The 576,716-nt window shown below is 35.8% G+C and overlaps 3 protein-coding genes across 6 annotated transcripts; 1 reads left to right on the top strand and 2 right to left on the bottom strand.

The window, feature by feature from the left end:
• The first annotated feature begins 25,744 nt into the window (after positions 1–25,744).
• On the top strand, positions 25,745–133,069 carry LOC145663131 (uncharacterized). 3 transcript variants are annotated; one of them, XM_081729424.1, is made up of 4 exons: positions 25,745–25,849; positions 29,340–29,993; positions 47,250–47,342; positions 112,651–133,069. In XM_081729424.1, exons 2-4 carry the CDS (start codon positions 29,355–29,357, stop codon positions 114,013–114,015), a joined length of 2,097 nt encoding a protein of 698 aa, XP_081585550.1. In that variant the 5' UTR covers positions 25,745–25,849; positions 29,340–29,354; the 3' UTR covers positions 114,016–133,069. The 3 variants fall into 3 exon arrangements, with proteins under 3 accessions (XP_081585550.1, XP_081585551.1, XP_081585552.1); XM_081729425.1 differs by lacking the exon at positions 25,745–25,849 and adding an exon at positions 25,886–26,225; XM_081729426.1 differs by lacking the exon at positions 25,745–25,849 and adding an exon at positions 26,338–26,499.
• Positions 133,070–153,055: 19,986 nt separating this feature from the next.
• Cad88C (cadherin 88C) lies at positions 153,056–484,161 on the bottom strand. Of its 2 annotated transcripts, XM_081729422.1 has the most exons (34): positions 483,834–484,161; positions 395,296–395,348; positions 343,532–343,579; positions 262,109–262,461; positions 250,286–250,437; positions 248,134–248,352; positions 243,226–243,387; positions 240,528–240,657; positions 229,402–229,574; positions 224,543–224,740; positions 220,622–220,760; positions 219,245–219,372; positions 215,520–215,647; positions 212,032–212,157; positions 208,481–208,629; positions 205,136–205,446; positions 203,728–204,316; positions 201,467–201,631; positions 196,386–196,628; positions 193,740–193,828; positions 191,724–191,881; positions 190,635–190,816; positions 184,546–184,769; positions 180,446–180,634; positions 178,795–178,927; positions 172,363–172,523; positions 169,726–169,965; positions 167,928–168,113; positions 166,458–166,594; positions 162,069–162,267; positions 160,624–160,816; positions 159,662–159,794; positions 156,266–156,388; positions 153,056–153,455 (listed from the first exon to the last, which is right to left on the bottom strand). In XM_081729422.1, exons 4-34 carry the CDS (start codon positions 262,320–262,322, stop codon positions 153,311–153,313), a joined length of 5,718 nt encoding a protein of 1,905 aa, XP_081585548.1. In that variant the 5' UTR covers positions 262,323–262,461; positions 343,532–343,579; positions 395,296–395,348; positions 483,834–484,161; the 3' UTR covers positions 153,056–153,310. The 2 variants fall into 2 exon arrangements, with proteins under 2 accessions (XP_081585548.1, XP_081585549.1); XM_081729423.1 differs by lacking the exons at positions 343,532–343,579; positions 395,296–395,348; positions 483,834–484,161 and adding an exon at positions 277,230–277,330.
• On the bottom strand, positions 300,528–303,941 carry LOC145661878 (uncharacterized). Its single transcript, XM_081727220.1, has one exon. It carries the CDS (start codon positions 303,939–303,941, stop codon positions 300,528–300,530), a length of 3,414 nt encoding a protein of 1,137 aa, XP_081583346.1.
• Positions 484,162–576,716: the final 92,555 nt, after the last annotated feature.

The following is a 576,716-nucleotide window of genomic DNA, read 5'->3' as shown; positions in this document are numbered from 1 at the left end:
GTACTCAACCCTTTTCCGCGACATGGCACCCAGACATAAGAACCATTAACGCGTGGACAATTTAGTTTTACTTCCAAAAATCCTTCGTGTCAGGTTTATATTAAACAATTTTACATTTGTACACTATCGGAACGTATGTCCGAGGCACATATTTATATAACCATTAAGAAGACTCGTAAGTTTAACACATAGTGTATGGTTCCTTTCTTTCCTTTGCAGTAAACGGAACAGATAATAAAGTTATTTTATCCGCTAGGAAATACGGCGTTCTCTGTCTTACATTGAAACACAGAAGAATCGTGTAAACAAGGTGAACATTCTTTTTTTTAAGGTACTATGTGAGAGTTAAAAATTTCTATAATAAATTTTGCTTTGGCTATTTGTTTATCGTCAGTAAACAAGATAACATCAAGGAATTAACACTGGTATCTGATAATCCTTTAAGATTCCTCTTCGTCAATTCAAAGGCGTGTTTCCCAGATGCTTCTCAATTAGAATCCTTCGATTTGACCCCAAATTACTAACGATACTAGTATAGTTCGAGGTGAGTGCTATATGAGGTAAATAGATAGATCCATGAACCTGATAGATCAGAGGCTAAGGAAGATACCAATTTACTTAGGAAATCAGCTAGTTCATTAGCTGGAATACCGCAGTGTGCATAGAAATACAATAATTATAATCTTAACCTCTTAACGGATATGGCATCAAATGATGCCACATATTTATCTGGAAAATAATATATATATATTCACGAAGAAGAGTGCGAACTGAAGGTGCTTCAGAATACCATGAAGAGGTTAAATTCCATCTGAATAACAACTAAAATCATTTCGTGCATCATTAACCATTAAGAGATCCGGGGTTTTGGGGCTATTTTTTAGACTTTCAGTCAAGCAGCTACTGCATCGTCACTATTTATCCTAGGATCATGGTTCATATCTCATTCTCTTCAGAATGGAGCTAGCTTTCAAATGATACCCCTTGCATACTCATACCATATACCAGGAGCGGGGAAACTGATGTCAAAGGGAAAATTTTGGAGGGAAATTTTTTCTCGCACTTTGGGCCCCCCTGGAGCGACCCTGTGTGAACGTAGCCATCTAAAAAAATCTGATAAATAGTACTTGGTATACTGAATGTGTGTGCCAAATTTCAAGTTTCTATCTTGAATACCAAGGGCGGGAGAAATTTTATCAGGAATTCCCACCATGCCCCAAATTACCGTAAAACACCATGATCTCAGGTAAAAAATTTCCTGAGACATCCCTAATTACCCTAGGGTCACGTTTCGCCCATCATTCTCTTCAGAATAGAACTGCCTTTCAGGCGGTATGACTCACGTGTCTCCATCATGTATCTAAGGCGGGAAAATGAGGAAAAACGGGATTTTTTGGGTCTAAATATCCTTTCTTCAACTTTTAGCCTCCCTGGACCCCCCCCTGTTTTAACGCAGAGATCTGAAAAAAAATCTGGTAAATACTACTCGGTGGGCTGAATGTTTATGCACAATTCCAATTTTCCAGGAGCAAAAGTAAGCCCGCCAAAAAAAATATACCGACAATGTCCCATATTCCCGTATACAGAGGGAAATTTTTAAACATTCCGTGAGACATCCCTAATTACACTAGGGTCATGTTTTGCTCATCATTCTCTTCAGAATAGAACTGCCTTTCAGGCGGTACCATTCACTTGTCCCCATTGTGTATCTAAGGCGGGAAAATGTTGTGAAAGGGATTTTTTGGTAAAAATTTCCCTTTTTCAACGTTTAGCCCCTCTGTACCCCCCTGTTTTAACGCAGAAATCTGAAAAAAATCTGGTAAATATACTCGGTGGACTGAATGTTTGTGCACAATTTCAATCTTCTAGGTGCAAAAATAAGCCAGCACAAAAATAGTACCGAAAATGTCCAAAATTCCCCTATACAGAAGTATACTTTTATAAAAATTCCCTGACACTTCCCTAATTACCCTAGGGCCATGTGTCGCACATCATTCTCTTCAGAATAGAACTGCCTTTCAGGCGGTACCATTCACTTGTCTCCATCATGTATCTAAGGTAGGAAAATGAGGAAAAACGGGATTTTTGGGTAAAAATATCCCTTTTTTTCAACTTTTTGACCCTCTGGATCCCCCCCTGTCTTAACGCAGAAATCTGAAGAAAACATTTGGTAAATACTACTCGGTTGACTGCATGTTTGTGCAAAATTTCAATCTTCTACGTGCAAAAATAAGCTAGCCAAAAATACTTTACATACCCCCCCAAAAGTATTACACGAAAATATAAATTTTAGACTTATGACGTCATCACCTCCTATGTCTCGACACTGGAAGGTGTGAAACCATCCGTAATGTCTTCTGCAATGCCTCTGGACTTGAAAAAAAAAAAAAAAAAAAAAACCGGACGAAAAAGCTCAAATAGGAGAGTTATAACGCAATGTACCATGAAACACCCCGTATGGTACAAATTGTATAATGAGATCCCCAAAGGGTTAAAATGTCCAAAGAGTGGATTTACCCCCAACTTTTGTTTCCCCTTTAATATTTATGGAAATCTATCCTCTATAAATTACCCTTTTTCATGATCCATGGTGTATGCTTTATTTGAGGCTTACAATTGGGACCTATTACTTGGAATTGAGGCAAGCGCCAGCTAGAAATTTTTGTTGGGTGCAGTCCAAGGTTTTGGAAGGGGAACCAATACTACGAACCACAACGTTCATGTAGTAGTGAACCGGTGTTCTTCTACACCTGAAAAGAAACTGAGTTCCACGTCTCATTAGGCTCGGTACTGAAAAAAGGATCGCTAATCTTTTACACCTGAAAAGACGATCAGTAATTGTTATCACCTACACTCTAAGAAAAAATAATAGAACTAGATCGTTTTTATAAGAAAAACAAGGGTAGAGATGAATTGTGAGATCAAACATTTATGCTACACCACTCATTTTTCTGCTAAACAAGTATACCTGTAGTTTTATTAAGAGGCCTCATCCCGGCGAAATTAAAATACCGCTAATTTTACAGTAATTATATGATATCTTCAAATAGATAAATGATAATCGAAATGTGGAACAAAGCGCCCTAGACAATATCATTTTACATGAGATACCGTTATCACGACTCATTTATCTGCTTTTGATTTCGAGCATTTTTGAAAATCGGCATTTATTTTCGCGTTTCTAAACGGCTGATAACGGAAAGCCACTAGGTAACTTGTGATAACGGTACTTCACGCAAAATAATATTGTCTAGGGCGCTCTTGTTCCACATTCCGATTATATTTTATCTATTTAAAGATATCACATAATTACTGTAAAATTAGCGGTATTTTAATTTTGCCGGGATGAGGCCTCTTAAGAAAATGTACAAATGTCTGTCGAACTACAAAGTTTTCTGGGGAAGGAAGTCAGAACCCAGTGGATTCCCTCGTGGGAGCACTCCTGAATTAAGGTAAATAGATAAACCCATGAAGTTGTGATAGATCAACAATAATAAAGAAATTAATCATTTTGAACTTGAAGGAAATCATTGAACGTCAATTTTCTCTAATCTCGTTCAAAAAGAGTACTTCCACCCCGGGAAAACCAGGACCTACGCGGAGAAAAGTATGTTCATTAGAAACTTGGTCACGAAGAAGCACTTCTTAGAGTTAAAATTTGTCAAATGTAAGGGTTGATTCAGCCTTCCCTGCATTAAAACAGGAGATGTCCTTCCCTTAATTCTAAAGTGTGTGTCCCACTCATTTGATTTAAAACTGAACGCTCGTTTTATATATGAAAGGTTGCTACTTCTGAATGTTTTTCTTACTACGTGATACCGAGACATAGAAACCATTAACCAGTGGCTTCCGAAAATCATCGTTGTGAGGTATACATAACACAAGTTTACATTTGTAGCCTATCGAAATATATGTCTGAGGCACCGATTTATGGAACCATTAGTGGTTTTGGAGAAAAAGACTTGTAGGTTTGGCACGTAATGGAAGTTAGTAACCTATATCGTAGGACTCATACATAAGTTTATAATGGATAACACTGTATCCGTGAGTTCTTCCGTTTCTTCTCACATTATGAGTAACAATTTCTCTCGGACTACACCTAGACAACGAAAGCTTCCGAGTATTCGTCGCTCTTCGTCTAGGAGCAAATATGCGAGCTACACCATTGCCCAAGTTGCAGCGTTCTCGTGGATAAAAGAGGTTTACACGGTCTTTCATGCAAAAGTAGTGCCAGCAGCCATTCACGCCATTGGAATATGAATGACATAATTTTGAGAGCCTTAATCCGCAGGGGTGCCAGCTGTGAGAAAACCAATTGGTTGCAGCCGTTCAGACAGAGAAAGGCCGGATGGTATGACATTAGTGCCATGGAAGCAAGGAAAGGCGTTGATTTGGGATTTCACTTGCTCAGACACTTATATGACCCCTCGAATCTTCAATTTTCATCAACAAAAGCAGGACTTGTCGCTGCACGAAGAGCAAAAGAAAAAAGAAATAAATATATTAATTTCCTAGACAAGTGTTGGTTTGTTGCAATAGCAATTGAGTCTAGTGGTTCCTTGAATCAAGAAGGCGCTAAATTTATTAACGAAATCGGCAAACGTATATCTATTAAATCAGGAGACACTCGAGCCAAATCTTTTCTAATTCAACGCATTAGCATGTCCATTCAACGAGGGGACGTAGCCGCTATTACGGGCACGTTCCCCACTGGTAAAGAACTAGCAGAAATTTTTCTTTTATAATTTCTGTCGGCATCTAGTACAGTAACAGCACTAAATTTTGGAAAGAAAGTTAAAAGATCTAGAATACATTTGCGCCCCAAATCCCCTGGGAGCTAAAGCGTTAAACAATTCAATTGAACTTGAAGAAAACCAATTCTGTTTTTAAATTCTCTGCAGAGAGCACAGCAGGTCAAATGCAATGTCCTAGAGGAAAGTAGCATGGTTTTGAAGATCTTGAAGGCAAAGGACATTCCGAGGAAAGTGGAGTTGTTACCAAGAGTTTAACTGATTTTGAAAGTAGTTTAATAGTGTTATTGTCATTGTTCTCTTTTTGAATATCATGTAGCTCTTATAAATACCACGGAATGTTCATGTAATAAATCTAGTACAAATAGTAACAATTTTACGTTTGTCATTAGTATATTATTACAGGGTCTACTATTGTTTAAAATGTACTATCATCATCTCAGGTCAGCATCACAGTAATTTTTTCTCTAAGTATATAATAGTGTCCAAAGATGATATACAGGATAAACCTACCTTCCTTCGTCATATGCCTTATTTCGTGATATCTTATTCTTCACAGAGCAAGGTATGCATTATAGATAGAGTTACAGCGGTGTTCAAGAGAGGGCAGGAATATCGACATGTGGTGAAAAGGTTTTCCAGTGGCAACTGTTACGGGGCGGACGTCATTCGCGATGTTGGTGCACAGGGTAGAAAGCGGTTCTGAGTCAAGTGACCTTCGAAGACCAAATATTTTGTGTGTGTATGGTGTCATTGTGTAGCTGTTGTTACAGATATTTGCTCTAAAAATACTCTGGTTATCATTTTGTGTATAACCTTGAAACAGTAGTGCAACTGTAAAGCAATAGATGCTTATCAAATTGCATCATATTCTTATAAAATTTTGTGCCAGAATGGCTCATGGTCATTATTAACTCTCCCTTCACTCACTCTCTCTTCAACCCTCCTTCATTAAAGCACTTTCCGTAAATAATATCATATCTGGTTTGATTAAAACGGGAATATTTCCTATGAATCCTCACGCAGTAGCCAGTGAAGCACTTACAACAGACCCAAAACGTCTCGATTCCTCCCTGGACGCAACTAGGTCTGTTGTACTGGGAATGAATCACTCGCTTCGACCAGTAGTTCTACATCAGCGATGGATAATCTTCTCCATGTACCGAATTTAACCCTGCCTGACGAAAACAATACTGTTTCTAGCAGAAAAGCTTGACGAGACACGAAGACAATAGTTCATCTTCTTGATCAGGCCAAAACGTCGACGAGAAATGTCACTACAGTTGAACGTTATTCTCCAATTAAAAAGAACAAGTGTCAGCGTAAGCAAAGCGCTAGTTGTAACGAGAGATACAGTTCGGGAAAGAATTGTAACTCCTGGATACAGTGCTGCTCCTGTTTACGGTGATTTCATGAAATATGTCAAAATCTTAATTCAGCTGACATAACAATTTTCATGTGCAGCATATGTGCAATGATAAATGACCGTGTGACAATTTATGTAACGTGAGTACACTACCGTATCACGAAATTAGATATACACCCTCACGGAATAAGGCAGGCTATCACGAAATTAGTTGGTTCACACATATTGTGTATTCTGTTTCTTTATATTGTTTCTTTTGTATTGTTTGCGCTTCTTTTACTACAGTAGTTGTGTTTATGCTCGACCTTTCTAATATAGAAATTACATCTATCCTGCATGCTTGTAAATGTGTATCTTTTTCAGTCATCCTCCTTCATATCACGAAATTAGGTAAGCTTACCCAATACCGGTAAATACCAGGTGTGTTAGTTGAAATTTGCCGTTTTTTTCGAGAAAGAAAACACTTAATATTCAGGAAATCTTACAATTTCTTTATTCAAAATAATGACCATTGTATTGTACACACTTTGCCCAACTTTTAGGCAAATCATGGATACCAACCCAAAAAAACTTTTTCTCTTTCGAGCCAAACTATTCGACGAGCTAATTTTCGACGTCTTCAAAATTAGCGAAGCGCTGCTTTGCAAGTGAGTGTCCCATAGAGGCGAAAAGGTGATAGTCCGATGGGGAGAGGTCTGGAGAGTACGGCGGGTACGGTTATATTTCCCAATTAAGTGTTTTTAATGTGTCCTGCACCAGTTCAGCGGTATGAGACGGCGCGTTGTCATGTTGCATGATAACCTTGCCATGTCTTCGGGCCCATTCCGGCCGTTTTTCGATCAACGCATGATTCAAATTAATAATTTGTTGTCTGTAGCGATCCGTATTCACTGTTTCACCAGGTCTTAATAACTCGTAGTACACCACACCACACTAGTCCCACCAAACACAGAGCATTGTCTTACGGCCAAAGCGATTTGGCCTTGCCTTCGATGAGCCGGCTTCACCAGGTGCAAGCCATGATTTTTTTCGCTTCGGGTTCTCAAAATAAATCCATTTTTCGTCCCCCGTGACAATTCGATGCAAAAATGATTTTCTTTCGAACCGTTGAAGCAGGATTTCACACACGGTTTTTCGCTTTTCCATTTGTCTATCCGTCAGTTGGTGTGGCACCCATTTTCCATACTTCTGGATCTTTTCCATGGCTTTTAAACGTTGGGAAATTGCTCCTCGAGTCACATTTAGTGTTTGTGCTAATGTTGCTTGCGATTGGGTTGGGTCTTCATCTAATAACGCCTGCAATTCCTCGTCTTTGAACTTTTTCGCTGCTCCGGAATGTTCCTTGTCTGTCAAATCGAAATATCCACTTTTAAATTGACGAAACCATGTCTCGCATGTTCTAATCACTGGAGCATGTTCACCGTAGGTTTCTACCAGCAACCGATGAGCTTCAGCTGCTTTTTTCTTTTGATGAAATAAGAACAGCAATGCATGCCGCAAATGCGATTTACTTGGAACGAAACTCGCCATATTCACTGAGGTAAACAACTCTGACGCTATTCTGTTGGCCGAATGTGATTTGAGTATTTTTGAAGGTTAATGTTTACAGAAACAAATGACGTACATGCTGCATCATAGAAATGTATACATATTGCTAGAGACATCTAACGGTAAAACCGGCAAACTTCAACTAACACACCTGGTAGTTCACATTGAGATGAAGAAAATTAAATGTTTAAAGGTATATTCTCATGCGTAGCTCTCAGAAAACTGAATTTTTTTTATGGCGCTATAAATATGTAGTTTATTGACAATAATAATTAATAGGTTTAATTTTTATTATGTTAAAACAATGAAATGAGATTAAATTTTTCAGTTTAACGTCCCACGATTATGCCCTTTAGGTTAAGGGAGATGATGATTAAGGTAAGTGAATGAAGATGGAAATATTGGTGGAATGAAAATGTGGGAAGAAACGGGAATATCCCGGAAAAGCTCACGGACACGATAGTGTTCACCACTAACTTACTTGGTTGGTCGGCGATTAGTGCTCTCAAACGGGTCGGGTCAGGTCAATTCGGGTCGGGTTGTCGGGTCGGGTCAGTCGGGTCAGCTCGGGTCGGGTCAATCGGGTCAGCTCGGATGGGGTTGTCGCGTTGGATTATTCGGGCAGGGTCAACCGGGTCAGCTCGGGTCGGGTTGTCGGGTAGGTCAATCAGGTCGGATCACGGTTCGGGTCAGTCGGGTCGGGTCATCGGCTCGGGTCAGTCAATTCGGGTCACGGGTCGGCCTTCAACCCGACCCAACCCGTTGAGAGCACTACCGGCGATCGACCCGGAACTCCATGCACCAGAGGAAAAACTCTCTAATTCTGTTAAAACTGATTGTTCGCTTACGTACTTGTATATGTAAACAAAATACACAATTACGACCAGATTACAGTGATACACGGGGTATCGCAAAGTTTTAATTATCATAGTAAAAAAAAATTAAGGGTGCAGGAATTATCATAATTTGTTGTTGTTAACCAATCTCTATGTAGTCAGCACCCAGATTTACACATTTCTTCCAGTTTTTCTTTATTTTACGAATACCGTCCTTGTAGAGGTCTGCTCATTGTGCTTTAAACCACTCTTCCACCTCATGTATGACGCCATCTGTGTTGTCAAATTGGCCATCACACAACAGATTCTTCATTTGGGAAAACAAGAGAAAGTCACTGGGTGCGATGTCGGGAGAATAAGGCAGATGCTTCAATACCTGGAAGCCACTCGCCGTTGCTTTGTCGGCAGCAACTTGAGATGAATGAGCTGGTACTTCTGAAAAGGTGTCAGGAAACGATGAACCCAGTACGCAGATAACTTAGACATATGAAATTCGTCATGGATAATTTTTCACACACTACCATTCATAACCGTTTGGTTAGTTACATATCTGTCTTCAAGGATTAAACACTCACTCCACTTTCTTCACAGTGGCCGCATCGTCCGTCAGGGAGGATCTTTCAGGTCGTCTGTGAGGGACATATGACCAGTGTGGAATTTCCTTTTCCACTTTACAATGGTGTCATAACATGGACAATCGTCGTCATACATAGCCTTCACCTCGTCAAGAATTTATCTGGCATTATTACCCATTAAATGCAGGAACTTTATCACACTGAAGGTCTCAGTCTTAACCATCCTGCATTTTGTTCACTTTTGTCGTAGAAAAAAAAAATACTGTGTAAAAAAAATAACAAGCATTAGGAGCTAATTTCCTTAACATCATGCACATAAGAACCAAATATAACTCTGATAAAATTTCATCATCACATCTTAATAACTTTCTGGGAATAGTTAAAACTTTAGATACCCTCCCCCTACACAAATTCCTCATAGCGAGCTTATACTACCTATAAATATCATATACAGTAAATTCGAACGAGGACCAATTCATCAATGTGAAACTTCGTACACAATGTTTTGATATCTTACGATAAATTTAGGCTGCGTTAGGGAAGAAAAAAAGTTTCATGGATATGCATTTCAGGTCAACTTCAATACTAATTGGCTGTAATTAATATGCAGGTAATGACTATGCAAGGGAGGTTTCAGGGGTGTAACACCTCTTTAGTAAGATTTGCGAAAATAAACATTTACCACATTATGTACACAGCAGGGTTGGCAAAAACAATGGTTTTTATTGAAAAAGAAAAAAGTTTTTTGGTTAAAACGTTTTTTTGTTTAAACCATTTTTTTTGTTTCAATAATTAGCCCTATGTATTTATATCACATATGGAGAGAAAAAAGTTTGTTTCGCATTGGTGTTATTATGCAACAACCGGGTTATGCTGGAAAGGGTCACATAAGCTTAAAGCAGAATCCAAACCGCTTCTCGGCTTACATCCGAGAGAAATTGTCCTCCATTTGAACTCGAAACCGGGACTCGGGACTAATAGGGCACAAATTCAATACGTCAGCCGACTCACTCACGAAGGACTCCTAATAAAAAATACGTTGTACTGATCTTTACAATACGTTGTACTTGTTAATATAATTGTTAAGAGTCATTTCAGAAGGACAAAAAGATAAACAGTTGCACAAGTGAAGCCATTATACAGAATTACATATGGACAATTTCAAAATACTGTAGAGTATAGAAGAACTAATTTAGTCCAAGTTAGTTCACTATGCCTTTTATTAGTCAAGTTAAAGAAATATAACGACTTAATTTGCATGAAGTGAAAAGTGAATAAAGATACGAATTATTTGAGTCCACTTTGGCGCTGACCCATTTGTCATAAATAGATACCAAAGATACTTCTGATTTCAATAAATGCCTCTCGTGGGGTTTGTATGACCCCCGCAAAAGTACGGCATTTCGATGTATTTTATCAATACTAAACATTATTAAAACGAAAAGAATATTTAGATTTTTTCTTTGATTGTAATTGCATACCAATAATAAGAAATTATTTAAAAATCACAAAAGAAACATTCATAAACTTATTAAAAAAACAAAACAAAAGTTGCTTTTGTAGTATAATGTCTCTGAGTAATGAATGGGGAATTTAGGTCTGAATATAATACGAACAATATACGAAAGTGAAACATGATAACCCACAAATTTATGTTCATCAAGATTTTACGAACAAACTTTTACGAACATTTTTCGTTTTTTGGTTTAAACCAGGGGTGCCCACAAGGGGGGGGGGGCTATGACGCAAACTGCGTCATTGAAATATTTGGGGGGGTTAAAAATCTATATAAATATGTTTGAGGGGGTGTAAAAATTAATCGAAAAGATTTTTTTTTTCATGGAAGAACACCTACGGATAGACAATTGAGGGTGGGTGGGTGGGCACCACTGGTTTAAACCAGCCAACCTTGATACACAGACATCTGAAATTATATGAACTTCGGAGAGGGACAAAGTGGCTCAGTGCTAGAGAGCTTGCCTCTGGTGCGTGGGGTTCCTAGTTCGGTCCCTGACCAAGTAAGTTTGTGGTAGACAACATCGTGTCTGTGAGTTTTCTCGGGAAACGCCCGTTTCCGCCCACAATCTCATCTCACCAATTTCATCATCATTCATTTGCCTTAATCATCCGTCTCCCTTAGCCTAAAGGGCATAAACGTGGGACGTTAAACTGAAAGATTTCATCCAAGGGTGCCGATCCTGGGGGGCCGCTTCCCCCCAAAGCTCACGTGGGTCCCCCTATTGTATTTTCATCATCATTCATTTGCCTTAATCATCCGTCTCCCTTAGCCTAAAGGGCATAAACGTGGGACGTTAAACTGAAAGATTTCATCCAAGGGTGCCGATCCTGGGGGGCCGCTTCCCCCCAAAGCTCACGTGGGTCCCCCTATTGTATTTTCATCATCATTCATTTGCCTTAATCATCCGTCTCCCTTAGCCTAAAGGGCATAAACGTGGGACGTTAAACTGAAAGATTTCATCCAAGGGTGCCGATCCTGGGGGGCCGCTTCCCCCCAAAGCTCACGTGGGTCCCCCTATTGTATTTATGAATATACAATATTTGGCATAATTTGAATGCAATTTGCCTTAAAATAATCATATATATATACCATATGCATCTGAATGGGCACCCTAAATTTACAGAGAAATCGGCGCCTTTGATTTCATCTCATGAACTTGGGAGCTGAAATCCTTGCCCCCTTCTTTTGATGTACTTTTCGTACGCTACTGTATGCAGGTATGCATATTTTTCAAATTCTCATATACTTTAGTTTTTTTTCTTTCTTTTTATAGTCAAGACACGTTTCACGAAAATATGGCGGTAACAATTTTTTCCTTACTATATGCATATAATTATATACACATACATTCCCTGTTTCACACCGCCATTTGCATTAATTTTCCATGTTGTGTTTGTGTTAGATGACAAAAACATTCATAATTTTAAGCTGAACGTAATTGCACCGTTTCCAAGCGAACTGCTAGAAATTAATGAAATATAATCGAGTGCAGTGTGTAGTTATTAACTCTCTACTAGCATGTCAAACGAACTGCTCGTTGTGAGAGCAGGAAAACTGGACGCTTGGAACAGGAAAAGCCAAGTGGGAGGGGAGGAAAAATGCTTCCATCCAACCGCTACTCTATTATCTGGAGCAGTGGTTCAAACCTTGCTTCGGGCAGGTCCACTCGGTTTTCAGTCAGACGCAATCAATAGCGCCCGCACCGAGAATAACCATCCTCTCTCTTCCACTACAACTAGTAGCCATATAACAGCGTCTGGTTCTCGCATGCACGTCTAGGCACAAACCAGCACAGCAAAACCAAAACTCTCCTGTCTCTTTCTCTAACAGTCTGCAGCTGTATCTATGTGTATATGTATGTGTGTGTGTATGTTCTAGTCTTAAGCCGACGATGTCTAACGTCAGCTTTCATAATTATGAAGAGAAAGAGAGAAAAAATAGAATATAATTAATCAAGGCGGAAGTAGTCGATCCCATAAATAGAATACATTAAGGTCGCCATATTTTCAGACTTTCATTATTACTAATTTTATTTTTAGTATCTTTTTAAGTTCTCCTTGATTTATTGTGGGTTCAGAAAATTAAAACTTAATTAGTTTTCTCTCTTCTACACGCCTGTATTTACACTCTTATTATATTTGCTTATAATGGATATAATGACTTCATTACAGTGGCGTAGCGTCGAGACTAGCAAACAGATTTAAAGCTCCTTTCCTCTCAATCATGAAGAAGATGTTTTATTAAATTAGAATGAATGGTTTAATTTCCATTTGTAACATTATAATGTCACTTTCTGACTAAATAGTCTATGCTTATTAAGATCCCGATAAATGGGGCGTTTCAGATAGTAAAACTAGTCCGTCCGTCTGCCCGTTACTCCACATAAGAACTCTTGAACGAAAGCGAATTTTTGACTTCGCTTTTTGCAATACAGCTAGAGGGATTATCTCAGCTAAGTTTGTTAATGGAGTCAATGCTTTAGGACAGCGTCATTTGAGATTTTGCTGGTGGCTCATTAGTAGAGCGTTACCTCTGGTGCTTGGGGCCCCTGGTTCGATCCCAGCTTGCGCCAAGTGAACTTTGAACTTTGTAGTGAGCAATCACAGTCTGCGTGGGTTTTCTCGGGGTTCTCCCGTTTCCTCCGACTTTATTCGTTCCAACATTCCATTCATTTCTTATCATCACTGTCTCCTTTAGCCTACTGGCATAAGCCCGGAGGGGAAGATCCAATTCTACAAGCCACTACATCTATATAGCATTGAACAAGTATTTTCTGCAGGCAAAAATACGATAAGTATACGGAAATACGATACTTCGACCTATATTTTCAGAAAAAAATACAGTACTATACTCTTTATATATATAAACAGATGAAGCGTAAGATCAAATTTTCATGCTACATCAATTATTTCCATGTTAACACGTTGGCCGCCATGTGCATACTTCTGAAGCACAAATAGTGGGGTACCTAATACTCCGAAAAATGGCTTGGCGGCTAACGTGTAAACAAATGATAGTGTATAGTTTTATTGAGAAAGTGTATAAATGTATGTTAGAACGTTTGGGGGAGGGTATTCTGGACTCGGTGGACCTCACGTGGCTGTGCCACTGTTCTCCACCGACATAACAGTTTCACGTTTTTTTTATTAGTATATTAATATGCAATTAATTAAAAATATATATATTACTCAACTCAAGGGGGCAATTGCCCCTTGTCCCACCCAAGTGACGCCCATGTCCTTCATGGATAACGATGGCTTTAATACGGCTATCTATGGAAATATTTCGCGAGGTCCTCTTTACCGTCCTTACGAGAGTTTATTTTGATTCACGGAACAAAATTCCTGGAGCCCTGCTGTTTCGTTTAGTAGCTAGCGCAAGTAACTGATGCCGCATGAGCATGATATACCACGTTCTATTCACGGTGAGGAGAGCATCGTACACTGTACATTGTTTCAGATTTCCCCTTAAAATGTAAGTCTCGTCCTACTGAATGCCGGCCAGCCTAAAGGAGACGGTGATGATGAGAAATAAATGAAATGGTGGAATTAAGAAAGTGGGGGAAAACGGGAGAACCCCGAGGAAACCCACGCACACGGTGTTTGTCCACCACAAAGTTCACTTGGCGGAGCAGGGATTGAAACCGGGACCCCAAGCACCAGAGTTGAACGCTCTACCACTGAGCCACCGTGGTTCCTCTACAAGGTGTAGTTTACTCTTGGGATGAGGTTTCGTTTTGACAGTTCTGTGGAATACGACTTCCGCGATTTTATTTTATACAAGGTGCATAGCATCATTTATATTGTCTGTGATAACGGAGAAACTAAAAGACGGAGAAAAGCGAAACTTTGCACGAAGCAATTATAAGGAGGGTGACATCTTCACACATATTAAACAGGAACAACCCATGAACAGTGTTGCCAGCCCAATATAAAGTTACATTTTTTTTAAATCGCACTTTGTCAGATTATTACATATTTCGAATCAACATGTCAAACGAAAACTTAAAATACTACATTTATTATTCAGTGTTGCAAACTAAGAATGTTATAGTATCAAAAACATCAAAAGTTTGAAAGTCTCTGTCACGCGCACAGCACAACGAAGACAGGATAATGTACACTCATGTCCAAAATTATTGTTGCATGTCTATAAATATGTTGCTGTAGGAATATAATTTGATAACAAATTCGCTCGGTATTTCTTATAATGTTAGTATCTAATAGGCAAAGACATGTATGTGGCAAATTTCATGTCAAAAGAGCAGTAAATAAGAACAATAAAACAAAAATAAAACTTTCTTGTCCATTCAGCAACATTTTGTTTTACTCATTCTAATTTTCGCATTTATAATTCTTTTCCTATGAAATTTACCACAAATATACATTTCCCGATTCTACATGTAGTATCATTATTAAAAGTACCCTTCAAGATCATTATCAAATTATATTCTTACAGGAAGACAATTATAGATATGCAACAATCATTTTGGACATGAGTGTACATCGAAAGTATCTTAGCGTTGGATACCATGGTAATGGCATGACTTGTTTAAAATGAATAGGAACGAAGTTACAAGGGCTTGAAAATTTGAATTTTTTGAAGGGCTTATTTCGAAAAAATGATCAGATAAGTACAATATCTAGTTACTTGTATGCAGTGGCGTCGGTTGGACGTTAAAAGTGGGGGGCAAGACATGATCTGAACAATTGTATATCAATGTTAGATTTCCTGTTTGTTTCTAACACTTTAATGAAAGGTTGTATAACTAATAGGATACTATCTTTTTTCACTTAAAATGCCGTATATCGTATTTCTATTTTAAGTAAATTCATAAGAGCAATACAGGTAGGTACTAGCCCTTTATACTCTTAAACATCGAAAGTGTAAGAAGAGATTTGAGATCTTGTTCATGAACAGAACATCTTAAAATTCTGTCTGGAAAACTGTTCGATCAGATTATTCAATAATAAATTCGCAAAACAAATAAATAGAAAGGATAATATTAATCATAGTAATGAATAATGAGGCTTGTTTTGCAGAAGTTATATTGAAACTGGTAATTAATGAACAACTTATACTTTTAATTCCACACGTGCCATTAAAGGAATGTTTTTTTTTCTTTCTTAGAAAATAAAATACAGTAAGTACTGCAAGCATATGCTATGACATTTAAAGAAATATGCAATTACAATATTAATTGCTTTGAATTGCAATTAAAACGCAATTCCTGTAGCTTTCTTAACTCCATGGGAAGACAAATAACCAATACGTACTCACGCAACGGCAAATATCATATGGCACCACTTTTTTTTTCTATGAAACAGTAATACATACAAAACATTTACCAGGGTGTCCACATTCTGGAAAATAAGTGAAAGTCAGAGAAAGGTCAGGGAAAGTCAGAAAAAAATCGATTTAGGTCCATTGTTTAATTATTGAATTTATGAAATAGGGTTGATTTCTTTACTGTTACTGGATGTAAAATGTAGTGTTCTCAATAATTATATTGAGGGGGTCAGTGTTCTCTGATATAGTTGTTGAAACTAATTTTCTGCGAGAAACACATCTAACTGCATCCTGGCATATTTGCTCAAAAAGGTAGACGCTGTTCTAGAAGAATTGAATGGTGCCAAGAGGATATCTGGACAAGTGGCTGAGAATGCAAAGAAATAATATCTCTAGCTCACAGTGAAAGCTCAGACTGAAGAATTTAAGGAACACTGGAATGAATTCATAGCCAATGACAGAGATGGTATTGGACTTGATGAGTTTTTTACTTAGGAAATGGGAAGAACTTCGTTGACTTATGGTCAGTTATGAAATTGTGTTTTATCTTCTTTCATGGAAACGCATTTTTCGAAAGTGGTTTCGCAATAAATAAAATTCTCATTGTTGGCAACTTACAAGAAGAATCTCTGGTGGCTCAACAGATCATATATGATTCTGTGATGAGAATAGGTGGATCATCAGGATTAATAATTACAAGAGGTATGATAAATTCAGTGAGAAGTTCAATTAGACAATATCAGGTGTATTTGGAAAAGAAAAGAAAAATAAATGCTGGAGACGAGAAGAGGAGAGAGAAACGGAAGATACAGCAACAACTAAAGGAGCTGGAGGAAGAAGAGAAGAAAATTAAACTGCGGAGACGACAAGAAGGATATTCAGATCAATGAGAAGAAAACTATGCGAAAAAGTATGAAAACAAATTTCTAAATAGGTTGCATTTAACAACTGCACCAACAAAAGTACGGTATGTGTTACATAATGTGTGTGTGCGTTTTTTTTTTAAATAATCAGTAAAATCATGTATGAACTGTTTATTACTATAGGCAATATTATAATGCTGTGTGATTGGTATTATAATGTGTAATTTTTTTCATATCGTAAGTACTCTGTATGCTGCACAATTTCGTTTCTAACTTTACATTTTGTGTAATATGTAGGAATAATCAATATGTGCCTAATGCACATGTTTGTAAATTTACATTCCTTTGGAAAGAAAATTGAAAAAAGAAAGAAAGAGAAGCGGAAGAGAACAAGGCCAACTATGGGGAGTGTGGAGGCTGGGTTCCTTTTTTTTCTTCTATATTTTAAGTTATTCAGGGGTCAGGGAAATCTGGAACTTTCGTCATGGAAAGTCAAGGAAAAGTCAGAGATCTTTTCTCCAAATTGTGTGGACACCCTTTTACATTTCCAAATGAAACTATATAAATTAGGTCTCCACTTCAAAAAAGTGGAGGGGCAACTGCCCCCTCTTGCCCCACCTAATCGCCGCCCATGCTTGTATGATTTACAATTAGTAAACATATAATTTTACCGTTTACAGCACTTCGATATCTCAAACCGTTCGGAGATATGAAAAGCATTGATGAAGTTTGCAGCACTGCTTAAAGCATATAATTGCGATAACTTGTAATTACAGCTACTAAAACCTATTGCTATAAGGAGCCGTACACATATTACTTAACGCTATTTTTGACCAATTTTTACCCTCTCCGTCCCCCTTGTCACACTTCGTAATCCAAGGCCGAACCCTACCCCCTTTATTATGTAACACTTTTCGATTTATGTTTTTACACCAATTTTACTTAGTTTGAGGGTTATTACAATAAAAAAAAAGTATTTTAAATGGTAGCTTTTTATTACAAAATGCTTGTATTCTGAATATATTTATAGTTTTTTTTTCAACAAATCAAGGCATTAAAAGATGGTAATACCATAATAATATTTTAATGCGAATAAACTCGATTCTCCAGAAATAGTCAAATCCAAAAATGAAAAAAAAAAAAAATCAGTACGAGACGAATATCCGACGATTTAGGTTTTTAACATCTTATTTTGCTCTGCAAATCATGGATCGTTCCGTAACGTAACGGAGAGGAAGATAACGTTACGTTATGGAAACTGTTACGAAATAATTTATTTTTAATAAAGAAATGCATAATCTGGTCAGAAAATAATAATTATTTAAATAATAATTCCAGAGTGAACATGGAGGAAGTTACATGATTTTTATGTATTTATGAACCCCCTCCCTAGCTCCTATCATTATTCCGCTGGCAAATGTGAAGTTCCTTTTCCCCCACATCCGGAGCTGTGTAGCTCCGTCCCTGTCCATTTCCGAATTATATGTCGTATAAACATTTTCCCTTGTTTTGGTGTCAGGAATCTGTGGTTTCATTTTGTACTATTACTTTTGGGACAACCTGTATATTATTAATAAAAAATTCCATCTGTTCAGCCCTTTTCCCGTCATTCAATTACAAACAAAATATGTTTCATTTTCATATTAGCAGATTGCGTTCTTCGCACGGGGAAAATACGTTTCATTTTGGTCATAAAGGGCAATGGGAGCTGAATTTTGATTTAAACGGCATCGGAAGTGTCACTGTTCGTCTCAGGAACCTCGAAAGCTATGAATTTTACAGTAATATCGTCCATTTTCGATGATTTGATATTTATATATCTCCCCCTATTCCAAGTTGCAGGGCTGAATTTGGTTTTAAACGGCATCGGAAGTGTCACTGTTTATCTCAGTGACTCCGAAAACTATTGATTCGACACTAATATCGGCCATTTTCGATCATTTTTAAATATCTCCCATCCTCTCCAGGCCCGAACCTCACCTATGTGGCAAATTTCATCGGTCTCGTGGTTCAAGAGTTATTAAATTTATATAAATATATATATTGTTCGTATCATACTTGCAGAGAACGATCCATTGAAATTTTACTATATTTTCTATGAGTACAGTGCTCTGTCCTGATCATACCACACTGAGTTGAGTTGAGTCGATTTTGCATTTAACGTCTCTTTCAGCAGCGAGGCTACATGAGACTGGACCTACTGATTAAAGTGGAATCCGAACCACATGAGCTCCCGCCGGGAATCGAACCCGGGTCTCCCACACTAACTGCTTATCCACGGAGGAGCTAATCATACCACTGTCTGGATTCCGCATTCTTTAGTGCACCTAGGAAGTCACTTCTGAATAAAATCCAGACTACAGTAAGACGGAGGATTATTCTCGTTAGAACCTCTGTCCGACGTTTTGGTAATACTTAAGTGAAAGACATTCTACAAAAGGAGAAGTAGTGGACCCGGTATGGACAGGAAAAGAGTGATGTACACAAAGTCTCTCTGAGTATGATACAAACAATATATATATCGAGGATGGTTCAATAATTATTGTCCCTGACCTATAAGCAGTATTATTTTTTCAAAAAGTCTCCTTTCTTAGTAATACACTTCTTCCACCTATGTTGTAAAACCACTATGCCAGCTTCAAAGAAAGTCTCTGGCTGAGCCGTGAACCGCGAAGCAACAGCTGCATTTGAGTGAAACTTCTTCCCTTTGAGGTGCTCCTTCAACTTTGGGAACAAATGAAAGTCACTAGGGGTGAGGTCGGGTGAGTAGGGAGGATGTTCCAACACATTAAAACCAGCAGCAAGGATTGTGGCACCAGTAAGATAGTTTTTGTGGGCCGGAGCATTATCTTGGTGGAACAACACTGTTCGCTGCAACATCCCGCGCCGTTTTTCCTTGATTGCTTCGCGTAACTTAGGGAATAGGGCTACATAATAGGCCCCGGTGTCCAACCACCAGGTAGTAAATAAGGAGCACACCCTTTGCATCCCAAAAAATTGTGGCCATAACCTTGCGTGCTGATGCTTGCACCTTGAACTTGCGGGGGGGGGGGGGGCGAACTGCTGTGCCGCCACTCCATGCTCTGCCGTTTGGACACGGGATCATAGTGATAGAGCCACGTCTCATCCACTGTCACAAATTTACCACAGAACTGTTTAAGGTCTGCCCCCATAACCTCCAAACCAGCCCTTGAACATCGAACTCTGTCTTTCTGATTTTCACGAGATAACGTTTTGGGTACCCATCACTGACACCTTTCTGAGTTCCAAGTGTTCATGCACAATGGTTTCCACTGAGCCTATAGAGATGTGCATGATGTCTGCGAACTGTTGCACCGTGATCCGTCTGTCTGCTATAATCGTATCATGCACAAAATGAATGTTTTCTGGGGTGCATGCTGTTGTTGGAGGACCAGCACCAGGGGCCTGTTGACAGCTTTCCCTGCCGCAACGGAAGCCGCTGCACCAGTTCTTTATCACCTGGTAGGAAGGAGCCCCATCACCCAACACACTGATCATGTCCTCATGAATCTCCTTTGGGCTTAACCCGTTTTTCTGGAGGTACTTGATGACAGCTCGTTATTCGGTTTTCTCCATTTTTCAAGCTAGGTGCCACTTCTCACACCTGAAACGACAAAAAAGAATATTAATATAGCAGCTATGGTTCTGAAATCTAGCATATAGGCATCTAAGACATTAGGCTACAATATCCCCCACCAGCCATCCCAGCTTAATTATTTTAAATATGTCGGGGACAATAATTATTGAACCTTCCTCGTATATATATATATATATATATATATATATATATATATATATATATATATATATATATATATATATATATATATATATATATATATAGATGCAAGTGCTCGGAAAAAAATCGGCTTTTTTGGAAAAAAACTCGGTTTTTTCTGCTTTGCTTTTTTGCTTGGGAAATTTAGGGCTTTTTTGAAAATTCTGCTTTAAATTGATAAAACAGACTTTGTATCGCTTCTCTATAACACAAAAAATCATTTAATTAGTGGTTGATGTTGATAATAATATAAAACATCGAAAATAAACTATGAATTTCGAAAAAATATTTCAAACAATTTTTCTTCAACATATTTACATTATGAATCCCACAGGATTAACCAATGTATATAATAAGAATTTTTTAACCTCCTATATACAAAAGTAAGCAGAGTTGGCAAGAACCATGGTTGTTTTTGAAAATGCCAAAAACCCGTTTTTTGGGGGATGTTTAAACCAGGCTTTTTTGGTTTAAACCAGGCTTTTTTGACTTAGATTTTTTGCTTTATGTATTTATATTACATATTCACAGAAATAAGTTTATTTCGCCTTGATGTTATTATGCAACAGCGGGGTTATGCCGGAAGAACTCCCATAAGCTTAAAGAAGTGCGGTCAGTAAATTTCTTAAGTTGAGAATCTCCCGCCCTAGCCATTGGGAAAATCCCGTCATTACTTGAAATGTAAGACAATAACGGGAAAATCCTGTTATTGCTTTGCATGTAAAATTTAAAGGTCAACGTACCATAATCAGTACGCTAAAACTGAGGTATTAAATTACAAATTTAGTACCGGTACGTAGATATCATTGGAAGTCCAATCCAAGCTAATGTTGGAAGCTACGTAGGCAATCGATATATTTTGCCAATTTCTATCAATATATTTAAGCAATATTGGCTTCTTTATAAAACAACACGCATTTAGGCATGCAGAAATATACAATTTGGTTTGTTTCGTATATTTAGGCTTAACATCCTTACGAAATACCGAGGTTATCAAGGAGAAGACTTTCGCTTAAACTGACATCCGAACCGCTACTTGGTTACGCATGAAAGAAGGTTTGTGGTTCGACCGAGAATTGAACATGGGACACCTTGATTAAAAGGTGAAAGGGAAATAAAACTATTGCAGGTGGTTTGATATCTGGAAACGTTACCATGAAGTTCACACTATTCGCATTTTTCAGTCTTTTTATTTTTGTGGTTTACCCAATCCTCAAGTTTTCTGAATTTTTAACAAGAGGGATTCAACATATCATTACGGAACTCCCCCCCCCCCAAAAAAAAAAAGACTACGGAATATATTTAAGTTAAGCTAAATACAACTGCACAACAAACATGACTGAGTGATTAGCTTTTGCGCTTCTATCGGGAAGTCCGGGATTCAACCAGCATTCGACCATTCTGACAAAGCTTTTCTTCATTCCATCTGTGAATGTAGAAATAGTGCGTGTACTGTGAGCTGGGCGACTTCCTTTTTTATTGTTTTTAAATCGTTATTATTACTAATTACCAGCAGTGACGGTTTTGCGAAGGTTAGGGGGGCGGTCTTTCGGACTGAAGCCCGTTCCCCAAAGTTACGGAATGTCTGCAACAAACGAAATATCTATTATTTATGCCTTTAGTCATAAACTTTAAGCTCCCGTCAAATAAAAATTACGAATGTTTAAAAAAACTAAACATTAGTAAGAAACCCTTCCCAAAATACTTTTCTAAATCCGCCACTGATTCTCAGTATAAAATGATTTTTAAAGTTGTATCCGGAAGATTATTGCTAAACATATAAACGAAACGAAATATTAGTTATGCCTGTACTCATAAACTTCAAGCACTTCCCAAATAAAATTAGGACTTTTTAGGAAACGAAACAATCAGAAAAAACCCTCCTAAAGTACTTTTCTAAATCCGCTACTGATTATTTGTATAAATTGGTATTCAAGGTTGTGTCCGGAAAATTATTGCTAAATCACTTCACAGCTACAGTATAACAGAAATGTGGAAGTACGGTTTGACGGATATATTGAAAAACGTACGCTTTGACGGATAAATAGAAAAACGGGCAAGTTTAACTTTTGCGCTAGAAGCTAGAGTACTAAAAGCTCTTAGAAATGAAACACGGATGACAAACTAGAGAAGAAAAAAGATGTCGATAACTCAAAAGTTAAAATAAAGTTAAAAAGCCTCTAAAATTACCCTCAAATACTACATTCTTCATGTTAGCTTTAATTCGTAAAACATGTGCTCCATCCATCTTGATGGTGAATTTCAGAGCGAAATATCACATTCAGGTCATGTAATTCTTATCTAACTATAGAATATACTATAAGAAAGCTATTTAGACAGAAAAATCATGAAGTTGAAAAAAGCCAAAATTTCCAAAATTCTCGTTTTTTTTCCCAAAAAAGCCGGCTTTTTTGCATATATATATATATATATATATATATATATATATATATATATATATATATATATATATATATATGTGTGTGTGTGTGTGTGTGTGTGTATGTATACTTTAGTAGCAAAATCGGTTGGCCCAACGTTGGGAAAATGGTGGCGATTCGACATACCAACGATAGCCCAACGTCAGGTTTTACCACTTTGACATACATTTCTCAACGAAAAGAGCGGTTCCCCGACACTTAGCCAAACCTAAAGTAAGGTATTTCTTGGTTGGAAAAACAGTCAATTCTGGTATCATTGCGTGAAGGTCGGCAGAAAGTTAGTTGGCTAACCCAGCGTTTCCCAACCGGTGTGCCGCGGCACACTGGTGTGCCGCGACTGGGCCGCTGGTGTGCCGCGAAAAAATCGAAACAAATTATTAATTCTATACGAACCAAATTGCAAGACAGGGGAAAATGTATATTTATATTTCACATTACTATGAACCTCTACTATAAATTTACAATTTTAAATTTCATACTGTGTTACTTTTCTGTACATTTTTAATGTTGAAAAACGTATTTATCATTGTCATGACCATTATTACTTCTTTGTTGTTGCAGACTATTTCGTAACTTGAAATTTTAACATATCATTCAATAAATTCAACAAAGCAAGCATGCATACAAATTACCTACATTTGTGTTTTAAAAGTATAGGAGATTTGTTTATTTGTTCGTTATTTAGTGATCTTCCCTTTTAGTTAGAGGTTAGATACAGTTTTCGAAAGAGAAAGTGGATTTTTAAAAACCCGAGTCCTATATTTCATTGCTATTGTTTTCTATTTTAAAATTAGAATTAAAAATAAGTATAATTATTTAGCACGGGGGAAAATCAGTGATCGAGCTTTCTTCTCTGTAAGAAGGAAATTAGTAATCACATTAAAATACCACGGTAATTATATATATATATATATATATATATATATATATATATATATATATATATATATATATATATATATATATATATATATATATATATATATATATATATATATATGGGTGTGCCGCGAGAATTCAAGTTACACCTGTAGTGTGCCGCAAGTTGAAAAAGGTTGGGAAACGCTGGGCTAACCATACGTTTGACCAATGTTGGGTCAACGTAAGTTTTTTCGCTATAGGCTCGCACCGACTATCAACTACCGTTTTGACCAAAGCCCACTCAATCCCTAACGGTGGGCCAACCAACCTTGCTACTAGGTTATATATATATATATATATATATATATATATATATATATATATATATATATATATATATATATATATATATATATAGATATATAGATATAGATATATATATATATATATATATATATATATATATATATATATATATATATATATATATATGCACCATCAAAGTGAAATGATAAAAACATTTCCAGGCCCGAATCTCATTTATGTGGAATATTTGATCGAGATTGGTCGTTTGCTTCAAGAGTTGAGTTTTATTTTTTATATCTCTCCTCCTCCCGGCCCCTAAGTTCTACTGTCAAAGTGATAGATAAAAACCCTCCCAGGCCCGAACCTCATATATGTTGAAAATTTGATCGAGATCGGTAGGGTGGTTCAAGAGTTATGAAATCACAAATATTGTCACTTTCAATTTTATATATTAGAATTAATACCACCAAATATCACAGGTACACGTACTATAGGTTGAAAACCCATGCTTTAAAATATTTCTGTTATCTTTTCCTGCTGCTCGAATATCAAAAGGTTAAGATATAGCCACTTTATATCATGTTCACAGAGTTCAATCCACACTGACAACCATAGGATATTATCCAGGATTTTCACATCTGTCAAATACCAAGTTAATTTTCTATAATATATTTTGATAGTGATACATCAATTTTTAATACTAAGAGGATATACATGAGTTTAGGAGTTATCCATGTTAAAGTACTCTAAGCTTTGGATGTTGTTTATTTACATTTTCCCTCCCAAAGCGCATTTTTAAAAAGATAGCTGACAAAAATAAATAAATAAAAATAATATAAATGCTTATGCACGTGCTCCAAACATTTGAAACTTCTATGAAAACATTTCTATTTGAAAACTAGTTGTTTTTATGTGGATTAAAATTTCGTTATTTATACTACGTTTCAGTTTGCAAACTGTCATTTTGCTAGCGCACGAACTATTTCTCGGATCTCTATCTGTGAAAAATTAGAAAAGAAAAATGAACTCAAAATTTTTCGTAGTACCAATATTGCTTATGCATATATAAGTGCGTTAGAATTTAAGAAGTGAATAATTAAATTTATACGAATAAATGCATCATTTCTTTTTTATGTTTGTTTGTCTAAAAGATTCGTTTATCTGTTTTGTTTTGTTATATTTGAACGTACGATTTCAGTTTGCGCAATTCATTCCATTGACTGAATGTATAGAATTGTACATCTCCATAGAGAATTAAATATGGAGTTTTGTATTTTGCAAATCGAAATAAATCATTTTATAGTTTCTCGATTTCTTTCTACATTCACGCATCCAATTCTTATCGAGCGGCGTGGTGTCAATACCCCGTGCGAAATACGTGCGTGAGCGGTTCACACTCCACCAACTAATGATCAACTGAAGTACTATATTAGTGCTGAAAATTATTGCATGTGCTATTTTTGAGAAAGTAAGTTAACATTAACAAAAAATACACTTACACTACCAATATTTAATTCTATGTTTAACCATGCGCAACTACTTTGGTATAAATGATGACTTAGTTATTGCGAACTTTAAATAGTCATTATGTTGATTCTCCTTTCTCGCGGTTGACAGTAGGCCGCCGACGTCATAGTAGGCCGGGTAAGCCGCCGTTGCTGAAGTGTTAGGCTTTGTTCTAGTTCATGTAGCAAGGTAAGAAATTATATTGTATACTGCAGCCTGAAAGACAATGTGTATTTTAGAACGAAAATATTGTCCTTGTACTTGAGTCATATGCTGTTATATACTCAAAAATATCAATTGGTCTTCGAAATTTCATATCGGCAATTGCATGGGTCAATCTGCCAAATTGCTGTAGTGAATCTTTGCAGAAATTTTCCGCCATTTTGAAGAGATTGATAACATAGGCCTATGATTGTTAAATACTTGTTTGAAAAGTTTATAAACATATTTTTGACTTACTTTTTTAAGAGTGACAACTTGAATCAATAGTACTTTTGATAACCGAAACTAATTATTTTGATCATGCTGTTTATTAAGTAGGACGCATCTTCATTAGGCCTATCTCGTAATTGATATTGATGTTTCTTTCAAGATACAATATGAGTATATTATTTTAGTGGCATTTATTTTTACTGTCGTCATATCAAGAGTTGTGTTTCTATAAAGTGATTAATCGTAAACTTTATTGCGTCTTATTCCGAATAGCCGTAGGGTATCGAAATCCAGACCTTAAAAAAAGTTCGGACAACCGTAGTGCTTTGCAAACTTCTAAATACGCGGCAAGATTTCATCGTAAAAAATAAATAAAATAGCAAAATGTGTTTATTTACTCTTATAAGGTGATGTGTTGTTTTGGTTTTATAGAGAAAGCATTGAATGTTATGTGTACTTTCTCGCGTTTCGAGTGCAAATGGTTCGGTAGGCTAGTTTAATTTTATCAATATTGTGGAAAAGTTTTAAAAAAGCGAACTTTCATCGTTATTAAATGTTAACGCGATAATGTCCATAATTTGGGACTACCAATTTATTTATTTGTTTTTGCGTATAATTCATCAGAAGTATTTGTATATATGAAACAATTTTGATGCCTTATTATTTCGGCTTGGAACATACCGTACTATTGATGACGTTCGAGTAAATAGATTGAATTTCCAGAAGATATCGTAATGAATTATTTAATTTGTTTCTGTTCACCCATACATAATATTTATGACGAAAATAGCGATGAGGAATTATCATTTGTAAGTAAATATTGAGGCTGTATGCGGATGTGAAGGATCAATATATTTAATAATTATCATATTGCGTCCACCAAGTAGTAAAGCACTTGAAATAAGAAGTTGATTTGGTTTTCTGCCTTGTAACATGTACCGTACTTGTCCATTACCCAGATTACCTTGAACTGTTAATTCATGTAACGTCGTATTATGAGAATATCTTGGAAACTTAGACATAGGTTACCGGTAGCGCTTTAAGTTCTTGCATTGTTGCAGGGTACCGTACATATATTTGGATCTAAATACTAGATGTATATATTTAAAAGTGAAGTTGCAAAGAGTTATGTTTAGTAGCTTGTCAGTTCACGTTCATGGATTTGAATGCTTGTAGGTTATGGAACCTAAATTTCTGTTCCATAAGAATGGTGGGACGTTGTATCTATTGAACGGTTTTTATTTTCTTCCTTTTCGTAGCAGTTTGAGAGAAAAGACAATTTAAAAAATGATCAAATGGAATTGCGATTTTAAATTTTTTTTAAAGCTCATCGTTCCTTTCTAGCACCGGGACTGTATGGAAATGGACTTCGAGCTCGTACCTATATAAAATATAATGCAAGATCGCTTGGCTGTAGCAGAGACAGTCTTGATAATTTTGTCCAAATCTTTATATCATGTGTTTAGAAAAGGTGAGAGTTATTGTATTCATTCAGTAGTGCTGAAATTCTGCTGTGTACGGTTCGGGTCTGCAAGTGACAACAAGAACACCATAATAGACACTTTAGTTTGATGTGCATATGCGAAGCCTAGTTACATCAGCATCTCAAGAGTTTGGAATATAAAGTAGGTTAAATGTCGGAGAGTAGGTAGAGAAATATGATACTACCTAACCGAATTCAGTGACATAGGAACATGACGTAAACATGAAAATGAGATAAAATATGGTGATTGGTGAACGTGAATTTGTCCCTCGCAGCAACGTTTAGTTATAAAGATTTTGTGAATTGAATATTCCTTTTTTAAGTAACTTTCTACTGAAGCTAGAGACAGTGTAATGTTTCGGAATGTTATAAAATGTAATGGTTTCCAGTTGTTTGTGCCATAATTGTTTCAGTGAATTCTGTCAACTAGGTTTACACCATGAAAATTTTCTAAAACTTCCAGGATAATATTGTCTATCCTCTTCCCAGAAACGTGTATTTTTGATTACATCGTCTCTTGTACATTGGAAAGTAAATTCGTTTTATGTATTATTTGGACAGTCTTTTCCCTCCTGCCCCTTCGGATAGATTTCGAATGTAGTAGCACAGAAACTTACATAATACTTTGTTGTACCAAGCGAGAGAATTATTAGTAACTGAAGTATAAAAGATCTTATCGTGTCTTGTGGGAAATTGAAAATTCTTTCAAGCGGTTTTAATGCTTGCCGACATCTTCGTCCATTCCTCGCCAGACTAATAACATATGGGTAGGTTCCTGCTTTATAAAAAGTAGTAGATGCTGATTAAAAGAAAATTTTTAAAAAAAGTACAAGGTGAGTTCTTTTATAGGCTCCAGCCTTCCTTTGGATCCCTTCCGAGAGAGAATATGTAAATGACATCCACACTTTTCATGGTAAAGTCATTCGTAATCTGATGTTGCTTCTGATTGTATATACATATACGATGCAGCTAGGAAGTATGGGTGCCACTTTTCGGAAAATTTGCAGGTAAAATGTGTTAATTCACAGAGAGAGATTGGTATTTAAATAACTTACCTATGTAGGCAACAAAACTGTAACAGCACTCCAAAGTTAACTCTCTTACCGTGATACTGTACTGTGTAAACAATGCACATGACGTACGTATTTAGTAATATTAGAAAGAGATGTACATTATTGTTTGTACGGTGCATTTACAAGTACCTTACTGGGGTTGGAAGTGTAGAAAGTGATCATAGAAGTGTTGTAAAGCTGTGCTACGCGCAGACTATTCGGTTTTTATGCCATATGAAGTGTTTTTCCACTATTCCCGTTTATACGTATACCCTCCGCCTGCTCCCTATTGAGCTCGCTACCGTGCGCGACACATGCTGTGAACTGCCCTGATTTGGGTAAAAATAAGTTGGCTATATAAGATAATCTTATAAAGTGGCACCCTATTTCTTATCTGCACGATATATTTACATGTATGTGTGGTAGAGGATCTGTAAAAGGAATATGTCTTTACTTTTCTAGTTTTCTGATACGTAGTTGTGATTTTCTCGCATACAATTTCCCGAAGAAATAAAATGCCTTTGTACACTTATCATTGAGAGTTCAATTTCTCACGACTTCAGTGATCATCTTTGGTTCTCATTTGCGCATATTGTGGTATCTACTTTATGTGCACTAGTACCTTATTATGAAATTATAAATGTGTTTGTAATAATTAATTATAAGTGTATATTGAGAATTACTTTATATCTGTTTTGCTTTTCTTCCACAGGGTCACATTTTAGTCATGGGGAGTGAACATTACTGTCTAAGGTGGAACAATCATCAGAGTAACTTATTAGGTGTATTCAGCCAATTACTTCAGGATGAGACCCTTGTTGACGTGACACTAGCATGTGAAGGCCATTCAATCAGAGCTCACAAAGTCGTGCTGTCAGCTTGCTCGTCGTACTTTCAAAACCTTTTCGTTGACCATCCAGATAGGCACCCCATAGTCATCCTGAAGGACATGAAATTCATAGAGCTAAAAACACTATTAGAATTCATGTATAAAGGCGAAGTGAACATTGAATACAGTCAGCTTTCCACATTGCTCAAGACTGCTGAAAGTTTAAAAGTTAAAGGTTTAGCCGAAATGACCAGTTTAAGTAAAGAAGGACAATGTTTGCCACCAGGTACTCCAACGTTAGACAAACGAGAAAGAGTTCAAGAAGGTTCACAAGAAACGCCAACTTCCAATCTGTCTCCACAAAGTAAACGATCTCGAGACCGGCATGAGTCTGGCGGTAGCAGTGATAGGGGAGAGACTCCAGATTTAGAAGAAAGTGCTTCAGTGCCAGGTGATCCTCCAGGGGGACTTCCATCACCAAGGACTGAACCGATACCTGGACCTTCTGGAATGCCTCCTGTCCAGCAAGTTCCATTGGTAACTATATGACCTATTTTCATTTAACGTACTAGCGTAATTTTTAAAAATAATGTCATTTAGCTTGGAAAATTGGTAATATGTTATGGTATGCATTTTAAAGCATTATTTTCTATTAAGATCAAAATTTATCTGTGTAGTGCATCGTGATGTGTGGAAAAGTTGTAGCATTTTTTTGATTTGGTTCCTGTCAGCTGTGACGAACATGTTACTACTACGGAATTATTTTTTGAACTGCTGCTTATTTTATTTCGTATTTTTTTTTTCTGGTTTGCGGAAAAAATATCTTTAGCACTTAAAGGCTAAAATGAAGAGATTTGTTAGCCTGTTATATCAATGGACATACATATTTAGCAGTCACTTTGAAGTGGACAGGGTTATTTATTTTGACTCTAAGTGCTGAGAATATCTTTCCCCGCATAACAGTAGAAAATCAAACATGGTATAAGGAGCAGTTGAAGATATAATCCCGAAAAGTTACAACTGGCTCGTTATAGTTGACATTAACCAAGTCCACGAAATATAGCAGCCCTTTTTTCTAAAGTTACGATGCTCTGCTCAGGTAACAAATTACTCTACAGGTGATTTTTAATAGAAAGTTCGTTATTGAAAAAATTTTGGGTAATCTTTAGCGTATGTAATTATCTTTTGGAATTTTTACTGGCTGATAAAAAATCTCTGTAGTTAGGAATATAAAATAGTGTTGCGAGTAAGCGAGCTGATAAGATTCTTCTATATTATTTATTAGTTAATACTCAAGAACGCTATTGAGGTCTGAGTGGTTTTAAATTTTTTAACCCTTTTAAATTCTGGCTTTTTAAAGGTAAATTATAAACTTTCAGTCAAGTGGCTACAGCATCATCCCTATTTATCATATTATCATGGTTCATATCTCGTTTTTCTCACAATAGGGTAGTCTTTCAAATGGTACCATTCGCATTTCGCTATCATGTCCCTGAGGCGAGGAATTTTCAGAGAAGTCTTGAATTTTTTTTTAAATTCTCCCCCCCCCCCCCTCAGAAGTCGGAAAAAAAGTCTGATAAGTATTACTCGGTGGACTGAATGTTTGTGCAAGATTTAGGTGCGAAAGTATGCCCGTCAAAAAAATAATATACCCGCAATATCCCAAATTCCCGTATAAAATAGGATCTTGGATAGAAATTTCCTGAGGCATTCCTATTTTTTGAAAGTTATGACGTCATCACCTCTCATGTCTCGACGCAGAAAGACGTGAAACCACATGTAACGTGTTCTACAATGCCTCTAGAGTTTGAAAAAAAAAAAAAAAAAAAAAACCGAAGTAAGAAACTTTATTGGTTCTCTTTTAATCGAATAATGAAGGCACTACTTTAGTACCTACAAATAAGTACTAGAACTCCAAAGGGTCAATGTTTCGCAACACGTGAGGAATCCTGATGTAGACAGTAACATGAGAAAATTACTACTACTACTGACTCGTTATAGTTACTACTTTTCTTCTATAATGAGTACTACTTTTCTTTCGAATTTGTCAAGGATAGTGTATCTGATAAACATAATTATTTTAGAGTTCGTTTAAATTAAAACATAATTTTTCCAGCTAATGACATGAAATGTGTTAGATGATAGCTTAAAGAAAATAATTTGAAAGTCATTGTTCGTATGCATTCCAGAAAATTCTGATTTTTTTTTTTCTGTGGAAGTACTGGAAATATGATAGAATGTGTTTTTTCCTAATATTTCGTGGAATTTTCTAGACATCTTCAAAATTTTACTAGTTTTGTTATTTTTATATACTAAAGTTCTTGCTGCTAGCTAAAATTATTTGTAATATGACTACTAGCTGTAATTCTGTTCTACCACTATTACCGTGTTCATTTTATTGCTTGACTCATGTGGAGCCCATTATCCCAGAGCAAGTTCAGCTTTGAATACAATGGTCAGTTTGAATAAACAAGTTTTCTGTTCATGCCAGGGTTTGAAAAACCCGGGCTTTTTTTAAAAAGCACAACCCACCTGGGCCCATATGGGTTTTTCGGGTTTAATTGGGTTTTTTCGGCTTTAATCGGGTTTTTTCGAAATATTTCAATGTCTTTGGGATAAAAGTGTTAAAATGTGATTTATATTTCAAGATTGTCATTGTCACAACTTGCAAAAAATTTTCTACTTACTGCTGTTTTGAAAAAAATGGCCGCCATTTTGAAATTTTACATTCGATCGCCGAGAAAATCTATACAGCAAACTTAGCATATCTCGTGCTTCCACCGTCAAAATTTCAACTTAAAAGACTGAAAATTGCACTTCGTAGCGTGGATACTCGCTGTTTTGAAAAAATGGCCGCCAAAATCTATACAGGAAATTTAGAGTGTCTCGTGCTTTTATTCTGAAAATTTTAACTTAAAAGGCCAAAAGTTGTACCCTGTAGTGTGTGTGGTAGAGGCAGACAAACGAGTTGAGTTGATTTTGTGTTTAACACCCCTTTCAGCAGCGAGGCTATATGAGACGGGACCTACTGATTAACGTGGAATCCGAACCACCTGAGCTCCCTCCGGGAAGCAAACCCGGGTCCCACGCCGAAGACGCGTACACTAACCGCATAGCCATGAAGGAGCTCTGCAGACAAACGAACAAATGTAGATCAAGTCATCCAGAAGCCTGACTGACGTTCGCCAAATATGAATACCAAAAGGGGTCTATTAATTTAAAACAAAGGTACAATTCCTGTTGTATGAAATAAATAAATGTTTTAAAATGTCTTATATGAACTTAACATCTTCCAGCGTAAATAAACCTGCCATATTTTCTCCATGAGAATACGGGACACTTCAGATCTCCCCCCCCTCCTCAACTTTCCAACACAATGCAATGAACTCTAGTCTGGTTATGAACAAAAGTATAATAGGCCGCGGTGGCTTAGTGGTACAGCGTTCACCTCTAGTGCATGGGGCTCTTAGTTCGATCCCAGCTCGCGCCAAGTGAGCCTTGTGGTGGACAAACACCTTGTGCGTGGGCTTTCTCGAGATTCTCACGTTTCCTCCCACTTTCTTCATTCCGTCATTTAATTCATTTCTCATCATAACCGTCACCTTGAACATAGCAGGCATAACAGTGAGACTAAAACTAAAAGATTTCATTTTATTAATTTTTTTTTTTCAATAATATAATAGGCGAAAGTTCACTAAGCAGCAGCTGTTTTTCTCTGTTCGTACCCCGCAATTAATTGTACAGACTGAAGATGTCTAAAAACTTTAAGATGTGCTATAAAAATGCTTTACAGGAAAACAATATGCAAATTATTTAAATCAGTGGTACAATCTACTTTCAATATTTTTCGCGCGTTTAGCAATATTTATTTACATGGCTGCATCTGCCAAAATTACGTTCGTCAGTTTAATCTGATGAAAAGCTGATTTTTCTCCTTGTGTCGTGTGTAATTATCAGGACCAGATTTACATTTTTCTAAGACCTGGACCAAAGCACAAATCTGTGTCCCCAGCCTCTGAAAAAGATTATAATTCTTGTTAACTTATCTAACGTGTTGCTGAAGAAAAGGTTAGTCATCTTCCCTGTGTTTGTAAATGTAGAATATATATATATATATATATATATATATATATATATATATATATATATATATTTAATGTTCCGGAGATTATCCGAGTTTCCATCAAGTGCAATGGAAAAGTAGCATTGCAAATTTCGCTCGCTATCAAGTCGAACAGGGTGGTGTTATAAGTTACATGCAACAGCGTACTGTTCATTCACTAATTACAGGATTCCCAGCTAATGTCAGAATTTTTTGTTTTTCACTTTTCGAATAATCTGATATTGATAGCAGAAATGGAATGGAGTTAAAATACGGGACATTTCCCTGTCCCGACTAAATTTACGGGGACGCGGGACATCATTCATTTCCGATCCTTCTGCGTTTAATTTGGGAATTTCCCGAGCACTTCTTTCACGGCGTGTACATCAAAACTTCCACTAGTACGGAAATTTAAATTCAGCACTTGAAATAGTAAGCGTTACGTAGTCTTCGAAACCCCGAGCATTATGCTTCTTAAATTTGACAAGAATTTTTACGCTATTGCTGTGTTGATTTTACAGAATGCTTATTTGAAGAGTAGCAACAAATGACTGAATTAAATTGTTATTGTTGGAAAACCAAATTTTAGTTGAAGAAGTGTTTTACATCAAAGGTAAGAAATAATACTAATAGTTTTACCGATGTATTTACATATGTACTATTAGTACCGGCACCTATGACTTTAAACCCGTCAAACGTATGAGTGATAATGTCCCTCGGTGTCGCCAAGTCGACGAGCATACTATTCACGGAAAATATTTTCTAAAGTACAAAATTGCTTATTTTACTTCAAATAGGCTATAAGCATAATCCATACATTAATTTGTTCTATAACTATCTCAAGCTAAGGTGTTTTATTTATTTATTTATTTATTTATTTATTTTAATTCATTTAGTGCATTCAGAACTTCACAAAGGTCTTATGTTGAATGTTGTTGTATACCTTAACGTGAAACTCGGCCAAGAAAAGTGTAAAATCTGATAAAAATAACTTACAATGTGATCACCTTAGTTGTATCAATAATATACTAACAAATAGGTCAAAAACCCGGGTGGGTTTTAAAGTGGGCTTTTTCAGGTGGGTCCAACCCGAAAAAACTCGGGTTTTTTTCGGGCTGGGCCCACTTGGGCAAACCCTGGTTCATGCGTTTTTAAACAATTAATTACTTGCGGAGAATGGAACATACGTGTTGTATCGTTTATTTATTTAGTGTAGTACAGCCCTTGCGGAAATAAGAGAGACTTGCCAAAGGCATATTTAAGATAATTGTATGCCGGCTTATGAATCTGTCTCGATTTCTGGGAAGAGATGTAGAAATGGGTAGATGAGGGAGTTGGCCTGAATTTTAAATAAAAGAACTATTACTGGGGACGTGAAATTTTCGATTTAACGATAACTTCGAAAGCTTAAAAAGGGCAAAGTGAAGTATATAGATATACCTAAATATATGATAGGCAGTTTTCTAGTGTTATTTAATCGCGAAATAACACGAATTTGGTACTTTTCAAAATAACACCGAAATGCACTGCATAAAGCGATAGATTCGCGAAATCACCAGGTGGCCCGGTAATACTGATAACACAAGTTTCCTTTGCGAGAAAGTGTTATTCACAGAAGACCATCAGTCCTGTTATTTTTAGACAGGTTGGTTAGTGAAAGTTTGTCCCTGAGGTAAATTCCGCACTTTGTTCGCCCCTGAGGTAAATTCCACACTTTGTTCGATCCACTGCTCCCCCAGGATCGAATATGTGCCATAAGAGCACTGACCTAGAACTAAAATAGAATCCGTCGCACTGAGAGGTAATCTCTATTACTATTTAGTTTCCCTGAGTTACACGAAGGAGGAGCACAAACATGCCTAAACCATCTGTAAATGCGTTTGATCGCCCGCGGGAATTTGCTTCCAAGCTTACCGAAAGCGAAAAGCATAATAATAATAAAACTTCTCCGATTTAACGACTTCTGCATTGTCGAATTTGCCACGAGCTCATGGTATGTAGCCCTTCTAAGGACGCGTTTCAGTTGCTACACCAAGTGTTCAAGTATTCTTGAAAAATGTGACACCTGAATTTTTAAAGCAACTGAAACGTGTAAAGGGTTGGATAAACGAACCTCCAGATCTCGCTAAAACTTACTTATCCCTGAAAGACAGCGTGATACAATCGGTAGATAACGGGAAAGAAGTGAATCTCCAGGAAACCCTCCTTGTCCTGCAAAGTAAACACAAAGATTTTATCTGTGCTCGTGAAGCAATATCTTTACCAGCTTCCAACGTTGATTATGAAGGATATTTTTTTAGAATACGACTCCATAGTTACGGTAAGAAGGCAAAACCTTAAAGAAGAAAATGTGGAAGTATTGACAATTTTTGTCCTTTGAAAAATAACAAACATTGTGAATTGATTTTTTTTTTTTTTTAATGAAGAAAATGTTAAACATTGGAGTGTGATTTTTAATCGATATATGTATTCAAATTATATATTAAATAAATCCAAGTTTAGGAGGGATATCGAGCCATTTTTTCTCAGATGGAAAGCCCAAAAATATAATTTATTCCTTTAAATTTAAGATGTCAAGGTTTAAAACTATTTGTTTAATTTTAAAATTATATTTTATTTTAATTAGCTTTCACAGGCCACTTTCTCTATGTTTACAATATACTTGCTTTTCAAAACCATTACAGAATTAAGCAAATAACCCCTATTTGCTTGTATTAAATCGCGAAAATAACACCAATTTCAGGGATAAAATAAAACTAAAACTTCACGTCCCTAACGATTACTTATGTATACTGTGCGTATGTAATACTTTGTTCCGGAAAATTTATAGTTTTCAAAGTCCTGAAAATATAGAAAAAAAAAAATTAAAAAATGCACGCACTGAAGGTAAATGTTGCGTTTTAGTTTGTTACACATAAGTATCAAGAATAATTTGTATGTCAAGATTGCTGTTGAATTGTTTCTTCTATTTTTGCAGTGCAAGGGTAAAGAAAGTTGAACATAAAATATACCAAACTGGTTCCTCTATTATATTTCTGTGTGATTGCTACAGTAAGTTTTCCGTGTTGCAGCACTTTTAACACGCCAACTTCTTTGCACTGGCTTCTAGAATCAGTTTTAGATCTTGGAAGTTGGTAAAAAGACGTAATTCGTTAGCATAAGTTCTAAGTGTGCACAGTGATTCACTAAGAACGTCTTACTGCAAAGGTAAGGTTGGAATACAAAAGTTTGTAAATTTTTAAATTTAATTTTGTCTACCCTTGCACTACAAAAATGTACGGTGTAATCTTTTGAAAAATGAGTGTAAAGCTTCGATTACTGCAGATAGATGGCACATTTTCTCTCTCTTTTCCAATGTATTTTGTATGGAGCGACAATATTTAAGCGCGGGAGATCCGGGTTTGATTTCCGGTGAGAGCTTAAGGTTTTCATTACGATGTACGAGTTTTACATTAAGATGTAGGTTCACGTCTCACATAGCCTGGTACTGAAAAGGACCTAACCTGGAATGAAAACAATCAACCATTAAAATATTTAAATCAAGTTCAACAGATCAATATTCAAACTTTTCAACAGTTCAGTATTCAAATTTTGCTCTAAAGTAAATTGGAGCGTTAATCAGAGAAGAACTCGTGTAATCTGTAACTATTTTGTTTTATTCATTGTAGAATTCACTTAATTTTCCTCTTCAGAAACGCTCTCCCGATAATGATACTTTCTCAGCAAAGAAAACAAAATACCAAGAAACTGCACAAGCTATTCTTCTGAGTAATGATTGTGTTTGTTTTGGGTAAAGTTTGATAATTATCGTGAATGTGATTGAATTATTTTGAGTATTGCCATTCCCTGCAAAATACACTGGAAAGACAGGGGAAACGTGCTGCCATCTATTGGTGATAGCCCCGAGTCTTGACACATATCGTAAGAAGTGTTTCGATGTGCTCTTGATAAAAGATAATAGTATAAATTTATAAGAATAGCTCAGGTGCTCTTCTTTGTAGTTAGGGTAAGATCTCAATTTTTACCATTTTCCAGTTTTAAGTTGTTCTTAGCTAAAACGAGAAAATCGATTTAATTACTGTAACAATGATTGGAATGAAATGTGAACAGAAAATAACCTTTAATAAATTTGGGCCTCGAGTTGTAGAGGTTTTTACAACATTGTGTTAACTTAAAGAAGGTCTTACGATATTCGACATTAATTTCTGTGATATAATGTAATTATATCTTCTCGTCATATAAAACAACATCTTTTATGTTTTTCAGTTCTTATTTTCATTAAGTATTATCTTGTATTTGTAGTTGTCTAATGCTTCCCATATTTATATTAGGTTACATGTTACAATATTTACTATATACTTTCGATGCTGTACATTGTTGAAGCCAGTGATCCTCCCTCCCTAATTTCAACCCTAAACTATAGGAGTAAATGCGGGGCGTGGTGGCTCAGTGGTAGAGCGTTCACCTCCGGTGCTTGGGGTCCCTGGTTCGATTCCAGCTCGCGCCGTGTGGACAAACTCCGTGGTGGTGGGTCTTCTCGGGGTTCTCCCGTTTCCTCCCACTTTCTTCATTCCACAGTTTCATTCATTTCTCATCAATCACCGTCTCCTTTAGCCTAACTGGCATAACCGTCGGACGTAAAACTTAAGAATTTCATTTCATTTTTATAGGAGTAAATATAATGTCCGAGAAAGCACACGCTGGGTTCTTTAAAAGTCTGTGTGTTACATAATGTGTTACATAAAATTGGGGAGGACACGCTTAGCAATTGAAACGAATAGAAGTTCTCAGAAAAAATGTACCATATTCAACAAAATAGTGTTTCTTAATGGGGTTAAGAGAATTCTGACACTTAATTGACTTCAGCTGCAAGAGTGAGAATTATGTGAGAACCTCAATAGACATCATAGTGTGTTAAAACCGAATATCTACCAAGGTTATCGTAGAACTTTTAAAAGAAAAAAAAAAAAAAACCTGGGGAGGGGGAAAGTTCCCTCTTTTGATTTCAATTGATTTTATATCCAAGCAGTGGAAATGATTGAAGTCTCAAGAAATATACGCCATATTCCTTGAAAATCTACTCATTTTACTAAAAATTTCTTGAATCATTTTTTTTGTAATTTTGAGGGGGAGTAATCCGTCCCAAATTAAGGGGGAGGGGGAAATTCAACACAAAAGGAGATTACGATTACGACAGGCGATTATGGAAAAGAGTAATATATATATATATATATATATATATATATATATATATAATTATCAAAACAATGAATTTCATATAGGTTTTTATGGAACTTTTGAAAAAAAGAAACGGGTTAGGGATAACTTATTTTTTGCTGCTTTCAGCTTCATGCAAAGCTTTAAAGAAAACGTACTACATATTACATAAAAATCGAACAGTTGTAACGGAAATTATGGAAGATTTTTAAAATTGAGTTGGAAGATTACCTCCACCCTTCATTCTTGATCATTGTAATTCCAATCACTGGAAGTACAGAAGAGTCAAAGAAAGTATACATTTTATTGTATTAAAAACCGGATGAATTTTAGGAAATTTATCTTTGCAATCACGGAGGAAGGGGCTTAAAAGAGCGTAAATGCATCACTTTATTCTTTACTGATTTTAATTCCGTGCAGATGAGATGATTGGGAAACCTCAAAAGCAATGTACGTCATATTATGTCAAAGTCGAACATTTTGAACGGAAATTAACGTGTAGGGATAAGTCAAATTTTTATTCTTCGCACATTTTAGCACTAAGCTGTGAAGATATTCCCAATATCACAACATGAAGCTTTGTTATAATCAAAGTTTTTTTTACGTGGTTTATGTTGAAGAAGTTCTTGCATGTACACTTATGTCCAAAATTTGTGTTGCATGTCTATAAATATGTTGTAGGAATGTAATTTGATAACGAATTCATCCGGTATTTCTTAAAATGTTAGTATGTGTATAATCGGAAAAGACATGTTTGTGCCAAATTTCATGTCAAAAGAGCAATAAATAAGAACAATAAAACGAAAATAAAACTTTCTTGTCCATTTAGCAACATTTTGTTTTACTCATTCTAATATTCGTATTTATAATTCTTTTCCTATGAAATTCACCACAAATATACATTTCCCGATTATACACATAGTATTAAAAGTACTTGTAAATTCATTATCAAATTAAATTCTTACAAGAAGACAGTTATAGATATGCGACAATCATTTTGGACATGAGTGTATATTTGTTAACGTGCTACATGGGTTGAATTTTACCTCCGCCCCCTTATACTTGATGAACTGAAACCCCAAACAATAGGGTTATTGTGGAAGGAAGGCACATACAGTAGGGCTCCAAAAAGTCGGCGTAATGTGAACCAAAGGGTGGCCGAGTTTGTGAAAAGGCCGCGTTATCGGGAGTTGGGTGAAAAAAACAAAGGATAAGTACGAGTGGTACCTCAGAAAATACAGTACTGTAACTAGTATGTTAGTGGTTTGATAATATAACCGAATAAACTGCCCAATTTCTATTATACAAAGGAAAAGTTCGTACTTTATGCAGGCATAGAGCCTTTACTATTCATGATAATGAAAATTAATGAATACACATTATAGTAATTTACCTGATAAGACAGATATATAAAAAAAAATACTTTATAATGGGTTTGCGAACTGGGTTTTTTCGCCCTACCAAGGTGTGGCCGAGTTAACCGTACTGCCGGGTGTTAGGGACTGCACGGTACCAAGTTTGATAAAAATCGGATAAGTTTTACTAAAATTATCGTGTAACAGACAGACACGCAAATTCCAGTTGACTTGAATTGTGGAAGTTTCGCTGACACTTGCTTCAGCAGAGAGTAATTTGAAAGTGCGTTGGTTTTTCTAGTAATGTAGGTATCCGTGTTAAAATTGCATATCCTCATTACTTTCCTTTCAATTAGCAGAAATGCTCTGTCGTAAACTCATCGTTCTATTTAAAATTAAGTATTAACTTTGCATCCCGAAACCATAATAAATGATTTAAGTTCCAACCTCTGCTTGATAAATAATATAATTTGTAGCAGTGGGCGAAGAGTTACTGATGAAGGCTTCTAAGAGAGAGAAATCATTTTTATAATACAACATTATTTTAGGGTATAAGGTTTATTATCCTATAGCAAACATTAGTTAAATATCAGTCTGTCATTTTGCGCAGTAATAATGGGATTAATTTTGAGCTTGAAAATAAGTACTGTAGTTGCAAAATTTTTTGAGTGATCAATGTTATATTGCCATTGGTAGTAATGATCAATCACCGAGAACTTCGTTTTTTATCTTCTTTCTCCCCTTTGAGTGTAAAACATAATTTTTCCTTCAGGAAAATTAAACATCTCGTATATTTCTATGCCTTTCAGATGAGTATTTTGTGTGATTCATGTGAATTGTAACATATTGTCGCATTGATATTAGTGAGTGCGTTCAGTTTACAGTAGAAAGGTTATAATTTCATTTCAATATTTTTAGTTTATTTTTTGTTTAATAGACTGCAATGGGTTACTACCTTCATTTTTAAATTTTTAGAGTATTTTGAAAATGCGTTTTTTTTTCTAGTAATATAGGTATCCGTGTTAAAATTGACGAGTATTTCTTTCTAAAATTTTGTTCCATTTGAGAAATTGATCTTAATATGATTTCTCTGTCTCATAAGTGCAGAGTCTCAGATTAATTGTGCATTTTTTGAACAGTAATTCAGTCTTACATGTGATTTGTGACAAGAAGCCTTACATCAGGACATTATTTTTAAATACCGCCAGGAGATACGGGTATAAATTGCGGTGTGAGGGGTTAACCTTAAAGAAGCAGATGGGCTCGACCCGATGCTTTTGAGGCTGGGCACACGTTGTTGGACTTTGTTCTTATCCTGATTGAGAAAATTGTTCCATCTGCTTTGATATGTGCGTGACAGGTCTAGAGAATATTTTATCTGAAAATTTATATACCGGATTGATCATTAACATATTCGTAGTTTTATTTTTGATATTTTAAAATTCATTCATTATTAAAGTTCTTGATAGCTCTTAAATTTATTATTATAAACGTTTGTAAGTCTGTCGGCTTTTCTAATTTTTGAAGACAACAGATTACATGCCAAATTAGAACTAGTGCGCCCTTTTTTGGTTCTATTTTTTGGCAAATGTCCTCGTAGTTTTGAAGTAAATAGTTGAATTGCGAATGGGAGCTGCATCGTAGCTTAGCAGTTAGCATACGCCTTTGGCGTGGAAGACCGGGTTCGATTCTCGTCAGGGGCTTATGCAATTCGGATTCCGCTGTAAGCTCTAGGTCCCCGTTTCATATATCCTCGCTACTGAAGGGGACGCTAAACTCAAATCAAATTGAATTGCGAATTAGATACTTGTAAAAAAAATTTTGACACCCTTCAAATAGTTTATTTGAGCGCCATATCAAAGTGTTAGCTTAAGGGGGCAGACTACTAAAAGTGATACAAAAGCTAACCATTTTTCTTTTGCCCTTTTTCGTAATTGAAAAGAGATAATGAAATGTAACTAACCACAATAATAGATAACGTTATTCTTCACCCGAAAATGCGAATCAAAAGAATTTTCATCCATAGAAATTACAGTGTGACCACAATATGAATTACCCAAAAATCGAGGTTAAGGCAGCAACTAGAGGAATGAACTCAATGGGAATTGATGACTTATCATGTTGTCTTGGTTCCTTGTTAACTACTTTTTAAATAATATGTATAGTTATTTTGTACTGTTTATTACAATTCTTCGATTACTAATATACTTCTTCAGAGAGACCAGGAATTGAGAAATGTGAAAATGATGGAATGTTAAGCCATCTTTTAGGGCTTTCGTGTGCTGTAACCAGCATACAAATTGTCTTCCTATTCCTGTTCTTCGTTTTTTAATGTTTTGAGCAGGGTTGGCTGGTTTAAACGAAGATGGTTAAAAAAAAAAAAAAAAAAAAAAACTAAATCGTGGGAGCTTCATGGTGACGTTTCCACATATCAAACCATCCCCATTACGTTTATCTACTTTTCACCTTTTAATCAAGGGGTCCCGTGTTCAATTCTCGATCGAACCACAACCCATCTTTCAAGTGTAAACCAAGTAGCGATTCGAGGTGTCCCTTTAAGCGAAAGTCTTCTCCGTGGTAACCTTGGTATTTCATAAGGATGTTAAGCCTAAACATACGAAATGAAACCAAATCATATATTTCTATTGAATCAATGCCTGTTGTTTTATAAAGAAGCAAGGTTGTTTAAATATATTGATAGAAATTGGCAAAATTTATAAATTGCCTACGTAGCTTCCAACATAAACTTGAATTTGACTTTAATTTTATTGAATGATATCTACATGCCAAATTTGTAATTTAATACCGCAGTTTTAGCGTAGTGATTATGATACGTTGACCTTAAAATTTTACATACAAATACATTTAAAGTAATAACAGGATTTTCCCAATGGCTAAGGCGGGAGTTTCCCGATTTATATATAATTCTGGTACAATGTTTTTACTTACGTAACTGTTTATCTTTTTGTCCCTCTGAAATGACTCTTGGCAATTATATTACCAAGTAGGCCTATGCAAAGATCAGTACAACGTATTTTTATCAGGAGTCATTCGTGAGTGAGTCGGCAATCGCATTTGTGACCAATTAGTCCCGGTTTCGTGTCCAAATGGACAATTTCTCTTGGATGTAAGTCGACAAGCGGTTTGGATTCCGCTTTAACCTTATGTGACCCTTCCAGCATAACCTTGTTGTTGCATAATAACATCAAGGCGAAACAAAGTCATTTCTTTTCATATCTAATATAAATAAATAGAGTAAATTATTTAAACAAAAAAAAAAAAAAAAAAAAAACTGGTTTATTGGTTTTTTCAATAAAAACCATGGTTTTTGCCAACCCTGGTTCTGAGACTGACTTTTTGAGTCGTGTGTAACGGTTATTACTATAGTTACAACTGTATCAAGGAACTCCTTAAGAAGGAAGCTCGTAAATTAGGGCTTACCTCACTTGGTACTTATCCATAACACAAAAAAAGCATTAACATTTATTGCGGTGATGTAGTTGGAACGCGTTCTGCTTATCAAGTTCAATTTATACAAACTAACCCAATTCAGAACGCTCCAGACGTCAGTAGGTGCTAGTTTTTGTCGCTCACCCACCACTTTACTGTTTCAGTTCATTATTTTTGTCTTCGAAGAAATATTTAGTTTATCTTTGAGAGGTAGGGATGAGTTTCTGTTATTACTTTGACAGCTGTTTTCACTGTCTGTGTGTTGAGGGTTTTTATTTATTTATTTATTTATTTATTTATTTATTTATTTATTTATTGGATTCCGAAAACAGCTAGCTAGAGATTCGATGACAATAGAGTGGTACTAGTAATAGTAACCCAGTCATTTCCACCAATGATTAGAAAAAAGATATGTGAAAGTGAGGTTGAGGGAAAAGTAAATCAGATGTGCGTGGAATTCCACAAAATCTTCATTATTAGTATTAAAAATACCACTACTTTATTATTATTAGTAGTAGTAGTATTAGTATTTTCTAACTTCTCACATAGTGCAGTCAAATTAGCAAAAAGAACGGAACAAATTAATAAGAAGCTGAAAACACTAGTTAACAAAGGTTTTGTTACATAAAAGGAAATACCTGTTCTTAAAGGAACTTTTTGCGCTGAATTCGAATATGCACTCGGTTTTTCTCCATCACGTACGATTTTCCCGTAACAGAGGGATTTTCGGGAAAATCCCTCAAAAATTACCCTTTTCGTTTATTTTACACCCCAAGATCTTGTCCCCTTGCATATACTAACATAGAAATTATACCTAAGTATACTTTGATTCATATTTAACAAACCCTCCAAGTTTCGTAATAATCGCTTTATTCTTTCTAGAGAAATAAATATGTTTGTATGTATACTGTGTGTACTGTTTATTGCACCTTATAGTAATGGTTTCAGATCTCTTAAGTTGAGGTAAAAGTTTTGCTTTATTACCACAAACACATATATAAAATATAATACAATATAATTTACAAGTGTGACAATTTACAATAAACAATAATACAAATGTACCAAGAGGTCATGAAAAGACAATCAAAACTATCACAATATATGAAACTTCCATTGGGTTACAAAAACGTACACTACTTCCTTCTTTTGTAAGAAATGTTGCATTCTCTAACAAGACCCCAACAATAGTCCCCCATCATTGAAGGATCCCATCGTCCCTGGTACCTTTTCTCCATTGCCATTATATCTTGGTGGAATCTTTCCCCCTATTCGTCGCTGAAAGCACCTAGGTTAGCAGGAAAGAAGCTGAGGTGGGAGTGCAAAAAGTGGATTTTTAAAGACATCCTACAACCCAACTCTTTGTATTTCTGTATCATGTCCTGTACGATTTCTGTGTAACTCTCAGCTTTGTTATTGCCCAGAAAGTTACGCACAACACACTTAAATGCTGTCCAGGTAGCTAGCTCAGCACTGTTTAACTTAATAGCTATCATCAAGCATTAATTTCCTAATTTGGGGACCAATAAACACTCCCGCTGAAATCTTAGCATCACTCAGGTTAGGGAACTTATCTCGCAAATACTTGAAACCTTCACCAGATGTGTCCATGGCTTTAACAAAGTTTTTCATAAGTCCTAACTTGATATGAAGTGGCGGTAGTAATATCTTATTAGGATCTACCAAAGGAGCGTATTTGACGTTGCATTCTCCAGGTACGTAATTCACTCTAGGTTCCCATTCCTTCACTTCATAATGTTTGTCATCAGCTCGGCTATCCCATAAACATAAAAAACATTGGTACTTAGTGTAACCGCACTGCAGTCCTAATAAAATACCAACTACCTTGGAGAATTGTATATATATGTATTAAGATATACATATACTGTACGTTTAAAAAAAAATATACGTTGGAAGTACATTCTATTTTTATACACGTTTCTAATTTACAGAGAGCAATACAAGTGTGTTGTTGACTAGTGTAAATATTCATTTTTATGTCTGTGTTTGTAGTAATAAAGCAAATTGTTTTTACCCCAACTCAGGAGATCTGAAAGCATTACTATCAGGTGCAATAAACAGTGCACACAGTATACATACAAATATATTTATTTCTCTAGAAAGAACAAAGCGATTTTTACGAAACTTTTAGGGTTTATTAAATATAAATCAAGGTATACTTAGGTATAATTTCCATGTTACTATATGTAAGGGGACAGGAGCTAGGGGAATAAAATATCTGAAAAAGGGAAATTTTTGAGGGAATTTCCCGAAAATTTCTCTGTTACGGGAAAACTGTACGTGATGGAGAGAAACCGAGTGCATATTCGAATTCAGCGCAAAAAGTTCCTTTAAGATCAGGTGATTTTTCTCATGTAACAAACAAAAAGTTTAAATTTGTTAACTAGTGAAATTGGTGCAAATGTTGGGAATGATGTTCTAAACAACATAATAAAAGTGCCCTGAAATCCCAGGTGACCTTCGCCGCCATATTGGAAAATGGCCGCTGGAAGTGTCAAATGAATAATACCCAGATAAAAATAGCAATATCTTCGCTATGGTTCAAGATAGAGATAAACTTAGTGTCGTTTTATAGAACATAGATAACATAATATTTTTTAAAGAGAGAATTTTTCATAAAACGCATACTTTTAGAAATATTTAGCTCTAAATTCTAAAATTCCGAAAACTACTGTCAAACTGATTTAAAATTTTATTGAACTTAGGAAGTAATTATTAACAAGTTAAAATTTGAAATAGATGTTGATAAAAATTATTTAAATGACATACTAAAATCCCACAACTACTTCGTTCGCCATATTGGAAAATGTCCAAATGTCCGAAGTAACTGAAAGATAATATTTTAAGTGAGATACAAAATCTGGACCGGGCTAAATATTTGAAAAACTGTAAATGCAGTCGATCCGGAGTAAATTGGGATCAATGCTGGTGCGAGGAGGGAGACATTATGAAGTGTTTAAGGTTGTCCTCCGCCATCTTGGAATCAACTTGTTTATTTTCTATTAAGCTTATTAGTGAATGTACTAAGGTTATACAGAATACAGATGCTAATGAACTTTTGTTCACAATAGTACATTTCGTTCCCATGGATAGGTCCGAACAGAGATACTTCTCACTTAGGCTATATCGTAGGCAATTTTGAGGAAGTGCCGGTAATTATATTTTCCTGAGTTTGCCACCCAACCTCTTACCGCGTATAGTGAAAATAATAGACCCGTTAGATTTTAAGCATCTTTCATAGCAATCGAAGCATACTTGACCGGCTGTCTAGTTCAAACAAATAATTGTTAGTAATAGTCCAGCATTCTCTTCTTTTAGAAATACACTCGTAGTGAGGGAGTATCTGAAATTAATTGGTAACTTTAATATTTGTAACTTGGATACAGTGTGTATCAGGTCCTCTTAGGTGCAGCTACAGTCATGCGTTGATGTAATTTTTACCAGTGTTATTTCGTTTTGCTCTGTCCAAGATGGGCACAAGTAATACCCAATACGTACACAGTATAGTATAAAATATAATAAAGGGCTGGTAAGTTTGTTCACTTATTTCTTTGGTAACTTGTCAATAGAAGTTAACATTTTACATTTAGTGTGCTTTCATGAGCTTAATTGTTTTATTGTGTTAAGTATTAAGTTTAAAATATCTTCCAGGCACTGAAAAAAGAAGTAGACTGGGATAGGGGAATGGATGACAGAAGTACAACTGGAGAAAGTTCTTCAGACTATAGGCATTCCCATGACCCTGTAAGTACCGGAATTTTACTTACTTTTTTCTTTTATGTGTGTGTATGTGTGCGTATGTGCGATGGAATATACTATACTACGAAATACGTCGTGACTAGGTGGAGAAAGGACTGAGTGAGTTGAAAATTGTAGAACAAAGCTTGAAGTGCAACTTTAGATAATATTTCGAAAGTTTTAAGCGGATTGTGTACGTAGGATACTTCAAGAAAGGTAGCTTGATACAAGATATCTCAAAATTTATATATAATTAAAAAGAAAGAGTCAAAGTACATTTAAAATTTGGTGAATTTTATTTTAGGAATCTGTAGCAAAATACCTTACAACAAATAAGGATATTAGAAATCGTAATTTTTTATATGTTGATGTAGGTGCCGGTTTCCTAAGTAATTACTTTGTTTTCTATTATAAACTGTCTTTTTGAGAAGCATGATTCAAGATTCTAAAAACTAATTTCGTTAGTTACAGACCGGAAGGTTGAAGGATTTTGCACTTACATATGTTGAGAGAGATGATTTTAATGTTTCGCAACTCAGTACTTGCACTTTCCTTGTATAAAAACAGTAAACGCTTCATTATCACAAATTTTTATTCCAGTCACGTGTTCTCTAAATAATGCCATGCAGGCTGATGGAAATCGCTCCCATTGAAATTGAATCCTATATAACATACACTAAAAGGAAGCATCATAATTGAATTTTATCTGTAAATTAAGAAATCCGTTGTCGTCGTATGATAGGCCTCACCAATTCATCATTGCGTTACACACACACTTTTTTTTTTTTTTTTTTTAAGTATATATGTCCTTTTCACGTCGCCTTTTCAAAATGAATCAGTTTAATAAAATATGTAAATAAAGGGCAACATACTTTTATGTTGTCAAGAAGCTGATAATTTCGATACCTATGAAATCCAGTATCTTTGTCGAGGCAAACCTTACTTTGGATGATTTCCAAGTTAATTTTTTGATATCATTATCTAAATATTGAATTAAATAAATTCACAAGACTACTTTGTACATCAAAAGATCTTCTTCTGATTTTTACTTCAGTAGGGTTAAAGAGCGGAAATTTTATCTCGATCAAGGTTCAGTGGTTAAAAGGTAAAATGATGTTATTAAACTATTTTACATTGCGAAAAATTACTATCTTTAGTTTTTATGTTTACTCAATTTTTTTTCGTGTGGCCCTGCGTAGCGTAGTCGCTGACGCTCTCGCCTTCGGTGCGAGCGGTCCTGGGTTCGATTCTCGATGGGGCACGGTCGAAAAAGTGTAAAAAGCTTTTTCAGCCCAGCCATCCTAAATGAGGTTTTTCTGAGTTTTTCTCATTCACACCAGGCAAAGTCCGGGGTGGTACCTAACTTATAGGTCCCAGGCTGCTTCCTTCCGTCCGTTTCCCCGGATAGTGTGTTCGCCGAGGAACATCATTCCTCAAACGTGACAGGCTAAATGGCCATAGGTGCCGAAAGCCCAGAAATCTAAATCCTAAATCAAGTTTTTTGTAGTGAAGATTCAGCAATTTTTCATACTTACAAGAAATGTACAAATATAGTGATTGGCAACTCCATGTAATAATAGTGACGTTATTTTGAGTGAGCTAACACTATTCTTTCTTAATTAGTTCTTTACTAGTGTATTTTCCAGTGATAATTGAGTTCCCGGAAATTTTGCATTGTATTTGAAAGTTTAGTTTAGCATTTGGATGAAAATAAAGGACTATAACTTATCAACTCGATCTGGTATTCTAAGGTGACGTTTCCCTGCCAAAGAAACCAGAATATTGCATAGGTATCGAAATCATCGGCTTCCAAATAATACCAAAATACGTTGACTTAATGTACTTTTAATTATACATAATTATGCATTTAACTTATTATGAATCAGTTTACTTACTGTTGAAATAAGTCTCCATGGGCAAATGTCAAGGAGTTTTGACAAGGCCTCGTGCCTTTTTCAGTGGCGTAGAAATTCATGCTGTACATTCACTTTTCATCTCTAGAAGTTTGATAACCCTTATGCACTATCAACGCTAATGCACCGACGAAAAATAGTTTCACCTCAGAATTTACATTTTCTGTTCCATTTAAAATTACCCTAGCTTCTTGAAAATAAAGTACGAAATACTCTTCTTTTCACTTTGATAATCGTAGAATGTAACGTCACCCAAGATAATAATAAAAAGAGGTAGAATGTTACTTGAGTATAAATAATTTAATACTTTGGATTCCGTTAACTACTTAAAAACCTTAGAATGGTAGTTATCTTGTACGATCATAAGAGTGGAAACAAGTGATATCCCGTTTTCTATTTTGAAGAAGCTAAGGTAATTTTTAATTACTCAAAAATAAAAATGCAATTCTAAGTGTGTAATCATATTATTCATTTACGCATTGCCGCTGATAGAGCAGAATGGTATCAAACATCATGTGTGAAGAAAATTTACAGTAGGGATTTCTATACCACTGAGGAAGACAAAGAGGCCATGTGGAAACTTTGACATTTAATTATGTCATAGCTAAATACTAGATATTAGTGTCAGTCAACTATTATTCTTAGATACCTTTGGTGTATTGTGAAATCTACATAGTATTAATTTTTCCCTTTATCCATGTATTCGTCGGTATTGAAAGCTCGCAACTGATATTCAACTTTTATATCCACACAATTCAATTGCCGGAATTAACATTTTTTTTTTTTTCAATTACTACTATTTGGTCCAATGATAGGCTAGTAAAGTGTTGTTAGGAATAGTAATATGCATTTTCCGCCAGTAAACTATTATTTCCTCGCTTACTAGGTTCGTACCTGTTAGTACCATTATGCGTAACTTTAAAATTACGTACTTTCTCTACATTGAGCAGAGGAGGTGGAGAGAGATCATGAATATAATTGAAAGACAAGTTTCTAAGCAGTGAGAAACATGAACTTCGAAAGCATTTTGCTTCATGAAAACTTTGGGTTATACAATCGTACAAGTTGTGTTTTTCTTTGTTAAACTTTATTTTTAAAATAATACAGAAGGCTGTTCGCCTTATATCCGACCATATTTGACGAGTACTCACCTTAAGAGATACCATGCCACGACCACCGATCATGTTCTGTTGAACCCGGTATTGTGATCTATTATATGGCATCGCAGTTTCCATTCCAGCAAGCTCCTGAGCAGAACAGGCAACGGAAATTGTCCCACTCTTCCCTGCACGCTTTCTATAGACCATCCAGGATGCGCGGACGGCGATGTTAAAGACATCGTTTCATCAACTCAAATGCTCAAAAATCCATTGGACTGGCATCTGATCTTTACACAGGAATGTCTTCAAACGGAATAACACGACTTTCTCTAATTCGTCTGCCTTTTCCCGATAAAAATGTAATGATGTTCTGGCGGTATGACTTGAAACCTTGTCCATATGGATCATCTCGTTCGCGTCCATTCCATCCAATTGTGGGATGACGGTAGATAGGTATCAGAATGATTCTTGGAAGTATGTTGCATTCGCTGTCATCTTTTCATCCACCTTGTGTATCAGCATTTACCCCCATATCCGTATCCCGTAACAACCTTAAAGCCACGAGTAAAACTCCCTGCACTGATAAAGTTGCTGCTCCTCTTGCCGTCAATGTCACGGTATATGATCACCCGAATGTGACCACTAGCAGTGAGATGGACATATGATTCATCCATTGCGACAATTTTCTTCCATGTGGAACCCGCAAGGTACTTTTTATACAGTTTGTGTTATGTTCGTCAATGTAACGCGGTAGCAGGTTGTGTTCACGGATCTTTCTCACACACCAACCTGAGGGGCTTGCGAATTGTTTTGCTCACAGTTAACGGTGCGAGGTGGAATCTGTGGCCCATATCGCGTTGCGTCGGGGGACTTTCTGGGCGCGCCAATTAACGGATCCCCCTTAGCACAAAGGGTGTCCCTTTGTTTGCATTCCTTCTGGTGGTTTTCGTGGGGGAATGTTTGCATGGGGAGCCTGTTGTGTGTAACGGACCACAGTAGCTTCCGCGTTAGTCACAGAGTGTTAGCCCATTGTTCCGGCACTGTTTTCAAATGCATACGTATGAAAACGTAGCATGAGAAAGGGCCATTACGTATTCCTGCCAATAGTGGTTGATTTTCGGCGCCATGTGATAACACTTACACACCTACAAGATCAGACACAACATTGCTCCCGCCAGCAGACCCATAGTGGCAGCACCGAATCGAAAATGGTCGGATATACAGCAAACAACCACCTTCTGTAATATACTAGAATTTGTGTTTTTCTCTATAATGCACTGAGGATTTGCTAAGTCATTATTAATATCAATGAGACATTGAGAATGAGATAGAAGTCAAGGAGGCAATGAGGAAAAAAAAACAAACAAAAAACAATGTAACCATTACGTTTTTTAGTCTTAAATCAGTATCAGCAACTGTATGAGGTACTTAATATGAGAAGTGTTATCTCATTATTGAATACCATGGAAACTTAGTTCGCTTACTGCTTTTTGATCTACTATTTTATAGAATGCTAATTATTCACTTATTTACTGTTGGATGCTGTAGGCTTTATGTTTGTCAGGTTGTCCAAAAAGTATTGAGCCTTTAGGGGTCGAAATTGAGAATACATTTATTGTTATTTGAAACTAACATTATGGAACCTATGCACCAAAGTAACATGCACCAGTTCCGGCGCTGTAGGACTTCATTGATTTCTGATCCAAAAATGATAAACCTCTTCTCAAACTCAAAAAAAGGATAAACCCCTTCTCAAACTAACTTAATTCCATTCAGGCAGTTCTATAGGGACGGAAATAAATGAAAGTCTGACGATGCCAAGTTCGGGCTGTGCAGTGGATGCATTAAAAGCTCCCAGTCAAATTCTTTCAATTTCTGACAGGTCGTTAAAGCTCATTGACGCAACTACTGCGCCGGGGCTTTAAACCTTAATAGCTCAGCCCCTAATTACGCCAGAAAGATGATTTGGTACCAATGTATTCCTGAGGGATGAAGCTTTCCACAAGTATGCGTTTCATGAATGTGGGGGGTACCACGGCCGACGAGAGAGAGTGAAATTCGTTTATTTTTTAATCAGCATTGGGGGCCATTCCTTCCCCTTTGTGGTATTGCAGCAATGTCTACCCTTTTCTTATATTATTGTCACAAATGTCTGGCCTGCACATTAGCATCATTTTGTCAGCGTGGGGTGACTGCAAGGGCTGCCAGGGTCCCTCAAAGTCAATTTTTTAAAAATGTTTTTTGTGTGTCTTCTTTACGAATATGACGGGAATTGCACGAGTGTTACCTCGTTGGAATCTGTGGTCTATAAGCTTTCCAACGGTGTATGAATCATGACTGATAATTGGGGGGGGGGTCACCATAGCCCCCAACGTGATAGTTTAGAATTTTGTTAATCCCTGACAGGCGTCTAAAGGTTAAAAACGTATGCGGTCTAGCGTTGTTAACCTGATATATGATACTTTCTGTTTACCAGTTGCGACCGTTCCACAAAAGAATTTCATCTACTTTTTGCTGTGTTTGGTCGCCTACTCCGAGGAGCATCTTGGACATCGAAATTTCCAAAACAAAAGTGAATGAACCTTTTTTTTAGCTATTACTTTTGGTAGTGTATCTTCTCCATAAGCAGTACACACAGGCCTGCGCAGCGTTTACGCCTTTCTCGAAATAATATTGTAAATTGCAGGCTTAGTTTTGTGGAAAGTTCGCTCTTCTCCACTGCGCATTACTCCGTCAGATTACAGAGGTTGCTCAGCCTACGTTTGGCCGATTTCGTTCCTTCCCTCTCTTGGGCAGAATGGACTCACCCGACCTGGCTCGTGGCGTCCTCCAGTGTTGTGCAGTGGCTTCCTGGGAACGGAGTTGTTTTTCCGCGCGGACGACAATAACGCACAAAACAGGACCATTGTTGTGAGTGTTGTGTTAAATTTGTTTCCAAGAGTGTGGGTTTCCGCTCTGTGAGCAAAATGCCACCCAAACTAAGCCGGTTTTGGGAAGGCTATGTTGCGGCTCTTTATAACGCCCACTTTATAGTGTTTCTGTCATTAGAAAACAGTGCAAGAAGAATGGTTGCAACATCAGTTTAAGTGGAATAAAAAATGTTATTAAAAAGTACAAGGGCAACGAAGCTCCATCATTTGGATCACCAACGAAGTTGCCTAGGAAGCGGGAATGCACCAAGGCCACCTCCACCATGCAGAGGAAATTTCGCAAAATAGCAATGCAAGAAAATCCGCCAACACAAAGGTGTATGGCTAATCGTCTTAACGTGTCTTTGGGGACTGTGAGCCGGACGTTACACCATCAACTCAAGCTGGGAAAAGTCATGAAACCTCGCGACCATCTTCTTACGGATGCCCACCAAAAGGAATGAAAGTGTAATGCCTGGAAGCTGTACGAATGGCATCTGGCAAAACAAAGGTGGACGTACGTCGTAACACTTGATGAAGCATGGATTTACCTTTCTGATTGCGGCAAACCGAGAGCCATCACGTACCGAGAGAAAGGCGCCAAGAACTTCAGAAGGTGGGTCCGTGTCTGTAAAGAATCCTTCCCAAAAGGCTACTGTTACCGAGGTAAACTGAAGATTCGTAGGGTGGTGAAGAACTGCAAAATTAATTCGCAGTATTTTCAGGAGCAGATCATGCGGTCGATCTACGAGCATGAGATTCCAACAATGTACGGAAATGACGCCAATCTGGTGCGCATTCACATTGTTAAGGCCTCATCACATACCTCACGATCGTCCCTCGCATTCTACAGGGAGATGGAGGAGGCAAGTGATATACAGGTGGTAACTTTCAATGAGGTACCTGTTAAACCTCCAGATGCAAGTCCTATGAACTATAGTGGATTTGGATTGCCGAAGCGGGCTTTGGGAAAACGGCGTGTGACAACTGTGGAAGGACTTTGGAAAGCTGTGCAAAGGGAATGGGACAAGATTCCCCTCTCAGTTCTTACAGTGGAAATTACGCTGTCGGGCTATTAGGAACCAAGGAAAACACATCGAGCACTTACGGATCTGGCGCCATGGATTCTTCTAAATTTTGACGTAAGTCGAAATTGGCCAAATGTAGACTGAACAACCTCTGTATAAGAGTTTCAACACTTTTTGCACATTTACTAGCTTTAACTATCAGTTGTCAAATGTTAGCCCTGGTCCGCTATGATTCATATACCCTGGTATTTGGGACACTAACGGCATCTCGTGCGCAAAAGTGTCAATACTTTCTGGACGACCTGATATTAAAAAGACAGACATCCCAGTCGCATTTTTTAAATTTTATTTTATTTTTTTTTAAACACAGGCTGTTTCAAGACCTCTCTCGACCTTCTTCGTTGCGCTACGCGTCCCGAACTCTCACAAATTGTTCAGAATGTAATAAATCTTTTAAAAACATTGAAAAATTTAAAAAGCATCAGAATACCCACCTAGATGTTACATATCGCAAGATGCATACTATTATTAAGTGCAATGTATGTAACAAAGAGTTTTGAAAATCGATTGAAGTTGATGGAGCATAGAAGACAAGAACATAATGTTAAGCCAACTTGCAATATATGTTTTGAATATTTTGATTCGCGAATCGCATTAAGGGAACATTTTGCAACGCATACGAAATGTAGCATTTAATCACACACATGAATGTGAAACCATATCAGTATAATTTATGTAACAAGAGTTTTGTGAGTCATACCGCACTCAAAAGACATGCTGCTACCCATAGTGTCAAGTTATACCTAGTACAAGTGCACTCAGTGTGAGGACTCCTTTGCTACGAGCCCCACGCTTAAGATACACCAGGGTTGTCTGTCGGTCACAAAAGTTACGAAAAAGCCACGAAACCAGAAAACGGTCATGAAAGTCAAGAAATTGAGCTTTTGGGTCATGATTTTTTAATTTGTATAAATATAAGCAGAGACTAGAAAATTTTATTCTATAAAACGTCAAAATTCACCACCAAAAATATCTGTTGTCGGCTTTAGACGCTACCAAATTGCAGGCAAAGCACGCTTCTATCGCATGCATGAAAATTCGGCCTAATTCGCACCCAAATTTGCTCTTGAGATTGTCCTTCAGCTGGCATCATTGAGCAGTGGCGATGGAAATCACATCGTATTTCGAAACCACCTACGCTTTTAACCAGTTCATTCAACTGTGAGAAGACGCCAAGTTTTTATCGCTCCAGGAAACAGCCTTCGAAAGCAGAGATAAGGTAAAAAAAAAAAAAGTGCTAAAGAATGTAGGTGCTGTTGTTAGTTTTTCATTTTTATGAAATTTTATGATTTGCTAAAGAAAAAGTTACGGAATTTTATTTTGGAATTTTAGTAGACACCCTGTACACCAGTGGATTATGTATGAAGGCAGATTTTTGCGTGAGTTTCGTGAACATCACGCACAGGAAAATAGTGCAGGTGCATCGGAAACAGCTGAGAATCCAAGCGGGTAGTCAGTGATATAGTTCAGCTACCTGTATCAAGGTGCCTACATTTTTGTAAAAGGGAAATGTGAGTCTCATTTTGGTGTATAACATTCATGTTACTTGAAAAGTTTCACTATCATTTTTGTACAGAGCTATTTATAATGCTCATTTGGTAGTAAACCTCTCGTTTTGCCCATTTTCTTTTACGTTTGTTTTTATAACATTTAATATGTTTGTTTTGTAACATGTGGTTAAACTTACGGCATGATGAAGGAATTTTTCATTCTCGAAAATTTCATTATTCGAATAAAATACCTTTAAAATGAAAACCAGTGTCATTTCATCCTATCAGGGCTCATAGCGAGTCACTTTTTTTTTTAAACTAAAAGTTACTTTTTTTTTCAAGTTGGTCACTAAAAGTTACTTTTTTGGGAGGTAAAGTGACTTTTTCGTGTGATTTACAAGTATGTTTTGCATTGGCAGTTTTCTTTTTTAAAAAATCTAAAAATAAATGGGAAAAGGCAGAAACTTGTTGCTCATTACTCTTCTGAAAGCTTCAGTACTTGCTGCCGCTGCCACATGTGAAACAGTCAGCTTTATTCTCACTTCAGCTTTTATTCTTTCTAAAGCACAGTGGATGTTGGTGATGCTTAAGCTCAAGATGGGGTTGAGAACCCTTTTGTGTCTTATTCTTTCTTCTATCATAAGAGTCTTTTATTTTTTTCTCGTAATAGATAACGCTCCGCTCAACGTTGTGTGTTTGTGTGGTTCATCATGTTCATCTTGTGTTATGTTTCTTGTATGCTCTTTTTAAGAGTAGGTGATGAATTTGAATATTTCATAGTTTTGAGAATGCTAAGTTAAATGTAATGTCTGTGATGAAGAAATTCGGAAATAGGCCAGAACTGATTCCACTTACTCAGAAGCTTCTTACATCTGCTAAGTTTGCTTACCGTAACTATAAAGCATACTTAGAAAACCTAAGAAAGGAGGAAGCTAAAAAAGGGAGAGTAAAGAAGAAAAGATGAAACAAAACAGCAAACAAAGAGAGAGGTGATGGAGAAATTGACAAAGGAAAAAAGGGGCATGATGAGATTTTGGTAACTTTTTGGTGTGTTTTTGGTCACTTTTCAATTATTTGCAAGAGACCAGAACACTATGAGCCCTGTCCTATACTTCTTTTTTATAGAACAATTGCTGATATTTTCATCTTGAAAATTGTTACAAGGCAGAAAAGTTTTTCACAAATATTTATGGACTGGAAGTATGGTCCAAATTATATCGATAATTATTAAATTGCCTAAATTGTATATGAATTGAATATATGTATGGTATTGTACATGGATCGTCACTGTTCAATCTCAGAAGAAGAAATGAATATGAATTGAAATATTTGAGTTTTACGTCCCATGGTTATGCCGGCTAGGCGGAAGGGGATGGTGATTATGAGAAATGAATTGGTGGAATGAAGAAAATGAGAGGAAACGGGAGGACCCGAGGAAACCCACGCACACGGTGTTTGTCCACCACAAAGTTTACTTGGCGCGAGCTGGGATCGAACCAGGGACCCCATGCACCAGAGGTGAACGCTCTACCACTGAGCTACCCTCACTCGCGGCGAGTTCCTCATGGCTACATGGGTAGTGTAAAGACTGAGAAAACCCGGTTTCTTTTTGCAGTGGGAGCTCCTGTGGCTCAGATCCACTTCAGCTGTAGATCCACGTCTTGCTGCTGGAAAGGACGCCAAACTCCATTCTGACTAGTTGAACTTGATGACATACTATCTACCTACGATGCTGCGGTATTGGACAGTAGTTGTACACGAGTAAAGCGTACAGGCTATACTTCCATTGATCTGTTCGCGACAACTTGTCTAAAATATGAACTTGAAGCATAAAATACTTTTCTTTAGATATTAATACATGATGATAAAGTCCAAAATCAATTTTGAATCGTTACTCCATGTTTTTGCATTTATGATACTGTGAATAATATTCCCATAATCAGTGATTGAATGCAGAACTCGAGAATAGTGAAAAGCACATTTCACGAAGCAATCATCCAAATTGTATCTTCCTTTGAATATACTGTTAATGGCTCACAAAATAGAACAGTTTAAAAAAAAAAAAAATGTGTACCAATATGAAGCGTTCAATCAAGACCTGTTATTTCTCTGATGATGTGAATAAAATAGTAGTTTCGAAGGAAGAAGAGAAAAAGAAAAATGAAATATCTTTAGTTTAATGTCCTAACAGTTGTTCCCTTTCAAAATAAAGGAGACGGTTGCTTAATGAAAGTGAATAATTATGAAAGAATTTGAAAGGAGAGAAGACGACCTCGATAAAACCTTTGTCCACACCCAAATGCCGTGGAATCGAACCAGAGACTCCTTGCAGCAGAGGTGAATGCTGTACCATTGAACCAACGTGTCCGCAATTTCATTTTGAGTAATGCACTCAAGTTATGCTTGTAGCTCAATATCGCATTTCAAATGCTGTTGCTCAGCATTATATGATATTTGTTTAATAGTGTACATTTTCTAGAGAACAGGTACTGTTGAAGATCCTGTATATCAGTGGTTTTCAGCCTCACGACATAGCCCTTGCTGAGTGTGCACGCAGCACATTAACGTATGAGTTGACATCACAGCCTCAAATTTTTCATCAATTACTAGTGTCAGTTCTTGAACATATGTGGGGAATATATATATAATATATATTAGCCTTTAGAATGTTTTCCTTATTCTTTTTAAATGTATATTGAATCGTATTCTTTTTATTTTTCACCTTCACTGTCCATTCTCAAATACGTCAAATCTCGCAGCACACTACACAGTGGGACGAAAACGCAAAAAGCTGGCCAAAATATGATAACTATATTCAAATTGAATGAAATTTAGTATTAAGGGGTTATTGAGGTTGCTGATTACGATTCTGCAACTAAAGTTGAAAAAAAATGGCGGAATAAAATTTGCAAAAGTCGAAAAAGTCGTAGAAATGTTCTCAAAAGTGGCGATAAAGGGATTATTGAGGTTGCTGATTACGATTCTGCAACTAAAGTTGAAAAAAACAAAATGGCGGAATAAAAAGAATGTCAACATACTTCGTAATTTTCACAATGTATCTTTAACAACATTCACTTTTTTCACATATTTTGATGAACAATTACTTGTTACTTACGTTCGTATTTATTAGAAATGTATTATTACTTAAATGACACAAATTATTGGTATTTGATTCGGTTATGATAACTGCAACGGCTTGTCACTGTAACATTAAATGAACAATAATTAACATCAACACGCTTCGTAATTGGCACGTTTTGGCAGCTACGTTTCTGTCGACAGCATTAATTAATATTCAGACTACCATTCTACAAAATATGAACGTGGTGCACGAGGGTGCACATAATGTTTTCAACGCTTTAAGTTAATAAAATATATAAACAATGTGAAAATTTTGCCTGACTTGCGATTCAGATTATAAATTATTAGATCATTATTATTAATTTTTCACTTCATACACTTATTCTACTTACCAGTACGATATAGGAAAACTTTACAGATTTAAAAACTATGAACGCGTCGAAAGTTACAACCGTTTCAACGGACGCGTCACTATTCTTCTATTGTTCTCTACGCATTTGACCTGCTGAAGGGTCTACTTAAGAGTGGTTCAGGAGTTCGGAATAAAGTAAAAACCCTATTTTATTTATGGATTTGGGCCACTCTAGCCACTACATAAAAAAATTCCTATATTACTAACTAGTTTTTTTTTTTTTTTTTTACTTTTGGCCAGCTTTTTGCGTTTTCGCCCCACTGTGCACTGATTGGGAACCACTGTAGACTTCTCTTATGTTATGTTAGATAACTTATGGCATGTAATGTTGAGTGGTCCTACCAGATGGCAAACTTCATGTCGGAGCACGCCCTAAAATTCAGTAGGTGATGAACCTATAAGAATTACTATTAAATGAAACTAATATCCCCCCATGATATAGGACACATTTTTTCACCCTTCAAATAAAATTGTATCCTATACAAGTATATTTATTCTCTCTACACATATGCTGTAAAAAAATAGCATTTATTGTATACGTTAAGCCTATTAATATACCTCTAGTTAATATCATAGGTTATTTATTAGGACTTCATTAATTTTCAAGTTTTAGTTATTATGATATATTGTTCCTAACCTCAATCAACTCAAAGGAATTCCGATTATCAAAATCTTGCTTGTATTGTTACAGATAATTATTAAATAAAATGCCTGATTAAAGGTGTCATCGTGATAGGATAAATCAGGTATTTTAATATACTCTTATTACAACTAAAATAATTAAAACTTTCGCTTTGACATCAAAAGTCAATGTCTTTGAAGCAAGTAGTGCGGTGGGAAAGAGATAATCTTGCATGATCTATGCACCGGTTTGAAATCCCGGCGTGATTCGGAACTTAAGTAAATAACAAATCCGTCATCAGTGTTGCGTAACAGCGTAAAGCAAAATCAGTCCGTCTCGAATTTCTGTTCTAAGATTGCACATGCTTTGTGTCGTAAACGCCAGTTTTCTTTCTTGTTTTTTTTTTTTTTTTTTTTTTTTTTTTCCTACTGTTACTAGAGAAAAGCTCATATTTAAGTAACCAAACCTCACCTTAATTATCATAACTTACCTTAAAACACTATTGTTACAATACTTTTCTCCACTTTGTGTATATACTCTCATATACCAACACAAGTAATTGAGTTACCCCGTTACTTGTTTCTTGATAGAAACTAAATTAGTTATTTTAAGAAACGTGCTAAGGTGTTCACTACTTATTACATAATACCATATAGGAGGAGACCCACTTCCCGACTAACATATTTTAAATAAATTTTTTTATAATGCTGACGTTGGTGTAACTAAGTTACTCGTCTTCATAAAAGAAGGGTTAATTTTGAAATAATAGCTAGAAATATTTTCAAGCTAGATCTTTCTGTGTGAATAACTGTAACACAAATAAATAAATCGTTTATTCTCGTTTAATGAGTTGTCGATATAGTAATATACGGTAAAAAACTTGGATAAGTTTTAATAAATAACAAGATGAATATTTTGTACTGTAGTAAAAGTAGGTCTGCTTTCGTTAAATTTCAAAAGCAAATAATCATCGAAGCGACTACCTATTAAATCTAACCTTTTCGAAAGTGGCATTTGTTTAATTGACTGAGGAAATCAAATAGTTTAAATTGAAGTGAACTCGTGACGGGTAAAGTGGGTTTCTTTTGTTACGGGATCCTATAGAGGACAGAGATTAGAAAACTCATTTAGAATGCTATATTATGTTCTGTTTTGTGTTGGTATCAATATGGTCCTTATATTTTAAACACTTCAGTGAGAATGAAAGTAGTTTACCTGAGAATTTATTTATTTATTGAACAAATTTCCAGATACAGCATAACTTTGCCATTTTACACAGGGAAATGTTAACAAAAGAAAGAAAAAAAAAAAGGAAACAAGACGACAACATAGAACAGTGTCAAAAAAGAGTAAAAGTAATATTATTCCGTCAAAACTCGTTTAATTGCTCTATTAAACATCGGGTGGCTCGAAAAAAATGTCCACATCAGTTGTTACTTGATTATAACAGTTTGGTATACTGTAAAAAGAGACCTCTGTATGATTGCCAACCTAGGACGGGCAAGATGGAATAGGTGGGTATTTCGGGTGATGCGGGAAGGGACACGTAAGGATAGTTCCTGAAGTAATATTTTCGATCTTAAGTCTCCATTCACTATTTTATGAAGATATTTCAGGTCAGAGATAATTCTACGTACTTCCGGAGTTAGGATATTCAGATGTCGCAAGTGTTCCTTCTTAGATAATCGAAGTGCAGGAACACGAAAACGGACTATAGCGATAAAGAAATTAAGAATTGAATCAAGTCTGGAGAGATGTGTAGGTGCTGCCATGGCCCATATGGGAGAGCAGTATTCGATTTTGGGCGCTATTAAAGTTTTATAAAAAGTTGCTAATGACGAAACAGTGCGTAGTTCAGTGAATCGATAAAGAAGTCCCAACATGCGCTTTGAATTTTTACGTATTGAGGAGATGTGGTCAGAGAATGAGAGTTTTGAATCAAAGATGACACCAAGATCATTATGATTAGCAGAATGTGTGATAGGGGAATCATTGACATAGTATGTGGAGGGAACAGGAGACTTTTTGAAAGTAATAGTAATACTGTCACATTTCTTATTGTTGAGTTTCAAGTGCTTCATTTCACACCAGCCTACGTAATCTATAAACCTTACTACTAATGGTCTAGACCGTATGCAAAATCTGGTCAATGCCCTTTAATTGATTCAGGAAAAAAAAAAAAAAAAAAGGGGAATATATTACATTTCTCGGGAAGAATGGAGCTTTGCTGTCTTCGTTCAGTTATAGTTGCACATGGTACGTTTATTAACTTCATAAAATATTTTAATCTGAAACATTTAATAAATACTTACTCCGAAATACGTTGTTCATTATTAGTTCCAATACAGTTTCAATGAATACTGTCACCTTCTTCAGTTGGTAAAAGTTTTTGCTAAATGCTTCTCACGTCCGTAATTAATACAGGTATTGGTCAAAATAATGGAAATGTGTAAAAGTCAAAACATCTTGTATTAACACGGAGCTGATCCAACTTTATCGCGCTATATAGTTTGACAGAGTAGATCGATATAAGCCCTGAAAAATGGTGGGTGGAATTTGAAGCTATTCTTCTTGCAGCAGAGCTGTCAGTTCAGGTAGAGACGAAGGAAGTGGAAATAGATACCGAACTATGTTTTTCAAAAGAGCCCAGTTTCGATGATATTCAGATCTCGGAAGTGGTGGCCCTGGGGAGGTGTTGAATGTGATTAGCATGCTCTTGAAATCACTCTTAATCAGGGTCAGCAGTGTGAATAGGACATTATATTCTTGCAATATGACATTCTCATATGGAAATAAAATTTGCACCATTAAGTGGACCTGATTACCCAAGAGTTCTGTATACACTTTATTCTGTGACCCCGACCGTGCAGTGTGGCAAGGGGAGTGCCGAATATCTTGATATAGCGTCCCGACACTATAATAGAGCCGTTTTCAGGTTTCAGGCCGGAAAAATATTGCCCCAACTTGCTGGAAGATGGAAAATTTGCTGGCGATAAAGACGTGCGCTCTGGTTGATGGTTGAGCAGGTTTGTCACTCCTCGCCTTCACATTCTCGATCGGACATATGTGCTTCTGCAGTTCCATAATCACACACATCTTCCTCACCGCCAGCATCATACTCCTCTATTCCCTTTGCTTTCTCACCAACCCTTTCGCTATCTGAATCATAAATAAGTTATTTTCTTACTCCTTCCTCATCTGTGTCAAATCCTTCCTGAGTCTCCGAAATGGATTGGGACAAAAACGCCATATTTTTTTTCAAAGAGATGCTGTTGTACTATCTGACCAAGGAATTGCACGCGATTCCTTCAAAAATAACCGCGCCAAACCTTCTTATAAATAACGACGCCAAGCACTCAAACGAAAATAATTTCAATAACTTTCCCTTTTCCAGCTTCCAAATTTTACGCAAAACTCCTCTTACTGGAGGAAAAAATAGCTTCTTCCAAAAACAGAGGGTCACAAAATCTGTCAGAAAACAACCCACACATGTTACAAAAACTACTTACCTCTAGTTCGATCCCAGCCCAAGTAAATGTGGTGGACATCGTGTCTGGGTTTTCTTGTTCCGTTCCCCCCTCTTTTTCATTCTACCAATTTTTCCATCATTCACTTACCTAATCATCACCTCTCTTAGCCTAAGAAGCTTAATTATGGGACGTTAAACTGAAAGATTTAATTTTCTCACAAAAACTAACTCCGAACACACTTTCAACGCAACTGCACTCAGAAAAAAAAAATCCTGAGCTATTGAAGTAAATAGGAGATTGAAGAGGGGCAGGGGAGCTGATAAGGAATATTTTGTCATCTATGGTCTGCAATGTGAACCTTGTACCTGTAAAACTGTTTGTTTGTAGACACAGAAACAATCGAGTATTTGCAGCGACTTGCAAAACTCGTTCAGTTCTGATCAACATATATTTATAAGTGACATCATAACTATGTACGTGCTTGCCAGTCAAATATAGCGACTTGAATTCCTTCCTTGAAGAGTGTATCATTGAATCATTAAGCCTTTTAAAAGTAAAAGGAGAAAATAAATCAATTCCAATGAAGAACGAACCTCTTAGAGAGGGGGAGGTAATAAGAGCGTATAACTTCAAAACATTGTTGTTCCTGAGTCACTGTGTCTTTCAAATTGTTGCGGAAAACAAAATAATAACGATGTATCTAAATGTATTGTTGTGCTCACAGAATAGTCACTCATTTTTGCGGAGGTGTTTTCAACACGAAAACAAAATCTGGCTTTTAGATTCTCCAGAAAAGATTGTCATCGTCCTTAGAGACCTCTATTAGAATTCTTTAATCCTTGTATCGTGCATTTTCCGAGGCAGCGATATGCTTCGCACTAATTTTTCCGTTCTTCATATTATATTTTTTTCTGGCATACATAGTACTTACTGTGGAATGTCATGTTCGGTCGTCGTTTCTTAAAATTTGTTATTTGTGAAATAGTATTCATAGTTAGTTTAAATTTGTGCTTTGATTTTGATTGAAAATTTACTTATCGCTAGCGTGTGGAAAATCTCGACGATGCTGCAGTTGACCTTCCGAATACGCGAATGTACGAAGTGATTTTTCAGCCGAGCTGTCTATGATTTTCATTAGACCTAATTTTATATGTAGAAGAAGTGGCAAGCAGTACTTTATGTGTATTTACTAAACGAACGTAATACACGAAGAGTGAGAAAGAAATTGACTGGAGGTTTTCACTCTTTGTATCATTGAATCCGCACCCATAGAGGAATTGATATGTCAAAAAATCGGTCGTTTCCTCCCTTCGTTAATAAACGAACATACTTAACATTGTGATATGGTGTATGTTCTACTCAGAGACCAGTCTCACCTCTTTTGTCTCAGAAGCAAACCAAACAACAGTATTTTGTAAATTCTCCTTGTAATTCTTCCAATATAGCAATGAGCTTCGAATTTCTACTTTTTTTTTTAATTAAAAAAAGCAGCATTTAAAATAACTTAGGATATGTTTCGTTCATGTCTACGGAATATGCCTGTGATATTGATGGTGTAGTAATCCCGTTGTATCAGTGTTGGGAGATGAGTTGAACACAAAGTGTTTATAAGAGTGATACTTGCTGTTACCAAAAGGTGTAGTAGAGCACGTCGAAACAAAGTTTGCCCTACCAAAAATAAAAGATGTCATCGTTGCTTATTTTTGGGTCATCTGCCTCGAGCGTGTCTAGTTAAAAGACTTAATCCAGCTTTTAAATACCAAAACTATGTCAAGGATCGTGAAGTCTGTGGTTTTCTGTTTGAAACGCACGCTACCCAGAGACTAACTTAAGTAATAGCACAGCTCATTCCAAGCCAAGAAGATATTAGGCTTAGTAGAAAAAAGTAAAAATCTTGCACAGTCTAATAGAATGGATGAACATAGTAAATGGTCGCCAACATCGTTGTAAGAAGGCTGAAGAACGGGGGAAGAGGCGGCTGGAAATTACAGATAGGCAAAACTGGGACTACTGTCTACGTCAGTTCTCAACAAAGGAAAGTTAGCAAATTCCATGGGCACAATCGATACTGATAAAGTTACCTCGCTCAAGCGAACTAAACAAATATTTTCCAAGTGATTTGCTAACCGAAGTAAAAGATGTGAACTAAAGAATGCTTAAAGCGTAGTTTGGAAGAGTCTGCGAACACCTCCATTCTTCGGGAGTGTCCTGGAAAACTAGTGCCTAGATCAAATCATATAGATTTGCACAAGTACAGAATGATTTTTTTCATAACACAGTAAGCCGAAAGTTATTCATGTATGTTCCTTAAAAAAATAAATTCTGATGCTGGACCTAGTAAATTCTTTTCCTCTGGTCTGTACCCAAGCACCTCAGTTTTCTCATCTCGATGCTTAATGAGATTTAAGTCTGTAAGTTGCTCAGTCCAGAGAAATTGATCAGGAAGATCCTTCTTAGGTTCTGGGCCATCGTTTGGGTCAAAGGAAATCGATGTTACCTGTTCTACTATTGATAATTTTTCTAGCTCTGAAGATGGACTAAGGACTGAAATTCATGTCCATGCGTTATAGGTGTATAGCGGATAGAACATCAGGATATTCAGCATTAGATTTTGTTCCTTTCGAATTCCCCCTTCCTATTTCTGTTAGGCAGAAATATCAGTCTTCATTGCGGAGGAAACAAAGCTTGACACTCAGGAACTTCAAACCATTTGTTAGAGAGAAAGCCAAAACCTACAATACGAAATGTTTACAGTAAACACCTTCTTAGAGGCTCATCGAGCAATAAAGCGATATCAGTCACTAATTTAGCATACCCCTTATCATATTTATGTAGACATGTTTGTAAGTTTTAATGTAGAAAAAAAAAAATAATGCTTTCGTCGAAATAAATTCTTGATACAACTGATGCATTTATGGTCGCCGTCTATATAGTATGGAGATAAGTTACTGACAAAAGAACAGGGTGACAGTTGCATTTGGTGCAGACCTTTATGTCTGAAATACGTACCATTTCACCTTCGTATTCTAATATGGACCAGAAAGCATTGTTTGCACCTGGGATATATTTGAGAGCGGAAAGTTTTTTCTCTCACTTTTTTGTTTGAATATATCTGTTCTTCTGACTATTCACTTCACAAAATTTTCCAGAGTTGTTGCCAGAGTATTTTAGTAGGCAGTCTAAAATCCGTGGGTACATCTCTTTCTTAGCAGTGGGGGACCAAAATATTGAAAAAAGTAATTTTTGAAAAATTCTGTGAATTTCTCCCAATTTCAACTGAACTAACTACGTTATTTAGAATTTACTTGACAGGATTTTAAAGTCAATTGAAACTAATAGAACAAGATATAATTCATTAAAATACTATAATTCTGGTAGCAGAGACAGGTAATTGTGTGAAAATATCTGATTTTCATAAAAAGTTTCCCACTATGAAATGGGTATCGTAGCATTCGAGTAATTTACTATAAAATGTAGGGTGATGGAAAATCTTCATATTCGTCAGTAGGGTGTACTTCTTCCTGTTTTCAGCCATGTTGCAAATATCTTGATGACAAGTGTAATCAGGCCCGTATTTAGGTAAGTGCTATTCTGTGCTCAAGCATAGGGCGGCAGAATTTAGGGGGCGACACAATATTGGATTAAAAAAAAAAATCACAATAAAGTAATATTTCAATCTAGCAACCCGCAGAGTCAGGGGAAAACGCGAGAAAATATGTTAATATGTTTAATTCGCTCTCATTATAGTAGTTACTAATTAGCTAGCTTATCTGATTATTTTTTAAAATTCATCCTCCCCCACCCCAAGGGTGAGGATGAACATGATGAAAACATACTGTTGAACTCAGTGACCTTGAAAACTATGAATTCAACACTAACATCTGTCGTTTTCGATTACTTTTAAAATATGCCCCCCCTCCCTGGGGAGTGGTGTATGACCTTGAAGTTGAATTAGATTAAAACTGTTCATCTCAGTCATCCCCAAAACTATGAATTCAACTCTAATATTGCTCGTTTTCTATTATTTTTAAAATGCCCTCATGTTATTCTTGTGGGAACTTTGCACCCCCCAATATCTCAACCTAGGGACCTAGAACAGGTCATTTGATCATTTATCTGAGAGCTTTAAAACATATTAAAGTTTCATGTTTCCATCCATTATGGTTCTTCAGTTGAAAAGCGCTGCAGACAGACAGACAGCTTAAGAATTAATAGGATGCATTTTCTCCAGACAGTAAATTAAAACCTACATGATTAAATTACATGCCAGTATTGAGAGAAGGTATCCCCAATGGATAAGTGGCTAAGCTCGTTGCCTTGTAATCAAGGAATCCCGGGTTCGATTACCGTTGGGGACACACGTGGTTCGGATCCCAAGTTAAGCTTTAGGTCCTGTGCTTTAGTATATCATCATTCCATGGAAGGCAGTGGCAGACTAACATAGGTTCGCTTTGCCTAGAGACCTTCGGGTCAAACACCTACCTTCGGACAGAACACTACATCATAGTTATCATTGAGAGAATTAAGCCATTTAAAATTAGGTTGTTTTTAACTTCTCATACCTAAACTGCTACTCAACAACAGCTGGTATGTTTGCAAAATCACAGCTTGTTTCTTTGTTTGAAATATAGGTTTGTGCAGGAAGGGGGGGGGGGGCAAATTATTTAGAGCACAGGAGCGTACAATATATAAATACGGGCCTGAGTATAATTAAAGACTATTTCAAGGTTTTTAGATATTTGACGTAGAATGGTAGAAATCTAGATGGAGTACTCGCCTAAGATGTCCATACGAGACTTTCAGACGAATTCTATGTAAAAGATTTAGAGGGTAATATAAAACTACATGACTTCACTTGAGCATGGCTCAGATTGAAAATCTGAAGTATTTGTTGACCATAACCGCGAACAAAATTGCACAGATAATCCGGTGATTTACTGATAGTAACATAGTTACGTAGCAACTAGTTAACCATACCCTTCATACACTATAAAGAACTTCGATAATCAAATCTGTTATAAAGAGCATGAAAGACAAGTATGTAATAACCTAAGTATTCTGAAAACTCATAGTAAACGTAACAGTTTTGTGAAAAGCTTATTTCACTCATCGGTACAGTGTTGTCACTCCTTTACTTTTTGAAGAATTTTTCAAAGTCAATTTAAAAAATCGTGAAGTGCTCGAAACAAGATGGTGAGCGCCAGTTATAACTTCTCGTAAAGTATGACAACATTTGTATTTACGTAGAGATTACAATAATAAAGTTTAAGATATTTGTCAATATCATGAAAGGCTAATTAAAGAACTCCATTATCATAGTGATGAGAATCCAAAACTATTTTTAGTATTTTCTATTTAATATTAATGGTAAATTAGAACAGAAGTGAGGCAACAACTTAAAAAGTTACCGCTACCAGTTCATATGTTTATGACAAACAATTCCGGAGAAACACAGCTTTTTTACACATCAATGGGGAATTTCGAGCAGGTGTATTCAGTGAAGTTCAAAAATTAATTAGTATTGCGTCGACTTACTCACACGTACACTCATGTCCAAAATTATTGTCGCATGTCTATAAATGTGTTGTTGTACGAATATAATTTGATAACAAATTCACCCGGTATTTCTTAGAACGTTAGTATGTGTATAATCAGCAAAAACATGTATGTAAAAAATTTCATGTCAAAAGAGCAGCGAATAAGAACAATAAAACGAAAATAAAACTTCCTTGTCCATTTAGCGACATTTTGTTCTACTCACTTCTAATTTTCGTATTTATAATTCTTTTCCTATGAAATTTAGAACAAATATACATTTCCCTATTATACACATAATATCAGTATTAAAAGTACGCTGCAAAACCATTATCAAATTATAATGTTTCAAGAAGACAGTTATAGATATGCGACAATCATTTTGGACATGAGTGTACCTTCCGTATACAACCCAATACAAGCTATAGCAATATTCTCCCTGATTATTTAATATTTTTGCTTCTCACTAAATTAAAATAATAACTACATGTATGAATTCCATATATTGATGTATTATTACCTTCTTTATCGACTTCCATTAAAAACCTTATGAAGTACACAGATATTACAAATCAATTAACAGGAAAATCTACGTTCATAAATAAATGATGATACTGTATTGTCAAAAATTATTAAATTAACTGTATTATCTTCTTTTTCCCCGACTAGTACATAATAAAAGCATCTCTTGCCAACCAATGATTGTTCGCTTTGTAAAACCGTTAAATTTTATGCAATGTTATTTATGAAATTTATGTCACAGATTTATTAGACCATCATATAGAAATAGTTAGAATTTCAGAATTTTTTAGAAAATTGTAGTCATAAATTCAAATGGCATGAAGTTTCGAAGTGCTACAATCGCGCTTGAGCCTCTACACGACCTGGGATCGAATGAAATAAGGGTTAGATGTGTTTTAAAGGAACCACGCTCATTCACTAAAAACGATACTGTCAGCTTGGAGGCTGTGACGAGCAAGATGTCAGGCAATCGTATCCCACACATCTTCGATGTGTAACATGTCAAGCGACCATACGGGTCAGGGAAGCAGCAATACTGGTCTTGCCTCCGCCACCGTACTTTTATTGATGTATCGTTACTGGCTAGGTTATCGTCAGTGCCGCCTTTAAATCACAATAATAATAATAATTCTTGTTGGTAGATTACGTACGCCAGAATACGCAAGATCTGACCCACACTTGACCATCATTGTAGGAAAGATTGAAGTGGATCTCATCGGAAAACACGAGTTCATCGCACCACTGACAGTGTTCACATTCTCAGTGTAGTGTGAGGTGATTGTGGTTCTGAATCAATAATAATAATAACAGTAATAATAAAAACGACTCAAAGATATGCATGCTGGTTGTGCATCATTTTGCAGCTGTCATCAAACCGTTGACGTAGACAAATATCTACACTTGATACTGTGCTCCTGCGTCCAACTAACTGTGGATGACGCTGTATGATCCGCCAAGGCATGAGAACACGACATCTCTCATTTTGTTGAGTGGTCAAAGCTACATGATCCCCTCCCCGATCGTTGATACGTACGGTTCTCTCCGTTCATTTTCTCCGTACTCTCGAGGTGGCACGTTTTTACTACCATTGTCGCAGTACGAAAAGCCTCCTTCCTGTAGGCCAACCACGCGGCCTCGTTCGAACGCAGCCTGCTTATTAGCTCTTTGACGTCGATATTATATAGTTTCCTGTTCACTTTTCCACACTCTGCTACATGTGGGTTGCGTAAAATCCCCTGTTGTAATACTGATACGATAACCGAACCAAGGGATTACTGGATTCACGCATGCGCCATCCCAGTAAAATTGTATTTGTGCATACGTCGTACCCTGCCATACAAATTATGTAAATTTGAACACATCTCTGCCATATTTTTTTTTTGATTTTATAATTTTCAGCAACAGCAGTGTATTTTTAAATTCCTGATGAGCAATAGCGGGAAACACCAATTAATTCTTCAGTTCTCAATTAATAGATAAAAGACAAGTTTTTGGATCAAAAGATCCAATATATTTCAGTCAAAAATTTTCTTGTGTGCCTTATATCTGGAGAACTACATATAGTGTAGCCAAATCCAAACCATCACTTAGCTCAGTATGATGTGCTTATTCTGTAGAAAATACGAAAATTCGATTTAGAGGTTGTTAAAAAAAATTTGTGGCCCCTGATCAAAAAACTGATTATTGGCCAAGATCACAATCTTTTGATGCATTTTTTTTTATCATTCCTAAAATTCTTGTTACGTCTCATTCTTTGATTGTAGGAAGTTGAAGAAATTTTCCTGTTATAACATTTTTTTAAAAATCAAAACTGGATCCAATTATTTTAAATTTTCATTATCGCCGAAAGGTCTTAAAATTTCGGAATGTTGTTCATTATTTTGAAAAGACAAAACGACGAATTTTGAATTTAATTATTTTACTATTATAAACACAAGTTGCAGTTTTACAAAGTACCCATAATAATAATAATGTAACAAAATTTGATCAACTTTGAGCTGTTACAACTTCTAGAAAGACTACGAAAAATTGCCAAATACCCAAATGAGCCATTCGTGCATTGTACCTTTGAAATAAAATAAGTTTTGCGTATTGGCTGGGAAGAAAGAGAGTGACAAGTTGTATCATAGGGATTTTTAGGGTGATTCCTCCCCCCCCCCTCAGATATGTTTGATGCCAATCAAAAGGCCTTATTGAGGGACATTCGTAAATTTGAAGTAAACCGATTCACTAAGATGCGTGGTCAAACGAGTTGCCTGTTTTATTGCTTAAATCTAAGCAGTAGCAAATTGATTTAACACATTTAGTATGAACATTATGGTGTCTGACTAAATCTTGTGACTTGTGATTGCTTGAACTGGTCGGACGTTCAAGAAACGTAACAGAAAAAGATGGTTTCTGTTTAGTTATCCCGATTCGTACTATGTGAAATCTAAATTCGTAAGTTTTGATATTAAGATTTAAGAAAAAAAATGTCGGAAGTTTGTGCAGAATTGTTAGGTATTATAATTGTTTTATATAGGTATTCTCCGGCAGCAGCGACTGATCGCAAATGCTAATAGGTTCGATTATATTGCAGTCTCTGTATATTTGTGCGTTCTTTTAACGTTGAGGTATTTGTGTCAATGTGATACATAGCCGTTTAAATTTGTGGTCGAGTTTCTTCATTTGATGATTTGTGTCTTAATTGTCTTCCAATCAAAAAGTCTATAAAACAAATAATTGTGTGAGATAGTGGGTGCGTCTAGAATATTATTCATGTAATTCACTCTTCTGTCAAAAGATTGAGTCATTCAAGACGCGAAGGTCAGAAAATAATTTTATGAAATTAAATGTAAAAAAACGTGGATGAGTAAAGTTGAAATTTTAGTTTGGTTTCTGTTATTTTGAGAACAAGAAACTAGTTGGGTAACGTGCTTTTATTAGATTCCTTTCTTTATATTAAACTTTCTTTTTGACATGTGAAAAATACACAGACACTTTGTTATAATAGCATAATCCACGTGGCACTCAGTACACAGCTAAAAGTGTTGGAGCTAATGATCGGCTGATTGAAGAGCAAGTATGAAAGCTGGTACGTTTTGCACAATATTTTTGGTTTTATTATTTTTTTATTCATTCATATATTGCAGTGGAAGGTCCGAGATACATATGTGCAAGCTTAATAATTATTTCATAAGCTTAAAATTTCTGCCCTCAGGTTTTTCTCTTATAGTCTGTTTTGCATGTCCTTTCTCTCTGCATGTTTCTACTGTTGTTTGTCATTTGTAATTTTCTTTTGTTTTCATTAACTAAGAATAAATGTTCTGAAAGTTGATTGGCGTATTAATCTTTAGTAATTTTCTACTTTTCTATCGGAGGCTTGTTCCATGTAGATTATTATAATTGTTTTTTATATGCAATGAATTTAAATTATTTTTTTTAAAAAAAAAGACGAAATTAGTTAAAATATCACTTCGTGTAGTTAAAAAACAGTTAATTCAAAAGGAAACGAGCCGGATCTTTTTACTGCGAATTTCGTTTAGCACGAAAATTTTTCATAGTGGTGAATCTTGCGTGTGATCTTGGAAATTCATACAGAAATTTCCAGCTCGGGGGTCACTAATGACTCGGCGTAATGTAGACCTGTGTTGTGATACCTCGGTACCATTTCTACAATGCTACAGACCAGAACCAATAAGAACGTCATGGCAAGGAAACGGCATGGCCAAATCACTTTTTATGTGAATTAGCCTTAAATCATCCGTTATTATTTGGCGAATAGTCTTCGTATTCATCACAGGAGGTCTGATACTAGCCTGAAACTTCTTTTCGCCAATTTAGTATTATATTTCGAACTTGTCAAAACATATCAGTTGTTCTAACGGACCTGCTTGTACCTGGGCGCTCATCATCTTCCACAGACTCCCTGTCAACGTCGAACCACTTACGCCATTCAGACGGCAATGAAAAAGGCAATTGCATAAACTCTTCTCAGCATCTTTAAGTTTCCGATGGAGCTCTTCCCAAGCGCTGTGCACGCTTGCTAATCATTAGGTGTTTCATTGTTGAAACAGTGGCGAGGTATCACATCATGAGTTAATACTTAGCCGCGTTACACATCACATTGGCGACATTTTATATATATATATATATATATATATATATAACTTCGTGCCAAAACTAATTAACAGTAGTTTCCATTCCTAATTGCTGTACTGCATATATTTCGTGGAAATCACGCATCCTATTTTCTACACTTCACACGAGTTCAAGAACAACTACAGAAACGCGTTTAGTTATTAGGAGTACAATTGCTTATTGTAATATTGGGTTTCGAGATTAAATTAAATAATCTTATTTTGTAACAGTCCAACAGATGCAGAAAATACAGTAATATCGTTGTATATAGCAAGTCTAATTAGAAAACACTATTCTCTCGAAGTTACCATTTTTGCTATGTATTTTGCCAACATGGACGTTCGTTTGAATCCTGATATGTAGGTACAGAGGTTGTTCAGCCTACGTTTGGCCGATTTCGTTCCTTTCCCCTCCCGGGCAGAATGGACTCACCCGACCTGGCTCGTGGCTTTTTGCAGTGTTGTGCACTGGCTTCCCAGGAACGGAGTTGTTTTTCCGCGCTGACGACAATAACGCACAAAACAGGACCATTGTTGTGAGTGTTAAGTGGAATAAAAAATGTTATTAAAAAGTACAAGGGCAACGAAGCTCCACCATTTGGATCACCAACGAAGTTGTCTAGGAAACGGAAAAGCACCAAGGCCACTTCCACCATGCAGAGGAAATTTCGCAAAATAGCAATGTAAGAAAATCCGCCAACACAAAGGTGTATGGCTAATCGTCTTGACGTGTCTTTGGGGACTGTGAGCCGGACGTTACACCATCAACTCAAGCTGGAAAAAGTCATGAAAGCTCGCGACCATCTTCTCACGGATGCCCACCAAAGGAACGAAAGTGTAACGCTCGGAAGCTGTACGAACAGCATCTGGCAAAACAAAGGTGGATGTACGTCGTAACGCTCGATGAAGCATGGTTTTACCTTTCCGACTGCGGTAAACCGAGAGCCATCATGTACCGATAGAAAGGCGCCAAGAACTTCAGAAGGTGGGTCCGTGCCTGTAAAGAATCCTTCCCAAAAGGGTTCATGGTCATTAGTGGCTACTGTTACCGAGGTAAACTGAAGATTCTTAGGGTGGCGAAGAACTGCAAAATTAATTCGCAGTATTTTCAGGAGCAGATCATGCGGCCGATTTACGAGCATGAGATTCCAACAATGTACGGAAATGACGCCAAACTGGTGCGCATTCACATGGACAAGGCCTCATCACTACCTCACGATCGTCCCTCGCATTCTACAGGGAGATGGAGGAGGCAAGTAGTATACAGGTGATAACTTTCAATGAGGTACCTGTTAAAATCTCCAGATGCTAGTCCTATGGACTATTGTGGATTTGGATTGCTGAAGCGGGCTTTGGGAAAACGGCGTGTGACAACTGTGGAAGGACTTTGAAAAGCTGTGCAAAGGGAATGGGACAAGATTCCCCTCTCAGTTCTTCAAAGAAGCCTATTACAGTGGAAATTACGCTGTCGGGCTATTGTTAGGAACCAAGGGAAACACATCGAACACTTATGGACCTGGCGCCGTGGATTCTTCTAAATTTTTACGTAAGTCGAAATTGGCCAAATGTATACTGAATCACCTGTGTAATACCACTCTCCCGCCAGTGACTGTTTGGTCCAGGCAATTCCCTTGACTCATATTGGATCAGCAGATCATCTCAAATTTGCAAATAGTTGCTGTTCGAAACCTATGGAACCATTGAAACATTTCTTTCAATACATATATGATATCAACTTTCCAGTATAGTCTGCCAGTGCAATTTTTTTAGAGGATGGTTCGTAATTCTAATTTTGAGCAGATGAGTTTTTCTTCCGTGGATTAATAGCTACAGCTCTTCATATCATTGATACTGGTACTACTACCGTAACATTCCATTTCACACCTTATTTACATTTACAACTAGGTCTTTGTAGTTATCCGACAGACATCTGTAAATTTCAGTGGAGTAGATTCACTTTAGAGACACTCACACCTATGCTTAATATCGACATCCATCTTACGCTGAAAGTTAACAGTTTTTAAGTTGAAGTGTTACTTTTAAAATCTGATTGAAATTAAAGTGAAAGTTTAATTAAAAACAGTTCTTGAATTCAGTCAGGTTCATCTCAGCACAAAATGTGAGATCTGACCGTGATTTTAAGTGCGAAATACATGCCATGTTTCGGTAAAAGTACGTCCACACACATTTCTGAAGGCGACCTAACATAGGAAGTTTATCGTAGACAGTACAAGTTTACACACAATCTCCCCCCCCCCCAAAAAAAAAGACAAATAAAGTTTGAGTTTTTTTTAATAATTTTTTTAACCTTTTTATCCAACTCCTTTTGATGCCATACATCGGATTAGGTCCGCCTTACTTAAAACTTCATGTAGATATCAATACTATGAAGGCTATTAAAATATAAATAAACCTGTATTGAGTTGGTTTCATTGTATTTTCTGAAGGAAGAGTTCAGATCTCAGTTGAGAGAAAATAATATACTGAATACTACTGTGTAGTATGCCTGATATCTTACGTACGCATATTTTGTGCCCTAGAGATAAAGAATGACAGAAGAGTGATAACCTTACCTATTGGTAGTGGATCTACTACATTGTTGCTTGACTCTGAAAAGAAATTAGTGAACATTTCTGTTACGTTAATTTGGATACCTCTAACGAAACAAGCGATCCAGGAGCTTGTAATTAGTGTTGGATAATACTGAAGCAGTGAGCTTTCTCATTCTGTCAATTCTTTAAAAATAATCATCCGTCTCTTTTAGCTACAGGTCATAATTTTGAAACGTAAAATAAATTGTTTTTCGTTTTGTCAGTGTGGTGGAGCACAAATAAGGAGCTTCAATCGATCTCGTTTTATGTTCATTTTGTCTGAAGAGAGACATCTCTGTTAATTTGTGTGCTTTTAAGGAAATATATGCTTTAAGCGCCTACCGTTCTGTGATTTCATGTTACGATATTGGGTCTCGTTACTCTGGAAAGTGGTTTTCAAAGTTCCAACCTGATCCTTGAAATGAGACCACTGTAACAGTGGTAGAGCTCTCACTTGTGCTGCGAGGGACCCCTGTTTCTTCACTAGACCATGTAGTTTTGGTTTCCTCTCACATTCTTATCCCATTAATTCTTTGGAAATCTTTAACTTACAGTAATAATCAGTTTGCTTTAGGCTACAGGACATAAACTTGATACCTTAAAGCGATTTATATAAAAAATTAAGTACAGTGGACCCTCAGATCACACCGGAACCGACATTTTTCTATTGAAATTATATACTATAAATGTAATTAATTCGTTCTAGGCACAGAAACATATTACTATATGCATTTTTTTATTTATTTACATTTTTAAGTTGTTTTACTGCGAGATGAACACAATGAAAATACCATCTTTCCTAAGAGGAAAAAAAGTAACACTAAATTAAAAACAGTATGAGGGCTAGAAACCACAAAAAACGGAAAAATAAAATTGTATCTGATCATAGCATTCAGTGTTTACAGCAAACGCGCAAAAGCATACTGGGCACATGGGATTGTGGATATAGGTATGTGTGTGTGTGTTTTCGTAGCTCGAAACATTGTTCGTAAGCCGAGGGGAAAAATTGTTCACATAACTTGTTCGTGAAGTGGGGGTCCACTGTATTTTAATATATTTGAAGTACCGAAGTGATAATTTTTGTTGTAAAAGCGACCGGAATTGGAAAGTATTTGATGCCTCAGTCTAGTTCCATATAAATGGATTGCAAACGGAGTATCTTTTTAATTCTGTTTTACGAGTTCCATTCGTCGTCGGTAAATGTTCATTATTATTATTATTTTACATATTAAACCTATCTTCGTTACATATATACTCGACTTTTTTTTTTTTTTTTTTAAATAAAGAATTGTAAATCTTTAAATTACATAGACGGGGCTGGGGGTAATATAAATTTGTTTCATCAGTATCAGCTTATTTTAGGAGACTGTTCCTTATACCAATGGAAGTGATTTTTTTTTTTAATCCTTAATACATTTTGTTCGGTTAATACATTATATATGTAGATGGGGTAGAACTTTCAAACTATGACTATGCTTTCTAGTTGGTACAGTTTTCTTGTAGTTTCTCTCCTTTAGAGATTTTGTTTTGATTAAAAAAAAATAGTATATTTTTATACGATTTGTGGAAAAACTGTTTCTTGTGAATATATAAATTACGTCACAATAATTTCTATGCATCGTAACAGTTTTACTTCGAATATATTTTGGTTGTCAAACAACAACAATAAAAATAAATTGCGTTTGATTCAAATCCTCAAATTATGTTACAGTTCCTTTTATAGTTCTGTATCAGTGTGCCTAAATGATTCACAAGTTCTTAACCGATTTTGTTCCTTGTCACAATAACGGAGCAAAATGAAATAATTAAAAATCTTTCGCTATACTATTTATCACGTGTCAGCATTTCTTCAAGGAAGGATTATGTATTTATTTCGTCATTGAAGTGATATTATTTTTGCTATATATCGCGCACTTTTTATACATTATATTTCGTTGTCTTACACTTCACATTAAATTTAACATAATGTGTTATCATAACAAACAATGTACATACAGCCTTTCGGTGGAAGTCAATGCGATTGAGACAAAACAGCAGGAAGACTTCTGTTCCAAATACATTCAAGTAAAGCAATACCGTATATACTTGAAGACGCACCCCATTTTTAAACTTCAAAAGTTGTGCCAATTTTTTCTGAGACGCATCCTGGATATTCAATGAAGCAACTCAGAATTTGACAGTACAAATTAAATCATACGGGTTTATTTGTTCAAACTAAATATTTAAATGTCAAGATTAAAAAGAGAACAAATGTACTATCTTACAAATGTGACTCACAGGCATGCCGTGTGCGTTCCGGGAAATGAGCGTCGGCGCATACTTTGGTCAACCCTATTCCCGTAGCGGCTTTGTATGTGATTCCAAGACGGACCGCTCATTTTATGCCTGAAATCTTAGTAGAAAAAGTGCGTCTTAGCTTAGACTATATAAGGTAATTTTGTTTGAGAACAAACATACTTGATTTTGTGAGGAGGTTGCTACTTGTGGTATTTTATTCAAAAATTCTTAGTTCCTGATCAAACGTTAAGTCTTTTTCTGCTACTTATAAATGATCCCTTAAATATGTCTTCTTGTATAAACTAAAATTTTCAGTTAATGAGAACTTCTTCACATTCCTATAACCAGAAAGTTAAGGAGGCTAAACTTAATTAATTTATAGTATAATTTTTGTTCTGTTTAAATGCAAGATTCATAATTTTGCGTTCCCTTTGATGGTTACTAAACATTTAAATATTTCCTCTTCCCCTGTTTTTCGTAAGAAGTCCTTACGTAAGAAAATATATATTCAGAAATACGTTGCGTAGTACTCGGAAAATTTAATAATTGGATTCTTCATTTTTCGAGCATATTTTTTTGTATATACGTTTGTTTGCTTGTCCTTAGTAAGTGAATCTGTTTATTTCTGTTCATATACATAACTTGTACCGATGCTAATAGATGAGGTTAGTGTATCAACTTATACCAGCTTTTTGAAAAGAAGCGATATAACTTGATGAATTCGTAGATAACAATGCTATGGCCTCAAATTTACCTATGACGTAGTTACATCGTCAAACGTTGGGTGGGCCGTAGCGTCTTAAGAAGTCCCCGGAGGGTATACCATTACACATAGCATTTTCACTTTACTTTGAGCAGTAGAATAGCTTTTTTATGGTTCGTGGGCACCATTTTTAGAACATCCGATATAAATAGTATGTAGGAGTAGCACCGAATCTGAACACTTACCGTAAAACCTTTCGTACAGTTGGAAAATATAAGAGTACTTTGTCCGAGTGTGGGTTGAAATAATATTCCTTAGTCTTGGCCTTAACGATTTGTGTCAGAGTTGTCAAAAACTATGCTTTTTTTTAAAAAAAAGAAGAAAACAAAAGTTTATTTTATTTATTTTTTATAAGAAATTTGCTTTATTTGTTCAAATACATGATTGAAATAAGCTTGTTTGGCTTTAATGTCCTCATGCAACATCAGGGTTATGAAGGAAACCTACCAACAGCTCGAAGAAATGGAGTCCGAATCACTACTTGGTCTACGCCCGAGATAAATTGTCTTTCACTTGGAGTCGAATCCGGGTCTTTAAGATCTGTCTTTACTATTTGCACCCATCGAATGGACTAGAAACGAGAACACCAGATAGAAATACGTTGTACTAATATTTTACGTATCACTTCCTAAGTGGAAAAAAAAAAAACTACACAAGTGAAAGCACTGTACAGAATGTTACATAATATTGAAATAAATGAACAATTTTAAAAGATTAGCAGAGTACGAAAGATCAAATTTAGTCCAACTTAGTGAACTCAGTCAGAAATGCAGCTACTGATAAAAGAAAATAAAGATACGAATCATTCGAGGTGACTCTGGCTCCGAACTACTTATACGTGCACATATGAAGAGAAAATACTTTTTTATTTCAATAAATCACTTACATTCATGTTTGCTGGGTTTATAATATATGAGAAAAATCCAGATGGTTTGAGATATTTGAAAACGTCATTTCATATGATTTGTTGCGTTTTTTTTTCGTTTAAACCATTAAAAAAAAAAAAAAAAACACCCAATTCAAACCAACGTGGCTTAAACCTGCCAACCCTGATTTATGTGAAAATTATCTACTATGTATTTAAGCAAAAAAATATTAGATTAATTCAGTTACTTGTTCAGATTAATTCAGTTAACTTAATAATTTTCTAACGAGCGACAAAGAGAATGTTTACAGTTTAATACGTTATTATTATTATTATTATTGTTATTATTATTATTATTGTTATGAGAGTAACATTTTCGTATGTTTTTAAATGTATTTATAATAAATACTACGCTAGTGATGATGTAATCTGTTAAATCGTACTGCGTGTTTTTATTTATTTATTTATTTATTATATATAACAGTTATTAGTAATCGTTTTTGTAGAGTTAACGTTTGTTTTCAATGTGTTTTCTTACTTGGTTATGTTTTCTATATATCATCTTATATACTGCAGATAAAAAATATATATAATATACTTTGCACTTGATGTCGTATATGGTTGTGTAATGTTATATAAGAATATACATATATATGTGTGTACACATTTTTTGAAATTCTTTTCTTATTGTATTTTTTGCATGCCTGTCTTTTTTCAAGTTTTAATAGAAAAATGCAAATTATTTACATAAAATTGAGTGAAATTGGCCATGCTTTAATATTTTAAACTTAACAATATGCATTGCAAATGCCAGTTATATTTTCCTTATCAATTGCATGCTCTTTAACCAGATATTGTCGTTTTGCATCAAGAAGTTGACCTTCATTTGCCATAATTGTATAGTTTGGGGGATGAATGAGAGAGTCTGTTCGTTTGCAATGGATTGAGGTTTGAGGGGAATCTGATATCTTTTTTAACTCTCCTCCACTGGACAAATGAGCGTCAACTTCTTGTACTGTTCGGAGGACAGGAGGTCTTTCAAGAAGTTGATGTTCTTTTGTTTCATTCCAGGAGACAGTGGGGGAGCAAGAAGGAGGTCAGAGTTCCCCCAAGCTGTATTCCTGTATGTATTGTGGTGCTACGTTCCCCCATCAAAGTAAGTTAACAAGACACATTCTATCACATAGTCTTGAGACGTTGAAGTACCGAGAACAAACAGCCCAGCCGCCTTTAGTGCCAGTGATGGAGCCACTGAACTTGGATAGTCACTTTCGATCCCCCGTGATTGAATCTCTGGATGCGCCGGAGAACGCGGCAATGGAGGTAGATTTTACGACCGCTGCTGGTGAAGGACAATCGAATATAGTGCTTTGTAAGTTTTGTGGGAAATCTTTTCCCGATGTGAGCTCTCTGATTACGCATTTGCCTGTACACACGGGCGATCGACCGTTTAAATGCGAGTTTTGTGGCAAAGCCTTCAAGTTACGTCATCACATGAAAGACCATTGTCGCGTCCACACGGGGGAACGGCCCTTCAAATGCAGTCTCTGTGGAAAAACCTTTTCCCGTAGTACGATCCTCAAGGCTCATGAGAAGACCCATTACCCGAAGTACATGAGAAAGTTTCTGTCACCTAGTCCTGTGGACACAGAAGCTCCGCAGCAATAAACATGATTACACCTATATGTTAAGGAAAAGAAATTGTTGATCAGATTATATTGTATATAATATATCTATATTGAAATTATATTTATTGGCAGTGTTGAACACTGACTATTATAATTCATAGTGCTTTAAAAGAAAACTAAAAGTTTCCTGTGTATTATTGGTGCTTACAGAAAAGAAAATATTGTTAAAGAAAACAAAAAAGAAAATTAATTGCCATGAATGAAAAACTACCAGTAATATTGGAGTTTAGAACAGATTTCTAGTCTTATTGGATGTGAGTTTAGTTTTGATTTTTTTTTTTTTTTTTAAACACTGCAAGTCTGATGTGAGTATCCAGCTTAACAAATAAAACTTAGTAAAATAAGTCAGCAAAATTGATAGTATTATTTTTTAAAAAAATAATGGCTAATAATGTTTGTTATCTGAATTAGATTCGGAATTGTTTTATACGCATACATTTTTGGCTTTAACTGTATTGTTAATATGAATCAGAAAAGCTACTAATGATTGTAACCTTAAAATATTAACGATACACTGAGTGAAGAATTTAGATCTAGGTTTGAGTAGATGTAGGCCAGTAAAATAGTGATTGCAAATACAATAATTGCACAATTCATATGTCATCCAGTATATATATTTATACTTTTTAAAATTGATTTTGTTTTTAATGTGGCTGGATTCTCTCATCAGTGAAAAAAAAAAAATAAATAAGAGGAAAAACAGTCAAAAGTAGTTAATACGAAAAGTTAACGTAATTGCCATGGATTGCAAAAGAGAGTAAACTATTCTGTTGCTCATTGGCATAGGTAGTAAATGAAATTTCATGTTCGTTCCATAATTCTTGCAAGCAGTATTTTTTGTTTATATAGGTATCCATAACTCAAAACACTAGAAGTTTGTATTTAGTAGTGCTTCTATTTTCATGTAGATAGCTTAATGCTTAGTAACTCCGTGAGTACATATTATTCACAAATACGCAGCAGACATTTCGTGTGCTTGTTACGTAGAGACTGTAAGAAAAAAAAAGTAAAAGCTTTCAGATGTGTTAACATTTCACAGACACCATATATATATATACACACATATATACACATATACAGATTAGCACAATAATGAGATTTCAGTTTACAAGAGAGTAATAAATAATTACAGAAATAAAAGAAAGAATAATAAATATATAGGGCTACCGTATTTGCTCATTTTCAAGAAAGGAACAAAGCATTGATTAGCAGCAGATTTCTGACAAGATTGCAAGCAACTAAGCAGTTTTCATTTTTTTTTTTTTTTTTCTAAACCCAGTTACGATGTACAAGTATATGGTCCTAGAATAAGCACAATGGTAAGCGTATTCCTTTGAGTTTGGCTTTCCAGGGCAACTGTTAAAGCTGTGATAGGATTCTGGTAGTAGAAATTCGTAGTATGTCCTGGGTGCTGCTTTGTAATGTATAGTTAACGTTTTTGTTAGTACAGTTACTTTTCGTATATCTAGATAAATATATATATATATTTCTTCGGAGGAAAGATGGTTATAGATATATATAAATTGCCTTTTATGTGAACAATGCGATTAGTTACAGAAAGCTTTCACAGTGGAGGTTTTATGGATATGTTTATAAACATGTATTACTGGCATGACATTCGTTAGAAAAGCACTATGTGATTTATGATAAAGTGGATCTCAAATTATGTATTTTTTTTGTATGAATTCAATTATTTTTCTGTAACGTTTTTTAAGTGCGCTGTGAAGTGAAAAACTGTAAGATATATTGTAGTTCCTTGAAATTACCCTTGTGGTTATATAAGAATTTATTAGTAGGGAGGAAAAGAATATTATCTTGCAAGTGAGTAAATACGGTGCATAGGTTGTAATTATGTTAGTTGGTTATATATATTTATATAGAATATCTATATATATAATAATAGAGTGAAGTAATGATCTTCCATGGAGACGTAATTCCACTTTTTTTTTCTCGATGGGGGAAATGGCTGATCATTCCTCTTACGCTGAAGACACTTAAAAAAAAGAAAAAGAACAAATGTTATAAATGGGGGAAAATTATTATTTTTTTCATTGTGATAGTTGTCTGTCATCGTGTTGATTTTGTTGTAGAGATTATTTTACAGTATTATTAACTCTGCAAAAGCGATTTGGGAGTGAGAATTAAAAAAAATGACTGCTGTAGGTGTTCTGAACACATTGTAAAAGCAGCAGTGTGATGTGATACTATTATATTGTAATATTATTATTATTAATTATTATTATTATTGTAATAAGATTTTCCCCCCTGTTTGTAAAACAGGGGGGGGATGTTACTAAGATGGTAGGTTTGCCATCTGTGTTGTCACATACGTTCAGTGTGTGTGGCTAGTCAACTTAAAAAGTTCCTGAGATTTATAATAGATGATGATGATGTGGTGCTTGTTAGTTTGCACTTTTGTTAGAATGTATGATTTAAAAAAAAAGAAATCAGTGAGTGAAAGTGTGTTGTGATGTGTTTCAAAATCCATAGAAATGTTAGACTTAAGATTTAATTAAAAAAATAATAATAAATAAATGAAATGTGTATAGTAGTTGACTAATCTCCCAGTGAAGTATATATAAAAAAAACGAAAAAAATCTGAGGTGTTATGTACCTTCTACAGCCTTTGTTCACTATATATAGTTAGTTTAGCAATAGGCAGCCCACTCGTACAGACAGTAGAATGCTTAATAGACTTCAGCGTACTGGTTTCATTACATCTGGTATCCTAGAATAAGCGATAAAGGCATTGATAATAATTCTTTAGTTTTTATTCGCAGCCATAACGTACATATTTGTAGATAACAGTTTAGTGTATAAAATACTCTTTCTAGTGATCATAGTAAGTATTACTATTTTTTAATTTTTATTAATGTTTCAAGAGGGAAAATCCCTAAAAGTATTTGAAGATCTGTGAAAAGTTTTTAATTAGTGGTGAGAACATCATGACGTCATCCTTTGACAGTTGAAAGTTATATTTGACCAATAACATGGAGAAGTTGGAACTCTTGGTAATCATATCATACATATATTCATACAGAATTTTACATACATGTTGTTAACGAAGTTGTTAATTATAAAAGAACAGGAGACAGACAGTGTATCAAGGTATCATTTAACCTGACCGGCAGTAAAAAACTGTCCCGTTTGTATCCATTGTTATTTATAACCATGTAGTTTGATAACGAAGCTTTACGATCAGGCTCTTACATTTTACGAGCCAGATATTTAAAAAGTTTTAAAAATAGATATATATATATATAATATCAACTTTGTAAATACGTTTAATTACTTTTGTACGTAAATGTGGAATACTTGCAAGAGACTGACAGAAACTGTGTATATATATACATATATATATCTTCTATGAAACCACTAAAACAAACAAACTTAATAGTTAATATTGAGATTAAATATTTTTGTGTTACCAAGAGTAAAAATTTCTTTGGTTTTTGGTCACATAATAATGTTTCTAAACTCTTGTGAAGATTCCTTGAAATTTATTTAGGTAGTGCGTACTTCATTTGTGTGTGTATATACGGATAAGGAAGAGAACATGCTTGCCACCACAAGTACATCACGAAATACTTTTAAACGAGGAGGCAATAATAAATGTTTCCTTTTTTTTTTAACTTCGTGCGAAAACATAGTGTTTAACCTCCCCTTTCCCGAGACTTTTCATAAACAAAAATATCACAGGAAATAACTGCAAATATTTTACTGTTAAAGTATGTGAGAAAGTACTCCCATTTTAAAGAAAATAGTTATTTTTAAGCATCATCATTAATGCATGCAAACGAGAGTGCCTGAAGTAGAAGTGACTTATATCCATGTTTTGAAGGATTAGTTTTGTGAATATATATAATATGATTTGGTTAAATCGTTTATCCCGGTAATTTGATAATAGTGATTTACATAATGTACATTTTAAGAATTTTTACCTACTAGCACATGATATTTGATTTTATTGCTTTGAAGGTATGAGTATTCACAGACATACATACACTGTATTATAGTAAAATTCCATTATGAATTCTCTTCATTTGAAGAAAGAAAAGCCAAATATAATTACAGAAGATTTTTCACATATAACAAAAGATCGAATTAAAGACGTAGGTCGCTTCATTGTGAACACCGTGCCTTAAAGTTTTTATATTGATGGCTCACTGGATGGTTCAATGTATTTTATTAGATGTGTTGTGATGAGCTGAATGTTTGTTATAAAGTTTTATGACGCAAAGGAAAGTGGTCAGATTTCGTGTTTTAGCGGTCATGATACGAATTAAAATACCCAAAGTTATTTGTTGGTGTGAATCGAAGAAAGAGTTTTTAAAAAGAAAAAAAAAAAATATTAAGTATAAAATGATTGGCCGTATGATTTTCGGATAAAATCCGTCCGTTCGACCTCTTTCGGAGGCACAATGGTGCCTTGTGTAAATAAACTGAATTAATAAGTAAGCTTGTATTTAACTGAGTATTGTTGTAATTTGAGACTAAGAATGCTGCAAACGAAAGTGTTGTGATCTTGAATACTTTGTTTTTATTAAGCGTTGAGCCAGTCAATTGATTGTCCGAAGAAATAATTGTATACAGGCTTCGAAAAGAAAAACTTGAATAGTAATTTTCGTGATTACTCAGTTTTTTGTATGGACTGTTATTACATTTACTTGGTAGCAAAATATGTAGTAAGTCATCCGAGTGAGATCTTCCCGAGTTTGATTAATATTATTAGTTTTTTAGAAATAAAAACTGTTTCGTCGCGCTGCATACTTACTAATATCACTTCAAATTATGTATTTATCACATAATTTAGTTATATTTTTACTGTTCAGGTGTAGAACTACGAATCTTCCCAGTACAGATTGTATGGTCTCTTCCCCGAAACCATTTGTGCTTTAGAAATCACAAGTGCCCGTCCTGTTTTTAGAATGTAGTGTCTTAAATTTATGAATCGTCCTTAAGTCAGGATTAAATGCGAACAATCACAAAGCAATAAATAAGAAGAAAAATGTTACTAGTCTTACAGATGCATTTCTTACATTTCGCTTTGAATTGTCCATTAAATAATTTCTATACAAGGTTTTCATGCACTTTATTTTAACCCCATGCGTTCCAGATATCATTTCCTTATGTGCATGCTGTAATACCAGGCTTTCATTTACTGTTAAAACACTGTCTAGACCCTTATATAGGGCTTAGTTATTGTGGACGCGTGAGAAGAGCATTCACTTTACTGATAAGAACAATTATTTGCATTGTGGAACATTTGGACTGGGAAATTTTCATGTTCTGAAGGGATTTTATGCTGCTTCGGGTTGACAAAGACAGTTCCAACGATTCGGGTCGAGAGATCAAAGACAATTGTTTTTTTCTCTTTTTCCGTTTTCAAAGTTGCTAATTCATTTCGTCAAAACAAACACGTGTGTGTTGTAATTGAATGCTCCCTTAGGCTTGCCATCTACTGAGACAAAATATTTTTTTTTAATTTTCTGACAGTTAGGTGCTGCCACCTAAGGAGAAATAGAGAACTAGCTCTTGCTTGCATCCACTAAAAAAATTCATCATCTCCAGTACTAATAAGACCCTTAATAAAGGATACATTTTCATGACATCGCCATGGATGTCACTGGTACGCAAGGGGATAGTATAATTTTTCAACTGTTTGTAGAAAAACTTTGGTCTGAACGTTTCCAATTAAACACTTCATTTAATTAGTCAGAATGAGTATTTTAATAATGCACTGTTTCGTGTGTTGCAGAATCAAACTACTTCTGTTTTTCCTTGAGTCACACAAGACTAATGTGGTATGTCGTTCCCTGTTCTTGGCCCTTTTCTTTTCCCTGAGACGCTAATGTATATGGACTACTTTAGTCAGAAAACTCACTAACACATATTTTAAAAATTGCTGAATAGAGAATAGTGATATATCAACAATGTAGATAGATTCACGCATGGGAAAGGATGAAGTAAAAATAGCTTAGAAAGGATCACACGGTATAAATAAGTAGCAGAATTTCCACAGATTTATGTAGTCTTGTGGCCTTTTTTAATATTTTTTCAGCTCCTTAGACGTGTAGAAAAAACAATACCTTATTCATGTAGGATGTAAATGACGGACTTGTGTTAGAACCGTAAAAACAGATCTCATTTCTTAATTAAAAAAAAAAAAAAAAAAAAAAAAAAAAAAATACTAGACAACTATTAAACCCGCTTCTTCACGTGCTTTGAAGGAATTAAACGACTTAATATACGAAAAATGTTTTTCTTCATTCGGACTTCGAATAAATACCAAATTTTTCAGTTTTTGTTTTACGCGTATAATTTATTCTGTTGCTGTAAGTAAACGACACTTGCTATAATTACTAGTAATTCGAGGATCGTGTATAGTAAGTGCATATTGCAACAATAGCCAATCGTCAGATAGAGATTTGTGTTAAAGAAAACAGGACTTCTGCAATCAGAGCTACTAAAGAAAATAACTGAGTTTTTTGAAGTAGCATTACTGTCTTCATAACCATTTGCTGTAAGGTAAAAACATTGGAAGTCAAAACTAAGCATGAAAAATGAAACTAAGTAGGATCTTTATGAAAATGTCATTAATATCTATAAGTATGTGTTTCTTCGTCTTATTATATTTTTACGAAAGGAAATAGTTCGTCATAAATATATCAAAGGGAAAAATTTACTGAATTACACGGATGTACTTTTCAATGAGGATTGTAAAGCGTAAATGCATTCAGAGCTTACTTTCATTACAAAAACAGTGAAGTGTAGTGAATGAAAAAGGAATAGATCTTTAGGTTTTTAAGGCTCAAGAATCGTATCATTACTGGAAACTTCAGTTTGGGTAATACATAGTGATAAATATAGTGATATAACAGCATTGTTCATTTAAGATATTACAAGGTACGCAATAATATTCGGCTAGAATTTCCTTTACTTCAATTCACAAAATACGAGAGTAAAATCGATCTTAAATTTGGTATATAGATAATGATATTTTCTTAGACATATACTCATACCTTCAAAAGCCGTAGGGAGAACCATGTTCTGTTTATTATTGGCTATGTACAGGGAAGTTCGATTTTTTTTTTTTTTTTTTTTTTTTTTTATTTCCTTTACTATTGTTCTTGCCATGCTTTTCTTCTAACTGATGCTGGTGTTATGGGGTTTAATTATTTACTGCCAGGAAAAATGCCAATTTTGTATGTAGCATCAGCAGTCACTGCCACAAGAATTGTTATTACAGATAGAAATGACATATTTACTGTTACATGAAAACACATTTGTCCTGATACATTGTTATTTTCTAGAGGTGTACCGATTCTTTGCTTATTAAGAAATTACCGATGAAAGGAGCATAAGACTTTAAAATAAGATCGAAAATGTGGTGATGCTGCTACGATTTACATGTTAATATTCACATAAAATAACGTAACCAAGAAATACTTTCCTTTTGATAAATTATTGGAACGAATCAAAGGAGAAAAAAACACATTTCCCATTCTCTCTAAAAGTTAAAAATAAGCACACTTTTGTTTGTTTGGCCAAGTATATGCGTTCAGTTAACTTAATCAGATCAGAGTAGTTGTCATGTGTAAATATTAGGATTTTTTCTGGAATATATATGTGTGTATCTGTGATTGTTAGACCTTGTAAATTTCGCGTCATTGCGTACTTGATCAAAATTTTCACTTAACTTTCGAGGAGCATATCACATAATTCGTATGTATGGTAATTGGTTTTTTGAAGTCCTTTTCATAAATATAAAAAATAATTCTATAAATAATGAAAGGTTGGATTATGTTGATTCAAGTTTAGAGTAATTTCTGTGAAATAAGTTTTCTTACTTCATGACTAAGACTTAAAAAAAAAAAAAAAATACACAAAGTAAACAAACAAAGTCGCAAAGTCAACACATATATTTCGAATAATAACAGATAACAGTGCTATGCCGTGGAAAATCAAGAGCCCGGGCGAGAGTATACGACGACTCCCCTGTACATATGAGGGAGATCGACAGACCAGCCGCGAAGCGTCACCATGATTGGTGCGAACCGTAAGAAAATTTTCAGAAATAAACCATGCTTTCCTTGATTTTGAGCACTTTTTATTTTTATTTTGAGACCTTCATATGGCAGATCATTGTCAGGGAATGCCTGTGCTATAATAGAAGTGATTAAATTGCGGGCATCAAAATCATCTTCAAGAATAGCAATGAGTTATGTTTCTCCTCCCCAGTGATTCGTGTGTAAATAGACGGGTGGGGCGCTTGTAGCAAGTGTCTAGGGACGCAAAAAGTATAAATCTGACTCTGGTCAAATTAAATATTAGATTGAAAAATATTGCTGTTGATCTAAAATACTCCAAGTGATTTTTCCTCTCTTTTTTTCCTTTTTTCCTCCCGAATTTTGCGCCCCCTTACTTCGGCACCCGGGGCCGTCGCTCCGCCTCCCCCCTTCCTTACGGCACGGCACTGCTACAAACAAAGAATTTAAGCAGAATGCTAGGCTTCTGATCATCGGTATCTCAGAAGCTAGTAAAGTTAAGAAAGTGAACAGCTATTAAATCCATTTTCTTCCTTCTTCTCGGGATTTATGTGAAGATTTCAAACAACCTTGATAGAGCTTAATGAGTTAAAGTTTCTAGATATTGGGTATAACTTATTATTTACAAGCAAAAATTGAAGAAATTACCACAAATTTAGTTTTAAATTGTGCGTCACGCCGATTTTGCCGTTGAGAAACCGAATCTGCGAACAGAATTGACCTCATACTAAGCTAATCCTTTCAAAATATTAATTAAATTTTCTAATTTATCAGATATAACGGCATTACGTTTAATGTTACTTCATAGTCACGTACAACTCAAATGATAAACCAACACTGATTTTTTTTTTTTTTTAAAAATGTAGTAGAAATATATTAAATTTAATACATAAAACAGTGAACCCAATAAGATATAATTAATAAACTACTCGGGATAAAATAGGTTATATTGGGGAGAATTAAGTAGAAGACAGTTTATTTCAATTTTCTTTACTTTTCATAGAAATGACATTGCTAATAGATGGCAAATATTGGTTATAGTATTAAATTAAAATTGTTTTTAATGTTAAACACTTCAAGTTGGATTTTTTTTTTTTTTTTTTTAATATGATCGAGAGTGAGAAGCTGGTAAATAATTGGTATAATCACATATCGGTAGTTAATTGCCCTTGTTTTTCAATTATATAAACTCCAAATGTTCTTCCTTCCTATGTTCACGTTATATGTACATTTCCATTTTGTTTTTCTAACATCTAAAATACTAGCATATGCTTCTCCATGATACCTGCATAATTTGATATTTCGGCAAGTCCTTTCATGTTTTGAGGTGTAGTTCCAGTAACAGAACGTTGTCTGAGAATTGAAATAGTGTTTCTTGCATGCCAACGAAGGAAAGCTTTTCGGAACCCCGTCCAATCGATAGACGTGGAAGAAAACTTGTTCAGCTTGAAATGGGACTACCCTGGTGAACTAGCCAGAAGCTCATTGCTACTACAGACTCCGTAATTCCCTCTTCTTCAGCTGGAAACAATCATTTAACATTCTCAAGTGCGTGTATTGAATAACATAATTTTAAAAAAATCCGTTGTACCCACCTTATCGGTAAGTGTTTATATAGTACATTTCTCGAAAGAAGTTTCTCTGATCGATGTTAATTGTTTTTATTCCGAACAGTGACACATTTATCCGAGAATTGCACTAATTATGATGTGAGATGTAATTTTCGGGAATTATTATTATACAGTTACTATAAACATTCACGGTAACTTAGCTGGCGTTAACATAATCATGGCTGTTCTTCGGGGTGAGGGGAGACAAGACCTGAAAAAAAAAAAAAAAAGGATAAGTGGCATTTTAATGCTTTTGAAAAAGTCTCTCTAGTACGTATTTTTGTTTTTCTTTTAGACCAAAGTTCCTCCGAAACTTCTTTTGGTGTAGCTTTGAACATATTATTAGCTGTAAATTCAATATAAAAATTAAACTAAGCGATTAGGTATCTAGTAAGACAAATTATTTGCTATTGGCAACCCTTTGAGAACCCATTTCCATTTTATCATCAATGTAAATTGAATTTGTGTATAGCAAGTACAGAGGCTGTGGTACTTTACTGGCAGTATACGGCTTATTATTCTGTGATATTTTTCGTCTTACTACTTAAGTAAACTGCTTCCATTCTAAGTAAAGAATGTAAATGTTTTAGATAAGTCAGTATGAAACATTAATTTGTTTGCTTTTGTCTATCTCTTGGAAGCATAACTATCAGTTTTGTCATTAAAGCAGCAGTAGGGTCGTTAGTTACATATTTCAAAACCTAAGCAATCTGTGTTAGAATTGATCTTTAAGTATATTGTAAACGAGGGAAGAATGTATATTTAATATATATATATAAATTAGTTTCGGCTTCAAAACTACTAACCGAGTATCACAGTGTTAATGTTTTAACGTTAAAAACACTGGAAGAGAATTGCAAATAAGCTAAATATGTTAACATAGAATCTGTACACCCCTAATACTATTAATCCAGTTATCGATCCCTTGAAGCATAATATGTGAGGTAGAGGTTTAATTGCCGAGATATTTGCAGTTAATTTTGAGTGATTACTATATTGCGTCTGTTGAAAACAACATGACTGTTGTACAGTGTCCTGCAGCAAGTTAGAGTGCTAATTTTTTATTTTTGCTGTAAAATACAACCAGATTTTTGTAAGAGCTGCATGTGTATATAGTGCAGTTACGAAAGACTTGTGTATTTTTTTTATGCGTTTACATGAATTGTGGAATGTGTGTGATGGCCTTTGCATTGCGTTTACCGGAAATACAAAGTCTTCTCATGTTGGGTAGTGCAAAGGGCTAAAAATATTGGCTGTGGTTGCCTTGTTACGTATGTGAATAGTATTTTTCTAAGAAAAGATATCTGGACCGTTAACTGTTTTAAAAAATATCCATTGCATGAAAGTATAGAGAGAGAAAGAAGGTGGTTTTTGGTACGAACGGAGCATTGTATCCTTGAATGACAAAAACTACAATTGCAGGTAAAACTGTGATAGTTTGTGATTTTTTTCGTCTTTCCCTGCAGCTTAGTTTGATGGATCGTAATATCAGTGTGTGTTGTGTTTCTTTTCTTCTTTCCAAAAGAACTGCGAAGTTATTTATTTAGCAAATTATTTTTAAGATATATGTAAAAGAAATTTTCAAGAATTCATTATTATTTGCAGTAAATCTTGAAAGTTGACTATAATTATTTCATTCTAGTAGCAATTTGAATTTTACTTACATATGTGCTAGTGGTAACTTGGAGAACATATTACTGTACAATGGAAAGTGTCGGTAACTCTTTAATTGACATAGTTGTGTGTGAATTTGAAAATTAACATTAATATAAATTTTCTGGAACAAATTCGTTTAGAAAATCATTGTTTCTGTAAATTTATGGAATATGACACGTGCACACAAGATAACTTTGTCGTTATCATAATAAGTATGTTCGAAAAAGTTCGAAGCTGTGTGATATCTTGCTCCGTATAATTTGTATCAAATAATTATTAAGAGATAAGGAATGTAAATTATATATATATATAACTTAAATCATCTGCAAGATCTGTCTCCAATGTGCCTCTGGTTCGTATTATAAAAACTTTGATTTAAAAAGAAATCTGTTATACTTGAATACAAGAAAAGCAAACGGATTCAATATTGTGCAAAAAGATAGTGACTTGATGTAACATTTCTGAAGATTCTTTAATGGCGTTTTTCTTTTCCACTGTTTTTCTTTAACTGAAGTACCGGTTGTCTTCACCATTAAAAGAAACTAAATTACAAAACTTGCTTTATGGGCATACATGCATATAGGGAATGGATCTTAATATTTTTTTCTTAAATGATGGGCGTGCAAGATGTTTAAGTTCTTTTAATCTATCGTATGTGTTTTTAATATGAAAATGTATTTTGTTTAATTTGGTTTAACGCATAGTTACAGAACACTGCAGTTTATTAAAACTGAAGCGGAAATGTTAAACTACATCTATGGGAATTCTTTATTCAGTTACAAATTTTTTTTTGCTTAAAATCAGTAAAATTAAGAATTTTGTGTATACGAATTGCTTCAAAATAAGAAAAGATTGGAAGGTTTATTTTAAATTTTGAAAGAATGGACTTGTGATTTTTTTGTTGGTTTAATCTTTCATTCATTAATCCCTTTTCATATCTAATGGTACTGTTTCCAAACAGTAGGAGTAGCTCAGGGTTTCTTGACTGAAACTTCCAATGTTTGTATCTGACAAGTGGTTTATTGGTTAACGCTTTTTATGAAGAAATAACTCTTCTAGGATTTTCCACTGCATCAACAAGGAAAAGAATAATAAATAATCCACTGCATTCTGTTTCTAGACTCGCATTCTTTTGAGCAGATAGAGTATTATGTACTTTTGTTTTTCCAGAAAGTAAATCGTTATGAACAGGAGCATAACACTGTTCTGAGTTAATGGAAAATAGATAGTAGAAAGACCGTGTTGTATGTTGAAGTATCTCAAAGTTCGTTACTTTCAGCTGATTTGTCAAACTACACTTTATTTACTTCCATTTCCTCCCCTTTTAAAAAAGAAGTGACACATCTTTAATTTACTGCACCGTAAGATGATACTACACATATTAAGTACTTAGCTTTAATATTCTTAAGGTAATTATTGTTTTGGAATAAAAATAATATTGCTGACATTAATCTGTGTTAACGATATTTACTGAATTTCGAAAGTCGTTCATAAAGATACGTCAAGAATCTACGTATAGCTTAAGTGAAAATTGAAAATCATTTTAAGAGCACTATGATAGATTGATTTTCGTAATCTGTTATGATATGCTTATTAACTGCTAATAGAAAGTCTAAAAACGTATGTAAGGCAAGTCTTCTGCTTGAATTATTACGGATTCCGTTTCACTTGTGAATTCAGTAATTGAGCACTGCATGAAGTAAGTATGAGAAGTGATGGATACATGATAGTTTGCTCAACGGACATGTCCACATTTTGAGAGTAAACTTTCCATCCACTCAAATTTTCCGAAATTGCCTGATTTGTCCACATTTCCTAAGCTCAAGTGTATTGTCAATTCATTTCAGACATTTCACATGCAAACATATGTTCGGATATTTGAATTCAAAGAAGGAATTCTCAGATCTAGTGTAAAATAGAAATACAGGCAAAGTCAACATAGTGCTGTGTAAATACTGTAGCTAAAAATTTCAATTATTTCAGTATTGTTTTGCAAGCTATCTTGAAAGTAAAAGATAAAAATTACCATTCTTATTTCGAAGGTTAGTGTTTATATAAGGAATTTGTTACTTGAAAATGCGTCCGCTAAAAATTTCATTTCTTTAATTATTTCAATATAGTTTCAATAATGTTCTAAAAGCAAATTTAAAAGATAAAAAATTTCATTTTTGTTTCGATGGTTAATGTTTATATAAGGAATTAGTCAGTTGAAACTGCGTCCGCATTTTATCGTTTCAGAATATGCTAACCTTAGCTGCACTGAAGAACAGATACTTGGTGCCTAATTGTTATCACAACAAATGGTTATTGGTGTTACATATGAAGTGTTTTAAGTTGTTATAACTGCCGTGTGTTCGTAATAACATTTTTTTCATAATCAGACTTTCTATTGGTTGAGCGCGTTTGATGTCGTTGCATGTGTTTTTAGGTTTAAACTTCATATTAGTACAAGGCCCAGACACAGATCTAAGTAATTTGTCTGGTCCCATTTTAATAATGGCTACCAATGTTGTGCAAAGAAATTAAGCGAAAATTACAATTGCATTCAGAATTAACATTTATTTTAAGCGTACAAAATACTGTCAGTTCTGTAATAGGAAAACATGTCGCCTTGTTAATAAACGCGGTGGAAACAAATATTTCCACGCGTTTGGGATGTCATACAAAATTTAGATGGTTGTTTAGTGCACATATTTATGTAAAGATATTCAGAATGCTTTATTTCGTATGAAAAATTTTCATTGTTATCCACATGAAGCAAATTTAGTTCAGACCCCTATTCATATTAATTTATTTACCAGTGACAGATAATCGTGAAAACTATACAGCGTCAATTAGCTATTTTAAGAAGTTTGCTTCAGGGATGCAATACTTAATCAATGTATTTCGAGAAATTCATAGTTTCATCCTAAATGTGTTTTAAATTGAGGTTAGATATTTCGTTAAGAGGAAAGTTTAACATCCCATAATAGTGCACTTAGGCTAAAGGAGATTGTAATGATGGGATTTATTTCCTTTTCCTTATATATATATATATATATAATCTTCCTTCTTGTAAGCATCATCGGAGGGACGAAATTCCATGGAATGACGTTTGAGTTTCTACTCCTTTCGTGTGCTAGTGTTCTTTGTAATTCTATAGATAAATACATGTTTTCTTTAAATTGAACCCAAAATTATGTATAAAGTAAATTTATTGTTACAACTCTGACAAAATATTACTAAACTGCCACTACGTTCATTTTACATAGTGCGTCTAGCCTGATATATTTGGAAAAATAAACGGATATTATAATAAAGCACATTGTCGAAAATGTTCGCAGCAGCGGTTTAGTAATTTTTAGTGTTTTAACAAGTCTTTGAAAGAAATGTTTGAGTTGAACGCCCTACAATTATGCCTGTTAAGCCAAAGGAGATGGTGATTAAAAGCAAGTGAATGATGATGGAAGAACTGATGGAATGAGCAAATGGGAGTATCCCGAGAAAACCCAGGAACACGATTTAGGTCCAATGTAAATATAGGATGTGCTTACATGTATAAGATTTAAAAAGAATAAAACAAATTATGACGTATTAGGAACAGAAACTCAAACTCTACACCAAGGAATTTTGTGTCTTCGATGATTCCTAACAAGAAAGGTATTGAGATATAAAGAAAAAGAATTAAATCGACGCAAAAAAAAAAAAAAAAAAAAAAAAATGGTAAAATAATAATAATATGTAGACAATATCTTGACTGTCTTGAATAAAGTAATATTGTCGATAATTAGAAGTTACGTTGTAAATAGTCTTATGAACGACTTTCGTATCAGTATTTGTATATTCAAATTGGAACTGTTGTTGACAAGTGGAAAATAGAGATGTTTTATCCAAAATCGACGTCGAAAGTTCTGATTGGTACCTAAAGAATTTTTTCCCCATGCAATCATATGTAATGAGTCATGCATTCTATTAGGGGAATATATTACATTCATAGACAAGCATTGTATCTAAAAGGATATGATATTCGTTGAAAGAACAGATTTTTTCGTTTGTTATTTAGTACAAAACTTTTCCTAAAAAGTGCAGATCTCTTTATACAGCTCTTTCTTTGATACATCTTCACACAACTAACTATTGTCCTCAAAATTAGTCTGCTCATCCCAGGTATCTAGTTCAGCACAAGAAGTGTATGAGAAGATATGCTTTTTAATTTGTTCATTGGGATTGTAAACAAAAAAGTAATGATTAGTGATTTTATCTCAAAATGTTAACTTTTTTCTGTAACTTTGAGTTACTCCTAATTTACTAAAATGCTTGTATGTATGTTGATATTTGTTTTAAAAAAAAAAATAATGTTTGAAAAGAAAACAATTTGAAATATTTCGCCACATACGTTATTACTTCTAGCTTTCAAAACCTTACCCAATATTATAGTGATCCATAATATTGTTTATGAAAATTGGCATGTGTTTATTATGTTGACTTAAAGTGTATTAATCGCACACACCGACAGTTTTTTGCGTGTCCTGCTGTTGTGTTACTATCTGTTTTTGTTTTGTTTTTAGTGGCAGAATTAATATTCGTGAAATGTTGGGAACAATGCGGACCGTTTTGTGCAGTTGATAGGGATAAAAATTGTGTCTGATATGATTTGAATCTAAGGATTGTAATTGTATAGTTTACCCTATCTGCCAAGAGATTTGGGGTTCCTATGAATTATGTATAATTTGAAAGTATTTTACATTGCTTCGTACTTCTTTGTAGGTGTGCCATTCCATTTATAAAGGGGAAAAATGATATTTTGTAGTTTTTCAACAGCATTTCTTCATAATGAGATGTTTTTTATATGGAGAGACGCATAAATAATTGAAATGCAAGAAAATTGTTGATAAGTCTTCATGGTTTTGAATGGTCTCAAAGAAAAACTGAAAGCTAACTATCGTTTTTCTTCAAGTATATGTGTAAATTGAAATGAATGAACTAGCTTGAGCATGAGTCTTATAACTTAATATAGCATGATTTTCTTCAAGGTAAATTACATAAATGTAAGTTTTTTTTTAATGTACTAGCAAGAAAGAACAAATATACTTCTTGCTCTATCTCAGACTTCAACATCGAGACTTATGGAACATGAACCTTTATTTTGACATGGGATTAAAATCACGTGCATTTCCACAAAGATTCGAGTTCGACGCTCAGTTGCAGTACATGTTCGGATCATAAATTAAAGAACAGGTTCCATATTTCATACAATATTGGTACTGGAAAGGAACATTAAACAGATTAATTAATCATTAACATTAATTAATCAAAACAGATTCGAGAATTAAATATCCTGTGATGATAGTGTGGCAACAGACGGTGGCCATTGAAGTGATAATTGTCATGCATTCCTTTAGTTTTAGCAAAGACTTATTATTAATTCAGAAACAATGATTAATTATTTTTGTAGAATTTTCGTTTTTAAAATACACCTGAACTGGTATTAAATTTCTTCCATAGAAGAGATAGAAAGAGAAACACGGCCCAAAATATTTGTATACGAAATATAGTAGCTAGTGTTCCGAGTTTCAGTACAAGCTATCACTGATTCTTTCCTGTTTTTAAATATTGGAAATTTACGGACTTTCTCTTCTCTTAGGAAGGAAAATTTAATTTGTTTTAATTTCACAGATTTCTTAAATATGAAAGCTCGGAAAATAAAAAGACTAGTCTCATTGCTATGGAATGGTAGCTGTTAGGTTGTGAGTCCGCTGTAACTTCATGTTATGTATTGTGATATTAGGTTATTATTTCTGATAAAATTGAAATTAATTATTTTGTGACGTTCAATATCAGAACATAGGAGTGTGCCAATAAATCATTTAATGTACGTGCAATGGAAATCTTGAGAATTTTGTTAGTAGGTACAGAATTAGGGAAAGAAAATACTAGTGTATCTCATTGGTGGTTAATTATAAATAGCTAGATTGCGTACTGTAAGATTTTAATATCAATCAAAGATGTTATTTCCGGATGTTGGAAATTATATATCTATATCTATATCTAGGGATTCAATCCTGCTTTACACTGGATAAAGCGGTAAACTATAGTTTAGCCCCTCCCTTTATCATATCCTGGATCCGCCACTGTATATATATATATATTATAATATGTAATATGAACTTGGCTCTTTCTCGTCGTACTTCTTGTAATTCCGCAAATCGTTTTGTTAGTTGAAAGTAGCCCTTCACTTTCTCTCTGTTTAATTAGGAAATTCTCTACTTAATTGACTGAATAATAATTTGGTCCATATATATATATATAATCGGCAGTGCAACTACAGGGTGAAATAATGACCACTAATACTTAATTTTTCGCTGTGCATTTGCTAGGCTCAATGCTAGATCTAAGCTGTTAATAAAATAGGCATATCGTTTAGTAGCAATTGCTTCTTTTTATTAGATACATTTGATTTAAAAATGTATATTCGTGGGGTAAAATTGTATTTGCTCAATTATACTACCAATTTGTAGTTACTTTTTAAGTAGGTAAATCGATTTGTTATATTCTTTTAATACTCATAGTAGTGAAAAAAAATGAAATATCTCCGTTTCAGTGATATTAAGAAGGTAAAAAAGGTTCAGTTCTTGCAACTGAGGCATCATTCATTGTCACAGTGAATAGTTACAGTGTCGACAAAAAATTGAAAATCAGCGTCTTACAGGTATATTTAGGAAATATACACAAAAATAAATAACGTTTATATAATTGCCTTCGATGAGTGTAAATCCCTTTGCGGATTTTAGGCGTTGATCCAGGAATAAAAAAGTTACGGGAAATTTTGGAAATAATGAACGTGTGAATGCTTTTGTTGTATCACAATTGAAAAACAAAAGCTGGTTATGTATTGGCTACTTTCAACTGAGGCTCATTATGAAAACATATAATAACAAAAATTCTTGTAACTTAAAGAAACTTCGATGAAAAGTAAAGGCTTGTTTCTCTCAGACCAGTTTTTGCTCATGTAGGGACATTATTATAACAAATTTCTTGGTACGTGCACTGTTAATGCACTGTTCATTAATTTGTTCTGCATACAAATATGGTAATGTTTAGTCAATCCGTCGATGAAATGTGGTTATTCTAATGCTTTTATAGAAAAATATTAATTATCGAAATATACTTCTAGTAACACAAAGCTGTCGTAAAATCCCGAGAAATATTTTGGGTACACCATGACATGCGCTTTCAAAACAAGGGAGAATCTGTAAAATATGGGATGTACGAACACTACCCTATATGCGATTATTATTATTATTTTATAAGTATTAAGGATTTAGGAAGTAAAAAAGAAATAATCTAACGTGAAGTATTAAACAATTTCCATATATAAGGGTGTAGTACACGCAAAAGTTCCGAGCGTTCTTGATTCCATTCAAAGCAGACAACAATTTATCAACTTCTTTTTCTTGCATTTTCCTACATTAAAATTCTTCCACACACTGTTTCAAGCAACAATATTCAAAAAGAAATGCTGATGAGATCTACATAAGGAGTAGTAAACCAGCAGCTAAGATTATTTTTTCCTATTTCGTTGGGTTAGTGAATTTGGACTTGTGTGATTTCATAAAATGCCAGTGATAATTATTGTATTGGTTGCTATGCAATACGAAGGTGTTATCTTGTTGCCATAGTGTTAAGCTGGAATTTCTCCTCGTATGGTTGGTTGTTATAAGTAGGTAAATTTTGTTACCGCCATTTTAGAGAAATGGTATTTTATTCGTCATAGTTGTGACAGAAAAAGTTCCTGTGACTTCGTTTCTTTTTCATTGGTAAATAACATTCTGGCTAAAGAGTTTATGCCCACTTAATTTTTAGTTGTGCTAGGGATATTCGGTAGTATTTGAAAAAATAAGAAAAAAGTACTACACGTTCCTAATTGTAGAGAAATTAAATGTGCTATCCGAATGCACTAGTACAGATCTGCTTATTTATTCTAAGTCATTGCATATTCCTGTGCTTGTATCTATTTTTTATGTGATATTTGCTTTTTCAGACACTATGTTGTAGAAGTTATATGTTTGCCATTCTGCAATGCTTTATTTTTATGCTCTTTCAAACAAAATGCATATCATAGCTGTATAAAATTTGAGAAATAAATGCTCTAGGAAGATTTTGTGGTTTGACTCTGTACAGTAAAGTCACCTCATATTTTAATAATTAGGTTATCCAGTATGTTAATTCAGATTGATTTAAAGCAATTACGCAATAAATCACAGTCGTAAGTTCACATTACTGAACTGTTATGGAAAACTGAGACCAGACGTTTCTTATTACAGAGCTATACAGTGTGTAACGGAAAGTCTGGGAACACTAGAAAATTATTGTAGCCAAACAAGTCAGCATTACAAATTAATAAAGTACATCAGTTTAACGAGTGAACTTGTAATTATTTTTTCAACAGCACACGTTACAAACATTCTACGTGAGAACCATGCGTGACCCAACAAATGTCAACACGATAATCGAACTCTTGCCACACACGGTCCAAAATGTCTTCCAAGAGTGTGGCTGGGAGTTGTTCAATTCTCTCTTTGAGTTCCATAACACTATTTAAAAAATTCATAAGGGGTGATATTCGGGGACCTAGGAGGTCATTTTAAAACACATTAGACAATTGCTCCTCCACGATCAATCAAACGTGCCTCTGTGTCATTTCAAGGAAATACTGTCCGGTTACAGGTCGTTTTTCAAAGAAGAAAGGCCCATAAAATTTTATTGTAAGATATGACAAAAAACATTGAGCTTTGAAGAATCTCGCTCGTATTCAACGATGTTATGGGGGTGTACTGTTCCCCAAATTTTACAATTGTGTCTTGTTTATTTTCCCCATTTGTATGAAATGTTGCCTCGCCCGAAAAGTACCAAATTCATAAAAGCATTGATGTTTGACCTGTAATGCACAGCAAAATTGGAATCGCTAGTCTTTGCCTTTAGGATATGACCTTTGCACTAACTGTAGTCTGTACGGTTTCATATTTATTTATTTATTTTTTACACAAACATGCCACAAAATCATTGCTGACATAGTGATTCTCTCTGTATAGATTGTATTGCGATTCCTTGTGAAAGCTTCTCTTATTCATTCAATACCATTTGCACTCACGCGTGACCGACCACTTCTCTTCTTGACATAAGTACCCAGTTTCAACAAACTTTACACACCAATTATAGATTGTCTCCCTGATTGGTGCTGCCTTTCCATACTTCATAGTAAATTTTCGTTGGATATCTGTTTCATTCTTTGTTTTGTCTAATTGTAGCGCGCTGAAAGCCTCGGCTTCAGAAAGCGTCATCTTGATTACGACACTTTTCCTACTTTTTGTAAAATTAAAAATAATAATAATAATAATAATAATAATAATAATAAATAAATAAATAAAAATAAAAAATGGGCCATTTAGTACTACGAAGTTACCTCTTTGTCGCTCTGACTAGCTTTCTTGTAATGGAAAATTTTAAATTATAACACCATAATTGCGCATTCAAATATCTCACATGAGACTAAGACCTGGAAGCAATTCTCAGCCCATTTAACCCTTTAGGGATGGTATTCTTACGACACGATAGGGGTTTGTGTGTTTATATTTCCTTTGCGTGTCTCGAAAGGCTGAAGAACACTTTGTACACATTATCTACCTCACTTTTTAATTATATACAGGGTTGGGCAGTCAACCCCTCTTTTTTAAAATTATTATAAAACATGGATTTTTTTCTTCATTTAATACAACAAATGGTCAAAGCACAAATGAAAATTACTGTACGAGCCAAGAACTTCTTCAATTGGCTTTTTGCATATGACTCCACGCAGGTGGCGATTATCATTTTCAACACATTCTCTTAAGTAAATTCTCATTGACACATATAGTACCACTAGTGCTATTGCACTAGTTGCTTCTTGAATTTACACTTTCAAGTCTTGTGTTGTTGCTGGTCAAGTCTTATACATCTTGGACGTGAGATAACCCCATAAAAAGTAGAGGAACTGAGATCTAGGATCTTGCAGGTCACTGGACATCACCGTTCTTACTTACGAAGCAATTCGGAGAAAGCTCTTTCGGAAGATTCATTGATTGCTGTATAACTAGTTGCTCTTATCTTGTTGAATAGGAAAAGACTTGCAATATTTTACCATATCCCGCTGCTGTCACTGTAACTGCATTCTCACCATCAGTCTCGGAAAACCATAGGCCAATGAAGAGGCACTCCAGTGTATTGTTTTGAGTAGAGATTCCGTTCATAAAGTTAAGGCTTTTCAGGGGCCAAACAGCGGAAATTTTGTTTATTGACATACTAACTAAGGTTGAAGTGAGCTGTAACCAGCACAATTCACATACCGAGGTTCAGTCCTTGCAAAATTTGTTTTTGTTACCTGTATAGGTGCAAGTCGTCATGGAAAATTCTCACAGCTCGATTCAAGATAGCAAGAGTAATACTGTGACCCCGACCAAGTTTGTTAGGGCTACTTGTCATCGCAAGTCGTACAGTTCTACATTGCCGGATCCTAACACTTCTTGTACTACCACTCAACCAGCAATGACTTCCCTTGCTGGGACAGGTGCATGAAACGGCAGACAAAAATGATAGTGGAATGCATGTTGTGAACGTACGTAGCTTTCACCATTTATGTAAAATGCAGGGCTCATAGCGAGTCTTACTTTCAAATAAAAGTTACTTTTTTTTTTTTTTTTTTTCAAATTTGTCACTAAAAGTTACTTTTTTGGGAGGCAAAGTGACTTTTACGGGTGATTTTATCTGTAGCATTGGCAGTTTTTTAAGAAAAATATAAAAATAAATGGAAAAAGGCAGGAACTTGTTACTCATTACTCTTCTGAAAGCTTCAATACTTGCTGCCACATGTGAAACAGTCAGCTTTATTCTCACTTCAGCCTTTTTTCTTTCTAGAGCACAGTGGATGGTTGGTGAATGCTTAAGCTCTCAATGTGGAATTGAGAACACTTCTGTGTCTATTCTTTCTTCTATCATAATAGTCTTTTAATTTTCTCTCGTAAAAGTTAACGCTCCGCTCAACGTTGTGTGTGTGGGGGGGAAGGGGGGGGGTCATCGTGTTCGTCTTGTGTTATGCTTCTTATATGTTCTTAAAAGTTGGTGATGAATTTGAATATTTCATGGCTTTGAGAACACTCAATGCTAAGTTAAATATAATGTCTGGGATGAAGAAATTCGGAAATAGGCCAGAACTGGTTCCACCACTCAGAAGCTTCTTACATCTGCTAAGTCTGCTTACCGTAATTACAAAGCATAAAGAAGAAAAGACGGGAAAGAACAACAGAGAGAGGTAATGGAGAAATTGACAAAGGAAAAAAGGGACATGATGAGATTTTGGTAACTTTTTCGTGTGCTTTTGGTCACTTTTCAACTATTTACAAGAGATCAGACCGCTATGAGCCCTGAAAATGCTTTAACATTCAAACCGCCGTTGTATACGGATCCAAATGTGCGTTGTTACTAAACTTCTCGTTGTGTAGAATGTCAGGGTTACAACCTACTCATCCCACCACATATAACAGCGCAGGCGTGTCTTAGGGGGGTTGACTACATCACCTTGCATACTATTCTTCGTTTCCAAGTTAACTAAAATTTAAAAATCATGGGGGAGCGTAGTAAAGAAAAATGAAACATCTAATTCAACGTCCTACGATTATGCTCTGTAGGCTGAGATGGATGGTTAAGTAAAGTGAATGATTATGAAATCTTTGTTGGAAAGGGAATGTACGTGGAAACCAGAACCTCCAGAAAACACAAGGGAACTATATGGTTTTCCATGAACTCATGTTCTTGGATCGACTCTTAATTTAGAGAACTGGAAATCGGGATCTAAGCAAGTGTGTTGGCATTATATAATACTCAACTAATTGAGTCTTCTGGCCAGCCAGAGCGTTTTGTGAGAGACAGCTGCAGCGCGAGAAGATTTTAATAAAATTTAAAGTAAGTTTATAAGAAAATTACGTGTTTGAATATTATGTATATTTTTAAAGATATTTATGAATGAAAGTGGTTGATTTAATTTTAGGATTTTTCAAAATAAATCCAGTTAAATAAAAAGTAAAGATTCAGTGAAGATTTTATGCGGGGCAAAGACTTGTTCTGTCTGAAATGAAGTCTGTAAACAGAGTAGAATTGCCCACCTTGATTTATTGATGTACCTGTTCTTCACTGACTCAATCGACTCAAACAGCTATTGTTGAATTGCATTGTATTTCCTTTAATGGAAATTATTCGTCAAGAATTCAGGACGACATTTAATGGTTCACCGGGTAATATCGGATCCAAAGTTGTAATTACATAAGAAAATTTTTTGTTTCTAAAATTATGCATGACTTAACAACTTTATTATACTCGTAGATCCAGGGTATAAGGACACTTACTGCGATCTATTATCTGCTTCGTTACGTAGAACATATGGAAACTTAGCAGAAAACCAGCGCTCACTCATCTTATGTATGGATGCATAACCAGCTAGAGCAGGCATGTGCAAGTTGGAACAGGAGGTGGGCCAATAAGAGGACGTACTGGCGTCAAGGGCCGTACTAGACAATGTATAACATTTCCAGAAGAGTAGCATAGCCATATTCAATTTAGAAAATCGTTCATCATACACTAATATCACAAGAACACAAAGATTAAGACAGTAACCAAAATATTTATTAGTAAAGAAAAGCAGAAAAAATCCATTTATTTACCATCTTAGAGGAACACTTGACCAGTCTGCCTATATTCGGTGGTACACTCTACACAAGATGCTCCAATGCGTAGGATATTTTCAAAGCGGACATCAGTTATCCAATAAAAACTTCCAGCGCAGTTTAAGAGATAATGTGAGAAATTCATTTTCAATTTTAACGTAAGAAATTAGTTTTCAATAACGGGTCGGGGGCCGGCTGTTCCACATGGCTGAGCTAAAGTAACCCAATGTAATGCTCAAAATATGAGCGGGAAGGTATTTGTCTCAAATTTCCGTCAATAAATTTTCCATTGGGAACAGCACGGAGTATTCAAGACTGAATTCTCTACAACAGCGTTTCTCGAACTGTGAGCTTCGAGGCTTACCTTTATGATCCTTTTACATTGAACATCAGTCAAATGAATAAATAAATAAATAAATAAATAAGATTTAAAGAGAGTTGCATATGAAACACTAGTTGAAAATCTTTAAAAAAAATATAGATTATTATACAATTAGTAATATAATGATTATTCAAATTATAATGGCTTATCTTGATGTACTATTAGAACGTATCCTGGTAGCCGTCAGTTACTTAAAGAAAAAAAATGTTCTATAATACCAATATAAAATTAAGGAAATTTTAGTTCATGCTATTTTAAAAAATATATGTATATTGGCATTAACATATGCTCAAAACATTAAAATAATAAATAAATAAATAAAAAGTGCTTTCGAAGAGACAAGAATAGGTTGATCCGCAAAATATTCTAATAAAAGTGGTCCCCAATTGAAGTAGTTCGAGAAACGCTGCTCTAGAGAATGGATTTTCTGTGTTTTTGCGGAATATTCACTACATTTGTGTGGTTATTGGATTTTTTGACATTGCATATATTAGTTTTTTCCCCCTCACGAACACTTACACACACACATTAAAAAAAAATCTCACAGTATCTGATACATATCGTAGTTTGATGCTATTTAGTGTTTTCCGGATACATGAGAATAAATAATTAATGAAAACCATATAAGATTAAATTAAATTTGTCATCTTTAAAAGTAAACAAAATATTTAAATAATACATCTTTAATAAATCACTTATGCCTTGTTACGTACCTGTTCCTGTTACCAAGTGGAGAAAAGGTTTTTTTTTTTTTTTTTTTTTAAGTTAATGGATTAAACTATTGAAGATTCAGAGAAAGATTAATAATTGTACAGCATCTGGGATGCGACATGTGTTTCGATTTGGTAAATTAGATGCATCTTTATTTAATATAGCCACGCATCTGACAAGGAACCCCTTGAGAGCGAGGTCGCAAGTGCAATCTCTAGTAAGGCTCATTCGAAAGTGTAGTGTGAACAGTGATGACAGGAAAAATATTAGCCGCTAATGACTCACTATGTGCGTCAAGAGGGCGACAGAAAATACGTGTCCGGGAAGTGCAGAGATCAACCTTCTATGGCAGCGTTTCCCAACCTTTTTCAACTTGCGGCACACTACAGATGTAACTTGAATTCTCGCGGCACACTATATAGATATTATTATTATTATTATTATTATTTGTAAACATAAAACACCTTGGTAATTTTTTCTGTGATTACTGATATCTTTTTCCCAGACAATAAAGTTCGATCCCTGGTTTCAATCCGTGGTAAATCATTATGCTTATTTTTCATTCTAATTTAAAAATAGAAAACAACTACATTGAAATATAGGACTCAGGTTTATAAAAATACACTTTCTCTTTCGAAAATTGTATCCAACCTTTCACTAAGAAGGAAGATCACTAAATAACGAACGAACAAACAAATCTCTTGTACTTTTAAAACACATATGAGGGTAATTTGTATGCAGGTTTGCTTTCTCGAAATGATTGAATAATATTTTAAAATTTCAAGTTACGAAATAGTCTGCAACATAAAGAAGCAATAATGGTGATAACAATTATAACAAATACCTTTTAAGCATTAAAAATGTAGAGAATAGTAACACAGTATGGAACTTAAAATTGTAAATTCATAGTAGACGCTCAAAGTAATGTGAAGCACAAATATACATTTTTCCTCACAAATATAATGTGAGACACAATGTCTTGCAATTTAATTGCAATAGAATTAATAATTATGTTTCGATTTCCTCGCGGCACACCAGCGGCCTATTGGCGGCACACCGGTTGGGAAACGCTGTTCTATGGGATATATGTATTATACTTCACAAAATGGACATCGTCGACATTCAGAAATATTCAAAACAAACCATTACCTTGCACCATGAACACCGAATGAAAAATGAGAATCGCACAGAGATCACAAATGTTCGCACCATCAAAATTGAAGGCGAACTTCTTGGGAGTTACGAACCGTTCAGGGCGTTCAGTTAGGCTAGAATGCATATAGAATCATATTGATGTAACGAGTGCCTCTTCCCGTTGTATCAATATGATTCTATATGCATTCTAGCCTAGCTGAACGCCCTAAACGGTTTGTAACTCCCAAGAAGTTCGCCTTCAATCTTGATTGTGCGAACATTTGTGATCTCTGTGTCGCGTCATTTTTTATTCGGCGTTCATGGTGCAAGGTAATGGTTTGTTTTGAACATTTTTGAATGTCGACGATGTCCATTTTGTGAAGTATAATACATATATCCCATAGAAGATTGATCTCTGTATCTTCCGGACACGTATTTTCTGCCCCTCCTGACGCAAATGGCGAGTCATTAGCAGCTAATATTTTTCCTGTCATCATTGTTCACACTACACTTTCAAGTGAGCCTTACTAGAGATTGCACTTGCGACCTCGCACTCAAGGGGTTTCTTGTGAGTCATTACGGAAAATATACCTTATTTATCAAACTTTTATGTAATTAGACGTAAACTATACTTCCATTTGAAACGTGAAAGTAATTAACTGGTGCAGGTACAACTGCATTCGGTGTCGATACCAGTCAGCTTTTATCTAATATATAAAAATGAAAGTGACTATGTGACTTTAATAATCCTTGAACTACCCGACTGATCTCCATCAAATTTTCAACGTATATGAGGATCGGACCTGGGGTGGGTTTTATCATTTCACTTTGACGGTGCAACGTAGGAAGGAAGAGTCGGAGATATTTTTAAAAAATTGAGAATGACCTATATTATGTCGAATCCATAGTTTCATGGGTCTCTGAGATGAACAGTGACACTTCCGGCGCTGCTTAAATCCAAATTCAGCCCCGTAACTTGGGGAAGCGGGAAGGGAAGACATATAAAAATGATTGAAAGTAACCTATATTAGTGCCGAATCAGCAGTTTTCTGGGTCGTTGAGATGAATAGTGACACTTACGATGCTATTTAAATCCAAATTCAGCCACCATTAGCCGTTATGTCCAAAATGAAACGTATACTTCCCGTGCGAAGAACGAGCAATTTACTAGTATTTTATAAAGCCATATAACAAAAGAAAAGTATAGAGGAACTTAGCTTTCAATCCTTGCACGGGCCGAGGACGAAGTTTGGAAAGAAGATAAAAGAATATTAAAAAGAAAGATCTGACCATGGAACAATCATTTTGGATATTATGATAGGAAAACATGTAGTTAAGTCAATGTGGGAGTAGAGTTTCAAGGTAGGAGAGAACACTAGGAAGAGGGGATAACCCGCAGAAAGTTTCTACAGAAAAATCTTTGTAATAATAACATGTGATTCATTCAAATTACGTCATGTAGTTCATCCTCTGCGGGCGCTTCAAACGCACTCGATAGAGTTTCACCCTCACTACTTGAAAATGTTTGAACACCAGAATCTGTGTTTTGGTATAGAGGATGTGTGATCCCCAATGAACACATTTGAGTAATTTATTTGCGTTTCACCATCTCACATGATTCATCTCTGATGGCATAATTGAGGTTGAAAATAAACAGCCCTCGTGTATAGCATATCAGAGAAATCCAATTGAATTGAGAGCCAACTCGTATGAGAACAGGCCCTATAAGAGGGTAGCGAGCCCCAGTCAGAGCTAGTGTGAGTCCTGTTGAGGATAGCTAATTCGAGCTCACCGAGGTTAGTGAAGTAAGCACGAGATTGATAAGAGTTCAAAGATAACTAGGCCTTATTGAAGAAAACTAAACCCTTTCTGTTTCAAGTGTGCCCTCGGAAAAAAAAAATGTGAAACATACTTCGGTCTCACCCCGGCCACCCTCTTACGGAGGAAACCCTGTCTTTACTTTGGGGAAAGAAGTGAGTGACCTCGGCTATGTTGCCAATTTGTCATTCAGTTGTTTGGTCTTGACGATTGAAGATCGTAGGCTACTTAGAATGGCTAACAAGATAGAGGACAGCGAAGTCCGTGAAATAATTCATTTTGGCAACGCTTCCGCATCTAACAATTGAAGGATTTCGGCCGCAACAACTTCTCCCTCCTCTTTTGAGGGAGGTACGGGAAAGTACACATCGACAGCAGCGCTAACAGGGTCACAGTTGAAATAGGCTCTAGCTTGAGCTTGGGTGAGTGGGAGCCTTTAGTTTTAAAAAGAGAGAGAGTCTTGGTTACCCCCTTTTCTCGTTGGAAAGCCATTATCCATAAATACGAGTAATTCAAACAAATAGAAACCTTCTTTGGCGTGCACAATCTTGAAGCCGAAATATTAAGTTCCTCCTACGTTAGTTGTAAAAATACGCCTTTTATATAGGAGTGGGTGGACAGTTTTTTAAACATTGCAATACCTGCTGATTTTAGCCAAGACATCAAGTGAAGATTACACAGAGAAATCATTAGATGTTACAAGATCAATTGTAAGCATCATTACATCTACTCTTGTTTGGCACAACTGCACCAGTTTATTAAACTATGATATTATTGGTTTTTCAACTTCCCATCATAATTGACAGAAAGGTATTGACATAAGCTCTACAGGATGATATTTCAGAATACAAAATCTTACTTGCACCTCGTACTTAGATCTTACTTATGATTCCATTTCCACGATATCTCAGTCCACCTTATGACTATGATCACGTGCAATATGCGACGTAAGGAGAAACTACCAATTCCGTTCCATTATATAGATTGTTCCTTGTCTTAAAAATTGAAAAACCAGTCCCTATGTATTGCGAAAACCAAATTCAACACTATGTAGGGACGAAACCCAATGACTTCTTTGAACTATAGTGAGAGTTTATCAAAAAATGTTTCAATATCATTTAACTGAAAACTCACTCTGAAAAATATTGTTATTCTAGTAGCTGTTATTAACTCCTGTATAATAACCTTTCTGCAACACTTGTGTCCACTTATGCACTTTCTGCTACCATTATATATATATAAAAAAAAATTTTTAAAAATTAAAAAAAAAACCGAAATCTTTCAGTTTAACATCCCATGAATATGCTCTTTAGGCAGAGGGAGACTATGATTAAGGCAAGTGAATGATGACGGAAGAATTGGTGGAATGAGGTGGGAGGAAACGAGTACCCCTGAAAAAAAAAACCACGGGCACGATGTTGTTCACAAACTTACTAGACCGGGGATCGAACCAGGGACCCTACACACCAGAGGTAGGCGCTCCATCACTGAGCCATCGTGTCCTATAAAGAGTTATTTTATTATATACTATACATTATATATTAAGGAATTATTATATATTATATACTACTATAAAGAATTATTATAATCATTACTAACACTGTATAGTAGTGGAGTGTTGTAATAGTGTTATTATACAGAAAGCAATAACCACCATTAGAACAATGGTGTTTTTCAGGGTGAATTTTTAGAATAAGTGATATTGAAACATTTTTTGATTCTCTCTCATTGAAAGCAGTTTAAAGTTATAGGAAGTCATCGGATTTTGTACCTACATAGGGTTGAATTTATTGGCAACAAGTGTGATTACCGCAATACATAAGGGGTTGATTATTCTAATTTTCAGGATAAGGGACAGTCTATATAATGGAATAGAAGTGATAGTTTTACTTTACATCTCACATTGTACGTGATCATGGTCATAGAGTAGACCGAAATATCTTAAAAATGAAATTCTAAATAGGATCTGAATACCGGATGCAAGGTAAGATTTTGTATTTCAGGTAGCAAGGTACATAGATCTGCCACCAGTTGTCTTCTTCGCAAGCCTTTCAGTTTTATTCAAGTGATATTTTAAGTTGTAAATAGTAGGAAACAGAAGCACTAGAACAACAGTGCCATCCGTCAGTGCTGTTATCTGTATAACGTACAATCATAAAATCGTTGATTTTTATCAGTTGTCGTACCAAATATAAAGTATCTTCCCTTTTCCCAAACCTGTCATTTCAGTCTTAAAAACTTGCATTTCAATATTTACTTCTGTGCAATAAGTAATACCATCTGTTGAAAAAAGAATATTTTCTCAGATCGTAATAAAAGTGTAGAGTGAATATAAAATCCGTGCTAAGTACCAGAAATAGAAAAGTTCGGTTTAATGTAAAAATATATCCTATGTGCCTGCGTAACACTACTCAGTGTAAAACTGTCTATCTAGTATTCACTGTGGAAGTTGTTCAAATAATCCCCAAAAGAATGCGCGTGCCTATATGTCACATCAGTTCTGAAGTAAAATGTGGGCTGTTTACTCAAAATTTTCGTTTTGGCACTTAGCACGGATTTTATATTCAGTCTACAAATGTCCCTTGTACTTACGTAATACTAGTAACTAAGTTTATTGTTTTCATTGTGGTTGGCAGAACACTGTTGAGAGCTAAACTCGCCAATAACTAAAAAGTAATGAGTTAACTTGATCAAGGTCACATTCTTTTGCTGCTTTATAAAATATGATTGGAAAGATATGAGAAAGATATTGATTGGTTTTGTTTCCCTTTGTTTTGCAGGACATCACTGCCCCAGAAGTAATGATAATCGAAGGAAGCTACGATTCTCCTGTTTCAACGATGAATGGCGTCCCAAGCCAGGGATTGACTTCCATAAATTTGCCAGGTTTTAATAATTCAAAGTCTCTTCCTTTTTCCTTTCCATTTGGAACCCTTGGATCAATTCCAACCTTTCCATTAAGTAGTGATAGTGGATCCAAGGACAACCCCTTATCAAGCCTACTCCATGAGCCATTACATCAGTTTCTGGCGTCGGCGGCAGCACAAGCTAACGGGCTTCCCCTGTTGACGGAACATGATCCTGCCAATTGCTCTCAATTACAAAGCAGCTCAAGCGGTGATATGTACAAATGTCAAATATGTCTTGCTCTGTTCCCAGCATTAAGTATTCTCGAACAACACATGTCGTTACACTCACGGGAAAAACCTTACAAATGTGAACAATGTGGCCAGTGCTATAAATACCAGTCAGCCTATATGAAACATCGAGAACAAAATCATACAGCCAAACTACCTGGCGAGAAACCTTTTCGTTGTGAAATCTGCGGCATGCAGTTCAAGTATTTAAAGTCTTTCAAAAAACATCGTCTAAATCACACGGTGGAGAAGTTACACTCGAAATCTTCCGATGGCGGAGATAAAAATGGTGACGGTAAGTACAATGAAGAAATGGATGCTGACGATACTCCGGAATCCTCAACTAATAAAAATGATAATGAAGATGAAGACGAAGGAAAAGAGAATGAGGAAAATGCTGAAAACGAAGACCCATCGCAAGAAAACAGTGATCAAGTCACAAGCTCAAATGAAGCTCTTGTGAGCAATTCTACGAATTCTGGAGGGGGTAAACGTGGTGCGTACGGTGAAGGTGAATCAACAAATTCTGTGATGACATGTGATAAATCTAAATCCACTGTTCCAGATAGTAATGTGGAAGGTAGCAAAGGAGGCGGATTGAAGCCTGAGCATAATTCATCAGTTTCTGAGGAGCAAGACGAAACCGTTGACTCTCTAGGTAGCTCTCTGTCTTTAGTAGGAGGCGCAGCACTACGATCTCACGCAGCAGAGTTGTCGCTGTTTAGTTTATTTAAATTAGACGATTTCCAGAAACAGTTTACGTGTCCCTTCTGCCAGAAATCGTTCCGTTCAAAAGAGAATCTGAAGCTGCACATTCGTAAGCATACGGGCGAGAAGCCGTTTGAATGTGAGTTCTGTGGCCGTGCGTTCGGAGGCAAAAGTGATATGAATCGCCATCTACGTATTCACACTGGAGAAAGGCCTTACCATTGTGAGATTTGTGGGAAATGCTTCGCCAGAGCAGATTATTTATCCAAGCATCTCACTACTCACTTGAATACCAGTTAAACATCTCTTTTTCTTATTTGTCTTTGGTTTCCGGAACATTTTTTTCTTCTTTTTGTAGATACACATGTAGACGTGTGAATCTCTGCTAGTAGGAAGTTAAAATAAGCAGTCATGGAGTAGTGAAAGGCTTAATGCTATCTCACCTCTTGTGAAGTTTGATCTCACCTCTTGGTACATAAATTTAATTTTTTAATTAAAATATTCCGTAATTTTTTACGTATTACGTATTATTTCCTGTAAACTCTTCAGGACGTTTTAAAGTGGCCTAAATAGCGTGCTGATAGTACCCCTTAGCAGTGCTTAACTTAAGCATAATGTCAAGCACATTACTTCAGGCTTGATTCTTACTGGCATGGTAACACTTTAATATGGGTATTCATAGCCTGATACTATCAACAAACTTCGGAGGGAGTTTCTTACGTCTAGTGTTAGAAAAAGAAGTTAAACGAGTCTTCGTCAAAAGAAGTGCGTCCTTACAAAGCCATAAGGTGCCGAAAGAATAATAGCAAAAATCATTTCACCTGACTAAAGCAGTCCGAGAAATTTTGTAAATAAAGTTGAGTAAGCTCTATAAATATTTCAAAATAGAGGCTGTCCCGCAACAAATTTTTAAAGCTCCCTGTTATTTTATTTTTGTTAAACAATGGGAAGGAGTTTTTTTATTTTATTTTATTTTATTTTTTTTAAACCTTGGGATTAACAAATAGGAATATTTAGATAAGAGTGCTATTAGCTTGTTTATTTTTTTGAGTGTCTCCTAGTTTTCTGAAACTGAGTTTTATTTATTTATTTTTAACTTTCGACAAGCTCTGAAAGAATGAGATATTTACAATCTGTGCTCATTGTAAAAATTTTTCGTTCATTTTATTAGGAATTACGTCTCGAAATTGCAGGCTTTGCACAAATGCAGGGTATTTAAAATATTGTTACCAAACTTAAATTTGGGAAGCCATAATTTCAAAATTTAATACTTGGATTCAGTCGGAAAGTTTTGCGAACTAAGTTAACTTTTATTGATTTTTATGAATGCAGCCCTATTCAAAACACCTACGTCAGTTCTTCCAGTTGCTAAGTTTGCATTCCCTCCTCCTAACGTGGAAAATGCTTCTTCACTTTAGGTGGGAATGGGTTCTAGAAATGTAATTTTTCTCTTTTGAGCTTAACAGTTAAGGTATCTACTTTAATAGTGCCTAAACGAAGTAGTTTGTGACTATCAAAATCTTTTTTTGTCTTGCGTGATTCAAAGAATCTTATCGTGTTAGTTTACAACGTTTTATGTTATGAATTGATGAAGATTCGACTTCTCGCTTTAAAGGCCGCTGTCTTTACAAGAGGTGAGAAAAAGGAAGCTCTTTACGTGTTATGGTAGGTACGTCATGAACAACAGTATTTCCTGAGTATTTTTGAGCGTTTTTCCAAGCCCGTTACAATATTGAATAACTTCTTCTATTCGCTCAGTGATTAAATTAATAGATTGAGAGCTTTTAAATAATTCAATACTGTTAACCGGCTACTAGGATAAACAGATATCATAAGTAATGTTATAGGAAATAAAATAAGATTGTCCATGACTGTACACATAAGCAATATAATCGGTGTATAAATTCTTATGTTCATTTTTGTTTGCCAAAGATTCCATACTTGCCAGTGATAAATATAGATATTTTTTATTTATTGTATAAGTATTGTTATATATATTGTAAGTCTAACAAGCTCAATTAGTATTAGAGGGCATTAATAAGTTGCATTTCTTATCGATTTGTGTGTTGTTGTTGTTGTGATATTTGTACTTTGTGCTATTAAGTAGAAGAATCCAAACAGTATTTGGCTTCTTTCTAGAAATAATAATAATAAAAAAATGAACGGATGGAGTTAACCAGCGCAGTTACGAAAAGTCTTTTTTTTTTTAAGTAAATAAAATAAGAGAAATGTGGATAAGAAGAAATCTATGCAATAGTGTTAAGGACAGTGTTTTAAAAGGAAGAAAATGAAATTGGGTCTCATCTAATTTTTACATGAGATATATTTATATATATTTTTAGTCAATTGTGATGAATTTGAGTGAGAATACCTGATCGGTGGTGATCCTACAAACTATTTTGTATGTACTGTGTAGATTTGTATTGTGTGAAGTTGTCAGCGTACGAGCAGGTATTCATTCAGTCTATTATTGCCAGTAACTGTGTAGTGTCCGATCCATACAAAAACATTAGACAGTAAGAATGAATTTGAAAGATTGAGTCTCGTAAGGGGTTAGGTAATCCAGTGGATCCATGCCTTAGGTGGCATATGTAAAACACGAATATATTCGTTTTCTTTTTCTTTTTTTTTTTCCTCTATTAGATTGAACAAAAATAATTCAGAAAGTTGTTGTTTATAATAATAGATTAGGAACTATTTAACATATCCAGTCGTTATTCAAGGTTCAACGTATTTACCATATGATCTATATACTTAAGTGTAACTTGGAAGATGTGTTATAATTCTGTAATTTTCAACTAGGCATTGTATGACGTAGGAACACGTTTTTTTTTTCATCACGAAAGGGGTAGCGATAACAGATGGAGCAAATGGAGGGAAATGGAATGAAGCGAATGTTGGCAGTGTACGAGTTGTTATTGGGCTACGAGAGGTGTATCTGCAAACCCATCAATGTTCTTGATTGCCTAGCAGCATTTCTGTCTGCTCCTTTTTCTCTGTGTGCTTTCGTGAGAATAGGAATAGCAAACAGTGACCTTAAAGAACATTGTTGGGAAGTACTGCTATAATTGGTCTTAAATCACTGTTCATGAGGTATTGTGAACCAGTTAAAATAGTAAGTAATCAGCTAATTTTCCATACCCATACTATATAACACGTGTTTACTGGCTGCTACTTTTTAAAAATCGCATACTTTTTTCCATCGAATTAGTTGTAACTCAAGTAGATTATAGGGGATTTGTCCATACCAGCTACAGTTAATTGAGCATGGATCTTTTTAATGGATAGTGAAAATAAATAAATTCACGATACTTTGCGCAAATGTTACATGATTTTTATCCTTTCACAGATATTTCACTTGCTTTAGGCTCTGCAAGCTTAATCAGAATTTCTCACCTTATGAAAATTAAATCGAAAAGTTTAATATTGGTGAAGAAAAGACCAAATAACTGTCATGTGAATCACTTCTCAATAAGGTGAGACTTTCCGATGAAGCTTGCAGAACTTAAAACAAGTGAAACATTAGGAAAGGAATAACATCAAGCATTTGCGCAAGGACGTGAAATTATTTTCCTGTCATAATTTGCGTAAACCATGTGAAAACTTTAACTTTTTAAATGTAGTTATCACGCAGTTCACCTCTACCAGTAGTGACGCTTTTTATCTAAATAATATCTTTGCAATTCAGTTCCACTCGTTCCATATAGAATGCGTGTATTTTCCTGAGAGTTCAGCATGTCCATAATATATTTTTCCTCATCACCATTAGTTTATAAAATATTATCATGAAACTTTATACCCGAAAGAGGAGTGCCATATCTATCAAACCAATTTGTGGCAGGTTGTTGAAACATTGAATTAAATCTCTCACAAATACCTATCATAATAAAAGAAACAGTCATCTTGTCATAAATAATTTATTTGGGTTATTCAGCTGTGGTTACCGTAACAAAACCCTTGTTTTCTTCGTAACTGACCTAACCCCTTATCTGACTACATCTTGAGAATTACTTTGTTTGCAATATGATGACGTTTTTAGGTAGAAAAGTACACTGTTTATAATTTTTCTTGTCTTCTAATGTTTAATGCAATAGTGTGGTTCAGTAAATATGTGATATTGGAGAATCTCTTCGTAGTTAAAATTCTTAGGATTGTTTATTTTCTTGTTCTTCCGACAACATAGGTGAAGATTTATATATATATATATACATATAATGGTGTCATATATTATTGTTTGATATTATTTACCTTTTTTTTTAAAAAAAAGTATATATATATTTTTAATTTTTTTGTGTAGATAGTTTCTCTTCTTTTAGGAAAGAAGAGTATTGCAATAGCATTCTATGTTTACACTTTTCAGTGTTTATATTAACAGTCCAGTGTTGCGTGGCAACCGTTTAAATTTTTTTTAGTACCAAACTAGTCATTTACATAACGTCAAATGTATAATTAGTGGTAGAGTCTTTCTATTTCAGGTATTCCCCTTCTGGCGCTGCTGTCGATGTGTGTTTTCCCGTACCTCCTTCGAAAGAGGAGGGACAAATTGCTGCGGCCGAGATTTTTCAATTGTTGGATGCGTTGCCACAATTAATTATTTCACAGACTTCGCTGTGCTCTGTCGTGTTACCCATTTTAAGTAACCTACGATCTTCACTCGTCAAGACCAAACAACTGAATGACAAATTGGCAACACAGCTGAGGTCATTCAGTTTTTTTCCTTAAGCAAAGGGAGGGTGGCGGGAGTGGGGCCGAAGTATGTTTCGCATATTTTCCGATGGCACACCTGAAATAGACAGGCTCAAATATCTGTAATCTCTTCAACAATTTACAATTGTGATATTTTTATTGTGTAATTAAATAGCTACATACATTTATGAAATAATTAATTTTTGATTATTGCTTCACTTGTATAAATATGAGTGTCACACATGCCAGTGTTCATCGTTTACGAACGATCATAATAACTAGCTACTAACCATACTCTTTGAAGATAATTTTCATTTATTAATGATGATTATTATTACTACTTGACTTAAGTCTGCAACCAAAATGATACCTAGAATTTGTGTTTCTTATCTATTTTGGGATGCAGAATCCGACGAAAAAATTCCATTGTGTCACATTGCCCCAAAAGTTGATCGTTATTGTTATTACGTAGGAGTCTTTAATATTCTTTCCAATATTCAACAAAATCAAAGTCCAGAAGAGGTAACAATTTACTGGGTCTGTAGGATAGTTGCGTTAAACTAGGCGAGAACTTGATTTCAATATCCAGGCCGGCTCTCTCTATCGAATTATTTCCGAATTTAGTTGAGCCCTACCTGTCTAATGCATGTTCAAGTTTAAGACAACGTATTCACCAAATTTCTCGCTGCCCACTTGTTGTAAACCACCAAAACGATCCGGGACATCACATGAAGAATTTTCATTTGTAGACCTGTCATGCTATTTTAATTAAACACACCTTCATTTTCTTGTGAAATGCGGCAGCTTCCTTCCTATTCCTTCTTGTTCTTGTATCGAGGTATGTTCCAATGTACAGAATAATTCAAGGGAAAAGTTTTCACAGACCTATATTTCAGAACAAAATATCATTTATATTAAGAACATATCAATTTAGTCCTTGACTCACAAATGTTTCTGACATATGAAAAGTTTCCGATTTATATCTTTTTAATTGTGGCAGTCTAGTCTTCATTACTTACAAGACAATATATGTTAATTAAATATAATTTTTCAACCTGAAAAAATAACCATTAGTAACTTACTGTAGGTCGTATTTCATTTTGAGTTCTTTTAAGCACGCTGTTGTGTCTAACATTAAGTTTGCAGGCGAATTAGGTCATTCAAAAAAGCGAGGAACTGTCTAGTAAACCATGATTTAGATTTAGAGAATATAATATTTACGATTTTGCCACTGATTTTCCATTTACTCCCATTGTCACAGTAATACGAAATTTAAATTTTATGCATCCATGAGACATAGAACACACAACTTCAGAACTTATCGCTTCGGACAAACACCATATACATATATTTTTTTGGATGCTTCCGCTCATATTACTATTGATTTCGTGCCAGTTGTGACAAATATTCAGAATTTCATGCTGTGGCATTATTCCCATAAGTGTTTCTGTATGTACAAAATGAATACACAGAAATTAATTTACCTCGTGTGGAAAGTTACGACGTGCCAAAAATTAAAAGTAGTTATAATGTATTTATTTTTCACCTTTGTCGAGCATTTGATATGGTCTAGTTCGGATTTGGGTTGATCTAACAATTCCTCAGTAATTACTTCGTCGTTTTTTCCTGTTAAGTTTGGTTTTATATATATTCACAATAGGAATCTTTCCGGATACGTTCTCAATAATTAGACGTAATAGTTGCTTTCCGTTCTTAGTAGTAACACCGTTGTTTTCTACAAATATTATAGACTTCGAATGTCGAACACTCAGTTTGTTTTGTGTGCATATATGAAGGAAGTAGGACAGTGGATCTGTTAACTTAAGCGAGAATATCTAATATATTGTGTGGTCGAAGAGGTGATCACAATGGATATCTTTCTTTCGTGTTACACAGTGTGTCTACAGATTCTCCAGTCAATAGAAACAGCTGAGGATTATCATCTAAATGCAAAACTTGTTCACATATCTGCTACTGTTCGGAACACACTTCTTCTAACACTTTACCATGTTTCTTTGATTTCTTTCCAATTGCTGTAGTGGTTTTTCTTTCTCGTGGAGATATCGACGGCTCTTTTGGCGATTTGCGTCCCTAGAACATCATGTGCAGAACTAACTCTTGACATTATTAAGGGAACAAAGTAGCTTCTTAACTTACGAGAACGCGCACACTGGAAGTGAGTAGAGCCAAATCATTAACATCTTACTCTCTTGGAGATAATGTACGGAAAACACATCAGCTTCCAAAATTCTTTTTTTGGCGAAGTTCGTGGGATTAAGGTTAGGTGATTTATCGTGCCTATTCCATAAAACCCCTTCTAAACCATTGTGTGAATTTCTGATGATATATTTAGTCTCAGACTTCGCAAACACTTTAGTGAGTTGAAAGAATAACCAGTTTCCTGTATTTTAATACATGTTATGTTTTTGTCATTTGTTAACTAAGTCATTTAAATATTTGCTTTAAATATTAGAAAATACCATTTGTAAGAGATGGGCATTAATAAAAATTACGTAACATGTTAGGCTGTGCAGTAGAAACATTTGAATTGTACTGTGCGAATCATATTTTATTTTTAAAAAGCCTCTTGGAGTCTGGGAAATGAATAATAAAATCTGAAATATTAGTGAATGTTCTGGGGACTAAATAGCATAAATTAATATCATGGAGTTTTACCAGATCTTATTAGAAAATAGCACCAAGTGCCGCTAGTATATACAAGGTTAGAAAAGTACTTACAATGCTCATTGTGTGAAATTCATTGAGAGTTACAACATACGTTAAATATAGTTAGTTCATTGTTCATGTTTTATGTTAATTGCCATGATAGAGCAACAGTTAGTCCAAGTTTTGTCCCGTAGATAAATTTAAACATTTGTTGCTAATATTACGAAAGAAGTGCGCACTGAAACTGAAACTACTGCTATACAACAGCGTACACTTGTCCGTTAGATGATCCTTTAAAAACTCGCGTAGGCGCAGCAACCTAACTTAAGAGTTACTCTTGAAGGGTCCACTTTTGAATTGAAATTATCAGATCTGTAGAATTGATATTAGAATGTTGAGTGGTACATATTTTTTCTCCACTTGTAATGACCAGCACTTCGTCACTGCATAGTTCTGATTAATTTGGACCATTTTGTTGGCAGAATAAGAGTTCCATACATTAATAATGAGTAGAGACACGATTTTGTGGTAAGTAAGAATTCGTAATTTCGTTATAAGAATATGCGTAAAGCGGGATAAAATCGGTTAATAAAAATTCAATGTAGGAACACTATTTTCCTTGGCAATTACAATTAATTATCTTTTATTTCACCTTGATTTCCACTCATCAATCATCATGACGTGAGCTCGTGCATGACTATATTAAACAATATTTGAGTTTTTAAAAAGTAACACTAAGCATCCTCATTGAATAAAGTTGTAAGTTTTAAAGTTAATAACTGGCTCACCATATGAAGTGTAAGAAATAAAATTTTAAAATACTATTTGCACTATGAAAAAAATCTGTTGTGATAATTTCGTGAGATGCAGAAAGCTAATATAAGGTGAGCTGGGCAATGATGAAAATAAAACCGCAATCGAAACGTTTAAATGGAAATACATTTTGATTGATTCTTTGATTAGATTTTAACGTCCTTTGTCAGCAACGTGGCTATATAGGACGGGACCTACTGTTTAAAGTGGCTTCAAACTACTACTCGGGTTTATAACCGAGGCTTAAGCTCCCAGCAGGGTTTGAACCTGCGATCATGCGCGCCGAAACGAACTCTATGAATGCAAATATATGTCATGTAATTTTTACACATTTTCACGCTAAACAAAATTAGCGCGTACAAGGAAAACACGTGTAAGTTTTCACCACTAAGCGTTTACTCACGGTCAAGTATGCAGAAGGGAAAAATAATGGTAATGAATAAATCGTAAAAGCGTCGAAAAATTATCACTTTTGCGTAAATTTCGTGGAATATCGAAACTTGTTTCAAATTTCGCTACTTCGACAAAATTTCGCGTTTAATCCGGCTTATGGCTTAACAAATAGTGAAAAAATATATATTTTTAGGTACACAACATTTTCATATAAAACTGATACATTTCCCGTTTTAGCGTGTCACCAAAAAATTGTCTCTCTAATAATGAGCATAAACCCCATCTTCTCTCTTTCACGTAGAATTTTCAGAATTCAAAGAATAACATTAAAGTTTCTTTTAAGATTTTGGGAAATCAAAAAGTCACATTGAAATTTCTTTAAGATTTTTTGATAATTTAAGTACCAATGAGTATATTTTTCTGTAAATTTAAAAGTTTTTTCCCGCAAGGTACGATAATCTTTGATCCGATTGAACTATTCATTCAAAAGATAATAATGATGATAAATGTGTCGTGGTAATGTGTGCTTTTCATGCGGGTTTTCCTCGTTGGTAACATATCTCATTCGCTTCACTGTTATTTGGTTCAAGACTAAGAAGAAATTGGTAACAAACAATAGATGAACAAGTTGATGGTGTTGATTCCAGTTGTCACTTATTATAACCATTCCAGTGGGTGATATATATTTGTTTTTGCGTACTCTTTTCAATAGTCTTGTTTGTTATATGTTTTTAACATTTTAATTAGATAATTTTGTTAATGATCATGAAGGACAGCGGAAGCTTTAAGATTTTTCTTTAAAAACCAAAACTAATGAATTAATGAAATATGATTGATGAAATTAATGAAATAATGAGTGATAGCTTCAAAAGCATATGGCAAATAATTATGTTTTCAGTGTTGACTACTAAAAGATAGTCCTTTATTGTATGTGCAATATTCTTCTCTATGAGAAAGAAAGAGAGAGTTCGTTTGTTATTTTATTATAGATACTACTAGATCGATTAAAACTCATATTTTCAGTCGTACTTGTTGATTTCTCTGAGATTGTATACTTTTTTTTTTTTTTTTTGGTTACTGTTTGATCAAAGGAACAGAAGAGACTGAATAATTTTTGTTCATTGATAAGCGCTTGGCGTCTTTCGTTACTACGTATTTTATTTTATTAAGCCCTAATAGCTACAATATTACTTAATAATTTGGTAGGATGCATATGAAATATTAACTAAAACTTTACTCAGCAAAAACACTCAGAAAGTAAATCTCGCGTTGAATGTTTCAACAGGAAGTTGTCGCCTTGTTCAGTACGGATCCTTTTTGAAATTTATGTCCTAGAAGAGCTACATCTGTGTTGTTGATTCTTTAAATCGATGTGTTATTAAGATATATATAAAAATGTTTTTGGCTTATTTACACGAAGAATATTTAAGTAGAATCATAACTTCTGAAATTGTGTACGTTATTTTTACAGTAAAGGTTAAATAACAGGACTGCAGTTCTAATAACATTAATTTCTAAAAGGATCCGTGCTGAAAAAGGCAAAAACTTTTCGCCGAAACATTCACGGTAAGATGTATCCTTTGGGTGCTTTTGGTAAGTACAGCTTTAGTCAGCGAGATTTGATAAGCATAAAACTAGTTCCCATACTGTGGGGCATCAGAAGCCAGTCGAGGAAGAGAGAAGATTATCGTATACGTTAATGATGAAAAATTGCTGTTTATCCATATGCGAAATCTACCCCATAATCTTACGTACCAAGCACACATATGGTACTAGAGGGCATAGAAAATATAAAAAGATTGAGAAACCTTGCATTAGATGACAGTTATAGGTGCCATTGTTCTCAACTCATTGTTAATTCTGTTTTATATAGTAAACAGCTTTGAGTAATGATAAAGCTGAGAAGTAAATTTATTTTTTAATATAAATTTGTAGACAGGGCCAGATATTTTGTTTTTATTTCGTTTAGTTTCTATACTTTGAACCCGTAACTTGAAAAATAATGTGGATTTTTTTTTCAGATCAAGGGCATTAAATAGTTTATTTTATATATTAGTTCAGTATGATTAGAAGCAGCTATTAGTACAATTAATATATTATATATTTCTGCTAATTTGTACATAGTAGTTGCCAGATTTTGTCATTATGAGATTTTGTTATTTACTTTTCTAATTGCTTGAAGTTGTAAACAATCAAGTTAATCCATTTTCGTGTTGACGAAATCATAAGTATTTTCCTAATGCAAAAATTTTCAGCTCATTAAAATAACTCATTTTGAACATATACAGATATATTTCTTTGTTCTTTTTAATTAACTTTAAATGCATACCGTAGCCATGCAGAGATTTGCTGCCGTTATTAGCTGAGAGGAGCTTGAAAATGAAAGAGAATATATAGGGATACAAATAATTGAATGGCTTAGTAACTGATGGTGTACTATACATTTTGTAAAAATTGCCCTTCTGCAATTAGTACAGGTATTTTTGAGTCTGTTATGAAGGATGTTGTTTCATATTATCTCGAAACATGGGTATACGCAAACAAATTGCACCAACTTTACTTAGAATTCAGTTTACGTAGTTTTGTCGTTCATCAAATGCTTCAGTTGTAATAGCAGCAATGAAAATTAGTAGTTTAATTACAGAAATTTGTGAATGTCTAATGTATAAGAAACTTTAGTGATCATGGAGTTTTGTCAACAAATTATGTACGTTCATGCGTTACGCCAAAAACTTTATTTCTCAATTATATTTAAAAAAAAAAAGTAATTTACAGCAAGATCACGACTAATATAAGATTGTTACATAGTAACATTTTATGAAGTTTAATGTTTTATGAAGTTTGTAATTGCTAATTTACAACTTTTGTTTTTCAAATCATGATTTAAATTGATTGAACCTGTCGTATGCGCTCATTTTGTACAGCTAAACGTATGCTTAATTGAGCCATTGTTTGAAAATACATTGTCTTTCATGGAAAAAGTTTTACTGTAGTGTGAATTTGTAAATATTGTAATTTCACTGTAAGGAACGTGAACAAAATTGGTACTTGAAAATGGTAATTCTGGCTGTATTTATTTTTATTAAAAAAAAATCTTCTTTTCTAGTTTGGTTTGTTTCAGGATTATTCATTTGAAAACTTGTTTAGCAACTTTGTATACAGGGTTATCAAAAGGGAATATACAACTTTGAAAACTTATATTGATTTATTCATTTACCTTACAGACAGTTTCCATGTGATTTTGTAGCAACATACATGAAATTTTGACTCACGTAGTACACTAGTTCAGAAACAAGCCACCACAAGCACTTAGCGGCAGTTGCAGCAAAGATGGCTGTCTTTACTGGTCCCGAGCATACTAGCTGTGTGTTTTGGTTTGAAGAATCCAAGTTTGCGACAACTGTGCAATGTAATTTTCGTACAAAGTATGGTAAATATCCTTCCAGTAGACCAACTATTTATCAGTAAAATGAAGTGTTTTATTGAAACTGAATGTTCGGTAAGACACAACAAATCTTCAGGTCGTCCCCGTACGTCTGAAGACGTTGTAAAGCAAGTGAGACTTTACATAGAAGCCACATTGAACCTCTTTAGGTATAAGGTGGAAAACGATCATGACACGAAAACCATGTCTGTAAGCTACATAAATAAATCAATCTTAGTTTTCAAAGTTTTGAAGTCTTTTTTGATACAGCCTATATATTTCTTATTTTTAGAATTCGAATACGGTCTGTCAAGGATCGAATGCATATTCTATAAAATTAGAGAAGAAATCTTTTGACCGTTAATACTTGCTGTTGTATTTCTTACTAATAATTCTTTGTACTGTAACTGAAATGCAAAGGAACAACTTCATGTACATTGAAAATGTAATTTAGTATCGTACGATTCAGTTAAGAGTAGGTTTCACAATATTTATATTAAAATCGGCAAAGTAATTATCTGATTATTGTTGACATACTACAGAATGAGTTAAAATTCAGTGTGTAACATTCAGTTAATAATTGCATTCTACAGGTATATCGTGTCATAGTAGAAGATATAAGAATATATGTGTATATTTATTTTATTTTTACATATTTTTAAGAAACAAATATTAATACTAAAAGAAACATTAGTAACAAAAGCAGAATTTAAAAACCAGGGCGAGAAGTATTTCAGGAAAGTAAAAGTCCCATGTTTAACTTGAGTACATTAATTTTCTCCAGAAAAAAAAAAATGTTTTGTATGTTCTTAAGAAAGACGAATAGAATTTGAGAAAAGAAGTAGACTGTTTTGTAAGTACAAACTTTTTTTAATTTTGTTTTAATTTGTAAAAAAAGAAAAAGCAGTACACAAATCATATTGATGAATATTTTTAAGATATAATTAATGACAAAGCTCATGTTTTTTTCGTGATATTATATGTATATATATATTATGTATGTTTTTATGATAGTTGATTCAAAATCGAAAACATGTGCCAACGTTTTACATATTATATATCTTTCGATATATATATACAGTTCTTACATGTATGTACTCATGATTTTATGTGCTCAGTTTTTATTATTATTATTGTTAATATTTGGAATACTAGAGTCAAAATTGATGCAGTAACTACAGCTTTTGAAATAAAATATTATTTCAAACAATACATTATGGTGTAAAGGGCATAATAATTAATATATATATGATTTAATATTAGTTTGCATCCTCAATGAAGACAGGAAATCAATACCGGCTAGCTGCTGAATCGCCGCACATGTAGCTTAGCACGTGGTAGTACTCATTGCACTATGGTATACATGGTCATAGTTTTCCATCAAATGTATCAAACTTATCTTTGATAATAATTTGGTCAAATAAGGTGGCTAAAACTTTTACACGCACTATAAACGATCAAATACAAAAGTTAATTTTGTTGCTAATTTGTTTATATTTCTTCATTCAATTGTTACATTCGTTGGTAGGCATAGAGGGAAATGAGGTACTCGCTTGAGACAGTTATTTAAAAGTAAGCCGTTTAAATCGTAAATCTTAAAATAAACGAACAATTGGAAATATGAACCGTGCATTTGAAATGTGAACGCTTACCAGCTTGTAGTCTCTGGCCTTGTCAGCGTGACTTCAGCAACAATTTTTTCCAAGGCCTCTTTGCATTTGTAATGTTCTTTAAGTTTATAGTTATACAAAACAGGATACTGCTTGTAAGTATCAATAAGTATTTCAGTTGCTTCTCGTCTACACATTTAGCGACACCGTATAGTGATTTTCGTTTGTTTTCTTTGATGCCATGTCGGATAGGAATAGAACACGTTTTATTTTAGAACAGTTGTATCAAATGTTGTAACCAACCCAAAAGTTGTATACAACTTGGTATCGTACACGTTCAAATTCCACTTTGCTGAAACATTTGATACAATATTTGATGGAATATTTGATGATGTATAACCGGCTTTAGTGGTTTTGAGGGGTTCACTAGCCCTGTAGTCTCACCTCCCACTTTTGCATATTTTTGAAACTATCACAGAAATGAAACAAGTTTTATTACAATGTCTCTGTATTATTTTTATTTTTGTAGTTATGAAAGTAGTTTTTAGTAAAATAGTGTGGTAGAGATACGTATGTAAATCAACTATGTTTTGGCTTACGCGACGAAATGATTAACAACGACCAGGTTCATAACATTGACTTCTTGCTTTATTCAACAGTAATTTGAAAAGTAATCAAGAATTACCAAAGAAGATGCAAGATTATTATTAATTTTTGCAGACATGAAAAACTTGAAAAGAAAATGGGCCGAGAATGATGAATTCTGAAAAAATTCTAACGAACCGTTGTATGACTCGAGTAAACAAATATATAAAGTCTGGGAGGGAAGAGGTCGAGGCGAAGAAAAACTGTTTAGAGAGGTGTTGTTGGTAAGAGTGATCATGGACCCACGAGTGATGAACACGAGTGATGTCCAAAATTGTTGTCGCATGTCTATAAATATGTTGTTGTAGGAATATAATTTGATAACGAATTCGCCCTTTATTTCTTATAATGTTAGTATGTGTATAATTGGCAAAGACATGTATGTGGCAAATTTCATGTCAAAAGAGCAGTAAATAAGAACAATAAATTAAAAATAAAACTTTCTTGTCTGTTTAGCAACATTTTGTTTTACTCATTCTAATTTTCGTATTTGTAATTCTTTTCCTATAAAATTGACCACAAATATACATTTCCCGATTATACACATAGTATCAATATTAAAAGTACCCTGCAAAATCATTATCATATTATATTCTTACAAGAAGACAGTTAGAGATATGCGACAATAATTTTGGACATGAGTGTACGTGCGAAACCATCGAGGTCCTAGTTTGCCTATCACAACAGCCTGTGGTAGTGATGGGTCATTCATGAACGAACGGAACATTTATTTCAACTAAGGACAAATTGGCTTGTTCATTTTGAGCTGCTTGTGCAGAGTAACTGCCGCGACTCGAGCTCCAATGATAGCTCCAGCTCCTCGTACTATACTCACAGCACCATACATGACTGCAGTACTGAAATAGCCAATAAGCATGCAATGAGTTGTCGTAAATGAAATGAAATGAAATTTTTCAGTTGAACGTCCTTTGATTATGCTCTGCAGACTAAGGGACACGGATGATAAAAACAGTGAGTGATGATGGAAGAATCGGTGGAATGAGAATGTGGGAAGAAATAGGAGTACCTCGAGAAGACCCACGGACACGATGTTGTCCACCACAAACTTACTTGTCCGGGAATCGAACCAGGGACCCCACGTACCAGAGTTAAACGCTTTACCACTGAGCCTCTCGTGGCTTGAAATTTATCGCTATCAGGATGACTTAGTGGAGATTTGGTGAGTGTATCATGCTGTTTTAATCGCACTGCCGCTCTTCCAGTACTTCTTGATAATTCACTTTGTGTTCTCTATAGTGAAATTGTCTGGCAGCGTTCATTACCTGGAAAAGAGCCAATATCAATTTACATTTATCTCGTGCTGTATAAGTACTTCCTCTTTCTCTTTGAGCTCCCTCGTGGCTAAGCGGTTAGCATACGCGCCTTTCACGTGGAAGATTGTGGTTTCCGGCGTGAGTTAATGTGGTTCGGATCCCACGTTTAAGCCGTAGGTCCATTCTCATATAAGACACTCTGCTGAAAGAAACGCGAACCCAAAATCAGATCAAAATCCTGTTTTCTTTTTCAATCGACATAGATACGTGAAGTAGTTTTTGCGATATGCTTTCTAAAAACTCTGGTAAAAACAAAAAAGCAAGTTTGAATATCGTTATGTATAACCCAAGCTGGAAAGTATCCATATTAATTTGGATTTTTTCTTCCTTATCTTTTGAGTGTACTATCACGTATTACATTCCATGTGTATTCTTCAGTCTGTATACTTAATACTCGAATGCCTGAAATGTTGAATTTTAACGTTCCGCGATTATACTCTTTAGGCTAAAACCAGACAGATGAAGTGGAAATGAATGATTATAACATAATTCGTTGAAAAGAATGAGGAGGAATCGAGAAAATTCACGGACAAGATTTTGTCCACCACAAACGTGCATAGCAGATGGAACAAGGCTCCCTTATACTAGAGGTAAGCGATGCACAACTGAGCTATCACACTTTCCCTGTTTGAAGATAAGTATATGTGCGAATGGGGATATTGATGGTATCTTAGACTAGGGCATCATAAACTATGGCATACATAAATGAACCCATTGGTTTGGTAAGATTTTCAATATTTATTGTTCCATTTAAACTTTTTAATTCATGCCAACACTAAGTCATAATAGCGGGACTATGACCTTTTTTACTTTTCCGTTTTCTGCCTGTTAGTGTGAAAAATAAGCAAAGAAAATTCAGTTATAAACGATAGGTGGAAGGAACTTTAGACCATGACTGTCGTATTGGTATACGTAGAAAACAGTGTATGATTATATGCAAAATGTGCGTATTATACATACACATAAATAAGGTCAAATTTTAACTAGTACTAAATATATACATATACATACAGGATGAGTCAAAACATTAGTGGAAATATCAGATGATGACACTGTTAAACTGTTGCCCACGCTTTTAAGCGAAGCGTTTTCCTATCGATACTAACTAGAGCTTCTTTTGTTGTACAGTGACAAAATTGATTAGTAGATATAATCGAAATTACAGATTTCATACGAAGAGGTTGAAGACCACGACGTATTCAACAAGTAATAGAATAGAAAATATTGAACCTTTTTGAAACGAGATCATGCCGGCAAGAGATTATGCCCCTTGAAAAAATTATGAAGCAACTTTTTTTTTTTCTCTCTAAGTGACCAAGAGTTTATTATTTATAATAGAAAAACGTAAAGAAATTCTGCTAGTTGTAGTCAAAAGTTATGGTATCAATAACACAATTCTTACATATCGAAATAATAGCTTTGTGCCAAATAACAAAAAGCGTATAATTTCTTTCATTAAATTAATGTCTCTACAACTGAAAACAAAAGACTAATTTTGAGAATAATGTGGAACAAAAATAATTCTTTCGTTCCATTTGAAGAGTCATTCATGATACTAGTAAAGATTTGCTTCAGCTTTCTATTAAATTTTATGAGCTCTATTTGCACCTAGCAGTAGTTTCGATTTTTACTGAGTAAACAGCCTCCAGAACAGAATATTAGGACATTGGAAACTTAGTAAGTTTACTTAATATTGAGAAACTTTACTAGCATATTTTAGTTAACATAAATCTTTCAAATCAGAAATAATTTAACGAAGCATGAATATATAAAATAGTATATTTTAACGCCATTTAAAGGAAGGCTGAAAATCTGTCATCGCACTTTTCACCATTTTGATCCAAGTTTTTTAAGAGTCGCTTCCTTTCTATAAGATTATCCTTTTTGATGTAAAATTTCCGTCTGTACAGTAGACTCCCGAGTATCCGGAATAATAGGGCGGAAGGGCAGGCCGAATAATAAATGCCGGATAGTCCGGAGTTCACTGAAGTACACTTAAAAACGTAAGCATACCTCAAAACAGTACTGTACGTACTGTACAGTTATAATCAGGAACAACGGCAAGCGTACAGTATTGAGGTCCGTTACACACTGACAAAACAATGAACTAGAAGCAGAACGATGCTCTTTTCCTGTCCCAACTTGTATTTTACACACGACAGATAGGAAGGTCATAGCAGATGCTCCGCTTCCATTGCCTTGACAATGTTGCCCTTGCTTTTCTCATTTACTTACGATGAAAGAAAACTAGACCGGATACTGGGAGTCTGCTGTAATAGGAACAATGAAGTTTAACGTAAAATGATTAATATTCCATCTTTTTAATTTAGGCTGTAAGAGAAGTGAATTATCGTAATAGTTCGATAGTGAATGCTAATTTTGGTGTCAAACGAATTAAATAACTCAAAACGTGTTGATATTAGTTGATTAACTCGGATTTAAGATTATTCAACAACAAGCCAATGTAAGACCTACAGTTTAACGTTAGACGTGATACATTTCATCGAGAATTCAATCGGTCTTTTGATAATAGAAACTACCGCATCATTGTACCTAGGGAAGGGGGGAACTTGCATTACCTTTTAATTATTCATTCTTTGATGTGTCAATTGGTGCCTGTCTTATTTTGTTTGTTTTGAGCTGATCTGTTAGGTTTAGGTTTCTATTTAAAGACATATGGTAAAGTGATAAAGTATAGACTGAATGCTAATTACATTAATGTAAATTAAAATGTGTCATTATCATTGAATCCCCTTGTATAATAATGACAAATATTTTTTAAAATAATAATAATATTAATAATATACGAAAAATTATTACTAATAATTTGTGGCTTCGAGATATACTTTTGATATGTGTAGCTTAACTTTCGTAAAGAAAAAAAATGCAAATTGGATCTTCGTATAATGAATAATTTGAGGTTTGAGACTGCTAAAAAGGTTATTGATGTGTGTGATTCTAAGTGATAATGGTGTACGTGAATGAATTTGGATTCTCATTTCATTTATCTCAATATGCAGCAAGCCAACCTTTTTTTTTCTTTCTTTCTTTTCTTGGAGCGTAGTATCTGAAGTTTGTCAGAATGCTTTAGATGCAGATAATTGGAAGAAAAAATATTAATATGTAATACAAACGGTTGACTAGCTGTTATTAGACATAAATGACTTTTTTGATAAATGAGATAAAAGAGTAAGTAATTTGTGCCGAAGGTTATTTTTTTCGTATATTTTTAACAAAAGAGAAATTACAAAAAATTCTTGCTTCCATATTTTGCGTAGAAATGATCACTATAGGCTGTGTGGCAGAATGTAAGTTGTGGCAGATTTTGATAAATTTTTCAAGAATTTGTATACAAAAAAGATTATTATATATAAATATATATATATCTGTGTATGTAAATAAGTAAATATATTAGTCAACATTATAGCGAGAGAATGTTGTGTATTGTGTTCGCGATTGTAATTTTTTTCTGTCCATAAATATTGCTGAGTAGAAAAAATAAAACTTGTGTCACAAAGTGGCAATTCAAATGGTACCCACGACAGTTTTAATGACTATCTAAGTAACGTAATGAGTGATGACTACCAGTTTTTCTTTCCTCTGTCCAGTGGAACGCCTGATGGTTATTTTTTTATTACTATTACTCTTTGGTGTTCGTCCATTGTCCTGTTGTGTTGTTCTCCCTTGAAATAATTTGAAAGAAAAAGCGTTGTAGAGAAGGTGATCATGTTACAATTACATGTTTACTGTACAAGTTTAATAAAGGAAATATTTCGAAGTGATGCTGCTGTTTTTTATTTACGTTTGAATTCGCATGGACGGATTGAAGTGCCATTCCTGAAATGTAATCTCTTATATTAGGTGTATACGGTTTGCAGATGATACAGTGCTTGTTGCATAAACTGAAGAGAAAATAAGATGTTAGATAACTTGAGGAAGGGGTGTGAAGAATATAGAATGAAAATAAATGTTAGATAGACAAAAGCCAAGGTGATTGGTACGAAGGGGTTTGTGTCAAATGTAGAAGTAGGAAAGGTGAAAATAGAACAGGTGACTAGTTTTCGATACCTAGGTAGTATTATTAGTAATGACATGAAGTGTGAACATGAAATAAAAGCAAGGATAGGAATTGCGAAAGAAGCCTTTAGGAGGAAGAAAAGACTATTTTGTGGGACCTTGAATAAATAGCTGAGAAAAAAGATTTATAAAATGCTTTGTGCTGTATGGGTCGGAGACATGGACATTATGCAAAACTGATAACAAATGACTGGAAGCTTTCTAAATGTGAATGTAGAGAAGAATTGAAAGAATAAGCTGGGTCGAGCGGAAAACGATCGAGTGTTAGTAATGCGGGGGGGGGGGGACAACTTTAGATATTACTAAGAAGAGAAACTGATTGGGACATTGAGTAATAAGGAACTGCATCATGAGGGACGTGCTAAATGGTATGGTGCCAGGATAGAGAGGGAAACGGCGAATGAGACAACAGTTAATGGACGATATCGAAACAGAGAAAGCGTACGTGAAAACGAAGATGTTAGCGTAAGACAGTGGAGTATGGAGGTTTCTCGATTGTAGCAAGTGAGCTGCCAATAATGACAGAATGTCTATGATGATACACCGTATTTGTCAGCGTATAAGACGCACTTCTTTGAAAATAAGCCCAGAAATGGTATGCATCTTATACGCTAATACAGAGACTTTGATTATTTCAATTTCAATAAGTGTTCCCAATTCTATCTTGTTTGACGTTTTCCTTGTTTTATACGATGTACGAGGGCTGTCTAAAAAGTATCCGACCTTTGGCCAGAAAAATAGTTGCGAATACCTGACAGATTTGGGACCCTAATCCCCTTTAAAGTAGGCCCCTTGTGCTTCCACACACTTAGCCCACCGATCCTTCCACTGCTGGAAACACCGCTGGAAGTCTTCTTTTGGAATGTTGTTCAGCTCCGTCGTCGTGTTCCGCATTATGTCTTCTCTACTCTCAAAACGGGATCCCTTCAGAGGCGTCTTCAATTTTGGAAACAACCAGAAGTCACAAGGAGCCAGGTCTGGAGAGTAGGGAGGTTGGCGAACGGTTGTAATTCCATGTTTGGCTAAGAACGTTTGGATCAATTGGGATGAATGTGCTGGGGCGTTGTCATGATGGACGTGCCAGTTCTTCGCTGTCCACATGTCTGGTCTTTTGCGCCGGACTGCGTCACGGAGTCGCCTGAGAACATCTTGATAGTACTCCTTTGTCACTGTTTGTCCTTCCGGTGCGTACTCGTGATGCACAATTCCACGGGCATCGAAGAAAACAGTCAGCAACACCTTGATTTTGCTTCGCACCTGCCGCGCTTTCTTCGGCCTTGGAGAATCGGGATGCTTCCATTGAGACGATTGTTGTTTTGTTTCTGGGTCGTACCCGTACACCCATGACTCATCTCCAGTTATCACGGAATTTAGATACCCAGGATCAGTGTTGGTGGTGTCCAGAAGGTCCTGTGCAACGTCAAAACGGGTGTCTTTTTGTTCCTGAGACAACAACTTGGGTACAAATTTAGCAGCCACTCGTTTCATGTTCAAATCGTCACGCAAAATTGCATGTGCAGAATCTTTACTCACTCCAACATCTTCTGCAATCTCCCGCACTGTCAAACGGCGATCTGCCATCACCAAATTTCGCACCCGCTCAACAACAGCTGCATTCCGAGCAGTTTGGGGCCTGCCGCTACGCTGCTCACTCTCGACTGATGTGCGGCCATCTTTGAATCGGTTGAACCATTGTTTAATTTGTGTTACACCCATCGCATCTTCTCCAAACACGTGCTGAATCTTACGAATTGTTTGGCTTTGAGAATCACCCAGCCTTTGACAGAATTTGATGCAGTATCTTTGCTCAATTCGTTCAGTCATCTTGCGAGAAACACTAAATCCGACGAACACTACCAACAGCACCTCACTTCGCGACCACCAGCTCACGACTGGCACACGCGAACGCGGTGAAAAAATTTCAAGCATGCGCATTAAGGTTCCTCCTTCCACCGTGCACGGTGGCGCCGCCTGAGAATCACTACTTTGCGTGGAAAAAATTAAGGTCGGATACTTTTTAGATAGGCCTCGTATAACAGCATTCAAGCTACATACAGTTCAGTGGCTCACTAAATTTAGTTTGAATACAACCGCTTTATATACCGTTTCATAGTCATTTTTCTCTAAACGCATATGCGCGCTATTGATATTTCCAGACACACTGTGATTCTGCATTAAGTGTAGCATTGATAACTCCATATATGTTTCTTGCTAAGTAAGATACACCAACCTCTATAATATGCAGTAAAATTACTTCGAAATTGAATACAGAAAATGGGTTGCGCCTTATATGCCGACAAATACGTATATGGAAATATTTAAAAAATCAAGTACAGTTTAAATACTGCTTTTTTTTCTTTTCTTTCTTTTACAAAGGATAAGAAAAATGGAAATGATTGATGCGGGGATACACAATAAATAAATAAATAAAGTAAAATTAGTAATGAGAAAAGAATCCTTTAATTTTAACTAAAGAAATACTTCCGTATATAAAAGAAGAGACTTATTTTTCATAAGCAAGACCAATTATGTTCGGCATAATGAATATGAGCAGAATTGGAAAAATCAGTTTCCCAAATTAAGTTTTGTTTTCTTTATATTACTTGTAAAGACGTACAGTCGCGGCCACCGATAAACGACCCTTACCCATACCCTTGGTAAGAAACAGCCCCTTCCGCAAGCATGACCACAAGTGACCACAAAAGTGTTTTCTGCACGTGCTGAGGGACAAGGTTGTCACATTTTTTTCTTGAAAATGTCTGGACACCATATGTTCTTTCTTCTAGAGAAAGCCATTGAGAAAACCGTAGTAGAAACGTATTGACTTGTGAATTGTGTAATAAAAAGTGATCTAAGAAAAATGTTAAGTGATCGAGTACCAACAACATAATTCAAATAGAGCGAAAATACCAAAACTGAACACGAATTATTCATGAGTTTTTAAAAAGATATATACACTACTATATTATCTACACTATTATATATAAAAAGGATTAAAGTGGCTTACTCATCAATAACTAAGACAAACTATTATAGATAGAAACATGAATTTGTAAGAATGCTCCTTTGTCACAAAATCAAAAGCTAAGAAAAGATTTCTTTGAAATGAGTCTTATAGGGAAGTAAAAGAGGATTCAAATAGTTCTTTGCTAAGAATAAAGTATCTCACGAATCCTTGAAGGTTTTTTTTTTTTTTTTTTTTTTTTTTTAATTCTGTTGCTGAGAAGGGGAAATAGGGTCATTTTCTATAATATTATACGTATAATTTTAGTTTTATTAAAGAAAAAGTGTCAGGTAATTAAAAACAAATGTTAGTGCAAAATATCAGAAAGTTGCAGATTTGATTAGCAGTTGGTTGATAAAGCTGTCAGTAAACCGAACTTAAAATTTAAAACAGGCTATTGTGAAAATAATGTATGTAAATACTCTACTATTGTATTGAAGTTAATAAAATTCAATCGCTATCAAATGTCTTACATGAAAACGTAGCCTAAGGTTAGTGGCTTTGATTAAATTTATGGTTCTCATCACTGAAGCCAATAAATGGGCGATATTAAAGAAATATTGTTTAGACTTATTGTATGTATATTATTCTGATATGTGGCCTCTTTTCACTTAAGGCTACTGGTTTGGGAGGTGCGAAAACGAGCTAACTCTGTGTTGCTCACGAGAAGAGACGTCTTGTTAAGTTTGAAGAAGTATCGTCTCGATTCTCAAAGAATTCTTTGTCACCTCGTCTCGAAAAAAATTCATCTTGTTCAGTAATTTTATATTCATTTAAAAGTAATTTTGGTGAAATTTTGGATTTAGCGATAAAAAATTTAAATGCTTTACTGGGATAGGTGTTGAATAATTAGCATTAATTAAAAAAGATACATATCGCCCAGGTGTTTTAACCCATGTTCATATCGAAACCAGGTCTGTAGCTAGGATGGTCAAGGAGATTTCCTCCTCTTCGACTACCTTCAACCCTCCTGAAACTTTCACGTATTTGTTGGTGTGTATATCAAATAACTTCGGCCTTCGAGTAATGAATCATAAAAGATAAAAGAAATATATTGAACTACCAGTGGTAATAAAATAAAACTGCCAGTATTACTCTAACTCAGGGTTTCTCAACCTCGGGGGTCGCGACCCCCCAGGGTTTCATGAGTCACTAAGATAAGCGGAAGAGATAAATATGATTAAAATCTAATATCTAAAAATATTTTTAAATATTATTTTGAATTTTGTTCTGATAGGCATATTTTTATTTTTATCCTTACTGTTAACAACACTAACACATATGTCTACTAAATATTTTCAACAGTTGCCGAGTTGTTTAAAAATCAATTTAAATGAAAGAGGTATGATATGAAACTAATGAGAACTGCATATTGAAACACCAGAAAAATCAAGCCATTTAAAATACTTAATAACTTGTTTTAACAACTGTTGAAGCTTTTTCCACGAAAATTAGAAATTACTTTTTTAAAATCATACATCCAAAATTAAGGGAGTTATAAAGTTTTAAAATTTTCAAAAGATCTCCATTTTGAAACAATATAACGGATCGGATTCGATATTTGTAATATGAATGAACTGACCAAATTCGGTTTTAATCTATTCGCTTTTAGGGAAGTTATTGTATCCACTATATACAAGAAATGGATTCTACTATTATAGAAATAGATGGATGTCGTGAGATCTTCGAAATAGGTATATTAAAAATCCCATACAAGCTTAGTACAAACCAGAAATTATCAAGGGGTCGTTGGTGAGTGAATGTGATAAAATGGGGGTCGTAATAGAAATCAGGTTGAGAACCACTGTTCTAACTGTATATGAATTATTCTACAAGAGAGAGTGTTATCAAAGATATTACAAAATAAAAACTTGCAATAAAATACATCATTTGGTACCGCAGAACTATTTATCCACGGCCGAAAGAAATTGGACATTTTCATTCAGCGAGAAAATACAACAAGTAAGACACCAGCACACTACAATCACTACTTTGAACAAAGTGTCGAGGGAAACTAGAGAACTCGAATTTACCAACTGACAACTATTGACAACATTGGTGGCCATAAACAATAAATTGAAGCGTTCTATAAGAAACTAAGTTTGTACAGAAAGCATTCTAAGCTAAGATTTTCCCTTCCTTTTTTTCGTTTCTTTAAGTTCCAAAACAGCAGAAAAAAAACTGTTTTAACGTTTTTTATATGCTACTGCTCATTCATGGATGAAGAAAACCTAAGTCAAAACTGTCTCTTTTTTTTTTCTTTTTTTTTCCCTTTATAAACTTCAAAAAATTCATGTTTAAATTTACAAGGATGCGATTCATTTTATTATGATTTGCAAAATCCGGAAAACTATAAAACTCAAGAGGGAAAAAAAATGAAAATAACCCTACTGCCTGCCTTAAGTTGTAAATTATAGCACCAAAAGTAAAGTTTCTTGAAGGAATTGAGAATAAATATTTACCCTTTCAAAGGCATTTACACAATTCGCTTTTCTTTTTTAATGTCATTCTGAAGGAAAGAGGATCCTTTAAAAAAAGTAAGACCTTTGTTAGTTCATTTTTCCGTAATAGATCTTTTATGGGCAATACATAAATATGTCACTTCACCGAAAACTTTCGAACACCAACATTATGCAAGTTGGTGTGTAGGGTAAACTGAAAAATCAGTTCGTACTTTTGCTGTCCTCACATGACAATCTGGATTGAAAACCTTAAAACAGAGAGAAACCAGTTCATTCATTTTAGAAATCTGGCAGCATTGAGTCCTTCGCGACCTCCAGTGCAGTTTGCGGTTGCTAAGCCACGGGGGGTAGAGGAAAGTCTTTCCTCTTCCAGGAAAAATAGTCGCTTATCCATGGCCCCGACTTTATCAATTTTTTGTTTCCTTCCTAGCATCTACATGGTGTATTCGAATAATAAGAAAACCAGAAAACAACAAAATATTAAAATATATAATGCATGTGGTAACTTGAAAAAAAAAAAATGGCATTAGGATTTATGGTAGAGTTGATTTACTTATTTATTTTAAAATGTCTAGAATACGATAACATGTTTCCACATACTAGATCTCCTAAAACGTTACATGAGAAATTGCTTTCTTCTTAAGAAATTACATATTATTCCTTACTTTATATTTTATCTAAGTTTACTACGTTGGATATTTTTAAAGCTATTTTGACAACACATACACAAATATTCCTTAAATTGTAAATCAATATATTGGTCGAATGAATAACCACTTGGCTTTTCGTTTTAATTGTTCAACAAAGATGACAAGTTATTATAGTTCATTATAAATTGATTCTGCACAATTTGAAGGTATTTAGTAGTCATTACAAATAGGTTTGCTATACTGAGTAGCTAGTGTTAAGAAAAATCGGATGTTGATATATAAGCAACATTTTCATTTTTTTACCTCTCTCTTTTCCACATATGCCTAGTAGCCTACAAACTGTAAATAACTTTTGTTCGTTGGTGGTTGGACCCTTTCCAGTACCGGGACTAGATGAGACGAGGACCTACAGTTTAACATGGTTCAAACCACATGAAGAACCACCGGGAATTGAGCCCTATTTCTCTGCACGTACATAAGAGTTCCTATTTGGTATTTTTTTAAGTCTCTTATATAGTACAAAATGAATAAATTAATTCTTGACCTATTAAGAAAGTTCTTATCTTGAAAGTTATATACTTGATTGAAATTTGTATAACATAATGTCCTCGTATGTTAATCAAGGAGTAGGCTAAACACAAACAGCGATGGAACAATCCGTCATGAACAATACTGAACTTCGTACGTGGTGAATCTGTCACTTTTATCAGTATAGGGCCTATATAAGAGGAAGCATTCCTATACTGCGTTGAAGGAATTTTTGTAGTATACTTGTCAATGCTTCTATTTTTAAAGCTGCCAAAATCGTGTTCTGATTACACTGGCTTACAGTGGTTTTGGTGCCGGGTGTTTCTTAGCTGATTTGAAGTAGAATTGGGACGCTGAATCCAAATATGGCGTTAGTTTTCCCCTAACAGCTTTAGTTTTTGAGATATAGGAATTGCAAGACTGACCTGCTACAACGTTGAAAATTGCATAGGTGCTGTTTTACTGTAAGTGAAAAGAAAACTATGACATTTAAATCTGTTATTTGGAACACTTTGAAAATAATGAAAACCATATAAACACAAACATCAAGTACATAATAACTCTGTAACTACATTTTGTAATAGTTTTTATGAATAAAAAAATCAAATAATTTGTTCAAAACGATCTATTCAACACTTCGGAAGCTTCGTTTTCGTGACATCCTTGAATGTTTCTTTGCACAGTCTCTTTTTAGGTTCCAGCAGTAATCTGCCATCATATGGGCATCCCATCTTCCTTGGTAGCGGTCCTCCATTGTTTTAATATCTTGGTGAAATCTTTCACCTTGTTCTTCACTCAGACTGCCTACGTTGTCTGGGAAACGGTCCAAATGGCTGTGCAGGTAATGAATTTTGATACTCATATTACATCCAAGTTTTTGGAATGCATTAAGCATCTGGTTCACTAGCTCAACATAGTTATCAGCTTTATTATTGCCAAGGAAATTCTTGATAACTTCTACAAATGAGGTCCAAGCTCTACGTTCAGTCTCATTCATGGACTCCACGAAAGCCGGATCTTTCATGAGTTGTCTTATTTGGGGACCATCAAATATTCCAGCTTTTAATTTTTCTGTGCTGATCTGAGGTAGCTTGTTTCCCATGTAAGCAAAGCACGGCCCGTCCTTATTTAGCGCCTTTACAAACTGCTTCATCAAACCGAGCTTGAGATGTAGAGGTGGCAAAATGATTTTGTCACACTCAACAATAGGCATGTTAATAATATTTTTCTTACCAACAACCATGTCGTCTCTCTGCGGCCACTCTTTTTTTGACCAATGGTTTGCTTTGTCTCTGCTATCCCACAGACATAGAAAACAAGGATATTTTGTGTAGCCACTTTGCTGTCCAAGAAGAAAGTTCACCATCTTTAAATCCACACAAATCACCCACTGATGGTCCTGATATTTATTTTTTTCCATAACCAAAGCAATTGCTTCATATTCTTTCAGTCGTGTTGAATGAGCGATTGGAATTGAGCCATATTTATTGCCATTGTGTAGAAGGACGCATTTTAAACTTCGCTTGGAGCTATCAATAAACAGGCGCCAATCATCTGGATTGTATTCTGGAAGACCCATGTGTTCTAGGAGACCTCTAACATCGTGACAGAATACGAGATTTGTGTCTTCAGTGAAAAATGGTAAAAACTCCTTTTCCCTTGTTCGGTAGAATGTGATTTTAGTTCCTTGTTCTAGTACGTTTTTCTCCTTCAATCTGGAAGCAAGTAATTCAGACGATTCTTTTGAAAGATTAAGGTCCCTAACTAGATCATTTAGCTCATCTTGATTAAACTGTTGAGGAATTGTTGACATTCCCTCATAATCACTGTCACTTCCATCATCCATGTCACAAGAATGTTCACTACGTTCGTTTTCAGTCTCACAAAGCTCTGGCAAGTGGTGAAACGTTGGGATTGGTATTTCATCGGAATGAACAACTGGACGTCTTGCTGAAGGCAGATCAGGATATGTCCACTTGTTCCGGTTATTTCTATTCATACCCGTAACATTTACCAGGCAGAAATAACAGTCATCAACATGGTTTGTGGGTTCCCTCCAAACCATTGGAACACCAAACTTAAGACTTTTTCTTTTTCCAGTTGTCCACTGTCGCAAGTGTTCAGTACACATTTTACACACAATATGTGGAGCCCACGTTTTATCTTGGTCCCCTAGGCGTACACCAAAATATGCATGATATGCTTTTTTTACAAAGTCACTGATATGTTTTCTATTGTCTTTAAATGTGTACTCACCACATATGTAGCAAAACACATCAAGATGGTTAACACAACTTCTTCGACTTGAACTCATTTTATGTTCAGGCCACTAACACGGATGTTAAATATAAAGCCTTAGTATACGCGATACAAGTTATGATTTCAGAACAAAACTCACATGTTCCAACATGTCATTCCACCTGCAAGACAACAACTACGATCCACTAGCCAAGTAGAATACCAATGCAATCTAGTGGACGTTCCTGGAACTACTATATGACTAGTTTCCGTTTGGTACCGACAGATAGCAGCACTAATGAGAAAAGAGCGCCGTTCTTCCAAATAGAAATCTCTATAGAGCACAGTAGGATTTATTTGAGTTGCAGAGTTTATAAGATCATATTCAAACTTGTTATTACGAGAATATTTGTATTTCTTTTGCTTATTTTGTATACTATTGCAAGAAGCATGCAGAAATAGTGGTTACATCATTTATAATTTACATATTTATTTTGGATTGTAATATTTCTTCCACATACATTGTAACGTAAATAACACTACTGGTACAGTAGCCTGTATCTACCAAAGTAGAGCTGATAGAAAAAAACTGCTTACATTATTGGATTCAGCGCCCCACACATAGTTAAAATCAGCTCTAAAATTTTAGGCACCAAGAAAATTTTTTTTTTCTGTAGGCCTGTGTTATTTTAGCTTCTTATTCGGTTTCAGGTACAAAGTGAAAATAGCCTCGAACACCTCAAGAAAAGTTTAGTGAAAAAGAGTTTAGGACCATATGATCCTGTTTCTCCGGAAGAAAGGCGCGAAGCGGATACATGAAGAGATGGTACAAATTTCGAGTGACAGTGACTGCTCATATGCAACAGTTAAACGGCGGATTGCCAAATTTAAGACATGACTATTTCAGTGAAAGGCCTATTTCTGTCTGCGTATGAAAATGTGAAAGCCATTCATGACTTGATCACCAAGAACCGCCTAATATCAATCAAAAGTATTACTACACATTTCGTATTATCTTGAGAGAGTTGACGCCTTATCCGCAACGACTTGGACATGCAGCAAAATGGATCTCTCAAGTTCTTACAATTGAACAAAGGAAGAAACGCATGCAGATTTCGGTGGCTGTTATGGAACATTTTGCAAACAGTGAGTCAAGATTTTCTTGACAAAATGGTAACTGGTGATAAGATATGGATGTAATCTTACGATCGTGCGACCAAGGAATAGCGACACAGGATTCCTCAGGCTAAAGAAGGTGGGCATATAAAGGTCCGCGCAGAAACAAATGTCAGGGATAGCTACTCTTGGCTTTACCTATGCAAATGACAACAATTTTGTGGAATATGAAGACTGTGGACCGCGTCCAACACGGTTCAACTGTTTATGCAGCATATCATTACTGTACTCTATTGGCGAAGTTCAAAAAAGAAAGCTTTCCGCAGGTGTTACCGTGTTACATGATAATGCCACGTCAAACACTGCAGATGTAACAACTGCGAAATTGAGCTCCCTATGTACTCCATCCACCGTATTTTCTTGACGTGGCACCCTCCGATTACCGTTTATTCTCCAATCTCAAAAAAATACCTGAAGGACGAAAGAACGGTTAAGGAATGTTCAGGAAGAAACATAGTGCAAGTGAAAGCCACGCCAGCAGTCGAAGGAATTTTATTTGAAGGGACGTCAAAAACTGCAAGGGGAATATATAGAATAATGTGATAGTTTCAGCTTCCTGTTCAATTTCTTCAAGGTAAGCCTCCATCTTTATCAGCGGCCCCCTCGTAGTAACCAAAAGAAGCAGGGATGTTGAAAAACGCAAATAAATACTGAAGCCTCTGTATCGATGACATAGTGCATTTTTACACGATTTTTGTTCAACATGCCCTCACTGTTTGATTGTCTATCTATTTTGATAAGATTTAGCAATCAGTTTGTGACTACTTCTACAGGCCGATTTTTTTTTATTTTCGATGATGATATAACTTTTCGTCATTTTCTTTAAATTTACGGGTGACTACAATTTCAAGCAAATGAATGTTTTAATTCAATATTGTTAAATTAAAAGAAAATCCTCATACGTTGTCGATACCCAGTTTTTCATATCATAATCCTTTAGAAAGAGATACCAAAGATTGTAGCTGTTATTACTGAAAAATGTCAAGAATTCTTTATATCTGAGGCATAACGTATATTTTTGCTGGAAAGTTTTTTTCTAATATAGACAACAATCAAGTGTTTTTTTTTTAATAACAAGTGAGGCTATGAAGTTGAAAACAATGAATAATAGAAAAATAGTATTATTGGTACATCTCATTAACATGAATACTTTTTCTATAATTAAATATAACAACTCTTCAAACTTCGATTCTATTAAATCAGCACTTTTATTGATAATGTAGAAGGGCCTCGTGGACATCAATGATTAAAAAAGCATCTAGAGACCAGTCATTTCCAACCACTTGTTTTGTGACGTCACAGTCAGTGTTCATAGGTTTCCTCAAGAAAATTTCCCTCGACTGACAAAAATTTCCCTTATCAAATTTTCTCTTGTTTGTTAAGTGTCCAATTTCTATGACAGAAGTTATGTGATATGTTTAGCTATATTAAAGGAAGTGCCAATCACATTTGTTTTATTCATTTGCTTTTTGCTTCTTTTTTAAAAACTTTTCTTCACTTTCTTTTTTTCTTTAGAAGAGATACAAAGTCACCCGCCAAACAATGGGTGTATATTATGCTACTTTGAACACACACACATACATACATAAACTACTGCTATTGTCTTGGTTTATTTCTGAAGAAAAAGGAAAAATTTAAGTCGGAATTTCTCTGGATTTTCACGTTTTATAGAAAAATTCCCTTTTTCCTTTTTCGCTCAATTTACCTACGAAATTTCCCTCCCTCAAACTACGTACACTGGTCACAGTTCGTTGCTCGTATTCTCAGTAAACCACACACAGATCATAGAGCAAGATCACAATAAGTCTACCGTTGATGAAAGACAGTGATGACAGATAAACATTGAGTAGTCAATGGTTTTCCACAGGTTACCCGTTAAAAAAAATTAACGATTAAATTAATCAATTAAAAATTGTGTTAACTTCTGCATTTAATAATTAAAATTTCCCGTGGTTAATTTTTAGTTGAAATCATTAAAAAAATTCCTAACAATGTATTTTTTAAATCTATATTTTTTCTCACAAAACATATAAAATATATATTACGCAAGGACTTTTTTTTGCGACTTAATTGAAAAACTTCAAGAGCGGTTCTGTAACTGTAATTGCAGAAGTGGTATATGCATTTATAATGTTCCTTGTAGAAATATATAAGTACGAGGGCTGTCCAAGAACTAACAGACGTTTTGCAATAAAAAGTAACAGAATAAACAGGCCGCATTATATTATATACATTTGAAAGTTACACTCTTGTTATTTTTCCACATAATGGCCATGCAAATTAAGGCACCTGTCATACCGTGGCACAAGTTTTTCAATACCGTCGCGGTAGAAATCTGCCGCTTGCGATTTCAACCACTGGCTTACACCGGTATGCAGTTCGACGTCAGTATCAAAGCGTTGTGTAGCGAGCCATGTCTTCATCGCTGGGAAGAGGTGGTAGTCGCTCAGCGCCAAATCCGGGCTATACGGTAGATGATTGAACACCTGCCGTTCAAGAGCTCTCGGGTACGCTTGGCCGTGTGTGTTCTGAACAACGGATTATTCCAGGTCCGTACACTTCACACAGTTGGCGATGGATTTCAATTGACTTGTGGTTATTTGCCAACAAAAACCTAATCATAGAACGCACCTCACAAGAGGCGGTATTTTATATTGCAGCGCACATTGTAATACGTCACAGAAAGCACAGTAAGAGCGTCAGTCCTCACGTTACCATAGCTGGAAGCGTACTGTGTGGGGCAACCAGGGTGTATCGGTCACGAATGTTACGAAATCAGAAAACGGTCATGAAAGTCACGAAATTTAGTGTTTGGGTCACGATTTTTTTAAACTGCAAATGTAAGTACAGATTGGAAAATTTTGTTCTATAAAACGTCAAAAGTCACCACCAAAAATGTCTATGGTCGGCTTTAGACCCTACCAAATCGCAAGCAAAGTACGTTTCTATCGCATGGATGAAAATTCGGCCTAATTTGCACCCGAATTCGCTATTGAAAATGTTAGGAAATTTTATGATTTGGTAAAGAAAAGGTCACGAAAAAGCTACGAAATTTCATTTTGGAATTTTAGTAGACACCCTGACAACATTCTGACACCAAGGTGGCTACCCTAGCCCCGCCTACTGCCGCGATAAACCAACACATCTAATACTTTCTGGATAGCCCTCGTAACTGATACACAAAAGTTAAACTAAAAGAAACACAACTTTCATTGATATTTTTTTCTCAGTTTTATTATATTTGAATTTTAGTTGTTAACTAAATATTAGTTTTGTTTGATATTCAGTGACTTTTTATAATAGACTTGCTGAACCTGTGCTCTCTACACAGCGCATCATTCGCATATGAGCATAAATCTTTTTCTCATTCCTCGCAACATCTGTATAATGTCCCTTTACAGACACAAGTGAAAGACGTCTTGATTATTTATTTATAGGGGGCCGCGGTGGCTCAGTGGTAGAGCGTTCACCTCTGGTGCTTGGGGTCCCGGGTTCGATCCCAGCCCCCGCCAAGTGAACTTTGTGGTGGACAAACACCGTGTGCGTGGGTTTTCTCGGGGTTCTCCCGTTTCCTCCCACTTTCTTCATTCCACCATTTCATTCATTACTCATCATCACCGTCTCCTTTAGCCTAACCGGCATAAGCGTGGGACGTAAAACTCAAAGATTTCATTTCATTTCATTTATTTATATATATATATATATATATATATATATATATATATATATATATATATATATATATATAAAAGCAAAGGGGAGATTTTTTCCATTATTTTTTCTCAATATCTCGCACCGTTTGCAAGATTTGAGCCTACTTCCGGTAGGAGTTTCTAATTCATGTATGACCAGTGTTTTCTTTCTTCTTGCATGCAGTATGTAATAAGCAAATACATTACATATACAATTAATTATAATGTCAATTATATATTGTGTTCATTCGGCAAAACACTCAAAAAATAAAGATTCATCTTAGACTGGAGAAATGGTCATCATTCCTTTTTCATTATTATTTAGCCATGAAACATACGCCTGAGACATATACAACTATGTGGTGTTGGAATGTATAATGCGTAGGATATGATGCTTTAGTTTTTTTTTTTTTTAATTTCAACACTTCCAGTGTACCCATAAAAATGTAATAAAGAAATAATGGCCATCTTTCTTAAATATTCAATTAGAACTGGACAATCTACGCAAAATTTGCAATCGATCAGTGAAAACGTCATCTTTCTAGAGCCTGTAGTTTCCGAGATCTCATTGTCGAAAAGATTGTCCACAAACATATAAACGTCAACAAACATATAGTTTAAAAGAACTCCAAAGTTGGCAGCACGATTTACTTGCATTTTGAAGAAGGCTTATTAAAATACAAAGGCTTTGAACAATAATTTTAAAACATAAAGTTTATGAAAAAAGATCTATTTAAATAATTTATTTAAAGTACATACACTTAAAATGTTTGTCTTCGTTAAACGTGGAATCACATTAACCGTAAATGAAAGATTTGAAAGACAAAGTTATAGGTTGGAGCTCAGGCGTTTTTAAATTGGTATTGTAGCATTTTAATAGATAAATGACTTTTTATAATATATTAATTTTCTCATGCCCTTAGCTTTATCCGTTAAAATACTATCTTAAATTTCACACCTCAAGAAATTGTTGTTGCATTGTTATGAAAGTTGTCAGTTTTAATTTTAAAATTAATTTTAACCGTTATTATTTTTTTACGTTAATTTTAGGTTCATTTTTTTTCTCATAGCCTTAGTTTTAAATTTTAATCTGCTAAAATTTCCACTAATTTACCCAACTATAGTTTTGCAGATACAAATCGGATTACATGACTAATTGTACAGTCAGCGACAAAAGTTCTTCTCGTTTGATGAAATTCGTTTCGTAAATAACTTCAGAATGGAAGAACAATTTGAGTACAGTTTTCAGTAAATTAAAAAGACTGTAATTTTCTGTAATTTCCAGCCATACCACTGTTATTCCGAAAATAAATTTCACCAAATGGAAAAAAAAAAAAACTTTTGTCGTTGACTGTATACTGTCAATCCTTGATTCATTCTATTTCACCTTATTTGCCTAACATATTCTCTCTCACTCTCACATACACACTCTCTTCCTCTTGTGTTGTCTTTAACCATAAGATCCCCCCCCTCCTCCTACGTCATTCGTCGGTCAGTTGGAAACTTATGCCTTAGAGTTCTAAAACATTTTGTGCTTCTCGTCCAATCACTATTGGCTGTGCGCTGAACACATTAAGATATGGAATGAAAGCGATTATGTATAGAAGGCACAAACAGACAATCCAATGTGTCTTCTATAATCGATTGACTATTTATCTGACAACACAATTTCAAATGACAACTGCCTTTTTCAGCTCCCTCATCTTATAGACTGGGCAAGATTTAAACAGAAAAGAATGCATTTTTAATATGGGGTTCAATTATTTATAAAAAAAATCTCGTATAAGAATACAAGAATGGCCCATTTTGTAAAATGTTGCATGAGGGACACACCCAACATATTTATCGAGGACGAGGTATTTAATTAATCCATTATTTTGTTAAAAGTTTGTAAGAATTCATCTTAATTCTATAAGCATATACTCCTTGATGTCTTTGTTGTAACATTTGCTAGATTATATAATAACAATACTAATATGACGTCCACGATAGAATTCTATTAAAAAACATTCTTTTGTGTTGCGAGTTTCTCAAGTTTATGGTATGTCTCTACTTCTGGAGTTGATTCAATGAGAGAATACTGTATTTTGCAGTGTACAGGGTATAATGCTTGTCAAAATTCTGAGGTAAAATTTTACGAGACAAAAAGAAAAAAGAATCTTGCCTTCTCTGCATATAAAGAAATATTTCTTCTATTCCCTTCACAATCTGTGGAAACTCTCAGTGGGAGAAACTCTAAAGTGTTTCTCGGCAATTCTATTACCATATTCTTTAGCCCGAATACGAAAAGCGTTTCGATCAGAAATTATACACATTGTTCGCGCAATGTTATTAAATCAAGTCAGCGTCACCTGTTATAATCAGAGTGCGTAGCTTGCGATTTGCAGTATATCGTTATTCGTGTCTTACCGACAACAACTATTTTTGCCGCAACAATACCCTTTACAAATTCGATTGTAATATTGTATGGTATTATCGATAACTTGAATAAGGATGTCGTTATCTTTTCTGGAATAATACTTTTAATACATACATAGGCAGATCCGCCCCTCCGCCCGATCCCCTCTAGCACCACAGGCACCAGTGCTACAGAAGCCCGTTAAGAGAAAAAAACTGACAATATTTCACCGCTCAAACTCTTACTGACTCCCCTCCCAAAAGTCTGTCCTGGATCCGCCCCTGAACGCATAAGTAAATAATATGAAAAATAGAAGCATTTATATAGATACGGAATTAGTACTACCTGTGTATAATGCTCATCCTTATTTTCCCCTAAAAAAATGTTGGCAGAAAGGTGTGCATTATACACGCCAAAATACAGTAATCACTTCATTATTTTACTAACATCAAGAACGCTTAAACTCGTCTCTGTCTCTTTACTTTCTTATTCGCCTGTTCTACGTGCCTCTTGTTTCGCTTTGCTGACCTCAGAAAGCTTCCTAACATACATGACTCCTCGAATTGCTACCCGTTCAGCATGATCGGTGATATTTTCCAAGAAACCACAGCTAGCATACACACCTTTGTTCCCATACTGTTTGGCAGGTAATACTAAATCTGCTTTCAATGGCTGCAACAGGTCATGTTATGTCACTGTTTATCAGAAATATTGCCTAGTTAACAGTAAAATCAATCAGCAATCAATATTTAAAAAAATCGTTACAAAACGTCACTTAGCTTAAGGAATTACTGGTCTAAAGTTTTAATTAGGAGAGGGGTAGAGCAATAGATAAGGTATGTCTTACCACCGAAATTTCGATAGAAATAATGAGCTTCAATTCTATAAACCACACTACATTTTGAACGTTTTTATCCCACAATTCTCCTGTATATATTATAAATTTAATAACAAAACTTAAAAACTATATATACTTTGTAAAATTTATTCCAAATTTACAAAAATTTCATAAGTAATGTCACAGATATTGTTACAAAGATATCTTCTACTATTATCATCAATAAATTATGTTTCTGAAATTAAAGGAAGAATTAGAATACTACGTACTTCTAAATCGTATTATTGTAAATAAATTGTTAGTTTTTAAAACATTAACAAAGAAGCATTTTATTACAATTACTGACAAATATTTCTTCAAATTAATTCTTTCTTAATAATTTTAATGAGCACAAATAGAGAATGTTATAACTTTCACAATATTTATGTTATGAAGCAATTGAGAAAGTTGTTTATAAATATTTAAAAGTTATTATTTAAATGACGAGTCGAGTTTTTCATAGGCTTTCGCAATATAAATACGGTGAATTATTCTGAATTTATGCATTCATCTCTCTGCTTGAAACAGTGTTTAAATAAAATAAGTGTATATGCGATACCCACCTGTCTTCATCAGTCATATTGTTGAAAATATTTTTAAAGAAAAGTTTCTATTGTATATGTTCTTTAAGTGTTTTCCCCTTCAAGATTGAAAAAAAAAAATCCTGTTTCAATCTTTAATTCTCTTCCTAATGGTAATTAATGGTAATTAATAATATTATTTAATTCTGTTATTATTAATAGTCACTAATAATAATAACAACTGAGTTCCATTAATATCTGTTTATGTCCGGCAAGAATATCTACGCTTCGCATATTTTAAATCCTTTTTAACCAATTTTACCCATCCACATTTCTCCTCATGCTTTAAATTCTATTCGAATTGTGACTAGGCTGAAGATGGAGATAATATTCTTTGAAAGTACTTCTTAGAGAAGTAGTTTGTTTTCTGTAATGAATATTAGCCTTTTGCTTACATTTTTCTAATAGTGTTGTTGTTCAGGTAGTGTAATGGTGTCATTCCAGAGAATGTAATAGATAAGTTTGGTAGATATCCATGAATTATATATGTATATTTTGAGTTATTTTGTACTCAAGCGCTGAATATTTCGAAATTTGAACTTGTTAAGATGGAAGCAAATGAACTTAAAAACTGAATGTGGAAAGTCAAATAAAACTATTGGACGAATTGAATAATAAATAAAAAGTTGTTTTGAATTTAAAAATTTAATATCCTAGCCCAGAAGATATTTTTTTCTGTAATTAATGTTGTTGTTAGTATGTATTTTTATCGAGCTGTCGAATTCTAATTATGAGAACAGATATAAAGGTATGGTTTCTACAAAATGGTTTTATTTAATCTATTATAAAAGTTGGCATAGTTCGCTTTACTAATATAAGAAATATATTCGCATAATTTGAGCAATATTACTCGTATTTCAAACTTTCTACATTGTTAATCAAAATTCTTCTTATATGTTTTCGTCTCATTCGAGATTTTATAATTGTGAGGATGAATTTAAACATCCTCGCCCAGTGACGTTAGGAATACCAGCTATTGCAAAACAACTTACGTTTCACAAGACAAATAATCCGGGTGTAGAATGAGTGGAAGACAGACAGGCCAACCTGGAGGTAATTATTAGAAGCAACGCTCCCTTTAAGAGAAATACAGGGTGGGGCAAATAAATGTAGCGCGGACGAGTGGATACGATTGGACGTCAATGTATGTATGGAACCAACCACGAGACGCACACTACCGGTTTAGATCTCAGTACGGGCTGTGTCAGTGTGAGTTGAGCAGTGCGTAAGTGAAGATGGTATTTATAGTGCAGCAGAGGGTGTTCGTTGTGGGAAGTTACGTTAAAACAAATTCGTGGAAAGAGTATGGTCAGTTGTTTGCTCATGAATTTCATGGTGTCAAAGTGCCAGCAAAGAGTGCAATGCAACAAATAGTCAGAAAATGGCGTCAGACAGGATCTGTTTTGAACAAGGCAAAAAACATTCCCAAACGTGTCCAAACACCTGAAATTGTGGTCTTTTCTGTTCATGTAGTCAAGCAGGTTAGCAAACTATTTCCTTTCTTTTGATGTGTTTGTTTGTACCCTGGAACTCTGTTCTCCGGGCCACTTTTATTTGCCCCACCCCGTATAAAAAGCTGATAGAACAAGAGAACACAGAATTTATATATTTTGTGAATATACCTAATTGAACATATTTTACAGTAGAATACTAGATACTTCATTGAATGAGAGCATTGTTTTAGAAGTACGAATATTCATAATCTTCCTGTACTTGAAGAACACAACTATCTACAAATATTTGTATTTCAAAAAAAAGCTCACACCTGCTTATAACCGTTTGATTGAGCATTTTAATGTAAAACACTCACCACAAACTACTGGATAAGATTATATATATATAAAAAAAGTTTTACACAGACACATAAGTACATTATTATCATTATTTTATGTACACACAAAAAATTCGATGTATAAGGTTTCATGTTATTTTTTAAAGGTATTCAATCAATCTTCTCATGCAGCAGTTCAATCAAACAATCAATCATCACTTATATTCTGTCAGTCTTACGGGGAAACAAGCTGTTCATGATTGCACACGTTCCCTGAACACTTAAACAGTTAATTTATATATTTTTTAATGAACAAAAAAAAAAATCTTCTAATATTTTAATTCAAAGTTTTATATCATATGTTGTCAAAGGAAGAACACTCACAACACACAATCACTCGTAATAATAATAATACTATCAAAACTGGTACGATTTGGCCCCTACAACGCTACCACTTATTGTACACACGATTGATGATTATCACTTTCTAATTAAGCAATACAATAAACACTGAAGTGTCTTTGTTTACATATAGAATGCACTAGAGTTCACATATTGACTGTTGTTAGTCAAAGTTCTGTAGTCTCTAGTTTTTTCGCTATCAAAGGGTTGCTCAGTTTGTCTAAATGTTGGTACAAGTTGTGATGGTACGCTCCTGTCCTATTCAAATCATTTTGCTCCTTCACTGCTTCTTCGTTGGGTGGCATGTTCGATCTAAAAAGACAGAAATACAGAAATAAGTCAATGTTTTTGGCAACTCGAAATGTATTATGCAAGGAAATATTTCAGAAGTTAAAACTTTTTTTTTTTTTTTTTTTTTTACATTTCCATCTAAAACTCTATTTAAAACTGGTTAACTTCACAGTAAATTATTTTTCATTAATATAATATACGATGTAGATTTATGAAAAATACTTTGTCTTATGAAGTTAATCGGAGGACTCTAGGGATGGCCAAAATCCGGATTCTGGAAAATTAATTTTCCTGAGTCGGATCCGGATTTCGGAATTTTTCCGACATCGGAATTGGCCATCCTTAGGGGAGTCATATAGTAGGTGGTTCATAACAAAATAAGTCTTATCACAAGTTCTCTGTGGAATCGCCATGTTTAAAAGCATTTTTAAATAAGAGAAAACCATAGAATATCCAAAATTTTGAACGGAATTCAGAATAGATGAATTTCTTTCATATATTTGGTACAGAAAATAAATACTTCATGTTAAAAGAAATCTTCAAAATTCTCGTTTTACTTGTCTCTCATTCTTATGATATTCATAATATATAATATTCAGAACACATCTTTGAGAAACATTTATTTAACACCTGGGGCGGCTTTAGGATTTTAATTTTGGGTAGGCCCGCTCCCTCGCTTATGGTTACATATACACATTTGATTGATTAATGATAGTAGGAAATTAGTTTTACAGTAATGGTTGATGCTATTTGTTAAATGATTATTTTCCATTGATATAACTAGAATATAACTAGTGGAAAATATATTTACTCTTTATTGTATCTTTTAGCGTTTATATATTTTTCAAAATTTTTGTGTAGGTCTATGCATACCCGGCCTACCCGCCAAAACCGCCACTGTTTAACAATTACACTGGTGTTATTAGTTAGTGTCAATCATCGTATACTCCCAAATCGCATGATTTCAAGCATCACGAGTGCATGTTTTACATCTTTCATAATAATTTTGGGCCTTCTGTACATATTATTTGTCTCTGTATAGAAAGAGCGAGTTAAGATTGTGGCTTAGACTCGCATTTCTCCATACATGTTTTCAGTAACTTAATTACTTTGTAGAACGTTTCGAATTCTCATTAGGATTCTTTCCGTTATAGCTGAACCCTAATGAGATTTCGAAACATTCTACAAAATAAAAGTTATTGGACACGTAGTTGGTTGTTATTTTTTATTAGTGTACTCTCACACCAACTGAATATTAATTAACATATAGAACGCCGAGAAATATATGAGAAAAGCAAGTATTGCGTAATGATTGAAACTGACTTATAAGGAAATGTGAGATCTTACCTTGATTGAAATTGACTAATGCAAAAGTCTGGAATTTTACCACCATAATTCGAATTGACTGATGCGAAAGTCTTACCATGATGATTGAAATTGACTAATGCATAAGTCTGGAATTTTACAGCCATAGTTCGGATTGATTGATGCAAAAGTCTGAAATTTTACCACTATAGTTCGAATTGACTGATGCGAAAATCTGGGATGTTACCGGGATTGAAACTAACTTATGGCATATTTGCTAACGCACGCTATAGGATACATATCTATAATTAAAGAACAGTTATTTACCTTGCATCCAAAAAATGATTAATTCCTCTGTATATAATTTTGGCTCTCTCAGAAGCCTTCATAACTAACATTGCTTCTCGTTCTTTCTTTTACATTTTCCTGAAATAGTTGAAGAACATAGAATCATCCGAAAACCTTATTAAATTTTATTTATTACTTGTAGCCATGATATTCAAGAATAGAAGTGAGGTAATGTGGGGATCTACAAGTTACACAACAAAAATATAAGGGATTTCGGATCATTCTGGGTTCTTCAAATATTTTACGAAAATCCTCTTCGAAGATGAATATGTAAGGAATAACTAGTAATAACGTTTGTTAGAAACGCCCCAGAGAAGGCCGATAATTACATAAAGATGAATTAATCATTTGTTTGGATACAAGGTGAATACCTATTATTTATTAATACCTTGACATACTAAGAATAATACAAAATTTACATTTTTTTGCTTGTTTTTCATGAGTGAAAGAAGATAATGAAATGCAACTTACCACAATTATTGATAATGTTATTCTACAACAGAAAATATGAACCTGAAGTATTTTCAGTGTTGCCAGAATAACACTTCCCCCAAAATCTAAGTTACGGCAGCGACTAGTGGAACGAACCCAACTGCATTTGATTGCGTATCAAATTCTTTTGGTGTCCTGTGAACTACTTTTCAAATAACATTATTATTTAATTTTAATAATTATATGTTAAAACTATTTTGTTTATTACAAACTAAATAGAACTATTATATAAAAAGTAGTTCACAGGATTCTAAGACAGCATGATACGTAATCAAATGTAGTTGAGTTCGTTCCTCTAGTCGTTGCCTTAACTTAGATTTTGGGGAAATTGTTATTCTGGCAACATTGTAATTTCTATTGATGGCAACACTGAAAATTCTTCATGTTCATATTGTCTGTCGTAGAATAACATTATCTACGATTGTGGTAAGTTGCATTTCATTATCTCCGTTCACTTACGAAAAAAATAAGCAAAAGAAAAATGGTAAATTTTGTTCTTGGTTGGAATAATGGTTATTTTTAGGATGTTCTTAACTGACGAAATGTTCTAAAGTAATGCTGGTAAAATCTCGAATAGTTCTATGTTTGAATATTAGCAGAAAATAATTGGAACAATTATAAATAATGAATAATTATTCGGATAATTTCAGCATTACAAGTTTAAAATAATAATATTTTTGTATTACCTGTTGCAGGGTTCGCTGTATACACATTGTGGATCATAATACGTCTTCCCATTGTCTGTCGGTGGAAGAGATTCTTCTGTAGCAATAGCGTTCTCATCAAGAGAATCCCTTTCAGAAGCTTGGCTGTAAGAAAACAAACACATTAACTAGAATTAGACTACACGTTTCATTACACTAACTAGCTGTACGTAGTCAAATAAATATTAATACTCCAGTTTATAAGTCGGTGTGAAGTTATGATAAATAAAACTCAATGTTAGGTTGTAAGTATTACAAGCTTACTTACAATTTATAAAGAAGAATATAATAATATATTTTACGCTATGTTATCCTGGATATGCTTTGTGAATAATGTGATTATTGAACTATTAAATTGTTAAAATTCTACCAATTGTTATGTTCTTCAATATTCTTTCAATCACATTTTGTCTACATTCAAAGAGAAAAATAAATACATTAGTATTTTGTGATATCTCCATCTTTTTTTTTTCAACTTCTGTTAATGACGATCAAAATAGGTTGCTTGCTGTGAAAAAGTACTGGGAAGTTTTATTCTACTCACATTGATTTTCTTGTTAAACATTATTTAATCAAGATTGGTATATCAACTTTTCATCACATATCAGGGGCGGATCCAGGACGGACTTCTGGGGGTTCGGTGGGTTGTAATACTGCTACTTGGAGCTACTTTTAAGAGCTCCAAACTCTGAGATGGGTTTTATTTATATATAAAATAAGAAAGATTCCTGTTCGGGGGGGGGGGGGGGCTGGATCCGCCACTGCCATATATATTTATTGTTGTTTATCTTGTTTATTGTTAATGAGAACTTTTACGCCTAAGTACCAACAGGGTGTGCTTCTTAATGTCGATTAATTCTTTTTGAGAAATGTAAAATTTAATAAACTCAAAAATGACGGAAAAATTGCAAAAAGGAAAGTTGTATTGTTTGTTTATTCACTTTTACGTTATGATCTGGTATTGCCAATTTTTATACCTGTATATCTTTTATTGTCTCGCATCTGTTGTACAACACTATCAACAGAAATACATTTTTATAAAATAAAAGTTGAACACTAAGAAACTAATCTCTTCCACACAAGAGATTTTTTTTAACAGCTACTGTCAAGGAAACAATGAAAACAGTTGATAGTCTCCTGTAATAACGTGGAGAACATTATTGGCTGTTGTTCTGTAAAAGCACGATTATCTTCCCCGCTTTTTGTTTCATTCATTTTCAAATGTAATTGCAATAAAACACAACCAGTTTCCCCTCAAACTTAAATAACTCTTTAATATCTTAATGTCAATTCAAATTCTATACAAATTTAATAATTGTACCGAAAAATGTTGGGAATTTTCCAAGTACTATAAATTTCTTGAAAACAACTCTAAAGTTTATTCTCTATTTTATGCTAAGGATTGTATATGTGTTTGTAATGCTAGAACTCAAATACATAACCACAATACAAGATTAAAAGGAAACTTGGATGTACAGTCATGTCCAAAATGATTGTCGCATATCTATAACTGTCTTGTTGTGAAAATATAATTTGATAATGATTTTGCAGAGTACTTTTAATACTGTTACTATGTGTATAATCGAGAAATGTATACTTGTGGTAAATTTCATAGGAAAAGAATTATAAATACGAAAATTGGAGTGAGTAAAACAAAATGTTGCTAAATGGACAAGAAAGTTTTATTTTCGTTTTATTGTTCTTATTTACTGCTCTTTTGACATGAAATTTATCACATACATGTCTTTGTCGACTATACACATACTAACATTATAAGAAATACCGAGCGAAATCGTTATCAAATTATATTTCTACAACAATATATTTATAGACATACAACAATCATTTTGGACATGACTGTACCTCTAGTTTGACTAATTAAAACGCAACGCAGTTATGAATACACTGGGTTAAGATTATTTAATACATTATACAAAAATATGTAAAAATTATGCCATTGAAAGAATTTAAGTGTTTTTTAAATTATTTTTTATTTTATTTTTTAACGATGAACTGCATATAATGTACATGGCTTTCAAAATAATTTAGAATTGCATACAATATACGTGGGTTTGTTGATAATATAGTTCTGTAATAAAGAAACTAGTGTTCTTCCACGAACTATTTCTCATAATCAACATTTATCATTTTACCTCGTTATGTAATCATCAACTCGTCTATATATTGGTTCGAGCATAGTTTATTTCTTTAATATTGTAAGATGTGACTGTTTGTGTTCTGTACCTTCTGACGAAATTAAACATTTCCTTTGACCTCTGCGACAATTAAATCCATTTTCACGGTTATTCCATGCTCTCATCATTGCGTTCTCGACTGCGCGTATTTATATTGTGCGGATGACTACATTGTTTGCGAATGGCTACATTCGTGCTTGCTGCCAAGCAAGAGTGAATGAACAGTAGTAGTGCTTACGCAAGTCGGAAATGTAATTTCCTCAAAAGTTGGCCAATTAATTATCATTAAAAGAAGTTTGGTTAATGTTGCCTTTCCCATTACAAGAATTCAAGAAATCGAACGTTGTGAAAATTACACTACAAAAATTACGATATCTGACAAAGTTGCTCTGTTGTAACCATGAGTTTGTTATAAAACTTCCATTTTACTAAACAAATCAATTTAATCGCACACTCGTATTTCTATGATTTTGTTACCTTCTCCGGAAACTGGGCCATTATTTTTAATAACAACTAGCAGATTACCACGGGAAGAATACGTTTCATTTTGGACATAAAGGGCAGTGGGGGCTGAATTTTGTTTTAAACGGCATCGGAAGTATCACTGTTCGTCTCAGCGAACCCGGAAACTATGGATTCTACACTACACCGATCACTTTCGATCATTTATATAATATCAAGTTGCACCGTTAAAGTGAGATGATAAAAACAATCTCAGGCCGGAACTTCATCTATGTTGATAATTTGATCGAGATCGGTTGGGTGGTTCAATAGCTATTAAGTCACAAACATAGTCACTTTAATTTTATATATATATATATATATATATATATATATTGATTTTTTATATATCCTCTCCTCCCACTCCTACGTTATACCATCAAACCCAACCTCGTCTATGTTGAAATTTGATTGAGATCGATTATTATTATTATTATTATTATTATTATTATTATTATTATTATTATTATTATTATTATTATTATTATTATTATTATTATTATTATTATTATTCAAGCAACATTCATGTTGTTTTGCTTTTAAGGAATGAAAGATGTTTAATATCAGAATATCGTAGTTATTTTGAAACCATACTTGAATTATGTATAGGAAACGAAAAATGGAGGGAAAATTACCCAGCCCCTTGGATCTTAATAAGCTAGAGCTTGTGTGAGTAACTAACCTGACTGAATCCTCCTCCTTGTACCACTCATTCTCATATGCTTGCATCCAAATAGGGTTGGAACCTTCTACACTGTGCATGTTAGTGTTGGGAACTCTTCCTCCCACTCGGTTCAAATCGGATTCATTAGAACCTGAAAAATAATATTAAAAAAAAAATAATTGTAGTTAAAGAACCAATGTAATACTCAATCATAGTTTTCATTACGCTTCTTCTGATATATTGAACGTAATTAAATAAACGGGAATATTTATATATATTAATGAATGGAGGAAACAACCGATTTAAACTTATTTTTACACAAAGTAATACAGTTTTTACAAGATAATAACACATTTGCCTGCTTTCAATCGACATTTAATTTCTTCGTGAATATGGTTTTAGTCTCTTAACATTGATTGTAGATATTTGAAAGTATCCACTTTGTCGAAAGTATTATTTGATATTTTAACATATTCACAATTTGTAATATTATGATTACGGTGAATTACCATGTATTTAGCTTTCTCTGCATTTATTTCTTAACCTTTGCTTCTGCAGGCATTTAATAAAACTTCTGCATTTCTTTCTATTGTCCTTATATTATCTCCTATCAGATTGACACCATCAGCATAAGCCATAACCTCGAGCGTGACATTCAACTTTATGCCTCGGTTGCTATCTTTAATTTTCCTTTTAGTGTATTCCACAATAAAACTGAATAATAATGGCGACAACGCATCTTCTTGTTTCAGGCTACTCTCGACGCAAAAGCTCGTGTACAAATATTTCCAACTTGGTTTTTTATTTTCTTTTTCATTATTGTTTATTTTCTATCTTAATATCTCAGAGCAAGAAGTATGCCAAAGTTTATATCTAGATTACAAAAACTTCTGAACAAGTAGTATATTAAAGTAATTTTATGTCTCACCAACTACTATGAATAAATACATAGGTTCTATGTAAACTATACTGTCACTTACCAAATGCTGTCGCTGTGGCTGCTTTCAGCTGACGCTGGTACCTGGCTCTTTGAGATAAGCAAATGGAGATGACCACAATGAGAAGCAGTCCAAGGAAGATCGTTGATCCCACCAACCACATCATCAGTAACCCTTCTGTGTCTTCGGTTATTGGCTGTGCTTCTGCCGGTTGAGTATCCAAAACATTGAAGTCCTTCACAGATGAAAAGCAACAAATTCAACAGAAATTCTACTCACAGGAACTTGATAAGTTATATATTAGATATATCTAGAATTATCAGGAACCACTTAATTACAATATTAAATTATTGTCACAGCTGGTTTAAAAATGGCAGTATTTTTGCATTACAATTTCTTGGGTCACTCCATACCTCAGTTTGAATCACATTCAACCGTACCTTCCATCTGATCACTTAATCGTGATCCATCCCAGCTCGCGCCAAGTGAACTTTGTGGTGGATGAACACCATACATGTGGGTTTTCTCGGGGTTCTCCCGTTTCCTCCCACTTTCTTCATTCCACCATTTCATTCATTTCTCATCGTCACCGTCTCAATTATCTTAGCCGGCATAACTGTGGGACGTGAAACTGGAAGATTTCATTTCATTTCATTGATCACTTGATCTTGATAAACATACAACTTCGTGATATGTAGTGTGTTTATGCATTTTAACACTTTTTTTTCTATTTCAATTTCTACGTGATTTTTTTAAGTTTACATCTTTATTCATTAAATAAGTTTCTCCTGTCATTATTATGTAATTTACCTTGTTAATTCTCCTCAATTTCTTTTTAACATTTTTCAGGCTTTCGTGCTATTTATGTTTCTACAACTTCGAAGAAAATTTTGAAAATTTATAGCAGAACCTGATGTAATCTAAACATACATTTTATTGAAGTTTGTAAAATGTTCCAAAGCTACAAATATCCAGTATACCTTTCACTATCATAAATATAAACAATGCCTGTTTAAGTAACCATGTTATGCTTATTTTGAATTATAAAAAAGTACTGATTACAAAATTACAAGAGAAAATAACACAGAACAGACACAGAAGTATGCGAAACTATTTAGCGTTGCATTATCTCATGTGAGTGGAGCAAAATCTCACATGGGATGAATGGTGGCACAGTGGTAGAGCGCTTGTCTCTGGTAAATGGGGTTCTTGGTTCGATCCCTGGCCTATAAGTTTGTGATGGACAACATCGTTTCCGTGGGTTTTCTCATAGTAATCCGGTTTTCCGTGGGTTTTCTCATGGTAATCCCGTTTTCCCTCACATTCTTATTGCACAGAATTCTTCCATCATCATTCACTTGCTGTAATTATTGTCTCCCTTAGCCTAAAGGGCATAATCGTGGGACGGAAAGATTTCATTTCATTTCTTAAAATTACGCACATACTACTTTTAACTAATAAATACGGCTTAATATTTTGCCACTCACCTTAAAAAGCCCGTCAAGTTTTTCAATATTTTGGTCAACCAACTTGAGAACTTCTCCCACCTCCATAATAGAATTGTCCTTATGATTTACAAAGTGCAAATAGAGATCTGTTTTAGTTTTATCCACTGACCCATCTTGATTCTCATGAATTTTGTACTCATCCACGTTTACAATGGCACCTGTTACATTCCCCAGAACCCTGGAGAAAAAGCAAAAAAATCTGTTAAATATATACATTAAAAATGATACATTACTTAGAATGACAACTTACAATAGAATGATCATACGCATATTTAAGAATTCACTACAAAAAATGTTTACTGATTGATTTTTCATTTATACATTGCAAGGAGTAGTTTTTTCGATAAACTTTGCTTTGCTTATATAATGTTACATTTTATGCATTTTTGGGATATTTTGGGATGCAGCATTTTCCTTATTAAATGGAACTGTTTTTGATATGAAACCCGGAAGTCATGCAAGAACATGTTTAAGCCTCGAACATCTACCAGTACCATGTTAGTACATTTGAAAGAGATATTTACGAAGAAAAGTATTCTTTTATTTACTTAAAACAAATATTCATACGTATAATACAAGTCAAAATCCAATCTCAAACTTGCTTCTCAAGAAAAAAAAAAATCTTTACATGTGAATGGTGTCTACATTGTGATATGAATAACTATAACAAAACTTTATTTTTATCATTTTTATGATAAGCTGAAATTTAGGATTTATCTTTTAATCTCCTCTTGAAAAGTAGTGTTTTTTTTTCGTTCTTCGCACGGGAAGAATACGTTTCATTTTGGGACATAAAGAGCTGAATTTGGATATAAACTGCATCGGAAGTGTCAGTGTTCGTCTCAGCGACCCCGAAAACCATGGATTTGATACTACTATCGGCCATTTTCGATCATATTTATATATCTCCCCCTTCCCTAGTCGCGGGGTTGAATGTGGATTTAAACGGCATCGGAAGTGTCACTGTGCATCTCAGTGACTCCGAAAAGTATGTATTCGACACTAATATAGGTCATTTTCGATCATTTTAAAATATATCCACCTCCTTTAAGTTGCACCGTCAAAGTGAAATGATAAAAACCATCCCAGGCCCGAACCTCATCTATGTGGTAAATTTGATCGAGATCGGTCAGGTGGTTCAAGAATTATTAAGTTTTATATATATATATATCTATATATATAAAAGAGAACGCACAAATCCTTTGTGAACTCATCACGCTAATACGGCTGAACCAATTTCTTTCATTTTTGGGGGGTTATTAGGATTTGGACCCTAGATGGTTTTTATCATATCACTTTAATTTTTAATTACCAGTGTCTTGAGATAATTGACCATTCAAGTGTCCATACGTACAAATCCTTTGTTATTAGTTCATCATAGGTAAAAATAAACGTATTTATATGCAACCCGCATGACCATGTGACTCGGCGGGTTAACATAAATGACAGGCGATATAATGTTAACATTTACTGGAATCTACTATGGTTTTTATCATATCACTTGAAAGCGAAAAAGTAAAAATTATCTAATTAACAAGGTTTATTGCGTTCCGGGGTGACCGCAGCGAAGCGGGGTGAACGCTGCTAGTATATATATATATATCCCTCCCTTACGTTGTACCGTCAAAGTAAAATGACGAAAACCATCTTAGGCCCGATCCTCATGTATGTTGAAAATTTGATCGAGATTGGCCAGGTGGTTAAGAGTTATTAAGTCACAAATATAGTGACATTTACTTTTATATATATAGGGTGCAGCAGCGTTCATAGCATAATTTGACTTGCGTAGTACAATGACGTACTGCATGAATGCGCGCCAGCTCGTGCCGCATTCGTGTACTAATGAACTGCCATTTCGAGTGTGACAGTGATATGGAATGGTGAAGTGCACAGCATCGTGCCTTTGCTGTTGAAAGTTATTTCAAGAATAACAACTCTGTTATTGCTACCCAGCGTCTATTTCGGCAACATTTCAACTTGGGGCATCATGGGAAAGTTCCAGATGGACGGACCATTGTGAGGGGGTACGTGCATTTCGAACAACAGGTTCTGTTTGCAATGGAAAACCGGGAAGAAGTGAGAGAACTGTGCGGACACCAGAAGCCGTGGAAAATGTTCGTGCTGCAATATTGCGTAGCCCAAAAAGATCTGCTCGTCGTCATTCGCAAACTGTGCATATGTCCGATCGCTCATTCAGAATATTGCACGAAGATCTCCATTTTCACCCATATAAGCTGCAGATTGTTCAGGAAATTAGGCCTCGCGATTGGGTTTCACGAGAAACATTCTGGTTAACCATGCGTGATCTCCTTCGCCAAAATCCACAAATGTTACACACCATCCTGATGTCAGATGAAGCTCATTCCGAGTTATGTGGTTCGGTGAATAAACAGAATATGCGTTATTGTAGTGATGTAAACCCGCATGAACTCCACATCAAGCCCATGCACAGTTCTCGTGTCACAGTGTGGTGTGGAGTTGCTTCCTTTGGGATTATTGGACCTTCTTTGAGGATGACAGCGGTTTGGCTGTAACTGTCACCAGTGAACGCTACCTAAAGATGCTGCAAGAGTTCATTCTTCCCCAATTAGGTATGGTCGATGTGGACGTGGAGCAATTATGGTTTCAAAAAGACGGAGCGACCTCGAATACAGCCAGAATTTGCATGGATTTCTTGCGACAGACATTTCCAGGCAGAGTAATTTCCCGTTTTGGTGACATTTCCTGGCCGCCTCGCTCACCTGATCTTTTATGTGCAGACTTTTTCTTTTGGGGCTACCTGAAGATTTCCGAATACGTTGTGCCACCATTCCTGAGCTGAAGGATCGCATCAGAACTGCCGTCGGCAATGTCCCAGGGAATACGTTACACCGAGTTGTGGAAAGCTTCCAACGCCGCCTAGATGAATGTGTTGTGCAGAGGGGGCATCATTTGACAGGAGTCATATTCAAAAAGTAATCCACGCAACAGACAATGACTTACACATTAGTAAATGGCATACCTTTAACTATTAATTGACATAAGAGGTAATAAATAAATTACAGTTACTGCCTGATGGTGTGTTTTTAATATCCTACTATGAACGCTGCCGCACCCTGTATATAGATAAATGAATATTTAATATTTCATTCCTAGAAATATCAACGTTGAAACACTGGTTGTTTATCAAAATAAATATTGGAAATATATTTGATAAAGATATATCGTAATACTACTATGAACATATTTGGAACATGATGTATATATACAGTATATATGGAACAACATGGCGTATATGTATATATCTTAACAGAAACAAAGGCATATGAGTGATGGTAACGCAAAATTGAATATGAATTGGGGATTTTAATATATAAAGTGTAAATTGAAGTAATCTAGAAAAACTTCTGAAATGGGTGTCCTATAATTATGTCCTCGGTATAATGCCTACCCGTTTAACGACACAAGTCTCAAGAACAAATAGAAATATCCAATACTCCGTTTTTTTGTATAGAATTTTAAATTGTAGCATTGATTTTCTTTGTTTGCGTGAAGGTTTCTGTTAACGCTCTTAGATGTCTAGGTAGCTGTACACAAAAATTCTTTCCGTTTGATGAAATTGGTTTCGTAAACAGCTTCAGAATGGAACTTCAACTACTACAGTTTTCATTAAACCAAAAAGAATATAATTTTCTGTACATTCCAGCCATACCACCATTATACATTCCAGCCATACCACCAATATAGATTCCAGCCATACCACCAATATAGATTCCAGCCATACCACCAATATACATTCCAGCCGTACTACCATTATACATTCCAACCATACCACCAATATACATTCCAGCCATACCACCATTATACATTTCAGCCATACCACAATTATACGTTCCAGCCATACCACCGTTATTCCCAAAATAAATTTTACCAAACGGAAAGAACTTTTGTCGCGAACTGTATATCTTTATTGGAGAGGAATCCAAGATAAAGAGTCGAATTCAAAGATGTTGCAATAACTTGGGTACAAAGGTGGAAATAGATAATTTGTGCAAAACTTTATAACAAATATATCTAACAAACATTTCGTGATAAAAAAATATATTTGCATATGTAATTTATCTTTTATGTATATTATTTATTAGCATAATATATGTCTAATATGTGTAATTTGCCTACATGACCCATGCACCTTATTTACACATGTAATTTATGTTTTATTGTATCCATTTAATAGAAACTTCGGTTCTATAATAGGTTAAGAAATATAAATCTAACTGTGTATAGAAAATAAAATACGTGTTGTTGGATTTGCTTGTCCAAATGTACATATTGTTTAAAGAAAATATGTTGCACTTTAATGAAAAACATTTGTTAACTGATACTTACTCTCTGAAAATTTCTATCCTGTCCCTGACTTCGGGCGGATGTTGTCGTAGAACGAATTTCACTCTTTGGTCTTCCCTCAAAAGGTATATGAACACCCGAGCCATATCGTGAAGACCATCGGTATCATTTACCAATACCTACACAAAGATAACAAAAGTTATTTCTCAACCTAATCTAAATATTCAATCTATACTAAAGTTGTGATATATAAGGCCTAGGAATAAATAAATAAATGTATACACACTTTAACGTGACGTAATTAAGTTCTCAAACTTGAAATACCACTATAAATACTCTTACGCTCTTTAATACAAACCGTGCGCTGGTCACTTGATTTATTCTCTTACTTAACATGTTCATTTTACAGTCTCATAAAGTACTGAACTAATATCGAACTAAGCAGTTCTTAAAATTATTATATAGGAGCATGAGAGGATGATTCAAATTAACAAAAAATTGGTTACTTACCAATAAATCCTCCCGTGGGGAAACTAACTCTCCACGTGTACGGGTATAAATTACGTAACTTACAAAAGTGGTTTGATCAAATACGCGGATCGGTGCAAGCTTCTAAAACAGTTAATCCCAAAGAGGCAAAAACGTGGATAGGAATTCCTTACTTTCCACAATTATCCACAAAAATTCAAAGGATTTTTGCAAAGCATAACATATGTGCTTCCAGTTTCCCCCGAAAAGTTTAGAAAAATATCTTACCGGATTTAAAAGTTATTTTGTTGATCCACTAAATAAGTCAGGCATTTATCGCGTTCAATGCGAATGTGACTCCTCATATATAGGCCGAACGAAACGCAATATTAACACTCATATTAAAGAACATATTAGACAATCAAAAAAGTCACAAGAAGAGGGCCTGTCGGGATTGACGCTTCATTTAAAGTAACATACACATAATATAAAACAGATTAATGTAATAGGTTCAGCAAAAACAAACAAACAATGGGAGATTAAAGAATCACTCTTTATTCATTAAATATAAACCTGCTTTAAATCTGGATACTGGCAACATTGATAGAATTTGGTTACCTACCTTTGATGCATATTTTGAGTCTAGCAATAGTGACGTAACATAGACATCGCGCTTCCTTCAACTCAGCTCATTTTATCGCATTGTGCCTGATCGTGGTATTTCAGCATTCTTTACGTTATATTTATTCTGTAGTATGTATTCCTTTTTCTACACTTTTCTTCTCTCATCCGTTTTTATCCTTGTTACTTTGACGGAACTAGCTTGTTGTTCCGATACGTGTGAAGAGTGTTTAGTTCCTCCACGGAAAGATTTATTGGTAAGTGACCAATTTTTTGTTAAGCAGTTTTTAACCAATTCTTCGTTAATAAAAATATTAGATATATATCTTTTACCTGCTTTCTTCTTACATAAACTCTTCTTTTTAAAAAGAAAGAAAGAAAGAAAGAAAAGGAACATTACTTGTTCTACACATGTGAACTTACCATGAAATCAAAGTATCCTTTCATTCCTTTCTGGGGATCGAAGTTCAAGACAACGCCTCCTGTCTTCTGATCAACGATAAAAGGCGGCCTCTGAATATTCTCTAAGCCTTCAGTTAGAGTCTTTTGGATTCTTCCAATTAAGTAATAATTCATTTCTGCATTTTGGCCACTATCCAAATCTACAGCCTGGAATCAATAAAGAAAAGGTCATACAAAACTGAATATAAACATCATTCGCTCAAGTAAAGTATTAGCTACTGTTCAAAAGGCAAAAAATTATTTAAGTAATTCAAAAATATCTACTTATAGGACTGAACTATTTTATTTCATTATGTTATTTTGCTAGGGTGACCAGATTCTGACAAGCGAAAAGTAGGATACAAATATAATAGTATATGATAGTTTATTGCGTAGGCAATACACATGTTCTTATTTCATTTAACGTTAACCGTAAGATAATAATTTATTTTTGTTATATAAAAAAGAAAGGTACTCAACAGAAGTATGAGAAGGAATTCAACATAACTCCAAATACTTTCATGAATGACAAATACAACATTGATAAAACAACTTAAAACAATTTGATGGAGTAACATAAAGGAGTCACTTTAATTAAAAAGAAAACTTAAGTATGTTGAAGCATAAGATTTTAATGAAGTATAAAAATGCGGTTCATTTTAACAGTTATTTATCCATTACTTGCAATTTTTTTTTTTAAAGAAAGTTAGCAAATTATTTTCATTAATATGTGATATCTGTTTATCAACTAAACATCAGTACATTGCTTGATGACATAGTTTTCGTTTGAATGTGGAGCGTGCAGTAACTTGCTGTTTTGCAAAAATCATATCATGGAATTCACTATTGGTAAAATTATAGTTACATTTGGTTGTTATTAGGTGTTTAAGAGTTTCTGTTTTCAACTAAGATTTCTCATCAGTCCACAAATTATTCATTAAAAAAAAATACCCTCTCAGTTGGAGCATTTGTGGTAGGAAAGTACATCTATACTCCACAACATCACATACTTGGGAATAGGGAATGAATTTTCTTCAAATGCTTTAATAATTCACTCCATCTTAAATCTATCCTCATTTGAGCAGTGTTCCATTCTTTAATTTTTTCAGAAGTTGCATTTTTTTTTTTTTTTACATTTCTTTACATTTGTAATTTCATCATACAGGTAGGGCTCGTTTCCTTCTTTTCCTGACAATTTATGAATGTATTTCAAGCTGCTCTGGACATTCCTATTCAATTACTGAGTTAAACCTCGTCGAGTTCAAAAATTGTTAACGTCTGCAAAAGTTGTAGATCACTGCTCAATATACTCGTTACAAAGTTGAATAAAACATAAACACTGAGGACATTTCGCAGGACATTAAAAAAAAAAAAAAAAAAAAAAAAAAAAGGACATTTCTCGATTTTCTAGGTGTCTTCGCAACACGTAGGACAGCTCTTTGAGAAGCATTACTGTACTGCGAAAATCAGTACGTCTGGTCACCCTATATTTTGCTAACAGTGGGTTCGTGTTATACAAGATTTGTTGATATAACTAACGAAAGTTCTTACCGAATTATGATGGAGATACTATACCGAATAATGGAAATATACATAATATATGTATAAAGCAAAGCAAATTTAAAATATTGTCGCTACGTTTTAAGATACTTAATGAACCTAAAACTTTAATACAAAATAAGAAAACAAGGCATGTGTTAAATACAAATTGTGTTAAAAGTAGAAGTAGAACCTCACGTAGTTATATTAGAGATTTATGAGAGTATGTTTGTTTACTTACTTTGACTTGCATAAATTCGGTCCCAAAATCTGCTTCTGTAGTAACACCACCAGTGAAGACTCTTTTGACAAACCTTGGAGCGTTGTCATTGATATCATTGACGTAGACTATCACCTTCAGAAGTGTATCATCTTTTGGGTCAAAGAAGCTCACATTTGGCGGATGATTCAAACAATCCTCGGTGGCCTTTACTAACAATAGATGGTTCTCCTTCTCCTCGCGATCCAGTTCTTTGATCACCTATCATTACAATAAATCAGTTAACTATCTTTCTATGATTCTTATCTGTTCAAAATAAAAGTATTTCCCGAATATAAATACTGTACGCAGTGAACAAATTGTGCTTTCAGTAACAAAGCTGATAATTTACTTTGAAGTTTTCTGTAACTGATGTGTTAATTTCAAATCAATATATCGAATGCTTATTCTGCTACTTTTCAAGGGAGTTTGTTATGAATAGATATTCTCAAACTCCTTTTAAGTCCTATATCTTCAGAACAATAAACTTACACTTTCTTGCAAAGTCAATAAATGTTTGAACAAACATACAGAAAACAAATTAAACTTAAAAAACTGCACTGAAAATCGTTACGCGTTAGTTCTATATATCTTTGTCAACAAAAACTCTGTCTATGAGAAGCACTTCAATTTATAATTAGTTACACATTATGAATATTATAGACAAATTTAGTGATTTTATTTTAACTTGTGTATTTTTTTCGGAATGTTCAACAATCTGTAGATACTTATAAGTTGAAGCGCTTCTAATAGAGTTGCATATACCAATCCATGTCGACATGGCTATACAGAGTAAATCAAAATGATTGATCCGATTTCACGCATTTATTCTGAGAAATCTAATAGATATATGTTATTGTAAGACAAGCGCTTCAAAGGGTTAACTTTCAAAGTGTTTTCACTTTGTACTGCTAAGAACCAGTAGCGAGCATGAAATGAATTCCTGATATTGACGCAACATGCTACAAAAGGTTTGGCAAGGGATAGAGTATCGGCTTGATGTGTCCCGAGTTATGCGAGGTCCTCACATTGAACATTATTAGGGGCACGAGTTTTTCGCACTAAGAATTTGAAAATTTCGTGTTTCCTTTTTCATATTTCGCGTTTTATCGCATTTTCCAAGTAAAGTTTCGCATTTTGTAGCTCTTGTGAAAAAGATATTCCCTGACATTTTTACAACTTTTTCCTTTTATTCATAGATCACTACAGAAATAAACCATTAATTACCTACAAACAAAATACACAGAATATTTCACTTGACATTGTAAATTTCTTATAGAAAATTATATTCTTTTAAACCAAACTGAACGAAAACCAGTAACTAAACTTAGTATGAGTAGGAAAGTTTGTGATGATGATAGCTAGCTAACGCGCGACATGTTCTCTATAGTCGTATTTGAATCACCCAAAATGCACCGTACATGCCACGTTCTACCGTTCCGTCAGCGGAAAATTGACATTTTTAAATTAACGAAAACGTATTTTTAAAATTTTGCGTTATTTCGCGTATTGTTAGAAATTTCGCGCAAACTTGCCAATTTCGCGTTTTATCGCGCAACGAAAACCAATGAAAATACACGTAAAATATCACAAAACGTCAAGAAACTGAAAATTACTTAATTCTGACGGATTTCGTTTTATCGCGCATTGCGAAAAACTCGTGCCTCTACACATTATGTTTGAAGAAAACTTTGACAATTGTTTATTAGATTTCACAAAATCTGAAATCGGGTCCACCCTTTTGACTTACCTTGTATAGAAAACTAATACTTTCAGTCTAAATGTGTTTTTTACGTTTAATCTAGCTTTTCTGTGTTTTTTGATCAAACATTTATCTGCGTTCCAAGACGAACGGAGTTTTTACTATTTTGATGATGTAGGACTTAAAAATGGAGTTCACACCCACTCACAATAAATTTCATTGAACAATAGTAAAAAAGAAGCACTCAAATTATCAGTTTGAAATGAACATACCAGTTGCAGAATACTTTCAGATTAACATTTCACTGATATTTCTAGAATAGTAGTCGTATTAATCAATATTTTTTTTCTTTATTTAAACACTTTCTTATCAGAAAATTCATTAGATAATTATAAAACATGTTTATATATTGTAGAAAATATTTACCTCAGGATTCAAAATAGAGAAATGTTTTCGCAGTTGCGGACTAGTTACAGTCTTTGTCTCACTTCCACATTATTTCTAATAACAATATCATCAATTTGTAAAAGCTATTGCTTTGACAATTGCAATAAATACTATTATTTAAAACTTTAAGATATGTTTTTCTCATTTACAGAAAGGAATTATAATATTTTAAAATTTTTGCACAATTTACTTGTGATCCTGTATTCTGTTTATACTAATATATCCGCCTAAATATTAGTGTTACTTTTTTTTTTGTATGAATTAATGTATTAAAGAGACAATCCGCATCGAAATGCTCTTTGAGTGCTATAAGTGGTAACTGTAATAACCAATATTTCAGTAGTAAAATATAAATCATAATGGCTTTTAACCAGTATTAAAGTTAAATTCTTTAAAATGATAATAGCTGTTTAAGTAGAAAACAATTGAAAATAAATAAATAAATGAACATACAATAAAAAAGTAAATACCATTAATTCATGTCGGAAGGAGTCTATGGTGAAGTATCCGCCTTCATTTCCTCCAACAATAAAGAAACAGACAGGACTCGGAGGGCCATCCAATTCATCCACATCGTCTTGATCAACTGCATCGATGATTCGCTTTCTCTCTTTCCCAGGAGATTTATGCTCTAGAAAGGAAAATAAGATAGTGAAAAAACGTGCTTTCACAACGCATATTCAGTTTCTAAACCTCTTCGTGGGTTTTCAACTGTGTAACACAACAAGTAAGGTAGTTAAAAGCTAAAAGAAGGTGGACCAGGATGTATAGTGCAATATTCTCTCATATTTAGAAACAACATCACGTGCTTCTCCCCAAGGATCTCCCGACGGATGCTGTCTCCGAACAAATACGAGGAGGTCACGGCGAGTCACGAAGAGGACTCCTACAACCCCTCCACAGGCTCCGCGTCCAAAACTACCTATACAAGAGCACGTCAAGAGGCAGAAGACTTCAGTTCCAGCTGATCACTTCCTACCTTCCTCTTCAAACTGCTCTGGGCGGGAGAGACTCCCTCACCTTACTTCTGAACTGCTCAGGGCAAGAGGTTCCTTTCCACTTCCGCGCTGCACTGGGCAGGAGACACCAACCCGCCTCTGCGCTGCTACGGGCAAGCTGTTTCTATACAATCTCCGAGCTGCACTGGGCTGGAAGTGCTACCTACCTTTGCGATGCTACAGGCAAGAGGCTCCTTTCCGTTTCCGCCCTGCACTGGACAGGAGATACTACTCACCTCTGCGCTGCTACGGGCAAGAGGTTCCTTATTAATCTCCTCGCTGCTTTGGGTAGGAAATTCCTAATCAATAATCCTCAAGACTTCCGCGCTGCTCTGGTCCGACTCATAGAGAAAGGGCTATCATTAGAGACATTATTCATTTGTAACTCAGTGTACGTAAGTTTGTATAAAAACTTTAATAATGAAAAGGTGAAGGACAGACCTGTGTATCGCTTCTCTGCCATACATTACAATAGAAACTTAAAACACTACATCCAAAATGATGGTCTTCGTTGTATAACTGCATTATATTATGCAACGGCAACTAGTAAAACAACTAAAAGTTGTTTTTTTTCTTTAACGTCCTTATACAACACCGAGAAACTTACAAAGGACAGGACCTACTGTTAACCTGAGCTCCGAGCCACGACTGGGACTTGAACCCGATACAGGTGACTGGTGTACAATACCATCATTCAAGATCGATCCTCAGAATATAGGCCGTTCCCCACTGCACCATCTCGCTTCCAACAAAAATTGGTGCAATGGGAAACCACGTCACCTGTCCTGGCTTAAATAAAAACACTTTGGAGTGCTGGTAATTTTTTCTGTTTTAGGTGAACATGTTCTTTCTTTTCAGTAAAGTTCTGTACCATGCGCACCCATAATTTTTTGTTAAAAGGGTCCAAAGTTTGGGAAGAGGAACGTGTAATACTGCAAGAACAACATCTATGTAGTATTGTTCTACACCTGAAAAGACCATAAGTAATTGTTCGATACTGCCACTTATATTCTTAGAAAAAAAAAATATTAGAACTAGTTACTTTCTATAAGAAAAGAAAGAATACAGATGAAGTGTAAAATCAAATCTTTATGTTAAATCAATTTTATTCCTGCTAAACAAGTATTGTGTTATTAAGAAAGTATACAAATTTATGTTGAGTTACTGAATTTTGCGGAGGTCCGGAACCAGTGAACCCTCCGCGTGGATGCGTTCCTGTTCTGCACCAAGATTTATTCAAATTACTTTCGTTCGTGTTTACTATTGGAATAATTCTAATGTAATGTGTTTCATGTGTGTTTCTCTCAATTTTCAACTTAAGTTTTGTTTGTTTTTCTTAAACATCAATATAGGGTGGCCCAAAAGTAGATGTACTGTCCCGTACTGATCAGCTCACTGTATTTTATATCATTTCTTATTGTTATCAAACAGGTAGACCCAATTTATTACTTGTTCTTAATGTATTTTTACTTATAACTTAAGCCCGGAACAGTCGAAGCAAGTAAATCCATAAACTAGAATGTTATAATTGATCAATGCAGGGGTGTATACCTACTTTTGGGCCACCCTATATTATGTTTCTAAAGAACTAACTCTGTGGCCTATTGAACTCGGAGGTTCAATGTTGCGTTCACAAAAGCTCTCCACTGATTTCTATCCTTAGCCAACTGGACCCAGTGTTTACTTTCAATTCCTCTTTCTGCGAGATTCATCTTGATATTGTCCTCCCCCTCTAAAGACCTATATCTTCCTAATGGTCGTTTTCCGATTGGACTTTCAGTTAAGACTTTGAAAGCGTTTCTACTTTCTTCCGTTCTGGCTACATGATCTGCTCGCCTTAGCCTCCTAGATTGGATGACCCTAACAATGCTTGGTAAACGGTATAAATTATGCAGTTCCTTGTTATGAAGTTTCCGCCATTCCCCATTCCCGTTCCTCTTGGGTCCGAATATTCGTTTCAGGAGCTTGTTCTCAAATACTTTCAGTCTGCGTTCTTATATTATGTTTCTTATAAAGTAAACATTTTAGGACCTGATGCTTATAAGTCTGCATTATATCTACAATGCCTTACCCTTATCTTGTGCTGTCACACTAACGTATTTGTTTTTACATTTATGTAAGTATGTTAGTCCATGTTTTTATTTATTTATTTATTTTCTTTTGAGTGCCAAGATGGTCTTGAGTTGTTTCCAAAAGTAAACAATATCTGACAGCAAGAATCAACTGACATGTCTTGCACAACTGCGAATAGTGAATAGAAAATGAAATGAAAATGAAATTTTTGAGTTTTACGTCCCACGATTATGCCGGTTAGGCTAAAGGAGACGGTGATTATGAAAAATGAATGGAATGGTGGAATGAAGAAAGTGGGAGGAAACGGAAGAACCCCAAGGAAACCCCCACACACGGTGTTTGTCCACAAGAAAGTTCACTTGGGGGGAGGAGGGTTTGAACCCGGGGCCCTATGCACCAGAGGTGAACGCTCTACCACTGAGCCACCGCAGCCCGAATAGGAATAGAGACCTATATTTAAGCAGACAGTGGTCATATTGTACACATGATTTAAATATCATCCTGCAGTATTTCTGTGTTTTAACTCTTCAAATATGTAACGTGTTATTTATATGAGTAATAAGGTATGCACTAAAAATAGTACAAAACAAATACAAGAAAAAAATTACATATATGTAAACAATGTAAAATTTAAGTTGGATGAATACATATTACCTAAGTTAATTGTGGTTAGTAACTTCTCAGTTGAGACTAATTTTGACGAATTTTTGAATATAGTTACAGAGCTTGAACACGTAATTTCATTACGCCTGCCAACGAATAATTTTAATGAAATTATGAACATAGTTACAGAGTTTGAACATTTAATTTCATTACGCCTACCAACAAAAGAACAAATGTACTCAACCACGGGAAAGATCTTACGTTGAGGAGTGCGTGAAACTCACTCACGTTGCAATGAACTGGAATATCAAGTTACACTAATACCACAGGAATAGTGGAGATTGCTAAAATATTCAATATACTTTGTTGACCGAGAATTCTGTAGCAGAATCAGAAGTATATGAGGTTTGTTCTTTCTTAACTAGATGAATAGCAATCTCATTGCATAGACGTCAAACAAAACTTACATCAAATAAAAATCTGAATAGGTATAGAGTAAAAACACCGTATCTCAAATTCTAATTAATACTTCGTATTGAAAAAAAGGTTGTCAGATCTTCGGATGCACCCCAGGTTTGAAATACATTCTACGTCTACATCTGTGCGCTTAAATATTAAACCAAATGAGAATGCTCCAAGAGCATTGCCAGAACGAACTTGAAAAGAATGGAGAGATGGAGCGGGAAGAATAACTGTCATGTTCCTAGATTAAAAGTAAATCTTTTTATCCGCACCTTCTTCTCTTTCTCGCAAAAATTAGTAAAATATCATCTCTATATGACTTACAGTTCTCGAGATATGGCTGCTTAAATATCTAGAAATTCGAACTTTTTGGGACAATATCTGGGGAACGGCGGCCAGTTGGCCAGTAGACAGTTAATCAGTGGTCACCGGTTACTATTTGGTATTACAATGTTCACCATTTTCTTAGGTATTGATCAATACCAATATGATCTCTGTGTGACTTAAGGTTCCCGAGATTTGGCTCCTTAAATCTCCCGTAGTCGGAACTATATTTTGGCCAATATTACGGGACCGGTAAGTCATAGAGAGATGATATTGGTGTTAATCATGCCTAATAGAACGTTAAACATTTTCGTACTCATGGCCACTGGCCAAACAGTTGTCAGTTGGACAGTGGGCCACCGGTTACTATTTCGTACCAAAATATTTACCATAGTCTTATGTATTGATCAACATCAATATCATCTCTCTACAACTTATGGTTCCTGAGCCATGGCTCGTTAAATATCTAGAAATTGGCAATATTTTTGGCCAATATCACGGGAACGGTAAGTCATAGAGAGATGATATTGGTGTTAATCAATCCCTAAGAGGATGGTAAACATTTTGGTGCCGATATTAATTGGTGGCCACTGGCCACTGGCCAAACCAGAGGCCAGTTGGGCAGTGGCCACCGGTTACTATTTGGTACAAAAATATTTACCATCCTTTCAGATATTGATCAACACCAATATGATCTCTGTATGACTTACGGTTCCCGAGATATGGTTCCTTAAATCTCTGGAAATCGGCCATTTTTTGGCCAATATCTTGGGAACAGTAAGAGTGACGCGAAAAATGTAATCACTTTCTCTGATAATTTTTGATGCCCTATCGAATGCAGGGTTCAAAATTGAAAAAAAATCGCAAATAACAGACAGACAGACAGATAGACAGACACACAGACATAGAGAATTCAATAACAAACTTTTTAAGTACGTTGAATATGCACTATTAATTATCTATGGCATTTGTGCCTTATAACATATACTGTGCTCCATTCTTGTTAGTTATGCATTGTTTTTTTTAATTATTATTAGAACAAAAGGCTAAGTTTGCATTGTTTTCATTATTGTGCCTTATTATCGCGCAGCAACAACTCTGTTTTCATTTTACAGACTTGATAAAAGTGATGCGAAACTAAAATTAGTTTCGATGGAAATAAACTGTACAATATGTTTTGAAGCCTATAATGTTAACACAAAGAGAGGATAATGATAGTTGTTGTGAATCATAAAATGTGTTTTTCAAGAAAGCAAGTGCACCAAACCTGTTCAAAATAATTCAGTACGGTATATTCCCGGTATACAAGTCAGTAACATAACGATTGTTTAGTGCAACAAAAACTTTATGATTAGACGATAGGAACAGAATGTCAACATCTGGAAAAATAGAATTCTTCAGCGGCGAACAACTTCGAAAAAATATGAACAAGGTTGGTGAATATAATCTGAAATTTATTTTAATTTAGTTCTGTTCAGTGTACGTTTGGTTAGTAGTGTTAGTGATTATAAGAAGTAACCAGTGGCGGATCTAGAAAGTAAAAACACGGGGGAGGGGGCAGACAGAAGCCAGACTATGATAAGAATATGATGAGCTTACTCTATACTTCCATATATATATATATATATATATATATATATATATATATATATATATATAGGGTGTGTCAAAAGTTCCCCTTTACAACAAAATATAAGAGGATATAAGAGGAAAAAACATCTCCAAATATGATGTTTTCAATCTAAAGTGAAGGAATTTTTTAAAATCTGACGAGCCGTTTGGGCTGTACAGTCTTTATGCGTCCAATGTTAAATGAAAATGCGACGTTGCCATTTATCTGGACCCACAACATAAGTAAGTGAAGTTACTGTTTGAAATGGGGGCTTTCCATCGACATGTTAGTGTAAAAGACAGTAACTTCATTACTGTTTGAAATGGGGGCTTGCCATCGACATGTTAGTGTAAAAGACAGTAACTTCATTCACCTATGTTGTGGGTCCAGGTGAAGCTCATCCGATTAAAAAAAAAAAAAAATCCTTCACTTTAGATTGAAAACATCATATTTGGAGACAGTTTCTCCTGTTACATTTTGTTGTAATAATAGTGTTACCCTATGTGAAGGGACTTCTGAGACACCCTGTATAACAGCTTCATTATATTTATCACTCAAAAAACTGGGGGCGTAGGCCGCTACTGGAAGTAACGGTAGTAATAACATGCAGAAGAAATCTTCGATTTCAAATTTCTATCCTTAATCATATACATGCTATTGGTCTCCAGGCTTCCCATCAGTTCAATATGTGAGCCCTACATTGAAATGCAAAACATTTACGTGTTTTGAATTATTGTAGCGCAGAACTTTAAATAGAATTACAAGTGTATGAGGGAACTAGCAGCACCTTCTCCTTAATTGTGCAATTATATAAAAGAAGACCAACTTACCAGTAAAATTGACAATGAATTCATCCACCATAAATTGCGGTTCGTAATCATTAACGTTTCTAACATAAACAGTTAAGTCTAAATCCGAAGACAATGGGGTTGGGACTCCCAAATCATGGGCTTCTACACGAATCTAGAGAAAAGTAAACAGAAAGAAAAAGTTAAGACATTAACTAGTATCAAACAGTCACAACACAATTCTTACCAAATAACTTTTGCTTGAATGCTTAAATGGTCCCAGGAAAATGATATGAAATTAAATACAATTAAAATATGGTACGAGGGTAAATCAAAATCCGCAATGTAACTATAACTTTTCTTACATTGTTATACTGACTTCTGTTCTCATTTATTTTATGCTGATGCGGTCATGCTGTGAAAGTTTGATCCTAGCACCTCCATTTGTCTTCCTTTTGTTGCAGATAGATCTTAGCTGTTTCACTAGAAGTTTGTACCAAAGAGGAACAATGAGTGGTGATTTTTTTTGGGGGGGGGGGTCGGAAGATGTATCAGGGGCGCAAGCTATCAAAGACTTTCGGCACAATACGGGAACAACGTCTTGCCGAAACAGAGTGTCTACGAATGGATTGAAAAGTTCAAAAATGGTCGCACAAGTGCTATACAGCTATAACTTTTACTTGCTATACTGCTATTACTTTTACTATTAAAATAACTACTTCATCTGTGAAGAATGTGGAAGGGTGTAATAGTGAATAATCTGTGAAGAATGTGGAAGAGTGTAATAGTGAATAATCTGTGAAAATGTGGAAGCGTTAAATAGTGAGTAATCTGTGGAGAATGTGGTATAGCAAATAGTCTGTGAAGAGTGTGAGACTACTGTCAATAGTCTGTGATGGGCATGAGGATGGCCGGCTTTGGCATGAGTCAGGAGTTAGTTCGTGTGAGCAAGAATGAAGTTGGAGTATGCCAGTGGGCTTGTTAGAAGTAATGTGAAGAATATTATTTAGTAGCATGGGGATACAAATTAGTAAAGTACTTTTGAAGTTTGTGTGCATGTACCCTTGTCCGTAAATAAAGAGTGCCTTAGTTTGGAAGTAATTATTTTAATAGTAAAAGTAATAGCGGTATAGCAAGTAAAAGTTATAGCTGTATAGCAACAAGTACTATGCACGAGGAAAGAGCTGGATAACCATCTACGGTCACAAATGATAACAATATTGAGCATGCACGTGACATGGTTCTGTTAGACAGTCGAGTGACTATTAATGAAGTGGTACATCGTCTAGAGATTAGACATGGTTCCTGATACGCCTTCCAACCACAACGATCACTGCTCGTTGTTCCTCTTTGGTGCAGATTTCTAATGGAGCGGCCATTATCTATCTGCAACAAAAGGAAGACAAATGGAGGAATTAGGATCAAACTTTCATAGCGTGACCACAACAGCATAACAATAAAATAAACGAGAACAGAGGTCAGTATAATCAATGTAAAAAAAAAAAAAGTTATAGCTACAATGCGGATAATTTTTCACTTACCCTCATACAAAGTTTGAATTTGTTTTATTTTTTACCTCTAAGCACAGGGATCATTATTACATCTCAATAAGAAAATTATTTTCCTCTATATAATATATAACATCACACATCCGAAATATATAAATAATAATAATTTCTGCATATTATTTTACCTCGTACAGTTTTTGTCTTTCTCTGTCCAAATGCTGCTTCAATTGAATAACTCCGGTTATTTCGTCAATTGTGAAAGTCCGCCAATGACCCATGGGATCCTGCTTGAGACGATAGCGTACGGCGCCATTTGAGCCAATGTCGTCATCAATTGCTTCTACTTCGATAACTGTTGTGCCAATTGTAGCATTCTGAAAAACAAATAAGAACAGCAAAAGAAGTTTTAATTGTTCGTAAATAATGAAAACACACCTGCAGTCTCATTGAACATGGGTTTCGTCAATTTGTGATTCAGTTTCCGATAATCAGCATGATTTAATATTTATGGAAAGAATTACCTACATCGGTGAAAATAGATTTCTGATTGATTTTTGTTATTGCAGAATGAAATTTCAGTAATTTGAAAAGCCGTGCATCTTAGCATTTCGAGACCGACAATCGAAATAAAGAAATAAAATTGCGTCTAAAAAAAAATTATCAAAAACAAAATGTACATAGAAAGAACTTTGATAAAACTGAAACTTGTACTTAAATAAATGCATAAGACACAAGGATGTTCAATTTTTCTCTTGAAAACAAGGCACTGTCAACCACAAACTAATATAAACAGACATTACACTGGATATTAAAAAGTTTATATTCAAAGTAAATTGAAGTTAAGCTTCATGCATTACCTACTATTATTATCCATTAAATTATTTTCAAAACAAATGCTATTAGATATCGGTACGTTACTTTCAATCTGAATCCAATTTACAATAATTTTGATTTACCTACTTTGAGAAAACTGTTAATCTGCTAGAAAATTTAAACCGTATATGAACTCAAATTGATTAAAGAAAAATATTAGGAATCAGATATAAATGTTTATAAATGTTTCATAATGTTTATAAATGTTTCATATTCTTTATAAATGTTCATAATGTTTATAAATTAAAGTATAAATATACACTAATGAAAGGAGGAAACTTTTTTTTTTTTTTCACCAGATCCTCTGTCGGTGCGAATTCTGTAACACACAAAGAGTGAAAAAGTGACTGGCTGGACCGGAATTAGAATCTAGGAACTACGTCACCCAGTTAGCGCATCGGCACGGTGTGCTGAAGGTCCTGGGTTCGAGTTCCGGTCCAGTCAGTCACTTTTATTACTCTTTGTGTGTCATAAATTATACACGCTTTAAAGACACTTGCATAAGAAATGCAATACTAATTAATGTGAGTGATCTACTTAAATATCATGTTTCGCACAATTACGTGTAATGGTCACTTATGTCTCCAGAGCCATCTGACTATTCTTTTGTTGAACTAGGTTACTCAATCATATTTCTTCTTTGTTGCTCTAAAATATCTACAGGTTAGTGTAAAATATTTAATAGTAAGTGAATATTGCAAACATCTGAACATGTTTGATTATACGTATTTCGAGAAGTATTATGTACTCATATATTCTGTCAGATAGGTAGATATAAATACAAATTCCACTAACTCACAGAACATTAACCGGATTTCATATATATATATATATACACTGCTCCACAAAACTTAAGCAACTCGAAGAAAGTGGCAGGAAATAAGATGACACGATCACTTCACCAAGTATAGTGAACAAACGGACAGTCCAGATTCACAATGCAGCACAAGCGAAGACGAACAATACAGTTAGGATGTACAGAGTGACCAAAAAGTTTAGCACAACGATACCTCAACAGGTGAAGCTGGATTGTGCGAGGGCATAGGTAGTCAATATGGCGTGTGACCACCACGAACAGCTATACAGACACGACATCTGGCCTCCATGCTGCAAATCAGAGTGTTGATCAAGTCTTGCGGCAGATGGCGCCACTCCTCGAGAAGAGCTGTTTGCAGGTCAGGGAGAGTGCGTGCTGGTGGACTGCGCTGCGCTATTCGCCGCCCAAGAGCATCCCACACATGCTCGATGGGATTCAACTCCGGCGAATATGCAGGCCATGCAATACGCGTAATGTCTTCGCTCTCCAGATACTCGGATACAAGATGTGCACGGTGTGGGCGGGCATTGTTATCCATGAACAGGAAGTCTGGGGCAAATGCACCGCGGAAATTGCGCACACGTGTATTGAGAATTTCATCCCAGTACCGTTCTGTTGTTAAAGTGCCATGTTGCACAATATGGAGGTCCGTTTTCCCATCCAGCATAATTCCGCCCCACACCATAATGGAACCATCGCCATAGGACGGCCGTTCAGCAATGAAGTTTGGATGATAGCGTGTTCCTGGCTCTCTCCACACTAAAGTCCGACCAGAATCTGACGACAGGCAGAATCCCACTCATCGGCGAACATGACATGCGCCCACTGGTGTTCCCCCATGCAACATGTTCCTGACACCATGTGTAACGCGCACGTTTGTGCTCCAGTTTCAATGGCACACACAGCACATGCCTTCTTGCACACAGTCCTGCTCTATTGAGCCGCCGACGAACAGTTTCACGACTCACGCGTTGTTCTGTAGCCTGAAACAACTCATTGGCCAGTTGAGAGTATGAAGCTTGACGGTTACGTTTGGCAGAAATTGTGATAAATCGGTCCTCGACGGCCGACGTTTTCTTCGGACGGCTTCTTCAATGACGTCTACAAACTTCACCTACATTTTGGAAGCGACTCCACAGCCTCGAAACAACACTTTTGTTCACATTAAATTCCTGCGCCACTTCAACTTGCTATCGGCCTAATTCCAACCGCCCAATTATTCGCCCGCCGTCAAAGTCACTCAAATGTCGTCTACCTGCCATTGCAAGGTGTGTACTCCACACAAGAACTACTAACTCAATGCTTGGAGCCTCGGACTCTACTGGGCTGTGGTGTACGCCTCATGGCATAAGTTGTTCACCGCGCTTGCAACGGTGCTACTTATGCGATAGAGTGGGTGCTCGCCTTGCCTGAGTGTCTCTGTGTATGTGCATGCCACTAAGCAGTGTTGAATGGGCTCCACACGTCACTTATACCACGTTCTCTCGGGTTGCTTAAGTTTTGTGGAGCAGTGTATATATATATATATATATATATATATATATATATATTGATTGATTGATTGATTGATTGATTAAAATTGAATCATGGTATGCTGTAAAAGTTATTACCGAAATATTTACGTACGAAATATGAACATAAACTTAGTCCTCTCGTCTTTGAAAAATATATCCGAACAAACTTTCACCCTACCAAACAACTGTCGTTTCGAAATTTCTCAGACAGAAATCGATTACGCAAAATTGTAGGGTTGTTAATGAAATATACACGTGTTCAGAAAATATTGAGGAATTATTAGAGCCGTTTTCGAAAAACTCATCCGAGGAAAATATAACCTTATCAATAAAGAATACTTTCTGCATTTTTTTCCGGGAGAAACGAATCAATATATCATTAATAAATACCTTAATCATCATACTAAATGATTATTATATACGTATTTATTTACGATACAATATATGAATACAATTCTTAGATCCGTTTTCGAGAAAATAGCTTTTAAGCTTTGATCACTAAAAGTAAAAGAAATTAAAAAGGCACTTGTTTTAGGCGTAAAAAGAAATAAAAATTTTAGAAATGATCCAGAAAAATGAATCAAAGGATTGCGATCTTGGGCAATAATTAGTTTTTGGATCAGGGGCCACAAAATTTTTGAACGGCCCCTAAATCGAGTTTTCGTATTTTCTATGTAATAAGCACATCATACTGAGTTCGAGTTCGGCTACACTGTATGTAGTTCTCCAGATATAAAGCCTACAAGAAATTTTTTGTGTGAAATATATTGGATCTTTTGGTACGAAAAGTATTTTCCTTCTACAAAAAGGAATTTTACAAAAACAAAACCTTATTTGATCTCAATAACAGTATTGTTTCTAGATGCTGAACACACAGATAAGCTTGTGGACATATAAGCTGACGAAACATGAAAATTCGTTAAAGTCTCGAATTTGATACTTCAAAATTTCTTTCATTCCTATGGTTTGTCGAAAGTTGAAAAAGGAAAAAAAAAGCAAGTAAGAAAGAAAGAAAGAAAGAAAAAGTATTCTGAGGATTTGCAGACATCATAACTAAAAAGAAAACATGATTGGACTTTACCTCTGGTATCCTGATAGTGAAATTCTGCGGTGGGCTAATGAATCTTGGAGGATTATCATTAAAATCTGTTACACAAATAGAAACATCCATGGTTGCTGAATTCGGCGGAGATCCCAAATCCTGTGCTTGAATTTTCAGAGTATAATTTCCATACAGTCCTTTCAACGGTCTTACAGTAATTATTCTTGCGCTGGTATAATCCATGTTGTCCAATTTGAAAAGACCTGTGAAACAAGAAGTAAATACACAAAATATATCATCTTTGTAAACTATGCGTGGCTATTGAGACAATTGTGTGTAGATGTCTTGTCTTGTGTATTATTATTATTATTATTATTATTATTATTATTATTATTATTATTATTATTATTATTATTATTATTATTAGTATTAGTATTAGTAGTAGTAGTAGTACTAGTAGTAGTAGTAGTAGTAATAGTAGTACAAATGTTGGGATTCAGACATTGAACGTGATTCAGTGAAAATAATAATTTCTATTTATTTGAAATTATAAATTCTATATTATCATTGAGGTCCCTCGTAAGCTTCGCGTGGGAGACCCGGGTTCAATTCCCGGCGGGAGCTCATGTGGTTCGGATTCCACGTTAATCAGTAGGTCCACGTATCATATAGTCTCGCTGCTGAAAGGGACGTTAAACTCAAAATTAACTCAACTCTAAATTCTCTCTCAACTCAACTCTTATATTGAAGTCACATTTTAATTTTCATTTCTTTCAGTTTACTAATAGTTCAATTACATTTCAAACATGAAATCATTTCTATTTTATGTTGACTTCTTCTACATGTGTATTTCTTAATTAATAAAATAACATATTTCCTTTATCCGCATTCCTTTCATCACCTTATTTGTGGTCAATCTACGTAGTTTGCACTTTCGTTATACACGTTGAACATCATTGAAATGGAAGTGAATAACCTATGGGACGCCGAACAAAACCAACTGGAGAGGTGAGTGAAGAGGGAGTCGAAACTTGATATTGGAACGACGAAGATGTAGTCACGCCGAAATACAAACTCGACATTAGAAGTCTGAATCTTTCTCTAGCCTATAGAGAGCACTAGCATCAATTACGCGCTTCGCTCGGTTAAATTAAGAAAAAATAGTAATATGTTGCATTAGTCAGTCACTTTTTACTATTACTAAAGCGCTCTTTGATATCGGTCATTTTCGATGATTTTTATATATCCCCCTCCCCTCCCCATTTTACGGGACACGACATCGGAAGTATCATTGTTCATCTCAGCGACCTCGACAACTATGAATTCGACACTGATACTGGTCATTTCGATTGTTTTTATATACATATATATATCCCCTCTCGTCTCCCCTTCCTCCAAGTTGCGGGGCAGAATTTGGATTTAAACGGCATCAGAAGTGTCACTGTTCATCTCATAGACCCCGAAAATTATGGATTCGAAACTAATACCGGTCATTTTCGATAATTTTAAATGTCTTTCCCCTGGCCCACCTTTACATTACACCGTCAAAGTGATATGGGAAAATCCATCTCAGGTTCAAATTCCATCTAGGTTGTAAATTTGATCAAAATCGGTCCGATGGTTCAAGAGCTATTAAGTTTTATTTATTTTTATATATATCCCGCTATCCTCCTCCCCTAAGTTCTACCGTCAAACTGAAATGATAAAAAAAAAAAAAAATCTCAGGTCTGAACCTCATCTATGTTAATAATTTGATCGAGATTGACCGTTTGGTTCAAGAGTTATTAAGTTTTATTGATTTTAACTTCCCATCCCCCTCCCCTACGTTCTATCGTCAAAATGAACAGATAAATAACATTCCAGGCCCGAACCTCATCTATGTTGAAAAGTTGATCGAGATCGGTCGGGTGGTTCAAAAGAGATGAAGTCACAAATACAGCATTTTATTTTTTATTTTTTACACACACACACACACACACACACACACACACACACATATATATATATATATATATATATATATATATATATATATATATATATATATGCTTCTCCCTACGTTACACTATCAAAGTTAAAAGACAAAAAAATATCCCAGACCCGAACGTTATCTATGTTGAAAATTTGATCGAGATCGGTTGGGTGGTTCAAGAGTTAAGTTTTATTTATTTTTATATATAAATATTCCCTTCCCCTCCCCTTTCCTAGCTTTTAGCGCCAAAGTAAAAATATTTTTAAAAAATTCCAGGCCCGAACCTCATCTATGTTGAAAATTTGATCGAGATCGGTCGGGTGGTTCAAGAGTTATTAAGTTTTATTTATTTTTGTAGGTCTCTCCCTTCCCTCCCCCTTCCCTAAGTTCTACCGTAAAGTGATATGATTAAAACCACCCCAGGTCCTAACCTCATCTATGTTGAAAATTTGGTTAAGATCAGCCGGGTGAATCCCAGGTCCAAACCTCATCTATTTTGAAAATTTGGTTAAGATTGGCCGGGTGATTTAAGCGTGATGAAGTCACAAAGACAGTCACTTTTATTTTTATTTTATTTTATTTATTTGTTTATTTATTTTACATATATATCTCCCCCTTCCCTATGTTGTACCGTAAAAGTGAAATGACGAAAACATCCCAGGCCCGAACCTTATCTATGTTGAAAGTTTGATCGAGATCGCTCTGGTGGTTCAAGAGTAATTAAGTTTTATTCATTTTTGTATATTCCCCCTCCCCCCCTAAGATACCTTCAAAATGAAATGATAAAAAAAACTTCCCAGGTTCGAGCCTCATCTATGTTGAAAATTTGATTGAGACCGGTCGGGTGGTTCAAGAAAAATCTTTGAGTTTTACGTCCCACGGTTATGCCGGTTAGGCTAAAGGAGACGGTGATGATGAGTGATGAATGAAATGGTGGAATGAAGAAAGTGGGAGGAAACGGGAGAACCCCGAGAAAACCCACGCATACGGTGTTTGTCCACCACAAAGTTCACTTGGCGGGGGCTGGGATCGAACCCGGGACTCCAAGCACCAGAGGTGAACGCTCTACCACTGAGCCACCGCGGCCCCTGGGTGGTTCAAGAGTTATTAACTCACGAACATAGTCACTTTTATTTTTATATATATTAATTTTAGTATATTTCCCCCACCTCCCCCTCCCCTATGTTGCTCCGTCAAAATAAAATGATAAAAAAACACCCTAGGCACGAACTTCATCTATGTTGAAAATTTGATTGACATTGGTAGTTTGGTTCAAGAATTATTAAGATTTATGTATCTTTTTATAACTTTCCCTCCTCATCTCCCCTAAGTTATACCGTCAAAGTGAATAGCTAATAACACTCCCAGGCCAAAGCCGCATCTACGTCGAAAATTAAGATCGAAATCGGTTGGGCGGTTCAAGAGATTAAGAGTCACAAACATAGTCACTTTCAATTTTATAATATAGATTATTTATTTTTACGTTGTTATACATTTCACGAGAATGTTTCGTCAGTCTCAAAAGTATTCTTATCTAGGCTGAGTTTATCGCCGCTGAAATATCTGTGTTCTCGTATATACCGCGCTGGACTCAAGTTCACATCATTTCCATCACCTATCGATTGGAAGAGAGGAGACATGCAAATGGAGGGACCACAATCGCCCAAAGGGGCCATTACTGAAGGACCAACAGAGATTACAGGCAAGTGCAAATAGATTTGACCCTTCCCGCATACTTCTTTTCCTTTTTATCATTTTCTTCCCCTTTAACACCACAATCTGTTTCAAATGTATATAAATATGTTCTATTTTATTCAAAAAGAAACTAAGGTCCCATCCCATTATCTTTTACTCAACCAATTTTAGTTTTCAAAATCCTGGGACGGTTTGTCAGTTCAGAATTTCCCGACTCTTAAATTCACTCTTATTTTCTGAGCTTCCGAAACTAATATGTCTGCTGCACAATCGTATCGGATTTAACTGAATTTTTAACATTTGCATATATAGTGCGAAAAAAAATAAATAACTACAGCAAATTTTAGAAATTAAATTACTGCCGAAGATAAGAAAAATGTGGTCTGACATCACTTGTTTAGAAATTCCGCGGAAAAATGAAATATAAATTTTATTAGTATTTCTCTAACCTGATGAAAAATCAGGTAAATGCTGAAAACGAAATTTTTGTTCCAGAGCAAGTTTTTCAGCACTCTCCAGAAACCAAAAGTTTAGTTCAATTAATTGTAATTACTGGTAACATTTTTATCACAAATCTGCTGTAAAAATCAAAATATCTTAGTTTTCATATGGGCATCCTGCTTGTAGTGAACGCCAATATATTCATGGATATTTTCGGGGTTTTTTCGTATCTTTCATTCATCCAATTCTTTCAACATCTTTCACTATACGAGGGAGGATCAGAAACTAACATTACAAGGCCGGTATTTTTGGAGTTTCTTTTGTTATGGAGGAAGGAGGAGTGTGCGGTAATTTTACTACATGGAGTTGGCAACTGTGCGGAGTTTCAGCCACCCGCCACCTACGGCGCTAGTTGTAGGTAAACACAAATGGCGATTCGTTTGGAAAACTGGTCTGGCGAAGAAGTCCGCTCAGTTATCCGATTTCTGTGGGCGAAGCATGTAACCGCAGCTGAAATTCACCGACAGCTGTTACAGGTTTACGGAGAGACTGTAAAGTCTTGTTAGTACATCGTAGAATGGTGTCGAAAGTTTGCGGCTGGTAGAGAAAACTAGGGATGGCCAGAACCGGTTCCTGGTGGAACCGGTTTTCGGGTCTGAACGTATCCGGTTCTAGAAGATCCGGTTCCGGAACCGGTTTTTCGGATCCAGGTCTGGAATCGGTTCTTCGGATCCAGGTCTGGAATCGGTTCTTCGGATCCAGATCTAGAACCGGTTCTTCGGATCCAGGTCTAGAACCGGTTCTTCGGATCCAGGTCTGGAACCGGTTCTGGAACCGGTTCTGAAAGCCGGATCTCCAAGAACCGGTTCCGCTGGAACCGAAACTTTGTGACCATCCCTACGGTAAACCCGAGCTGCTGGCGGGCTGGGAACAGTGTGCTAGATGAAATAGTGGAGGCGACAGGCAGGCGCCCAGGCGGCGGCCGCTTGTCTCATTTGGCTAAATAAACTGGGTAACTGGCAAACTCATTAGCTAAACAGGCAAACTGGCCAACTCATTTGGCTTAATACCCATTGGTGGACCAAATTTTTTTCTGATGGCACAAGCGGGTCTGGGCGGGGAAGGCACAAGCGCATGGTCCTCTTTGCATTTTTTTTAAAGGTGAACTTTGTGCCTCCTTTACGGGTCTTTGGGGGGCTTTCGAATCCAGATCTGGAACCGGTTCCTAAGATCCGGTTCTGGAACCGGGTTTTCAGATCCAGATCTGGAACCGGTTCATGAGATCCGGTTCTGGAACCGGGTTTTCGAATCCAGGTCTGGAACCGGTTCCTAAGATCCGGTTCTGGAACCGGGTTTCGGATCCAGGTCTGGAACCGGTTCTGAAAATTGGATCTCTGAGAACCGGTTCCTCGCGGAACCGGAACTTTGTGGCCATCCCTAGAGAAAACGTCACCGACGAGGAGTGCAGTGACCGACGACCCAGCACGGTATCAACAGATTTGAAGCAATTTGGCTGAGACATCATCACCCACCGTCCCTACAGTACGGGCCTCCCTCCAAGCGACTTTCACCTGTTCCCACACTTTAAGGAGCACCTACGAGGCCGTCGCTTCGCTTCAGACGAGGAAGTGAAACATTTCATGACAACGTGGCGGAAAACGTAAGGAGAGGATTTTTACAAGGAGGTAATCTTCAAACTCATCCCACGATACGACAAGTGCCTAAACCAATATGAAGACTATGCAAAAAAAAAAAAAAAAGTATACGATACTATCTGTTGGCTGTATTGGTTGTATGAAATAATATATACATGTTTAACTGCAGGCTTTGCAACCTTACTTTCCGATCACCCCTCGTAGGTATAATATGTCTCCATTATCCTAGAGTATACCACAGAACATTTTATGCCATTAACAGTAAGAATACTTTCACAATGAAAAGCGTTGTCTATAGCCTTTTAAAATATTCTCAGAAGACCATGGATTCTCAGCATTTTAGAGTTAAATATTTTTCTACTTACGTAATTCATTTCCTGCTGTAATCGAGAAAACAATCCGTCCATTTGGAGTAAAAGGATCGTCGCCATCTTTTGCCTTAATGAATGTGACTACATCTCGAATTTCATGGAATTCTGTAATCGTTACACAGCCTTCAATGGGCTCAAAAATAGGAGTCTCATCATTCACATCCACTACGTTTACTCTGCAATGAAATACAATAAAAAGTTAATTTAGGCTTCGTTTTTAAAATTAATAACTGAGTTGTGCTATGCAGTTCCAAAACTGGCTAATACCAATAAATAAATAAATAAATAAATAAAATAAATATACACGGAAGCCACAACACTGATGTTCGAGCATAACTTAAGCGATTTTGAATCTCCATTGAAGATTTCTGTGTCTTATTTGTAAATAAGTCTCCACTTTTGGTTGAGAGTTTTCAACCTGATAATGCTAAGGAACATGAGTGTTTTATTAAGTACGATATATAGTTGCTTTGGAACTAAATGACTCAACTATATTTTAAAAACATATTTCTCTTGCAATAATCACAAAAATATGATAGAATACAATAAAATATCGATATTGAATAATCCATGGTTTGTAAGTCTACCGTAATTTTAAACTGTGGAATGAAATTAATTTTCTTCACCTAAAATATCATTATTTTGTATCCATATATTGTCTCAAGTCTTTTCAATAAAAAAAGAGAGAAAGAAAAAAACAAAATTATATTTAATTATGAAGTAATCGCAAAAGGAACTGAATTAATACGTTCATATTGTTTTAGAAAACTTAGAAAGTGTGAATTAGTAAAATAGAAATTGAATTGGAAGAAAAGCAGATGAATAAATCAAGCACTAAAAATGTTCTTGAATAATAATAATAATAATAATAATAATAATAATAATAATAAGTATTATTATTATTATTATTATTAGCGCGTTTCATGACTTCCGTTTCTTTTACATAAACAAATTTACTGTTTTTTCCATATATTTTCTTCTTAATACAATTTGTAGTTTGATATGAAAGTACTATTCTATATAATGGATTGAACAAACATATATTTAATGCATGCGGAAAAAATAAATTAAAAAATAAAGTACCCAATCTGTTTAAAAGCATTTCTGCTTTCTCCATTAGCGTAACCAAAGTGATAATTGTCCCATGCTTCTATGATCAGCATATACGAGCTCCTCTCTTCACGGTTCAGCGTATCTGTTACAGTCAATATTCCTGTCTCAGGATCTATTTGAAATTTACCCTACAATAAAAGGAAAACAAAAAGTAAATTAATATAATCTATTTTCTTTTTTAAAAACAGTATTCTATCCATAAATTTAAGATTTACGGTTTTGAATTTAATAATCTTATAATAACACTATCCATGGCTTTGCATTGGTTATTGTAACATAAGAAACACTGATCAAAGCTTCATCACGCACTGTATTTTAAACTAGAACGTTTTACAGCTTCGGATATCTACCATATCCTTTATCAGACACTATATAGACACTTTAGAACATCATATCGTGTATAATGTATTTTCTTAATAAAACAAAGTCTGGAGGGATAGCTAAGATGGTCTGGATAATAAAGAAGAAATCATTCAAGTGTAATTACTTTGGAAACATTACTTTCTAAATATGTTCGTAATGTAATGTTTTGTTCCCCTATATTACATCTACAGTCCGCAGCAAAAAACCCTGCAACATGAGCATTTAAGTTTATTGTGAAACTATGCCTAACAGCGAAGGGAATCAACATAACGTCTAAGTGTCACGAATCACGCCAGGAGAAACCTCGGCTTCCTTAGAACAAAAGACTTAGTCGTTTCACAATAAACTTACATGCTCATGTTGCAGGTTTTCTGCTGCGGACTGTACAATAAGCAGGTTCTTTAAGATACAATGTTGAAATGATAATTCAAAATGAGGCATTACCACGGCATTGTGATAATATCGTACCTTGCAAGAATATACATACATAATTTTCCATATTAGAGAAGAGATGATGACAGAGCGAAGCAAAAGTGAATTTAGGACAGGAATTCTCATATTTTTCCTTTGTGATCATGATAAATATATGAATGAAAATATTAGAAAATTGTTTCTCATTGGTTTCTGTCAAGGTACGAGTAGAGTTGGTATGTTTATCCTCAATTTTTGCTGGGAAAAGCCTAACAATATTTATAAAAGATCTGTCAATGACATAATATCTTATATATGGCACACTTGCAGTAACTAAACATGGGGCTAATTATTATCACGCAAAATTTGTAGTAAAATTTTGTCTAAACTAAAATAAATTAAGAAGACATTAAAGTTTATCAAAAGCTTAAAGATTTAAACTAAATTTATGTTTATAATGAATTTTGCGTATTTGTTTTGACTTTCACAATTACCATCGCCACAATTAAAGGTAAATAAGTAAATGGATTCGAAGGAAACAAGTAAATGATTTCATTACCATAACGACTACAAGAAATTAGAGCAAGAAAAGAGTTTTATATTTCAAAGTGTACATTTAAATAAAAGTGTTCAAATCATTTAGGTTTATATACTAACTCACCTTCATCAGACAGATTATTTGATAATGTACCTGATGAAGGTAAATTACCTTGCCGAAACTGTTACACAAGTGTTATCAATATATATTTAGTCTTTAGTCAGTTTTGTTTTATTAACAAGTGGTATTTTCAACGCACTAGAAAGCGGCAAAGACAAAACGAATATTATATTCTGATATCAGAATATGCAGAAAAACATTGAAGAATGTGATACTAGCGTAATTTAAAAAAGTTTATTTTTACTTGGTTAAATAATATTAAAAATATGTGGTGTGATAATTTTATCGTTGAGGGGCGCGGTGGCTCAGTGGTAGAGCGTTCACCTCTGGTGCTTGGGGTCCAGGGTTCGATCCCAGCCCCCGCCAAGTGAACTTTGTTGTGGACAAACACCGTGCTCGTGGGTTTTCTCGGGGTTCTCCCGTTTCCTTCCACTTTCTTCATTCTACCATTTCACTCATCTCTCATCATCACCGTATTCTTTAGCCTAACCGGCATAACCGTGGGACGTAAAACTTAAAGATTTCATTTCATTTTTCATTTTATCGTTACCAACCTGTGAAGACTGTCTGTCTAAAAGATACGTGACTGTTCCATAATCCCCGGCGTCTGCATCTTGGGCTTCAATCAGTGCTATTTCACTTCCTACATTAAAAGTACAAGAAAAAAAATCAAAAATGAATTTATTAATGATAATCACAACAATGTTAACACTAGCTACAACATGCTCATATTCAGATATCGTACAGTATCAGCGTAAGGGGTAATAGATAACGAATAATATTCAAATGACATATGGTATCCGCGTGAGAGATATTAGATAGATAATATTCGAATTAATAGTATCAGCATAACAGGTGTTACATAACGAATAATAGCATCTGGATCTACGGGACTAATTCGTTCCAGAAAGTAAATGGCGTTATGAAAAACGTGTGTCCACAATAGATTTTTTCCATACAAAATAATGGAGTTCTTACAATTAACTTGAATTCTGAAATGCGTTTAAGTATTTTCGCCGAAATTGTCAATTGATTCCCTCCTCCCTTTCTTCATCATTTTTTTTTTTTAATTTATTACATACCAGTAAAATTTTAATACTCTAATTAAAGCCATAATAAGTGGTTGGAACAGGAACATTAATACATTTCAAGCTATTATATTTGTAATAATAGATACTCAATCTCATAAATGTATTGCAATGTCTGTGTGTGTTGCTTCCCCCCCCCAAAAATATATATATATATATATATATTGAACCTCTATGTTAGATCATACCTATATGTATGATACATATTTCTTTGTATTTTAACAATTACTTATAAGGATTTATAAACTTACATAAAAGAACTTCAAAAGCAGCTTTGCTTACAAAAGTAGATGAGCAAAGCATCTTTTCAGATTTTGAGTTTGAGCGTTAACTTAGCTTGCATTTTTACTTTAAGTGTGGGTTTGCTTGAGCTCGTTTAAAAATTAGATAAATCAACCCTGAATTACACATGTTTGACAAACTCTTCCAGCTCAATTGTGAATCTCAAAGGCGATATTTCGTATAATGTTTGATTGAAATGAAGCAATGTAATAGCAAGTAGTGATAAACCTATCTTATATGAGTATATAATTTAGAATTATTTTATTATAACAAAGAATCATTACGTGTATGAATATCGTGAATCTAACTCACAACTTTGTCTAAAGCAAGTGTAAGTAAGTTTACATTACTAAGACCTGAACCAGGACTACAGCTTCATAAAGATACTAGATATCACACCTTTTAGCCATACTACGGTATATGTCAGTATATTACTAATTAAAGTCATGCAAATACTTCTTTAAAAAAGTACTTATAATAAAGGGTGTTCCATAAAGAACGGAACTTTTGAAATGCCCGCCATTTCTGTTCTAGTAAGTTGGCAGCACTGAATGTTACACGATTTTCGTCTGTTATCTTTGTGGTCAATAGTCACGGAGCGCCGAATAGCGCATGATCATGTTTTCTGTACGGGTAGGAATGAAGCGCTTCACGTTGGAACAGGGTGTTGTCATAGTGAAAACTTATTGCAAATGTGGTGAATGTTATGAATTCCTACTTGTACAGAAAACAGATGACGATCATGCACGGGTAGGAATGAAGCGCTTCACGTTGGAACAGGGTGCTGTCATAGTGAAAACTTATTGCAAATGTGGTGAATGTTATGAATTCCTACTTGTACAGAAAACAGATGACGATCATGCACGGGTAGGAATGAAGCGCTTCACGTTGGAACAGGGTGTTGTCATAGTGAAAACTTATTGCAAATGTGGTGAATGTTATGAATTCCTACTTGTACAGAAAACAGATGACGATCATGCACGGGTAGGAATGAAGCGTTTCACGTTGGAACAGGGTGTTGTCATAGTGAAAACTTATTGCAAATGTGGTGAATGTTATGAATTCCTACTTGTACAGAAAACAGATGACGATCATGCACGGGTAGGAATGAAGCGTTTCACGTTGGAACAGGGTGTTGTCATAGTGAAAACTTATTGCAAATGTGGTGAATGTTATGAATTCCTACTTGTACAGAAAACAGATGACGATCATGCACGGGTAGGAATGAAGCGTTTCACGTTGGAACAGGGTGTTGTCATAGTGAAAACTTATTGCAAATGTGGTGAATGTTATGAATTCCTACTTGTACAGAAAACAGATGACGATCATGCACGGGTAGGAATGAAGCGCTTCACGTTGGAACAGGGTGTTGTCATAGTGAAAACTTATTGCAAATGTGGTGAATGTTATGAATTCCTACTTGTACAGAAAACAGATGACAATCATGCACGGGTAGGAATGAAGCGCTTCACGTTGGAACAGGGTGTTGTCATAGTGAAAACTTATTGCAAATGTGGTGAATGTTATGAATTCCTACTTGTACAGAAAACAGATGACGATCATGCTCTATTCGACGCTCCATGACTATTGACCACAAAGATAACGGACGAAAATCGTGTAACATTCAGTGCTGCCAACTTACTAAAACAGAAATGGCAGGCATTTCAAAAGTTCCGTTTTTTTATGGAACACCCTTTCACAGCATTTTATTATTTTCAGTCGATAGTACTGATTACAATAAGCAATCTTATTCAGATTCCATGTTAGTAAATATTCACAAATTTTGGCGCTAATTCAGCTTTTTTTTTTTTTTTTTTTTAAGTTACTTACCAATTCGGGCATCTTCCCTTACAGTAATATTGACCACATCACCAACAAAATAAGGGTTGTTGTCATTTTCATCCTGAATTTGGATATAGACTTCGGCCAGTGCTGATCGTGTTGGTATTCCTGAATCTGTGGCACGTACAGTGAAATTGAGCCAAGGGAAAAGCTCTCGGTCGATTTTGTTGGCAACAACGATTTCTCCTGTTTCTGGATCCAAGTGAATTAGCTCAATGATTTCTCTTGTGCCTAAAAATCACAACAATACATTAGAAAAAGAGAGCATTTATGAATCATATCCGAACAAAACAAATTAAACATATTATCGGTACAATCTAAATCAATAATAATAATAATAATAATAATAATAATAATAATAATAATAATAATAATAATAATAATAAGAATAAGAAGAAGAAGAAGAAGAAGAAGAAGAAGAAGAAGAAAAATAACAATAAGAATAATACAATCACTAGCAATTGAACACATCACAGGTTCATGCCGATAATGGCTCCCACAGACTATCTAAAAGACAACAATGTTGCAAAAAGCATTCACCAGTTTTTGGCACATAACATGGAATTAATCACCGATACCAAGCCATTCTACAAATACCAGCCAAGTCCAGTACTTGAAAACGATAAATACACACTTTTCTGGGATCGAGAAACCAAAATAGATGTAACAGTATCTGCAAACAGACTTTATATCACTATTATCAAGCAAATAAACCAAGAAGTAACTCTAATAGATGTAGCAGTAGCATTGACTCATAATATACGTACAACATTTAGAACGAAAATAAACAAACATAAAGACATGGCAGGCGAAATCAAGACGTTATGGAAATGTCAGAAAGTTTCAGTAAGACCAATTATTATCTCAGCTACAGCAGTTGTCCTTAAAAGTACTGTGCTGCAACTAGAACAGATAAACGCAAAACATCTTCTAATAAATCTACAAAAAATCAATAATATTAGACATCTGCCATATGGTCAGAAAGTTCTTTGAAGAAGAAGAACTCTTCAAAAAATCTGAACATGCCAGAGACGGCCGTCAGTTTATTAAGATGAATCCGGTTTAAACTGAGATACAGCAATATTATTATTATTAATGACAATAATAATAATAATAATAATAACTTTACGCAAGAGCAGCAACTTTTATATGAGAATTCCACAAAAAATACTAATATTGGAACAATATTCTTTTATAAATATTTGTCACTTCTATAACGACTGACATGTAGCAATATAGAACTGTTTAATTTTTTTTTAAATAATTTGAATTTTATATCATTTCCACATTAAATACTTTGAAAAGTTAGATTGATCCCCCTTGATTTTAACTTCTCCACCTTGCGTACGGCTCTGGTCAGGATTACAAATGCACAGTTACTAACAAGATAATATACTAATCTTTCTTTGTTCTATAATGAATAGGACGTGCTTTAACTTATCGAAAATCGTACATAAATTATGCTAAAAACAACTTATCTAATTGGTAATATGCATAAGAACGTCTTTACAGTATGGTAACTTTTTGTATTCTGGGCTAGCTTTGAAGCCCACGTTATTTGAATTAAAATAATTACAGAGTGGTAGACAAAAGAGTGCAACTTTGCTAATATTCATTATTATTATTAAGTATCCTGCCTTTTGACAGGGCCTGGGACTTTTTTTTTTTTTTAATTTGGACCTGGAAATGTTTCTTTCACGTTTCTCGATCTTCGACTTCTTCTTTTTAACTCTCAATATTTTCTTCTATTTTTTTCAAATTATCGATCAATTGGTGTTCTTCGTCCTATTCCTCGCTTTCTTTCCACCTTTCGTTCTATTGCAGTATGAAGAAGACAAATTTCTTCGCAAAATATGTTCAATTCAATTGGCTCTTCTACCATGAATAGTGGCTAGGAGCTTCCTCTTCTCCCCTATTTGTTTTTAAACATCTTCATTTGTTGCTCTCTCTGTCCATTTTATCTTCTCCAATTTCCTTCAATACCACATTTCGAAGCGTTCTAAATATTTCTTCTCTAACTTCCGTAATGTCCAAGTCTCTGAACCATACAGTCCAATGCTCCAGATATAGCACTTGACCAACTTCTTCTTAAGTCCAATATTGCTAATACTCATATCTATCCTAATTGGTTATATGCAGAGAAGCCGAGCAGTGCACTTTCATGTGGCCAGTGTAATCGCAAATAAAAGAGAAAACCGGAGAATTTTACAAATTCGTACCTATTCCATTTCCTATCTTTCTTCTTATGCACTGGTTTTCTTTACCATATAGTACCAAGATCACACAGATGACAAAGAATGCGCTTAAGAGTGGACTGGAGCTTTGCGAAGGTGCCGTGAAAAATGGGGCAAATTTAACATGAGATTTTTTCAATTTTGCGTTATATCACGTCCTACACTGCTCATTTGGAGAAAATAGTTAAGTAGGTTTGTTCATTTAACCATATTACTCAAATTCATGAAGTATTCATAAAGTATGTGTGTGTAATTTGTACAAAATTAGTAATATCATTTTTTTAATTTCCCATAAGAAAATCAAGATTTACCACTAAACTCCATTCCGCTTTTTAAAGAAAGTAATGAGAATTAGCAATTGAGGTGCATACCTTCATAATCTTTGATTCATCTTTAATCAACCTATATTTTTTTATTTCTTATTAATTATTATCTACAGAGAAAATGCTAATTAAATTAAAGAGTGCACATTCTCGTAGTAATTAATGTTTAAAAAGTTCAGCATTTTCCCGTTAGATGGCTCTGTTCAATTTAATGCAGCCGGAGAAAGCAGGCTTGCGTTAGTGTTCCGTGACCGGATAACCTTAGGGTTTCATCTACTCCTGGTTCTTCAGCCCCGCCCCCGCTATCAGCAAAGAACAAGTTTTTGTCATTCATATCGTTCAATCTGTTTCCGAATTTGATCGGTGTGAAGGTTGTGGTTGGAGAGCTTAGTGAAGAGAGCTGATCTTGTTTTGTTTCGGGATAGAATGACATCGAAAAGAGACAGACAACACAGCCATAGGAAACACAAATTATCGAATAATTTGAGATTGTCAACAAAAAGGAAGAAAAGAAGACTACCGACAGGATTGAAAAAATATCAGAAACGGAAAAGGGAAGACTATATTATTATTATTATTATTATTATTATTATTATTATTATTATTATTATTATTATTATTATTATTTTCTAACATGAAATTGGCAAAACGAAACAAATACGTACTCTCCTCTGTGTTCAAATCGAAGACAGGAAAAATTACATGCCGTCGTTTCAAAGCGAGCTCAAGTAAGTTTTATTTTTTTTATTTCACATCATCGCAATGTAAGAAGCCTCCTGCTCACCACGTGAACAAAGATTAGAAGATATTCTAAGGGCACCCCTGATGCGTTCAAGACTGACAAAAGTTTGGGCGGGGAGAGGCAGCCAAGCGACTTTTCATATACCTGGAGCTTCTGCTTTTCACCACAGAACGCTGAGACAGCTCCAAAAGAACAAGAAAGCCAAAACGTAGAAGTTGAGTCATGCTCCAGTCCACTCTTAAAGATGAGAAAGCAAAGATGAAGCTTATGTTCCTCTTTGCTTTTGTCTTTTATATACTAGGTACTGATGGCCTCTTAAACACATGTCTAGGTTGAAGATTCCACTTAGTTTTCCCATTGCTGATTCTCCGATTTCCTGGATCTTCAAACATGACTAATCTTCCGCAAGGAGAGCGCCAGGACTAATCTTAAATTTAACTATATGTCAGATATATTCACATTTTAAAGTATTTTTTATTTTCTAAACTGTAACTGGTATTTTTTAAAAATTTGTTTGGTTTTTAACAGTACAGTGTGGCTGCTGCCAATTAAACAGAAATTTTAGTTTTTACATTTTAGGATTAGGAATTAGACATCTGGGCTGTCGGCATCTAAAGCAATTTAGCCCGTCACGTATATGAGGGGTGATGTCCCTCAGCAAGCACACTATCCGATGAAAGGATATATAGTTAAAGACAGGACTTCCTGAGCAAGAGTAACTCTCCAAAATATTTCTAGAACGTGTTACTTTTGTAGCTATGATCTTACGTTAACGCCAAAATATACCAATTTTCTGATAAAGTTTCACAGCTCTATTGTAAAAAGGACCAAACTGTTTCATTAGTTACAAAAAGATGCTTAAAAATAGTAAAACTGTAGGCTTAAGAATATTTGCTTTGCATATAACAGTAAAGCATGAGCAGAAACTCATAAACAGTAAACCTATGTGTTATTGTCTTGAACAAATTATTAAGAAGCACAAATTCTCCTTTATTAATATTGCACTCCCTTGTCTTCAATTTTGAGGGAACAAATACTTTCACTGTGTAAGGTTTCCGAGAAGAAACACACAAGAAACTGCTACTATTTTGTACTAGTTTATAGTCTGTGTATTGCGGGAGAGAATTTGCGCGAAGAATGTAGAAATATGACAGGATTAGTTAATATTTTGAGCGTATTTGCTATGGCTCCTTTGTAACCATTAATAAAAGTAGCTTGTTGTTTGAGCAGAATGCAAGTTTATTATTTGGACGTCGGGCATTTCAGTGAAATAAGTTTATAGCTGATTTTTGTGCTGTATAGTTTTTTGATAGCTCTCTTTACATAGTGGCGCCCGAACAGGGACGCCTGCATACTATAAACTTTCTTTTCTTTACTTTCTTTTTTCATTAGAAGTGATATTTTAGCAAGAAACGTATGTAAACTTTACAACGATTAACTAACTCTAGAATTGCTCACGCGTCTGAGAATCTCTATAGCGCAAGTGAGTCCAGACAAAATGTAGTGAAATTGTAATGACAATACTATGAAACTGTAAATGAAGTAATAGTATCTAAACCACATTTACTTAATATTGAACTGTACACCGCTGGAATGTTGTTGTACAGTGCTAAGAAAACAAGGAAGACATCAATCAATATTCAAAATCTTTATATTGGCATATAAGACGCATTCTATATACGGTAGACTTACAGTACCATATTCTCAAAGGAAAAAAAATACGTCTTATATGGCGCCAGATACGTAAACAATTACAAAGGAATGACTCACCTTCTAATGAGTAAGTAATAGTTCTATTTTTGTCGATGTCATCTGCGACTACGTTGATAATTTTAATTCCATTTTTACTATTTTCTGTTATAGACCCTCTGTAGAACGGACGTCGGAATTTGGGATTATTGTCATTTTCATCTTCAATTATTATAGTGAGAACAGCTACAAAAAATAAAACAGTTGTATTTAACTATCAAGCTTTCAGATAATCTATTATAGAAAACATTATATTTCGGTACCGGTACATTAGTCAGGTGTCATGAGACATATTCTCTTCGGTAGGTTTATTTTTAAAGAAAGCGTCTTAAATTACACAAATGAGTAAAGCACATGTAAATACATATGAGCACTATACGTACATAGAAATTCAAGAATTAAAAACATATGTACCAAATACCATTTGTTTTGTTGTGTGATATGTTTCATAAAGACCATATCATTAGTTTACATTACCTTATTGACATTACCTTCTATCCTCATATTTCGTTACTTCAATAAGAAGCTTCATATAATACAGTAGAATTTACAATTGGGGCATATTGGAGAAGACGAGTTTCAAAATTCTGGAATATTTTGAAATTTAGAAATTATTTCTGTAATTCATCTAAATCAAATGCAATTACGTATGAGAGAGTTTTACATTAAAAAGCAGCACACACATATAACTTCGTAACACAACTAAGTTATGCTGATTCAAAAAAATTGGGTTATACTGCGAATGTGTGCAGTGTTTCAAAACTTCCCGATCACTTACCGTTCTCTAATAAATTCTGTTCTCTTGCCCATACAAGGAAATAAACCAAACAAATATAAATTAGCTTTTGTTTCTAGAAGTTATTTCAAGCTCACTATACTACCTTTCGTACGGTAACGAGAACATTGCCTTGAAAAGATAGATGGGGACCAGAATTATTTAGCAATATTGTACCTAGTCCAGTTATGTAAAAGGCCATGGAAATTTTGCGAATTCAGAACATCATTGGTATTCTACTATTATTGGCAGGTCACTTTCCGCAACTGAGAAGCTCTCATGCTTGAACCTTTTATATATATATATAACAACGGATTTCCATATTCACCACCAAAAATCATAGTAATATAGCATTTATAAGTAAATTATTATTATTATATATTAGGTAATATACAATTGATTATAATTGTATTGTTACAAATTATTACGAACTGGCTTCGTTCATTTCACTTCGCTGGAATCAGCTAAAAGAAATAAAATTCTACCTAAGAAGAAATTTTTCTTGCAACGATGTACTGTATATGCGCCGTAACTAGCTGCAACAACGAAAAACTAGTTCTATTGGAATTCAATAAACACTTATGAGCAATTATATCAACTTGTGTATAATTGATTGATACTGAAATGATAAGAACTTAGCTCATTCAAGTACTGTGTTTAGAAATTAATTTCAAAGGCTTCAGTCTCGTAAAATAAGACACAAAAGACATTTTCATTTTTATATATATATGTAACGTATAATAATAAAGCAAAGTAAAATACTTATCTTAGTATTGCTTCTTTTATTTTTACCCATATTTTCGGTAACTATTAACGGTTACCTTTGACGGAGAACAAAAATTCCAACTTCGTTACATTCCTGTTGTTTTCTTCAAGTTATTTCCCGAAATTCATAGTTCTATTATTTAGATTTTTCCTTTGGACCACCGAAATGTTTTTCAATGTTTAATTCCCATAATATTTGACACAAATAATGAAAACAAGCAAATCTAAATATAAAACAAACTACTGTTTTTCCGTTTCCATTTTTTTTTTCAGTAGGTTGTTTCAGTAGTCAGAAAAAAAATAGTGGATTGTTTTATGTTGAAGGTCATCATAGTTTTAGCTTGTTTTCGTTATTTGTGTCAAATATTATAGAAAACAAAAATTAAGAAAGATTTCAGTGGTGTGCCAAAAGAAAAATCTGAACAATAGAATATGTGAACTAGGAATTTTTGGGAAATAACTTAAAGAAAACACCAAGAATGTAACAAGGTGAAATCTTGTTTTCGTCGAATTCTCGTTCCTTGTTAAAGATAATAGCTAATAGTTACCGAAAATTAGGGTAAAAATAAAAAAAGACGTACTACGGTAAATATATTATTTTCCTTTATTATTGTACATTAATATACAAGTACGTAAACAGAAATTAATACATTAAGGTTTTACATGTAAGGTATATTTAAATTTTATAATACATCAAGCATGCTTTGCCATCCTGAGAGGCTTAAATCGAAAATATGCTTACCTGTTGCAGATTGTTTTCCTTTCATAGCTCCAGCATCCTCGACTCTGAGTGTTAACCTAATTGTTTCTACCCTTTCACGATCCAGAAGTTTCACCACTCGTAAGAGTCCATCCACAGAATTCAAATCGAAGGCAGCTGTGTAGTTGTAGTCAGAACTCCTAATAATGGTCCCTTCTTCACTTCTCGCCTCCGAGTTCTGATGATCAATGTAATAGCGTAATACTGGCTTGGCATCTAAATCTACAGCTCTAACCCTATACACGTACTGACCGACTTGGATATTTTCTTTCACTTTAATTGTACCCGGTTCTATAAACACTGGAGGTTTATTGTTAACATCAACTATGGAAATATTTACATAAACAGTTGCTTGTAACTGTTCCACTCCTATCCCACCATCTAATGCTACCACTTTCAAAGAATACAAAGTCGTTTTAGGATCTGTCCGATCAGGATCTAAATTCGCACCATGTGCCACTGTTATTAAACCTGTGTCAGCATCTATGACAAACTTATCTTCAGCACCTCTTTGGATACGATACACGACTGCATTATTCGGTGCAGATCCATCTCTGTCAAATGCTTTAACCTGTAAGATATTACACAAAATATTAGAGGTTATTTGTATTCGTGAGAGGAAAATCTATATCCGAAACTAACTTAAGAAAACAGGAAGTTACCACACTGCGATCTTTGAAAGTTGGCCCTGTTCTTGGAAATTCTCAGCTCTCAAGAATTCACAAATACTGATCATTTTACTTCATAACCAACTGTCTGAGGCTATTAATAGTAAAAAGCCAGAAATTAATACATTACTTTTAAGCAAACGCCATATTACCTTCCAATATACGCTCTCCGTGTATAAACTACATCGTCTTATTCATGTCTGAGGGTAAAAAAAAAAAAATCATATCTTGGAGCATTATAGTATTATTATATATTATTTTTACATGAACTGATATTATTTTTATATATGAAATCACAACCGTCAAAAGGTGTTCTCAATATATATGGACACTGGATTGTCCAAGCAAAGCAGCTGGATTGTGGTACAAGTCATGTGATCTGAATGGGGAGCACCGACTACAGGAGTGAGAGGGTGGGTGTTTGGCTATTCTAGGAAGCAAACTGGGTGACGTAGTTGTTAACGCATCGGCACGGTATGCCGGAAATCCCGCGTTCGAGTCCCGATCCAGTCAAATTACTTTTTCACTCTTTCTAAGTTTGGGAACTAATAAGATTTGAATTGTATTATTAAGGATATTGTATTCTATTATATTTTTAGAATATACATACAATCAACTTAGAGAATAAAATAAGACATTCAAACCAAATTTAACCACTTTATTATATAATGTGAATTTAGTAATGTTAAGACTGACACTAGAAAACACTTCAATATTCTTACCTGTACAACAGAACTACCGCCTGCCATATCTTCATTTATAGATCTTTTGTAGTGAGTTTTCTCAAACTCCGGCGCATGATCGTTGACGTCTTGAATATACATGACCACAGGAACTTCCGAGTAAAGCATGGGAGATCCAAGGTCTTGAGCTCTTACTACCAAGTTAATTGTGCGAACACTGCCTCGTCCCGTAAGAAGTTCAAAGTCTACATGGCTGGTTGGTTGAATAATGCCTCGCTCAGGATCAATAGAAAAATTGCCATACGGATCACCATCAACAATGCTGTATCTGATTTGACTGTTTCTTGTTCCTGTAATAAAGTTTAATTCAAGACTGAGTTAAATATGAAATTTTAGAATTTTATGGAATATTATTCTATCAAAATTGTTGATTCCTTGCATAATAACTTCCTTATGCAGAGACAGAGATACACAGGAGATATTTACTCGACAAATATTTGACTGATACAGATGTTCCGTGTACCTTAATTACCAGTAAACTCTTGTTTTTGTCATTTCTGAGGTTCTGGTGATGAGAGATCCTGCCTAGAAGTTCAACTCTATATGCAAGGAGATATTGGACAGATAGGTGTAAATAATATTTATATAATTCCACAATCCTAAGTTATATTTTAAATAAACAATATCCCTCTCAATTCATCAATCTAACAAACTATCTTCAACAAAAAAAAAAAAAAAAAAAAAAAAAAAAAAAAAAAAAATCCACTTATTAGGAATTGACTTTTACATATGTTGATACCGTACGGCCACAATATTCCATTGTATGAGAAGACTTCTGTAGGATCAAGAATTTAGACGCGGTTTTAAGTTCTTTCTGTAGGATCGTAAAATGAATTCTGTAGGATCTAAATCTAATTTTAAGATCTTTAAAAACTAGGTTTATTTTTTAAGTTTTTTAGAGCTTAGACTGTTAGGAAAGTTGTTTAAAATCTAGAGTTCAGACAATATCTTAGAATTTAAATTTAATTTTGTATTGTTTGATTTAGTTCTTCAGAATTTAGTGAGCTTAAGAAATTCTTTAAAATATAAAAACTAAATATAGTTCTGTATAAGATCTGATTTTTAAGTTTTAAAATTTAGATTTGGTCTTAAGTTTCTTTACAGTTTAAATAGTTAGGGAAGTTATTTATAACCTAGAGAGTTCAGAAAACTTTTCAGAATTTATTTCTAAATTTATGTTCTTTAGAATTTTTGAAGCTGAGAGCAAATGTTTTATAGTGATAGTGTGGAAAGTTTTGTTTTTAAAATGTAAAGATTAAAAATAATTATGTAGAATCTAGATTCGATCCTAAAGAACTTAAAATTATATCTCGATTATACAGAAGTATCTACACTTTTTATATTTCAAAGAACTTTCCATAAGGATTTAAGGAACTTCTTTGGGATATAAATTTGGTTTTAATTTCTTTAGAATCTAGGGAGTTAGGTAAGTTCTTTATAATCTACAGAGTTCAGGATAATTAGGTTTAATTTAGTCTGGCTTTAAATTCTTCAGAACCTAGAGGATTTGGAAAGTTCTTTATTTCTACAGAGTTCCAAAAACCTTTCGGGATTTAGAGCTAGTTTTATGTACCTTAGCATCTTAGGAGTTAATGATTTTTTAAAAATCTAGATTTAACTTTAAATTTTTCATAATGTAAAGGGTTTAGTTTATTTAAAAATCCATATTTAATTTTATCTTCTTTTGAATCTTGGGAGTTAAGGAAGTTCATTATTGTATACGTCAAACTTTCAATTCTTAGAACCTAGAAAGTTTGGAAAGTTCTTTAAAATATCAAATGTAAGTTCTTTACAATTATATCTGATTTTAAAACTATCGCAAAACTTACTGCTTTTAAAGAAAGGAAATATTTTATAAATCCGGTGGTAATTTTGAGCTCTCTTAATTTATAGTAACATTTGTAAATCCTCCTTACAGTTTCATTTGACACGTATCCATTCTTGTTTGTTATTTATTTAAATTTTGCGTCCTTTTCATAGATATTTCTGATCAAACTACTCTGTTCATTCATTCTTGTGCTTAACCATACCAGCTATTATTGTTCCAAATGTATAAAGGTATCCAGAAATTTTGAACATTCATGACTACAACTAAATTTTGCTAAGAACAATCAAAAGCAGTTTTAGTAATTACTTTTGCAGTATGATAGATCTATACTCTGATAGTTTTCCTGTATTATTTCTTTACTTATTTATAAATGATTAAAATATTAATTATGCTTTGGTCCAAATAACTGGTATTGCAGCTTAAACTGATGATGGAGAAACTAAATAAATAAATATGCCTATATCGTTTTTACTATTCTAAATGTAAGTGACTGGTACATACTAGATATTTCCTAAAACATGATCTTCAGTCTAGTATTTTCTTTGTCCTTGTAACACTTGACAAGTACTCTTAGAAGACATTCTTTTGGAAAGTACTCATAAATAGTTACAATAATATTTGCCGAACTTGAAAAAACAAGTTGGACAAACAGTATTAATAAGTGTCACAGGAATACGAAATAACTTTGTGATATATCTTATGCCGTATACTAACATATTACAAATATCGTGACTTTATCATACATTTTATATGCTTCACGATACAGGCACAATGATGTAACGATATTAGGCGTTAAGCACAATTTGTTGTCACGATAATGCTTAATTTTATACTGATGTCCACAAGACAAATACAAAATATCCTCAGTAGATCATGTCGGGCTTTTTTCTCAATTTAACGTCCCACGTTTATGTTCCTAGGCTGAGAAAGACAGTCACAGCATGTTGGATTAACGTGGAGTAATTATAGGAAGCTGGTAAATTGTTGGATTGGAAAGTGAAACATGTATCTACGTAGGTCCTACGTAAACTTCTCAATATTAAGAACAAGATAAGAAACCAGTGATGGATAATTGTATTTTGATACAATTTACATTTTGCGTATTATCATTGGCAAATTATTGGTAAATCATCATTGGTGCAACATTGATTATTTAACCAGTTTTGCTATTGAAGATTCACCCTATACATCCTATTTGGTTCCAGAGGATCACTTCTTATTTGTACAACTAAAATCATAGTTGAAGAGAGCAAAGGTTTCTAGCATTTCTATGACCTTGCTGTATAGACTACCTAAGGAGGTTTTTCCAAAGCTTTCAGCATTTGTATAAACGATTCTAAAAATTCATTGCTGTATGTACAGAAACACTTTCAACCACAATGAATTTATTTTTGCCACAGACTCATCACTGATTACACCCTTATTTTTATTTATTTATTTATTTTAACAATTCACTGATCATTGATCATGTTTAGAAAAGTTCTTCCATAGCTTACCGTTGAGATCCATATCATGTGCCTCCACAATCAGAGGGGATTCGAAGTCTACATGGTTTTCTATTAACCTCGTTTCATACTTGTTCTGAAGGAAGATGGGAGGATTATCATTCACATCTTCTACGTTGATTGTCAGTTGGACTGAATTCCTGTGGAAAAGGAAAAAAAAAAAAAAAAAAAAGATTATATTTGTCAATCATATGCTAGATGGAATAATCTTTATCCAAGGAAACAAACGTTCTGTGGAAAATTGTTAAACTATTCTGTATACAGGGTGTTACAAAAATTGTGCCACAATATTTTGGGAGCAGACTCCTCATATCAAAATAAGAAAAAAAGTTCATATGAACCTGTGTTCAAAAGTGGATAGTTTCGGAGTTACAGGGTGGTGAAAACGTGAAATAAGTAAACTTTAAAAATTCATAGCTCCACTTCTATGGGACCTATCGTAGTCGACTCGAGACATCACTGACGAACTGGTATATGAACTGTCCAAATATCCATGTTTAAGAATGCTCCAGTACTTGCACACCAATTTTTAGAGAGGTAGGTGGAGAGTGATCAAGTACTCCCAAGAAGGCTCTCTAAAAATGATTGTGCAAGTACCGGAGGTTCTGGAAGATGGATATTTGGATAGTTCACATATTAGTTCGTCAGTGAAATATTGATCCGACTACGAGTGGTCCTATAGTAGTGGAACTATGGACCTTTAAAGTTCATTTTTACGTTTCCGGCACCCTATAACTAGGAAACTATGCACTTTCGACCACAGGTCCATATGAACTTTTTTTCTTATTTTAATGTGAGGAATCTTCCCAAAATATTGTGACAAATTTCTGTAACATTTGTATATAACTGTTTAGCCCTAAAACAAGAACACAAAATGATACACAATACGACAGATAAGGCAGTATCACTGACAAGATTAACTCCACCAACGAAGAGGTCGGTAGAATTTCAAGACAGAGCTTTACTATATCTACAATTATTACTCTCAGTTGCTGTCTGCATTTTATTTCATTTTACTCTTTACGTATTGTTGAGGAATGTAAATGAGTTCCGCAAGACCGTCCTCTTGATTGGATGATTCGAGGCCTTGCTTCGACTTCCGCAAGTAACCTTTATTTGCAGATACTAGCATTTTCTTAAATTCTACGTGCTGTTGGAATCCTAAATCAACACCCAGAGAACACTTTTCCATGAAAGTTAAATCAACCACAGAATATTGCTTCTTCTTGCTTCAAGCAACACATAAGTTGTAATAATAAAAATACTTCCTACAAATGTCATTGTAGTGTTTTATACATAAATACCGAGCAACCAGCTAACTCCTTTTCAACTGTTTTCTTACTCAAATATCCTAATCTTACTGACATAGGCCTAACACATTTAGTACAACAATATTTTACCAAAAGTTTGGCATTGAGCTAACGAACAGAAACAGCTAGATGAGCAAGACGGTGCTCACCTGTCGTCAAAGGGACATTCGCTGTATTCGGAAATAAGAATTATTAAAAAGTTTTGCCAAATAAATAAATAATAAGTAAAAAGATAAGACAGTTTGCTACGTAGATGGTGTGAAAATTCTTAAGAGAGGAAGCTTCGATCACCCTTATGGTATAGCCTGTACATAAATCTTTTGTCGATTTGTAGGGGAAAGGGAGTATCTGTCTCCTATAATCCTGCCCTCCCCCCGTCTCTGATTTCAGAAACAAATTGGCACGAAACTTCTATTCTTCTCCTCTATTTGTAACAAACAGTACATTTATTTCACGTCGAAGTACCTTCACACAATAGATTTCTTTTACTGACGACAACAACAGGGCATGCTTACTATCTAATTTGTTTACAGGATCTATTCATTGTTCGACTATTTCTTTGGTAATTTTATATTGTCTGGGCTGTAAGAAGGTTTACAGGATCAGAAAAGGTTGTGGTACGTTTTTTGCCACTCAGCTCTCGCAATCTATTACAATTCCACCAAGTAACAGGATACTTACTGTCCTTCATTTACGAGACCAGGATTTTCCGTGATTATATCCTTAAACAGAAACACAAGAATACAGACAAAAACCACAAGTCATTACATTAACTTACTGAACACCTAAGTTTGTTAGATTTCTTAATTATTTTAGATTTTCAATTGATTTCTCCTACTAATTTCAAGTCTTTCGCATACCCATACTTTCTTTGATTTATTTTACTAAACTAAAGAGTATTCTACCTGTGTTTATTTGTTACAAACCACAGGTCCGCTATCAGAAAAAGTAGAGAAAACCCTTACTTTCCTCATAATTTGCTTCTACAGAGAAATACAGATTGATTTTTTTTTTAATTCATGGATCTAGAATTTCTACCTAAAGTTCGATTTTCATGCGGTTTGAGGCAAACGATCAAGGAAAAATGGGAGATTTATGGGACTATGTTTACTAGTTTAAATACATCCTGGGTAATGCCGGCCACGTATCGAGAAAAAAAAATATTCGCCAATGTACCTTACAATTGGAATGAGATTTTGGATTTTTAAAGCGGAATTGCAGAATACAAATTAAGTGTTAGTGGTAACACCCATAAACACCAATAAATCACATATTGAATAACTGTAACCGGTTTCTTGCGACAAATGACGGACAGATTTCTTGGGTGACCTAAGTAGTCGATAACTGACATCTTTCTCAACACCTGCCTGCAGAGTCCGATGCTTCTCTGTCTCACTTAGAAGCGATCTTATTTCTTCCAATTTATTCACTAGTGACAATATTGTGTTCCTCTATTTTCAGAACGTGAGGCAGAACATGAGGAAAATTTGTTTCTAAATGCTCTTTACGTAGCAACAACAGATTCCGTTCTCCAAAAACTCCAAACAATAAACACGCGTTGCTCCAAAGAGTACACCGTTCTCACTCTTGTGTCCTGATCACAATCACACAATAGCGTACAATTGATTTCCTGTTGACCTTGGCGAGGTTGCCATCTAACGGAGAAAACTCAAACCTCCGCACCGCTCCTCATTCCAATTGTAAGGTACACTGGCGAATATTTGCTGTTTCTCTTGAGGCGTGTCCGATATTACCTAGGATGAATTTAAACTAGTAAACATGGTCCCATAAATCTCCCATCCTTTCTTGATCATTTGCCACAAACCGCACGAAAATTGAACTTCAGTTAGAAATTCCAGACCCAAATGAAAACCATGAGTTTCACCCCCCCCCCCCCCCCACACACACACAAAAAGTGAGGAATTTAATTAAGAAAACAGACAGTCAGTTCTCTCTATTCTTACAAAATACTTAACTGAAAATCGAGCACTACCCTTTATGGCAAGTTACACTATATAAAGAGACTGAATTAATTACCTATTTATACATTGCTTATTAAGATACTGTTAAATCATTTTCCCTGATTTTGTAGAGTCTAAAATATTTTTCCATAAAGAAACTCATAAATCTATTATTTTTATATATTGTTTATATTATACAAGCGTCTATAAATACATGTATAAGTGATTTAAAGCACAGATAAACTTACAATCAAGTACAAGTCATACATACCTGTTACCCTGCCCCAAGTTATCTCTTGCTTCCACCGTCAAATAGTGCCTTGAAATGACTTCTCTATCAAAAGTATAACCATCTGTTTTTATCGTTATGACGCCTGTTTCTGGATGTAGAAATAACCTTGGAAAAATAGAATAAATAAATTAATAAATAAATAATACAAGAATTATTTAATATAACTTCAATTCTTTGTTTACGTAACTGTCAGGGCCGGATTAAGGTAGGGGCTTAGGGGCCCCGGGCCTCTACTCTGATCAAAATCGCAACTGGCTATCTAAAAAGAATCATAAAGATACAATCATCATCATAAAAATAAAATATGACCAAAAATATGAAACATATTTCCATAACTTTCCTGCTGTACTTTCACAAGAAAAATATTAGGCGAAGTCAGCAGGGCGCAATTTTTTTTTTCTAGCCCCGGGCCTCCAGATCGGTTAATCCGGTCCTGGTAACTGTAAACTATAGTTCCTTGAATTCTCACAGTATTTATCTTTTCACTTTATATTTTCCATATACAATACATTCAACACTACAGGAGATAGACATAACTATAGACATAGTCATTAGACTACAAAATTACGTCAAAATTTTCTTCCTTTTACTTCAGATGTACAACACTGTTTGTATACGCGTAAATAATTAATATTACCTAAAAATTGGTGACTCATAGATATCAGAGTGTCTCGATATCGGATAACCCTATTTTATTTATAGCCAAATAAATATATATAGGGTGTTTCAAAACAACACCGACAACGTTTGGGAGGTGATTCCTGACACCAAGATAAGACAAAAAGTATAGACCAATCTGGGTGCACAATTGCTTCCTTTCGGAGTTATAGGGTGCCAAAAACATGAAGAAATGAACTTTAAAGCTATGGGACCTATCGTTGTCAGGTCAAGACTTCACTTAGGAACTAATATGTGTGCTGTCCAAAAATACATGTTTCAGAATCCTAAAGTACTCACGCAACAATTTTTATAGGAAGAGTTTGGCTACATGCATAATAATTTGAAGTACTCACCAAATACCTCTATAAAAATTGCTGCGGAAATACCGCATGATTCTGAAACTTGGATATTTGGATAGGAAATATACTAGTTTCTAAGTGAAGTTTTGGTCCGAATACGGTAGGTCCCATAGTTTTGAAACTATGGACCTTTAAAGTTTTTTTTTTTTTTTAATGTTATGTTTTCGGCAGCCTGTAACTCCGAAAGAAAGCATTTGTGCACTCAAGTTGGTCTATACTTTTTGTCTTATCTTAGTGTCAGGAATCACCTCCTAAACGTTGTCAGTGATGTTTTGAAACACCCTGTGTTTTTTCTCTAAATAGCAAATAAATTAAAATAAGCCGATTTTTGATCTTTAAAACTGAATGTTTTTTGTTTTACAGTTTTCTATTGTAAATAAGAAATAATTTAATAATAATTTAATATTTATTTTCAAATTAAAAATCAGCATATTTTGTTTTTCCAATAAATTAATTCTTTTACTTGACTAAAGAACTTACTTGTTTTTAAATTATTATTATTAATTTTGGACATTTTCATTTCTTAATGCTAATTGTTTACTACAATATTTTCTTCTATACTAGTGTAGAAGGCACATTTTAAAAATTTTGAAATTATTATTCATGAAAATTTAACACTTCATTAAGTTGAAAGTAATTTGAAAATTTAATAAACTTCAAGAAATAATTGTTGAAAAAAAAAATGCCAAATATTCACACTCTATCAAGATCAAGTTTCCTTTGTTGCCAAACTTTAATCTTACTGTGAAGTCTTTCTACAGAAGACTGTTACAGCTACTACACATAAATATTTAATTGATATATGGGAAGATGTAAGCAGAATATTTATCTAAAATAAAATATAGTAATTACTGTAGCATTGAAAAATGAAATAAAATTTTTCAGTTTTACTCACGCGCACTCCCTTCTCAACAAGAGTATAAATTAGAATAAGACATGCCACGGTTATGCCGGCTAGACTAAAGGAAAAGGTGATGATGAGAAATTAATGAAATGCTGGAATGAAGGAAGTGGGAGGAAACGGGAGTACACCGAGAAAACCCACGGCTACGATGTTGTCCACCAGAAACTTATTTGGCCGGGAATCGAACCAGGGACCCTAAGTACCAGAGGTAAGCTCTCTACCACTGCACCACCGTCTCTTGGCTTCGTAATCAAGTCGAAATGATTTTAAAAAAAACACTCCTTCCTTCACTGGACATGTAAAAACCACATTTTATTACATTGCAGTACATTAGGAATGTTCAAATACTTCCTTGTTAATTGCTTGGGTACAGTAATTTTCAACACATTAAGTAATTTTATATTTCTTGAATATAAATAAATACGTTAATAATCTTCACTATGGGTATTTTATCGTTCTGATGTCTGATATTTTCGTCTGTTCAGCAACAATCATCATCACTGGTATAATATTTAAGAAGAAATCGTATTTTTTAAAAAAAGCCAAAGTTGAACATGTCAACAACAAAAAACTAACTCAAAAGAAAAAAAATTGCATAAGTAAAACATAAACAATTATTGAAGTTTACAATTTACTATTTAATAATATTATTAATCCCTCAAGTCGACATTTAAATCCTTATTTCCCTACTCTACTGGCAGTTTTTAAATGCTCTGCTAGTAAGACTTCTAATGCTTCTACTAAAAGCAACTCCACAACTGACAGAACAATGCCGATTTTTTAAGATTCTGAATCTAGTAAGTTGGTACTCGAGATACCACCCATATGGTAGTCATTTACATGACGAGTTCGTACTCGGGCTCCGCTTAGAGAGATTATTATTATGATGATAATAATAATAATATATTATTATTATTATTATTATTATTATTATTATTATTATTATTATTATTATTATTATTATTATTATTATTATTATTATTATTATTATTATTATTTGCTTGACATAATTCTATGAAGAGAGATATTTTTTACTTCTTAAACTTCTTTTAGGCTGAATATTTTGTGTTCCCATTGATGACCTCAATCCAGTTCTTAAACAAATTATTTAAACCTGTCTTTAATGCTGCCTTTGTAATATTGGTAAAGAATGCTTTAAATATCTGTTGAATATTTTTTAATTTAATTTAGTAGATTATCATAGATATATATACCAAAATCTTTGGCTGCAAGAAATTTAATGACTAAAAAATTCCTTAAATCGAAATCCGAGCTAAATCGAATGGATAAACAGGATGGTCTAATTTGGTAGACTTCCCAAAAGATCTGTGGTTAAAGCACTTTTGGGTACAATTATATTGTTCTATCGATTTCAGGTTTTGTGACTACAATATATAAAATATCTATAAACTTAATTACTCACTTGATTCCAACCAGATTCTCATAGAGCGAAATTACGCAGGCATTCTAGTAGTGATTAAATCGCCATATCTTGTACACTAGCTATTTTCCTCATATATATAACATTTAAAACCTCTACTTACAACTCTGCAACGCTTCCCCCAACGTTCGTGTATCTTATTCCCTTGGTCCCGTAGATTCCTGAATCTTCATCCAGAGCCTGTATCCATGCCACAGTAGTTCCAATACCAGAATTTTCAGGCACTGATACCTACATAAAAATAAGTTAGGTTTAGAAAATTAGATAGTGTTGAGTTTATCCAAAATTGCTTTTTAATTTAAAGAAGATAATAAATATGTCAAAGAAACTGATAAAAATAGAAAAAAAAAATCTTATTAACTTAAACAAAGTGATTCAGCTCAAAAAATTAATTTTAGATGGCGATCTATTAAAAGTAGTACTGTTTAGTATCTTGTGAAAGAACAAATTATTGTATTTATTTTTAATTTCCACGTAATTTATGGAGGATAAACGTTTGATTAGACAACCACACACATTTACACGCAAATGAAAGTTCTGTGCAAAGAAATCCAAATTTCAAAACCCTAGGAAAATCGATCGTGTTACTTTTTTGTTATGAGCGAAAAACTTGAGTGATTTTGTATAGGATAGATACGTGTAACACAGCCATTAAAAAAAAAAAAAAAAAAAAAAAGTTTAGCGGACCCCAGAGTATGAATACAACGTATTTTGTTACACAGAATCCAACTTTCGGAATAGCAGGACGATTGACCGTATCAATTTTTTTACGGGCGAAAAATTTGAGCGATTTTGGATAGGGAGAACACAGGTTTTCCGCCCATAAAACAAAATTGACGTCTTGAAGTTTCAAAATTTGTGTGTAACAAAATACATCGAATCCCTGGGGTCCACTGCACTGAACTTTTTGTTTTGTATGGATGTGTTACATGTATCCTTCCTATCCACAATCGCTCGTTTTTCGTCCATAACAAAAAATTGTCACGATCGATCTTTCTGGGGTTTCGAAATTTGAATCCTGTGTAACAAAGTACGTCGAATCCATACCTGGGATCCGGTGCAAGGAACTTTTATTTTATTTTATTTTATTTTATTTATTTATTTTTGTGTATGTGTGTGTGTAGCTGTGTTATAGTACAAATAAAGGTACTTTTAAAGGAGTGTAAAGTCACCAGGTGTTTAGTTGTTTGAATGTGAAAAGAGAATTTTTTGTAATTATCAGACCCAATTAATTATACTACAAGCTATTTGTAAGGCAGATAAATTACATAATAAATATGCATCATCATCTTCAGTTCGCACATAACTGGAACTATTTATTTCCAAATTTTACGCGTACTGGTCTAAAGTTTTAATATGAGCTATGAGCTTGATGCCGTAGTGTATTGATTGGAGTAAAATTTAATTGTTGGAAACAGAGATGATTACGTCCATTTATGGTCAGTGTTTGCTAACTTTTGTATTAAATATAGTTGTAAAAATAAACGATTTCAGTTAATGAATACAGGGTGCGTTCACAAAGTTTCAAGACTATTCTCACAATAACAAATGTATTACACATTTTTGTACAGCAAACTGAAAGTCTTCGAAATAGGATCCTTGGGCATCAACACACCGCTGCCAGCGTGTTTTCCATTGTTCATAGGCTCCCTGAAAGTTATCGCGCGCAAGACTGTGAAGAGACCTCGTCGAAGTGACTTTGTTTTGTTCCCCCGAATCAAGAAAGACCTGAAAGGCTAGCGATTCCACACGATTCCAGCTGTCTTCGACGAGGTCTCTTCACAGCCTTGCGCGCGATAACTTTCAGGGAGCCTATGAACAATGGAAAACACGCTGGTAGCGGTGTGTTGATGCCCAAGGGTCATATTTCGAAGACTTTTAGTTCGCTGTACAAAAATGTGTAATACATTTGTTATTCTGAGACTAGTTTTGAACCTTTGTGAACGCACCCTGTATTATAAACGGAGTAGCAAAGATAAACGAACATGGTAAAATTGGTTATATGTAACAATAATGAAAGTGTATTTCCTTTCATGAACATACTATAAGTATAATTCACAGAGTGAATATAATATATACAGTACTTATTTCTCCTCCTTTTACTTGTTATCCACCTACTACCTTAGTTTACATAATTAGAAAAAGGAAAAGGTATGGTCTTTTGAATTATGATTTATTCAGTATTAAAACAATGTAAAATAACAATACATAGTCAACAATAACAAACACTCGTTGCCTAGATTTTGCGTGATTAATAGACTTGATCAATATTTCAACCACCTTTGTTTAGTATAGAATTTTTCAGGATAGAATCTTCTATCTACAGGTCAGTCCGAGTCTTCTACATTTTTATAATTTCTTCTTCTTTTCTTTTGTAGCTAATTTGTATTTTTATTTGTGGAAGAAATACTGAATCTAAATTATTTTGAAGGTATCGTGTCCTACACAATGAATATGTCTAATAATAATAATAATAATAATAAATTTTGGACTTCTGTTGTATTGGATTGAAATTCTGCGAAAACGACAAACATTATTTACTTGAAATTATGGACAGTGAATTATTATTATTATCAGAGCAATGTTAAAATTTATATTTTTATTTCTATTCCCTTTTAGCGCAACTAACAGTTCAGTTACATTTCAGATATAAAATAATTTCTATTTTGTGTTGACTCGTCTCTTAATATGTATTTCTTAATCAATAAATATGTAGATTGTTCCTTTGTCCACATTCAACAATCACCTTGCCTGACGTCAATCAGCCATGTGGCGTTTCATTGAACTGGCGATTCAATGACCGAGGCTTCCCAACAGAACCACGCAGAGGAAAGGACACAAACGAGTTAATTGACAACGAAGATGTAAGACGCACAATCTGCGACTCTTAGTTTTAATATCCGAACCATTACCCGTGTTTATTAAGGGTAATATTTGTCTTTTGCGCCTTCTGCCATTATCGACAAGGCTGACATTGTTGTAAAAAAGAACGTCTGTATTCAGACTTGTTTAAAGCCGTGACTTGAGTCGATTTACATTGCATCCGCGTCGAGCTTCTATTTAAGCTGTCTGGCTGCCCTTCGGTCAGAGATCATGTACCTGACGGAGGACAATTATACACCAAGCGAGTCATCGATAGAGAATCACCGACTGTTCCAAGCAAGTGCTGTGTAGATTTTTACCTATCTCAAATATATCCTTATTTTCTTCTATCCTCTTTTCACCCCCTTCACATCAGAATCTGTTTCCGAATAGAAAGTGTTCTCTTTCATTTGTCATGAAACCCAGGTCACCTCTATTCTACAAATTTTAGTTTACAAAATCCAGGGGTGACTTTGTTACTTCTAAATTCCCAACATCTTAATTTTACTATTGTTATTTCGAACTACAAGAACTGGAATGACCACGCTACACATTATAACTAGTTTCATTAAACATGCAAGTCCACATTAGTACATTGTTGCCAGGTACAGTACCATTTCCGTCGGCACTTTCCTAATACAGTTTGAAATTAAAATATCTTATCTGTACCAAGGTCAAAGTGTGCATTTCCGACGAAGATTATAATTCAGATTGTGTGCTTTTCTACAAATGAGAATATAAATTAGCTGCAAAATTATCTGTACGAAGAGAAAATTATAAAAATGTAGAAAACTCTAACTAATCTGCAAACAGATGATTCTATCCTGAAGAAGGCAACTGTAAAGGACGTGGTTGAAATATTGATCAAAGTAAATTAATTATGCAAAATCCAGGTAAGAAGTTTCAGTATTCACATAGTTCAATTTGCGTAAAACGAAATATATTAAAAATATACAGTCAACTTACCTCGTAGAAAGGTTCCATAAATTCTGGGAAATTATCGTTCATATCTCTAATATGTAAAGTCACAGGCACGGTACTGTATTTGGGATTTTTTGGCACAGTTTCTTTGGCAACTAATGTAAAATTCATAACTGGAAAAGATAATTTATAGAAAATGAGAACATCCAAAATGAGAATAACACAGTAAAATTTTCCTTACTAAGCAAGACAAGTTATCCAGTTATCAATCCTTTAATATAAATTTACAAAACTAATGGTGTACGAGGATTGGCTAACTTTATGAATCAATATAGTTTCAACGGAAAATGTAATACATTGGCTATTTTATAAAATATTTAACTTACATTCTGTAATAGAACTTTCGGTCTGCATCTAATTTATATCTGGTGAGAAGTTAGTAGATCGAAAATGTAATTTAAAAAATAATAATAATAATAATAACACCTTCAAATTAGTGGAAAACGGAGTTTCTTCATACAATCTAATAATATCTCATTTTTGTTTCTTACACATATATCAATAATTTGATTTCGACTTAATTTCATTTCATAAGTACAGGGTGTCTTAAAATGAATATCGTGGTTTTCAGGCTTTGTAGTATTTATTACAATTAACTTACAATTATAAATAATGCATCGAATGAAAGAGCAAATCAAATAATTTTGTACGAATGCATCCGCATGCACTGTTTCCTCTGTTTACCGTTAGAAAGTAGCAAAGATAGTGACTAATGAGCAGAAAAGTTTTTGTGTTTTACATATTGCACAGACTAAATCTGTAGTTACAGTGTAACCATCTGTGTGGAGACTTTTAAAAAAAGACGCTTACAAATACGTCCTTATCGTTTGCAGTTGCTACAACCTCTAAAACCTACAGAATACAGTTTACGTGCCAAAATTGCAAATGAAATGTTATGACGATCAAGATATTCTAGATCGTTTCGTTTTCAGTGATAAATAAACATTTCATCTAAGTAACAATGTGAACATTCATAATGTTAGCATCTGGGAGGGTCAGCAAATACCCACGAGATAGTGCAGTTGCAACGAGACTCTCCTAAATTGAATGTGTGTTGTGCCATATCCTGGCGGAAAGTTTATGAGCCTTTCTCGCCTATCGACTCGATGTGTGCCATGTGACGAATGGTGTTCACATGGAACACTTGTAGCAAAAACTGTTTGAGTTGTTCTTTCATTTGATATATTATTTATAATTGTACGTTAAATGTAATAAATAGTACAAATCCTTAAAACCTCGACATTCATTTTGAAACACCCTGTATTATTCTCTATAATTTCACTTGCTATATTCATATTTTTGCAAAACTGCAAACATAATGTATAATAATGACCAGAATTTAGTAGTAGAACTATCACTTACCCGTAATTCTTTCAAAATCTAACTTGGAAGGATCTTTGACTCTGATAAGGAATGAGGCTTCGTTTATACCTTGTCGTGGAGTCACTTCAAAAACTCCACCATCCCCTTCAATGAACATTTGAAAAGTTCCATTGTTTCCCTGATGAAAAGAAATATATATATTGTTATCATAATGAAAAATATCTGCTTTTAGCCCTAGATTTACCAAGCTCGTAGCTGATACGTCTAGTTCCTAGAGGGATCAAATTTACCCGCGCTTTTCGCAAGTAATTCCCATTGAATTTAAGTGAAGATTTTACATTAAACTTATAACAGAAACCTTTCAAGTAGTTCTACTGTGCACTTATCGTAAATGGTTACATATATGACCTTGTTTATATTTTTAAAGCACGAACATGTGTTATGTTAGAATCTGAACGTCAGTTAAGCCTTCGTGGTGTATTTACGTCCACTTTTAGAGCAAAATTTATCACATTTCAGTGTTTAAGTAAGAGACAGAAGTAACACTTTCTAAAAACGAAAAATAAAAAAAAGTAAGTTTTGTAATAAAAAATAAATTTGATCGAAAAAAAGGGGTTACATCTAGTACCAATGCGGAGTCAAATCTAAATTATGTTTTTGTAAAAATAAAACAGCTGATAGTATAATATAAAACTAACAAAACTGAAAGTTAAAATTCAAACGAACAATGGAAAAACTAAGAGCTCACAACATTTTATCCTGCAACAAGTTGAAAACTTCAACGCACGGGTAAAATTACCCACATGGTGTAATTGTTCCTATCAATTCAGATTATTTTACAACACATTGTTCGTCATCAGTACCATTATTAGTTTCTCTACAAAACTTGTTTTTCTGTCTTTGAGTGATCTATTCCGTGTGATTTCAGCTATCTGGCTATTCAAAAGTTGACAGTTTCCCTAGGGCTGTGCCGTGATGGGGGGGAGCGAGCGGGGCGACGTCCCCGGGCGCCGAAGTAAGGGGGGCGAAAAATTCGGGAGAAAAAAGGAAAAAAATAGGAAAAATTGCTTGGAATATATGTATGGGGGCGCTGTCGTATACTCTTGCCCCGGGCGCTGATTTTCCACGGTACGGCCCTGAGTTCCCCATCTCTTTTTCTTAGTCTCCCACTTCTAAGTTCCGTTTATTATCTTTTTGTTAGTTTATCTACGAGGATTATCCAAAAAGTAAGTTCCTGTGAGCTATCAAGAAAGAAAGAAAGAAAGAAAAAAAGAAAGAAAGAAAATATATATTGTAAACAATTTATGAAATCTTTCAGTTTAATGCCCCATGATTATGCCCTTTAGGCTAAGGGAGACGGATAATTAAGGTAAGTAAACGGCGATGGAAAATTGGTAGAATGACAATGTGGGAGGATATGAGAGTATCCCGAGAAAACCCACTGACATTATATTGCCCAGCACAGACTTACTTGATAGCCTGTGCTTAACTCGAAGTTATTATTAACACCATTCATCAGGCTACCAACCAGTCTCATCTACATATTGAAATGCTGGGTTTATATGTTTGCGGTTAAGAAAATTTTGTATGTTTGTGGATAATCCTTTCGACAATGAGATCTCGAAAACCACAAGTTCTAGAAACGCTGGTTAATTCCAAATTTTGTGTAGATTTGCCAATTCTCATTCAAATTTTCAAAATACTTGTCTTTATTTTTCTATTTCATATTTTAGGCGTCGTTTTGTCCCTATTAGTTTAATATTGCCACTAGGACGTTAAAGTTGAAACCGTTGTAAGATGCAACCAGTGAATGAGCTATGTATAGCGGGTTGATGGACATTTCAGGCGCTTTGCTTTAATCTGAAAGACAAAACCTATTGCAAGCTGGCAACTTCGAAGGATTGTGGATCCATAATGAAGCGTACTCGGATATGGAATTATAAGAAAGAAAAAAAAAGTTTGCATTAATTTTGCCACAAACTCCATCCAACATTCTATATGTTAAAATACCACATTTGTATGTTTGTCTATAGCAATTCACTCCCTTTGAGAGTCTTCCTGTTCTTTGCTTGTGTCCGTAAAGGGACTTGCACAGATATAGTGAGAATTGGGAAGGAGGTTCACGCTCATATTAGAACTGTGCGCTGTGTAAATAGCACAGTTTCAGCTAGTTAAAATTTAAACTTTCTTCTCACGGAATCCTCTCTTACTTTCCCTTCTTCTTCTTGTACATCTATTTATCTATCTATCCTTTCTTCCTCCACCAACTCTCTCTCTCTTAGATAATCTCTCTGTTTCTTTCCCTCTTTTTCTGATGTTCTTCTTCTCCCCATCTTTGCATTTTTCTTTTCCTTCATTATTACAAAGCTAGGTTGCCATGCTGCAAGAATCTTGTAGCTGTTATTAAAAAAAAAAAAAAAACTTGCAACCCTACAATATTTCCCCATGTAAACATAGTCTTGAAAAGGGACACGCAACAATTTTTTTCATCTTGCAAGGAGTCAAACCATTTGCAACTTTTCTGGGTCACCTTGTTCGGTTGTTCGATACCTGCTATCGCCCTCCCACTGACATAAAGAAAGAAAAAAAAGTTTCGCCGCTTCCGAAATGACGGATTCTTTTGGACGGGGAGGGGAAGCGCGCCAAAAAATACACGTTTTTAACCAGGAGGTTCACTATTTGGCCACTAGAGTGCAGTGCTGCATGGGTAGAAATACGTATCTTTCTTGCTTTCAGAAAGTTGTAATGTATAAGCAGTAAATAGAAAGATTGGGTTGCAAGATTTTTTTAACGACAGCTACAAGATTCTTGCGGGGGAACACCATACTCTAGTGGTTAGAGCGTTGGATTCCCGGGTTCGATTCCCGGCTGGTGCCTCCCCAATTTTCGGCGTCCACCCAGCGTCGTGAGGCAAACTGGGGGTCACGTGAATAGAAGTCGTGGTCTAGAAAGCTCCCGATACGCTGCTTAGCGATAGGGCCATGCGTTCCTCGCTAGGTTGGACGTAGTTCCACCAGTCGCTAACAGATGGCGTGGAGTGGCTCAGGCCAGAAATTGGGTTATTATGCCAAGTTATTTTTTTACAAGATTCTTGCATCATGGCAACCTAGCTTTAGTGTAGAATTGGTCTCTTTTCCTTATTTCTTGTCTTTCTTTTCTTCTAAAAGAGGAGAGGAGCGACAAGCGGTCCCGTAAACGTCCTGCTACATTCCTGTCCGGGATTAGAAACGAAAGAAGAAAAAGAGGAAACCTCTTGTTCTTCCCCGAAGAGAGTTTTCCTTATCTCTCCGTTTCCTAATCGAGATGAAACAAAAGAGGTTTAAAGAAGAAGAAGAAGGAAAGTAGGAAGAGGAAAAGAAACTAAAATAAATATTAATAATGTTAAAGATTCTTCTGATTTTCTTAATATCTTGTAGAAATTATTTGATATTAAAATATGAAATGCACACACTTTCTTCCTTCTTCTCCTTTTCTTGCTGTCTCTCCAAGTTGCTCCTCCCTAGAGCCATGCCGTAGGGGGGCGAGTGGGGCGACGACCGCGGGCGCCGAAGTAAGGGGGCGCAAAATTCGGGAGGAAAAAGAAAAAAATATATAAAATGGAAGGAAAAAATAATAAAGAGTGCTCACAATCAAGGAAAGGCAGGGTTTATTTTTGAAAATTCTCTTACGCTTTGCGCCAACTATGATGGCGCTTCGCGGCTGGTCTGTCGACCTCACTCATATTTACGGGGACGCTCATTTCCACGTCATACTCACTCCCCCTAGGAGGGCTAAGGAAGGGTACTCCTCTCTGACGCAAAAAAGCTACATTACAAAGAGAGAAAAGGGAAGAGAGGATACTTTAATATTACCTTTTACAATTATCAGTATGATTACAACAACTTATTTAATTAAAAACGTTGGTATTATTATGACTATTACTTAATAATAATAATATAATAACACTGTCACATAAGTTACCCTGTCGTGGTCGAACACCTCTGGAATCGCATTTCCCAGGAACGTGACTGGAGTATTGGCTTGTGCGTTTTCGTTTACTTCTGTAAAATAAGCTTTACTTCGAAACGTTGGAATTTCATCATTCACATCCTCAATTATAATAGTAACTTCGGTTTTAACGGTTGGAGGTGGAAAAACAGCTTGAGATTCTTCTTTAGCCTGAAATACAAATGAAACAATATCTCATTAATTTTCTTCCAGCAACAAATGTTTTCTTAATTTGAATCATTCTCTCGTGTGCTTAAATAATTTTAAACTTATTTTCAGTTTAAGGTGAAAGAAATAAAAGCGTAATAATAATATATATATAACTTACTGCATCCTAGAATTACAAAAATGGAGACTAAATTTTTGAATAATTCATTTGTTTTACAGTCATGGTTTTACGTCCGTCAAGCTGGCCCGCACAAATTTCATATTCAAACTAAAACAGTACCAAAAATTTGTATCCAATATGTACCGGTACCAATTTGTACCACTAAAATTAGAATTTGTAACCCCACCAATTTCGAAAAAAATGAATTTCTGATGGCGGGTCAGCTTGACGTCAAGCTGGCCCGCACAATTTATTTTTCTTTCCAATTCGAACAAAAAAGGTACCAAAAATTTGTACCCAATATGTACCAATTTGTACCACTAAAATTAGAATTTGTACCCCCACCAATTTTGACAAATTTGTATTTTGACAAATTTGATTTTTTCTCTTCAGTGTTTATACATTTAGTTTAAAAACAAAGCATTATTTATTGTTTTTTGTCAATTACTTGTTTAATTTTCCCATCCTGGATTTAATTCCCCATCCGTCTTGAGGAATTATTTTACGGAACTGAGGTTCATTGTGAGATTTCACAATCTGAATATAATTCGTCTATAGTGTAATCTTTAGTCTAGTCTTCCATTGTTAGTTCAGAGATAAGGTTAAAGCTTTTGATTGCTTCTATACATCACATGACTTAGCAAGTGCGTACTTCATCCTCCTCCCTCTTGTCTTTTTTTTTTCCAAATCTTGTATCCAGTTCTTATTTCTGTTTAGAGGAATTGAAATAGATCAACCAAGAATTCATCATGCAACTAAAACGAGGCAAACCACCTCTATTGAGAACCGTGATATCGAAGAAGAAATCATACGTATTCTCTTAATTCATAAAAACACCAACTTACTTACGAAAAGAGTTGTGTTTTGAAAACTCGCATCGTGAATTGTTTCTGTCAACTTAAAAGCCATTAAAATAAAAATGCGAAAGGCCTCTGAATTAGCATAAGCAAGTCGAAAGAGGGAGCGAACCAGTTATATGGATCGTGCTGGCGTCGCAGGTCGGATAACCAACGTCGAGGGCAGTTTCCAGTGCAATGGGAAGGAGTTGGAGTGAAGAGAAGATAACGTTGGCCTCTGAGCTATACTCTTTGTTAGCTTTTCAATTCTGGGGGAGATGCATGGAGTTCACTAAATTTCATATTACTGCGTTCGTTATCTTTTTTGGTATTTTACCTAAAAATTTGGGGGGGGGGACGCGTTTCCCATCACCCGCTCTAACAACTCCCATTATCTAAGTCTTATCATCATGGTCAAGTTGCAGGAGGGAAGTTGACTGACGTAGTTTAACACTATAGAATTGAGAGTTGGAAAAATTTCAATTTAGTATAATATATCACAAAAAAATTATAACCGATCAACAGGCCTGACGAAATGGTTTTGAGGGCCGGATTTTGTCAGGGGCCCGACCGCTTTTAACCGTAATTAAAACCTAAAGTGTATCTACAATAGTTGTAATAATTTTAACTAGATACTTAGTGTCCCCCGGAACTCTGATATGTTTTTAGGGGCTAACATGTTTTCCAGACATGTTTTTAGGGGCTAGTGCCCCCCGGAGCTCTGTGAGTGCCTCCGGAGGAGACCAGAATAATACGTCTATAATATAATAATAAATAGAACAGTACCATGTGAAAATAATAAGTGCTCCACCGAATACCGTTGAGCCTCCCCCCGGAACATTATTTTCTGAAATAAACACTGCTCAGTGTCTGTTAGTATATCCGAATGTTCTTACATAGACTGGTGTCTCTAATACTAATAATTATGTATTCTGTGCATAACTTCGCATGTTCTATTGAACGTATCATTTAACTTGGGAAAATAACTAAGTTAAAAATAATAATATCGCTCTAATATAAAGCCGATCAGAAAAAGGAAAGAAAATACATCTACCACGTCTAAACTACTAAACAGATTGATTAAAGAATGGAAACAATGCAAATCTCTGGGTGTAGACGAAATTCCTTCCGCGTTAATTTTAGCTGGGGAAGGGGGGGGATTGTGAAACGAAATACAGAAACTCAGTTTCCTCACCTGGAAAAAGGGAGGAATTGCCACAAGATTAGAAGGGATCAATCATCAATAATTGAAATGAACTCTTTAGCTTAAAGTTCCACGTTTATGCAAGCTAAGTGCTAAAGGAGACGGATGAAATTGTAAGTGAATGATGGAAGAAATGGTGGAATGAGAAACAGGGAAAAAACGAGAGAATCCCGAGAAAACCCACGGATGCGATTTCGTCCACCACGAATCAATCATTGTTCCGATTCACAAGAAAGGCGACAAGATCGACTGTAATGATTATCAAGGCCAGTGGCGTATTTATGATTTTGTTTCGGGGGGCTTTTCGAACTGTACTCTTCACTCTACTTTCGAACTGTACTTTCGGTACTGTTCACTACCTCCTGGTTTGCCCAAGATAAGGTATAGTTTTAAAAATTACATAAATTCAAATTTCTCGAAATGGGTGGAGGAACAAATTCTACTTTTCGTGGTACAAATTGGTACATGTTGGATACAAATTTTTGGTACAGTTTTCATTCGAATTGGAAAGAAAAATGTGTTGAGCAGGGCAGATTGACGTCAAGCTGGCCCGCCATCAAAAATTCATATTTTCGAAATCAGTAGGGATATAAATTCTAATTTTGGTGGTACAAATTGTTACATATTGGGTACACATTTTTCGCACCATTTTTGTTCGAATTGGAAAGAAAAATAAATTGTGCGGTCCAGCTTGACGTCAAGATGATCCGCCATCAAAAATTCAATTTTTTTGAAATTGGTGGGGGTACAAATTCTAATTTTAGTGGTACAAATTGGTACATATTGGGTACAAATTTTTGGTACTGTTTTAGTTTGAATATGAAATTTGTGCGGGCCAGCTTGACGGACGTATGGTTTTGCTGTCCATACAAAATACATCAAGTTTTGACTCACGTAGTATACTAGTTCAGAAACAACCCACCCCAAGCGCTAGCGGCAATTGAAGCAAAGATGGCTGCCTTTACTGGTCCCGAGCGTGCTAGCTGTGTGTTTTGGTTTGAAGAATCCAAGTCTGCAACAACTGTGCAACGTAATTTTCGTACAAAGTATGGTAAAGGTTCTCCAAGTTTGCCTACTATTTATCAGTGGCATACAGAGTTTTATTGAAACTGAATGTTCGGTAAGACACAATAATATCTTCAATTCGTCCACGTACGTCTGAAGACGTTGTAGAGCATATGAGACAAAGCTTTCTGAACAGTCTACAAAATCAACGCGGCGTGCTACTCGACAGCTGGGCGTCCCACACATGACAGCTTGGCGCGTGTTGAAAAAATGGTTGCATCTCAAACCTATAAATTACAAATGGTGCAAGAATTAAAAGACACTGATAGAATTGCTCGTAAAGAATTTTGTGTGGAAATGCTACATCGGTTGGATGAAGATGAAGCTTTCATTGGAAAGATTATTTTTAGAGATGAGACGACTTTTCACTTGAGTGGTACAGTTAATAAACATAATTGTAAAATTTCGGGCAGCGAAAATCCACGAAAATCCTTGGAATATGCACGTGACAGCCCAAAATGGAATGTGTTTTGTACAATTAGCAAGAACAAAGTTTACGGCCTTTTCTTGTTTCAAGAGAAGACTATCATCGGTTTAAGTTACTTAGATATGCTGGAAAACTTTTTAATCCCACAGACTGACGCTGATGACCAAGAATACAACGTACACTTTTTGCCAGATGGCGTACCGCCGCACTACCTGTCCGACGTCCTGGATTTCCAAAATGTCCGCTTTCCAGGTAAATGGATCGGCTGAGGTGGGCGAATTATATGGCCCCCACGTTCACCGGACCTGACACCTCTTGATTTCTTCCTTTGGGGGGGTCATAAATGATACCGTGTTTGTTCCAACCTTACCGGCTTCTCTACCAGAGCTCAGAGGTAGGATCTACCGCACAATTGAAGAAGTCACACCTCACATGCTGCAGCATGTTTGACAAGAAATCGACTTCAGATAGGATGTGTACTGCACCACCAATGGAAGCCACATAGAACCTTTTTACGTATAAGGTTAAAGGTTTTTAAAAAACTATGCATTTTGGTACAAAATGACACCGAAACCATGTGTGTAAGCTAACTAATTAAATAAATAAATAAATAAATAAGAGTTTTCAAAGTTGTAAAGTCCTTTTTGATACACCCTTATATAAAATGTTATAGTGAACAAATTCAAGAAGAAATTTATAAGTAAAAGTTAAGAATCGGAAGTATTTTATAATTTTATCTCAGCTCAATCATAATCATTGTTAACTATGTAAAATACGTCGTAAGTATAGTATAGATTAATTATTAGATAACCGTATTCATCTTTCACACATATACCAATTTAAATCTTAACATTGTTTATTATAACATCTTATTGTTTAACGACAATAAATCATTATTACTTCATGACACGTTATTAAGACGCATACGCTACTGATAACGATCTTGAGAATTAGTTGTAAATAATACATTACCATAATTTCCAATATGTAGGCTCCATTGCTACTTGATGGGCTCTCTCGATCTAATTGTTGAAGTGTAAATACAACACCTGAAGTGGCGTCAATATCAAAAATTCCCTGAGATCCTTTGGTGATTGAGTAAGTGATCATATTATTAATGCCTCGATCTCCATCCACAGCTTTCACTGAAACAGAACGCAATTTATTTTATTAGAAATTTACAATTTAATAAAGGCGCTCTTCAAATTTGTTTTCTCATTATCATCAATCTTATTGAAAGTATGGAGTGAAATACATGGTCACTCCGGAAAGTAATGTTACAGTATGTTACTAGTATATACACATTGTACTGTATAACATACTGTATATACAGTATGTTACTGTATATATTTTATTGTGCAACGACTACGTTCCAGCGCGCCCTATCCACCGGGATCGATAGTGGTGTAAGTCAACTCCCAACCAAGTCATAAAGTAATAATATAGTATAAAAGGTTTCAGCTGCTCTTCCAGCTGACACTGTGGAGACTGGCGCCGCCACTCAAGGAAGTTGGGTACTAACGAACTACTAAAAGCAAGAACGAATCAAATCATGCAGAGCGAGTGAGTCTGATAGAATTAGCCAATGATACACTTAGTTACTGCCATGAGCAGACGACGCAGTTAGTTACAACTCTAGCCGGTAGTGTCGCCGAGTCACTTTTGTTACATTGTGGGAACGATTTGAATTTTCATGAGGAATATAGGGAGTGCTTTATCAGGGTAATCAGTGAAGCAAGTGCTTGCTCAGTTGTTTCTAAGCTTTCAGAGGAGAAGGTTGGGCGATTTCGTAAACCTCTGTTTCTTCGCTTATACAAGTCACGATGTAGCGCTCACTGGAAGAAAGATACGCGATCCAGTCTGGTGTGAAACTCGGCAAGTCTGCAGCGCAAACTTTTCCAATGGTTCAACAAGCCTTCAAGGATGAGTGTTTCCCCGTTTGAAATCCCACCCCCTGAAGGATATCGTTACAGAACAATTGACGACGTGAAAGCACCTTGCAAAATGGCTTTAAACGCACTTCTTGAGCAGGCTTTCCAGGATGCCTTTGCAGATTGTAAATCCTTCTGGCAAAGATGTATCAACACAAGAAGACAATATTTTGAAGAATTTAATGTACAGGTATTATTATTCTTATTATTACGTATGCAAATAAATGTTTTTTTTTTTTTCATACTTGTAGACCTAGTGGCATCACTTACTGGACAGACCTTGTGAGTTTCCCTTATGAGTTCACTAGTTGCACTGCCGTGTAACGTAATAGTCCCAATAAATGTTTTTTGTATACATTTTGTATAAGAACATTTGTAAGAGCGCAAAGATAAAATGACATAGAGGGAGAGATAGTCTAGCATTGATAGGCCTATGTCTGAAGTGAGCTACCATCTGGTGGGCAATTTCGGTACCAGGTCGAGAACTAAGCCGGGCCGTTACGAATTTGACTCACTTTGGATCTAGCAGGTAAGACGTAGAGATGTAGTTTAGCTCGCGTCTATAATAGGTTATAATTTATATAATGTAAGAAATCATATTCTTTTAGAATCGATGTAAATGGGAAAGGAAGTCTTATGGTATCATCCCGGCATAAAAAGGCTTCATATAAATATATTTTTGGAGATTTAAAACTTCTAAATTGTGAACCTGCCACGAGGCCTTATGCAAACTAATCATTTGTGCTCACAATTAAAATTATTAAACTTGTTATTCGTCTTGAGACTTTACGAAATTAATGGTTTAGAGTATATAAAAGATACCGTATTTAAATTACGATTTCGATATTGAATATTTATATTACTTGTTGTTCTTCGTTACATTTTCACTACTTGTTTAACGTGTATAAAAAGCATATACTTTCCATGTTAATAAAATTGTTGCTTTAAAATTAGTATTATATTTCCCACGATATCTATTAATAATCCTTGTGCTGGCCTCCGTTGAATTTATAGAATTCACTAGAAGCCAAGCATGTTACATAATTTTTAAGGCTGCGAAATCCAAAGTGATTCAAGTGGGCAAGCATAAAAATTACAGCTGTCTTCTTGATGAGATATCGTGTGGAAAAAAAAAAGAATCATTGAAAGTTGTGAGCACTTTAGAGAATATATTAAGTGTAAAACATGAGTGAACATAACCTAATTTCTTTCTCAGATAATGAAGAGGTAACTGAGAGTAATGAAAGTGATAAAGGTGAATTTAATCAAACTATTGAAACTGAAAGTGAAGTTGGTGTGGGTTACCCAAACGCTGAGGTTTTTAGAGAGCCACTAAATGTTGAGTTGAATGCACGAGGTTCACGGGAGCCATTTCGTGCTGAACAAACTGCACACACAGCCAGTGGGTTATATGGTGCAGAATTCAATGCACACTCATTTAGAGAACAATACTGTTCTGAACAAAATGTACAAGCTCCGTGTGAGCCCTTTAATAGTGAACATTTTTCACAGACAATTAGGTACCCATGTCCACGTTGTGGCAATATTAGTGGTGCAGGTAAACCTTATGTAGGCCAATCAAAGGTATCTTGGACTAAGGTTCCGATGCGACGCGGTGTGAATGTACAGTCTGTAGGCCAAAATAATCTTGGACAAGGCACAGATATACATCAGCGTAACATTTATTTTTCAAAACACAATAATAAAGGTACTCCCAATGTACAGGGTAGACAGGATCAGTTCATGAAAAATGAACGAACTGTGTCCTATAGGAATGAAAATGAAACGCAGTGTAAACAGTATAATGAAAGTAGAATGCCGTCTTCATTGGCACAGATGAATTTAATGCAGCCAAATATGGCACGTCCTGCTATTCAATGTAACTTTGATAAATTACTAGGGCAAAGTGTTTTCCGTTCATTGGAACAGCAAATTAAGTCATTACCTATAGTAGATGGCACAGATAGCCATTCTTGTTTCATCTTTCTGGTTAGGTTAGATGAGCTTATAAGGAGGTATGACTTGGAATTAGAAGCTATTTTGGTAGCAAGTTTAACCCAAACTAGGGGTGAATTTAACAGAACCTTTCATTCTTTCCTTACACGTTGTAATGATTGGGAGGAAATTTGTACTAATTTGCTATGTAAATATATATCCACAGTAGGTCGCACACAATATGTACGAAAATTCTTCTACCGATTAATGAATGATGGGGAAGAACTTGGAACATTTTTCCAAGAGAAAATCAGTGTTGCCAATGTTCTGGGTATGACATACACTGAACAAATATTTTGTAATATTGTAACCAGTCTGGTTTTACCAGAAATATACCAAAATTGTTTTGGGGAAGCCATACCATCTTCAGTTTCTGAATTGTTGACCATAGCGCAAACTTACGATCATTTTGTTAAATATCAAAGAGATTATATGTCACTTAAAACAATGCCACCTGCTATAAATATACCGAACATTTTTGAAGAAACACAAAATCATTCTAAAATTCAAAAACAAGTTTCTGGCTTGCAAAATGAAAAACGTAATCTTATTAGATGCTATAAATGTGCTGGTTATGGACATACTCAGCGGTTCTGTGTTAGTGGAAAAACTATGCGTACATCAGTGCCACCTTCAAAAACACTAATTAATATGCAGCGTGATAAACAAATATTATACATCATAGTACTAATTGCGGGCATCACAAACTCTTGTTTATTGGACACAGCTTCTAGTATCAATTTGATAAGCAGAAAATATTTACATCAAATTATGTGTCGTGTTCCTATAAACCCTACTTCAGCAGAATTAGTGACTACCACTGTTGATGGTCATTTGGTTGAACTTCATGAAAACACAGAAATTAAATTTTCAATTCAAGGTTGTGAATTCAGTGAAACATTTTACATCATAAACTCTCCACATTTTGATTTGCTGTTAGGAAATAACTTTCTTTTAAAATGGAAAGCTGATATCAAATTGAGTGCCAAACAATTTATAATTGAACAGAAGAATCTTACTGTTCCTCTATTTTGGAGGGATTATTTGTCTCCCATGGAAACTACTCGTCCTATATCTCATTCCAGCGTCTCCGATGCGGTCCGGAGTCACTCTAGAGAGAGGCCTAATGGACAAAGGATCGTACGGGAAGGACACTGGAAACCAAAAACAAATAAACAAAGTGCCCGGCAGAAACAGCACTGTACCTTTCTGGCAGCAGATTCCGGTGGACCGGAGGACCAGGCCACAACAAAGAAACCAGGTAGTGAATACCTTGTTTATTATCATAATAAAACGAATAGCATTAATGACATATATGATGAATGTGATTCTGACAATTGTAATTTTGATAATACTTCCTCTCTTTCAGTTAAACTTGTAGAACAATACCCAGATTTACCATGTTATGTTGAAAATCTTTGTGAGAAATATAGTGATGTTATCACTGAACAACTAGGGACAATAAAAGGGTTCACTTATGAAATAGAAATGGAGGATGAAACTCCAGTACGTCTCCCCCCATATCAAATTACAGGCCCTAAACTTAAAGCTCTTGATGATTATATAAATCAGCTTATTGACAAGGGAGTGGTTCGTGAGGTCGATTTCTCTCCTTATTCGTCTCCGTGCTTTTTAGTTCACAATAAGGACGGTACTCCTAGACTTGTTATAGCATACTCTGAAATTAACAAGAAAGTAAGGGTTAATAGTTATCCATCCCCGCATGTAGAAGCTACTATAGCGAATTTAGGAAAGGATACCATCTTCGGAAGATTAGATATAAAGCAAAGTTTCTATCAGTTCTCTATCTCTGAGAGTAGTAGAAAATATACTACATTTTGTACACCTAACCGTTTATTAGAACATTTAGTTCTCCCAATGGGATTTCGTTTGAGCCCATATGTTCTTACTAGTTTCATGTACAAAATCTTTGGGGATTTAGTAGGTAAAAATCTTGAAATTTTTCAAGATGATTTCCTTATTCATGCCTCCGATATTGAAACCTATAAAAAAGTATTAGAGGAAATTCTTGAACGTTTTCGAAAATGGGGAATTACAGTTTCAAAAAGGAAAACACAACTCTTCCAAACTAAAATCAAATTCCTAGGTTATGAATTTGAAGCGGGAGAAACTAGAATTGATCCGGATAGGATTGACACAATTCTTAAATTACCTAAGCCCAAAAATAAGAAAGGTGTAAATCGTATCTGTGGGTTTTTTAATTATTTCCGAAAATACGTGAAAGATTATGCGGAAATCATGGAACCTCTTCACCGCTTAAGATCCAATAAAATTAAATTTCACTGGGGTGAGAGGGAAGATGAAGCCTATAATAATATTAAGCAAGCATTTGTTGAACATGCTGTATTACAATTACCAGACATGAATAAATCTTTTGTCATTCATGTGGATAGTACTTACAAGAAACATTCCGCTATACTTTCTCAATATGATGATGATGGCCTTCTTAGACCCGTATCATTTTTTTCTAAGAATATTTCATCAGTAGATTGGTCAAAAAGCATATATGAACTTGAACTACGTTCTCTTCTTTTAGCTATAGAAAAATTTGAAATGTATCTTATAAAACCCTTTACTGTTTTTTGTGATAATTCATCAGTCACGTGGTTGTTACGGAATCATAAGCGTCAACGTAAGTATGGTACACTAATTGAAAAACTATCTAAGTATTCCTTCAAGGTTGTTTATCTCCGCAGTAAGCAGAACTTTTTATCTGATTTTATTTCGCGCACGAACAATGGTGTGGAATTCTATACTAATGATCCTTCAGTTAATGAAATTGAAGAATTCGAAGGGAAACCAGTCAATCTTAGTTTCGCCAATTTTTGGAGTTCACCCTTGTTTAGTAAACCGTTAAAAGAACATCAAATGGAAGATCCTGAAGTACGGAATATTATCCAAGAAGTGCGGCGAGGTGAAAGGGCGGATGAATACTGTCTTAAGGACGGAATCTTAATGAAGAAGACCCGAGGCAGAAGAGACCATGGTTGGAGGATAGTCATTCCTAAGGGAATGGTATATCCTATCATGAAATATTTTCACTGTGATGAGATGGGCGGATTTCACGCTGGATATTCCAAGACGATAGCGAAAATAGCCTCAAGATGTACCTGGAAGACCTTATACCGTGACGTCAGAGAATACGTGAAAGGATGTCAGCGATGTCAACTCTGCAAGGACACCAACAGAAAAAAACAAGGAATTTACTACAGTAGGAAAGTTACTACGCCAAACAACAGTTGGTATTTAGACACTGTTGGCCAGCTTCCAAATTCTGGACCTTATCGTCATATCCTCGTCATTACTGACGCAGCATCACGATTCGTCATGCTTCAACCTTTGCGTTCCCTGAATTCCAAGGTTATATGCAAACATTTAATGAAGTTGTTCATGTTAGTTGGACAGCCTCAGAAAATCATACATGATCGTGCTCAAGTGTTCTGTAGTCATCATATGAAGCAATTTCTCTTTAGTTTAGGTATCCAGGATGTGAGTACAGCTCCGTACAATCCTAGCAGTAACCTTTGTGAAAGAGTGAATAGAGTGCTTAAGAACATGCTCCGTGTTTATTGTAATGAACACCAAAATAATTGGGCTGAACTGTTGGACAGAATCCAATTCACCTTAAACAGCAGTAAGAGTGAGAGTACGGGATACGAGCCATCTGAATTGTTTCTTGGCAGAAAACTATATACACCTTTGGACGTGTTGTGGGAAATAGACTTCGACGAGTTAACTAAGGCGCCGGATAAAGAAGAAAGGTTGAGGAGAGTCATCATCAACATTGATAAAGCCTGGCGTAGAAAGGAGAAATGTTATAATAAAAATAGAGAACCTAGTAATTATTCGGAAGGTCAGAAGGTATTGGTTAGGAAGTTTCAAAAGGCTTCATTACTTAAACATTATACTCCTAAATTATTCCCCTTATTTTATGGGCCATTTGAGGTCATTAATAAACCTACGTTAAACACTCTATGGTTAAGAAAATGTGATCAACCTAGTGTTGTCATTAAGAGACACGTAAATCACATTAAACCTTATGTTGATAACAATAATGAATCTTAATAAGTATTTGTACCTTGTAATCATTGTTAGATATTTTTGTGGGTTTATTATTTTTTCTTTGCAGAGAGAAGTATTCCATATCCTCCTAATACTTTGTAAAGCAGGCATGGCAATAAGATGTAATATGTAAGAGAGTAGTTTATTGTAAGATTCTGGAAAACTGTAAGTAGAAAATTTTTGGTCAACAATTCATATTCCATTTATTGTGGACTATTCCTTTTGTAATAAGGTTAGTATCATATATAGAGAGAGGGGTAGGATATATTATGTAACGTAATAGTCCCAATAAATGTTTTTTGTATACATTTTGTATAAGAACATTTGTAAGAGCGCAAAGATAAAATGACATAGAGGGAGAGATAGTCTAGCATTGATAGGCCTATGTCTGAAGTGAGCTACCATCTGGTGGGCAATTTCGGTACCAGGTCGAGAACTAAGCCGGGCCGTTACGAATTTGACTCACTTTGGATCTAGCAGGTAAGACGTAGAGATGTAGTTTAGCTCGCGTCTATAATAGGTTATAATTTATATAATGTAAGAAATCATATTCTTTTAGAATCGATGTAAATGGGAAAGGAAGTCTTATGGTATCATCCCGGCATAAAAAGGCTTCATATAAATATATTTTTGGAGATTTAAAACTTCTAAATTGTGAACCTGCCACGAGGCCTTATGCAAACTAATCATTTGTGCTCACAATTAAAATTATTAAACTTGTTATTCGTCTTGAGACTTTACGAAATTAATGGTTTAGAGTATATAAAAGATACCGTATTTAAATTACGATTTCGATATTGAATATTTATATTACTTGTTGTTCTTCGTTACATTTTCACTACTTGTTTAACGTGTATAAAAAGCATATACTTTCCATGTTAATAAAATTGTTGCTTTAAAATTAGTATTATATTTCCCACGATATCTATTAATAATCCTTGTGCTGGCCTCCGTTGAATTTATAGAATTCACTAGAAGCCAAGCATGTTACAGCCGGCTGATAAAAGGTTGATTTTACTTTACGTCCTTATCCAACACCAAGGTCATGAATGATAGGACCTACTATTTATGTGGGCTTCGAACCACATCGGAACTTGAACCAGAGTAATTGGTGGGTGCACAGACCACTCGCACAGATTAGGCCCTTTTTCACCACACTATCTCGCTTCTAAGAACTGGATTACAGAGCGACACCACAAGACCGGGCTTATTTAACAGACAATAAAATATCAAAATGGAATGGTAAGTACAAAATGAATCAGGTTCCAGCTAGGAAGGGTCCCATCTAAATCTCCATCGTTGTCAATTATTCCTAACAATCATTCAAAAGAAATGGCATGTGCCCTCTAAAACTTCATATTACACTTTCTTTCCTATTATTATCTGCTGACTGTGAGCTTGAAATGCATTACTTAGTCTTAAAACGAAAATCTTACGCAAACAATCCCGTAAAAACTATACTTTGGGAATCAGTTATATCCGATGGGTTACTAGCAAATACACGGCATACGAAAGTTCCAAAAGTTCATGTGTTTTGCATCGCCTAATAGGAAAAGAGATAGATAGGACTGTAATTTTTGTTTACATTTCTAAAACAAGAAACCTTAAGAACAAGATTAACTAAGTAAGGCAACATATCTGCAGGCAAAGAAATGCGAAATGTTTAGAAGCCTACATTTTATTTATGTAGCAATCTAATTTTTTTTAGAACCAGAGAAGATATAGGTAACTATAGACTAGTTTCACAGCTTTCAGTTTTGTCGAAAATCATAGAATTAGCAATTTATAATCAACTTACACAATAGGGCTATGATCAAAAATATAATATGATATCTGATTCCCAAAATGATTTCCCGAAAGAAAGAACGACAAACACAGCTACTTTTCTTTAGTTATGTAGAATACACGCAAAATATTAGGTGAAAAGGCTATTCCTGGGGAGTATTTATTGATTTAACAAAGGTTTTTGATTTAGTTTCACAGAAATAAAATGGAAAATTATGGTATGAGAGGTTACGTCATCTTGATCTTAAACATTCTTAATAAGAGCGTATTTTCTTAAAATTTCGCGGACTAAATTATATCTTAAAAATCGCTTACAAGAGTTGAAATATGACACATAGGTTCAAATGGGACAACAACAACATACGCATTGAAAAGCTATATCATCTAGAGTATCACAAAGATTTATTAGGACCGGTACTTTTCTTAATATTTACTAATTATTACAATAAATAAAAACAACTCTTTTAGCTGATACTACAGGGTTATTATAAATGATTGGAGCGATTTCATAAATTCACTGTAGCTCTAATAATTGAGATATTGTAGAAAAAACTCAACAGTGACGTAGAAAAACTTAAAGAGTTTTGTTTGTTGCAGGTGTATTTCAGATTTCTCCCACGAGAGCGCATCAGTGAGCAGTGAGGCAAGATGGCGATATTCGCCGAGAAAGCATTTCATGTCATGGCCTCCACGCTCTCCTGACCTAACTTCATGCATAGACCTTTGCTTTTTTGTGTGGGGTTATGTGAAAGATTCAGTGTTCACACCTCCTCTACCAGCAAACCTGCCAGAACTGCGAGCCCGCATCCACAATGCTTTTGAACTCATTGATAGGGAGATGCTGCGCCGAGTGTGGGAAAAACTTGATTTTCGGCTTGATGACTGTCGAATCACTAAGGGGGTACATATCGAACATTTGTAATTGTTAATAAAAACTTTTTGAGTTTTTCTATGTGTGTGAAAAAAATTATTGCAATATACACAGTAATACAGTTATTGTAGAGCTGTGAAATTGCTGCAATCATTTATAATAACCCGGTAAAGCTTACCTATTACAAACAATAACAAAAAAGAAATAAACTTTAAAATTATGGATTCAATAAAAATGATTAATAGTTTCAACAGAACAAAGTCCAATAAATACAAGATGAAGAAATGTTTACTTTCTTTTTAGAAAAAGAGACTTTTTACAATGGAAACGTAAGAAGAAAGATAACCAGAGCCTGTATTTAAAGACACCGTATCTACAACCACCCAGTACAACTGAAGAAAACCAAAAACTTCCTAGTTAAGAATACTGGCGCAGTTCTTAGTCTTTGGACCTTTCAATTACGAAGTAAGTGCTTTATCCTTCATCTACGTTCACTCGATAACCCACTTGAACATCTTGTATATTACACATCTACCAACATTTCCAATATAATTTCTGGATATACGCTTTCGTATTTTTTACTTTAAAATTATTTTGTATTTTAGTAACCGAATTTTATTATTATAAATTAATTCATGGTGTTTCGATATTTTATTGCTTTTGATTGCCAAAATACGGAGTTAGCGTAAATGATTCATTCATTTTGAAAAGGCTATATTTTCAAAAGTATTACATGTACACACATGAAAGATATATGGAAAGAACCACTAACTCACCAAGTTTATATACCCTCTACAAATGTTCAATATATGTTCTTTTGGTAACACGATACACGTCCAGACGATACTTACGCTTATTCCATACATTTTGTAGCATAACCCTGTCAACTGTCTGCACTGCAACATGGATGCGTTTTTTAAGCTCGACTAAGGATTGCGGTAGTGGGGGTACGTAAATAAGGTCCTTAACGTAGTCCCACAAGAAGTTACAAGGCGTTAAATCAGATCTGTGGGGCCAGGGGAACAAAGCTAGGTCATTCTCATCACTACCCCCAATCCAGTGATGCGGAAGTTCATACCACTGCAACATGCTTTGTTTAGATGGCGGTTCTTCATACTCTCTTCTGGAAGCGCGTTGCACAGCTATAACACACGAACATCTGGCATATTCAAGCCACAAAAACTTTTTTTCTTGCTTTCTCTCTATTTTCGACCTCGTATTGCCACACTGCCACACCCGATCGGAAAGATAATGAACTCGTGCTACCACCTGATGAGTTTGTGGTTCTTTTCCTATATCTTTCATATGTGTACATGTAATACTTTTGAAAATATAGCCTTTTCAAAACAAATGAATCATTTATGCTAACCCTGTATGTTTAGCAATTGGTCACTAAAGAAGAAAGATACTAACAAGAAATAATTCTACTTTACCTTGAAGAACAGGTGACCCTACACGAACATCCTCAGTCACTCGGGTGACTGGGGAAACAATGAGGAATTCTGGGGGCTGATCTTCAACGTCTTGTACTTTAACTAATATGGCAGCAGTTCCTGTGTTCACCTGTGGATTTAAAATAACATTATTAATAATTAAAGCAAATTGTTGATGTGCTTAAAGAAATGCAAAATGAATCGGTTTAATACATTTACTAATAAGTGATCATACTAAAAATGTGAGTATTCAGGTATATCTAAAATCTTTGACGATGACATCACTAATTATATGGTCAAGCAATCTGAAGATTTATATCACTGAAATAATTTCAGCAAGTTAATCCTATCCTATTTGAAATCAATTCGATCAGAAATGTTATTATTATCCAATTTTCTAACATCCTTTATAGCGTCTTTCTACGTCTTACTTAACCAGAGATTTGGCAACCTATTCTATATCCTCCGCAAACAGGTATATACCACTTGTATAGAACTTACTTCGAAAGAAGCGTCTCAGGGAGGTATTGATGACTTTTTAAATCAAAGATAAGAAATAATTGGGATGCAGATTATTGAGATATGATCTCCGAATTCATATTTGTCTTCAAAGCATTAAGTAATTTACAAATACTCCTTTAATTTACAAATACACCTTTTGTTCTCTTGTCCTATAGTCTCGATTTTTATTTTTATCGTCGTTCAATTTAACTACATTATCTTATATGTTTCTTGAAGCCAATCAAACAGGATTAAAAACTCATTCCAGGGCTACAACTCGTTCGATAGTTGGTGATCCTATTTGTGTCACTCGAATTTGCAAATAAATATATGAATTTTGTATAAATTTACGCGTGAGGGTAAATGACGAGAACCATTTACCATCTGCGACCGATATGTTCTGTCCATCTCAAACTCTGACTCAATAGTTTTTAAATGATATTCTCAAAGTTAAGCATAGTAAGAAGTTCAGCATTATGTAACTTGTTGCATTTACCCATTGTTTGTAGTTCTTTCCTAATTATACTCCGGACATCTTTTCAATATGATGTTTCTCAAAAATTTTTGACCGTAGTATATCCCTGTCAACTTTCATATCCACAATATATGATTAATCTTTTTGTGATGATTGGTATTGGTTGAGAAGAAAAGTGCTATTGTATTGACTGAAAAAAGTTATAAATATGAATACGTCCACATTAGGTAATGTTCAAAAGAAGAAATTTGTATTGATATGTGCCTTGTTGTGATATATAGGGCCACAGTTAAAGAATGTAGGATTGTATACAAATCTACATGTATATGTGTATTTATTTATATAGAAGTGTCTACTGTATATTATACGATAAATTACAAAATATACTAATATCTAATTATGGGTAATGATTTATAGAAGTAAATACATGGTTATTATACAGAGTCCGTCAAAAAATGTATAAACTCTTTGTCATCCAGTATTAGAATACTGGCATTTATAATTGTCCTGAAATTTAAGTATATTGTAGTATGTTTTCTCGCCCAACAGATGTCGGCACTGTCAATTGTTTTCAGTTAAAATTACGTTGTAGTACGGTTTTTTGCTCAACAGATGTCGGGACTGTTAGCACGGTTAGTGATATAAGAAAATGGAAGGAGTACGCTTTATGTTCGAGTAACGTAAGTACGTTTTGAAGTGTTTTATCAGGTTTGGGAATGTCATCGAAGTGCAGCGTCAGTGGAGAGGGGAGTTTGGTACTGAACTACAAACCAGCCTAACAATCAAATGCATTGTTGACAAGTTTGAGGCACATGGAACGATCTTCGATATTACAGAGGCATGTGCATCGGTCTCCATTTATACATTGACTGCTATAGCTGCAGAGACCGCTCGTCGTTCTGTTAAGTGTTTGGCTGCCAACATTTTGAACATCTAATATAAACATACGCTTACTTGAAGCACATGTTAAATGTAATTAAGAAATATGATATATAGTTTTTTTTAAAAAAAAACAGTGTATACATTTTTCTGGCGGAGATAATACTACACATCATAGTCGATAGTCGATAAGTCTAATATATTAACACATGTTCAAATATACATGTGTGTATGTGTGTGTATGTGTCTATGTATTTATGTATGCATGTATATATATATATATATATATATATATATATATATGTGTGTGTGTGTGTGTGTGTGTGTGTGTAATTTCTAAGTACATTATGAATAATCTCAAAAATTTTATACAATTATAATACTTTAACGGAATCAATAATGATGAAAAGTTTTACACATATATATCTAAAAGAAAATGAGTACTCCCCCCATTTTATCTATAGGTTCAAAGAAATTATAAATCCAGCAATTATAGGCACTTCTTAGAAACAAATATTTTCCTTCTCGTCTACTCTTGAACACAGTAGGCACTCAGCTATTCTAAAAGTTGATTACGAATTCAACTTATTTCTTGTAATAGTTAAGAACGAATATTAATAATAAAAAATGTTGAAAAAACACTTATTGATCTATTTGTTTCCTAAGTTCATTGTGACCTATTATATTATTATGAGCACAGTTAAAGCGCACAGATTGAGTATGTAATAATTTCTTCTAAATGACTTTATGATGGACTTCGAACTTAATGTAAAACGTTAAAAAGAAAATCAGTAAATTTATATGTGAAAAGTGCAAGAGTAACAATAATAAAAAAATCTTTACCTTTCCAGTATTGGCTCTATCAACTGCTAATACTCGAAGCTGATACAGGAACTTTTTCTCATAGTCCAACTGACCAACTAATCTAATAACACCTTTTCCATTAGTCGTTGTAATGGAAAACATATCATCATCACCATCCAATTCTTGTAAATAATACACAACCTGAAATTGAAATAAAACAGGATAAAGAGATTTTTAAGTCTTAACAACGCTCGAATTGTTTGGCCTTGTTAATATACATGCATCACAATACAAATGTTCCCAATATATATATATATATATATATATATATATGTTTAATTTATTGGTTGTAAAGGGATAGTCTAACTCACAAACCTTCCAGACCAGGGGCACTTGTCTTGCACCAATCTTATGAGATTTTTCAGAGCTTCAGAAGTATTCTGCAAGTTTTCAGCAGCTGAGAGCTGAAAGTCGATCAAACTCTAGCCAACTAACTAACTAACTCTATGGCCTATGGAACCCGGAGGTTCAATGCCGCGTTCACAAAAGCTCTCCACTGACTTCTATCCTTAGCCAATTGGAGCCAGTTTCTACTTTGTATTCCTATCTCTGCCAAATCTATCTTAATATTGTCCTCCCATCTGCGCCTAGATCTACCTAATGGTCCGATTGGTTTTCCAGTAAAGACTTTGTTCAGAGGTTTTCCAGTCAAGACAACTCTAGCCACACTGTAAAAAATTTCGCTTTAAATTTACTGACCGATTACCGTCAACTCTCGCTGCCATCCGATTACCCTAAATTTTACGGACCACCGTTTTTTCATAAAAACGGCAGACCGTATATTTAGAAGCAAAATAATATTGACCGTGTTTAGAAACAAATTTGGTACCGTATATTTTACGGTCATTTACCATAATCTTTTGGGGTCGTTTTTTTTTTAAAGCACAGGTGTGTTATTACCGTACAAGATTTACGGTAATTATCACACCGATTCCCTATCTAGAGGTCCTTGTCGGTCCAGCATGCCCTCTTGCTAGATCCAGTAAGAATTCTTGCTGGGCAATATATATTGACCCAATTTTCATCGAATTGCTGGAAACTGTATCAGTACACACATTGACTAGCAATAATTTTTCCTGGATGGATGCAAATAGAGTGCACGCTGATCCACTGGTGTTAAAGACTACTTAACTAAAGAAAACACAAAAGTGAACGATAGAAGCGTTGCACCTGCGAGGTGCATAATATCCATAAGAATAAAAGTTGAAATTAATTCTTAGTTTGTAATATCGAACCCTTGTTCTGATATCTTGAACATACATTGCTTTTTCTTTTCAAAATTACCAATTTTGTCATGTATTGAACAAACCACCAGGAGAGGATTCGATATTACATACAAAAAAAAAAAAAAAAAAAAAAAACTTCTTGAATTTTATAGCTGAGTTTTCGCACCCTTTGAAGATGTAGTTGGAACAAACATCCATGTCCTTTTAAGATATTCATAAATCGATCTGTTGCAGTGTTAAGACTAGCTTTGTTGCATGTATTTTCGCTATGAGTACCAGTAGACTAATAGACCTCAAATATTCTAATCAGCGATTCATTCGATTAGTCGTATTATTACGGTTTCAGATAACTAAGCAGGCACCCGACAACATAGCTTAGAATGACCAGAAGTACGACTAAACAAGTGTAAAACCATATGACTTCTCACAACACTGCCTACAGTATCCAGTATCCGCTATCCCAAATTAATAAATACGTGTTTGCATAATTATCTAACAGTGGCATCAATGCTAAAAAAAAAAAAAAAGTCACCAAACTTCCAGAGTATCAAACTCTTGCATATTTATTAAACGCTCAAATGTATTAACAAGACACCAGAACAGATTATAGGTACTCAGAACAAAATTAAAGATAAAAACATTTACAGAAATATTTTTCAAAACTAACAATTCATTTATCCAGAAAAAATAATGACAGCATGGGTGCCCGATGAAAATTTACTATATACCCTATTACATTTGATATTTTTTATTTGTATTAAGTAATTTAATACGTTAACATTAGCAAGGGGAGCGACCCCCTGCCCCTCATTCGGGCACGCACGAGAGACAGTGTACTTTTATTTCTGTAACATAAAAAAATTCCAGTTGATGCAACACAATTTATGTAATGTTGTACTAAGTACGGCAATTTACGAAGCACTTTTCCTCTTTTTTTTTTTTTTTTTTTTTTTTTTTTTTTTAGTATTTTAACATTGTGATTCTAATTCTAGCTTCACCACCACTCGTAGTTGGCTACATTATCATAAGACTTTAGTTTATACATCCAGCAGCTTCTTGGTTTCGAATCGTTGCACTTTGAAGCGATCTGCTTGCCACGATACCCAACTAAAGTTTTGTTTGTCACCGAACAAAGTTCAAATATTAACATGGTGCTTTCCCATACATTACCTTGCTTAATGTTGAATTTCCAGGATATCTTCAACACTATTACTGTATATATCATACCAGAAAACCACACACTAAACAAACAAACAAAAGAAAGAAACAAAACAAAACAAAGCACAAGACATCTGAACCTACGCGCCATCAATCCTCACTTCGAACATGTGCTTTTTCTCTCCAATGCGCATGCTCGACACAAGCATCTGACAGGAAAACGGTTTCCTACCATTATTTTAGAAAAACGGTAAACCGTATATTTTTCATAGTAGGAGGCACTTATTTTCACGGTTATTGGTTACAGTGCAACTTGTACTGAAAGTAATGACTCTTTTTCAACCACTGGAATTAGATTTGATTCTACTGCTACTACTGACTTGATGTTATTCTGAATAGTCTAATTGTTCTTGGTGATATTCGAAATAGTTTTGATAATATTCTTAATAGTGATGTTATTCTCAATAATCTAACAGAGAGCGAAATATTTCAATTTTTTACATTTTGCATAATTCCCGAGTTTTCCGTTAAGTGAGTTCGTCAGAGTATTTGAATCGACGTTTATATTGCTTTCGTATGCGTTTCGGTCTCTCGAAACAACCTTCCTACTAACATGTAAGTGTTCCGTTATGTTTTCAATAACTTTACCTTCTTCCCATTCATGTTCCATGTCTCGCTCAAATCAGTTTACTCCGTTTAAAGTATCAACATTGTAAAGTATTGCTATTTGAAACGGACAGTATTATACCAGAAGAAAGTATTCAAAGATTCACTTTAAAACTCGTATAACTTTGTATGGAAAGTGGTACAAACGAAAATTTTTGCGGTACATTCCGGCACAAACGTAGCACAAACGATTCGCATAGGTTTTGTTTCGAAACTCCAAGGTGGGGGGGGGGATGACGAAATGCACCTTTCATTTAGAGGTAGTGCAATTTTTAAGTTCTGCTCCTAAGAGTATGATCTACCAATATTGGCAAAATACTTAACAAGTAGATTTGAAATATGGTATATATCTGTTATTACTTGGTCATTGCTGATTAATTTTACAGTTCCATTTCCTGTTTTCTAGATTTTTATTATTTACTATTTGCCATCGGGTTTTGTTTGTTATCCGATGTAATTTTTTTTATGTATGCATTTTCTTTGCTTCTTTTCTTACTACTCTGAGAATATTTTTACATTTATTATAATATTTTTTTAAAGGTTAATGTTGTTTTTCTTTTTCACAGTTGTGTGTAGATTTTTTTTCCTTATGCAAGAATTAATTATGGCTCGCGCTATCCAGGTACCTGTTTGATTTAAACTTGTTTTGTTAAAACGAAATTTAACCTTTTTTTAAAAGTAGGAAAGCTATTTCAAAATAGTGTCTAACGGTATCAATGATATTTCTATATTTGATATTTATATCATTCTCTAATAATGTATCGTTTCAGTCTTCTTTACTTAATGGATATTGAAAGTACTTTACATTTGTTTCATGAAAATTTCTTTTTCATTTATATATTTGTATGGGATGTAGATTTGATCCAAGAGTTATACAGGGTGGACATAAAGTCTCTTTCTGATAACAAATATTAATAACAAGAAACAAAGAATGTCAGAAGCATACGGTCTGAAAGCATCGCTTGTATGATACTTAAGATTTTGCAACAGCCTTTGCTGCCATCTACTGCAGCTGACAGCAGCACGACAGTCATTTGTTTAAATATGGCGTCAGTACAGCAGAAAGCGAAGTGTGTGTTGCGGTATCTTGAAACAAAATCTCCTGTCACAGTTCAACGAACATTCAGGAGAGAGTATGGACAGCAGCCACCAGATGTTAACAGCATAAAGGGGTGGTGTAGCAAGTTTATTGCAACAGGAAGTGTTTTAGATTGTGATAGAAGCGGTAGACCGAGTGGTAGTGAGGAACGTGTGGAAGTTGTTCGTTCGTGTTGCTTTAACCCGAAGCCCACAAAAATACTTGCGTTGCGCATCACGTGAACTGGACATACCGAATACAACTGGGTTAAAAATTTGCCTGCCCGTGATATTGCAACACTGTGGAAATTCTCTAAATCAGGTAAAAAAAAAAAACCCTTTTTAAGTTTCCCTAATAGTTTACCGCAAACCGCATGTTTCTATCATTCTTAGTTTTTGTTATTAATGTTTGTTATCAGGGAGAGACTTTATGTCCATCCTGTATTCATTTGACTGTGTTATATGAGTCTGAGAGTGATGTGTTAAAACTATTTGTTGAATAGAAAGTAGTTCCACCGTCTATTATATAATTTGATCTGTACAAGCGCTGTATAAAATGGATTGCAAAAGATTTGGTAAGTGAAAAAATGCTCTCAAATTCCTTGAAATATTTTTACAAAAGAAAAAGATCTATACTATCTACCCTATCTATACCTTTCTTCTTTCTACTTATGAAGAGTATATTAAAAAGAAAAAGTTGAAATCATCTTATTCCGCTATCAGGTCTTTGATATCTCAAATGTGCATTGCCTTCTCTTACCTGTCCATATGGCCCTTCATCCCTGTCCGTAGCTTCGACGGTGGTGAGAACATCTGGATGAGCGTCCTCACGGATTGTGAGCGTCGACTGATAAGGCTTAAAGATTGGTTCGTTGTCATTAACGTCCTCCACCAGCAGCAGAAGACTTTGTGTTATAAAATTCCCTTCTCCCAGTTTCCCATCTGTCAGAGTCAGTACCAGCGGGTACTCATCTTTTACCTGTACAGCAAAGCATAAAAAAAGTTAGTTAGATACACAGAATTAATATATATTTATAAGAAAATGATGAATTACGATACCTTATTTATTAACATTTCATAATGAATAAGAATCATATCTTCGCTAAAACTTGGGGTAACTAGTTTTGTCTGTGGTAAGAGATAAAGTAACTCAAGCCTACAAATAATCCACACCTTAAGTGACTTTTATAGCACCTTCAGCAGGCCTACCAAAACAACCACTCATTATATTTCGGTAAAGTAAATGTGCGTTTCTCAAACTACTTTTCGCATGGCACCAGTATATTGGGAGTAGTTCGGTCCGTTTGTTTGTGATCAAAAATGCATTTATTTCAGAACAAAATGAACGAACAGATTAATCAAAGTATTATCCATCGCTGGCTACTACTCTCAGGCAATTTTCGAATTTCATCTCGAAACAATGTCTCGTCTGTTGAGGCGATTTTCAAGTTAGAAGCCAAATTTCGGTTTCTGCGAAAGACGTGAACCGGTGACCTGCCAAATCGTGCTGCATCCGTCGGAACAACCAGTAATCAGAAGGAACAATGTCCGGCGAACACGGAGGGTGTGGTAAAATATCCCACTGGAGCGTTTCCAAATAATTTTTACGACTTTTGCGACATGAGGCCGTTTTTTTTCGTAACGCAGAGCTCAAACGAATCAATTGTAGTCTATACTGATCGCCTGTAATGGAATCGCCAGGTTGTAGGAGCTCATAGTATACACAGCATGGTCCCACCTGATACACAGCATAACCTTCAAACCATTAATAAATATTCAGCTTTGGTGTTGATGAGGTCGATGGCAGCGATTGATTGGGCATAGCGTAGTATTTTTTCTTCTTGTGGTTGTAGAGTATCCATTTTTCATCCCGTCTCAATCCGATGTTTAAAAAAAAAAAAAAAAAAAAAACCTTTCTTTGTTGCCTTTGAATCAGTTGCTCGCAAGTGAAAAATCACCTTTCAACATCTCTCTGTTTCAGTTCCTAAGGTACCCAATTGCCTTGCTTGTGAATCATTCCCATGGATTTCAATTGTACGGAAACCGCTTGTTGCGTAACTCCCAATGATTCTGCAAGCTCCTCTTGCGTTTGACTCGGATCTTCATCGAGTAATGTCTCCAATTCTTTGTCTTCGAATTTTTTTGGTTGACAAGAGCGAGGCTTGTCTTCAACGCTGAAATCACCATTCTTGAAAGAAATCATTCCCTACATCAGTGGTGACCCCCCTTATGTCCATGACGCACCCCCCACCCGCAATTGTCTATCCATAGGTGTTCTTCCATGAAAAAAATCTTTTCGATTAATTTTACACCCCCTCAAACATATTTATATAGATTTTACCCCCCCTCAATATTTTGATGACGCAGTTTGCGTCATAGCCCCCTCTTGTGGGCACCCCTGCCTACATGATTTATCAGTTGGAGCGTTGTCACTATGAACTCCTACAAGCATTCGAAGTGCTTCAGCTGAACTTTTGTCCCAATTAAAGCAGAAAACTAATACCTTCCGTAAGTGCTGCTTATTTAAACAAAATTTGACATATTCAGCACAGTAAATTTTTTTTTTTTTTAATGCAACTCAAGCGATATGAACTGAATGTTATTGACAAATGTCGACCCTCTGTGAAACCACCGAAATCAGCTGTCACTACAAAACATTCATAATAGCTAGAGCCATCTTCTGAAAACGGACCGAACTAATTTGTACTCCCAATAATAATGCATAAATGGTATTTAAATTGTAAATTATATGATAATATATAATTATAATTAAATGAACGTAATTAGAACAACATGGAACAATTTAAAACTATGTGATAAAATACTCATTTGTACCTACAGTGATTATTTTAAATCTCAATATTATTTAAGATTTCTTGAACTACAAATGAAAATAGCAAAGTAATAATTACCTCTCTGTCAAGCTCTTTCTTCAAATAAACGTCGGCTTCATTGGTGCCACGGTTTTCTATTCTCAATAACTCATTCCCAATTTGTTCCCGTACACCAAAAGTTAAAGGGTCACCGTCGGGATCTGTTCCTCGTAGCTTATAGATCAGGCTCCCTGCAATGAAGAAGTAGATCAACTTTTTATGAACGGTTTGCGCTAGAAGCAATAAACACTACACGACACATTTAAGTCTAAGGAATTAAAAATACAAACAGGAGATAAGAAACTTCAAAATAAATCAAAAAAAGATCTTAATAAAATGTATCATACCCTCGTTTGATTGCCGATGAAAGTACTTGTGATTCGAATTCCTGGGATTTGTAAACTGACTTATGAACATTACTAAGTAAAAAGACTTTAAAATTTCGACGCTGACATGAAATGGTGATAATCCATGTCGTTATTTGCTCCTGTGCTAATAACGTTTCCATAAATAATTTAAATAGTAAATAAAATAATGAATAATAAAAATAATGTACAGTTTAAACGTCAGTTTTTGAAGAAAAAAATATCTTAACACATAATTTTGTGGCCACTGTCTTACTAAATGATCATCTTTCATCAAAATGGGCGAAACATGCTATTTCTGATATGCTTGTCTATAAATACAACTCCTTGGCAAGATATTCATACGTGCCCTATCGTGGCCAACAGTTGTAGACCCAGAAGGGGCGCAAAGGCACGCTTCTTCTTCTGAAGCAAAAATTGTGTCGTTTCAACGAAATCAGTCAACGTGAGTTTTATTATTATTATTATTATTATTATTATTATTATTATTATTATTATTATTATTATTATTATTATTATTATTATTATTATTATTAATATATTACAGACCAGTAGTGGATTAAAGGAGGAGACGAGGGGGGTGATTGCCCCCCCCACACACAAGAGCCCTCTAAAATATTAAAATTACACACACTGCCGCTCGTAGCTTACCGCCACACGAACGAAAGTTTGGGATCATTCTTGCATTATTTCAAAAGAGAGTTAATTCTTTAAATTCTATTTAAAAATAGTCTCCGTCTAACGATAATTCGAGTCATAATATCAGATAAATCTCAGGAAGAAGGACGATGTTACTTGAGGCCAGAACATCTGGAAAACTATCCATGGCTGGTTCTTTCCCATAAGGAGAGGGATCTTTTTTGTAAAAATTGCTCACTTTTTGCAACGGTTTTTTGGGGGGAGGGGGGGGGCTATCGAAGAAACATGCCTCTCCAAACTCTTGAGATTAAAACTTTGAATAAATTCACTACTTTCTACGGTATTTTAGAAACTCACAACAAGGCACAATATCACATTAACGCTCTTGAGGTTGGAAAAGAGTTTCTGAAAAACTACTGGGAACCAGTGAAATCAGTCGAGAATCAAATCAACTCGTCAAGAAGACAAGTCATCCAAAATCGCGACAAACAGAAATTAATGTTGGGAAATGTGATATTCCTTGGAAGGCAAGGCATTGCTTTTCAAGGCCACACGGACAAGGGCGCCGATTTCTCCGTAAATTTGGGGGGGGGGGTATTCAGATGCAGAATGTATATATATGGGGATTTTAAGACACATTACATTCAAATTATGTCAAATATTGTATATTCATAAATACAATAAGGAGGCCCACATGAGATTTGGGGGGCCCGGCCCCCCAGGATCGGCGCCCTTGCACAGGGACGGTGCGTGTGCGGATAATTGGATTTCAGATGGTGACAGTGCAGAAACTAAATTCAACGAGGGCAATTTTCGAGAATTGATCAAATTTAGAATGGCTTGTAGTGACGATCTCTTAAAGAATCACTGGAAGAAAGCATCGAAAAGGACCATTTTTGCCAATAAAACCACACAAAATGCCCTCATTGAAGGTTGGGGATGAGAAATCACGTCTGCAAAATTGTCAATCGAGTGCGAGAGGATCAGTTTTATTCTATTATGTTTGATGAGACTACGATCGTTTGGCACACATCTCAGCTGTCTTTGATTCTAAGGTACGAACACATGGGTGAAATAAGAGAAGACTGCTTCGGTTTCATTGATCCTCGATCAGCAGAGCTGAAAGGTGAGATCATTGATTCGAGCTCGGAATCGAAAGACGCAGAACCGCCCGAACTCTCACTGACTGGGGGAAAAATTGGAGAAATTGTTCTATCTTTGCTACGAGACTTCTCACTCGACCCGAAAAACTGCGTTGGTATTGGTACAAATGGTTGCGCCGTCACGACCTCTCAAAGTCGCCGGGCAGTGCAGGAGATCCAGAAGGAGGCTTCAAACGCGCTGCACTGTTCATATTGCAGTCCCAGCCTCAACTTGTCCATCTCCAGGTCGTCGTCAGTACAGTGCATGAGGAACTGTCTGGGAACAACGAAAGAGATCATTGCGTTTTTCACCGCATCGTCAAAACCTAATACTGTCCTTAAGCTTATGGTTAGTGGCCAGTTGGAGACATTGTGTGAAACGAGATGGGTTGAACGGAACGACGCGGTGTTACAATTTTACGTGAAATTTCAATAAATAAGTGAGGTTCTACAGTGTGTTCCAAATTATCCGAGTTAGATACAGCAGCCAAAGCATGGGCACTTTCTTCTGCCATGCACGACAGCGAGTTTATCGTAACTATTATGTGTCTTCAGGATGTTCTCACGATAATTCTCCCCTCAATCGACTTTTGTAGAAGACAAATTTAGACATGAACGCAACGTCAGATGCCAACACGCGCAACTGACTAAACTCTGAACAACAACTTCCGCGTTCTAGCAGAAAGATTTTACAAAACTATCGGAACTCAAGAAAAAATGCTGTTTTCCCTCTTCAGTTCTGAATTTGCAATCTGCACTTCTAAATGGAAGAGAATTAAAGAAAAAGGTGGAACTCTATGACGGACTGTGTTGGAGGCCTTAACGACGAAGATCTTCACGTGACTATTCGAAAACTGCTGCGCATACTTGTAACCCTGTGGTACGGATTCCACGTTAATGAGTAGGTCTCATATAGCCTCGCTGCTGAAAAGGATGTTTAACTCAACATCAACTAAATTTGTAACCCTGAATTCGAGCGTGGCCAGTGCAGAACGATCTTAATCCACATTGCACCGACTGAAAACGTGGTTGCGATCTCGCTCTGGCGAAAAGCGGCTGAATGGACTAGCACTTTTAAATGTCATAGGGACATTGTCGTAGATCGCGACAATATTATATCGACAAATACGCTTTGTGTGGTATTCGCCGAAAAGCGTGTTTTGCGTTGTAACTTGTAAGTTCTTTTGTCCTTTTGTTTAATTCATTTTACTAAAATACAGAACATTATGAGCGTTCTAAAATATGTTTAACCTGATATTTTTTCTAGCGAAATATTTAGTAAAGCATAACCACAACCAGGCCTGTAGACAAAATATCTTTTCGAGGAGGGGGCATTGTGGTGAAAATTCCGTAGCAATTATATCTATCACCCTCTTTTCCTGAATCCGTTTTACCTTTCTTTTTTTTGGGGGGGGGGTGAATTTCGGGGAACATATCCCACTCTACAATAAAGACCCCCCCTAAAACGTTTGGTTTAATCCGCCAATGTTACAGACTAATAATTATCTGCACTCTATCGTTACTATAGGTCGACAACACAGAACTACTTTCATCTGCAGTAGGTGTAACGGCACGGTTCCCCTCTAATCTTTTCCTTCAACTTGCCCCACATAACATAGGGTGTTGTGCTCAAATTTCCCTAATTTCAATTAATTACTGTAAACGAAGTACAATAATTATGGAATAACTGGAACGAAGTACGACGAATTGTGAAATAACTGGAACGAAGTACGACGAATTGTAAAATAACTGGAACGAAGTGCGATAAATTGTGAAATAACTGGAACGAAGTACGATAAATTGTGAAATAACTGGCATGAAGTACGACGAAATTGTGAAATAATTGAAATGAAGTACGATAAATTGTGAATTAACTGTAACACCAAATGAAAGGCCAGATCTTGCAATGTTAAGTTGTCTGCTCACTATGCAGTGCCACGCTCGCATAAATAATAAAAGGTATACGGGTCAGCGAATTAAACTTTCTTGCTCCAGTTTCTTAAATTCAATCATATTATGCTGCAGTTATTACTGGAACATTTATTTGTGAAACACGAACAAAATTATAAAACGTTTCTTTAGAAAAAAAAAAAATCTTCCGAAGAAAACTTACCCTCAAAAGTAAACTAACGCTTATAAATATTTTCAGATATAATTTACGCAAATAAGTTACCTTATGGAATATGAAGAAAATCGTTTAAGACGTATTTAAGAAAATCATCCGAAAAGAAACCCACTCCTAAGAGTAAACTCCTCCTTGTGTACTGTTTCATGAGAAACCAATCATTCCGTATTGTGGGATTATTAATGAAACCTTTATTTATAATATATGAACATAATCAACTGAGACGTCATTTTGAGAAAATTATCAGAAAAAATCTCACTTCAAGAGTAAACGACAAGATATCTTGTAATTTTTTCAGGACAGACGAGAAGCAGAAACAGAGGACAAGCTCGTGAAATTGTATATAGAGGACATCGTCTTCATAGCCAGAACATTGTAAAACTGGAAAAAGGGGGCCGTTGCCAAAGCAACCACTGTTGCCATAACAACGAATCCTGTCACCGCTCGTCAATCTAAAACTGATTGAGGAAAAAGGAAGCTGCAACAAATGTGATGCACAGAATAAGTCGTGAGTGGGAACCCTTCACCCCTGGTGGGGATGTTCATGAAGCTATCAGCTTATGCCTAATTATATTGGAATATAATTTCCATTTCTTAATTTTTTAATTTCGAACATACTAGGTTCGATCGAAAAGAGAAAACCTTTTATCGGACTTCTAAAGAAAATAAAATCAAATAAATACATGACCGTGTTTATTACATATAGAATTCCCAGTCACGACCCCCCTTTCAGTTTTATTAAAAAAGAAATTAGAAGAAGGAGAAGAAGATGAAGAAAAGAAAAAGAAGATAGAAGAGGAAAGATGTAAAGTAAGAAGGTGATAAAGGGGAAGCTGTTACTAGATATTTTGAGGAATATGGTAAAGGAAAGTGAATAATTATCTAATTGTGATCATTTCCAATAGCTATTGGGTGAATGTCTGGTATTAGGGTGATCAAAGGTAGACACATGTTAACCCATACATCCCCGATCTAGATCCATTTGACCCCAACTACCGAATTATCCCAATCTAGCTCGGAGATAGATGAGAAAGTTTAATTTTACCGTTTATTCAATATTTCCAGAAGTTTTAGACTAATATTCAATATTTGAAAAATGAACGACGAAGTTGATGGCATGTTAGAAACGACCACAGAAAAAAAAATCAGAGTATCACATATGTGTCGAAGATTTTGACTTTCACAGTTTTCTCATGATGATCATTCGTTCAGGCTACTTCAGTCCTTTTTACTTCCTTCATAGAGCCAACTTAAATTAATATTAACATTCAATGAGTTCAATTGATAACTACCAATAATTATAATAAATTACACATGTATGACAAGATAATTGGTGCACTTAATACTAAACCTACATTTCACTCACACACACATTCATACAGGACAATGTATACTTCGGGTTGTATTTGGTTGAATTAAACTAACCTAACTACAATGCTATAGACATTTATTACATTTCAATAGAAGAAGATTTAGTTTGACATAACAGAAAAAAATTTAATACATGAAAAGAATGTTTCATAAACATACACAGAAATTCGCTACTTGCAACAAGATCAAATAACACATTTCCCTTTTATATATATATTAAAAGTTGAATTACATGAAAAAGAATTAAACCAAAGACGAAACAAGAAAAAAGAAGAAGAAAAAAAACTTCAAGGGTCAAGATATATTTAAAATTCAGTGCAATGAATACATATCGTTGCAGGCAAAAGAGAAAAAATAATTGGTTAATCATTCAAAAAAAAAAACACTTTAGTAATATTTTATTGAGTCTTTGTCTCAATAGGAGACATATCGACAGTTTTATGAGTCTTTGTTTTTACGTCGATAATAGCTTCTTTTTCCAACTCTCTTTTTACGCACTGTGGTTTGTGTCCATGAGAGTATTCAATTGTTTTTGTTTTAACTATAGACAACTAATTGCTTCATATCACATATATGTATATCTATATTTCTCATTTCGTCACTCGACGCACTTGATCTAAAATTTCAAAGTTTGTTAATATTAAAGAAAAATTATCAAATCCAGTCACAGATATTGGGAACATATTTCCATATTCCGGTATTCACATTAACTTATTAAACAGATTTCAGTTCGTTGAATTTAAGATCACTAATTTTTTTCTAATATAGATCTTGTAGTCAAAAAATTCTAAATATTGAATAGTTTGGTTTGCGATCGTAGGGGAAGGATTTGTTTCATGGTTTACTGAGAGGAAAGATTCGTTGGAGGGGCGCACTGTTTCGTAGGTTGCCAATTTCACTCGCAAAGTAAATTTGGGTAAGGATTAGGGTTATTCTTATTTATCTTACGACCCGCTACTTGTTTTATTCACATGCAGTAGTTAACATTATATTCCACTTTAATAGTTACAAAAATTAATAACAACTCAACAAAAAGTAATTTATGACAATTTACGCGGGAATACTATATATCACAAATAGTTAGTTAATACCGGGTGTCAAAAATCTATGGCAACCTAACAAGACCAGGGTAAATATCGAGCCCATTACATACATACTCGCATATATATATATGTATTCATATTAATCAATACAATAAATTTCACTTTAATATCTATCTTAATATTTCGTCGACGTTTACATTCTACATAACCGTTCATATTCGACAAGTATTCATATTTTATAAATATTTATATTTATTTGGCTCAAAGACAAAACAAAAACCCTGACTATCAAAATTCACTTTTTTCCTTCATAAGGTTGCAACATTGTATTTCATATGAATAAACCCGATAATCAATAATCATTTTCAATTTACTAAAGATCCGCGTATATATACAAAAAAAATAGCTGGTGTTATTTAATGAGTTGACATAAGAGGTGGAAAATGCAACAAATAGAGCAGGCACGTAACTTTTAACACTATGTAAGTACATATATAGATGTATATACAGGAAAAAAAAGTCAATGTTATTCGAAACTAGTGGGCCCAAACTACTAATACATACACACTATATGACCAATCAATAGAAAGAAAAACCAGAAATCAGTAATCAATTGATATAAGTTGTATGATCGATGAATAACAAAGGTTTCTAGGAATCTGAAAGCATAGTGTACCTTCTCGTCAATTTCTCCCGTGGTGGATTGAATATCGCGAAAATGGTCCTGAGTTGTGCTGCAATACCTCCACGAATTGCATCCCTCGATGTCTCAGTTAGTACATACGATCGAAATAAGTGAAATGAATATGGTATGTTTTATGAGTTTCAGAAACCGGGGGGGGGGCAAGGTTGAAAAATTTAAAAAAAATCTCTAAGTAATGAAGACAGAGAGAGAGATAGAAAAGAAAGAAGACGAAGAATAGGGGCGCCAAAGACTTAAGTGAGAAATAACTAACGCTACAAAGACAGAAGTCGAATTTCACTCTCAACAAATCCTTAGCCAAAATATTATTAAAATGCCAAAAGGGTGGTCTACTCAAATACGTAGACTCAAGGAGCGCCCTGCTGCCAAGGAGCAAGTCTGTGTCTTGTAAATAATAACTTCACAAGTTATTGCTTGTAAAATTATTATCTAGTAACCGTATCCGGCCCAAACCAACAGGGTCCCGGAAATCGTCCGGAAGGTTGGAGTAGAGTCTTAATTTAGAATTTCAAAAGAAAAAAAAATCATCCGACCACTTGGAAACTAGAAGATTCCAGAATAGTAATGAAATTAGAGTAATAGCTAAGATATCCCTAACGAGAATTTGCCAAAATAAAAAAAAATTAAATAAACTGAATTTTGGATCGGTGATTTCAATAACCAAAACATCACCGATAGCTACCCTGCGCAGACACGCCACAGTCTGGGATGTCGTTAATTTCCCTCATCTAATTAAACTAAGAAAAGAAATGAAAATACTTAAAGGGACTAGGGGTCGACATCCGGGTACGCGACAACATAAATATTAATTTAGTAGCAGTTAATTTAATCGGATAGTCCGAACTGAGTTATATGAACACTGCACAATAAATAAATAAGGTAAGCAACAAAAAAAAAATCTCGGAGAGGCTATGAATGCTAAAGGTACAAATGACCGAAACCTGTACTTTTCGATGATCACAGGATATAGCAGTTGGTTTTCTTAATTATCATTTCTGTCATCCTTTAGAAGTAATTCCCACATGGTACTACTCTATCTATTGAAAGGCTTAAGATCTGGGGCTGTTGTTAGGAGGTACATAAATGCAAAGTAACACACAATTCCCAACTATAATTTACTATCCAAGTAGCAAACTCGGTTGGATGAATGCACTGGTGTAGAAGTCAAAACGCGAGAGATTTTTTTTTCTTTCTTTCTTTCTTCGTAAACATATTCATATTTTCACTATATAAAATTCACTAGGCCTATCCATTTAAATATAGGGGTCGTCATCTCGTTCATATTATATATCATATTATTAACATATCATTACATTCATTCATTATCTACTAATTTTCGCACGAAGTAATATTTTATAAACACCCTATTTCGTACATTTTACACGCAGGCCATACACATATTTACATTACGCAGTAATAAATATATATATATAACTATCACAATCTATCACGCTCAAACCACCACACGATCACATTCATCGAACCACGTACTCTTTATTTCGAAGCACCCAAATTGTATTTACCTTGCAGGTTTAAAAAAAAATCATACATGTATTTACGGAAAGTTAAATTGTCAACGATTAATCTATTTCTGATTTGTTGATAAAACTGAAGCAACAATGGAATTTTCTACAGCCACGGGAAAAGAGAATTTAATACTACATTTTCAAACAAACAGTAACAGCATATGGGCTTTACTTCTATTAAGAAAATAGGTGTTCTTTATTTCAGCGGATTATTCATTAACTACTGGACCTAGCAAGCTGAAATTTTCAGTACAGTAAAATCTCATGCTATTTTATACGAAGGTATACTCATCCGAGCCGAAAACCATGTCCACGGGAAGTAATTTGAGAATAACTGTCCAAAATCAAACAATCTAAATCACTAAGTCATGCGATGTCGTACTGTCAACAAACAATTGGCTACCGAAAACCGACGCTATGGCGCTGTAGTGGAGGCATAATTTACCGTGTACTGAAATGTATACTTGTACTCATTAATCAGAAATTTAATATTTACTCTGGTTTATTTATGTTAGAAAAATGGTACTAAATTAAAGCATATTTATACACTGTCCAAATCGAAAATTCACACACTCACACAAAACTACTAACTACATACACCACTGTTAGTACTATACATAAAGACAACTAACTAAACTAAACATGCACCATTTAGCTACATGCATGTTGACGAAAATAACCTAACACATTAGATTTAAAATACATTACTCCCTCGTCGATATATACAGTCGGCTCTATTTAATTTAAAGGGGGTCAAAAATGAGAAAGGTAACACTAGGTCTAATTGACCTGACCAATTGTTTACATAATGATTGCCAAAAATTGATGCCCTGGGGGCACCTTAACGAGGTTTGTGGAGGGACCCTTCCCCTGAAAGGGGAAAAGGCCCTAAAACGAACAATAACTAACCCATTCCCCCGCTAGAACTGGTTCAATTTGGAAAAGGGGATAGGAGCCCTTTTAAGCTAACTTAAGCTGCCATTATGATTATTCACTTTACAACCATCAAACCTACGTACATGCGATTACTGAATAAATAATAAAAAGTCACTTCTACTTAATACACGAACAACATGCACTAACAGGTCGTAATTTCCCTAATCCCTACTTGAGTTTGAAATAAAAAAAAATAAAGTCACTCTTTCACTGTTGTCTATTCTCGATAGGCAGCAAACATGGCTTCCTAGTAAACAGAACTGGAATTTGTTATTTCACTGAATTGCAGCTTCTTTACCAAAATTTGTGGATTTTCCGGGCTCCTATTCCGTTGTAAATCTTTAACTATTGAATTACATTATATGTTACCTTAGTTGTCCTTGGAAATTGGAATTCTTCCCGAAAAATATGTAGCACAAAATTCACAAGCTGCTCCTTGTAAGGTGTCTTCGATTGTTCTGATAACATTGCGCCGAAAAAGCCAGAGGTAGGAGAATTCCTCCAATCAGAACGAAAACTTTAGCCGCGGAAATTACAAAGCAAATAGAAATTTGGCAAATCCAGATATAACCGGATCTGAAAGTGACTATGGACTAGTGAGAGGGGGTGAGGGAAAGATTAGGTACCTGGCCAAAATCTACATTGGTCTGAAATTAAGGAAATTTATATCCAATAACGGAACTATGTTTCGGTATGACGTCAGAATGGTAAACCTTGTAACTATTCAAATTATATATCCGGAAATGGGATTTACACTTAATCAAAATATAAATAAATATATTATACAGTGGGAATATGGTTACTAACGAAACCTTTGGGTTCATTATATTTAATTCGAAGTAGAGAGAGTAAATAAATTGTGTAACTAAACCGAAATTGAATTTAAAAAAAAATTTACTAGGTACAGGGTGCGTAAAAAAAAAGAAAATTGCCATTACTTTCAACTGTAATGGTATATTACAATTGAAACAGGGAAAGTTGAGATCATTGAGAGGGGGGGAAGGAGCTGACCTGAGTTCACTTTATATTCATACATAAGAACACGAAAACAAACACTTGAAAGTTTCAGGTGCTAAATGTTGTCGAGGGGGAATCTTAGCCTCTGGCCACTTGTGATGGTTGCGGGACTGAAATGCACGAGCACTTTTTAAAAGATGGAATATTTAAAATTCCAGCTTCAATCTTGCATCGTGCTTTATGTGTTTTGTAGTTTACAGCAGTGCCCACGCAAAACCACTTTGAACAAAATAAAGAAGAATGTAAGAAAATGAGGGAGATTCGGTTATAATTGAAATGATTAAACAGGTAATAATTGTATGATTGGTCTTGCTCTACCATATATATGACCAAGGATGACCAGGGAACATTGAAACTACAACTTTTCGTTTATAAATATCAGTGGAGTATTTAGGGGGTAGGTATCGGGCTCAAGTCCTCCGAAATAAATTTTATATATGCAAAACCATTAAAATTTGTCCCAAATCAAAAGGAAAAATATAAGTGCTTATGACGTGTTGTGCATAGTCCCCCCACAACAAAATCCTAAATACGCCACTGATACATATAAAATGTTGTGTACACCAATAATACTACCTTTCGCAGGTGACAATATTGGAAGTAATATCCACTGCTTCTCTAGGTCTTCAACACACTAACAGCTGGAGACATGGGCGCCTGAAGAAAATTTTCTAAGAGGGGGGGAGCTCATCTGACTGGCTGCTATATATTACGTTTGCTATATTTTAACTGTATTAACAAAATCTTAAGAAATTTAATACATTTTCGTGAGCCAGAGGGGGCCCGGTCCCCACCCTGCCCCCCCCTGGGCGCCCATGGCTGGAGAATAAGCCTCTCCTTGACGATTCGTGCGCAAAGGTAGATTTTTAACTTGTCAACCTATAACAAGTTTTTTCTGTCTTTTTTAAAGTTATTTTTTTCTTGAATGTTAATACAGTTTCCTTATTATTAATTAACATACTGAGAGTTTAATTCAAAATGTTTATTTTTCTCACCGACAGGTGTCTCCCTGCCTTCCTTGAGCCGGAGCACGATTTCCGTTTGTCCATCAATGAGAAATCGGGGTGGCCTGTTGGCGTCAACACTACCGAGAAGAAAACTTCCGGTACAGACTGCCAGAAAGAACTGGAGCTTCCACGTCCAGCCGCAAGAGCGCTTCGGTCGCGTTCTCCTTGTGCTGCCCTCTGTCCGAGAGTCTGTGCTCCACATGGCGCTCCGAGAAATTGCCTCTACAATTCATTCAGGTATCGCTGGCTTGATGACGTGCGTTCCCGAAAACACTTCGGTAACGCATCTTTTCCCATCATCTTTGAAGATTTATGTTCTTTCTTTTTCATGTTGCCATTTCCTGTAATGAAAAAAAATTTTTTTGATTAATATTCCAGTTCAATTAAAATTATATATCAATTTACATGAAAAATTCATACAATTATAATTTATTTTCGGAAATAAAAATTTGCGTAACCTTTTGTTATGTTATCTACAACTTATTCCTCATTGTGTTTTGTACATGCATAAATATTCATGGTCACGATGATTTATGTTTGGAAATCTTTGCAGTTACTTATAACATACAGCATTTTATACCAGTACACAAAGAAAATTAATATTTATGTTTGAAGTGGTGACATATAAAGACAAGTAACAGCAGTAAACGTCCGTTTGTTTTTGTGTGAAGAAGCTACACACGTAAATTAATGTTTTATCACCTCGATTTCTTCATGCAGTTATATATATATATATATATATATATATATATATATGGAAGTATCATTTGACATGGAAAATCTTCAGTCTAATTTATCTCATTACTCGTAGTCGCTAACGCTCTCGCCTTTGGTGCGAGCGGTCCCGGGTTCAATTTCCAGTGGGGCCACTCGCTCGAAAAAGTGTTAAACGCTTTTTCAGGCCAGTCACCCTGAATGAATTTCCCTGTGTTTTCCTCATTCACACTAGGCAAATGCCGGGGTGGTACCTAACTATAGGTCCCAGGCCGCTTCCTACCTTCCCTTTCCCCGGATAGTGTGCTCGCCGAGGGACGTCATCCCTCAAACGTGACGGGCTAAATGGCTATAGATGCTGAAAGCCCAGACCTAACCTAACCTTATCTCGTTACTTCATTTCTTGAAAAAACACACAGACCTATGCATATCCCTAGCAGCACAGACAGTAGTCACAACAGTGGGAAACTGTAGGCTATTCAACTGCCAACATTGGCTCTAAGTGAAATTGGCCGCTTTGCCGAGCATTTGCCAACGTTGGCTCTACATGATAATTGGCCGCTTTGCCGAGCATTTGCCAACCAACTCAATCGACAACTTTGGGTTTACATTGTAATTGGCTGCTTTATCGAGCATTTGCCAATCATCTCAATTGCCAATCTCATGCTATAAACGTCACCAACACCTAGTGGCCCACTTGCCGCTAAATGCCGATAGTCGATGTAGCGACGAGTCGAAGGATTGCTGCTAGTGTGCCACTAGTGTGCAGAGTTTCGTTGAGTCGAAACAGATATCTAGAGTCGGGGTGTTGAAGTTACCACCGCGTAGCAGCGAGGAGGACTTCATTTTGGTCCGCGCTCCTTCGATTCGTCGCGGAGAATTGCGAAGGAATCAACACAAACTATCGCCAGTCATGTGCATGCACTTATTATTATATATTATTTTTTCCTGACGAATTATTCCAAAAGTGAGCTCCAGGGTTCAAGAGTAACCTCTACATCATAAAGTGAAAAGTCTTGGGATGAGTGTTTACAATTGTATGAATTTAGAGGGCAACTATCGCCGATTATTAGAAAGTGAGTATGGGAAAACTATGAAATAAAGTAAATAGATGCGCGTCATTTTGTTATAAAATTACATGGCGAATGCATTTTATCTTATCCCAAACGGTTATCGCCGAATATACACGGTTAAAGAAGCACTCTGATTAGCCAAATTAAAACGACTTCAACGATTTATCCCTCTACAAGGGATGATTTATTCATTGCCTCCGTGGTGAAGTCGGAAGAACACACGGTTAGTACTCAGAAGGTTGGAAGTTCGCGCCCATCCGGGGTACTTTTTTTTTACTTTTTTAAAAGTGTTTTATAGATCCAATGTAAAGAAATCACGCATATAGGCGATTTAAAGTATTTTGGGGAAGTAATTTTGTGGTTCATGAGCGTTCCGCCGCGTCTCTGCCGCTGGTGGTATAATTTTCAAAACGGAAGTGGGGCCACCGCGCATCATTGCTGCGGGATAGCCAATTTTTGACAAGATGTTGCTAGTTGTCCATTGGTAGTCCACCGACGTTACGGCATGGGGAACGTTGGCTCTACATGATAACTGGCCGCTTTGCCGAGCATTTGCCAACCAACGCAATTGTCAACGTTGACTCTACGTGATAATTGACCGCTTTGCCGAGTCTTTGTCAACATACTCAATTGCCAACGTTAGCCCTACGTGATAATTGGCCGCTTTGCCGAGCATTTGGAAACAACTCGATTGCCAACGTTGGCCCTACATTTTAATTGTCCGCTTAGCCGAGCATTTGCCAACCAACTCAATTATCATCATAGCCTCTACGAAAGAAATAAAACTGTGATTGAGATCCAAGGTCGAAACTGTTGGATAAATGATGGTAAATTGTTGCTTGACAAACATATACTTAAGATACGTTGGGCCAACGGATTTTTCAACCTTATAGCATTTTTGCAATTACAAATTCACAAGCATATTAACTGTTAGCTTACCTTGGGTCAACGGATTTCTCTCTCTTTTTTTTTTTTTTTGCAATTACCAATTTGGAACCATATTAACCATTAGCCCATGTTGGGCCAACGGATTTCTGAATTTTTTTCAATTACCAATATCGCATCCATTAAGCATTCGCCTTAATAGACCTTATCAAGTAAGCTGATAGGGTTTTATATAAACAGGTTCACTACATTACATAAACAAAACAGCACACAAAAGGTAAATAAAACAAAAATGAGTCATGGGCCCATTTCATTAAAAAAAAAGTCTATTATTAGGAGCCCTACAAATAATATTTATTCGTATGGCTTTGACATTTATCAATATTGTCCCCTTAATTTGTCATGTATGGAACTGGCCCAGGAGCGTAAGTAACGGCCCTGCAGACTTTGCCGTGCGAGAGGGTTCACAGGCTCCGGGGGAAGGGGCACAAAGAGTAAGAAGGGGCCCAAGAATTAGAAAAACAACTTTTTCTAGGGGACCCAAATACGCTATTAATGCTTCTCCCCAGAAAAAATCTAAGTTACGGCTCTGCTTGAATATGTACCTAGTGTTTTACCATATGCGTAATAATAATGCCTAATTTGATATGTGATGATGATTCAGGGGGTGTACCTGTGAGGGAGTCCACCGGGTCCGGAGTTCCACCCCGAAAAACCTTCGTAACTTGACATATATTATACACTTTCTTAATAAAGCTATACTTCTTAGCAGGGAATACTTTATATAGACTGATCCTACCTTACTCACCATCTGTACTATTTCTTTTCTGACACAATGTAATGTTATCATTTTCGTGCGAATATTGATGTCAGTACTTAATTTTTTATTTATTTATTTATTTATTTATTTTTTGCTATAGAATAACACTCGTTCTATACTACATAAACATAGCGTCTTGTATTATTAGACTAGGCCCATATCCACGGGGTCTAGGGGGGCCGTCCCCTAAACATTTGCTGCCTCCCTAAAATTTTCACGGTAGGCTTGCAAATAAACTATAATATGATGACGAACTGTAATCAGGTTGGATCAGGCCCTCCCTAAATTCAGCCGGGCCTTTCCCTACATTTTGGGCTGGCTACCGGCCTGTATTGGACTCTCTCTAGACCTTAGACCCCTCCAAAAATTTTGTTTGGGTGCACGCCTTTGATGATTGCAGATGTGTTGAATATAAAAATACCAGTCGCTGCGTTAGTTTTACTCAAGTCCAGCTCCTATCTCAGAAACAGTGTTGTTTGATGCCCATGATACAAGTAGATTGCAACATTTACGTAATGAAAAGGTGGTTTCTTTGGCTTTCCCTCCTCCGCCTCTCTGTTAATGTCTATTGTTATGACACGGTTTTAGTACAACAAGGAAATCAGTCCCGTGTATCGTCAGCGGTTTAATGCGCTCTCAAAGGACGATGAACTAACAACGTTAATGTCAGCCACCGTCCTGTTCTTTGGACCGAACTTCCGCATCCGTTCTGCAGCGAATACTTCTGATTCACTCAATATATTTACGTTCATTACACAGAAATGTAGATGTGCAACATAATTTTTATATATATTTACAGCCTTCTTTATATAATCATTACATCCTATTCATGTGTGTAATATTGGTAAACAACCGTTTATCATACTAAAAAAAAGTAACGAGACAAAGGAATAACGTTAAGTAAATTATTTGTGAAAGGTTTATTATTATTATTATTATTATTATTATTATTATTATTATTATTATTATTATTATTATGTTCTCCGGGCCTCTTTCACATATCAATAGTAATAATAAGTAATTAACTAGACTAACTCTATGCAAGGGCGCCGATTTCTCTGTAAATTTGAAGGTAGGGGGGGGCAATCAGATGCAGAAGGCATATATGAGGATTTTAAGACAAATTGCTTTCAAATTATTACAAATATTGTATATTCTTAAATACAATAAGGGGACCCCACATAAACTTTAGGGAGGCCGGGCTCCTCGCCCCCCAGGATCAGAACCCATGACTCTATGGCCTATGGAAGTCGAAGTTTCAATGCCGCTTTCACAAAAGCTTTCCACTGACTTCTATCCTTAGCCAACTGGATCCAGTTTCTACTTTGTATTCCTATTTCTGCGAGATTCATTTTAATATTGTTCTCCCATCTGCGCCTAGGTCTTCCTAATGGTCATTTTATGATTGGATTTCCAGTTAAAACTTTGAAAGCGTTTATACTTTCTTCCATTATGGCTACATGACATGCCCACCTGAGCCTCCTAGACTTGATGGCCCTAACAATGTTTGTTAAACGGTATAAATTATGCAGTTCCTCGTTATGAAGTTTCCGCCGCCATTTGCCATTCCCGTTCCTCTTGGGTCCGAATGTTCGTCTCAGGATCATGTTCTCAAATGCTTTCAGTTTAGGTTCTTCCTTCTGAGTAAGCGAGCATGTTTTGCAACCATACAGCACAACATGTATGATTATCTTTTGTAATAATTAAAATGAAATGAAATGAAATCTTGGAGTTTTACGTCCCACGGTTATGCCGGTTAGGATAGAGGAGACGGTGACGATGAGTAATGAAGGAAATGGTGGAATGAAGAAAGTGGGAGGAAACGGGAGAACCCCGAGAAAACCCACGCACACGGTGTTTGTCCACCACAAAGTCCACTTGGCGGGGGCTGGGATCGAACCCAGGACCCCAAGCACCAGAGGTGAACGCTCTACCACTGAGCCACCGCGGCCCCCTATAATAATTAAAATATTCACAAATTTTGAAGCAGGGGCATCATTGTAACTGTAATTGTTTTCCTCTAAGTTCCATATACATATGCATTTTAAACAATAACATAGTATATGAATAAAAAATGTGAAACTATTTATATCGGAGAGTCTTCTTAAGCGAGTTCGAAAATGACTGTCGATAAAACTAAATTAATGTTTTCAATATAATTTTTAAGTTCATTCCTCACAGTATTCTCTTTTAAATAAATGACATCAAGTAATATCAGGGCTATGTAATATTTAAACTGATCCATGTGAAACACTGAAATTATGTTTAGTTTACTTATTAAATCAAAAATAATAAGAGAAGGGACACCGTAACCAGCAGGGACCCTCGGGGGCTTCCGGGTTCACTGTTACCTTAGAAACGTTATTATTACGTATTGTTTCAAATTCCGCAATCTAGTTGGTCATAATATCCTGGGGTACCTCGCAAAAATTAATTAAGCTAAATTCATTTAATTGAGATAAAAACTGAAATAGGGATTTTCTCATCAACATAATGCTATTATGGAACATGTCTGCAAGGCATATAATGATTGATCAGGATACAACTGGACTAAGTTAATAATTCTGTCAATTTAAGTTCTGCCTTTGTCTTCTTCCAAATTTCCTCCATCGTTTTCACCATAATAAACGGTCCCGCTTGCTTGATGTTGTCTAAAGTATCTTCGTACTTTATCCTTTGTCTCCGCCCGTGATGCGCCCGAACCTTCTAACATAGTGTTTCTCAAAGTGTGGGTAGCGATCCATTGGTGGGTCGCGGGCTGTTTTTATTACGTGTGTCGCAAGAAGTTTTTCCTTTTAATTATGAAAACTTTATTTTGATGCAGAAACATATGTTGTGAAGTACTATTTAAAAAACGAAAATTAGAAGCGTTTGTTAATGAGGTGAAAACTAAGTAGTCATTCAGAGCCCTGCCCTGTTGTACAGTTAGGAGAGATGCTGGCTTATGATGAAAGGAGAGTGGGTGAGTCAAAATCTGTCATGGGGTAGGGCATTACGCTGAAAGCTTACGGTGATAGCTCTGTGTTACCTTTCTATGGTAGTCCTTTAGTTCTTTTTGTGCATGTGTACAATTTCATATGATACAGTCACTAAAGAAGAAACTTACATTGCACTTGCTCGATCGTCACTGACTGAAATTCTCGAACCGAAAGGGCCACTATATTCATAAATTTATATTAGAATACAATTTAGTTTGAAAGTGATATATTTACGATAGATATAAGATAAACCAACTAAATTTTGATTTATTAAAATTTAAGCATCGAGCTCTACTTTGTAACAGTCGTGGTCGCTCGGGAGTCCAAACTCAATATGACGGTATTTTATATTAAAATTCCTAAAATTGCCCCTAAAATTAGGTTAAATTTACATAAAAGCCAAAATTTCGGGGGGTCCGGAACCCCAGGACCCACCCCCTGGGTACGTCCCTGCTCGGGGTATTCATAACATTCTAAATTAAATTACATGTTAATCACTCATACGATCTATTATTGAACGAACTGGAATTAGAGATATGATTTACAAAATTTAATTGCTTTGAAATATACTATTACGTAGAATGTGAATGTGTGTTTGAATAAAAGTAGGTGGGCCACAAAATACTTTCTATTATTATTTAATATGGGTCGCAGTAACAACAAGTTTGAGAACCACTGTTCTAACATGTTCCTATCTATATATTAAAAATGCTAGATTTATGTTTGTGGTCAACAAAAGTTAATATGTTTCTCTCCAATTCTTTCGACAATGAGATCTCGAAAACCATAAGTGCTAGAAACGTGCCGTTTACGTTGGTCGATTCCAATTTTTGTGTAGATTCTCCAGTTCAAGTTGAATTTTTTAAAAAAATATGGCAGCTATTTCTTCATTACATTTTTCAGGGTACACTGGAAGTGTTGAAATTTTAAAACAGTAAAGCATCATATCCTATGATTTATACATTCCACCACCGTATATTTGTATATAGGGGTTGTATATCTCTCAGGCGTTTGTTTCATGGCCAAATTAGAATGAAAAACGAAGGATAACCATTTCTCCAGTCTAACAAGGTAGGGTACCCTGGTGTAACACGCCGATTGTGATAAGATTGCACAGACATGAAGAACATCGAAGAAGAAGAACACATGCTTTCTTTTACATCGGCCAACAAGTGCATTGAAAGGGTCAAATAGGGACATAAAAATGGGGACAAAATGAGATTCTATGGAATATAGCGAGTACGAAAAGAGGTATCGGAAAAGGTCAAATGTACGAAATACTACTCATAGTCAGCGCAAGGCAAAGAGGTAGAACACATTCATTCGAAGAAAGCAGAACATCCGGAAATGGACCAATTACGTGTACAATATTGTCGCACTGTGTTACGGAAATGAGCGAAAAGGGTGGTAAGGAGCAAGAAGAAAGAAGAAACGAAGACAGAAAATACGTGTTTTTGCTTTGGGTGCATATGTCGTCCGTATGCGAAAGAAATGTAGATTAATCTCAATGCACGAAGACGGGATAATATGGAGGAAGGATGCAAACGCTGTTCGTATAGACAGCCAGCGAGACAGTACTGCGCACTGGGTTGCATAAATCGCGTAATGCAAAAAACAAAAATGCATTGCACAGTAGAATGTAATAGCAGGTGGTCCACATACGTAAGATAAACAGCAACATTAATATCAGTACCACACATAAGTATCAACATTATATCACTACGAAAGACGCGTATCACGTAACAGCAATAATAACATTTTTGTCCTTGTGTTACTACTGCCTAAACACATTTTCGTTTAAAACATCTGTCTCATCGTTGTTCCCATATGTATATGTATTCCTCAAACTGTTGGGGAGGGGCAATTGCCCCCTGTCCACCTAAATGACACTCCTTTTGTGATGTCAAATCACAAAGAAAATTCGGTTCTACAGACTACGCATCGCACTTCTAGTTTTCCGTAGTTGCCACATTAATTCTTCTTATCCGATGTATTGGGGTTATATTACTTAATCATACCCAAATCAACTTATTAGCTGAATTCCAAGCAGACTGTAAATACCAAAAAGTATACCCTTCTTAGTACAGAACTAATACGACACTAACTAATTGCGTGACTAACGTTTGATTAACGAATTCTCTCTGAATACCGCCCTGTATCTCCGTCTCATATAGCCTCAATGCTGAAGATAATTGTTAATAATCTTATACACACAATCGATCAACCAACCGCAGAAAAGAACAAATTTGGCCGTTCTTTTTGCTGGCTAGTCTTTCTTTAGGATATCTCCCTTTTATGGAATACAGAATCTATGCCACTGTTTACAAGGTGACATTTAAACATCACGCAATTAGCATCATCACTAGGAATTACTTGAACAACAAAGCGAAGGTCATATTTTTCGTCATTCTGTGAACAACTGATTTACAAATAATCTCCTTACGAAAAACCAGTAAACTAGTGTGAGAGAATGTGCATACTTTGCTACTTTGCACAATAAGACTCATGCTTTTGTTACGCAATCATATGCAACAACGAAGATTGAAACTATTTCCTACTCGTGTTATATGTTACATTTGTTTGCAGTGAAGTTTGGGTGGGGTAAACTATAAACTGTTCTGCTAGTTTCTTCCCTAGTACATCGGTTTTGTAGTTATTTGGCATTTAGCAATGGAAGTAATAATATAGGGTTTTTTAAGCCTAAAAAACCTTTTAATTGGCGGATATACTATATATATTAAGTACAGGGATGATTTTTAAGTATATTAAGCTGTGTACTGAGCAGAAATGTGGACTTAATTGTCAGACGATTTTCCTAAATCTCTATTTTAAAACGCTAATTCGTTTTATTGCATGTAACATCTACAATTTAAGAACAAAAATTATAAGTTGCAAAAAAATCAAAGTAGTATATGCATTACTACTAGAAGATAACAATAAATGCAATTAATAATGCATTGTTTCACATGCAAGGTACAAATAAATAATCTGTTCTATCAGAAAAAAAGAAACCGACAAGCCCCGGTTTATTCTGTCATGCCTCGCCAGCTTTTCAACATGACTAATTATTGATGAGTAGGTAAAATTAGGTTAGGTTAGTTTAAGTTAGATTAGATTATGTTATTGTAGGATAGTTTAGGTTAGATTATAGATTAGGTTAGGTTACGTTTGTTTAGATTAGATTAACTTAGGTTTAGATGAGGTTAGGGTTCGCTTCGTTTGGTTCACTTACTTAGTACATAGATTTGGCCCGGCGGGACTTTTCAGAACTTAATTCCCTTAAAAAAAAAAGTTATATATATTATTGCTAGCGAACGATACACATTTTAGCTCCATAAAAATTCTTTTTTTTTCTCTCGAAAACTACACATGAAAATTTTTACGCATTCCATTTTGTGCAGCTAGGTACGATCTATCAGTTGAATTCTGTCTCATCTTTAGAGAATATTTTATAAGTAAAGAACAATTGAAGTTTAAAAGTTAACCATAATTTTAGTCTATATCTCATGAACAATACTGTACAGCGTCGTGTTGCTTGTGTCTGAATGAAAAGCATGATAATGCCGTATTTCTGTGTCAGTTTCACCTTTATAAGAGGTATAGTTTTCGTATAGCTTCAATTTTTATATTTTGAAAAAGTTGGATTTTTGTCCATTTTCTCGAAAACTACTCATGAGAATTTATACTCGTCATACAAATTTGTTAAGCTCAATGAGATCTAGAGACGCAAGAGTTGAAAAAACTTATTTTTCACGTTTTTTTTTATTTTTGTCTGTGAAGTTGTAAACTTTTTTGAACATTTCACCTTTAATAAAGAAAAATGAAATGAAATGAAATATTTCAGTTTAACGTCCCACGTATATGCCCTCTAGGCTAAGGGAGACAAGTGAATGATGATGGAATAATTGGTAAAAGTGGGAGGAAACGGAAGTACCCCGAGAAAACCTATGGAGAGGATGTTATCCACAACAAACTTACTTGGCCGGAAATCGAACCTAGGATCCCACAAACCAGGGTGAGCGCTCTACCACTGAGCCATCATATCACCTAACACCAACACAAATAGCACAAGAGAAACACAAGAGAATGGCGAGCACTGAAGAAAAATTACAAAAACCTCAAGAACCATTTGAAGTGATACGAAATACTTTTCTAGCAACCTTAACTATCTGCTTTTATTTAAAGAACTTCGTTTATTATAATTCGATATTTCATTTTTTTCCCTGAAATATGTCATTTGTAACATTTGGTTGACATTCAATAAATGTCCTTACATTTTAAACCATTTTTTTTTTTCAGAAACTTGACATGAGCTTGACATGCACTATTCTTTACATCATCGCCTATCTCGTCTTCATCTTCTTTACCATCATTAAATGGATTATGCTTTTGTGTTACTCTTTCCTATGGTTACCTTTAGATAATTAAAAAAAAAAAAAAAACAGTTAAAACTGCATCCTTCTGCTTACAATCTATCCAATACTAAAAATCATTGTACTGTATTACTTCGAATCAACGTTTCTTCCAGACAGGCCCGTATCCACGGGGGCTAGGGGGCCGGGCCCCTTAAACTTTGGCTGGCCCCCTAAAAGTTTCACGGTAGGCTTGCAAATGAAATATAATATGGTGATGAAGTATAATGTGATTGGGTCGGGCAACCATAACTTTTATCGCCCCCCCTAAATTTTTGGGCTGGTTACGGGCCTGCTTCCAGGCATGTTGTTTTGAGGGGCACCGCCCCGCTCGGAACTCTGAGAGTGTCCCTTCCTGATGAAGACCAAAATAATACATCTATAATATAATAATAAATAGAATAGTTGCATGTGAAAATAATATATGTCCCTCCGAATATTAAGTGTGCCCACTCGGAATATTTTTTTTTTTTTTTTAATGAAAGAAACACTGCTTCGCCATTATACAAACACGAGATTCAAGAGTTCGATTTTACCATGGTTTTTAATGCAACTTTCAATGGGGAATAAACTTTTGTTCGAATTACCCAATATTTCGAAGTATTCAAATTCGAAATAACGAGATTCCGCTGCATATAGTTAGACTTACTGGAACAAACTTATCATTTAAACTAAAACTTCATCCTTTAAAAAAAAAAGAAAAAAAAAGAAAGAAAGAAAGCTAAAGACAGCCTTTATGAGAATGAAAACATGAAATCTTTCAGTTTAAGCCTCCAATATTATGCTCTTTAAGCTAAAGGAGACGGATAATTTATGATGATGGAAGAATTGGTGGGATGGGAAAGTGGAAGGAAACGGGAGTACCCCGAGAAAACTCATGGATACGACATTGTCCACCACAAACTTACTTGGCCGGAGATCGAACCAAGTATCCCACGTACCAGAGATAAGCGTTCTAATACTGAGCCACCGTTCCCCCTCCCCCGATACCCTTCATGTAGGAGGTTATGTGGAACTAGTCTATCTATCTATAAACATTTATCGAGGCCACTGAAATTTGAGCAGGAGAATGTTAAAAACATTACCCTCAAGTTTCCTGTTTCAGGTATATTGACGCGACCTAAAGAAAGAAAGAATTAACTGTAAAAATAATGAACTTTTATTACAGTTTAATTAACTTCATACATAAAATGGCTGTTTATGGCTTTAATTTATATTAGGAGAATATTTGAAACTAACAATAAAATGTTTCCCGACCGGAGTAACGAAATGCAAGCGAAATTCTATACGGAAACAAATATAAGTTTGTACTTGTTTCTTGATTTATAATGCTTTTTTTTTTCTTGTCTGCCCGTTTGAATTGAGGCAACCCGTATGTCAAATGTATATCTTCCAGGAACTCGATTGCGGTGTTTAGGCAACCAACACAGTTCATGTGATATGTTGGTTGCATATCTTACATTTGCTGGCACCCACTGTAATTCCAATTCGAAATCCAACAAAGATAGCCATCTTTGGACTGAACAGAGGACTCATAAGTACTGAAAATTGTAAACGCATTATTATTATTATTATTATTATTATTATTATTACTATTATTATTATTATTATTATTATTATTATTATTATTAATATTATTATTATTATTATTATTATTATTATTATTCGTAGAATCCACTACCGGAAAACAGGAATGAGATCCAAGATAGACCCTGTTCCTTGAATACTAAATTCATATCAAAAAACTATTACCGTTTTCGCTCCATGCAAATCAATATTGAAACCGGAAGTACTAGTAAATTTTAACTACTTTCGGTGTCCGTAGAGTGTTGTGAGTGTTGCTTATACGTTGTATTGAGATCAAAAAGTCGCTTGTCGCTATCTGTTACCGCGGTTGCTGTTCTGTAGTGATCAAAGCTAAAACCGGAAATTATTGATTTCTATATAACTTCCGGTTTCAATACAGGATTAACGGAGTAGACTAAACATATCAGGAGAACGTTGAGTCAACTGCAAAACAGAAAAAAAAAAACTTTTCGATATCTTTTTACCGTTTATGCTCTTTGGAAATCAATATTGAAACCGGAAGCAAGGGCGCCGATTTCTCTATAAATTTGGAGGGGGGAGGGCTTCAGAAGCAGACGGCATCTGTATATGAGAATTTTAAGACAAATTGCATTCAAATTATGTCAAATATTGTAAATTCACAAATACAATGTTGGGGCCACATAAGCTTTTGGGGGTACAGGGGCCCCCTAGGATCGGCGCCCTTGACCGGAAGTACTAGTAAATTTCAACCACTTCTGTTTTTGGTAGTGTGTTGCGGGTTGTGACGGTATGCTCCCTTAAGGCGCTGAATCAATTTTAGAAATTCACTTGTCGCTATCTATTACAGTTTTAATTCTATGCGATGAACATTGAAATCGAAAATGGCTAATTTGAACCGCTTCCAGTTTTAATAGATGGTTAACATTGGAGATGGAACGCTGAGTCGATTCGGCTGGTTTCTGAAAGTATTAGTGGATAAGAACACCTATCAGTATTCATTAGAAGGTGGATCTGTACGATTTTTGGATTTCTTACAGAATTTGGAAAGTGTGGGAAAGGGGGATAGCGCTGGAAATGTAATTTAGATTGGGTGTTAGCAGTGGCGTATCAGAATTCAAATTCTCCATACATAAGACATGATAATGAACAATTAGTATTTCTTAAACTAGATTTTGGTAGCTGTAATAGAACTTTTCTTTCCTTCTTTCATCATTGTTTTTCCAAACTAGCATAGGTCCTGCCTATGCTACTGAGTATTGTAATCCTTTCATTTGAGAAAAATATAAGAATTCTCCCATACTATAATTCTTCAAAGTACTGTACCTTCACGGGACTACATCTCTATTTCGTTATTATTTCCATTCTACTCAAACCTCTAATGCCTCATTCGAGGCTAATGAAGAAAGTGATCATGATAACGAACGTAATGGTGGAATAGAGATAATGGGAGAAAACGGGAGAATCTGAGGAAACCCACTCACATGATGTCTGTCCATCATAAAAGTCCAATTGGCGTGAGCTGGGATCAAACCAAAAACCTTTAAAACTTACTGTTGGAAAACTCTTTCCTGAGCAGGATTAGCAGATGGCCATCTTCCGAGCTATGTTCGACTATGGCATACTTCCTTTGTGGTCATAGATTTAAATACTTGAACAGTCTACTTGAGATGGAATGAGAGCTCCCGCGTGGCTAAGTGGTTAGTGTATGCGCCATTGGCGTAGGAGATTTGGGTTCTATTCCCGGCGGGAATTTATATGGTTCGGATTCCACGTGAAGTTGTAAGTCAACGTCTTATATAGCGTCGCTGCTAAGAGGAACGCTAAACTAAAAATCAAATCAAGTCAAATTGAGATGGAATCATTATTTCAACTTTCTGTTTCCTTGAATTAACAGAAGACCCGAAAATTTTCATTGTGGGAGAGTCAGCCCAGACGCTTGTTTTATTCTTAAGAAAGAGGACATGTCCAGGTTAAAGAGAATGTTTAGTAACCCTGTATCATACAGCAGTCTTAAAATCATTTAGTTCCATAGGTTCTAAATGCAGAAATCATGAACTGCAGAAGTTCTAAAGTTTAGGAAATAAAATCTTTAAAATTCGTCCCATGGTTATGCCTTGTGGGCTAAAGAAAACGGTGATGATGAGAAATGAATGAAATGGTTGAATGAAGAAAGCAGGAGAACTCCGAGAAAACCCATACACATGGTGTTTGTCCACATAAAACCCATTTGGAGCGAGCTGGGATCGAACCAGAAACCCGACGCATCAGAGGTGAACACTCTACCATTGAGCTACCGCGGCCGCCCTGAAATTTAGGATTTGTGTCCATATTCTTAGAACTTCCGCATTTTAGGACTGATGAAAGTTATTCTCATGGTTTACCATAATACTCAGCAATTCTTGCTGGAATTGATATATATATATATATATATATATATATATATATATATATATATATATATATATATATATATATATATATATATATATATATATATATATATATATATGCATAGAATATTGATCGATTTTTTTAAAAATACGTAATTATTTAATCCTTTTATGAAATCTTAAGATTTTAGAGTAGGTATACGTAAATTAGCTGACACAAGTTGATACAGAAGCGGAACTACTGACTGCGGTAGTGACACAAACATACATAAGTGTAATCGTTACTTACATTTTCCATTCTCAGGTGCTGACTCATAACCACGATCACAGCAATAACCAGAGCACTGCAACACAAGTGAGAGAGACTGAATATACTGTACCCTGTATGTGACAACCGACCACTGCGGCAAAGACAAAACATTCAGCTAACGAAACAACACACTTTCACAATGTCGCCACAAAACCACAATGGCATTTTCTTGCTGCTTCGACAAATTACTGTCTGAGTTAACCTAGTGGTTTGTACTAATATAAGAAGAAGAAGAAAAAATACATTACGGTACACTACAAGTAAACACATTCTAACATATTCCTTTCCACTTTTTTTTTCTGAGAAACGAAGAACCATATTTCTGCAATGAACCTTCAAAGTAAAAAAGATTGAAGCTTAAAAAAAACTGAATGATTTTTTTGAATGCCTCATTTTTGTGTCATTTTTTTAGTATCAAACACTCTTTAACACTACCTGGGGCTGCGGTGGCTCAGTGAAAGAGCGTTCACTTGTGGTGCATGGGGTCCCTAGTTTGATCCCAGCTCGCGCCAAGTACTCTTTGTGGTGGACAAATACCGTGTGCATGGGTTTTCTCGGGTTCTCCTCTTTCCTTCCACTTTATTCATTCCACCTTTGTATTCATTTGTCATCATCACTGTCTCCTTTAGCCTAGCCGGCATAATCGTCGGACGTAAACCTGAAGAATTCCATTTTTCTTAACATTTCCAGGAGTTTATGTAAAGGATTGAGAGCCAGGATGAGTCATCTTAACTTTCATTTTAAAACATGAAGAAAAGAAAGACTAAATATCACATCCATTTAGTGATTAAATTTAGGCTATCTATCTATATATTAAAATACTAGGTTTATATGTTTGTACGCAATCCTTTCGACAATGAGATCTCAAAACTACAAGTGCTAGAAACGTGCCGTTTTCACTGGTCGATTCCAAATTTTGTGTAGATTGTTCAGTTCTCATTCAAAGTTTTAAAAACCATGTCGTTGCTGTTCTATTCAACGTTTTAGGGTCCGTTTCGAGCCAATAAGATTAACATTGTTGCAGGCCGAAACTACTACTAGGCAACCAGTGGAGAAGCTATGTATGGCGGGTTGACGGACATTGCAGGCGTGTTGCTAAAATTGCATGCTGGCAATTTGAAAGACCTCAAGAGAGACAGTGAGGCGTACTCGGACGGATATGGATTTATTAGTAAAAATATTTCCACTCGATATTGTGTTACTTCTACAAATTTGCTACAAAATCATTCCTACATCTACTCATAGGAATTCACTTCCTTTGTGAGTCTCCTATCATTTACTTGTGTGAGTAACGAGACATGCACAGTGGGAAGGAGGTTCATGGTCATAATAGAACGATGCGCTGAGTAGACACGGCAGGTTCAGCTAGTACGTATATTAAAATGCTAGTTTGATATGTTTGCCTCCTAGGAAAAGTTTATATGTTTGTCTTCAATCTGTTCGACAATAAGATCTCGAAAACCACAAGTGCTAGGATCGTGCCGTTTCCGCTGATCAATTCCAAATTTTGTGTAGATTGTCTAGTTTCAATTGAATATTTTGGAAAAGTAACCGTTATTTCTATATTACATTTTTATGGATGCACTGGAAGTGTTGACATTTTAAAAATGTATATCATATCCTACGAGTTATATATTCCAACACAACATTGTTGCATACAGGGGTTGTATATCTCTCAGGAGTTTGCTTAATGGTCAAATGATAATGAAAAACTAAGTATAACCATTTCTCCAGGCTAAGATGTATCGTTATTGTTTTTTTTTTTTTTTGGCCAATATCATTGACATTATAATTAATTGTGTATGTAATGTATTTACTTATTACGGTACTGCATGCAAGAAGAAAGAAAACACTGATCATACATGAATTAGAAACTCCAACCAGAATGACGAGACTTTTACAAAATTTATAAGACGAGACCAGACTTTTACAAATTTTACGAGACGAGACCAGACTTTTACAACATTTACAAGACGAGACAAGACCGTTACAACATTTACGAGACGAGTTACAAGACGAGACAAGACTTTCACAACATTTACAAGACGAGACGAGACTTTTCCAATATTTACGATACGAGACGAAACTACAAAATTTACAAGACGAGACAAGACTTTTACAAAATTTACAAGACGAGACAATACTTTTCTAATATTTACAATGCGATACGAAACTACAAAATTTACGAGACGAGACTTTTTCAAAATTTACAAGACGAGACAAGACTTTTACAGAATCTACAAGACCATACGAGACTTACAACATTTACGAGCTAAGACTAGAAAATCTCAGTTCTCTCTCGTGTCGATTTGTGAGCAGCACTAATAATAATAATATGGCTGGTTCGTGTACCTTTGGAGAACGTGGTTCCGGCTACGATTCATGGTGGAAGATTTATAATAATAATAATAATAATAATAATAATAATAATAATAATAATAATAATAATAATAATAATAATAATAATAATAATAATAATAATAATAATAATAACACAATCGTCCACTTTCATTAATCACTCGTCTCCTTTACCCTAGAGGGTATAAGTATGGGACGTTAAACTAAAAAAAAAAACATTAACTAACCCTAATAAAAGGGTTAATGGAGGTGTACTTTAATATCATTTTCACGTTTATAATGGTCGTGGTTCTCGGCTACTATTAATTTTAATGCTACAAAAAAGAATCGATTTTGTCACAACACGTGGAGAAACAATAAAAGTAAATTTGGTCCCAGAAAATAAGGCCAATTAACACAACTGTTTAGTTGTATAAAGGTACATGCATTTTTTTATTTTTTTTTTACATTTTTCACTGTATTTAACTATTACCTTTGGATGAACAGCCAAACCAAACTAAGTGAAAAAAAGAAAAGGAAACCAAATGCTTGTCAAAAAGTTATAGCATCATTGTCTTTGAGGTTAACGCCCCTTCTAAAGAATATGAAGACTAATTAGATGACGACTTTTTATTGCCTTCATTACTTCAAAAACAGCTTCATTCAGCGAAAAAAAAGCTTCATTGATATAATTAAGCAATTTCTATTTGAACCTTTCCGAATTCTTAGCTTTATAATCCTTCGCAATAACTATACACATTATATATTTATTTATTTATTTATTTATTTATTTGCCTGTTTTGCATACAAATGAGAGTATTCTCGAGCACGCATACAGTTGTCAAAATTACAAAATAATTACATATATGGTATAGAAAAAAAACTTAGATAAAATAATACATACATAACTATGACTTTTATAAGCTTATACAATCATAATATAATTAACAAAGAAAAAAAAACATTTATACATTATCTTCAAAAAACTCATTTACCGAGTAGTAACATTTATCTACTAAGAACTCATGAAGATCCGATTTAAACATAGAATATGATTTGTTTTGTTTTAGAAAGTCAGGTAACTTATTGAAAATTTTTGTACAGTTAATATATACGCTTTTTTGAAAAAACGAGAAATTTTGGGGGATAACATGCAAATTATTAACGAATCGAGTATTGTATTTATGGACGTTACTGTTTTCTATAAATAAGTGTTTGTTACTTACGGTAAACAAGATAACTTTATATAGATACGCACAAGGTAATGGTAATATTTTTTGTCCTCGAAAGATGGGCTTGCAAGAAGATTTTGGTGACAATCCAAACACAACCCTTAGTGCTTTCTTTTGTAAGCGAAACGTGCTAATACATTCAGTAGAATGACCCCAAAAAATAATACCGTAAGTTATTAAAGAATGGAATTTTGCATAGTACACCGAAACTAAGGCCTCTGTTGTGACATTACCTCTTAGTCTACGGAGGCCGAAACAAATACTACTTAATTTTTTGTTGAGTTGAGAAATATGCTCATTCCAAGTTAGTTTCGAACTTATGGTGACACCAAGAAATTTAGTTGAAATAGAAAAGTCGACTTTTTTGTTATTTACCATTACGTAAGGAATAAATTTATTTTGAAGAGGATAATAAAAATTTAGCAAGGAAGTTTTATCATTGTTTAGAACTAACTTATTGTTACTTAACCAGTTACTTAATCGTGAAAACGCAGTGTTTAGATTATATTCAATATCATGTCGTGAGTTACCTGTAATAATAACATTGGTGTCATCAGCAAATAAAACACATTTATTAGGCAACATTTCATGTGTCAAATCATTGATGTAAATAAGAAAGAGCAATGGACCAAGCACTGATCCTTGAGGTACACCAGTTAGTATTGTACCTTTATAACTACTAAACTTATGCATTTCGCCATTATTTTCGTTCGTAATTTGAACTATCTGATACCTATCCTTCAAGTAAGACTCGATCCATTTATTGGCAGTTCCTCTTATACCATAAAAGCTTAATTTTTTGAGTAAGAGATCATGATTTACAGTGTCAAATGCTTTAGTAAGATCAACAAAGAGTCCAATTGCCCATTTTTTATTATTTATTGCATGCATAACAGTACTAAGAAAATCGAAAATTGCAGAATCAGTAGATTTGCCACTTAAAAACCCATGTTGAGATAATGATATTAGATTATTGGAACGTAAGTAATTCCTTATCCTATTTGACATTACCGTCTCAAAAATTTTTGAAAATACAGATAAAACTGAGATAGGGCGATAATTCTTAATATCGTAACGACTGCCTTTTTTGAACAAGGGAATCACTTTAGCCACTTTTAACCGTTGTGGGAAAATGCCTGATTGAAGGGAAAAATTTATTACATGAGTCAGGTGAGGAGCAATTATCGAAGCAGATTGTTTTATAATAGTGGACGGTACTTCATCAAGACCTGCAGAACTGCTATTTCTCATCTTTCCTATAATTGCTAATATTTCATCAATAGTTACCGGGGTAACAAAAATACATTTTGGATAAGAAGGCATATTTGAAGAACCACTTGTACCAGCTTGGTGGGATAGAGCACCAAGAGCTACCTGAGGAGAAGTTATAAAATAATTATTAAATTTATTTGCAATTTCAGCAGGGTTTGTAATTCTTTTATTGTCAAAAATGACGTGATTCAAATTTGCAATATTACCCTTCTTTGTATGTAGTCCTACCGACTGGTGAATAATATTCCACATAGTTTTAATTTTATTTCTAGAGTTTTTAATCATTTTCGAATTATGCATTTGCTTTGCTGTCTTAATAACTTTCTTATATGTTATCTTATATTTTTTAACGTAATTTCTGAATACATCAGAAACATTTGTATCATTAAGCAGTTTAGCATACTTAATTAAATTTCGTTTGGAATTACGAATACCAGTTGTAATCCAACTCTTCTTAATTTTATTACATTTACTAATTGGCATGAGAGGAAAAGCTACATTAAAACAGTGCAAGTATACATCTAAGAAGGAGTTAAATTTTTCGTCCATAGTGGAAGCTGAATAGATTCCATCCCATGGCTCAAGAGCCAACAAATAACAAAAGTAACTAATGTTACTCGGTGAAAATAACCTTTTTTCAATTCTGGTAGTATTTTGCAACACTGGTAAGTTAGTTGATGGAAGCGATAAGCTAACTAATTGCGCATCATGATCTGAATAACCTGGGTTGAATATTTCAAGTTTGTGATTATGACACTCTCTGCTTACTATTACTTGATCAAGTGCTGATTTTCCAAATCTGGTAGGCGTTTTAACAATAGCTTTGAGATTAAATGAAGTTAATAGGTTTTGTAAATCAGTTTTAACTTTAGTGTTAACCATCCAATTTATATTTATGTCACCACACAAAATGATAATATTGTATCTTTTGCACAGATGGTCAAGAAGAAGTTCAAGATTTCTAAAAAATACCCGTAAGTTACCCGAATTAGATCTATAAATACTACATATACACACTTGATGAGCGAGACTTATTGCAACTACTTCAAAGTGAAGTTCCAGATTGAACATCGATACATCAACTTCATCAGCATTTAATTTATTATGAACGAATATACAAACTCCTCCATGAATCAAGTTAACTCTTGAATAATGACTTGCCAAATCAAAACCTTTTAATTTTACAGATTTAATATCAGTACAGCTTAACCAATGCTCCGTGATGCAAATAACATGTGCAGTTGACAACACTGTCTCAACTAACACATCCATAAAGTCCAACTTATTGCCAAGACCCTGCACATTGTGATGGAATACTTTAAGCTGATTCACTTTACAGTGTTTCACTGTACTGATATCTGTACCGGGTTTTATGTTTCCTACATCACGTAAATCATCTAGCATCGCTATTTCTAACATAAGCCTTTTTTGAGTGTTCCACCCCTGCACATTTTGGTGATATACCTTTATTGGAATTATGTTTGGTTCGTTTTGTTTGTGCTTATCATCACTAAAAAATCATCTGATAAGTTTTTTGGAAGCTTTTTGTTTCTCATTGGTTTCTGTTGTTTTTCTCCCTTCCCATAGTTTGCATTTGGGTCGGTTACAACCTTTGCACTTGAATCTTTACTTTTTACATTTGCACTTGAATCGTTACTTATTGCTGATACCTGGATATTTGTATCGGTCATTACTGGCATATTGGTCTGACCATCAGAGATGATTGGGGAATTAATTTCATGCCATGGCAGAGGAATTGGTTGCAATTTGGTTTTATTTTGTATCATGTCTGCTAGTGTTTTTGCCATTTTTTCTTTACCTATTTTATTTAGGTGAAGCCCATGTCTTGTGAAGCAAGATCTCTCTACATCAACGTCAACAAATGTACAGTTTGTGTATAGCTTCACCCACTTCCTGAGTTTGTTATTTACTCTACATATTTCATCATTTACACAAGAGAAATTGGCTAGATCATGTCTATAAGGTATACCTACTACAATAACATTCACCCCTTTCACAGATTCTAAAAATTTACACATTTCTTTAAATATCTCACCCGATTCATTTTTTGCTACATCATTAGCTCCAGCCCACACCACAAGATAAGAGTTCTTATCCAATTACAAGTTTTGTCTTAAGGATGAGGCTAATTACCTGTACAATGTTAGCTTGTCTTTTCAATATGAAAAGCGTAATTGAAGTACTCGTAGCGAGCATCTATAATTCGACTCAACCGGTATTTGTATGTCTGTCCGTAAAATCAGAGCCGGCCCTAGGCAATTCGCCGTTCCTCTTTCTCTAGAAAGAATAAATCTTAAAAGCCACGATTTTAAGTATCCTACTCCATCATGAACAACGAAGGGGAGGAAAAGTGTACTCGCACTCAGAAAGGCCTAAACACTACAAATACAGTACAATCTTGTTGTATCTGTTTTTCTTCTTTAAATAATAATTTATTATTTTAGTTAAAGATAAAGCAAACACGTCTCCAGAAGAAAGATTGTATTCTTTTTATAGAAATCAATATTGAGGTTCAATCTCAACACATCAGTTAGCAATTCCAGTGCAACTAGTTCTTTTATCTTTATTTCATAATTTTTCTACATATGTTAAAAAAAATTAAAAATTAAACTTGTTTCCACCTTCAATGATAAAAAAAACTTGTTTGTGACAAAGATAAGAATAGTTAAAACTGTGATAACTAACTAAATTGAACAGGTGTTCGCTATTGTTTAAGACTTGAGTTCTTGTATCTGACAATAATTAAGCACTTCATGCTGAGATTTGTTTGACTTTTTGAATTAGCACTGTCCATCTGACCTTAAACTCATGCGGCCTAAACATGATTTATGAACATAGTATTCAAATAGGTCAGGTTAGTAAATTTAACTACCATCGTCATGAAGTTTGTTTCTAACAAGAAATATTTATTTTAAATAATATAGTTATGATACATTTTGCCGCCTCGTGCAAATGCCTTTTGCGCATATGGTTAAGCCCGGCCTGCGTAAAATTTATCTTATTTGAATGAAACTTGGCATATTCCTTTTTCATCCTTAAAAATAAATAAATAAATAAATAAATAAATAAAAAGACTGTATTGTTCAGGGTTGAAACGTGAAACTCTTCGAAAATAAGGTAGGTAAAAACGTGGCAAAATCCACCCCTTGCAAGTTTCTTTCAAAACAAACGTTCGCTGACTTCTATAATGCGCAGCATCACTAGTTAACACGTAATAATTCTAACTTTTATGAAGCAAAGCGTGTGTTTTCATAGGACGCAAATAATTACTTTTATCGGTTGGGAATGATAAGGTGAAGTTATACCAAATGAAAAAAAAATAAATAAATAAATAAAATAATCTCCCTTGTGACTGTGTGTAGCGTTTTTTGGCATGGGACAATCGGGGTTCGATTCCGAGGGAGAGCTAATGTTGTTCGGATTCCTTATTAAACAATAGGTGTATGCCTCATTTGACCTCACTCCTGAAAAATGCTAAATTGTAATCCGATCTAATCTAACATTTGTAGTTAGAAGTTAACTCTCGTAAATTATAAATACTCGAAAATTTCAAATCTTTGAGTTTAACGTCCCACGTTTATGCCCTATTGGCTAAAGGAGACGCTTATTAAACCAAGTAAATGATAATGGAAGAATTGAGAAATGAAAAATGGGAGTACCCCGAGTAAACCCACGAACACGTTGTTGTCCACCACAAACTTACTTTGTCGGGGATCGAACAGAGACCCCATGCACCAGAGGTAAACGTTCTACCAGTGAGTCACCTTACCCCGCACGAAAATTTCGGATATCTCGAAATTCGTAAATTATAAACTAATACATCTTGATATTTCCACACGAAAACCCAATTAGAGCAAAGACTGTTTCAAACTTCACATTTTGTCGATATATATATATATATATATAAGAAACGAATTATTGTTCCTGAACGAGTTATGAATGAAAATTATTCTGTTTGTACGAATTGCATACCAGTGTGATGTATGAATTGAATCCTTTTGTGTCAAACACACGAGAATTAACAAACTTTGTTAAAGAAAGAAAACAAAGGGGGCAAAGGAATTTGCACAAGGAAGTCTGCAATAACTGCTGAACAAAAGTAAATACTAATGTTAATGTTTGAAGTACTGTCATCACCACATGACTGGAAGTATAAACTAACACTGAAATCGCACACAAATTGCATAAACAAAGTATTGCTTATTAGTCTTTGGCTATCTGGAGATTTCGTTCCTAGACCCACGCATTTGGTCAACCTACGACCTCGCATCTCATATTCCAGCCTTTGCTTCTGTTCTTCACATGGCAAGAATATAATTATTTTAAATTAAAAGCCTAAATACCAATTTTCATGCCTGTAACCTTAAAAGGAATTTCGAAATATGACTACCTTATTGCAATAATTGTTCCTTCCATCCTTTATTACAGGGGGGGGGCACAGTGGCTCAATGCTAGAGCGATTACCTCTGGTACGTGGTTCGATTCCCGGCCAAGGGATTTTATGATGGACAACAAGGTGTACATGGGTTTTCTCGGAGTGCTCCCACTTTTAGCATGGATATCTTTCATTAATATACTTTGAATATGCATTACCTCATCCCTCTCACGTTTGTTATTACTGTTAGTAGGGGAGCATATGTCATCCCATAGCAGCTTTCGTGAAGATAAGATGAGAGGGTGATTTTTTGATTTAGAGGAGCCTTCTGATGAATAATTTCGATGGTGTCACTCACTAGTACGTGGCATGTAGACATGATGACGTCATCAAAATGGCGGACAACACGCTTCCAGAAACAGGCATTATCTCCGTTGTTTATGAACCGATTTTCTTTTCTGATAGCTCATTTTAAAGGAAATTAAATTTCCCATAAAAACTGATATGTAAGTATTTCTTCTAAAACTAAAGGTTCAGGAGTTATTTAATAATTTAATGAATTATTGAACAATTGTTTATGAAATAAACAATAACTCCGAAACCTTTAGTTTTAGAAGAAATACTTACCCAACAGTTTTTATGGGAAATTCAATTTCCTTTAAAATGAGCTATGAGAAAAGAAAATCGGTCCATAAACAACGGAGATAATGCTTGTTCCTTGAAGCGAGTTGTCCGCCATTTTGATGACATCATCATGTCTACACGCCACGCACCAGTGAGTGACACCATCGAAATTATTCATCAGAAGGCTCCTCTAAATAAAATTTTAAAAAACACCTCATCTTATCTTCACGAAAGCTGCTACAGAGCATGCTTTTCTTACATATGCTCCCCTACTATGTTTTATAATCCTTCAAAATCTGTTTTATTTTTCCGATGTTTGTAAATATTAGAAGAGTCAAACATAAAATATTAAAATTCTTTTGTAGTTATTTTCTGGCACTAGCCACCAAAGCAATTAACACACACAAAATTATAAAATTTTAAAAAATAAAAAAAATAAATATAATTTAAATGTGCTAGACACCTTCTTGTACCTTTATTATGAAAAATTAAATGATGGTAAATTGATTTAGAACCAAGCGTACAAGCACAGAAAGGCCCTTGTCGCATTGTCCTTGGTTTTTTCTTAAAAAAAAAAAGAAAATGTCCAGCTGACAGTTTAAGGTAGTTACATGTCCTTCAAACACTTTAGTTTTATGGTTATTATTATTATTATTCTGAGATAATTTGAAAATCCACACACAATAGTTATACTCTGGCAAGAGGAGAAGAGGGACTAAAAGACCATTTAATAACAGAAATTGCGCATTATTTTCAAATCCAAATGCCATAAAGTCGACCACAAGAAAGAAATAACCTCAAAGGATATAAAAATATGGATTTCCTGTTTTCGTTCGTTGGTGCCAAGAACGAGTCGCAAAAGAAATCAGCTTAGCACGGCACGGAAAGGACAAGTGCAGAGAATACCATAAACAAAATGACAGAAAGGTGTTGTTGAAGGAGGGAAAATTATATATATTACGAATGATGGGACAATGAAACCAGAGAACAAATGATTACTATTTCTTCTTAGGAAAAACAGATAATATAACTTCACCTAAACGAACAAGAAATGTTCCAACAAAAACTTAGCAGTTTACTTGATTAAAAAAAAAAAAAAAAAAAAACGCAATAAGTAGAAATATGAAGGAAATTAGTAATTGACTCATTTTTTAAATATAGTTGCATTGACCTCAAACAAGGTGCATGAACGCATGCAATAAACCCTAAAACGACTTATACAAAATGATAATAACATTAACAGTGCAGTAATGAATTTTGAGTGACAATGGTATCTTATCCACATGAATGTCGTTGACATGGTATACAATTTGGATTTGATGTTTTTACTATATTTTTTTTAAAAAATGAATATAAGAGGCAAAATTAATTTTATTACTTTTGGTCCTTACATGTCACTTTCTCGTTAAGCATTCTCCGTAATTATCGTCGTTATAGTAATTTAATAAGGTCGCCACATACTAATGGAATAACCTGAATTCAGTAAATAAGAAATAAAGGACAAATCCTGGATCTTAGAATCGCTTCCAGTTATCTGGAATGCAAAAAGGAAAGGAATTCACAACACTCTATGATATGAGCATAGACGGTCGCACAAATACAATGCGTGTAGTTGCATTCATATTAACTCCGGTCTTCATTTTTCCTACAGTAATTACTTTAGTTTTGAATATCTATTCTTCTCTTCTTTCCTTCTTTTATTTTTCTTTTTCATGTTGCTTTTTGTTGAAAAGTCTGATCGCAAGTTCTGAAAATGTCATTGAAGAATTTAAGGCCATGGTTCCATTCAACGGAAGTACGTTGTTATAAAACTCATTTGTACTTATTGTTTTTAAATAGTTTTGAAACATGTAGTCCAGGGGGCGCATTTCATGGTGGGTCCACCAGTGGCGGATCTAGAAAGTAAAAACTGGGGGAGCAGCCAGAACCCAGACTATGATAAGTTTATCATGAGTTTACTATAAACTTCCAAGAATATAAAAATAATATCTCAAATTATTTTTGTCTCTCAAAAACTGGAGGGTCTAGGCTCCCAGGCTAGATCCGCCTCTACGGTACACTAAGTCCAGACCCCTTCAAAATTTTATAATTGAACAAACATTTGTAGACTTTCTTAAGAACTAACTTGTTTAAGAGAGAAATCATTCATGTAGATTAAAGATTTGATTTTTCAGCCTCATCTGTACTCTTTCTTTTCTTATAAAAATAATCTAGTTCTGTCATTTTTAATATATATAAAGTGGCAGTAATAAATAATTACTTATCGTCTTTTCGGGTGCAGAATAAGACAGGTTCAACATTACATAAATGTATTGCCCCCAACCTCCCAAATTACTTTGGACCCCTCCCAGCAAATATTTCTGGGTGAGAGTCTGGTGTAGTCTTACACGTTTAGATATTCTCAGATATTTCCTTCAATACGTCCGTAGTTTACACATATGCGGTTTCTTTATGTATGCAGTTTCTTTTTTAACATATGCATATACATATTTATTACGTACATATTAGTATTTTTCTTTCACTCTTTCTGATCCGTCCATGACCTGCTCCCACATTACCAAAACTCTGCGTCCGAACACATACAACGTACACCAGGAAAGGCCAAAATCAAACTCCGCGTAATCTTCAGCATACTCTATTCTCGTCTCTTCTCACAAGACCCGGTGCAACTCTACATTGTGCATACCCTGTCTGAAGCCACGCCTCCAAGACAAGCAAGTTTGCCCTACAACGAATATATTCAAAAAGCAGCAGCATGTCAAATCTCAGGACGTTTCAGGAGCACACGCATCGCACAGCTTCATAAAATCTTGACCTCCCGTATCTATAAGAAGTCATGCATCAGCAAGACCTAAAATTCTGGAGTTGCCTCCAAAGTGCATCTCAACCAGGACTCTGAGCAATTGGAACATCGCAACCTCCACACAAACTGCAAATAATTATTAAAAAAAGAAAAGAAAAAACGGTTTTCCTGCTAGCTCAAGATAACGAAGACTGCGGCAGTTGCATCTGGATACACTCAAATCTTCGAATACACTCTGGATACATTCATTTCAACAATACCTCCAGAACATGTAAGAGACAAGGGTTATTGGTCCTCAATCATTGATTGATGCACCCACATAACTAGGAACTCACAAACAGGGGCGGACCAAAGGTCGGGCAACCCGGGCAACTGCCCGGGGCACCACAGTCCAAACGAAATTTTATAACGTGCTTTCTACTGACTTTTCTGTTTATATTCTTGTAAAGTAGCGTCAGTTGCATTCATTTTCCATTCCACCATGGAAGACAGTTTCATAATACTAGGAGGGCTGTAGCGACAAATGGAGACATGGCATATAGAAAAAAGAGGGGAGGAGGAGTTGGTATTATTTATAGCGAGCCATGTTCTTTGAGAACTTTACCCAGGGAATGAATGTTATTGGGTTTTATATATGTTACTCTTTTAAAATGGTAGTGGAGGGGGAATAGTATAGTACAGCGTTTCCCAACCTTTTTCAACTTGCGGCACACTACGGGTGTTACTTGGATTCTCGCGGCACACTTATAGATAATATTATTTGTAAATATAAAACACAGTGGTATTTTTGTGTGTGTGTGTGTGTGTGTGTGTGTGATTATTGATCTTCTCACAGAGAAGAAAGCTCTATCACTGGGTTTTCTCCGTGGTAAATCATTATGCTTATTTTTCATTCTAATTTAAAAATAATAATAAAAAACAATTGCAATGAAATATTGGACAGGTTTTTAAAACTACGCTTTCTTTTTTAAAAAGATACGCTTTCTTTTTAAATAACGAACGAACAAACAAATCTCTTTTACTTTTAAATCACAAATGTAGGTAATTTGTCGAAAGGATTGAATGATATTTTAAATTTTCAAGTTAAGAATTAGTCTCCAACAATAAAGAAGCAATAAAGGTCATAACAATGACAACAAATACTTTTTTCAACATTAGAAATGTACAGAACAGTAACCCGATATGAAACTTAAAATTGTAGATTCGTAGTAGAGCTTCATGGTAATCTATATATATAAAAGAGAACGCACAAATCCTTTGTTCCCTCATCACGCTAATACGGCTGAACCAATTTCTTTCATTTTTGGGGGGTTATTAGGATTTGGACCCTAGATGGTTTTTATCATATCACTTTAATTTTTAATTACCAGTGTCTTGAGATAATTGACCATTCAAGTGTCCATAACGTACAAATCCTTTGTTAGTTCATCATAGGTAAAAATAAACGTATTTATATGCAACCCGCATGACCGTGTCACTCGGCGGGTTAACATAAATGACAGGCGATATAATGTTAACATTTACTGCAATCTACTATGGTTTTTATCATATCACTTGAAAGCGAAAAAGTAAAAATTATCTAAGTAACAAAGTTTATTGCGTTCCGGGGTGACCGCAGCGAAGCGGGGCGGGTTAACATAAATGACAGGCGATATAATGTTAACATTTACTGCAATCTTCTATGGTTTTTATCATATCACTTGAAAGCGAAAAAGTAAAAATTATCTAAGTAACAACGTTTATTGCGTTCCGGGGTGACCGCAGCGAAGCGGGGTGAACGCTGCTAGTGTGAAATACAAATATACACATTTCCCTACGTTTTGCAATTTGATTGCTATAAAATTAATAATATTGTTTCGATTCCTCGCGGCACACCGGCGGCCCATTCACGGCACACCGGTTGGGAAACGCTGGTATAGTATATACAGCACTTACTTTTGATTTCTTAGAAACGACACCGCCGCGCCAAAGTATCGGGCTTTGTTGAAAGTACTGTTTAGGAGATGTTATTGTTTCGCTATGTGCAGTTCTTGCCAAATCATTCATTTCGACAATGTTTGTGAAATCGAATATACCACTCTGTAACAACATAGGAGGAGGGGGGTTAGAACCGCCACTACGAAAAAAAAATAATATAGTAATAAACTGTAAAATATAGGTTAGGACTGGGGGTGGGGGGCGCGCCAAAAAGTCACTTTGCCTGAGTAAAAATTTTGCCTTGATCCGCCCATGCTCACAAACTGAAAATGCCAGGACAACCTTGACCTTGTGTAGAATTACAGTTCCTGCGGTATACCCGGTTGAATTTTGAGTCATATTTTCGAGAGCAAAAAACCCATACGCTAAACCCATTTGATTGAGATTAGTCTTTCCGTCATGTATTTCAAAACAAGAACTAAACATCGAAATCAAACTTCAAATGGTAGTATACCTTGATGTGTTTATTAGCGTGTGTAATATTACGTTCTGCAGACTTTGGGTTTCCAGAGTTACGCATAATCAAATTTCTAAATCGCAAACAAAATAAATATAGTTTAAATAACAATTAAAGGCCAATCTTGGACAGAAAAACTAAAAATCTAATGGAACATGATTTTTTTTAACGACTAGTGCGCATTTCAGTTGTTCTTCACTTACGTACATTAGCGTGTTACCAGAGTCTAAAGAAGAATAAAAATCTACTTATGTTGAAAATTTCATGATATTATTCATAATGCCACACGTCATGTTCCGATTATTGTTATGTTCTACGCATTTCGTGTCCAATGCGCATATAAAAATAATGACAACATTGGAATCTTTTATGTAAAGCAATTATGAACACAATTATTTTTGCTTTATTCATATTTAACTGAAGCTTTCTCTCACTACGAAATTAACCATTGTAACCACCACAATATAAACAAATGTATAGCAGATTGTTATTTCTCACTATATAAATTAAATTATAACGCAAAAATGTATTATTTAAAAAAGTATTTAGGTGCTATATTCAATATTTAGTTCATAGTTCTTCAAAATTCCACACAAACTTGTTAAGTTGTATTCAATCCCAAATTCGAGTCGTAAATGATGGTTATCTGTCTGGGTGGACAATTTATCTTAACACATTCTTGTATCTTTTACACTAATAGACAAACCAAATAGGCAGAGGAGATACTTAAACTAATAGAAAGACCAAATATCGGCAGAGGAGATATTTAAACTAATAGACAATATCGGCAGAGGAGACGTTTAAACTAATACGCAAACTAAATATCGGCAGGGGATACGTTTAAACTGATAGACAAACTAAATATCGGCAGGGGAGACATTTAAACTAATAGAAAAAAAAAAAACAAATATTGGCAGGGAAGACATTTAAAATAATAGACAAACTAAATATCGGAGGGAGCAGAGTTTGGCATACTCTGTAATAGGGGAGACCGGGACACGTTTTCTATAGGGACACGTTTTCCAACTGGCTTTAGTTCTGAAATAATCCGGTAGATCTCTCCTGCGGGTGTACTGGCTGAAGCAGCAATGCTTGGCACGCCATCTACGCAAGTCTCAGTTGAGTAGCTGTGTTGACGTAGGCAGGAGATCTTGTGAAATCATTTTTTCGAAAATGAGTAAACTAGCAGGTCTGCATTAAAACTTAAAATAAATGTACTAGTGTTAAACGTACTGCTTTGACATTGCATATACTAAAGATGGTGTTCTTCCTTTACATAATGATGTGTTTGTTTGCAAATAATATACACCATTACTCGCCAAGGTTATGTTGAAGTTGAAAAATGGCGATGGGGCAGGTTTACCAACAGCATACGAGGCACCTATTTCAGTATTTTTCACTCTCAGTCAGTTTCTCTGATTTTAGTTTGACTATAATAAATGCATGTACGGTCTACTGTGTAAAGAAATCTCCGTAATAAGAATGTATGGTACAAAGTACGTAGCCCGTAACCAGGCACGCAGCCAGGGAGAACATAAAAAAAGTTGTTATTCTATGCTGACATTTTTTTGTTGCAAAAATGACGTCCGAACAACCCCCTCAAATTATCGAAGCGGCTGTGGCCCTATCCCTCCCCCAAAAACAATACTGAATACATGCTTGCTATTGACCATATAGTCTATTGTGTAAAAAACTTTAATTCGAGTGATGAAGATGATGAAGATTGTTTATGCATTTATTGCTTTGAACCTTTTCCTAGTTCTCAGGCAAACGAGAAGTGGATGAGATACACAAAGTGCAACAACTGGGCACACGAAAACTGTACAAAGGGAGATGTATTTTTTGTTCGCGTTCATTGTGATTCAGACAATGATGACTTTTGTTAACTTGTTGATTAGCCTACCATAATCTCACTTCTCTATACTGTCCAAGCAATAAACAAAAGGTACATTTTCGGTAAAAGCAACGATTTATTACTTGTGTTTTAGCATGTGAAGTAGTTGGAACACTTGCACCTGTATAGTTTTAGTAGGTTGGCCAACTTGCCCCGCATACGGGGCACATTTTCCAACGTCACATTTTTCAAATGGCACTATATCAGGTTATTACGCTTTCAAATCTACATGTCAAACGAAATATTTATGATGTTAGTTTTATCATTCAGTGTTACAAACTAAGGATGTTACACTATGACGAACATTCAAAGTTTGGTGGCCTCTACGACAGTGATAACGCAAGTGAGATAGGCGGGCCAATGACAAATTTCGAATGAATATGAACAAAGTTACAAAGGATTGAAAGTTTGACTTTTTTCAAGGGCATTTGCTTCAATAAAATGCTTAGTTAAGTAGCTCATCCAATTATACAGATGGCTTTCAGAAAATGTGAACATCATAATGCCGTTCACAGGAATTTGATATCTCAAACCATTCTGGAGATACAGTAAAAATTGTTGAAGTTTGCAACACTGTTTAAAATTAATGTGATTCCGAGAACTTATTGTAATTACACCTACCAAAAAGTATTTTTGTTGTGTTATAGAAGTAAAGTAAATGTAAAAACTGTTTAACTGTTCCCACAAATACTTCATTCTGATCAATATATAAAATTGCTGCAAACGTCATCATGATCTTTGTTTATTGGAAATCACTACCTACCTAATTAGGTGCCATAATTACCTATACACTTTTTCGAAATAAAGTGCTTTGAAAAAAGTCAAATTTTCAATTCCTTGTAACTTTGTCTCTACTTGTTCGAGATATGCCATACGGTAATCGTAGAATTCAACAATAAGGTATTTTGTATAAGGTAAAGCATCTTAATGAACTGTACTTTACAAGTGAGCTTTGTGGAGAACAAACTTCGCGTGTGTGGGTTTTCTCAAAGGGTTTTACCATTTCCTTTCATTTTCTTCATTCCACCATTTTATTCATTCTCATCATCATCGTCTCTTTGATCTAGCCGCCATAAAGATGAAACTTAAAACTGAAAGATTTACTTTCATTTTTCTTTTTTCTTTCTTTCTTTTTGGAATGAATCGAGGGCCGCAGAAATATTAATGAGGGGCCGCATGCGACCTGCCAGTTTGATATGCCTATCTTAAACTCTGGGACGCACTCCACTAAATCTGAGATAACATCTACTTTATCATTTTTTAAAAAAAGAAAAAGATGAAAGAGTATATTAAAATTGAAATATCTCATGTTATTGTATAACTACCAATATTATTGGCATTAACATCTTACTATTAACCATCTATAACATAATATAATTGTGTCACAGAAATAGATACTGAATATTAAAACTATTTATCCGCCAGTCTTACAAAATGTAAAAATCTCTAAAAGGAGAAAAGAATACACTAAACAGCAGAAGCTACGCTTTCCTCTTGAGTCGCTTACAAATATTGTAAAATAACTCACTTGTAACCATATTTATCTATATATTAGAATGCTAGAAAAGTTAGTATGTTTGTGGACGTTTATATGTTTGTAGCCAATCTTTTCGAGAGTGAGTTCTCGGGAACCGTAGGCTCTAGAAAGATGCCGTTTTCACTGATCGATTGAAAATTGTATGTAAATTGTTCAGTTCTGATTGAATGTTTAAAAAACGTCAATTATTTCTTTATTACATTTTTAGGAGTACACTGGAAGTGTTAAGTAAAGCATCATATCCTATGAGTTATACATTTCAACACAATAAATTTGTATACAAGGGTTGTATATCACTCAGGGGTTCATTTCATGGTCAAAGGATAATGAGAAACGAAGGATAACCATTTCTTCAGTCTAAGATGAATCTTTATTGTTTGGAGTGTTTCGCCCAATAAACACTGACATTATAATTAATTGTGTGCATAATATATTTGGTTATTACATACTGCATGCAAGACGAAAAAAAAAATACTGATCATACATGAATTAGAAACTACAATCGGAAGTAGGCTCAAATCTTGCAAAGTGTGCAAGATATTGAAAAAATAATCGAAAAAATCTCTCCTTTATGGTACCCCCTTGCCAATTTTTATCAAGCTGTCTTTCACTTGTGTCTGTAAAGAGACACGTAATCATACAGGTGTTGTGAGGAATGACAAGGAGATTCATGATCATATGTGAATGATGCGCTGTGTAGAGAGCGCAGGTTCAGCTAGTATATACAGAAATGAAAGTGACTATGTTTGTGACTGAATAACTCTTGATCTATCCGACCGAACTCCATGAAATTTTCAGCATAGATGAGGTTCGGGCCTGGTAAGACCTTTATCATTTTACTTTGATAGTACAACGTAGCGGAGAAGAAGATACATAAAAATAAATAAAACTTAATAACTCTTCAACCACGAGACAGATCTCGATCAAATTTTCAACATAGATGAGGTTTGGTCCTGGGGTGTTTTTATTCATTTCACTTTGATGGCACAACTTAGGAGATGAGGAGAAGGGAAGATATTTAAAAATGATCGATAACAGTGTCAAATCCATAGTTTTCGGGATCGCTGAGAGGAATAGTGACACTTCCTATGCCGTTTAACTCCAAATGCACCCCTTTATATTCGAAATGAAACGTATTCTCCTCGTGCGAAGAGTGGGTATTCTGCTAGTACATTCATAAATTTCAGTTCAGTTCAGTGTTATGGATATGTAAATGTATGAGTTACTTTATTAAAAAAAAAAATTGAACTTATAATGTAAATTATGATAAACTACCAGACTTTTCCAATCTCACTGAATTAAAAAAAGAAAAACACTAAGAAACTACGAATTCCAATCAAGAAAATCACGAGAATGGTAATAAGTGTCATCATATATCACGGGAGACGACGTGAGAGGAAAGATAAGTGGTAAACGCTCTTCCGATGGCTACATCCAGTGACATAACTAAGAGAAGGGGCAAACAGGGCTTGTGTCCCGGGCGCCGGATTTGGGGGCGCAAAATTGGGCAAATATTTATTTTCACTGTAAGGCAAGGAAATGAGTTTTAGCAAATTAAAGATCATAAAAAAAATACATCAGAAACTTACGGTATACCTCAGAAAACAACGACTCACCAACTTTAGGATCATATCTATAGAGCATAAGTTAGCTTGAAAGCTATCTTTTGAAGACATTGTAAAAACCTTGGCAGCCAAAAGAATCCGGAAAGTTAAGTTTTAGTTTCACTTTTTGTTTTCTTTTAATACTTTATTGCACGAATTAATTTTGGTTGTGTTGGAATTATTTTTCTTCTTTCTTTCTTTATGCATTACTTAGATAAATGAATATAATATCCAATAAAATGATTTTTTATGTTTTTACTTTTGGGGTATCAAATTACAGGATAGATGTTATTGTTGTATTACACTAGTGGAAACAGAGTTTAGTGTCAATATCAGCATAAACCATGTGATATGGAAGATTGTGAAACAATGATTTTTTTTTTAGTGTTAAGAGAACAAATAAAAAAGTTTTGTGAAAAAATTTACAAGTAACAAATGTGCATGTTTTGTGCTTTCTATATGCTCTTTGACGCTTTCTGACACTCTCTGTCCGACGTATGCCACTAGACGAAAACTGTGGTAGAAAGCGTAACTCCATTGGTGCCACATGGCATCGGTGTGTGTTATTCGCCAATGTACAAATTTTAAGAGTATCATTATTATTGATATTGTTATTGATTCACTACAGTGGCGGATCCAGGGGGCGATCCCCCCCAGAAGAAGAAACTTTCTTATTTATAAATAAAACCCATCCCAGAGTTTGGAGCTCTTAAAAATAGCTCTAAGTAGCAGTATTACAACCAACGGCCCCTCAGAAGTCCGTCCTGGATCCACCCCTGATTCACTATGATGCCAATTGGCATCAAAATGCATTTTAGGATTAACTTACATCGATTAAAGAAATTTGCAAAGTATGAGAGTATAATACTCGAGACAACAGCTTGACTGTTTGTCATAATTAAATGTTCTATTCTAAAGCAAAAGACTGTTGATTCATTCTACACATATGCACATACCGATATAATTCCAAAAAAACATTGTGATTTGCAGTTAGTATGATAAAACTATAAGAATATGTCAAGCATGCTACTCTCAGGTTATTTGGCAATAAAATACTAATTAGTTTGATGTTTTATCTTGTGCTAAAAATTAAATTATGTATTGCAATTTTGAAATCAATCTTTACCAGTTGAAGAAAAAACGAAATAGGAGAATTGATGCCAATATCAGGTATAGTCGAGGAGCGTTTTGGTTTGGTTGGTCAGGGGGAGGGGCACTAAGGCGAGTTCTTAGCCCGGGTGACAACTAGCCTAGTTGCGTCGCTGGCTACGTCTTCCCCCTTTCAGGCATATATTGTAATATAGGCCAAGTAATATAAAACTAAGCTTTTACCAAATTCCTCTGCCCTACATTTCCACCCTCTCCCCCAAGAAATTAAAACTGGCGTCATTACTGCATATCACCCAACTAACTGAAGCCATTTGATCTGCCATGCTCCTTTGTGTCCTATAATAACGCTAAGAATTTTTTTTACATATTATTTGTTATACGTATTAAATCTTGTGTATTTTTTAGAAACATTTCTTTCTTTCTTTCTTTCTTTCAGGTATACCATTGAGATGGTCATTGTACTTGAAATCATCTTGTGAATCTCTGTACAGCAGTTGAGTCAACCACGGACCGTGAAGTTCATTATTTGTCTTACAAGGAAAAAAGAAACAAAATATACAACAGTGTTGTTTGGAAGCAATCCTACCATGAATTATACCCAACACTTCCTTCATTGATATATCAGCCACTGAAAAAAAATATAGTTTGTGTCAATTCTCCTCGTATTTATTTCTTTTATCAGAATTTACATAAAGTAGAGACCAGTGATTCTCAACCGATTTGTCGCAACACACTGGTGTGTCACGCAGTCCCCTAAGGTATATCCCACAGATGCAGAATGTATATATATATATATATATATATATATATATATATATATATATATATATATATATATATATATATATATATATATATGAGGATTTTAAGACAAATTGCATTCAAATTACGCCAAATATTGTATATTCATAAATACAATAGGGGAGTCATATGAGCTTTGGGGGGCGCCCCTCAGGATCGGCGCCCTTGCCAGCCAACGCCTCCAGGGGCAGCAATAAGCAGTAAAGTGTTTCGTTATTTCTCTTGATGTGACCTTGATAGCTCAAAGTTGTAGCTCTAAGATTTTACGTAATTGTCATTGTTGCTAATCAGGGGCGTCATTTAGGGGGGGCAGGGAGGGCCAATTGCCCCCCTGAGTTTGAGATTTCTATAGATTTTATCAATAAAATAGTAGTAAATCAGTGAAATACGCGAAATTTTACTTATATCAAGGAGTTTTGCCCTTCTCCCCCCGAAGCAAAATCTGAAATGACGCTCCTGTTGCTAATGTGTACTGTAACTGTGTTTTACTTATATCTAGTATTTTATTTTTACTAGTTATCTTATTTAATTTACAGATCTTTAACAACTTCGAGTTATAGAGAAAGGTTGAACGAATAAAACTTCGAGTTATAGAGTGATGGACTGTATCACACAAACGCTGGTTCGTTCTTTAATAATTCGGTTTAATAATATTGTTAATATTTCTTACAATTCCCGAGTTAAACTAAAATGCACATTGAACACAACGATGAGGCAGCTATAGGCTACGAGCTCACTCACACACTGCTGCTATGCACAGTTTCAATAAGCACCTACCCTTTCTTCTTCTTCTTCTTCTACAGCTAACAAGTTACATTAAACAAACATCTTTAAACAAATCTAAACAATTTAAATCAACAAGTTAGGACTAAACATAGCCCCCACCCTTGAACGATCTAGTTCAAGATACACACAAAAGATGAATTAGTAATATATTGGAAGAACTGCAAAAATTGAAACAATATATAAATGGAAAAGTTCTGTTACTATAAGTGGACCTGTGTTCGCTCAAGTTTTACCAACGATGAACAATTGTCAATAATGGAGGTATCAATATGAACATGCATAGAAACTATATGTTTTCTTTTCTCTTGATTGACTAACTTTGAATCCACTGTATATTCATTGTACTCTGGTAGAATGGGTTTTTTGAGCCACTCTGGACCTAAGAACTATAAGTGATGTGCAAGTAAAACAGAAGGTAATAAACCTCGAGAACCACAGTCTGCTGGATTATTCTTTGAATCCACTTTGAGCCACTTCACTGATGGCAAAAGTTTGAATCTTTGCTACACGATTCGCAACAAACACTTTCCATCTGCTTGAATCCGAATTCAGCCACGATAACACAACAGTAGAGTCAGAATAGGCAATTACATCATGCACTTCCAAACGTAATGAATTTAATATGAGATTCATCATTTTAGCTAATAGCAAGGCACCACAGAGCTCTAATCGGGGCAAGGACACTTGTTTGATTGGAGCAACCTTCGTTTTTCCCATAACAATGTTCACACTCACTTGGCCGTTTTGAGATACAGACCTCATATACACCACTCCACAATAGGCCTTTTCGGAAGAATCACAGAATCCTATTAACTCTCTTCTCGTAGCTTGAGTGATACTGATACACCTGTTGATTTTGATGTTTTTCAATAAAGAAAGCTCTGAGTAGTAATTCCTCCATTTTCTCAAAATCCATTCAGGAACTGGACTGTCCCATTCTAAATTTAGTTTCCAAATTTCTTGCAATAATATTTTCGCAATAATAGTAGTTGGAGAAATCAAACCTAATGGATCGAACACCTTTGCACTTTCTGATAAAATGTTACGCTTAGTTACAACTGACTTAACTGACACAAGATTGACATTATACGAAAATACATCATTTGATGGATACCACAGAATTCCTAACGTTTTCACTGAATTACTACTATCAAAGTTTAAACTACTCGTCGCTTGTTTCAAATGAGAGGGTACGGAGTCCAAAACGTTGGGACTGTTGGATGCCCATTTTCTCAGTTCTAAACCTCCTTTCTGCAATAATGCACTGAGTTGTTCTTGTAACTGAATTGCTTCACTAACTGAGTTGGCACCACTGATTAAGTCATCAACAAAAAAGTCTTGCATCACTACAGCCGATGCAATAGGAAATGATTCTTCTTCATATTTCGCTAATTGCTGCAAACTTTTCACCGCTAAATACGGTGCTGAAGCTGTACCATAAGTTACCGTCACAAGCCTGTAATCTTTGATCGGAAGATTAGGTTTCTCACGCCACACAATTCGCTGGAAGTCTCTATGTTCTGGTTGGATTCTCACCTGTCTATACATTTTCTCAATATCAGCCGTCAATGCCACATTATGTTGTCTAAAACGCACAAGTAATGGAATTAAGTCACACTGTAACCTAGGTCCGACAAGTAACTTATCATTCAATGACACATTAGATGAAGTTTTACAACTACCATCAAAAACTACTCTAAGTTTTGTTGTAGAACTGGAATCTTTCAACACTGCGTGATGAGGTAAGTAACACACTTCATTGGTTGGTTTCAGTATTTCACTCTCTGGAATAATCTCCATATGCCCAAGTACCTCATATTCATGCATAAAATTTACATATAATTGACGCATTTTAGGCCTCTTCTTCAAACGACTTTCTACTTGCTTAAGGCGTTTAATTGCCACTTCACGTGACTCACCAAGTCTTGCACTGTTGTCGCGAAACGGTAACTGCACATGAAACCTACCTGTCTCATCTCTTTGATGGGTCTTCTCGAAATAAATTTCACACTGCCTTTCTTCTGACGACATTATTTTTTGTGTAGGAATATCTTCCAATTCCCAAAACTGTTGCAAAATTCTTTCACTGTTGCACTGGATATGATATGTTGACGCTGTGAATTCTTTACGTCGCACTTCATCGTCGCCAATAGAACCAAATAACACCCATCCTAATTTGGTATTCACTGCTACGGGAGAACCATTAATACCATTACACACACCCGCCAATAGCAATTGAGGGTAAATATCTGCACCCAATAACAGATCGATTCTGTCAGGAACATTAAAATTCGGATCTGCTAATGTTAACTTGTTAACATGCGACCACTGCTTGCTTTTATGAATATACCGTTTTGGTAGCATACCTGTTACCTTTGGCAACACTAACGCTTCTATAGAAAATTCTGATTTAACATCATAACTTGATGTAAACACAATATTAACAACACCTTTTGCCCGAGCAACATTACTGGAACTCAATCCCGAAATATGTACATACACCGGCTGTTTTTGTAAACCGAGTCGTTGTATGCAGTTTTCTGACACAAAGCTTTTTTCACTGGCTGAATCCAACAAGGCTCTAACAGGTTGTAAATTACCATATGAATCCTTCACCATCACTACTGCAGTTTGTAATAACACTGCAGGTTGCACATTAGTTTCACTTGAAAAATGAGTCCCCACTGAAACACCTGAGTTCTGTTTATTTGGAAAATGAAGTAAAGTATGATGACGTTTGCCACACTCACGACACGATGCTGATTTGCAACTGGACAGTTTATGATTAGATTGTAAGCAATTAAAGCATAATGCTTTGTTTTTCACTAAAGAATGACGTTCGTCAACTGACAGCGAAAGAAAGTCATCACATTTATGCAAAGGATGATTTTTGCTTTTGCACTGGCAACACGAAAATTGAGCTGAAGCATGATGCGCTATTGTTGATTTTTTATTACTCTTGTTTGGCTCACTAGGTGGGGTTGATTTTGCATTGGAAGTGCTACTTGCTAATGCACGACACCTATGATCTATGAATTTCACCAATTGGTCAAATGTTGGTAGTTCACTGTCTGACAATGAAAGTTCCCACTGTCTTTTTGTTTCACTGTCTAGCTTCTCTGTTATATGAAATATAAGCAAAGGATCCCATTCGTTCACTTTTATGTCCAACACTGATAACGATCGCACACACTCAACACTTGTATCCAACAACCGACGTAACGCGCCAGCTGATTCTTGCTGCACTTGACCTTGACTCACAAAGCGCCGCAAGATGGACGTGACTAATTCTCGTTTATTTTGATACCTTAAATTTAACAGGTCCCAAGCTTCTTTATAGTTATCGTCAGTTATTTGTATAGATTGAATAAGTGTTGCTGCTTCACCTTGCAGACTAGTTTTTAAGTACTGGAGTTTTTGTGCACCCGTCAATTTCTCATTATTATGCACTGCTGCGATAAACAAATCACGAAACGAAAGCCAATCATTTAAGTTCCCGCTAAAGCATGGCAATTGCAATTTTGGAAGTCGAATTTCTGTTGTGTTTTTTTGATTATTCACATCACTAGAAGAAGCGTGAGATATTTTACCCTGCACTTCCATTAATTTCACGTTAAGCTTTGTAAGTCTATCTTCAATAGCAGCAAGCTCTTCTTCTTGAACCAAATAAATTTCTTCTTCGGCACACAAGTTACTGGCTAGAAACAAAAGCTCATTTGTTTCACGTGACAGTTCACTCACTTTGTTTTTGTAGACTTGAACTACACTAATATCTTCCTGTTCTGTGATATTGTTTATGCAGTTTTCAGCACGAGTGACCTTGCCTTTTAAAACACGCTTTCGGGAATTGTAAGCTTCCATTGTCGCCCACACAGTTTTGTCTTTCTTGTTAACACACAAGCCTTAGCACGTAGGTCACATAAAACACATAAACACGTATTAACATCCGGCCCGGAGGACCAAATCTTTATGATGGACTGTATCACACAAACGCTGGTTCGTTCTTTAATAATTCGGTTTAATAATATTGTTAATATTTCTTACAATTCCCGAGTTAAACTAAAATGCACATTGAACACAACGATGAGGCAGCTATAGGCTACGAGCTCACTCACACACTGCTGCTATGCACAGTTTCAATAAGCACCTACCCTTTCTTCTTCTTCTTCTTCTACAGCTAACAAGTTACATTAAACAAACATCTTTAAACAAATCTAAACAATTTAAATCAACAAGTTAGGACTAAACATAGAGGTTGAACGAATAAAACTTCGAGTAATAGAGGTTGAACGAATACAGCTTTTAGTTATAGAGGTTGAACGAATAAAACTTCGAGTTATAGAGGTTGAACGAATACAACTTTTAGTTATAGAGGTTGAACGAATAAAACTTCGAGTTACAGAGATTGAACGAATACAACTCCGAGTTATAGAGGTTGAACGAATACAAATTCGAGTTATAGGGGTTGTATGGTCACTTTTCACAAAGAACACGTATCTCGAATTTTTGTTGTGGCCTTCTTGATAACTCGAACCTTGATTACTCGAAAACTCAAAATTTTATCTATTTTCCTAAGTTTCCAGTTATCAAAGTCCCACTGTACTATCAAATGCCCGTACTTGTTACCGTGAGCAGTATTTAGCATTGTTCCTTCTGTACCTTTTTGAAAGAAAACCTCGTATGACCATCTTAGTGATTCATCCACGCACCTTTTTCTTCCATCTAGGTCAAAGCGCCGAAACGCGTATTTAATATTTTAAATAGAAAGTTTAAATACCAAAATTTAATGTCTCTAACCTTAAAGAATTCCGAGATATGAACATTTTATCATTTTTTCTTGGACATTGAATCGATTGCAGAAAGCAGCTTTTCGATACTTCTTACTATTTCTTCTCTGATACTTGTTTACATACAGACAGATGGACGGACGGACGACGGACATACTCGTTCTACAATACTTCCGGCACTTATCCATATTGTAGCTGGGAATTTTAATAATTCTAACACCCATTTCACTCCCTCAACATCGAATTTCGAATCCCTTTTCCCCTCAAGGTTAATTATTTTAATTGAAAAGTTCAAATACCAAATTTCATAATTTTAATTTAATTTAGGAATGGTATTCTCGATATACAGTATCGCTTTGAAGTGAACTGAAATTTAAAAAATCTCAGTTTAACGTCCCACGATTATGCCTTTAAGACGAAGGAAGATGGATGTTTAAGGCAAATGAATGTTGGAAGAATTGGTGGATGAGAATTTGGAAGGAAACGGGAGTACCTCGAGAAAACTCACGGACACGATGTTCTGCACTACAAACGTATTTGGGCAGGGATCGAACCAAGGACATCTCGCACCAGAGGTAAGCAATCTACCACTGAGCTACCATCTCCTAGGGGCCGCGGTGGCTCAGTTGTAGAGCGTTCACCTCTGGTGCTTGGGGTCCCGGGTTCGATCCAGCTCCCGCCAAGTGAACTTTGTGCTGGACAAATACCGTGTGCGTAGGTTTTCTCGGGGTTCCCTCCACTTTTTTCATTCCACCACTATCATCCATCTCATCATCATCGTCTCCTTTAGTCTCCTTTAGTTTAAACGTTGGACATTAAACTAAAAAAAATCTAAAAGAGCCTTTGTTAGTAGTATCTTGTGTCATGAATCCTTATGTAGGCCCTATTATCCAAATTTCAATTAGGAATTAGATTTCTGGGCTTTCGGCACTTATGGTCATGTTGGTCCGTCACGTATGAGGGATTACATCTCTCAGTGATCATACTATCCGAGGAAAGGGAAGGAAGAAAGGATTGGGGAAGGAAGGAATCGGCTTGGGACTTGTATGTTAGGCCATCCCGGCATTTGCCTAGTGTGAATGAGGAAAACCGAGAGTAACCTCACTCAGGTTGGCCTGCCTGAAAAACTTTTACACTTTTTCGACCCAGTGTCCCCATCCAAATTACAAGTTTGTAGCTTAAGCAATTTGGCCTCGACCTTGGCCAATCAATCAGTATATCAGAACAAGTTTTATACAAGCTGAAACCATGGCCGGCGAGAGGGGAGGGCAGGAGGGGCCAGAGCCCTGGGGCCCAGGGCTCCAAAGGGGGCCCGGCGGCCGAGGATAAAGAATTACTAAATGTATATTTTTACTCAGTTCGCTTCCAATCAGTGCGCTCTTTGTGTAACAATTTTTGTGTACTGTGGTCTTGCAAAGAAATGACAGGTGACCAGATCCAAGAACAAGCAGCTGCACTAGTCCAGCGATACCCAAAAAGATTTAGGAGGTGATTTTTCTGATGAACTGCATAGCCTGAAATTGATATATTCGGCCAATTTTGGGGACAAAACGCTTTCACCATGGGATCTCCTAAATAACATCAAAATTTTGAACTAGAAACTTTATTTCCAAATCTGACAGTGGCCCTTCGTATATTCGCCACAATCCCTGCTACCGTTGCTAGTGCAGAGCGCTCTTTCTCTCTGTTAAATAGAGTAAAAAATGTTTTACACTCTACAATGTGTCAAGACATTTTATCAAGCTTAGGCTTGTTAGCAGTGGAGACAAAACTTATCAAGTGTACCAAACTGGATGCTATCATTGATGAATTCGCCCCGAAAAAAAAAGCCAGAAAGGGAATTTTATTGTAACTATACGTAGAAAAGGATACATTGTAACTGTAACAATTGTCTAGTAGTAATACATATAATAAATTTCTCCTACAGACAATTACTATTAATATCACATTATTAATCACACTATAGTTAATTTGAGCAATATGTCATTGAATTAACTAAATTAGGCCTAATGCCTCATGTCTCTAGTTAAGGAAGGCTAACTGCATAGCTTACTTCTATATAATTATTTATAGCAACACTTTGTGCAAAGATATGCATAGTACAGGGTAGGTTGGATGGTTGAGAACATTTACTTTCTCAACTTTTATTAACTATTTAATACTTTCTTTTTGTATTTCCTTCACAAATTAGTTTGTTTTGAGCATTTGATTGAGTATTAGGGGAGAACTTTTGCTATTACAAATAGATAAGTTGTTTTTTTTCTATATTTTGATACCATTGTATTTAAATATATATATATATTTTTTATTCATTTTAGTTTTGAAGCCTTCAAAAATCTTAGAACCAACAAGTATAGGGTCTAAACAAAATCATAAATAGTGAATTAATGAAGTTTTTTTTTTTTTTTTTTTTCAGCGAACAGTGAACATAGGTTAGGTTCAGAGTTCTTATTATTCACTTATTTGGAGATATAGCAATACCGTTTAACATGTAAATTGAACGCATTATTGGTCTAATAGAGTTCGAAATAAGTCTTAATGTTCATTTTAGTTTATTCCCGTCCAAAGTGGTAAGTACGTAAAAAGTCATAAGGAAACATGTAAGGGGCCCGGGATTGTTCAGCCCCGGGGCCCGCGACCGCTCTCGCCGGCCCTGGCTGAAACATAACTTTATCTTATAGTACAATATTTATAATATGTAACGTTTCATTGCGCAGTGGTTAAGGGAATGAGCTAAAATATGTACTGACTTCCGGGTAGCGATCCACCTTAAATAGTACAAAAAAATACATTAAAACTGTTGAGAAAAAAAATTCAAGTAGGCCTATATTGGAAACTGGACAATGAGTCCGTACCATATGATATGGAAGTTGGAAAACGTTGCTATGCACTTTTAGTCTGTGATGCGATTACGTCATATTACTGTGTATTAGTTGCGGAATGGATTACTTAAGTAATATCGTTCGTTGTGGAGTTTTATCTTTGCTACTGTTAGATATTTAAACAAAGTCACACACACGTATATACGATAATCACAGACCAAATAACACCGAGCTATCTTTACTTTAAAAGAAAATTCTACAATGATATTATTCAAGATAAGTAATCCATTCCGTAATTAATAAACAATATCGTACATCCAGTGGAAGAATGTTACAACTCAAAAAAGGAAATTTTGCGTCATAATCGCTCGAATGAAAATAGAGAGAGAGAAACGAACTCAATCTGGTGGAATTTTTGCATAAACGTAACTAAGCAAATTAACTTCTAGGTGGTAGAAATACAAGTATTTCAGGGAGAGATTTTGACAGAATACGAAGTTTAAAAGTCATGTTCTCACAAATGTGTAATTTTGACTTGTAACAGTCTTCCACCGGGTGTGCGATGACATAATCGCATCAGAGACTAAAAATGCATAGCAATGTTTTCCAACTTCCTTATCATATGGTACGGTACGGACTCACTGTCTAGTTACCCATATACTTGAAGTTTACTTTCCAACAAAGACAACCAAAATATTGTAAATTTTTACAATATTTTGGACACAATCATAATGGAGCACCATTGTTTCAACTGAACAAGATCAGGCAACAGCTTATTTCTTGAAAACCAAAAATCTGGAGTAAGAAATAAGAATGAAAGGGCTTCTTTATCCTCCTTTTGACAAAAACAAAAGAAAAACGAATTTCGTGTGACATTTGACTACTGGGCATGTTAAAGTACAGCTTAGCTTCGAGCGGTTCCAATGAATGAACGCCACAGTAAGATTTAGTGAAAGAAAGTGCAAAAAAGCAAAATATAGTCTGTCATTGTGCACAAATCAGGATGCAAAACGGTGTTGTTTTTCTAAGTTTTTAAAATGTTTTTCATGCTTTCTTGTACAGTTAAATTACTGACGCTTTTTTTTTTTTTTAAAGTCATCGCGGATTCTGTACCGAATGCAGTTATTCTTGTTTACTTTAACAGTTTTTAAGTTGCCATGCATAAGGGAGGGAGAGCACTCAAACTGCTTAAGATCGATAGACAATTGCATTTGCTAAATATTCTGCCGGGATTTCATTAAAACCAAATTAGTTTATGTCCAAAAGATGGTCATTACTGAAGATATAGGCCTACTTGCAATATTTTTTTTTGATTTTTAAAATGTTTATTTTTTATTTTTTTAAAAAAAAGACCAAAATGGAACATAAAAATGATTGATTTCAGAATATGTGGGCAAAGTAATCGTACTAGATTGGCGTCAAAATAGAAACAAAATACAAGTTCTGTACAGGGGTGTATCCATCGGGTTCGACCCCTACCAAAACTTCCTAACTCAACATACATTTGTACACTTCCTCAATAAAGTCTACTTGTTTACCAGGGAAATGATTGATGTAGCATGAAAATTTGATCTTACACTTTATTTGTACTCTTTCTCTTGTAAAAACAATCTAGTTCTATTATTTTTTTTATCCTGAAAAAATATAAATGGAAGTATTTCATAATTACTTATCGTCTTTTCGGATACAGAATAACACCCGTTCAATCCTACATAGACATTTCGCTTGTAGTATTCAACCTGCCCTCAAAGCTTACATTCTTCAGAACAACCATTTCTGGGTGGACGCTTGGTTCTGCTGTTGCAAGAATAGATAAAATACAATTTGCTCCTTAACAGTGTTTTTTTTTTTTTTTTTTTTTTTGCATATACATTTCATAAATAAATAAACAATTCGGTTCAGTAGAATAAAAATAAACTATCAATTATATGATATTTGCAAGGAACGACCTACTTAGTTTTTCTTAATTTTCTCGAAAACTACGCATCAGAATTTAGTTTCAAGCACTTCATTCCATAGGCGGCGCCACAGTGAGTGCGGCTGCACCCACATTAACTTTGATTTTCAGATTTCCTACAATAATCCTTTCTATTTTGATATTTCTTGTTTCCTGTTTGGATATATTTGAGTAACTTCTTAAGTTTCTCCTAAGTTATTTGCTATCATACCATTTTTTTTTTAAAAGTAAAACCTAAGGATTATTTTTGTGATCTCAAAGCTGAATAGTGCAGAGAGTTCTGGCAACAATTTTAGGATGTGTTGTTCCATCCTAAACTGCATCCACATTACCAAAATCCTGGCGCCGCCCATGCTTCATTCTGTTCCGTAAACTAGTCGGATGGGAAACCAAAAATCATGTTTCTTGAACGTGGATGACATAAAACCTTTTTAAAATTAATTGAAGTCTGGAATCATTTTTCCTATCTTTCTTTCTTTTTCTTTCTTTTTTTGGATCTAAAGATCCAATATATTTCAACAAAAAAATCCTTGTAGGTCTCTGGATAACTACATATAGTGTAGCCACCAAACTATCACTTAACTCAGTATTATGTGCTTATTCTGTGAAAAATACAAAACCTCGATTTACGGACCTTCAAAAATTTTGTGGTCCCTGACCCAAAAACTAATTATTGGGCAAGATCGCAATCCTTTGATGCGTATTTTTTTAAACATTCCTAAAATTCTTGGAAAAGATATCAACTTTTGATCTATTTTTCAAATCATTCCTAAAATTTTTGTTTACACTCACGACACTTTTTTTCATTCCTATTGTGGTTCAAAACTAAAAAAGAAAGAAAAGTTCACAAGAAACAGGTAGAGATAAATAACGTTCTCACCGGCAATCGATTTCAGGTCCTCCACATCGAAACGCTAACGTAAAATATAGTTTTCAACTTATTATACTAGTATATTATTTTTCTATATTACGTGTTAAATTAAATAATGAATTACGAAGAGAAACAGACAGAGCGAGGGAAGAGTTTTACAAAAGAAAATGCGAGTACATAGAAGAATTAGAAAGAGTTGGGAAATATGAGGAAATGTACAAGGAGGTGAAATCTATGGAATTTCGGAGGAAACAAGGGGGTATTATGATGGCAGGAGAAAATAAGAATGGGAAGGTAGTCAGCGAGAGACATGAGGTCATAGGAAGGTGGAAAGAATACATTGAAGACTTATATGAGAGTAGGGATAGACCGTGTAGCCTAAATGTTGAAGTAGAAAATGAAGTAGGCGAGGATGATAAAGGATTTAGTATTCTTAGGGATGAGTTTGAAAAGGCTATATTCGAGATTAGGAATGGAAAGGCAACCGGAATAGATAACATACCAATCGAATTCATTAAAAATATAGGAGACAAGGGAAAGAAAGAATTGTTCCGACTATGCAATGAAATATATGAAACAGGAGAATGGCCAAAAGACTTTCTAAAAACGATCATGATACCGATGGCTAAGAAATCGAACCCAAAGAGATGTGAGGATAATAGAACTATTAGTCTCATATCTCATGCAGCTAAAATTCTGCTCCGAATACTGAACAGAAGGTTATATGAAAGAACAAATAAAGAAGTTGAGGAGGAGCAGTTCGGGTTCAGAAGAGGCAAGGGCACAAGAGATGCAATTGGATTATTAAGGGCGATCGGTGAAAGATTTATAGAAAAAGGGAAAGAGGTGTATGTTATATTTATTGATCTTGAAATGGCTTTTGACGCGTGAATTGGGAATTGTTGTTGGGAGTTCTAACGAAGATAGGGTTGGAATGGAAAGATAGAAGACTTATAAGAAACTTATACATGAACCAACAAGTAAGTGTTAGGATAGGGAAAGAACTGACGGAAGAGAGTGCAATTGGAAGGGGAGTTCGACAAGGATGCTGCCTCTCGCCAACACTATTTAATGTCTATCTAGAAGAGATAGAGAAAAAGAGTTTACATGATGATGATGGTATTTCGGTAGGGGGTAGAATGATTAGATGCATAAGATTTGCAGATGATACGGCGCTTGTTGCAGAATCTGAAAAGAAAATCAATAAAATGTTAGAAAAAATTAGAAAGGGCTTTGAAGAATATGGGATGAAAATAAATGTTAGAAAGACAAAAGCTATGGTGATTGGAACGAAGGGGCGTGTGTCAAATATAAAAGTAGGAGGGGAGAAAATAGAACAAGTGAATAGTTTTCGATATCTGGGTAGTATTCTTAGTAATAACTTGAAGTGCGAACGTGAAATAAAAGCAAGGATAGGAATGGCGAAAGAAGCCTTTAGGAGGAAGAAAAGTCTGTTTTGTGGGACCTTGAAGAAAGAGTTGAGAAAAAGACTCATAAAATGCTCCGTGTGGAGTGTTGTACTGTATGGGGCGGAAACGTGGACATTACGTAAAGGTGATGAAAATCGACTGGAAGTCTTCGAAATGTGGGTGTGGAGAAGAATGGAAAGAATTAGTTGGGTCGAGCGCAAAACGAATGAGAGAGTGTTAGAAATGGTGGGTGAGAAAAGAGCACTTTTAGATATTATTAGGAAGAGGAAGAGAAACTGGTTGAGACATTGCCTAAGAAGAGATTGTATCATGAGGGACGTCCTAGAGGGTATGGTGTCGGGAAAGAGAGGGAGGGGGCGAAGGAGACTACAATTAATGGATGATATAAAAACAGAAAGATCATACGCGAAGACGAAAAGGTTAGCGGAGGACCGTGGAGCATGGAAGCTTCTCAGCTGCGACAAGTGACCTGCCAATAAAGGCAGAATACCTGTGATGATGATGATGATATCACGTGTATTTTTCCTTTTCTGTATTTTACATTCCATAACATTTAAAATATACTAGTATTATACATTGGACATCCAGTGTAGATAATTCTAAAATAAAATCTCTAAGCACTTTTCTTCTTCTAAATTAATAAATAACTTAATATATTTGGGACACGATATAAAATGCCACCGAATCTTCCTTGGAAACCTTCTCTAGACGAACGTTTATCACAAACTTCGATGGACTTTTGAATGTGGGGTCCTCTTTAGAAATCGGTGGCACAACTTTTACTTTTAGTCACGCTACGCCACTGATTAGGATATGACTACATTTGAAATAAAGCCTAAAGTAATTGGGTGCAGGAAAGTAAGTAGAATGTGTCCCTTGTTTGTCAACCAACCCTTTTCTTTTGACATACTAACTTTCATTAATTTTATGTTACGTGGAAAGAGTTATAGAGTTATCTATATAGAATGTGGGAATAAACCGTGAACTTATAATTAAAGCTACTAGTGACAACAGGTTGTTTTATCGTCCACACATAAGATAAAAACTGACCACCAGCAATGTTGCCAACAGCTATAAACAAGAACTTGCTACACAACATTTAAAAAAAATCTATAAAAATAACCTACATTATTTATTATAAGTGCATACGATAAGATTAGAAAAAGTCAGTGTAAATGACTGCAGTCATTACAATAATATTGAATGACAGGTATGTGAATATATTTTAAGCAAAGAACTTTGTGGGTATAATATTAAGTGGTAAAATATCTATAGGTATATGAGCGGAAAATACATAATCTCATTGTCGGTAATATAATACACACACACATACACCTATCTGTCCCTTCAATCGATTAACCATGTTTTTATTAATTCTTCAATGTCTTAAATACTTACATTGGGTAAACATTATATATATATAATCTACAAATATCATGAATCTTTCTAAGCCATCGGGGCTTAACTTCTAAGTGTTTGAAATAAAATGAACTTCCTAGTTTTATATCTCACGATTATGCCCTTTAGACGTAAGAAGATGCACGATTATGCCCTTTAGGCCAAAGAGGATGCACGATTATGCCCTTTAGGCCAAAAAAGATGCACGATTATGCTCTGTAAGCCAAAAAAAGATGCACGATTATGCCCTTTAGATCTAAGAAAATGCACGATTATGCTTTTTAAGCCTAAGAAGATGCACGATTATGCCCTTTAGGCCAAAGAAGATGCACGATTATGCCCTTTAGATCTAAGAAAATGCACGATTATGCCCTTTAAGCCTCAGAAGATGAACGATTATACCCTTTAGGCCTAAGAAGATGAACGATTATGCCATTGAAGCCTAAGAAGATGCACGATTATGCCCTTACGACCTAAGAAAATGCACGATTATGCCCTTTAAGGCTAAGAAGATGAACGATTATACCCTTTAGGCCTAAGAAGATGAAAGATTATGTCATTTAAGCCTAAGAAGATGAACGATTATGCCCTTTAGATCTAAGAAAATGCACGATTATGCCCTTTAAGCCTAAGAAGATGAACGATTATACCCTTTAGGTCTAAGAAGATGAACGATTATGCCATTTAAGCCTAAGAAGATGCACAATTAATTACAGTGAATTATAAAAACATTGGTGGAATAGAAATGTGGGAAGAAACGTAGAAAAAGCCGAGGTGGCTGAGTGATAGAGTGTTCGTCACTGGTGCGTTGAGTACCTGAACTCTGGTTTGTCCTCAGTTCCCGTGAAATAGGCTTTGTGGTGGACAAACACCGTGTGCGGTTATTCTCCCACTTTTCCCCACTTTCGTCATTCCATCATTTCATCTCATCATCACTGTCTCCTTTATGCATAATCGTAGAACGTTAAGCAAAAATAAAGGGAGAATCTTGATAAAATCCACGGCCACAATGTTGTCTGCCACAAATACGCGTGATCAGGGGCCCTCGGTGGGCACTCTACCACTGAGCCACTATGCCCGCAGTTAAAGAGTTTGTTTAAGTAAATTAGATATTTTTCATAGTGATCAAATATAATTATTGATCACAATCTTAATATTTTGTATAACTTTTATAAGTTTATTTTAGCGAATCCTATTTAACGATTCACTGGCCAATTTCACTCTACTTGTCACAGGGAAATACAATTTTCATTTGACAATCTTCGAACACGACGGAGATTTACTGATTTAAATTTTTTTAGTGTAACGCTTTGTTTTTCATTTTTAGGAGGGTCGCTTCAGAAGTTTTGCAATTTTTTAAGATAAATTTCTGTAAATGTTTAAAGCAATTGTTATCAACAATAAATGCACTTTACCTAGTTTCTATCTTCGCAATTCAAAAGCATGGTGCCACTTGTCCGGAAGCGCTGTTGAAAAATTGCGTTAATTGCTGTTTTACTCATGCCGAAGTTATCGACAAAAGAATATTTTCTTTGCTGGTTACTGTACAATGCATACATTTATTAGGTTTTACACACTACATAATAAGCAAGTATTTGTTATTGAAAGTGTTCATGTTGTATCTAGAGTCCTTGCCTTTGGTACAAAAGATTCCTGGTTCAATCTCCGGTGGGAGAGCTTCGAACCACTTTAATTGTAAGATTCGCTGCTGACAAAACATGTAAATATAAATAAATGAAACTAAAATGTCCCCCTGTAGAGACATACACCCTGCAAATACCATTTGTCACAGGTAGAACGCAGATTATCAAGAGAAATAATTGTAACTTATCGCTTCAGAGCATGTTTCGAGAAAGCAATGTTACGGTTTGATAACACCAGACTTGGTCTCCAATATATACCACAGATCATCATTCATAGAATCAATGAAGTGAATCTGCTTTTGAGAAACAGTGCTATTGATAGTAAATGTTCTGCTATTGATCGTAAATGATTATGTCTGAAAGTTCGCTACAGCTGGGAGTTTGTTATATAAATATATGTCTTGAAGTTTGCTATAGACTAGAAGTTTGCTTAATAAATAAATCGCTCGTGAGGATTGATATATATATAAGCTGAAGTTGCTAAATAAATAAATTGATCTTGAAGTTTGTTGAGTAAATAAATCGTTTTTGAAGTTCGCTACATCTTGAAATATACTAAATAAATAAACCAAGTTTTAAGTTTGCTAAATAAATAAAAACAAATGATAAACTTGAAGATTATTGACTTGGCTACACTGTTGTGGTGGAATTACTTTTTTTTTCTTTCTTTCACGAAGTAATGTGTGACAAATCCGTGGCGGAAACACAGGTATAAAGTGGTTCAGTTATGTACTTCAACACCTTTCTTTGTTTTCTTATATTATTCAATGAATTCGTCACGTATTAGTTACATGTCGACATTTTATTTATTCTTCCGTTCCTCTACATGATTCCACGAGTTAGTTTTTTTTTGCCATTATCTTCATTGGAATTGCAACGTTTTTAATTTATTGCCAACTAGTATTTTTGTTCCACGCCATCTCCTTTTTTTTGTGATACTCAATCTGCCATTGAAATTCTTCTTACTCGCCTGTTCGTTTTCTCTACCACTACTGAACTTGCTCACTGAGAAAAGGAAAACGCAATCACTGAAAAAAGGTGTGAATAAATAATTACATGGCTGCAGGGCTAATCGTCCACATCTCCTCTAACAGATAAGATCACCAGTGCAGAGGAAGTAATAATAAAAAGTATTTGCATTTCTTTTTATTATGTAGGTTGCAAGGATTGGTATCGCTAACTGTTGGAATGTAAGTCGCATAAGTTTTTGTTTTGTTATTTTGTGAATGATAAATGTTCACAGGATCTTGATTAATTAGTAGATATCGACTCTCGGAAACTGGTGATTGTTTTCTGTATGACAGTAAGAAGAAAAAAAAGTACTGTTATTATTATAAGTTCCACCTGGTTTTCTTTTTGGCTTATTTGCTTATTTCTGAGTAGATCGACTGGCAGAAGAGGAGGTAAGCTGGGAAATGAAATTAAATGCAATTAACGTTCCTCGATTATGACTCGTACTCAGTGGCGGATCTAGCTCAGAGCCGGGCAGGGGGGGCTAGGCCTCTCCAGTTTTTTGAGTGACAAAAATAATTGAAGTATTACTTATATTTTTTGAAAGTTTATAGTAAGCTAAACATGGACTTAAATTCTTTATCGGAAAATTTTTGAAACATTAGATATTCCTAGTTTCTGTTAACGATTCGTAAACGGATTTCAAATTAAAATGACTTGGGTAAATTCATGATATCTTGTCATAGTCTGGGTTCTGGCTGTCCCCCTTCCCAAGTTTCTAGCCTACCTTCTAGATCCGCCACTACAATGTATTTTAATCGTGGTTCTAATGTCGTTGTCGGTCTCAACAAAATCAAGAAAATGGCACATTGAAATATGTCAGTCACGCTCTCTTTACCATTTATTGCAAATAACTCAAATAATACAAACATTTTGAAAAGTAGGCCAATTAATACTTACAAAATATTATTAAGTGAATTAACATTAATTTTTTTAAGACCTTTTATGTACTGTAAGTCTTTTAGTGTCCAATACTTACCTTGTGATAAACTATATCCTCAGATTTCTGAACATAAGAAATTAAAAGAGAGAGAGAGAGAGAGAGAGAGGGAGAGAGAGAGAGAGAGAGACTGGAAACACTTGCAAGGTTATTTTATAAATTTTACAGGAATAATTTGCCTTTCATTTGATTTTTCTCTCAAAACGTCAATCAGATTAGTGTCCAATACTTATGTAATAAAGTGTGCCTTCAGATTTCTGAACATATGAAAGTAAGAAAGAAAAACATGGTAATACTTGCTAGTTTATTTTACAAATGTCTCAGGAGTTACTTGTCTTTCATTTCATTTTCCTTTTAAAACGTGAACTACAAGGACAGTATATGACAGTGATTCCCTCCAGGGCTGAATCCTACAGACCTATTTTTAGTCACATGCATTTATAGAAAAAATGAAATGGAATCTTTAAGTTTTACGTCCCACGATTATGCCGGTTAGGCTAAAGGAGACGGTGATAATGAGAAATGAATGAAATGGTGAAATTATGAAGAAAGTGGGAGGAAACGGGAGAATCCTGAGAAACCCCACGAGCACGGTGTTTGTCTACCACAAAGTTCATACGGCGCGAGCTGGGTTCGAACCAGGGACCCCAAGTACCGACCAGAAAAGTGATCTGAAATGTGGAATATAAGTAAACATAAATATCCCAGCTTTGAGATAGTTTTTTCTCGTGATCCTGTGGACGGATATTATTATTAAAAATAATTTCAGTGTATTCATTCTCCTCAAATTAGTATAAAAAGATGAATTAGAAATTTGTTCAAGCGTAGACACTCTTCACTATCGGCATGGGCATTAGTTTTCCATACCGTATGTGACTCATTTTATTTTTACGATGAAGCTTTATCTTCAGGCCCTTGATTTATATATATATATAATGCAATACCTAACCTAAGTATGTTGCGATGTCATGGGCGATGTGTCACCAGTGAAAAGAAGTTACGAATCACTGGTATACAATATTGTACTCGATATAAACAACTCAAATGGTTTTGACCAAATTTAGCATGGAGGATATACCTTGAGTTGCTTAACATGTATGTGAAATATTCTTCAGTGTAAACCTTCAGTTATTAGTCATCAAAGTTGAGTGTTATTGGCCTTAGTCCAATTCAATAATTGCTATTTATAACAAAAATTCAATAATTGCAATTTATAACAACAATAAGGGTAAATACAGAGAACAAGCTGATAACGTTAGGTAAACACAGTTTGTTCTTATATTGAAGATTTGCTAAAATCAATGAATTACTTTTTATTTTATTTTATTTTATTTTTTTTTACAACAGGGTAGTTCATTAAAAGTTCCAATGTTTAACTGAATATGGAATAAATATGTAATATATATATATATATATATATATATATATATATATATATATATATATATATATATATATATATATATATATATACAGGAAATAAATAATAAAGACGTATATACGTCTTTAATTGATTTTCGCAGAAACCTATTAGATTTTACAGGCGCTTGAGATCGTATTCGCAACCTCACATCCGCTTTACATACAGTAAATGGCAATATAGCTGCCAGTTTTAGTTTCACTTTAGGCTACATTTCCAATCATTAAATCGCCAAATCAAGCATAATGCTGAACCTATATAGATCTTCTAATGGTAATTCGTGGTCATTATCAATCAATGTCGATCCACGCCATAATAATTAAGGAAAGAGAATCTTATTACGTAACTCCTGTACATTGTGCATCCATTTTACGTACATTGGCCTTGCAACTGTGAATAGCGGTTCTAACAATAATAATCCATTTCCAGATAGCATAGCATTGGTTGTGGAATGGATTGACGAGTTTGATTAACTGTGCCAGCGGAAGCGACGTCACGCAGAAGTCAAGGGGAGAATTAAAAAAAAAAAAAAAACTCGTTTGACCTACGCTACTCATTGCGCTGTATGAGACTTTCAACTTCAAGTTTAATTGTTAACATCTTACGCAAACACCTTGTTGTGCCAAGTAGCACTAACAGAGTAAACAACACTTTACAAAGAGTACAATGTGTTATTAACACAAAAGAACGGTCTTCATTTTGTCATTAGCATTTTTCTACATCAATATGGAACATGGATTTTTTTTTTTTAATGTGATTTACCTAGTTCTGCTTAAACTTACTACGTACGCAGTATAAACCTACAACCTACTACGATATCTTGTAAATTAATGTTCCTACTAAATATTTAATATACCTATGCAAGAAGTGCCCTCATTGTTGTATTGTACCATTTAGAAAATCAATATTCATTAAATACCGTATCTATTGCGCAATGAAAATTTACATGCTCTATTTTATAGTTATCTTCAGATTTCTTGTCGGTGTGGTCCTAGACAACGTGACATAATTAACCATGTGGGTAAAAATCAAATATACACTACTACTATGTTGGCTGATGGATGAAGGCAACGCTATATTGTCGAAAATCAGGGATAAAAGTGAGGGGGAATGCTGGAGGATGTCGTTTCCTCACTTCCAGAAAATATCTGTGTCGTTCCTGTACTTCCTAAAAATTACAATTGACAAAGATAGGTACGGGGTACGGCGTGACGTCATCCGTCCACATACATTTTTAAGTCTATTTTTACCCCTGGTCGACACTACAACACATATTAGTAATAATTACGGGGCGGAAGTTGATGAAATGTCATATTTTTCCGGGTATTGTGAACGCATTGCCCATCAAATACAATATTACATTTCGTTCTGAAACAGAAAATGGTAATTTTAAAATGATTTTCTTTTTTTCTTTTCCTTTCTGTGTGTATTTTTTGTCTTTTGCCAATTTTCAGCTTTTAGGTCATTTTTTCCGATTTTAGGTATTTTTTTGTCATTTTCCCTACGTTTCGGTGATTTTTTTCGTCATTTTGGGTATGTTTCGCTAATCTTTTATCACTTTCTGTCATTCTTTTAATTTTGGCAATATGCTTGAGACTTTCCACCATGGTAAACACATTCACTCATAAGATGACAATTTACAAGCAGAAGAAAGACGATCTGAACTACAAACATTAGTCTTTGCTCCTATGTTATCAAGACAATGCTGGTATACTGGAACTATATGTAAGGTAAGTGGGAAAACTTGGTGTTTTCATTTTCAATAAATACTTCCAGAATTAAGTTTTGTATATGTCTAATATCATTTTAAACATATATATAATTTCTGACATTAAGGTGGATCACCACCCGGAAGTCAGTACATATTTCAGCTCATTCCCTTAACTACTGCGCAATGAAATGTTACATATTATAAATATTGTACTCAGCTACACTACAAGACACTGATTCATTTGGTTCTCTCTCCTGATATCGAAAAATGTAACAAATAAAAGAAAATATTTGATTCGTTTTACAATGAGCACACAAGATGGCACTTACTATTAGATCTTACTAGAAGTGGTCCGTTTTATGAAATGTTTATTTGAATGTGTAAAGTACTTTAAAAGTAACGACCTTATTGCGAAATAAATATATTGGCTGACCATTTTTCGTGTTGTTTCACATTTTATTTAAATATTAATTTACATTTAAGGAAATGGATTTTGAGAAGAAACTTGCGTAGAACGCCATAATGCGTTGTTGCCAAATTTATACGTTTAATTCCTGGTTTCTAGCGTTGCAGTTCGAGAAGCGGAATTGCGGTAAAAACCAAAAACTAATTTCTCCAGTAAGTATCCAAGCAGAATCCCATAATTACTTCCTTTATTATCTGGCACCAGTAAACACTCGATACTACCTGGCAACGCCGCACTATTCAAGCAGTGTTTAGCATAGTACCGAAAACACCTAGTGATCCACCTTAAATTTATTACCTTTTCGAGAGTCTTTATATCTTGACGCAAAGAGGCAGCATGTGCGCGCTGATTAATTTGTTGGATTTGTCTTAATCATTAAATGTATACTTAATCTGGTTATTTTCACTTGAAATCAAAGTTAGATATTTCAACTAAAGCAGCTACCTTATTTTTTTCTGGTATCGCTAGGATTGCGATTCGTCCCGGAAAATCCGGGATCGTCCCGGAATTGGAATCTGCGTCCCGGCGTCCCGAAAATATTTCTCGGGATGCTTAAATGTCCCGGATTTCAGCGAAGAAGAAAGGCAGGGAATATTATAGCTAGCTTTTTTCACAAGATTACGTATATAATTATTCTCTTCAACTTCTGAGTATGGCAATTCAAAAGTTGAAAAAAAAAATCTTGAATACATAAAACATGGATTTAATTAAGTTCACGATTTAACCATTTTGACATTGAACGAAGCATTCGTGCGAGTTATTGGGTTGTTAGTTTGTTAAAAATAACAGAAATAAAGTGTTTGTCCACCACAAAGTCCACTTGGTGTGAGCTGGGATCGAACCAGAGACCCCACGAACCAGAGGTGAACGCTCTGAGCAAAACGTGAATGATCACATAAAATCGTTCGAAGTCTCGGCTCACTTTCCAACTTGTGCTACGTAAGTGAAAACAAGTTCGAATAAAGTTGTTTTGTACAAAACGTCTGCCAGGAAGCTTTAGCGTTTGAAGGCTGAATTTGAAGAAAGGTTCCGCAATGTCAAATCTATCGAAAATGAGTTCTCGCTGTTTTCTGCTCTTTATTAATCGATATATTTATCCATCAACCTATATAAAGATGAAACTAATAGAAACTCAATAAGACTCAGATTTGAAGCAAAAAATCAGCGAAATGGGTATTCCTAAATTTTACAAATAAGATATTTGGCCGCTCCGTTCCCAGAAACCTTTAAATTTGGACCATACGTGATTTCCGTGTTATCTGAATAGTGGTAATACCTATCAGTGTGAACAACTTCTCTTTTTACGAAAAGGAACAGATTCTCAGTGAGATCTAGATTAACAGACATGGATCTGACTCCTACTCTGAAAATTGCTAGTGCGAGCACCTTGTCACCAGACATCCGAAAGCTGGTTGCAGGAAAGATGTCAGTGTTGGGAAAGAAACAATAGATATTCATATCTACTGCACGGATTTCCTTTGTTTCATTCATTTATTTTCTTTTAAAGAATTACAATATTAGGTAAGATTTTTTTTATTTGTTTGCGGCCTGCACAATTACACACTGATGATTATTTAGACCACTTAATACATTGAGTTTGACACCCCTGGAAACCATTACATCAATATCAACAATTCACAGATTATTTACGTAGCAACTCTCTCTCATATGATTGTCGTATATTATGCCTACCAAACACTTCTTTCCGACGACATACTACTCATTTCCCTAAGAACATAGCTTCTGCTTCATATACGATTTTCGCAATATTTGCGATCCGTTGTGTTATTTCGAACGACTGCTAGCCAAATTTGATAACACAAGCTGGTTCATAATACAGGGTGGTCCAAACGAGTGGAAACACCCAAATAAAAGACATTATTTTAAAAGAATTGAACAAGCAACACTGTAAGTTAGTAGTGCAGGTGGGAGAAAACTGTATATGAATGTTACGTTAACAACAATCGAGTATCGCCGAATGTTGGAAGAAGATATATTGTCATATCTCGTATCTGAAGATTGGAGATACCTTGCCTTCTACCAACACGATGATGTCCCTCCGCATTATGGAAAGTGTATTCGTAAATTTTTGGGTGAAAAATCGATAGACGTGGTGCTGTGGAGTGGCCACTACATTCGTCTTATCTTACTCCCCTAGATTTTTATATTTGAGAACATCTCAAGTTCGTTGTGTATTCAGTAAAAATTCGGGATGTTGACCAGCTAAAGGAACGGCATAACAAACGCATGTGTAAGCATACCTGAAAGCACATTGATCAAATTTTTGGATGATTGGGAGAAAATAATGACTCTGAGAATTCAACGGAATGAACAACTCATCGGAAGCACAACCTGTAATCGGGAGAAATGTATGATATGTGACTGACATTGTTCAAACCAAAAATAAAAATAAATAAATAAATAAATAAAAGTCATAACTTCGTTGTGGTAAGTAATAAAGCAAAAACAAACAGCATTGAATTCCTGAGAAAATTTTTGATGATAACAAGCATAGGTTTCCATTTAAGAAAATGAAAATGAATTCAAAATGGCGGATTCCAATATGATCACATGTCCTAAAAGTTTATTATGGATGTTTCCATACTTTTGGAGCCCCCAAAGTAATTTATAATTTACAAGATATAGTGAAAAGAAGCGAAAGTTGTTTATTTATTCCGAAGAGTTTTCAATTATAAGAGATATACAATAATTCTGAGCACTGTCTCTTTGTAGTTTTTAAATGTCTCGACCATTTATTTTGATCTTGATTATTTATTAATTACCGTACATACTTATTTTTTTTTTTAATAGCGAAATACTTGTGAGATATTCCCTCCTCCTAAGAATAAATATAGTTAATCTTTTAGAGATCAGTTAGAAGCCATTAATTTGGTTACTGTATTCCTGCATGAGGAAGAAGTGCAGAGTTGGGTTGTTTGTGGGGTAAACATACAAACTTTTCCTTTACTTCCGGTGATGTAAGCGCTCCAACGCCAGTAATCCGTGTGAATCCAACAGGAAGTTATTTCATGCCTCTGCCTACATAATTATTAGGTGCATCTCTTTCTCTCTTTTTTTTTTTAAATAACTTTTAATTTATTTTCTATCTTAAGTGTGTATTCGCTTATTTATCTCCACTTTATCACATTTCTAAGGATACTACAAAAGACTCATAGGTAACATTATAACTTTATAATACAGTTCTGTTGTACAATAACTGTATTATACACAGCCACACACACACACACACACACACACACACACACACAAAAAAAAAAAAAAAAACTACACAGCCACACACAAAAAGTAAAAGTTGTGTTCAGCGGACCCCAGGGAACGGATTCGATTAATTTTGTTACCCAGAATCCAATTTTCGGAACCCCAGGACGATTCATCGTGTCAATTTCTTCATGGGCCAAACATTTGAGCAATTTTGGACAGCGAGAGCGCCATTTTTCGCCCATGAAGAAAATTGACACAATCAATCGTCCTGGAGTTTCGAAAGTTGGATTCTGTGTAACAAAATTAATCGAATCCATTCCCTGGGGTCCGCTGAACACAACTTTTTTTTTTTTTTTGAGTCTGATATGCCTGGTTTACGTAAAAACTGAAGTTATGAGAGATTATGGGTATTCAGGTAGATAAATATTCAGAGATCATAAGATTGTCAGGAGACCCTGGGAAACTGTATTGAGTATTCCATTCCTAGATAATATGGAATTAAGCAGAAGCGTGTTATTAACAGTTATTTACTTATTATCGTACTACGTTACGTGTCTTCTCTTTAGAGTACCCCAGTCGTTCTATTTGTAAACCAACCTACAGAGGAATAAGCATATAAAGTGAAAATATTAAATATAACTACCTGGAGAAGATCTATACTTAACATATAGCTATATTTTATATATGAGATAGATGATTATTTGGTATATATCAAAACTCAACAAAATAATGCAGTACGTTGGATTTTTGTGATGTGGTTCAGTTCTACAATACCGAGTTGGTTGACAAAAGGTGTCCATGTTGATGTACCCTAACCAACATTCACAACATCATTTCGCCATCAACGCTCGCTCGACCTCACACTCCAACATCAATCAGACATTGTGCTCACATTATGGTGAACTGGCATTTACTTAGCCTTACATTCATTTTGTGAGGTCGAGGGCGGATGAACGTGACTTCGGGCATTTTGTGCTACATCTAAGTATACATTTTTTGCTTAGAAGCCATTCCCAACAGGCTGAAGGAAAAAAATGTAGCGTTTTGTAGAATTGCTAATATTTTACAAAGTGTAATGGATGTTTTAAAAGATGAGTTATCATAAATTGTTGATGAATGGCATAAAATGTGTAACAATGGATTAAATACTATTTGTGTAGCACTTCATACTCAACACATAGCCCTAAAAGGATCGCTATTGTTAAACTGAAATCCGCTTATCCATCATTTTCAAATTTTATGTTTAACAAATGTTTAGTACATAACAAAGATACTAACCAATCAAATGTTTCATTGGTTAGTTGACTGGCGTTTATTGGCGGATTGGATCACTATTCAGCATCTAGGCTAAGTGAGATGCAGATTTCTAGTTTAGGATGGAATGTGTTTGTATGTCAAGGCTCTCCCACCGAGAATCGAACCTGAGATCCAGTCACCAAAAGCCGCTCACGTTAGTCACTTAAGAGGGGGGCGCGGTGGCTCAGTGGTAGAGCGTTCACTTCCGGTGCTTGAGATCCCTGATTCGATCCCAGCTCGCGCCGTGTGGCCTTTGTGGTGGGCAAACACCGTGCTCGTGGGTTTCCTCGGGGTTCTCCCGTTTCCTTCCACTTTCTTCATTTCACCATTTCATTCCTCATTCCTCAGCGTCTCCTTTAGCCTTCATTTCATTTAGTCACTTAAAAAATGTCCCAACGGGAACATTGGTCTCCATGGTCTTCTAACGAGTCTCAATCACTTTTTTTTTTAACTAAGTCCAAAAAAATTAAATGAAATCTTTGTTTTAAGTCCCACGGTTATGCCAGTTAGGTTAAAGGTGACGGTGATAATGAGAGATGAGTGAAATGGTGGATTGAAGAAAGTGGGAGGAAACTGGAGAACCCCGAGAAAACCCACGAGCACGATGTTTGTTCATCACAAAGTCCACACGGCGCGAGCTGAGATCGAACCAGGGACCCCAAACACCGGAGGTGAACGCTGTACCACTGAGCCACCGCGCCCCCATTTAACTTAGTCCAATACGACAGTCACGAACATAGAAACTTTAAGGATAGTTGAAAAAAGCCCATGCTCTTCTAGTTTAAACGCTCAAACCCCAGTAGAGCTCCTTCGTGGCTAAGTGGTTAGCATACGCGCTTTTTGTGTGGAAGACCCGGATTCGATTCCCGGTGGGAGCTCTGTGGTTCGGATTCCACATTAATCAGTAGGTCCATGTCTCATTTAGCCTCGCTGCTGAAATGGACGTTAAATTCAAAGTCAACTCAACTCAAACCCCACTAGGTTTCACCTCATCAAGATTGTCAACCTAACGCCTCATTCCATTCAACTGCCCCACATAGGCAAGCCCTTAGAGCTTAGAACAGCATGAACTAAGGCACTGTTTAGGTCTACATCCCTAGTAATATTTGTTTCGCCGACTACAGTCGAATTTACTTAACTATTGTTAATTACTAATTTTCTTATTGGAACTGGTTTGAATTAGACTGGATGCAAAGTATCTCTCTGTTGATATATTATTATTATTAATACACTTCCGAAACAGCCTTTGGCTTCAGTCATTCTTTGGGTCACGAGTCACCAGTGAAATAAATGTGGTACACGTAGATGTTACGATTTTCCATCACAAACCGAAGTAATCTTTTAGATTTCTTCTCGTAGTTCTTAATTTCTTCTAATGTATAAAAGTAAAACAATATTATAGCCCTAGTATAATAACTATTAAGATTTAATAGTGATAATAATTAGTTTATGTTTTGATTATTATTGTCAAGAGGAAAACAAGCCAAGCAGGAACCACAGCCTGCTACTTTATTGTTTCCGGAGGCTTTCGGGGTAATGTCATCTAAATGTAAAATGGCATCTTTACTTAATCGTAATTAAAGAATGGGACGATCGAATAATTAAGGACAAAACTGTTAACCTCGTTTGGAAAACACCTAAAGAACTGTACTCTCATACAAATAGGGTTAAATACAAAATATTATATACACATTAAAAAGGTATTCCGTGTGACATGTGGTGTAATATTAAATTTCAATTTTTATGATGTCACACGGACACATTAATAACCAGAAAACCTGTTTTCGTTTAGTAATCATAGTCAACAACAAAAGCAAGTTTGAGCAAAGCAAACTTAAATCTTTTTATCTTTAGACTCTATATTGTCTTTAGGAAGCGAAACCAGTCCTGGAAACATCCCCCTACAAAAAAAAAAAAAAAAAAAAAAAAAATCCCGGTATTACAAAATTAAACAAAATATAATTTTTACCATTTTTCTTACATAATTTAAGGTACTAAAAGAATATTTACTGTTAACAAAAGAATTCTTGTTTCCAGGGTGAAGTTTCGGAGGCATGGTGGTTCAGTGGTATACCTGGGTGGCGTTAGTATTCACACAAATTTAAAGAAAAAAGCCTAGGTGATGATAGTATTCACATGAACTTAAAGGAGAAAGCCTAAGTGACGTTAGTATTCGTACAAACTTTAAGAAGAAAGCCTAGGTGGTGACAGTATTCACACAAACTTAATGAAGAAAGCCTGGCCTTAGTATTCACACGAACATAAAAAGAAGAAAGCCTAGGTGACGTTAGTATTCATACGAACTTAAAGAAGATGGCCTAGATGATGATAGTATTCACATGAACTTAAAGGAGAAAGCCTAAGTGACGTTAGTATTCGTATAAACTTTAAGGAGAAAGCCTAGGTGGCGACAATATTCAGACAAACTTAAAGAAGAAAGCCTAGGTAGCCTTAGTATTCACACAAACATAAAAAGAAGAAAGCCTGGGTGACGTTAGTATTTACACGAATTTATCGTTTTCGGTACACCAAACTAATTAACAAGCTGAATTTTACCAACCCTAGACTTAAATATACCATTTTACTACAAATTAAATGAAATGTGGTTTAAGGTGAGTTAATATTTGAAAATAGACTCGAATCTAGAAACACGTGACAGGGACGTGTTCCGTTGACTGAGATTTGACTGCATTTTCATGACGTAAGTACTTATCATTTCGCTAATAACGAGGTGCTCATTTAATTACACAGTTTGTGAGCATAATGAGAGGGAAGCGGGATACAATCTTGAAAAAAAACAGAAAAGAATTTGGGAATAATTACGGAACAAAACCAAAATTTATGATGTATATTATAAGATTTCCAAGAACTTAAATGAAAAGTTATTTTCCACTGAATAGTATCTGCATGATAAAAAGAAAGAACATTATTCAATGAGACTCAATCCCTTAAGCTGAGATAGGAGAAAATGTTTACAGATATTATTTTGTAAGTTATCGAAGTACGAACTTCAGAGATGTCTTCAACTATGGCTGCATTTTTGTAAACAGGCACGTTAAGAGATATTTTATCGTTGTCAGGATTGTAACTTTGTGATGATGAGTTACACTGGTTATTAAAAATGAGCTTAAACACAAACATGCATTGCCCTATTCTCCTTCGGAAACAATTCCTCAGGAAATTACGAAAATAAGTCATAATCTGTTTCCTTATAGAATAATCTTGACTTTTTCTTGTGGGGTAAGTTCTTTTAAAATCGTTCTCAGAAAAACGATTGAGACAATTTTGACCATATATTTCATAAATAAACATTTTTCTAACTTAACTACAATATAGCGTAATTAATTTCTCCGAAAAGAAAATCATAAGAGTAGTTTACGGTTCTTTTCTTTTTCTAACATTTTGTCCAGACTCAGGCGATTTTATTCGTATTTCATACATAAGTATTTTTATTAATAACACTACAATATGATGTAAACTGTTTTTTATTTTTAAAAAATCCAGAAGGGGAGTTTAATCTTGGAGTAAGTTTCTTTTTCGATTGAATTTCTGAAAAACAGGCGATTTTGTTCATATTCTGTAAGTAAATGCAGTATTTCGATAACAATAGGGAAAAAATCATTTTAAAAAACCCGCGAAGGGAAATTTTGTCTCGGAGTGAGTTTTCTTTGAAGTTTCTTATAAATTCCAATTATAATTTGCATCTTTAATTCAGCTACGCTTTAATATATATGTAAAGCAAAGTAGCGTTGCTAAAAGAACATTCTGTAGTAATATTTGAAAATCTTCACAATTTACAAAACATAGCACAGTCTTTCTCTAAATAAATTATAATAAAGCGCTACAGCTGCGTATCAAATCCAAGGCTCTGCTTCAGTTCCGGTGGGAGAACGAAGAAACTGTCTGGCCATATCGTGGAACAACAAACACAGGAAATGACGTCATGCACAATGCAGGGGTTGTTTTGAAATTTTGTTCAGGGGGAAAGACAGAAGGAGCTCTCTTACCTGTGTTTACGCGATTGAGTGAATGTGTGTGCAAAATGTGTTTCAGAGAACTAACTATTTCGCTATGTAACTTTAACTTCCTGCTCTTTTTGCACGCATTCTTCCCACCACAAACGAGAACAAATTTTACAGAAAATAGCGTTTTGTTAAGGATCTGTAAGCCATTGATTAAGATTTAAAAGCAGCTACTCAAGTCAAGTAATAATTGAACAGTCCAGGAAAATAAAAAGGTAACACCACGCATGATTAATTTTGAGATCATGAAGCCATTTGGAGCAGTGGCGACACCAGAGAGAGAAAGAAGGGGGACGATACCCTAGGGACGTAAAACTGAAGGATTTAAGTTTTTATTTTACCACCCATCTTTTACCTTCTCCAAAGGTGCCCACTTTGGACTAACCTCACTCAAAATCATGTTCACAACATCTTCTCAACCTCACGCTCACTCGACCTCACACTCACAACACCATTTCAACATCACGCTCACAACATCTTTCCGATCATTCGACCTCACACTCGCACGATCTCAAGCTCACAACATCTTTTCGACATCAAGTTCACTCAAACTCTCGCTCACATCATTTCGACATCACACTCACTCCTCACACTCACATCATCACTTCTACATCACGCTCACTCGACCTCACGCTCACAACACCATTTCGACATCATGTTCATTCAACCTCACGCTCACGACATCATGCTCACTCAACCTCACGCTCATAACATGATCTCTACATCACACTCACTCAAATTCACGCTCACATCACGACTTAAAACTCGCGCTCACTCAACCTCACGCTTACTTCGTGAGGGTAAGGTCGAGTGAACGTGAGTTCCGAACTCATGAGCGCTGGACACCTTTGCTTTCTACCATCTATTACGCACTCGGAATACAATTTCTTACTGAATTAATACCTTAATTAGTTTACTTTTCTCTTTTCATTTACCTCCGAATCTGAAATAATTCTTTTTATTCATTCTGACAGTTCTTTAATTTTCATTCGACCTATTTTACTTTCTTCAACGAGTTAAGAAAACATAAGACATCTTTACAAAAGTATGGAGGACCTAACCATTATATAATTTCCGAGCATGAATTTAAATTGCTTATTACGAACAAAGAAACCCAATCATGCTCACTATTTTCGTTTTTGGCTCAGTAGTAAAAGGATTTCACTGTTATATTATCAGGCTTTGGTTTCACTTCAGCGCATGAGAGCATCTTAATATGAAAGCCGATATTCTGACCATATATCACTCCTAATGGAATGAGTACCACAAGCCAGTTGGTAGGCCCTGATCCAGTAAAGACTGTTGCACCAGAAACAGTGGCGTATTTAGGGTGTTGTTCCGGGAGGGCTATGCACAACACAGAGAAGCAGGGGAACAATTGCACACCTGAATTTGAGAATGAAATATATTTTAATCGATTGTTTACTAATATACTAGGAAAAAAATGTGGAACTCGTACTTGGGTGAATGATCTTATCGCCCCCTCCCCCAGAAAAATCTGAAATGACGCTCCTGCAAATACACGTTGAATATTTGTAATCTCATTGCAATTTAACTAATTTCATTTCAGTAAAAAAAATGGAAAGTATTCAGTTTTATCTTTTATCTGTGTACGTTTTTAGCTGAAAGAAAATGTTGATACAAGTTGAAGTTAAAATATACTGATTACAGTTTTAATGGCAAGAATTGCAGCCTGGTGAATCTTATGTGATATGATACAAAACTTTACCAGTGAATCTAACCTTTTATTCTATTCATACAAGAAAAAGGAACCATCTTCTTTGTCTACCTAATTTCCCGGGCTACTTATTCCCCTCTCTTGATTTTCTTTAATTCAAACATTTACCTTTCTTTATAATTAAACGATGTAAATATTCATTTGCTATAATAACTAAAATGTCGTTATGTTGATATCCGTGCAAGTTGGTGTTGAACACCAGTTTCGCTTATCAGCTCATCTTAATTCTGGTGTTACTGACGACTTGAATCACAACTAACAACGGTCGAAAGTATGATAGGAGATACGAAAGAAAGTAACAACTAAGAAATAGAAACAGAAGAGTAAAATGGACGAAAAAAGACAAAAGTACGCAGTTCTTACGTGAAATGAAATTTGACAAATATAGTATTATTTCTGAACGAAGAGCATACGAAACTGGAAAGTCAATGAAATTCTTAGAAATGGTAAGAAAGATTATTGTTGTACGTGGAATTCGAAAAACTAACAAATTTATTTCGGGGAGGGGGAGGCTTTAGCTCGATAGCCCCCTAAATACGGCGCTTGTCAGGAGTTTACAAGAATTTTTAGAAGGTAGTAAAAAGATCCACAAGCTAACGTTTCCTTGGATCGAACCAATGACCATTTCCGATCAAAGGTTGGCGCTGCACCGCTGAATTCCTAACCCTTGCATGTATATACAAACAAAAAGTTTTAACTGCTTTAATTTCTATAAGAGCCGATTTGCTAGTGTAGAGAAGTTGTGACTGTTAAAAATTATTTTTCTAAAAACACTCACTAGTACTACCCATTCGTTGCCATAAGAAAACCTTAACTTTTATATAATTTGTATTTCGGACTTCCATTACAAGTAGCACCAGTCAAGCAGGTCCGGATATCATGCGTGGAAGCAGATTCACAGCATTTAACAAATATAACCATAGTTATCCAGATTCCAAATCTCAGTTCCAAAATTTTAATGTTTATTTCAATTACCAGGATACAAGAGCCATATTACAGCTGTCTGCTTTTAAACGATCCGGATTGTAGGATACACCAGTTATCTCACCACTTTACTTCCTACAGCCAATACATATATTCTTTCAAGACAACGACGTATTTCCACATGACTGCGAAGCTTTATAAACAATGGCTAAGAATACATATAAAACGTCCGTAACATCCATCTCGTGTTAGTACATAGGCTGTAATATTAGCTTTCTAAATTCCGTAAAATCCATATTATTTAATAAAATAATTATTTCATACAAAATATAACTTAATAATTTAGCATTGGGAATCATCTGGGATACGGAAGTAGGCGGGGTTAGGCTCTTAGCAATTCATATTATATTGATTGATATTTCTTGAACACATCTTACCATATATATTAATTTGCAGCACAAAAGAATATGATTGTCAATACAATATGGTATTAAACTTAGACAACACCTCAAATTGTTTAAAAAACGTCAAATTAATTCGTTTCTTACATTTATTAACTTTCACTGGTTTCGTAGACATTCAGTGTATATCTTTCAATCGATCAATAATTAGAAAAAGATAAAAATGCATATATACAGAATTTAAAGCACTTTCCGCCCAGTGATTCATTTAATATCCCAGAAAACTATAATTTATCGACTCATTTTAATAAAATTTGTTTTGTAAATTAATAGTAACGTATTAAAATTAATAACATTAAGCTTAAAATTAAATAAACAAGTATTTAGAATAAAATAAAAGAATCAATAATCACAATGTGAAACAAAACAAACAAGATTTGAAACGATCGATTTTCAGATCGTTACAAAGTTGTAAAATGGACGAAATGAACCATAAAATCAAGTAAACGGTTTCCTCTCTCTCTCTCTCTCTCTCTCTCTCTCTCTCTCTCTCTCTCTTTCCTGATCTCTTTCATCAATTGGCAATGCAATAATGTTCCGCACGTGAGAGGATGTGAATCCAACCATGGCTGCAATTGCCCTCAAATCTTCTTCCTTCATTAATAAAGGAACTCCTATTTCTCATTCATACACATAGTAGACTTCCGTACATGTAAAATATCTCTTCCTCACTTTTATCTATGCGAGAATGTCTGAAGTTCTATTCTTAGTCGAAAAACATAACGTTTGATGTTCATCCAGCACTCTAAATCAACTGGAGAGATGCTTGGATAAAGATAGATAGTGAATTCTGATTTAGAAAGCGACAAATAATGGTATTGAAATTCTTACAACTCATTGACCAACTGAATATCGCTGACCATAACAGTAGCAAAAAGGAATTTGATTCAGTTAACTGTCAACATCGAAGTTAGTAACGTTATTACAACATGATACATTTACCGTCACGACCAATCCATGATATCTGAGTCCGGCATTGTTTCTGTTTCAAAATCCTAGTCGTAGGTTTTAGAATCCACAGTGGGGACAAATGAAATGAAATCTTTGTTTTACGTCCCACAGTTATGCCGGTTAGGCTAAAGGAGACGGTGATAATGAGAAATGAATGAAATGGTGGAATGAAGAAATTGGGAGGAAACGGGAGATCCCCGAGAAAACCCTCGAGCACGGTGTTTGTACACCACAAAGTCCACACGGCGCTAGTTGGGGTCGAACCAGTGACCCCAAGCACCGGAGGTGAACGCTCTACCACTGAGCCACCACGCCCCCAATCCACAGTGAGGGTACTGAGCATGTTGAAAGCCATAATTTTTCAGTTTAATGTCCTACGATTATACCCTTTAGGCCAGTGGTTCTCAAACTTGTTACCGCGTCCCACATTAAATATTAAAAAGTACTTTGTGGTCCACCTACTTTTATGGTGGTATTTCAAACCAATTAAATTTTGTAAATTATATTTCTAATTTTTTCATATAAAGGTAACACAGAGCTAACACTATTTTCAACGCAATGCCCTACCCCGTGACAGATTTTGACTCAGCCATTTTAACCCAGCATCTCTACTGACTGTACAGCAGGGCAGGGTACTGAGTAACCACTTACTCTTAAGCCCCAAACGGAAAAATAATGGCAGAAAGTTTCGGAAAGTGTTGCTATTTTCACTCCTGGCTTCTCATTTTAGATAGTGTATATTTACAACGAAGGGGGGAGGGTGCACGCGCACCATTGTATCTCCCTTAATCCGGCCTTGAATATACCCTATTTGTACTCCATCAATAATTTCTCTGCTAAAAAATATAGTTATATTTTAAAAAAATTGTACAAATGTATATAGTTTTTTTTTTTTGAGGGGGGACGGAGGGAGTCCGGGCACGAAAGATCCCCTGCGTGGAAATGTGCGTAACTCAAATAACGAATTAAGAAAAAAAAAAACAATGAAGTGAGGGAATATCATTTACAGATGAAAATCAACAGAGCAATGTACTAGAAGATAAAAATTTAATTGCCTCACGGTTTTTCGGAACAGTGAGATTTCCTTGTACGGTACATTAATAGGTAGGTTACTATAAGTAAATCTACTTGTTTTATGTTAATATTAAACTCAGTTTACATCTATTTTTCTTTTTTGGCTTTTCTAAAAAAAAAAAAAAAAAGGATAGTATACAGAGATAAGTTAATACACAAACAAAATGGATATGATACTAGACATAAAATTAAGCAAAAAATATCTAATGAACAAGAGTCGAAAGCGGTACCGTTTTCACGTTCAAAAACCGGCGAAGGCGCTGATATAATTCAGAATATTTCATAAAAGCCGAAAAATTTCGTCGGGTCAAAAGGTTACATAGAAAATCGAACCCGTCAACTATTATGACATATAAATTGAAGTGGAGGGATCGCCGTGCAATGAGGATCCCTACAGACAGTTGGAAATTACACGTATGTATTTCACATCTGTAGGGACCACCGTTTTGCGGCGATTGCTCCGCTCCCATATGTACGCCAGACAATGCTTTGCATTTGTTCGCAATGACTTTGTGTGTAATCTTTTTTGACCCGGTAGTGATATTTTCTGCGTTTATTAGATATTCGGCATTACATTAATGTTTTCGCCGCTTTTAGAACGCCAGAACAGTGCTGCTTTAGACCTATGTTTATTGCTTTTTTTTCACTTAATTTCATGTATATTATAATCTGCACCAATTTGTCATTGTACAATGCATCGGCTTTTAGTGTTCGCTATGAGCAAAGCTTTACGCAGTATATTTGACATTTATACCAAGTAAAGATTAACGTACCATGTTTTCATCGGTCCGAACATACTTTTGAAATCCTATGAATTGTCTGACATTTACCTGAGTAGCAGTGCTGCTATCTGTTGTTCTTATGTGTTAGGAACCTAGTACAATAATACGTTGGCCGTTACTTTTTAGCGCAAAATTACGTTCTTCGTTATTTGGTGTTATTGCACTAAAAGTAATGAGCAACGTATTATTACACTAAGTTTCTAGCACATACGAACAACATATGACAGCATTGTTACTTATGTAAATATTATCAGACAATTCATAGGCTTACAAAACTATTTTCGGAACCGATTACAGAAAACATAGTACGTTATTCGTTACTTGGTATAAATGCCAAATATACTGCGTAAAGCTTTGCCCATAGCAAACAATAAGAAATGCTCGGAATGCGATGTCCTTGGTGTTGATTTAACACCCAAGTAACACGATAAAGTGGTAGTCATTTTGTGTTGTTTCAACACCTCATTTTTTGCTATGTATTATCTTACCATTCTGTATATTGTAAGCATTTGATGAAATTGATCCGATCTTCACCAAACTTGGCATAGAAGATAGATAGCCATAGATCTTAATGGGCTTAGTATTCATATGTAATATTGTACTATTCTTGTACGCAGGCCTTTGATTACCGCGTAATGGACCATCAACGTTGGACAGTGATATTCTTTTCGAAATTGGGAAAAGTTCTTAGTTCGTTTTTAATTCGGTACAAGAAGTTGAAATTTCCATAAATCATTTTACACATAAACATACAGTGCATATAAAAAATATTACGTGCGTTTATCTGCATTCAACGTCATTCATTCATAACTACAACACATTTGTGGTCTATAGTAGTAATAGTTTCTCGCGTACTGAAATGTCACTGATTTTGCTAGACTTTCTCAATGTTAGGAAGATATTCCGAGATAAGGAAAAGCATTTATAAAGTGTTGCTAAGTGCTTTTTTACATGACTAACAATTACTCGTCTTAGCGTAAAGAGGTAAACACAATTCATTCTAAACCCATAATTTTTTCTTTCTTTCTTCGAAACACAATTTCACATAAATGTTTGTTTTTATTCCTCATTTTACAGTTGTAAAAGAAGGTGCGAAACCACTTTCGCAATAGAATGGAACGAAATTATCCATTCAAAAAAAAGAAAAGAAAAGAAAATCTCTTATCTGCAGCTTAATGAATCATGTAATTAATGGCATGAAAATAGAGATTGAGCTTAGCATAAACTACGAACATATATATATTGACAAGCTATAAAAGTGCCGCATAACAGATACCATTTATGGTAATATTATGAACGTAATAAAAAAGAACCTCCAGTTGCAACTTGTGATTATCTATAGATATCCTAGCATTGGAATATGCATTGTATATTTTATGGTTGTTGATGGTTGTTACGATAACATATAATTTTCCCATCATTATAGGGTTTGAATGTTTTCTTCCCATCACAACCTTAAAAAAAAAAAATCAGAAGAAAATTCGGTGTTTATCAAAATACATTAATATGCATTATTATTGAAACTTGTTCCGCGCTTATTCTATAATGTGTAATGCTGATGTGAAAAAAGACCAAGTCCAAAATCTATTTTTTTTTTAATATATTGGAAATCAAACTCTTCTGAATTTATTAGATCAAAAGATACAGTATATCTCAATCAAAAATTTTCTTGGTCATTCCTAAAATTCTGGTTTTACATTATATTACATTAAAATTATATAGACAGCAACTACGACTATCACTTGGAATAATAATAATAATAATAATAATAATAATAATAATAATAATAATAATAATAATAATAATAATAATAATAATAATAATAATAATAATAATAATAGCCTATTTTTGATGTTTTGCTCATTTTGATTTGGATATGTGCTTTTCTACAGAATATACACTCATCGTTCAAAAATATATATAGGGCTATAAAAAATAAAGGTAAACTTATTTTCTATAGTTATTCTAACAAGTAACTCATAAAACTGTAGATGTAAGACGTCCGCATTTTTTGAAAACAGTTCTCTATTGCATCTTCGCGAGGTCGCGCTCCCTCGTGGCTAAGCGGTTAGCGTAAGTGCCTTTGGCGTGGGAAATCCAGGTTCGATTCCTGGCGGGAGCTCATAAGGTTCGGATCTCACATTAAGTTGTAGGCCCATGTCTTATATAGCCTGTAAGGGATGCTAAACTCTAAATATCAACTCAAATTCATATCTTTTCCTCCGTGGATATTCTGCCCTCTAACGTCCTCGACTGTAGGCAAATGCCTTCATTATTTAACAATTTCTATTTCTAAATTTCCGTTTCATGGTTTTGCTTTGTCTAGAAACAGGCGCGCACCCAGAAATTTTTGTTAGGAGGAGCCTAATACTACAAAGTCACTACGTTTATATAGTATTGAATGGGTATTATTCTGTGCCCAAAAAGACAACAAGTAATTGTAAAAATACTTCCATATATATATATGCAGAAAAGAATATAGAACTAGGTTGTTTTCATAAAAAGAAAGAGTACAGATGAAGTGTAAGATCAACTTTTCTTGTTACGTCAATAAATTTCCATGTTAAACAAGTATAGTTTTATTGAGAATGTGTACACAGGCCTGTAGCCAGCCCAAAAATGTAGGGGGGGGCTGGAGTTAGGGAGGCCCGATGCAACCATATTATAGTTCATTTGCCAGTCTATCGTGAAAATTTTAGAGGGGCCAGCCAAAATTTGGGGGGACCGGCCCCCCTAGACCCCCTGGATACGGGCTTGTGTGTACAAATGCATATTGAGTTAGGTAGTTTTTCCGGGGGGTCCGGAAACAGTGGACTCCCTTCCTGTGAGTGCGCCCCTGAGAGGATGACACTTGAAAATTTTAATTACTTATACAAGTGAAGTTCTATTCAGACGTTTTCCTCAACAACGACTTCAAGCAATTTTTCTTCATATTTTATAAATAGCCTATACAGTTCCTTAATAACGCATATGTCATAAAAAAAATCCACAAGGAGTAGTTCAACCTTGGGCATGTAACTTTTCGAATTATTTTTAGATAAAAAAAAGCTATTTAATTTATATTTCATAAATTAATATTTCATTCTGACCTATACTGTTGCGTAAATAACTTCTTTTGATATATCAGAGCGTGTAGTTTGTTTGTGAAACGGGGTTAAGTTTTCTTCGGTCGAAATTTTCCGAAAAAGCTTAATAACTTTGTTTGTATTTCACAAATAAATGTTTTTCAGTGATGATTGCGGCATAACTTAAATTTAGTCTAAGAAGTTGTAGCGACAAAGTTTAGTGCGGTGGTTTGGAACTTTTCTTTTAAAATAAATTCAATCCGTTCTTATAACAGTTAGCTAAAATCAACGAAGGGCAACTTTTTCTTCACAAGAAAACCTAACTAGTTATACAATGAGTTTAGTTTCTCACTAAATTCAATAAATTTTCTCCGGATCTCCTCACTCCTCCTTATCTAAAATTTTAATTACACCCTTTAAGAGCCTGACATAGAGGTCTGCACGGGCCAGAATTTTTAGCCCGGGCCCGGCCCGGCCCTTGAATTTACAATGTGAGGCCCGACCCGAGTCCGAAATATGTTTTAGCACTTAGGCCAGAGCACGTGCGATAATCAAATGAGCCCAAATTACAGAAACTTAATAACGAACGCAAAATTACATTTTTATTTACAGCAATTAGAGGTTTAATTTTGAAGTTGTGCTTTAAAAGTTCACCAGAAAGAACGATCTAATAAACATCGCTGCCCAGTATGTTTACAAAGTTAGGCCCGAAAAGGCCCGAAAAAAATTGGTCCTCAGCATCCTCAACTGGTTATATTATGAATCAAGTAACACTAAAACTGTGTTGGAGATCTAAGACCTGGGTGAGCTAGTATTGCCATGAAATAGTCGAGAAAGTTGTCTTCTCGATTTTGAAAATATATTCCTTTCTGATGGGCAATACTTGTCATGATTCTTTCTTAGGGCATTTGTGGTTGAGATCCATGTTTAAAATTGACCCTTTTCTGCTGCAATTCCTCCTAAGTATTATTGTTTCTTAAGATTCTAAGTTAATTTTGAAACGTACGTATTACAAAAACTGAAAGAGTTATTATTATCGTATGTGTGGAAATCATGATGTGAATAATGTGAATAACGAAATAATTTATTTATTTTTCTTAAGAATTAAGTACTATTAATTTCTTAAAAAGGTCAGGTCAGGTCAGGTAAAGGCTAAGTCAGGTAATAGAAATATAAATTAAAAACTTGCATAAGCGATGTCTTCACCAGTTACTTACTTTAGCGAACTAGAATTCACAGTTATTTTCTCCCTCTATTTTAAAAATCTTAAATAAAAATCTGTAAAGGTATACCACTTTCTCGGTTTGACGATCACACCTCTGGAACATTTGTCAACCGCAGAAATACTGTCGTGTATATCAGCAATTGCATAAAAAGTGTAACAATAACATATTACTCCAACCATGACGGGAAGTGGTTTGCTGAATCAATAATAAATGTAATATCATAAAGTAATAAAAAAAAAAACATTACAAAATCAAGAATTCCTGCTTATACGATACAGCTACAAGTTGATATGCTTATTGGTATTTCAAGAGACAAAAGTTTCCCAAAAAAAAGTGTAGTTTTTCTTCTTTCTTTAAAAAAAATCGTTGTTTTTTTGCTTGTTTTATTTTAACGGTTTAGTTTGTCTTCTTGGGTTGTTTGATAAAATTGTAACGTGAGAACGGTTGGCTGTATAGTGTGATTTCATCCAGTGCAAACAACGTTGGTTGTGCTGTACCGTTACTCCCATTTCAAGCATTCTCTCCTATCTTTCACTCCGAGCTTTTAATGGCTTTTTTTTTTTCACGTGAGCGCAACAACAAACATCGTGCTTCTCTTGTGTTTTTTAAAAAAAGATTTTTTTTCCTTCGTCAGTATCTTTCACTTCTTTCGAGAATTTTTACGGCATATTTACTTTGAAACTAATTGATTTGACATTGATGCTTCGACGTGATCTGAAAGGAGGATCTGTAGTTGAATCGTTTAAATGTAGCAAATTATTTCACTGGGAATTTGATTCATTAATTGATTTTTTTTTAAAGTTTAACGTCCCTTTCAGCAGCGAGGCTATATGAGACGGGACCTACTGATTAATGTGGAATCCGAAACACATGAGCTCCTGTCGGGAATTGAACCCGGGTTTCCCACATCAAAGGCACGTATGCAAACCGCTTAGTCACAAAGGAGCTCACTGGGAAATTGTACTCTTAAAATTAAACGAATTAATTTTCCTCAATATTAACTACGTGTATTATCTTATACTTTCAAATGGTCATCAAATTCACAAACACATTCACAGCGATACTTCACTACCTACTATCTTTGTTTTGATTATAAATTGATTTCGTGTATCAACTGTAATTTTCACTACTGCCTCTTTTTTTCTTCTTCTTCTACGTACGAGCTCCTTTGTGGCTAAATGGTTCTCGTACGCGCCTTTCGTGTGGGAGATCAGGTTTCGATTCCCGACAGGAGCTCATGTGGTTCAGATTCCACGTTAATTAGTAGCTTCATGTCTCATAGCTTCGCTGCTGAAAGGGACGGTAAACTGAAACTCAACTCAACTCCTTCCACATACCTTATGTCACATTCATCAGGATACAATTGCTTCTAAACATCTTGATCAGTTTCTTTTCTTTAAAAAAAAAAATCCTATTTAATATGTTTCTTTACTCTGCAGTCTTTTGAAAACATTCCACTTTAAGTTTTCTAATCTTGATTTTCTTCATTCTTCTCCTAGCCACACTTCGAAGGCCGTGGAGTCATAATAATCGACGGTACAAGCAGTGCGATCCACTGATGACGGTCATATTACTTAATACTGGATAATTAAATTATCCTAGGGGCCGCGGTGGCTTAGTAGTAGTTTACCTCTGGTGCTTGGGGTCCCGGGTTCGATCCCAGCCCCCGCCAAGTGAACTTTGTGGTGGACAAACACCGTGTTCGTGGGTTTTGTCGGGGTTCTCCCGTTTCCTCCCACTTTCTTCATTCCACCATTTCATTCATTACTCATCATCATCGTCTCCTTTAGCCAAACCGACATAACCGTGGGACGTAAAACTCAGAGATTTTTAAATTATCCTGTTGGGGACACAGTGGCCCAGTGATAGAGCTCTTACCTCTGGTGTGTGGAATCTCTGGTTCGATCTCCACAAAAGTAAGTGTAGTGGACAACATCGTGTCCATGGGTTTTCTCAGGGTACTCCCGTTTCTTCCCACATTCTCATTCTACCAATTCTTCCATCATCATTCACTTGCTTTAATCATCATCTCCTTTATCCTAACAGGCATAATCGCGGGACGTTAAACTCAAATATTTCATTTTACCAGTTTAGGTTGGGCTCTTGAGTGCAGAGTAGCAAAAGTATCACTGAAAGCAAAACCGATCATACGGTAATTATAAAATCTTTTTTATGTGCAATACGTTTGTTGAAATTAAAAGATGTAGCTTGATTTGTTTCATTTTAATAGTGTTAATCTGTTCATGACCCCAGAAGAAGAGGGCCAGTCATTGTAGCAGCAAGGGGGCCTACGGAGAGAAGACCCTGTAGGACCAAACAGATATATATATATATATATATATATATAAGAATCAATTCAAGGGGCCACGCTGGTACTGGAAAGGGATTAAGCTTCAATTGCTACACCTTCAAAATAATTCTCCGATTAGGGGAGGAGAGTCGAGGCACAAATACTGGGGTCAAGGTCGCTGATCCCGGGGGACCGGGCCCTCAGTACTCATATGGACCCCATGTATTATTATGAATATGAATATGTATTATATATATATATATATATATATATATATATATATATATATATATATATATATATATATATATATATATATATATATATATAATTGTTATATGTATTGTTATAATGTATTTTTTATGAATATACAATATTTGGCATAATTTCAATTCGTCTTAAAATCCTCATATATGCCTTCTTAGACCCTTGTCTGCAACCATACACACATCTGAATGGATCCGCCCAAAGTTACAGAGAAATCGGCGCCTTGACTGGGACCCCAACGAGTAGCTTTTAATAATCTGTCTATATTTCTGCCCATAGAGCACAATATTAAATATTTTACGTAATATTATGCAGTAACTCATTTAAATAAATCCAATGTGCACAAGTATTTACCAGGGTTGGCTGGTTTAAACCAAAAAACGAAAAATGTTCGTAAAAGTGTAAGTGTTTGTAAAATCTTCATGAACACACATTTGTGGTTTATCACGTTTCACTCCCGTATATTATTCATATTATATTCAGACCTAAATTCCCCATTCATTACTCAAAAAGATTATACTACAAAAGCAACTTTTTTTATATAAGTTTATAAATGTTTGTTTTGTGATTTTTTTTTTTTTTTTTTTGTAGTTGTTATTATTGTTATGTAATTGCAATCAAAGGAAAATTCTAAATATTGTTTCGTTTCAATGTTTACTATTGATAAAATACATCGAAATGCCGTACTTTTCTGTGTGTGTGTGTGGGGGGGGGTCATACAGACCCCACGAGAGGCATTTAGTGAAATGAGAAGTATCTTTGGTATCTATTTATGTATAAATGAGTCTGAGCTAAATTGGACTCAAATAATTCGTATCTTTATTCACTTTTCTTACTGATATGCAAATTAAATCCTCGTATTTCTTTAATTTGGACCAATAAAAGTGCTTGTTAACTAACTTGAACTAAATTAGTTCTTCTGTACTCTGTAGTACTTTGAAATTGTCCATATGTAATTCAGTATAATGGTTTCACTTGTGCAACTTATCTTTTTGTCCTTTCGAAATGACTCTTGACAGTTATAATAAGAAGCATGTAAAGATCAGTACAACGTATTTTTATCAGGATTCCTTCGTGAGTTAGTCGGCAGACGTATCGCATTTGTGGCCAATTAGTCCTGGTTCCGAGTTCAAATGGAGGATAATTTCTCTCGGATGTAATTCGAGAAGCAGTTTTTATTCCGCTTTAAGCTTATGTGACCCCTTCCAGCATAACCCGGCTGTTGCATAATAACATCAAGGTGAAACAAACTTATTTCTGTCCATATATGATATGAATATATAGAGCAAATTATTTAAACCAAATAAACCTGGTTTAAACAAAAAAAAAAATGGTTTTTTTTGTTTCAATAAAAACCATGGTTTTTGCCAACCCTGGTATTTACCATTATCCCTACAAATACCATGATCATTACTGTAATCTACAAATATTAAGTAACAACATACTTTTTCACTGTCATAGTATTTGTTTTCAATATAACAAATCTTTGTATTACAGCAGTATAATTTTCAAGATAAAAATACAGTATTTAGTTTAACATGGATAAAAGCAAGACAAGGGACGTTGCATAATATCTTGATTTTCTATAGAGGGATCATCTTCTTCGTAAACACATATTACATCCCATCACCGCTTAGCTACGAGTAAGTGAATAAGCATAAGATAAATATAACTTACCTTCCACTTCTTTCCTTTGTCCAAAACAGTGAAGCTGACAAGTTAGATCTAAAAATCAAAGAAAATTACAAAAGAAATTAATATACTATTCATTAAAAAAATAAATTCATACAATCTAAATTTTTACGACTGATAAAATTTGAATTATTGTAATTAAATAGTAATTACTGACACCGTATTATGATAGCGGTCAATCCTTGTTTATGTTAATAATAGCCATAATACTCTTAACGATACCACTGCGGTATACCAATGAGTTGTAAATTAACTGAAAATCTCACATAGTACTAATGAAATCATATTAATCAACAGATATTGATTATCCAGCATCAATCACAGACGATATAATGTAAATATTTCTATATTTAATACAGTATAAGATAAACTTCTGAAGTTATATAATGAACTACCATACTTACTCGTCTAAGGATAAGAGACCTATTTCAAAAAGACATCTGGACATTTTTTGTTTTTATTTTTGTACCAAAGACCCAATATATTTCAGCCAAAAATTTTGTAGTACGCATTATATCTGGAGAACTACATATAGTGTAGCCAAACCCAAACTATCACTTAAATCAGTATGCTGTGCTTATTCCGTAAAAAATATGAAAACTCGATTTATTGAAAAAATTGTGGTCCCTGATCTGAAAACTAATTATTGGCCAAGATCGCAATCTTTTGATGCATTTTTTGGGGGGAGGGGGGGCGAATTACTTCTAAAATTCTTATTAACAACTTCTGAATAATAAAAATTACAAATCATTTTGTTGATATAATATCTTAAAATACTCCAAAGAAAGTTAACATTACCTATTATTATCTTCTGCCTAAATAATGATGATAAAAGAACAAAGACCGATAAAATAAAGTACCATAAATAAAAAAAATAGTTAGCTTTTAATGCATGCACTTTTACTTTCGTCTTTTTAAAACTTTCTACCTTAGCTTTTTTTTTTTTTTTAACGTTTAGTATAAGCTATTGCACAACGTAAAAACATTGATCTCAACTATCAAATCTTAATATACGAATGTAAGACGATTCCATATCTTTCGACTGACGAATTTGGAAAAGAAAATCATTTTATAGGGGGACAAATACGGTCATTTCGTCCACGTAGGGCCTATATGTGATTTGGTTTCCATTTCCGTCTGTAGCGTTGCGGTATCTTTCACGCGCTGCCCAGAGTGAAATACATTCTACGGGTCTACAGGCCAACGAGCTAAATCTGCGGGATTAAATATTAATTTTCTGTACCATTTATGTCTAATACAAAAGCGTTGTATTTAATGTCAGGTTATTTATAAGAATTATGTTTTTATTGTAACAAAAAAACTAGGCTTAAATTATTTTCATTGTTGCGCCTATTATTGTACGACATCAACACTGTTTTCATTCTATGATTCCATAGAAGTGGGAATGAAACGTAAAATAGTTTTCATGGAAATGAATTGTACAATGAATTTTCTTTGTTAAAATTTATGATAACGATACTTGGAGGGAGGTTTATAATAACACTTGCAATTTATGGAGTGAGTTTTTAGAGAAAACAGATGCACTAAATTTATTCAAAACGTATTCTCGCTGTACTAGTCAGTAATAGACACAAGCATTTAGTGTAATGGGAACTTCATAGATTATTATAGAATGTCAAGAGAATTTATGATTGCCGAGCATTTAGTGTAATGGAAAAACTTCATAGATTATAGAATGTCAAGAGAATTTATGATTGCCGAGCATTTAGTATAATGGAAACTTTTATAGAATGTCAAGGGAATTTATGATTGCCGAACGTGTCAAGAGAATTTATGATTGTCGAGCATTTAGTGTAATGGAAACTTACCTGCCAATAATGAAAGAATACCTATGATGATGACCATATTTTCTTCTTTTCTCTCGTCGCTCGAGAGCTCCTTCGTGGCTAAGTAGTTAGCGTACGCGCTTTTGGCATGGGAGACTCGGGTTTCATTCCCGGCGGGAGCTCATGTGGTTCGGATTCCACGTTAAATCGGTAGGTCCACGTCTCATATAGCCTCGCTGCTGAACGGGACGTTAAATTCCAAATCAAATCAAATCTCTCGTCACTAGAATGTAAAAAGGAAAATGAACTGACTGAGTATTATCTAGGAAGAAATTATCTTATTAGAAATGTGATAGAACGTATAAAAGAAGGTAAGAGAGGGACAGAAAGAAGACGGAATTTCTTAAGAGATTAGTGGAGATGTGCTGCATAGAAGTTTCTAAGTTGTGGAAGCATTATGGTGATGATAAAGATTCTTCCGTGTTCCAATCGCAGAAAATTGACCAATCAATTAGTTAATCAGCTGACATGTTCGAGTGTTCTAGAGTGTTAGGATAGAGACAGAGGTGTAACCACGAGAGTAGGGGAATGGAGGCCTAGACCCCCAAAACAATTTCCTACCCCCAAACGAAGTTTGTCTAAAAGAACAACATTTTTGGTATCATTTTAGTATAGTGTGTTCACTCAATAGGAGTGCAGTTCGGGAAATGTCCTTGAAGTTCGCATGCTAAATTTTACAACAGCATCCCTCTATCCCTCTGTTGACAGCATTTGCAGGGTTGCAACGTCTTAAGATCCACCATGTTTCTTCTTTGTTTTCAATACTATGGCTAATATGAAACAGATGTCAGGCAATGTGAGAACAAAGAAGCTGGTCTTGGGAACAGAGAATCGAGCACTAACTTAAAGGACACCATTTTGGAACTGTGGCAACTACGACTCCATGTGGAGTTCACAAGCTACTGTCAGTTGTTCGAAATGAGGGTTCCGTTTGGCCATTCAAGTATCGGAGGTGTTTTCCACAAGTTTCTGCGGACGATGACTTATTTATGGCACGAGTTACCATACGCAGAAGGGGCATCCTTTATATATGAACTGCACTTCGGTTGAAGGAACAAACTATATGTTAAAAGTCCAACCCTTGAAAAAATTGTCACCCATACGAGAATCGAGTACACCGCTAAACAGCAGATCTGTCTATCACGGTTTCGAATCCCATTTAGGGCAAGGAAGTTCTCTATCGCTCTTTCATCCTTTATTTTTCTTGTCTCCTTTAGTCTAAAGGGGAAAAACATGATATGTAAAAACACTCAAAACTACAATTTAACAATAGCCAAAACAGATTCGTAGTATTATAGGTACACGCAGTGGCGTATTTACGATTTTGTTTCGGGAGGGGCTTTGCTAACTTTCGGGGGGGGGGGCTTTGCCTGAAAATCGTAAATTCTGCAAATTATTTTATATACTTTACTATAGTAAGTAAGATTTCGGGGGGGGCCTAAGCCCGGAAGCCCCCCCCCTAAATACGCCACTGGGTACACGCAATATTTTCACTGCGCTTTTACGAAACATTCTATATGAACCGGAAATAAGCTATTAGGAGAGTGTCAGCCACATCTGTGAAGCGTGCATCAGAAAATAAAGAGAGAAATATCTGTCCGTTCGCAGTAATTTATTGTTGACCCACATCCATTGCGTTCCGAAGACCTTGAACCAAATGCCTGCTCAGCAACAGGAAATTGGTTAATCTACCTATGAAAATACACACAAGAAAAAAATGCATAAAAATTCCATATGTCTTCCTTCCTTCTCTTCCAATCTCAATGCGAATTGTCTAACACTACACAGTACGTTCAGTATTGATACGTAGATATATTTTTCTCACCTGAGTTTGTTTGTTTAATTAAGTTTAGTGTCCTTTTTCAGCTTTGAAGCTATATGAGACATAGACCTACGGTTTAAGAAGGAATCCGAACCACTATAATGCATTCACATTTTTCAAGAGTTTAATCTTTGGGAATCGAGTCTTGGATCCCGTGAACAAAATATCTCCGCGCTACCCACTAGACCAGAGCAGCGGGCTCATCGCATGACTCCCTGTTGATAAAATATTCACACACAACGTACTCATGTAAACTATTATAACTCGCTTTAAGTTGACACTGGTAGCTGGGGCTGCGGTGGCTCAGTGCTAGAGCGTTTACCTCTGATGCATGGGGTTTTTGGTAGAGATGGCCAGAACCGGTTCCTGGTGGAACCGGTTTTCGGGTCTGAACGGATCCGGTTCTTGAAGATCCGGTTCCGGAACCGGTTTTTCGGATCCAGGCCTGGAACCGGTTCTTCGGATCCAGATCTAGAACCGGTTCTTCGGATCCAGGTCTAGAACCGGTTCTTCGGATCCAGGTCTGGAACCGGTTCTTCGGATCCAGGTCTGGAACCGGTTCTGAAAATAGAACCGGTTCCTCGCGGAACCGGTTCCGCTGGAACCGAAACTTTGTTACCATCCCTACCTAAACGCGAGCTGCTGGCAAGCTGTGAACAGAATGCTAGATGAAATGGTGGAAGCGACAGGAAGGCGCCAGGCGGCGGGAGCTTGTCTCATTTGGCTAAATAAAGTGGGTAACTGGCAAACTCATTGGCTAAACAGGCAAACTGGCCAACTCATTTCGCTAAACACCCACTGGTGGACCAAATTTTTTTTCTGGGGGCACAAGCGGGTCTGGGCGGGAAAGGCACAAGTGCATGGTCCTCTTTGCATTATTTTTGAAGGTGAACATTGTGCTTCCTTTACGGGTCTTTGGGGGCTTTCAGATCCAGGTCTGGAACCGGTTCCTAAGATCCGGTTCTGGAACCGGATTTTCAGATCCAGATCTGGAACCTGTTCCTAAGATCCGGTTCTGGAACCGGGTTTTCAGATCCAGATCTGGAACCGGTTCTTAAGATCCGGTTCTGGAACCGGGTTTTCGGATCCAGGTCTGGAACCGGTTCCTAAGATCCGGTTCTGGAACCGGGTTTTCGGATCCAGGTCCGAAACCGGTTCCAGAACCGGTTCTGAAAACCGGATCTCCGAGAACCGGTTCTTCGCGGAACCGGTTCCGCCGGAACCGGAACTTTGTGGCCATCCCTAGTTTTTGGTTCGATCCCAGTTCGCGCCAAATGGATTTGTGGCAGACAAACACCATGTGTGTGGGGTTTCTCGGGGTTTTCCCGTTACCTTCTACTTTCTTCATTCCACCATATCATTCATTTCTTATCATTACCGTCTCCTTTACCCTTGCCGGTATAATCGTGGGAGTAAAACTTGAAGATTTTATTTCAGGATACTGGTAGCTGTTGTATAGTCATCATTTGATTATTTAATTTAATGAACTCTACAATTTAAGAAACCCAAGATTCATTGTCGTAGAAACAATAGGTAGAAGCTCTCTCGTGCCAAACCTACTCCATTAGGATAATTATTGTTTCTGACTTTTAATATGCTTTACACCGTTGGTGCGTGGTCAAAAGGGAGTAAGTCACTTTTTGATCGTTTGCACCTCGTGATACAGTAGTGTCCCTAAAATTCGGCAATCCGGATAACTCGGCCATATCCTAGCAGGGCGAAAAAAAACTGCGCGCAGACCCGTTCAAGTATTTTTCTGAGGCCTGTACAATGTAAATTATCAGGTAAATTACTGCACATTGTGTATTCATTAATTTTCATTTTCATGTATAGTAAAGGCTCTATGCCTTCATAAAGCATATACTTTTCCTTTATTCATACAATCAATATATACAAGTACAGTTCTGTATTTTCTGAGGACACCCATACGTATTCTTTTTTAACCGCATTCCTGATAACCCAGCATTTTCACAAACTCGGGCACCCTTCGGTTCACATTAGGCCGAGTTTTCGAGACACTACTGCACATTATTGACCAAATAATAATAATAATAATAATAATAATAATAATAATAATAATAATAATAATAATAATAATAATAATAATAATAATAATAATAATAATAATCTTTCGTTTCGTATTAGGGGAGTATGTCCGGGTGCAATGACCAATGTGCCTTAAGGCATATTTCATAAGTTTCTGTCTGTTTTAAGGGCTTATGACTACATATTTTGAAGTTTTGTTTTGGTTCATATGAAAAAGTACGTGCACCAAAAGCTACAGTAAAGGCACGATTATCCGTGGAATTGGGTGGCAAGGGCCTGGCGGATAACCCGAAAAAAACAGAACTAAAAACGAGGTGCAAACACGAAAAAAAAAAAAAGAGCATAAAATTCCCGTCTTTCATACCCTAAAATAATCGGCTTCTGTTTTTCAGAGCAGAGATGCACTTTCAAACGTGAACTATTGTTAGAAGTATTGATTTTTAGAATGCAATTTTTCTTTGTTTTAGAACATACAGTACATATTTGCATGCGGAGTGTCAAGTTTTCCAACAAACACTCTGTATACACTGTTAAGGTTATAAATGATAGGACATGAATATGCTACTAAGAAGACGGAAAATGTGACAAAAATATGATAGTAAAACAAAACAAGCTGTAAACAAGAAAATTAAAGTTAGTAATTCAGATTTATTTTATTTTTTATTTTTATTTATTTATTTATTTTACTTGAATATAGTTTGAAGGAGTCAGGACAAACTTCACTCAAACATTTTAAATGTAGTAAGCGCTTCCTTTAAAATTAGACAGAAATAGCGTGAATCAAGAGTAGTTGGAAAATTTTTTTTTGGTGACGTGATGAAATAAATGAATATATGAGGAAGATTAGGAATAGGAATTAGTTTTTTGGGCTTTCTGCATCTATGGCAGTGTTAGCCCTTCACGTATGAACAGACGCGCACTCAGAAATTTTTATTTGGGGGGGTCGAAGCTTTGGGGATGTGGTCCAATACTACACGCCACCAGGGGCGGATCCAGGACCGACTTCTGGGGGGGGGCGGTGGGTTGTCACACTGCTACTTTTAAGGGGTTGTCACACTGCTACTCGCCCCAATCACCCACCCCCCTGGATCCGCCCCTGCAAGCCACTACGTCTATGTAGTATTGAACGTATATTGCTCTGCACCCAAAACGACAATGAGTAATTGTGAAATACTTCCACCTATATTTTCAGGGGGGGGGGAATGATAGAACTAGATTGTTTTTATAAGAAGAGAAAGAGTACAGATGAAGTATAAGATCAAATTTTCATGCAATTTTCATGCTCGTACATCAATTATTTCTCTGTTAAATAATTATAGCTTTATTGAGAAAGTGTAAAAATGTATGTTAACTTATGCTTATGAATTTTTTTGAGAGCCCCCCCCTGTGAGTGCGCCCCAACATATGAGGAATGACATCCCTTGGCGATGACACTGCCCGGTGAATTGAGAAGGAAGAAAGGAGGCAGCCTGGGACGATTACGTAAGGTACCATCACGGCAATTGCCTGGTATGAATGAGGAAAACCTCGCTCCGGGTGGTTGGTCTGAAAAAAAAAACTTTGATATTTTATCGACTCTGTGTCCCCACTGGTAATCGAGCCCGACACCGCTAACATCAAAGTCGAGAGCGTTAGCGACTACACCACGCAGCTATAAGAAGAGTTACTTTCATCGACGTAGCCTGCAATATATTGAGTACTAGCAGCGTTCACCCCGCTTCGCTGCGGTCACCCCGGAACGCAATAAACTTTGTTACTTAGATAATTTTTACTTTTTCGCTTTCAAGTGATATGATAAAAACCATAGAAGATTGCAGTAAATCTTAACATTATATCGCCTGTCATTTATGTTAACCCGCCCCGCTTCGCTGCGGTCATCCCGGTGCTGGCATATTGTAAAAGTGTCTGTAAAAATAAGCAAATCAATTAAAAAATTTTAAACAGAAGATTCAAGCTATTTTCCGCTGTAAATCGCCTGTCATTTATGTTAACCCGCCGAGTGACACGGTCATGCGGGTTGCATATAAATACGTTTATTTTTACCTATGATGAACTAATAACAAAGGATTTGTACGTTATGGACACTTGAATGGTCAATTATCTCAAGACACTGGTAATTAAAAATTAAAGTGATATGATAAAAACCATCTAGGGTCCAAATCCTAATAACCCCCCAAAAATGAAAGAAATTGGTTCAGCCGTATTAGCGTGATGAGCGGACAAAGGATTTTGTACGTTCTCTTTTATATATATAGATTACTATCTGTTGTATTACATCCTGCGTTTAGTACCTTTTCAGCTTCCTGTAATCTCTTTGGATTCTGATTTTTCTTTTTTTTCTTTTTTTTTTTTTTTAGTTTAGCGGTCTTTAAGGCTATATCAATCTGTTGGGTCTTAATCAGTGTAATTTGCATCAATTTGCACCTGAATACTGAAGACAAAACTGCACACACCATGGTTCTTTTGTTTGGTGGTCTGATTTACCAAAATCTGCTTATACAGGGTGTAACAAAAAGGTACGGCAAAATTTCAGGGGTGGATTCCTTATGGGTAAACAGGCAAAAAAGTTCCTATGACCATATGTCGCAAAATGCATCGTTACATATTTACGGCCATTGAGCCGCCTAACGATGTGAAATAGTCACATTCTGGTCGCTCCTCAATGTGACTCGATTTAAACCTCAATAACTGAGACCTTAATTAAGCTAGGAATATATGTATTCCTGAAGGACGACGCTTTCCGCCAATATGTATTTTATATATGTGGGTGGTACCACAACGGACAGGGGAGGGTAATTATGTTTTTTTCATCAGGATTTTGGGGGTGGCATTCCTTCCGCCTTAGGGGTATACTCATAAAATGCATATCGGCAGAAAGCTTCATCCTTCAAGAACACATTGCTGGTAAAAATTACCTTCCTAACTTAATTAGGGTATGAGTTATTGAGGTTTAAATTGAGTCACATTAAGGAGCGACCAGAATGTGACTATTTCACACCATTAGGCGGCTCAATGGCCGTAACTCTGTTACGATGCATTTCCCGACATATGGTCATAGGAACTTTTTTGCTTGTCTACCCATAAGGAATCCACCCCAGAAATTTTGCCGTACCTTTTTGTTACACCCTGATGTTACTCTGTCTGTTCGTCCGGGAAACATAAAATCTGAAGAACTACTCGATGAATCACCATCAATTTTGTCCAGGATGTACAGGATGAAAAGTTAAGGAATTGGCTTCGTTAATGAAGGTGATCCACTCAGTTGATTTCAAGATATGGACAACTGAATACTGGTTCCCCTTGTATTCCTATGGGAGTAATTATTGATATCATCCTTACGCGATAGACTATCCTCAGTGCTATTAGGATTAATGGGTTAAGAGTCTTCATCCTGGCGAAATTAAAATACCCTAATTTTACAGTAATTATATGATATTTTCAAATAGATAAAAGATAATTGAAATATGGAACAAGAGCGCCCTAGACAATATTATTTTGCGTGAGGTAAAGTTATCACAAGTCACCTAGTGGCTTTCCGTTTTCAGCTGTTTAGAAACGCGAAAATAAATGCCGATTTTCAAAATGGCTCGAAATTGAAAGCAGATAAGTGAGTCGTGATAACGGGTTCTCATGTAAAATAATATTGTCTAGGGCGCTCTTGTTCCACATTTCGATTATCTTTTATCTATTTGAATATATCGCATAAGTACTATAAAATTAGCGGTATTTTAATTTCGCTAGGATGAAGACTCTTAACATGGCCTTGTTTGTGAACCACTATTGGAGTTTTCAAGGGTGCGCCATCGTTCCACACCCTCCGTATTTGCCAGGCGTATTTAAAGGTCATAATGAAATTTCAAGGTTATAGTTCCACTACTATGGGATCGATTGTAGTCGGGTGAAGATATCACTAAGGAACTAGTATATGAACTATCCAAATATCCATCTTTCAGAACCCCCGGAACTTGCACAATCATTTTTAGAGAGGCTGTTTGGGAGTACTTGATCACTCTCCACCTACCTCTCTAATAATTGGTGTGTAAGTACTGCAGCATTCTTAAACATAGATATTTGGATAGTTTACATATCAGTTCCTCAGTGATATCTTGACCCGACTACGATAGGTCCTATAGTAGTGGAGCTATTAATTTTAGTTCACTGTTTCACGGCACCCTATAACTCGCAAATTATCCACTTTTAAGCACAGGTTCATATGGACACTTTTTCTTATTTTGATGTAAGTAATTTGTTCCCAAAAGATAGTGACACATTTTTGAACCACCCTGTATAGTCTGCTTGTAAATTTCCAGTGTCGCAATTATTGAGTATCATCTAGTAATTTACTACTCCTTGGTTTTCTTCTTCCTAAATCCACGCCTGCTTTAACGTCGAAGAAAGAAAAAAAAAAAAGACGAAATGAAAATTACACTACAGTATTTCGCTGCAATTTTGCGCTGTGATATGCACTCCGGAAGTGAGAGAGAAAGCGGAAATGGGAGTGGATATACTACCTCAACGCCATCATACGACTGCTCGAGCAAGCGAAACGAAACCAACAGTTAAAATATTTACACAAGATCATTGTTCTTTCAAATTGAATGCGCCACAAAACACCCATATACTACTATTCTATACTACGTAACGTACGCATTCGTTTTCAAATCAGCCAGCGTTGCCAGCCACTGGAAATTTAAAAAAGAAATCACGTTTTTGTCATATAAAGTCTACTGTTTTCTGTCGTGCGTAAACAAGGTTCTTGCACTTTCATTATGAGAAGTTGATTATAATTGGTTTGTTGATTGCATTAGAATTTAGCGTCAAGAATCGAACCCGGGTCTCCTGCTCCGAAGAAGCACCTACTAATCATATAACAACGAGATAGCTCTTAAGAAGTTTGGCTTTATACAAGGGATGGACAGCTGGACCAATACTTAAAGCAGTATTCGAATTTCGAACTACTTATACTTCCAATGGGACTAAAACACGGATCTCTCTCACAAAGGTTCTCAATAAGATTACGATTTAGATTTCTGGGCTTTCGGCATCTATGGACATGTTAGCTCGTCACGTATGAGCAGGGCCGTGCCGTGAGGAGAGGGCGAGCGGGGCAACGGCCCCGGGCGCCGAAGTAATGGGGGCGAAAAATTTGGGAGAAAAAAGGAAAAAAGATTGGGAAATTGCTTGGAATATATGTATGGGGGCGCCGTCGTATACTCTCGCCCCGGGCGCTGATTTTCCACGGCACGGACTGCGTATGAGGGATGATGTTCTTGGGCAATCACACTATCAGAGGAAATGAGAGGAAGGAAGCAGCCTGGGACCAGTATGTTAGGTACCATCCCGGCATTTGCCTGGTGTGAATGAGGAAAACCTCAATCAGGCTGGCTTGAAAAACTTTCCACACTTTTTAAACCGAGTGTACCCACGGGAATCGAACTCGGCACAGCTTACACCAAAGACGAGAGCATTAGCGAGTACACTACGTGCGACCACACAAGTTCTCTTTAAGAAAGGAGCTATATATAATTCAATTAAACCCTTATCTACAGGGTGGCCCATCCCGTACTGATCAGCTCTTCGTATTTATATCATTTCTTATTGTTATCAAACAGATAGACCTAGTTTTTTTATTATTTGTTCTTAACGTCTATTTACTTATAACTTAAGCGCAAAACAGTCGAAGGAAATAAATCTATAAACTAGAATGTTATACTTGATGAATGCAGGGGTGTATACCTACTTTTGGGCCACCCTGTATATAAATAAAAATGAAACTATGTTTGTGACTTAATAACTCTTGAACCATCCGACCGATCTCGATCAAATTTTCAACATAGATGAGGTTTGGGCCTGGGATGTTTTTACAAGCACCAGAAGTAAGCACTCTACCACAGGGGCACTGTAACCCCCTATAAAGAGTTCTAACGTAGACTTGAGGTACAGAAGAATACTATCAGATACGCTAGGTACCTTCAAAAATTGAGAACACTAGTGCTTAGATAATGTATAAATAAATACGTGCATATTCCGGTATTCAATTCTCTTCTGTTTACTATTTCTTATGGTAATTTTCAGTTATGTTGCACCCACTTGTCTCTCTGATACTTTTATATCATTTTTAAACTCATTAATTCTTCTTCGTCCAGTTCCAAACCGGCTCTTGTCCATTTACAGAAAATCTCGGAAAACTTAGAAAAACTGGGATATTCTCCATAGTAATTTTATATACTTTGTATATAATTACATACGCACTAATTGTTTGCTGAGCAAAACCATATATTTTCGTTAAAAATTAAATAATGAATTTAATTTTTAATGAACATATATGGTTTTGCTCAGCAAGCAATTAGTGTATATGAGAAAAACTGTAGGATGTTTTGAAGAACTGCAAATACTTGAGTGTGTTCGTGTGAATCACTTGAACACCCTGAAATATATCCAGTTCTACAAAACATATCGATCCTACAGTTTATATCATCTCAGTTTTCCGAGATTTTCTGTAAATGGACAAGAGCCGGTTTGGAACCGGACAACTCAATTAATTAATTCTGTCCTGCTCAAAAGAGATGCCAGCTCACTTACTCTAATGTTGCTAGGTGTACGTCCACTAAGTTATTAAATTAAGTATAGAAGGGCCAGCTTCGGTCTTCTTTGATTCAAAAAGTAATCTGGGAAATGCAATTAAAAGCTGGAGTAGAGGAATACGTCCACAATTAGGATCAGGGGTACTACATATACAAGGCGTGTAATTAGGCCTACACATGTAGTCAATTAACATTCCTCTGATTCTGACTTCGTATAGGACAAAGGAGCCAGAACTTCTGCAGAGGGATTTCCTTAACGGGATGATCTACCTTTTCTCGGCACAAAAATTTTTATATTGGACCTTATGGGGAGAACATGGCTACCGAATTTCCTCAGTTTCTAAGGAACTAGGTGTGTCTAATGGGAAAGAAAAATTTTGCAGCATTCTACAGAAGTGTATTAACGGGTTGAAATACTTAAATTGTATATTTGTCTACTAGTTTAGCAAAAATAAATTATTAAAAAATAAATAAATTAGTTTCTTTTTATACAAATTATATGATGTCTAACTTTGGAACCAATTATGGTAGAAACATCAACTTTTTTTTGTTTTATTCCTTGAGAAGAAACGACTCTAATAGTTTTAATCACAACCATATCTGATACGCCAATTAAAAAATAGTATTTTAATATAAGTATTAAAGTCCACCTGTCAAGAAGTTTGACGAGGGTAAGGCATCCGCGCCCACCCTTTTCTTCTGTTTTCGTCCCGAGAGATATGAAAGAACCGTTTTCACAGCAGGTGTCAATGCGAATGTAAACATCCTGTCCTCACGTTCAATAGCCCAAGTTTCTCTCTCTCTCTTCCGAGGAGGTGTTTCTACCCTGTAAGAAAATTATAGATATGTAGAGAAAATGGTAATCAATTATTTCTGAGAGCCAGATGATAGACAAGCATTCTAAAATGCCTTCGAATTCCAAAAATGTATCGACCATAACTTTACCATCTGGTTATTTTCAGGAGGCAAAAGTTATTATTATTATTTGGAGTTAGAGTGCAAAGCCACGAAGATACAAATGGCTCCATTGGCTAAACATACACATAGCTGCCCCCATTCAGAACATCCCTTTGTGCGTTAGAAAACATGCTATAACAATGCGCCCCTCGCAAAAATCTAATTCAACTCTTATTGACCTCCGTAGCGCTTACTAATAGCGTAAATGCTATAAATCAGGCATTTGCAAGTAGAAACAGGGATTGACCGAATCACAGAAATCTTACTGTCGTCACGGGCTATAAAAGGTAATATATGACATTTTCACAAGAAATAATTATCGGATAATTTAATAACGGACAATTTCGCGGGCTGTATAAAAGAACTCGGCGTGTCAGATCCGGCACGCGAACCGACGTTTGGATATGCCTGCGTAAACATTCAACAAAAATATTTCCCCCGTAGGACGCTTCTTTGTATTGAAGAGAAGGCTAGAGCGGTATCTTGGAGTCAGAGCGGTATCTCAAGAACAGCAACAGGATAATATTCCAAAAAGATGTCTCAAAAGTATCAAAGTTCTGAACAATTTTTACAGCTGTAGTGGAGAAATGAAGTTATTTAGGACATTATTATTTTGTTTATTTCTAACGACAACTTAAAAAGTTTATGTACATTGTGCAAAATTATTTTGACTTGCAAAAGAATCTTTTGTAATTAAATTTAACGAGTTAGTTCTTGTGTGATCTGATGAGACTTCAATTGAGACTCCCGCCACCTCGCTCCCCTGTATCACTTCGTTTGACATTTCAAAGAAAATATTTTTCATTACTGTTTGAAATATGTCCCTTTTTAATACGAAGATAATGCAAACGTAGGAGACTTTTTTTTACGGACACCTATATATGGGGGCCAGGACTTTACATTGTCGGAATCCTGTGGGGGCACCCCTCTGCCCCCTTCCCTTCGCCACTACTGTATGCTATAATATTTGTCCGGAAGGGAAAAATATTCCCAAAATAACAGCGTTTTCTGATATATACTGTTCTTCCCGCGCACTCTAGAATGCATCTTGATGAACTTCCAGAGGTAACGGGGAAAAGAGAATACTTCACACCACATCGTCCAGTCTCTTAGTATGGAACCATTGAGGGAGGCAAACTCTATAAAGCTAACAGTATTTGGCAGCTGACAGGTAATCTCAGAAACTGGTCGAGAACCTGTTTCATTCAGACATCCACCCCCTTCCCCCTCCATTTCACCAACCCCCGCCCTTTCCGCGTCCAAGCTTAGAATGGGGCGTGACTTACCCTCGTCAAACTTTGACAGGTGGACTTTAATACTTATATTAAAATACTATTTTTTAATTGGCGTATCAGATATGGTTGTGATTAAAACTATTAGAGTCGTTTCTTCTCAAGGAATAAAACAAAAAAAAGTTGATGTTTCTACCATAATTGGTTCCAAAGTTAGACATCATATAATTTGTATAAAAAGAAACTAATTTATTTATTTTTTAATAATTTATTTCTGCTAAACTAGCAGACAAATATACAATTTAAGTATTTCAACCCGTTAATACACTTCTGTAGAATGCTGCAAAATTTTTCTTTCCCATTAGACACACCTAGTTCCTTAGAAACTGAGGAAATTCGGTAGCCATGTTCTCCCCATAAGGTCCAATATAAAAAGTTTTGTGCCGAGAAAAGGTAGATCATCCCGTTAAGCGCAACATGCATCGCTCATATTGTGTAGAAATTTCTTTTTCAATTAGAAAAATACAAGTTAAAAGTGCATAGTAACGCTGACTTGCATTTGTAATTATTTCCTGGCGAATCCCCAAAAGTTGGCCATCTGCCTACATCCATCGCTCTGGTTTCCACAAACAACGTTGTTGGTATTGTTCCGCCTTTTGGCCTTGGCATTGTACTGCCGAGGTGAAGTGAGAAAGAAACAGCCCTTGAAGGGCTTACACAAGAAAGTAATACACACAAAACATCAGAATATGTGGCACACCATGAGCACCTTACAACACATTGTCTTCTTGCGTTCCGATGTTAAGGAAATGTTCTTCTGCCTCCGTCTCTTTCTTTCTTTCTTTTCACTTTAAATTTACGAACCGCACGTAAGTGTTGTATTTGTAATTCAATCTCGTTTACATATAATGGTGTCCACTTCTCATAATGATCAGAAATTTCGGAGGGTGAGTGTACATTAGCAATGATTATTTCAGACGATTTTGCACGGAAAAATGGTCAATATGCGGAGGCTGAAAAGTAGTGGTGCTAAAATACTAGTAACCCACACTGAAAATGAACGGCTAGATAGTTCTAGCCCAGGGCCACCCCCAGAACTCCGTTCGTGTTGCTGTTCTTGTTTCTCAATCACGAGACAGAGGCCGCGCTGGTTCAGTGGTAGAGCGTTCACCTCTGGCGCATGGGGTCCTTGGTTCGATCCTAGCTCCCACCAAATGAATTTTGTGGTGGACAAACACCGTGTGTGTGGATTTTCTCAGGATTCTCCCCTTTCCTCCCACTTTCTTCATTCCACCATTTCATTCATTTCTCATCACAGTCATCTTTAACGTAGCCGACATAACCATGGGACGTAAAACTTAAAGATTTCATTTCATTACATTTCAATTACGAGGCCCCGCTTTCGAATTCGCTGGTCGGCTATACCAAGGGATTTCTCTCAGTTCTATGATACCATCCAAATGAAGGCAAAGTACCTTAAATATTGATGGTGGTGGCCCCTTTGCTTGCACTTTCTTTGCTACAGTTGTCGTCAGTGGCGTATTTAGGGGAGCTTCCGGGCTTAAGCCCCCCGAAATCTTACTATAGTAAAGTATATGAAATATCTTGCAGAATTTTCACATTTTCAGGCAAAGCCCTCCCCGAAAGTTAGCAAAGCCCCCCCGAAACAAAATCGTAAATACGCCACTGGTTCTCGTTATTGTTAAGTATTGACTTAAAAAGTCTGATGAAAAATGAGAATGAACGATTGCGATAGAATTGGTGAACGACTATGTAGGAGGAAACGGGAGAACTCAGAGGCCACCAAAAACTCACACAACTGAAATCGAAGCGGCGACTCCTACACCAGAGGCGGAGTGGTCTAGCACTGATGCACCGTGCTCCTTACTATAATTGTTGCATTGTAGCGCTATTAAAAACAACTGGGCTCAGCCCGCGATGACTCAGTGATTCAGCGCTGACCTTTAGTATGTGAGGTTCGTGGTTCAATCCTATCTCGCGCCATGTTGACACATACCGCGTGTGTGGGTTTTCTCTGGTCTCTTCTGTTTTCTCCAACTCTCTTTATTGCGCCATTTCATTCATTATCATCATCATAATCATTTCCCTTAGTCTCAGTACACAATCGTGGGCCATTAAACTTAAAAAAAAAAAAAAAAAACTGTTTCCATGCTGACTGTAGTGGCACAAAAGCTTAATATTGTATAAAACATACATTAAGTTAAATTAAAGATATTTTGGAGAGGTAGAATTTATTGTTGGAGATGTCTAGCCTAATTTAAATTTAAGTAACTAGCTTTCATTTTTAAAAACTAAAACATACACTTTTTATGGGTTCTCGTGAGTTGAAAGTAAGACGTTGAAAAAATATAAGATACGTCCGACTTATCAGAAGTAACATAAAAGTTATATTATCTATATTTTATAAACTATTTTTATGTGTATTCTGCTATTAATTATTATTGGCAGGTTACTTGCCGCAAGAATCTTCCATGCTCAACGGTCTTCCGCGAACCTGTTCGTCTTCACGTACGATTTTTGATATCGTCCATCAATTGTAGTCTCTTTCTCCCCCTCCGTCTTTTTCCTGCCATCATACCTTCTAACACGTCACTCATGATACAGTTTCTTCTTAGCCAATGCCCCAACCAGTTTCTCTTCCACTTCTTAATAATATCTAAAATTGTTATTTTCTCCCCCATTTATTTCTAAGACCCTTTCATTCGTTTTCGTTCGACCCAGCTAATTATCTTTATTCTTCTTCACACCCACATTTCAAAGGTTTCCAGTCATTTTTCATCATCTTTGAGTAATGTCCGTGTTTCTGCCCCATACAGTATAATACTCCACATGAAGCATTTTGTGTCTTTTTCTCAACTATAACGAAAATAATTTAACTGTTTATAAATTAAAGACGCTAACGTTATAAAACAGAGAATATTTCTTGGTCCCAATTTCAATTGCTTGGTCTAAATTATCGTCTGTCATATCTCTAACACGTCTCAAACATATTAAAGAAATTGCTCTAAGAAAATTTAGAAAATCAATATACATTTCGGCGTTTCTTTAAAATTTGTCACAATATTTAAATCCTGCTATTTTATTCGCTCTTGAATTTGTGTCGCTTGACATTTTAAAAGCGTATCATTGTCGCATCATTTGCTATCCATCCACGGACGGCGACTGAAACAGCCCGAAGGAAATGATGCACAGGAAGGAAGATGAACTGTGGAGGCAGGGCAGACTGATTCACCTCTGCCTATACGTTCAGCTGACCGTGACGAGGATAACAGGATTTAGATTAGCAATGTTCCTATCCAATGAGCAAACGCGTGAATGAATTATACATGCTACAATTACAGAAACACGACCGTTGCATTTCTCCAATGTCAATTAAGAGATGAACTATTTGCCCCCAATTAGAAATTAATCTGTAGCATATTGGACGTTACAGTAACGCTTGGACCAAGAGAACCAGAGGTCATATTTATGGAATAGAACAGATACATCAGACAGTACGTATTCTATGATTAAGAGAATGCAGTTCAGAACTGGGAAGCAACATATGAACTTACTGGAGTCCCGAAATTTTACGAAATCTTAATTTATCTTTTCCCAATGATTATAATGGAGAATATATGCAGAATTTATTTCATTGCCTATCTAAAGCAGTGATAGGCAAACTTTTTTAAAAAAAGGAGAGCTAAAGGGAAACGAAAAACTTTAGGTGGGCCAATACAATTTATTACAAACAAGATGGTACATTTTATATAAAATTCTTCTAGTATAAAACCCTGTTAATGATTGCAGTTTCTAATAATCTAGTTCGAACTGAGATGCATTGACCATTGATTCTCAAAGATGAAATAAATGCTTATCTGTCAATTTAATTGTTTCTAAGTAACTCTAAGTAGCTGTATTCTTCTTTTCATCTATCAGATTAGGAATCATGTCACGAGCCGGATAGAACTTTCAGGTAGCCGCATCTGACATGCGTGCAATAGTTTACCTACCACTGATCTAGAACATTTAAATAATAATTGTGAGTCCTTGTGATTTAGCAGCTATTTTCAACTTAAATTATTCAAGTTTGAAAGGAAGTTAGAAGTAAACTTTTTCGGAACTTAAAAAAAAGTTTTTTTAAAATAGTTACCTCTATAATTATTAATTTAAATGTAATTGTTAGTTATTGTATATTGTGTGTTCTTGTATATTTTTAAAATGACTTTGCGAAATCCATATACTGAATTGGGCAGTATAAGAAGTTATTCAGTCCAGGATAACTTCAAATGCAAAAGTAATCATACTCAATACAATATTTAAAGTTCTGAGTAAGATTTTCTAGTCGAATTCTTCATTTTAATGGTCTTTTACAAGTTCCTTTCCTTAAAAAAAAAAATCTTTTCAACACTTCAAAACTTGTAGAAACATAGGTCCAATAACTAAACTAGTTGGGTATTCTGATGACTGACGAAGTGTCAGAACTACTGCCAATTTCTCTTAGGAGTATAATGTCCTGAAAGATATGCAACCCTATTCAGTTTTTTGAAAAATGGGTTGCATATATTTCAGACATTACTAATTATCATCTGAAGGATTTGAGTTTAATATCAATTCAGGTTGGCTTCACATAAAAACGTTTATATCTGAATCCTTCTCGGGTTATTCTGAACAGTTCTGATAGAAGCATAATCAAAATCGGCCTAGTAGTTCCAGAAGTAAAGCAGAAAATATCCTGATCTTTATATACATACAAATAGAAAATATAACCTACTTTTCCTGAAGTCAGTTATGATAACTGCATTGAGTATGATATATCTTTCGAGGCTTATAAGAACACTAACTGCAGACACTAAAGGGAATAATACACAGCGGTGTGTGTCCAGGCCTTTCTACCGAGTACTCTGTAATTAAACATGTAACCTCCGCACTCAGTTATATTTATTAAATTAAACAGCATATATACAAGAATAGATTATTTTCCTGTAATTTCTAATTGTTGATTGATTACTTGTTTTGCAGTTTATGTCCCATTCAGCACCAAGATCATATGAGACGTGCACGCACAGCTTAACGTGGGGTCTGAATCACATAACCTCCACCGGGAATCGAAGCCAGGTCTCCCGCACCAAAGGCGCGTACGCTAACCATATAGCCACGAGAGAATTCTAATTTCTAATTGTATTACTGAAAATATAACTTTATTATTTCACAGAATATATCTATACTGATTTACATAAAATTTACATGTCAAGAATCGAAATACACATTTGTAGTTTGTCTTATATTTTATCCTCACATAATCATGATGCTCTAGGGAATTTTATTAACCTGTACCCAAAGGAGTTTTTAAGCCTCCTCAATAATAATAAAATAACAATCAGGGCTCTTAAAATTTTCTTCTGGTCCATGTGAGAAATCCAATTTGAGACATTGGCCTCTCTGTTTTGGTATTAAACTATAGTTACTGCTATAAACAGTAGAAGCCTACCTTAGTGTACATGCCATCTCTCAAACATACCAGCATGGTAAAGCTCCTACTTCTGGTGCGTGGAGTTCCTATAGTTCGATACTCGTCCAAGTAAGTTTGTGACGGGCGACATCGTTTCCGTGGGTTTTCTCGAGGTATTCTCGTTTGCTCAAACTATCTCATTCCACCAATTCTTAAATTATCTTTCTCCCTTAGCCTAAAGGGCATAATCGTGGGACGTTAAACTCAAAGATTTAATTTAATTTCAAGCATACCAGCAGTTTGGAGTTAACAAAGTGACGTTTTGCACAGCACCATCAGTGTGTGTCTTATGTCTACGTACATTTCTTGTAGTTTGAGCACTGAAATATCAATTGTCCATTTTTTTTTCTGAATGAATCAGAATCATCTAATGATGATCAATTTATGCAATGTTCAAGGTAAATTGGAAACTTTAATCTTTATAACGAAATGAATATAATTTGTTTTTAATCCATCAACGCGCACAAAAAACAGGATTGCTGGCAAATTGGTAATAATAACTTCAAAGAAAGCTAGGGGTCCACTCATATTTGCGGTCGCTATAGTGATTTAGCGCCTAGGAATTTTTGGAGCTCTGACAGTCATCATCATCAAAGATATTCAGCCATTATTGGCAGGTTACTTGCCGCACCTGAGAAGCTTTCATGCTCCCATGCCCTACGGTCTTCTTCTAACCTCTTCGTCTTCACGTACGATTTTTCTGTTTCGAGATCGTCCATCAATTGTAACTACTTTCGTCCCTCTCACTATTTCCTCCCACCACACCCTTTAATACTTTCCTCATGATACAGTTCCTTCTTAGCCAATGTTCCAACAAATTTCTCTTCCTCTACTCAATAATATTTATAAAACTGTTCTTTTCTCCTTCACCAATTCTAACACTTTCTCATTCGTTTTCCGCTTGACTGAACTACATCTCTTTATTCTTCTCCATACCATACTTCAAACGCTTCCTGCCATTTTCCATCATTTTAGCGTAATGTCTATGCTTCTGCTCCATACAGTACAATACTCCATACGAAGCATTTTATGAGTGTTTTTCTCAACTATTTATTCAAGGTCCCACAAAACAAGCTTTTCTTACTCCCAAAGGCTTCTTTCGCCATTCCTGTCCTTACTTTTATTTCACGTTCGTACTTCATATCACCACTAATAACCTACCCAGGTATCGAAAACTAGTCCTATTTTCTCCTCTCGTATTTCTATATTTGACACTGACCGCTTCGTTCTAATCACCATGCCTTTTGGTCTTTCAGTCGTGACAACAAAATAATAATAAATTTAGGTCATTTGTTGTCCTCCTAAAGCTTGATTTATGGTGATGTCAGTGGCAATGTAAAGTTTAGGGCAGTGGTGGATCTAGCCCACGGCTGGGGAAACTTACGCCCCTCCACTTTTCTGAGTGAACCTATTATTTATATATTTTTGAAAAATTATAGTAAACTCATGATAAACCTGTCATAGTCTGGGTTCAGTTACCCCAGTTTTTACCTTCTAGTTCCGTCTCAGGTTTAGAGTAAGCTTAAATTCGACATAATTTACTAGTACAGGAAAAATTACGGAAATCATAGCTTGTTATTTCTCTTACACTTTTCTTGTAGGCTTGTAACTTTCTTAACAAATCAATATCAAAATTGGAGCAGTTACTACACGCTATTGTAAAAGAAAAGAAAAAAAATACGAGAAAAATCATAATAGGTTGATTACACAACTTGAAAATTATTTCAGTATTGTTAAGTGATGAGAAACAAACTCGAAACTTAACTTTGCTTGCATTTTAATTTGTTTGACAGCTGTCGAAACATTTCTTTTGGGTCAGAACAGTAGAACATTATCACTTGTTCTTCTGTTCCTCCCCCCCCCCCACATACACAAAGAAAAAATTAAATATTTTATTCCCACCTCCATTAAATATATATTCATTATACTAAAAGACTGAAATGATGAGAAAAATTCATTCAAAGAATAAAGTGAACCAAAAATTTAAAAAATAATGATTGAGAAATCTGAAACAGAAAGAAAAGATAACGAAATTGTGTTATAAATGGTTTATACAAAAAGATAAAGGAGCTAACTTTAACATGATTTATAGCTACACCAGTCTTCAGAGATGGAAGGGTTGTCTGAAAGAAATAGTTATAAAGAAAAGCTCTTACAATGTATGTAATGTGTTTATGTATGCGTGTGATACATTGCATGTCTGCTGTGGAAGAGAAAAGACACTTCGTGTACTTTTTTTTTTAATGTTGGGACAATTGTTGTATAACGAATATACGAAGCGAGATCAAGATAAAGACACCCATCCAATCAGACAGTGCGTGACGACATGTGAGAACTTTCAAAACTAAGCGCTTATACCTACGTACGTGGCTGGCTAAAGCAGGTTTAGATTACAAACGAAATAAAAACTTGTTCGTAGATAGTTAAATTTCTTATTAAAACCTCACGTTTAATTTAATCTGAAGTAGGTGAAGTTGAATTCTATGTTACTTGATTTTTTTTTTTTCAGGAAAGGAAAAAGGGGCCAACTTTTATTCCTGGAAATGGAAATATTTGTATTCATGCCACGAGTGCAAAACTGGAAGGCTATAGCTACCTTATCTTACGTAAAAAACTATTTTTGATTCTCCAAATCTGCAACTAAATAAATAAACTTTATTTTTTAAATGTTTACATGACTCAATAATAAGATTTAATGATAATTTTATAAACAATTGATTAACGAACAGTGGCGCACCCCAGGGGCGTCATTTAGTGGGGCAGGGAGGGGCATTTGCCCCCCCTGAGTTTGAGATGTATATAGATTTTATCAATAGAATAGTAGTAAATCAGTAAGAAACGCGAAATTTTACTAATATCAAGGGGTCTTGCCCCCCCAAGCAAAATGTGAAATGACGCTCCTGGAGCACCCACAGGTGATTCCACCGGGTCCGTACCCCCCTAACTTCCTAACTCGTCATACATTTGTAACACTTTCTTAATAAAACTATACTGTTTACAAGAGAAATACTTGATATAGATTTAAGATTTGACCTTACTCATCATATTTCTATTCTTCTATTTCTTTTCTGGCAAAAACAATTTAGTTATATCACTTTTCGTGAGAATATGGGTGTCAGTACTTAAAAAATACTTTTTTTTGGGAGGGGGCTATAGAATAACACCTGTTCGATATTACATAAACATAGTGTCTCGTATTATGAGACCCCAAACCCTGGACTCCTCCTAAAAAGTTCCTGGGTGCGTACCGGTTAACGAATAAGTATCAGTCTAATGTTGCCATTATGTCGTGTCACGAGCTGTCTCATGTCTGTCCGGGTTTGTTAGGTCATGGGTCATGAAGTTCGTGAGTCGTTCCATCGTTATTGGGGAGAACAATGACTCAGTAATAAATTGTTGAGTACATTTTATGAGGGCTCTCTTGATTCGTTAACATTTTCAGTCCACCAATAACCATTCCATATTTTGGATTCATCATGGGCTAACTTTAGTACTACCCGCAAACACCCATCAGGGGGGCAAGGTGGGGCGCTTTCCCCCTAGAGGAAATTGTACTTCAGAATATCGAAAATCCAATAGAATTTTTACATTAGTTACAGCAAAATTTGAAACTATTTTTGAAACGTCGCTTATACTTGCCCCACCTTGGAAACCACAACATGGGCACCCTTGCCCGCAAAGACTGGTTATTGCTCAAAGAACGTCACTGAAGAACGCTAACCCTTTGGAGACGTGTGTAACATAAACACAAATCCAATCGTAACCGGGTGATATATAAACCCAAATCCAATCCTAACGATAGTGGTACATAAACAGAATCAATCATAACGGTGTGGTATATAAACACAAATCCAATCTTAACGTAAGTGGTATATAAACACATATCGTATTGTAACAAGGGTGGTATAGAAACACAAACCCAATCGTAGCAGGAGTGGTATATAAACACAAATTTAATCCTAATAAAAGTGGTACATAAAAATATATAGAACCGGATGGTATAAAACACAAATCTAATCTTAACGAGAGTAATATATAAATACATGTCCAATCATAACGAAGTAATATATAAACACAAATCCAATCGTAATAGGAGTGGTACATAAATACAAACCCAATCCAAACGATAGTGATATATAATTTCTTTAGGTATAAAATGAAATATTTTACTGTATTTCTTTAATTTCTTTTACATTAGTCATCAATTCCCTTATATTTTCCTCCTTGAAAAATGCATTTTCTTTTCAGTTTTTAAGCACATCCTTGGCCCCTTCATTTTCCAAAAGCAAAGGACGAACGACTTTTTTTTTTGATCCGATTTTTTTAAAGCTAAAATAACCGAATTTTTTGTGTCGGTTAGATATATTTCATAATTACAAAGTTGTCATAAAATCCTGGGAATAAAATGCAGCAAAAATTTGTTTTATTAAGTTGCTGATCACAAGAAATACTCATGCTGCAGTTGACAAATTACTCATTATTGAAAAGTGCTAAATTAACGGGCTTTTTGCTACTTCTCAGAATAATTAAATCTTTATCTGCTGACTGATTAATAATAATAATAATAATAATAATAATAATAATAATAATAATAATAATAATAATAATAATAATAATAATAATAATAATAATAATAATAATAATAATAATAATAATAATAGTAAAAAAGCCATCCTTTTGATAACTGGAAGTATGCATAACGGTTTTCGTTGAATAGTAAGAAAAAAGTTTAACATGTCATGAAATCTCAAACGCCTCCTAAATAGTATAAGGGCCCCCTTAATCGCCTCTTTTTGTTCTAGCACCCCCTTTGGAAATGAGAATGGCCCCACGGGGACGTTAACGCCCCTGTTGAGTACTATTGGATTAGAGTATACCTCAATAAATAGTTTGATCTTAACAGATGGCGTGGTTAAAATTCAGCATCAAGTTTCAGGTTTACAAGTAAAATTCGACTTTCTCATTTTTTCAACTTTCTCGACTTAATCATTTTTTCGACTTTCTTAAACAATTGAGTCGTCTAATTCTAAAACGGCTCTTCTTCATTTACAGAAAACCCCATAAAACTTGAAAAATGTAGGATCTGCATGTTTTTGTAGAACTGGGAATACTTCAGTGTGTTCATGTGAAAAGCTTAAGCATCTTCAAAATATTTCCAGTTCTACAAAACGCATTGATAATACAGTTCTTCTCGGTTTTCTGGAGTTTTCTGTAAATGGACAAAAGCCGCTTCGGAACTGGACGACTCAACTATTCAGTTCAAAATCTCTTGTCGTCGCGAATTTTGTCGAGGAATTTGAATCTTAAAATATATACTGTAAAACGATAATCACGCCTGCTATCCTGTATGGTTGCGAAACAATAGTCACTTACTCTGAGGGAAGAACATAGACTGAAAGTATTTGAGAACAAGATCCTGAGACGAATATTCGGACCCAAGAGGAACGGGAATGGGGGATGACGAAAACTTCATAACGAGGAACTACATAATTTATACGGTTTACCCAACATTATTAGGGTCATCAAATCTAGGAGACTCAGGTGGGCAGGTCATGTAGCCAGAATGGAAGAAAGTAGGAATGCTTTAAGTCTTAACTGGAAGACCAATCGGAAAACGACCAGTCCTAGGTGCACATGGAAGTACAATCGTAAGAGGGACCTATCAGAAATAAGAACACAAAGTAGAAACTGCGTCCAGTTGGCTAAGGGTAGAAGTCAGTGGAGAGCTTTTGTAACACGGCATTAAACCTCCGGGTTCCACTGACCATGCAGTTAGTTAGTTTCTCAAGCAATTAGAAATAAAGATTTACATTTATTGATATATATATATATCAACTTGCTGAGTTTCATCAATTGGTATTATGCTTCATTTCTGAATATTTTTCCCGTTATAGGCTAATATCGTGAAATTATAAGAAAGAAAGAAAGAAAGATACGAAAATAGCTACAAACATACAAAAAAAAAAAGATAATAATTTGACTCATTTGCCTTTTTTTTTTTTTTTTTTTAAGTTTTGATTATCTCCAAAACAACATAATGTCAATCAGCCCGTTACAATGATAAAACCGGACACTAGTATTCCTCTTTGTCTCGTGGTTCGCTTTATGTTTGAACAGCGATGATGAATTCACCAAATTTGAATTTGAATCACAAAGCACAGGAAATTAGGCGTTGAAAGGAAACATTTCACACAAAGACAAACAACGAACAAAGACTAAAAGCTAAAGTGAGTTGAAAATGACACGGCTGGAAGAAACGCATGCAAAAGCAAATACTAACAAAATATCAAAAGTAAAGAAGAACATGAATTGAGTTGGTTAATATATTTCTCGTGTGGAAGACTGAAAACATACAACAGGTTATTTGACAAGTTACAAACTCATTGAAAGCACTGTCTATTCAGTTCCTTTTATTTTATTATCAATACTCCAAGCAGATGAAGAATCCTGTGAGGACACAAAAGGATAGCGGCGTTTTCAAAACTGAGGATATCAGCATTTCGACGGCGAAAGTGCAAAACCTCGTAACTTACCAAAACCAAACTTTTCAGGACAGCAATAAAACCCTTCTGCTTTTATCACTCTTTTACCACGTCCTTTTTGGGTTTTCGTTTACGAGCTTTTGCACACACGTAGATTCCGATTTAGGGAATTGAATGCAACCAAAAATCTAAAATTCAATAAAAAGTAGAGATACGAGGTTTTGCACTTTCCTCGTGGATTTTATATTAAGAGTCTTCATCCCGGCGAAATTAAAATACCGCTAATTTTACAGTAATTATGTGATATCTTCAAATAGATAAAAGATAATTGAAATGTGGAACAAGAGCGCCCTAGACAATATTATTTTGCGTGAGGTACCGTCATCACAAGTCATCTAGTGGTTTTATGTTTTCAGCTGTTTAGAAACGCGAAAATAAATGCCGATTTTCAAAATGGCTCGAAATCGAAAGCAGATAAGTGAGACGTGATAACGGTTTCTTATGTACAATAATATTGTCTAGGGCGCTCTTGTTCCAAATTTCGATTATCTTTTATCTATTTGAAGATATCACATAATTAATGTAAAATTAGCGGTATTTTAATTTCGCCGGGATGAAGACTCTTAACATAAACTAATACCCTTGCAAGACACACAGTATTCCCAAAGGTGAAAAATAGTAGTCTACCCAACTGCCAACATTAGAGGTTGATTAATTTATATCGTTGATTAATTTGAGTGAAGCTTTTACCTAGTAGATGTAATGTTAGAAAACTTGAGAAAGGGCTGTAAAGAATATGGGATGACAATAAACGCAAGGAAGACTGAAACGAAGGGATCGGTGTCAAATATAGAAGTAGGAGAGGATAAAATAGAACAGGTGACTAGTTTTCGATACCTAGGCAGTATGAATGAATAATATGAAATGGGAACGTGAAATAAAAGCTACAATAGGAATGATGAAAGAAGCCTTTAGGAGGAAGAAAGTACTACAGTACAACCCTCAAATCCGAACCCTGGAAGTCCGAAAACCTGGCAAATCCGAACACGTTCTCAGGAGGAAAAAAAAAAAATAACTACAGCTGGAAAATGAAAAAAATAAATAAGATTTAATCATACTAATTTAGTTTTTTTTAAGGTTTTAACATTTTTAGACTTAATGCTTATTCTAAATCATTATCTAATTATATTCTTACAAGAAGACAGTTATAGATATGCGACAATCATTTTGGACATGAGTGTACACCCGCCAGTCAAGGTCAATGCCCTTCCGACCACTGGGCCACCCTGTCTAACCTCAGTCGTTGTTTTACCGCCAATTCAGTGACGAAATAAGTACGTAATATTATTTTCCGGGTAATCCAAACCCCCCGAAATCCGAACAGGCTTCAGCCCCAATTAATTCGGATTTGAAGGGTTGTACTGTATTTTGTGAGACCTTGAATAAACAGTTGAGAAAAAGACTGATAAAATGTTTCATGTGGAGTATTGTAATGTAATGTATGGTGCAGAAACATGGACATTACGCAAAAATGATGAGAAATGACTGGGAGCTTTCGAAATGTGGGTGTGAAGAAGAACGAAGAGAATAAGCTGGGTCCAGCGGAAAACGAATGAGAGGGTGTTAGAAATGGTAGAGGAGAAAAGAACAATGTTAGATATTATTAAGAAGAGAAACTAAAATGAAATGTGTGAGCTTTACGTCCCACGGTTATGCCGGTTAGGCTCAAGGAGACGGTGATGGTGAGTAATGAATGAAATGGTGTATGGTGGAATGAAGAAAGTGGGAGGAGACGGGAGGAAACTCACGCACACAGTGTTTGTACACTACAAAGTTCATTTGGCGGGGGCTGGGATCGAACCCGGGACCCCAAGCACTAGAGATGAATGCTCTACCAGTGAGCCACCGCGGCTCCATGAAGAAGAGAAACTGGTTGGGACATTGGATAAGAGGGAACGTTTTAGAGGGTATGGTCGCAGGAAAGAGAGGGAGGGGGCGGAAGGAGACTACACTTAATAGACGATATCAAAAAAAAAAAAAAATCCTACGTCAAATCGAAGAGGTTGGTGGAAGACCGTAGAGCATGGAAGCTTTTCAGTTGTAGCAAGTGAGCTGCCAATAAATGGCAGAACACCTATGATGATGATGGTGATGATTTACCTAGTAAATGCCGTATTTCCATCACCGGTTCTATTCGATCTCTGCTAATTGGTGTTCGGCATCGAAGTCTCAATTAGAGGAGTACTCCCGTTTCCTCCCTCATTCTCACTCCACCGATTCTTCTATCATAATTCACTTCCTTAATCCCTGCTTCCGTTAGCCAAAGAGCATAATAATTGTGGGATGTTAATCTGAAATATTTCATTTCATTTTCATTTTGAAATTTAAAAGTAGTATTGCTCCAGTGATAAGATATGTATCACTGTTAGGAGTATGCGTGTCACCGCTAGAGAAAGACGAAAAAACACTAGATACAATGTAATACTTAACAATGTATATTTAAAGAGGCGTAGTACATAAATACATAAATTATATCATTGGCAGCGAAGGGAATTTTTCAGCTCCACAGAAGTCTATTTTTTCGATTTTTTTTCCCCCGAAAACTACGCATGAAAATTTATCAGCAACCATGTCCGTTTGTTCAGCTTGGTGTCACCTATCGATTGATCTATCATCTATCTATCGATTCCTGGATAATATAATTAAAGAAAAAAATGTTTAAGAATTAAACATAATGTTAAGAGTCTTCATCCCGGCGAAATTAAAATACCGCTAATTTTACAGTATTTATGTGATATCTTCAAATAGATAAAAGATAATCGAAATGTGGAACAAGAGCGCCCTAGACAATATTATTTTACATGAGAAACCGTTATCACGACTCACTTATCTGCCTTCGATTTCGAGCCATTTTGAAAGCCGGCATTTATTTTCGCGTTTCTAAACAGCTGAAAACGGAAAGCCACTAGGTGACTTGTGATAACGGTACCTCACACAAAATAATATTGTCTAGGGCGCCCTTGTTCCATATTTCAATTATCTTTTATCTATTTGAAGATATCACATAATTACTGTAAAATTAGCGGTATTTTAATTTCGCTGGCATGAAGACTCTTAAGCTAATATCTGCTTAACCGTACTATGTGTTGTTGTATTGTTATAGTAGAGCCATCAGGAGATGGTCTTTGACATTTTATTATTATTTTTTTTTCGTGTGGAGCGGAAATACAGCCCTTACTTTGATGCTCGTGTTACCAACCACGGTCACTCTGTTTTACATCATTAAGAAAACTGCCATTGTAGATGCACCGAAAAATCCTTGACATGTGAGAAGTGGCAACATCGCTGCGAGCTGCCAGGGACCTCTTGCTGATTCCTCTATAGCAGTGGTTTTCCAACTTTCCGATAACGTGGACCCCACCTGTTCATTCGGAAAGTGGTCTGCGGACTCTCTTGCAATGCTATCTCAAATTTCACATGGTATTTTAAAAATATACTAATTAGAATTATCACTGACAAGAAAAAGATCAAGAAAAATATTGCAATAAGTAATTTATTCTAAAGATACATGATTGTTTCCTAATGTACAAAATTTTGAATAGAAAATACAGCAACTTTCAAGACTTAAAATAAACGTTTTTTTTTTTTTTTTTTTTTTTTAAGGAAATCTACTTGATAAACAATGTTCTCAAATATGAGGTCACTAATATGATGAATGAAATTCCTTTTGTTCTTCCATAATTGCATTGAAATCTGGAATAAGTTTTGTCACCATTAATCTTAGGTCCGATTCCACATTAAGACGGTTTCCTTTTAAGATTTTAACAATCCAAAGAGTGGAAAAGAACGTAGAACGGCATCAAATGTTGAAATGCCTTTTTAGACAACTCTTCATACTCACAACACACGCGAAACCAAAAGCTACAAAGTTCATTTTCTTTGAAAAGGTTTTTCCATGAAGCATCCCAGGATAGTTCCAATAGCCGTTCTTGTTCTGTGTTGGAGAGATTCATACCTCGTATGTCATGGATTTCTACATTAGTGACAGGATTTTCAATCCAACCATTACCAGGTTGTGGAACAGGGAAATATTCTCGAAAACTTGCAGCTAATGCTCTCAAGTGTCCTACAAGTGTTTTGTGCATTTCAGTAGAAAGTTTTTCACCTGAAGAATAAATGAAATCCTTGAGCACTGGAAATGATGAATTGTTATTGTTTTGTACTCGTACTGCCCACAGCTGCAGCTTCTTAACCTTAAAAATATTTCTTGCATATTAAGAGCTGTGAGTTCTATTTTATTACAACACATTTGAATTTTTTTTTTTGCGTCGCGGACCCTCTGGCTAGGTCCCGCGGACCACACTTTGAGAACCACTGCTCTATAATACTATAATGAAAAGCTTCATAGGGTATACTCCAGTGTCTGTTTTATCCTAATAAGTGGCTTGATTATCGTACAGTATCAATTCGTAAGTTTTAACAAAAGTTATTCGTTATTTCTCGAAAATTGCGCATGACGATTTACACTCAGGCATGTCATTTTGTCTAAGTGCATCAATTGGTAAATATCTTATTTTCGGAAATTGTATTATTATTATTAACACTTTTAAACGCTAATTCAGGGTAACTTAGTTTTAATTTCTTGGAGTTTCCCTGACTTTTTTTTTTTTTTGTTGTTGTTGTTGTTGTTGTTGGCCTCATCCTTACCTCATCGCGGGACGTTAAAGTGAAATATTTCGATTCATTTTCATTTCATACCTTCTAACGGAAAATATCCTACAAAATTACTAATCACCTTATCACTGATGATGAGTGACTTTTCTTTTTTAACTTCCGCGTTCGGTAATCTGTATGTAACTTTTTCTAATTTCAATTGCTTTGTTTTGTAGGAGAAAAAAATCCATATCTGAATAATAAAGTGATCATCTTTCAAAGGATAGAAGATCAAGCAAAAAAGGTGAAAGTGAATGATACAGGAATTAATATTCGAAAAAAAAAAATACTCGTGGGAACCAAAACAGCTTTAAACGAGAACTTTCCCAAAACTTTTGCATTCAATTCTCCGCCGCTTGTTTGTTGCGTCGATAATAAAAAATACACCGTAAACGATTATTATTATTGGAAAGTCCTGTTGCTTCGAACGAAGCATGCAACGAATGAAAAAAAAAATCTTGAACAAAATAAACACGAATTTTCTCACTATTGAAATGCATATTTTTTCTCCCCCTACAAAATCGTTTGGTACAAAAATCAGAACAGTTGAATGGACGTTAAATAGCATGAGAAATTCGTGTTGCATTTACAATATAGGTCGTTTGTGATAGACACTTCATGCAACATATAGAGCCAGGTTCATTATTCGTGATTCATTTTGTATCTGTAACATACACACCTCTTCTTCTAACAATACGATAGATGCATTTTAAGTGAAAATCAGAAAATGAAAAATGAAAACAAAAAAATTTTAGTTTAACGTCCCACGATTATGCTTTCTATGTTAAAGTAGGCGAATGATTCATAACACCGAATGATGATGAAATTAAATTTTTGTGCGCTCTCACCGGGAATCGAATCTGAAACAACATGCGCCAAAGACGGACAACCATACTACCGATTTTTTTTTTTTTTTAAAAAAAGAAAGTTAAATAATTAACAGGACATTTCACACTAACTGGTGTGGGAGACTCAGGTTCGATTCCCGACAAGAGATCATGTGGTTCGGATTCCATGTTAATCAGTAGGTCCACGTCTCATATAGCCTCGCTGCTAAAAGGGACGCTAAACTCAAAACCAGCAGCAGAAGCTTTTCCACACTAACTTTATTTTCCTAATTACCGCTATTTTTACCCAATTTCGTTTCCCCCAATCCATTTTCTACTTAACACGATAGGAACACGAACATATAAATATCGATGGCATATGCTGTTCCAACGGGAATCGAACACAGGATTACGTGCAACAAAGGCGCACGCACTAGTCATTAGACCAGCAGGGAAAAGAAGTGAGAATCAGCAAAGCAAGTATTACAATAATAAATTAATTTTTGATTATCGAAGAGAAAATGGATTATAACTAGTAATTATTTATGATTTTTAGATTATTATTAAATACAGGGTGACCCATAATTATGAATATGTTTGACTGACTGTAGTATTTGTAATTCTGGACAAAAAGTTTCGAATATGGCAACACTGTGCGGCCTGAGGGTGAGGATAACGGTGACTGGACTTAGAAGATGGAGCATCGCCACACTATACCATACCAGTGCAAGAGTGGCTGAACAAAATTCCCGAACAGCTGGTTCGGTCGACGTGGGTCTGTGGAGTGGACAACTCGATCTCCCGATTTATTACCAGCTAACTTTTATTATTATTATTATTATTATTATTATTATTATTATTATTATTATTATTATTATTATTATTATTATTATTATTATTATTATTATTAGAGTGTTTTAAAGGACAAAGTGTATCAACATCACATACGCAATTTGGCCGAACTATAGGAAGCTATCACGAAAGAGTTCCAGGGGTTACTAGTACGGGTCTGTGCAACTGATTGTAACAACGTTGCTCTTCGTCTCCAGGCATGTATCGATTTGGATGGTTGCTCTTCGTCTCCAGGCATGTATCGATTTGGATGGTTGGTCTTCGACTCCAGACATGTATCGATTTGGATGGTTGGTCTTCGACTCCAGGCATGTATCGATTTGGATGGCTGGTCTTCGACTCCAGGCATGTATCGATTTGGATGGTTGGTCTTCGACTCCAGGCATGTATCGATTTGGATGGCTGGTCTTCGACTCCAGGCATGTATCGATTTGGATGGTGCATTAGTAGTCCATGCCATGGAGATCAGAGATTAAAATTCTTGTAAGGAAAAGGATGAGAGTAATGTGTTTATGTCCAATTTTATGTTCAAGTTACGTTGCCAGTTTCTTTACCGCAGTCTATGTATCATCATATACATAACTACGGGCCACCCTGTAATAATACCAATAATAATAATAATAATAATAATAATAATAATAATAATAATAATAATAATAATAATAATAATAATAATAATAATAATACCGTAAATACGCGCGTAATTTTCGTCCTCGCATAATTTTCGCATCCCAATTTTGAAGGGCATTTTCTGTATATTTTATTTTCCTCGCGTAATTTGCACACGCGAGGATTTGACAGTGATTTCTAAGGTAAGAAACTTCTTAATCAATTTTTTAATGTTATTTTTCTACAAATTTAGAATTAGCTGTTTGTTGTCAATTCTTGCTACAAAGAAAATGTGTACCGGTATTTTCGTGTTATTTTGACTGGGAAAAAAAATTAGATGATCTTCACTGATGTGGCTAATTTTTTTCCCCGCATAATTTACGCACCCTTGTTTCAAAACAACTTTTTTCGTCTAAAAAAGTGCGAAAATTACGCGAGTAAATACGGTAATAATAATAATAATAATAATAATAATAATAATAATAATAATAATAATAATAATAATAATAATAATAATAATAATAATAATAATAATAATAATACTTCATGAACAATAGAGGAGAAACTGGCTTTCTCTTCCCCTCCCGCTTTTTCTTTTAAATAAAATGAAACAAACCTTTTATAAATTAAATTTCGTAACTTCTTTAGGACCCTAAGGTTCTTGACCCTCCTCGCCCTGTGGAGTTTACGGGTCCGTACTCACGATGAGGCTTTTAGTGTGCGAAGTCCGAAGTTCAATTCCTCCTTAGAATACGAGTCGCATATAAATCTGAGTAGTGGTTCGAATTCCATGCCATTTTAATACAAACAGTAAGTACCTTCCTTCCTAATCTGTAAAATGCTTGAACACATAAAGCAACAAGTAGGAGTGTCACTCTACAGCACGTAAAGGCGATTGGTTTGTATATCGTGAAATTTTCTAAATTAATATTGAATCCGGAAGTGGTAGTAGACTTCTACTACTTCCGGTGTCAATAAAAAGACTAGAATGAAGATGGAATATACTCTTGGGACGCTTAATTGAATGCAGAAAAGCGCTTCTATCTATTACCGTCTTTACTCCATAGCGATCACTGTTAAAACCGAAGTGGCTGATTTTCTGTGATTTCCAATTTTAATAGACAGATTAAAGTGAAATGGAATATATTCTCGGGACCCCTAATTGATTACAGAAAAAATACTTTTCGCTATGTGTTACAGTTTTTACTTTATAACTAATAATGTTAAAACTGGAAGTGAATGTTTTCTGCTACTTTCACTTTTAGTAGAGAGATTATAATGGGAATGGAACATATTCTTGAGATGCTTAATCGATTACAGATAAACCTTTCTCGCTATTACCATTTTTGCTGTATAGTGATCAACGTAAAAGCAGGAAGTAGTCGATTCTGGGGATAGCCGGAACCGGTTCCTGGTGGACCGGTTTTCGGCTCTGAACGGATCCGGTTCTAGAAGATCCGGTTCCGGTACCGGGTTTTTGGATCCAGGTCTGGAACCAGTTCCTAAGATCCGATTCTGGAACCAGTTTTTCGGATCCTGGTCTGGAACCGGTTCCGGAACAGGTTCTGAGAACCGGATCTCCAAGAACCGGAACTTTGTGGCCATCCCTAGTCGATTCCTACCACTTCCAGGTTTGGTATCAATTAAAGATTGGGACGAAATGTATTCTTGTGACGCTTAATCGATTGCAGAAAACAGCTTCTCGCTACTGTTTTTGTCCTATATTACTCAAAGTAAAAACCGGAAATTGCTTTTTTCTTCACCACTTCCGATTTCGGTATCACTTCTAGCAGCGAACTCGATCCCTAATTTTTTACTTTCTATATTCTGACCAAATTTGATGGTTAATCATCAATTAGTTCTTGAATTTCTTTGTCTCAAGATGAATGAACAAGACAAATATATAAAATAGTTGGGACAGAAACATGGACATTACGCAAAAAATGATGAAATACGACTGGACGCTTTCGAAATGTTGGTGTGGAGAAGAATGGGGAGAGTTAGCTAGATCGAGCGGGAAACGAATGAGAGGGTATTAGAAATAATGGGGAAGAAAATAAAAAAATCATATATTATTAAGAAGAGGATGGGACATTGGCTAAGAAGGAACTGTATCATGAGGGACGTGCTAGAGGGTATGGTGGCAGGAAAGAGAGGGAGGGGGCGATGGAGACTACAATTAATAGAGGATATTAAAACAGAAAAATCGTACGTGAAGACGAAAAGGTTAGCGGAAGACCGTGGAGCATGGAAGCTTTTCAGTTATGGCAAATGACTTGCCAATAATGGCAGAATACCTATGATAATGATTATTATGAGTAGTAGTCAGTGGCGTATTTACGATTTTGTTTCGGGGGGACTTTGCTAACTTTCGGCGGGGACTTAGCATGAAAATGTGAAAATTCTGCAAGATATTTCATATACTTTACTATAGTAAGTAGGATTTCGGGGGCTAAGCCCGGAAGCCCCCCTTCCCTAAATACGCCACTGTTAGTAGTAGTAAGCTAAACTTCTTAAAAGTAATAAAAGTTAGGTAAAATCATGCCTTCCATAATAATAATATTAGGTTACAGTGAATTTGTAACCACTTACATATTTTTGATACATGTATTTTTTTAAAAATCAAATTACAAATCTGGTATACTATTATGTAACAACTTTATAATACGTCATCCAAGTGCCATACGGATTACTAGATGTTATGAAATAAAATAACTTTATAGTACGTTGTTACATTGACATATGTATTACACATTATGAAACCAAAATTATGATACTAATCTTAAAATTGAAATTATTTTCTTCACGAGATTGCAATATAAATTATTCTATTGGTCAAACTTCCGTATTGTAGGGACTACATGACAGCCTTTAAAAAAAATCTTTCATTGATGAGGATGATAACAAAAGACGGTCGGGATGGAGGAGAGGCATCAATAACAAAATAATCAGTTTAGAATGTCATGAAAACGTATTTCGTTGGCTAGTATCAATAGAAAGGCGAATTAAACATGTAGCGTAATTTTTTCTTCTTTTTTCCCGTTTTCTGATCTCGTAATAAAGTCACAGTTTCTTCAACGATTGTGAGTTAACTTCTTCTTCTTCTTTTCAAGTATCGACGCTTTGAATCATGGGAACCAATGATAGCGATTTTCTCCTGCTAGGATTATGAACACGGAAAGAAAGAAGTACGGGAGATAATTGCAGACTACGTGTTTCGATTCAAGATGTCACGAATTGTATGTTGTGGTTCATGATCTCACGACTTAAAACAATGCCAAGCAATTGATGAGAGCATTGTCATTATGCAGATATCGTTCTCTTTCTGATAGCGATAGCCTAAAATGAGTATTGTTTGGGCGTACAGCAACAAAATACGTACAATGACTCTTGTTTCAATTTTTATTCCCCCCCCCCCCAAAAAAATATAAAGACGTTCATGTTTAATTGAGGATTCGGCTTTGAATCACTGTATTTTGCGAGTAAAATTGCATGCTCTTTATACTGTAGTATCAACGTAATGGAAGGTTTCGTTGAAGCGAGGCGATTGTAGGTAGCTGTCGCTTTTAAAACAGCATATCTGTGTTTAAAAGATGTGATTAATGTTCTAGTAGGTATTACCGCATGTATCACAGATCGTTGGTTGTACATTTTGAGTTTAACGCCCTCTTATATGAGACGATTACCGTAGTTAACATGAGATCTCGACCACATGAGTTCCATCCGGGAATCGAATTCGGATCTCACTTGCCGAAGACGCATACGTAAGCATCTAGCGAAGTTCTATACAGACTGCTCATTACAGAAGTAAACTTATTGAAGAAGTGAAGCACGTCTTTATGATTTCAGTCACAAAAAAAAAAAAAAAAAAACCTAGAAGTGTAAGAATTTCAATTGCTCTTCTTTTAATTATTAAATTTTAATTTTAGGGAGGTGGCTCAGTGGTAGAGCGCTTGCCTCTGGTGCGTGGAGTCCCTGATTTGATCCCTGAACGAGTGAGTTTATGGTGCACATCATCGTGTCCGTGAGATTGCTCGAGGTACTCCCGTTTCCTCCCACTTTCTCCTTCCACCAATTCTTTCATCATCGTCTCCCTTAGCCTAAAGGTCGTAAAAGCCGGACGTTAAACAGAAATTTGAATCTTCATTATCTTTGTGGTCTGATCAATTAAGACTGACGCACTAATTAGGTCATACCCTAAGGAGGTCATACATTACTTAGAATATGTCTGGTGAAGCTAAAAACGCCTGAAAGATAAACCAGAATGGGCTATTGAAATAATCGAAAAAAAAATCTCAATTACTAGGGATGAGCACGAGACGAGTCGAGACAGGATTTTCCTGACAAAATTCGAGTCGAGACACGGCTCTTCTAATAGTGAAATATACATTTTTCGAGTCGAGACATCACTTTTACAGCACATTTTTTAGACAAGACAGCCATAAATCTTGTCTCGTACACATCCCTATCAATTACGGAACGAAACATTTTATTCTGTATTGTACAGTTCGGAAAGTAATGTTACTCACGAGACGAGACGAGAAATAAGGTTTTCTCGCCTCGTTTTTGAAAATTTTGTAAAAAGACTCGTCTCATGTAGATTCTCGAATATTTCTTTCTCGTCTCGTGTCAAATCACAGAGCGTTTTTCTAGTCTTAACTCAATTTTTCCTCGTCTCCTTTTGTAAATTTGTGTATGCCTTGATTTTCTTCTTTAATTTTAGTGTTGAAGTTATAAGAATAAGTGTTCTCCAGGAGTATAGTCTAGTCTCGAAGAAAATATATATTTTTCACAGTTGAAAGATCTATTTTCAATTCTCATATCTCATCAAGAAAATCCTGTGTCGTCTCGTCTCTTGGGCAAAACTAATCAGAATCCTTCCACGTCATAAAATTCTATGAAAGATGTGATATAACAACATTTAAAGTGAAATAACAACATTCTAAATAATTTAAGGTGATGACTAACTTTCTCTCTCTCTCTCTGTTTTATGTATTTATTTACTTTACAAAAAGATAAGCGTAAAACTACTGTCTTCTTCGCTAGTTCAAATCATAAGTTGCACTTCTGTTTTATGTTTATTTTTTTATTCTCAAGATAGTACAGTAAATTCACTTCCGATTGGTCATTAAATTCTTTAAACAGGAGGAATAATGTAGAATTAGAAATCAAGAGCTTACAACATATTGTGAGAAAAGTAGTCAACACTTTGCTAATGATTTAAAAAAAAAAAATATGTAATAACATTTGTTAATGACTTCCAGCATTTCAAGTATTTCCTTGGCCTCTGTTAATGTCTTCCAGTGAATACGTATGGAATACTATGAATACTTCAGGGAATACTTGAATATTTATTCTCCAACGAATAAAACTACATAATGAAGATACTTATTTATCGATGGTCAGGATTTGTACTTAAGATGCCAACATTACGTATTATAGTAGTTACAGTAACTGGTAGAAGAAATTCAATAGCAGTACATTTATAACTATTGGCTGCAAATCGATATCAAAAAGACATTACTCGATATCTCTTACCGTCTTTGCTCTATAGAAACAGGTATTGAAAAAGCAAATACGAACAAATTTCAACCACTTTCGATTTTGGCAGATTCTTACTTGTGGTGATATACTACGTTCTTTTGATACGCTCAATTGACTGCTAAAAAACTGCTTGTTGCTATCCGTTACCGTTTCTGTTCAGTTGAAACCGAAAACGGCTGATATCTACCATTTCCGATCTGAATAGAGGCTTAACGGAGGAGATAGGAACCCATCCTTGAAACATCGAATCAATTGCATAAAATACTATGTCGCTGCGATAAAAGTTGAAACCGGAAGTGGTTGATTTCTACCAATTCCAATAAGAATAGAGGGTTAGCGAAGGAGATGAAAACTATTCTTGGGACGCTAAATCGATTGCAAAAAGCCACTTCTTGGTATCTTTTACCGTTTTTGGTCTATGGAAATCAGTACTGAAACTAGAAATTAGTAAATTTCAACCATTTCTGGTTTCCGTAGTGTAGTGACGATTGTTCTTTTCAGACGCTGAATCGATAGTAAAAATAAACTGCTTGTCCCTACTTATTACCGTTTTTGTTCTATGTCGATAAACGTTGTAACTGGAAATGGTTAATTCGAACCATTTCTGGTTTGAGTAAAGGATTAACAGAGAAGATAGAAAATATCCTTGAGACGTTGAATCGATTGCAAATAATCGTTTCTCGATATCTTTTACAGTTTTTGATCTAATGAAAATCAGTATTGAAACCGGAGGTACTAGTAGATTTCAACCATTTCCGGTTTCGGTAAAGTGTTGCGGCCTGGTGATGGTATGTTCTCTTGAGATGCTAAAACAACTGCAGAAACTACTTGTCGCTGTTGTTGTTAAGTTTTACTTCTATGTCGATAAACGTTGAAAAATGAAATGCTTAATTTGAACGATTTCTGGTTTGAGTAGAAGATTAACGGGGAAGATAGAACCTATTCTTGAGACGCTGAATCCATTGCGAAAAATACTCCTCGATATCTTTTATAGTTTTTGCTCTAATGGAAATCAGGGTATTGGAACCGGAAGTACTAGCAAATTTCAAGCATTTCCGGTTTCAGCAAAGTGTTGCAGGTGGTGATGATATGATCTCTTGAGACATCAATTCGATAGCAAAAAAACACTTGTCGCTATCTGTGACAGTTTTTCTTCTATGGCGATAAATGTTGAAACAAGAAATGGTTAATTTGAACCATTTCTGATTTGAACATAGGATTAACGAAGAAGATTGAATCTATTCCTAGGACGCTGAATCCATTGCCAAAAAAAGGCTTCTCGATATTCTGCACAGCTTTTGCTCTATAGAAATCAGTATTGAACCTGGAAGCACTAGTAAATTTCAAATGCTTCCTGTTTCGTTATAGTGTTTCGCGTTGTGATGATATGTTCTCTTGAGATGCTAAATCGTTTGAAAATACTATTGTAACTATTAATTACAGGTTATATTCTATGGTGATAGACGCTGAAACCGGAAATAATTAATTTGACCCACTTCAGGTATGAATAAATGGTTAACGTAGGAGATGAAATGTACCGTATTTGCTCTGATACCTGTTGACAGACAGACAGACAGACGGAGATAGTCGTTTTGTAAGAATTCTGGCGTTTAGTTTGGACGTCGTGTATACCATAGTTTAGAAATCTAAAAGCCTGAACAACTCAATACTACGAAAGGGATGTTGTGATTTTTTTTTTTTTTTTGTCTCAGAGCATAAGGGTTACTGTGCATTCAACGAAAAAAAAATGTACTGTTTTTGCCAACAGCCAAAAGCTAATGATTCCCCGTGTATAGAGTTTTATAGTTACAGATCGGGTACTTTAATCTCGAAATGCAATACTCTTCTTAAGGAAATAATGAACTTCGTCATAATAATAACTTTGGAAACATCCTTAATAAACGTCACCAAAATAAAGGAAAAAAAAACTGATTATCAGTTAAAGGAAAGTTCAAGATACAGTTGCCATACTGTCCCTCAGGCGAAACTTTTAATAGTAAAGGAAGTTCCTTGTTATTGCATTTTTTTGGTTATATTTTTTATACGCTACAAGCTTTATACTACACAAGACACTCTCGCGTAATTACGAGTGGCAAAGGTTACGAGGACGTTTGAGGAAGAACTTCATCTTAAGAGTTTCTTCTGACTCCAATTTAAATTTATAATTATAAGTTTACATTCCACAATTTTTAGTTTTTAAAAAAATTCATTTATGAAATAAACAACAAGGAGTTTTTATGTAATTCAGTGTTATTGGCCTATTAAAGGATATTTTTGAGGAGCGTGATAAAACGAAGAAAAGGAACTAAAAGCTTTCGGCGTCGGATTAAAATGAAGAAATGGAACTAAGTCTAAAAGCATTGGGGGTTGGGATAAAAGGATGAGTGGAACTAAGACTAAAAGCATTGGGGGTTGGGATAAAAGGATGAGTGGAACTAAGACTAAAAGCATTGGGGGTTGGGATAAAAGGATGAGTGGAACTAAGACTAAAAGCATTTAGCGTTGAAGTAAAATGAAGAAATGGGACTAAGACTAAGAGCATAGAGCGTTGGGGTAAAATAGAGATGTGAAATTAAGACTAACAGCAGTGGGCGTTGGAGTAAAACGAAGTAATAGAACTAAAACTAAAAGCATTGAGCGTTGGGTGAAATGAAGAAATGGAACTAAGACTAAAAGCATTGAGCAAAAAGCCTTCAGCTTGGGGTAAAATGAAGAAATTAACTAAGACTAAAAGCATTGGGTGTTGTGTGTGCGTAAAATGATGAAATTGAACTATGACTAAAAGCATTGGGCGTCAGGGTAGAATGAAAAATGGAACTAAGATTAAAAGCATTGAGCGTTGGATTAAAGTGAATAAATGAAACTAACACTAAAAGATAGGGTGTCGGGGTAAAATGAAGAAATAGAACTAAATAAAAGTATTGGGCTTCGGGGTAAAATGAAGAAATGGGACTAAGATTAAAAGTATTGGGCGCTCTACTTAAGGATGAGAGCTAAACTTTTTATGGGTATTAGAAAAGTGTCCATTCGCACCAAATGCCTTTATTTTTAGTCCTTTTTCTTCATTTTACCTCAATTTTCTCCTTTCTACTGTATTTCCTTTATTATCTGTTTAGTCTTACCTCCAAATGGAGATAAACAATATTTGTGCCCTTCCACCGTTCAAAACTAATTGGCTAGTGATACATCACTCCTACTTTCGCACGAGAAGGAGCAAATTCCACATGCATTCTTATCATACAGAGTACTTGTAGCAGAAAAAGTAGAACGCACCTACGCAGTTGAATTGGTGCCATAATCACTGTGCATGCTTAAATGTAATATTTCTATTATTTCATTAAGCATACTCGAGTACAATAATCTTATATAATCTGCGTGCTTTTATAATAATATCGTTTTGTTTCATAGTAAAAGTAATAATTAAAACTGGCGAACTATTTTGTGCAGAAGTACCAGCATCAATAGACCAGTAGGAAAACAGCGTCTTAGTTCACTTGACTTTGTTTACCGCGGATAAGAGGTAACGCGGAACAAATAATAATCTTTTATTAATAAGGCAATATCGCTGCATTAATTGACCAAACCTACCTACTCCTTTTTTAGTGCATTTTATAAAAGCATCTTTTAAAAAAGTCTTTTTTACGATTATTATTAATTTTTACTTTTTGGTATTTATTTAATATTTTTAATTGTGCTGTGGAAAGCAATAGTATCTTTTCCTCTTGCTACGAAAAGCAAATACGTTCAAGCGTAAGGATACACAGTCTACAGAGTGCCTAGTCGTCCGCAACCAACTAAACTTCTATGGTGGGTTGGATTGCATAATCAGCAGGGGCTCGATAATTATTTCTAAATATTTAATTGTAGGCTTCTAATTTTACAGTAAAATGATATACCTTTTAGAAAAAATAGACGGTACGTTGTATTGTCATTGAGTTTACATGTCTGTGCTAAATTTCAGAGCCTCAGTAAGTATGAAAGTGTATAAAATTTAAGTTCCAAAATTTGACTGAGACAAATAGAAAAAATAATTTCATAAAAGCATTGTAAAACAATAATCGTAAAAGAAAAACTTTTAAAACGAAAGCTTTTATAAAATGAAAAAGAAAGGAGAGATTTTTTTTCGTGGGATAAAAAGAACAAATGGAACTGAGATTATAAAAGCATTGAACGCTCTAAATGGTTACGTATAATTCATTACAATTAATCACACCCAATGTTTGCATAGTCTTAAGCCCATTTGTTCATTTAGAAAATGTTAATTGACGAACTCCAAAACTCCACTAACGAATCCGGTCGGGATAATCGTCCTAGTTATCTATTTAGAAAACAGAGAATGCAAAAATTTGCTTTAGTTCAAGAGTTACTGTTTGGAGTAACGGACGTTCATACGTATGTATGGGCGCACAAACGAATGTATTAACATTGTAATTTGAGAAGTCCTACTTACATGATCCTAGTGTTAGTAATAGTGAGGCAGAAAAATAGATGTAACTGAAAACATGAAGAGAAGCTGGTTGGAACATTGTCTAAAAAGGAACTGTATCATGAGGAACATGCTAGAAGGTATGGTGGCAAGAAAAAGAGGGAGGAGGGAAAGCTACAGTTAATGCGCAGTATTTTAACTGAACACTACCCTTATTCCTACCTGAAGACGAATAGGGATGCGCATGAAACGAGTCGGGACAGAATTTTCCTGACAAAATTCGACTCGAGACACAGCTCTTCCAATAAAGAAGAGTACATTTTTCGAGTCGAGACATTACTTTTACAGCACATTTTCGAGACGAGACAGCCTCAAATCTTGTCTCGTGCGCATCCCTAAAGACGAAGAAATTTGCTGAAAACTGTTGTGAATAGAAGTTTTTCAGTTTGTGGCAAGTGACTTATCACTAATGCAGAATACGTATGATTATGATGGGTGATGAAATGAGAACCATTTTAACAAAACTCAATAAACGCCATTTTTCTAAAAATGCATTTTTAACGGATGCTGGTACTTTAATATGAGCCTCACACAATGGCTAACAGAAAATACGATGAAACGGAATATTTCCCGTTTTAAAAGGAAGTTCAATATAGCAAATTTTTACAAAACTCGACTTCTACAATTATCTCCATTTGTTAAGATTATTTCCCAATACTTGGGCATAGCTATTGCCTCCTGACAGGGTTCATGGTCTTATTGAAAAAGAATGAAGAAAACACGAAACAATCACTCTGTCCTTAGAATATTATGATATGTTGGGAAAGTTTGGGGTAAAGACTGGTATAGTTACGGTATGAAATCAACCTCCAAACGTTTAATGAAAGCAGAATTTGCTTTTAAGATATCCGAGGCAAGAGTTCTACATTATGTAAGAAGACCTAAGACCAGGGCACAATACCTTTTCCAAAATACTTATTTTGCTTCACCGATAGACGTTGAGGTGCTTAAACTTGGAAAGAGAAGTGCTTCAATGATGTTTGAAGCACCTCAACCTCTATCAATATATCGTGTAACCAAAAATAAAGCTAACGACGTGAAGAAGTTGATGTCTTATTTTGACAATGATTCAGAAGAAAGTAAAGATTATATTCAAAAGTTGTACAAGGGAATGTTAGTGTTACTGAAGACACATTTCTGTATTATGAAGAGCCTTTACATTACAGAGGACTGTGTTCCTGTAATGTTTTCACACAGCATTAAAAATCCTAACGTTGTAATATGTACTATTGCTTTAGTTGTCATTTCAATTTATAACTATTAGTTTCATAATAGGTTTAAGATGGGAAAGACAGATTTGGTTACTGTGGAAACTTCTGTTCATGTGTTAACTTAAAAGAAAAATATAAACTTACTAATACACCAAGGTTACTAGAGAACCTAGAGAGACTAGAGGTCTCTAATAACCTTGCTAATACACTGTTAATTTCTTATTCTGATATTATCTACAAACTATAATATACTTAAGACCTCATTGAATTTAAATGCTTAGAATGTATATTTATAACTACTAGCTTAATAAAATAAAGAAGAAACATGTATGAAAGAGTGGATATATATTGAGTTTTGGAAAAATGTGTAATTTTTGACTTTATTTCCTCAATAAAGATCGTTAATGGTGAACTTCAATTATTTCTTCATCAATCCCTATCTACACGGATGATCAGTATTAAATTTTTTGAAATCTTTTGAGTCAACGATATTGAGTATAACTTAAAGAAAACCTTCCTGTAAAATTTTGTAAATGGCGTTTTTTGAGTTTTGTTAAAACGGTCCTCAAATAAACCTTAACTCCAACTAACTAATCTAACATCACATTGACACAAAATGCTTTTATTTCTTGATTTCCAGACCAAAGTTTGTAATCTTCTAATTCAATCCCTTTTATTTCTTGATTTCTAGACCAAAATTCGTAATCTTCTAATTCTACTCAATCCCTTTTATTTCTTGATGTCTAGACCAAAATTCATAATCTTCTAATTCAATCCCTTTTATTTCTTGATTTCTAGACCAGAGTTCGTAATCTTCTAATTTAATCCCTTTTATTTCTTGATTTCTAGATCAAAGTTTGTAATCTTCTAATTCAATCCCTTTTATTTCTTAATTTCTAGACCAGAGTTCGTAATCTTCTAATTTAATCCCTTTTATTTCTTGATTTCTAGACCAGGGTTCGTAATCTTCTAATTCAATCCCTTTTATTTCTTGATTTCCAGACGAAAGTTTGTAATCTTTTAACTCAATCCCTTTTATTTCTTAATTTCTAGACCAGAGTTCGTAATCTTCTAATTCAATCCCTTTTATTTCTTCATTTCCAGACCAAAGTTCGTAATCTTTTAACTCAATTCCTTTTATTTGTTTTATTTCTAGACCAAAATTCGTAATCTTCTAATTTAATCCTTTTTTTCTTGATTTCTAGACCAAGTTCGTAATCTTCTAACTCAATTCCCACTTGCTTCTCGATGTTTGGTCAGCATCGAAAATTTGATACTACCATAAAATGGGATTGACCGGACAGAAAATGTAAAGAAACTTCCAGCGTTGAATTGTTCGTTAACATGCTCCTATAAGACAAAATGCTCAGTCGTGCAACGTTGATTAAACGTTCCATTTGTGAGCACGAAAGCAATTATATCTCTTGATGCTTGACAGGTATGAAGAACGCTTCAAGAACACTTAACTCCTTATAATGAACATTAGCACCCAACGAGTGTCATTGACTACTTTCAATCTTCACTACGCAAGCCGTTATGCTTTTTATGTATTATTTATTTTAATGTCTAACTAATTACCAGTACATGATAAAAGTGTTTTAACGAACACTTTTAAGAAATTAGATTTTTGGAGGCTCTTATAAACCTACAGAAAGGAATACCTAAGTTAGGGCTAACGTTCTTGATTCACAGTCGAGAGGACCCCGAGTTTGAATCCGATAGCCGAGCATTGTGTGTTCTTTTTTCTTGAAATGATATACAGTGACGACTACGGGAGTAGTACATTTAAATACATACCCTAGCCAACCTCTATCCATGTTATTGTTAATGTTTGTGATTCCAACCTAAATTAGCATCCAGTTTATATCTATGAGTTTAAACAAATAAATACGTAAACTTACAGTCTAAAGACACTTCCGTACTGAAGTTTGTGTATTTTTTGTTGAAGTTTATTGTCCATTGAGATGTTCAGTACCCGGTGGCGGAGCCTTGAAATTACAGGGCACGGATTACATGGGGATAGGGTGGCTTAGTGGTAGCGGTACGTGGAGTCCCTGGTTCAATCCCCGGCGAAGTAAATCTGTGGTGGACAACAATGTGTCCGTGGGTTTTCTCGGGGTACTCCCGTTTCCTCTTATATTCTCATTCCACCAATTTTTCCATCATAATTCACTTGTCTTAATCATCGTTTCCCTTATCAAAACGGTATAATTGTACATTTCTTCGTGGCTAAGCGGTTAGCGCACGCACTTTTGGCGTGAGAGACCCAGGGTCGATTCCCGGCTGTAGCTCACGTGGTTCGGATCCCACGTTAAATGGACACGATGTTTTCCACCACAAACTTACTTGGCCGGGGAAAGAAATAGAGACTCTACGCGCTAGAGATAAGCATTGTACCACTGAGCCACCTGCCAACGTACCCCCCAATAAATAATTATTAGATGGATAAAATTTAGTATCTCCTTTGATTCGTGCAATATTCTGAAAAAGGAAAAGTGATACGACGGAACTGATAGACACTCCTGAAACTAAAAGGTAGCGAACCTTGGTCTAAAATTGGTTAGCCAATTAAAAAGGGGGAAATCATAATCCCCTTTTAGATAATTTCCTTCTTTGAAAGTAAAAAGTATGGTGTTTGTTCGAAGGTAACAATTAGATCCTCCTTAGTTTTTCTTAGGACAAAGGCTGACGTGCATTGACCTGAGATGTTGACATAAGCGAACTAAGCAAATCATTTAAAAAAAAATGACAAAAAGAAGTTTGTTTAGTTTACAGAACTTTTGAAAGGGAGGTGATACAGGAAAACGTGAAATAAAATCAGTCAACCGTGGCTTGCTTCCTCTTTTTCTTGAACATTCCAGTGGCAACAGCCCATCCGTCGAAAGAGAAGAAATATTTTTCACCACCAAATTTTCCGAGATCACCACGACTCGAGCAAGAGATTAAACGAAAACAGAAGTTAAAGAAAAGGAGAAAAGAAAGGAAAAAAATCGGAAACAGACGAAAGAATTTTCATTAGAGCCAGGTGAGAAAGTTCAAAAGGTTTCACACAACTAGCCAATAACCTTTGCTTCTTCTTCTTTTTCTTTCTTTCTTCCTTTCTCTGACCGACCGTTTTTAAATTACTTTCAGCTTTGTTCCGCCATCCAGAACAAAATGGGATCACGCATAACTTTTCGGTTTTGTTAGCCCGTACAAGTGTAACAAGAATCAAATGGATTCATTTGGTCACGCATGGCCACAGAATTAAAAGGACATTAACACGGTGGAAATTATCAATTTGGGAAACTTGGACTTAAAGTTTTTTGACAGTAAGTCAATATTACGTATACACGATAATTAAATTATAAATTACTGTGAAATGTTTATGTACTGGGTGACGTGAACTAATAAATTCACAAAGCAACAAACCTAGTATATTTCTGTTTTTGCCACATAATTTACGTCAACAGAGTATTTTTTGTAACCTTCCCTTTTCCTATGGAACAAACAGACCTTGAAGACATCGATAATTTTAAGTATTTGGAAAGTATTCTGAAAAAAAAAGATGCTTACTGCACAAAAGGGTTCAAGTCAAGAATTGCTATAACCAAAGAAGCATTCAACAAGAAAAGATCACTCTTAACTAGCAGGCTCAATATTGGACTTAAGAAGAGGCTTCATCCCGGCGAAATTAAAATGCTGCTAATTTTACAATAATTATGTGATATCTTCAAATAGATAAAAGATAATCGAAATGTGGAACAAGAGCGCCCTAGACAATATTATTTTACATGAGATACCGTTATCACGACTCACTTATCTGCTTTCGATTTCGAGCCATTTTGAAAAATCGGCAGTTATTTTCGCGTTTCTAAACGGTTGAAAACCTAAAACCACTATCGAAGTGACTTGTGATAACTGTACCTCACGCAAAATAATATTGTCTAGGGCGCTCTTGTTCCGCATTTCAATTATCTTTTATCTATTTGAAGATATCACATAATTACTGTAAAATTAGCGGTATTTTAATTTCGCCGGAATGAGGCCTCTTAAGAAGAAGTTGGTCAAGTGCTATATGGATTATTGGACGGTATGGTTCAGAAACTTGGACATTACGGAAGTTAGAAAAGAAATATTTAGAGAACTTCGAAATGTGATGCTGGAGGCAGATGGAGAAGATAAAATGGACAGAGAAAGCAACAAACGAAGAAGTTTTAAAATGGATAAGAGAGAAGAGGACGCTTTTAGCCATCATCCTACATAGGAAGACCAACTGGATTGGACATACGTTGCGAATAAATTGTGTTCTTCATAGAGCCATAAAAGGAAAGATGGAAGGAAAACTAGGAATATGAACAAGAAGAACCGATCGATGATTTGAAGAATAGAAGAAAATATTGGGAGTTAACAGAGGAACCTCAAGATGGAGAAACGTGGAAGAAACATTTCCAGGCACAAATATTAAAAAGTTCCAGGCAGACTATTTAATAATAATAATAATATCAAAGTGGGTTGAATTAATGTTTTATTCCATTGCAACAGAAGTGTGGCTCACGTACTTCTTAATATGAAAATAACATGGACATTTACTCTTATAATATTAGTTTTTAATTTAATACCTGTGTTTGGTATATATATTTTTTATAATATAATGAAATTTATGAATGTAACTCTTGTTTACGCATTTTTTAAAATTTCAAAAAAGTCCCATTTTAAAGAATACTAGCTGAACCTGCGCTCTCTACACAGCGCATCATTCACATATGAGCATGAATCTCCTTGTCATTCCTCACAACACTTGTATACCTAAATGTCCCTTTACAGACGCAACTGAAAGACGTCTTGATAAAAATCGGCAATGGGTATCATAAAGGGGAGATTTTTTTCAATATCTCGCACGTTTTGCAAGATTTGAGATTTGCTTCCGGTTGGAGTTTCTAATTCATGTATGGTCAGTGTTTTCTTTCTTTTTGCATACAGTATATAATAAGCAAATACATTATACACACAATTAATTATAATGTCAGTGATATATGGTGTTCATTGGGCAAAACACTCTAAACAATAAAAATTCATCTTAGTCTGAAAAAATGATTATTCTTCGTTTTTTCATTATGATTTGGCTATGAAACAAACGCCTGAGAGTTATATAACCCTTATACAATTATGTTGTGTTGGGATGTATAATGCGTAAGATATGATGCTTTTTTAAAAAAATTCAACACTTCCAGTGTGCCCGTAAAAATGTAATAAAGAAATAATGGCATTGTTTTTTTTAAAAAAAAAAATCAATTAGAACTGGACAACCTACGCAAAATTTGCAATCGATCAGTGAAAACGTCATCTTTCTAGAGCCTGTAGTTTCCGAGATCTCATTGTCGAAAAGATTGCCCACAAACATATAAACGTCCACAAACGTATAGTTTAAAAGAACTCCAAAGGTGGCAGCGCAATTCATTTGCATTGATTTTGGAGAAGGATTATTAAAATACAAAGGCTTTGAACAATAATTTAAAAAGAAATAAACTTTATGAAAAAAGATCTATTTAAATAATTTATTTAAAGTACACATACTTTAAAATATTTGTCTTTGCTAAACGTGAAATCGCAAATAACCGTAAATCAAAGGTTTGAAATCAAAAGTTACAGGTTGGAGCTGCTGAGGCATTTTTATTGCTATTGTAGCATTTTAATAGATAGATACTTGTACTTACTAAATAAAAGTCGACTATCTTATTTTTAATGAGTTCTTTATTTCTTTCACGAGTTTATATTATATTATGTTATACGAGGTGCAGATTTTCCTTAGGACTGGTAGAAACAAGTTGTTTATTTTAAAATACGCGAGCAGTCGTTGTCAATATGTGACAGAAATGGCAACACTGTACAGTACACAGAACTCTAGCGGTAAGAGTGATGACTGTTTTGGATACTTTACGATATTGGTAGTTTTATCCATTTCTGTAATATGACACCGCTTGAAATTCATCGCCATTTGAGTTAGACATGTGATCATGCTGTAATGGATGTGTCTAATGTGCGTTCGTGGATGCTACAGTTCAAAGAAGGCAGACCGTCGTGTGAGAAAAAAACAAGACAATCTCGGCCTCGCACAAGCCGTTCTGACAACATGATCGAACAAGTGCAGAAAGTTGTTTTGGAGGATCACCGAATGAGGGTGGAACACATCGTCCCCAAAGTTGGCATTTCCATGGGATCTGTGCACACTGTCAGACCGGCTTATGCGAGGCCGAGATTGTTTTGGTTTGTTGTCACACTATGTTCTGTGTTCTTTGAACTGCCAAAACCCACGAACGCATATTAGACACATCCATGACATCATCATCATGTGTCTCACTCAAGTGGCGATGAATTTCAAGCGATGTCACATGTCATACCAAGTAGATGGAGAAAACGAATGATTACATGCTGATCATGTAATGAAAACGTCGCCATTTTGTGAGTATCGTAAGTATTAAATACAGTCATTACCCTCAATACTGCCGCTAGAGTTCTGTGTGCCACGCGGTGTTGGCATCTCTGTCATGCATTGACAACGAGTGCTCGCGTATTTTGTAACAAACAGTACATTTCTATCTACCAGTCCTCAGGAAACAAATTGGAGGTGTTATAACTTGAATGCGCATTATATTTCCGTGTTATGAAGCCTGAAATATAAATATAAAACTTCATAATTATGTAAATAGCGAGTCATAAAAGGTCGAATATTTTATACAGGGTAGCTCAAAAGTAGGTATACAGTAGGGTACCGTACTCATCAGCTCATTTCATTTTATATAATTTCTTATTGTTATCCTTCAGGTAGACTTAGTTTCTTTATTATTTGTTCTTAATGTGTTTTTACTTACACCTTAAGCTCGGAAGAGCCGAAGAAAATAAACCCATAAATTAGAATGTTATACGTGATCAATGCAGGAGTGCACACCTACTTTTGGGCCACCCTATATTAGTCTTGTGGGAGGGAAAATTACTTTTTTTGAAGGTACCTTTGCTATATTTTTTATAAAAGCGAGAATACTTACAGCTCCTCGATGCTCGATGTTGAAGTTCTCCTAAAGTTTTCTTTCGGGACCACCTGGAATGAAAATTGTAAATGAAAGGTATGTAAACATGATTTTAATTCCACAAATAATCAAAATTCAATTAATTTATGAAGTATTTTTCAATATATTTAGAATAATATTACTGCTAATGAACCTTGGATTTTTAATGATTTAATTCATTCTTTAAAATAAATTTCTCAACTAAGTTTGTTTCTCATTTTAATTTAGCAATGTTACGGAAAGCGTTGCTTGTGATGAGGAAAAAAAAAAAAACTGAAATCGAAATTTATAATAGTGTTCTGTAACAACCAACCTACTTTCCCTAGATCCCCCCCCCCCCCTTCTTTTGTAGGAAAGCAGCTAAAACAAATTGTTTTAAGCAATGGAAATTTAATTCTAAACATCCTTTACCACGTGTTTCCAGGTGCATTGTTTGTTGTGACAGTTTAAGGGAAGAAGGAACTTCGGTGGCTGACTGACAGGGCGGCGGGGGGAGGGTGGGCTTTTGTCTTGCATCACTCACCCATTCGCAAAGCCATTTTGGACTTCACTGCTCAGCCATATATACACAATACGTACATGTTACTGTGATACTACTAGGTTATTCTAGTGATTGTTTTTTAAAAGTTCCTCCTCAACACTGAAGCTACTGGACCTACACATAGCGGGATACAAACCACATGAGGTTCTGTTGGTAGTCGAATTCCGAACTCTCTCCAGAGTTACCCACTAGGAATCATATAAAATACTTCGATGAAATGTTAGATGGTCAAGAAAAATAGTTCAAACATTTAAGTGAATTAGTAATCAAAACTTTACAGCTTACTAAAGAAAAAACACATTTTAAGCAGAACTGCACTTGCGAGAGGCTATTGGAGGCCGGAAAAGTTTAAGTGATATTCTACTTTTGACTGGTAGACATGCCAGTAGAATAATTTAAGGGGAAGTTAATTTTGCTACAAGGAAGCCTTTCTTCTAAAAACGTAGCCGGATCCTTTTATAAGCTACTGAGGAGCCAAAGGAAAACTTATTGAACTATTGAGCATAAAAGGTAAAATTGATTAAACTATCGACTAGTACCAGGTAAAATTTATTGAACTACTGAGCAGTACAAGGTAAATTTAATTGAGTAATTAAAGTACGGAAAGCAAAAGGTAAAATTTATTTAACTACTGAGCAATTAACGGTAAAATTTATTGAGCTACATAGCATTATAAGGTAAAAATTTATTAAACTGATGGGAAATAAAAGGTAAAATTTATTGAACTTTTGAGAAGAAAAAGGGGTAATATTATTGAACTACTGAGCATAAAAGATAAAACTGTTTGAACTATTGACTAGTATCAGGTAAAAATTAGTTGAATTAGTTAATTAGCAACCGTTTCACGCTTTTCTCTTTAGGCAACAATGTCATGGCTCCTTCAGGCATCCCTCCTAAACCTGACCTAACCTTACCTAATCTTATTAAAAGTTTACTATACTCTGACTCAAAATACTAAACTGCTATTGGTTCTGAAATGTTGATTGACAGCTCTATCCCTTAAGGAAATGATAAGGAATTTGTCCAGGGCGATTTTGTCCTACGCGCATTTTTCCATGGAGGATTATGTACTACTCTGTGTCTTTCGGAGAGGAGTTTGTCCGGGGGTGATTTGTTCGAAAACCACCATCACCATGTACTTTATATTACAACTGCACGTTAATAATAATATTTTATGTTCTTGACCCATGTTTGTCTAAAACTTTAACTAGCTAATAGAAATAGGGGTAATGATAAGTTCAAAGATGAAAAGCCTCGAGTGAAACTCTCAGAATATTGTAAATGTAGAATTGCGTACCTGTGACACGGAAGTACTTTTATTTCTAATCCGCGTGAATCACAAGGCATCATTTTCTCTCACTTTCAATTGCATGCGAAAAAAAAAAAAGCGGGAAGCGACAGAGAAAATACATCCATATAATTTATGTTAAAACATCTGGATTGAATTTGCATATGCGTGTTCGTAAAAACGAGAGAGGAGGAGAGAGAAATAAGAGAGAAGTCGGAAAAAGTCTTACGAGAAAGAAAACGGACATGTAATAAACTTTTATGAGGGAACCCATCTTTTAATTTGCAAAAAAAAAAAAAAAAAAAAAAAAAAAAAAAAAGTGTGCATACAATATTAACTTTATCACATCTTACGCCATCAGCTGTCATAAAAACCACAAATTAAAACAATTTGCACGTTATTTTAGTTTTGTTTCATTTACAAATACAAAAAAACTGTTATATAATATATACATAAAACATTTCGTATTACAGGACCACGTTTGGACCATAGATTTTGACTCTTTTATCGGAATGGTCCCTGATAAGCAAAGTAATTGTTCATATTTATTTACAGCAGAACCTCTCTCATCCGTCGCCTTTGGGACCAGGGGCGGGTCCAGGACCGACTTCTGGAGGGGGGGGGCGGTGGGTTGTCATACTGCAACTTTTAAGGTCTCCAAACTTTGGGATGGGTTTTATTTATATATATAAAATAAGAAATTTTTCTCTTGTGGGGGGGGCATTCGCCCCGATTGCCCCCCTGGATCCGCCCCTGTTTGGGACAGGGGAGAATGGTCGGAACACCAGAAAGGTTCGATTATCAGAAAACTAGAGAAAAACGCGGATTTACAGTAAAATAAACAATCTGAACTCAAACTGAATGTACTGTTATGCACAGTAAAAGCAAACAAAAAAAAAAAATAAGCACTAAAAACTGCACAGTACAGTACAAAAAACACGCACAATGAAAGAAACGATACAGGAGATGACGAAGCACTAAGGCGGATAAGCGGTAACAGCAAGTAAACAACAATGCCGCGACGGCAGTAAACGACAACGGGCGTCGTGAGTCACCGACGAGTCGGAACAAGTTCGTCTCGAGCACGGTCGGATCAACCGGAGTGGCGGACCAGCCGAGGGCAGACAAGAGGGGTTCTACTGTATTTATTTATTTAGTGAATGATTCATGGAATCTTTCAACCCTGTAACATATGATAGTTTAAATCACCTTCCATTGTTATCATACACAGAGAAAAAAGTATGTGGCGTACGTAAAACCGTAGGTTACTTGCGTAAATCCTGTAGATTTTGGATTTAAAATACAACTATATACGAGTATAACCTACTGCACCAAACGTATAACTCGCACCCCCAGAATAAGACTGTCGTAACTCAAAATAGATTTTTAATTGTTATCAATTTTTAACGTGTAATAATTGCAATGTGTATGTATTTAAGAAAGACTTTGTCTGCAATAATTATTACTATACATATTGAAATAACGTTACAATCTTCAAAAAGAGACGAGATAATGAAGTTCCTTTAGATATAACAAATTTCTTTGGCTTACTTTTAAAATTGACATTTCAGAGTTACGACAGTTTTATTCTGGGCTGAAAGCGTATTTTATAATACTGGCCGTATGGGTGTTCCATCTATACGTATACTTTCCGTATGACTGTATAGGCTGTAAGGATCTTATATACAGATGGACGAACACACGGAAAAGAAAGTATTTGACACTTGACAAATATTATTTTGCCAATAACTCGGGAACAAATTAATTAATTTGGATCTTTTTTTCTTATCCTTAGAATAGTTATAACTTGACAACTTGCCAAAGTCAGTACTCAAATAGGTTAATTTATTGTTGAGTTATTAGGAAAAGAAATTTTGTCAACTGAAGAATACTTTCTTTCGTGACCATACATAACATATAGCTGAAGTGGGTAACAAACGATTACGTATACAATATACGGAAGACTGTTAAATGTCACATATCCTGCAGCTGCACGATGGAACATTAAGAGGGAAAATGGCAGTACGTGTGTATAAAGGTAACCAAGAAGGTTATTTCGCTTTTTCACCCACCAAATTCGAACATCGATGTGTCACCTAAGACGTACCTGGAAGATCAAAAATAGGCCTCATCAGCATCGAGGACCTTCTGTCAACGTTCTGGAAGGCTATGGATTCCATCGTGGTAGAATTTAGTGGACCGTGAAACGAAGAAGGTATCAAGTGCATTTTGCATATCTACTAGGGATTTGAACTGGCGTCCTCTACGGTGATTGTCCAAGGAATGAACAGGTGATAATCGGACGGTGCAATGTTCTTGCAGTATAGCGGATGCAATAGTGTGTAGAGTGGTGTTCCGGATCATCCTAGCCACGTGTTGCTTCGCGTTGTCCTGTAACAGGAGGACCCCTTTGCGATTCAGAAGTGGCTCCAGCGTTTTGAGTTTTTCTGAACACTACTCAACTTCCTACAATACCCAGTTGCATTGATGCTCTGACCAGCTGATAGAAGTACTGGTTGCAAGATGCCGCGAGCAGTCCACCAAACACACAGGAGGACCTTCTTCTGCTGCAGTGCTGGTTTCGGCTGTTTTGGAACCGGTTCATGGGATGCTAACCAATGGTGACAGTGCCGTGGAGCTTTAAAGAGGACCCACTTCTCTTCACATTTCAACACCCAGTCCAGAAATGGCTCCTTCCTCAGACCAGACAGTAAAGAAACACAGGTGTCTGCTGGAGTTGTCTTCTGGCCCGGACTCAAATTATGTGGGACCCATCGACCCAACTTGTAGTGCTCCCTAAGTTGATGAAGTGCTGCCGAATGGTTTCTCCACTTATACTAAATTGTAGTCCCAGTTTCTCACATGTCTGGCTACTCTTCGCCTCAATTGCTGCCTAAAGATCTTCATTTTGTATATACATGTGTTGGTCTCCCGACACGTGGTGCGTCTTCGAGTGTTTCGTCACCGTCCTTAAATGTGTTAAACCGCAGCTACACTGTCCGCGTTGTCACGACACCTTCACCAAAGTTCTGGCATATTTTCCGCCCCGTTGTAGCGGCATTTGACCGCAGTTTGAACTCATACAGCGTACACGCCCTTATGATGCTCTGTGAAGGTTCCATATTCACTCTGTCCTGAGACAAGTTCACGGTGTAACTGAACTTCCACAACCAGGTAGTATGTTGGATATATCCACACCAACAACTGAACTTCGCCTTATCTCCATTCGCATTCAACTCACGGTTGAGGGCCAATGGAGCACAGACCTTCACAAAAAGCGATAGAACTTTCTTGGTTACGTTTATAGTATATGGATAGTGTATGCTGCGTACAGATTTCCGTAGTAAACATATGAATTCCGTGTATTTACACAATATAACGCTGTCCGGATAACGGATTTTTCTCAATGTAGAACAAAATACCTTGTATGAATTTTGATTGGTTTAGTTGATTAAATTTATGGTCTCTTGAGAGCGCTGGCGTTTTATAAGACGTGTACTTACATTTAATATAGAATCCATTCCTCGCTGCCTTTTTTTAAAAAAATCTAGGACGATAGGAGAGAAAAAAGTACAGGAATATTGAAATAAAAAAGTCAAGTTCGATACTTCCACTGACCGAGCGAAGTAGCTCAAGTGGTAGTGTTCAGGAGATCGTGGGTTATTTCCCCGCTGCCGATCATCCTGACTGTTTTTTAGTGTTTTCCTCAGTCCCACCAGACAAATAGGATAATACCTGTAAATATGCCCTAGCCGATACCTTTCCAAATCCTTTCCATTGTTATTGTTGTTGTTAGATATCCAGTATAAAACGGCCTATGAACTGTATCTGGTGATTGTTAAATAAATAAATATTTACAAGGTTCTATAGTCCGTATCCATGCCAAAAAAGGTATTTTTTTGATGTTTGTGGCATTCGTCCTGATGTGTATATACACTTGCCTACAGGACACACCATGGGACCAGTGGCTCAACGATATAGCGCTCACCTCTGGCGCGTGGGATTCCTGTTTCGATACCAGCTCCCATTAAGTGTTTTTTGTGATGGACAAAAACCATATGGATAAGTTTTCTCGAAATTCTTTCGTTTCCTCCCACTTTCATCCATCTCATCACCACCGACTCTTTCTAAAAATTAGAGGACATGCAGTGAACTATACGTAGTATAAAGAACTAGGCTTGATTTAATTTTTTAAAATTCGATTTTCGTCATTATGGTAATGTAACTAACATTCTTACACTGTTATTGTCCAATCTCTGTATACCGTATAATTTACAATCATTTTATAACTAAACTGTTCTGCTAATTACCTAGATATTTAGCTAAATTTAAAGTTGTTACACGCGCACATACGGTAAGCAATTATCTCTTTAGGTCATATTTTTTGTGGTTACTGCATAAGGAAAGGATGCAAGTGAATTTTAAATCAGTTTGAACGACTCCAGCGTTTAACTCGGTCAACTCTCAGTGTTTTAGCATTAAATCAAGGATACAACAGTTTTGAAAAAACAGTTTAATTACAGAACATTGTCTACAGAGATTAATAACTGTTTTCCTGACTTCTGTTTTTTTTTTTTTTTTTTTTTAAATCAAGAGTTGTCACGCAAGGATTCCCATCACATCCTCATCTGTGTTGAAATTAACTTTTTCTCTCCAAAGAAGCTGTATTGTATGTATTTAATATTAACTAGTTATACTCCCTAAGCCTTCGGCCCGCTGTACACTATATGTCAGCGTTTCCCAACCGGTGTGCCGCGAAAAAATCGAAACAAATTATTAATTCTATACGAACCAAATTGCAAGACAGGGGAAAATTTATATTTATATTTCACATTACTATGAACCTCTACTATAAATCTACAATTTTAAATTTCATATTGTGTTACTTTTCTGTACATTTTTAATGTTGAAAAACGTATTTATCATTGTCATGACCATTATTACTTCTTTATTGTTGCAGACTATTTCGTAACTTGAAATTTTAACATATCATTCAATAAATTCAACAAAGCAAGCATGCATACAAATTACCTACATTTGTGTTTCAAAAGTATAGGAGATTTGTTTATTTGTTCGTTATTTAGTGATCTTCCCTTTTAGTTAGAGGTTAGATACAGTTTTCGAAAGAGAAAGTGGATTTTTAAAAACCCGAGTCCTATATTTCATTGCTATTGTTTTCTATTTTAAAATTAGAATGAAAAATAAGTATAATGATTTAGCACGGGGGAAAATCAGTGATCGAGCTTTCTTCTCTGTAAGAAGGAAATTAGTAATCACATTAAAATACCACGGTAATTATATATATATATATATATATATATATATATATATATATATATATATATATATATATATATATATATATATATATATATATATATATATATATATATGGGTGTGCCGCGAGAATTCAAGTTACACCTGTAGTGTGCCGCAAGTTGAAAAAGGTTGGGAAACGCTGCTATATGTGTTGCCTGTTTCCAAAACGTCTCCTGTTTCTTTTAAAAACTTTTGGAAAATCAGTGTTTTTCTTTTCTTTTGTTTTTTTCTTATTTGTGTTATTTTAATTTCTACACCTGAAAGTAAGCAAAATAAGGTTTGTAAAATGTAAAATAAACATTTGAACACATTTGAGATAAGCGTTTCTTTCTTTAGAATATGCGGGAAATTTAAGTGAAAATAAAACGGGAGATCCCCTTTCAGGTATATATGATAGGTAGCAATATTAGCAAGCATGTGAAATGTGAACGAAATATCATAACAAGCGAAAGAAATTATTATTATTATTATTATTATTATTATTATTATTATTATTATTATTATTATTATTATTATTATTATTATTATTATTATTATTATTATTATTAAAGTATTCTGCCTTTTGGCAGGTCCTGGGACTGATGAGGGTTTTTTTTTTTACTTCTTAATTTTCAGTTTGGACCTGGAAATGTTTCTTCCACGTTTCTCGAGTTTTAGGTTCCTCTTTAAACTCCCAATATTTTCTTCTTTTTTTAAAAAAATCATTGATTACTTATGTTCTTCTCTCTACTCCTAGCTTTTTTCCATCTTTCGTTCTATGGCTTTATGATGAAGACAATTTCTTCGCAAGATGTGTCCAATCAAATTGGCCTTCCTATAAAGCACGCTGGCTAAAAAGCGTTTTCTTCTCTCCTATCCGTTTTAAAACATCTTCGTTTGTTGCTCTCTCTGTCCATTTTATCTTCTCCATCTTCCTCCAACACCACATTTCGAAGCTCACTAAACATTTCTTCTCTAACTTCCGTAATGTCCAAGTCTCTGAATCATAAAGTCCAATACTTCACATATAGCACTTGACCAACCTCTTCCTTAGTCAGTCCAATATTGAGTGGGTTAGTTAAGAGTATATTTTCTTTTTAATGCTTCTTTGGATATGACAATTCTCGACCTGATCTCTTTGGTGCAGTAAGCATCTCTCGTCAAAATACTTCCACGATATTTCAAATGATCGACCTCTTCAAGTTCTCTTTGTTCTACTCTGATCCGTAAGGGCGCACTTCCACAGGGTATTCTCATGACTTTCGATTTTTCAGTGTTGATTTCCATTCCATGTAGTTTTCAGTGCCAACTATTTTGTCAATCATCTCCTGCAGTCTTTCTTCGGTTCTATCTATAATAACCGTATAAGCGAAAGAAACCGTTAGGAAAGTGGATTCTTTTTGGTGAATCATTAAAAAAAAAAAAAGGATTACAAAAAAAAAAGACTCATGAAGTGTTTCACGTAGGGTATTGTACCTTGTAAAGTTATGTCACTAAAAATTGCCTGCTATACAAAAATATTGTAAAGTCTCTTGTCTTTTAGGGTAGAGCTAAAAGATAGTACGTGGGAGTTTGGATTTTCCCATCATCTTTTTATTGCAAAAGTTTCCTCTTGTAATAGTAATAAGTATTACAGATAAGTTCCTCTAAGTAACTTGGTGATTTGCTGGTGAATTATAGAAGCCCAATAACCATGCTTTTTGGGGGGTGTTGGATAGGTTCCTCTCAATAACCAGGAGTCTTAAGCAGAGCCGTAGCTAGAGATTTCGGCGCCCGGGGCGAAGTAGAATTCGGCGCCCCTACACTCATCTTACTAATCTTACCAATCATTATTGTTGAGGCATGTCATTGATTTTATTCAAAAAGATATTATTTTGGTAAAGGAAAGTATATTTAATAAAATTGAATGTTAAGAAACTAAGTGTTATCACGTAATGTAAACACGTGTGTGTGTTTATGTGTTGACATCAATGTTGTGTGTATGTAATGAATGTTCTACGGCTAGACGCTTGGTTGTCAATTTGTAAGATATTGTAATTTGTATTTGTAATGTTTTGAATTGTCATCAGATTGTCACATTGTAACATTGACACACTTTGACTGTGATATAATCGTTGAGTTCGCAGAAATTTGTAAGTCTGAGAATTTGATCACGATGTAATTCGGGTGAAACCAACGTTTTACCAATAGCTGAGATATACAGAAAGTCGACGAGAATGAATTCCAAGATGTCTGGAATCTTCGTATAAAACCTTATAGTTTTTAGAGATTGGGAGCAGTCTCAAGGATCAGTCTCTGAGGAGTAATCTTCGAGCATTTGTCTCAGAGTTCAGTCTAAGAGATCATCGTACGTCGAGTAGTAACATAGTTGCTCATGTCACAGTAGTCACTTCTCTGTGATTCTACGTCCAGTATTAGATCAGGAGATCTAATAGTTCAGCAGACCATTATAGTGGATAATGGTACACAATAGTCAACCATTTTAGACTATTGGCAGCAATATAGAGATCGTCCAGAACATCGATAGCAGTTCCAGTCATCAGCTGTATAAAGGTACGTGTATCTCAGCTATGTTTGAGTTCATCGTGGTTAACTTCCTAGCTGCTTAAAGATATGTGATCTTGCTATTATATTCAGTCGACGATCTATCACTACAATATACAAGCTTTAATGGAAATACAAAGTTTTAGTTCAAAGTCAATTAATGTGGTTTCTTTCCGTCATCCTGTACCTACTCATTCTAGATGGTGAGTAGCAGCGATCTTCGACCGTCATCTTACATTTCATCCCCATGCTATATAGGCACGACGGTGGAAGGTTGTTATGGTAGAGATGCTGGTTTTTGTAGCGATTCCAGGGCAGTGTTATGGCGGAGATGCTGGTTTTGTAGCGGTTCGATTCCCGAAAAGTACTAGGAGTAACTCTCACCATTGTTATGGTAGAGATGCGGATTGTTGTAACGATTCCAGGGCAGTTTTATGGTGGAGATATTTTGGTTCGATTCCCGAACAGAGCTAAAAGTAATTGGCTCAAGTAGAATAAGTAATACATTAACCCGCACCACCCACCCGCATTAATTGTTAGGTAGTACTTAAGAAGTAGTAGTAAATAAGCAATATGTTATCGCTAGTGAATAACCATAGGGAACATTATCCTGTGCTACAGGATGATGGAACTCCCGCAACAATGTTTTCATCATCAAAGTTTTATAAATTGGATTTAGGGGTGTTAAGAAGTTTCACTGAGTATGGTCCAACATACAGTGAAAATAAAGAGGAAATATTTAAAGACAATGTTCAAACTTGGAAAAGGCAGCGTTGGTTTATGGTTCAATTTAAACAAAAGAATTTTAATTTAAATGAGCTTATTGACCTAGGATTTAGACGACACTTTTTGGCTACAGTGTCAAGAGTAGTTGAGACTTCTCTAAGTTTGAGAACAGCAACATTTTTTGCACTCACGTTTACAGATCCGAATTATGAAATTTGTGCTATATTTAGGGAGTGCGTTGACCAACTGAGAGTTGACAGTTGGCTCGAGAGGTTTAGATACAATTTTGAGTGTTCGACAGCCATTCAAATCGCGGATTTGGTCGAAACATTTAAGTGTTACGAGAAAAAGTCAAAGATCATTGTAGCTAACGAGAGTATGTTCCTAGACCTAGCAGCATTTGCTGGTTTATTTGTAGAAAGAAATAAATTCCTATTTTGCTAGTGGACAACATGGTGTAGGTTAAATGATTGTAGGTTAAGACTAGGTTAAAGATATTATATTCTATATTATAGTAGGTTAATTATTAGTATGTATTTAAGTTGAACATAGTGTTAAGTTTTGTAAATATAAGATATCAGGTTACGGGATTAATTATTTGAAGAATATATTATTGAGTAGGAATAAGTGATTATATTTTAGTAATACTAGGAGTATGGATAGATAATTTAAATATAGACATAGAGTTATAGGAAAAAAAAAAGTTCAATATATTGTTTAGACGACATGATTTGAGAACTAGAAGAAGAGAAGTGAATATAGAATATAGAGAGATATATTGAATATGTTAGATCAGATTAGATTATTGTAGATTACAAGTATGAGACATTAATAGATACAAGGATAAGACTAATGATTACTTGAATAGACGAATAGTTACTCGATTAATGACTAATAAGAATATACTGATATATGAGAAATATAAGAATATTGTGAAAGATAATAGAGATAATGAAGAATATATAGATATATAATTATAGTAGCTACAAGAAATGTAGAAGTATAGAAATATAGAATAATGAGTCAGAGATACTCAGAAATAAGAATAAATGTAGGGTAAGAAAAGACAGTGAGAAAACTGGTCGAAAGATTATCCCTAAAAGTAGGAACAATATTAGATGTGGTTAAAGTTAAAAGTCTATTCGTAAAGAAGACAAGGATTACCATATCGAAGATGGGCCATTTGGCATTATTATTGTTATTATAATACTAAGAAGAAAATAGTTAATGAATAATTTACTGGATTAAGACATTTATATTAATACAGATGTAGACGTATAAAACTTTCAATGATTTTGACGAAATCCTAGATTTTTGTGGTAGTTTGAATGGTTATCAACCGCGAAATTTGGGTAAAAACACGGTTTTGACATTTGAAATTTCATGATTATGAATTAAATTAAAATTCTATTACATATTGCATTCATTGCAAGAATATTGAATTTTTGAACATTGTTGATTTAGAGTTCATTTTAATTAAATTACCAGGTTAATTAAAAGTGAGGACTAAATCTGGTCAAGAGTTTTCACGATTTGCGACAATTGTATATACGCTATTTTATTTAGTTAGGGACTAAAAATTACTGTAGACAAAATGGGTCTATCGATGCAACTGCCAGTCAGGCGGCAGTTTAACAACAAAAGCCTCACCTAGGAGTCTGAGGAAATGCGGACTTCCCACTGGAAATTTAATCGTTAGACAGGTTTTGAATACAGTAAATAGAATAGGCTAGTAGAATTATATATATTCCTATATACTCGTGTTTATTTTATATGTAAATAATTAATAGTATAAGTAAGGTAATGAATAATAGTTATAGTATATATAAGTAAGTAATAATAGTATAACATAGTTTTACATTTATGGATATGGAGAAGAATGGAGTTTATTTAAAAAAAAAAATATCTAAGTTGCAATAAAACCTGAAAAGGAATATTGAATTAACATTTAAAACAATTGGTAATATGTAGACATACTTACCTACAGCATGAGGTAGTTGTGAGTTGAAAAGTCGTTTGGTTGTCATCCTAGATAAAACTAGGATTGGTCTAGTTGAGTCGGTGAAAACGATTAAATCGTTGAATGAGAAATGAAAATGGTTACGTAGAGCTAGTACGACAAAACTCTTTGTTTTTGGTAGAAAAGAAGCAATAGAAAATAAGCATAGATAATAGATCATCATAGACAAGCATAGATAAAAACATGTAAATAGATAATAGCTAAGTTAAATAACATCAGAATATTAGTGAAATCAGTAGCTTCAAGCTATAGAAAACAAAAGCGAAAAGAAGGAAAATAGAAAGTTGTCTATTAGTAAAGCTAGATAAATAGACAAATCATAGATAAAGTAGATGCTAGTGTTATAAACTAGTTCAAGTAAGCTTACAAATCTACAATAATAAGTCGTTAAAAGTACGAAAAGTAGGAAAAAGTCGTTGAAAAGAAGTAAATAGTTTTAATAGAAAAGTAGGAAAATCATAGATAAGACACGAGAAATAGTCGCAAATAGAATACAATCATAATGCATCATATCAATAATTATCATTAAGTTGTATGAAAACACATTATTTTTATCAAAATTCATTTTCTAAATTCACGTTTTTTTAAAATGAGAGAGGAATTATTGATTTATTATTATTATCAAATGATCAATTGGTATATAGATTATTTGTATTATAATAAGTTATTGTATTTATGTTATGAGTATCTGTGATATTCATTAAAATACTGTAATCCGTTGAGTAGTTTTCTGTTTACTACTAACGATACGATTGCATCCTGGCGAGGATCCGCGCGCTCAGGCAGCAGAGAGAGGTTGCTAAGGGGCGTGGTTTACGAAAAGATGGCCGCCAGCGTAGCAACAAGTCCCACCCACGGGAGACTAGCTACTTGTATTCACAATGATTTTGATGCTTTATGAATGGATTCTAAGGACAGAGAGTGTTGGAATGTTAAAATAAGATAGATTAAACATCAATAAAGACAACTGTACCTACAAACAACGTTAAAACTAGTAATAAAGTGTATTTAAGAGCTGAAATATGCACGAAAATGTAGGATTTTACGACTTTAAAAAAAAAAAAGACAATAATATCGTCAAACGAATGAAAATGTAACAAGGATAGCAGTTTTGTATCCGAATAGGTTACATAGTGATTAGAACACTATTCATTATTTAGAATATGCATCGATTATGCATTTTAAAGAGAATAATGAACGATTAATGAACATTAACATTAGGCCTATGCTGAATTTATGAGCATATTGTTCAGAAGAGAGTCATAGACCGCGGTATAGTTATATAAGTTTTAAGAAAAATAAAAACACGATTTCACACTTAGTTATATATTTACAGGTATTATGGAAAAGAAGTTTACCGTAATGGCTATTGCTTTAACGTCGTTAATAACCTTAGTACTAGCAACGTCTATAATTATCATTTATTTAATTATAAAATTACGTAGATTTAGTGGAAAGAAAAAACAGGAAGGAAGAGTAGAGGATAAAAAAGTAGATGACGATATTAGTAACGTAGAAAACTGCGGATTATTTCCAATCTATGCAGAAATAAATAAAAACCACACTAAGCACACTATTTGCACAAAACACAAAGTAGATCACTATCTTGAGCAGAAAAAGGAACCACAAGGTAACTTAAACATTGCGGGTATGCACTGCACCAAAACCAAAGAGGGATGTAACACAAATCACGAATTATCCGGTTTTGAAGCAGAAAAAACGGATCAACATTTGGTCACAAACTTGAAACACGAAAAACTGTACATGCGTCCTTGCGACATTTTGGTCCTGTGAACATTTTGCCGAAATTTTCACGAACAATGCGGAGCACGTATTTAAAGTTAACTATATCCATCGAAGCAACGCGGCAAACAGGATGAAGACGTGGAAGTTTGTTCAAGTTCAGTGTCAAAACGTTTGCTGAATTAACATTTTGCGGAAGGAAGTGTATCCAGAGTTGCTAACTCTATAGAGAGCAAACTTACCAAAAGTGAAGTGAATAATATTTTTAAATTTTATTTTTGTGTTTCAAAAAATCATGCAGCGATAGGAGACGTTGTTCATTAGTGTATTAGTGGTTTACAACAACAAATCTAGTGTATAATGAAGTGCATTATTTTTATGGAAAGCATCAGTGATATGGTCACTGATATTAGTGGAAACTATGCAGAGTCAATAAACACTGAGTTGAACTTTGCGACTAACTTCAGTGGAAAGTTTTCAAGAACGAGAACGGAAAAGTATATATATGAGTAATTCCGAGCACAGGAAATGCAACACAACTTCAAGTAGTTATATATGAAACTCAATAGATGGCAGGAGCTCATACTCTGATGAGGACTCTTGAAAAGTATTTTTTTTTTAAAACGAAAACAATGATTGTAAATAAATAATGTTTTGATGATTTCTTTCGAATGTAAAAATGAATATAAAGATATATACAGGGTGATGGTTGAATATATATGATTATTTTATGTAATATATGTAATTCGTTTCGGTCAATTTCAAGGAAGAAATTGAGTCGAGAACGGAGTTCTCTTATTTTAAAGGAGGGGCATGTTGAGGCATGTCATTGATTTTATTCAAAAAGATATTATTTTGGTAAAGGAAAGTATATTTAATAAAATTGAATGTTAAGAAACTAAGTGTTATCACGTAATGTAAACACGTGTGTGTGTTTATGTGTTGACATCAATGTTGTGTGTATGTAATGAATGTTCTACGGCTAGACGCTTGGTTGTCAATTTGTAAGATATTGTAATTTGTATTTGTAATGTTTTGAATTGTCATCAGATTGTCACATTGTAACATTGACACACTTTGACTGTGATATAATCGTTGAGTTCGCAGAAATTTGTAAGTCTGAGAATTTGATCACGATGTAATTCGGGTGAAACCAACGTTTTACCAATAGCTGAGATATACAGAAAGTCGACGAGAATGAATTCCAAGATGTCTGGAATCTTCGTATAAAACCTTATAGTTTTTAGAGATTGGGAGCAGTCTCAAGGATCAGTCTCTGAGGAGTAATCTTCGAGCATTTGTCTCAGAGTTCAGTCTAAGAGATCATCGTACGTCGAGTAGTAACATAGTTGCTCATGTCACAGTAGTCACTTCTCTGTGATTCTACGTCCAGTATTAGATCAGGAGATCTAATAGTTCAGCAGACCATTATAGTGGATAATGGTACACAATAGTCAACCATTTTAGACTATTGGCAGCAATATAGAGATCGTCCAGAACATCGATAGCAGTTCCAGTCATCAGCTGTATAAAGGTACGTGTATCTCAGCTATGTTTGAGTTCATCGTGGTTAACTTCCTAGCTGCTTAAAGATATGTGATCTTGCTATTATATTCAGTCGACGATCTATCACTACAATATACAAGCTTTAATGGAAATACAAAGTTTTAGTTCAAAGTCAATTAATGTGGTTTCTTTCCGTCATCCTGTACCTACTCATTCTAGATGGTGAGTAGCAGCGATCTTCGACCGTCATCTTACATTTCATCCCCATGCTATATAGGCACGACGGTGGAAGGTTGTTATTATATATATATATATATATATATATATATATATATATATATATATATATATATATATATAAGAAAAGCAGCTTTTGTTGTTATGCTACGCTGAATTTTTATAAATCTTCTTGGAAAGACCATTGCAACAACTAAAAACGATCATTATGTATTCTTTTTTAAATAAGAGTTGTTTCCAAGAGTCTTATTTTGGGCTTTTTGTTAAGATTCACAAAACTACGTTTGGTTGTATACAAATTCACTAGGAGAACAGTTCAGGAAAATTACTACTATGTACAACGTTTAATACTATCGATAAGGAATTATATTTCAATACATTAAAAACTATGTGCTTCTAAATTGTTCGAAATGGGTGACAGTATTAATTTCCAATAATAATTGTAAACATTTTAATTTTATTCTGTATGTGACCACATCAATAGCATTTTAATTTCGATCTTTTTACGGTAAAAAATATTTTGTGAAAGGTAATGGAAATTCAGAAGGAACCTTCTTTGTGAATTTCTAAATATTGATCGATGGAGGTGAAGAATATGTTCAATGTTTGTACTTAAAATCCAAAATATACTTTGGTTACTACATATGTCTGAAATTATAGTAATTACTTAATTTCTTAATGAATGAAAGTTCCGAATTTAAGCTACTTATTATTAATTAACATATTAAAATACACGTACTTATATTAAGTGTGTGCCTACTTATGTTTTGTATGTATGTAGATAGATAAAAACATCACACAACTAGACACGTATGCACAAAATAATATGCTGACAATACAAAAAGTTGATGAAAAATGACCCCAATAAATTCCTTCAAACTGGAAGAATTTCATATGTTAATGGAATTTAAAAATAAATCATTGGTAGTGATTAGTATCTAAAAAAGTTGAACTTCTTTGGGCTAAGTTCTGATCCCTTAAGTCCCTATTCTACAACTGCTTGAAGTTCGAAAATGTTATTCTTCCCCTCGTTTACCTTTATTTTTAACATTCCCGCACAAACAGCAGCTTGAATGTGTCTCTTCACTCTTCTCACTTTCATACCTTCATTCTCACCGTCGCACAGTGGGGCCGAACGAGGCAATTCTTACCAAAAACTCGAAGAATGAAGTAAAAGATTGACTTGATATAATTTGTTATAATGAAGCCTTAATAGTGTACATGTGAGATAGTGTGCAGGAAAATAAGTGATAGCAACTTACAATGAACTCATGGGACGTGTAAATTTGATTATCCGCTGTTTCCAACATCTAGTCATACTTCTCTGTCATTCACCAACAGAACTAAACTCTAGTCAAACATATTTGATTAATGGTGGCGACATTTTGAAACGCCGATGCTAAACAATCTATGAACCATATTAAAATGATGTTGATCAATTCAGTATTGTGTTTTTGTGATGCATGCACAGAAGTGACATTGGAATCAACTGTAATGAGCCTCCGCTCGCTCCAGCTCAGAGTGTTCCAATCAAGATATGAAATGAGCTCACGTAATGCACGATGCAATATATGAAACAACCTGAACAGGTTACTGATGCTTGTAAATCATAATATGTTTAATGTATCTGATAATATATTCATATCGAGAACTTGTGATGAGATAATTTTTATGTATTGAAGGTCCTTGCATCTTCATTGTTATAACGAATCCTCCACAACTTTGAAATAATTTTGAGAAGCAAAAACTTTTCTTCAATTTTATTACTCTTCAGTTGTAAAATGAATAAGTACACTCTTTCCTTTCATACATAAGAATATAAGCCAATCGTAAATTGCCAAATCAAAGCATATTGCCCATGCGTTTCTTTATGCCAATCATATAATCTGTTATATACTTTAGGCGCGAATATAAGGGATATTTCCTTTTATGATGTAAAACTCTGTTTTTGATTAAATAATGTCAAAATAACATTATTGTAGCCACTGCATACGCCGAACTAATTGATTTCAATTTTCCGCTTCATATTGCGAATTCTTATTTTTGCCAAGAATTCAGTGCTTTGGCCCCACTGTGCGTCGTGATTAATCCGATTGGGTAGAGAAACGTTTTGAAGTCAGCAAATTCATCACTGTCAAAACGCCGAACACGACTTTGCTCGTTTCTGATTTTGAAAATGCTCATGCGTACACTATAAGTCATTACTCGGCACCTTGTATACCACATGTCATTAAAAAATCATGTATAATAAATCTTCAAATAATAAGTAAAAACTTGTTGTGACTTATTTAAAGTCTTGCATTGCGAGCGAAGCGAGCAAGAAAATTTTTAAGAAATCTATGTATTTCATTGATAACCTACAGCAATATTTATCTAATAGGGCGCCAATACTTTCTGGGGGCGACTCGTCTTTTACTCATGTTCAACATCACTTTTTCTTTTTCCTTGCTCGTGCGGCGCCCCCTTGCTGTCAGCGCCCGGGGCAGGCGCCCGCTGGCCCCCCCTTAGCTACGGCTCTGGTCTTAAGCCACATTGCCACGTTAAATGAATCTTGTAGCTGTCATTAAAAAAAAAAAAAACTTTCAACCCGATCTTTCTATTTACTCTTTACGTGTTACAACTTCTTGAAGGCAAGAAAGGTTCCACACATGCAGCATTTCACTCTAGTGGACAAACAATTAACCTCTTCAATAAGAACGTGTGTTTTGGCGCACTTCCCCTCCCTGTCCAAAAGAATCCGCTGTTTCGGAAGCGGCAAAACTGTTTTTTCTTTTATGTCAGCGGGAGGGCGATAACAGGTAGCAAGCAAGACGCCCCAGAAAGTTGCACATAATTCAACTCCTTGCAAGATGGAAAAAAATGTTTTATGACCCTTTCAAGACTATGTGTACACGGTGAAATATGGTAGGGTTACAAGATTTTTTTTTTTTTTTTTATGACAGCTACAAGTTCTTCTAACGTGGCAATCCATTTAAGATAGATGTTTCTCAATAACCAGACGTCTTAGAGAGTTGGTGGTTAATCAATCGGTGGAGATTGATGTCTTCTTCGATTTTTCGTCTCCTTTTATCCAGAAATATTGCTGACTGCTTGAATCTTCGTCACTTTTTGATCATTGGCGATGATTGACGACGTTTATTTCGTAGCTGTCGTCTGAAGTGTGTTTACAGCCAGCCCGTGGTGTTGGAAGCACGTGGAACTTCGCAATATTTTAAATATAACTTTGAATTCTCTACATGCATATCATTTACTAAGCCAAGAGACTATGAGAGATGATTCCTTACATCAGTAATAATAATAATAATTTGGGCATGTGGGAAGAAGTGCTTAGCTTCGCAGCTAGAGTCGTCCAAAAGCGTAAAAATACATCACAACACACGCTATTCCGAACACGAAAAACCGTAGAACGAGCAGACCATAACATTTCCAACTTCCTCGCCACGTGTGCATTGCTGTCACGGTTTGCCTTTTGCCTAATCCGTTGCGCACATCCAGTGCACATTTCTGAAATATGCATTTTTTTCTATGGCGTATGTGTAACTTTCTTTACTCCGATAAGAACCTATACTTTACGATTCCCCGTGTTCCAAGAATTGAAAGAATCTCCTCTTTATGGTACCCCTTGCCGATATATATCAAGACGTCTTTCACTTATGTGTGTAAAAGGACATGTACAGATGTTGTAAGGAATGGCAAGAAGATTCATATTCATATATGAATGATATGCTGTGTAGAGAGCGCAGGTTCAGCAATAAATAAATAAAGTAAGTAGTAGTTCGACTTTCTTTGATAAAAATAATTATGTTTCTTTTAAATAATGAATTTTGCTTGTGTTTATTTTTTCGTGAGGTCAAGGTAGTTCTTTACTCCAAGTATCGTGATTAATAAAACCCAGAAATAGCAACATCAAAGGGGAGAAAGGGGGACCAACATGAACGAGTTCTATAGCAAGCAGCGGATGTTTAGCGCGTGAAGGAAGTACGCACAGCTGTCTCATTACAACCAGAGGCCATGAACATCAAGTAATGTAATACCAACACATCTAACCGGTTGGGTGATTGCTACATTCCTTATTTTTCTCCATTGCTCCAGGCAGCTCAAGTTTTTGAATGAAACAACTTGGATGGAACCCCAAGGTATAAAGTACCACACCAATAAACCCACCCGGGTCACGATCTTCGAGCAACAAGCTAGCATTTTTCTCTCTGTGTGCCAGACGCCAGCCACTTCTACAAGTTAAGAACTGGAGGTTAAAATAACAGTAACAGTGAAATAAATCGGAGCTCGACGTCATGAAACAAACACAAAGGGACAATTCTCTTGTTCTACACACAGTTTGAGATCTTTAACTCGTGTTTTTTTGTTCTTGTTTTTTGAGAACACAATTAATGAATCGGATGTGAAAGATATCTTGTATCGTTGTATAACTATGAAAGATATAAAATAATACAGGATATAACGGTGTCACCGTGTGATGACTGTTGTTGACTTCTGGGTTAGACGGATCACGTATCACTTAAAAAAAAAAAAAAATAGCAATGTTGCTTCACGATGTTTATTACATTTTGCGATTTCTTCCGTAATTTACAGAAATAATTACAATAACAAAGACACATACTGATCTTTTGTAATAAGAGTTCATCATATGGTAAATGATAATATGTAGAATACCTTCATGAGTTAGTCTATTGTCATTCGAACCTACAGGGTGGTTCAAAAGCTCTGTCACGCTCTATATACAGTATACCACTAGCGGATTCAGAAGGATGGTCTGGCGAGAACGTATTGTCCCTTGGACGATGAACGTAAGCTCGAGATATGCATAAGACAAAGTCAGGAACGTATTGCACGGAGCCTAGATTGAAGGGGAAGGAAAGGGGGTGACGAGTAGCAACGTTGCAAAATAGAATCGTCAGTTAAATCAGGGGTGCACCCACGTGGGGGATCCAGCGGATCCGGACTTCCCAAAGTCCGTAACTCGACATACCTTTGTGCACTGTCTTAATAAAATGATATTTGTTTAGCAGAGAAATCATTGATTTAGCCTAAAACTTTGATCTTATACTTACACTATACTCTATTTTTATTATAAAAGCAATCAAAGTCTATAATTTTTCTGAGGGTATAGGTAGTAGTATGTAGTAGTATTTAACAATAACTTATCGTCTTTTCGGATGTAGAGTTACACCAACTGCTTTAATACTAGACCTATATAGTCGTAGCGTCTTGTAATATTGTATCCCCCAAACTCTGGACCCCTCCCAAGGAAAAGTTTGGGGTGCGTGACTGAGTTACATTTATGTGGTGATAGAAGATAATTGCTGACAAATATGTTCCATATTTTGCGTAAATGGTGCAAAGTGCGTACATTTTTCTCAAACGTTGGGTATAAATTCATAGGAAGGTTGGCGTTTCAAATAATCGAAAAGTATACGTATCTGAGTTAATTTATTCTTGTACTAGCGTTGTACGTATCTATCTAAGCTATGCAGGGTTGTTATCCCCTACCCAAATGGAACAGATTACGTAGTCATGAAGTAGGGTGATCGAGCAGACATCCATTGAATACAATAATAGGATAGATCCCGCATGCAGGATAAGTAACTAACATACTGTTCGTGAATGTTATATTATGGAGACTAGAGCAATTAGAAAATATGCGTTAACTGCAGGTTTCTTCTGTAGGTAACCTACATCAATCCCGTAGCTAGAGGGTGGCCAGGAGCTGATATCCCTTGCAAACAATCTCCAGCCCCTTGAAACTTTCAATTGCTTGTTGGAATGTAGCCCCTATGCATGAGAGGTGAACTCAAGTCATCCTAGCATACAAATAACTTTCAGTTTTCTTATATTTCTAAAACATATTTTGTATTTTCTTCATCATATCACTGTCGTGTGCGATCTCACCTATACCTATTACTCACGTGCGCAATCTTCCCCACCATTGTAGAAGAGATCACAAAAAAATAAGGTTTTGAAAAACGGTTATCATTAACAGTACAATCATTTTCAACAGCGATTCTGGTATTATACACAAGATATCCAACTAGATAATGCGTCATTCTTAACAATATCGCTTCAATATTGGCTATTTTATGCTTTTTTTTTTTTTTTTTTTTTTTGAATTGTGTGCGAACTATCCTTAATTTGCTCTATACAAGTTTTACATCAAAACAGAATAAAGCGATGCAATATATTATTAATAAGAATAGAAATATTTCACCGAATACTATAACAAATAATAAGATTTGTTGTATATTTATTGGTAGCTTTTATATAAATATGCAACAATAATCGATTATAATAATCTATCATAGTGCGATACTGAATATCGTGGCACGCAGTGTTCGAAGCAAAGGAAAAGGACTTCTTAACCTCCCATTTCATTTCTGTTGATATCAGACTATAATTTTGCACAATTTAAAAGAAAAAAAAATAGCGTAAATTGTCACTTTAAAAAGTTTGGAGATAACATTCCTTCTCGTTTTCTGCACTTGGATCACTTGGCATGTAAATAGTATATCAACTACGGTTTACAGGAATAATTTGAAAAATATTATTTGAAAAATAGATATTTTTTAAAAAATGTTATAAATTCTGTAATTCTGATTCTTATTTATTAGAAAATTAAGTATGTCCGTCAGATAAGAAAACAAAACAATATGCTAAATCTCAACATAAGCACCTGTATTGTTAACCAGCTTCTTAATTGGTAGGAATACAATTTCTACTATTCTGAGAGAAGTCAATTGGAGTATTGGAAATAACTTCTTGAATCTGTGTCTCCAATTCCTGCACTATCTGAGATTTGAACTTGTACACATCTTCCTTAATGTAGCCTGACAAGAAAACATCACACGGAGTGAGATCTGAACATTTTGCTGACCATTCAAGATTCCAGCGCAGTTATCTGACAAGGAAGGGTCACGCAGTGGCTCCGCTGAGATCCGAACGAGACAATTGTGTTTGCATTTCATATGTTATAATTAGAAGAATCCCAAAGTTATACGTGCCACCGGGCGGAATGTCGTGAGTTACAACATATTTTGTAATATAAAAGCTACAAAGCTGGCAGAATAGTTTGAACCGAGTCATTTGTTCGGAAACAGTTGGGTAATGAAAACTCGGACAATACGTATCCCATCATTTCCAACGACAAACATTTTTGGGGTAAAAACTTTGTCCCAGGGTCCCCCGCAGGGTCCCAGACGGGGTCCAACTCAAAATTTTCAAATAGCAAGGAGGGTTAAGTGGCACATCATTTGAAAGCTGTTGTAAAATGAAAGAAAATGCAGCAAGTCTCGACTCTCTACAACAACCCTGTGCAAAATGGCGATGTGTCAAGGTGTAAACGAAAGCTTAATTGAAAAGTCCATGGTCACCCCTATAAATCGGAAACGGTAAGACAAATGTGAAAACAGGAAAGGATGTGTGACATTATTTTCAAAGTACAACGATTAAAGTGAAAACGTCTTGTCCCAGGGTCCCCACATGGTCCCAGGTGGGGTCCAACTAAAAAGTGTCAAATGGCAAGAGAGATAGGACATCGTTTGAAAGCTGTTGTTAAGTGAAAGAAGACGGAGCGCATCTCGACTTTCTACGACAACTCTGTCCAAAATTGCGGTGGGTCAAAATGTAAACAAAAGCTTAATTTAAAATCTATTGTCACCTTGAATCCAAGAGGGCCGCTTCAAACCTATGTTATTCATAGTAGAAATCTAAATCTCTATTTTTCTCTGTTATGTATTTAGAAATAATAGGAAGACTAAAGAACAATTGAATTTCGATTCACTTCAACTATTATTTCATTAGTTAACAACTCGTATATATTTTGTTCTTAATGCACGTTCCTCACGGTTCTCTGGGCATTATTTACTTGAATATAACGAATATTCGATGAACACACAACTCTGATTTCCTACTCATGCTGCTAAACAAAAGTTGAATACCATCGGGTGTTTTCTAATTTTGTCATACGTAGTTCATACAGAAAGAACTTGGTGCACCAGTAGGTCGGGGGCTCTATTGTAACGTATTCGTGATGGTTACATTTGTATGTCATTCATTGGTTTGATCGCAATACTTCAAGCAATACCAAATATACAAAAAAAAAAAAAAAAATCGTTTGCAAGATTGGCGAGTAGTACCAAACATGTTAAGTCATTTCAGTACATCGATCTGCGTCAAACTTTTTTGGTTTGGTCACAGTATTCCAAGAAATAACATATTTATATACAAACTCATTTTTCACGCTGGCAGCCACATTGGATTACAGATTATACTCTTTGATATTTTGTGGATATCTACTATTAACCATAAACGTTCGCTTCTCCAACACCAGTGGTGTGAGCTGGATATGCGTTCGATACATAGTGCGGCATTTTGAACTCAGGATGTTGCGTTTTTGAACATTTTGCATATTTTAGTCACTTACTAATCAACATTAATGCCAAATTTGTTTTCGTAGCTTCAGTAGTTTGGTACGCTTATCCTTTCGATATAGGTTTGAAGCGGCCCTCTTGGACTCAAGGTGGCAATAGATTTTAAATTAAGTTTTGTTTACATTTTGACCCACCGCAATTTTGGACAGGTTGTCGTAGAAAGTCGAGATGCGCTCCGTCTTCTTTCACTTTACAACAGCTTTCAAACGATGTCCTACCTCTCTTGCCATTTGACACTTTTTAGTTGGACCCCACCTGGGACCATGTGGGGACCCTGGGACAAGACGTTTTCACTTTAATCGTTGTACTTTGAAAATAATGCCACACATCCTTTCCTGTTTTCACATATGTCTTACCGTTTCCGATTTATAGGGGTGACCATGGACTTTTCAATTAAGTTTTCGCTTACACTTTGACACATCGCCATTTTGCACAGGTTTGTTGTAGAGAGTCGAGACTTGCTGCATTTTCTTTCATTTTACAACAGCTTTCAAATGATGTGTCACTTAACCCCCTTTGCTATTTGAAAATTTTGAGTTGGACCCCGTCTGGGACCCTGCGGGGGACCCTAGGACAAAGTTTTTACCCCAAAAATGTTTGTCGTTGAAAACGATGGGATACGTGTTGGCCGAGTTTTCCACTTACTCAACCATTTTCGATGAAATGACTCGGTTCAAACTATTATGCCAGCTAAATTTTTTGTAGTTCTTACATTACAAAATATGTTGTAACTCACGATACTCCGCTCGGTGGCACGTATAACTTGGAAATTCATCTAGTTATAACATATGACATGCAAACACAATTGTCTCGTTCGGATCTCAGCGGAGCCACTGAGTGACCCTTCCTTGTGAGCTTGCTCAAAAGCAGATAAGCAATTCGTCATGCTCGTTTAAGCTCTTATATTTGGAATGCTATCATTATTATTAAATGTAGACTAGTTGTCACTAGAAACTCATTACAAACTTTTCTTTTTCTTTTAAAATGCTCATATATATAATTTGCTGTGAATAAAGATTAACTTAATTACTACGCAAGTTTATTTCCGAATTTAGCCAGATAATTTCCTTTCATTTTAGAACTTCATAATAATTCTTCAGTGTATTTTCAATTACGAGAAATTAGTTTGTTTTCTTTTAAATTTGTAACAGCAATAGGTGCATGTGTGCAAAGACAAAAGTGGAACATATCTTCTGAATTATAAGGTGACAGGTTTAGAATGTCAGATTCAGTGACGTAACTAGAGGGGCAAACAGGCCTTGTGGCCCGGGCGCCGGATTGGAGGGGTCAAAACTAGTGCTGTTGAATTTTTGTGACATTTGCGGTTTTCGGTTTTTGAGAAAACCGATTTTCTGAAAACCGAAAACCGCAAATGCGGTTTTCAAAACCGAAACCGCAAATGCGGTTTTCAAAACCGAAACCGCAAATGCGGTTTTCAAAACCGAAACCGCAAATGCTGTTTTCAAAACCGAAACCGCAAATGCTGTTTTCAAAACCGAAACCGCAAATGCGGTTTTCCAAACTGAAACCGAAAAAGCTCTTTTCGAAAGCGAAAGCCGCCCGAAACCGTGTTTGCGGTTTTATAAGGGATTGTCCTTTTCAAAGTAGAAACAATGTTTGCTGTTTTTAATTACACCTTTTAACAATTGTGAAAGCATCTATCGATCGAGACAAATGTATTGATTTATATGTGTGTTTTAACTTTTTTTTATTTGCTCCAAGACTATTATGGCAATATGTACAGCACAGTGCGAAAGGGATAATTCGATGGCTGTACAAGTCACAGCTAAATTAGGGTGACAAATACTGACGTTCGATCCTTAGCTTTTTTTTTTTTTTTAGTTATTTCTTTGACGACTATTCAATGTACTTTTCGGCTGCAGGGAAGCAAACTGGACCCCATCTGATTTTCATATATGTTGTAAATTAGACCACCAGGAACACGGATCTGAAGGAATTTTGACATTTCGAATGTCGGAACTCGAGATATTCGAACATAAATTGACCATGGAAGCAAACTGGACCCCACCTGATTTTTATATATTTTGTAAAGTAGACCACAAGGAACACGTATCTGAAGGAATTTTGACATTCCGAATTTCGGAACTCGAGATATTCGAACATCAGTGAAAACGGAAGCAAACTAGACCCCAACTGATTTTTATATATTTTGTAAACTAAACCACGAGAAACACGAATCTGAAGGAATTTTGACATTCCGAATTTCGGAACTCAAGATATTCGAACATAAAGTAACCAGGAAGCAAAAAGGACACTATTTGATTTTTATATATTTTGTAAACTGGACCAAAATTAGCAATTATCTGAACGAATTTTGACATTCCGATTTCCCGATCTCGAGATACTAGAACTTATACAGTAGTTTTATGTAATATGTATAAAAGTAACGAAGAAAGTTCTGTCGCTTTTTGACCTATCACTTAGAGCATAGATATGTCACCAAAGACGTACCTGGAAGATCAAAAATAGTACCCATCAGTATCAATGACCTTCTGCCAACGTTCGGGATGGGCATGGATTCCTTCGCGGTAGAACTTGGTTTGCCGTGAAGCGAAGAAGGTATCAAGTGCATTTAGCACCTCTACTACGGAGTTGAACTGGAGTCCTCTAAAGTGAGTGTCCAAGGAAAGGAACAGGTGATAACCGGACGGTATAATGTCCGGACAGTATGGCGGATGCAATAGTGTTTCCCATTCAAGGTGTAGGATGGTGTTCCGGCTCATTCTAGCTATGTGGGGCATAGCGTTGTCCCGTAATGGGGGAACCCCTTAGCGATTGAGAAGTGTTGGCTCCAGGGTATTGAGTTTTTCTTGAACACGGCTCAACTGCTGACAGTAGACAGTTGCATTGATGTTCTTCTCTGACCGCCCGGTAGCAGTTCCCGATGTACGATGTCGTGAGCAGTCCACCAAACACACAGGAGGACTTTCTGGCCCGGAAACAAATCATCTGGGACACATAGACCCAACTTGTAGTGCTTCCCAAATTGATGGAGGTGCTGGCGAATGGTTTCTCGACTAACATTGAATGTTAGCACCAGTTCCTCACATGTCTGTTCGGCTCAATTGCTACCTGAAGATCCTCATTTTGTACATGTGTTGGTCTTCCGGCACGTGTGGTGCGTCTTTCGTGAGTGTTTCGTCACCGTTCTTAAACTTGCTAAACCACTCTTGCACTGTCTGCGTAATCACGACACCCTCACCAAAGGCCTGAGGTATCTTCCGCCCCGCTACAGTGGCGTTTGATCCAAGTTGGAACTCGTACAGCATACACGCCCCTATGACGCTCTGTGGAGGTTCCATATTCACTCCGTCCTTACATACGTTTACGTTGTAACTGAACTTCCACAACCAGGTAGAATGTCGGATATACCCACACCAACAACTGATCTTCGCCTTATCTCCATTCGCATTAAACTCACGGTATGAGGGTCAATTTTACACAGAATTCCACAAAAAGCGACAGAACTTTCTTGGTTACCTTTATATATCTCTCAGGACATAATATGTTTCGTATAGAGAATATTGTGTTTTTTTCATATAGCGTATATATTAAACTTTAAGTTTTAATATCTCGAGTTCCGGAGGTCGGAATGTCAAAACGCCTTCAGATTCGTGTTCCTCGTGATCTAGTTTACAAAATATATAAAAATCAGGGGAGGTCCAATTTGCTTCCCTGCATCCTACTTTTCAAACGAAACGGTTTTCCAGATTGTACATTTTGCTTCAAACTGAGTTCTGCCCTGGCTAAGAAACGTAAATTCGCTTCTATAAGAGTCTTTAAAGTTACACTTGAAATTGAATGGGTGAGTTGAAAAAGGAACATATTCCAAAAACCTCAACTTCCAAACACTGGGTGGAAACATGAAAAAATTCCAGAAATATCTTCGATTTTTCACACATACGTTCCCGTAGACTTCAGTAAAGATGACCTAAAATTAATGAATGGGTTCCTTGTTCCTCTCAAGCGGTGTAGGTACATATAAAATGAATATAACCATCCCAGTTTAGCTTGCCTATTTTTTGGAATGTGTACCTTTTTCAACTCACTCGTTCAATTGTCGTTCGGCATTCTTGTAGCTTGTGAAGGTATGAATAATTCAAGTATGTTTGTTACAACATCTACAAACGAATATTCATTCGTATAGAACCTCCAATACATTACATAGAAAACACATGAAATATACAAAGAAAACCATTGTGCATTAGAGCAGATCTCTTATTAGCAAATGATTCTGCACACGCGCACTGCTCAGATTGCCCAGAGCTTGAGCCTGAGCGCGAGTCCAAATTTAACTCAATCGCGATTGAGATTGTCAAAGGTGTAGCGGTTTACGGGGGAATATATCATACCAACACTTTATCAACTAAGTTTTCTTAGATTTTTCTCCAATCCCAAAAAGCGGGTGGTTTTTCGTGATTAAGATATGTTTAAGCGGGGGACGAATATATAACCTGAAAATCGGGTGGTACCCGCTAAAATAGGGTAATAAGCCAACACTCAACACTCAGAGATATAATAAGGTATATCCCTATTTAAGATCACTACACATGCAACTCATGAAATTCAATTTGAAATATCATCCACTTAGACTGACATCTTTTATATTATTATTACTCTCTCCCCATATTTTTAAAAATAGTACTGCCACTCTTTCTTTTGTTAACAAAAAGGCACCACCTCCCTTTCTTAATATAAAGAAAGAGAAAAGAAAGAAAGAAAATCTCTATCGCAATACACAATTTTATTTTTGATTTGTTGCCACTCCGATAAATGTGAATGTTGTGGTTTTGCATGTGTCGACTGGCTTCTTATCGCAAGTCCCAGACACCTGCAATAGTTTATACTAGACGGAAACACCGATCATATTTTATTCTGTATCTTTTTACTTCCCAATAACGATAGCCATGCCTCTTTGAGAAATTGCAGCTTATTTTTTTTTTTATTCTGCCAATTGTAAAAGTATAGAATTTCCCTACACTTTAGGACATTTTAAGAAAAAATACCTTCTTTTCCTTCTGCAAATTTTGATCATTTTCCCCTAAGCCGCCGAGGGAAATTTCCCTCCATCTGGCAACTGAGAGCCGGTGTGGGGAAAGATTCTTTGCTGTTTTCTCGTCGTTACTTGATATTAGTGCTGTAGAATTTTTGTGACATTTGCGGTTTTCAAAACCGAAACCGCAAAAGCGGTTTTCAAAACCGAAACCGCAAAAGCGGTTTTCAAAACCGAAACCGCAAAAGCGGTTTTCAAAACCGAAACCGCAAATGCGGTTTTCGAAACCGAAACCGCAAATGCGGTTTTCAAAACCGAAACCGCAAAAGCGGTTTTCGAAACCGAAACCGCAAAAGCGGTTTTCAAAACCGAAACCGCAAAATCGGTTTTCAAAACCGACATTTCGGTTTTATGAAATTTCACTTTTTTCAAAAACCGGTTTTCGGTTTTTTCAAAAACCGATTTCGACAGCACTAGTCAAAACTGGGCAAATATTTATTTTTCACTATAAGGCAAGTAAAGGAGTTTTAACAAACTAAAGATCATAGGACATTGTAAAAACATCTGCAGCTAAAAGAGCCTGCAAAGTTAAATTTTAGTTCCAGCTTTATGTGTTTTCATTAAACTTACATAGATTCAGTGGCGTATTTACGATTTTGTTTCGGGGGGCTTTGCTAACTTTAGTCCTAGAAATGTGAAAATTCTGCAAGATATTTCATTTACTTTAATATAGTAAATAAAATTTCGGGAGGCTTAAGCCAGGAAGCCCCCCTACATACACCACTGCATAGATTTAAGAGATTTGTAAAATGTCCATAATACTTGAGGCAACAGCTTGACTGTCATAATTAAATATTCTATTCTAAAGCATCATACTATTGATTCATTCTGTACTTATGCAATCCCGATATAATTCCAAAAAAATTGTGATTTGTAGTTATTATGATAAGACTATAAGAGTATGTTAACCATGCTAATCTCACAAGTAAACCTTACGTTTGGGTGAATCGAGTTGCTGACTGAGACACATATGAGAAAGTAGTACTAAATGGGGTCAGTATTTCAGTGAAGTTTTAGGTGCGAAGCTCCAGGGGTTTAGGAGATACAGCTACCAGAACATCACAAGGAAGTACAGAATAGTCTTAATACAGTTGGAGGTAAAAGCTCTGTAAGACCTCTTGTAACGACAAAAGGTGAATAACAAATATATGGGTACATATTAGGACTAGAGGGAAGTCATATAGTAAGGATATACCTGACGGCGGCCATCTTGAAATCCGCCATTTTGAATTAAGGTTAAGTTTTTAAAATAGGAATAGGGTCATGTGATACATGATTTAAGGCGCAAATTTAATCAGAAGAACAATGGTGACGTTAATTTTGATTTACGCGCAATTGGTAAAAAGTTACAGGGAAATTAAATATTGTTGCAGCATATGTATTAGTCCTTTACCCCACCTTGTAAATTTTGTGTTAATGATAATAATTAAATAAAAAGCAGGTGGATAAATATTAGGTCTATGGTAAGAGTTGCCTTCATGGCGGCCATGTTCAAATCCGCCATTTTGAATCAGATAAGTTTTAAACAAAACGCATAACAATGACACCTTATTAATAGCAAATTTTACCATAAATCCAACGGTATAACCATTTTTGCTTTATCATTAACCAGCACAAAATTAAATGGGAATAGAGTAATGCAATAGATGACTTCGGGCAGAGCATTTGTGCAAGTCATGAACTCTTTTCTGAACTACATATTGATTGTACTAATTGAGGACTTTTCTGGAAGAAAGACCCAAGTTTAATTATGACTCAATTCCACTTTGGTCATTTTTCCTTAAATTAGTAACTTTTTTATGCGATAACAAATGCTGGTTAATGATAAAGCAAAAATGGTTATACCGTTGGATTTATGGTAAACTTTGCTATTAATAAGGTGTCATTGTTATGCGTCTTGTTTAAAAATTTTGTCTGATTCAAAATGGCGGATTTGAACATGGCCGCCATCAAGGCAACTCTTACCATAGACCTAATATTTATCCATCTGCTTTTTATTTAATTATTATCGTTAACACACAATTTACAAGGTGGGGTAAAAGGACTAATACATATGATGCAACAATATTTAATTTCCCTGTAACTTTTTACCAATTGCGCATAAATCAAAATTAACGTCACCATTGTTCTTCTGATTAAATTTGCGCCTTAAATCATGTATCACATGACCCTATTCCTATTTTAAAAACTTAACCTTAATTCAAAATGGCGGATTTCAAGATGGCCGCCGTCAGGTATATCCTTACTATATGACTTCCCCCTAGTCCTAATATGTACCCATATATTTGTTATTCACCTTTTGTCGTTACAAGAGGTCTTACAGAGCTTTTACCTCCAACTGTATTAAGACTATTCTGTACTTCCTTGTGATGTTCTGGTAGCTGTATCTCCTAAACCCCTGGAGCTTCGCACCTAAAACTTCACTGAAATACTGACCCCATTTAGTACTACTTTCTCATATGTGTCTCAGTCAGCAACTCGATTCACCCAAACGTAAGGTTTACTTGTCAGATTATTTGGCAATCAAACATTAATTAGTTTGTTTTTTATGTTGTACTAAAAATTAAATTATATATTGCAATTTTGAAATCAAGCATTACCACTTAAAGAAAGAATGGAATAGGAGAATTACTGTGTGATGCCCATATCAGATGTAGTCGAGGAACGTTTTGGTTATGTTGGGTCGTGCGGGGGTGAGGGGGAAGTTAAGGTGAGTTTTTGCCAAGGGTGACAATGACAACTATCATAGTTGCATTGCTGGTCAGATTTTGCAGTTGTGGAAGAATAATAAATATTAATTTTTATTTTTAAGTAGATGTTTGCTCTTAGCATTTGTAGGAACATATTTCCTAACAGCTGTTAAAATGGTGGCTCCATATTAAGTATCCAACTTAGCATAAACTATTACACAATTTATTATTATTATTATTATTATTATTATTATTATTATTATTATTATTATTATTATTATTATTATTATTATTATTATTATTATTATTATTATTATTATTATTATTATAAGCGAAGTTTTCAATACATCAAGTACGGTAGTTCTTGAGATCTTTCTGGTCTCTCGGACGGACACATGTAGACATACGGTAAATATATAAAAGAATTTTGGTTGGTAAACCAATCTCCATAAAAACTGCACTTCCTTATTGACCACTGGTCGTCTAACCATTTCCTTTGATGAAACAGAGGCTGGGAACCGTTTATGTGCGAAATTTTCTCCAACATTTGTTACACGAAATCATCACGAATTTGACAAGGACATATGAGTATAAAAGGTAAAGATGTCTTTTACAAACCTGCTTTGTTTCAGCCATCCTGGGAACATAAACTTGACACATTTGAAAGTGCTAAAATGTATAAATTAACAACATTAATATGAAAGTATAATGAACCATGCACGCTTCTACTTTAAAAATATAATAATAATGAATATATCATGCATCCTGACAGTGTATATTTTGTTAACAATTAGCTTGTCTATATAATAATGTTAACAATAATATGTTCCGTGTTTTGAGGTTTGTTCTATAGTGGATTCCTTCCTTGTGAACTAAGCTAGGGCATAAAACTCGCTGATGATCCCCGACGAAGCTCAGCAAAATCTCCATTGCACATTGATGAGCGTGGCAGGATTTACACACGAAGATTATGAACTGCCAACCGCATTGTCTATCGCTTCCGGCTTTCCATTTCCGGTCTGCATCACGCAAAACCATACGAGATATGCGTAATCAAAGTTTGTAAAGCACCATAGAGTAAGGTTGGCGCTCTGTAAACGTCAAACGCTCTGGAGTTATAGATTACAAAGAACTGATTATGGCAGGCAAGATGATCTTATTTTGATATGTATTTAACGCATCGAGCTCTCCTTACCATCATTTTAGGCTTTCTCAAGTAGACTTCACTACCTCTTAATGCAGAATGTTTTTCTGAGTCAACACCAAAAATTCTATGACTCCTACTTCGATTTATACACATCTATTTTTTAGATTTATGTATAATTGTGTGCAAAAAATATTGTCGATCCATATTTACCAGAAAAAAGTCACGTCCTGGTTCTTTAGTTATGATTATATCAAACCAATCTCTCTATTTCTAGATTCCTTCTACAAAGTAACAAAGCATGAAAGACTTTATTATCCCTGCTCATTTATATTCTAACACTAACTGGCAGTAGCGTAGCCAGGATGCGTGTTTGCGGGGGGCAAGTGCTGCTATAGGTACATATAGAAAAATTACAAACAAAAAATATAAACATAAAAATATATAAAAATTACAAACATCAAAGTACCAAAGTACATTGTCGGACCTCTTTGGGGAGCGGTCCCTCTGGGGCCCCCCTTCCCTACGCCACTGCTACCTGGTATCCGCTCAAACTTTCAATCACGAACTTACATGCGATATACGACTGTGCTTCTTTACTATATTCTACTATATTGTCACATACTATAGAATACCAAGAACATTCGCATAGTGATGCGTTTAGGGATTCTCGCGAGATGAAACATGATACAAAGTGCGTCATTGAGGTTTTAGAGAGGTCGAGTTCCATTCATTTATTGAGTTGGGGTTTAGCACGTCTCTCAGCACCGAGGCTACATAAGACGTGGACCTATAGCTTAAGGTAGGATCCAAACCACATGGGCTCTGCTGGGAATCGAAGCCGGGTCTTCCACGCCAAAGATGTATACACTAATTATATGGCTCTCCAGATTTAATGGTATGGAGCAAATTGAGGAGATGCGTCATTAGAGGGGGATGGGATCGAACTAAAGAACCCGGGCACCTGCGGTGATTGGTCTACTACTAAGCCAGCGTGTCGCCACCAAAATGGCTAGGGTACGCATTATTTTCTTCGCATTTTTCTTTTGTTTGTCTTGAGCTACCTTGCCTTGAATTCTATAGATAAATAGAATAGAATAATACCTATAGAATAAAGGATAATCATGGCACTTAATACATCATTTAACTCTACTTCGATGAAAATATGAGTCTTTAACTTATAATAGGTAATATAGTCTAGAGGAGGAGAAAGAATTACTATATATTTCTGAGCTTTCCGCATCTATAGCCATTTTAGCGCGTCGCGCATGAGAACTGACTCCATCGGCAATTACATTACCCGGGGACGTGGGAAAGGAGAAACGAATCGGCCTGCTATTTTTATGTTAGGTACCATCCCAGCATTTAGCAGGTGTGAATGAAGAAAACCCAGGAAAAACCTCATGCAGGACGGCTAGCCTGACGAGGCTTTTATATCTTTCAAACTAAGTGTTCCCACAGGAAATCGAACCCGGGACGCTTGCACCAAAGGCGAGAGTGTCGGTTACTACGCGATGCGAGGTCACAGCATAATCTAGATATAGTATTCCTTTCTCCAATTATAAAGGCAAAAAAATCTTGATTATACATTTTTTGTAACCACAAAAGAAACATTCCATCTTTTTACTAGACAGACGAGTCTTTTTGCCATAAAACAAATACGTGGCAAACATATCTAACAATTTAAGTGCAATAGTATTCAACAGATTACCCACATTAGTTTTATTAGTACACGTTTAGCAGTTACAATAATATATATAAGATGAACTAATTGGACCTGTCAATCGTGTGCACGTTCTACTCTTGAGGCAATTAGCTTAACCCTCTGTGGACGATGGAGTTTTGCAAATAGTAACAACAAATCATGAAACAATTATAAAACATAAAATACCTATAATCTATGTCTCCTAAAAAATAATACAGAATCTGTGTAGTTACTTTCAAAATAAATTTCTGTCGGGGCTAAGCGGTTGGCGTACGCGCCTTTGGCGTGGGAGACCCGAGTCCAATTCTCGGCGGGAGCTCATATCATTCGGATCCCACTTCAAGTTGTAGGTCCACGTCTCATATAGCCTCACTGCTGAAAGGGGCCCTACATTGAATTCAAATCAAATCAAACCATTCAAAATAAATTTCTGGTGAAAAGTCTAGTTATATTTGCAAAATGAAGGAAACTCTTACTCGTATAAGCTCGACCATAATGAATTCTCCCCGTTGGTCTAGTGGCTAGCGCGTGCGCCTTTGGTGTACGTGGTTCCGGGTTCGATACCCAGTGGGAGAGCCTTTGGAATTTTAACTGTCCTGGATATCTTTATGTTCGTGGCCCTGTCCACTTATAATAAGGGTAAAAAAAATCCGTGTAAGAGAAAAACTCAGATGTTCAGGAAACTGAGGAGTGATCAGTTGATCTTTTTCTGAGGGGATCGAAAGGGGAAATTGGACCTTGATCTCCTCAAATGACGCCCCTGAATTGAAGATGTCTCGTCTAGAAAAGACGTCATTATGAAAAGTGATGTCTCGCCTTACAAAGTGTACTGTTTGTATTCGAAGAAGACTGTCTCGTCACGAAAATTCTGTTATCCCGTCTCGTGAGAAATAGTAAACGTGGATTATAAATAACGTTTTCTCTCTAAGGTAAGGCTCAAGATAATGATTAAAGTAAACAGTGGCGTCTGCAGTATTTTTCAAGAGAGAGTCACAGAGCTACACACAAGCGCAATAGCAAATGCACAACACCAGGCGCGCACTCAGAATATTTTGGGAATTGTCCAAGGTTTTGGGTAATCCAATAATAAAAGACACTGGGACTTATGCAAAGTCGTTCTGACGCGTGATTAGTGCCATACTAAAGAGTTCGACTAATATATGTTTCCTGCAGTAGTCAGGCCTTTAGTATGACATTAATCATACGTCAATACGACCCTGCATAAGGCCCACTATGTTTATGTAATATCGAACAGGTATTATTATACAGCCGACGAAAACGATAAAATTAGATTCTTTTCATCAGAAAAGAAATGGTTTAGATGATTAAAATAGTAAAGTCAAATCTTTAGTCTACATCAATTATTTCTCTGCTAAACAAGTAGGGCCTTATGCAGAGTCGTTCTGTCGAGTGATTAGTGCCATACTAAAGAGTTTGACTAACATATGTTTCCTGTAGTAGTCAGACCTTTAGTGTGATGTTAATCATACGTCTAAACGACTCTGCATAAGGCGGGTATAGTTTTATTAAGAAAGTGTACAAATATATGCAGAATTACGAAGTTTTGGAGGAATCCGGCCCCGGTGGACACCCCTGTAGACACGCCCCTCGCTCACACATACACACACCTTGATGCTCATGTGCAATAATACTTCATGCAAAACAAGAATTTGATCTAATTACGTACACTGAATAACTTCATTAATTATAGTAAACACACTATAGTATTTAATAAAAATATGTACTGTAATTTGTGAGTAAGCAAATCTAGTAACTTTTGACATATATATATGTCGAAGAACTGAACTCCATCTCAGGGAAAGGAAATTGCCTCACTCTGTGGGCGGCCATAATAGTAAAAATATCTCAAAACATTTCACACACAAAGAGAATTAATCACCTCATTATTCATCGATCCTTACTAGGTAAAATTTACAACACTTCTCGATAATTCTCCATATAAATACTTTAGGATCATCTTAGTATATGTCACAACACATTGGATCATTTTAATTAAAACATTCACATTTTTTTTTTAATTTAAAAAGTGTGGAAATGAACAATAAATTATTAATTAATAAAAGACCATCACCAATGCACGAAAGAAAGAAAACGATCACGAACCATCCTAAAATTAATTAAGTCTTTTTTAAAAAGTTATTCTATAAAAGCTATTTTTTTTTTTTTAAAAAAAACTACTGCTTTCACATTTTGGCATTGATTAAATTCACTTAAAAACTTCTACAAAAGATCGCTTGTATCAGAAATTACTAGTCTTAACAATTTTACAATTTTACATTATGAGGAAATAATGTATGTTCCATTTTTTTTCTTTCCTTTGCCTCAGAGGAATGGGGATGAGGTAGGGGTGAATGGGAGAGGAGTTAATGGTTATTGCATGCTAATCAGAACTTTTTTGACATATCATTCTGTTTGATATTTAAATTGCGGAAACTACAAACGAAATTGGTAACACCAACCTACTTGCACGGCTTGTCAATCTTTGATGGAAGAGTAAACGTTTACGCAAACTCAACTTCGGACTCGTACAAATTTAAAATCCTGTTCCTGCAGCACAAATTAATCACATAATGGAAGATTTTGGAACTTTAAAAAAATCTAGTTAAGAGAACAAATTATTATTATTATTATTACTATTATTATTATTATTATTATTATTATTATTATTATTATTATTATTATTATTATTATTATTATTATTATTATTACGAGGGTGATTCAGAAACTAATGCCTCCAAGGCCACTACTTGACCAATAGTATTGCAAACATTCTGAACTGTTTATCATTAATTCACTGATGTTTGAGATATAGAATGTCATTTATTTCACCTTCCTATCCCTTCTCGATCTAGAATAATGGAACAATCCATGGTATCTACTGGTGACGTTCGATTGAAACAGCGGGCTGTCATTGAGTTCGTCTGCGGAAGATTGTGCGCGACCAGGAACATTCATCGCCGGCCACGAGTCGTAGATACACCCGGAAACGAAGCGTCAGTCAATGGAGTACTGCCACACGTCCTCTCATTCGTCAAAAATATTCAAAGTTGTCCCATCTGCTGGCAAAGTGTTGTTGACATTCTGTCTCATTCTGCCTATAGTCCAGATCTTGCGCCCAGCGACTCTTCCCAAACTTAAGGATCACTTAAGAGTCAACGCTGCAGTTGTAACGCGGAGATGGAAACAGCAGTTCGGTAATGGTGTCGCCAACAGCCACCACAATTCTTCGCCGACGGCGTGAATAACCTTGTTTCCCGTTGGCACAAGTGTGTTGCTCGTAATGGGGACTATGTTGAAAAATGATGCCACCATTTGTAGCTGACATTGCAAGCTTTCCACTGATACCTTTATCGGTGCTATCAGTCAAACACAAATAAAGGTATCACCTTGGAGGCATTATTTTCTGAATCGCCCTCGTATAATGTCTTGTAGTATTGGACTCGCTGCAAAATAATAATAATAATAAAAAAAGAGGACCCCATCCAACAATTGTAGTGTTGCAGGCACATAGCCAAGGGGTGGGTCCGGGGAGTTCGGACCCCCCCCCCCTTTCGAACCAGAAATGAAAAAAATTAAGGAAGGATGAAACACAAAAGAAACGAGAAAATGAAGAATCAGCGTTAAAAATATAAAGCTACAGCAAGCGTTTGGTTACTCTTTCTTATGAGGAACTTTGCATGGAGGAAAAAGGGGGGAGGGAAGGTCATGCTAAAAATGGATATTATTGTAACGGAACATTCCGAATTCCATCTAGCTCCATGCTAATCTCATGGACTACAAATGACAATCGATAAACTGCTTCGATCAGATAGACTCTCAGGTAGAACTCAAGAAATGCCCACAATCACCAATAATATGAACCTGGTAACAAAAGGAATAATAGGAACCTAGGAATAATAGGAGCAGTAATAGGAACCTTGCTAGCTTTCAGTAACAGTTGTTAAAGAAACTTTCAATTTCGCGACAACACTAATCCATTTTATAGGGTGTCTTTACTGCCAAAAGAGATCTCATTACTATCCTATATGGCATTAAACGAAGATGAGAAAAAAAAAAAGAAGGAAAAGAAGAAGAACCGAATTCGAATGACCTGGGAACACTATATCTTTTTCAATACCTTTATTATATTTTTTTACTCGAGATTTCTTCATAGTTTGTTATTAAAATATGTACTTACTAACATATTCTCATTTTATTGTTCTAATAAACCAATATGAGTATGTTGCCAGTAAAATAGTTTAGATTGATCGAACCCCAGGTGTGTAACTACAGTATTTCATATCACGCCCCCCCCCCTCTATTACGAAATCCTGGCTAAATGAACCAATAAATGTTACCAGTAAAATAGTTTAGAATGATTGAGCCTCTGGTGTGATAACCACAGTATTTCGTCACGGACCCCCCCTATTACGAAATCCTGGCTACGTGCCTGTAGTGTTGGACACCTCCCAACAAAAAAAAATCTGTGTGTGTGTGCCTGGTGCAAGACAATATGTTAGCTATTAAATTACTCAGTACTCATATTATACATACACACTTGGTGGTACAGTACTTCGTACAAACTTCAATGTCAATATAATTATATTATGTTAACACCTCAATTACATCTTTATAGTACGTAAGTACACAGTTTGTTTAACCGACATTTGCGTCTCTATACCAACTTTACACAACATAAGCTCATGTATTGTACTCACACGTAATTTGTGATGACATTCATTGTAAGTGAACTGGAACTCGAATTCCGGTTCCAGTCCCCGCTAGGTCTTGGCATGTACAGTGCATGTATGTATATGAATGAACACAGTCACCATTTCACCAACGGCAAGAATTCCATCTTCTAACCAACGTGACAAGAATATACTCGTACGTAGAATCTTGTACATCATTTTTTTAAAAATCTGCTAAAAATATTCTCTAAAAAAAGAAAGACTGAAAAGTAAGGCAACGGCACTAACATTTTAAAAAATGAATGATGAATAATGTTATTCTGTAGGAGTTATTAACGAAATGTTTTAATTACAACCTCTGAATAACGAGTGTCCATTGCAGATAGATTTACACAAATTTAGATTACTTGTATTCCCATTTCGTGCCACGCTCATATGAGAAATAGGTAAATACAATAGTCATAAATATAAACATTGGTTAATATCGAGGTACTGTACCCAATGTTGGAATTTGAGAGGGGAATTTCTCCATACACAAACACTGAGGAGTATGTTTATATAGGCTACAAAACGTATTGCTCGTGTGGCAGGCGCGCACTCAGAAATTTTTGTTGGAAGGGGTACAATATAACAAGTCACTACGTTTATGTAGTATTGAATGGGTATTATTCTGCGCCTGGAAAGATGATAAGTAATTGTAAAATACTTCCATTTATATTTTCAGAAGAAATGATGGAACTACATTGTTTTTATAAGCGAAAGAGTACAGATGAAGTGTAAGATATAATTTTCATGCTACATCAATCATTTCTCAGTTAAACAAGTATAGTTTTATTGAGAAAGTGCAAATACATCTAGATTATGAAGTGTTTTTGGGGGGGAGGGTCCGGACCCGATGGACCCCCGTGGGTACGCCCCTGATGTGAGGCAATTTTCATATTATTTCCCTGTAAACATCCCTAAATGTCACATGCAATACTGAACATGTGCACAGAGAAGCTTCAAGTTTAGCTTGTCACTGTTTTCTGTAGTGATTCACCTGGCAAAATGACTGGAGATTTTTTGTTGTTTTTTTGCCCTCTGTAGGCCTAGAGTATCCCCGATTTACTGTACTTTCAAATTGCGGAAGTAAGTATTATCCTTGGGTTGCTGTATTATCACATGCCACCATAAATAATACAACAGCCTAAGAATAATATTCGTACAGAAATACGGGCAGTCGGACCAGGAGTGTTGACCCCTCCATGAATCATGTGCTACACAGGGCCCGTATCTGTGAGGCCCATATTAGCGGACACCTACCTGGGATTATATTCACACTTAAGTGTAAACAATCTCTTATTCCTGGTCTTTAAATCTGTGAAATATCAATGGAAACTAACGATAAATAAAAAAGTTATTCACAGTTAAAACCCCTTCCTTACTTTTGGCACACGCTATAAATATGATTTGAATTTTAATATATCACACCCTTGTGAACCTCTCGTAACCCAAATGGATTCTGATCATTTCTAGATACATTTAAGAAAAGTAAAATAATGGCATACATTTTCAACATAAATTTACGGAATGAGACGAGAAAATTTTGGAGACGAAACGAGCTAAGCTTTTTCAGATCGAGACGAGACTATTCTTTGCGTATCGAGACGAGATTTGTACAAAATAGTGCGAGACGATAAAACCTTATTTCTAGCATCACCTCCTCAAGTGGAGATCATTACTTGCCACCAACACCCAAAAGTGCCCATTTTGGACTAACCTCACTCAAACTCATGATCACAACATTCTATTGACCTTACGCTCAATCGACCCCACACTCACATCTTTTTGACATCACACTCACTCGACCTCACACTCACAATATCTTTTTGACATCACGCTCACTCGACCTCACAATCAGAGTGTAAAACCAACATCATGTTCATTGAAACTCACGCTCATATTGTTTCGACATCACTGGACCTCACGCTCAAATCGCCAATCTAAGATCACGCTCACTCGATCTCACATGCGTATCATTTCGACATAAAGCTAACTCGATCTCACATCATGATTTAAAACTCGTGCTTACTCGACCTCACGCTCATTAAGGGCAACGGCGCAAATCTGTCTTCAACATTGGGGTAGACAGGTAAGACCGTTTCCTTCCCCCCTTTTTTTTAACGAATTTCAAAATATTTGGCGATGAAAAACAATGCTGTGGAGGAGCAGAGTTGTCTTCAACATTGGGAACCGGGCAGATTTGAGGCTTGTTCTGGGAATGAGAGAGGTGAAGACAACTCTGCTCCTGGTAGGTGAATCTGATCTCTGAAATGAATCTGTTCTATATTATATATCGGGGGATGTAGATGAAGTGGCAGTCGGACACAAATCATCACATTTCTACCCCCCCCCCCAAAAAAAAAACACATTTCAAATCGGATTATTGGGGGACTGTCCCCCCAGTTTCAACATTGAGGGGTACATGTTCCCCTCATCCCCCTAGGATTTGCGCCAGTGATTAAAAGTGAGGGTGAAGTCGATTGAGCGTGAGTTTCGAACTCATGAACGTCGACCTCATGAGTTCGAGCACCTTTGCCCACTCCTCTGTTCCAGTTGATTGAAATCTTTATTAATCGTCAGCATTCGTACAGCGGTTAATTTGAATGAAGAAGAGCATAATCAAGAAAGAGACAGTTGCAAACAATTTTCCATTCTCTTTACAAATGGGTGGACAGCATTACACCCACTTGTAGGAAATAAATCACTTATTAAGATGAGATAAGCCTGCCACAACCTCTTCTCATAAGAACAATACGCTAAGCATAACCTTTCTCTGCTAGACAAAGAATTCATTCAAACAACCATCTGACTGGCAAATATATAAAATTTTCACGATTCATACAGATACCGTTATATATGTAACTACAAGTGAGGGTGGTGTGCTGTAAAAAATATTTTTCTTTCACTTGGGCGCTCGTTCTGATGACCAGTTGGGAAGATGGAGAAAAGTGAGTGTGATGTATCCACAAGAACTCGTGACGGGAGAAAGTGAAATATCATTTTAATATTATTCTCTTCAGTCCGTGACGTTTCTATCCAATTACCTATACAATAAGGTCACTGAGGTCACTAACAACACAAAAATATGCTCAATCATAATGCACGGTTTTGGGTGTTGCTTAATGGAAACCTTTGGATGAACTTTGTTGATGGAAAAGAATATTACACCACAATTATGTTTTGAAAAAAGAGAAAGAACACACAAAGTGAATTTATAGAATACTTCTTTCGCTTTTTTTCTTTGAATAATTTGTTCATAACAAGTACATACTTTTGGTCTGTCGGCTAGCAATAGATTACCCACCAAACAGTAAGTTTCCAGGGCTATAGTTAAACAAACGACCTTTGGATTGTGTGTGGTCATCACATTAGTTCTCATTGAAATTATTTCTGGCTTTCTAGGGCAGAGATCACCAAATCCTTAATTCAAGTACCTTCCAAATTGTATTAGAATGGCGAGTCAACACCGAGAATTCTGTGTCCCAGTGGATATTTGAGTCTAACACATCAAAAGACGTGATTGTTATTCATTCGGGGTACTCGAGAATAAAGTAATGCACTAACAGCCAAAGAACAAAGGTAAAGATAGTCTATGTTCCGAACTCAGAAGCTCCCGGCGTCAAAGCTCTGGAGCATAGCCTCTGTTACTCCTTATACTCATTTAAACATTAATTTCCATAGAAAATGCTAATAAAGTACCATATACAAGACGAACCGAAACAAGCGGACCCTGTCCCTAGCAAGCTCGGCCATCAAATATAGCGATCCCTATTCCTTAGACGGTGGGCTACCTGCCCATCAAATTTCGTTTAGATCCGACCAGGAGTTGACGAGCAATAAAGTACCACATACAAGCCAAGCCAAGCCGAGCCGAGCCGAACCAAGCCTCTCCCTGGCTAAGCTTGCCACAAGATATACGACCTTTAATCTTAAACAATGAGCTATTTACAAACGAAATTTCATTCAGATTCAGCCAGTAGTTACAAAGAAGAAAGTACCACACATAAAGAGAACCGAGGCTGGCCCTGGCCGAGATCCCCCTCTAAATATAACTATCTTAATTCCATATATGATAGGCTACTTGCACATCAATTAATTGAATATATGATAGGCTACTTGCATACCAATTAATTCTTTAGATGATAGGCTACTTGCATATCAATTAATTCCTTAGATGATAGGCTACTTCTACGCCAATTAATTCCTTAGATGATAGGCTACTTGTACACCAATTAATTCCTTAGATGATAGGCTACTTATACACTAATAAATTCCTTAGATGATAGGCTACTTGTACACCAATTAATTCCTTAGATGATAGGCTACTTGCACACCAAATAATTCCTTAGATAATAGGCTACATGCACACCAATTAATTTCTTAGATGATAGGCTACTTGCACATCAATTAATTCCTTAGATGTAAGGCTACTTGTACACCAATTAATCCCTTAGATGATAGGCTATTTACACACCAATTAATCCCTTAGATGATAGGCTACTTGCACACCAATTAATTCCTTAGATAATAGGCTACATGCATACCAATTAATTCCTTAGACGATAGGCTACTTGCATACCAATTAATTCCTTAGATGAAAGGCTACTTGTACACCAATTAATCCCTTAGATGATAGGCTATTTACACACCAATTAATTCCTTAGATGATAGGCTACTTGCACACCAATTAATTCCTTAGATAATAGGCTACATGCATACCAATTAATTCCTTAGACGATAGGCTACTTGCATACCAATTAATTCCTTAGATGATAGGCTACTTGTACACCAATCAATTCCTTAGATGATAGGCTATTTGCACACCAATTAATTCCTTAGATGATAAGCTACTTGCACACCAATCAATTCCTTAGATGATAGGCTATTTGCACACCAAATTTGCTTTAGATCCAAGCAGTAATTACCAAGAAATAAAGTAACACAAACATTAACACACATTCATCCCATAAATACATACATACGTGGTAAAACTATAAACTTGCGTATACTTATACCGGGTACTAGCAATACCCGGTTCTGCAATATGCATATACAGTAACATTAAATTACTTTTTTGTATCGTAAGTAAATTTACAATATTTGATTAATTTTACTTGTAAATGCAGGAAATGTATCATAAAATGAATGAGATAACACTTTGAAGAATGGTTAAAACAGAAATTATCAATAATAAATGAATAAAATTCACTTGTGTCTTGAATAGAATTTATCTGAGTACGATTAAAATATGCAATGAACTTTTATTACGTTTTTAAACACCATCCATAGACTAATTTTTCATCTATGTTTGTACAGTGACCATATACTGTAGTACTCAAAGACGATCGGTTCAACAACTCTCCGTAAGGAATCAAAATCCACTAAAACTAAAGACCTATTTATAAAATTATGGAGTAATTGCGTAAAATGTATATTTTGTTAACGTTTTCGCTTTATAATCGAGAAGTTTTCGTGAGTTCAAATCCATCGTCGACCATTTTGATTCGCTTTTCCTTAGTTTTCCCGAACAAGAAATTAGGTGGTAGCTTGACGTATTAACAGTAATTATTTCAAAGATAGTACTGACGAAATGAACACAATTTATTAGATAGTCAACTGAAGCTAGCTGATACCTACGACGGCAAACACTTCATTTCTGTGTGTTACGCAAATCATAATAATAAAAGTCACGGTAATGGATGTCGCTACTTAGACTATCGTGTGCTAAACTGTGTGGGCAATTTAGATATTATGACGATTTAATTGCTATTTATGAACATAGTTATTTCAACTTAATTATTTCCAAATAGAAAAAGGGCCGGAATAATACAGGGTGGCCCAAACGTATAAACCCCTGCATTGATCAAGTATAACATTCTAGTTTATGGATTTATTTGCTTCCACTGTTCCGGGCTTACATTATAAGTAAAAAGACGTTAAGAGCAAATAATAAAGAAACTAGGTCTACCTGGTTGATAACAATAAGAATATAGTGGGCTGATCAGTACGGGAGTAAATACCTATTTTTGGGCCATCATGTATTTAGGCTTGAACATTAATATGGTATGCAGTTTGGAATGTGGGGTGACAAGATGGCTCAGTGGTAGAGCACTTACCTCTAGTGTGTGGGGTCTCAGGTTCGATCCACGACCAAGAAGTTTCTGGTGGGGGACAATACTGTGTCCGTTTGTTTACTCGGGTATTCCCCGTTACCTCCTACATTCTTATTCTACCAATTCTTCCATCACCATTCACTTGCCTTCAGGGGCGGATTCAGGGGGGGCAATCACCCCCAGAAGAGAAAACTTTCTTATATATATATATATATATATATATATATATATATATATATATATATATATATATATAACCCATCCCAAAGTTTGGAGTCCTTAAAAGTAGCAGAATGACAACCCCCCCCCAGAAGTCGGTCCTGGATCCGCCCCTGCTTGCCTTAATCATCCGTCTTCCTTAGCTTAAAGGATTTAAACGTGGCACGTTAAACTGATATTTTTTTTTCACTTTACAGTTTGGAGTGGTTGCTAAGCAAAGTGAAAACAATAAACTTTTAAATGTAGCGAATTGAACTTTCAATTGTTTGATTTTAATGTACCGTATTGAAATACTATTCCATTGAAATATCATACGTACTGTACCTTCGAAAATTATCTCCCCAAAAATCTTCTTTGTCTACCTTTGTTGATATTGCTAGTGGTAAAACCAGCTCGCGGCAAGTATATCTTCCTATATGACTTCGTGTATGATGCTCAAGAGAAATCAAAATTTCACAAAAATAAAAGCTAAAACTCTCTGGTCCGTGTAAGAATCTATGTAGGCATGAAATTCTGGCAATATGTCATACTGTTTTTTTTTTTTGTTTTTTTTAAAAAAAAGAAGGATTATTTTCAAAACTATGCGAACACAAACATATCTTTTAACCCTTTATTCATACATAAAAAAAAATCCTCATTTGAAATATGTGGCACTCGAGTCATGCCTCTACACAGTGTCACGCACGCAAACCATGTTTTATAGTCTGTCGTCGACAGCAAAGTACCATCTTCTTTTGAAGTTGTAGGTTGTTCGGCTGAATGGTGGAGTGGAATATTGCCAGGAAATGGAATTGAGAACAATCTTTTTCCCAAAAAAACAAGTAAAACAGAAAGAGAAGGTAGCTTGCATGCTGAAAAGACGGTCATGTCTGTTTTGTTCACGTCAAGAAACGACGGAAAACGCTCTTCATTTGAAGGATTCTATAGCTATTTTTCTTTATCGCCGATAAGCATAAGTGTACTGTATATATACTATATGTTACAAGAAAGTAAATTTTTTGTGTGTGGTAATTGTTAAATTCAGGAAATACTTGACGTTTTAAGGAGGAAGTGATATTTTCACACGTAAAACTTAAGTGTCAAAATATTCATTTAAAAAAAAAATTCAATATATTTCTATATATAAAATAACTTCAGCTGGGTTCAATTGAGTCTATCAAATATGCAGATGCACGATTTCTCAATGGAAGTGCTTACTTCTGGTGCGTAGAGTCTGGTTCATTCCCTGCTCTCACTAAGTGGGCTCTGTGATGGACAAATACAGTGTGCATAATTTTTCTCGGGGGTTTTCTCGTTTCTTCCCTCATTTTTCATTCCACCATTTTTCATTCTCATTGTTACCGTCTCCCTTGCCTTGGAGTATAATTATGGGACGTTAAACTTAAAAATAACGCTTCAGAAGAGAGACTCAATTTCTTCGAAAGTATTATGACAATGGATAAATCAGAGATTTCATTATTCAATCTAGGAACAAAAAGGTAGACGATGTTTTACCCTGGAAACATACAGATCCACCCCTCCCCCCACAAATATCGTCAGGTGGCATCCAATGAGAAAGTGTTGTACGATATTTTCTGAGATTTCCAGGGAGTGATACAGTGCAGCCGTGTTCCGAAAGGTCATACAATTACAGACAATTATTTTCGTACACTTTTTAATACAGACTTTTTGTCAAAATTGACTGAGGAACGACCACAAATGGCACTTTAATTCTCTACGTGGATAATGCACCGCTACACTGTATTAATGTTGTAGCTTCATTCTTGGCTGACCACCGTATTGAACTTCTTCCACACCCACCCTATTCATCAGGTTTATCCTCAAGTGACTTCTACATGTTCCCAAATCTCAAAGATTCTCTTCGTGGACAACCATTTTGCCAGTAGATCATATCTATTTTAGAAAGTGCTATTTTCCAGTATCTGAAACATACCCCAAAGACAACTATGCCACATGCTAGTGACATTAACAAAAAGTGAGAGTTTGTTGAGAAACAGGAACGGGTTAGTTCGCTATATTTCATTAACTAACTAACTTCATGGCCTATGGAACCTGGAGGTTTAATGCCGCGTTCGCAAAAGCTGTCCACTGACTTCTATCCTTAGCCAACTAAATCCAGTTTCTACTTTGTGTTCCTATATCTTCGAGATCCATCTGCGCCTAGGCCTTCCTAATGGTCTTTTCCCAGTTGTACTTCCAGTTAAAACTTTGAAAGCGTTTCTACTTTCTTCCATTGTGGCTACATGACCTGCCCAGCTGATCCTCCTAGATTTGATGGCCCTAACAATATTTGGTAAACCTTCATTTCATTTCATTATTCTTGTAAATTAGAACGAAACGACATATATTTTTGGTGTGTACCTCGGATATTGCACTTGTACAAATTTTGTTCCTTTTTCCGTTTAATTCGAGAGGTAGCTTTAGTTCCAACATAATTGATGCTGACGACATTTTATTTTTATTTGACACTTTCATTTTAGAATATTGTTTCCTTCCCTTCTACAGACGTCATAACGGTCTCAGATTCATGATGTGTTACTTTTCCTTTACTTTCGTTGAAGCACATTTATAATAGCAGGCTGCAGTGGAGAACCATTTAGAAGTCATTGTTCTTCGTAAAGTTTTGTTCCTTCTGCTTAACTGTTAAGACAATTAACAACAGAAGAACGGACGATAAACACTGTCAAATTAAAAGTGCATGCCTACTCTTGTTTTAAGAAACAAAAACATACACAATAAAAGAAAGAAAAAAAAACATACAAAATAATTATCAAGAGATATCTTCACTTTTTTTTCTTGTGAACAAGTATTGTTTTCATGGACAAAACATATTTTTTCACACACTGCCTACAAAGCGCTTTCGGAAATTTGCAGGGAAGAGAAAAGCAGAAGATAAGGAAATACGTATTTAAGTTTCTTCCAAACATTAAAAAACCAGCAAACGACAATTAGTAAAGGGTGAAAGGCAACATAGGCAAGAAAATCAAAATATATATGTATACACACATATATATATACACACAGAATACGAGACCATATACCGTTCTGCAACTTTTCTTAAATTTTTACACATGTTATATAACTGTTTATACGGTACCTTCTCTTTTATTTCCGTTTCCTCAACAAGAGTCCAGCACACTCGTGATCTTCCTTAATTTAATATGCAGACGACAACAATGGTTACGTATTATATGTGTGAAACAAAAAGTCATCATCAGCAAGAAATCACAGTTCGGAGTAGAAGCACTGTCACATACAGATATTATTACATTTTATGATTCGCCATAGCAATTTAAAAATCCCAAGATTTATGTTTTCAACAAAATTGATAGGATAGCCTGAAGAAAGGCAAATGCAAATAGGCCAAAATTCGACACCTGCTTGTGGCCACTTTCCATTGATTAGGAGAAAACTACAGGACATAAAATTAACATCTATCTATTAAAATGCTACAAAAGCGATTAAAAGCATTTTTTTTAATTGCTAGCCGAAGGCTAGCTCCCTTGCGAGGGTTACGCCCTCTATCCGGGGTGAGTGCTGAAAGTAGTGGGGTAGTAAGGAGATTGGAGCTGGTCTATGGGATGTAGGAGAACTGGAACATCATGTATTTAAGTAACACTTTATTATATTTTCAACTTTATTTCTTTTTATTATGGTATCCATCAGACATTATGATCTTGTGATCATAATCATAAGGGCAGGAAAAGATGATGGTGAGGTGCACTTCACAGGACAAACACAAACAATTTGTTAAAAAGACGAATGCTGGTTATCTTCTTGTCCAGGGGCTACTCTGGACAGTGATGAAGACATGTGAAGCCCTGTTAGTATAATGGATTTACAGTGCAGTAAATGTGGGTGAAACATGATGGGGAAAATGATCGGAAGAATAGGCAGATGCGACAAAATGGTCGGGGTGATCAGGTGGAAGAGTTTTGAGATAAAGGGAGAAGAGCAGAGATAAAGGACAGGTGATGAAATTATAACCCAGATCGTAGTTGCGATCTATATCCATCGTGTCCACAAGTAGAGGGTGCCGTTGCTGAAAGCGGGTAGTTATGAACCTGAGCCTTAATTTTTCGATGTGATGAAGTAGGGCAGGAAACGTTATGCGGTCATACAACTCCTGCGTTGGACTCGGAAGCTTGATTCGGTATGCTAGACGAAAAGCATGTCGTTCGAGCACTTTTAATTTGTTGTAGAAGTAAGGTAATGCACTAACCCAGGCCGGATGTCCATATGTTAAGACGGGGCGCAAAAATACCTTGTAGGTATTGAGTACTGTAGAAGGCTGTAATCCCCATGTGGTACCTATGAGACGTTTAAGAAGGTTTAAACGATTATAGGCCTTGCGAGTGATTTCTTTAAGATGTGAGCGCCAAGTTAGATGATGGTCGATAGTGAGACCGAGGTAAGTGACCTGTTTAGTGGGTTGAATTCGTGTACCGTCGACACTGATGTTAAGGAGATTCGGATTTTTCTGTACTCGAGAGCGCTTGCGAGGTGGAATAAAGACAATTGCCTGCGTCTTAGTGGAGTTTATGTGAAGTCGCCACTTATTGCACCATCGAAAGAAGGAGTCAAATGCTATGCTGAGAGAGGAGTTAATCTGTTGAATGGTTCGGGCTGTACAGAGAAAAGCAGTGTCATCAGCATATTGGAAAGTGTGCACATTGAGAGGAAGTGTCGGCATGTCAGCTACAAACAGAAGATATAGTAGGGGTGAGAGAGCAGAGCCTTGGGGTACACCAGAGTGAATAAAAATCGGATGAGAGAAGGAGCTATTGATGGTTACATAAGAGAGGCGGTTAGAAAGAAAGTGAAATATGAATCGGAGATAAGAAAGCGGAAGTCGGAAGCGGTGTAGTTTGAACAGAAGAGCTAAATGCCAAACTTTATCAAAAGCTTTTTCGAGATCGAAAAGGATGAGACACGACGGTCGAGCAGTATTATAATGATTGGTAATGAGATTTAAGAGTCTGAGCAGTTGATCGTTGATGCTAAAATTAGGTCTAAATCCAGCCTGATGCACAGGAAGCAAATTATGGGTAGAGAGATGGAGATGAAGTCTGGCGACGATGATGCGCTCGAGAATCTTGTTAAATACGGAGGTTAGCTGTATTGGACGGTAAGATGCAACAGAATCTGGAGGTTTGTTAGGTTTCAGAAACATTAAAGTAGAGGATGTTTTCCAGTCTGAGGGGAAGTAGCCGGTACGAAGTATAAATGTATAGACGTAAGAAAGAAGAAGAAGAAGACAGTATGGTGCTTCTTTGATGTGGCGATAAGTTATCCGATCCAAACCAGGAGCTGTATTACGCTTGCGATTCACGACAGACGAAATATCGTCAGTAGAGATAGGAGCGGTGAGAGGATTATTGTCGGGAAGACTATGAGTTTCACTCGGTTGTAAGTAAGGTGCTGATAGGTTCAAGATGTCCGTGGGATGCCTCCGGGGAAAGCCTGGTGAAAAAGGAGTGAATGTAGTTTGCAGGTGGTCGGCAAAAGCGTTGGCTTTATCTTCATCTGTTTGTAGCGGACAGTCATTAATAAGCAATGGATAAGGCGTCCTGGTAAGCTTGCCCGTCAGCAGATTAAAGCGTTTTCAGTACTTAGTTGGGTGCGAAGTTTCTGCCAAGGTGTTGCAAGTCTTGACCCAGGTCCGGAGTTTATATGCCTTAACATAGTTTCGGACTGTGCGCTGGAGTTTGCGATGATGCTGCAGTGCTTCCAAGTTCCCAGTGCGCTGAAACTCTCGGAAAAATGCGCGGGAGCGGTGTATAATAGGTAGAACTTGGTGGTAGGCGTGGTTGGAACCGGGAGATTTCAGTGGTTGGTATATGAAGTTCGGACGCATGACGGATAGAGTAGGTGATATCAGAAATGCAAATATACAGAGCATCTTCTGTGGTAGGCGGCTCAAGATTGGCTAAATCGGCAGTGATTGTTGAGCGATAATGTTCCCATTTTGCTTGGTCAAAACGTGAGACACGCCGAGATTCTGGTAAGGTTCGAGGACTATGAGTCTGTGGTTGATCAATGTGAAGTTTGATGGGTAGATGATCGCTACCAATGGAATCTAGTACTTCGAGAGTACATCGTTGGGAAAGGTTGACAGATGAAATCACTACGTCTGGTGTGGTTTCAGTGATAGGTCGGGTAGGTTTTGGTATGTCAAAGATATGGCCTGTGGTATGACTGGTGATGAAGTTAAGGAAACGTTGTTTCTGGTTATCTGAACGGCTATGAATATTAATATCTGCCATAATGATATAATATTTAAAGTTATTAGAGATATACTGAAAAAAGGAGAGGGGGATTGGGTGTCCAGGGCGCACATATATGGTGGCTATAGTGACATAAAGGGAGTGAAAATAGAGGGTGATAATGAGGTGCTCCGGTATGTTATATAAGGCAGGGTGGTATTGGCGATGACTAATGGAAGGATGAAAGCCAACAGCCACTCCCCCATTTGCTCGGCGTGCAGCTACCGTAGAATCACAACGTAGTAATGTATATCTAGGTATTTTAAAAGACATAGCTGGTGTGAGGTGAGTTTCGTTAATGAGGAAGGCTTGAATAGATTCTTCTAAGAGAAGCTGTTCGAAAAGAGTATAATGAGTAGCGAGGGATCGAATATTAACAAATAAGAGCGAAATACCCATGATTACGGTGCAGTAGAAGGGTTGGAAGTTTCTGCGGAGGCATGTTCTTCGAATGGAGTGACATGAAAATACACGTGTGGCCCAGAGTAGGTAGCTTGAAAGGAACATTTAAAGATCAGGCGAGCAGAGTGATTGACCACCCCGAGAATGTGTTGTCGAAGAAAAGGATGAATGTTTTGCATTGCGATAGTGAAAAAAGATAGTAATTGTTGGAGAGTAATAGGTTCGTCGATAGCTGGTGGTGGTAGCGCTTGCTGAGTTGGCGGTAAAACAGGTCGTGAGTTCCGGGCTGAGAGGCTCAGCTGTAGGTTTTGCTTTGCATCGATAACTATACGTCAGATGCTGCTCTGGACATGTGGAGCATTTAGGTGGTTTAGCTAAGTTGGTGCATGCCTTAGTATCGTGGGCACCGCTACAGTATCCACATTTGCTAGGTTGCGTACATTTTGAAGTCGGGTGGGAATTGTACGCTTGACAGCGCTCGCATCGCAATGGTAAAGGTGGAGGTGATTTTGATGGCTCGACGCGATGCTTTCTTTTATAAATGAAAGCGCCATAAGTTAGCAAGTCATCGAGGGTGGTTTCGGAATTAGTAAGGACTCGTACCATGTATGTGGCTCCATGGTCGTTTTTAATACGTATGCACTTAAGTATAGAGTGCCCCTCTTGAGTGAGTTCTTCCTGAATCTCATCGTCTGTCAGGGAAGGATCCACCCCCCTAATGACAACTGAAAGAGCCGGGGGTCTTCGTGGAGGTGGTGCCTGTTTAAACGCCTTTGATTCAAGTCGCTTCATTTCAGCATGTTTGCCAAAAATGTCGAAACTGCATTTGTTTCGTACAGTGGTTAAGAATGATGAATCGTATGACTTGAAGATTATCCCATTGGGTGTATGAACAATTTGAGCGACGGAGGCGCGTGGTAGATATTTTATGAGTTGTTGGAAAGCCAGCTTGGTATTCTCAAATTTGGTATCAAAGTTGGTAAGCAGGAATGAATGAAGACGAGGTTTGGAAGAATCCAGTATTGTCGGAAATTCATTAGCGTCGTCGAGATTCATGGATGAAACAGACTGTTCGGATTCACTAACAGTATGATGACGCTTAGACGGTGGCTGAGTTGAAGAAGTGTGATGTTTGTCCGGTGTGCGTGATCGGGATCTACCAGAATTTTTGCCTTGGGAAGCAGATGGATGCCTTCGGTCAGTCCCCTGGCCCACTGACGTGGGGTTCAGAGACGGCCCAGGAGGTTGCGGTGGTGGTCCCGGATGGCCACCTGACGCCATCCAAATGGGTGCAAAAGACTTCGGCGAAGAGGATGATCGAGGAAGCCCACTGTGGCTCTCACTTGAGGCAGCAATACGTCCTCGCGGAGATGTCGGTCAGTGCGAACACTGGCCCTCCACAAAAGAGATGAGAAGACGAAGATGATGATGATGGCCACGGGCTCCCACTTGAGTCAGCAATACGGACTGCAAGGGGATGTCGATTGTCTGAATCAGAACAATCCTCCCTAAATGATCAAAAATACTAGTAAATGCTCGTAGAGCGTTATAAATCGAACTCAGACCTGTAAATCGATGAACGATTCGGAATTCTGAGTGAGTATGTATGATTAAAAGCACCTGAGCTCCAACCTATAACTTTAGCTTACAAAGCTTTCATTTACGGTTATTTGTGATTTCACGTTTAACAGAGACAAACATTTTAAGTATTTGTACTTTAAATAGTCTAAATTAGTTAACTATATCTTTTTCATAAAGTTTATGATATAAAATTATTGTTCAAAGCCTTTGTATTTTAATAAACCTTCTCTAAAATCAATGCATGTGAGTTGTGATTCCATCTTCTGAGTTCTTTTAAACTATGTTTATATGTTTGTGGCGTTCCTTTCGACAATGAGATCTCGGAAACTACAGGCTCTAGAAAGATGACGTTTTCGCTGATCGATTGGAAATTTTGCGTAGATTGTCCAGTTCTAATTGAATATTTAAAAAAAAACATGGCCATTATTTCTTTATTACATTTTTTTAGGATATGCTGGAAGCGTTGAAATTTTTTCAAAAAAAGCATCATATCCTTTGTGTTATGCATTCCAACACCACAATGTTGTATATTGGGGTTGTATAAGAGGCGTTTGTTTCATGGCGAAATAATAGTGAAAAAGGAAGAATAACCATTTCTCGAGTCTTAAGATAAATCTTTATTTTTTGAGTGTTTTGCCCAATGAAGACCATATATAACTGACATTTAATTGTATATGTAATGTATTTGCTTATTACATGCTGCATGCAAGAAGAAAGAAAACACCGGTCATACATGAATTAGAAACTCCAACCGGAAGTAGGCTCAAATATTGCAAACGGTGAGAGATATTGAGAAAAAAATAATCGAAAAAATCTCCCCTTTATGGTACCCTCTGCTGATTTTTAAAAAAAATCAAAACGTCTTTCACTTGTGTCTGTAAAGGGACATGTACATATATTGTGAGGAATGAAAAGGAGATTTATACTCATATGCGAATGATGCGCTGTGTAGAGAGCGCAGGTTCAGCTAGTAGAATATTAAAGTAGAAACCTAAGAACCGTTCATTTAATTTCATACAAAATGTTAATATTTCAAATGCCTCTGTTTCTATGTTTCTGGTAAGAACAAGCAACATTATATTATTATTATTATTATTATTATTATTATTATTATTATTATTATTATTATTATTATTATTATTATTATTATTATTATTATTATTATTATTATTGCTGTATCTCGGTTTAAACCGGTTTCAGAGTAGTAATCTGACGAACGTCTCTGACAAGTGCAGATTATTTGAAGAGTTCTCCAAAGAACTTTCTGACCATATGACAGGTGTCTAGTATTACTTTTGTAGATTTGATAGATGTTTTGCGTTTACTTGTTCAACTTGTGTCACAGTACTTTTAGGGACAATTGCTGTAGTTGGGATAATGATTAGACTTACTGTAACCTTCTGATATTTTCATAACATTTTGATTTTCGTCAGCCAAGTCTTTGTATTTGCTTATTTTCGTACTAAATGTTGTACGTATGTTATGAGTCAATGGTACTGCTAGGGTTACAGTTTGGTCCATTTTACTGATAATATTGATGTGGGAATTATTGTGCAAATTTTGCATTTTTTTTGCGTTACTTATTAAATTTCGTCCAACATTTACCCCTATCTGTCTGTCTTCCCGTCTCTTGCAGATATCTAAAAAAAAAATACTGTAAAAACGGTAAGAGTAATCATGGAACAATTTTTTTATATAAGTTGTATCCTGATAATAAGTCTCTTATTCATTCGTCAATGACAATTTTTATCGTAAATTCAACCCTTAATTTTAAGGGACTCGCAAAACTTTTACGGTGAAAAGAAGGTTTGCATCACCGGAAAGTTTGAGAACTACTTCCATACTACATTTGCGAGTATGGACAACATAACATGAATCAACACAAAAATTTTCCGCTTGACTTCTTCACATAATTGGTGGAACTAGTACAGATGTTTGTACAACAAATATTTTGGACGAAAACATTACAATTGAGAACGATAGTTGCAAAAACATCTGTATTGTAAGTGTAAAGCAAACGGTTTTTTCTGTCCTTGAGCTGGAAAAATGGGTAGCTCATAATTGAAACATCTCTTAAGCTGTCTTATTTCGCTGTCCTACATGTTATGCTTCGTTAGCAATCTTACATATATTTGTAGACTAGACAGCCGCAAGCATCCTTCCCATGAAACGTCCATAAAAGCAGAAACCATGAACTGTTAAAGAGTGAAAATTTCTTATATATTTACCTTAACTCAAACAGAGAAATGGCCAAGGGCATGGAAGATGATGTAAGTGATAATATAATCTCTTCACTAATTGATAACATTACTACATAAAGCTGAATTTTTAACTAATTGCTACGTTGTTTCTTGACGGACTGATAAGTTGTGACATTGTTCCAAATACAACAAAAATCATACAGATTTTGTGATTAAACTAGTGATTTACACGTGTTAATGTAAGTTCAAAACTATATAGAGACGTTTCAAATTTTTCAAGTTTCAGACATTAATATTTTGTTGTTGCTCCGCTCTTTAAAACGTTGACTCTACTAATAATCTAATAGTTACTGACCTCCACTAAAGATAAATACTTTTGTGAGTAACTTTTATATGCAGTATTATTAGATTACTATTTTGAATATGGTTATAATGATGATTGGTTAACAATCTTTATAAGTAATCCAGAGATAAGATGAACCATTATGTTTTTGGTTGTCCCTTACAATTACATGACATCGTCTTTGGGCTGCTAATCCATAATTTTCATTAATTTTTACATTAACATTACTATATTACAATTGTCTATAACAAGATATATAAGCGACTGGAACCTAGATCTGTACCTGAAGATATAAAATATCAATTGAAGTTAAGAAAAAGAAGACGTCAAAGTAGTTCAATTTTTAAATCAAGGATCTTTTAAAATAGAGGATCTGCCCTTACAACAAAATCTTGAAGCCATACGCCACAGTTTCTCCACCCCTACTCTTCCCACTCCGCCCAATAGGATCGCAATGTTTTGAGCCAACAATCATGGCAGAAACGAAAGTAGCCAATCAGACGATGGTGAAAACGAGAGTACCAATCAGACGTGCCTATTCTCGGTTGTTTTTTGGCTTCATCGATTTAATAGGATGAAGATACATATGGGCAGATCCTCTATTTATAACATCCTTGTTTGATATATTCTGAAAATATCAAGGATGTTATAAAATAGAGGATTTGCCCTTACAACAAAATCTTGAAGCCATACGCCACAGTTTTGCCACCTCTACTCTGCCCACTCCGCCCAATAAGATCGCAATATTTTGAGCCAACAATCATGGCGGAAACGAAAGTAGTCAATCAAACGATGACAGAAACGAGAGTAAGCTATCAGACATGCCGATGCTCGATTGTTTTTCGGCTTCATTGATTTAATAGGATGAAGATACACATGGGCAGATCATCTATTTTATAACATCCTTGGAAAATATGTAAGGTAAGTGCAAAAATGATTGAACAGTCGTGCAGTTTTACTATATCGATCCATAGTATAAATAGTAGTAGTAGTAGGAGGAGGAGCAGTAGTAGTAGGAATGGGTTAGAAGCCCCACAGGGATTCATTGGGTTCTGTTCTCGACATAAAATGGGCAAATTAAAGACTTCCCCAAATTTTTTCGCACATTTTACAATCTTGTGGATCCGTATGGTAAAACTGCACCTGAACAGTTGTGAAACTTCGGATAACTTTTACATTTATTAGTGATGACAAGGTTACTTAGAACCGGCCAATTGTTCACATGGACGGGCCATTATAAAACAATATCAGTGATAAAATCGACTATAGTACTCGCGCCCAGTCGTGAAGCTTGGGCTCTAAACCAATCATAGAAATACTTTGCTTGACCTCTAACACATCGGAAAACTTCGGTACAATTCGTGGAGCCGCTTCCCGAGCGCACACTTGGGGGAAACGTCAAACAGCTGAAATACACCAACAATGTTGCCAAACTTTGAAGACATAGTAAGTTAATATTTGAAAAAGTATTTAAAAATTACCAATAATAACACCCCACAACACTAACCAGTGTAACAATTATTCTAAAATGGTAACAATAACACGAATAGTAACAACGAAAATATAACGCAATAAAAAAGCAATTAACAAAACGGAACTTGGCGCCAATCCGACAACACTGTACTCTCGGGAGATGCTTTCCGTGTAGCGCGAGAGAAGACACTGACAAAATTTGATGGGTGGGGGTTAAAGAATGGAACACACCCTCGCGTTCTATTGGGTGGTGAAATCGGTAGATCTAGGTCAAGCTTCACGACTCGGCGCGAGTACTATAGGCTCGTATAGCTATGACTATGTATCTATTAAAATACCCGCAGGAAAGGATTTGAAGGAAAGGAAAGGAAAATATGTATTTTTTTGATACATGTATTTAGTAGTAGAACCCTCTCTGCGTTGGTACCTGATTAAGACCATAGTTTAATCATAACCTCGTTTGTTTGTTTAGTTGTTTTATTACTTAGGCATATGTCGGCCTGAGTGGGGGGGGGGGCAGCAATTTTTCCAATAAAAAACTTTTTTAATAAAATATTGCCTAATTTTGGTTAGGTAGGGTTAGTTTAGGGCAGGTTAGCTTTGTTATTTCAATGTAAATTATGTCCGTACTTATCTGGGCCCCCCTCTATCTAATATAACGCTTTATTTGTTGTGTATAGTATTGAATGATAAGTGAGAATAGCCCAGCATAAAAATGAAAATTTTACGATAAAATTTATATAGAAAGTGTAATGTTTTAAGAAACTCATCTATGAAAGTGTCAAATTTGGGTGTAGATTTATTATACGGATCCATACGTAAATTCATTGCATATAGGCCTACAAAACTGTTGCCTGGTATGACCAGAACGGTCAGATACATCTTTATTTAATTCGGAGACATGAATGATAAAATTATCTTTGATATTTTAGGCAGATAATAGTCTTGTACTTACAATTACATTTGTTATGATATTCAAATGAAATGGTTCCAGGTAATACCAAGGGAGAAGGGCTCTTCGGATTCACTACCCTATTTTCTAAGCAACTTATGAACTAATTTTTTATATCATAGGCGCCGACTTTTGTTTCTCAATGGGTGTTCAGGCTTTGGCACTAACGTTTCATATTTTTTTATATTATTATTATTATTATTATTATTATTATTATTATTATTATTATTATTGTTATTATTATTATTATTATTATTGTTATTACTATTATTATTGGTGATAGTAGTAGTAGTAGTAGTAGTAGTAGTAGTAGTAGTAGTAGTAAATCCAATAGACCAATGGTTCCTGAGAGGTGAGAAAGACTATCAAGAGATGTTGAAATAAAACGAATCGTGAAATTGCAAGGGCTAAAGAATATTTCCTAAACTTTATATTGAAAAAAAAAATCCTAAAAATTTAGATTTTGTATGGAATTCGAAACGTGTTTAGTAATATTGGCTAAAATAAGGAGACAGAGCATTATTAAAATAATAATGATTACGGTCAAACCTTTAGAACATTTGAGGATAATTTGACTGAAAATAGAAAATAATTCGACTGTCTTGTAATTTACGTAAAGCATCATTAACAACATCAAACACCAAGTTCTTTAAAGAAAAAATTACACCCACGGATTATTATTATCGTTGTAATATTATATCGCTCCATCCTCGATATGGCGTAAACCTGAAGAGTCTAAAATAGATATTGATGAACACATATGTATCCCTATCTAAAATTTAACATGGGATCACATGCACTATAGTTTGTATTTATTATTCACTGCATGAAACTACTTCTAACTCAAAAATTTAATCTGTGCTCAGCACCCGTTAAATACCTCTAATGTGTACTTCAGCCCCGGAGCACCCACTTAGTCAGCGCCTATGATCACAGCTCTTTCGTGGCTAAGCGGTTAGCGTACGCGCCTTAGGCGTGGGAGACTCGGGTTCGATTCCCGGCGGGAGATCAGGTGGATCGGATTCCATGTTAATCAGCAGGTCCACGTCTCATATAGCCTCGCTGCTGAAAGGGACGCTAAACTATAATTAACTCAACGCCTCTGATCACTATGGCAAATTTTCCAAATAACCTTAACTAACAAATAACTTAAAAAAAAGAACAATTAATTGATAACATTTTTTTGTTAATTTATTTTTTCAACAAAAACTAACTTACGGGTTCGAGAAGCCCCCTCCCCTGGGGTTTGTAGGGTTAATACGGTAAATGTTTATTTATGCATACTATGTTGCTGTTGAAGGAGAGTGTTAAAACACGTATCCCCCTTCACACTTACGTGCACCACTGATCATCATAGTTTTAGAGTCTCGATGTGAAACGAAATATATGTCTTTTACTAATAATAATGCTAGGAGCGTTACTAGGCGTGCAGCCAGAAATTTTTGTTGGGGGATACAAGCTTTGGGGGGGGGGGAAGTCCAATACTACAAGCCACTACGTCTGTGTAGTATTGAGCGGGACTTATTCTACACTTGAAAAGATGATAAGTAATTGTAAAATGCTTCCAACTATATTTTCTGAAAAAAATGATAGACCCATAATGTTTTTGTAAGAGAAAGAGTACAGATCAAGTGTAAAATTAAATGTTCATGCTACATCAATCAATTCCCTGTTAAACAAGTATAGTTTTATTAAGAAGGGTGTACATGTATCGTGAGTTAGGAAGGTTTTTTATTGGGGGAGGGGGGTCCGGACGCGGTGAACCCTCTCCATAGGTGCACCGCTGAGCAGTATCACAAAATGCTACGATACCGGGCAGGCTATATTCCATAAGTAAATTCAAAATATTCATAAAATAATGATGTAATTAACCTGCTCCTTTACATTGAAGCTTCATTTAAAAAAAATAAAAAAAGAACAAAGATGTTTAAAAGATTTGCAGCAAACAATTTGCGTCTAGAATACTATGTGGATATTTAAAAAAAAAATAACTTGCTAACATCCATTCTAGTTATGTGGCGTCATGGTTGCACGTTTTAGAAAAAGAAAGTCAAAGAACTAGATGTAACTTCACTTTCACAGGTCGAAGTAATTAACACCTTCTGCAAAAGAAGGACTAATTAAGCAAGCGTCTTCCTGGAAACTTCCACCTTATGAAATAAAAATATACTGTTAGCTAAATTAAATAGTATTAAAAAGAAAAAAAGCATTGAAGAGAGATAATTTCAGCTAACGGACAGTGTGTGTATGTGCGCGCAAAGACTTGAAATACAAAAAGCAAATGCAAAGACTCGGAAGAAGATTGGACGCCATAAAACAAAAGGCAGGAATATGTTTATTGTTCATCTACATACAACTTTTGTCCCCTGACAGATTTTTTTTCTTTATTACCCATTGTATTAATAATTTTAACGAATCTCTGCCGCCTAACGACAAAAAAATTAATTACTCTTCCTTTTTCCTTTATTGCCATGAGCACCTTCGTGTTTAACAAAGACGCCAACATTTCCCACGTTAACAAAGTCCCCCAACTTCCCATATACGAAGTGATTATTTCGGAGAGAAACTTGTTTTCGCACGCCCTTGTTGTGGAAAGGTATCTACTCATCGTAGTAAAAGAAACACGCGTGTCAGAATCGTCTCACTTCCAACTTGTTACCAACTGTTACTAACAGTGGCGGAATGTCACAAATGAACAACAAATGTGCTCTTTCTTAACTATCCATGGCTGTAATTTTTAAGTATTTCTCGATTATTAAAAGTAATTCCGGAATTGATCTGGCATCTTTCATCACTAGACACAATTTTCATGAATTTTTACGTTAAAATTATTATATTACAAAAAAAAAAAAAAATTATTTATAACAGTGATATAAGGTGACTGAGATCTAGGTTTGCATCTGATAATATAATTGAGGTTCAGAGAAAACTTGGAAACAATATATAGTTCACACTTAACACTTAAAAGATCACATGAACTTGGCTATTAACAAAATATTAAAATTGTTACGATTATATTTGTATCATATTAATCGAATTGTTTAAAACATAACATCAGAAAACTTAAATATTTGAAGAACATAAAAACACTCGAATACGGAATTTTTCAAAATTTAACAGTTTTGGCGTATACTCTACACCCTGAACATTGACTAGAAATTCATGGCAGTGTTTAACAGAGTTGAATATTTGCAGAACTTTTGTTTGTATACCATTGATTTAACTAACTAACTAACTCTATGGCCTATGGAACCCGGAGGTTCAATGCCGCGTTCACAAAAGCTCTCCACTGACTTCTATCCTTAGCTAACTGCATCCAGTTTTTACTTTGTATTCCAATCTCTGCGAGATCCATCTTAATATTGTCCTCCCATCTGCGCCTAGGTCTTCCTAATGGTCGTTTTCCGACTGGTTTTCCTGTCAAGATTTTGAAAGCGTTTCTACTTTCTTCCATTCTAGCTACATGACCCGCCCACCTAAGCCTCCTAGACTTGACGACCCTAACAATGTTGGGTAAACCTTATAAATTATGTAGTTCCTCGTTATGAAGTTTCCGCTATTCCCCATTCCCGTTCCTCTTGGGTCCGAATATTCGTCTCAGGATCTTGTTCTCAAATACTTTCAGTCTATGTTCTTCCCTCAGAGTAAGTGACCATGTTTCGCAGCCATACAAAACAACAGGCATGATTATCGTTTTGTATATTTCAAGCTTCAAATTCCTCGACAGAATTCGCGACGACAAGAGATTTTGAACCGGATAGTAATACGAATTCCCTGCTTTTAGTAAATCCCATTGATTTATTTGAGGATTTATTATTTTTTATTTAATGAGATGAAATTTTAATGGTTTGATTTTGCTGGTCCCTTACTTCGTAAAAATTAAATTTGGATGTATCATTTTGATATTTAATATCCGAATTTAATTTAAAAGTAATTTGAGAGTTCAAATATATTGTAAATTCTCATTTTTGATTAATCATGACACATTTATCTACCTTCTAAGAATCAATGAAACTGCACTATTTAAAATTCCAATATATCTCAAAGGAAACAGAAACAAGAATTTTAGGAATGATCCAAAAGATTGCGATCTTGGCCAATAATTAATTTTGGATCAGGGGCCACAAAATTTTTGGACGATCTCTAAACCGAGTTTTCGTATTTTTCTTACGGAATAAGCAAGGATGTTATAAATAGAGGATCTGCCCACATGTATCTTCATCCTATTAAATCGGTGAAGCCAAAAAGCAACCGAGCATCGGCACGTCTGATTAGCTACTCTCGTTTCTACCATTGTCTGATTGGCTACTTTCGTTTCCGACAAGATTGTTTGCTCAAAACATTGCGATCCTATTGGGCGGAGTGGGCAGAGTAGGGGTGGCGAAACTGTGACTTATGGCTTCAAGATTTTGTTGTAAGGGCAGATCCTCTATTTTATAAGATCCTTGGGAATAAGCACATTATACTGAGTTAAGTGATAGTTTGGGTTTGGCTACACTATGTATAGTTCTCCAGATATAAAGCCTACAAGAATATTTTTGACTGAAGTATATTGTATCTTTTGATCCAAAAATAATTCTCCATTTAAATTAATAGGTTAAACAACGTGCGGCGTGTATACCATGTAAAGAAGTTTGGTTTGTATTACGTGATATTTTCTCAATGAATATTGAAAACGGAAATGGTAGTCCATTTCTACCACTTCCGCTTTTAGTAAAGAGATAAGAGTGGAGAGGGGATATGTAGAGTATTTATGGGATCCTTATTAAATTGATTTCATAAAACCGCTTCTCGCTTACTATTACCATTTTTACTCTATAACAATAAACGTTGAAACCGGAAGTGGATGATTTCTGCCACTTTGTAGCGAACTATTTTTGTATTACATATTAATATTCGAATGGTCATAGTCAAATCGAACATGTTAGAACATGCGAAACTACAAAGCTGTGACACAGAAGGAAACCGTTTCAATTAGTTCACTCTAGTTGGAATTATTAGTGAGTCATTTATCATTCTGGTAATTCATAATATAAGTTACAATATGTAGTTAATCTGAGATGAACTCTCATTTTAATGAAATTGCATTTAAAAGATATTTGACGTATCTTACATTTGAAAATGAATTACTAAATTATTAATACTAAGCATTTTCAGTTTAGAATCAACTGTAAAAGCTGTTGGAAGCTTATTCAAGCTATTTATTAGTTAATATTATTTCTTTGGGAAATATATATTACTGTCTACAGTTTTGCATGTTATAAAAGCAATAGTTTGAAATATCGAATTATCATTTACCCTTGTACAGTACATCTATTTTTCGGAAACTAAAGGAAATTTACTGCTATCAATTAGGGATGGTAAATTCCGGAATTTTTACTTTCCAGAATCCGGAAAGTAAAATCGGAAAAATTCCGGAATTCGAAAAAAAACCGGAATTTAGAAGATTCCGATTTCGGAAAATTCCGGATTTTTTCCGAATTCCGTTTTTCTGAATTACGGAATTTTCTAAATTCCGGAATTTTTCCGAAATCCGATTTTTTCGAATTCCGGAATTTCTTCCGAAATCAGGGAAGTGAAATTTCCGATTCCAAAAAATTCTGGCCATCTCTACTTTCAATCACGATGCGTATTGAGATTTATTTCTTTGAAACGAGCGTTGAATTTTTGACTATACTCAGTAATTAGTATAATTCTAAATCTCCCAAAGATCTTACTGTGTGGATGTACCTGAAGGGTGCATTATTCCCACAAGACGACGGTACTATTCGTGTTCTCTTGGAAATATGAGACTAGACCGTGTTACAACTTCCGGTTTGAAAAGCGGGTTTAGAGACAAGATTCTTAGAACACTAAATCGAATCCAAAAGAAAACTGCTTCTGGCTCTCTCATCATTTTCGCTATATGTAGATCAACATTAAACCGGAAGTTCTAGTGGATTTCTATAACTTTCGCTATCAGTAGAGCAGGGTTTCTCTACCTGGGGGTCGCGAAGGTAAGAGGAAAACATAAATATAATTTGAATCTAATACTGGAAAATATTTTTAACATAATCTTAAATTTTATTCTGATAGACATATTTTTATTTTCATACATGCTGTTAAGAACAACAAAAAATAACTATACTAAATATTTTAACAGGTGCAGAGTTGTTTAAAAATCCATTTAAATGAAAGAGATAAGATATGAAACTAATGAGAACTGCATATTGAAATACCTGAAAAATACAAATACAACAAAACCAGCGTATTGAAATACAATTAAAATTGAAAGCTAGTGAGATACCTAAACATGGTATGATTTCACTAGTGCGGCAATATCCGGTACAATCTTCGTGGCGCACATTATCAAGACATTTAAAATACTTAATATATATATATATATTTTTGACAATTGCCCAAGTTTCTTTAACCAAAATAGAAATAACTTTTTTTTATCATATGACCCGAAATTAAGGGAGTTATGAAGTTTTAACATTTTCAAACGGCTTCCATTTTGAAACAGTATGACGGTTCGGTTTCGATATTTGTTATATAGATGAACCTACCAAATTTGGTTTTAATCCGTTCGCTTTTTCGGGAGTTACTGTATCCACAAGAAATGGATTCTACTATTATAGAAATAGATGGATATCGTGAGGTCTCTGCAATAGGTAACTGTATTAAAAATCCCACACAATTTTATTACAAACCAGAAATTATAAGGGAACCGCTGGCAAGAGGATTTGATAAAATAGGGGGTCGTGATAGGAATTAGGTTGAGAACCACTGCAGTAGAGAATTAAAGGTGGAGATAAAATGTACGTATTCTTGGGACGCTTAATCAATTGCAGGAAAAGGTTTTTCGCTATCTATCACCGTTTTAGCTCTGTAGTGATCAACGTTCAAGCCAGAAATAGCTAATTCCTACCACTCACGGCGCATCACTTTCACCAACGACCTCGTAAAACATGGCCAAAATGGCCATTTTTGTGATCCATTAAGTAGTTAACGAGACTTTTTCTCCCAAACCTACGGACACACATTATTTTTGTCTCCCGGACGGACGGGCATACATTATTTTTGTCTCCCGGACGGACGGGCACACATTATTTTTGTCTCCCGGACAGACGGGCACACACTATTTTTGTCTCCCGGACAGACGGTTACACATTATTTTCGTCTCCCGAACGAACAGGCACACATTTTCGTCTCCCGGACGGAAGGGCATACATTATTTTCGTCTTCCGGACGGACGGGCACTCATTATTGTTTATCTCCTAGACGGACGAGCACACATTATTTTCGTCTCCCAGACTGACGGGCACACATTATTTTTGTCTCCTAGACGGACGAGCACACATTATTTTTGTCTCCCGGACAGACGGGCACACATTATTTTTATCTCCTAGACGGACGAGCACACATTATTTTTGTCTCCCGGACAGACGGGCACACATTATTTTCCTCTCCCGGATGAACAGGCACGCATTTCCGTCTCCCGGACGGAAGGGCATACATTATTTTCGTCTTCCGGACGGATGGGCACACATTATTTTTATCTCTTAGACGGACGAGCACACATTATTTTCGTCTCCCAGACTGACGGGCACACACTATTTTTGTCTCCCGGACAGACGGTCACACATTATTTTCGTCTCCCGAACGAACAGGCACACATTTTCGTCTCCCGGACGGAAGGGCATACATTATTTTCGTCTCCCAGACTGACGGGCACACATTATTTTTGTCTTCCGGACAGATGGACAGGTAAATATATAAACGAGTTTTGGTAAACTGGACTCTCTAAAAAATTCCTCTAAAGAAACATATAGCATATTTCTTGAAAAGTGTTAATCATTTCTTAGAGTTACATACAACAGATCTTTACTGGACATAATCAACACTTTCTGATATTGCCTTGAGAATCCATCTTCAAGATTGGATGTCTCGGACATATTTAAAGTATGTTAATGTTACTTATGCGCGGTCAAGGTTTCCAAAATATGTATTGTAGTCATAAGTTAGTTAAAGCTTCTTCTTTATTTTGCGAGTTGTTTTTGTTTCATAGTTTTTTATCATCATTTGTATATAACCTTCCTGTCTTCCGCCTGTTGTGTGAAGGGAAGAAGGCGGAGAACCATGAAAACAAACGGACAGCGAAAACAATGTCAACAAATGGCAACTGGAGGTCTCGGGGAATTCAGTGGCCTTGTCGAGTCCATTTGAAATGAAGACGGTAGGAAAAGAGATGAAACATAACAACTGAATTTTTTTTTTTTTTTCGGAAGTTAATGTTTTCAACTTAATTAACCAACTTCCGATATCCAGATATTCATCACTTCTTTCATACGAGCTAATTAAAACGAACTGAGCGATGCTTAGATGTTTGCATTCATTATATTACAAGATGATGACATAATAAAAACACAACAAATTAATTTCTAAATGTGTCAGAAGTCAGGAAAGAGATGAGAAAATCAATAGTTACAGAATTTATAAGTACCTACATGAAGCCATGCGAATACAATGTCTCTTCAAATTATTTGAAACTGAATTGTCGCTGTGGCAATGGTTTTTGAGTAGACCTTCCGGTATTTCGACATTTGATTGATTGATCGATATTGTCACATATTGAAATCGAAAAATTTTACTAACGATATTGACATTTCGATATATCGATCAAGCTTTGATATTTTGAGTATATCGATAGCTGTGATATTTTGGACATTTCGATATATTAATGAAACTTTGATATTTTGGACATTTCGATGCATCGATCAGGCTTCGATACTTTGGTCATTTCGATATATCAATCAAGCTTCAATATTTAGTCGGTATCGATATCTTAATTCGGACATTGCATAACCCTATTCCTGAGGCGACCATTTTGCATCTTTCTATTGGAAATATACTTGAGTTTCAGTTTCTATAATTTTCTGCTGTTTGTAACATCAGCACACATCGAAGAAATTATACGTAAAAGATATATATATATATATATATATATATATATATATATATATATATATATATATATATATATATATATATATATATAAACTATTATTTTGACCGTAGAATTGTATGGATGTAAAAGTTGGTCGCTGACAGGTAAAGAAAAACAGAGTTCGAGGATTAAAAACAAAGTTACGAGAAAAATATTTGGCACGAAAAAAGACAAAGAAGAAGGCGAACTAAGAAAGTTACATAATGTGGGACTTCACGATAGCTTTTACAACCGTTATTGCCCAGCAGAGACGCCCAAGGAATATGTTGTAGCACGTTAGAATGTCCACAAAAATATCCATTTTTTAAAGTGGACATTTCTTTGACTTCCTGTAGAAATCCTTCCTGTGTAATTTTTGTGGAGGATTTATGGGCTTTCTGCAGCATAACCGCCGAACGGCCTTCGGCCATCTAAGTTTTGTCCCGTGACAGACACATCTCATTAAAGTCCAAGAGAAATTCCGTTGATATTTCCATTATCTGCAAAGCTTTCACTGCGCCCCTGAATGTCTTGGGACATTTTTGGTGCCTGTAAGATGTCCAAAGGACTTATCGTCAACATGTAGACTTACGTAGGAAGTCAACCCAACATCATGCTGATGATGAAATCTAGACGTCAAGGATGGGCATGAGACGTTTCTCACAAGGGAAATAAGCTTATTAGTCAGGAAGCCTGCGAAAACCAGACCTTAGGACAAAGGATGACAGCATTTTTTCTGAGGCGATGAACCTTTGGGTTTCTTAAGCAGCAATAATAGTTTTAAACAAACAAGAAAAACAAAAACTTCCGCTAGTAATAACAAAGCATGAAACCACGCGACACATGCACGAAAAAACACTTTCTAAAGTCCTAAGTAAAAAATAAAGGGTAGAACGCATAAACGCGATGTGATACGAAACATGTTACACAAATAACTCGTTTTATGATACTTCTGTTAAGTATCAGCTCTGAAATGAAACTGCGTTATCGTATACTCAATACGGATAAAGCGTGGGAATAGTTTCATCCTTTCGTTAAACAAATACCTCTGAAAAAAGTGCTTTATATTACCTGAGATTCTCCTCACTGCGAACAAGAGTCTCGCAAAAGTTGACCAAATTATTACAAAGATTATATTCTCTCTCTCTCTCTACTTCTCTTGAGATCATATGAAGATTTCTTCAAAACAAAAGTTTCGGAAAGTTTGTTTGAGAAAACGAGAGAACGGGAATCCTCGAACACACTAGATTGCTTTACGATTTGCAGACACGAAACCATAAACTTCTTTTTTCTTGAGTGTGTGTGATGGCAAATATGCTGAGAATTTTTGTCCCCCATATGAAAGGAAAAAGAATCCTGGAAACCCATCAGATGTTTATCGGGAAGATTCAAACAGCAGGACGATTGGATGGAAGGATAGGATAGAGGGATCCTCACTCATGTGCTAGTTTCCACGCTCCTCGCCGCCCTCCCATCAGCGGCCTTGTCTTGTCAGTCGTCCTTATTCTCACAAGCTCTCCAACCGTGAAATCTCGGAAGGACAGGTGAGAGAAGACACCACCAGGCAAGGCAGGTAGAAGCAGAAGATGCGAGATTGATTGCTTTTCAGCGGATGGAAGACAGGCACCCATCCAAACCAGGAGATGCTTGTAGATGGGAAGAACAATGGAGGTCATTAAAACATGTTAGCACTTCAGAGTCTCTTAAATGCTGGTAAACAACGCATTAATCTTCATGATGTTGTTCTCTCTTCGCTTGTCGTTCGTTCACATACAAAACAATACAAGTACAAGAAACTAGTTATAAATAAGTACTCATTACACGTACGAGACTTCTGTATTCAATGGTTTAATTGATTTTTTTTTTCTGAAGAAGATCGGAAATCAATTTCTATAGTAGTACATCGTATCTTGTCACAGCTTTAATTTTAAATGCGTCTTCTTTTTAATGAAAATAAAATTTTTCAGTTTAACGTCTCACGATTATGCCCTTTAAGTTGAGGGAGACAATGATTTAGGCAAGTGAATGATTTATTTATTTATTTAACAATCACCAGACACAGCTCAAAGGTCATTTTATACTGATATCTAACAACAACAATGGAAAGGATTTGGGAAGGTATCGACCAGGGCCTGTTTTAGTAGGCACCATCACGGCATTTGCCTGGTAGGACTGAGAAAACCCGTCAGGATGGTCGGCAGCGGGAATCGAACCCGCGACCTCCCGAATGCGAAACCAACGCTCTACCACTTCAGCTACTTCGCTCGGTGGAAGATGGAAGACGTGGTGGAATGAGAATGTGGGAGGAAACAGGAGTACCCCAAGAAAACCCACGGATACAATGTTGTCCATCACAAACTTACTTGACTGGGGGTCGAACCAGGGACACCATGCATGAGAAGTAAGCGCTGTATCACTGAGACATCGTGCCCCATCTTGCTTTTAATATTACGTACATAACTTAAATATTTTCTTTTTTTACTTATATTTACTTTCAAAACTAGAATGAGCAGGATTCAAATCAAATAACTATTTAAGACAGATACTATTGCTATAATATGAATTTTGGCTTTCCAGACATCGATTTCTTATACACTGGCCAGCCAAAACATTATTACCACTATCTACTTTTTCAACGAAAACGTTGAGCTAATGTGTCACGGGGCACAACCACTAGAGGATCTAGAAAAATGGTTTAGAGGGCACCGATCACCTTCTGAACGATTAACGTAGGCTTGAAATACAGTTTTACATTAAATCAGAATAAAGTATTGCAACATTTTATATGTAGGTCTATAAAAGATAACCTCTGGAAGGTTATCTCCCATAAAAATCATTACTGATCACGTCTTCATCCATTCATGTCGGCCGTATTTCTAGCTGCTAATGGCATCCTTTTCATAACGTCGACGTTGTGCTTCAATAGTTCGAGAAGCACGGTTGTGAACTTTAATTGCTCCAATAGCTCCCAAATCCACCCTATCTTACCCCAATTGAAACACACTTGGGATGTCATTGAACGTCAGATACGAGATCATCGACCCCCTCCGCGTAATTTACAGGAATTGAAGTAACTTACGCGTGCAGATGTGGGGCGCCATAATTATGGAACATCACATTGCCACAATTATGGAACAACTGGTGGAATGAGAATGCGAGGGAAATAGAAGAACATGAGAAAACTCACAGACATGATATTGTCCATTACAAACTCACATGGTTTGCGATCGAACCACGGACCCCTAGTACCAGAGATAAGCAGTCCACCATTGAGCGTCCGTGTTTCCCTAACAAAAGTTCGAATAATTCGAAGAGTATTAAATAAATGTTCGAAGAGTGAATGGAAAATTTGCGTGGGCAGCGATCGAACCAGACAGCTCTTGAGGTGAGTGGTCTACTGGTCTAGTACTTCCCCCCCCCCCCCAGTTATGAACTGAAATACCCATTAACAGTGTTTCTTTCAGAAACAGTGTTCCGGGGGCACACTTAGTTTTCCGGGGGCATTGCTGGTACTATTCTATTTATTATTATATTGTAGACGTATTATTTTGGTCTCCTCCAGGGAGCACTCTCAGAGCTCCGGGGGGGGGGGAGTTAGTAGACCAGTAGACCACTCACCTCAAGAGCTGTCTGGTTCTTGTCTAGAAGAACCAAAAATATGTCTAGAAGAAACACTGCCCATTAATATATGACTAATTTTGAACGGAGGTAACTTCACGGACTTTTGACAATTTGTCCAGAATATTAACACTGTTGTTATTCCGTTACACACTAGGCGTGGGGGAGCCGGATTCGATTCCCGGCGGGAGCTAGTGTGATTCGGATTCCACGTTAATCAGCAGGTCTCGTTTCATATGGCCTCGCTGCTGAAAGGGACGTTAAACTCAAAATAACTCAGCTCTGTTACACACTAATCAAGAGAGAGAGAGAGACTTGAGCACAGTGCGCTCGCTGTTTATACTTTTGAGGCCATACAGATATATAAGGAAAGAAACAACCAATAACAATATAAGGAAGTATATAGTAAATGTATCAAACTATCGGTTGTCTGTTTCCTTTTTTGCTTCATAATAGGCTAATTGGAGATAACTATACTAAACACTAACATTGAAAGAAGAATGCTTACACCCACTATAATCTCATTCTACGTATAACAAGCTATTTTGGAGACACAGTTATCATTTCTTCTCTCGTGGAGTTCCGCTAACACCTGGCATTATACATCCGTTGTGTTCACAGGGCTTGGCACAAACTCGTTAGTTTTTTTTTTTTTTCCCCATTTGAAAAACAAAAATTTTTGCACAGCCTTTCACACGGGAAGTAGTCCTTAACTATGTGTTTTCTTATGCTATTGCCTGGATTCTTTCTTCTGCATTAAACGTTTTTGTTCTATGCATTTTGTTCTACAAAATGGAGGTCTATGTATTAACTATGGGCGGATCAAGGTATATTTGTTCCTCTTCAAAACCACATTGCGGTAAAAATAATATACAACACACAGTTAACGTATCCTCTCAAAGGTTATATTTCAATATCTACTACAGATAAAAACTAAGATGTTGAATATAGATATAAGCTTATATAATATAGAAATACATATATGTTTGTGCGTTCGTTGCCATGTTTAAAAAAATATGCCCACCCACCTTTCTTTAATACATTGTCATACTAGAAAAAAATCCTTGAGGGTGTTTTATCATCAAAATAGAACTTCGAGAACAAAACAACCTTTCTATCTACTTCAATGAAAAATACATACAGAGTGTTTCAAAACAACAAAGACAACGTTTGGAAAGTTATTCCTGACACCAAGACAAAAGACCATCGTGGGTGCGCAAATGCTTCCTTTCGGAGTTATAGGCTACCGAGAACATGAAGAAATGAACTTTAAAGATCCATAGATCCAAAACTATGGGATCTACTGTAGTCGGGTCTAGACTTCACTTAGGAACTACTATGTGCCTTATCCAAATATCCATGTTTCAGAATCCTGTGGTACTTCCGCATCACTTTTTATAGAAATAGTTGGTGAGTATTTCAAACTATATGCCCGTAACCAAACTCTCTCTATAAAAATTGTTGCGGAAGTACCGCAGGATCCTGAAACATAGATATTTGGATAGGGTGTACATACTAGTTAATAAGTGAAATCTTGACCCAACTGTGGTAGATCCCACAGTTTTGGAGCTATGAACCTTTAAATTTCGTGGTTTATGTTTTCGGCAGCCTATAATTTCAAAAGGAACCATCTGTGCGTCCAGGTTGGTCTATACTTTTTGTCTTATCTTGGTGTCAGGAATCATCTCCCGAACGTTGTCGGTGTTGTTCTGAAACACCCTGTATATATTCTTGTATGTCAGTGTATTATTCAATTACGGGGTTTTTGCCCAGGGGGCACCCATCGGATTACATAACTGTTACATACAGCATAGTCGTTTCAATCCCCTACGCACCACGCGGCTCCCAAAGTAAAGATACGTGTGACTTGCATTTGACTCAGGAGGCCCCGGGCTTGAAACTAGCTTGAGTTAAATTTAACTTACATGGTAAAACATACGTTAAAAAGCTCTGTAGTTTTATTCATGAACATTAGAAATGAATTAATTAAACATGAATATTCTTTAAGATCTTCGTACAAGGTTAATGCTAGTTTGGCTTGTTATAAAGCTGGAAATAAATGGACAACTCTCGATTATAATATGTCTGCTATACATCCTTATCATGCAGAGAACCATGTTTCTTTTGTGAAAACTAACTTATATGATTCCAAAAGTATAAACAGCAGATTGTACTAAGGTCTCGGTCTCTCTCTCTATTAACACATTAATAGGAGAAGAACACATAACTTATATATTCTGAAGAACTTGCGAAAAATCTGTGAAGTTGGTTGGATTCAAAATTAGCCACACATTATTGGATATTTCAATTCATACCTTTCCATTCTATACCCATATAATGCTAATTTCCATCCTTTTTTTTAAATAATATTCTTTCAATTATTTGGATATTCTACAGTTTATTCAAATAATTGCTTGAACAATTATTTATAATTTTAGTCTGTACTCGTTCATTCGAATAACAATTTTGTTCGAATACTCAAATAATGATATTGGAAAATATGTTACTAAAAAAATAAAAGAAAAACTCTGACCAAAGCATATATTAACTAATAAATAATAGCGTTACAGTTTCGGCAAATTAACTTTGCTTTCATCAGACAATGAGTTAATTTGCCGAAACTGTACGCTATTATTTATTAGTTAATATATGCTTTGGTCAGAGTTTGTCTTTTAATTTATACAAGAAGCTCCAAAGCTAGAATGAGTGATATTCATGTTACTAAAAGTACAAATGTGTAATTAATTATACGAATTTAAACTTGTTATATTTACCAGTTGTATATGTCACTAATGTTAACTCATTAACATGTTTTAAAAGTTTAAAATTCATCAGAGTGCTGTAATGAAAACTAGAGAGCAACAAGTGAATTTCATTGCATTACCAACAGTCTTGCCTATGAGACGAGACGAGACGAGAAATAATGTCTTCTAGTCTCGTCTCACTTCGTAAGTTTATGTACCAAATTTTGGCCAGATTTTTTTCTTAATTTCATCTAGGAGCTTACAGAATCCTTCCGCATCACGAGAAGCTCACGAAGAATGTGATCTAACATAATTTAAACCGTATATACATTGGACTTTAAACGTTGATAAATACTTTTCATTGTGTTCGAACAATTACTTTATCAGTTCATAGCTTTTATACTTTTGGTTATGTAACTAAAATAGTGGTTATGTAACTAAAATAGTGGTTATGTAACTAAAATAGTGGTTATGTAACTAAAATAGTGGTTATGTAACTAAAATAGTGGTTATGTAACTAAAATAGTGTTTGAGACCTAAGACTTGGGAGAACTAGTGTTGGCCACGAGAATCATGAAAGTTTATCGTCTCGTCTCGAATTATAAAGAAATTTCTCGTCTCGTATTATAAAGAAATTTCCCGTCTCGAATTATAAAGACATTTATCGTCTCGAATTATAAAGACATTTCTCGTCTCGTCTCGAATTATAAAGGAATTTCTCATTTTGTCTCAAATTATAAACGCATTGCTCGTTTCGTCTCGAATTATAAAGGCATTTCTAGTCTCGTCTCGAATTATAAAGACATTTCTAGTCTCGTATCGAATTACAAGGCATTTCTCGTCTCGGTTTTCCTCTCGTGGGCAATAGTAACTACGAATTTACGCTAGACTTGTAATCTATGGATAGATCTACCACTTCTAGTTTTAATAGATATAATAAGGGCGAAAATAGAAGCTTTTTTGAGACGCTGAATTCATTAGAAAAAAGTTTATTTGTATTTTCTTTGATAACCTATCAACAAACATAGTTATTGCAGAAGACTTAATATTTATACATACCATAGATTGAAATTCTAAAAGAGTAGGGAATTTCTTGGGTTCCTACAATGACTGGATTGTAAACTCGCCTCAGATGAACCTATTCTTTTAATACAAATCCATATTGCTCAAACTTTTTGTGCAACTTCAGGAAATAGTTTGTAACAGGAATTTCTTCACGGTCAGTGCCAAGCTGCGGTTCTTCCGTTCCCTATGTTATCACTAGAGATGTTCATTCTGCACCAACTTCACTTGCACACTTTGACAGATCTTAGCGGTCACATCACTAAAAATTGAACTTTTGTCACTTCAAACTAAGGGAAGAAAATGTATCCAATATACTTATTCTTGTATCCACGTGCGTAAAAGAAATGAAGTATTAGGGTCTACATAAATTATCTTTCCTTAGTCTGAAGCGATAAAAGTTCAATTTTTACCGATATAACTTCTCCAAAGAGACGAACTTCAGTTCTCCACCTCAATGGAAAACGCGCTCTTTCAAACTCTCGCATCCCCGTTCAATTAAGTTCGTGGGGTTCGTCCTCACCAATAAAAATGGATATACCTACCATATATAGCGCAGCCAGAAATGTTTGGTGAGTCGCAGTGACGGAACTAGTCCGGGACCGGGGGCCTAAGTCCCCAATTTTTTGAGTCACAAAAATAATTTAACCTTTTATTTCTATATTTTTAACAGTTTATAGTAAATTCGTGATACACTTATCATATTCTGGGTTCTGCTCCCTCCCCAGTTTTTACGCCCTAGATCCGTCATTAGGTGGCTGAGTATGTCACTACAATTTTAGAATGCGAACTGTCATAGGCCTTAAGAGGGAATGCTGGAAATTAAAAAAATGAAATGAAATCTTTAAGTTTAACGTCCCACGTGTATGCCAAAGGAGACGGTGATTATGAGAGATAAGTGAAATGGTACAATGAAGAATCTGAGAGTAAACGGGAGAACCCTGAGAAAACCCACGAGCACGGTGTTTGTCCACCACAAAGTCCACACGGCGCGAGCTGGGATCGAACCAGGAACCCCAAGCACCGAAGGTGAACGCTGTACCACTGAGCCACCGCGCCCCCTGCTGAAAATCAAAGCAAAGAAATAACAAAAATAATATTCTTAGTGTGTTACGTAGAAATAAATATTCAATTCTTTTTCTGGCTGTATTTCTCCATATAAACATGTCCCCCATCCTTCAGGTTCAGATTTCAAATACAGGAGCCCGGCATTTTGTTTTTTCATTATTTGTCCGTTTCACTGAAATGTGTCAGTTCGACATTAGTTTTCTTTTTTAAATTAAAACTGATTTTTTAAATTAAAAATGCAGAAAATAACAAAAGCGCTAAAATAAGAAAATAATACAACGCTTAAAAGCAGAAAACATTTTCTTACTATTATCTACTTTAAAAAAAATTAAGTCGTGCCAAGCCGAAGAAATGGATGCTTACAAGACACCTCGGAGCAGACACAAGAGTTTAAGAAACCTTGCTCAACCCATTCACGTATAAATTAACCTTTCTCCAAATATATACTCTGTTGTAGTTGCAATGTTCAAGAAAACTAAAATATTTTCCATTTTAATAGCATGTGAAACATTCGATAGGGTGTTTGTGTGTGTGTGTGTGTGTGTGTGTGTGTGTGTGTGTGTGTGTGTGTGTGTGTGTGTCAAAGAGAGAGAGAGAGAGAAAAAACCTTAACCAACCACCCTCAATACACCACTGCTACCATACATGTTATTTCGTCGGAAACTTCGAAATAAGTCGGTATATTTAATTAGTTATGTATCCATGTATCCGTTCATGTATCCAATGAAGTACTTAAAATTGTATTTCAATTCATCACTCCAATTGTATTGGGACAACAATATATAGGTTCGTGTGGCCAGTTTTGCTACTAACATTGCGAGTGTGATACAGTACCTGTGAATGTTTTCTTCTGTAGTAGCTGTTCAGCTGAATTCCCTACTTTCACCAAAAGATTAAAAATATCAAAAACTAGAAAATTTTGCCTGGATTTTAAGGACCATTATGTACGAAACTAACAGCGGGGTTTCTTGCGAAGAAAACCGTTACTCGTTGATAAGTTTCCAAAGTATTGGTTAAATACATTCCCACCACCACGCCCTCACACTTTCACTATTTCCTTCCCGAAAAATAATACTGAAAACGCTGTCTACGGAACATGATCTTCTTGGTTTGACCTACAAACTATTTACATTTTGACCCAGTGTTCATTAGTGCAGAAAAGAAGAATCCTCCTGGTGAACGAGGAAGTGTCCAAATACGAAAGAAAGAAAGTGTTCAGCATATCAACGGAAGAAAAATGTTTTCTGCAATTTTCACTATTCAGTAATCTCCTAATTTTGGGAGAAGAGACTTGAATGGATTCTTGATAGAGAACTAAAGATTAAGCTGTGTTTATATTTCATATTTATATACGAGATATATAAAAATGGAAGTGACTATGTTACTGACTTTATAACTCTTGAATCTCGAGACCAATCTCTATCAAATTTGTCACATAGACAGGGCTGGATTTAGCATTTTGGCGCCCCTAGGCCCAATAATTTTTTCCGCCCCCTAGTCTGGTAAAAATTACTTTCCTAAAAACCTTTATTAAAAAATTATATCAGGCCCATATGTTAATTGCTTAAACACCACTCCACGATGCAATTTTATCATTGCAAGTTTTTTGAGGAATTTACTTGGTTCTGGGCTTAACAAAATACCGTTAATGTATTAACAAAAGATTGGTGAACTTTACCAACAATTATTTGTTCCAATGAACTTCAAAATCAGAATGCTTTATTAGCCTGATTTTTTTAATCAATTCAAAAAATGTGTTAAGTTATGGCTATTTATTTTTATTTCTAGATATTTTTTTAAATTTTTTTCTCTCCGCCGTGCGCCCCCTGGAAGCTTGCGCCCATAGGCCCGGGCCTATTGGGAAATCCGGCCCTGCACATAGATGAGGTTCGGGCCTGGGATGTTTTTTATCCTTTCGCTTTGACGGTGCAACTTAGGGGAAGGGGAGGGGGAAGATATTTAAAAATGATCGAAAATGACCGATATTAGTGTCGGATTCATAGTTTTCGGGGTTGCTGAGATAAACAGTGACACTTCTGATGCCGTTTAAATCCAAATTCAGCCCCGTGACTTAGGGGAGGGAAAGGGGGACATATATAGGTTATATAAAAGTGATGGAAAATAACCTATATTAGTTTTCGGAGACGCGGACATTTCCGATGCCGTTTAAATCCAAATTTATCCCTTTATGTCCAAAATTAAACGTATTTTCCCCGTGCGAAGAACGGGTATTCCACTTCGTAACATATTTCTTCAATGTACGTATATAGATCAAAGTATAGCCTAAGTCAAGAGCATTTGCCGTCACTTTGCAAGAAATATAATTTAAAAATGATGTAACTTCTGTGTGACTGAATGAACTTCAGACCGAGAAACAAGTTTACAAAATGATCTTTAAATTGAATTGAATTATTTTACTGCTTCAAAATTCATTTGAATCCATTTATTGAGAAAAAAAAAACAAGTTTATCCAAACTTTGATTAGATGAAATAATAATTATGCCCTGAAGGAAGTATAAGTGGTTGATATTTTTTATTTCTTTGATGTGGAAAGAAAGAAGATAAGTTTTTATTTTCCTTTTAACGGGGACTCATCGCCTCCTTAAATCTGCACCTGTCTATCCTTATTTATTTCAACCCCTTTCCCTCACACATAGTAACAAGTGGCTTCAATTTGCATTTTTTTCGTCTTGTTTGAAAGTCATTCCAGTTACAGAGTAGTTTTATTTTCATCCGAGTAAAACAATTGCTTCTCCCAGAGAAACACCTTATTATTATACACTGTGTGCAACCAGTCACTGTTAAGTAAAACCCACCTTTGTGGAAAAATTGACGAGGTGAAGGAACGAAAAGATGCATTGTTGCAATCCTACAAACAAACGTCATAACTTTCAAGTCTAAACTACTCCGAAAGGTTTATCGCTGTTCGCTAAGCTTACCCGAACTTTTTTTTTTTAATTTCATTAAATAATTAATAGAATGGCCGTCCTTCGCACGGGGAGAATAGTTTCATTTTGGACATAAGGGGCACCAAAACTGCTACTTATCAACTTCGGGATCCCAAAAACTATTAATTCTATACTAATATCGACCATTTTCAAGTATTTTTACGTCACCATCCCCCCTTAGGAATATTAATGGGGGCTGAATTTAGATTTAAACGGCATCAAAGTTGTCACTATTCGTTTCAGCGAACCTGAAAACTATGGATTGAACATTAATATCGGTCATTTTCGGTAATTTTTTATATATCTCCCTCCCTAAATTTACAGGGCTAAAATTAGATTTAAACGGCATCGGAAATGTCACTGTTCATCTCAGCTACCCTGAAAACTATGGATTCGACACCAATATCGGTCATTTTTAATTATTTTTACATGTCACTATCGTCCCTTAGGAGTACTACTAAGGACTGAATTTTGAATTAAAAGGCACCGGAAGTGTCACTGTTCATCTCAGTGACCCCGAAAACTATGGATTCAACACTAATATCGGTCATTTTCGATCGTTATATATATCCCTCTTCCCCCTCCTCTAAGTTGCACCGTCAAAGTGAAATGACAGATGATAAAAAACATTCCAGGGCCGAACCTCATCGATGTTGAAAATTTGATCGAAATTGGTCGTGTGGTTCAAGAGTCATTAAGTCTCGAACATAGTCACTTTCATTTTTATATAGACAGAAGATAGATTTGGAGGCAATGAAGAACATTAGAGAAAAAGGATGTGAGCCAAAATGTAATTACAGAGTTGTTTTCAAGACCTTTCGTATAATGTAATGTTTCTCAATCTGTAGTTCCTGAGGAACCACGAGAAACTGAAAGCGGATCCGTGAGACATTTTATATTCACTCAATTTTATCTTATCATATTGACACTCATGTATTTTCTGATTTGTCGTTTAAAATATTCCATAAAAATTCTCTTTCTAGAAGCGGAATATCAAGTTTCTTCTGTCGAAGAACAACTTTTGCCTCGTGATTCACGTTCAAAATATTGTTTCCTTCGTTACCGTTACTTAAGTTTTGGTTACTTAAGTTACTTAAGACAATTGTTGCCATTTTCCACTACATATCTGTGAGGTTTTTCTCATATCATATTCAAGAATGTATGGAGAACAAATGCAATAACTCCCTTAACATGTTTTGTAGACCGTTATCCTGTACCTTGCACACTGTCCCTCGCGACACACCCAACATACTTGCCATTTTCGTCACGCTAACACCACATAAATGAGCACCAACAATTTGCCCTTTTTGTAAATGAGAGGTCACCAATCTTACACTCTCACTGTCTGCCCAGTTCACCGCACATTATCGTTCTATTGCATTTCAGGTAGTATGGAGTTGTCTTATCATACCATCACCAACAGCCTGGTGCTGCGGTCGCCTCCTGACCATTACCAACCAAGACATCTGATGTGTTTTGAACTGCATGTGTTACTATTATTTTGATAGCCTGTGTATGTAGTTTAGACACAGAAGAGAATAAAAAAAAATATTGCCAAAAACATTAAAATTGCCATTTTAAAAATATATATATATAACAACGAAGTACTGAAAATTCTAGCTACTACGAATCATCAATGCATTCAGACATTCTTAAGAGCTGGAAAGAAAGGAAACTTCATGTTAAACTCGCATTCAAAAGAGCATGGTTCGATTGTTATATATTGTAGTTCTATCTATGCAAATCAGCGAATCGAGAAAATCTTACATAAACTGTGTAATTATCATGGTGTGAAACCATTATACAATGTTATTTCAATGGCGAGTGGTATGCAAATACAGAGGAGGTAACGTCAGACCAATTGTTAACAAAATTAAATGAAAGAGAGAGTACTTGAAATATGGAGGAAATTAAATGTATATACACATAAAAAATAAAATGCTTAGTAATGTATGTTTACGCGTGCGTATAATTTTTTTTATTTTTTTCTTTCATAATTAACCAATGTGCATTGTCGCGTTATGGAGACTTAACTTATTCTACTTGCCTAGCCCGCGTATAATTCATGTGTATAACTCTTACTAACTTATACAATATACATATATATATATGTGTGGAGGAATTCACAACAGAATCCGTTATATACTGCACATTTCTTTAAAATAATCCAAAACAGAGTGAAATTTAGTTTATTTCATTCCGGTATTCTAATAACATGCATAGACAGTAGGCCCAACAGGGAAAATTGCAGGTTAGCCAATTGCAAGCGTTTTCCTTACGTTATTGGCTACTTTGCCGACCATTTGCCAACGTAATACTCTCGGGCCCATTTTATATTAGTCTTTGCGAAATTCTGCATAGAGAAACGTAACGCAAAATCATTATAACTTTTAAGCAAGTTATCGCTAATGTTGCGTTGGTTGACGCTAACCGTTATGGAATGTGCCGCCTATGGAACCTAAAAAAACGCAGGTTGCCAGCCTCGGATTCAGGATGAGATCAAGGGAGGGGCTAAACCATAGTTTACCGCTTTATCCAGTATAAGTAGGATTGAAGCCCATGTTATCCAGTGCATACCTATGAGCGTCAGGGGTAGCTATAGCCCCTATAGTTATCCCCTTAGATCCGCGCCCGCACGTTGCGATTGTTGGATAAATATTGGCAAATTATTGGTTGGCGAACGGATTTATCAACTATTTTTGACAATTACTAACCATGTGAAACATTAGCTTTTTTTACTATTAAATGAAGAACTTACTTACAAAAAAAAAAAAAAAGTAAAGAAAAAAGAAAAAGAAAAAACGGAACATTTCCACTTTTATTTCGCGAAATTCAGTTTTTACAACGAATTCTGAATCTTCAGGATAAGCTCTGTCGGATTATGCAACAGGGCGTATATCAACGACAACAGTTTAGATAGAAATTACAATGTAATGTGAGTCGTTTCTACCACAGACACCTCATTTATTTACTTCGGTATTACTTTTCACTCAAAAATGCTATTTTAATGACTTTATCTGAATACATAAATAAACACTTGAATGTGGACTTTTCAGATTTCCAAAAATGTGCGATATGTTATGGAATATCATTAGCATGTAAAATGATACATGAAGTATAAACACAAAACAAACGTAAAAATGTTGGTTCGTTGGATTATGGTTTAGCGTTCGTCTCAGATATATGAGACGTGAACCTTTAATTTAAAATGGGATCCGAATCATTTTCATGAGCTCCGGCCGGGAATTGAATCAAGGTCACCCATGCCGTAGATGCATACAATTAACCATAGGCCTATAGCCACGACGGAGCTCAAACATGAAAGGTACGACGTAGTTGTTTTCAATTTGCATTTGAATGTTGTTTCTCTGGGACAGAGGCAGTCCAAACTAACTTTGACTTGTCCATTTTTTTAAAAAATATTTTAGTATGAATAAATAACTTTAATTCATATTTTACGTATATGTAGGAATAATAAAGTAAATAGCTAGTAATTTTACTCATCCCTTTATCTTTTCATTTTTTACGTTTTGGAGTGTCAAGGGGATTGGGAGCAATTACTCACTCTTGCTCATCATTCGGACACCCATAGCTTCGCCACTGCATCTTAACTCCTCATTATTCGACATTCGTCATTATAATAATCATTGTAACAATTTATTCGTTACAGGCTGCAGGGGTTCAGTGGTGTAGCGGTCACCTTTCATGCGTGGGGTATCTGGTTCGATTCCAGCTTGTGCCAAATGGGCCTTATGGTGCACAAACACCGGTGTGTGTGTGTAGGTTTCTTCGGGATTCTACCGTTTCCTCCCGATTGCTTCATTCCACTATCTCATTCATTATTATAATCATTACCCTCTCTCTTAGCTTCAGTGCATAATCGTGGGACGGTACACAAGAAATTTTATTTTATTTCGTTAGAGGGCCAATTATTTCTTATTGAATAATTTATTCAGAAAACAGTTTATTACTTGCATAATCATTCGAATAATTATTTGTTTTTCGTATCAGGCTGTGGTAGAGCATTCACCTCTGGTGCATGGGATCCTTGCTTCGATTCCAGCACGCGTCAAGTGAGCTTTCTGGTGGCCAAACACCGTGTGCGTGCGTTTTCTCCGAGTTTTCCCGTTTCCTCCCACTTACTTCATTCCACCATTTCATTCACTTCTCATTATCACCGTCTCCTTTAGCCCAACCGGACGTGGGAGTTTCAGTTTTCGTTGTTCGTATTTCAAGTCCATATATTTATTGTCTTATGTCTATTATTAAGTCTTTTATTATGTCTATTATTGGGTCTTTTATTATGTTTACTATTAAGTCTTTTATAAGCCCATGTCTAATGTTATTTCCAATGTATTTTGTAGGGAACGACAATATTCACAATAATTCAATCAAATCAAAGAGTTGAATGATCAAACTTTATCCAAAGATCATTTGAGTTGATTTTGAGTTTAACGTCCCGTTCAGCAGCGAGGCTATATGAGTTGAGTTGAGTTGATTTTAGTTTAGCGTCCCTTTCAGCAGCGAGGCTATATGAGACGTGGACCTACTGATTAACGTGGAATCCGAACCACATGAGCTCCCGCCGGGTATCGACAAAGATCATTTGAATCAATAAGTAGTTTTATTAATTGTTGACAGAGTTTATTTCATTGTTGAGAAAGTTTCATTATTGAAAGCATGTTTCTGAGCAATAAAATTATATGCTCTCAACAATGAATAAGCAAAATAATTAGAAAATGCATGGATTATTTCCTGATTAAGTAGTTTAATGTGTTCTCGGAAAAAGTTTGAATATTGAGCTTTCGAATTTTATTGAAAGATCAATATTTATTGAATATTGATCACTCCTTACAAAATACATTGGAAAGATAGAGAAAACGTGCTGCCATCTATTGGGCATAGTCAATCCCTTACACTGACCTTAAAGTTGCTCATCATTATTCAGTTTTTTACTTGAAAAAAACACACAAAAAGCAACAGATAATGATTTATCACCATAATTTTTAGTACGTGCTTTTTAGTACTATTTAAAGTAGCATTAAACTCCCTCTTGACAAAATTCTGCGTACACCACTGTCAACGTTAAAACTCATTCTTCAATTTTATAGAAGAGATCGTATACAAATTGGAACATGTTTCAGAACAGGTGTACCGTCTGTTCCGTATGAAAGGAAGTAGCACTGCACACATTACTTATTGTTCTTAGAAACACTATGGAACAGATGCTACTTCCGGTTTATGGAAGTGTTTAATTCAAATTTTCCCATTGTATTAACCTACTACATAAGCAAATATTAAATGCAATTTTTTCAATGCCGTCGCTAGGCCTTTTCAAGAGGGGTCACACCAAGTATTTCTTCCGGACATTGATTCGGAAAAGGTCGGGCAATGTTTTCCCAGAGTTATTCAACTGCTCTCCAAGAAGTTGAGATAATTAAATTGTTATTGTATCGTATTCCTGTGAAGGGATAGTCCTTTAGCACCACTAGTATCTGAGCACAGTTCCTTCACGTTTCCCCCCGGAGAAAATTTCCTGAAAGAAAGCCTAGTTAATCCTCTTTTCATTTATGACATTTACCGGACTGAAAGTAATAACATAATTTTGTGGTGTCAAATCGGAAATTAATTGTCAAATAGAAAATTAAATATATATAAATAAAAATGAAAGTGACTATGTTTCTGACTTTAAGAGGCCTCATTCCGGCGAAATTAAAATACCGCTAATTTTACAGTAATTATGTGATATCTTCAAATAGATAAAAGATAACTGCTACTGCTATCACGACACACTTATCTGCTTTCGATTTCGAGCCATTTTGAAAATCGGCATTTATTTTCGCGTTTCTAAACGGCTGGAAACGGAAAGCCACTTGGTGCCTTGTGATAACTGTACCTCACGCAAAATAATATTGTCTAGGGCGCTCTTGTTCCACATTTCAATTATCTTTTCTCTATTTGAAGATATCACATAAGTACTGTAAAATTAGCGGTATTTTAATTTCGCCGGGATGAAGCCTCTTAAGAACTCTTGAACCAAATGACCGATCTCGATCAAGTTTTCAACATAGATGAGGTGCGGGCTTGGGATGGTATGTGTCATTTTTTTGACAGTGGAATGTATGGGAGGGGGAAGGGATATATATATATATATATATATATATATATATATATATATATATATATATATATATATATATATATATATATATATATAAATGATCGAAAATGACCGATATCAGAGAGCGCTTCAATAATACTAAAAAGTGACTGACTAACGGAACATATGACTAATTTTTTATTATTTTCAGCGAACCGGGTAATTGATGCTAGTTAACTGTCAAAAAGAAAATTAAATAAATTACATATTCTCATTTATAGATCAAAAGATTGTCAAATGTTATTGAATGGCAAAAATCACAAGATAAGAATTTGCAACTCCTTAAATGCTTCCATTCGATTTTTGTGCTATTCAGAATTGATTTATTTGAAGCTGTAAGAAGGTAAAGTACCTTTTACTGGAGGAATATTAACTGACTCATGCAAGTGGATAGATAGTTGCATGATGAAGCCATAATTAATCTCTTCTTGTATACATGGCACTTTTATTTCAGCTCCTTTAACTACTGGTATACCTTCCCCTGGGTATATCCTTGATTATACTTTTCAACATAAATTATTATATACAGTATGTTGTTTTATGCAAATACTTGCTTTTTACTTTTTAATTGGTTCAGAATGTGTTAACATTTGATCTTGAACTCCTAAAATTTCTGTGAGACACGTTGCCCTCTCGGTACAAATTTAGGGGGTTTGGGGTAATTGCCCTCCATGATTTTGAGAAACATTTTATTCAATACACGGGCGTCTCTGGCGGGGGGACGAGGGGGATGCGTCCTCCCAATATTTTGAAGTACAAAATATTTAATATTTTATTCTAATTTAATTTATTTACTAACGACAGAATATCATATAAATAATAATAATTATATTTATTTGGAATATAATATTCAGGCTGCGAAACGATTGTAATCGAGTTCTTGATATACCTTAGGGGTCCGTGAAGATAAGTAGAAAAGTAACAAATGGAATCGAAGTTAATAAACAGGTTGGGCTAGGTAGTACCATTTACATCACTTTCTTTGATGTCCCCGCAAATTTTACATGCCAGAGACGCCAGTAATTCAATATACTACTGGGAAACGTGAAACTGCTTATGTAAGTAAAAATTTTTGCTCCTGTTCTCTCGCAAACAAAACTTGAAACGACTCTATTGTGACTGACACAGTCAAACTTAGACAAACAGCCAAATCACTTTTGTCCTCATATACATCTTCATTTTGACCATTTGTATAAGGGGATAGTCAAGATTTCTCACAATATGATGTCTGCACCAGCTGTGAATTATAGATAACTTGTTCTTTCGAACAATTGAAGATCAATAAAGTAAATAAAAGCTGCACTTTCGAAATGCTCAACTAATGATGGTCGGTTGGATTCAAGTTTAACATTTTTTTATAGCATCGAGGCTATATGAGACACGGATCTACAGCTTACCACAGATCGTACCATGAGATCGCGCCAAAATTGTGTATACTGTATGTAAACCACATACCCATAAGGGGAGCTCACTCAATCAAAAACTCTAGAAAATGAATACTGCTGATGTGTAAATTTTACAACAGAGAAAGTAATGTAAATTTTGAAAGCTTATGTAGCCTATATGTGTTCATTAAATCTGCTTAAAAGCTCATACAATCTGGGTTGCATTCAGTGCTGATTTCTGATGTCACCGGGGAAAACTCAGTTCACAGGGGTACTCCGAAAATACTGGGAATCCACATTCACCACGATGAGAGACATGTTCCCCCGGTGTACGGGGAATTCGCACCTTGGTCACCCCTAAAATCATCACTGGCTGTATTAATAGAATTGAAGAGTGACACCCTCCTATCGAGGAACTGCCTACCGGAATCAATGATGATTTGAACTACTGTCTTATGGGCGTATCTTTAAACTGAATTCCTTGGATTTCTATGGAGCATACCTATTAGCAGGGAAGTACTGTTTAACTTTCAAAATCAGTGATGATTTCATGGGGTGCCCTGGGGGTAATTTCTACCGGCAATACTCAACTCCTACTCGGCGTATATCTCCGATCGTGGATTACCAATAGTTTCCTAGGGGTTACTTTCACCCCTATCCGTGGCGTATTTACGATTTTGTTTCGAGAGAAGCTTTGCTAACTTTCGGGGCGGCTTTGCCTGGAAATGTGAAAATTCTGCAATATATTTCATTTACTTTACTGTACTAAGTAAGATTTGGGGGGGGGGATTAAGCCCGAAAGCCACCCCCTTAATTACGCCACTGATCCGTATATATTGGAAGTCCCTCCGGGGGGGAAATGTTCTGAAATCAACACTATTCAAAATAACCGTAAAAGAAAGAAAAATTAAGAGGCAACATAATTTTGTCAGCATAACGCAATTGGCAGCGATCTTAGTTTTGGAGTTGAAGCTCGTTGGTTTATGCCCTGCTCAACCACCCTATGATTTTTTTTATATTTTTTATTTTATTTTATTTATTTATTTATTTTACAAAATCAAACTTTCTCCAAGTACTAAGATCTTTCTAATTAACATTCACCTTGTTGTATGTACTTTTTTTTATTTGTTGAAACAAGTATTAAGTATTTCTAAATGCAACAGTATACTAAAGTTCAGTGAAAATTACAATATTGCTTTTAATATATTGTAATTTTCATGTCTATTTTTGCTTTGATGTTATGTAAATTAGTTATATACCAAACTAAATTGAACATAAATTGCAAACATAATGTTTTAAAGTTAAAAGAAACACAAACACTTACCTATGACAGGGCGGAGGTCAGTGCCTCTTTTTTGCGTAAATTCTCTGCCAAAACAAAAACAAAATAATGAACACCAAAACACACGAAACAAAACAAACAACTTTTGAAGTTCAAGTCTTGAGCACAAGCGATATAGTTTGTTTTTGGTTACTAGTATTAATATAAAAAGAAACCCGCACAAACTTTCTTACAACACGTACAATTGTCAAAGTATACGTACGCATAACACTAAAACTCTCTACTCCTGCCGACTGTCGGCTTCACAATGAACCAGGCAGGCAGCCGTGAGGAAAACCCACCTGCGCTCCGCGACGATCACTCCGCTCTCAACCATCCGTGACCAGCTTACCTTTGTCTCACGCGCTGGAAAACGAGGACATCTACCTATACCTAACAGGGATACAAAATATAAAACACAAATGCACTATTCCCACCCAGCCTGTAACATTATAACCATTTTGCACTGAAGTTTTGCTCTATACCAGCAGCTATAAAGTTGTTTCTTTCCTTGTCAGTTTAGAAGAAAGTTTCAAGGTCATCGTGATGTAACAAACATTAGTTTAAATTAAATAACTTAATCAACAAATGAAATTTAGAATAAATGTTTCATAAACTGTCATTAGTTCCGAGTACTTGTAAACGTAACTGCTATGTATGCAAATTATAAAGTTATTGAAACTTTTGCACTTTCTTAATCTGAAAAAAAAAAAAAAGTGGAATATGTTCTATTTTGTATACAAACAGCCCGAAACGTTCAGGATCCTCCATCTCTTCCCTCTCAGGCACTAAATAAATGTTGCCTATTGAACCTACAAATTAATTTTAGACTTTGTCTTTTATTCATCAAGCGCATATTATCCGTTATCTCTCACCTGGATATTATCTGTTATCCGAATATATATCATCTGGATATAACCCATTATTTGGATATCCATTATTCGATCATCAGTGCCGTGCCGTGAGGGAGGCGAGCGGGGCGACGGCCCCGGGCGCCGAGGTAAGGGGACGCAAAATTCGGGAGCAAAAATGAAAAGGAGGAAAGAAAAAAAGACGAAAAATTACTTGGAATATTACTAGTATGCACTTAAATCCTCTTCCTGCTTTAGGAAGTGGTTCTATAACGTTACTCATGTTAGGAAAATGCACGTGCATATATACAGGGTAGCCCAGAAGTAGGTACACACCCCTGCATTGATCTAGTATAACATTCTAGCTTATAGGTTTATTTATTTCGGCTGTTCTGAGCTTAAGATATAAGTAAAAAGACATCAAGAACAAATAAAAAATAAACTAAGTCTACCTGATGGATAACAATAAGAAACGATATGAAAAGCAATGAGTTGATCAGTATAGGACTGCATACCTATTTTTGGGCCACCCTGTATAAAAAGTAATAAAAAGTAATAAAAAGTAATAAAAAGTGTAATGGAAGGGAAAAGTAATAAAAAGTGTTCAAAATCAAGAAGAAGCAGGGCTTATTTTTGAAAAGTTTCTTGTGCTTCACGCTAACCATGGTGGCGCTTCGCGGCTGGTCTTTCAACCTCATTTATATGTACGGGGACGCCGTCGTATACTCTCGCCCAGGGCGCTGATTTTCCTCGGCACGGAACTGTCGGTCATTATCCTTTATCCGGTTATTATCCATTATCACCGTACAGATATTAACATTTATCTGAATATTATCCGTTATCCTTTATCCGGATATTATCCATTATCCGTCATCCAGTAACCTTTATCTGCCATCCCGATATTATCCTTGATCCGGATATTATCCGTTATGCGTCATCCGGACATTACCCTTTATCCGGATATTATCCGTTATGCGTCATCCACATGTTATTATCCGTGATCCGAATATTATCCATTATACGGATTATCCGTTTCTTCAAAAACGGATACCGGATATCTTGGCCATTCGTATGACAAGTCTTACGTAGTATATAAGTCATAATATATAAGTATGACAAGTCTTATAGGACGGTTAATCCTCGTCTGTTTATTAACAGATAACAGCAAAAACGATGAGATAATGAGAAGCGTTTTAATTTTTTTGGAACCTATTCAGCGTCCCAAGAACAGGTTCCAACTCCTCTATTAACTCTTTATTCACACCGATAATGGTAGAAATAAACCATTTTTGGTTTCAATGGTGATGGCTATAGAACAAAAAACCGTTAATAGTTAACGAGAATAGCGAGGATTTTTTAAAATTAATTGATCTAACGTTTCCACTCGTATTTTTCTACTGAAACAGGAAGTGGTAGACATTTTTTTTACTATTTCCGGTTTCAGTATTGATCTCCATAGAACCGAGACGGTAAGAAATAAAGAAAACTCACTTTTCAATATGGATTTAGTATGCCACGATCAAGTTTCGACTCGACATTAATTCCTCTATTCAAACTGTAAGCGGTGGAAATCTACGATTTACAATTTCAACACTTATCGCCAAAGGAAAGAAACAAATGGTAACACATAACGCGACGCACTTTTGTCATATGGATTCAGTACCGCAATGTAGGTTCATTCTATGACTTTATTTGAATTATTTTTGATATGGATTAAGTAACTCAAAATAAGTTCAATCTCCGTCTTTATTTATATTTATTTTTGATATAGATTCAGTACCGCAAATTAGGTTCAATCTTCGTCTCCATTTATTTCTGATATGGACTCAATACCCCAAAATAGGTTCAATCGCTGCCTTTATTTATTTTTGATATGGATTCAGTACCGCAAAATAATTCAATCTCTCTCTCTTTATTTTATTTAATTTTGATATGGATTCAGTACAGCAAAATAAGGCCAATCTCTGACTTTATTTATTTTTGATATATGGATTCAGTACCGCAAAATAGTTCGATCTCTCCCCTTCTTTATTATTTAATTTTGATATGGAATTTGTACAGCAAAATAAGGTCAATCTTCGACTTTATTGATTCAGTACCGAAAAACAGATTCAATCTCCGTCTTTATTTATTTTTGACATGGATTCAGTATCGAAATGAAATGAAATCTTTAAGTTTTACGTCCTACGGTTATGCCGGTTAGGCTAAAGGAGACGGTGATGACGAGTAATGAATGAAATGGTGGAATGAAGAAAGTTGGAGGAAACGGAAGAACCCCGAAAAAACCCACGCACACGGTGTTTGTCCACCACAAAGTTCACTTGGCGGGGGCTGGGATCGAACCCGGGACCCCAAGCAGCAGAGGTGAACGCTCTACCACTGAGCCACCGCGGCCCCAGGATTCAGTATCGAAAAATAGGTTCAATCTCCATTTTTATTTTATTTTTTTGTATGGATTCAGTAGCACAAAATAAGTTCAATCTCTGCTTTTATTTTATTTATTTTTGATGTGGATTCAGTACCGAAAAATAAGCTTACTCTCCGTCTGTTTTATTTATTTTTTGATATGGATTCATTACAGCAAAATAAGTTCTTAATCTCCGCCTTTATTTTATTTATTTTTGATCTGGATTCAGTACCGTAAAATAGGTTCAATTTCTGCCTTTATTTTATTTATTTTTGATATGCATTCAGTACCGTAAATTAGGTTAAATTTCCGCCTTTATTTTACTTATTTATGATGTGGATTGAGTAACGTAAAATAAGTTCAATCTCCACCTTTTTAATATTTATTTTTGAAATAGATTCAGTACCGCAAATTAGGATCAATCTCCATCTTAATTTTTATATGGATTCAGTACCTCAAAATGGGTTCAATCGCTGTCTTTATTTATTTTGATATGGATTCAGTACCACAAAATAGGTTCAATCTCCGACTTTATTTTAGTTAAGCATGAAAACACTAATGTGATCGTACAGGGATAATAAAATTCAAAAATAAAAATGAGGAAACTAAGCTGAGTCTTCTTTAAAAGATATATATTTATTTATTTATTTGCCATCAACACAACAGGCATAAGCCCAATTATAGTGTTGGTGTATTACATATTTTCAATATCGGAAATGAACGTAACTCCACAAAAGAGAATTATCAATTAATTGACAAATCTAATATCTAAGGTATTATTGTTCTCTTCTTTCCAGGCCCGTATCCAGGAGGGGTCTAGGGGGGCCGGCCCCCTCCTAAATGTTTGCTGGACCCCATAAAATTTCCACAGTAGGCTTGCAAATGCTGTAATATGGTGATGAACTATAATATGATTGGATCGGGGCCCCCTAACTTCAGCCGGGCCCCCCTAACTTCAGCCGGGCCCCCCTACATTTCTGGGCTGGCTATGGACCTGCTTCTTTCCCCACTTCAGTTTCAGTCCGCAAAGAGTTATGGTAAGACGACGGATGCACACAGTTCCAAATGTCATTACTTCTGACATTTTATGTCGAGAGTCTCCAAACTTTTAAACCTAAGGGCTACATTGACTTCTCCAGTAAAGACCAAGGGCCAAGATCTAGCTAGCTCATAATGCCAATATACTATGACGCCAGCGCCATTTTGTGGGGAGCGCAGGAATTACAGAAAACGTCAATTATGCTCAGTTATTGGCCCGTGAGCCATTGTTTGGAGACCCTTTTTAGATTATCGGAATAGTTCCCTGATTGAGATATGATTTCAGATTTCCACTGGCGGGGGGGGGGGGGGGCGGTGGCTCAGTGGTAGAGCGTTCACCTCTGGTGCTTGGGGTCCCTGATTCGATCCCAGCTCGCGCCGTGTGGAACTTGTGGTGGACAAACACCGTGCTCGTGGGTTTTCTCGGGGTTCTCACTTTCTTCATTCCACCATTTCACTCATCTCTCATCATCACCGTCTCCTTTAGCCTAACCGGCATAAACGTGGGACGTAAAACTTAAAGATTTCATATTGTTTTTCCACTGGCGAATGTTTTTAGAACAAGGGGGAAATTAGGACTGAAAAAATACTAGTAACGCACATTGAATATGAAGATATATATTATGCTGTAAGGATGAGGAATTTCCTAGTTTCGGGGAAAAATTTCCTGCCCGAGCCACCTCCTAAAATCGTCACTGCCCTGATTATCTGAACTCCTTCATTGTGATGTCGGTGAAAGACGAAAATTCTCTGCAAGTCCCACATACATCGAACTCTGTAAACACGTAAACGAAAAAATAATAACTTTAAGATATTTATTTTGAAAACATGCCTTTATAGGTTGAACACTCTGTGAGAAAATAGAGTGTTCTCATTCTATTTCCGGTTTTTTGATGATCTCAGATGCGTAGCCCATCAGGAATAGACTGGTATTTCTAGTGAAGTACGAATACTGTTGTATTACGTGAGTTATGATTTGTTCCTTTGATTTTATTTTAGAAAAGGGGAAAATTAATTGTAAGAAGGATTCCCACAGGACGAGAAATAATATTTATAACGAGATTCGAGACAAGACACAGTTTCCCCCAATACAAACATATACCACTTTTCTAGACGAGACATCTTCTCCAGAAGAAAGCGAGAACACTTACCGAGACAAGGAAAAGCACCTCCAATAGGAACATTTAACACTTCCCGAGACAAGACAAGGCTATTCCAATAGAAACAGATAATACTTTCCAAGTTGAGATAGAGCCCCTCCAATAGAAACAGATAATACTTTCGGAGACAAGACAGCTTATTAAACAGAAACATTTTGGGGGACGTACAGAGTTCCTCCAATGGAAATAGATACCACTTTTCGAGACGAAGAAGAGTTCCTCCAATAGAAACAGACACCGCTTGTAGAGACGAGACAGAGTTCCTACAATATAAAAAAAATTTCGAGACGAGGTAGAGCTAACATAGTAGGAACAATGACAGTTTCCGAGACGAGACAGAGTTCCTACAATAGAAACAAAGAATAGTTTCGAGACGGGATAGAGCTATAATACAGAAACAATTAACAGTTTCCGAGACGAGACAGAGATCCTCTAATAGGAAAAGATGCCACTTTTAGAGACGAGACAGAGTTCCTACAATAGAAACAAATAACCCTTTTCGAGACAAGATAGATCTCCTATAACGGAAACAATTAATACTTGCGAGACGAGACAGGGCTCTTACAATAGAAATAGATACCACTTTTCGAGACGAGTCGGAGCTTCTACAATATAAATATAACCTATTCCGCGACGAGACAGAGTTCCTCAAATAAAACACATACTTTCCGAGACGAGACAGCGTTCCTAATAGAAACATATAACACATTTCAAGACAAGACAGAGCTTCTTCAATAGAAACAGATAACACTTTCCGAGGCGAAACATTATTATCACATTTTTTTCGGGACAAGATAGCCTCAAGTCTTCATAAACATCCCTAAGTGTGAGCTTGAGTTCAGATGTAATTTTAGCTAACAACAACAACAAAAATATTTGTGCAAGGGGTGCTCAAAGATAGAGCTGTGCGATATTGAGAATCGATACGAAAAAAGTATCGAAACAATCGAAATATCGAAAAATCGATCAGTAAAATCTATCGATAATTAAAAATATTGATTTAACGATCGGCATATTGAAATATAGCACAAACTCAAGTGCACATAAATCGAAGTAGACGGATGAACAGACGGACTGTGCGATATTGAGAATCGATACCGAAAAAGTATCGAAAAGATCGAAAAATCGAAAAATCGATCAGTAAAATGTATTTATAATTAAAAATATTGATTGAACGATAGCCATATTGAAATATAGCACAATCCCACGAAACGTGTGGAACTGTTTAATGATATAAAGATTTTAATGACATATGCATTTTAATGACATAAAAGACTAATGAGGAATTTTTAGCCCCTACCACTCCACTTATAGCGTCAACAGAAACTATAAAATGAAAAGCGGAGAAGGAGTGCCGTAAGTTGCAATTAGTACATTTCCACCAATAGAAGTCTCTTCACCTCTTCTCTTATACTATACTTCACTTCGACTTGAATTTAGTGGCCCCGCGTAGCGTAGTCGCTAACGCTCTCGCCTTCGGTGCGAGCGGTCCCGGGTTCGATTCCCGGTGGGGTCACTCGGTCGAAAAATTGTAACAGCTTTTTCAGGCCAGCCACCCTGAATGAGGTTTTCCTGGGTTTTCCTCATTCCCACCAGGCAAATGCATATGTCCGGGGTGGCACCTAACTTATAGGTCCCAGGCCGCTTCCTTCCTTTCCCAATCCTTTCTTCCTTCCCTTTCCCCGGATTGTGTGCTCGCCGAGGGACGTCATCTCTCAAATCGTGAAGGGCTAAATGGCCTTAGATGCCGACAGCCCACAAATCTAAATCCTAAATCGACTTGAATTTAGCGTCATTTTTAACAGCGAGGGTATTTGATACATGGATCTAGAGCTTAACGAAGAATTCAAAATATGATCTCCTACCGGAAACTGAACCCAGGTCTTTCGCGCCAAAGATGCGTACGCTACGCATATTGCTACAAGGAAGCTGTACATATACACCATACTTCAAACTGTACATTTGCTAAGTAGACTTCACGTTGCTAAATTATTATTATTATTATTATTATTATTATTATTATTATTTCGGAAAAGTTTGCCTGAGTTACCCGAAGTCCAGAATCAGGCCCGTAGCCAGCCCAAAAATGTAGAGGAGGGGTAGAAGTTAGGGGCGCCCGATTCAACCATATTCTAGTTTATCACCATCTTATAGTTCATTTGGAAGCCTATCGTGAAAATTTTAGGGGGGGGCAATAAAAATTTAGGAGCTGTTAGGCTTACAAAAGAGCTGTTAGGCCAAGTACTGGGTGGTGGTGGTAATTGTTTATCAATGAACTGTTTAAATAAGTTTAAATATATATATTTTTTTAAGGATTAGGCCTACTTTTACGACAATATTTCACTTTAAAATCATCCATTTGCAAACAATACCATTCATCTCTTTTAGCTTGTAGGGCCTATCAAAGAAAGAAAGAAAAAAACTATTTCATTGTTTAAAGCAATGATGGGCAAATAGCGACCCACTAGTATGTTTCAAGTTGTTTGCAAGTGAATGATTATGAAAGAATAGGTTCAGTGGGAAAGTTTAGATGAAATCAGGGAACTAGAGATAAACAGGATCTCTTTCAAAATATTTTTCCCGGGGACGGGCGGGGGAAATTCAATATTTGATATTGTAGTAATGAGAAACTATTTGGTAAAGAACATGCACTGCACAAGAATGACGTGGAGTCACAATATAATTTATCTTGTCTTCAGGGTTGGACGAAAGCTCCTACGGAACTAGGCCTATAACTGGAATAAACAGTGAAAGTCAGACGCGCACCCAGAAATTTTTGTTGAGGGGTCCCACTATAAGCCACTGCGTCTATATAGTATTGAACGGGTATTATTCTGTACCCGATAAGCAATTGTAAAATACTTCCGTCTATACAGGGTGGCCCAAAAGTAGGTATACACCCCCTGCATTGATCTAGTATAACATTCTAGTTTATGGGTTTACAAATTAAGAACAAATAATAAAGAAACCAAGTCTACGTGTTGGATAACAATAAGAAATTATATAAAATACAATGAGCTGATTAGTACGGTACTACCTACTTTTCGGTCACCCTGTATTTTTCATTAAAAAATAATAGAACTAGATTGTTTTTTAAAAGAGAAAAAATAGCCACAGCTGCAGTGTAAATTCAAATGTTCATACATCAATCATTTCCCTGTTCAACAAGTATAGTTTTATTAAGAAAGTGTGCAAATGTATATTGAACCAGAAAGTTTTTTTTTGGGGGGGGGGAGCATCCAGTAGAAACCCCGTGGGTGCGTCCTTGCACTCTATCATTGAAAATGAAATGAAATCTTTGATTTTTACACCCCACAGTTACGCCGGTTAGGCTAAACGAGACGGTGATTGTGAGAAATGAATGAAGAAAGTGAGAGGAAACGGGAGAACCCCGAGAAAATCCACGAGCACAGTGTTTGTCCACCACAAAGTCCACACGTCGCGAGCTGGGATCGAACCAGGGACCCCAAGCACCGGAGGTAAACACTCTACCACTGATCTACCGCGTCCTCATACTCTCTCATTGAGTTAGATTTCCTTTTATTTTATATTAACATAAACATGGAGATATTCACTATTTAGGTACTTGCTAATTAGGAAATTAATAATAAATTTTTGCTGACGAAGTCAATCAGGAAAATCTGTAGAAGTATGTATGACTATCCTTTCAGAATACGCACGCCTATCTCTTTCTCTCCCTGATAGCATTTCCATATATCGAATTTCAGGAAGTTGTTTCTTTTCTTAGTAAACACCCACATGCAACTACAAATATAATAACTAGGGAAAACATCTGGAAATAATACATCTTTCAATTTCATACTTGTACGATTTCATACTTTGTAATATTACGTTTCTAAATATAAACTTGACCTGTCCTATAGCTACACTGGTTTGAACATTGTTTGTCAATAAATGGTAGAGATTATTTTGAAAAAGGGGCTCCCTTTTCACCTGCATTTTCACTTTCCCCATTTAAGCCGAATTGCACTCTGCACCATCTACCCTCTCCTTTGTACAGTACAAACATCCGGGTTGGTGTCCTAAAATTAAATGGCAAACATAAGAACATCCATAGGATATAGTAGCTATTGTTTGATTTCCAGTCGAGAAGCAAAAATTTTTTCAGGTCAACCAGTTTTCTGTTACTTACCAAAGAGAAGCCCTGCTTGATTATAAAAGGACAGACAGGCGTCTCTTTACCCATTAACTCAACAAAAGGTTGGCGTGTCTCAAGTTGAGGTTTTTCAAGAAGTTCCATAAACAAGAAATGACAAGGTGCACTTGGATAATAATTTTCCAATATTGCACTTTCTCTTTTATCTTTGAAACAAGAAGGATAAAATTCCAGTGTATTGAAATAATAGATATTTTGTTTGTTTTCCAGCAAAAAATAATCCTACAACTGCAAGGGCGCATTCGGGTCCGGACTCCTCTCCCGAAAACTTCCTAACTCAACATACATTTAAGAAGCGTTTTTTCAAAACTCGATAGAGCACAAAACATCATTTTTACAGGAATTGCATTTTTGTTATTATTGCACATAATCTTTCATTAAAGAAACGTAATTGTAGGTAATACTATAGTTATTATGCTGGGACAAGTACAGACAACGTGAATCTCCTAGAAAATGCAAATATTTGTCATAGAATTGGCTACTTAAAAATGCAGGTTTTCTCAAATCTCGATAGAGTACATGAACAGGAAACATAGGAATGTGACTGAACCTGAATTTGCCGCTAGTATTATTGTTTTATAGTGTTATACTGTTATATTACTATTGTAATTTTAGTTTTGTATCGTCATGATATATTCTTTATTTAGTTTTGATTAGTATTTTGTTTCATTGCGTTAGTTTTGTGTACAGTATAATGGGTTACTTCTACACAGGCCCGTATCCACGGGGGGCAAGAGGCCCCCCCTAAATTTTGGCTGGTCCCCATAAAATTTCACCGTAGGCATGCAAATAAACTATAATATTGTAATGAAGTATAATATGATTGGGTCGGCCCCCCCAAACTTCTACCGCCCCCCCCCTAAAATTTTTGGGCTGGCTACGGGCCTGCTTCTACACGGTTACACTAATGAAAAAATAATAGACATTATGGAAAATTTCAAAAAGTAACACCAGGATATAAGAATACGAAGTGTTTACAATAGTTAGTAATGAAGCATACATTTACGTTGTAGTTAAAAGTCTCTGGGAACATCTTCAAAAAATCCTCTTGCTTCTCCCGACATTTCGAGAAAGTGTAAGAGTTTCTTTACGTCCGTCTCCTCACTGGACACCATGTTCATCTTCTGTAGGCATGAGGATGTTAACATTTCTTTGTGACATGTTTTAATCCCAGATCTGAAAACTGAAACCTCCTCAGGTAACCCAATGTAAGTGCACTGCACACTTACACTATCAGTACATACTTCTGTGGGATATGACACGTTGCATTACTATGCGAAATGGCCACTTTGCTTTCAGAAACTCCTGAGAAATCTCCTTCAGTGTTTTGATTTGCCAGTTCCTGTTAAGAACTTCGACAACTCCACGAGGTTGGAGGATTCGGTAGTATTCAGCTATGTGATGTATCGAGTTTTGAGAAATTGCTGTGCATGAGCTCTATCTAGTTCTGACAAAACGCTCATGATTCAGTATACTATACACAAGACACATATCGAGATTTGCCAATTCTGATTTCACAGCTCGATTGGTAGCATAAAAAGCATACCTATCCCATATATATACACCTCCGATTCTCAAAATTTGTGCTTTATCGAGTTTTTTTTTTTTTAAACGCTCCTCATTTGTACACTTTCTCAGTAAAACTATACTTATGTTTAACAGAAAAGTGATTAACGTAGCATGAAAATTTGATCGTACACTTCATCTTCTCTCATTCTATTCTAAAAACAATCTAATTCTATGATTGTTTTTCTGAAAAAAGATAGGTGGAAGTATTTTACAATTATTTATCGTCTTTTAGGGGGCAGAATAATACCCTTTCAATACAACATAGATATAGTAACTTGTAATATTGCACTCTTTCACAAAGCTTATACTTCTAAAAAAAAAAAAAAAAAAAAAAGTTTGCGCCTACTACAACTTGTCTAAATATGAGCCATATTCAAATCGATAGACCTTGTTAAGCTTAACAAAATGATATGCAAGAAAGTAAAAACTCATGCGTAGTTCTCGAGAAAATCGTTAAAAAAATAGAAAACAAAACAAACTTGTGATTCCCCTGTTTTTCATAGGATTCAATTTCGTATATTTCATGCCAGTTTTTTGCCGCCTCCTTCAAATGCACGTGTTGCACATTCATCGCAGTTTCTTACCCAATGTTTCAATTGGTTCTTATTTCTATGACTTTATGCAGCAAATTGCGATACGATAGCGATTTTTTAAAGACGCTGATTGATACAAATGTTTGGGAAGTGCGGAATTTAAAGGGTTGGGCGAAAAGAGAAAAGACAAGCGTTCTTTTGATATTACATACTGAAGGATGTGTTCCATGTAAGAGTGACATGTAATCGCTTTCATTTATCTTAGTCCTGGGGAACGCGTGGTCATCTCTAGGGGTGCACAATGCCCCCAGCTCCACCTGAGAAAGTATGCTTGGATGAAACATTGTTCACAGGAAGTTCAGGAAGTTTGGACTAAACAAGATTCCCAAACTTCACATATATTTTGGAACTTCGTGGATATATGCAGGAACCTATGCAAAAATTTATTTCGGGAAGGTTCGAAGCATTCCAAATTCAATATGAGGTCAAATTGCATTAAAGTTTGCAAAATCTCCCTAAAATTAGGCAAAATTTACAAGAGTCGGGATTTCAGGGGTCCGGAACCCCAGGACCCACCCACGCCTACACAGAGAAAAATCCGTTCTCCGGACAGCGGTATATTGTACAAATATGCGGTATCCTCTTGCTTACTACAGTACGGAACATACGTTATCCGTATGCTACACAGGCACTGCCCTTAGATGTTACATCATGCCGTTGCAGGATGTCTGGCATCTAATAGTTTTCCGTATATCACATGCATATACTTATGTTACCTTCGTCAGCTATATGTTATATACGTCCATTTGTATGTGAGATCCTGACCGCCTACATTGTTTCACACGGAAAGTACGTATAGATGTAACACTTATACAGAAATATTATAAAACATGCGTTTTCAGTTGTACGTGTGCTGTACGTTAAGTCCAAAAACTACAGGAATTACGCATGTAACCTATCTTTTTAAGTACGCCACCTACATCTTGGCCAATAATTAGTTTTTGCATCACAGGCCACAAAATTTTTTAACGGCACCTAATTCGAGTTTTCGTATTTTCTACGGAATAAGCACATCATACTGAGTTAAATGATAGTTTGGATTTGGCTACTCTATATGTGGTTCTCCAGATATAAGGCGTACAAGAAAATTTTTGATTGAAATATATTGGATCTTTTGATCCAAAAATGTAGAAAAGTGTTGACGCGTCTGACATTGAGAGGAACCTAGACATAACCATTTTACAAGACATAAAACAAATGTTGATATCAAAGTTGAACAGCTGAAAAGGGCAGTAAAGCATTACCCATTGAAGTAACTAGACTAGTTGTCGCCCGGGGCAAGAACTCGCCTAAGCGCCTCCCTGACTAATCAAACCAAAATGTTCCCTCAAATATTTACCCAATTTTTCGCCCTCCTAATCCGGCGCCCAGGCCACAAGCCCTGTTTGCCCCACCCTAGTTACGTCACTGGCATTGCTTCGTTAATTATCCGTTCAGCGTCCTTGTGTTATCCGATTGTCAGTTACTTCCGTCATAAATCGTGAGAGTAGATGCATGTTGATCAAAATATTGCAAATTTTCCATACTTTTTTTTTCTTAGTTTGTGCTTTGCCTCGTATTATTTTTGTCTCTACTCAAAAACGAGACCTCTCGTCTAGAAATTCGAGACAAGTCGAGACAGAACTCCTCGACACAAGATACAAGTAGAGATAGAGCTATATTTTCAAGACGAGACAAAAGTCGAGATAGCCTTTTCTTGAAATTAGTTGAGACAGCCTTAAATGTCGAGTTGACTCGTCTCGTGCCACCCCTAGAGCCCGAGCTCGAGTAAGCGCGAGCTCCAGTGAAGGAAATGATCCCGAACCCGTAAACTGTACATGTAAGCATTTCGAATGATAAAGCAAATATTTAAATAAAAATAAACGCAATTAACACTACGTATTCATTTACAGAGAAGCTAATGTTTTGAGCGAGCATTAATATCGGAAAAGAAAATGAAAATTTTCAAATTAACGTCACACGATTATGCTCCTTAGTCTAAGAGAGACGGATGACTAATGGAATTCAATGATTAAGGAAGAGTAGGTGGAATGAGAATGTAGGAGGAAACCGGTGTACCCCGAGTAAATCCACGGACATAATGTTGTCTACACAAACTTACTTGGCCGGGGGCCGAACCAGGGGCCCTATGCACTAGAGGCAAGCACTCTACTACGGAACCACTGTGGCCTCTCATAGCGGAAAAGAGAGAATCCGATCAGGTTTAGCGATGCTCGCTTTTTTCACGGCTTCATCGAGTTACGAGGACAAAGATAACTATAGGCATATCTTCTCTATTATAAGATCCTTGGTCGAAACAGTATCAGTCACAGAGGTGTTAAAGTGCATTATGGTGATGTCACAGTAACATAGTCGGAGACAATATTTGGATAACTTCACACGGGAAGAATCATAGGCAAACTGGAAGAAAGAAAAAATGTGACAAGTGTCGCCCAGGAGTTTGGTATCATCCACAGCATTGTTTCAGATGGAAGGGGAGCGTTCCTTACCACAGGGAATGCTGTGTGAAGGAAATGTAATAGTCAAGCATAGTCAACTACAGTAGCGGACGACTGCTACATTGTGCAGCAGGCAAGAAGAGATCAACGTCAAACAGCAGATGCATATGCATCTCTCAGAGGTGCAGTCGGCCCCGACTTCAGTTTCATGCATGATATTGCGCGTCCGCATCGAACAGTGCGAATGGTAGAGTTCTTGAAACGAGATGATATTATAGATATACCACATTGACTTGACACGTAGTCTTCCATTCCAAGCGCTGCTATCGGCTGAAGGAATTTCATTCCCTTTCTATCGCTTAGCAACGCCTGAACCCTTATTGATTCAACGCGTGGGTATGTCGAGGGGTGAGGTTTAGTTCGAATTCTTTTGCCACGGATCAAGACATTTTGGCAGCACTATAGATGAATAGACTTGCCTGCCCATTTCCCCAACTTGAATCCCATTGAGCACGTGTGGGATGCTATTAGAAATTATCTTTAACACATCCAGATGCACTAAGGATCATTCGGTAGTTGTCTACAGCGGTGGTGAGTAACGGAATTCCATATCACAACTTATTACGAATCTTGTGAGCAGCATGAGAATACGTTGCAGAGCATGCATTGGTGTTCGTGGTGATCACATACCCTAAGGACCATTTCACTACTTCTGTAATGTCAGGAGGACCATCATGAATCGCAATGACTTCAGTATGTTATTGATTCTGTATGAAAGTGACATTTCGTTATTGTAATCACGTGTTTGGCTCTGTTACAACCTGTATCGTATAGTAGCATGTATGGTTCAAGTTTTATCAATCACTGCCACTTGGGAATGAGACAGCATCCAAGACTTACTTTCGTCCTTAAGTTTTGCATACCAGTAGGTCTATATTAAAGAAGATTAATCGTAGTGTATGTTGCTAGTTTCATAATGGAAAGTTTGAGGGTATTTTATAGGGATGGTCAAAATTTTCCAGAATCGGAAATTTCACTTTCCGGATTTCGGAAAAATCCGGAATTTTCCGAAACCCGGAATGTTTCTGAATTCCGGAATTGTCTAAATTCCGGAAATTTCTAAATTCCTAAACTTTTCCGAAATCTGGATTTTTTCTGAATTCTGGAAATTTTTTCCGAAATACGGATACTTTTTAAAATTCCGGAATTTTTCCGATTTTATTTTCCGCATTCCTGAAAGTAAAAATTCCGGAATTTGCCATTCCTAGTATTTTAGTATCAGCTTCATCTTACTAGAGCCTTGCCTGCTGATCTAGAGACATGTGGTGTAGTGGAGCGGGTTGACGTGCTACGCTTACTATCGTGAGGTGAAAAGGGCGATTCATTAGAAAAGATGAAATCTTTCAATTTGACCTCCCATGATTATGCCCTTTGGGTAGGCTAAGGGAGATGATGATTAGGGCAAATGAATACTGATAGAACGATTAGTGGAATGAAATATGGGAGGAAAGGGGCACGAGAAAGCACAAGAACACAATGTTGTCACACAACAAACTTACTTTCTGGGGATCGAATCAGGAACCCCACTTACCAGAGGTAATTACTTTACCACTGGGCCATTAAGGTTTTAAGGACTAGACTTTTAACTGTTCTTCAAGTTTCTTTGTTCCTATCCCTGTCACATTGAATTAGGTAGAAATGAGAATACATAGATGACCGTGGAGACTAATTTCTCGGTTGGGACAGAAAGTGGCTAATGGGCGTATTTTTAATTCATGTACTCCCGGATTCGATTTACGCCGAGGAGTCCGGATCTTCCCTCTTTGAGACCAGAAATGAAAAAATAAAGAAAGGATGAAACAAAATGAAATGAGAAAAAGAAGAATCAGAGTTAAAAATAAACTACAGGAAGCTTATGGTTACTCTTTTTATGAGGAGATTTGTTTTACTTGCAATACATGGTGGCTTTTGTTATATTTGAATAAACAGAGGAAAGACGTAAATATTGTATAATCTTTTTCAATATTTTGTTTTTATTATTTTACTCGAGATTTCTTCATAGTTTGTTATTGAAATACTTACCAACACATCCTCATTTTATTGTCCTAACAAACCAATCAACATATGTTGATAGTAAAGTAGTTTAGATTAATCGAGCTCCTGGGCCTTCAGAATTTCATATCACGCCCTCCCTCCCCCCGCCGATACGAAATCCTGGCTAAACAAACCAATATATATTCCAGTCCCCTGGTATGATGACCACAGAATTTCATGTCACGGATCCCCCCCCCCCTTCACGAAATCCTGGCTACGTGCCTGTCTGAATGCATTGCGGTGATTCTAATTCCACGTTAGAGTGTAGATCCACGTCTCATATAGCTTTGGTGCTTAAAACGGACGGCTGAACTTCAAGTAACCACACAAAGAACCTTAAAAGGTTGTGCGTTTTCGATTCTTTTCCTTTTGCCAAGTATTTGGCACCTTAAAAGTTAGTTTTATTAACTTTCTCGAAAACTACGCATGAAGATTTTCTCCCGCTCGGCGAGAACTACTGATTGATGTACGTAACATTTTGGGACATTTTTTCCATTACAGGCTAAATGGTAGATTAGATAGTAGCGTAGCTCTATCTAACTAAACGCTTATTTTGATCCTATATGTAGCTTTGGTTAAGTTAGTGAACTTACTACTTACTTCCATATTATATGGCCTACAGGGGCGCTGATCGCATAAAGGCTTGCGTGCAACCCCACAAATTTACCATTCTTTCCCCAAATTTACTATTTTCAGTGTGTATCAGTGTGTGCCATTATGAATGAAATATTGTATCCCCCAAATATTCTCATGGGCGCAACCTGCGGCCAAAAATCCTCCCGTGGGTACCCGTGCATTTCTCATTTGAGTTATGTTTTATATGGATGTTTCGAATCTAGGGAACTCTTCCTCTCCTGTTTTCTTGTGCGTCAGGTAGAGACCTGCACGTGCCGAATTTTTCGGCCCGAGCCCAATCCGGCCCGAACGTACCTAGGCCCGGCCCAGCCCGGGCCCGAAAACTTTTGGAGATTTTCGGCTCGAGCCCAGCCCGGCCCAGGCCCCATAAATTTTAAAAGTTTTTGGCCCGACCCCGGCCCGATAATTTTTTAAAAAAAATTAGCTCGAGTCCCAATCTTTCTCAAATATTAGTACTTAATTTGACCTAACCCTCAGAAACATTTTCTAAACTCTGGTTCACAACCTGACGCTTGCTCCCGAATGGTACCATTGCCTCCTAGAACTTTGCCTGTCACCGAGAGAACAAAAACTCCATTCCCTGTAACAAAAATCTAACTTAATTGATTTTTAACATAAAGTGAAGATGCCAATATTGTTTAGCGACAGGCAAAACATTCCCACCTCTACTTGTTATATTTTGAGTTCAGTGAAGGTCAAGGTCAGAGCTCAATTTACCGTATAATGCCTGCAATCCTCTATAGTGAAAGTGAAGCCGCTAAGCAACACAAACTGTAAATAGCTATTGCATTCTTTGTAACATTTTTCACGGACACACTTCTTCAACGTTTGGCTTTATTCCAATTATCGTTTAACGAAAGTCAATAATTATTAAAGAATTGCAATTGATCGCCCCAGCCCGGCCCGACGTGAAGAGAAATCAGTGTCGGCCAGCCCAAGCCCGGCCCGGCCCAAAGAAATAACAGTGTCGGCCCGCCCAAGCCCGGCCCAAAGAAATAGCAGAGTCGGCCCGCCCAAGCCCGGCCCGCGGGCCGGGCCGGGCTTCGGGCCTCGGGTCAGGCCCGGCCCGTGCAGGTCTCTAGCGTCAGGTTTTCCGTTAAAAGACGATTAACAGTCATATTCAAACCTTCACCTGATTTGTCTCTATTGGACGTTATGTTCCTAAGTTCTAATCTGCCCTCAAGGCAGAGCGTTTTGAGGATTTTGAATCGATTCAATCGAATTTGAGGTGATAGTGAAAGACATTCCATTAGGCGATTTTCCTAGGGCATTCCAGAGCTTCTATTGCCGGTTCCGCAGATGTGTGGGGAGGAAAGAGATGTACGAAGGGGGACCCACCCTTAAGCTCTAATCTGCCCTCAACAATTAGGCGATAAAAGTTGGAACCGGAAATCGTTATTAATTACTTCTGGTTTGAATAGAGGGTTGAGGAAGGAAATAGAACCTTCTCTTGAGAAACTGAATCCATATCAAAAAGCTATTACTCGCTACTTCTTGCTCCATGGAGATTAACATTCAAACCGGAAGTAGTGACTGATGTCTATAACTTCCGGTTACAATAGGTAAATACAAGTTGAGGGAAAACTCACTCTTATAATGCTCAATCTCTGTCAAAACCCGTTTTTCGATCTTACCATTTTTACTCTATGAAAATTAGTATTTAAAGTGGAAGTACGCATAAATTTCAACCATTTCCGGTTCTGGTAGTAGAGTGTTGCAGGTGGTGATGATACGTTCTCTTGAGATGCAGAACCGATTGGCAAAAACTGTTTGTCACTGTCAGTTAAGCGTTTCTGTTATACGTAGGGCGATCAAAGTTATAACCAGAAACGAGTGATTTCTAAGAATTGCAGTTTGAATAGAAGGTTCTAGGGACACTGCATCTCTTACTCTTTTTCCCTTATGAAAATCAATATTGAAACCGGATGTACTGATAAATTTCAACTACTTCTGATTTCCGTAGAATGGTGCGGGTGATGATGGTATATCCTTTTAGGACACCGAATCGATTGCAACATTAAAACGCTTGTCGTTCATTAATACCGTTTCTGTTTTATAGCAATGAATGTTGAAACCTGAAATGGTTGATTTGTACCTCTTCCAGTTTAAATAGAAGGTTAACGCAGGAGGTGGAATCTATCTTGGGACGCTGAATCGATTGCAAAAGAATTCTCTTGTTATTTATTACTAGAGACCGGATGTTATGCAAAATGCCTATTTTCTAATATTAAAGATATTATAAAAAATAACGTTTTAAAATTTATATGCGGGGTTGTAGTTTCAATTTAAGCCAATTTTATTTGGCCTATTTTGCCTATTTCTCCCATTCCTGCCTAAATAATTGCTTTAGTGCCTAATGTTGCCTATTCTACGCATTTTCTTCAAAGTAAGACTTTGTTGGGGAAAGATATATAATTTAGTATTTCAAGAAAGAATTCTGCTTCTTCCGAGAAGTATAAGTGTTGTTTGTAGTGATGTCGTAAAACTTTGAACAACTGTGTGTACTGATAAAGAATAAAATTTGGATTGTTATGTGTAGTGATAAAGTGCTGTAGAGAATGTATTTACCAAATATACATGGAATACATGTCAAGCTTCGTTTATATATATATATATATATATATATATATATATATATATATATATATATATATATATATATATGGCTTGAAAAATCGTACTTACAAGTACTAGGCAGCCAAAAGATCTACTAGCCAGACCATTTTGCAGTCACAGTATGTATACAAATAAACAAAAATCACTTGACACAATAAACATATCAATACATTTTTTCAATTTTGTTTATTGGCATGTCTCTTACAAATAAAACAAGAGAAACATCTGCTATTTATTCTTGAATTTCTTATGGATTGGTCGGATTCTACTCGCCAAATGTTAAAAAGTACTCGCCACTGGCGAGGAGGCTAGTTGATTTTTCAAACCATATATGTATATATACTATATATAGTGAAAGCAAATATTACAGATATGTTTCTATATTATTTGAACATTATCTGTGACTTGAATTTATTTTTTAATTGTATAGAGTATTTACAGTGCCGTAACTTGAAGCTTCAGCACCCCCCGGCAAACAGTTATGCGCCCCTGTTTTCTATATATATATTTTACGCCCTACTTTCTATATATTTTGCGTCCCTGGAGCTCAAGCGCCGTACCCCCGCGCCGCGAAGGTAATTTTTTTTTTAAGCCTAGGAGTATTTATCTTCATTATTTCGAGTTACATGTTAGTGTCTATTTAACTGTCTATTTTTAAACTTTTAAGTGCCTATTTGCCTGCCTATTTTCCAGGTTTTTAATGCCTAAACATCCGGTCTCTATTTATTACCGTTTCTGTTTTATAGTGATGAACGTTGAAATTGGAAATGGCTGATTTTCACCGCTTACGGTTTACTAAATAGTGTAGAGTTGAGGGTTAACCGAAAGGGGAGCCTATTTTTGGGGTGCTGAATCGATTGCAAAAATGGATTTGTCGTTCGTTATCTATTACCATTTATGTTATATAGAGCTGATTCGTGGCTAAGCGGTTAGCGTACGCGCTTTTGGCGTGGGAGACCGGGGTTCGATTCCCGACGGGAGCTCATGCGGTTTGGATTCCACATTAATCGGTAGCTCCCGTCTCATATACCCTCGCTGCTGAAAGGGACGTTAAAATCAACCAATCAACTTACTTCCTTATACTGGTCAACTTTTCATAGGTCGCAACGCGAAAAGGGGATATGTTAAAGCAGTGGTTCTCAACCTAATTCCTATCACGACCCCCATTTTATTACATCTTCTTGTCAGCGACCCTCTTATAATTTCTGGTTTGTAATAAGCTTGTGTGGGATTTTTAATATACCCAGTGCAGTAACAATGACCTTTGCCGTTCCTAGGCAAAATCTCTAGTGGCGCCCCTCACCCATCGAATAGGCTCCATGCATGAGCATCTACAATGCGTCCCACTAGCTTTCGAACCCGAAAAAAACGTTATAATTTCCGAACAAATGTATCCTCGTCGCCAAAAGTGCCTTTACATCGCCGTGACGGGTATGTGACCACGCAGTACTCTAAGGAAGGGATGGTTGCATAAGAAATTTTGATTAATTTTGAAGAGTTTTTATTTTGACTAGGGAAATAACGTAGGTATAAGGAGTAAGGGCATAGATTTAAAGCATCAGTGCACTGTCATCTCTCAAAAGATTTGTATTCTCAGTTTTTCAAATTATTGTCTTATATATTAAGTTAAAAACTGCTAACAACTGCTACTAGCGCTGTTACTCTTCAGGAATTTACTACGACATGTTCGGCCTTGAATTATTTCATAAGCCTCACTGTAATTATTTGAGAATGGAAATTGATTAAGCTGAACATGAATATGTTTCGTTGTCTTAAATCAAGGGCCGTAACAAAATGTAGATAAGGTTCTTATTATTATATAAAACACATAAGTATTTATTCCATGTATAGAATAATATAATACAATAACTAGGCAATATCATAATCACTAACGCCCGCAGGATTTTTTCCAAAGGGGGGAGGACCGATATAGATTTTTTCGGTTTATTCCATATATATATTAACAGTCATAACATTTATCATTGATAGCGTATATCGTCTTTCGCCGCTGTAGCCTATTAGTCAGAACATTCATCTCCAGATATGATGTCGAAAGAAAAAATAAATTGATATGACAGTGATGTGATTGATTTTACTGCACCCTGAATCGATCTATCTTCGATTTACTCATACTCCCCCAGGCCCCCTGCCCCAGGTATTTCAGCTGCTGCGTTATATATATGGTTCCATGTCAGAAGGGCCCGACAAAAGGGCAAAGACCGAAAGGCCAGAGTCAAAATGGCCCGCGACAAAAAGACCCGAGTTAAAACGGTCCTGCTTCAAACGGACCCGGGTTGAAAGGGGCCCAGCTACAAAGGGGCCCGAGTAAAATGGCCCATGTGAAAATGGCCCGGGTCGAAACGTCTCCGCAACAAAAGGACTCAAGTCAAAAGAGCCCGAGTCAAAAGGGACCACTCTACAAAACAGCCAGACCACAATGGCCGCGCAACAAAAGTGCTCGAGTCAAAATGTTTCCAGAACAAAAGGGCAGGAGTCAAAAGGGCCCGAATCAAAACGACCCTCATCAAAAGGGCCAGGTCACAAGGGTCCCATGGCAAAAGGGCCCGAGTAAAAAGGGACTTGCCTCAAACGAGCCCGGCTGAAAAAGAGCCCTGCTACAAAACAGCCCGAGTCAAACGGCCCGGGCTAAAAGGCCTCCGCAACAAAAGGGCTCGATCCAAAAGGGGCTGAATCAAACGACGCTCATAAAAAGAGCCCGGGTCAAAAGGGACCCACGACAAAATAACCCGAGTAAAAAGGCCCCGGATCAGAAAGGGGCATCGCTGCAAAATAGCCCGAGTTAAACGGCCCGTCGTCAAAAGGGCCCGGTTCGGAAGGTCTCCGAAAAAATGAGCACGAGTCAAAACACCTTTCATCAAAAGGACCCGAGTCAAAACGGTCCCACGAAAAAAGGGCTTGGGTCAAACTTCTCCGAAAGAAAAGAGCAGTAGTCAAAAGGGCCGCGTCAAAAGGATCTCACGAGTAAAGAGCCCGAGTTAAAAGAGACCTGCCTGAAACGAACCCGGGTCAAAAGATGCCCCGCTACAAGGCGGCCCGAGTCAAAATGGCCCTCGTCAAAATTGCCCGGGTCAAAACCTCGGCAACAAAAGTGTTTGAGTCAAAAGACCCGAATCAAAACGCTCCTCATTTAAAGGGTCCGTTCATAGGGTCCCACGACAAAATGACTCGAGTCGGAATGCCAAGCGTCAAACGGGCCCGAATAAAAATACCCCTCATCAAAAGGTTCCCACTACAAAGGGGCTCGAGTCGCAAGGGCTCTGCGTCAAACGGGCCAGAGTGAAAAGGGACCGCGCTACAAAAGGACCTGAGTCAAATGGCCCCCTGTCAAAAGGGCCTGGGTCAAAAGGTCTACGCAACAAAAGGGCCCGAGTCAAAAGGGGACGAATCAAAACGCTCCTCATGAAAAGGGCCTTGGTCAAAAGAGTCCCACGACAAAAGGGTCCGAGTCAAAAGGGCCCTGCATCAAACGGACCCGAGTCAAAAGGGGATCCGCTACAAATGACCGAGTCAAAACAGCCCCGCGTCGAAAAGGCCCGGGTCTAAAGGATTCTGTGACAAAAGGGCCAGAGTCAACAAGAAACTGCGTCAAACGGGCCTTGATCAAAAGGGGCACTACTACAATAGTGCACGGGTCAAAACGGCCAGGCGTCAACTGGGCCCGAGTCAAAAGGGCCCGCGTCAAAAAGGCACAAGTCATAAAGACCCCGAGTGAAAAGGGCCCGGTAAATACGGTTCCACGGGTAAAAAGCTTGAGATCAAAGCAAGAGTGGATATCAGGCATACACAAGAGGATTCTGTCCCATTAGTAAGTTGAAGTGTTTGTGCAAATGAAGGAAATATATCTGTAGTTCTTAGTAACAAATAGGAAATTTGAATGGTAATATTAGTTTTGTTTGCTTGTTGATTGTTTTGGAACACTTGCTATCGCTTAAGTCGTTCTCCATGAAAGTTTGCTTTGCATTCCCGTCATAGGCGGACTGTGTGTATTAGGGCCAAGGCCGCGGTTACCATGGAGAGCCCTCAGGCTATAACACCAATTTCTAAAATAACGTACAACCAGTGGCGCAACCAGCTATGAACTCCGGGGCCCATGCCCTCTCCGAAACAAACCTGGTCTATCTTATACAGCACCGCTGCAGACAAATTTTGGTGAAATTTCAAAATAGATCAATGCATAAATGAATATTGAATTAAGTCAAAGCACTGTACGAAAGGAGAAATACCCAGTGAAAACCCCTAGTAATTTCTTAGAGTAATAAATGTTAGTAAAGAGTGCGTCATTTTATGCAAAAATAAAGATGTTCAAAATAATTATTATAGTGCAAATTTTAAAACTTGTAACATTTAATAATAAGGAGTTTGTGAATTGGAATTTTCATTTTAAAGTTTTTTAGTATGTTAATAATAAGGATAACTAAATTGCTTGTAATGAGGAGATTTCAAAATTTGAATTTTGTCCACATCAAGTGGTGCAGCACGTCGTTTGCAGACTACTGTATTGGATATTCTTAGCCCCTCCCGAAAAAAAATCCTGGTTGCGCCACTGCGTACAATGAACATCTGCGATGAGCCATCGCGTTATGCAGTTGTAAATTCGTTGTTACTTGATAGTTGTTGCAAGCTATAATTAATCATTGGTCATTGGAAATTTGATGTCACAGCAAGCACAGGATTTCCAGAAACATAAACTATGAGGAGAATATTTTATAATTATTATTGTATTACCACACGGGGTGTCTAAAAAGTCCCCTGACATGAATAACTCTGTTATTATCAGAGTTACAACAAAATGTAAGAGGAGAAACCGCCTACAAATATAATGTTTTTAATGGACAGTAACTTCATTCATTTATGTTGTAGGTCCGGGTAAATGGTAACGTTGCATTTTCATGTAACATTGGGTGCATATAGAGTGTACAGCCCAAACGGCTTGTCCGATTTGAAAAATTCTTGCACTTTAGATTGAAAACATCATATTTGGAGACCGTTTTCCCGCCTATATTTTGTTATAACTCTGATAATAAGAGAGTTACCGTATGTCATGGGACTTTTGAGACACTCTGTATAGTAGCTGAAACACTAAAAAATAATAGCGAATAAGTTTTACTATGGAATGAACAGGACAGCTTACTAAAAATTGTAACACTAAACAACTAATAATAACTTTTGACTGTGGAATGAACACGATAGTTTTACTGAAAATGATAAACACTGCTAAACCACTAAACAACTAATAATTTTAAAAAGTTAAGATTCTTTGCAGTTCAGCTTATGAATTGCGGAGTTCCTGAATAACTTCGTTCACAGACACTAAATTTAACATGTCTCTTTCCATATTCATTAGTAAAAATGTGTCCAAAATATCTTCACACAAACTAGCTCTGAGATTTGTTTACTCTAACTTTAACTTTGAAAAGCACCTTCCACATGTCACTTGCGTGCATGGTAGAGACAACGCATGTTTGTATACAATGTATAAATTATTAAAGCAACTAGACTGACAGAAATTGGTACAAAATTTTCCCTGCACATGACAAACAATTTTTATACAAGGTGTTTGCAGCATCATTATCACTCTTACCGTGAATCCCGTCCAAAGATGTTCCATCTCCCATAGCATGCTCAGATGCATAATCATCATAATCTACGGATTCAGGGGCATCATTCTCTTCAGGATCATCAAAAACCAGAACGTTTTGTGACAGTGAAATACACGACAGAGAACTGCTGGAGCTCTTTGTATATTTTCTCCTGTTTTATATTTAGTTTTTTTCCGCAAGAACTCTGAAAGCTCTTGCAGATACATCATTCTTCTTGATTCCTGAAAAGTGCTTGGGTTTCAGTATTTGGAGTTCTTTTGGCTGCTGAAATCTATCACTGACACATATAACAGCTGTATTCAGAATTTTCGTTGAAGTTTTTTATTCTGAATAAATCATTTTCACTTATATTTAAGTTCTTTTCCAGTTCATCTGCTCTCCTAGCATTTTCTTCTTCTTTAAGATTATTCTGTGCAGAAAGTCTTTTTCCATTGCTATCTCTACACCAGATTGCGCAAGCTGTTGATTTATTTTCACACAAAATATTTTTGTATTTTCGTAAAGCATTAAACAGACATCTTTTGCCTCTATTTTCTTCTGAAGCTGCTGCTACAAATTGTCTAGAAGTCTCCAGGTTGTAAGATAGTCCAATCCGTGAGACTTCAGGTATTTTGAGACAGGCTCCGTTTCCGTAAATAAGTCCTGAAACACAGAAGTCCTCATTACAGTGTTAAATTCTGTCCATTTATTCAGCAAAGTTTAGCTTGAAAATTTGATTTCGCATTCAAACCCCTGTCCTGTACATCATCATTGAGGAACAATAAAAATGAAAGAAATCTTGATGATAGACAGTCGTCCTCGTCTTGGCTTCATGTTTCGTAGCGAAATTCGTTAGTGTCCACTACTGCATTCAGTGCCTTGTTTCTGCTCCATCATCGTGTCGTACCAACTTGTTGAACTTTTCGTAGTCTGTCATGTCCCTCGTGGCTTGCATCAATCATTTTCTTACAAACATCCTTTCTTTTGTAGTATTCAGACAGAACGCTGCACTGGTTTCAAATAAATTTGCAGCTTCAGGGATCTACTCAGTCGAATTTGTCATAACGAAATTAAGAGCATAAGCCATGCATTGAGTGTAAATGATTTCAGAATTATCCTTCTCCAGTAAGGCTTTAACTCCCTAATAGCAGCCACTGAAGTTAGCAGCTCCATCAAAAGAGCAACTTACAATATCAGACATCAAAACATTTTTGTCACAAAGTACTCTTTTGATTTCATTATAAGTTACTTGTCTTGTAGTGTCACTGTTTACCACTGGCGTCTCTGGCATATACAATTTGGGGAGGACATCAAAGAAAGTTATTTAAATGGTACTATCTAGCCCAACCTGTTTATTATCTTTAATTTCATTTTTTACATTTCTGCTTACCTTCACGGACCCCGTGAGGCATATGAAGAACTCTGTTAACAGCCTGAATATTATATGACAAATAAATATAATAATTATTATTTATATGTTATTCTGTCGTTAGTAAATAAATTAGAACAAAATATTGAATATTTTGTACTTCAAAATATTGGGGGGACGCGTCCCCCTCGTCCCCCCGCCAGAGACGCCCAAGCTGTTTACGACAACTGCTAACAGCCGCTCAAATACTTGACCGTTTATAACGTAGAGAATTACTATATCCAGCTGATTAAGCCCTGAAACATCTTGGATAGAATCAACCATTATGTTAAAATGCCCGCTTTCTTGGCGTCTTCTATTGTTTTCTCCTGTTATTTTGTAAACGTTTTGATAGAAAATAAATTTTTAAAAATGTGCTGTTTTTTCCATTTTTGACTTATCAAATATAGACCTACAAGATGTATTAACATCCATAAAGAACCAATCAGCCTATGGTTAAATATGAACCCAGCTACAAACCAGGCACCAGTCTTCAACCTTGAAAGGGCCGCAACTACCCAACATTATGAAAAAAAGGCCCCAGGTCCCAACAGCTCAACATGATGAGAAACATGCCTAGGACCGCAACTGCTCAATGAAATGAAATAAGGGCCCCAACTGCCCAATATAATGAATAAAGGGCCCAAGGCCCCAACTTCTCAATGTAATGAAAGAAGGCCCCAACTGTCCGATATATTGAAAGAAGGGCCCAAGGCCCCAGGTACAAACTAAATCACAGTTTCTGATAATAAAAGACCATAGCCACAAATCTAGTAACAAAAGGACCCTATTGAAAAAGATAACTTACTGATTGATGGAAAGATGGAAGAGGAGTGTGTGTTGGTAGCATAATAACACTGAGCTACCGAATTATTTAGCTCTCTTTTGTTTCAGCTTTTCTTTCTCTTTCTTTCTTTATTCTTTCATAATTGTTTTCTTAGAGGGCCTAGGCCGCGATTGCGACCTAAGGGCCCTGGCTAGTCCGCCGCTAACTACCGTCTTTCTGAGTTTGTATTCTCGTGACATAGCCCAATCAAACTTTATCTATTGCTGACTTTCTCCTTACTTCTAAAATTCCATTTCTACTCCTGGATCAAAGTATAAAAATACATATTAGTATGAAAAATATTCTGTGGAAAACATTAGTTTAATTTTGCTGTGAGAAGACATATGTGGATCTGTATACAGGGTTACTGAAAAGTATTGGGACAGAACAATAATAACGACATGTCAATTGCATTGATTTGGAGTGTGGTCACCATGGAAAGCGTCTTGAATTCCGCCATATTGCATATGACACAATCAGTGGCGGCGATTGGACGTTAAAAGTGGGGGGGGGGGGCAAGATATGATCTGAATATCTGTATATCAATGTTAGTGTTTCTGGTTGTTTCTTTGTTTGACGAAAGGTTGTATAACTAATAGGATACTATCTTTTTTCAGTTAAAATACCGTATATCGTGTTTTTTACTTATATACTTAATTATATATATATATATATATATATATATATATATATATATATATATATATATATATATATATATATATATATATATATATATATATATAAATACGTATATATTTAATTAAGTAAATTTACAAGAGCAATGCACATAGGTACTAACCCTTGATTCCTTGCTCATGAACATCTTAAAATTCTCTCTGGAAAATTGTGTGATCAGATTATTTAACAACATATTTGTAAAACAAATAAATAGAAAGGATATTATTAATCAAACTAATGAATAATGAGGCTTGTTTTGTAGAAGTTATATTGAAACTGGAGATTAATGAACAACTTATATTTTTAATTTCACACTTGCCATTAAATGTATGTTATACCCTATTACTCTTAGAAAATGAAAGACAGTAAATACTACAAGCATATGCTACGACGCAATTGTAATATTAATTCCTTTGAATTGTAATTAAAACGCAATTCCTGTAGCTGTCGTAACTCCACGGGAAGACAAATAACCAATACACACTTACGCAACGACAAATATTATGTGGTACCATTTTTTTCTATGAACCAGTAATATATGCAAAAACTTTACCTTTCCAAATGAAACTATATACATTAACCATTTTAAATTATGGCTTTTTAAAGGTAAATTATTGAATTTTAATCAGCTACAGCATCATCCCTATTTATTCTAGGATCATGGTTAGTACCTCATTCTCTTCAGAATAGAACAATCTTTCGAACGGTTCCATTTACATTTTCCTATCATGTCCGTAAGGCGGGAAATTTTGAGGGAAATTTGATTTTTCTGATTTTTTTTTCAAACTTTGATCACCTCTGGACCCCCTTTGTTAACGCACAGATCTCGAAAAATACGAAGGGATGCACTAAATGTGTATAAAAAATTCCAAGCTTCTATCTTGAAAACTAATTGCGGGAAAATGTTTACCAATGAGCTAAGAACATTCTCACAATGTCCCAGATGACCCGGATCTAGTATAAAATTTTCCTGAGACATCCTTATTTACCCTATGATCATTGTCCGTACATCATTCCCTTCAGAAGAGAACATACTTTCAAACGGTACTACTCGCATTCTCCATCATGTACAGTTATCTCCAAAATTATCGTCGTATGTCTATAAATACATTGTTGTAGGATTATAATTTGATAACGAATTCGCCCTCTATTTCTTATAATGTTAGCATCTGTGTAATCAGCAAATACATGTATGCATCAAATTTCATGTCAAAAGAACAGTAAATAAGAACAATAAAACGAAAATAAAACTTTCTTGTCCATTTAGCAATATTTTGTTTTACTCATTCTAATTTTCGTATTTATAATTCTTTTCCTATGAAATTTATCACAAATATACATTTCCCGATTATACATATAGTATCAGTATTAAAAGTACTCTGCAAAATTATTATCAAATTATATTCTTACAAGAAGTCAGTTATAGATATGCGACTATCATTTTGGACATGAGTGTACCTGAGGTGGGAAAATCATGAAAAAATGGATTATTTGTTTAAAAAGTATTCCTTCTTTGTACTTTTTTGCCCCTCTGTTTTAACGCAGAGACCTGAAACCAATTTGAAAAATACTAAGGGTTGTACTAAATGCGTGTACAAAATTTCAATCTTCTAGGTGCAAAAGTAAGCCCGCCAAAAATAATATCTCTACAATACTCCCGATCCCGGTATAAAAAAGGATCTCATGTAAAAATTCCCTGGGACATCCCAATTTATACTAGGATCATGGTTCGTACATCATTCTTTTTAGAACAGAACAGTCTTTCAAACGGTACCATTCACATGTCTCCATCATGTGTCTGAGGAGGGAAAATCGCCAAAAAAGGGATCTTTGTTATATATATATATATATATATATATATATATATATATATATATATATATATATATATATATATATATATATATATTAACCTTTTTGCCTCTCTGGACCTCCTGTTTTATCGTAGAAATCTGAAAAGAATCTAGAAAATATTAAGGGGTGCACTGAATGTGTGTGCAAAATTTCGATCTCTAGGTGCAAAAGTAAGTCCTGCAAAAAGTGATAAAAAGGCCATAAAAATATTTTTTTTAGTTATGATGTCTTCACACTCTACGTCTCGACACAGAAAGGCGTGAAAGCCTATGTAACGTTCTACAATGCCTACAGGCTTGAGAAAAAATAAACAGAAGTAAAAAGCTTTTTGGTACTTTTTAAAATCGAATAATGAAGATTCTAGCCTATCACCGAAAAATAGATTATATAATTTAAGAGTTATGTGGTCACTTCAAAAAAGTGGGGGGGGGGAACTGCCCCCTCTTGCCCCCCTAATCGCCGCCCATGCACACAATATTGTTTTAAATGTAAAAGGTTATGATTTTACACTTCAACTTAGACTTAAATATTTCCACAAATGAGAATGTGAATTCATTTTTGACATTTCATCTGTTTGAGACAGGGTGTGCTATGTTTTACATATGTATCAAATAGGGAAAGTATTATGACAGGGCTGTAACAAAGAGATGCATAGACGGAGGAAAAGCAAATTTTACAATTTGGCATTGGTGTAGAAACTGCGTTGAATGATTTAGTGCACATCATGGCAGTCATCTTGAATTCCGAGTATTGTATACCACACAATATTTTTAAATAGAAAGAGGTATGTGTTGAGTTTTGATTTAGAGTTTGACGTCCCGTATGGCCTTTTTCAAAAAATCTGTTTTTCGATTTTCGGAAATTTCTTTTCTCGTTTTTTCGTTCGTTTTTCGAAAAAAAATGTTTTTCGTTTTTCGGAAATTTTTCCGTCTTTCATTTTTCGAAAAAAATTTGTTTTTCGTTTTTTCGAACGATTTTTCGTTTTTCGAAAAAAATCGTTTTTCGTTTTTTCGAAAAAAATAGTTTTTCGAAAAAAATTCGTTTTTCCTTTTTCGATGATTTTTCGTTTCTCGAAAAGTTTTCGGAATTCGTGGAATGATAATGTGGGAGGAAAGGGGAGTATCCCGGGAAAATACACGGACACGATGTTGTCTGCCACGAACTTACTTGGCCTGGGATCAAATGCACAAGAGGAAAGCGTTCTAACACTGAGCTATCGTGCTCCTTGGATTTGGATCTAATGAAAGGATAGTGTGTAGTACTTACTATTGATGAAACTCATCCAATCACGACCAAAATTAGTATGGTTATGGACTGCAAAGTATTTAGTACACACGTTAAATATTATGGTGTTTGGGACTTTGGTTCCAGAGTTATTGCTAATCAAATTTGTGTTTTAAGTTAGTGATATCAAGAAATTACACTAAGTTGCATTTGATTAAACTCAAATGATCTTGACGAAAGTTGGTAGGATTGTAAATATTGACACGCTTGGTATGCATGGAAGCTCATGTAAAATATTATGATGTACAGACTTTTTGTTCCTGAGTTATTAGCTATCAATGTTAGGTTTGGAATCAGTGAAATCAAGAAATTTCATTAAAGCGCGAAAGATGGAACTCATCCAATTTTTACCAAACTTGGTAAGGTGGTAGATCTTGACAGCTTAGTAACTATAAAGGTAGCCAAGAAAGATCTGTCGCTTTTTCACCCAAGACCTTCAAACATCGATATTTAGCCTAAGACATACCTGGAAGATCAAAAATAGTGTCCTTCTGCCAACGTTTTGGAAGGCCATGTATTCCATCGCGGTAGAACTTGGTGGGACGTGAACAGAAGAAGGTATCAAGAGCATTTTGCACCTCTACTAGGGATTTGAACTGGCGTCCTCTAAGCTGATTGTCCAAGGAATGGAACAGGTGGTAATCGGACGGTGCAATGTCCGGAGATTATGGCGGATGCAATAGTGTTTCCCATCCAAAGTGTAGAATGGTGTCCCGGGTCATCCTAGCCACGTGGGGCTTAGCGTTGTCCTGTAAGAGGAGGACCCCTTTGCGATTCAGAAGTGCTGGCTCCAGAGTCTTGAGTTTTTTCTTGAACACGACTCAACAGCTGACAGTACACAGTTGCATTGATGCTCTGACTAGCCTGTAGTTGTATTTTTTCTCAAAATACTGTCCAGAAAAATTGGACTTGAACTTAGTTAAATCAATAAATTTCATTAAAACGCGTTAATCTCATCCGATATTGGCCAAAGTTGATATGGTCATAGAGTTTAACGAGTCTGGTACGCGTGCGAGCTCAGCGTGAAATATTGTGATCCACAGACCCTTGGTTCTCGGTTCTTGAGGGATATAAATTAGAAATAATAATTCACAAAGGTAAACAGTGTAAAATTTATATTTTACAGAATATTAAAAAATAATTATTTACTAATAGTGATTATTAATGTGTTATCGACAATATGGCATTACTGCTGAATCGCCGGAACAATTTGAAAATCGAAAAATGGAGCAAAATATATTGCATTCGGTTATATTTGGTTGGATTACATTAAGTTACGTTAGATTATGTTATTACATGCGCAGTTTTACTATATGGATCCATAGTATAAGTAGGAGTAGGAGTAGCAGTAGTAGTAGTAGTAGTAGTAGTGGAAGTAGGGGTAGTGATAGTAGTAGGAACGGTTAGAAGCCCCACAGGGGTTTGTTGGTTTCTGTTCTCGACATGAAATGGGCAAATTAAAGATTTGCTCAAATTTATCTATACATTTTACAATCTATGGATCCGTATAGTAAAACAAGTGTACCTCTCCGCGAAATAGTCCATCCGCCTCCACATACAGTGCCGCTTACAACATCAAAAACAACCAGTAAATACAATCACTATCTGAGCTTTTGCTATTCCCCTTACCTGACTTTCAATCACTCTTCCTCATAAACTTAAATAAATTCTCCAATTGACCCGGTAAATTTCCTAAAATTTGTCCGGCGATACAGCAATTAGCCCGACAGTATATTTTATAATGTAAAAAAAAAAAAAAAAAAAAGACTAACAAATTACCAAATAGAAGGATCCTGTATAAACTGATCGTGATAGTGTCAGGCAACTCTGTAATAAATTCACTTTTAACAATTGATTTTATCAAAATATGAAACATGAAATGATTATACGTATGTACTGATACTAAAGACTTCTCACTAAGATCCCCCATTCATTTCTCTTATTTTCTACAACTAATTAAGTCAGTATCAAAAACAATTTGATTCTTTCAAAAATAGGCAATTTAATACTAACAAAATACTATTGAATGGTTTATTTGTTCTAAAGATGTTTTTTATACGGTAGGACAAAGAACTAAGTATCTAACTATAATAATCTCATCAAACGAGAATTCAAATTTTAAATAGGTGGGTCTTCGTTTTCGTATTAGTTTTTACTGCTACTAACTTCAGTAGAAGAATACTGCTAAGATGAAAATTTTTTATTTGGTTGTTTGTTGAAGTTCAGCGTCCCTTTTCAGTATCGAGCAAGACTATACAAGACGTAGGCCTGCATTTTAAAGTGGAATCCGAACCACCATAACACGTTCAATGTTTTCCCACTCGGGACCCTGTACATCAAAGGGATACGCGCTAGCCACTAGACCAATGGCAGGGCTTGAAATCTTTTCTTGGAATAATGAAATTATATATTTAAAAGAAATGTTTGTCGCTTCCTAGTACTTCTCTCGTTCTATGAGAAAAAAGATTGTAACCAGATATATAGTAAGTATTTATCACTTTCGGTTGCATTAAACTTAGAGATGGAAACTACCATTGTGGCACAGAATCCATATCAAAAACTGCTTCCGGCTATCGTCTTTTCTTTAATATGAAATCGGAAATGGTAGTTTCTCACTATTTCCGGTTTACATAGAGGGATAGCGATCGATATGACAATCTTTGAATCCTGGATTCATATATATAAACATATCTCATTATCTCTTATTATTTTTGCTCTATGGTGATCACTATTGAAATTAGAAGTGGTAATAAATTTCTACCACAGGATTAAACTTGGAGATAGTCTATTGCGAAGGTACTGAATTCATGCTTCTCGCTATTACCATGCTTGCTCTATGGTGATCAATACTGAAACTGGGAGTTGTGATCAGGGGCGGATCCAGGACGGACTTCTGGCGGGGGTTATAATACTGCTACTTAGAGCTATTTTTACGAGCTCCAACTCTGGGATGGGTTTTATTTATATATAAAATAAGAGTGTTCTCTTCTGGGGGGCGATCGACACCTGGATCCCCCCCTGATTGTGATACATTTCGTTTCACAGTGTAAAACTAAAAAAAAAAAAAAAAAAAAAAAACTAAGACTTGCAATCCATGCGAATTGAATATTCAAACTTCAGTGCAACAAGTAATACAACTGAAACTCTTGGTTGGAATAGATTAATAAGATCAAAGATAGAATCCGTTCCTCGGATGCTGAATCCGTATCAGAAAGCCATTATTAGCTATCACTTATCGTTTTTTGTTCTATGGCGATAAAGATTGAAAGCAGGAATGGCTAATTTGAACCACTTCCGGCTTGAATAGAGGGTTAAGGGAGGAGACGGAATCTATTTTTAGGATGCTAAATCGATTTTAGAAAACTTCTCGATATCTTTTATAGTTTTTATTCTATGAATATAAGTATTCGAACCGAGAGTAGTAGTAAATTTCAAGCATTTCCGTTTACAACAGAGTGAAGCAGGTTATGACGATATGTTCTCTTAAAACCCTGAATTGATTCCAGAAAATTGCTTGTTGTTTTCTATTACAATTTTTATTTTATTGCGACAAGCGTTAACACCGGAAATGGTTAATTTGAACACTTTCGGTTCAAATAAAGTGTTAACGAAGAAGGTGGAATCTATTCTTGAGATGCTGGATTATCTCTGACCGATTTTGCTCAATGAAAATTAGTATTACCTACAAAATCAAAAATAGTAATAAACTTCAACCATTTCTGCCCTTGTGGAGTGTCTCGGATTGTAATTGTATTTCCTCTTGAGAACCTGAATCGATTGTAGGTGAACCACTTGTCGCTGTCTATTACCAATTTTGTTCTGTGGCGATTAATGTTGAAACTTGTAATCGTTAATTTGAACCACTTCTGGTGTGAATAGAGATCAAGGAAGAAGGTAGAGCCTATTCTTAGAACGCTTAGTCGATCGCGAAAACAGCATCACTATTTCTTCACGCTTTTGCTTTATAAAAATCCATATTGAATCCCTATTGAATATACTAGTAAATTCAGCCACTTTCAATTTCGATTGTATTGTGCGTTGAGATGATATATAGCTTATATACTCTTGAGACGCTGTATCGATTCGTTTAAAAAAAAGAAAAAAAACACACACACACACTTGTGGCTATCTATTACTATTTTTGTTCTATATCGATTATCGATCAATGTTAAACCGAAAATGATTATTTTAAACAACTTCCGATCAGAATAGAGGATTAATGGAAAAGATAGAGCTATTTCTAGGTAGTTGAATCGATTGCAAAAATCTACATCTCGATATCTCGTAATTCAGTATTGAAACCGGAAATAATAGTAAATATAAACAATTTCTGGTTTTGATTGAATGTTGTGGATAGTTGTATGTTGTCTTAAGACGCTAAATTGTTTGCAATAAATCGCTTCTCGCTATCTATTACTCTTTTCGTTCTATAGCGATACAAATTGAAACCAAAAATGGTATTTGAACCACTTACAGTGTTAAACGGAGGGTTAATTTAGGAGATCGAACCTATTTTAGGGGCTCTAAATCGACTTCTCATTTTAGGGGCAAGAAACGACTTCTCAATATTTGTTACTGTTTTGCTCTGACACCTCTCGACAGACAGACAGACAAAGCCACTCTAAAGACTTCCGACACTTATAGCTTAAGCTGCAAGTGTAATAAGGGCGAACATTGAATATGTTCTTGGGATACTGAATTGGTTCTGGAAAACCACGTCTTTCTATATGGTACCGTTTGTGTTCTGTGTTGATCAACAATGTAGCAGAAAGCGATAGATCTCTACCACTTCTGGATTAAATAAAAGTCAAATGCATTAGATGAATCTATTCGTGTTGCAAACCTATGCTTCTCGCTATTTCTTACCGCTCTTGGTCTGATACCAGCTGACAGACGAACGGATGGATAGGCAGACAGATGATCATAGCCGTTCTATAAGACTTCCTATACGTATGCATAGTATACTATAGTTTGGAAGTACTATCAAATGAAATAAATTCAGTTTGTTTTACAAAAATTATCCGTTTTCCGTTTCTCGGTAGTTTTCGTTTTCCGTTTTTTTTAAAAAAAAGTTTTTCGTTTTCCATTTTTCCTTTTCGAAAAATTAATTTTTCGAAAAAATACGGCCATCCCTAGTATTCATAGCCGAAAGTTCATAAAAAGAGGAAGTGAAAGCTGAGCAAGCTACAAGGAGGATGTTGAAACAACGCTTCCACTGGCTAATAGAAAAAGGAAAACAAAAGTAGCTACAGATTTTTGCCTTTTGAGTACTCATATCTTTTGGGGAATATATACTTGACATAACATGCCTTTTAAATCTACGCCAGATGTGAGCTGTACGCATGAAGGTAAAAAATATTCGTAAAAGGTAAACAAAAGAGACTAGTTTTATGCTTCTGTTTCCTAACAGTCAACTTCGTGTTCAAGTGCAGGAACTGACCTTGATACCTACTACTTGACTGAACGCCTTGTAACAAGAGGGCAACTATAATTACCCATAGGTCTCTTGCAGCTACACAGCGAGCTGTGTGTGTTGTGTCACTCTCTCTCTCTGCCCCTGGCTGTGTTCGCGAAAATATTGTATGATTTTCATGCTTTGAGGGAAGGGGTAAGACACCCTTGCACACTTCGAACATAAAATGATCGAAAGACGACCGATGTTAATGTAGAGTTCATAGTTTCAAACAGTGGCGTTTACTGGTTTGAAGGCATGGGCTACCACTGACCTTGCATATTATTATTATTAATAAAAATGGTAATAATAATAATAAAAGTAATATAATAATAATAATAATAATAATAATAATAATCACAATATGCATAACAATGAAGAAAAGTGGTTCATGCGTTTTGTTTGATCTTTTGTTTTGAGACCGTTAGTGCGTTTGCACACGGCAACGATAATATCGGTGGAACCACCGATAATGTCGGCAGTGAAATCGACTTCAATGTATTCAAATCGTAGCTTGCACACGCCACCGATATTATCGGCCGATCCTCCGACACACAGATGCTGTCGGCCAAGCCCCCGATACTGTCGGCGGTATCGCCGACACCGATTTTGTCGGGGGCAATGTTTTCTTATGATTGGATGCACACGCCACCGATAATGTCGGCCGGCCAGCGGGTTAGACGAAGAGAGTGAGTGACAAGGCGCTGTGTATTTTTGTTTCGTTTCTTGTCTTCGGAATTTTGTTGTTTCTATTTTTGTTATTACAATTGTATATAATTATTATTATTATCTTGTCCTATAAACAACTTTGGAACAGCCTACTATTTTTTTTACAGTCTCTGTTTTGGAGTAGTTAATTCCCTTTATTAAATAAATATAAAATGTAGGAAGTCTGAAGAGTACTGGTTTCCCTCTAAATAGCTTAGGGATGGTATCGAGACGAGACGAGACGAGACTTTGTACAGTCTCGGTCTCGTCTAGGTTTAAAAATAGCTGTCTCGGTCTCGATCTCGTCTCGAGTCAAAAATCGCCGGCTCGGTCTCGATCTCGTCTCGGTCAACAAATGCTTGTTTCGATCTCGGTCTCGGTCTCGAGGGCCAAATCTCGGTCTCGTCTCGGTCTCGTCTCGAAAGTCTCGAAATAAATAGGTGAAATTAAAATTGTAAAAGTATTATTATTGTAAAGTCTGTCGTTTCTGCTTCTTATTTTTGGCCTTATTCTTGACTTAGAATTATAGTATGGTGTACCTCTTCAGAGCTAATTTGCTAGCTCTGATGCCTGCCATGCGTGTGTTCCAGTTTCAATCATCAGTGTGTATATAATACAGGGTTCGGCATGTAAAACCGGCCCGTAAAGTGAACACATAAAATGAAATGTAATGTATTGAATATGATTAACTACAACACATAAATGAAATGTAATGTATTGAATATGACTACTCACCTTCACAGCAGCCTTCACAGCAGGTGCTGAAAGTGTCCTCCGCCCACTTCAACACACATGTGAGCACAATTGAGGAGATTCATATATGCCCTTGTCAGTTCTTGTGTTGTAATGCTATTGGTGACATCCTGGATCCTGGTCTTGAGTTCTTCAATTGTGTGTGGATTTGTTTCGTATACTCTTCCCTTTAACTGTCTCCATAAGTAAAAGTCACACGTGTCAAGTCTGGTGACCGAGGAGGCCACAAGCCTTTGCTGATTGTCCTCTCTGGTGTAAACATCTCATGCACAAGGGACAATGATGCAGCTGATGTGTGGCATGTTGCACCGTCCTGCTGAAAGTAACATAACTGACGATCCTCTTCGGTCAAGTGTGTATAAAACTCCTCCAGGATTCCCATATACACGTCACTGTTCACTGTCGTCTCAAAGAATATGGGCCCAATAACGCGTGTGGCGGAAATGGCACACCAACACCAATCTTCTCATCACGCAAGGGTACCTGGTGGATTGCGTGTGGATTTTCTGTCGATCAATACCGGTTGTTTTGGGAATTTACGTACCCAGACAGGTGGAACCAAGCCTCATCACTCATGATGAGCATTAGTGGATCCAAGAAACCACTGGCAACATTGCTCGACAGCCATGAACAGAAATGCACCCTCTTCTGCAGGTCAGGCTCCTTCAGTTCTTGCACAACACTTATCCGGTACGTTTTTAACTTCAATCCCCTTAAAACTCGTCTGCAACTTCTCTCACTCGCATGAACCTGTTGACTCAATCTCCTGGTTGACTTTCGAGAACTTCTTGTCATTATCTCCTCCACCTGCATCTTTAATTCAGGTGTGCAGACAGATGGTCGTCTGTTCCTGGGAGCATTTTGAAGCGATCCTGTACGCCGCCATTTTTCAATCAATTCCTGAATGGTGCTTTTTGCTGGCACAGAACGTCCTGGAAATTTCTCCCGAAACAAATTATTTGTTTTCACAAAAGATCCAGTGAGAATGAACCCTTCAACAATGGCAACACGCTCGGGTATCGAATACGGCATTATCACACACTGACACTCACCCGGCTTAACACAACGAGGCCTTTTTCTCAACTGGTTTCGACAAGTTTCACTGGCTGCGGCTGCACATGACTGCTGCAGGTCACGTAAGTCGACCCGACCTTGACACGCCATCTCTTGGTAGGAAGGTAGATTATTTAAGTGTTGCCAAAAACACAATATACCAGAATATTACGACGGGCTGGTTTTACGTACCGCACCCTGTATCTGAGATAAAATTCTAATAGTATCCCATATTTCACTTTCAGCAAAAGACTTTTTCATATGGCCTCAGTATTGTCTATACAATTAAACTCTATTAAATCAACTTCAGTACTGAACAGTAGTTTATTTCCTCCCTTAGAATAAGAATTGTTCAATACATTCTAACGGATAACGCAACACATAGCAGCATGAATATATTTAAACGTACCGAAATTGAAATTTTACAATTTCTCATTTATTATCCAATACATTCTGTTTTGACTATCATTTTAAAAACAATATAACGTTCATTATCTGAACAAATAGGGTAAATTATTACTACAATATATTTTGTTTAAAATTGATCAAATGCTTTATTACCGTATCACATCTTCGTGTTTAATTGACACCTTATAACACGAAATTCCTGAACTTTGTGGTTTAGCTACGGCACTCATCTTTGCTATGTGTGGCCTCGGGTTGCATCACGAAACAAGTTAGATTCAAAGTCAGATGTTTCGCATAGTTCTCGTCTAAATTTAAGTACATTCTGTTTCTTATACAAGTTCCTAAAGTTGTAATGCGTTACATACGCATACGTATATCCACTACCGTAACATAGATTAAGCTTATTCCTTAGCTCTTAGCGGTGTATGTGATCTTTATTCGAGAAAACTAATCGTGCGTTCATTACGTTAAAATTTTATATTGCTTGAAAATTACTTGCGAAACATGAACATACATATTATATAAGTATATCGGTAATTCGAGCTAGCTGTATTTATTTTCTCTCTCTCGCCAAATCAAGTGATTCTTAACTTTCTAGTTTTCTTTTGTATTCATTTTCGTAGTTTTGCAGCAACATGAAGTATTAAATAGTCAAAAATATTTTTTTTTCGCTGTATGACTTTCGTTAAATTTTGGATCCAATTTTAGCCTACCTTACCTTTACAGTATATATATATATATATATATATATATATATATATATATATATATATGAACATTAGTGGTAGACTATGTTAAGTCACTTTTTGGTCAAATTGAGTTAGAATACTTTTTTTAATATACTATGTTCTTTCTAGTGGTGTAATAATGTAAGTCTAAAGCCATCTTACTACTTTATAACTACTTAGTATAGTTTGAAAGACAGTATTATAGATCTTAGTTAAGGAACTGGTTTTTCGCTTCTCCTGTAAAATTACGAAATTATGACTTGGTTTGGTTTACCTCTGAGGTCTCGATATAAAATCATCACCATCATCATAATTAAGCATTATCAATCCACTGTTGGATGAAGTCTTGCCAAGTTTTCTCTACAACTATCTATCTTGGGTAATTGTTTACCAGATTACTTCCAAGTGGTTCCTGATTTTGGCACAATTTCTTGTATGCGGATATTTCCTAGGCAGTTTTTGTCACGTGGTATCCAATCTAAAATTGTTTTCGTCTATCGATCATAATTTCGTCTTGCAATATGTCCATCACATTTTCCGGTCTATTTTAAACATTATTTCATTAGTACCAGTCATTAGTTGCCAAATAATTCATTTCTATATATTTGGGCTACAAATAGTTCATATCCTCTACTTTTGGAGCACAGACTCGCTACTTTTTGATCTTCGGATCTGGCAACACTGACTCAATTATTTAAATCAGCACAATGTAAGAACCCCCATTTGCTGTAATGGCTAGTACGCTTGATTTTGGTTCGCATGGTCCCGAGTTCGATTCCCGGTGGCAGTAATGTTCAACGACCGAAGTTTTTCGGATTCCACTATGATCAGTAACTCCACGTCTCCTTTAGCCGCCCTAGCGTAATCGTGAGACGTGAAACTAAAACAAAACAAACCAAAAACCAACACAATGTGTATTACTAACTGTAAGTCTTTGAATAATTACATATAGCTGTATGGTATGGGTCGAGTTTGAGGTGGTCGGTGGTCAAACTATAACAAATGAAATGCAGTTAGGGTGTAATTAAACTTTTAATAAAGCAGTGTTTTAATCTAAAAAATACACCAGGCCTAAGGCTTAGGGAGAACAACTAGTGCCACTGAAAAGTTGTCAGTTACGTTTAATTTCAGTTACAATTTGCTTTTACATGTATTGCTGAAACGAAAACTTTGACATTGACATTATAAGTAGCCCAAAGACTATGAAAAACATCGTGTTTTGAAAACATTCTTGCACCATAAAACAAATTACGAGTAATTTTAAAACATTTTGCACTTTAGCTACGTTATTTGCACTATATTTATAATAATATTTAGCAATTTATTTAAGTTCGCAACCCTACTTAAAATAATTCAACTGCGACTTGTTGTAATTAAAACTACTGAACACTAATGTTATAATGTTCCTGCCATTTGTTATTACAGATCTCCAAAATGTTGATGTTAGTGATATGTATTGTCCTTTGTTACACTGAATAATATACGTGCTTTTGTGGTTTAATTTAATATCTAAATTAGAAATATGTAGAGCTCTTTCGTTGCTAAGCAGTTAGCCAAGGGGGTGAGAGACCCGTGTTAGATTCCCGGCGGGAGCTCATGTGGTTTAGATTCAACGTTACTCAGTAGGTTCAGGCTCATATAACCTCGCTGCTGAAAGAGGCGTTAAACTCAATTAAAAAATGAAATGAAATTTTTGAGTTTTACGTCCCACGCTTATGTCGGTTAGGCTAAAGGAGACTGTGATGATGAGAGATGAATGAAATGGTGGAATGAAGAAAGTGGGAGGAAACGGGAGAACCCCGAGAAAACCCACGCACTAAACTAATTTAACTGAACAGAAATATGTAATATCAAACGTAGTGCAATTTGAGAAATTACAACTTTATGTTGCGTTGGCAACATTGCTTGTTTATCTAGTGGTATTGCAGAGTATCTAGAAGAATTTCCCCTTCCATATTTCACACAGCATGTTAAAAGAATTCAGCATTTTTAATATATATGACTATTATATATAACTAGATGAAATACCCATTTTTCGCATGGGACCAGTATTTGGAAGTCAAGGCCTGTGGGAGTATCACTATCTCAGCAACCGCAAACACTATGTATTTGACACTAATATCGGTCATTTTGTATTATTTTTACATGTCTCGGTACCCCCTCCCCAGCAGGTCAACCCCGGCCCGCATGCACTACTAGCTGTATTTGAAAGTCATCGCTAATGGAAGTGACACCATTGATCTCAGCGACCGCAAAAACTATACATTTGACACTAATATCGGCCATTTTGGATTACTTTTACATGTCTCGGTATCCCTCCTGTGAACTCCGGCCCGCAGCTGAATGGGGTGATTTGGAGGTTAATGCGATCGGAGTTTCACCATTGATCTCAGAAAACGCGAAAACTATTTAACACTAATATCGGTCATTTTGTATTATTTTTACGTCCCGGTACTCCCCTCCCCCGCAAGTGAACCACGGCCCGCATGCACTGGTAGCTGACTTTGAAAGTCATCGCTAATGGAAGTATCATTATTGATCTCAGCGACTGCGAAACTATGTATTCGACAATACTATCGGTCATTTTCTACTACTTTTACATGTCCCTGTAAACGCCCCTCCTGATTCAAAATTAAAAAAAAAAAAAAAAAAAAAAACGCTTCTTCCTGGTCTGAGGCCTGGGACATGATTCTTGTTACTCAAATTTCGTAACTCTTGGACTCTCGTCTGGTCCCCAGGCCGCACACAGGCAATCAGAAAGACAGGCACGCAGACACACAGACAAACAAACTCTTCCTTTTACTTATATTAGATATGATATACAGGCGAGGATCCAAGGGGAGTGTTAAAGGGGTTATATCTCCCCTTGACGCTCAGCTATACACTGTATAAAATGGGCTTCAAACCTATTTCTTTCTTTACACTGGATAAAATGTCAAACTCTAGTTTAGCCCCTCCCTCAATCATATCCCGGATCCGCTGGTATATATATATATGTTGAGAGAGGGAGAGAGAGACAAAGATGACTATACACATCACCAGTGGATTTTGTTTCGGGAGAGGCTTGAGAACGAGTAAGAAATATTTGTTTTACGTGCAATACGAAAAAATGATCACAAATCTATTTCGGGAGGGGCTTCAGTCCCCTAAATACGCCACTGAACATTAGTCAACTGTTCCCATATTACCTAACACAGCAACGAAAGAAATTTTGAGTAAAGGTCAATCTTAATAGTTGTCTATATCAATATTCGAGACGAGAACGAGACTTTCGAGACTGACCTAAGTCTCGTCTCGGTCTCGTCTCGATTTATAGAGCTCCGTCTCGGTCTCGTCTCGGTAGACAAAAGGACGTCTCGGTCTCGTCTCGGTATATAAAAGGCCGTCTCGGTCTCGGTACCATCCCTAAAATAGCTATTACCAAATAGAATATAGGAAATTTAGATAACCAATTTCTTGATTATTTTCCACTCCTTTTTTTATTTTTGTTCTTTCTCTCTCACACACACACACTCTCTTTGATGGTATATTTTTTAATCTATTAATGCTTTTAAATTTTAATAAATTCTGGAAATTAACTTAAGCGTAATTTTCAAAGTTTGATTCACTGTGAACATAAGCATATGGAAAAAATCCTGATTATTATTACTTTCTTTTATTTTCATCAGAATTGTGTGCAGATCACTTTTACCGGTTCCACTCAATAAGCAATGATTGAATAGAACATTTGTTGACAAGTCAAAGTAGAATTATTATTATTATTTTGAAACGAAACCAGCACAATCAAACACTCTTTTCAAAGCTCCAAGGACAAGTTACTCATTTGGCATTTTCTTGATTGTGATCTCAACAATAGGGTTGTGACTTCATGCTTCACTTGTTGCAGATTTTTCCTCTCATTTCCAAAACTATCCCAAACCTCCCCCTTTTTAAAAATAATTTGTGGAATGGCAATTGAAAACAAAGACCAAAGCTATGTATCCAAGTTTTTCCTCTCCCCTTTGTACCGGGATCGACCCCCTGATAGAGTTCTGCAGTTTAGCTACAGTGACTGGATGAAAAGGTTGTGTATTATTGCATTCGTATCTTTCTAGTTTTGCCTAGATTTTTAGAGATGGCAGGAATTTTTCCATTTGATATTTTAACCCTTATTGAACTTGTGGAATGTAGACCTTGCATATGGGATAATATAACAGACTCTTTCAAGGACAGAATTGAAAAGCAAAAAGCATGGCGAAAAGTTTATGCAAGACTTGCCCAGGATTTTGAGTTTATGGACAAAAAGAAACGAGAAACGACAGGTATGTATGCAACAGCGCAAATCTGTCTTCAACATTGGGGGGGAAGGGGCGGGTAAGATCGTTCCCATATTATATATATAGCAATGTTCAAACTATTTCTGTAGTCGAGAAACAATGCTGTGGAGGATCAGGGGAGCAGAGTTGTCTTCAACATTGGGAGGCGGGCAGATTTGAGGCTTATTCTGAGTGGACATTAATTTCATCTCATTTTCCTTTCTGGCGATCGCACACAATCAAATTTCTCTCCCAAAAAACACATTTCAAATCGGATTATTGGGGGGGGAGGCAATCTCCCCAGTTCCAAGATTGGAGGGGACATGTCCCCTTCATCCCCCCGGGATTTGCGCCAGTGTATGTATGGAGCAATTACTAATTTGAATCTTATCATTTAATCTACTATGACATTAATGTTAATTGCATGGAAAGCAAAATAATATACATACAATATGTAACAGTGTTCCAACAAAAATTAAAACTAATATAGTTTGCAATGTACAGCAGCATCAATTCTCATCGAAACGAAAATAATATGTTTACAGCATCTATTTAAAACGGCACTGTTAAATCTAAACATGGTTAGGCATAGGACTATTTTTTCTAAGTTTTGTACCGTCCTCCACACCTCTTCAGAACAGTTATTGTAGTCCTTGTTTTAAAAAATAATTTTCCCAATTATTATTTTTTATTTTTTTCATATATGGAGAAGATTTTTTGTGTGTCGCTTACTTCGCTCATCACCGGCAACGATATTGTCGGGGCTTCCACCGATATTGTCGGCGACGTGTGCAAAGTACGCCGACACCGACATCGATATTATCGGGGCTTCCTCCGATTTTGTCGGTATCGTGTGCAAACACGCTTAATGATTTCCACCGTAAATGAAATTCCACCATACATTTGCGCAGTTAACTTCTTGTGGATTGCGTTCGTAAAATGTTAATTTTTACCAATGTCACTTCCCTCAAGAGTCGCCTCTGTTACTGACGTTGGTTGTCATTTCTGACCAGTCTACACAAAATTGTGCAGACATCATTATAATTGTTATGTCATTATTATCATTATTATCCCTATCTAAATCTCAAATTTTTGCGTTGTGTTAACAAACAAACAATTCTCGGGCCCTTTTGTAGCGGAGACCTTTCGACCCGGGCCCTTTTGATGAGGGGCGTTTTGATTCGGGCCTTCTGGCTCGGGCCTTTTGTTGAGGAAACATTTCGACCCGGGCCCTTTTGACGCGGGCCCGTTTGACTCCGGCTTTATTTGACCAGGGTCCGTTTGACGCACGGCCTTTTGACTCGGGTCCCTTTGTCGTGAAACCCTTTTGACACGGGTTCTTTTTATGAGGGGCGGTTTGATTCGGCCCCTTTTGACTCTAGCCCTTTAAACCCGAGACCTTTTGACGCACGGCCATTTGACTCGGGCACTTTTGTAGGGGGACTCCTTTGGACTCGGCCCCTTTTTATGAGCGGCGTTATGATTCGAACTCTTTTGTTCTGGAGACCTTTTGAACCGATCCCTTTTGATGTGAGGCCGACTTCACTCGGGCCCTTTTGTAGCGGGGCCCATTTCGACCCAGGTCCGTTTAATGCAGGACCTTTTGACTCGGGTCCATTTGCCGTGGGACTTTTGATTATGGCCCTTTTGATGAGGGGCGTTTTGATTCGGGCCCTCTGGCTCGGGCCCTTTTGTTGAGGAGACCTTTCGACTCGGGCCCTTTTGACGCGAGGCCGTTTTACTCCGGCTTTATTTGACCCGGCTCCGTTTGACGCAGGGCCTTTTAACTCAGGTAACTTTGTCGTGGAACCCTTTTGACCCGGGCCCTTTTTATAAGGTGCGTTTTGATTTGGCCCCTTTTGACTAGGGCCTTCTTAACCCGCGACCTTTTGACGTGCGGCCGTTTGACTCGGGCCCTTTTGTAGCGGAACCCCTTTTGACCCGGGCTCATTTGAAGCAGAGCCATTTGACTCTGATCCTTTTCTCGTGGGCTCCTTTTGACTATGGCTCTTTTTATGAGGGGCGTTTTGATTCGGCCACTTTTGACTCGGTCCTTTTTGACGCAGGGTCGTTTGACTCTGGCTCTTTTGTAGCGGAGTCCCTTTTGACTCGGGCCCTTTTTATGAGGGGCGTTTTGATTCGGACCCTTTTGACCCGAGCCCGTTTGACGCAGGGCCTTTTGACTCGGGCCCTTTTGTTGCGGAGACCTTTTGACTCGGGCCCGTTTGACGCAGGGCCCTTTTTAACTTGGGTCTTTCTGTCTTTGCCCTTTTGTCTGGCCCTTCTGACATGGAACCATATATATAACGCAGCAGCTGAAATTCCTGGGGAAGGGGCCTGGGGAGTATGAGTAAATCGATGATCGATCGATCCAAGGCGCAGTAAAATTAGTTACACCACTGTTCATATCTATTTCTTTCTATTCTCTCGACATCATGTCTGAAGATGAATGTTCTGAATAATAGGCTACAGTGGCGAAAGACGATATACGCTATCAATGATAAATGTTATGACTGTTAACTTAATATATATAGGGAATAAAACGAAAAACTGTATATCGAACTTCCCCCCTCCCGTTGGAAAAAATCCTGCGGGCGTTAGTGATTATGATGTTGCCTAGTTACTGTATTATATTATTCTATATACGGAATAAATACTTATGTGTTTTATATAATAATGAGAACCTTATTTACATTTATTACGGCCCTTGCTTTATGGGAAACATATTCATGTTCAGCTTAATCAGTTTCCATTCTCAAATAATTACAGTGAGGCGAATGAAATAATTCAAGCCCAAACATGTCGTAGTAAATTCCTGAAGAGTAACAGCGCTAGTAGCAGTTGTTAGCAGTTTTTAACTTAACATATAAGACAATAATTTGAAAAACTGAAAATACAAATCTTTTCAAAGATGACAGTGCACTGATGCTTTAAATCTATGCCCTTACTCCCTATACCTACGTTATTTCCCTAGTCAAAATAAAAACTCTTCAAAATTAATCAAAATTTCTTATGCAACCATCCCTTCCTTAGAGTACTGCGCTGTCACATACTGTCACGGCGATGTAAAGGCACTTTTGGCGACGAGGATACATAAGAAAATGAAATTCACAATACACGTACCTTGTTTCATGCTAAACACGAGAAAGGGTTGAACAGAAGCGCACAAGTCAAAAGAAAGACGGTAGGTGGCGCCAGGGGAAGTGATGTTTGGCGTGGTGCGCGTGCGTTAGTGTGACTCGAGTCGCTGCATCGCGAGGATGGTTCTGTACACCGTACAGGAACGCGTGTTCATTGTTAAAAATTATTGGATATCGGGATCGTATCAGACCGTTTAACGTGAATTTTGCCGTGAATTTGGATGCCGTAAAGGACCATCGAAATCATCAATACAGCATTTGGCGAACAAGTTCGAAACAACAGGAACGTTGCTTACGGGACATCGAGGCGCGCGTCCACGGATGTCCGAGGAGACAGTACAGAATGTGTGGCAACGTCTTTTTCAGTCCCCTAAGAAGAGCCTGCGTCGATTATCACAAGAGGTAGGGATGTCAAAGTCAACTGTGCAAAGAGCCGCCAAAAGAGCCAAGCTGTTTCCATATCGCGTTACAGTCGTCCAGGAGTTGGAGACTACAGATTGGGAAAAGCGCGTGATGTATTGTCGTTGGTTGCAAGCTTTGTTGCATGACAATCCAGGAATCCTAGACTATACTTGGTTCACAGATGAAGCTTGGTTCCATCTCTCCGGTTATGTGAACTCGCAGAATACTCGGGTGTGGGCCGCCGAAAATCCGCATGTGTACCATGAGATTCCACTTCATCCCTTGAAGGTGGGAGTTTGGTGTGCAATTTCCCGACAGCGTATCATTGGACCCATCTGCTTTGAAGATACAGTAAACACACAAGTTTACTTACACATCTTCAGTGAATTTGTGAATCAGCTGGACGATCAAGAACTGTGTCGCGGTTATTTCCAACAAGACGGAGCAACATGCCATACTTCCAACGTGGCCATGGCAGAAATTGAGTCCTTTTTTGGTGACAGGATAATCTCCAAAGGATTGTGGCCGTCAAGATCCCCGGATTTGGCACCACCTGATTTCTTCTTATGGGGTTTTCTTAAAGATTGTTTCTACAGAAACAACCCACGATCACTGCAAGAGTTGCGAAACAACATTGAGAATGCGATTCATGAGATCACATCGGAGACTCTACATCGGACTTTTCACAATATGGAACGCCGTGTACAAAAATGTCTTGACGTCCAGGGAGGACACTTTCATTACCTGCTGTGACGGTCATATATTCAGCATGAAACAAGATACGTGTATTGTGAATTTCATTTTCCTATGTATATTTGTTCGGAAATTATAACGTTTTTTTCGGGTTCGAAAGCTAGTGGGACGCACTGTATAACAAGCGTACAGGCAGAAAAGGCCATAAACCGAAAATTATCAGTGGGAGGATATTGACCATTTTCCTTTTTTATATCATGGTGGTATGTCTTTTAAAAATAAACTGGACAGAGTGTCCTGTTCATTAAAAATATGGGGTAAGTTTGGGTGAATCCGGACAGTCCTGGTGTCTCTTTCTTTTACTACTACCCAGCTAAACGAAAATATCCAATACTTCGTCATATTATTTAATGATATGTTGGTATGCATGTACAACTGAAATTGTTTTCCTGAAATGGTATGTTAAGAAATAAAAAATAATTTTCTGAAAGTTGACAAAATCTTTAATTTGCAAATTTGGAATGGTGAATCCGGACAGTAGGTTGGCGATTCCGGACACTGAACCTTGAAGAAAGATATATATACATGATAGGTATATTGTAGATTACTATCTCGCTACACCAACATTCTAAAATGATAAGTACAGAACATAAATACAAATACATGATAAATTCATACAAATTACTAATATATCAATTTCTATACTAATTACTGTTGAAATGTAAGCTAAATGCACAGTAGTGTAACTACCACTATAGTGTTTAATCATTTAATATAGTAATCATATTTGTTTCCGATAGAACTACATTGTACTACTATTTTTACTAATAACAACTAGATTATTAGTAAAGTGTATAATAATATGTGTGCGCTGAGACTAGCATTTATTTTTTATTTTTATTTTATTTTATTTATTTTTTTTTTCGTTAATGACGTCTGCCAATTTCGTGAAGGACTAGTCATAATTCAGATTCATCGTCCACAGATAAAATATAGTTCCTCATCACCTTCCACACATCGTTCATGAAACCAGGTCTTACACTCAGTACAGGACACTCAGGAACCGTATTTGCTTGATGATGGTGCAAATAATTCTTCCCACAAAATCCACAGTTGTTTTCATCCATACTTTCGATTGTGTTTGAGGAGACAGCTTGAAACAAACTGCTCGTGATGCTTAATCTTTTAGCAACACCTGGCCTTGGGATGTGGATTTGGAAGAAGCAACAGCAGGAAAAGATAGGAACTGTTTAACTGAGGACTCTGAAGGCGATTGAGACGTCTTTGGGGATGAGTCTGATGTCACAGAAGAGGATTTGTTTCCAGCTGCTGGCGGATCATGTTTACTCTACAAAAGAAACGTATGTTCCCGAACTTGTTGCGGATAAAAAGGGAATATACCAGATGAAGTAGCCATTCATTAGTGTAGAAATTCTGAGCACCTTATGATTAGCATTTTGTAATTTTGTTGTGTTGGTAGATCCTAAGATAATTTTATAGGTTTTTCTAGTGATTCCTCGGAGTTCATTTATGGCAACAATAAATAGACACTAGATATAAGCAATAGACCTCACGTAGGGCCTCAGTAGACCTCTATCTCACACTCATAAACGTGAAAAGCGAGAAAGTAGAGAGTGTTCTGAATCCTCTTAGTTCATTAATTACATTGTCCGGATTCACCTTAACGTAATAAACGTGTCCAAATTCACCCTTTCCTAAACGTCCGGATTCGCCCGTATTGAGCACTGTTAACTTGTGCACGCGTTGAGCAGACACTCGGAAAGTAATAGAATTCTTCCAATATGCAACGAATAAAGTAGGGTCTTCGATATATGTCTTACTTAACCATTTGCTGACAACCACTTCTGTGTAAAACCATATCATATTCCACTAAAAAGCTACATCAGATCAAAAACCGTGCATGAACTTTCCTGTTTCTTCTTCTTTCTTCCACCGCCAAAACTACGTTTAACACTCTTTGCTCTTCCTACTCAGCACTGAACTGTTGGAAGGTACAGTGCTTCAAATAGGCATCAAAACAAGTCTCCACATTACACATGAGAAGAACAGTATTATTGTAAGCTTAGGATGTCCGAATTCAGCGACTGTCCAGAATCACCCAAACTTACTATACTCATGTAAAATTCTGATTTTTAATTATTATTATTATTATTATTATTATTATTATTATTATTATTATTATTATTATTATTATTATTATTATTTTCAGTGATAGTGGAAATAAACAGTAATGTATCAACCAGTATTACCAAAAGAATTTCACATGAATTTACCTATATAGTTTGTTACGATTTTACATAATTATAAAATAAATAATAACTGCTTATAAGCATTTTTTCAGCCTTTTTAAATCGACAAATTGTACACAAAATCAGAAGTGTTTCTTTCTCACTTTCGCTTCTGCAAATTCTTTTATCAGATCAGAGATGCCCAATTCATAAGCAAAATTTTCACCCGGTCAAAGTCTCTTTTTAACACACCCCATCTAGCCCTACCCTATATTCACATTATCACAGTAATATTAGAAAATATGTTCGAAAATTCATTTTGGTGTGCTCGTTTGGTCACCCCCTGAAATTGTCGCCCCGAGAAGTTACCCGGTTTGCTCGACCCTGGTGCTTGTGCTTAGTTCTGTAGCAATTGTGCTGTAGAAACCTGCACGGGCCGAATTTTTCGGCCCGAGCCCAATCCGGCCCGAACGTACCTGGCCCGGCCCAGCCCGGGCCCGAAACGTTTTGGAGATTTTCGGTCCGAGCCTGACCCGGCCCGATAAGTTTTTCAAATTCTTGGCCCAAGCCCGGCCCGGGCCCGATAAATTTTAAAAGTTTTTGGCCCGACCTCGGCCCGATAAACTTTTTTTTTAAAAAATAGCTCGAGCCCGAATCTTTCTCATACTAAATTTGACCTAACACTCCGAAACATTTTCTAAACTCTGGTTCACAACCTGACGCTTGCCTCCCGAATGGTACCATTGCCTCCTAGAACTTTGCCTGTCATCGAGAAAACAAAAACTCCATTCCCTGTAACAAAAATCTAACTTATTGATTTTTAGCATAAAGTGAAGATGGCAATATTGTTTAGCGACAGGCAAAACATTCCCACCCCTTCTTTTTTATATTTTGAGTTCAGTGAAGGTCAAGGTCAGAGCTCAATTTACCGTATAATGCCTGCAATTCTCTATAGTGAAAGTGGAGCCGCTAAGCAATACAAACTGTAAATAGTTATTGCATTCTTTGTAACATTTTTCACGGACACACTTCTTCAACGTTTGGCTTTATTCCAATTATCGTTTAACGAAAGTCAATAATTATTAAAGAATTGCAATTGAACGGCCCCAGCCCGGCCCGAGCTGAAGAGAAATCAGTGTCGGCCCGCCCAAGCCCGGCCCGGCCCAAAGAAATAACAGAGCCGGCCCGCCCAAGCCCGGCCGCGGGCCGGGCCGGGCAGGCCCATGCAGGTCTCTATTGTGTTGTGCCTCATAATCATGGAACACATTTTTTTCTTTTAAACTCGTTTTAATCCAGATCTTATAGGTCATAGAGTTTGTCATTATTGTTGAAGCCTTTTGCGCAGGGAAATTTTATTTAATAGGTCTGATATCGTATTAATACAGGAGGATTAATTTCTTAATTATACAGTGCTATAACCTCGACGAGTTTACAGTTATACCAATAATTTGATGCGCAAATGTAATAAACTGCGAAAGAAGTGAGCAGGAATTTTTATTCTTGCCATGTTCGGAAATGAATACCACGAAAACCTGGGGCTCCATTTATATAATTTGCTTCTTAAAAAAAAAAGGCGCCCCTTAATACCGAAACACCATGCGCCCGTAGGCAATGCCTACTTTCTCTACCCTATTGCTACGCCACTGAATATACCTATTGCGGAGATTTCACAATATCCATCTATTTCTATAGAATCCGTCCTACCAGGGCCAGATCCAGGATTCTCTGAGGGCGTTGCACCAATAACTACCAGTACATTTGAATTAAATTTTAGTTTTTTTCTTTCTTTTAATGCCTTTAAGCATTTGTGATGTGAATGAGGAATCCCTTTGGAAATGCTAAGTGCCTGCTCTCGATGAATTCTTTACCTTAAACCTTCAAAAAATTGACATAAACTATTGATTTTGCAAAACTCACTGCTAGCTTCTCACTTTAGGTAGGGTATATTTACAACGAAGGGGGAAGGGGGTGCACGTGCACCTTTGCACCCCTCCTAAATCCGGCCCTGCGTCCTCCTATTTCAAAATGGAGGCCGTTTGAAAATTTAGAACTTCATAACTCTCTTATTTTGGATCATATGATTTTTTTTAAACGTAATTTCTAATTTTGGTTAAAAAATCTTGGACAGTTGTTTAAAAAGTTATTATTTTAATTTTCGAGAGGCCGACACTTTGAGTTACCTCATATTGTTGTAAATTTGGTACATTGTTGTGCATGTGTTCAGTATCACCAAAAACTATTAAAAGCAAGTTGTTTAAATTTTAAATTTAGGAAACAAATAAAATCCTACACCAAAAGTCTACTTTTATTGGGGCCAGCTTGCTGAAAAAAAAAAAAAAAAAAAGACTTCGCTCACACACATACGTATCTCATTAAATTTCAATTTTAATTGTATTTCAATATGCAGTATTTTTCTGGTATTTCAATATGCCGTTCTTAATAGTTTCACATCAGTGTTTCTTTCAGAATGTCCCGGGGGGGGGGCACACTTGGTAGGCACTGCTGATTCTATTCTATTTATTATTATATTATAGACGCATTAGATTGGTCTCCTCCGGGGGGGGCACCCTCAGAGCTCCGGGAGGCAGTGCCCCCCCAAAAAAACAGCTCTGGAAGAAACACTGTTTCACATCGTACTTCTTTCACTTAAATCGATTTTTAAACAACTCTGCTTGTGTTGAAACTGTTTAGTAGACTTATTATTTGTTGTTCTTAACACTATGTGTAAAAATAAAAATATGCCTGTCAGAACAAAATTCAAAATAATATTTAAAGATATTTTCCGGTATTAGATTCTAATGCTATTTATCTCTTCCGCTTATCTTCGCGACCTCCCAAGAAACCTCCTCGCGACCTCCTAGGGGTCGCGACTCTCAGCTTGAAAAACCCTGTGTTAGAGCAACAAACCAGTGCATCGGAACCTGAAATGTCATCAAGACGCCAATATTTGCTTTGATTTTTTTTCCTTTGTTGTCCTTAGGAGCGACAAAGTTTACCTTTCAGAGGATACTTTCAACACTGTTAAAAATGATTTATTCAAAAATGAATACATTTTACTACTAAAAAAAAATTGACTAAATTTGTCTCAATTTTGAGGAGAAAATAACTCAAAAAATGAGAATAAGGAAATTTAGTTGCATATTTGAGTCAGAGACTGGTTCTCAAAAACGAGTAATAATGTAGTCTTAAAAAATATTGTTTTATGACATAGATATATAATTGAATATCGTGAGATATAAAAAACAGTTTGCAAATGCAAGACTATGGAAAACAAGTACGAACAAGCTAACATAAGAGCACAAAAGTCCTTTATAATCCTGAACTATATGTACTCATTCTGGCTGATGGAGGAACTACTTAGCGGATGGATAAAGAGAAAGTTAAAAGGCAACATGGACGATTTGTGTTGTTTACTAATCATAGAGGATTTCGCAGGTAAATACTACTAGCAACATGAATTTAGTTTTAAGTGTGAATGCAACATTGCTTGTGTGCGATCATTGTAATCGATTGACGGTTAATCACGACAATCCATTATTTTCCTTCGAAAATCATGAGTAATGCTTCTAGGTACTGGTTCCCAGATAGAATGCCCGGAAGCCTCACTCTATGCTTCTGGGCATTCTATATCTTAGACAAAGTTGTTGTGTTAATGATATGCGACTTTCCAATATATTCAGTAAATTGTTTACATTTTTTTTTTTTTTTTTTTTGTGAATTGGGGCGTGCAGGTTTACTTTTGGCGCTGCACTCTAAATAACTGTTGGAAAAATACAATTCTTTTAATAATTTCCTTCTTATTGTTCCCTAAAAGATTTGTGGTGGGTGACATGAAAAAACTCCCTTGCGGGAAGGTTCTAGATTACTGCTCCCCCGTATAGGTTAGTAGCTGGGTTGGTTTCTTTCTCTACTAAAGTTTATACAGTTAATCTACACAGTATTGCCGAGCGAGCGTTAGCGAGTGAAGGCGGGTTAGAGCCCCGCAGGGCACGTTGTTTTCTATCTTTATTATTGCTCAATGGGAAGGGGGATCAGTAATTTAGAACCTTGCCCTCACTTGCAGGCCCGTATCCACGCGGGGGGGTCTAGCGGGTCGGGCTTCTAAATTTTTACTGCCTGCCTAAAATGTTCACGGTACTGTAGGCTTGCAAATGAACTATAATATGGTTGGATCCCCCCCCCCTACATTTTTGGGCTGGCTACCGGCCTGCTCACTTGCACAGATAAAATTTCAAGGGACTACCAGAAGTATTAGTTGAAAAATTGCAATTCCTTTACGATTGCCATATAAATACGGATTCCGTATCTGTTGCATAAAAGCTACAATGTAAAAAAACACAGGCATTACTCGAGCAGACTGTTCTATCAAGTTTTGACACATTTCTTACATTCTCAGGTTGGGTCAATTTTTTTTTTTTTTTTTTTTTAAGCAGCACTAAGTAAGAAGCTCCAGTACTACATACAGATTAACTTCAGAAGGGCTCGATGTAAATACAGTGTGGACGTATGGCATAAACACGAACGAACTGTGCTAGGTGGCAATAAAAGCATGAATGCTATCTAACCGAGTCAGTGCAGGACGAACCTGGTGGCACTGTTCGAAGGTTTCTTTAAGAAAATTTCCCTCGACTGACACAAACTTTTCACTTTATCAAATTTTCCGTTGTTTGTTGAGTGTCCAATACCTATGACAGAAGTTATGTAATAATTTTAATTTAGCTATATTAAGGGAACTACCACCAGTGGCGTCATTTAGGGGGCAGGGAGGGGTAATTGCACCCCCAGAGATTGAGATTTATATAGATTTTTTGAGTAGAATAGAGTCAGTGAAAAACGCAAAATTTTACTTATATCAAGGGGTCTTGCCCTCCCACAAGCAAAATCTGAAATAACGCTTCTGCTACCAACCGCATTTGTTTTATTCATTTGCTTTTTCCTTCTATTTTTACGTTTACTTTTTTTTTTTTTTTTTTTTTTACAAAAGTATACACACAGCCAACAAAATGAAATATAGTGAAATCTTTCAGTTTAACATCCCATGATTATGCCTTTAGGTTAAGGGAGACGATGATTAAAGCAAGTGAATGATGATGGAAGAACGAGAAAGTGGGAGGAAACGGGAGTACCTCGAGAAAATCCACGAACACAATGTTGTTTATCACAAGCTTGCTTGGGTGAAAATCGTACCAAGGAAACCATGCACCTGAGGTAAGCGCTCCCCACCGAGCCACCGTGCACCCCACCAGCTAACAATGGGTGCAAATTATGCTACTTGCAGCCCACAAACTATTGCAATTGTAATGGTTTATTTCTGAATAACAAAGGACAATTTAAGTAGTGATGTTCGTTAATCAGTCAACTAGAGAATTCCCCTGAATTTTTCACGTTTTATCGAAAAATTCCCTTTTTTCCTTTTTGCTAAATTTACCTATGAAATTTCCCTAGACTAGGGAACTTTCTCTCAACTACGAACACTACGGTGACTGTTTCAGTTGAATTACTTATAGTTTAACACGGGTGTCGGTTTCGTTACTCATCGGGAAGCGTGGGAGCCTGAAAATGAAGGTATGCGAGTTGCACAGAAGGTTAGTTTTTTCGAGTTTCATGTCAATTCCTTCATTGTACCTATTTTTGTATTATTATTCATACGTCTCATCCATCACTGTCTCCCTTTACCGTCTGGTTAGATTCTTTGGCTTGGCGCAGTTAAGCCTGGTTAATGTCTTGTCCGTACAATGCTTATGACTTTATACTGGTACATTTCAGTCAGGATATGAATCTGACAGTTCAGTGCTTTTGAATCCGTCTTAAGAAGGGCGAGGTGGTGCATAGTGTTCTTCGTTCGATCCCAACTTCCGCCAAGTGAACTTTGTAGTAGACAAACACCGTGTGCGTGGGTTTTCTCGGAGTTCTCCCGTTTCCTCCCACTTCCCCATTCCCCCATTTCCTTTATTTCTCAAGTGACAAATTCATCTCTCATTCCCCCTGCGTATACATGAAAGAAAAGCACGTTGTTTAAAGGATACAGCTTTTTTCAAGCTTTTTTTAAATATTCAACTACTACCTTCGTTTTCCCTGTAATGGAATCTACAATTAAAAATCTGCCTTGACAAGATTCAATACTTATGACTACTATGTACTATTCTACTCCTCCTCCCCGCAATTTCCTTGTACACGCCCCTGGATGGAAAAGGACTAATCCCCAAAATCCAAGTCTATCAATCAGTATCATATTTAGTTATTACTTAAATTAAACAAAAGTAGGCTTCGGAAGAAACCAATAAACTTCTGATTTTCTTTCCCTTCAAAATAAGAAATAACCATTCTCATATACAGCTTTACAAAACACACGACCTCATTGTTTCGGGACTTCGGCCTTCAAGACTTCAACCTCTGTAGCATACAGAGTATAAATGTAAGGCATTATACTGAAACTTTGATTTCATTTGTTTCATTTGAATGTTTGCAATGGTATGATTTGGCAGGGTTTTTAATAGTAACGAAATACTTCTGGCATTTATCTTTTATTCTATCTTTTATAGTAGTCAGTATTCTAATCCAAACAATTTCGGTAGCCCCTACTACCTTCCTCATTAGAGTTGGGAATTTTACAAGCAAAGTATACATGCAAAACTCTACGATGACATCGTGAGAGGTGTAATATTTTCCGTGTGAGTTATTCGTGCACCTGAGAAGGTAGCAAGCGCTACCGAAATGCCACTAATATAATACTCAATACTAAATAACATGAAGTAAACTGAAAATATTTCGAGGTTTTGAAGAACAGGTTTACACGTTTAGCTCGAAAGTTTAGTCTTATTTCAGTGTTTTATCAGATACCAAATTAATCTAAAACTAAATGTTATTAGGTAAAACAATTATCATACTAATTTCGGGAATATCTGACTTATTAGTTGTACGTACAACCACTAACAGCACGATCTGCCTGGTTTAATCATAGTTTACTTTGCCTGAACAAGAGTCTAATTGCTACTTCACATTATTCATGTATGCGCATTTCTAACATTGCAGTAAACTACTTTGGAGCTTCATGACTAGAAAAAGGTAAAATATATTATTTAATAGAATACATTTGTATAACAATTAAATCTTTATATTTCAGATCGACGCTGAATTTAAAAATTTGTTCGGCGCGACAGAGTCTGTTTTCAATTTCATCTATTTGGCAGTGATAATTTTCTTTAAGGTTTCGCTAGAGAAAGTTCTTGGTGAGTAAGATCAAGTTTTCGTGTATATTTATCATATTTCAGGTTGCATGTATAAATATGTACACAAGAGTCTATTTGTCATCAACACAACCCTACTTCTGGCAAAGCACCCATTTGTTTTTTTTCTTTACATTATCTTTTTATAGTGTCTATTCACAAACATTGTTTTATTGTTATAATTCAATCGCAGCAAATAGTAGCTTTTATATGCTTTACTTTGAGAAGTAAAAATAAGTCAGTATTTTGAAACACGTAATACCTTTTAAATAAACGTACATGAACTCAAAATTGCACATCTTTGGCTTATTATCTTCACGTCTTAAGACAGTGATGGGCAAAGCATGGCCCGCGGATTAGATGTAGCTCCTTAAACGTTTCCACCCAGCCCACGACGTGATTCATTACCTGACGAATATAACTTCACTTCTGAGAATCAGTGCATTATACTTCCAGCCAAATTATGAGAAATGTTTAAAAATGCGTTCACAATACCATTTATCACATTCCCCTTCATGATCTTTCGAGTATTAGTAGAGCTTAGTTTTACAAGTGATACAATCACTGTTCTTTTTTAAAATTATATTGGCCCACCTATATTTTTTTTTTGTTTTTCTCTGGCCTGCGGCCCAAAGTGTTTTAATATCATTGTGCTAAGGAATATAACAATTGTCTAGGGCTTTAGAAAGCAGTACACTTTAAGTAAAACCTTATTTCAACTCATGGAAGTAGTTTTTGAATAATTTAGTGTGATTTACATTGTACTTCAAAAAATATTTTGGCAGACAATAGCAATATCTACTAATTCAAAACATTATTATATACTGACTTAGTCATATCTTCTCTCTATAGCAATCAATTGCGCACTACATTTGCTTCCATTTCTACTACCACAAGGTGTAATTATACGTAAGAAAGGAGCTAAAATAGTAAGGAGAAGGCCGGCACCTTACAGAAGCCACGAATATGTCATTGCAGAGCTACAGGTAAGTCGTGTCAGGCGTTTCATTTGACACATAATTTTTGTATAGGCCTACCTTCCTGATTAGGAATATGTCCATTATCGTTCAATTGTAGTAATAGTTTCATAATTACAGAGTTAATACATTTACTTTCCAGGTTATACGTTTTGGAAATATCTTAATAGAAGGATGGTTTTATCAATAATTTGATTTGCATACTAATGGATGGTTCTAACGTCATCTGTATATGTAGCAGGGTTGGCAAAAACCATGGCTTTTATTGAAAAAACGGTTTTTTTCGTTTAAACCAGTTTTTTTTTTTTGGTTTAAACCAGGTTTATTTGGTTTAAATAATTTGCTCTATATATTCATATCATATATGGACAGTAATAAGTTTGTTTCGCCTTGATGTTATTATGCAACAGCCGGGTTATGCTGGAAGGGGTCACATAAGCTTAAAGCGGAATAAAAACTGCTTCTCGAGTTACATCCGAGAGAAATTGTCCTCCATTTGAACTCGGAACCAGGACTAATTAGCCACAAATGCGATACGTCTGCCGACTCACTCACGAAGGAATCCCGATAAAAATACGTTGTACTGATCTTTACATGCTTCTTAATATAGCTCTCAAGAGTCATTTCAGAAGGACAAAAAGATAAACAGTTGCACAAGTGAAACCATTATACTGAATTACATATGGACAATTTCAATGTACTACGGAGTACAGAAGAACTAATTTAATTCAAGTTAGTTAACAACGACTCTTATTGGTCCAAATTAAAGAAATACAACGACTTAATTTGCATATCACAAAGATACGAATTATTTGAGTCCACTTTGGCTCAGACTCATTTATACATAAATAGATATCGAAGATACTTCTCATTTCACTAAATGCCTCTCGTGGGGTCTGTATGACTCTGCCCCCCCCCCACACACACAAAGTACGGCATTTCGATGTATTTTATCAATAGTAAACAAAACAATATTTAGAATGTTTCTTTGATTGCAATTACATAACTATTATAACTACAAAAAAAAAAAAAAAAAATCACAAAACAAACGTTTATAAACTTACATAAAAAAGTTGCTTTTGTAGTATAATCTTTTTGAGTAATGAATGGGGAATTTAGGTCTGAATATAATACGAATAATATACGGGAGTGAAACGTGATAACCCACGAATGTGTGTTCATCAAGATTTTACAAACACTTACACTTTTACGAACATTTTCGTTGTCAAGTTGAGGCCCCCTAGAATAATGATGGCATTTGAAGTGAAATCCTTACTAAACGTGTTCGATACTTCTTGGGGCGCCAGTTGATGGTTTACTAAAGTAAGATCCAGATTACATATATGTTACATCTTAAAGGAATGTATTTCGTTCAGATAGTGGGGCAGCAGAAACATCTTAAATTATTTGCAATGCTTTTGAAAATAGTACGGTGCTTCACAAGTTAACTAAATGAGACAATATTTCACCCAGTTGAAAGCCTTACTAAATATATATTTTGTCTGGGACTCTAATAGGACACATTTTACTGAATGAGGCTCGGAACACATTTTCGTTTCATTTTTATTTATTTATTTATTTTTCTTGTTATGTGGTAAACCTATTCCAAGCTTTATTTATAAGTTCCTGTTCATATCACATCATACAAAGCAAAAAAGTTTTAACTCAAATGAATCCTATCAAACAACTGGAAGCTTAATTGGGAGGGCAGTTTCCCCATTCCCCCGCAAAAGTTACGGGATTGGTTGAGCCCTTTGCCAATCCTGAGCACTGAAAGCGAAGAATGACACCACGTTGATATTGAGAAAGTAGTGAGCGAATTACTCTCAGAAAAAAAAAAAAAAAAATACGCCGGTTTAGAAATATGTGAGCAAGTTCCACAAGTTTTGACGAGTTTTCATATGTTAGTTGTAATATGAACGTTAGGAAGAAATTATTTCTGCTCTTGCCTTTGAGGTGAGCGGTCCCAGGTTCGACTCATGGTGGGGACACTCGGCCGAAAGAGTGTAACAGCTTTTTCAGACCTGCCATCTTGAGTGAAGTCTTTCTTGGGTTTCGTTCATTCATACCATTCAAATGCCGGGATGGAGGTACCTAATATAATGGTCCCAGGCTGCTTCCTTCCTTTCCCAATCCTTTCTTCCTTCCCTTTCATCGTATAGTGGGCCGCTGAGGGACGTCATCTTTCATACGGGATGGGCTAACGTGGCCTTAGATGCCGACAGCCCAGAAATCTAATTCCTAATTCCTAGAAATTATTTCTTTTAAGAAACTTTTTAGTCCCATGTAAATGCTTAATAATAATAATAATAATAATAATAATAATAATAATAATAATAATAATAATAATAATAATAATAATAATAATAATGTGCAATTTTTGTATATTAGCAAGTAGTGTCTGACTAGATGGAAAAATAACTCTACTACTGTATAAATTGTAAGTGTGCCATGAACGTAGAAACAGGAAGAGCCCTTTTGACATTTTCGCGGGTGGAGGGGGGCATGCATTCTTAGTTACGCTACTGTTCTCAAAGCATTCTAGTAATTCGTTTAACAATTGCTAAAAAAGTAGAAATCGAATAACGGTGAAATTTTATATAAATTAGAATTTGTGGTGTGATTCATTGTTTCTTTCTTTCTTTTTTTTCCTGGAAGGGAAACAGTGAAGGAAACTGATAAGAGGATTTTACTTATGTTGGTGACTCATAGCCTTTCTTAAAACTGTTCGACTTTGAGTAAATGTATTAAGTGTGGCAGAACAAGCATTGATTGAAAAACGCCACTTATGTTTTTTTTTTTCCGTCACACATAAGAAGAAATGACTAATTTTCAGGTTTATTGTTTCCTTGTCTTGCATAGATGAAACAGATCGAAATGTTTTTGGTTACCTTTCAATTTCTTTATTTTTATAATCTTATTTCAATTGATATTAATCCTTCCAGAACGTGACAACCTTACTATTATTATAAAGATCGCCATAGACGAGTCAGGTCTTAAGTCTTTCATTTGATGTTTATTAGGATCACGCAAGTGGGATATATATATAATATTTAATGTTAGTACCATAGGTGTTCATTTTACTCCGACCTCACTCACCTTCATTCTCACAGTGAATTGGCCCTCGCCCTCACCTTCGAAGAGAGTTGACCATCGCTCTCGCCTTCGTGTTGGGAATTTGTCCTCGCTCTAGCCCTGACAGTGACAGTTGGCCCTCGCCCTCGCTGTCCAAGCTTGTCATCGCCCTCGCGTCATTATGGTCATCCTGGTCGTCATTATGGCGTCATTATGAGCCATCCTCGCAAGGGTAAACACCTCTGGCTTAGTACGTCCGTTACACCGCTCAATAACTCTTCAACAAAAGATAATTTTAAAATTGTTTCCTGCAATCAACAGCTAGATAATAATCTCGGAGGAGTTCGTTAATGGATGTGATCCACCTACTTGTAATGATAGAAATAAACCATTTCCGGTTAACGTTGATCACTATAGAGCATAGACAGTAATCTCACATTGTATATTTTTTAATCGATTAAGCGTCCCCAGAATATATTCCATTTCCACTCTAATCACTCTGCTAAAACACTAAATGGTAGATCTACTACAACTTCTGGTTTCAATATTAATTGAAGAAATATTGCGTAATTCTCTTTACTGTCTTTACCAGAGTCTATATTATCGTATTTCAATTGATACTAATTCAAATTAGAACGTAGCAACACTAATATTATTCGAGATATCGCCATACACGAATAAGATTTATAAGTATTTCATTTTATTTTTATTTGTATTGTCACTAATTACACAATCTCTTTGTTTCCAGGGAGATGAAGGCATAGACACATTTATAGCAAATGAAAAACTTCTGGGAGGATCTCGAACATAGCCGTTTATATTGTCCATTGGCAGTCGACACAGACAGTTTTCCAACGAATGCATACATCTGTCATAGTACTTTGTAGGCATATTCAGAGGGTTCATGTATCCTCATTGTCTTATGTAAGTTGTTATAAAAATTGTGCTCATGTATAGACTTAGTTTATTATTTGACAAATAAAAAATACAATGTACAAACATATTTTCCTTTAATCAAAATGAAACAAATATATATACATTTAAGTTTGTTTGTGTGTGTGTGTGTGAACCCTCCAGTTTAGTAAAATCGTTTGCTTTTCAGATGGTCCCCGCAAGTCATTTCGGAGTTGTGTGCGAGGTGTGTGTACAGGCACTTGGCTCGCAAGTCGGTGCATGCTGACCTCTGTATATATATATATATATATATATATATATATATATATATTGTGACAGTTGCATCATTAACATTTTCATTTAATTTTTAAATAAATCTTTTAAAACCAATTTTGCATTTAATTATGAACATTAGTGCATATAATTTTCATTTTCATTTTTGTTTGTTTAAAGAGCCAAAGAACATTTTCTATTTTTCCCTACTATCCGAGAAGTAACATGTTTTATTTTTTTGTATACCTGTCCGTGCGGCGAGGACAGTTGAAAGACCCTTCTATTGTCTCTCAATACCACTGCCTAAGCCACATACGTAGACCACACACAGCAGATTGCCCGGCGTGAAACCAAGAAGGAAGAATAAAACAGCTTTTAGCATCTTTTTGCGAAATTGAGAAAAATAATAAACTCTGAACACGTTGAATAGAATCCAAGTGGAAATATAATCTCTGCAAATTTGTCAAAATCACAGCACAGACCATACGTCGCCACGCAGAAGCAAGATAAAATTTTAACATAGAACTGTGAAATGGTCCAAAACCACGCACGAGACAACTAGGTGCCAAATCAACTCTCATAAAAATTTTCGATATAACATGTGAAATTTGAAGAAAGCACGTATGTTGAAGAAGGGACGCCCGAACACCGTAAATAGGTGGAGACCAAGAGAATCAAAATTTAGGACACCAAATTAACATAACGAATAAGAGAAGAGAGACGAAATCCAAGACACCGTTAGAGGCGTATCCAAAAGATCGGAGGTTAAAAATTCAAAACTCCAAGTCAGTCGTAGAATAATTCTTCACCGGGAAACATCGTAACACCGCAACACAAAAACATACCCGGAACTTACACACACACTACATTCATAATCAAAAGTTAAGTTCACAAGAACAATGTGCGGCTAAACTCACCGAAGCCGAGTGTACGAAATTACAATCTTTCCTCAGCATAGTGACTTACACATTGATCTTCCTCAGAATATATTTACATATATAAACATATATAAACTTTTTTTTAACGCTGCTAATATATATATATATATCACGAAACGCCTACAAACATTGTTTTTGAGTGACAGAGTTTCGTACTTGTAAACATAATCACGAGCTATTACAGACAATTAGGATAGCCTACATACGCACCGAAAGCACTTGAACTAGTTTTCATCATATTTAATCAGTTTTGAAGTATTATACACAAGGCTTAAAAACAAGAAACACTGTTTATCCGTGTAACACTACACTTTTAACACCGAGAGTGATGTTGGTGCAGTGTGACGTCTGAAAGTGCTTTTAGTGAGAGTGCATCCTATCAGAAATGGACCAACAGAAGCCCCACCTTGATGGATCAGGAGACGCCCAAGAGCGACGCCCCTTCCAGTTTGAGAGGAAGACGCAGCGGGAATCGAAGAGAGGAACTCCGAATCCAGGACACTGCTCACGAAAGAAGGAAGCCAGCAAACGCAGGGACATCTGTATGTGTGTGATCAGATCTATCGTGGTGAGAGCAGTGTGTGCGGCGAAAGGTAGGACCCATCCAAATTATTTTTTTTGTTGATTCCAAAAGGGAAATTTTCGTCATTAAATAAAATGCAAGACGTTCGCGATATAAAGTCGGAACTATTTGAAAACTGCTAACGCATTTACACCGCATGGAGAAAAGATTTTCCAACTCGAACTGTAATTACTAAACATTAGAATTCTTTTTTTTTCTTTCTTTTTGGGCAAGGCTTATTAAAAATAGAGATACTTTTTACAATGATACTTATATATCTATATATTCTGTGACTTTAGTGAATATGTCGTTGTATTTATTAAGGAGATAGTAGTTTACGTCAGTACTCTATTGGTCACTTAGATTTTTTTTAATAATATATCAAGAAAGTTAACGTAAACGTAGATTAAATATCAAGTTGTAGACCTTTAACGACTTGAAATATGAAATTGGTCATGAAAGAAGTATTTCCTTTAACATATGGAAATTTGTATGAAGTAAAAATGCATCATCTGCGCTATGTACATGTAATATGAGAACTTTAAGATAATTTCAAACAAGACATAATAGATATTCCTAGAAAATATATTCAAGACATTGCTTCAATTGTCCAAAGATTATAGTGTTTGTAAAGTAATTTTGCATAGAAGTGAACGTACTAAATGAGTCTATTTCGATCTATATACTAGTAAAACTTTAATAAATGATATTGTAATGAGTCATCAAAAATATGTTACGTAAGAGAGCTAAAGGATTAATTAGTAACTATGATGTATATGCGACTAGTCTCGCAATTAATCATTTTCTTGGTTAGAGATACGTAATCCTTAAATAAAGCGGAACCGACATTAGTACAGTCAGGTAGAATACAGATGAAAAATACGAAGTAGGCTAAGTAAAGCCGCAACTATTACGTCAGTCTGATCCTCTAACAATCGAGCGATCAGACGTTTATGCGCATAAACTAGACGCATAAACTAGACGAATAAACTAGACGAATAAACTAGACGAATAAACTAGACGAATACATGGAAATGTCCGGCCGTATACCAATCCTATTAATGATAAAGAGAAAATCACGAAAAACTCAATATATTCAGATTAAAGAAAATCTCGAGAGACGTCTTGACATTCATTATTAATATTCATATGTTATTTGATTTTTATGTGTGTATGCATTTATTTACTTACGATTTTATATATATATATATATATATCTACATGTGTTTGTGTCTATTAATTTTCTACTTGTATTAATATGAGTATATAAATATGTAGCCTTTATGCATAACGAAATGGTAATGCTACGCTCATTGATTTTATGTATTTGATGGTGTATTCTTGTTAGGTAAATGTCGAATTGCATATTTAGTGCACTTATTCTCATTCTCAGTTATTTATTTAAATAATTAGAAATGGGTAGCAGTCAGGCAGTAGGTTTACTTAACTCCTTTAGATCATTCTATGTTTCTTTCATACTTCCCACAAATCTCAAATCAAAGTCATGACTTGTTTCTCGATTTATTTTATTTTAGTTCAAGTTACTTCAACTCATTCCCACTTACTTCAACTAGTTTAACTTATTTTAAATCATTTCAATACTTAGTTTTCACACGAATAAAATATAGGTTGTTATATTCAAAATTCCGTCAAGCTATATAATATTTTAATCTCGTAAATATTAAAAAAAAAGTTATAGTCAAAACATATCAGCTGATCAACGTAAACTATATACTTAGCATGCGATGTCAAATAATCAGTTATTTTTCAAATGCAAAATTGTAATTTAACCAGTTTGGTATGATATCTATGTAAATCAGGAAAGCTCTATATAAAATGTAAACAATGTAAGATTGCATCTAGCACTGGTTATAAACTCCACAGTTTATTCATTTGTGTCAGGTTAATGATAACAATTCATTCACTACATAGTTCAAGAAAGAAAGCCCAGATGTAAATTTACTTAAATTGATCTCGTTTTGTGTTAAGGCCTTATGCCTTATTTCTGAACATTGGTTGTCAGAAAAACCAAAAGTCAATGTTAACTTTCGGACTGCTTAGTTTTTTTTTTTAGAAAACATTTTCTTGTTATTGTTTTCGTTTGCTTATTAAAACTTTTATTACATTGTTAACCTCAAATCCGCAAGCTTTTTCTTTCATAAACAAGTTGTATCCCCAACCTTAAGCATATCATTGGTTTCCAAAGGATCTGTTAGGCAAATTAGGCAATGTAAGCATTTCTAGTGGGGATTAGACTGATTTTCAGAATTTCCAATCTAAAATCTAAATTCTAGATATTCGTTTATTTTTTGGTATTATTATTACTACTTTTATTATTCAGTCCACTTGGAAAGTGAGAGTCAGTCTAGTTCTTCCACAGAAACCAAACAGTAGAGCAAAATTCTCTTTCAGCGTTGCAGCATGTGAATTCAGGATACGCGTGCGAATAGTATCAAGTTTCATTTGCTTACACGGTTTTTAGAGGGATCTTATTTTCCTAAAGCCCTGGGACACCGCGGGGAGATAGGATTTCCTAACCGTGAGACCTATCCTCATCGAGTCACTAACCATGTTAGTTCGGGGAACGGAGACTTTAACGGTGGTGCACAGGGAATAAATAGTGACAAACGGAATATGAACCCAAAACCCGCCATCTCATTTTTTTTTATTATTACAAAACCTGGCGCTACGAGCGACCACCACCGGGATCCTTCTCTTTTCATTTTTCAAATTTTACAAATATGGCGCACCCGAACAGGAACTCGATAGTTAATTTTTTTCAGACTCGATCATTTATTTTCGAACTCGACAATTTATCTTCAGACACGATAATTAGTTTTCGAACTCGATAATTTATGCTCAGACCCGATAATCAATTTTTAAACTCGATGATTAACTCTCAGATTCGATAATTTATTTTTAGATGCGATAATTAATCGTCAGACACGATAATTACTCGATAATTACTTTACAGTCTCGACGACGGAAGTTGAACAGTACTTCCAGGAACGATCAACGTTGTTTTCCCCTCCAATTTCATTTCTTTTTCAGCCAGAAGAATGCAAGTTATGTTTACGTTGAGCTAGCAATAGAGAATATTCAGTTTACAGAATTCATTTGTATTGAAAATGGGTGATTGAACAAGAAGGAAAAGAAGAAAAAGAAGAAAAATAAGGTAACCAGGTGAGGAATATAGAAATAGGATAATAACTACAAGTTGCTAAAATCAACTCGAACCTGCTACCATTCATGTATTTGTAAGATATCCATTCATATATTTAAATAGGAATAACTTTTCTTCTATTAGTTTATATTTAAGGTGTGCATATATTCGTTTATCATTTGAATTTTCAGTATGTATAGGATTAAGCTAGAAATGTATCATCACTAATGTAGATTAAGTATAGCACTTAGTAAATTTTAAGATAAGATGATTTAAAGTGTAAATTACTGTGCTTTGGAATTATTGCAAACGATCGTACACTCAGGCTTATTTCATGAATAAATAAATAAATAACGTAAAACGTGTTGTGTGTGTGTGAACTATTACTAACGACGAAACTTAACATTTCAGTGGTATACCTCAAGAATACTGTTTTAAAAAAAAAAAATTTAGTTAGCAATTATTAAATATATTTTTGTGTACGTGCAAAAATAATTCGGCGCAAAAGCCGTATATTTTTAGTTTCAGATGCCAAGACTGCGGGCACAGACAGAAGAAATAAGGACCAAGATGCTGATGGGAGAGCAACAGATTTGCCCAGATTGCGGCAGAGATGTCTGGGAGCAAGAAATAACCCCATCATCTTCCAATCTTGAATGTGTTACATGCGGCGTCCTAAACACAACAGTGGCGTCCATCGAGGAAAGGCGCTCTCAGGCATCAGAAGAAACGCCAAGGACAGAGCAGCAGGACGAATCTAACAGAAGTCCCACCACTGCCGATATATTTGCCATACTGCAGACGATGATAAAAGACCAAAAAGAAGACTCAAGAAAACTACGAGAAGAAATAAAAGAAGTAAACAAGAAGTTAGACGGACAAAAAGAAGACCAAAAGGAAGAATCAAGAAAACTACGAGAAGAAATAAAAGAAGTAAACAAGAAGTTAGACGGACAAAAAGAAGACCAAAAGGAAGAATCAAGAAAACTACGAGAAGAAATAAAAGAGGTTAACAAGAAGTTGGACGGACAAAAAGAAGAACTTAACAGGAAGTTAGATGAACAAAAAGAAGAACGAAGAAAAGAGTCAAGGAAGCTACTTGAAGAACAAAGAAAGTTCCGAGAAGAGCAAAAGCAAGAACTTGAAAGGAAGTTCGAAGAACAAAGGGAACAGCAAAGACAGGAAATGGAAAGGTTGCGAGAAGAGCAACAGAGGCAATGCCAACGCATAGAGGAGACCATAGCTGCCAAACTCGCTGAAAGGCTGGAAGTGCAAGCAGAAGAAAGTCACATACAGCTGCGATTGCTTGAAGAGAGAATTCAGCAGGAGGCGGAGAAGACCGAAGAACGGCTCGCCCAGAAAATTGAACAGAGACAGGAATTAATATTAGAAGATGTCCGAAGAATGCATTCCCAACAGGAAAATCAGGCTAAAACAGACAAAGAGGAATTGCAGAGGCGTCTAGAATCCAACCGAGAAGAAGTGCAGCGAGGCATGCACAATGTAGAAAGGCAACTTTCCGTTCATGCCGAACAAATGGCCATGCTGCAACGGGTGCAAAAGGAAGAAAAGAGAAAAATGGCCGACCGCGTCGACAGATTAGCCGAAGAGATTTCCCAGAGGATGCCAAGCCAGAGTCAAACCATGGACACCGGCGCACACCCAACTACGGATACAGGAGAGATTTCAAGAAGTCGAACTGCCACACCTCCACCATTGAATACATCTGTCATTGGCGAGGATTTAGGCCGGGACACTGCGCAGTCCCAAAGATCATTGGACACGCACGGCAGCGGTCGAAGCTTTTTGAGAGCACCAAAAATCGATGAACTGCCAACCTTCGACCCTGACGCAGATGCGAGTTTGCCGTCAACCTTCTTAGGACGACTCTTGGATGACTGTAGGCTCTATGGGATTGCTGAATCCGAACTCCTCACAATCCTTCCACGAATCCTCCGAGGTGCCGCGAAAATGTGGATCGACAACCATCTACACCAATTCCGGACCTTTGAGGATTTCAGAGTAGCTTTCCTCAGGAACTTCCAGAGTGAAGCAATCATACAGAGAAAGCTGACTCGACTCCGCAACACCCGATACCGCCCTGACTCCCGAAAATCGCTCCGAGAATTCTTCTGGGAGCAGGTGAAGTCATTCAAGGAGCTAAGTCCGACAATGTCGGAGACCGAGGTGTTGTCCAATGTGAAGAACATGTTGCCCATACGGGTACAGCGACAACTTATTGGGATCCATCTACAGGATACAGAACAGCTGTCCATGATATTGTGGGACAGTGAGGAGCTGGATCGCATCGAGAGCCAGCAGCGAGAACGAAACGCTCAGCGAGGTCAACGGGGTGGAGCAGTTCAAGGTCCCAGGAGAATCCAACAGGTGCAGACACCCGTCAGGAGAGAACAAAATTCCCCTGGAGAGAGAAGAAGGAGAGAACGTCCACACCCCTACCATGGACGAGGGGGCACCAGGACACGAACTGAAGAGCAACCCGTCCCAGATGGTCAGGCACATAGGGACACACGACCAGGGTTGCAAAGAGGATCCAGCACAGGGCGGCACTTTAGAAGAAACTCCAGAGGAGGAAATCAAAGTCGACGAGGGAGTTCCACAGGGGAACAGACGAATGGAATTCGAGGAATCAGGACACAACAAGTGTCGCAAAGAGGAACTGCCAGTAATCGCAGAGGACGTGGTCAGAACTGTTCGCAGGACGCGACTTCCAGGAACCAGAGTGACAGTGAACCAGATTTAAAACAGGTCCTTGAACAGTCCTCGGAAAACTAGGGGAGGACCGCCAACGTAGGGCTCGAGTTGACGGTCTGCACCAGAACGAAGATGTAGAGTCCACCATATCAAAGCATAGCGCAAGCATCAACGCCTTACAGTGCCACGTACAGAGATGTGAAGTGGAAAGAAACGGTTGCGTGGAGCAAAAGAGTTACGAACAGGGAGAAGTGTCAGCAGAAGGAAGACAGGAAACTGATCCTCCTGTAGTCAGCGTACGCGTCTCCGCAACCTGGCTCACTTGCGATGACGCAGACCAGAAGGAAGAAGAAGAAGAACTCCAGCATTGTACAACGCCGAGAATAGAGGTGAAAATAAGTGGTCATCTATTAGAAGCAATCATTGATACAGGCAGTGAAGCAACACTGATGACGGAGGAGACTTGGAGGAAAATAGCTTCGGATGTACGCAATCCGACTTTACGCCCCGCCACCGAAATTCGATTAGTTGATTTTACTGGGAAGCGCCAGTCCAGAGCCTTCGGAAGAACGATTGTCCCGATTGAGCTCGCAGAAGTAGAGGTAGCGATAGAAGTACTAATTGTGAAGAGACTCAACGCACCCCTTCTGCTTGGAGTTGATTTCTTGTATAAAATACGCGCCGAGCTGGACTTCAGTCGCTCTGAGCTGCGAACGTTACAGGAAAACAATCAACTTCAGTGCAAATTCTTGAATATTGATGTAGAAGAAGAATTATGCACCAAAGAAAGAGATTTTCAAGTGGCTGCAGTGGTGGCGGAGGAAGACATTGCAGGCAGCATCAAAGAGAAAGTGCGAGCAGCGGCCTTGCTCTCGCTGGAAACACAAAGACAATTGGAACGCATCCTCCGAAAACACAGTGAGCTATTTTCTGAAAAACCAGGACGCTGCCGAGTATACAAACATGAGATTGCCGTAGAAACGAACGACGCCATTGTTTCAAAGATCTATCCAGTGGCACTGGCACATAGGGCGGAGGTGCGGAAGCAGTTACAACAAATGTTGGAATGGGACATCATTCGACCCTCCAAATCGTGTCATCTAAATCCACTGCTAGTAGTGATGAAGAGCGACAAGACCTTGCGCCTATGCATAGATTTTCGGGCTCTCAACAAGCATACGAAGGTGTTACAGACTAGACCTTTGGACATTCAAGAGATCTTACAGAAGTTTCATGGCGTACAATACTTCGCCCGAATTGATATGAATTCCTCGTTCTGGCAGCTCGAGTTGACCGAAAGCTCGAAACCCTACACAGCGTTCCCATTCGAGAACCAACTCTACGAATTTCAAGTAATGCCTTTTGGCCTTTGCAATGGGACGCAATCTTTCACTAATGCAATGAATTTAGTGCTTGGAGATGCCGTTCAGGATTTCACTATCTGCTACGTGGACGATCTATTAATATTTTCAAGGACATTGGAAGAGCACTTTACCCACATTGATACTGTATTGAACCGGATCAAGCAAGCAGGAATGACCGTAAAGCTGAAGAAATCTGATTTCGCTTTACCGCAGATCCAGTTTCTTGGACACGTAATATCCTCAACAGGAATCGTCAAAGATCGTAGCAAAGTTGAAGCTATCCTAAGTTTGCAACCACCGCGCACAGTCAAGCAGGTGCGAAAATTCTTAGGAATCTTGGGATATCATCGCCAATATATCCCAGGATATGCCCTGAAAGCGCAACCACTGTACGAGCTCCTAAAGAAGAATAGACGTTGGAGATGGACTCCAGAACATCAGAAGAGTTTTGAAGAACTGAAACAGGCAGTCGCAGAGGATGTTATGTTGTATCATCCCAACTTCGATGAGCCATTTTACGTCCAGTGCGACGCATGTCTGTCTGGAATTGGAGGCTATCTGTATCAGAAACAGGGTGAAGAGAAACGCGTAATTCAATACGCCAGTAGAAGTTTGAGAGGAGCAGAGAAGAATTATGCCATACATGAACTGGAGTGCTTAGCGATTCTCTGGTGTATCCAAAAATTTAGAATATACCTGCTTGGAAGACGTTTTACCGTCATAACGGACCACAAAAACCTACAATGGTTACATCGAAGTAGGAACTGGAATAGTAGACTCACAAGATGGAGTATTCAGCTTCAGGATTATTCGTTTGAAGTTGAGTACTGTAAGGGAAGCGACAATACTGTTGCGGATTCTTTATCCAGATATTATGAAGAAGGACCTGCGAGCACCCTGAATATAAACTCACTTCAAACTAAAGCCTCAATTCTGGAAGTCAGTAGATCGGAACTGGCTAAGCTGCAGCTGGAAGATGACCAATGGAAACACATCATCGATTTCCTTATGAATGGGAGCAAAGAGGATACTGTCCAACGCAGTAGGAACTGGATCAATGCATACCAGCTAGTAGATCAGATTCTCTGTTTGAAGAACTTCCACAACCCAAACGTACTAACGATTTGCCTACCGAGGGCACTTGTCAACAAAGCACTATAAGATGTTCATGACGGCAATGGTCATTTTGGCTTTTTCAAGTCATGGAGAACGCTTAGTGCTGCTTACTATTGGAAGGGAATGAGGAGAGATCTGAAGAGCTGGATTGCAGACTGCGAGATCTGTGTAAGATCCAAAGTAGATCACCATCCTCCTGAAAAGACATTGACCAGTTACATCGCTACAAGACCCAGAGACATCTATTATGTAGACCTGGTTGGGCCTCTACCAAGGGCACCCACAGGAGAAAAATACATCCTTACAGTTATGGATGGATGTACAAGATATCTGGTAGCCTTCGCACTAAGAAATATATCAGCGAACTTGGTCCTGAAGTACCTGCAACGATATGTACTGTCAGTTATTGGTGTGCCAAACAGCATCCTGACAGACCAAGGACATCAGTTCGTATGTCAGCAGTGGAAGGAGCAAATGGAGAAGCATAACATCAGGATACTATATGCACCTCCATATCATCCCAAATCTAATTTGGTTGAGAGAATGCATGCAGAGCTCCACCGTTTGTTCCGAGTATTCTGCAACAAGAATCATACTTCATGGGCGAATCATCTGCCTTGTTTAGTGGTCTTGTTGAATCACGCAGTGAGTGAGTCCTCATCGTACTCGCCTGCAGAATTATTCTTGGGGAAGATCAGCAACAATCCGATACTGGAACACTTCGGAATTCCACGAAAAGAGTGCGAAGAGTGGGGAGACAAACTTTTCCATGCTACACGCAGAAATATTACGTTAAAGAAGATGCGCAATCAGAAACTTGCGAAGAAAGGACCAGCAGTGACACCAGGAGAGCTCGTTTTCCTGAAATCACACCGGCTCAGTACACTGGTAGATCAAAAGATCCAGAAATTTTTTGAACTTTATTCTGGTCCGTATTATGTCAAAGTAAAGGCAGGGGAAAACACTTTTGTGTTGATTGATTGCAGCAGTGGAAAGGAAACGGTTCCACAGCACGTAGAAAATATCAAGGTCTGGCAATGTTCTCAGGAGAAGAAGGAAGAATGGATCAGACTAATGAACAAGAAGCTCTCTCCAGACGCGTCCACGAGCAGATCAGAGCACACGAGGTAAAAACCATTCGGGTTCGGATTTGTATGTACTTCAACTTTTCTATGAACTTCAAAATTAGGGATAGGATTTTTATGTATTTCAGAATATTTTTGTGAACTTTGAAATTTCTGATTAAGGTTCGGATTTTTATGTAATGTTCAATTTGTACTTAGAATTCATGATGCAATGTCAATCACAAAGTTTCTCTTAGGATGGAGATCTGCTGCAACTAAGTTGCATCATCTGCTCCATCTTAGGAGGGGGATAACTGTGACAGTTGCATCATTAACATTTTTATTTAATTTTTAAATAAATCTTTTAAAACCAATTTTGCATTTAATTATGAACATTAGTGCATATAATTTTCATTTTCATTTTTGTTTGTTTAAAGAGCCAAAGAACATTTTCTATTTTTCCCTACTATCCGAGAAGTAACATGTTTTATTTTTTTGTATACCTGTCCGTGCGGCGAGGACAGTTGAAAGACCCTTCTATTGTCTCTCAATACCACTGCCTAAGCCACATACGTAGACCACACACAGCAGATTGCCCGGCGTGAAACCAAGAAGGAAGAATAAAACAGCTTTTAGCATCTTTTTGCGAAATTGAGAAAAATAATAAACTCTGAACACGTTGAATAGAATCCAAGTGGAAATATAATCTCTGCAAATTTGTCAAAATCACAGCACAGACCATACGTCGCCACGCAGAAGCAAGATAAAATTTTAACATAGAACTGTGAAATGGTCCAAAACCACGCACGAGACAACTAGGTGCCAAATCAACTCTCATAAAAATTTTCGATATAACATGTGAAATTTGAAGAAAGCACGTATGTTGAAGAAGGGACGCCCGAACACCGTAAATAGGTGGAGACCAAGAGAATCAAAATTTAGGACACCAAATTAACATAACGAATAAGAGAAGAGAGACGAAATCCAAGACACCGTTAGAGGCGTATCCAAAAGATCGGAGGTTAAAAATTCAAAACTCCAAGTCAGTCGTAGAATAATTCTTCACCGGGAAACATCGTAACACCGCAACACAAAAACATACCCGGAACTTACACACACACTACATTCATAATCAAAAGTTAAGTTCACAAGAACAATGTGCGGCTAAACTCACCGAAGCCGAGTGTACGAAATTACAATCTTTCCTCAGCATAGTGACTTACACATTGATCTTCCTCAGAATATATTTACATATATAAACATATATAAACTTTTTTTTAACGCTGCTAATATATATATATATATATATCACGAAACGCCTACAAACATTGTTTTTGAGTGACAGAGTTTCGTACTTGTAAACATAATCACGAGCTATTACAGACAATTAGGATAGCCTACATACGCACCGAAAGCACTTGAACTAGTTTTCATCATATTTAATCAGTTTTGAAGTATTATACATAAGGCTTAAAAACAAGAAACACTGTTTATCCGTGTAACACTACACTTTTAACACCGAGAGTGATGTTGGTGCAGTGTGACGTCTGAAAGTGCTTTTAGTGAGAGTGCATCCTATCAGAAATGGACCAACAGAAGCCCCACCTTGATGGATCAGGAGACGCCCAAGAGCGACGCCCCTTCCAGTTTGAGAGGAAGACGCAGCGGGAATCGAAGAGAGGAACTCCGAATCCAGGACACTGCTCACGAAAGAAGGAAGCCAGCAAACGCAGGGACATCTGTATGTGTGTGATCAGATCTATCGTGGTGAGAGCAGTGTGTGCGGCGAAAGGTAGGACCCATCCAAATTATTTTTTTTGTTGATTCCAAAAGGGAAATTTTCGTCATTAAATAAAATGCAAGACGTTCGCGATATAAAGTCGGAACTATTTGAAAACTGCTAACGCATTTACACCGCATGGAGAAAAGATTTTCCAACTCGAACTGTAATTACTAAACATTAGAATTCTTTTTTTTTTCTTTCTTTTTGGGCAAGGCTTATTAAAAATAGAGATACTTTTTACAATGATACTTATATATCTATATATTCTGTGACTTTAGTGAATATGTCGTTGTATTTATTAAGGAGATAGTAGTTTACGTCAGTACTCTATTGGTCACTTAGATTTTTTTTTAATAATATATCAAGAAAGTTAACGTAAACGTAGATTAAATATCAAGTTGTAGACCTTTAACGACTTGAAATATGAAATTGGTCATGAAAGAAGTATTTCCTTTAACATATGGAAATTTGTATGAAGTAAAAATGCATCATCTGCGCTATGTACATGTAATATGAGAACTTTAAGATAATTTCAAACAAGACATAATAGATATTCCTAGAAAATATATTCAAGACATTGCTTCAATTGTCCAAAGATTATAGTGTTTGTAAAGTAATTTTGCATAGAAGTGAACGTACTAAATGAGTCTATTTCGATCTATATACTAGTAAAACTTTAATAAATGATATTGTAATGAGTCATCAAAAATATGTTACGTAAGAGAGCTAAAGGATTAATTAGTAACTATGATGTATATGCGACTAGTCTCGCAATTAATCATTTTCTTGGTTAGAGATACGTAATCCTTAAATAAAGCGGAACCGACATTAGTACAGTCAGGTAGAATACAGATGAAAAATACGAAGTAGGCTAAGTAAAGCCGCAACTATTACGTCAGTCTGATCCTCTAACAATCGAGCGATCAGACGTTTATGCGCATAAACTAGACGCATAAACTAGACGAATAAACTAGACGAATAAACTAGACGAATAAACTAGACGAATAAACTAGACGAATACATGGAAATGTCCGGCCGTATACCAATCCTATTAATGATAAAGAGAAAATCACGAAAAACTCAATATATTCAGATTAAAGAAAATCTCGAGAGACGTCTTGACATTCATTATTAATATTCATATGTTATTTGATTTTTGTGTGTGTATGCATTTATTTACTTACGATTTTATATATATATATATATCTACATGTGTTTGTGTCTATTAATTTTCTACTTGTATTAATATGAGTATATAAATATGTAGCCTTTATGCATAACGAAATGGTAATGCTACGCTCATTGATTTTATGTATTTGATGGTGTATTCTTGTTAGGTAAATGTCGAATTGCATATTTAGTGCACTTATTCTCATTCTCAGTTATTTATTTAAATAATTAGAAATGGGTAGCAGTCAGGCAGTAGGTTTACTTAACTCCTTTAGATCATTCTATGTTTCTTTCATACTTCCCACAAATCTCAAATCAAAGTCATGACTTGTTTCTCGATTTATTTTATTTTAGTTCAAGTTACTTCAACTCATTCCCACTTACTTCAACTAGTTTAACTTATTTTAAATCATTTCAATACTTAGTTTTCACACGAATAAAATATAGGTTGTTATATTCAAAATTCCGTCAAGCTATATAATATTTTAATCTCGTAAATATTAAAAAAAAGTTATAGTCAAAACATATCAGCTGATCAACGTAAACTATATACTTAGCATGCGATGTCAAATAATCAGTTATTTTTCAAATGCAAAATTGTAATTTAACCAGTTTGGTATGATATCTATGTAAATCAGGAAAGCTCTATATAAAATGTAAACAATGTAAGATTGCATCTAGCACTGGTTATAAACTCCACAGTTTATTCATTTGTGTCAGGTTAATGATAACAATTCATTCACTACATAGTTCAAGAAAGAAAGCCCAGATGTAAATTTACTTAAATTGATCTCGTTTTGTGTTAAGGCCTTATGCCTTATTTCTGAACATTGGTTGTCAGAAAAACCAAAAGTCAATGTTAACTTTCGGACTGCTTAGTTTTTTTTTTTTTTTTTTAGAAAACATTTTCTTGTTATTGTTTTCGTTTGCTTATTAAAACTTTTATTACATTGTTAACCTCAAATCCGCAAGCTTTTTCTTTCATAAACAAGTTGTATCCCCAACCTTAAGCATATCATTGGTTTCCAAAGGATCTGTTAGGCAAATTAGGCAATGTAAGCATTTCTAGTGGGGATTAGACTGATTTTCAGAATTTCCAATCTAAAATCTAAATTCTAGATATTCGTTTATTTTTTGGTATTATTATTACTACTTTTATTATTCAGTCCACTTGGAAAGTGAGAGTCAGTCTAGTTCTTCCACAGAAACCAAACAGTAGAGCAAAATTCTCTTTCAGCGTTGCAGCATGTGAATTCAGGATACGCGTGCGAATAGTATCAAGTTTCATTTGCTTACACGGTTTTTAGAGGGATCTTATTTTCCTAAAGCCCTGGGACACCGCGGGGAGATAGGATTTCCTAACCGTGAGACCTATCCTCATCGAGTCACTAACCATGTTAGTTCGGGGAACGGAGACTTTAACGGTGGTGCACAGGGAATAAATAGTGACAAACGGAATATGAACCCAAAACCCGCCATCTCATTTTTTTTATTATTACAAAACCTGGCGCTACGAGCGACCACCACCGGGATCCTTCTCTTTTCATTTTTCAAATTTTACAATATATATATATATATATATATGCATATATATATCTGTGTGTGTGTAACGTCGCATGATTATGTTTCAAGGCTAAAGGAGAGGGCAATGATAATGAAGTGATGGAATGAAGAAAGTAGGAGGAAACGAGAATACATCGAGAAAACCAGTGCACATAAAATTTGTCCACCATATCAGGCTTGTTTAAAACTACGCAAACCAACACCACGAAAACTTTAAGTTACAAGGAGCTTGTGTGTTGATTAAATTAAAATTCTCATCTATGCTATTTATGGAAACAACGGGTATCAGCATAAAAACGTAACCCTGCAGATTCAAAATTGAGTAGAAATGAACTTTAACAATTAGATTATATTGGTATTCAAAAATAGGAAAGGGAGTATTTATTCTGCTGCCTTGCTGGCACAGGGAAAATTCCCCAAAATTACAAAGGTAGATGAATTTCACACTGCACTAAAAAAATTATAGTAAGTACGCCTTCTACACATTAATATTGATGTTAGACATTTTCATCTTCAAAGCTGGGAAATAGAAGTAATTTTTGAAGTACTCGTATTTTTTGAAAAACTGATTTCTATTTTCCAACTTTTAAGAGGAAAATGTTTTAACTTCAATATTAATGTGTAGAAGGCGTACTTACTATAAATTGTCCAGTGCAGTGTGAGAGTAATCTACCTTTCTAGTTCCAGGAAACCTTCCCTGTGCCAGCAAGGCAGCAGAATAGGTAGTTTTTCTCATTTTTGAATACTAATAAAATCTCGTTTTTGAGTACTTTTTTACTCACTTTTTTTATAAAAAAATCCTTCTCATTTTTGAGAAGAGTTTTCTTAAATTTGAGAGGAAATATTCTCAATTTTTGAGAACGTGTGTTTCTCAGTTTTGCGGCTATCTGAGCATTTCGAATACTTTTCTACTCACTTTTGAGTATACATTTTCTCAATTGTGAGGAGAGCATTACTAGTTTTTGAACAGAGTTTCTCAATGTTGATTACATTCATCTCATTTTACGGTTAACTTTCTCATTTTTGAGAAAATATGTTCTCGTTATTTTTGAGAAATAGCAGTTTCTCATTTTATTTAAGAATACTTTATCTCGCTTTTAAGAGAATTTTTACTCAAAAGTGAGTAAAATTTACTCAAATTTGAGTACATATTGTTCTTATATTTTGAACACCCACACTTTCTCACTTTTGAGAACAATGTATTCGGAGCTATTCTGAGAACACAGTGTTCTCAAATTTGAGTCAATTTTACTCATTTTTAAGTAAGTATTTTTAACAGTGAATCAGAGGACAGTTATAATAGATATTTATTGTTGTTGAAATGTGTGACCTTTCTAAACAATTTGATCTCTTCCTGAAAATATTTACAGCCCCAGCAAACACAGCCTACCTATCGTCTGCAAGGCAAAAAAGAACTTATATCGTGCTGTAGTGAAGCAGTGAAGGAAGTTGTAATAGCAGAATCAAATTCAGCGTTTTAGTAAACTCGTGATATCAGTACTTGTATTAATGAATAGCTTAGTTGATGTGTAAGATCTGTTAAGATGATAAAGCAGTTGAACAGTTTTCTTTAGATTTGCAAAACTTGTTTGATGCTCCTGGGACATCAAAATCTATTAGTAAATGCTTTGCGTGATTTGGAAGTAAAGATGGAAAGCGTATGTGTGGGTCAGGACTACGATGGTGCAAGCGTTAATTCGGTCCGTAAGGTGGTCCATACACCTAGCGTAAAAATAGGCGCGTAAGAGAAGAAGAAAAAGAAGTGATCATTTTTCGCTCTTCCTCTTGCCTGTTGGGTGAGCAGATGGTCGGTTTCCAGTTTGCTAAAGTTGTTTGAACAGGACGGATCTATCTTTTAAGTGCAGGTCCTATAAACATTATGGTATTAAAGAAACGAATAAAAAGAAATAACAAAAGAGTACGCGCCGAAAAATACGCTAGTGTATGTTGGCCTTTAGACCTTATGAGCAGCCACATTTCAGGATTTAAAGCTATTTTCGGAGTAGAATATCTTTACGTGGTCTATACCATTGAAACTTCCACTAGTTTAATCTAGCACAATTACAAGTATGTTGATCAGGGAAAGCAAATAAATTTTTAACTTCCAATAGAGTATCTATCATTACACAGTCACACACACAAAATAAAAATAAATAAAATCAAATAAAATAAAAGTCCTGTGCACTGGACCCCAGGGTATGAATTCGATGTAATTATTACACAGAATCCAAATTTCGAAACTCCAGGATGGTTGACTGTGTCAATATTTTATATTCGAAAGACTTGAGCAATTTTGGAAAGGGAGCACACAGTTTTCGCCCATAAAACAAAGTTGACACGGTCAGTCGTCCTAGGGTTTCAAAATATGGATTCTGTGTAACAAAATACATCGAATCATACCCTGGGGTCTGTAATACAGGGTTTGTCCGGGAAGTAATAGGACTTATTTTATTCCGCCATGACTGTACTTCGGAGCATGCGCGCACCGACTGGATCCGGTAGAGGGCGTTACTAGCTAACGAACGAGCGGCTGGTCAGTTGTCTCCGAGCACACGGAGAGTCAGGACAGGCTTTTTTGCGCGACATGTTTCTGTGAGTGGTGCAAGCCGAAAATGCAGCGTTCGTTAGAGCAGAGGTACGCGATTGAATTCTGTGTTGAACTCGGTAAATCTGCGACAGAGACCTTTGATATGATCAAGCAGGCTTACCCAGATGATCCTTTAGCAAGAAGTGGTGTGTTTCGGTGGCACAAGGCCTTTTCGGAGGGCCGGGAAGAGGTCGCCGATGAAGACCGTGCTGGAAGACCTTCGACTTCGACAAACACCGACAATGTGACTCGTGTGCGCGAAGTTTTGGACTCAGACCGTCGACTAAGTATTCGTTTAATTGCCCAGATGTTAAATTTACCAAAAACTGTGGTTTATGAAATTGTGACGGAGCATTTGAACATGCGCAAGGTGTGCGCGAAGATTGTCCCAAAAGTTCTCACTGACGACCAGAAATTGAAGCGAGTGGAATTTTGCCAAGAAACTTTGAACATGTGTGAAAGTGACCCCCAATTTTTGAATAACGTAATCACAGGTGACGAATCATGGATCTTTGAGTATGATCCCGAGACAAAGAGACAATCTTCCGAGTGGCACACGCCTGCGTCTCCTCGCCCAAAAAGGGAAGAATGAGCAAATCCAAAGTGAAAACGATGCTCATTGTCTTTCTTTGACATCAAAGGCATCGTCCACCATGAATTTGTTCCTCCTGAACAAACCGTCAACGCCAAGTTTTACGTGGAGTGCTCAAGAGACTCAAACGAAGGGTCAATCGGGTCCGACCAGACATTGGAGCCGACTGGAAGCTGCACCACGACAACGCCCCGGCTCACACCGCCTTTCTTGTGAACAGCTACCTGACCAAGGCCGGCATCCCAACGCTTCCGCAGCCGCCCTACAGCCCAGATGTGGCCCCCCGGACTTCTTTTTGTTTCCTCGCCTGAAACGCCTGATAAAAGGCAAGCATTTTGAGAAGACAGAGGGGATCCAAGCAGCTTGCACCGCGGCTCTCAAGACTATTACGGAGAATGACTTCCACGACGCATTCAATGCTTGGAAATCGCGCTGGCAGCGCTGCATCAACGCAGAAGGAGCCTATTTTGAAAGTTTTTAAAGAATTGTAACGATTGGCTCAATATTTTTTTTTTAAATCGACTCAGTCCTATTATCCGGACAAACCCTGTATATGTCTGTATTACGTGTATTTTCCCTATCCAAAATCGCTCACCTTTTATGCCCAGAACAAAATAGTGATACGATCGATTTTCCTGGGTTTTCAAAATTTGGATTTTGTGCAATAAAATACATCGAATCCATACCTTGGAGTCCACTGCACAGAACTTTTGTTTCTTTACATAGCTGTAGCCTATTACGTGTATCTTTCCTAAACAAAATCGTTTAAGTTTTTGCTAATAAAAAGGAATTGATTTGTTCAACCCACCTGGGGTTTTGAAAATTGGATTCTGTGAAACAAAATACAAATCGAATACATACCCTGGAGTCCACTGCACAGAACTTTTGTTTCTTTACATAGCTGTAGCCTATTACGTGTATCTTCCTTATCAAAAATCGTTTAAGTTTTTCGTTAATAAAAAGGATTTGACTTGTTCAACCCTCCTGGGGTTTTGAAAATTGGATTCTGTGAAACAAAATACAAATCGAATCCATACCCTGGAGTCCACTGCACAGAACTTTTGTTTCTTTACATAGCTCTAGCCTATTACGTGTATCTTCCCTATCCAAAATCGTTTAAGTTTTTGCTAATAAAAAGGAATTGATTTGTTCAACCCTCCTGGGGTTTTGAAATTTGGATTCTGTGAAACAAAATACATCGAATCCATACCTTGGAGTCCACTGCACAGAACTTTTGTTTCTTTACATAGCTGTAGCCTATTACGTGTATCTTCCTTATCAAAAATCGTTTAAGTTTTTGCTAATAAAAAGGAAACGACTTGTTCAACCCTCCTGGGGTTTTGAAATTTGGATTCTGTGAAACAAAATACATCGAATCCATACCTTGGAGTCCACTGCACAGAACTTTTGTTTCTTTACATAGCTGTAGCCTATTACGTGTATCTTCCTTATCAAAAATCGTTTAAGTTTTTCGTTAATAAAAAGGAATTGACTTGTTCAACCCTCCTGGGGTTTTGAAAATTGGATTCTGTGAAACAAAATACAAATCGAATACATACCCTGGAGTCCACTGCACAGAACTTTTGTTTCTTTACATAGCTGTAGCCTATTACGTGTATCTTCCCTATCCAAAATCGTTTAAGTTTTTGCTAATAAAAAGGAATTGACTTGTTCAACCCTCCTGGGGTTTTGAAATTTGGATTCTGTAAAACAAAATACAAATCGAATCCATACCCTGGAGTCCACTGCACAGAACTTTTGTTTCTTTACATAGCTGTAGCCTATTACGTGTATCTTCCTTATCAAAAATCGTTTAAGTTTTTCGTTAATAAAAAGGAATTGACTTGTTCAACCCTCCTGGGGTTTTGAAAATTGGATTCTGTGAAACAAAATACAAATCGAATACATACCCTGGAGTCCACTGCACAGAACTTTTGTTTCTTTACATAGCTGTAGCCTATTACGTGTATCTTCCCTATCCAAAATCGTTTAAGTTTTGTCTAATAAAAAGGAATTGATTTGTTCAACCCTCCTGGAGTTTTGAAATTTGGATTCTGTGAAACAAAATACATCGAATCCATACCTTGGAGTCCACTGCACAGAACTTTTGTTTCTTTACATAGCTGTAGCCTATTACGTGTATCTTCCTTATCAAAAATCGTTTAAGTTTTTCGTTAATAAAAAGGAATTGACTTGTTCAACCCTCCTGGGGTTTTGAAAATTGGATTCTGTGAAACAAAATACAAATCGAATACATACCCTGGAGTCCACTGCACAGAACTTTTGTTTCTTTACATAGCTGTAGCCTATTACGTGTATCTTTCCTAAACGAAATCGTTTAAGTTTTTGCTAATAAAAAGGAATTGATTTGTTCAACCCTCCTGGAGTTTTGAAATTTGGATTCTGTGAAACAAAATACATCGAATCCATACCTTGGAGTCCACTGCACAGAACTTTTGTTTCTCTACATAGCTGTAGCCTATTACGTGTATCTTCCTTATCAAAAATCGTTTAAGTTTTTCGTTAATAAAAAGGAATTGACTTGTTCAACCCTCCTGGGGTTTTGAAAATTGGATTCTGTGAAACAAAATACAAATCGAATACATACCCTGGAGTCCACTGCACAGAACTTTTGTTTCTTTACATAGCTGTAGCCTATTACGTGTATCTTCCCTATCCAAAATCGTTTAAGTTTTTGCTAATAAAAAGGATTTGACTTGTTCAACCCTCCTGGAGTTTTGAAATTTGGATTCTGTGAAACAAAATACATCGAATCCATACCTTGGAGTCCACTGCACAGAACTTTTGTTTCTTTACATAGCTGTAGCCTATTACGTGTATCTTCCTTATCAAAAATCGTTTAAGTTTTTCGTTAATAAAAAGGAATTGACTTGTTCAACCCTCCTGGGGTTTTGAAAATTGGATTCTGTGAAACAAAATACAAATCGAATACATACGCTGGAGTCCACTGCACAGAACTTTTGTTTCTTTACATAGCTGTAGCCTATTACGTGTATCTTCCCTATCCAAAATCGTTTGAGTTTTTGCTAATAAAAAGGAATTGATTTGTTCAACCCTCCTGGAGTTTTGAAATTTGGATTCTGTGAAACAAAATACATCGAATCCATACCTTGGAGTCCACTGCACAGAACTTTTGTTTCTTTACATAGCTGTAGCCTATTACGTGTATCTTCCTTATCAAAAATCGTTTAAGTTTTTCGTTAATAAAAAGGAATTGACTTGTTCAACCCTCCTGGGGTTTTGAAAATTGGATTCTGTGAAACAAAATACAAATCGAATACATACCCTGGAGTCCACTGCACAGAACTTTTGTTTCTTTACATAGCTGTAGCCTATTACGTGTATCTTCCCTATCCAAAATCGTTTAAGTTTTGTCTAATAAAAAGGAATTGACTTGTTCAACCCTCCTGGAGTTTTGAAATTTGGATTCTGTGAAACAAAATACATCGAATCCATACCTTGGAGTCCACTGCACAGAACTTTTGTTTCTTTACATAGCTGTAGCCTATTACGTGTATCTTCCTTATCAAAAATCGTTCAAGTTTTTCGTTAATAAAAAGGAATTGACTTGTTCAACCCTCCTGGGGTTTTGAAAATTGGATTCTGTGAAACAAAATACAAATCGAATACATACCCTGGAGTCCACTGCACAGAACTTTTGTTTCTTTACATAGCTGTAGCCTATTACGTGTATCTTCCCTATCCAAAATCGTTTAAGTTTTGTCTAATAAAAAGGAATTGATTTGTTGAATTCTCCTGGAGTTTTGAAATTTGGATTCTGTGAAACAAAATACATCGAATCCATACCTTGGAGTCCACTGCACAGAACTTTTGTTTCTTTACATAGCTGTAGCCTATTACGTGTATCTTCCTTATCAAAAATCGTTTAAGTTTTTCGTTAATAAAAAGGAATTGACTTGTTCAACCCTCCTGGGGTTTTGAAAATTGGATTCTGTGAAACAAAATACAAATCGAATACATACCCTGGAGTCCACTGCACAGAACTTTTGTTTCTTTACATAGCTGTAGCCTATTACGTGTATCTTCCCTATCCAAAATCGTTTAAGTTTTTGCTAATAAAAAGGAATTGATTTGTTCAACCCTCCTGGAGTTTTGAAATTTGGATTCTGTGAAACAAAATACATCGAATCCATACCTTGGAGTCCACTGCACAGAACTTTTGTTTCTTTACATAGCTGTAGCCTATTACGTGTATCTTCCTTATCAAAAATCGTTTAAGTTTTTCGTTAATAAAAAGGAATTGACTTGTTCAACCCTCCTGGGGTTTTGAAAATTGGATTCTGTGAAACAAAATACAAATCGAATACATACCCTGGAGTCCACTGCACAGAACTTTTGTTTCTTTACATAGCTGTAGCCTATTACGTGTATCTTCCTTATCAAAAATCGTTTAAGTTTTTGCTAATAAAAAGGAATTGATTTGTTCAACCCTCCTGGAGTTTTGAAATTTGGATTCTGTGAAACAAAATACATCGAATCCATACCCTGGAGTCCACTGCACAGAACTTTTGTTTCTTTACATAGCTGTAGCCTATTACGTGTATCTTCCCTATCCAAAATCGTTTAAGTTTTTGCTAATAAAAAGGAATTGACTTGTTCAACCCTCCTGGGGTTTTGAAATATGGATTCTGTGAAACAAAATACATCGAATCCATACCCTGGAGTCCACTGCACAGAACTTTTGTTTCTTTACATAGCTGTAGCCTATTACGTGTATCTTCCTTATCAAAAATCGTTTAAGTTTTTCGTTAATAAAAAGGAATTGACTTGTTCAACACTCCTGGGGTTTTGAAAATTGGATTCTGTGAAACAAAATACAAATCGAATACATACCCTGGAGTCCACTGCACAGAACTTTTGTTTCTTTACATAGCTGTAGCCTATTACGTGTATCTTCCTTATCAAAAATCGTTTAAGTTTTTCGTTAATAAAAAGGAATTGACTTGTTCAACCCTCCTGGGGTTTTGAAATTTGGATTCTGTGAAACAAAATACAAATCGAATACATACCCTGGAGTCCACTGCACAGAACTTTTGTTTCTTTACATAGCTGTAGCCTATTACGTGTATCTTCCCTATCCAAAATCGTTTAAGTTTTTGCTAATAAAAAGGAATTGATTTGTTCAACCCTCCTGGAGTTTTGAAATTTGGATTCTGTGAAACAAAATACATCGAATCCATACCTTGGAGTCCACTGCACAGAACTTTTGTTTCTTTACATAGCTGTAGCCTATTACGTGTATCTTCCTTATCAAAAATCGTTTAAGTTTTTCGTTAATAAAAAGGAATTGACTTGTTCAACCCTCCTGGGGTTTTGAAAATTGGATTCTGTGAAACAAAATACAAATCGAATACATACCCTGGAGTCCACTGCACAGAACTTTTGTTTCTTTACATAGCTGTAGCCTATTACGTGTATCTTCCCTATCCAAAATCGTTTAAGTTTTTGCTAATAAAAAGGAATTGATTTGTTCAACCCTCCTGGAGTTTTGAAATTTGGATTCTGTGAAACAAAATACATCGAATCCATACCTTGGAGTCCACTGCACAGAACTTTTGTTTCTTTACATAGCTGTAGTCTATTACGTGTATCTTCCTTATCAAAAATCGTTTAAGTTTTTCGTTAATAAAAAGGAATTGACTTGTTCAACCCTCCTGGGGTTTTGAAAATTGGATTCTGTGAAACAAAATACAAATCGAATACATACCCTGGAGTCCACTGCACAGAACTTTTGTTTCTTTACATAGCTGTAGCCTATTACGTGTATCTTCCCTATCCAAAATCGTTTAAGTTTTTGCTAATAAAAAGGAATTGATTTGTTCAACCCTCCTGGAGTTTTGAAATTTGGATTCTGTGAAACAAAATACATCGAATCCATACCTTGGAGTCCACTGCACAGAACTTTTGTTTCTTTACATAGCTGTAGCCTATTACGTGTATCTTCCTTATCAAAAATCGTTTAAGTTTTTCGTTAATAAAAAGGAATTGACTTGTTCAACCCTCCTGGGGTTTTGAAAATTGGATTCTGTGAAACAAAATACAAATCGAATACATACCCTGGAGTCCACTGCACAGAACTTTTGTTTCTTTACATAGCTGTAGCCTATTACGTGTATCTTCCCTATCCAAAATCGTTTAAGTTTTTGCTAATAAAAAGGAATTGATTTGTTCAACCCTCCTGGAGTTTTGAAATTTGGATTCTGTGAAACAAAATACAAATCGAATACATACCCTGGAGTCCACTGCACAGAACTTTTGTTTCTTTACATAGCTGTAGCCTATTACGTGTATCTTCCCTATCCAAAATCGTTTAAGTTTTTGCTAATAAAAAGGAATTGATTTGTTCAACCCTCCTGGAGTTTTGAAATTTGGATTCTGTGAAACAAAATACATCGAATCCATACCCTGGAGTCCACTGCACAGAACTTTTGTTTCTTTACATAGCTGTAGCCTATTACGTGTATCTTCCCTATCCAAAATCGTTTAAGTTTTTGCTAATAAAAAGGAATTGATTTGTTCAACCCTCCTGGAGTTTTGAAATTTGGATTCTGTGAAACAAAATACATCGAATCCATACCTTGGAGTCCACTGCACAGAACTTTTGTTTCTTTACATAGCTGTAGCCTATTACGTGTATCTTCCTTATCAAAAATCGTTTAAGTTTTTCGTTAATAAAAAGGAATTGGCTTGTTCAACCCTCCTGGGGTTTTGAAAATTGGATTCTGTGAAACAAAATACAAATCGAATACATACCCTGGAGTCCACTACACAGAACTTTTGTTTCTTTACATAGCTGTAGCCTATTACGTGTATCTTCCCTATCCAAAATCGTTTAAGTTTTTGCTAATAAAAAGGAATTGATTTGTTCAACCCTCCTGGAGTTTTGAAATTTGGATTCTGTGAAACAAAATACATCGAATCCATACCTTGGAGTCCACTGCACAGAACTTTTGTTTCTTTACATAGCTGTAGCCTATTACGTGTATCTTCCTTATCAAAAATCGTTTAAGTTTTTCGTTAATAAAAAGGAATTGACTTGTTCAACCCTCCTGGGGTTTTGAAAATTGGATTCTGTGAAACAAAATACAAATGGAATACATACCCTGGAGTCCACTGCACAGAACTTTTGTTTCTTTACATAGCTGTAGCCTATTACGTGTATCTTCCCTATCCAAAATCGTTTAAGTTTTTGCTAATAAAAAGGATTTGACTTGTTCAACCCTCCTGGAGTTTTGAAATTTGGATTCTGTGAAACAAAATACATCGAATCCATACCTTGGAGTCCACTGCACAGAACTTTTGTTTCTTTACATAGCTGTAGCCTATTACGTGTATCTTCCTTATCAAAAATCGTTTAAGTTTTTCGTTAATAAAAAGGAATTGACTTGTTCAACCCTCCTGGGGTTTTGAAAATTGGATTCTGTGAAACAAAATACAAATGGAATACATACCCTGGAGTCCACTGCACAGAACTTTTGTTTCTTTACATAGCTGTAGCCTATTACGTGTATCTTCCCTATCCAAAATCGTTTAAGTTTTTGCTAATAAAAAGGAATTGATTTGTTCAACCCTCCTGGAGTTTTGAAATTTGGATTCTGTGAAACAAAATACAAATCGAATACATACCCTGGAGTCCACTGCACAGAACTTTTGTTTCTTTACATAGCTGTAGCCTATTACGTGTATCTTCCCTATCCAAAATCGTTTAAGTTTTTGCTAATAAAAAGCAATTGATTTGTTCAACCCTCCTGGAGTTTTGAAATTTGGATTCTGTGAAACAAAATACATCGAATCCATACCTTGGAGTCCACTGCACAGAACTTTTGTTTCTTTACATAGCTGTAGTCTATTACGTGTATCTTCCTTATCAAAAATCGTTTAAGTTTTTCGTTAATAAAAAGGAATTGACTTGTTCAACCCTCCTGGGGTTTTGAAAATTGGATTCTGTGAAACAAAATACAAATCGAATACATACCCTGGAGTCCACTGCACAGAACTTTTGTTTCTTTACATAGCTGTAGCCTATTACGTGTATCTTCCCTATCCAAAATCGTTTAAGTTTTTGCTAATAAAAAGGAATTGATTTGTTCAACCCTCCTGGAGTTTTGAAATTTGGATTCTGTGAAACAAAATACATCGAATCCATACCTTGGAGTCCACTGCACAGAACTTTTGTTTCTTTACATAGCTGTAGCCTATTACGTGTATCTTCCTTATCAAAAATCGTTTAAGTTTTTCGTTAATAAAAAGGAATTGACTTGTTCAACCCTCCTGGGGTTTTGAAAATTGGATTCTGTGAAACAAAATACAAATCGAATACATACCCTGGAGTCCACTGCACAGAACTTTTGTTTCTTTACATAGCTGTAGCCTATTACGTGTATCTTCCCTATCCAAAATCGTTTAAGTTTTTGCTAATAAAAAGGAATTGATTTGTTCAACCCTCCTGGAGTTTTGAAATTTGGATTCTGTGAAACAAAATACAAATCGAATACATACCCTGGAGTCCACTGCACAGAACTTTTGTTTCTTTACATAGCTGTAGCCTATTACGTGTATCTTCCCTATCCAAAATCGTTTAAGTTTTTGCTAATAAAAAGGAATTGATTTGTTCAACCCTCCTGGAGTTTTGAAATTTGGATTCTGTGAAACAAAATACATCGAATCCATACCTTGGAGTCCACTGCACAGAACTTTTGTTTCTTTACATAGCTGTAGCCTATTACGTGTATCTTCCTTATCAAAAATCGTTTAAGTTTTTCGTTAATAAAAAGGAATTGACTTGTTCAACCCTCCTGGGGTTTTGAAAATTGGATTCTGTGAAACAAAATACAAATCGAATACATACCCTGGAGTCCACTGCACAGAACTTTTGTTTCTTTACATAGCTGTAGCCTATTACGTGTATCTTCCTTATCAAAAATCGTTTAAGTTTTTCGTTAATAAAAAGGAATTGACTTGTTCAACCCTCCTGGGGTTTTGAAAATTGGATTCTGTGAAACAAAATACAAATCGAATACATACCCTGGAGTCCACTGCACAGAACTTTTGTTTCTTTACATAGCTGTAGCCTATTACGTGTATCTTTCCTAAACAAAATCGTTTAAGTTTTTGCTAATAAAAAGGAATTGATTTGTTCAACCCTCCTGGAGTTTTGAAATTTGGATTCTGTGAAACAAAAAACATCGAATCCATACCTTGGAGTCCACTGCACAGAACTTTTGTTTCTTTACATAGCTGTAGCCTATTACGTGTATCTTCCTTATCAAAAATCGTTTAAGTTTTTCGTTAATAAAAAGGAATTGACTTGTTCAACCCTCCTGGGGTTTTGAAAATTGGATTCTGTGAAACAAAATACAAATGGAATACATACCCTGGAGTCCACTGCACAGAACTTTTGTTTCTTTACATAGCTGTAGCCTATTACGTGTATCTTCCTTATCAAAAATCGTTTAAGTTTTTGCTAATAAAAAGGAATTGATTTGTTCAACCCTCCTGGAGTTTTGAAATTTGGATTCTGTGAAACAAAATACATCGAATCCATACCCTGGAGTCCACTGCACAGAACTTTTGTTTCTTTACATAGCTGTAGCCTATTACGTGTATCTTCCCTATCCAAAATCGTTTAAGTTTTTGCTAATAAAAAGGAATTGATTTGTTCAACCCTCCTGGAGTTTTGAAATTTGGATTCTGTGAAAAAAAATACATCGAATCCATACCTTGGAGTCCACTGCACAGAACTTTTGTTTCTTTACATAGCTGTAGCCTATTACGTGTATCTTCCTTATCAAAAATCGTTTAAGTTTTTCGTTAATAAAAAGGAATTGGCATGTTCAACCCTCCTGGGGTTTTGAAAATTGGATTCTGTGAAACAAAATACAAATCGAATACATACCCTGGAGTCCACTACACAGAACTTTTGTTTCTTTACATAGCTGTAGCCTATTACGTGTATCTTCCCTATCCAAAATCGTTTAAGTTTTTGCTAATAAAAAGGAATTGATTTGTTCAACCCTCCTGGAGTTTTGAAATTTGGATTCTGTGAAACAAAATACATCGAATCCATACCTTGGAGTCCACTGCACAGAACTTTTGTTTCTTTACATAGCTGTAGCCTATTACGTGTATCTTCCTTATCAAAAATCGTTTAAGTTTTTCGTTAATAAAAAGGAATTGACTTGTTCAACCCTCCTGGGGTTTTGAAAATTGGATTCTGTGAAACAAAATACAAATGGAATACATACCCTGGAGTCCACTGCACAGAACTTTTGTTTCTTTACATAGCTGTAGCCTATTACGTGTATCTTCCCTATCCAAAATCGTTTAAGTTTTTGCTAATAAAAAGGATTTGACTTGTTCAACCCTCCTGGAGTTTTGAAATTTGGATTCTGTGAAACAAAATACATCGAATCCATACCTTGGAGTCCACTGCACAGAACTTTTGTTTCTTTACATAGCTGTAGCCTATTACGTGTATCTTCCTTATCAAAAATCGTTTAAGTTTTTCGTTAATAAAAAGGAATTGACTTGTTCAACCCTCCTGGGGTTTTGAAAATTGGATTCTGTGAAACAAAATACAAATCGAATACATACCCTGGAGTCCACTGCACAGAACTTTTGTTTCTTTACATAGCTGTAGCCTATTACGTGTATCTTCCCTATCCAAAAT

This window comes from Thermobia domestica, chromosome 10 (genome assembly GCF_964235325.1).
Source record: "Thermobia domestica chromosome 10, izTheDome1.hap1.1, whole genome shotgun sequence".
Classification (NCBI taxonomy): Eukaryota; Metazoa; Arthropoda; class Insecta; order Zygentoma; family Lepismatidae; genus Thermobia; species Thermobia domestica.
The sequence above is the reverse complement of the archived record's forward strand: the minus strand, read 5'-3'. Positions and strand labels throughout refer to the sequence as shown.

What these genes read in the sequence shown, in the direction of transcription:
- LOC145661878 (XM_081727220.1), bottom strand. Translation starts at nt 303,941, where the DNA reads ATGGAAGCTTACAATTCCCGAAAGCGTGTTTTAAAAGGCAAGGTCACT.
- Cad88C (XM_081729422.1), bottom strand. Translation starts at nt 262,322, where the DNA reads ATGTGGAGCACAGACTCTCGGACAGAGGGCAGCACAAGGAGAACGCGA. An exon ending in ATAGAGCCAATACTGGAAAG is followed by an intron (nt 240,658 to 243,225) that starts GTAAAGATTTTT and finishes TTAAATCCACAG; the next exon opens with GTGAACACAGGAACTGCTGC. An exon ending in ACATGATATGGATCTCAACG is followed by an intron (nt 205,447 to 208,480) that starts GTAAGCTATGGA and finishes ACTTTATTACAG; the next exon opens with GAACAAGAAACAGTCAAATC.
- LOC145663131 (XM_081729424.1), top strand. Translation starts at nt 29,355, where the DNA reads ATGGGGAGTGAACATTACTGTCTAAGGTGGAACAATCATCAGAGTAAC. An exon ending in CTGTCCAGCAAGTTCCATTG is followed by an intron (nt 29,994 to 47,249) that starts GTAACTATATGA and finishes AATATCTTCCAG; the next exon opens with GCACTGAAAAAAGAAGTAGA. An exon ending in ATAGGCATTCCCATGACCCT is followed by an intron (nt 47,343 to 112,650) that starts GTAAGTACCGGA and finishes TTTGTTTTGCAG; the next exon opens with GACATCACTGCCCCAGAAGT.